The following is a 458080-nucleotide window of genomic DNA, read 5'->3' as shown; positions in this document are numbered from 1 at the left end:
GGACTATTTGTCTTTTAAAACTTTAAATACACTTATTGTAAATCACTTTGGATAAAAATATTAACACATGAATGTAAGAAACAGTAAGACAGTGTAATGTATGCTGGTACAGGAACCAGGCACAGTGTCTTCCACTGCACAAGGACCTTCTCCAGACTCAGGAGTAGGCAGCACTCACAGCTGGGCGGCACACACTTGGAGCACCCTCGGGCTGACGCCATCTGGACCTGCAGCTTTGCCTGGGTGAAGTCTTCCCAGCTCTCTTCTCACCTGCTCTGCAGTGAAGGCTGGTGTGCAGCGTGTGATGGGTCCTGTAGTGTTGTTGGGAGAACTGAAGAGGGCAAATGGTTGAAAAGCTGGGGGAGAGGTGAACCGGGTCCCCCACCATCAAATGTGCTGACCAAGAGATTCAGTTTGTTGGCCCAGTTCAGGTCCCCTGTTACCTGGCTCTCAGTCTGCTTGTAGCCACTCCATATATCCTTCACATCGTCACTGAGTTTTTGCTCCGGCTTCCCTCAGAAGGTGGATCAGGATGTGATCTGATCTTCCATGGGGAGACGCCTGCTTCACATTGGCATACAGCACATCCAGTGTCTTATTTCCTCTCAGTTGGACGGTCCACAAACTGCTTGAAAGTGGGCAAAGTCAAGATAAAAAGTGCAGCACTCGCTTGAATTTGCTTTCTAGCCTAACCAATTTTTGACATGAGTAGCTCCCCTGTGGAGAAGCTTTCATGTTGTGTAAGAACAGGCTGAGAGGAGAACCAGAGTACGAGAATATGCACAAGTATTCTATCATCTCTTTCACAATATTCTTTTATATATAAGGAATCTAATTCATTTGCTTTAACATGTTTTTACTTGTCAGTCCACTTCTACTCTGTCTCACTTCACAACACCACATTGATCCACATCTAAAAATAGCCCCACTGTGTTTGTTTGTGATTGATTATCCCACAGGCGTGGGATCACAGTTAGCCGAGCTGCTGCATTAATGGCAGCTATGGATGGGTGGGTGACACAGTTCCAGACAATTGACACAGACGGACAGAAGCACGCACACACAGAGGCAATGAGCAGGCCTATCATTTAGCTTCCTGCAACTGACCACTCAGATAATCTGCAGGGATAAGCCAGACATCAATCATGAATTGCTGCGGCGTTGAGCATGTGTTGGAAAATCTGCACACTCAGATCTCTGCGTGTTGTTGAGCAGATAGAGCCAATCTCGCTTGATCTGGCTTTAGAAACAGTCAGCAGGCACCCAGAAATCTGCAGCACCATACATGATCAGGAATCCCTGCAATCTGCATTACAAAGCCAGAGCCTCAGGTTTGATCGCACAAGCTGGTTCGTGCTTGACATGTTGTTGTTCCGGCTTAATAATAGAAATCAAACAGACCACAGAGAAAAGGTGCATCTTTGTGGTGGTTAGACTAATTGAGTGAGTTCAGTACAGAGTTTGTCCTCAGGGAATCTGCTCGCCGAGCATTTCTGCACATCATGCACATAATAAGAAACTAACTGTGCCTTAATGAGCAGTTTGCTCGCATCTCAAAAAGTCCTGTCCCCATAATGATGCATCAGGAAAACAGTTTCCTAACAAATCCTGGTGACTCTTGGATTTATAGCTGGCTGGATTGCGAGCTAACAAGATATAACATGTAAATGACACAGCATTGGAGCTGTTTGAAGGCATCTTTTCCCTCCTTTGGTGCATTCTTACTGCTTCCTGTGTTCTTAGAACACCCTGAAATAATCTCTCTACTGAGCATGGAATATTTTGGTAATGCTTGGCTGAATGTAAAGCATTTGGGGAAGAAATCTGAATCTGACCTTTATATGTGGTAAAAACCATGCTGAGTTTGCCATGAAGCCAATATTAGAGGGAAGCCGTGAGCAAGACAACATCTTCAGAGCTTGCTGCTTGCTGTAAGAATGTCATTCACACAGGTACACGGTCGCTAACATATGACACGAAACCAGATACGTAGGACAGCAACAGAACAGCTGGCAGCTGAACTAGCATAAACTCTGAATAACCTCGTCAGCACAAGCGGCGAACGTGCCACATTAAAGTGAGGCAGTGAGTCACTGAGATCCGAACCCTACAGCACACCAAAAAAAAAAAAAAAAAAAAAAGAGGAAAAGGAATAATAAAAAAATCTAGTTTATGGCTTGAAGTGGCATTCAAGGCAAGAAAAATATCCCGCACAAACTTTCCTAAAGCAACACAACAGTTAATCAGTCGTGTTGGCGAGCTAGCTTGACTTAAATGCTCCACCAGAAGCTGCTGCAGGAGCATTTACAGCAAAACACATTCAGCAGAGTTTGTGGAAGAGTAACAATCCACAGCAGTGAATACAAGCTATGACAAATAAAAGCTGCAATTATAACAACATGGCAAATAACACAGAAAATATGTGTTTGACGGCAGAATGAATGCATATCTAAAATTCAGTTTATATGAGCTGATTCTGTACTCTGAGACATAAATAACTTCGGCTTCTTAATGAGGCTTAAAGAGTGCAAGATACAAAAAGGCAGCTCGGAGGCCTGGATGTGCACTTACAGAAGTGAGGTTTGTGAATGTGAAATTCAGACATGAAACCACACAGTCTTTACCACATTAAAACAGATTAAAGATAAATAAACATATTCCAGAATAAAAGAATTTCCAGGATAAATTCGGTGCTGCAGGTCATTTATAAAGCAATCGGCAGTGAGAGATGCTCATCTCAAGGGGACACATGGATGAAAAAAAGATGATTTCCAAACACTACCATCAGGTCGACCTTTGCTCACATGAATCCAGAGTATATATAGTGTCTACAGAGACGGCATCTGGGTCCAGCTTCTCTCAGTTCCTGAGGTAACGTGAAAATGAAACACATCTTATTGTATCTAACAAAGATGCCTTGGGCCAAAGCGCCGGGAGCCGCTCTTACCTCTCCCTCCTTCATTCCCTCCGCCTTTCTTTTAATTTCTCATCTGAGAGGCTACAGGGTTGAGGCTGACATTTTGCTGATAGATAGCAGCTCCCAGCACAGCCTGGTGCCAAGGTCTCCAGCTGCTCAGATGAATTCAGCTCTCAGTGATCAGAGGAGCCACACTGCTCTGTGAGTCTGCACCACCCGTGGATCCTCCTGCACCGAGGTGGAGGAGAGGAGAGACCCGAGGATGGGAAGATAATCAACTTTACCTTTTCAGGCGGCTGACGGAGAAAAGAAACTAAACAAAGAGGCTCACCTGCATTTCAAATTAAACACACTGTGGGTCTTTTAATCATTTGAATCTGAGGTTCTTTTAGTATCTTACTGGCTTTATCCAAATAAATGGCAGTATCAAAATGCATTCTCCTGACAATCTATATGTGTTTTTGAAGATTTTTCTTCTGGCTGAGGAGTCCCAGGAGTAACTATTAAACAATAACTTCAAGGAGCTCTGTTTTCCTCTTATTAGATTCAAGGTGTCTCATCAAAACTCTGCATGTTTATCCTTGATGTCTAACAAACGTGTTGAATGCATTTCCTTCCTCATAGCACTAAAATGTGCAGCACTTACCTCCATGTTTGCCAGCTTGCAGTCTTCTTCTTCACTGCCTCTGGCTTTGCATTACTGGCACCAACTGTCAATCAGTGGAACAGCGTGTAAGAGGCAGGAGGGATGTGTAGTGCATAATGGACATGATACAAGCAAGCTTGCAGCTCTCCGTCGCACGCAAACACTGAAAAAACAACCTCTAACGCCAGGCTGAGAAGTGTTTCACTGCACTCTCTGTTGAAAGGAGCCTTTCTGGGGTCATGTAAATGTAACCCCAAGAGAATTTTGGGGAAAGTGCCGTTTCAAACCGTGCTGTGATGCACCAAGGTAACATTGAGGAGGCTACTCAAAGACAAAAAGGATACCTGGCAAAAGTTTTGCTTATAGCCAGCAAAAAAGCTCTGACAAGAAAAAATGCTGACCTTGCGGGAAAAAGAACAATGGTTTGAGATTGTTCAGGAAGTTTTTTCAATGGAAAAATTAGCCTTAATCTGCTGAGAGTTAAAGGAAATATATGTGCGAGGAACTGTGGATCATTTATATGAAACACCATGTCAAACAAGCAACTTCATATGAATAATCTATTTTTAAAAAAGTATATATTAAATAATTAATTATTAGAATTAAATTATGTATAAATAATATAAAAACAGTCAACTCTGGGTACTTCACATCAGAATAAAGCTTCTTGTAGTGACTATGCTTCATACAGATGGAACCAACTTCCTAAATCTAAATAAAAGCCTCTGCTGCTTTTCATTGACTGTTTTCTCTCCTGCATTTTATTACCTTTGTTGCATTCACAACTTATTCCATCTCTGCACTGAAACTGTATTTCTGCTTTATTCCATTGAAATTTCATTTTAATTCCTGTATTTTACTTGTTTGCTATTTGCTTTTTGGGGTTGTTTATTGTCTTGGATGTTGTTCTGAAGCTCTTCTGTGGTCGTGTAAAGCACTTTGAATTGCCTGGGTTTGAAATACGCTTCATAAATAAAGCTGCCTTGCCTCGTTGGATCTGAAGCGCAGTCTCAAGTTTGTGTTTGTCACCCTGCAACAGTTACACAAACTACTTCAAAAACAATGTGTTAGTCAATGCAATGAAATGACAGACAACAGGATTCCAGCTCTTCCAGACCCATGACAATAAGGAGAACAATAACAATAACAACAACAACAACAACAACAACAACAACAGGGCTTTCAGCGCTCATCAGAATATGTGTAGAAGTGTGGAATGTAAACGCCTCTTCGTGTCATTATTACTGATGACATGATGTTGGCTGACAGTGGTAAACAATCTTTTTTTAAAGGAGATTTTGCCTTTATTAGATAGGAGGCAGTTGAGACAGCCATGGAAAGGAGGGGAAGAGTGAGGGGGTATAGGACAACAATCCTATAGGACAACAGGACGCCCCTCAATCCCCAGATTAATGATGTAGGCACTCCAAGTCATAGAATGGCAACGGTAGTGTCAGAGAATTATGTCTTGATCATCACAAATAGGTCAGTAAAAAATAAAAACACACTAAAGGTCCTGTAATCTACACAGAAAAACATTCCCCCCTACCCTTCTTTAGTCAGACACTTCCCCTACAGGCAGGAGAACATACACGTACTGTAGACAATGCGCAAAATGCCCAAATGTTAATGCCACCCTCACCGTGACTGTTTCAGTACACTGGAGGGAAAGCGAAGCGTTCATAAGACGCTTTTTTTGACCCAATTTGTCGGCGAAAAGCTTACTGACAGCTGGTGAGTTCTGGGTGAAAATCTGTTTGAATTCCCCCTCCAGCAACAATTAGTTCACACAAACTTATTCTTCATAGTCTTTTGGGAGAGCGACGCTGCCTGAAGCCCCAGGCTAACTCTCAGAGCCACAACACAGACTACTACAGCACACACAGTGTCCCTCAAGTCCCACATACAACATAAACCTGAGAAAACAGCCCAATCTAATTATGCACAGAAGATTTAAAGAATGCTGGATTATATTTGAGTCCAAACCATGTTGCTCCAGCAGAAAATCCCACATTGGTAATGGCAAAAAACTCTAATGGGATCAATGCAAAATCATTTTGTGTGGGCGTCTGGTTGCACGGAATCAGGGGTTATAAAAACGACTAGCCTAGCTTTTCTGCTGGTTGGTCGGCATTCATTTTTATCCACCAGTCCACATGTGTATTTCACCACTTCAAATTTAATATAGTCCTTCTATAACATTGTCAGACTTACAATTGACAGTTTAAAAAAAAGCTGGAGCAGAGCCAGAGATATGTTTTTTTTACTCAAAACCTGACACCCACATCACCCACAATGCAACAGGGATTCCAGTGTGTTATGCTTCTAGCGACTAATATAGCCTGGAGCTGCTAGCCTCAAGGCGAGATCAGGAGTGGGCAAGGACATCACAGCTCATTAGATTTTGCACAGCTCCCTCTGGAGGCACAAAAAGGATTTACGCAACTTTTTTCACACTTGTAAACAGAGTTCCCCTTTAATCCTTCTCACTAAGCTCTGTTGTTCTGATTAAAGGGAGTTAAACACAGCAAATGCTTCTCTATGAGGAGCATTATTTCTCCACGAGGACGGCCTTGTTGTTGTGTTTGTTAGGTGAGTCATAATATTCCTGCACAAAAATTCAAAAGCTTCCAGGTCTTCTGATGCCGACACATTAAATTGAATAAAATAATAAAACATGACAACTTGACAAGAGGTCACACTTTTCATATCCAGTCTGTATCATTATTATATTATTGTTATGTCTCTGCAGCACATTTCTTGGACTTACTGCCTGAAAGATTAGAAAATGGCACACATGCTACATGTTGCTGTGGAAGCTGTCATGACAGAGTGTGCAATAAATGTCAGGTGGAAAGCAACCACTAATGTGCAGAGGGATTCAGGGTGCAAGAGTGTCACACATCGCCACCAGCCTTGACTGTTATTATGGTTTCCCATGTTATTATGTGGACTTCTGTGTCAGTTTTCATTTTTATTTGAGTGCAGCAGCAGGGACCTCACCGCCACCCTGGCAAATTGAGACATACAGTGAGTGGATCCTTATATTTGAGTCTTAAATGGGTATTTTTGGACAGAAGGTGAAAACTCCTCACTGCGTCTCTGACAGTGATAGCTCATCAAATGTGTGTGAACAAGCAAACAACCTCCAAATCCTAAAAAAATAGATAAAAAAATGATCATTTTAATCCATGCATATGTATAGACAGTGCAGTGAAGTGCACTGTGTTTCCTATGTATGAGTCATCCCTCTGTTGTACATGTGTGTACACTCTGACTTCACTATTAAAAGCTGTAAAACATTTCCTGTTAGAGCACTGCTTTGTGTGTTCATGAGCAACATTCATTAAGAAGTGTTTCTAGTGTAGGCAGTGATGGATGGACGGTGGGTTCTGCTGCCCCCTGGTGTTGGACGACTGACAATATCTTCCATATCTGAGCATTCAGCAGTCAAAGGCAGCTGGAGTTCATGATTTAGTCAGTGATTGTTGTAAATGTCATTCCGAAATCCTGGGCATTAATCTGCTGCTGCAACCGCCTCACCTCCCACATGAAGGCCTTCCACCAGATGTTGGAACCAGGCTGCTGGGATCGGCCCCCATCAGAGCATCAGTAAGGTCCAACTGATGATGTTGGATGATCAGACTTCAGTGGAACTAGAGGGCAAAACCATGGAAAATATCCCCAGATCAAGAGTACACAAACATTTCACACCTTAGTTCATGTGACGCTGATGACTCTCACGCGTCCGCCGCAGTTTGAAGGCCCCTGCTTTGAAGACGTACATTGGACTGTCTAACAGTGTGTGAAATCCCCGTCCAACAATTATTGTAGCCGTCCCAAACAGACGATTGGTCCGGTGTGCAATGGCTTGATAGTAAGCAGAGTTTGAACTTCTTTCACAAGTTCCTTTTCATTTTTCACTTTGCCTTTCTACAGGTGAGTGCAGCACCGTGAATGCTTTAGCGGAGAAACAGAAAGCATGCACCGCTACGAGCACTTGAGCATAGAGTTCTTGGAGGCAGCAGGACGCAGCAAACCTTCATTGAAAAGCTTTATTTAAAAATGTAGTTGGCTGGAAAAAAGTTCAGATTCAGTGAACATTGCAATAAGCCACAACTTCAGTTACAAAGTGCTCATTTAGTCATCTGTACAGCGAATGTGAATTTGATAAATGACACAGAAGACAAACTTTTGCAAACAGAGCACCACGAAAAGTTAAAAACAAAAGAAACTGATAAAACTGTCAGCTCTGAAAACTGAACTTTGTGCAAAAAAAATTCAAAATAAATACCTTGCATGTCAACATGTCTTCAAAATATGCAGAGTTATCGACTTGATGCTGTGTCAAGGGGTGTTTTTTTCCTTTAACATGGCTCAATTAATCGACTGAACCAGCAAATACAATATCAATCCCCGTCTGTGGTCTCAGGGTTTCGGTCACTGAAGCGGGAACCTCTGCAGGTGAGAACACGATCAACAGCACTGATGCTTTGTCACCCACATCAATGTAAAATAGTCGAGTTGTCATTTTGCTATGGCTTGGATTCAGTAATAATCACATTAATAATAATAATCATCATCATCATCACAAATTCAACCAATCAGCTAATATAAGAGAGCAGAATGGGACAAAACGCTTTGTACTGAAACAAATGCTGTACATCAAAACCCCAAGACACCCTCCAAAAAAACCCCCTTAAAACTCAAGACAAGTTTCTGCAATCCAACCTCAAGAATCAATTTCACTGCTTTTACCATTTCATATATTAAAAAAAGAGATGAGACTGGCCAACAGCCGCCGTGCGGTGAAATGGCAAAGCAGCCTGAATTTAAAAAGCTTCTGTGGGAGCTCGCCGGGGAGCTAAATGACTCATTTCTGGTCTTTTATCTTTTCTGTTACCATCAGTCTCTTAACACAAACTAGAGATCATGAATATCTGATGTAAAGGCTGATTTCTGCCAAAGATACGAGAGGCAATTATAGAAGGAGAGCAGAGGAACCTCACATTAACGGCGTTCTCATGTCATTTGAGTCTTTGTGTTCTGACTTGACAGATTCTCTGCAACAGAAAACACCAGAGGAAAACTCTCAGGCTCATGATGCTTTTTCAAAAGCAATAAAGAAAATAATGAAAACGTGTTAAGCTAGAAATAAAACTGTCCTTTTTATGTTATAAAAATGGGCTTTTGAAGAGACTAAACCTGTGACCTTCATGTTACGAGACACTGATATCACCGTCAACATCACGTGTTTTATCTGTAAATTCCATGTAAGCACAGAGCTCAACTGTTGTCCTAGTACACCGCCCTGTTGTTGGAAATAACAGAACACAAAATGTGTATTCATCCACTGCTAAAAATAGTACCTAACAACTCTGTTATTTCCTCCTGTTTGAGCAACATTTGTTCAAAATTACAGAGAGCACCTGTTTCAGGAAATGAAAAAGCCTTTTTTAAAAATGAAGTTCTGTATTTCTGAGCTATTTCTGAAGATCGTATGAAGGTTCAGGAGGAAGCAGTGGCCTCAGGCAGGCTGGGGAGGTCGAAGTGGTATTGACAGACAGACGAACACGCTGTTGATTTTGGTCTTCTCATGGTTTTTCAATAGAAAAACAGAGAACAATGCAAGTATTATCCTTTAAAGAGTGAGAGGTTTCTGTCAGATTTAGTTGTTAACGATCAAACATATTTAAAAAAAGTACCCGAGTTGATTTTCTGTGAAATTCACACAAACATCTACAATAGATCATCGAACTCTTCCTTTACACGTCAAGTCTATATTCTTCGATTAATGAAGAATACATTTAATCTCTCTATGCATCAGGAATTCAAATTGGTTCAGTAAATCATGAAATACTGTCAGTGAACCAATTTCAAGATCTTCTCCTCACATCCATTAAGCCTTTTTTCAGTGTATTGTTTCATTAGGATATTTAATTGGTTCTGTTGCAGGCCGGAGCAAAACAGATTGCAAAAACTTTAATCATCAGACGTCAGTCTCCATGAATGCTAAACTCCCATTTTTGCCAGCTGTGCACAGGACTGAACTCCACAATGCTTTACATGCATCATGTGAACAAATCCAGAAATGAAAAAGGAGCCAAAAACCAATGCATGTCGGTCTGCCAGTCAGCTGCCTACTTCACTTTCAACAACTATTTGATGAATTGCCATGATTTGTTGCACCAGACCAAACCCTAAGGACTGTGGTGATCCCCTGACTTTTCATCCAGCACCACCATGAAGGTCACGTTTGGATGGATTGCAATTCAAAACTGGGAAAAACACAAAAACCGACCTGCTGAAAACAGAATCTTTCTGACATGATGGCACAGAACATTAAGACCAGAAGTGTTCAAAAATCATCAGACACACAGGTTCAGTAGATAAGTTAGAAACCACTGACACACAATATTTACCCCCATATTGTTTTGTACCCCACCCGTCCAAAATAAAAATACAAGCCATAAATCTGTCCTTCATTCACAGATCAATACCACTGATACAGCAGCAATAAAAAAAAAAAAACCCAAAACAGAACCACGATAGCACAACACACAGTTCAATAGGCACAGCAGAGCATTGGCTAATGTAGTGCACATTCAGTGACGCGGGTCAGTATATGGCTCTCTGTTAGACAGAAGTTCATGAGCAAAACTCGAACATGACGGTGTGTTTTAAGCCGCTAACTGGGAAAATGACATCCTTTTTAGGCCGAAGAACTGAAAGAGATAACAGAATATCAGCCATCTTCAAAGCAGCACCTGCAGTACGCTGCATATGTCCTTCAGATTTATGTCAGCGCTATCGGACGGAAAGGAAGCGGCCCACACTGCTCTGACGGGAGAGTCAGGGGCTGCTAAACAGCAATGAATCAAACTCCATCAACCATGAAGAAAACAATTCAACAAACTTCCTTTCTTGAGCAAGTCGCCTGTGGAAAGAGGATGAATGAACGGCTGCACATTATCCCTGACGCAGGATATGATGCACGGAGGTGTTTTATTTTGACGAAACTCCACAGCAACTGCAAATGTAAGACTGCACGACAGCCTTCATTCATTCCCCTTCATGTAATGCAAAGCAAGAGTGAATGCAATAATTTAATCAAAACCAGGATGAGATTTAAACCTGGGGAAGTGGAGTGCAGCTCTATGACAAAACGTACCATAAAAAAAAAAGAAGCAACAATCAAAAATCACAGAACCAATGTGTACATTCATCAATAAAATAAAATGGACGTCCTTATCCACACAGCCCCGACTGAAAATCATTCACGGTTGAGTCATTCATTGGACATTTAGATATATTTTACCTTCAAACATTTAGGTCATATAAACAGGACTGACACCCCAGGATTACTCACTGCCACACCGAATGAAAAGACCAGTAAACAACAACCAGATTTCCGTTTAAAAACACAGGAGGTGTGAATGTGCAGTAAGCTTTACCACATCTATCGTCTCGAAAAGAAGCACTGCTACATGTGCGTCAGCGGTACCCAATAAGTAAGCCAATCTAAGTTACTGTAGCTGCATTCTGGGCCTTCGAAGCTCACGCACGCACGCACGCACGCACACACACACACACACACACACACGCGCCAAAAAGGCTTAAACGCATTACACATGACCAATAAGGTTTGAATTAAGTGTACTGTGTAGCTCTTGGGTTATGGCTGGCTTGCTTGTCACAAACATCCTAATCACAGCCGGCATTTGTTCAAAGATTTTCAATAGCGGCGCCTGACTTTATTAACGCTTCCTGAGCAATACCTTTTAACCATTTTAACAAAAACTAAATTATATTGCACATTCTGGTCACTTCAAAGGAGGAAACTGCTCAAAGATCTGGGAGCAGCTGGAGAAACTGTTTTTGCTCTGCGCACTTCACTCAACCTGGATAAGCAGACTAAAATGAAGAAACTGATGGAATATCTGTACAGTATCAGACTATATAAAAATATAAATAACTGTCAAAAGGAACATTAATAACAAATAACATACGGGGCAGAAATATGCCATTGGAGCGTCTAGTCTGCCTAAAGGTAATAGTGGCAGAGTGAGACCTCTTACTTTCTCTGTGCTAAAGAGCAGCTAGCCACATACGGGTTAGCTTGGCTATTCTGTTAGCAGCACAAAGTTTTGTTACATGTGCAGAAAAGCAACTGGTGGCAAAAAAACAAAAACAAAAACTGTAACCCATCTCTGGGGAAAACGTAGTGTTTACCTTCATACTTCAATGAAATGCAACGTTAGACGGCAAATCATCAGCATTACTTACTGGCTCACTGACGCTGATGAGATTCATTCCTCTTGGTATCCAAAACGTATTTTATCTTTTCAACTTGTTACTATCGAAACATAGGCATTTGCTTTTCAGCAAGGCACTGGCCTCAGAACTGAAAGTGGTCCCTGGACGCTGCACTGCAGCTGCACTGCTCCTCAACGCTTAGGACGGGACAATGCAGGGGACACATGTCCAAAAAGGGATTCAAAAGTATAACTCAACTTCTTCAATGTCATTTTTGAGCATTGCCAAAGCAAAGACTTTCACAAATAATAATAATGATTCCTCCATTAAGGCAATCTGTTTAAATACAAATTTAGCTGCACATGCTCAATAGATTTCTGTTACTGCACCTTCAAACATCTGTGAATTAGCAGAATTAAGTTGTGGACGACTGAGGATTTCCACCTCACATGGCAAAGACAAACTCAGGGAAGACATGATTGTTGTTACCATACAGTACAAGAACTGTCCCAGTCACCCTGTATTAAAGCCTTCACACGATCTTCTGCCTTGTCTTCTGTTAGCGCCAGCTAATCACAACTGATTTTAAAAAGTTTTATACATTAGAGACCAGCTCTAACACAAACCTTTTCCTTAGGAAAAATAAAGAAAAAGGGAAAAAAAAACAAACAAAACCAAAACAAAATGAACTCCTCCGCATGGAAACGTATCAAAGTACAGATGGACGGCACAGATCTGCTTTACCGCTCAACTCAGCGGCCCAGCGTGGACGGTTACATCAGAGATGCACCTGGCTGAGCGGCAATAACGGTCTCTGACTCATCCAGGACTCTGTGGGCCAAATCTTTACAGACCTCTCCTGTATGGTGACATCACTTGGGTGGGGAGGGCCATATGGGGACGGGATGGGCCTCCGTGTTGAAGACATACTTGTCGAGACTAAGCAGCTCCATGTCGTCAGAGAAGAGCAGATACAAGTACTTTAGCGTCTCACCCAGGAAGAAGCTCTCCATCTTGTCCCGGGGCCCGGGATTGACGGGGTCACGGACGTTGTTGATGGACGTGTAGCCACCCCCGGGCACCTGAGGAAGTGGAGTTGTTTGGTCAGGTGTGTACAAAACTCTAGAAAGTACTCTGGTAGCTGCAGTTAAACCAACAGAGCCATTAGATAGGTTTGGCACAGTTGTGTATGTGCTCTTTGCTGAGGACTCATCTGTCTGTACCTTAGTGTGGTTATTGAAGCTCTGAAGTATGTCCCATCCCCAGTCTCTGTACTTGGTGTCCTTAGTGAATCTGTACATGTAGAACAGACTCTCCACTGTTTCTGGCCTCAGCAGGTTGTGTCTGTCTGCAGGCTGGAGGACAAAGGAGAACTTGTCAACAAATAGTAAAATGCATACAAAGGGATCAGATAAAGATATCGTTTTGTTTGGCCCTCACTCAACCAGTCAGTCCCGCAGACAATGACAAAGCTTTCGTCAACACGTCTTATCAAGAGCAGCATCGGTGAACGCTGCTACAGTTCAGATTAAATGCAAATTAAGAGCAGACAGATTCAGAATTCAAAGTATGAGTGCGCAGCAGACGGAGGCACACAAATCATGTTCTATGATTCCTTCATATGATTTGACAAGATGTGAGAGGAGTTACGGCTCTAAGCGTGAAGACTGAAGAAAAACAGACGCCTTGAAAATGAAACTTTTACAGTTTATGTTTGTTTTACCAAAGCTTTACCTCACCTGAAGAAAAGGCTTTAAAATCAAACCTGAACGAACATCAATCTGTGCACTAACAACAAAACATCCGAGGGCGATGTGTTTAACAAGCGTTTCTCCTTTCCAGCAGTGGTTAGCTCACTCTGAACGCCTCATAGGAAACACATTAATAAAGCTCTCTGATCTGACATTTGTTTCCTTAGCTTTTAATCCTAGAATTAGAATCAGCTCCTAAAATGTTTGAGATGTTTCATAGTTATATTGAGGTTAATGATGGCACCAATGGACTAATATACTGGATGCTCTGATAAGCCTAAAGCAGCTAATGAAAAATAAAATGAGTGCTGAGGAGGGTTAGGGAGGTTGTCATGGGTTAACTCCTATGACAAATCTAGACTTAGCCGATTAAAACTGTATCCAGCAGCCGCGATCAAGAATCAGTGGTGGGCTCTCACTCCTTTTGGTTACTTTAGCTCGAGATTTAATTGAAATTGCAGACTGTGCACTCAATGGAGAGCATCGATACCAAACAATGAAAACAAAGACTGTTTCTAAATCCAAGTCTTAAATAGACACAGACAGATAAACATCAACTCAAAAGAGATCCGACATGAAAATTAAGAACACGAAACGAAAGATATAAAAAACTGAAAATATGAATGATAAAACATCGATTTGAAAAAGATGATCAGCACTGCTCTGAGTCTCACCTTAACAATGACATCACGGCTGTCGCTGGCCTGCAGGTTGAAGTGTACGATCTCTGGGCTCAGACCGGTCTCCATCTGTTTGTACATCTGGTGACACGTCTCTATCAGCTCCACGGCCAGATCCATGTGGTCCCCCGGGAGGCCATTGTGGGCCCCCAGTGCCAAGGTTCCTGGCAGGAAGCACACAAGGTGATCCTGGAGAGTGACCAGAGAGAGAGAGAGAGAGAGAGAGGCGCAATCAGACAGAGAAATGAACAGAGAATGATGAGGGCTGGAATTGATTGGACTGGCTGTTAACAAGGCGGCCATTGTCTGTGAATGTGGGTTCATTGAGTTCTGGCAGAGTGCAAATTACTTGAGGGCAATCAGAGGTCTTGTGCTGTGTGTGTTACTTCTGAACACACTAGGCCATGAAATATACATATATGCACAGTATATCCCATAAATTAGATTTTGAGGTTTTCTGCAGGTCTGAGGTTAATTAAGGGGCCTGTAACCCCTCCCTCCAATTTGCGATGAGCAACTCTACCATCTTGGGGTTGAAGCGGTTATGGGACAACTCTCCAACAAAGGTCAATCTGCTGGGCCCCGTCTGTCTCACGAGGTGTTTTCTCACTCCCTCCACAGCCTGAAGGTAGTCCTCCAACAGTCTGGACAAAAGATATTCATATTAGTCAGTTACATATGAGACATAGTTTTGGGCTGTGCAATATGACTTAAGTTAGTATCCCAAAAGAAAAATATTTTTCTGATGTTGACAATATGGCAAAAATGTGTCTCTGCATTAATGTTGAGTGTTCTGTTTCTGAAGTGATAAACAGTACGTTTGTTGTTCCAGCTTTTAATCCAGTTTCTTTCTCTCACAGTCACAGAACATCGACTTATAAATATAAAGTTGGAATTACTCGTCTTCCGTCTTGCCTCCCTGGATCCACTGTTTGAGCAGGTATTCATAGTAGCTGTCTGCTCTGGCACCGAGTGTGAAGACTCCTTTGTGGGTGAACTGGCCACTGTTGGTGTTGATGAACATGGGCACCAGGCCGTCCTGTTTACCTGGCAGTCTGTGGACCAGCTTCATGACCTCATTCACGACCTCCTGGAAAGGTTTAAAAATATATATATAAATATTAAAATTACTATCACTGCATCATCAGCACACTGCACTGTAATCTGTAATGGCGGCCCTCCTGGTGTCACCGACCTGGTACTGTGGCTCCTGGGTGAGGCGGCTCAGCTCTCTGAATTCCAGCTGAATGCTGGTGACCTCGGCCAGCGTGCTGTCTGACGTCCATCGAGGGGGGTGCGCCGTTCCCTTCCCGATGTTGACATCTGAGAACGGGATCTTTGAGGGAGTTTTGAAGGCAGGCATCAACCTGGACCCGAGATCTTTCTTTAAGTGGAGACAAGAAACAGAATTAGAGGGGACAGTGACCTTTTCTGTCCTGTACGAGATGAGTATTGTTTAATCTATCTGCAATGCAACTAATGCAACTGATTTACACCTAACACTACCACATCAACAGATCTGAAGTCACCTGTTAACTAACAAATGAAGTGAGACACCATGAACATTGTCAAATCTACAATGTAGAAAGATAGAGCTACATGAGCTGCATTCTAATTTGTTTAAACCCGATTTCTGGAAACACTGACAGCCGAGACTGTTGTTCTAAAACAACCAGGAATCAGAAGAAAAGAGGACAGTAAAAATGCCTCTTAAAGACTGACTCACAGCTTTCTCCAGGAAAACTTGGTCTCCTGTTAGATGGTAGGTACTCAGCAGGCCCCCGAGGATCCGGATGGTTGTCTCAAAAAGATTCACGTCCACATTCTTGTTGAAGGAGAGCTCTTTCTCTACCCAGTTCCTTGCCTCTGCAAACTCTATGTGGGGTGAGGCAGAGTACAAGAGTGGGAGGGGAAAGAACAACAGAGAAAGAATTACTTCTGATGGCATGAATTTAACAGGGTGGATCAAAGATGTTTTGTTGATGTTTGGCCTTGGAAATGATAAAGTGGTCTCCTAAGCCCCAGACCGTGGCTCTGTCACATTCATAATAATGACATTCATATGCCATTATTATCACGCTCCTATAACACTGATGTACTCTTGATGGACCATAAAACAGACAAACAAACCAAAGATCAAAATTGATCCGGCAGAACCAGAGATATTGTGTTTTTTATTCAATGCATTCTTCCTTGACAAAACCAGTGCAGGTGTGTTAGCTACTCGCGGCTAATATTTCTGCTTGGCCCCAAGCAGCAGGCTGCAGAGATCTGGTAAGCTCGCTTCTTTCTGATTCCACACCTCACATTTATTTCATTCTAAAATTCGTAGTCTTCAATCGATGTCACAGACAGCTTCTCCCGCTGGAGCCACATGAGGCTTAAGACAACTTTTTTTCACATGTGCAGCAGCACTCCTCAACACCATGAAACAGACTTGGATGTGTACAATCAGGGGAGTTCCTTTTTACATGCGCATACCGTACAAAACAGTGTGAGATGTGAGTCAATGCAAACAGACGCAAATGATGGTACAGATGAATCTATGCAAGGTGAAAAGGTCTTAACTTGAACAAAAAAAAGAAATTCTTCTATAACAAAACTGTCATATCTATATATCATTTGCACTTGGCAACAGTATTGACCATTTCAAACGATCCCCAGCACTAAGAGAGTTGCATACAATACCTTCTTTTAGACCCATAATCCACATGGTGTCCAGAGAATCAATGAGGGTCAAACCCAGTCCAAACCACTCGCCAAAAGACTTGGAGATGGGCTTGAGCTCATCATGACCCCAGGCGTTGTCCTTATAGCCTTTCCACGCATGTCTGAAGGCATCACGTACAGCCTCCAGTCTGTCAACAGCTGCAGCTGAAACTGCAAACAAAGGCCCAACAAGGAATGAATAAGAAATGAGGGAGTAATCTTAAAAGTCTGGTTCCTCTCCAAGGTCTCTCAACAGCGCTTGTCTCATTTTCTGATTTCAGTGCAAGGAATACTCTGTGCCATGTGTTGATCCTGCCGCTTTGAGCACAGCGGGGTGTTATCCTACAAGTAAAAAGCGGTCAATCTTTAAGGAAAAAAAGGAAGGAGCTGGGCTTTAAACAGCATATACCAGTAGAGCTGGACAACACTACGTTAAAGAATCTGTTTGAGGGGGAAGTTTCTCAGTGCACCCAAAAAAGTAAGAAAAGTTTGAACTCTATACCTGTAAGATGGAGACACAAGGTTAGGGGAAAAAGAGTGACAGAATCTTATGGTTTCTGTGTCTTACATCATTTTTTTTTTTTTAGTTTTTGACATTTTAAAGACTAAACAATTTGTGGAATACTTGGAAAAACAAGCAACACTATTAATGGAGAATTGTTGGTTGCAGAGCTTGAATTCTCCCGCTCTGTGGCTGTGTGAACCTCTTGGTAAGAATTCCAGTTCAGTACTGACCTTCCAGTGGGACGGTGTTAGCAGGGTTGACTGGGGCTGGGGGTGCCACAGCGTCTTTCTCATCAGCTGAGGGTGGAGCCTCTGAGGCCTGGTCTGCTTCGATCATCGCTCCTCTCCAGCTGCAGGAGTGAAACCCAGCTTTATGCCTCAATTTTTGATACATGTGCTGCAAACAAGGGTCAGAGCACAACTAGAAAATGTTTCTGTCCTTCTGAGTCCCATCATGTTAACATGTCATCTACTTTTTCACCTGACGATGTTCTTTTCCTTGTCCTCTTCCTCTCCATCTCCTTCTTGAATCACCTCTTGCTCTTGCTTTTCCCCACCGACAGTGTCTGAAACGTTTCCATCTTTCTGCAGGGTCGGTGGACCTCTCTTGTTTGGGAATGTCTTTTTCTGTGGACAAACAAACAGCTAGAGCTAGAAATAGGAGGGACAAAATGATCACCTCATGGAAGAGGACTAAAAACACTCGATATATAGTCCACATAGGGTAGTGATTGATTTTTTTACACCCATTTTAGCCAATTGAATCTCAAAGTGGAGCTGACACATATGGGACTGTTCTCGACACACAACTACAAACCTGTGTACTGGCATACGAACAGAATACCCCATCAGCAATGATTTGGAGTCACTAGTGATGGATGTTACCTCTTTTACTACCTGTTTATTATTTTAGTGCTATAGCTTTACAGACCAACTACCCAGAGGCAGTGTAACACACACAGCAGAACGTAACTAACATCATACATACGTGACAGTACTGTAAGAAACTGCAGATGAAAATTGGTCAATCTTGCCTGACTCATTTTAGCATTTTTTCTTATGTTGACTGATGTCCCTGAAATAAATAAATACAAATACAAGTCTAACCTTAGTGGGAGGTTTGGCCAAAATGGGGATGTTTGGTCCTTTTGGCTCCACCACAGCCTCTAGTCCCAACGCTGGCTCCAAGTGTGGCCCTGCCACAGGAGCCGGAGCTTTACCTGCAGCTTCAACCAATACAGATTTCACATCTGGAAGAATGGTCTTCAGCTCTCTGTCATTCATCTCGAGCCACTCCTCCCTGTCAGACCACCCTACACACACATGATCAGTAAGAAAAAAAGCCAAGACTAAATTCACATTATGCCACGCTATTTTAAAATCGTCTGACAAAAAGCTGTCGTCGATATCGTCTTTTTCCAGAGCTCAGCTTTTCCAGTCTGCACTAAAATACAAGGAATTTTCAGCTTTATCTACTGTGGAGAGGGAGGGATTTTCAAAAAGCCCAGTGTTTGGTTGTGAAAACAGTTAAATCAAGCGGCTGTGCACGATCACACAGGCACAAAAACTAATCTAAACAAAGATGACAACTATCACAGTGTCTCATGTGGTGCTCAAGTAATTCACTGCAATTCATCATCATGATGAAACACAACACAGGCGATCCAACACTCATCAACTTCAACTCGTCATGCTGCAATACCATGACAATTAATGACAGACTTTGTCTCTGTGTGTGATTGTGTGAGCTTTGTGTTGGTCGGGCATTGTTTACCTCTCCACTGCTCTGTGATGCTGGGATAGGAGAGCAGTCCAAATATGAGCAGTAGAGCCAGCAGGAACAGGATGAGGCTTCGCTGGAGCCGAGACAGCTGCTTCCATTTCTGTAGGCACAAAAACAAACAGAGCTTACTTCACTGAAACATGTCTAACAGCTCTCAGTTCAAATCATATGTGACTGTCGGTAGATTCTAATGTCATCCCCTTCTTAAAATACCATACAGATCTGTTTATACTTCATTTTGATGGCCTTCCTTGTCTGACATACCCTGTATAAACTCATCCTCTCCCTCCACCTGATGCACAAAGCCCAGTGACCGCTCACAAATAAACAATCTAAGCAGCCCAACCCAGCAGTGCAGGGGAGAGGGAGGGACAGATTTGGGGTCTCTCAGGAGAGGACGCTCACAGGCGGAGTGGTAGCACTCTGTTACCTGCTCTAATTAACACCTGTGCAACACCATGGTACTGTTGAGCCATCGTGTTTGAGCTGTGATGTGATGAAACACACAACAGACTTTATCTCAAGGGATGGATGTGTTCATTTTACTGTGCTGTAGTTCATTCAACATAACAGCATTAACATACTCTGAACAGTCCTGTGGTGCATCTTCACAAATTTTGTTTGCATTTTTTTTCCTAATACAGGGCTTGGAACTACCAAAAGACCCATAATTAAATGTTATGCATTATACAGTGAGATAACTTGAAAGCTCTGGGAGAACAGACCCACTTCCAGGAAACATTTTATCAACCAGGCATTTGTGGTACACACAAGCTTGTTTCGGTCTTTCCCCTCTGAGCCAGCTGGATGTGCAGATATGTAGATGATATATTTGACCTTTTTAAAGTTGATATTGCACCATTAAGGAAAAACAATTCTTCATTTTCTCTATCTATACTGTGCTGGAGGAAGGGAAACAGGGTAGCTGTTGAAACAGACAATCACTCACACTCACATGCACACCACTAAGATTGATTCAGAGTTTCCACCTGACTTGCATGCATTTGGAGATATTAAAGAAAACCAATGTGAAATTGGGGTAAAACAGGTAGAGAAGCCCTTTTCACTGTGTAAGGAGGAAACACTGAGCCACCAAGCCGTTAAAAGGAGCACGAGTTGCAGAGAACGATTTTCTCAGGAACCATAAAGCGCAATCAAATCTGACGACCCACGGGTACAGCAGGATGCTGAGGCAGATCGACATCTCTGCCATAAAGCTGGCTTCATAGAAAAAAATGTCTGTTGATATACTGCTGAAGTAAACCGCTACAGATCAGTCGATGAGAGCCCTGGTTTGTGCTGGTTGGTTCAATTCAATGAACAGAATCAACTACCTTTATGAGAGCTGAACATGCTGTTTTGTTTTTGTTGAAAAAAAGAAGTGGCAGATGTAATGATGATTTAAGACGTCATTTTGCTTACGATCTACAGAATTTCTGAAAGTCAAATTAAAATAATCTTTTTAATATAATATAGTCTTTTATCGCAGTTTTAGGATGATTAAAAATCGATCCAAACGTGGATTGCAAATATTTTTTGGAAAAATAAAAGTGGGCACTGATTTGACAATGAAGTGTTGAAGGATGGTCCAAATCTGTTTAAAATGAAGCAGATATTTTGCTAAATAAAATCTGTGTTAGGGCACATATCACAAAACCAATGGTGGAAGAAGTACAAAAGTATTACCATCAAACTGAAAAGCACCAAAAGTAAAAGAGCAGAATGGACCATTTCCAAATCATGATATTATATTAGTGTGTACATCACTGTTGCAGCTGATAAGAGTGGGTTTCATTTTAATTGCTTTATATGCTGCTGTGATGCTTAACCTATAATAACACATCATAATTTATTAGTTGATTTACATTCTGTATTCAAGGTCTGGTGTGTGTAGGCTTTAGAGGAATTTATTGGCAGAAATGTATAGAATATTAATAGTTATGTTTTCATTGTTGTATAATCCCCTGAAAATCAGAACTGTTGCATTTTCTTTACCGTGGAATGAGCTCTTAATATCTACTTGGAGGAGTGGGTCCTCTATTTTGCACCACCACATTTCTACAGTAGCCCACAATGGACAAACTGTGGCTGCCATAGCGAGGTGAGGGTGGGGTGTTCAGTTGGTTGCAGTCTGCAACCACACCTTCTGATGCTACTAAATCTGACACACTGGTCCAGCTATTAACCAAAGCTGTCACATAAATATAGTTGACTAAAAAGTACAATATTTTCCTCTGAAATGTAGTGGAGTATAAAGTAACACAAAATGGAAATACTCAGGTAAGTACAAGTACATTCCACCACTGCATAAAATGAAAGGGAGCACATACCAGCAGTGTATGACCCACATCTATACACCTGCATCCATTGTTTTCTGTGTGAGCCTACATACCTGAAGTGTCTTGATGTGTGTAATTGCAGGTTGTTGTGCAGCAGGACACACCAGTGTTCTATTTCTCTGCACTGACACATTTCAACTCTGCAGAATATCACCAATTTTATCAGATTTTCCCCCCAGAATGGCACATCCTGGCAACTGTTCCCAGACTACTACTTCTGTCTGTATGGTCTGTTCTGTGTGTGTGCAAAGGTGTTAGTTGATGTGGATAAAATGCAGGATGGCAAATAATGCAGTTGGTGTATGTGGCACTTGACACCCAACATACAGAAAAAAAATCTGCACTAGAAGCATGTAGGGTCACTGAACTGATTAAAGTGGGTCATACAGACATTAACAACCAAGGTAGTGCCAGTGTGAGCAAGGTTGTAAGACCAGCTTGTACAAGCATAATAGAGGAAAGTTGTGAACAAAGCAGCAAACTCCCCTGAGCAAACAAACAAAAGTAAGAGACATGAAATGATAAGTGCAACATCAATACACCTGTGAAACCTGAGTGTCCAAAGCAACAAAAGAGATGGGGAGGGGGGGTTCATACCAGGAGGGCATAAGGAGGAGTGAAAGGATTGAGAAATTTGAAAGTAAAAAGAAAAAAACAAGATGAAAGAAAATGTGCAGGGACAAGGAAGACAGGTGGTGGAATGAACAGAATCTGTTTTATCTCCCAGTAGTGATCAGATGCATAATGTGCTCAGGAAATGCTTTTATGTGAGGATTCGAAAGTTCAGGCTGCTCCACAACAAAGGAGGGACAAGAAGGGAAGATTGAAACCGAGGAATCAATTTGTCACCAAGAAACATACATTTCACAAAGACAGAGATGATCTATCGCAGTGATCAGAAACTTAACCAAGCAGAAGGATCCTTCCTGCTGAAGCCTTTTGCACACCCTCAGTCAGAACTGAGGGACACATCATCTAAACCTCAACAGCTTGAGCTTTTCTATCCTGTTTATACCAAACAAGACTATTCCTTTAATATCTCTGGTTTTATTCTATTAGGCCATGAGGCATAATGATGCAAATCACTGAGCAGGACTGCTTTATGAAAATATGTAATTTAGAGGATTGCTACATCAATATGAAGTACCTTTTCCCTATGTAACAAAAACAAACAAACAAAAAAAATCATTAACTGGGGACCATGAAGTTAACTTGTATGGGAGCATCTGCATTTATGCTTTTCCACATTTATTTATTAAGGTTTACATCACCTTGTAAAATTATATGTACTGTGACTTGCTCTGATGTGGCAGTAATGTGCATGGACCTACAGAGGCAGATCACTTGCATTAAATCCAGGGTATCAGTGTCTAACTAGTAAAACTGTCCAGAGTCACGATCGGCATGCTTCACCAGACAAACACTCACCCTCCAGCAGGACTGTCTCCGGTGTTTGCCGTTGTTGTAAGTGTGACTGTGCGGATCACTGAGTGTCAGAGAGATGAAGTCCTTTCTGGACGGCGGATACATCCTCTGATCGGGGCAGACAGTCGTAGGTCATAGAAGCTGCACCCAGAAAAGTAAAAAACACAGTTAGCCTAAACATGACTATGTCCTAAAATAACAGTGAAGTGAAATGTAAAATCTGAAAGTTCATCCCATCATTGTGCTGAAAAGACTGGTTGAATAATAGTTCAACAGAAAATTAACTAATTAAATAATCATGTTAGTTATTCATACAGTAAAAAAAAAATCCCACACATTTAATGAGTCCAATTTCTCAAATGTGAGCATTTGCTACTTTTGTCTGCTTTATAGTGCTGCAAATGTAAATGTCTTTGATGCTTTGGACCATGGAGATTTTGGAGGTTATTTTCTGTGATTAATTGGCAAAAAGACTTCAGGGTATTTAGGCTAAAACCAGGTTATTTACATGCAGAAGTTTTCACACAGGAGAGCCTATCAATTTTAGAAAACCTGCCACGAGGCGTAAACAGAGACAGGATGAAACTGTTGATGTGAATGTGCCCAGCTATTACGCGCAGCATATTCATTAGCTGTCACAGAGATAATTGCCTGTGTGTGTGAATTATTGCCTATACCTCCAGTACTGTCCACATTTCACCAAGCTGACATGTCAGTGTTACACTACACTGTTCACTGCAGCCTATTATTTGTTACTCCAATGTGTGTATGTGTGCTGGTCCTTTTTCTTCTTTGATAAATAATTTCCGACTGCTGCGAAAGTTAATTTACTGACACTTGCTGTGTACAACATAAATTAAAACAGAAAGCCATCATTTGCCATCAAATGTGTTTACAGAAAACAGTTTTATGAAGTGTTCCCGAGCCATGTGCTAATATCCTTTATCTAATCATGTGTTCACAAATTGGTGAACTTTGCTCCCTCATGCTTGTCTGTCTGAGCCTTTCCAGGATGCCCCTTCCATACCCAATCATGATACTATCACCTGTTACCAATGAACCCGTTTACCTGTGGAATGTTCCAAACAGGTGTTTTTGGAGCATTAGTTGCTCCTGTCCCAACTTCTTAGAAACACGTTGCTGACATCATATTCAGAATAAGCAAATATTAAAAAAAAAAAAAAAAAAAAAAAATCAAGTTAAAGAGGTAAAACATTAAACATATTGTCTTGGTACTATTTTCAACTGAGTATATGACAAAAAGGATTAGCAAATGGTCACATTATGTTTTATTTCTGTTTCTGCTTCCCAATATTTTGGAATTGGGGTTGTGTTTGAGCTGCAAGAGAGAGCCACTCATACAAAATACAGCAAGGCTGCCAGCTGATTGCGCATTAGGGTTCTCATGAAGCAACGCATACATCACTTACTTCATTTATGCATACATGATGTGGCTTATATCACATTGTTGAGATACTTAAAAAAAAAAAATGCATTCCTCATCATCCTCTTCAGTACCATGGACAGCCGACAAGAAGCTCTTAATGGCTCTGTACACGCACTCGGTCTTGAGTGATGATGTTTTGGAAAACGGGTTTGACCACACACACACACCCACACACCCAAGTGCTTTAAGAAAACACTCTTAACTTCATAGATCGAATCGACTGCTATCGGGAAACGGGGCCGAATTCAACTTTAATTCAGTGAGGCTCCATGAAGCGGTCATGTAGCTCGTCTTTGTGACACAGCTATCACAGATAACGAGTAAAAAGAGCTTCAAAGTAAAGCTAAATGGAGTATAATTACGACAATGCTCCCTAAGCCTCGCAGTTGTCTTCTTAGTATAGTTGACAATTATTTTAAAAATGAACTCAAAAATGCAATTGATTTAAGTTGGCGTACACAAAGAAGCCACATCAGTCAATTACAGCAACGAGCTTTATTAGCTAAAAACGCTTATTGATCACCTTAGTTACAGCCCTGCCTTCCACACATCCCTGACATACCGTTTCAAACACATTCAGCTGCCTCCCCCTCACCTTCGTGCCTGGTTGGCTGCCTCACAGCGACGTTATCCTCCACTGGAAGCTACACGGCTGTTAGCTAGCTACGAGAGGCTAACTTGCTTCTTCTCTCGTTTCTGAAATGGAAAGTGACGCTCTTCGGCTGTCACGACAACCACCATGGAGTTAAGTTAATGCAGTAGTCTGTCCGACTGTCACACAAGACGACCTGCTGCTACATGAAATGTCAAACACATGAAACTGGAGGAAACATGGCTAAAGTTAGCGACAGAACAGGTACAGCCAGATGCGGAGGAAACGTAAAAGCTGACGACAGCTTACGCTGTGCGTCATGTGACGTGTGCACGTGTGCTGATGGTTCGAGCGTTAACCCTTAACGAGCCCTCAGCGCCATGGTTCCAGCTGAGATACATGGCTTTGGCCGTTTTTTGGTATCACAGCTCGTTTTATTTTCATTCCAGTGGTTCTTAATTCAAAAAGTCATTTGAAAAACTACTAATCCTGAAATACATGCTCCATATAAGACCATGTAAATATTAGAATTGTAAACTATATTGAACATATTTGTATTGTTACTTCTCTATTTAGTTGAATTGCTTTCTTGTAGACATTTTTTGAAATTTTTTGCATGTTCAACTACACTATAGGTAACACTAGCAATTAATTAATTCACTTAAGATATATCACTTGAACATTGTATTTTTCTTGCAGTTAGGACCAAATTACGTAATCGTTGCCAAATACTTTAAGAATTTACAAGCACATGTCACTTCCTCCTTCCTATATGACAAAATACAAATATACAGATGAATTTTAAGTTCAATAAATTGTATTATTTCAGGTGATGCAAAATAATGAGCTATGAATCACATTCAATGTAAAATACATGAAACTCATTCTAATGACTCACTGACAGAGGGAAAGTCAGTGTTTGCCCTGTGGATGCCTTTCTGAATCAAGTATTTGTTTCCATGTTCTTTTGTTGAAGCCTCAGAGGAATGCTGAATGCAAGCAGGGTGGACTTAAACAAGTGGAAGAGGCCCAGCAGCCACAGGCCAATGCAAGATCCAGCCTCCTGACCCACTTGTTTTACCACTGTTTAGGTATAGTTGAGTCAAATGGTACATGTTGTACGATGTGACCTCTCACCTGCCAACAGTGCATTTAAATTACTATTACCTTCAGCAATGTTGGCTCAGGGGATGGTAATGTCATTCTGTTGGTTAGCCAGTCCATCACATTGGTTCAGAATGAAATATCTGAAAAACTGGATGGATTGAGGTGCAACCTGGTACAGACATTGAGAGTCCCCAGAGGATCAATCCCTCCAACTGGTGATCCCCTGACTCTGCTTCCACTACCACCATGAAATGGACATTTGTGGATTTGATGGATGGACCGCACATTCATGCATCCCTCAGGATCTTTGAGGATCCTATGGCTCTTCATCTAGCACCACAAGATGGTCACACTCACTTTATCCGATAATTTGGTTTATTCAAATAATTGCAAAAACTAAAGTTGATTAAATACACTGAGCCAACATTTGGTTATACATATTTTTTAATTCAGCTGACACAATTCATTGAATGAGCTGATGGAGGGATCACACAAGACATATGTCCAGCATGTCATTTCATATTTCTAAAAATGATCATTTGTACAAAACAAAGCAATAATGATCTGTCTCAGCCAGCTAAGGCAATCATGTGGAATGATGATATGACAAATCTAAATACAAAAAGAAAACACTGAATATTAAACAAGCCAGAATTGCAAATCTGTAGCTAAAATGCTTCAACTTTAATCCAATTCATCTGGTTGAGATTAATATTAAGTACATTTCTTTCCTGTTATATAGCAGTGGCATGCATCAGCCTCATGAACCACTTGTATTTGGTTAAAAGAAATACAACGAAGTTTGGGGGATTTCCAGCTGCAGAAGTGCTGTTTTGGCTGAGCTGGTACACTATGCCTTCACCACAAACTCCCTGAGATCTCACTCAAATGAATCCTCTACTCCCTGCAGACAGTACACAGCGCTACTCATCACTCACCGCCGACCGCCTCTCGGACATAAACGCCAAATCCTGATTCTGCTGAGAAGATACAAGGCTTGCTTCTTTCCCCTAAACCCAAGCACTTCTCAGATTGAATGAAGTAGAAATTCAGGTTGACAGCAATTACTCAATGCTAAGTGGATGGTAATAGGCACTTATTTTTCATCAGGGGGCCAAAGAAGCTCTGCAGGTCCAGGGTACTACTTTTGCACTTTCTCCACAGCTAAACTTAAGCATGATCTTTACAGTACAGTAAAGGAAATTATAGCATTGCTCTGGGAGAAAAAAGGTGGATCTTTAAGCTCTGGCTGCTTAACTTCAGTCTTTGGTTGACATGAGAATAACAAAAACAGAGAAAATCTCCTTGACGCAAGTGTATTTATCATTTCTATTGTTAAAACATATGATCTTATGTAGGTACAGATCATAGGAGAATCAAATTTAATTACAATTTGGAAAACTCTGGTTCACTGTTGGCACAAAATGTACCAAAGAAGCAGCCACATTTTTGTCACAGACCTTCAGGGAAATGGGGGAAAATAGTAGCTTGATCATCAGACTGAATGTTGTTTCATTTCATTTTCAAGTTCATGTTAGCTGATTTTTGTTTGGAAGGTGTTTCCCCCTGCATTTAGAGTTAGATATGTTGATTATTCTTCTTTACATGTCTTATAGTTGACAGATTGTTGAATATCTAATTGTCACCCCTGCTCCTATGATTTGACCATGTTTGTGACTGGGTGATGCAGCTTGTGGCTATTTTAGATGCTATTTATTGTATTTAAAGCTTAATGAAGACCTGAGGCTGAAACCCCTTTAACATTTTTGTATAACAGTATGCAGGAGTTCACTACTGGCATTATTCTATTATTTCTTACTGTCAACAAATCTCATGAAAACTGATGCTTTAGTCTGTTTCTAAATATTTTCCAATTTCCCTATCCTGTCTGTAGAACTCCTTCCCAAGCTTACTTACAGCTCGTATTATGTTGTTTCATTAAAAAAAAAAAAATAGACTTGGTCATTTCCCGAACAGCTGGTTACTGTAGTTATTACTACTGCATTTGTTCGGGACTATTTTCAGCTGCGCATTAATGAAAATTGGTGCTCTTCCGAGTATTTCCAGCAGCAGGACAGTGTATGTGTGATTGAGTCAAAATAAACTACACTGTGTGTGTTCATGGTTATGAAGGAACATGTCACCCTGTGTAACTATGCGGCTTACTGATGTGTTTTTAATAGTATTTGTAAAACAGTGGAGCTCTATGGCACAGAGGAAGATGATACATGTAGCAGGCTTTGGAGACAAACACAATACTTGTTGGTAGGATTAATTCAGCGTTGGGTTTTGTCTTTTCATGGATGTATCCTTTAACATTTCTAATTATAACATTTCTTAAGCCTTGTTTTAATGCTAAACTACAAAACTGATTTAAAAACTGTGGAAAAAGCAGCCTCGGTGCCCATGCGTACGTATATCATCGATTAATGTATCATACCTGAGATGTAAAAAAAACATACAATTATATGAAACTGTAAAAACAATAAACAATGTTTTGTACCAAAATGAGGAAATTTGGTCTTGCAGTTGACAACAGACAGCACCAAGGATGCATAAGCCAATATGACTGTCCCCCTCTAATGTTTTTTAGTTTAAATAAATGTTGGTCTTTTAAATGAGACTTGATCAGCACCATATCTGACTTCACTTACAGTATTAAAGCAATGGATTTACAGTGAGAGAGTTTACTGGCCTGGTCACATGTGGCCAATGGGACGACAGTAGCTGTGTCCCCATGCAGAACACATTGTTAAGAGGTCAGTTAGGACAGTCTGACTTTTATATACACAATGGGTAGGCTAAGACAGACACCCAAAATACATAAAAATCAAACAGAGAGAAAAAAAACAATGTATATGAAGGATAAAAGACATACATTTTTAAATTACTCAATACAAGATAAACGTCTCTGTAAACAAAACTGACTTCTCCTGCTTGTGTCCTCTCAAATTCATGATTACGGAGTCACTTAACTTGAGAGATCGAATCCCCCAAAAACAAGAGAAAAAGGAAGTAACATCTTCAGAAACTGCGAGAGCCGTTCCAGTTTATCCTCCTGGTGTCCATGATTTGAACAGAGGTTTGCGTCCTGGACCTGTGAGTCTTCTGGGACAGCACAGCTCTCGAGTATCATCTAGCTGAAACACACAGGTCCGGCAGTGAAGCCGAACTGGTGCGTGAAGTTTTTCCCTCCCATCACGGCTATGTCTCTCAGAGGAAGCAGCTGGAGGTCCTCAAACTCGAACACCGCCTCCCGAGGTCCAGAAACAGTCTCCTCTCCAGGCTGACACGTAGCAAACAGAACACATATTTTTTTATATTTAACTGCAATTTAATTCAATAGAAAATAGTTTCCAAATACATATAATTAGGAAGTTGAAGAAGATTAATGATGCTCACTATTGCCAGGCCAGCTAAGACTTCTCCTCAACGAGATTTTACAACAGCATGACCTGCACTTCCTCAAAAATTTGGAAGATTTTTTACGTACCACACAATCTTTAAGTGCTCCGAGGTAACTTTGCTTCCTTGTGTCAGTGAGGAACTTCACGTCTCTTTCTGTCTGGCCCAGAATGTGTCCTGGATGGCAGGAGTAGGTCATCTTCTGGATGGCAGTGCTGCTGTGCAACTTCAGAAAACGCATCTGCACCACATTAGCACCTGGATAGTAAAACTGATAAGAAAGGAATAAGAATATAATGTGTTAAAAATGTCAGCTGGTGTATTTAGCCTCTTTTAGCTCATTGCTTTAGGTTTATGGCATAGAGTCTACTGCCTCCAAGTGTCCAATAACATCAATGAACGTAGTTTGGTATTCTAATCTGTGCTTTGAGATAACATCCCAAACAGAGCAGTGCTTCGTTTTGGTTGTTCCCTTCACTGGGATTCACTCACCTGAAACCCCTGCTCCATCCTGCTGAGCCACTGAAAAGACCCTTCTTCAGAAAATTCTTCCATCCAGACTTTCGTTGCCAACTGCAGGCAGAGAAAAGAAGGCACGCATTTGTAAATTGAAATGCAAGTCCTGCTTTCGTATAAGAGACTTGTGAAGGTCAATGGTGTTCAGACAGCTGCTGATGAACTCTGGATTAGCATGCAGCTCATGCATGAACCAGAAGTAAATTGGATACCTCAGTGCAAGATGCATCCACTTCATGCTACCTGAGACCAATTCATATTGTCCTTTGGTTGACTGAGTTAATTCTTGTATGTATTAATGACTGTATGAGAGTGGAGAAGGTGACAGAAGTGTTTTCATCCAATCCACAGCACAGTATAACATGAATGACAACATCTCTGTCTTGATTGTCCTGATGTCCTCTGGTTGAGTGTCAGGTCTCATTTAGCCATGCATTAATCCTCTCCTGCACACAGGGTGCCAACATTTTTCACTCACAAAGCTTAATTTGTAGAATACTGTCTCTCTCTTTTAATGATTTTTAAAAAAAAAAAAAATGATACAGCAAATAAGAGTTACCAAATTCCTAAAAAATTCAGTATATATCTCTTTATTTAAAAAGGCTAAGATGAACAGTCAAGGTCATCCTTTTGACTTCTAGTAATTGTTTTGGGTTAATATATACACACATTCTGCACTACACTAGGTTGGATATCTTTTATTAGCTTTATTTATTCAGGATGGAGCTATAACTCTCTTTCATCAGAGAGTCCAACATGATAACAATTATGTGAATGCAAAATTATGTAACTATCACTGTGGCCACAACTGGCAATTACAAGATAATGGCAAAGAATAGGTTGGGAAGAGTCACGAAGTTAGTGCTCTGACTCAGTAATGTCAGTTTGCTAACATTAGTTAAGATCAGCCATCGATTTGATGCCATCGAATCAAGCTTAACCACTCGACTGAAAGAGCACGGTGAAGTGGACCATTGTATGGATACATTAGAGGAAACTGGTCGTATATGCTCATTGGACGCTACCTGCAGGGAGCTACAGGTGACTAACAAGTTGCTAAAGGCTAAGATGACTTGGAGAGTAAATATAAGAATACTCCGAGTCAAAGCAGGTGAGGAGGGTGTTCTGTGTTTTATTGTGGGGCTGTTTGGTGAGGACAATTTTCAAAAAGAACATTCCCACCGCAGCTTGGGAACCAAGCCTGCTGCGGCTGAGCAGCTGCGTATCATCATCGCTCAGCTGCGGCCAGACCTCGCTACGATTCTCCGCCTCAGCCGTCAAAAAGCGCCACTTCACTACCAAAGGAGCAGGGGTGTGGATTTTTCCAGTCTGCACAGCAGAGGTGACTGCTCAGGTCTTTGACAGGGTGAGGAAGATGCTGACAGATGCTGGAGCCAAGTTCACGCTACGCTTTCCTGCCGAGCTCCATGTTGAGCACAACTCAGCAAAAAAGTTTGCAATATCACACTTTCATGTTTCAGAAAATAACCGTTAAGAGATGGTCTTAGTGATGCAGTAGGACAATATGGTGTATGTATGTATGCATGCACATATAGCCATTTATTTATGTACTGCATACCTGTCCAAATGAATCTTTTTTCTCCAGGAGTCTCACACAAGACCTACTGAACAGAGGCTAGGCAAGGGCAGCGTGGGTCTCCACCTGTTCTTCCAAAGCTTGATGATGCTCTTATATGCAAGTCTATACCACTTGAATTCAAGTTTCTGACTACTGACCCGGGCAGAAGATTCATATTGGTCACAGGCAGAATGAATTCTTCTTGACACTGTTGAGTGCGCTCCAAAATCTGACTGCCCTTCTGTTTCCTCTGCTTTAACCTCATTCTCCTATAGAAAGATCATCCACTAAATCAACCCCAGTCTTAAAATCAGAGACTGTATTAAACAACTTAATAAATTCTATGAATCTGGTTGATGTATGGAGACACCAGCACCCCTCAAGCAGAGAGCAGTCATTCCTCTCCTCTGTTCATCACAGAGATACCTGGACAGATTGCTTTCTTTTGGATTCCAGGTTCATATCCAACATGCTTCAGTCACCACATCATAATCTCAGTAGGCAGATGAGCATTCTCTTGTGCAAAATGAAACAGATATTTTGAACTGCGCGATAAAGCGGGTAGATGGCTTTCATGACAGCTCAAATGTTCACAGGCTGAGAGGGCAATCTGTGGGATTCACTCCACCTCTGGGCACATCGTTACTGATCCTAAACAAATAAATTAGAGGCTTAAGGAAAATTTAACACAGCTGTACTCCAAAATTGCAGATTAAAAATGCCAACTGTCAGCACTGATGCCAGGAATGAACTGGATACTGCATTCACTCTGAGAAATCAAGATGTACTGAACTCTCTTTTTATGTCAATAAAAATGTTGCCTCTTTAAGGGAGTTACGCTCCCTCATCGTCACCTTTTCTAAAACAGTATTTAGCCCACTCTAACATCTCACCCATGCAAGTCTCTAGCTTCCACCTCCAGACACTTAATATCACAGTTGGTCACTCTCTTTAAGGAGAATATCACCTCTGAATACCTCAAGGGTACACAGGGCAATGAAATTGGTCTGAAATACCTCTTGAGCTTTGGGAAAATGGGTTAAGGAGAATTACGGATTGTTCTGTTAATACTAGACAGCTCATACAATTTAAAAGTATGCACCTACGCACTATTCAAAGGTCAAGCTGTATAAGATTTACCACTCCGTTTCCCCTAAATGTGACAAATGTAAGCTGGGGGATGGGACTTTCACTCACCTCTTCTGGTCATGCCCCAAACTGCATAAGTTCTGGGAGGCGATATTTCAGTGGTACAGAGTAATACCTGGGAAATGAGGCACCCCTGACTGCAATCTTACTACACTTGGCTGTTCTGAAAACTGCTTTCAGCTACCATAAGATAGTCACGTTTGGCTTGTTTAAGGCTAAAAGAAGTCTTTAAAGGGAAGGGCACTTATTCATGTCCGTGTCTTGGTAAGCATTGAGCACCCCACACTTGCTCCAACTCGTCATTTATTTACTGTTTATTGTCACTGACTGTTCTTGGTTTCACCTGGTTCCTGATTACCCTGCTGGACATTTTGTTGCAGTAGTTGAAGCCTACACAGCTTATTTTGGTAAACATGTAGAAGAATCAAATTGAAATACAAATATACAATATTCACATTTTCATGTATTCTTTAATTCTAAAACTATTGAACTATACTTGAAAGGTATATATTTGGCTGATCTTGAGTTTGGCCTTGATATGCTGTATCTACTGCTGTTGAAAGTTCATTGCTGTCTAACTCTAGTTTGTGGTTTGGTGTTTTTCTGATTTGTAATTACTATCATTGAATTGTTTTATCTTACACTAGTCATGGTCTGTGGGGGAACAAACTATATGTATAGAAAATTTGTTGTGCGTCCTGAAAACTGGGCTGTAAAGTGGAAGAATGTGTGTGTGTGTGTGTGTGTTTGTGAAGTCAGTGAATTAAATGGTTTCATAAATGATACTGTCGGAACGATGCCCGAACTGAAACAGAATTTTTCTTTAAGGTGTCTGTGTCACAAGCTCAAGTTCAAGCCATCACAGCAGAAGTCTCAGTCACCACTCCCAAAGTGTGAGCTGACTGACAATTCATCAAATTGAGATTCAGCTCATACAACATGACTATGCGAAGTTAGCGGGAACGCCATTGATCCAGAGGTGCAATTTTCTGTAGCCTTTCTCTGCTGATGTCTTCATACCTGAGAGTCTTGAGGATGAAGGCAGGTCTGTTTTGATGTGGGAGAGAAGCTGCAGTAGGCCAGCAGAGCGTCGGCAGAGCTGCCCTGGTTGGGGTCAATGTAATACATTCCTGCAGAGAAAGGTCAGCGAGAGCTCAATGGCGGGACTCCACACTGACAGACAGACCGGAGCAATGCTGGAAACACAACCACTACAACATAGTGGAAGGCGCTAAAGAAATATTAAAAATGATCAAGTGTAACATTTCTTTTCCATATATTGTGTATATAGTACTATGCTGAATTTTGTTCAGGACAGATAGATCTGACCATTGACACCAGCCTTTACTGGACTGTTAGCAAAGCCTAAAGAGGCACGACAAACATGGACTTTTCAGTTACAATGGGACAGCTGAAAGAAGTTTAAGTGTAAATGTCACAGGAATTTATTATGTCAGAGTTTAGAAAAGTTCACATGGAGGATGATACACACATGTATCAGTGTCCAGATAGTGAACTCAGTGATTCCCAAAATAACTCCATGTGGTTTTACTGTTATTTCATTGTTTTGGGCACTGACCGCTGCTGTATTCAGGGTGACAGAGCCAGAGCTCCAGACAGGTGGTGGCAGGATGCTCCTTGCTGCCATCAGGAGGATCCACCAACAGCCGAAGCTCCTGCTGCACAGAATCCAGCAGAGTCTGGATCAGAGGGTAGTTGGGCTTATCGGACACATACATCAGCTCCTGGACGTGGAAAGAGAATAAAAAAGCAAAACAAAAAGCACAGCTTTTAGATAATTTAACATTTGTGGAGACAGAGCTGGATGATTTCTTCATTTCATGTCTATGTTGACACGTCAAATGCTTTTGGAACTGCACCTGCGCTGAACAAAATACATTAATTGGATAATGAATACACGAATCACGTGCCTTAAGCTGACTCAATGTCATGTTCAGTGACTGTCCTGGAGGTCCAGGAACCCCAGGTGGACCCTACAACAAGAAGACACACAAATTACACCACAAAAATATCAATATTAGATCCAGATTTTGAAAAACTTTGCATCACAAAGTGATTGAATTTTGAAGTGAAAGAGAGTTGTCTCTTAAGTGAAAATACACATTATACACTGACAAATATACAAATCTTGAATTCATAGAACAAATGAGTGACGAGGCAATAACATAAAATGCCATTACCTCAAATCACGTAATGCGGTGTTCAAGTACTATCTTAAGGCCCTAAAATTCTAGTGCTGGATTACAGCCGAAGAACTCTAAAATTTAGAGCTAAAATCCAGTCAAGTTATAACGAAGAAAACTGTCAGACACATGAGAAGTACGCACACTATGCTTACCGCAGATTTAACTTCTCAGCATTGTCAGTGTTGCTCCAGACATCTTGGATTAAATGTATATATTTTGGATGTACAGTATCTATATTATCTTAAGTGCTTCACATTAATATATTAAGCACATTTGTTTTAACCAAATCAAACTTGAATTCAGAGTTTGCTTCATCCTCTGTCATCTAAGCCTGTTGTGAACTTACAGGGAGCCCCCTCCTGCCGGGCAGACCAGGAAAACCTTGGTAGCCTTTCAAACCCTGCAGGGAAAAAGAAAATGTGATAAGCGCAACATACAATTCTGTACTGTTCTGAACGGCAACACAACACCATTAACTATAAAACACGCTGATATGGAAATGAAGACTGCTGCAAAATCCCATTACATTCTAACGCCACCTCCACAGCGTCATGATAACATGTGCCATCAACATAAACCAGAGGCATCCCGATGCAAAGAACCCTGCAGGGTGTTTGCTTCAGATAATGGTGAGCGAGATCTGAAGGGAGTTTGATCTGTCAGGACAATAGTGCTGCAGTTGATGATATCATACCTTTAATCCAAACAAACCCTGCAACAGAGGAGAGTACAGGAGAATAGGATATTAGTATGATTTTCCAGTGGGAAGTGGATTTATCAACAAAGAGCTTCAGAGTGCTTTTATCTGCTGCATTAAGAAGCCATCAGCCACAGCGTCGCAGATTTCATAACCCAAGTCAATGGACTTTTTTCCCCTAAGACACAGTGGGTTGAACACAATCATTATGTGCTGCTGAACTGTGAATGATTCAACAGACTGGCAGCTGAAGAAAAGATTAGTTGGCTGACAGATAACTATTTTGCAGGAGAGACTGGAGTGATTATAAAACAATAACATTTCCATCACACGCTCCACCTCGGTGCTCGGTCCATTTCTCAGGCACGATCTGGATGAAAGTGTCTGGGTGACAGATGAACTGCTTGCATTCAAAATATAAAATATCCAAGACAAAAAGTAAGAAAATGCATTGCCTGAATACATTTTGTATATGCAAAGGGAATGTTAAACACAGTTGCAAAGTTTTTTCCATGAAAGAAAGCAACAAGCACAACATAAAAACCAAACTGAAAAACAAAACAACACTTATAGACAGAATCAAAGACAAATAAAATACGTTCAATAAGCTCTCTGTACATGTAACTTACAGGCAGCCCTGGCATCCCTGGTCTACCCCTCGGTCCTGGTAGACCAATATTTCCCTTAAAAGAGAGAGATAAGCACATATGTCAAAGTTGGACAAATGTTATTCTTTTTCTTATTATTATTATTATTATTCAAATGTGGTAAAAATTCAAACTTCAAAACACAAGAGGGAAAATAAGAAGACAAACCACCTGCTCTCCCTTCAGGCCCGGTGGACCTTGCAACCCAACAGGACCACGAATACCCTGGAAAAAAAAAAAAAAAAAAGGGGGAAAGACATAACGTTTCCAGTGACTCACTCACAAGAAAACTCAATAAATATCCACAAGATCAGTATAAATGTGATTCTCTTTTGTACATGTGTGTATGTATGTTTGTGAGTGTCTGTGTGTGTGTGGGCTTTTCCTTAAGAAAATATAAACTATATAAGATCTTAGGCCAAAATAAAGAGAGTTCCTAAAAACTGCACATAGTGCAAATGTGACACTTTGAATTCACGTCCTTCACATATGAAACTGAACATGAAAACACTCTTTTAAAACCTCTGGCCTTCGCTACATACAAAAGAACATAAGAATAATAAATGATATTGAATGTATGTATCCATCGATTGATTGACTGTGGAAATCCACCACGCTCCAAGTTCATTGTCTCGATTACAAAGACCTCATGAGGATTCCTCGCCGAATTTTCTCCAGTAAATGCAACCTTCAAGTCCTGCCTGACACCACCATTGTAATTTCTGCACCTACTGATGTGCCTGTTGTTTCAAATCATCTGTCGTATGACACACTGATCATTCTGGCTACGCTGTAATTCCCTCTCCAGGTCCAGCAGTACAGCTCACATGACACTCATCTTACCTTCTTACACTGGCTTCCCATCAAATTCAAGATTCTTTTAAAGTCCTTGTATTCAAATATCAAGGTCTGCATGGTAAAGCACTCTGATCTCTTTTTGTTTGTGCATAAAACCAAAATTGTTGTGCATGTTACCTTATGACTATTTTACATGCCATGGATACAAGTGTCCATTATGGAAGAATGGTGTGTGCAGATCTAGTATCTTGAAACGTATGCATCAGTTAGCCTGTAAGCATTTTCCATAAATCATGAATCATCCAAGAATGACAAAAATGTTTTCTTTCTCTGTAATAGCTCATGATTCCGTAGAAACCATAAATACAGAATAAATAAATCTCTCATATTTTCTGAGCACAGTACATAGTTTTTATAGTAGTTCTATAGAAGAGGTTCAGTCTTTACAAACTTTACACTGCTTCGGTATGACATACTAAAATATCTTTAATTGTAATGTGCACATTTTTCTAAAAAGAGCATTTTATGACATTCCCAAAAAACGTGTGCTGCTTGCCTCTCTACTCCCACACGACTGCCAATGTGACTGTGGTAAACCAGTTTGTTCACATTTTGTTGACATAATGGGCTCTATTTTCGTTTCTGCCGCCAGCGCGACGGAGGTGCGGCGCAAAGTCAGGTGCGCTTCGCCGATGGGGCGTGGCGGCGCAGACTTTGGTATTTTCGTGCACTGCGCCGCCTTCTCATCTCACTCCCACCCAGCGGCGCAACTCGGAAGGAGGGAGAGGAGAAGGCGTGGAGAGGATTTGACACTGCCGAGTTCAATCTTCACCAATCACACCAGCTCCTCGCCTCACCTTTAAAAACGCCGCTGGCGAGGCGCATGGCAAGTTTAGAGGATGACTGAGCCATCCCCTCATCCAGAGGGGTGTCCTCCTGAGAGACTGTAGGGATGCTAGAATTCGCCAGGATGAACGAGTCATGTGCAGACCCGGGGAAATTGGCATACACGTTTGTCACCAGGCAATTTGAGTCACAAATCACCTGGATATTGATGGAATGGATCCCCCTTGGGTTCACATAAATGTGGGCTTGGGTCTCTGGGGCGCGCAACTGCACATGAGTGCAGTCGGTTGCTCCCAGGACGCCGGGGAATCCAAATTTCAACAAGAACCCTCGCTTAGCTGGCTCTCAGGTGTTGCAGGGAAAATGATGTGCTCATTTGCATGTCGGACTAGACTGGAGGAAACTGCATGTATAGCCGAGCTGACAGCGGACTGACTGATCCCCACCACCGAGGCCACAGTATGTTGAAAAGACCTGGTGGTGAAGAAGGTCAGAGCCGCTGTCACCCTTACCGCGACCAGGAGAGCGCAGCCGGGGTGCACATCGGAGGCCACGATGCGCGCTACCATGTCAACGACCTCCTTGGCAGATGTAGTTTATTCCTGTGACGTGCAAAAGAGTAGATGATTAAAGAAAATTGCATCGCCTACAGTGTTGAAGGCGTTGTTCTTGTGGTCCACCTGCACTCCCGCTCACTCATATCTAAATATGAGGTCCGTCGATGTTAAATCCTCGGCCTCATCCTCCTCCTCAAAGCAGTGAGGGCTATGCACTGTAGGCTATGCAATTTTCTTTAATCATCTACTCTTTTGCATGTTACAGGAACAAATTACATCTGCCAAGGTAGGTCTTCGACGTGGTAGCGCGCATCGTGACCTCCGATGCGCACCCCGGCTGCGCTCTCCAGGCTGCGGGCTCAGTCATCCTCGAAACTTGCCATGCGCCTCGCCAGTGGCGTTTTTAAAGGTGAGGCGAGGAGCTGGTGTGATAGGTGAACATTGGACTCGGCTGTGTCAAACCCACTCCACGATTTAAATCAGAAAGATGTTTACATTTAGGATGTTTCAATTTAGGATGTTTGTGTCTATAGTTATAAATGCCTAAATTTGAACAAAAACCTTCAGTGTTCAGTCGACACTTGTTCAAAACGTAGAATTTAACTTCATAAGAACAAATGAACTTTTCTGTTGTTGAGAAAGCTGTCATCCTGTAATGAAAAAATAAATCAATGGATGGGAAACCCTGTTTTTTTTTTTTTGTTTTTTTTTTTCTCTTTTCACATCATTACCTTGAGATCATAATACACTCCAGTGCAAAACATTTAATTCTCAGTAGGAGGCTGGAATCCATTATTCAATAGCTGAGGTCCGCAGTGTGCACTGATTAGTAATTATGGATAAACCCTGGACTTTGTAGTTGGAATTACTCCAACCCCCTCTCAGGTTACACCTTGTAATCTGAGAGACCTTTCTTGACAACATACAACATATTATTTCAACATAAACATGTTTTTCAAAAGACCTACATACCTACACATTGGAAAATAAACAAATAAAATAATGTCCTATACTGTGTTGTTGAATTATTTACTGGTATCAACTTGACCCACATTTCACTTGTGACTAACAGATAGCAAATGAAAGGTTTTGACATAATAAATCAATGTTCTGTAATATGAGTGCATTCATAAAAATTACGAGTCACTGTTGTTGCTGAGAAATTGTTTGAGTGAAACATATAATTCGAAAGTCATTGACTGCAAAGTTAAACACAAATGGTTGATTAGTAAGGAAAAGGATGATATTTGTAACAATGTTTAAGCCACACCAACACATGAAAAACCTTTTAAACCATAAGAGAGATTCAGATTCAGATATGATTATGATTATTTCTTATTTTTATTTTTGTTTTTACTTTTTTTGGTTTCTTATTTTGATTGATTTTTGAATAACCCCCCTTTTTTCAGGTTATTCATTTTGATTTTTTTTGAATAACCTGAAGGCCCCCCCCCCTTTTTGTTTTTTTTGGTTTTTCAGGCTATTCATTCTGATTGATTTTTGAATAACCTGAATGCGCCCTACCCCACCCCATTTCAAATGGAGATCCCCTCTCCACGGATGGCTGGGAGAGCAATAGATGATGCAAACTGGATTGACGGTTGTCTTGGAGTATGAGAAAGGTGTCAAACTCTCCTCCACTTGAATAACTTGAGGAATTTTTCTCTCAGAGAGGGCTTTTTGTTGCCGTTTTGCAGCTGCTGTTCTAGGGCGTCAATTCTGTCAGTCATTCCGGCGAAGCTTGCACACGGGTCTTTGTACTCCTGCAGGCTGTGCTGGATGCTGCTGAGCAAATGGAGATGTGACCTCTCAGTCTGCCGCTGCAGCTGTTGATTCTCCAGCTGTTTCTGCACCTCTGTCAGTGAAGCCTTCAGCCTGTTGGCGTGCTGTGTCCGTGTAGTCAGGGACATGTCGTTTTTCCACTGGAGCTCCTCTCGCATCTTAAGAGTTTCCTCCATTTGTCCGATCTTATTGCAAGCCTGAATTTCAGTATCATTTATTTCTGTTAGCTGATACTCCAGTTGTCTCATCTCGCCACATTTCTTCAACTCACGCTCCCACTGGAAAGCAGAGTATCGTTTGAGTGTTTCCTTTAACTGCCCAATCTCATCTATTAAGGCCTCATTTTCCCTCTTCAACTTGGTCTGCTCAGTTTTTCTACTTCTGAACTGCTGGAGCTCATCCTCAGGAACGAAAATTGTGGGCTTCTGGGGGGAATCCTGTACTCCGTCAGTGTTCTTGACCTGCCTTTCTTGTATTTCTTGATTACTTGTGTCCTGCCGGGAGCAAACCTCCACACTGCCACAGGCCCTGACCACGCCAGCCTGCTGTGGTTCAGCAGGTGCATGCTGAGGGGCGGTGCGGCATGGTGCTGACGAAAGCTTCTCCTGGTTGTCTGTGGGAGGGGTTTTATCCCTCCTCTGTGACCGACAGGCTGCATCCTGATCCTGCCGTTTTAAGATGCAATACCTCTGCATTGTCTTGTCTTTCTCCGCCTGATTGTTATTGGTGAAATGGGGTTTATGCCTCCTCTGTGACTGACAGGCTGGAGCCTCCTGTTGGACGGGGCTCTTTTTACAATCACTGTCCACAGCCTCTCTTGCAGGTGCTTTCTTTGGGAGGTGGCGCCCATGTTCAGAATCCCCACAAGCCTGCTGTGTAGCACCTGATGATGCACGCACTTGTGGTACACTCTCAGGGGTAGCAGCCTGCTGCGGAGCATTCTGATCCTGCCGTTGTAAGATGCGAGACCTGCGCATTTTCTTATCTTTCTCCACCTGGTTGTTATTTGTGAGATGGGGTTTATGACTCCTTTGTGACTGACAGGCTGGAGCCTCCTGTTGGACAGGGCCCCTTTTACAATCAGTGCCCACAGTCTTTCTTGCAGGTGCTTTCTTTGGGAGGCGGTGCCCATATTCAGTATCCCCACAAGCCTGCTGTGTAGCACCTGATGATGCACCCACTTGTGGTACTCTCTCAGGGGTAGCAGCCTGCTGTGGAGCATCCTGATCCTGCCGTTGTAAGTTGCGATACCTCTGCATTGTCTTGTCTTTCTCTGCCTGGTTGTTATTGGTGAAAAGGGGTTTATGCCTCCTCTGTGACTGACAGGCTGGAGCCTCCTGTTGGTTAGGTCCCCTTTTACAATCAGTGTCAACAGCCTTTCTTGCAGGTGCTTTCTTTGGGAGGTGGCGCCCAGACCGACGGTTCTGCCTTGGGGGAAGTGAAATCCTTTGTTCCCAGGACCCAATGATGGGTATTAAATCTGGTGCTGGCAGGAACTTCTTCTTTCCTTTGTTTCCACCTTTGTTGTTTTCTTTTCCTGTAGTGTCCGCCATCGAAAAATCTTCGCTCTTTCGATTCATCAAATTAAAATTCTCTAAAATACTCGAGTGTGTCACTGTACGAATGATTGCTCTCTCTGAGTGTGTGTGAATTTTCCAATTGACAAGTGACAAAAATATTCAGATAGAGAAGTTGCATGTTAAGTAGTCTTGTGTTTCCTTTGATGATTAAAGCCATCAAAGCAACCAAAGGCAATGCTATGTTTACCATGTGCCTTTGATCATGAAAGGAAACAAAATGGAATGATAAAGAGTTGGTTACCACGGAAACCAAGTTTAATCACATGACATGGCCACATATTTTTTTTTAAATGAGACGGCTATACATAATTTTAAATGATGCTAAAAAGTACCATAATTGTGTGTGTGTTTGTGTTTATATATACACATGTAGTATTCAAAATAGTATTAAAAAATGGCAACATGCACTAAAGCACAGGTATAAAACCACAAAAAGTAAATCACAGAAATAAAAGCATGCAACAGTAAATCACAAAATATGTACAAACCAAGCACAATCATAACTAAGTCCTATTGCCCATGACATATGCACGTTGTCTGAAAAGAGTTAAACCTCCAAGTGCATATATATGTATGTGTGTGTGTGTGTGTGTGTGTGTGTGTGTGTGTATATACATACATATATATGCACTTAGTTGTTAACTCTTTTCAGACAACGTGCATATGTCACGGACTCCCAGCAAATACCTGTAACTACTGGGAAAATTGAACATTATATTAGTCAACAGGTTCTAAATTGTCAACATCTGTATTCACATTTTTCGAAATTGGATTTAGTGAATCCTTCACTTGTACTGTATTTCCACAAACAAATATTCATGACTGCGGTCAATAAACTTTTATTGTATATCTGTAAAATGTTTGATGTGAACAAATGTGTAATATGCAGTATTTGCTTAGGACAAACTTGGCCATATGTTCAAGAAAAAATATGATCTGAATTTGTGGCACTGGCTGACATTTAGTTTATTATGGTGTATGAACAGTGAAGTTAAGTAGGTTATAGATAAAACACACTGCTCTATCCCCCCCCATTTATTGGGCTCTATTTCCTCCCCGCCGCTGGCGGAGCGCAGGGTGCGCACAGAGGTACGCCAGGATGGCGTTGCGGCGCAGTAGGGGGAGGTGTCGGCAGGATCAGCCGGCGGATTTGGATTTTCGGTCTCGGCAGCGTAAAAGTGCACTGAAAACTCGCCAGACCCAGTCAACTCTGAGCGCCAGCGGCACGCCGCTGTGCAAGTGGATTTTCGTAAACCGGCGGAGTCCTGCGCCCACGTCACCAATATCTCACAGGCAGGTTTCCACAGTGTCTGGCATTTCACTGCGATCAATAATTAGCAACAGCCACGATTCAATGCAACTATCTGAGTCAGCACATAGAGTCAGACCTAAATTTATATATTTTGATCAGTATCTCATCTGACCACATCGCAAGCGCGTTCGGCACACGTAATGGTCACTCAACCTGACCGAATGTACACAGGTGAAAGAGGGATGCAAACTAATCAATTACCTTCGCTGTGCCAACCAGAAACAGCCGTGGCATCCTACAGAGCATATATACTGCATCTATCTCAGAGCACTCGAGAGACAGAGAGAGACAGGCGTCATTTCATTCCAAATACAAGCGTTATCATTGTAATGCTTAACGTTATCTACAAAGATGGAGTACATCACTGCTTTGAGGAGGATGAGGCTGAGGATTTACCATCTAAGGACCTCATATTTAGACATGAGTGAGCAAGAGTGCAGGTGGGCCACGAGAATAACGCCTTCAACACTGTAGGCGATGCAATTTTCTTTCATCATCTACTCTTTTACAAGAACAAATTACATCTGCCAAGGGAGGTCGTTGACGTGGTAGCGCGCATCGTGGCCTCCGATGCGCACCCCGGCTGCGCTCTCCCGGTCGCGGTAAGGGTGACAGCGGCTCTGACCTTCTTCGCCACCGTGTCTTTTCAACATACCGTGGCCTCGGTGGTGGGGATCAGTCAGTCCGCTGTCTGCTCGGCTATACATGCAGTTTCCCCCAGTCTAGTCCGACATGCAAATGAGCACATCATTTTCCCTGCAACACCTCCGATGCGCACCCCGGCTGCGCTCTCCCGGCTGCGGGCTCAGTCATCCTCTAAACTTGCCATGCGCCTCGCCAGCGGCGTTTTTAAAGGTGAGGCGAGGAGCTGGTGTGATAGGTGAACACTGGACTCGGCAGTGTCAAACCCACTCCACGCCTTCTCCCCTCCCTCCTTCGGAGTTGCGCCGTTGGGTGGGACTGAGATGAGAAGGGGGAGTAGTTGCGCCCGCACGCAGAGCTCGAAAATACCAAAATCTGCGCTGCCACGCCCCATTGGCGTGGGTGCTTTCAGAAATCCGTTTCTCACTCAAAAAAAAAAAACAAAAAAAAAACGGACGTTCTTATTTCACACTTCGGGACCTTTAAATCCCTCTAGGTGTTGTGCATGTGTCAATGTAGGTCCACTAAAAGTGTTTGTCTTTGTGTAATGGATGTAGCGACTGTCTTTCATACCAAAGGCTGCAGGGTTGCATCTTTTGGCGGCCCTGCCTGATACTGTAAGAGAGTATAATGTTATCTAATTGAGGGATAAATCTTTCCTGCATTAATAATATTCTAAACCTTACTATGAATATTCAATTGATTTCAATCAGAAAGATGTTTACATTTAGGATGTTTCAATTTAGGATGTTTGTGTCTATAGTTATAAATGCCTAAATTTGAACAAAAACCCCCAGTGTTCAGTCGACACTTGTTCAAAACGTAGAATTTAACTTCATCAGAACAAATGAACTTTTCTGTTGTTGAGAAAGCTGTCATCCTGTAATGAAAAAATAAATCAATGGATGGGAAACCCTGTTCTTTTTTTCTCTCTCTTTTCACATCATTACCTTGAGATCATAATACACTCCGGTGCAAAACATTTAATTCTCAGTAGGAGGCTGGAATCCATTATTCAATAGCTGAGGTCCACAGTGTGCACTGATTAGTAATTATGGATAAACCCTGGACTTTGTAGTTGGAATTACTCCAACCCCCTCTCAGGTTACACCTTGTAATCTGAGAGACCTTTCTTGACAACATACAACATATTATTTCAACATAAACATGTTTTTCAAAAGACCTACATACCTACACATTGGAAAATAAACAAATAAAATAATGTCCTATACTGTGTTGTTGAATTATTTACTGGTATCAACTTGACCCACATTTCACTTGTGACTAACAGATAGCAAATGAAAGGTTTTGACATAATAAATCAATGTTCTGTAATATGAGTGCATTCATAAAAATTACGAGTCACTGTTGTTGCTGAGAAATTGTTTGAGTGAAACATATAATTCGAAAGTCAATGACTGCAGTTAAACACAAATGGTTGATTAGTAAGGAAAAGGATGATATTTGTAACAATGTTTAAGCCACACCAACACATGAAAAACCTTTTAAACCATAAGAGAGATTCAGATTCAGATATGATTATGATTATTTCTTATTTTTATTTTTGTTTTTACTTTTTTTGGTTTTTTATTTTGACTGATTTTTTTGAATAACCTGAAGGTCCCCCACCCCTTTTTGTTTTTTTTTGGTTTTTCAGGCTATTCATTCTGATTGATGTTTGAATACCCTGATCCCCCCCACCCCCCGTTTCAGAGGGAGATCCCCTCTCCACGGATGGCTGGGAGAGCAATAGATGATGCAAACTGGATTGACGGTTGTCTTGGAGTATGAGAAAGGTGTCAAACTCTCCTCCACTTGAATAACTTGAGGAATTTTTCTCTCAGAGAGGGCTTTTTGTTGCCGTTTTGCAGCTGCTGTTCTAGGGCGTCAATTTTGTCAGTCATTCCGGCAAGGCTTGCACACCGGTCTTTGTACTCCTTCTGCAGGCTGTGCTGGATGCTGCTGAGTGAATGGAATTCTGACCTCTCAGTCTGCCGCTGCAGCTGTTGACTCTCCAGCTGTTTCTGCACCTCTGTCAGTGAAGCCGTCAGCCTGTTGGCGTGCTGTGTCCGTTTAGTCAGGGACATGTCGTTTTTCCAATGGAGCTCCTCTCGCTTCTTAAGAGTTTCCTCCATTTGCCCGATCTTTTTGCAAGCCTGAATTTCAGTATTTTTTATTTCTGTCAGCTGATACTCAAGTTGTTTCATCTCGCCATATTTCTTCAACTCAAGCTCACACTGGAAAGCAGAGTTTTTTCTGAGTGTTTCCTTTAACTGCCTAATCTCATCTATTAAGGCCTTATTTTCCCTCTTTAACTTGGTCCGCTCAGTTTTTCTGCTTCTGAACTGCTGGAGCTCATCCTCAGGAATGCAAATTGTGGGCTTCTGGGGAGAATCCTGTACCTCCACACTGCCACAGGCCCTGACCACGCCAGCCTGCTGTGGTTCAGCAGGTGCATGCTGAGGGGCGGTGTTGCATGGTGCTGACGAAAGCTTCTCCTGTTCGTCTGGGGGGGTGGATTTATCCCTCCTCTGTGACTGACAGGCTGGAGCCTCCTGTTGGATGGGGCTCTTCTTACAATCACTGTCCACAGCCTCTCTTGCAGGTGCTTTCTTTGGGAGGTGGCACCCATGTTCAGGATCCCCACAAGCCTGCTGTGTAGCACCTGATGATGCAACCACTTGTTGTGTTACACTCTCAGGGGTAGCAGCCTGCTGTGGAGCATCCTGATCCTGCTGTTGTAAGATGCGATACCTCTGCATTGCCTTGTCTTTCTCCACCTGGTCGTTAATGGTGAGATGGGGTTCATCCCTCCTCTGTGACTGACAGGCTGGAGCCTCCTGTTGGATGGGGCTCTTCTTACAATCATTGTCCACAGCCTCTCTTGCAGGTGCTTTCTTTGGGAGGTGGCACCCATGTTCAGGATCCCCACAAGCCTGCTGTGTAGCACCTGATGATGCAACCACTTGTTGTGGTACACTCTCAGGGGTAGCAGCCTGCTGTGGAGCATCCTGATCCTGCTGTTGTAAGATGCGATACCTCTGCATTGCCTTGTCTTTCTCCACCTGGTCGTTAATGGTGAGATGGGGTTCATCCCTCCTCTGTGACTGACAGGCTGGAGCCTCCTGTTGGATGGGGCTCTTCTTACAATCATTGTCCACAGCCTCTCTTGCAGGTGCTTTCTTTGGGAGGTGGCACCCATGTTCAGGATCCCCACAAGCCTGCTGTGTAGCACCTGATGATGCAACCACTTGTTGTGTTACACTCTCAGGGGTAGCAGCCTGCTGTGGAGCATCCTGATCCTGCCGTTGTAAGTTGCGATACCTCTGCATTGTCTTGTCTTTCTCTGCCTGGTTGTTATTGGTGAGATGGGGTTCATCCCTCCTCTGTGACTGACAGGCTGGAGCCTCCTGTTCGACAGGGCGCCTTCTCCAATCAGTGTCCATAGCCTCTGCAAGTGCTGTGTTTGGGGAGTGGGGCAATTGGGGAAGAGAAGCCCTTTTATCCCAGGACCCAATGATGGGTACTAAATCTGGTGCCGGCAGGAACTTCTTCTTTCCTTTGTTTCCACCTTTGTTGTTTTGTTTTCCTGTAGTGTCCGCCATCGAGAAATCTTCGCTCTTTCGATTCATCAAATTAAAATTCTCAAATACTCGAGTGTGTGGTTGTACGAATGATTGCTCTCTCTGAGTGTGTGTGAATTTTCCAATAGACAAGTGACAAAAATATTCAGATAGAGAAGTTGCATATTAAGTAGTCTTGTGTTTCCTTTGATGATTAAAGCCACCAAAGCAACCAAAGGCAATGCTATGTTTACCATGTGCCTTTGATCATGAAAGGAAACAAAATGGAATGATAAAAAGTTGGTTACCATGGAAACCAAGTTTAATCACATGACATGGCCACATATTTTTTTTTAAATGAGACAGCTATACATAATCTTAAACAATGCTAAAAAGTACCATAATTGTGTGTGTGTATATATAGTAGTATTCAAATTAGTATTGAAAAAAAGGCAACATGCACTAAAGCACAGGTATAAAACCACAAAAAGTAAATCACACAAATAAAAGCATGCAACAGTAAATCACAAAATATGCACAAACCAAGCACAATCATAGTTAAGTCCTACTGCCCATGACATATGCACGTTGTCTGAAAAGAGTTAAACCTCCAAGTGCATATACATGTATGTGTGTGTGTGTGTGCGTGTGTGTGTATATACATACACACACACGCACACACCTTTGCACCTGGAAAGTTGTGCTTTCTCCCCCAACAGGTGGCCTTTCCAACAATTAAGAACGGGAAAAGACTATTGGCCAAGGGTACAGGTGGCCTCCGGGACGCTGCCGGGAAGGACAGCTGAGGCGCCTGGAGCACCTGACGACGTATAGGTCCCCCATCGCCTTGGGCTGGGATGTATCCGGTCTGGACGTCCATTTCCAAAGACTCCGGTTGTTTTTTGTTACGAAGGTTTTACTAGGCAAGCGCATGGCATTCACTGGATAAAAAAATAATTAGAAACCTTATCTCGTAATTATGAGATAAGATAAAGAAAAAGGAAACATCTGTAAATCCTCTCTCATTGGCAATGATGGCGCTATCGCAGCTAATCTGCTATTACTACCTTCTCGGTTTGAGACACTGGGAAATACTGCTGTTTCTTAAAAATGGGGATGGTATTAATGTTAGTATGTCAATACTGCACAGGCATCTCAAGTCGTTACGATTGTTCAGGCGGAAAGCCCAATCTGACGTACGGTTAGTGGTTCTGAGTGAAGCAGTGACCGATGTGGCACCTTTCCTTATCTCGTAATTACGAGATCTTTTCTCATAATTACGAGATAAGGTGTCTCATTATTTTTTTATCCAGTGAATGCAATGCGCTTCCGTATTTTACACCTGTCTAGTTGGTATTTTTAGCTTAGTTGTAACCTTTTGGTAAAGGTTTTAATCCTCTGTGGCTTGTCGAAAGCATTGGAAATAAATTATCCTTGTCTCTGAACCGGCATCTGTCGCTTCCTGTCCTTATAATTAAGATCACTGTCAGTGTGCTCCTACCCGATCATACCAGAACCTACCCCTGCTTTGAAAATAATCTGCTGTTCTACTCAACAGTAGTTTACACAACCTCATTCCTAACCCACCATTTTTAGACATATCCTGATGTTTTGCAGATGTTTTTTTTTTTTTTTTTGTTATCTCCTTATTAACAAACTAAATGTCAGCAGCGCCTACCTTCATGCCATCACCTCCAGGTGGTCCAGGCAAGCCCATGTCTCCTTTCTCACCCTGAGGACACAAACAATGTGAACTATGAGCTTGAGCACAATAACAGCTCAGCATAAACAGTATTACACATACACAACACATTCCACCATTGCTTTTGAAATATGTGACCTGTCTCATTTAATGGTTGTATTTCTGCTGTCCATAATGGCGATTGGGTGTTTTTTCTCACACATTTTCAATCTTCACCCGTGTATTGGTTATGATGCTGTTACAAGGCCATAGTTACTGTAAATTACACCAAAAAGCTCACAGATTTCACCGATAGCTCCTATTACTGCTCTGTAATGACCTTTAATATTTGACACCTACAATAAAACAAACAGAAAAAGAGCTGATTTTATTTATTTTCTGTCTTTCTTTTATTATGGAGGAGGTCATGCGTTTGGTTGTGTGAGTGTGTGCAGCTAATGTCACACTACTGCTCCCATCAGTCTGGTATTTTTTGCACACATTCATGACTATGCGCACTCACAATATTTGAAAACCCTGTTTTATTGTAGTGTTTATACCTTCTCTGACTGCTGACTCCCCGCTCTTCTTTACTGCTTGGTGGGGGCCACCAGTGATCAACACCGACTTCAGTTTACCCTCAGACACACCTAACAGCAGTGATGTGCAGCCGGGCTCTGATTTAATCCAAATCTGCATGTACGCACAAATCATCCACCCACCACCTACCCAAACTAATTATTTTCTCCAACTGAGAGACCTGCACCAACATGGACATTTCACTCTACATCTCCCGGTTCCTGAAGGATATATTGCTTTTTCAACTATGTCAAGCGGTGTCAGCTTCCCAGATGATGTCTTGTATGTGTGTTGTATTGATATGAGTTTTTACTTTAAGATTAGGGAGGCTGCTGTCAGTCATTTTAAACATTCTTCCATGTGTGCAAAAGGAAAGTGCAGCAAATATTATGGGGCATCTAAGTAGCAAAACTAAAAAGTGTAGTCATTAGAAGAATTCAACGTTTAGCTTCTGAACCATCATTTTTTTTTTTTTTTTTTTTTAAGACAGCTCTCATGGAGCTCAGGATTTATCAGAGGCACAGCTGCTTTTACCTGAACATTTTGGACGTGTAGAAGAACACAGAGGATCGGTCATGATGTCGGCATGTTGAGAGATTTGTTGGTAACAAATAATGAATAAAATAAATTCTGAAGTCACACTAATAATGTAATAAATATTTTCCTCATTAATAATGTATTATTTCACACACCTGAAACGCATCCACTATGAACCACAATTTAAATTTTTATGACCCAGCCTACCTGATTTATGAATGGTGCATGCGGGTGTAACTGTGACTCATGCATCACTGCCTGGCATAGATCTGCACTCTGAGTGCACTCTTCTATTGATTTTTCTGGAGTGTAATTTTTTCCTGGGGGGAGTTATCTGTATGTGTACATGTACACTGATGTGTATGCATAAGTATATGTATATACAGGGGCGTAGCACCAAATTCTGGGCCCTGTACACTCTCAATGTCAGTGGGCCCCTATCCATGCCAGTGCACGAGGCGCGTGGGCAAAAAAAAAAAAAAAGAAGAAGAAGAAGAAAAAGACAAAAAGAGGGTATTTATTTAAAATTAAAAAAGCATAAATAGGGTTTTAAGCTACAGCCAGATCAGATTATATTGATGAGTGGTTCTTTCATTCACCACCTGAATTGATGCATTTGGTCTACTTCTGCTCAAATACCTAAAACATTAGGCTACATCTGGTTTCTGTACTAACGTTTTGATCCATGACACTCTTGCAAATTTTGATTTAAAAACATTTATTCTTGAACAGGAGAACAGGAGACAACTGCACACTCAGGATCAAATCAAATAAGCTGCATTACTTTTGTAATGAGATGGTACAGTATAAATGAACAGAAAAATATTAAGGTTCAATGTGAAAAAAAGAAGCTGTGACTGGTTTCTGCTTTTTACATTAAAGGCCTGTCATTTTATCAACAGAGCTTGCGATAGTACAAAATGTTGACTGTCAAATTGTTCTTCAGCTTGCAGAAAAAGAAATAAAGCCTTGCTGACATGAGATGTAAAGTGACAACTAACGTTATCTAAAGCTGCAAAAAGCTGCAAGCAGCCTGGTTGGAAACTAGCAAAGCTAAAGACTTCACATGAGCATACAAACATCAGCAGCAGCTGTCTGTAGTGGACTACGTTAACTTTCATTGGATTTTGCATAACAAGCAAACTCGGTTCACCTTTTGGAAAGAAAGCAGTCAACAGCTGCCTCCCTTCATTCTGCCTTTTTTCTTTTGCCTTCCGCTCTTTCTTCTTTTGATACCCCGATTTTTGCTTTTTGGGCAGCATGCTGTCTAACCCCCAGGTCATTCAATCTGGGCTCACTGACGTTACACTTGTCGTCGGTCGCTGTCGGGCGGACTAAACCATTTTGCGCGTCCAAGAGGGGGGGCCCCCAGAATGTCCAATATGTTGGGAGGACTGTGACATAAAGTTCATTCTCTCAGTTGATGTTATAAATATATTTGAAATAAATTATGACACCAATAAATTGGAGGGCCCAATTCATTCGAAATAAAAACATCACAAAAAAAAAAAAAAAAAATCAGGATTGTCATGGGCCCCTCTCCCAACTCGGGCCCTGGGTAGTCAGGTCCACTTTTCCCCCCACTACCACGCCCATGTGTATATATGTACTTATTTTGTTGGGTCTCATTAATTTGATTCAGAATTTCCTCAATTTTACATGTCACCTATATTTCTAGCTAATGAGTTTGGCTTTCACTGAATCTGTGTCACGTTTATGAATTTGTGTTTACCTCATTCCCCTTTTCACCTGAATCCCCCACATCTCCTCGTAAGCCTGGGATTCCCTTAGTGACAAAAGTAAAAGAAATAAATCAACTGGACATCATTTCACTGACTGATCAAATGCACTTTCAAGGTGAAATTCATTACTTTGCTGAACTCTTCTCTCCAAAACACTGATTAGGCCAGATTGCTGAACAGGCAGAACTAGTGTTCAGATACATTCAGTGACATAAAAAAAAAAACCTGATGAATGGATGTTAAGTGAACAAATAAGCGGACTTACGATGAGCCCTGGCCACCCGGGGAGGCCAGTCTGCCCCCCGTCTCCCTTTTCGCCCTGAATTACAAAAGAAACCTACTGTTGGCTCACACATCAGAATTAAACCAGGTGTACACAAAGCCTGTGGCCTTGTTTGCACACATCCTACCTTTGGTCCTCTGTCTCCTCGGGTCCCTCTGACTCCGGCCTTCCCACGTTTTCCCTGTGGACAGATTCGCCATGTTTTTCAGTGAGGCAGACACACATGAATCCTAATATTTTATGTGTGACTCTGTTCATGCAGTGGCTTTCAGAATGGCTGTTTCCATTCCCACTTTTTTTCCTTGCACATACGACAATATCTGCATGTAAACTCATGTTTTAAACACTTATCAAAGGCGCCATCATCACTAAGTTGTAAAAAAGTACTAGCATTAGTAATACTGTATAGAGACAATGACTTGCATTCATTTTTTTTGCTACAGAAAGCTCTTACCCTCCTTCCAACATGACCTGTCTTCCCTGGCGATCCATTCTTACCATCGTCTCCCTGTAGGGGAAAACCACAAACTGATAAGTGACAAAGCAAACGAGTTTCTTCTTGGATGACCTCTAACTGGGAAAGGAAAACACTTAACCGCTGCAGAGATATTTTTGTGTTGCAGTTTTTGAGCTGTCTGTAATCTAATGAATAGGACAAAGAGCAGTCAGTATTGAAGAGTAATTAAAACATTTCGGAGCTGCTCACACATTCAGTCAAGACTGTGTGAGTGAGGATACATGAGAGCAGCCTTCACAGAAGTCTTTTACCAGCTGACATGCCCCCTGATTGGATGTGTGTTAGTGACTGGACGCTGCGACTGATTGGACTGATCGTACTGGAGTTTCATACCGGAGTGACGACAGATAACTCAAGTGTATCACTCAGGTTTTATATTTTATTTGTTTGTGGTTCACCATCTGGTTACGAATCTGTGTGAATTCTAGGTGGAACAACAAAATGACCACAGACTTGTCTTTTCAAGATCTGTTATTTCCCCCATAAAATTTTATGATGGATACAATTGAAGCCAGATCGGGAAGAAGAGTGAAACATTTTTAACATCATCTATCATCATTTCCATTCAGTCACATGTGAGGGGGTATGGGTTACATCATTTTAATTTCCCTGAAAGATTTAGCCTAAGAAATGATTTCTAGCATATGCTATATGCATCTCTATTCACTGATATTTTGAGTGTGAAGCCATTATAACCCAGAATATGACTATTTATAAAACGGAAAGGTGAAATCCGGCAATCTGATTGGCTGTTAACTGAGATATAAGGAGCGTATACCACAGCTACTTTTCTAAAAAGCCTTATCACAGCATATCACTCCATTTCAGGGAAGCAACAATTTTTCCATGACAACAACCAACTGTTACAGTAAGCAGCAAAAAGTAGCCGGTTTTAATGTCTATTTTTTTAAGGCGTTAACAACATTCAAACATGTTCACGGTCAGTCACAGGATCAGCACCTTGACAGCGACTATGACGCTTAGGGCTCTATAGAGTGACCTCTCACTGTCTGACTGAACAGCCTCATGACAGTCATGATATTCACATGCCGCTGCTGCATCTCCAGGTGCCTGCTGCAATGTCACATATAGTCGCTTAATGAAGTCAGTGATCACTCAAAGCTAAAACTATTGAAAAAAACTCTCATTCATTGATGTTTTGGGTGGATTCTTCCGGACCACTCACTCATGGTTAACTGCGGACGGGCCTCGCATGTTTACATTACGGGCTGACTGTCAGAGAAGCAACAATATATCCATGACATCAAGCTGTTACAGTAGGTAGCAAAAAGTTGTTTTGACAACGTTAACAAAAAGACTAAATTAATTGAATTCACATGTTTAAGGCTAACTTTCACCTCCAGATAGGGTTAACAATGGTAGAGTTGATTGAGCAGTGACTTTCTCCCGAAAAAAGGCGAGGAATAGACAACATGCAGAGCTAACATATATATATATATTTAATAAGACTGATATCACTATCATGCCTGTAGGAGAAATGTGAAAGCTGGACACATGGGGAAACAAGAGACCTGCTCAGCTGCTGTAAGCTAACTGGCTGCTGGCAGTCGCCTGATATTTAACAGCAAGTGATGAGCAACTTTCCACCTAACTCTTGGCAAGAAAAAGGATAAAATGTCTTAACTATAACTTATCCTGTACATGGTTTGGTACCGCGTTCTAATGATTTCTTCAATTTAGTGATATTACTGGGAATTCAAATGAAGCTCAAAAAAGGACCAAATGATCACTGTCGAACATGAGGGTCTTACCTTCTGCCCTTTCATGCCCTGTTTCCCCTCAGCTCCTGGTCTCCCTTGCACTCCCTGCAAAGCAGCAATCGTTTTTCATCATTTTGTTATGAAGATAAGTGGCTGTCAGACACACACATACACACAATAGGTTTTCATCACTTTTGGTGACATTAAATAGACTTACATTCATTTCCTGGAGACTCACCCTAAACATAACCTAACTGTAGGAGCCATGATGGATTTAGTGTAAATAGATCATTTTGTTATGGCTTATATATTTGCAGTTTTGGTGATTTTTGATTGTTTATTTGTTATTTAATAATTATGGTGATTGTGATAGGTCACATGGATGTGGGCGGTGATATGTGGTAAGTTAGAAAAGCACCTTTACCTGTGAGGCGGATAGACACAGTGAGTGAGAGAGGGGGTGAGTGGGTCGCCGAATTTTTTGTTGACTGCTGTTTGAGCGCTGTTATTGAACGCTGTGAATTATTTTGAGTATATTTTCAGCACAGTCCAGGCGCTAGTCGCTACACTAACCTTAACTTAAACCGAACCTTACCGTGATTTAATTGTTTGCTTTATTCTCAATAATTAATCACTACCAAAACTACTAGTATATTCATCATCCACAGTGTTTTTGTACTGTATCCACACACTTACGGGAGCCCCAGTGGGACCTGGGGGACCCTGGGGTCCCATCTCTCCAGGAGAGCCCTGAAAAGACCAAAGTTAGAGTTGTTAAAGGAGAAAAACAATATTCCGCAGTAGTAACTAACATTAGGATAAGTGTTCATGCTCTTCAATAGACATTCACCTCAAACCCTGGCAGAGCTGGAGGACCTTGGATTCCTGGCAGACCATCATCACCCTGCACAGGTAATTCATTATTAAGATAGTTTGATTGGATATTTGCATCAAGATGTATTCATCAGTAAGGTGTAGCACCATGCAGACATGCACTGTGTCCATATAAGGTGGATTTGTAAATGCCATACAGTGGATACATAAATATAACATGAAAACTTACTAACCTGTTCCCCTGGTGGACCCGGAGCTCCTGGCTCTCCCTTAAGTCCCTGTGACCCCGGTTCCCCTTTAGTTCCCGGGTCTCCATCAGGTCCAACTTGTCCTACTGGACCCTGCCATGCAGCCATCACAAAAATGTCATACAGTTACCTGAACAAATGACTAAGCCTTTTATTCAAATGAAGTGGATGAAATCAAAGTGGGCGTTTAGAGTGAGATGCTTGGTGACTGGGATCAAAAACTGCAACTAACCTTCTTTCAGTTTAATGAAAAAAGTGCACACATCAGACACCAAATACTGGACCACTTCAAAACTTCAGCCATCTATCTAAAGACAACATCTGCATTTCCTCAGCTGATGGTTATCTGTTTAAGTGATAATAAACTAAAATGCAGAGCTGAGGCCGATGGAATGGCATTCGCTTTCATGTATTTTGTTGCAGACAGGTAGGTCAGTTGCGTTGTTGAGAATTTGTAGATCCCTTATCTGGGCTTGTGTGTCCTCTGTATTCATTCAGCAGCAGCACACCACACACTATGATGACCATTGCAACTTAAATACCACTGCAATTAGTTCAATTTCTCTCTAAATCTCCTGAAGTGCAGTCCTCACACGAACACTTAGTCTGCTGTGATATGACAAAGGGGAAATCTTGCATTTAAAAATGTTGCTTCAATTAGCAATACAGCCAATACAGGAAAGCAGGCAAACAAACCAAACGCAGTGAACAACTTTCTGATATTTGAGGATACTTACAGGCGGTCCCAGCCCCCCCATGTCTCCTCTGACACCACGTGCGCCACTTATTCCCTATGTGCAAGACAAACAGAGCAAATGGCTTTCATAATATTTAGTGCCCTGCATAATTATGTTGTCATGTTACGGCCTGAAATTCAATTTGATTTGATTTGGATTTTTATTTCATTTGATTAACACAGCATGCACAATGCTTTGAAGGTGCAAAGTACACGGCTGGTGTGGTTCAATCCCAAGATGGTCTCAAGTTTATCTCTTGCCTCATCTCATCTCTTGACACATTCAACATTCATGACAGCAAACAAGGGAAAATTTCAGCAAAACACAAATATAAAGTGTGTCAGCACTGACATAGGTTCAAAGATGTCGATGTGAGGATAGTGTTATTGAATAAATCTGTCACAGTTTACCACTTTTGCTTCGTTCATGTCTCTCTCTATTGCACCATACATTCTGATTTGGCATCTCAGCTTGTGTGATTCCATCACAAGGACAAGTTTTACTTTACATCTTGTCACTGTTCAGTCACTGGAGTGACTGAAATTGGGGCACAGTCACACAGTGAATCTGTCCACAGACAGACATATAACACCTGGCAAAGTACTCAAAACCACTTCTGTGGTTATTCCTGTAACAATAGGCCCACATTTTGCTTTGCCATTTGCCACTGTGGTGTCCCAGGAACAGTGACAGCAAAGGCGGCAGGCAGGAAATAGGCGGGAGAGAGAGAAGGTCATGACATGCAACAAAGGGCAGCAGCTGAATGGTGCTCCGTGAGGTATTCAAAGCTTATGATTTTTATTTTTTTTTTGTACTTCTCCACAAGCGTATCCCTGACCAGTCTGGTGGGCTCCTTGGTATTCATGGTTGTGTTTGTTTAGTCTGTAACAAACTCTGAGGCCCTTTCTGAGCAGGTGTATTGAGATTACTTTGCACACAGGTGCTTAATAAATTACGTGATCTCTGAAGGCAGTTGGTTGCACCTGAAAACCATATAATATTTCCCTCCACTTCAAAATTCTATGCTATTTCATGTTGGTCCATTTCATTCAAGCCCCAATGTGGCTAAAGGGGCTGAACAACAGCTAAAGGGGCTGAACACTTATGCATGCCACTATAACTCTACTGCACACCATGCTGTACAAAAATGGAGTCGATGTTTACCTGAGGGCCTCTTGGCGCCGGAGGTCCAGTCATTCCCACAGGGCCAGACTCCCCCTGACAAGATGGATGAAAGCATTTTAATACCATTCCTGTGACATTTATTCTCAGTTCACTGTTTTGATTCAAGCAGAGCACTGCGGGTGATAAAGTGTATATGTAGGAGAAGAATTAGAGAGAGCACAGCATGTGTCTGGTGAGGCAGGGGTCCTATCTCAGCCAGGTGATTACTGAAAGCCAGCACTGATTAGTCCCTCTAATGATTTGTCATCAGCAGCTGTTCTGTTTGTCCACAGTGGAAACCTGGAGAAGTTACCAAAAGTGCACGCTCATGACCTTGAGCACAGAGTTACTCTTTGAGAGGTTTATTCTGCAGGAGAAGGATTTTCTTGTGAAAGTAAATTCTTTCTAAATAGCAAGTGACAAAAAAAATTATGCTTCTTTTTCAAAATTACACAAATTTGGATTCATTCTGAAATTATTTTGAAGAAAATAAACTAAAATAAGCTAAAACTAAGATCAAGTGCAATCTGACTTATAGCTAATGAGGATTTTGTGTTGAACAAAACAATTACTGTGTTAATCATTAACATTGTGAGCATATGACAGTGTCTTCTTATCAAAAGACAATGATATTACCTTCAGGCCCTGAGGTCCATCTAGTCCAGGGGGTCCCCGAGGGCCTGTGATTCCCTAAAATAAGCACAAACACAGAAAAGCTGTGAGATCACTTTGAACACGAGTGGAGCCAGGAAAAATGGGTAAAAGCATGCATCCGTCAGATTGATCAATAAATGTCAATCCCTGGTGTCAACAGTTCAAAAAAAGTTAATTTAAAGGCTGCCGAGAGCAGCGTGTCATCCGTGTCATAAAACCTGGGAACAAACTCACCTGTAACCCTGCAAGACCAGCAGGTCCCACTTCACCCATCAGCCCCGGTTCACCCTGTTCAACAGGAAGAACATGGCATCAGGAGCAGTTTCGAGTCATCGGTATTTGGGGTCAAACATATGTAGCATACTTTCATTTTTGCTCACCATCAGTCCAATGTGGCCCTTCTCCCCCTTTGGACCCCTTTCGCCATTTTCCCCGAGGTCTCCCCAAGGGCCTTCTCGACCAGACAAACCTAGAGGTCCAACCTCACCCTGCCGACAACAACCACAGTCTGATCAGAGACATCACTCAGAGTCACCATCGGCGTCCTCATCAGAGAACTTGTCCATTCATCCATTTCAACAAACTGAAGTGAAGCACTACACTGACCTTGTCCCCTTTGGCTCCAGGATCTCCAGTTTCACCAGGATGCCCGACATCACCCTGCAGAGGAGACATGAATATGAGTCTGGAGTTGAGAATCTGTCTTACTGCATGTGGGAACAAAAATGATTATTCAGCAGTTTGGGAAATATTATTAACTTTGTGGCAGAGAGCTGGATGAGACGATTGATACCAGACGATGAAAAATGAAGCTGCATTGTTGTTTCTCCATCTTATCTCTTGATGGTAATTTGTTTCTGTTTGCTTTTGTTTTGCTTGCATTCTAAATCAAAGGCTCAACCCTGAAGCCTCCATGGATGAAAAACTCCAGCCACATCTGACTGTTTCTCAAGACAGCTTTTTACATTCATTGACAGGCTGAAAAATTGCTTTTAAAAACACCAGTAATGACTTTAAAAATCAATGACACACTCCATTAATACTCTGTTGGACTCCATACACCTTTTCTTTTTTTTTTTTCCCCTTTACTCCTGATGCTTCAAGGTACATTCTGAGGTTATAGAAGGTACATTTCATCAACATTTGAAAACCCTTGTAGCAATCTGAGTTAAGCACTGCCATCGTCGCATCATTGGGAACATTTTAATTTCATGGTTTATGTAACAGTGATGGCGCTTTAATGCTTTTCACACCGTTTTTATGTATTTCATGGAGCACCTGAAATACTTTCATGCTGACAAGAATCTGCGATACTAACAAGAAATAAAAAACGTACGACATGCACATCTGTTTACCATAACAGTTTGTGTTTAGCTGTGTTTGCTGGATACAATGGTGATGTGATGGAGTCCTTAAATTCTTCACTGAATTGGAAAATCAGGTCCTGTGGAGCTGCTCTGTCATTTATGAGACAGCGGGTGGACACGGGTGAGAACATCTGCAAGCATTTTAAAGCGACGACCCTCTTTAACACGCAGGTAAACAACACAGACCTCTTTCCCCTCTGGTCCAGGCGGTCCCTGTAAGCCTTTTGGGCCCTCAAGTCCTCTCTCTCCCTGGAGCCCTGGAGGACCAGGTTTCCCACAGGACCCTACGTCCCCCTGTCAAACATGGCAACAAAAGAAGGCAGGAAATCATGTTCCCTCACACCTCAGCCGCCAGACTGTTCCACAACATTAAAGAAAATCAACTTGGCCGCACGCTGCACAAAACAAACAATGTGATTCCTCAAGCTGCTTGTGCTATGAACAAACAATGGTGTAAAGACTCAGGAATGATGCTGCTGTGGTCACTGACCTGGTCTCCTTTCCGTCCAGGTGGGCCTTCAGTTCCTGATTGGCCATGGAGACCCTGATGATTCAAAAGTCAGAACATCCATCAGCTGACCGGAAAATGTTCACTGCTGGTCCACATGTAGATGAAAAACCATTATGTTCAAAACCTGCTGATTCTCTCTGTGACTGCGTAAAGGCGATAGAGACTTTCCTCCTTATCTTATCTACTCTCATCTCTGTCTCAGTCACACATTTTTATTCCTCAAAACACATCAGGAGTATCAGACTGAGCTTCTCCGCAATAGCCGACCATAAAGTTCAGAATGGATGCTCCTGTAGATGAGATCACACGTTAAATCACAGGTTTATGACCACACTTTATTTTGAACATATATGAATTTTTAGTTGTAGATCTCTGGAGGGGTTCTATTTTTCTCTGCTGCTCTGTGCGACTTGTAACATCATTTTTATTCCTTTACTAGTCTCTTAATGTATTATCTTTAGAACAAAGGGAGCGCTAGAAAACATAAGGCAGGTGAAGAAGTAAACCATTTGGAGATTGGATATATAGAAATACTCCTTTCTTTGCTTTATGAAACTAAACCAACCTGTGGTCCATCCTGTCCTGTGGGGCCAGCATCACCAGGTGGGCCAGGCAAACCCTGGAGGTCACAGCATCAGTTCAGAACTCCACATAAAGGAAGGTCACTTGGACGAAACTGACAACTCTGCATGCACATGCAAACCGAAGAGGCCAGGCGCTGAGCCGCAAGTGAGCACATAATGAAATAAACTAATAAACGGCTCGGACACTGCAGGGCCCGCCAAGTTGTGTATATCTGAGATGCCGCTGTGCACTGATGAAGAGCAGTTGTACTTGAAACACTTTGGTGCAGCCATTTATTTGTTTATTACACAGACAAAACGCTCAGAATAAAAGACTTGTATCACATGGTTCTTATGCGAACTGTGCTTTACCTTGTGTCCTTTCTCTCCTGCTGCTCCTAATAATCCATCAGCACCCTGTGGGCCCTGAGAACATCCAGCAAACATGTGGTCAAATAACTTGTTTATGCGCTTGGCTTTTATGATGTGATGACGGATCAACCAGGTGGTTCACACACTTGTATTTAGATGAAAGTATCGCTGGATTTTCATCCAGACTACAAGAAGTGTGGAGTATATAAGTAAAAGCAGCAGTTGATGGTAGGTACCCACTCACTGGGATTCCTACTGGCCCCTGCAGTCCCTGAGGTCCTGGGGGTCCTTGGCTTCCCCTCGGTCCAGGTTTTCCAGTTGTCCCATCAGCACCTGGGAGACCTGGAGGACCCTAGAAGTCACACAAGACAGGCATTCAGACTGAAGTTGTGAGAGCAGGGATCGATCTCAAAAATCATGTCATGGCAGTAATCTAATCATATTTTAATGTTGCTCAGTGATTTCATCTGTAATCTGTACATTTCTGCACATTTTGTGTCTGCTGTTGCTTCAGGCTGTCTTTGCTATGTGCAGTTTTTCAATAATATTCAGTCAACTGAAGCTAATTTCAGTTCATCTGGTCTATTTTCATTTTAGGAGACGGCTGACAGAGGCATGTCAGCACATAAACAAATAGACAGACACAAACCGGTAAGTTTGACTTTGATTATCCGTACACATCGATATGTGCGGTCAGGGAATGAGAGCTGATATTTTCCTAATTTCAGAGCTCAGTTAATGGACTGTGAGGAAAACAGTATGAGCAGGTGTTGCACGGACATCAGTGAGAACCAATCAATTACATCGCCTGTTTTCATCCAATTTAGGAGCAGTGGACTTTTAATGACTGAATGAATTCTCCTCAGTTAAACAGATGCATTTGTTCAGATTAAATCATGTTTACCGCTTTGCAATGCTACTGAAATGAGGCTTTCACTGTGTGTACAGCAATGCTGATCAAAAGGATATTCAAGCATATGAAAAGCCCGACTGGCTTCAGGAATATGCAGAACTTTGGATTCAACAGCTTTTTTTTTTATTATTATTATTCAGAACACAACACCAGCTTCTCACTTCTTTGATAAGCAGCGTCCTTGTGATGTTGGACACCAAACCTGAACTTTACTGCCCGAGAAACCCCCTCTCTCATCAGCTCTCTTCACAATGACTCATATTAATGAAGTAGAGCAAAAGGACAAGAACAAAACTGTGTGCTTCCAATGTGCTTCCATCACACAACGATGTGCTATTCTGACATTCACTCCTATGAACTTGACATCATTGTGAACTGTAACTTACTGGTGGGCCCCATATCCCTTTGGGTCCTTCGTCTCCAGGTCGACCCTGTGAGAAACAACAAAGCTGCACTTTAGTCGACGGCTGATTCGGAACTGAAAGATGAAAAACTTGGTCTGACGATTCTGAAAGAACTGATGTTCAGTTTTTAAATGTCTGTTTTTAGTAGATACTCCATTTCTGTCATGCCAAAAAACAAGAATAATTAAATTCCCACCAAGCTCTTTTGAGCAGCTTCCATTCCAAATACTTGCACTTCCTCCCTTGGTGTTAGTGGAATGCAAGCACACTGTTAAAGCTCTATAAAGTGCTTTACATCAACCAATAAGAAGCTACAGTGGGTGCAAAGTTAATGCAAAAGCTCGCTGAAAAAGCTCAAAGCTGAGATACTATCATCCAAAAGAGGAAACTTGTAAATACATTTACTGTAACAACTGAATTTCTTTATGGACAACAAGCACTACTGTCCAATACTGACTCACTATTAATTTAAATTTAAAAATCACTGGCATTGCGGTTCGAGTCCATCAACAACATGTGGAGTTTGATTTAGGGCCCAAACTCTCCAATAGTATTAAAGGTTCCTCTCACCTGAGGTCCCCGGGGTCCCTTCTCTCCAGGGGGACCCCGCAGACCCTGAAAAAGAAAAACAGACAAGTCAGAACATGCTGATTACACCCACGGCTCACACTGCTGTCTGAGCACCGTGGGAGCAAATAAGGAAGAGGAGGTCCAAGAGGAGGACGCAAAGATGTGTGTGATGTTCCTTACGAGAAGAGCTCCTGTTTCACTGTGACCAGGCCTGTTCTCTGCTGTGGTGTTGTGAATCTCTATCAAATGTCTATCTAATGCTGTTCAGACACAGTTTTATACTCTGCTCTTTACTTTATTTTAACCTGTATGCTGCATAACATATACAGCACACACTGTGATCAGTTATGTCCAGTCACTGCAGCGTAATAGTAAAAAGGGGAGGGGGGAGTGGGCATCCTCGTCTTTTCCCCACGTGTAGTGTGAGACTTTTAGAGGTTATCCCTTTGGTGAAGCATTACGTTTTCAAATCTAGTCAGTGCATCATGCTCTATAGCAAATTTTAAGTGCTGAGCATTAACGTCCAACTAAGCATGTAAAAAGCCTTTTCTTTTATTGTTGCTTGCTTGGTGAGAGATGTACGGTGTGATGGGATTAAACAGTCTGAGTTTTCATCTACTACTCCTCCCACACTTTACCTGGACCCCCGACAAACGGAACGTTTTTTTAACGGACTGTAAATCCTGAAGAGGACTGTACTGTAACACCTTCAAAAAGGTTTAAAAATGTCACTCTTTGACAAACAATGCTTCCCACTGGCTATGCATACTATCCAGAGCCCTCATTACATTTTCGTTTATTCCCTCTGAGGATAAATTGTGAACATGATATGTCTAAAAAACATTTTCAGCTAAAACCTCACTCAGTTCGTCCAGTTGTCCCTTTTGTTGACAGGATTATTTTCTTCCATGATGACTGTGGCTTTCAATGCCGTCAGTGATGTGGACACAATAGCACTCAGTTGACCACCACTATTTAGTATCCAAGCCAGCAGCTGATGAATCCACCTCCTCAGCACTGTGTAACTTTACTCCATGACAGATTGATGGATTTCACCACAGCAGTGGGTAACCATGTGAGTGAGCAAGGAGTGTGTCCAATGACACTGCGGGGAGGACTGTGGACAAGGAGTGAACTTCAGAGAAAAGTCCCGCTTCCATTACTGAAAGTAACTCTTTCCATGCAAGAGGGACTTTCTTATTCCCCAATCTAACCAACCAAAAGAGGAGGATTGATTTGAAAGTGTGCAGAAACTCTGACAAGTTTCAAGAGGAAGGTCTGACCTTTCAGCTTCATACTGAAAAGTTTGGTTTTGGATATGCTGCTAGGTTATCATCTGTCACATAAATCAAACATATATGACATCTTTTTTAATTATTGTACCAATTTGAACCTGTACCGAAACTGTACTGTTGAAACAATGCTCATGTGTAAGCAAGACATCTTAAAAAAATAGCAGTTTTCAACCACAGCTAGCCTGATATTAACCTGTATGAAATCAGTGAGAGCGTGCTTACTGGCAAACTGAGGATTGTGGAACAAAGCTGTAACATGTGAGGACCACTGAGGACGTCACCTGGCACTCTGGATTGCAGGGGACAGGTGGGAAGGGCATTGATTGGAGCAATTTATTTGTCCTCTATCAGCTGAACCTGTGATCTCGCTCTGCCTTTAGATTTGCCACCAGTGGCCCCAACAAAATCAATCACTGTGACCTGCTCGCCTCCATAAACAGACGGTCCCTGCACACCAGCTGCACGCTTCACTGGTTTACTCGATTTTTCCAGCCGTCCTCGGTGTGACCCACACATATAGCTGCTGTCTTAATCAAATCCTCTGAACAATACTCAGTCCTACTCTCATATACCCCTTAACAGTTCCCAGAGGCTGAAAGACAGGAAATAAACAAAAATGGACTGCAGACACTTACTGCAGGTCCTGGCTTCCCAACAGGCCCAGGTAGACCTCGTAAACCCGGCTCACCCTGGTGCAGAAGACAAAGAACGGTTTATTATTGTTCACAGTTAATGTTGAGGTGTTTTTCCTTCCAAAGAAATTATAAAAGAACATCTAAAAAAGTGCTCGCTCACCTATGTTTTCAATTTCCTCCTGATTAACAATCTCGCCTACTACAAATGGCTTTTCACTCTCTGAACTCTGCTGTTTGCCAACCTCGACTGATCTCACATAGAACAACATGTTTGAGGCTCCCCTCCCGTTCCTGTCCTCAATCAACAAAGCTCACCTTTACATGGCTTTAACATCGAGACAGGTGGGACAAAGATGACCTTACCCTTTCTCCTGTGAACCCTGGAGGCCCACGCATGCCCACGTTCCCCTGGATACCCTGATGGTAGAGTGAACAACAGATGGGAAAAGTTAATGTCACAGAGGCTCATCCAGCACCTCACAACATGTGCCAGAACAGTGTAGGGATCCATATCTGTGACACATCTTACAGACCATGAATAGGGCTCATTATTTTCATTTTCTAGAACATTAATCAGTTGTTCGGAGTATCAGAAGATGGGTAGATTGAGAAGTTTGACTTTTTGGGAAATACTTTCCTGAATTTATTTAAAACCATCTTTGTAATATTAACAGCCTGGATTCTTCATGCATTCTTCAGCATGAATTAACAGGACAGAAATGACTCTAAATTCAGTGATCAATGTCCATTTCCAGCAGGAAAAACAGCCAATTGTGTGTGTGTGTGTTTTTGTGTGAGGACATAAATACCCACTTATGTCATATTACAAGCTATCTACACCAAAACCAATCATTACACAGCAATTTGTTGACTCCGAACTAAACATTTAACATGTGAGGTATCTGTAAACAGTCCCGCTGTGTCATTTTCTTAGTAAAAGCTTCTGAATGACTTACGCATACAGGTAACAATCTGTGCAGTCTTAAAAGTGTCTGTATATGTTGTAAAAAAAATAGTGCAGGTGCATTCCTTGTATCTGCCCCGCTGAGGAATCACTTACATACATGCCTACTGGGCCCTGAGGTCCCTCCACACCTGGCTTCCCTGTGAAACCCTGCAAAAACACATGTGACACATATCTATGTAACACATAGTGACAAAAAAAAAACAAAAAAACACACACGCAGCAGATATCTGCGTGTGTGGATGTAATGGAGGTCATGACAGCTCTGTGCCTGTGGACTGACCCGCTCTCCTGGGGGTCCTGGTAATCCTGGAGGTCCTGGTTTCCCTGGTGGCCCCTGTCAGATAAAAACGCTCCATCATCAAAGGTCCAAAGTATCAGTCGATACAATCAGTTTTTCTGTTCAGCCAATCAGTTTGCAGGACTGCATGGACATTACATCAGCTCAAACACCACTGACAGTGAAAACAGGGATGCTGCTGGTCAAGCTGTACATTTAAAGAAATGTTGCTGTCTGACTGGAAGTTTGATTGATAACACCACGATGTTTCAGCTCAGCTTTCCGTTGGCTTCAACATTAGTTCCATGGGAAATAGATTTTCAGAGGACCCAGTGGTTCTTCTTCAAGCTACAAGCTTCAGATGATCTGTTCATCTGCCTGGCTGCCTCGCCTCTTCAGTTTCTGTCTTCCCAATGACGCAACCACAGAATGATAACAAATCTTACCAGAGAACCTGGTGGGCCTTCTGCTCCTCTGTCTCCAGCAATTCCTTGAAAACCCTGAGAAAGTAGCAGAGTAAGAAAAGAAGCAAGTAAACACCACAACAAGTGAAACGGGACAGAGCGCGATTGCTAGTTGTTGATAACCAACAATACAAAAGTGCAAGTTTTGGGACAAATTATCATTTATTTTGATCAATTTGCAGCCGTGCACTGAGCTGTTAAATTAATGCTATAAATTAGCTGAATCAGTATAGTTGCTTAATCTGCCCTTTAATTGTTTCTTGGCCATTTCATCTGATGGGAATCATGAGGCTACAGCCTTACTGTCAGTGTGGATAATGTATTGCTGATTAAGAGTTCAAGAGTTTAATTTCAGACTTTCACAGGCTCCATTTCTCATTGTTAACTTGAGCAACTTTGTTTCATTGAAGAGAAATTTTAATGCTACAATATACATTGATGTTTCATTCCAGCTTTGGGACTTTGGGTTTGTGATGTTCCCTTTCCTGTTTCAACACGACAATGATTTTCCAAGCTTGGTGAACTGGCCTGTACTACCTCATCCAACACTGTCCAACATCAGTGTTGGGCCTCACTAATGCACTGATGGGAGCAAATCCCTGCAACCAGGTTCCAAAATGTGGTGAAAAGCCTGAAACCAGCAGAGTGGAGGCTGTCATAGCAGCAGATTAATGGCCATGGTTTGAAATGACCATGGGAACAATGATAATACTGCACATACTTTTGGCCAAACACTGACTAGCTACATGCATGCATACATAATAAGTCTGTGTGTGATACAAACACTCATGAACTTACATGAACTCTGATCCTGCCGCTTGCAGTGAGCTCACCTGATATCTTAAACTGCCTAGTAGCAGGTTCTGTCCTGTTAAAACCTTTTTTCTCCCATTGGTAGTGTTTGTTGTGTTTGCCTGCTCATGAATCAATAAAATCCCTGTTACTTAATCCTGGGCTGTCTTGTAAAACTGTAATCATGTGTTTTTATTCTGCCGATCCCTGCAGCTTGTGGCAACGAGCCAAAGAAAGTTGAGCTGGAGGGATGATGTCATGAGCTGAACACTGAGGTCACTGTAAGGCTAACAGTCTCACCGTCAGCCCTTTACTGCCCACGCTGCCAGCTGCACCTGAGGGCCCCTGAAACACAGGACAGAGAAAATACCAACAATGCAATTTTTCTGCACAGCAGAGGTCACCCAGAGTGCAACAAGTCAACTTCCTCACTTAAATGAATTCAATAATGAACTCAGAACATGATTCTCCATCTTATCCAGACATTTCATCTTTAAAGTTGCAACGCAACACTTTGGGAAATGTGCTAACTTGCTTTCTTGCCAAGAGTCAGATGGGAAGATTCTCATTAAATATGAAGCTACTGTACGGCCACTTTAACAAATACCATCAACAATAGCCGCACTTTTAAAAATGGTTGCAATCTGAATAAATTAAGGCAACCATATGGTTGAGGTTAGCGAAAGAAAGTGGTGATGTTAAATAGCAAACAATTTCGCCATCGCCACACTGGTAGCCGTGCTATGCTGGTGCTCTGCCATCCTCTTCTCACAGCCACTTTACAGCTTTCATGCCGTCACGTCCAAAGAGCCTCGCAGCAGTGAGGTGGCAGAATGAAATGACAGATTACTGTGACATAAAGTACTGGAAGTAAGTGGGAAACCGGCTCTGTTCAAAGGTTAAAAAAGGGGATTTACGTGCTGGACAGTTTGTTTGATCGGGCAACCTCAGCTTAAAGACAGAGGATGTATGGATTTAGCAACTCAGATACAACATATTAATTAGTTAGCTTTAGAGGAGCACTCTGATACCTCCAGACAATGTCTGACAAGCTGTTTCCCTGTTTCCAGTCTCTATGCTAAGCTAACTGACTCCTGGCTGTAACAGATAAGAGAGCGGTATCAATCTCCAAGCTAAACCTTTGGTGAGAAAGCAAGTAAGCATTTTTCCTAAAATGTCAAATCAATGTCATAAAAACTGTTTTTCATTTGTTTCTCCACATTTTCTCAAAATCAAGACAATGGAATCACCCCAATTTGCAAATAACAATTGTATTCATTAACTATGAATGTGTTGTTCCCAGAGAAGTTCCCAGAAGCCAAGTGCAAACAGCCCAACATGATATAAAACAATGAAAAGCAGCATGTTCTCACATGTAAGAAGCTTGAATGACAAAGAGGGGCCCAGCATGAGCTCTGCACCACTCACAGCTCAACACAGTGTTACTGTACTGCACAAAGACTGCCTCCTACTGCAAGTACCACATACTGCAAGAGTCACCTCCACCCAACCTGGGAGCCAGTTTTGATGGTTTGAGCGCATTTCTATCTTAGCAGTCTTTCAGTATGTCACTCCCATAAGCTCGCATCTAACGGCCATAAAATGTTTTTCTTTAAACGAGTGTGTGATGATGTGCCCCATCCCCAGTGTTACACTCCAAAACACACAGAATGCAAGATGAGTTACGAGATGTGTGTGAAATCCGCATTATTACATTAAAAAAAAGAATTCACAGAGTAGTAAGTGTGGGACGTAGCTGACACACAGACACAAACACGGCATTTACAGGTGATGGGATTGAAATATGATAGAGAATGGGAACCTGTGTACCAGGCTTTCCTTCAGCTCCCTCTGGTCCAGGTGGCCCCGGCAAACCCTGAAAGGGACCAACCAAAGACACACACACAAAGACACACATGCAAACTGTTCATCCCGTGGAACTCTTTGCACTGTGTAAAATATCTAAACATTAGTCTTGTGCAATGTGAGTATACATAAGGTTTCATATACAGTATGTTTAAAGGTTGATCTAGAACAGAGATGTATACTGTAGCTGGTGATATAAACATATATTCATACAAGCTTTTCAGTTTTAAGGCCATCCAATGCTCTGATTATGACAAATCTGCTTAATCAAGATAAAAGTATGGAAATAAAATCCAACATTATGTATGAAGGTGTTAAAATTAAGACCTCATCATTTCAAATTGAAAGGAAATTTAGCTGCTCTTATTCCAAATCTTTAAAGACCTGCATTTTGACGCAGAGAAATTTGGCTTGACTACATTTTAAAATCATGTCCGACAGGCTCAAAGTTTACCGATGGGCCCGGCTGGCCAGTGTGACCCCTCTGTCCAGTCTGACCCTGGAGAAAAGTCAAGAGAGAAGAGGAGATCAGTAGCGAATACAAAGCAACTTACACACCAGGCATCTAAGGCCAAGCTATCTATCAGGAAAAGAATATGAATGACAGCCATAATTTGGCAATACTATTAACTTTTATCTTCGTCTATTATCATATGAATACCTTGTTCCCTCTGGGTCCTGGTTTGCCACTTCGTCCATCTGGTCCCCTGCTCCCCTTCAAGAAGGTTCACATATTAGTGCCTGTGTGGCTAAAATGTGAACAACATGTACAACACTGTCTCCACATGTGCTTGTGCTGTAATAAACATATTTTGTTTCTGAATTGACAAAAACAATGAACATGGGGCTAATTTTAATTTTACTTATTAGCAGAGATTTGTTTCATCGTCATTAAATCACAATCACCTCTACAAATACACACATTCACAGACACTACACTCCCTGACCAGTAGGTGGTGCAGAGAGACTGCAGGAGAGACAGAAGCAGCAGAGAGCCACAGGTAGAGAACAGTCTGGTATGCTAAGCTATGGAAAGCGAAGTTGGTCAGCAGTTTGTTTCCTGTGCTTCACTCACCAACATAACAACATTTATAACAGAAAACACAATTTTATATCTCTATTCATTTAATTTAGATGAAAGCATGGCAGCGATGTAGAATACCTCAAAAAGGATGCCAACAGAGCAGAACCACAGACACTTGTCATCCCTGGAGGCATTAAGTATAAACTGTTCCTTTTTTTAATGATTAAAATCAAAAGTAAAAGAGTTTTGACCTAAATTAAATTTCATCTTCAGCTGCTATTCTTTAACAGCTGATTAAAGCTTTGGTTGAAGGTTGAAATTAAGATGAGTGACTCCAATGAAAACTTGAATTTCACACACAGGCAGGAGGCCATGTTTCACAGTTAAATGTAAAGTTTGGATCAACATATGAAGTCATCTGGGTTCAGACGCACAAATCATCACTGACCTTTAACCCACGGCTGCCCTGTTTTCCCTGAGGGCCGCTTTCTCCATTTGTGCCCTGAATGATAAAAATATAAAATCAGTCAAGCTTATCTCCTCTGTCACCTTCACCAGGCAGCTTCTTTCTCCTGGTTGAAAGACCATGTAACACAATGTTAGGTTTGTTTATTGCCTGTGTAAATCTACTTTTTCTCGAAGTTTGACATGCAGGATAGCTTTCATATTAGTTTATAATACTAACATGAAAAAGTACTGTTTTCCCAACAATACTATCAGAATTGTACCAGAAAAATGAAAGTTTGACCTTCTTGGTGCTGAAAATATACAATGAGCATCAAACTTCATTCTCAGTCAGCAAACATCACAGTGCTGAACACTGTACCTCTGTGCCTGTGGGGCCATGCTGGCCCTTGGTGCCTGGGAAACCTGGGAAGCCGATGGGGCCCCTCTCTCCCTGAGGACCACTAATACCTGCTGCCCCTGGAATACCCTGAGATAAAAAATAGAAAAGAAATTTTCTCACTATGAAAATGTACGGTCATATTATAGACATGAGATGTTAAGGGATAATTTTGCCTTTTGGGAATTCTGCTTATTTGCTTTCTTGGAGTCACCGTGAGGTTGCCAGGCAAAAAGGAGAGACTCGAGGGAGTAACTGTGCCCGGTCAAGAAATAGTCCCGCACATAACCCCCGTAAAACCACACACCAGCAACAGCTTGAATGACTAGATCTGTTCTCAAGAGGCACAGAATTTTCTTAGGTAGGAACGAAAATGCACGAGCCGTCCGGCCCAGATGAATGAGTCACGTACATCCAGTCTGCCTAAACTTCATTTTTAAACTTAAATTTAAAGTTAGCCTCCGCAGTTAGCCAAGAGAGTCTTTTGTGCATATCACACACATTAAAACATATTTAGTTTTGACAATGTTCAGGACTGATTTGTCCACTTTCGCCCATTTAATAATGGAATGCAACTCGACATGCAGACAGCCATATATGGCAGCTTTAGGGGTGTAGATAGTACTAATGATGAAATCTCTCAAATATGCACCTCCTTATGAACAGGTGACACTCATTTACTGCAATACCAAAATATTCTAACACGTGTCATTTAACGATAGTTTTTGCATGATTAAACAAACAAGAAAAAACATGTTCATTAGTGAGTTTTAGAGGCGCTGGTGGGCAGACTTTGTTAACTTTGGAAAGAACCGGGGTAGCTGTTTCTTTGTGCTAAAATAAGCTAAACGGCTGCAGGCTGTAGCTTCAAACAGCATTTCCCATACAAACATACTAACAAGCATATTCCCTTATGCAGCTCTATGTCAGTGTTATCAAACAGAGAGTAGCTGGTTCCTACTTTGTCGCCTTTGGGTCCTGGATCCCCTTTGTCCCCATCTGGTCCTCTGTTACCCTGTAAAGAAGCAAATGGTCAAAGGGAGGTTCAGCCAACAATGTTTTGCAGTAAACATGTTTGTAAATCAACCATGAGCACGTACCGTTACCCCAGGAACACCCATAGGACCCCGTTCCCCTGGCGCACCCTGTAAATAATCCCAAAAAGGATGATGATGGATTAAATATTTTGGTCCGACGAGCAAATCTGCAAGCAAATTATTCAGTGTAGACATGATCCCATTCCATATTGAAATCATTTCAAAGATTAATTGTCTTGAAAGCATGTTATTTTGAAGGACTTCTAAGGGAATAAAGAAAAAATCTGTGGAATGAAGCGTGCAAAGACTAAATAAGAAACACAGTGGCTTCAGTGTCTCACAGCATCACGTCATGCTCCACGGAGACATGAGAACCAGTAGAGGGCACTGTGAGGCTGCAGTGTGCCGTCAGGGTGCTATCAGAGATCAATGAGCAGATACATTTACAGTCTGTCGGTGTGAATTAAAAGGTGCGTTCAGCTGTGGTGACAAAAGCTGGAGCGTCGATCACAAACCCTGCAGACGACGGCCTGTAACGCGCTCACATACATCGAGTCTGTTCATACAAAGTGTGAACCTTCATGTGTTTGACTGGAATATAATGATGTAATACCCTGGAGAATACGTTCAACTGTAACTCACCATGGGCCCCTCAAAGCCAGGATCCCCCCGGGCACCGACTGGCCCCACCGGCCCCTGATATGAAAACAAAAAGGAAAGAAACAACGCAGGGGAGAAAACAATGATAAGATCCTGCATTTTCTTTTCTCTTCACTTATCCTTGCGCTTATTCGCCTTATCTGTACAACAGATACAAGTCGGCCTTTTCTGTCATCGTCCTCCTTCCCAGGCACAATAAAATTTGAAACCAAAGCCCTATTTCCCTCTTCAAATTTTATCAACCATTTATAAAAGTGGAGAAATTAGCAATAAAATGAGCCACAGTGAATATCATAAAACTGAAACAACATATTGATGATGAAAGTTAATTATTAATTATAAAATACTCTTAATGGTTAATGAAATTAATGTATCCGTCACAGTGTCACTCTTAGGGTTATGACTGTGTGACTTATACTATTTGTAGTTCTGTTCAAGATTAATCATTAAATCTCCTGTGCACTTTTTGAGGTTTAGAATACAAAAGAAGAAGAAAAAAAAGGATCACAATGAACTTTAAACTTACAGGTTCTCCTTTAGGTCCAGGAGCACCCGTTAGTCCTGGATGACCCTGTTAAGATGCACAGATTGACTTTAAACCTGGCTGCAGAGTGAACGGAGCAGCAGCCAAAAATCCCCATTAACAGTCCTGCCTTGAACTTTACTCACTTGGGGTCCCCTGAGTCCTGGAGGTCCAATCTGTCCCTCTAAACCTGGAGGCCCCTAGTCGACAGAAAAGGAAGGTGACACATTTTAAACCAAACAAAGTGTCTGAACCCTTCCAGCAAGCTGAACCTGCAGCATATAAAACCTAACAAAATGTATACCTGTGGGCCTTTGGGTCCGACACTGCCAGGAGAGCCCATGTCCCCCTGAAAGAAACAAGAAATGATTGATGCACCTGAGCAACCTGCTAAAACTTGGAAACTCTGTTTGATGTCTATGAAAGTCTCCAGGCATGATGTATAAAATCAAAATGCTGCATTTGCTTCAACAATTTGGATAATCCATCAATCGTTTCATTAATCAAACAGAAATGCCAAATATTCTCCGGTTCCAGCCTCTGAAATGAGAGAATTAGTTGCTTTTCTTTGTTATTTATCACCATAAACTGAATATCTTTGAGGTTTTGGACTGTCTGTTGGACAAAATCTTACCCTTGACCCATTAACTCCTTGAGCACCGACTCGTCCTGTAAAACCCGGTGCGCCCTGTGACACACAAACAAATATCACATATATATTGATTGAAGTGGCACTAACGGACAAATATTTTGTCATCTGATCTGCCTGCTTACCGTCGGCCCCGGCAGACCTGGAGGGCCATCGAGTCCACCTTCCCCCTGACAACAGCAAGTTCATAAAATGAATGAATATACTGTCCGACACGCTGTCCATCAATTCAGTCTCACACTATGTGATCTTTTTAAAGGAATAATTCACCCACGATAGAAAATAATCAGGTGTTAATCCCTCAGACCTAATTTAGTCTATTAAACCATAGTGAAGTTTGTCTCAAAGCCAGATACAGAGAACACACCACACATAACTGTGGTGTCAAATACTTCCTTTGTTTTCTCCCATATTTTCCTCTACATGGGCTTCAGAAGAAGCTGTTTAATGGAAACAAATGCAAACATGGTATGCATTTTCCAGAGCTCAACCACAAAAAGAAGCCAACTGCAATAGTTTGGAACGCGGCCAACATATAAATACAGGAGCTAAATTACTGTGTTTGGTTTTGGTACAAGTGTCACTTGTTTCAGTTGCTTAAGGATGATTATTTCAACACATTGATTTATAACAGGAGAAAGAGGGTTATGATGTGCAACAAAGGTCGCCATCTGGAGCCTGGTGACGGCGGTGACCACGCCGCACGCACTGCAGCCATTTGGCTGTGGCGCTCCTCGTGACAGAATTCGAATTTTTTGTTGAATTGAGTAAAATGTCAAAATCACCACATGACAATATAATGAAGCAGTAAAGCAGCAGTGAAGACAGACATGATAACCAAACAGAAGTCAGAACAACTACTCTTCATTCTGAAAAGCTTAAGAGCAACTTTTCAAGTAACTACAGTCAGACAGCACATCACTCACATCGGGCCCATGGGGCCCCTCTGGCCCATAGCCACCTCGATTGCCCTGAGGTCCCTGCAGAGAAGATTCAGGTATTCAGTGTTAACTTCATGGCAATAAATCATTAAAATACATAGAAAACACTGTTTGCAGAGGGAGGATTAATCCAACAGATTACTTGCTTCTGGTCAGACAGCCTCTGCTAATACTGTGAGGCAGAGAGTCTGATTTCATTCCAAGTAGAATCAAAGTAAACCCAAGAATAGAGCAAAGAGAAAATGGGAGTCATTGCCTCGCTGCTTGGAACTCCAAGTTCAAAGGGGGACTGGATTATGGATTAAAAGGGATTCAGAAGTGCATGTCTTTCTTTCACAACAGAGGATTGTTTGTTTTGTTCCTTTTGTTTTACACCAGTGTACGAAATGTATGACAAGAGGACAGCTATTCCTTATTGTTTTAAATTGCCACTGTAATGGAGCTGGCATCTTGTCCGGCAGTACACGTACATGTACATGAAATGTTGTATATAATGATGTATAAGCAGCTTAATGTCACTGATAAAGGAGAAATGCTCCTGGCTCTGACTTTCTATCCAAGGGCAATGAATATAATGTAAAATCCCTGCAGATTCCTGGTTTGTTGCATTTATAAAAAGAACTAAACACTCACTGGTGGTCCCACTGGACCAGGTCGGCCCGGTACGCCGGTTGAGCCCTAAACAAAGAAAAAGCGCATTTCACGATCATTGTGAGAGACACAGGCACTCCATGCCTTTGTAACTCATGAAAACATGCCACTCACAGTTCTTTCATTCATATTGTGCAGTGTTGTTTGGACACAAATTCTATTTCAAAGGTTAACGATGGCTGATAATCAAATTGCACCAATTAGTACCTTCTCACCAGGTTCACCCATTTCTCCTCCTGGACCCTTGTAGCCAATGAGACCCTGGAGAGGTCAAGAAAAACAAAAACACATTATCCGCATAAGTCTTTTCCTTCTTGTTTTATCCTCCATGCCGGAGTCAAAGATGAACCTAAAGCAGCTATAAACAACATTTTTATCATGAGCAATGTAAATGTAGCAGCTAGCTGGTGAACATATAGCAGCATTTAAGGAGCCACATTTTTTCCTCAGGAGGTGAAAGAAGGGGGACAATAGTTGACATTTACAGGCTTCTTTTGTTAAATGAAAAGTCGCCCCAAAACTAAAAAACTGCCCCAGCGTTTGTATCAAAAAAACTTGAAATGACATACAGGCAGCAGAAACTGCTTCGGATAAACACGACAATCTCAGTGCTGACTTGTTAAAATACATCAGAAAGGTGCCGCTCAGACTGCATATGCTGCAGTATACGCACATCGTCTTGGCTCCAATTTCACAAACAGTAAATCTAAAATGTAAATGGGACTGATTGGTTTCGCTTACTAAAGCAGCTGTGCCGTTTCATTCCTCACCTCATCACCCTTTTCCCCTTTGGACCCTCGTTCCCCCCTGTATCCCCAGGGACCCTGAAGTCAAACAGAAACACGATGGACAAATTTTAACAAGCAAAGAAACACAAAAATTACCTTCTATAGCACACTCGTGCTGTACTATTTGTGTGCCCCTTAACTGTTTACTATACAGAACGTGCCCACCTGCGGTCCAGGTGCACCAGGTGACCCAGGCTGACCATCTTCTCCATTTTCTCCGTCTCTCCCTGGGGCCCCAGCTCGTCCTAGAGGGCCTCTCTGACCCCGCTCGCCCTATTAAACAACACAAATCATCACTGCTGTTGATACCGTCTGCTTCTTTAACAGTCTGTTAGTAAGCAGTAATGATGTCTTAACACGATACTGGAAGACAACATGAACCTTGAACTGACTACGGAAAACAAACAAAATCTGAAATCAAACAACTGAGTGAAATTTCAATCCTCTGCCAGCTGCAGTGAGCTTCACACAGGGAAAACTCCATTATGAATGAGAAGTTTGCACTGAGAAGCCACTGACCCTCTCCACCACTCAGCAGAGCCATCCATCACACAGACAAGGCATCACATGAATAACAACACACTGTCCAAAAGATTGTGGCCTGCAATAACTCTGCCTGAAGACAGGTGGAAAACATGTTCACTGTATATTCACAGTGAATGGCTAAACCACCTGTGCTGGCTGTGGACAGTGTCATATTTGAGGTTGCAGACGATGATGGATGCAGTGTTACATGAAGGGACTGGCATGATGAGTTTTTTCACCATTACCTAGCTTGGATTTTTTCACTTTTACACACAACCAATGATTACCATCATTAGCAATTATTTGGTTAATCATTTAGTCTACAAAATATCATAGAAGCGCTCAAGGTAATGTCTTCTGAATGCCAGTTTTGTCCTACCAATTGTCAAAGATATTCAATTTGCAATCATATAAAACAGAGAAAAGTAGCAAATGCTAACATTTGAGAACAAAATGGTATGGCATTTATGCAAATAAGTTAATCAGAATGATCAAATTGTTGTTGATGATCTTGACTAATACTTTCATCACTGATCACACCTGGAAGCTGCCTGTACAAATACAATTGAATCTTTTCCTTTTGGCCACTGAGCAGCTTCATTGGGGCAGTTGGGGGTTCAGGGAATCCCTCCAGAGCACCTCGGTAGTAATAAGGGAGGAGTGAGTGCTCCTCTTTAGTAGTGACAAGATAAATAAGAGTGTGTGGTGCAAAACTACTTTTTTCCTGATTTTCTTTGCTGTTGATCACCTTGTGCACCCTGAGATTTATCTTGCAAGCTCAGGTTGGAAACCAGGGCTGACAGACATTGAGGTGACATCACCAACAAGGTCACCTCTGGCTAACAAGGGTGCTTTCTTTCATGCATCCTACACAGTGATTCAAACACAAATGTGCCCAGCGGATCTATATTCTCTGCCACATGGAATTGAAACAAAGCAGACGCCAAAGAACATTTCCAAATATCCCAAACCACACTACCCATTTCCCAGCTGAGACCTCATACAATGCATGACAACAGACTCAGAGTTTCCAGATGGTCCCAATGGACTTCCAGGATGCATGTTTATGTATTTTGAGATGGTTTTTGTGATGGATGTAACAGTTTCATTTACCTTTAGCTTTACAAGCTGCTCACCCAAACAAATTAAGTCAAGTACGTAACTCTGCACTAAATGACAAGAAGGGAGACAACGTGAAACTTCTGGAATAACACAAGACACTGGAAAAAAATGGATCAACAACAAGTCAGTATAATCAAATTTAGGAAAAATATGGAACTTCTTAATTAAGCAATAAAAATACTTTCACTGCTTATTCTCTCAATATGAGAATGATGACATCATAGGGAGTTTCATGTGCACAGGGTTTCCAAACACCCACTCCCTTTAACCACACTCAGTCTGCTCCACCAGCTACACTTCATTTAACTTCACACTCAGCCCCTAAAATCTGCTGGATCCACCGGTGGGTCATTTTTACAAACTCTTATTGTCTTATTGTATGAACAATCATTGTTCAAACCCACAGAACTTAATTTTACATTTTGATCATCATCCCAGAGTTTCTATTGACACCAAGTATGTCAGATTTCATTCAGAGAACATTTCAGAAACCTGTGAGACAAATGACAATGATAAAGTTACTGATGGATCAGGAAGTGATGGTTTGGGGACTTACCATCTCTCCTGGCATCCCTGGTTGTCCTCGCTCCCCAGGTTCACCAGGTGGCCCCTGAGTAGGAAGACCATGGAAATATAAACCAATCAATCAGAATTTAATCAACATAACAGATCAATCTAAACTAAACAGTGAATAGAGCACGTCTCTAACCTCTATGCCGGGTCTGCCCATTTCTCCAGGTGGTCCTGCAGGGCCTTCTTTACTCTGCAAGCTCACAAAGAAGAAACCATCTTTGGGTCAACAGGAACAAACAAAACAATGAAATCCCATAAAAGAAAGGACATCGATTGTCACAGTATACTTACAGGCCAACCAGACTGAAGCAACTGGTAGAAATTAGTTTGCTACAGGAAGAATGGAAACACATAGGATAAGTTAAGATTCAGAAATAAATGCAATACCAATACCAATCCTCATTCATGAACACATCATTTGAAATTAATTTCATAATTTTCTCCCAAACTCCAAAGTCTGTGTTCAAAATCTGTCTTTGGCTTATCATTGACCCTCATTCTGAATGACTGGAAGAATGTGAATGACCTCTGCAGGTTGTCCACATAAAGTTCAAAGCACATACAGTAACAAATCGCCATCACAAACTGCTAACAGACTCTTTATTTTCCTCATCTTTTTTCAATACTGAACTTGCAGTTCTCCATCATGCTGTCATACTGGACGGTGTACTCTACAACATACAGCTGTGGCCACTGCAGAGAATTAAACAGATGAGGACACAGCAGTTTGCACGCACCATAACTGCAGGGTCAAAGGTTTTACAGATAGTCTGGGGAGCTTATGGGTAAGTCAGTAAGATGGCTTAACCTTGAGAGAACATTTGATGTCCAGTGTGTCTTTTATGTAACTGACAATAAATGACTAAAGGGCTCACGGAGAGAAAAGAAGTCTGTCTGCAACTTGAAAGATGCTTAAATGAACACAAGGAGATGTGCTGGCTTACTAGGATTTAGATGAAAAGATACATATCAACTTCATCTCTCAGCATTTAGCAGTGACATCGGTCCACGATGTTTAGCCTAGCCTAGCACAAAAGGCTATTGAAACCTGCTTTAATAGTGGGAAAAATATCTTGTACTTACTCCAAAATTGTCTTTTTTTACAAGTTGTATCTTGTTAGCATGCTAGCATCCCCAGTAAATCCAAGAGTTGTAAAAGTGTAAAGTGTGCAAAGCTGTTAACCTTTGAGCACAAGAGAAGATGTCAGGTATGGTCTCAAGTGGTCACTTGTTCAGAAGTCCCATCGTACATAGAGACCCAATGGGTGTTGTAACTGCTTGCTGAATATGTTTAAATATAAAAGAAACAACATGCAAATATGGCTGCTTTGAAGTTGTTGGAAAGCACTTCAGAGAACTGCTATGTATCCAATCTTTGTACAAAGCTAGGCCAACGTGACCCTGTGTCGTCTCTGCACAGACCTCTCTCACATTTTGATTTGTCAAACACAAAGGGAATGTTTGATTTCCATAAATCCATTACATGTATATATTCTTATCACAAAAAATGCAATGCCTTTTCATCATTCACTGAATGGTTAACTATTTCTATGAGATGTAACACAACTGTCCCTTTGCAAGGGTTCACTTTAAATTCAGCCATTGGCACAGAACCTTTATCAGGGTGCTTTACCGTATAAATAAGAACAGAAGCAGGTCAGATCTGGCTCACTGAAAGGCTATATGTGGCCTGGGTGAATCAGACTGCATAGAAGATCTGTTTCTCCTGCCAGTTAAAAAAACATTTGTTCTATACTGTAACTATATCTACTGCTGGTCCAAACCTTAAAAAATAGTAGGTGCTTCACTTGATTTTCAAGCTCAAATTATGAAAGAGGAATGACTCAACATGGACAGAGAAATATGATAACAGAGAATCTGTTTAATAAGAAGGTGAACAACCTACTGTAAAACATTGCATTAAATAAAAGAATGAATACACTGCGGTCACCATCCTACCTGAAAGGCAGCCCATTCCTCTGCTGTGTTCCTCCACAGGTAGAGGGTTGGTAAACCTGGTGGTCCAGGAGGTCCTGGCTCCCCCTGTTTTCCTGGATTCCCTTCAGGGCCCAGTTTACCCTGTAAGAGATGAAAAGCAAGTGGTACATTTATGCAAGACAAATCAATTTATATGGAATACTTGTTCTTTAATATTACATCATAGAGGAGATTTGATGCAGCATTGGCAACTCAGGCATAAATAATCGACACATGGACTTAATGGAGAAAGGGAAACAAGTTTGTAGGTAGGTATCAAAATGTCTCAGGCAAAACTGAGCTTTAAAACAATATATAGCCCTGGATACTTTTTCAGAGGTACAGAGTCAAGTGGAGTAACTTAACACATCATCTTAAACTATTATGTCGTAAACAAGGTTTCCTTACCTTATCACCTTTGAACCCAGGCAGGCCAGGCTCACCAGGACAGCCCTGTAAAAACAGCAATAACTATTATTAGATTCAAAGACAGAAACACTATGAGGAAAATACTATTTTTTATCAAAGATACCTGGATCTGGGTAAGATGGCTGACCAAATAATGTGTCAATTCATCACAGAAATCTAAAACTAAAGATTTAGAACTACTACTACTCAGAAGCAAAGAACTGACCTGAGAGATCAGCAAAGCTTCAGAACCTTCTAAAACCACCCAATTTGTTGCCTATTTGACTTCCAGTTAAAAAGCAAAAGGCTCTTCAACTGCCTGTAAAAGCCTTTTACAGACAGAGGGTTTGCCATCAGCATCGGCTCAGTAGGCACAGTAGTCCCACAGGACACTTCAGCAGTCTGTTTTGTTAACCACTACAGAGCTTGGAGGTATAATTTCTGAAGATGACCCTCTCTTGATGACAGTAGTAAACATGATGAGGCAGAGGCATTATTTCTCTTTGTCCATCAAAGCTGAGGCTCACGCTGTGTCATTGGGGATTAATGGACATGTGCATGTCCCCTGACCATGTCCACTGCCACCTCATGGATATTCAGACAAATTATACATTTCATCCTCTCGATCACTTTCACCAGACACACATCTGACCTAGGACAAGTAGCAAATGCTGGGGAATTCTAATACTGAAGTTCCTACATTTCTCTGAGGCATGGAGAGATATCAGAGCAAAGTGGCTGCCATATAGTCAGGCGTCCGGAGTGTTTTGGGGGTTTGGTGGTTTACTCAAGGCACTCTGAAAGTGCCCAGGAGGTGAATTCTAGCTACCTGTCCACACTACATATTGAATGCTAGATGATATACTTGAGCCTGCAACTTTCCAGTGTCCAAGCAAAGTCAATACAGAGTGAGCTACTGTCACCTACAAATACTCGTAATTCTACAGGCTAACAAATACTACAAACAGCTAAGCAAGGAAGACCTGAACTGCAACACATGAGAGGGAAGAAGAACAGTATTTCAAGCCAACAGGACATCTTCCTTCATGTTCCCTACAGCCGTCTTCAATCACAGTAATAGTGCTGAGGGATCCTGTGGATTTTATGGCAGCGTGACTGCAAAGACTGGTCCAGACATGACCAGATGTGCAGTCTGGTTCTGGTTCTGTCTGCCCTGCAGTCCCTGTGATGACCAACCTCTTCCGCAAGGTAAATCTTCTGATTGGTTAGTATGAAATGACTTCTCTCCTTGGCACCAATCAGAAAACTTGGCAGCCAGAGGTTAAGATTGTCACAATGAGTAATGCTTTGACAAACTGTTGGGACTCCTTAACTGTGCAGTTCCCTTAGTGGTCAGATCAAGGCATCAAAGACATATGGATCAACATATGTTTGAGCAGTGTAACCCTCCTTGATCAGATTCAGATGGCAGCTGATGCAGAACAGCTCTTGTAAGCTGTAAAGCATAAACAGACGTCACACTCTCTTCATTCACAAGGCTTGTCCTAACTTTTTTATCTGATTCAAAGACAGATGGCTGTAATACATCAAATGTACTGTTAAATCAGTGGGAAACAAGCCTTAATTATCAATATAAAAAAACAATGATACAAAATACAAAAACAATAATGTCTCATTCAGCAGTTTACATCAGTCAGAGCATCCTAAAAAAGACTTTATTTACTGTCTTTTGGGATAAGAAAAATCCATTGATGACACTTGGATACATACAGTAGCGTCAAAACAAAGGTATTAAAGCAACAACAAGACCGTAAGTCTACTCACCTCCAGCCCTGGGGGACCCATTCGACCTGGTGGACCTCTCTGGAGCCGGTATTTCTTACCATCTGAGCCCAGGACCACATCTCTGTCTCTGGATACAATGGTCACAATGCCAGGCTGCTCCTTGTCTGGTAGTTTACCATTGTGCTTGACTCTATGATCCTCAACAACTGCGTTTGTAGATGGACCAGAAAGGATAACATGAGGTGTAGGTGAGACAGATCTGGACCTTTCATCTGTTTCCTCCTTTAATTTGTTGGATTCTGTGGATGTTCTGGGATCTGAAGGGATCTTTGGAAGCACAGGAAATCCCACTGAGGGCTTCTTGGTGGCACTTCCTGTATCCAGGTTAATGATGTCATTGGATGGTTTTCCAGGGAACAGTGATGAAGTCCTCCCATTGGAGTCAGTCTTTTTGTCTGTGGTAATGTTCTCTTCCAATAGTTTTGATGACAGTTCAGGCTTCCCCTTCTGGCTTCCTTTAAATCCATTTCTGGGGGGCTTCCACTGAGGGTTGACTTGTTCGCCATTTCGGAAGAATGGATCCAACAAGTCAGTGTCCTCATCCACCAGGAAAACATCCCCACGACCTGTCGAACCTTTGGACCGACTGGATCCTGAAGGCAACGTCCCATCCCCTCGAGAACTCCCTCGTGACAGAAACATTTTCTGTTGAAAAACACAAGAGTTGGGGTTCATTCGAGAACAGCCTTTGAGATATGTTTCTGTGTTCCTTTTTTTTTCTGGTTTGTTTAATGTTTTGATGTTATTAGCCAAGATTGGGTACAGATGTCTTATAATGTGGGACAGTCCATCTGAAGGCCAATAAAGATTACTGACTAAGTGTCAGCTTATTCCAGTTTGCAATTTCTTAATCACTACACTCAAAATAATAGCAAATGAATAGTAATGGATTGAGAGTGTAGACTTTGTACTTGCAGATAAGTGAAGCACAAATAAAATAATCAAAAATAATCAATCAAAGAAAGACAGATTTTCATTGTAAAAGAAAAAAATCTGTATATCAAGTGACTACTGTGTCAAAGAATGAGAAATCACAATGCCAACAACACAATTTTATGTAAAGCTAATGTGTTATGTTACTGCTACTTAAAACACCAGGGGCGCCCCGGTAGCTCACCTGGTAGAGTGGGAACTGTACTGAGGCTGAATTCTTACCGCAGCCCCCCCGGTTCGTTTCTAACCCGGGCTCTTTGCTGCATGTCATCCCTCTCTCTCCCTCTCTCCCTGTCTCTCTTCCTTCCTTCCTTCCTTCATCTGTCACTATCTTAATCTTGAAAAAAATAAAACAATTAAAGTTGTTTCCTAAAACCCTCAGAGAAAAACAGTGCAGCAGATCTTCTCCCCTTCATGAAAACTGTCATCAACTCTTCGCTGACATCTGGCATGATTTCATCTGCCTTCAAGTGGATTAGTTTCTCACGTTTTCAAGACAGTTACCCTTGACCCATCTGCCATCACACACTGCACATCACTACTGATTCTTGTCTCATTTCTTTCCAAAACACTTGAATGTGCTGTCTGTAATTAAAATTTCCGTGGTTCTCACTGAAGTGTCTGTTGGAACCAAACCACTGTAAAAATGTTTTCTGTTACTATTTAAATTTTCAACATTGCTGGAGCCTCTATTGGATCTTTGACCTTACATCATAGGTGAGGTATCACATTCACACTTGCAATTGTGTTACTTTTTTGGTCCCAGCCTGATCCAATGCAACACTTGTCTTGATTCTTCTAAATCTTGTCTCCCCTGAGGTTTAAGCTTCTTCCTTCTACAGGAGGACAGCAGAGTCTACGTCATAGGAATAAAACTCAAGTATTATTGAATTTCTACTTTTGTCCTCACTGTAAATCAGTTCGGTTATGAACATCAGCTGTCAAAACGTGAACTTTTATTATTGAATTATGAAGTTTCAGCCACTTAAAACAATCATTCAAAACAAACACAGCAGTTTAAAGTTATGCGGTATCCAGAGGTGACAGGCAAAACACTCGAAAATCAACATGCAACACACCACGGCCCAGGAATTTTCCCTTGCTTGTCATATTGCATTACGCACACAAACACACACACGCACACACACAACAAAACACATCAGAATGTTGGGCCTCAGGGAACAGTGGCGCAGTGAGAGAGGCCTTTTCAGGGGAGGGGACCACAGGGCTATAAATTTTGTTTGATGACCCTAATGGGCTGAAATGGAGAGAACTAAAGTCGAGCTGAGAGGCATATGGAGAGCAGAAGGACAGGAGGAGGAGAGGGAAGCAGGAGTATGCACACTCAGAGTAGAGCAGAGCATTTAAAATTCATGAGCTTACACAGGTGAAATATGATCAGATGCATGCTATGCAAAGTCTGCACAGTCGTCATCATAGCATAAGTTAGTCATTTTTAGCCCATTACGATACTTAATGCATGCAGGGGTAATTTGTGAAACTACCTTCAGCTAAAGCCAAACCAATTTTGTACTTTTACAACTGTAAATTGCTTTGAATCAGGTCTCAAGAGGCCCTATTATTTATATACAGTATGTTATAGCACATCTGTGAAAAATCTACTTCTTACAAAAACTAATTCTTTCTGGTAATGCAGCTGCACCGCAATACTGTATGCTGGATCACAGACTACCTGCTACTGGCCAAGTACAGTATGTTAGAGCGGACGGCTGTGCCTCAGAGGTTGTGATAAGCAACATTTGTGCATCTCAAGGACTCATACTAGCACCATTCCTCTTCCCTATAGACCACAGGCCTCAGCTCCAAATCTGGTTCCTGCCATCCTCAAAAGTTTTGCAATGACTCCTGAGTACAGAACAACAACTGTCCCAGTTATCATCCAGGCAGATAAGTGAAGAGGTTGCACTACCTTGGGATCCAAATCAACCACTGGACTGGTCTAAAAAAACTGATGCCCTCTTCGGGAAGGGACACAACAGACTGTTATTCCTCAGGAGAGTCAGATCTTTCAGTGTGTGTGAGAGGCTCTTGCAGATCTTCTGTCAGTGTGTGTTTCTGTCTGTAAAACCCAGCGCTCTGTTCTTTCCTGTGGTGTGCTGGCACGGTGGCCTTAAGGTTGGAGAGGACAGCAGACTCAACAAGCTGGTAAGGATGGCCAGCTCTCAGTTCGGACTGGAACTGGAAAGCCTTAGTCAGTGGTGGAGAAAAGTATGAATAACAAGATAAAGCCATCCTCAGCCAACCACCGTAAAACTCAACAGAAGAAGAAGAAGCAATTGTCACCTGTCATCAGTAGACATTTCTAGTGTACAGCTTTCTTGTCAATACGTTTGATCCAATGAAGTAACCTGCTGTGATAGATACCCAAACAACAAAGCAGCTACTTTGGTGTTCCGCCACCTACAAAGACTCGTCAAACCAAACCCGAGCAGCAGAAAAGACTTTTCTCTGAAAAGAAGATAACGATGAGCACACCGAAATAAGGTGCAAGATATGTTGTTCTCAAGCACAGTGCAGCATTCTCACATCTCGACATAATAAAAATCAAGTACAGAAATCTGTCACACACTTGTCTCTCAGGCCTGATGCACATTCACCTGTTAAGACGACCACAGAGACATTTGACCCAAAGCCAGCTGTTGACCAACAACTATCATTTGGATGGAGACAGCTAATAGGAGGCTCAAACAAGGAAGAGGAGATGCATCTTCATCATCTACCATGCAGAAAGCTGAAGATGGAGGACACACACACACACACACACACACACACACACACACACACACACACACACACACACACACACATATACATATACTGTATATCATATGTTATACATCAGACAAGCTCAAGTACAATTACATAATCATAACATATGATACTCTGGTGTATACTGTTATAGCTGACAGTATATATTACTGAGCATGTTACTCTTACATATATTATACTTTGCTGCTACTAATTGCATCACTATGTGACTTTGCTTGTCACTTTGCTTGAGGCAATACTGCATTATTAGTTCAAGTACAAGACTAGTTGTAAATACTGTATGTGTAGTGCTAGTGCCTATAATTTTACATTTTGAGTGTAATTACTGTTATGCAGTTTTTATTTTATCATATTCTTATTTTTGTTTTATGCATGTTTATTTCTTTCCTTTATGTTTCTCTATATATCTGAGCTTGTTTCTCTCCTTGTGCTACTTGAGAGAGGGAAAGGCAGAGATACTCAACATACAGGGATTGAGGCCTGCAGACTATTTCATGCAGTTTACTGCAAATTTTGACCATACCACTAATTGCAACAATGAGAGGAGAACTGGGGGTAGGGGTGGGTATCAAACATGAAGAATAATTTGGTACTATACACATTTTATTAAGTAGTACAATTATTAGGAATGGCTCTGGTTTCCTATTTGGTTACAGTCATTTGTTCAGGCAAAATTGAACTGAGCATGCTCTGATTGCATTATCAGAAAGAATGATACGTCAAAACATTACCCAGAAGTTATCAGCTGAACCTGGCTTTCATTCATCAAATCTGAAACTTTAGAACAGAAGTCAGTCTTAATACTGTATCTTCAGTGAAACCCAGCCCTTGGAGGAGGGTTGGCTGGGTATAGTGAGGGCTCGTGAAGAGCCGAGATAGGCAAGAGACCAAACACGGTGCCCCAGCTGAAAACAAAGGCCCTTTCTCTCTCTTATCCCAGGCCACAGGCAGGCAGCCAGCCCTGGTCGATAAGCTGACACTAGATCTCCTCTGGTCAACACCGTCCCCTCACCTTATCTCCCCACCAGTCTGTGAGATATCCCTATGAACGCCAGCCCAGGGCATACTTGCTTGGAGTACTATGACACACTGGCCAGTCAGTCAGGAGCCGCTAGCTGTCAAATACCCATCGCCAAAGAACAACATACTCCATGAACCTCCCAGTATGACATTACATTTTAGGGAAATCTTTCTCTTCAGTTTTATTGGTGTGGCGCATTATACATATTTAATGTACTTGTCTCAGGGTATTAAAATGGTGTATTGGCTATCTTAAGAAATTAGCTATATAATGTCTTATGTGGGTCTGGAGGGAGCTTTCCAAAGTGAAGGAAAATGGTAAATGGACGTACAGCACATTTCTACCTCAGTGGACAATTGCTTTACAATTTGCCTCTCATTCAACCATTCACACAAACACTGAACCTCTCCTCAAGACAAGGCAAGTAATATCTTTTTGACAGTGCTGTCAAAGGCTCCATGGAGTCTTCCAGTTTAAAATTCAACAACTCTAAAGATACTCTATAAAGCAGACCCTGTGAAGCATGCATCTGAGCGGTTACTGCATCTTGTCAAAGAAACCTCTAATAATCTCAGTATGTGACTCTTTAAACCTTTGTATCATTTGCCAAGACTGTGTTTACACTTGCTGGCTTTCTATCAGCTCTGTGGTAGCAGGACGCAGCAAGCACAGACACTGTGCTTATTTAATGCGTTTGTTCATGCCTTAATATCCTAACAACACACCACCTAAGAGGAAGTACAATGGGAGTGCGTAGGGTTTTGGCCCACCCCAATCTAAAGCTGAACCAATGAAAGTCAGGGTATCAAGTGGTTGGATAATGCACAAGAAGTATTAAGGTCAAACCAGAGTTTGTCCATTTTTTTTTTTTTTCAATAAACTTTTCCAAGCTCCAAGGCAGTCACTGGTCATACTTGCAGGGACTTGAAACACTCTGATCAATCACACTGTCACATGGCTTTGTCTCAGTTATTATCACTGTGTGGTTGAGCAGTTGAAAGTAATTTGAAAAGTCTGGTGATACAGTGGTGTTGGGACAATGTTCGGATAAGTTTGATAAACTCTCACTGCTCGCTTTAGACTGATATTCATAAAATGATACTCTAAAATACCTGCTTAATGAGGTCACCATTTGTCACCCGCGTATGATAATACACAGTATAATCATATCAGTTCCAAGACAAAAAGTATTTATGAGCAATGTCTACCGATGCTGAGAGCAACAGGCATTTTCCCAGATCACAGCAGTGAAACTGCCCTTAATTAAGTAATCAGTGACCTAAATTCTGCTGAAAATAAGGTCTCAATTCTTGTCCTCTTCGACCTAGGTGCAGTGTTTGATGGGATTGACTATGATATCTTAATCTTCTTGAGTTTTGTGACTGTGTGTCAAACTGGTTTAAAATATACATCAAAGGGAGGAAGTTGTATGTCAGTCTTGGAGATCATGTGTCTGAGAACCATGACATCTCTTTTTGCACTATATATGCTGCTACGATCCTTCAAAATCAAAAGGATACTGAAAAATGGATTCGGCCTTTATTTCAAGCTGACTCGATTACTTTACTGGCCTCTAGAAACAAAGTACTGAGATACTTCACGTCATTCAAAACTCTGCAGCTCGACTATTGACCAGAACTGACTTTAAGGTCCTCCTCCTTGTATACAAAGCCCTTAATCGACAAGGACCAAGCTACATCGCAAACTCCCTTGTCTCGTCTTTGCCTTCAAGAAAACTGTGATCATCTGCTTCTGGTTTATTGGAGGTTTCCAGCAACAGCTGAAAGAAAATCAGGGTTGCAGCCTTCGTCAGTTACATCCCAAAGTTCTGGAACATACAACCTATAGATATCAGGGAAGCAGCTCGTTTTATCTAGCTCTGACTTCCTGATATAAGCCTGAAACCTTTGTACTTTTTCCTGAGTTATGCACTGCTGTTCATTCTGTGTTTTTCTGAGAAGCACTTGCTGCATGTGATTTCTTTGTTGTATAGCACTTTAATCTGCTTTTATTATATGAAAGGTGCTATACAAATTAAGTTTATTATTATTATTATTATGAAGATCAGAACTCAAAGTTTCTGCAACTCTCAACAAATATTTGAAGGAAAACGCAATAAATCAGAATTAGGGGAGATGTTGACAGCGCACACCTGGACTCAATTAATGGTTATAACAAACCACTGTGTCCTTCCATCATCACAAGTCTCCTCAGGAGCTCACAGATCCTGTGTTATGAGCAATGACAAATCTAAGGAGGCCTCACAGTCTGACACAAGCGCTGCAGGCTACAGCGTTACCATCAACACACATGCACACACACAGACAATGAACAGTTGGTTCTACAAAGGGCTAATCAAAAGGCAAGGTCCGTAAATCTAACCAAGACACAGGTATGCAGACGCTCTCAGACTGGCTGGGTCTTGCAAGCAGCAAGCAGCAAGCAGCGGCAATTTGGGTTTGAAAAATGCATGATGACAGTGGTTTGATATTTCAGGAATAAGGACGGGAACAATGCACCTGGTAAATATAATAACAAACTGAAGACTGCAAAGAAAAGTGAATAATTTCCTATGATTAGTGAAATGTTGGAAAAAAGGAACAAACATTGCCAAGAATCTTGAAACAAAAACAAGGAAACCAGCAACAGTAGGCTGCCACAGAGGACAGACGAACAGCCAGTGAGGTGTGTGTGTGTGTGTGCGTGTGTGTGTGTGTGTGTGTGTGTTTCTGCCTCCCAACAACACTTGTCTTGTCTGAGGTGATGTGAACAGGGCACAGTCTCAATGTGTCAAATCACTATAAGCACACATGTCCTTACCTGCATGTGTATCTTAATGTCTATGTGTTTGTGTTCACCAGAACTGTCATGTGCACATGAGTGTGTGTGACTTTCTACTGTGGCTCAGCAGGTTGAGCATAGTATTAACACCGTCATCAGTGGGGATTTTATTCCCACCAGGACCACCCATGTTAGAAATGGTTGGGATCAAAGCATCCACCAAATCGCCAGTGGTGGTCCTGGGATATAAGATCATAAAGCATGTCAGAGGGCCAAAAGATCTGACATATTTTAACAATAATATTGCTCAGCAACTTCTGGCTAGCTTCCACTTGGGGCAAGTGCCTATGTTGCCACTGCAGGCCTCATTTTCACATTAGATAGCCATAGTAACCAAAAAGTCATGAAGATAGCCTCCATACAGAACTGAGTCTCAGTCAACTGTATGTTTTTGAATGGCAGAACCACAGAGGGCTGTGTCTGCAGAGCAACTTCACTGGAGTTACAGAGTAACGAGGAATGAAAGAGTCCCGTGCACTGTGAGTAACTTACAGTTCATAGAACGTCAGCAGACAAAATGTCTTTAATCAAACAACATCTGAACCACATACATAAAGATTTCACAGTGTGCAGGATTATCTGGATGCTTCCCTAAAACGTTTCATGTGCAAGAACTTTGTGGTTGCAGTCGTGGCATTATAATTAAAATTAGCCAAATCTGCCAAAATCAACAATGTCTATTCAAAAAGCCTATGTCACTGAAAGCCATGAATGTATAGGTATTGCATACACTACTGACAGTCTATCAGTTAGCACTTGGACAAATAATTACTCAAGAGACAGCCAACTGGAGATGTCATGTATCATATCTTGGTCACAACACAAAGGCTTCTATGGTGCTAACTGCTCTTGTACAAATGGGCTCTTCTTAATCACATTCAGCATGCATGTCAACATTATTTCAAACAAGGTAAAATACCGAAAACAATGTCCTGTGAAAACTGTATCTCCATAGGAGAATGTTGCCATTCCCACCACCAATTAAGTTTCATTTAGTTTTTCATTTGATAAAAAAAATCAAATTAGAGAATACCAGAACACACATTTGAATTGATGCTAATACAAAAGTGCCAGTAAAATAATAATTGTATGTAATTTTTGATATGAAGGATTACGAGTGATAATTTCTAATAATAATCCCTAGCAACGACATCACCCATAGGACATTGTTCAGGTAGATTCAAGGTCAAATCTCAAAGAACGGCAAATTGCAAATGTGTTCATCTCACAAATATCGCATCTGAAAGGAGAAAAACATCCTCACTCCAGCAAAATCTAAAAAAAAAAGATCACCACAAACCCTACTTTCCATCAGTGTAGAACAAAAGAAAAAAAGGACAATTTACAAATGCAACATCTGTACAGGTTTACACCAGGTAGTACCTTTGCTTTCGGTCGCCTTACACCTTGCAAGTGCAATCCATCTAAATCCAGCAACAGGCATCCCAAAAGCAGGTACCATCCAACTGAGTGCATGACTGCAGGAGACACTGCAGGTCTGCCTGCACTTCTGCTCTGTTCTCATTGTACCCACAGGCAGACCTCTGCACAGGAGGCTGATCCAGCTCCTAGCAGACACACCCACACACCTACTGGGTACACACCATTCCAGTAGTACTGATCATACAGCTTGAATAAATAATCAAATCTGAGACTGTAGCCCAGAACATTAGCGTTCAGGGTGGCCTATGTGAATGCTGACAAAGACAAGACACAAAGTCTATGAAATAAGACAACCTAAAGAAAGACTTTTGCATGTTAAATACACTCTGTCACCCAAATAAGTCAGAGCATGCATCAATGTTACTGCGCATTAAATCCTCAGCGTCCAAACTCAACTAGATTAAGAGTGAACATCTGATCGCAGCGAGCTATTGGCACAACACGCAAACCGCAACATCATGGGAAACTAAAAATCTGCGAGAATGAGTAACTGCTCCTACCAACTGAGGGAAGCAGAGGGAAGGAAAACAGGCACGATGTGAGGGAATCCCCACTGCTTTCACACATGGATGGATTCCTGTCACACAACTAAGACCGAACAGAGAAAAGGATCTCTGGAGGGGGATTAGAGGAGGGTAAAGCCGCAGAGGCCAGATTCAGCGGAGCAACCACAGCTGAGAGAATATTTGAGGGGAATTGTTCGCTGAGGATTGTCTGAGGTTGGCTTGATTTACATGACTGGGTCGAAGCGGAGAGGAGACCTCCTCTGCACGCAAAATCGAGAACAGCGGGGCAGCTCTGTGTCACCGGAAGCATTACTTCATGTCTATTAGGAACAAAAGGAGAGGTGGTCTGGCATAAACAGCAATATAAATAGACAAGAGCAGCGGGAGGTTGATTCGGGGTGAAGAAGACCTCAGTGGGTGCTTGAAAACTGCAGGGCAGATGTGCGGGGGAAATCAATGATCTCTTCTTAATTCTAAACAACTTCCCGGCACATCTTCGTCTTCCCCGCCACATAATGGCTTCCAGAGTTCGCCGCTGTCTGCACTGAAAACGTAATCCTCTTTCCACTTTGAGAGCGGGGACCTGTAGTGTCAAGAGAGACAGAAAGGAGAGTGACTGCAAGTTGCTGATGCGGCACTCTTTTGACAATGTTCCATCAGTGAGCATTTACCTACAGCTGATTTATCTTCACAGCATGGATAGCCCGTACTAAATCACAGTTTTGGAAAGGTAAATTATCAGTCTGAGCATGTTGGGGCTTCTCACATTGAGAAAATTGTTCAGCGCCTCTTGTGACAAAATAAAGAAACAACTGGAGCAAGAACTCTGTTTCCATGTACTTCCAAATCCTTCATCCCCTCCTCCGACTCTTTTATCCCAGCATCGCCTCTTTCAACTACCCACTTCCCCTTGTACTCCGTGATTTGAGGGCCTTCTTGCTTGTCTGTAATTACTTTATTTTCTACTGGAAGCAGTTATGAACCTTGCCAAGCAGATGAAAAGTTACGGCTCAATCTATGGTAAAATGCAGAAAAGAAAAGCTTGACAGTGTGCAGCAATGTCCTGCTGATTAAAAAACAAGGCGCTGGATTCAGATGCTTTTTGACTTTTTTTTTTTTTTTTTTTTTACAGCAAACTCAAACCATGTTTCCTCATGCTGTGTGTTTTAATTTAGCAAATAGTTTGTGAAAAGCGCTGTGTGCCATTTAACCTTTGATGCATCTCAGAGGAAACCCCAGAATAACATGGTCTGAGCTTCAGAAATCAGCCCACCAGATGGACTGTGGGGACTGTTTTAATATTGGTCTTTTCTTCATGATACTCTCTTAGCATAGCAGAGCTCTGCATCCCACTGGCTCCCTTCTGTTGCTGCTCTGCATTGTTTGTGCTGCAGTGTGTCATCCTCCTGCAATGCCAACTGTTTGCTTGAAGAGCTCCAAGCATGAACAGACCGCAAAGTGTTTCATTGGACGCTTAATTGATCGTGTTGACCTTTTAAGAAATAGCTCACTTAAGACCTGAAAGAGTTGAAAAAATATTGGCAGGGCTACAATGTGTGGACTTTTTTCACAAAACTTTATTGCCACAAACTCTTTATTGTTCATATAATTCTTATGTGCCTGTGACAGGTTATTTAATTATTTGAACTGTTTCTATAAAGTGGAGGTTTTCAAACTGTAAGGGAGAACAAAAGGGGTCGCAGAGGGAGAGACAACCTCAAAGAAAGAAAGAAAAAAGACGCTTCTAATAACTTCAGACCTTGTCAAATCATCAGATTTCTAAGTTTTCTTCTGTACCAAAGTAATCCAGTGGAAGTGTGACAGACTTTGCAGAAACTTGTATTTGAAAACTTCCTTTTCTTCTTCTTATCTTCGATGCACACACATAAAACAGAACTGGAAAAATAAAGCTGGGAGTGAACTGGGACTCTTACAGCACCATACAGTATCTCACTAACTTTCAGCACTATAATTAAGGGAACATTACATCACAATACCAACAACACCGCTTAAATGGTGAACCTTTCTGTAGATGCAGCACTGCAGAGAGCCCTCAGAGAACTGGAACCTTTCTTTCACCGGATCCGTCATCTTGGAGCCGACTCAATCAGGATTTACATTTTCCACGCTGGCAGAGCGCCGTACAACATCGCAGATAAAAAGTGACGACCTGATACGGGTCACTCATCTGCTGCTGGGCCCTTACCGGAGCTTCTTGGCCGAGTACAGCAGATATTTAGAGACATCTGTAAGTTGAGGGGGTCTACCTGCTTCCATCTCTCTTTGTTGCTAGGAAACCTGGCAAATACGTCTGTGTGGAGCGACCTCGTTCTCCAACAGCGAGCTGAATTAAGTGAACAGAACAGAGATCAGTGATGGAGTGCGACATTAGCTGGTGTGAGATGTGTTGTTTTTGCCCAATGATGTACACATGACAGGAATGTTTCTCACAGACCGACTGACTCCAGCTTTGACAGCCTTTTGTCCACACACCTGTGCACAATTTGCCCTGGTAGAGCTCTCCTGACAAGCAGATGATACAACATCCAAAGTTCAGCGATGATCTGCGAGATATTCTTTTAGGAGCAGCTCACGTCCCCCGAACATTCTGGACGAGAGGTGAACGCAGGCTAATCTGTCTGAATCTCTTCTCTACATCTCAGCTGGATGACTGTGACCTGGCCCCTGACCTCTGACCTTGATTTCAGTTAGCTGCGACCTCTGGCCAAATGTGAAAAAAAGAGTCACAGATGGAGGAAAAGAGTCAGAGAGGAGAAACGTAACGGCTCCTCACAGTGTTTAAAGACAGCTACTCATCTTAATGCTCCTTTAAACACTATCAGCACTCAATAATGATGTGAAGTGAAAGGAAGTGGCTGCAGAGATGAACCCAAAGACACTCTTTAGCACATCTGCAGCTCAGTGTTGTTTTCAGCAGCAGGAAGCTGCTTCAGAAAGAAACAGCTCTGACCCACTGTACACTACTGTCCCAGCACCAAATGGCAGACTGATAAAGTTAGTGACGAGTTGGTGAAGAAAATCAATCACATGGAGCCGGTGGAGACCAAACCAGAGCTAAAAGAAGAATGAGCACTGGATCAATATTTATAAAGGCAGACAGAAACACGTGTCCAACACAACACTAACTGCAAAACAGGTTGTTAGCCATAACAACTCGACTGCACTGCTATCATTGTGCTCTCAGCAGCGCAGTTTCCCAGCAGCAGCAGGCAGCTCTGATAAACCCACTGTACGCTACCTGCCCAGCAGTGCTTATCAGCTCGTGAGCTACATATTTCCCTTTGAAGTTGGTGGACTAAAACAGAAATAGAATGTCGGACTTCATTTTCCAGATGGGCAGAAACACAACTCCAAATGAATGCTTGTGATCAACTGAGCCTTTTGAAGATGTCGCTTTCATACCCAATCACGACACTATCGCCTGTTACCAATGAACCTGTTTACCTGCCGAATGTTCCAAACAGGTGATTTTGGAGCATTCCAAAACTTTCCCAGTCTTTAGTTGCTCCTGTCCCAACTTGTTTGAAATGTGTTTCAGAATGAGTGTATATTTACAAAAACCAATAAAGTTGATCAGGTTAAACATTAAATAATGTTCTTGTGCTGTTTTCAACTGAGCATAGGTCAGAAAGGATTTGCAAATCATTGCATTCTGGTTTTATTTATGTTTTCGATACGTGCGCCAACGTTTTTGGAATCAGAATTACAATAAGCAACTCCTTGCCAGACTTTACATAAAATACTAAATGGACCCTGGTGGATTGGCAGAGTAATGGAGAAGTGTCATAATGATGGATCGTTCTTTTTTCCCATCTTTTTGTTTTTGTATCTGCTTGCCAGTAAAAAGCCATTGTTTGACAAGTTTCATGAAAGAGGCTTCTCTAGAGACCCAAGTGGAAACACTTGGTTATGATAGGATATGGAACGGGGAATATTATGACCACAGGCGTGTGTGTGTGTGTCTGCCTCTCTCGCTCTCGCTGTGACAGATGCAGCTTTAGGGATCAAGTGTAAACGGTGTTAGAACTATTTAGGAAAACTGAAAGCCCTCAAACAAACAGGATTCGCTGTGGTGGCGACGTTCAGCGAAGAAAAAAAAACAAACGAACACAAACTCTGTCATGCTGCATCTCGCCCTCTCTTTCTGACACACACGCATACTGTATTTGCAAGAAAATCCAAACAAACACCTGCACACACACCATTTAAGAGACTTTCTGATCCACCAAGAGCTGATCACTGTCAAATACATAAATTAGGCCACATTTAATCTATTAATAATTTTGCCAATCAACTGTCCAGTCTATAAATGTCCAAAAGTATTAAGTAAACTTGTTGCTTGAGTTCATACTGATATTCAAGATTACTTGTTTTGTTTGACCAAAAATGTTGAGTGATTCAGTTTACAATTATTCAAATAAAAGCTACATTTGGGAAGCTGGAAGCAACGTTTGGCCATTTTGCTTGTCAAAATCTACAAATAAGCGCGACAATTTACAAGTAATTCTGACTAATATAGGGCATGTCGCTTATGAGGGTTCAAAGCCATCAACATACGCTGGAGTTCAGAGCTCTGGCTTTGTAATTACATGTTTAGTTAAGGTCCCTGACCTCCAGGAGTGTTTAACATCTAATGGCACATTGGAGGTGCTGTAGATTAACTGGGCGAATGCCATGTCTCTAAAGAGCGCACCTGTCAAGGGAGCCGGTGGCCCCAGTCAGGACATGCATCAAAGTCAGGAAACCCAAACAACATGGCCCCACAGTCAGAAATGTCACGCTTCAAAGATGACAGCAGCAGACCTTAGCGAAAGAGAAAGAGATTTTATTTTTTTTAAAGCTTTCTGAGGAAAGCCAGAAACAGGACGAGTGTGCCTCCACAGGTCTGGTCTGTGTGGATTTAATGAGGAACAGGCTGCGAGGGAACAAGGGCTGCGTCCACAATCCTTCCCTCCTTCACTATTTCCCATATGATAAGCTGCAATTAACTATTATTTTCATCATTAATCTGCTGACTACTTTTCTGACAGAGCCATTTATTCTGTAAAATTTCTCTAAAATGTGAGAAGTAAAGCAAAACCCAAAACATATTCATATTATTATTAATTACAAAAAGCATCAAACATTCACATTTGAGAGTCTGGACACTGTAAATGTTTGACATTTTAACTTGGTGGTTAAAAGAATACTTTGACATTTGGCAAAAAGGAAGCAGGGGGAGACAGCTGGCCAGGCTCCGTCAAAGGTGAGAAAAATCGACCAATCGGCACCTCTAAAGCTGATTAATTACCACATTATATCTTACTTGTTTAATCAATATAAAAAACAGTGTAAGAAAACAACAAGACATTATGTGCTTATCAAGATGTAACTGGTTGGTTGGTTGGTTGGTTTTTCAATGGATATGGTGAAAATTAATATTGATACATTCTTCTACAGTCTGCTGCACAAGCAAATGAGCTGATTGATCAGGTGATTTTCAGACACTGCCAGGGAGCACAGAGGAAGGCAGATGATGGCAAGTGAGACCATCAGCTGAACAGACCGAGACCAAGACACGTGGACACGTAAAGAGACAGACATACAGCCAGAGGAGACACTCTCAGACACAATCAAAAACAGAAAAACAGAAACAGATGAACGGAGAGAGGAAGATAATGAGAAAGAGATGCAGCCCGCTGACGAGATTTCAGTGACTACAAGACAGATGTGGTGCAGCTTGTTGCAAACATTCCCTACAACACAAAACAGCAGGAGAGGGCTTTGTCATCCGCATCATCACAAAGGCATCCCAATGCCATCCTGATGCAGAAACTCTGTGCCTGATGAGACTGGCATGGCCCAGCCCGGCCCGGCATGGCATGGTATGATCTGCTGCATTTCACTCCTTGCTCCGCCCGGCTGTACACTACTGTATAACGTCAAGAGAACCAGATCCTCGCTGCTTTTTTTTTTTTTTTTCATTCTTTTTGAATAGACATGAAAATGAAAATTCAAACCAGCTTTGCTTTTCTTTTGCTGCCAAGCGCACGGCCTTTGCTTTGTTTCCACTTTGAATGTGCAGATTCCAGAAACATGGTTTATTCTGTCAGTGCCAGAGTAAACAAGCATATGTATTTCAGGAACTGTGTTTTGTTTGGTCGGAGCGATTAAACTGCAGTGTGTGTAGTCATAACAAATGGATTTTTGCATGTGCAAGCTGGCTTATTGTGCAATCAGATGTGCTGATCTGTTTAGAATATTTACCATCATCAACCCCAGCTTTACATGTTCTCATTACTTCCTGAATGTGATATACAGTATTTCATTTCAAACAGCGTTTTGGAGCAGAATACTTAACACAGAGATCAATCTGAAGAGGAAACCAATCAGGTAGCAGTTCTGAAGAGAAAAGCAGTTTGATTTGATAGGACAGGCAGACCTTGTATTACTATTAAATGTGTGATTGCATGGATCAATCAGCTGTTAACGTGGGTTGTCACATCAAACGTGCACACCGTTTAATTTTTGTCCACTGACAATTCCAATAAAGTTTTATTTGAACAAGATGGCCGTATCCTCAGAAGAAAAAGAACAGAAAGCAAGAAGAAAAGAAGGTTTGTTTATCTGATACATCTGCAAAAAGAAAAAAAAAAAAAAAAGGTCACAGATTCAAATGTCTTGTTTTGTCTGAGAGCATGAAATTCTATTGGTTTATAGCAATTTTTATGCAGATTTGGTCTCACATGCCCCCAAGAGGTGACACGAAACAAAGGAACTAGAAAATACTGATTATGCTAATGATCACCATAGATTATAGTAGGATTTCTTGCAGAGATTCCAGCTCAGAAACTCTGGTTCTAGTTACAGAACATGGAGAGAAAAAAATACCGATGATCTATTGATCATAGATGCTGTAAATAACAAAACCCAAAAATTCACAGTGGTTATGTTGCAAAAGTTAAAATCCATTATCGGTTTTTGGTGGGTGTTTGTCAGATTTTTACGCACTCTTTTCATATTCAAAATAACAACACCAATAAAGTCCTGATTGTTTTCTTCGAATAAAAACCAGAAGAAACGAGTCCAGGCTACAATGAATCAAAAAAAAAAGAGACTTTTAGCTTCAGCACCCAGATGAACCCTTTTCAGGCCACAACAAAGACACCAGTGAGCAGAGGCAGACTGATGGACCAGAACACAGACAGGTCAGGAGCAGGCGTCTCATAGGACACACACGCGCAGACATACGCACAATCACATACACACTTAAAGTCAAAGAGGACCAGTCAGCCAAGGACAGGAGGTGGGACGGCTGGCTGGTGCCTCTGACGCCTGAGGCTCTGCACCGCAGCGCTAATTAATGACATACGCTGGACTGGTGGTTTAACAGACAGAGACTGATGAAAAAAGAACAAAGTCAGTGAAACTAGAGCACTGGTTGGTATTGTATATATGTATTTCAACTTAAATGAGCCATCTCAGCACTTTATATCCTCCTTACCGTTCTGCCAAAACTCAAAAAGGACTCTTCCCTGGGAATCCCCAGCAGGTCCTCCAGGTCATTCGAGGACAGCAGTATACTCTGTGTGGAAACAGAGGACACAGTTCCTAAATTTAACAGAGCACGGCAAAACCGATGAGCGACCAAACACTCACACGGTCATTAAATTCACCAGACTGGATCAAAACCACAGGAGTCAGTGCTGTTTTTGTTTTAAATCCTCTGATGAGCTTTTATCATGCCTCAGAGTACATAACAGGTTCTGCTGTCAAAGTATTAACTGCAGGAGTCTGAGAGTCTGGGCTGTGGGCTTCACCTTAAACACCTCAGCGACATGTCAGAGCTTTGCTGTTTGCACAAATCAAAGGAAACGGCGCTGAGAAATGACGTGCATTTCCCTGACTGCATGTGTGCTTGTAATAGCACAGAATACATGAGTGTGGTGGGTTTTTTCCTTTTCCAATCGTCTTCCTCACCTCCAGGCCGCTGTTGGTGCGTGGGGAGCGAGGAGGTTTCGGGCCGGCGTCACCACAGCGGGGCGGGTGGTGGCTGCAGTGCTGCTGGGCGGCGTCTGGGTCACCCATGAGGAAGGTCAGCTGTCGGAGATGACCCTGCAGTGACGGAAGCATTCGACGCAATGAGAGCAGTCAAACACAGACCACCACACAGATTTGAGACGAATTCTATCTTTAATAAACAGCTGCTAATTTCTCATTGTTTTGCCGAATTCAAACTTGATGGTGCGTATCATACAGCCAATTTGCACAAATGCGGCTCATCAGGGAAAAATGAAAACCCATCTTGAAAATGTTTGGTTTTGCATTCATCAATCAAACCTCAAGACAGGTGGAGATGTTTCAAAGAACTCCACTTGAGAAGTGCTTCTGTTTTTTATTTGCTGTAGACATACCCTGCTGCGCATAGAGAGCTAATGCTTCGGAGATGTTTGATGTTTTGTGCAGAAAAACCAAACCTCTCGTGTCTCTGCCAGAAAAATCTCATAGCATTCTAAAAATAGAGGAATCACACTGCACATGTCTGCAGCACAGACTTCTGCAGGACACTGTCATGTGGGATCAAGAATCCTGCTAATTCTATTTATGATTGATCACAAATTATGGAAATAAATCTTGCAATGCCTGCTAGAAAAAAAGTCTGGACACATGTTGACCAGTCCACGGTTCATTTCATCGCTCATTTCTTCCCTGGCAACTATTAAGCAAATGATTAAAGGAGGACAACAGACACGTCCGGTTTTCACGTTTCAATCCTAATAAAATCCCCGTGTGGAACAAAACACTGTTAAAAAGTAATGAAAGTGTGAAGCAAGACAGACAAGAGTGATGACAAATGTTGGAGAGGATGGAAACCTCATCACCCCACAGGCCTGAACATGCACCTGATGATTCTCAGCCCTTCAAAACAGAATCAAACCTGCTAAGTTTGAACACCGAGAAAGAAACAAACCAAATTTATTTTGAAATACCGTGAGCCATAAACTCAACCAAAAGAATCTGACAGCCACAACACTGAATCTGGAAACTTCAATACTAAAACATATTAAATTATTCACTGCAGAACTCACATAGCTGAAGCCTATTCGTGGAATTACAGCTGTTTTTTAAGTTTCATCTTCTTAGCAGGATTATGGTTATTACTTTAAAGTCTCTTGCATGGCCTTTGGGAATCAAACCATATTCACTGGTAATGTGTAACAGAACAGAAACAGTGGAAACAATGGGAGCACAACGCAGAATAAAATGACACCCATGATGATGCAGACACACATAAAATGAGTCTATGAATCTATTGCCCCAGTGCATGCTGGGAGGGTTCCAAACACACCTACCTCATGTCATTGCAATCTTGATCAAGGTCTCTTGTCAATTGATTTTACATTTATTTCAAAATAAGAGCATACTGATAATGTCGTGTAGTATTAACAAATCAGTCCCCAAACTGCTTTCAAACAACCAAATCTGCTGGATGAGAATAAACAGGGATATTTTACATAACCCAGTGGAGTTTTAATGACAGTAAGAGTTCTGGATCATAGCAAAGTACAGTCATGTACAGTTTAGCATTGCCATAGTGTCCTGTGACAAGACTGTCACCACCTCTGAGTGCAGAAGCGCTCTGTCCTTGGAGCTTCATAAAACGCTGTCACCAGAGAAAACAAGGCAACGCAGAACCCAGTTTATCTGCTGCTAAGAACAAATCCAGATGCTGCCTCTACAGCGCTTCTCCTCACCCACACTGTGATGCAGCCACGCTGCCCACTTTGATCCTCAGGCTTGGTATAACTGGGGCAGCATGACCACAGCGCACAGCCAGGTGCATTATGGGCCTTCACAAGCAGCCTTTAATGGAAGAGCCTCTGCTTTTGGCCTCGAGAAAAGATTAAAAAAGGACCATGCAAGGTTATGTCATGATGACTTCTCAAATTGATCTGCACTTCAGCTGCATTACCACAGAACTACAACGTAATGTTGATGAGACTGAAAGCAGACCTGCTGTTTCTGTGACAGATGACTCAACTCTGGTAAGTTTCAAGAGTCTACCAACAGATTTTCATCCAGAAACGAATGAAAACGAATAGGTGCCTGGAATGCACTGAAAAACTCTCAAACTGAACTGCATTTGAAACCTGTCAGCAAAAATACAATGTTTATATGCATTTTGAGGTTACATATTCTCCTTGTGGATTACCTCTAAAGACATCCAGATTTGGTAAACGATAAAGTAAAATGAAGTGACATGTCGGGAGGGGCTTAAGGATCCTGAAGTCATCCCCTGTCCAAACACTCATCTGTGTTTCCTCTGTAATTTTATGTAACACTGGTGCCTGGGGGGTAATTGAAGTTGGGGTAAGAGCAGGTTAAAGGGATTTCTAAGTATACTTAATAAAAACAAACACCCGGTTTCTAAGCATTACGAGCTACACATCTTTGTGTCTGTGATGAAAAGGGAAAGGGGTGGGATAGGGCCACGGAGCTGGATCTGCTTGTGTGTTCTTTACTGTGTGTGTGTGTGTGTGTGTGTGTGTGTGTGTGTGTGCCGTAAGGATGAGCAGCCTTGCATGTCTTTTTGGACTAAACTCAAATGAACTGGACTGCACACATGTGGCTTGTTACCCAGCAGCTGGTTTAAATATCATCTTGCTATTGCATAACCATCTGGTCATATATGTTACTGCACACACTTTCAACATGGAACAACATTCAAATATTCTAAAAGTAGCAGTAGGAGAGATTTTTAAATCCGACGAGGGTCATTCAGGCGCCCTGAAGCTCGTCTTTTAGTCCACTGACGGTCTGACCTGATGTTGATAGAATAAAGGTTGATGAATTCAGCTTCAGGACATCTTGTAAATGAAAGAAATGGAAGGAATAAGAGAACAGGCAGGAGGGTGCGGGCTTTGTTGTGTTCATGTCTCTTAAAATGATCGATGGGAAAATTAATTGAGAAAGAGAAAAAAGGGAGTTGCAGAGCCACTTACTTCGAACGGAGTCTCAAAGCTCTCGATGATGCCTCCGACCATGAGAAGCCCGTCGGCGCTGATCCCCATGCCGTGGTACACCCAGTCCACGCTCTCCAGCAGAGAGCAGTCCACATACAGCGCCAGCCGCTTGGCAGACACACTGATGGCCACATGGTGCCACTTTCCATCAGACAGACCACTGACTGGGAACCTGACAGAGGGACACATGGGTTATTGTGTAATCACTGTGTGTCTCGAGCTCAATGTCTGCAGGAATTAATCAAGGAGACAAGTTCAACTCCTCCTTGCACCCTCCCTTTCTCCTTACCCTTCCTTTAAGTAAATGGTAATGAATGGTAAATTGACTGTATTTATATAGTGCGTTTCTAGTCTGACGACCACTCATAGTGGTTTTACAACACAAGTCTGCATTCACCCTTTCACACACATTCATATGATGGCTAGGCCACCTGCTCATTAGAAGCTTGTAACATTCACACACACTCATGCGCCAATGGCGCAGTATGGGGGGCAATTTGGGGTTCAGCATCTTGCCCAAGGATACGTCAACATGTAGACTGCCAGGGATCTAACCACCCACCTTCTGATAAGTGGAGGACCGCTCTCCCTCCTGAGCCACAGCCACCCCTTTAAGGAAGAGTGTAGGTCACTGTAGGTTTAAACTACATGTTTTAGTGCAAACAGTTGCCCTATTAAAGTGTTCTTGAGCAAGATGCTACATCCCTGACACCTCCAAAGGTGATGGTGTCTAGCATGCGATATTATGTTGGGCTGACAGCTTTCTCTTTTGTCAGTTGGGCTGCTAAGGAACTCCACAACAGCACATATTATCACCTTATAAACATGCCATTGCTTGGGTGTTGTGTAACAGTTACTCCACCAGCTCATCCAGAAAAAAAGTCTGCCTCTTTACCTGCTACACGCTCCACTTTCTTCACCAGCTAGTCCTCGAGCCCCTACCAATGCGTTTGGTCAGTTGTGGCTTATCAGATTTTTTTCCCACCAGACTCCCTCTGGAGCTTTTGTCACATACACAGTAGTACTCCCCAACATTTTTAAACAGACTGATTTGTAAAATTGTTGATCTAAAAAAAAAAAACTATTAGCATCCTCTAGAGATCAAGCTGGGCTGTAGACCCGACTGAACCCTGTAGATAGAAGCCCCAATGAACATGCTTGGCAGACATGCTGTCTAAAAGCAAACACAAGGTGAAAAACAAAGTACAGTATCTATGTGTGTCTATCTTTTGGCCCAGTTCTGTCTGCTGTCTTGCGGTGATGAATTGCTTGGAGCTCTGTGGTTGCTGAAGAAGTGAAACCTGCCAAGAGGCTCCTAATAAATCACTCCACCTAAGAGACAGCCAATTTACAGTCAAACAGTCAAATGCACACATGCTACAAACAAATACACCTCAACAGAACTTTCCTTCATCTTGCAGACACATTTGCATAAACTTTGGCCAAGAAGCAGGAATAGGCATGAGTGGGCTTTAATTACCTGAGAGATATTTAATTGCCTTCTGACACCTGGATTTTTTTTAATAATGGGTGAAATAAAATGCATGTACTTGGATGTCTCACTGGGAGAATTTGCTCAATTTTAGCAAATTAACATGAACAAAAGCTTCTTCAATGTGCGGAAGAGGTTTCATAGCACTCAATACATGCATAACTTTCTCTCAACTGCTACTGATTTGGTAAAAAGTAAAAGCAAGTTAAAAAAAAAATGAAGAGGTGGGCTCACTCATAGTGTCGTTGCTGTGTTCCTATGAAGATGACGGCGTGAGCGCTGACCCGCAGCTGCAGCACGATGTGGCTGTCGGGGCTGAGCACGGTGAAGACACTGCGTTCGTCTCTCTGTGGACTCCGCAGCTGCACCAGCAAACTGAACTCATCTGCAAACCTAAACACAAATACAGACACACATCAGAACCAACAGCTTTAACTTTACATGCCGGAGTTTGGCACTATTAGCAAAAGACAAATATAAAGATGAAACCATACCCATCAGTGAGGAGCTGTAGAAGAGGGAGAGCCAAGGTGGAGTACTGTCCCACCTCTAGGACCGGACACCTGTTGTCATCCATAGTAATGGAGGCGTTGCTGCTGATCGACAGCTGAAGAGAAAGCTCCTGCAGAACGTCCACCTCATCTGTAGTGAGACAGTTCCGGAGAAAATACTGCTGAAGCAGCTTCAAATTGTTGTGTCATATAGAAACTTCATGCACATGTTGAATAGCAGCCCAAACAAATAAAGATAACATGGCGCTATAATATTGTGTATTGTGTGTTTCTTCAAGAGTCCAGTCCCAGTTTCACCCACACAAAATGCTGCAAAATGTCTCTTTCTCTTTCATGCAAAACATGCATGCAAAAATGTAGTAGAGACACAGCGATTCAAAGGAATTTTCATTACAGAGAGGGAGAACTTCATCTTTCATCTAGTTAATGTTAGAAGCATAATGTTGCTTCACAAAGCCCTTGGATAGGCCATAATGGAGGGAAATTTCAATATTACAGCATGCAATCATATTTCAAACAATGGCGTGCTTCTAACTTTGCTGCAGCAATTTGTGGAAGAACCTTTCCTGTTTCAACATGACAATGTTGCCATACATCAAGCCAGGTCCATGGAACAAAGGTTCGTCTGCACAGAGTCCTGACTTCAACCCCAGCATCTTTTGCATGAACTGGAGCACCGACTGTGAGCCAAATCTTATCAGCCAACATCAGTGCTGTTACTGTTGACTAAATCCCTGTAGCCCAGTTCTAAAATCTTGTGGAAAGGCTCTTCCAGAAGAATGGAGCCCGCTCCAGCAGCACATTAATGTTTATAGTGTATTCATGGTTTTGGAGTGACATGTTTAACGATCAGTACAAGGTGTAATATTTGGGTGTCCACATACTTTTGGTCACTCAGTGTACATTCATGGCAGCCCCTATCTGCAGCAACCAAACCAAACATTCCTCTGCTGGCACGTAGGAAAAAACCTTAACATGCTGTGAACAGACCACTGACGGCATCACTGAAAAGCGGAAAACCACTAACGGGGCCGTTGCCTTTCAAAGCTGCAGAGGGCTGTTACAAATTCCATCCTATTTTTGGTGCCCTACAGTGCCAAACATCGGTGTACCTCTCACCCACCGGCTTTGTTCACATCATTAGATTTAAGTTGAATGTTTACTCCATGTGTACAGATGAAGTGCCGTTCGTCATGTCCTGCCCACAGGTGGGCTTTGTTGACTAATCCTGCGCTTTCACAACTCCTCCTGGGGATTACAAACAAAGCTTCATCATATCTGGAGAAAGTGAGTCACCACTCGAAGACCGCTATTGTTGTATTCTGTTCACCCTCTAACCTGGATGCTGACTGAGATCATCCCCAACTTAAATGTGAGTGTCATTATGTATGAGGTGGTGATCAGACTAATTCGTGTAACAGAGAAGGTGTATTTGAGGAACATAGAGGAGGAAAGAATTGATTTGACTACAGAACGTTCATGTTTGAGTGAGCTACACGAGCAGCAGGGTGCTTAAAGATTACAATAGCTGCACTAAAGCATGACCCTCTGGGATTTAACCACTATGAACATGTCTCAAGCTGCCTTGGGACTTTTTCCAAAGATATGGGATCGCTCAAGCAGATTAAGCTCTACTCCTCTCAGGCATTTTAACAAATGAATCCACATCTGTCAGCCCTTTAGAGAGCTGTTTGCTCTTTACACTCATCCTGACAGCAGTGCCAGACAAATTACCGCTCTGCAGAGAGCCACGGAGTCACACTCCGCTGCCCCGAGGAATGGCACTGTGGGAGCATATCTGGTGTCGCACTAAAAATTCCTACATACCAGCCTTCCAGGAATCTTCAAAGATATATGGACGAGAGCCACTTAGAGAGAAGAAATGATTTGAATAATGGTTTACTTTGCACTTTTAACCTTCAGTTCACAGCCGTGAGGGATTCGAGGTCAAATAGTTTGCTAAGCAGGTAAATCAGAAGGTTTTTGCTTGAAAAAGCTTGAAAAAAGGACTGAGAAGCACAACAGCAAGTAAAAGATAGACATTTCTCATTCGTCTCAGGCCCCAAGGAACCCAGATGATGAAGAGAACATCTGCACAGTTCAATTTCAGACCTTAATCTCAAAATCTACTGCTAATGCTGTTTTCTAAACAGAGACATTCAGCATGAGTGCAGTTAATTCTGCTTGATAATGGGCTGACATCATCAGGGCTATTTCCGGTTTGTTTTCTTTCATGGATTTAGCTTAGAATTTCTAACAGAAAGCCTCAGTTACATTAGGTTTGACAGGTGTCGCCATTTAGCAGTCAAGCAAGATCCAATGAATGATGCTGCTTGTATTATAGGAAATGTAGGCTTTACTCGTACTAGACACTGAAAGCAAAGACATCCAAGCCTCCGCTGCATCTGTTTTGACCATTCTTTTTTTTAATGTCTCTTTTCAGTCCCCTAACTTGCATGGAAGCGCAACACTAAATCACTGGAGTAAACTGGTATCTTGTTTGATGCTCCAGTCCCAAGTTTGCCCTGCTCAAGAGGCACTCAGTATCAACTGCAGTGATATGCATGGTCACATCAACGAGCCTGTAGTGACTGTAGTTTATATTTTTTCAGTTTTTCTTGAGAATAATAAAAGCACGAACCCTTATTTTAATTGCTCTGTCGAACAATTAGTGATTACGGCTTATTATGGAAAGGCCTATTTGAGCATGAGGGCATAACTCTACTTTGCAGTTAAAGATTTTAGATGAGACGTGGATAATAAGGGGATAAAGAGGCAAAGTCAAAGTCTACTATGCCAGCAGACAAACTGATCCACCTGTCATTAGTGCTGAGGTGGAGAAGGTGTAGCAGCGATGACGTTGGCATGAAAGCATCAGCAGAGCAAAAGTGTTCAGTGTCAGGTTAGGACGGCTGCACTGTACACCTGCATGAATATAATTGGACATTATATCTCAGCTGCTAGCCAAGCAGCTAGTGAATGAGTGACTGATGGCGAAGCATCGGTGACGCAGCTGAGGCTAATCATGTAATCCAAAAGCAACTTTAGCAGACTGCCAGAACTAACAAGATACTTTGTGTAATAGACAAACATTTGTGCAACGTGCTCGTCCAGTGAGCATCTGTAGCACCTCAGATATCTCATGTTATCTGATTGTCCATTAGGAAAAAAAACCCCCCACAAATATTACAATATCTTATCTGGAAGTACAAATTGTCTAAAGGTGTGTTAATGATATTATGGCTGCAAATAGTGACTGTTTTCATGAATCTCTTGATTTGTTTTAAATTGAATAACTGTTAATCTAGAAAATGTCCGTCGCAAGTAGCCAGAACTCGAAGTCACCGTTCAAACCCACAATTACACAAGCTTCTAATTACGAGCTGCAGTGAAGCATAACAACAACATTAACATCAATCACACAAACTCCACTGTCACAGCGAGATGTGTGTAGGATTGCTGATGCTACAATATCTTAATAAGCAGCAATTTACAGCCCCGGGGCCCATGGAAAATGTTCTCACACACTTAGTGCTGTGATGGTCCACATTAAGCCACACTCGTGCGGGAGCATTCATGAAAGAACACTGCATGTGCCGGCACTGTGCCCTCAAGGAAAACTGAGGAACATACTCATGTGCTTTTCTCTCAAAACTACAATGAAAGGATTGAGCCATTGCAATGCTGGGGGTGGGGGGTGGGGTGGGGGGGTTAAGTAAAGTAAAACAGATGTTGAAGTCCTGCATCACAAGAAATTTGTGAGCAGTAAGACTTCAAGGGTTACCTCAGTGTTTGGGTCATTTTGCTATTTGTCCTACTTATCCAGAGTCCCAGCAGGACAACATGCTCCGCCACACCACAAATATCCTTCAGGAGTGACTCACGAAACATGACAAAGACCCTATTTATATCTGTATGCAGGCATTATCCATATAAGGACAAACGCGTTAATGCAAGGTGTCATGGTTTCTGGTTGACATTTTAGGCGGAAGTAACAAACAGTGCTTGCTGTGAATGATAAATGTTAGCTGGGTATTGTCAGAGATGAGTGGTAAACAGCAGTAACACAGCCCCGATGATTTTTAGAGCAACGCTGTTTCGAATAAAATGTCAATCAAGTTTATCAGATCAATTGACAATTTAACATTTCATCTAATTTCCAATTCACATACATTTCATCACTTTCACTATTATTTCATAAGCATCATCACTTTCATTTTTTTTAGTTAATTTTTGTGACTCCCACCCTTGAGGACACTTTCCTCAAATGATAAACTCTAATTTTGTGTTGTGATTGAAGAATGATGAATGTGAGATGGAGAAAGGGATGAAACATGGCTGTTTTCATCATATCATGACTATTGTAATCAAATCGGCATTTGATTCATCAAATCAGTATATATTTTGTCAGTCCATTTTTCATTTCACATTCATTTTACCCCTCTATTTTTCAATTTACAAGCATTTTCATCACCTCCAATGCTATCAGTTAACTTTGGTTAGTTCCACCCCATATGCATTTGGTTTACTTGTTGGCAAACAGCTGCATATTTACACATCCAGCAGTTATGGAGCAACATTGGCATTCTTTTGTAGCCATGTTTCTGGCCACCTGCTGAATGTACGTCCAATATTGACTCTCTTTAGGTCTGTTTTTGGTCTCTATCAACTCCTGACAGAAACATCTATTTATCTTCCAATACACTATTGCCTGTGCTTGTGGGTTGGAACACAGCAAATGTTTATCCTTGCTGCACTGGACAGACCTAGGAGCTGCTGTCTTGTCTGAACTTCCATTGTGTTACATTGACCAGGAGAAGCTCATCGTCAGCAGGTGAAAAGAAACCACCACATGTTGCAGGGATAACTGTTTCTGAGTGAAAAAAAAAAAAAGAACGAGCACCAGCCAAACCCATTAACACAGAGAGATGAGCATAAACAGAATACAGTGCAACAGGGAAAGGGTACTGAAAATGAAAACACAGGCAACAGCTGCGCATGATCTTCCTTTAATTCCCCCAGTCATTGTAAAGCATTGCATCTTTTTGTTATCATGACATGCACTGATCCTTCCCATAAATCTCCTCAGTCGCCTTCTGATGAGGGAAAGTGATAATCTGTGGAACAAATAGAGCGATGATCCACCATTGTTATACAAGAAAAGCCTCTGGAGAAACATGAAGACAAATAGTAAAGAGGCCTCAGTAATTCTGTGTTTACTCTACTTCAATCGCTACTACAACTTTCATTGGCCAGAACTACTTTGATTTAGTTGAGAGTTGAATACTTGGGTGTGGGTGGGTGAGGACAATGGATGTCTAACAATGAACAAAAGTCAGTTTTAGATAACAATGATTTAAGAAGTTTTTCCTCATTGATGGTCAGCCAGAACTGCACATGCTTGTAGTTTCAACACAACACAGAGTTAATAATCTGGGAAAAACTGTTGTGTTCATGAGACACGCATGTGGTTCTTGTGCATTCTGCATAGTGCTGTGACGTTACATTAAGCGCATCAATCACCACGATTTCTCCACATGTTAGAGAGCCATCAACACTGTCCTCTGCATGTACATTGCCTCTGCAGGTAATTCAGTTAGCTATAACACCCTTTCTGTGTCGGTCCACAGAGATCTTTGCAGTATAAGTATGATTGAAACCTTACATAAGAAAAAAAACATTTCAGGTGTGGTTGCTACAGACATGGAGTCCTCAGAAATTCAAGTATTGACTGCATGGCAGTTCAGTAGCAAAACAAGGCAAGCATTGCCAACCTTGCTCTATATCATCAAAGTGAATGAAAGAACATGATTTGCTTTGGGGAAAATGATTTGAACATGACACAACCTGATACATCCAGTTCATGTTTCTCTGGCGCAATAAATGTGTGAGATCCAACGCTAATAGACAGACAACAGCCATACATTCAGCAGGATACAGTAAACCGCTCTCAGAGTTGCAGAGTTGTGAGGCGTTCAGGAACTTGACCTGAACAGCTGTATACTGGAATCCCACTTGCACATTTATGGTAGACTAATGCAAACAAGTCAAATATCCATTCAGCAGAACAAACACACACAAACACATGCACGCACACACACACATATATAGCTGCTGGCTACACACAGGATCCATCCAATCTCTTCTAAGTACACAAGACATAAATCATCCATAGACTGTACCTCCCCTAATTAGCCTGGAGAAAAGAATACTGTCTTACAATGCTGTCATACATTCTTTGATAAAAATCACTTTGACAGCAATGAAAAATGATTCCTTGAAACATACAACAGATGGAGCAATTTAAAACACAAGACATGTTTTACATGAGTGGAGGAAAGAAAAGCCTTGAGCATGTTCTGCATTGTCCTCAGACAACATTCAAATATTCTCATTCCTGAGGGATGATGCTTCAGTGTGAACACGATCACACTCTGAGCAGGATTTTCTCTGGAAATTACTTTGGAGCTGCGGAGCAGAGCGAGGCCAAAAAAGGAAAGCCATACCCTCCAACACAGTCTACATTCATGGCTCCCATAGCATCAAGCCTTGGACACACTTCTCTTGATTGTACTAATTTTTTGGCTCAGACATCAGTGGAGCATGTAAGGAGATTACAGACTTAATGGCAGACTGTGACAGTAGGTACCAAAGCTCAGGTCCACCACAAACCAACAATAGAGAATGGCATGAGGCCAGAATAAAGCCAGTCTACACTTCCTCTATTTTTGTAACTCACTAGAGTTTCAGCAATTATCGCTCTTGGCTGAGACCCAGCTCTGGGTCAGTCCACTGCAAGCAAGGAGGAAAAACTAGCTTGCAGGAGAAAGAGGTCGCCAGGTCCTGCCTTCAACAGGAGGTTCAAAACAAAGATGTAACCCATCAATCAGCAATCAGCTGTAACTGGTCAAAACACATTGTAAACAAGTCTCTGTTTCACCTGCCAGATGATATTGTAGTTTCAGATTCATTATGTATGCATGTTTATGGATCATTTAGGCTGTGGCCCAAATATATTGCGCTGTATTACATGACATACACCCATCCGTTCATTCAGACAGCCTGTTCCTTTGGATTGTAGCACAGTGAGTATAGACTAGTGTAAGTGCTGCGAGTGATTAATAATTCTTTCTGATGTATCATCATATAGTTAAAATAGAACTGACTTGACAAATGGCTGCCGCAGTGTAAACTGAGACCAGTATAGTAACTGATTAATGTTTGCATGTGAAAAAATGGGAAAGATGCAGCAATTTCATCAGGGCTGCAACTCAAGATTTTCATTATTCATTAATCTACAGATTACTTCCTTGATTAATCAGTGTACAAATTGTTTTTAAATTTAGAAAAATCCCATCACAAAGGCTTTGTCCAACCAGGAGTTAAACCCCAAATACACTTAGTCTGCTGTGCAGAAGAATAAGAAAGACAGAAAATATTCATATTGCACAAGACTAAAACAGGGATTTTTTTTTTTTGCTGGTTTTGCAAAAAAATATTACTTGAACAATCAATTTTGACATTTGACATTAACTTTGTTTGCAATTGATTAATCAACTAGTCTTTGCTGTGGGGAATGTAGAAGAGGTTGTTAAGAAAACAATGCTTTATGTGAAACAAGTCATGCGATTACACAAAATAAAACAGTGTCGGAGAAGAAATGTTTTGTCTTTGTTAAATTGTCCAAAACCACAAAGGCCATAGTGGATTATCCCTCTCACACTACGGCCCCTTGCAAAAAAACACAACATGAAAACTCTTCAGTGACTTCTGAGGCTTTTTAAAATGCAAACTGAAAATATGGTCCAATCTTTGACAATTGTGCAATAAACAATCTTATATTACAATAAGTAGGAACTGCCTAAGCTTTAAATTATTTTTGTAATCGCGATGAGGCCACCACATGTGCAAATAATGGACACGCACACTTTCTGACCTGAAGACGCTGCTGTTTAACATCCTCTTTTGCAGTCGCACAGCATAAAACTGAATGTCCTGTTGGGATTTTCCACACACTGTTCCTCTGGTGGGATAAGTTATGGAGGTGAGGCAACTGTGTCAGTCAGCGAGGGTCAGACCTGGCATGCAGGGGCCACTGAGGGTCACTGATATGGGACACAAACACTGAGTGTTCTGCCATGGCACATTGACTTTGTGAGTTGACCAGTGGGGCCCGTTTCCTTGTTAAACACAGACAGGCACGTTTCTGCTGTTTCTACTTTACACAGTGTGCACAGTGACAAACCTCATGGGAGGATGAAGAGAACAGATCTCCGAATGCTTATTAATTCATGATATATATCATTTAGAGCAGTCTGAGTGAAGGGATTCTTGCAAACTGTGAGACTGCAGGTTGATGAGTATCATAGTTGCTGCAAAGAGAGAATGATTTAGAACTCTGGAAGAGTAACAAGAGACTCCACAGTTGGAGAGTGTGACCTCCATCATAACTGGACTGTCTACTCTATATACAACATGTTTACCCTGAAATAAGCCTTCTGATTGCTACAAAAACTGTCACCTGAAAATGCTAAAACGTACATTAAACCTTTTGTTACAAAGCCATCTACTCCAGAAATGTCATGCTTCATCATTAAACTAATCAATTCAAATTCTGAGAAACAAGTACAGCTAAATAATTCACAATGAATCAAACAACTACAAGTATTTAGGGTTCTTTTTTCCACAATAAGTGAAATCTCTACAACATGACAAGCAGGTTATTATGACATGCACTAAAAGGTTACTTTTAGTAAAAAATCCCATAAACTGCAAACCATAAACCTCAGAGGAATGTTGTGATTCGAGGTGGTTCGCTGGCTTAAGAGGGACAGACTGAAAAAAAGACTGCACACTGATCTGAGCCAAAGGCTTTACTTTACTAGGGCCGGGCAATATGACTATGTATGCCTTAGTATCTATGCTACTGTACACATTTACATGGAAAACGTTTTGTTTTTAACTCAAGCTTTGTCACATTCTTAATTGAATTCATAGAACCACGACTGTATCGTGATGTACATCATTAGCATGATATAAAATTCCATACTTACAGTGAGAGAAGATTTTGGCCATACTGCCCACCACCACTAGCTACAACAAATCAGTAACATGCCAGAATATGTCCCCTCTAAACATTTAGAAGTCCAAGTGTGCCCTTGTTGTACTCTAGAATAAACCTCAGGTTGTAAGAAGGCATGCCTTTGTGTGTGGAGAACCAGTGCTTTTTGGTGGCTGGTTACTGCAGCGATAACCACAGGGACATGATAAGACATCCTCCCTTCCAATCTAAATCAAACTCTTCCAGCCCGCCACTGCCTCCTGGTCTGGCCGACTTCCAGCAGCCGTAATCAGGGGAAGCGGGGCCGGCCGCCACGCTGTCTTGTGGTGGGATCACATTACTTTAATAGTCTGAGACGGACCAAAAGATAGCTCAATTACTGTGCTGGTACAATTACTGGGCTCTGCTGTGGTAGAGGGGGCAACTCAAACAGGCAGAAGATTAAAGACTTCCACCTGGCCTGGTGGAAAACAAGGGGGGAATCACCGTGCCAGATAAGTAGGAAATGAGAGATGGAAAGTTGGAGTGAACACAGGAAACATAAGAAACTCTGTGTTCCTAAACATCTCAATCAGTCAGTCATCAACAGAGCTTTGAGTGATGAGCACACCTACTGCCACACGAAGCTTTAAGTGAACAGCAGATTGAGAAACGCTCTCAGATGCAGCACCCTAATGTAAATACCTCCTGTCAGTACAGCCTCAGACTGCTGACTTTATGGAGATCCGACGTTGGGATACTATTTCAAGAGGTCTCTATTACAGGGGATATAGTGAGCTTATGTAAAATCTGTGTTTGTGTGAAGACCGGCTTGTTAACCGGGCCTGTAGCCCAAAGCAGGAAACGGAGGGAATTAAGTGGAGTGAATGGATATAGCAGCTATGCTGTTAACCTGTATGTAACAAGGCACAGCGACTGGTTCAGGACACATCGGATATGGTCCCATGTCTTGAAAACCCACAACACTTCCTCATGTGGAAAAGCAGGAAATATGTGCTCTCTGGAGGGGGAATTACGGTGCCGTGAACAGCATGACGTTAGAAAGGTGCAGCTAGAGGAACAGGAGGGCTCTGGGCACAGACTGAAACCAGAGTTGTACCAGTAGCAAGTACAAGACATGTACACCATGATACATTCTTTATAATGCAAACTTCTGGAAACAGTAAATATTGATTTGGTTTGCCTTTTCTCTTTTAATCATTTTTGTTTGTTTTCTAGAATAAATAAATACATCACAAGCAGTTTTTGGCCCTGATTGAATGGACACGCAAGCCCACGGGACTGGTTCTCTTCCTCCTTGTATTCAGAGCGGTTATCCACAGTGACTAATCACTCAGTGCTGGAGGGTTGAGAGAGACATAAAAACTTCCTGTGCTGTTTTCCTCTCGCTTAACTGCTGTTGTAATCTGTTCAAAGCGGGCCTTCAGAACACTGGAGCCAGTCATCAGCAAAGTATATGAAACATTACAGTGGCATAAACTCAAAGAGAGGGCAGGTTCCTCTGTGGTGCTTAATGCTACAAGTAGCATGACATCTGCAGGTTCCTGTATTAAATGTAAAAAATGAAACTGTTAACAAAAAAAAAAAAAAGATTCAGCTGTAATGACTGCAGTTTGTGAACTATAGCTTTCAAATGTCAAATACTATCAAGGTGCACTTCACTTTCAAATAATTTAAATTAGGCTGCCGTCAGTGGTGGTGGCAGTGGTCACTGCAGAGTTCAAGGTGGAGAGATTTCCACCAGGTAAGATGTGAACATCATAAGAAGTCTCCTCTCTGGATTTAAATATGTTGCATCACAAAAAGTGACAGCACAGCAAATATTCCCAATGATTAGGAAACACTGGGTCTTATCATTTGATTTTACACTGAGGATCTGAGAGCAGCTCAAAGTGCTTTAAACCTAAACTTAAAACTTAAGCTTTCAATCAAAGTTTTTGATGTTTCAATGTTATTTGGTCATTGTTCTTTATTACATTTTTTTAATCCATTTAATTGGCTCTTCCATTACATTTTATTTTTATTTCTCATGTGCATTAGTTTCATTCATGGACAACTTCTTGGGCTGTGTGCAGCATGAAACCAGACCAGTTGCTCATGGCATGATGGGAAAAGAATGATCATTGACAGACTTCTTTATTAAAACTATATTTGTTTGGCTGTGCTGTAATTGGCTGCACCAGCTGTCATTGCTGTTTGCTGTAGCATTACGCTGCACTTACTGTTCTCGTCAGTAACCATGGTGGATTCTACCTTTTAGATCAGTTTGTGTCATATAAAAATAAACTAAAACACAATAACAAGTGGAAAATCTTTGACTTTGCAGGTTAAATTATGTAAAGCTTATCAAAAGATCTCATTTTTTCACAGAAACTTATCGACAGTGTGAGAATAATAAACTTCAGTCTCTTCAGAAGACTACGCAGAGCCCCCTTGAGCATTGTCTCATTTCCCCTCTTGGGATGAATAATATTTAAGTATGACCCAGGGGTGCGGCGAATCCAAACATTAAAAGTCTGCGTGCCATTTTACTGCATAATGGATCTGTGGTGAGAAATGACTATGCTTACAGACATGCTAAAGCTTTCAACACACAGCAGCTTTCCCCCAAGACAACGCCAGTGTTTCCTCCTGATGATTTTCCTTTCGGGAGAGGAAACGTACAAGAGCGCCAGTCAACACTTGCCCAGGTCTGCTTCTAAACTGTTGAAACATTCATCAGAGGACTCCAAAGGAAGTGGATTTAGTGATGAACATGCCCTCGGGTCAAATTCCCTGCTGTTTTTGCGGGAGTGAATAGCGCTAATGATATAGTTACGGCACTGTACAGCTTGGAGGTATTTCTACAAATGAAAACTGCTGACTGTGGGTGTCACAATGTCAAACATTCACCTTCATTTTTTTTCCTGCCTTTAAGATACTGACAGGTACTGAACTTGAGACATTAAACAGCCCAATGAGGTCGCTCTTTCATGTTTAATGAATGACATGAGGGCAGAGGGCAGGAGAGAGAGTTGAGAGTCAATCTGGCTGAGGGGAATCAAGGCCATCCATCAGTCGTCCCACTGTTTGACACACTCAACCCGAAGCACAATGACCTGCAGGTCTGAGGTTAAGGTCAGTGTCAGTGCGACTAAAACAACCAAAGAGGATTTTAGACTTCATATAAAAACCTCAACTGGCATGATAGCTTGATATACAGCTGCATGACAGGCATTCTTGCACCTAACCCTGCATTTTAATGGCAATCCTGAATCACTGTTAGGAAATAATGTATAACGCAAAGTCGGCCCTCTACAGTGTATCTTTGTATGGATTCTTGCCTGTACAACTTGTGTGATCTTGTTGTGATTGCACATCTTTTCATGCCCAGATATCATAGTTAAAACCAGCTAAATTGCTAAGATTTTCGGACATCTAAAAAGAAACATACATGTCAATGAGAAGCAGCTCCTAACTTCAAGTTAAAATAGCTGCTATGTGCTACAGCAGACCAAGAGGATATTCTACTGACCCATGTTCCATTCTTTTTTAATATACAAAAGAAATTTGTCGTGGGCATTTGAGAGACACGGTTGAGTAAATAAACTTCCAAAGGCCACAAGTCCATCTCTTGCACTGGAAGTGCTTTATTCTAGACATCCTTAGCTTAGACATTCTGCTGTACTACTGTATGAGCCTGTCATGTCAAAAAGCCACAGTCCATAGATTCAGAGATTTCAACAAAAACAAATGGGCTGCATGTTTTCACAGATGTGAGCCTGACAGTTTGCTTTGCATGAGAGACGCTTCATTTCTCACTGAGAAAGGCACAATGCACATCCAGCTGCTGGGACAGGATCCATCTTTGGACCACACCTACGGAGGCTGCAGAACAGATGAAAGAGGTGAAAGGGTCTTAACAGATCTCCAAGTACATCTGGAGAAGTCGACTTTGCAGACAGCCAGTCCCCAAAGCTGGACTCTGACCAGGCACATAAACAGCACCTGTGGTAATCCACCGGCCTGCGTCCTACAAGCAACGCGAAAAGTTCTCTAACCATGTCAAGCCAGGTATTCAGTGAGATTCATTCAAAGGCTTCAGCTTCAGAACCACAGAAATGTGGGAATATGAGGCAAGTATTTGTGATTACATGCTCATTAACACTTTCTAAGTGCTTGTTCCTTCCTGGTCATGTTCTGAACGCCTTTTTGCAGTTCCAAGAACCACATGGCCAGACGAGGAATGTGTCGGCTGAACATGCAAACAGATGGGGGGAGACGGCCTTTGTGCTACATGTGTCTTACATACCGGTTACTAAAACAAAACCGCAGAGGGCAGGGAGGGCAGGACGGCCTGTAAATTAGCATTTTACATGAGATGAGGAAAGCAGAGAAGGGGCTTTTGGACGGCCGAGGGAGTTGGTGAGTCACGTAATGAGCCTGCTGGAACACTGAAGGAGGAACACATCTCAGCTGGAGTGGAAACGCGAGCAGTGAAGCAAGGTGTGTGTTTGACAGAAGACAAACCAACCAAGATCCCAGCACCGTATGAGAGATGATCATGGGATGGGAAAACAATATTTTCCAACTAAAAGAGGCCACTCTATTTCCATAGAAAACATTAATATCAGCGCCAAGCCCTCTCTCAACAGACATACATTAATTTTTAATTTACAGCCCCCTGACGTTTATTGATTTATTTTCATGATTGTTGCTGTTACCTGTGAAACATATAGCCACGAACCACAGTAGAAAAACACATCCGAGTTTCCGAATTACATAACTGATCCTGTATCTGCTCTCTGTTTCATGTTACACCTCTATGTAAGCAAGCCTTCTTTTGAAGCTGGAACATGAATGTGTTTTCAGACTGACACATTAAATAGGATCCAGGCCTGTCAGCAACATCTCTACTGCACTGTGTCTGTTTTCATGTGGCAAACATGACAGAGTTAAGTTAAACACAGACCCAATCTGTGCCAAATACTCACAATGCTGCTGAAATGAGTTAACAACCTGATGAGGCTGCGTTTTCTAACATACACTTGTTAAAAGCTTTAATCATTCTCACCATGAGAATGACTTCTTTCAGCCACATTAGCAACATGGCTCGGTCCACTGCTTTGGTCCAGACAGAAATATCTCAAAGGCTATTGGATGGATCACTATGAAACACATATCCAGCAGTTTTCAAAGTTACTTATCCAGTGAAATATCTCAACATATGCTGGATGGATTGGCACTAAATATTGTACAGACATTGGTTCCCAGATGTTGAATCCTCATGACTTTAATGATTTCCTGACTTTTCCTCTAGTGCCACCACGAAGTTGATATTTGGTGGTTTTGAGTAAAAGTATTGGATATACTGACATAAAACTTGGTTTCCCTTCAGGGTGAATTGTAATAAGTCTGATGATCCTTCACTTTTCATCTGTCAACTTCTTCAAGTTAAACTTTTGTTCTGTATCCTAATACTTCAATCCATTTATTTATGACAAAACGTGCAAAACTAATGACATTCTCATCAGATTCAACTGTACTTTGTGTTTTGTGCCAATTAGCAAACATTAGCATGCTAACACACTAAAATAAGGTGAACGTCATAAACATCACACCTGCTAAACATCAGCACGCCAACAGTCAGTGTTTGCATGTTAGCATGCTGACATTAGCATTTAGTTAGCATTGAGTGTACAGAGCTGCTGGCGTGGCTTTTAAGTCCTAATTTAAGTCTCAATATGGACAGGATGGAAATTTAGACTTTAACGAACAGTATGACAGGCATGGGTGTGGAAGTAATTGGTTGGTTGGTTAATTGATTTGTCAATCAACAGAAGTTTCGATAATGAATTAAGTCATCTATCCTATAAAATATAGAAGATTTGGTTAGACAGGCCTCATGACCTGAAAACTCTTCCCTGCCCTCATAACCACTGCCCTGTCTTGTTCAGGTCTTTGTTATCGTGCAGACCACAGTGGACGAGGTAAGAAAACACCAAAGTTATATTGACAAAGTCATTAAAGTGCTTGTAAAAAAACTCTTGTAAATTTTTACAAGGCACGCTCTGCTCTGTCAAATGGCCCTGTGCTGTATGAATCCTGACCCTGAGAGTCAAGTTCAGTTGAGTCGGTTGCTCTTCAGGTCTCCAGTAATCCCCTGACTGGCTGAGAGGTCGTATCACAGGGACATTAACGCAGGGCAGCCTAAAAGGTGACACAGTGAAGGTGTACAGATTAGCATGACAATGAAAAGTCCTTCCTCTTTTCTGTCATTCTCTCTGTTCTCCGTGTAAGGCAGTGAAGATATCTGCCTCGACATGAGAACTCTGATCAGAATTTCTAGCCATAAAATGTAGTGTTCTGTCATTTTCATATTGTTCTTCATTGCTGTCAACTTTGTTAAACGATGCCAACATGCTGGAAATGCTTGTTCTCCACACTGATAGATGGATGAAGATGTAACATTTAGCAAGTGGCTGTCATTCTGATGGAGACCCACTAGCAGTGGAAAACGAGTTCTCACAAGCAGTTCGTCCTCAAACTGACCTGCTTTGCATCAACTGATGGAAACTCAATCTATATCTAGTCTCAGCCCTGCAACGCTGTAACGACAGCCACACTCAGACATCCTGACAGGCTTATGCCTGCCTGTAAGGGCGCCAGCAGCACAGATACCGGCGGTTTTCTCTTTATGTCTGTCAGCGGCACTGACCACAGCGGGTTACGTCACTCTCACCTAATCAGCAGAGATGAGAACAGAGCTGGGACACCAGAACCAGGTTATCCTCACTTTACATAGGAGGGAAGGAGCCAAAGAAAATGAGGAAAAGGACAAAGACGGAGACATGGTGATGATGATGATGGATGACAATTGATTTTGCACACCAAGGCAGTTATCCAAGACAGCATCGGTCTCACAGGCACCCAATCACTTGAGACAACAGAAATTTGATAGCACTGCTATTATGGTAGGACATAAATAAGCAGTGATGCCATACCACACTGTTGAATACCTTCATGAGACCAAACATGTCAACAAGAAGATGGACACAATCATCAAGTCCCAGTAGCTCATTAAATGTAGAGCATGTTGTAGAGAATTAGTCAAAAATAATTAGAGAAAAAGTCAAAATGAGCCATTATGGGTGGCATTGAAGTACAACTGCATAAATTTCTCAACTGTTACTGTACTGTACACGTTAGCTCAATGACTGGCACCCTGTCCCTTCTCCAGTCTGTGAGCATTTGTGTGGAAAAGGGACCCACATGTGTGTAAATTCAGCTTGTATAAAGTGTGACAGGAATGTGGCCAGCTGAGTCTCTATCTGCAACATGCCAATCTGCAGACGTACAATGTCACGTCTCTTGAGAATCCACTGCAGACTGCCTGGCTGAAAGAAGCACAATCAGTAGCATTGTGTGCATCCCAACTGTCTTTCCCATTGTTCATTGTTCACAAGCTTTCTGTCAGCATGTGCATGTCTACTTTTACTGTACTGTTAAAGCCATTATACGAGGTCATCACAGAGATGAAAGACAAAGAATCCAATTTCTAATTACATGAATGGGATAATGGCTATGACTAATACTTAATGCTAATAGAAGTGACCATGATGACATGCAGGCTGTTCCTTTGAATCTTGTGTCATGCAACGGCTGTAGCGCATGCTCCTTACTGTAAGATGCGTCTATGTTAATGAAAGATAAAAAATCCCTCTATCGAGTCATTTATGCAATCGTGTCCTTGAAGTCCTTGAACTTCTTTCACATATTTAAGTTTTAAAAAGGTCAGGGAAGCTGATTTGTACTGAAAACAAGACTTATTTCCTCGGTTGTTTTAAGGTTTTTAGGACTCATAATTAAACAATTGTGAATAGATTATATGGAATTTGTGTTGTAGTGTTTCAGGTTTTTTTATGACTGGGGCTGGTCTGGCTATGGACTGATTAGTTGCTTAATGTGTCCAACAGACAAACATGTGGCCAACAAACATATGCACTGACAAACAGCCAAGCACATAAGCACAAAAAAAATGGTTAATGTCTCATTTTGGGGAGGAACAGCTTTGATTAGAGTGGCGCAGTGCCATGCAGGCAGTGAAGAAAGAAAAATAGCTGTCCTGTGGTCCCCAGAAGCAAATCCTCCAGGGCTGTTAAACCTTGAGCGATCTGGACTAACATGAGAGCAGCGAAGGCGACACACTGGACTGAGCCCAGACTTCAAAACAAATCAATCACATTCAAGTAAACAAAAGATTAACAGGTCAAACGGGTCATGACAGACAGTGGCTGATAGGCATTTTAAAAGTGAGGGCATGGCTCACCCACAGAAAGTAAAGAAAAAAAAGAAAACAAATTTGTCTTCCCTCTGGCTGTCCCATGTAGAATCTGCTCGAGTTCTGTTAGTCATAACACACTTGTCAACTGGGCCTTCATCAATCAAGTTCAGCCAAACCAATAAAGATAAGCATCTGCACATGTCCATCACCATGAAGGATGTTTATGAATACATCAAGTTCATTTCAACCTGTTACACTATTCATTTAACCTAAAGACCTATTTATTTTATCAAGCAGGTTTACCAGGGTAGAGAGCTCGCCAGCAGTAATGTCATCTTATAAAAGAAGAGGAGATGCAAGTGAGTTGAAGCAATGCCAACATTTTCATGCTTTACTTCAGGGTAAACATTCATGAATAACACTGGTATTATTTCATCTTTTCAGTCTCAACAAATCCTCTCTGCAGAATTAAACCAAAAATGTATCTATTGCCAAATCCTGATTTCTCAGACCTCTGTGCCCCACAGCTGTACTGACATCCCAAAACTATAAACCTTGGCCTTAAATTGGCCACGCCAGGTGTAGCTGATTCAGAAACAACACCTTCAATACCAGCGACAGGCAGACATCTTTAAGCATGCAAGACTTACACTGTAAAGTTAAAACAAGCTATACAAGGCTAATAAAAGCATAGAGGGAAAATGTCAAAACCAAAATCTTTATTGTTATCAAGAAATTTTAAACTCCACCTTGGCTCTTGCATTTTTTTGACCTGCTTACTGAAAACAAACACTTCAGGAAATGAAACACTGGAGTTGACAGAAGAGCATGACTGGCATATTAAACTGTGCTGGGCCAGCCAGAGTACTCGGTTTATTTTATCATACGGCACACCTTGCTGATGTCACACACGGGTCAACGAAAAAGCAGATGGCCAGCAGAACAGTTAGTTTATGTGAGAGCCAAGCCTATAAATCTTCATATGAATCTTTGACAATTCACCTTAATCATGTTTAAAATGTGCTTAACTTTTTATTTGGCAAGAAAAAAGTTCCTGTACTATGAGGTAAAACGGGAGTGTGTGGCAAGGACAGGAATTAAGTGTGTGTGCATGTGTGTCTCGCTGGTATGAAACAACATTGCATCACCTGGCATCTATTTTGTGGAACACAAGCGTATTAAGGCAGTTTCTCATGTCACAGCTGAAGCAGTTAAAACTAGCCTCCTGGCTCCACCTTGCCTTCTTTTTAATGACGAATTACAATAATATGATAGTTTAAATGTGTCCCACGGGGCAAATGGTTGCCAAATAAAGTCAGGCCCTGCTATTAGACACCAATGTGCACTAGATTTAGGTCTGTACGCCTGCCAGGAATGAATACACCCTGCCAAAATCATGCCAAGTGCTGTTACTGCACCCTCTGCTCATAACCATAGTCTGGAGTCAGCAAGGAAGCATGGTATCTACCTGACGAGACAAGTAGAACATGACAAAAGAACAGATCCTATAGCCAGATCTGTGAGAGACAAACAATTTGTGCAGTTACCTCTAGCAGAACCGTAACATGGTAATACCACTCAAAGACTGCATGAAATTTGCTGAATATCATGACAGTGGAGTACCCTGGCACCACTGTAAATCTAGCCTTGCATCGTTATGGACGATTACTGTGATTGATATATTTATAATAGCAATGTATCAAATGAAAACAATGTGAGAATGTGCCTGTAGCAATGAACCGACAGAGAATTATCAGCTGAATCTGCAGCTCCCTCTGGCTTTACAGAGCTTTATAGTGAGTTTCAGCCAGAACACGTGAGGCCTAAAACCAGACATTCTTAAAACCATCAACTGATCAAAAGTTTAAATTTATAAAAGGTTTTCCCCTTTCTTAGTTAGTCTTAAGTACTTGTGGCAGGAAAGACTTTTTTAAAAACATTTTTTTAATTATGTCCATCATTAGATTGCTCACAATGTGTACTCGCAGTATGTGTGATGTGTTATGGGGAAAGTTTTTCAAGTGTCCCACTGAATCAAAGTAGCCTCACACATCATCCTGTTGGAGCCTGTTAGAGAAAATAACTGCAATTACTGCTGTAACTGATGTATAGGCCACATGTGAAATGATTTGGTTATAGCTCTTGATCATATTGATTGATTATCCTTAATTAAACCACGAGAGTCACCCATTATTTCATGATATAGACTGAGTTTCTCTCAGCACACCCCCAACTATGACTGACTTCCAGCGTCCCTGGTTTGTTTAGCTGCACAGACCTCTGTTTCCATTCACTGTCACTGCTCTCACAGCATTTTCAGCCGCAGCAGGCAGCTGTTTTCAGAGACCTGTACCAACTGTATGTTACCTGCTCAGCATAAACCAGCAGACAGGCAGACATAGTGGAGCTTTTAGCAGCTCAGCAGCCAGATATTTCCCTCAGGAGTTGGTAGAGATCAAAAACAGGGCTGAAACAGAATCAATGGACTTCCATTCAACACATGGCCAGAAACACGACTCCAAATGAATGTTAAAGTTGCTCCGTGATAGCTGGTTGTGTAAATAAGCAACTGTTTGCTAGAAGGTTCATCTCAACTTCTGTGGTGTAACGTGCACTTCACAGTTTACACTAACTATAAGTAGCCTAGATCTATAATGATCTCTAGATTGATACTTTTTAGTAAGTTTCAGACAGGAAAATAGGTGCAAAACAACATGCACAAAAGTTCAGAATAAAAGACATTTGTAGTTTACCTGCTGCAACCCTGCAGTATTTGTTCATTACACTGTTTATTATTATACAGAAAAAAATGAAAGTACAAACCCTTACCACCACAGCTCCATGGTGTTGAAATGGGTAAATGTTTCAAATCAAGTCACTAAATATGGCTAATCAATAAAAAAGAATGTAAACCAACACACCGCAAATAAAAAGAAGCATGACTGCTGGCAGGTTAAGCAGGTACTACCTGCCACACCAGGTGCATACTGTCACCATTAGTTCTTAAATTCAGCACAAGGCAGGTGTTTAACATTTGCAAGCTACAAAGAAACTTACGAGTGCTGCACAGAGAATGGACGCAATTACGTGTGTCAACACTTCAGTCGAAGCTAAACCACAAACAGCATAGCTTCGGACAAAACACCAGACCATTAACCTGCCCGTTCCCCATAAATCTGTGCCTCTGTGTCCTACAGGCTGTAATGTGTCTGCAGGCTCCTTGCGGTGAATGAGCGATGGGAGACGCATTGAGAAACGACACTACAAAGTGCTCAGTGAGGTAAATGCTAAAAAAAGAAAAATAAAAAGTCCCTTCTTTTATTCATCTTTAAGGCAAAACATCTGACGAACTCTGTCTGAACACTATCAAGCCACCCCATCTGTCATCTGGTTCCATTTGGCTTAAGAAGACATTACAGACAAGGAAGGAGGTTCTGGTCCAACATGTGGTTTGCACCTAGCCCTCTCCACCCGCTTTTGTTCACACAAAGCTAACCACACACTGTAACCTACTCCACACCCAGAACCAGACTGATGACCCTGTGTATATTGGAGGGAATGTTACACCACGCACGCCACAGTGTGGGCCTCTGCCTGGTTAAAGCTGGCTAATGGACTCCAGACCAGGGCACACCAAGCACTAAGGCTCAAGATCACGTTTCATTGGATGCAGATGCCTGCTTATGGATAAGGCACTATATTGGCAATGACATCACAAGCTCAACCTGCTGGAAGGGCATGAGCGTGACAGTAACATGGCTGTTCTTTTGATCTGGTTTGACTCCAGGGTTTGGTGATGTGACATAAGTGTTACAAAGAGAACAAAATCAACTGAATGATGATGATGATTATCTATTAAGAGGGAGTCAGAAAAAGAAAAAATACTTGTGTGCCTGCCAGACTTTTGGATTACACTTCTAACATGGTGTTATATCCTAATCTGATTATCACATCTGTAGATAGAGAAACCTTCTTGACTCACCATTTTAAAATCGGAGCAAACGTCATGGCTATCTGCTCATTAGATGACATTGGGTGCTAGTGGAAAAATTTGGACCAATGGCGATGACGCTACATGAAAATTCAGAGGGTCACTAGAAACCGATGATAACCATGAATAGAGAAACTGAATGTGAATGAATCCCTCCATCCAAACATTTCATTTTAAAGATGCCTTTTCATTGACTTAAATGTTGAGCAGAAATTTTGACTGAAGAAGGGAGAAAAGTTCAGGTTTAGGGCTACAACTAACATTTTTGTTAGCGATTAATCTGCCAAATACTTTACTCCATTGCTTGGTTTTTCCAACCAGCAGTCCATAACCGAAACAATATAATTCATAATCACAGTCTGCATCATTAGACTATGACTACCATAGACTGTTCACCTAATCATCACAGTTTAAGCCAAGATTCCACCTAAATGCACTTCGGATTAATCCTCTTGGGATCATGATCCACATCAAAATTCAGGACAATCTGTCTGGTAGTTTTTGAGATTTCTTGTGTGGAGTTTCAAAGGACAGACATATTTAGGCCCCACTGCTAGCAGGTCAAAAAGGTTTTGAAGTTGGATAATGTAAAGCACATTTATGTCATCCATGGTATATATGATTGAAAATATTTGGGGAAAAAAAAGGTTTACAGCTATGTCTGTGAAATGATGCCTTCCCATATTCCCAAAGTGCTTGAGACACATGAAAAGACTCCATTGACACTCTCACACTGAAGGTCAGAGAGGTTAGTCAGCAATTTCCACTTCTGAAGAAAGTGCATTAGTGTTGGAGTAGCAGTTAGGCAAGTGGATGGATGATGCTGAGAGGCATGCAGACACAAAGACACGTGCAAACCACTTTGCCTCTATGCAAGAATCACAAAACTCTTCCCAACAGCTGTTTTGCATACTGTGCTCTAGCGATACCTATCATAGGGTCAGAGGTTACAGTAAGCTATTCCTGCCATATGGAAGTCACATATCACAGCTAGATATGGCTGACTGGAAGGACGGATGGATGAATGGATGAATGGCTGGACTGGAAATGACAGAAATACTTCATACTAAGTTCACGGATGTACAGATATAGGCCTGCCATTGCACCCCAAATGTTTCACTCATTACCACATGTTCATCCACACTAAATCTGGAAAACTGCCCATGAGGTCAATGGAATTAAGATCCTCTTGAGAATATGAATGATATCAGAAAATTTAATTAGATTTGTAGATTTTTAAGTTCAAGTATAAATGTTGACTTGATGGCAATGCTGGTAGAAATGCCAAAAACCTTTTTCCTCCATTGATATCCAAATGAATTTCATCAAAATCTGACTATTAGCTTCTGGTTGCAGGTATCAGGTATCAAGCAAGAAGCAAGAAGACAAGTTGACAGATTGACCTGAGGGTGGCACTGAGAGGTTTCATCCTCTGTGGAGCATTGACATGTTCAGAATATACAATGGCAATATTTAAGGAAGTGGAAAACTTGGTCTAACCGCAAACTTGGCCTCTCCAAAACCGTTGTGGAGAGGCGTAGGCTCCTGCTAAGGTGGGGGAGGTGGAGGTGGTGGGCTGGAGCTGGTGGAAAGAGTCACAGCGAATGGTGTCAGGGCTGTTCCATTGTCTTTTCAAAACAACAGCAGAACCCATTCAGTTCGTTGACCAGGTGCAAGTCATTAATGGAGTGGGGGGCTTTAGGTTTGCAGTTTGTAGTTCTTCCAGACAGAAGCAGAGTCATTGGCTGAGAAGCAGAGTTGAATTTTCACAGAGTACAGTCGTTAAGCTTCTCTCACCAGCTTGCTAAACCTATCCTGTACTTTGACTCTAAACTTGTCACTGTGCCCACAGCTAAACCCCTGTTGCTTTTGCAACCATAACTGAGTTTGGCTGTGAGCCAGGGTTTGTCATTGTTATAACTCACCCTGGTGCATGATGGTACACAGCAGTCCTCACAGAAGCTGATGTAGGCTGATGTACAACAACTGTGAACTCATACAGACATCAGTAATACGTCAGAATGCTCAAAGTGTGCCTGAAGATCCTCCATAGCTTCACTGTTCTACTGCTTTCAAGTTCTCACAACAGCTTTGATTTCTGCCTGTATGCAGGGCTCCTCCTGGTTGGACACGTAAGAACCTGTCTGCATTTGGGAAGTTTATAGATGAGATTACCTTTGTTAAAGCTGGCAAGAACAATAATTAAGAAGTCCATTTCACAAACAGTATCTGGCTCGGCTAGCGCTGCGTTGTGTATCGGTAAACACCAACCAAAATGGATGAAACAGACTCACGGGGAACGCATGGGAGTTGAAAGGTTTACAGTTAATGAAAAATGATTCCAGGTCAGGAGAACAATGCTCAGGATCACCGTCACATCACTACATAAGCCTCCGTTATTATGAAAACAGATACCGGCACCTTTTGCTTTGCCAGAAATTTCTCTGCCGTGATCCACTCTGAAGCCCGCCAGCTGCAGACCAGAGGCCGCTCGATCAACACAGCCACATCTCCATGAAGCATAAAACCGAAGATGAAGAAGAGTCTCTGTCTTTCCCCACTTTAGCTAAAGTATGAATGCAGATGACAAGAGAAAAGTGGGAAATAAATGCACTGGGGTTGTTTCCCTGATGTTCATGAGCTGTTCTTTGCTGAAAGAGCTCCAGGTGCCACAGCAGAGGACTGAATTTACAAGCAAAAGAAGACAAAACAATGTGCACCAGGGCAAGAGAGCATTCTACAGCCCTGTCAATCAAACAAACTGATTGCTTAATCCAACATCCTGTCAGGATGCTTACCATGAAGTAATCAAATACAGCAAGTAAGTGACTGACAGGATGCAAAATGTCCGGGTCCTTCTCAGTTTTTGGTATTTTTTGGTGCCTTGCAGGTGCAAAAGAACAATAACAAAGACATCAAATGCAGCACGCTGTTGTACAGACTAAACATGGAGACCACCGTAGTCAGCATTTACAGTTTCATTTCTAAGTCGATGTGAAGCATGTTCTTGAGCTAATGACAATGAAGATGAGGAGACAGATTTTTAGTTATGGCTTTTTGTGGAGAAATGGCTGCTACTTCTGCACGAAGTTGTGTGTGCCTGCAGTTGGAATGTAGCCTTAGTTTTTGCCCATTGATGACTTTATTCAAAACACAAAATCCCCAAAACAGTGTATACATTAGCCCTGATGCCAAAAAGCTGAGTTCGACAGCACCACATTGCTTTAAACAATCTTAAATTGGCTTAGGATAAAGTCACTATAACTTACACTATGTGTTGGCTCATATTCAGGTATTGATTCATTGTATCTGCAGAAATCACAAATTCGAAATTGAGTGCAGTCACCTGTGGAACAGGGCGAGATTAAACTCAGGAAATCTAACCACAACAGCAAACACAAGTAGATTATTAAAGCAGTATTACGTAACCATCGGCCTACTCAATCATATCCAGTGAAAGTTGCTTTAACACTCTGTCATCTACAGTAACTCTCTAAAAAATAGAGAAAACGCTCAACAGGCTGCGTCCAGTCAGCACGCTGCAGGATTTGTTTGTCACCTCACTGGTCTAATCCAAACCCTCAGCTGGTCCCCTGCCCTCTGATGTCTCTGTTTGGGTCTCCCATGTGGCTCTGACATACAGATGATAGTAATGAGGAAATGTGACAAGGACCAAACTGTAAAATAAACTAAGTATGATGCTGTGGAATCCAGACATGACACACTCAGGCACCTGGCAGACCTCCAATCCAAGATCAATTTCAACAAGCCACGGATGGATGAAACAACTCCAGCGCAGCTCTGAAAACACAATGTAAAGCTGGAGCATGTACCCCGCCGTCACTCTTATCAACAGTCCTGATGAAACAAAGGAGATCCAGACACTGAAAACACTGATGAAACAGCAGAGCTGGCTGTGGAAAACCATGTTGTGATTAACCAAGTCTGCTTGGCAGAATAAAAGCATTCCATGTGATTTAATAACTGCAGATGAGCTTTGGCTTCAGTTTCCACATGTGTTTTATGCAAACGAAAGACATTTCGTGCACATGATGTATCAAGCAAGTCCATACATTTCTTTTGGGCCATTTAAACGGAAACTTATCAATCAAACTGTGTGTGTTCCTCCACAGACGTCAGGACTGTCTCGATTTTAATTCACTACCAAAGATGAGATGGAAGATTTTATCTTGGCTCAAACTGATTTAACGCATTTGGCAACTGTGACAACGGCCAAGTGGTTTTTGACAATTAAGTTGCATACTGACAGGCAAGACAGCAACAACGATATAAATTTAAATTCTCAGTTGCAAAGTCAGTGAAGCATTTAACAGCGCATGCAAAGTACATTAATGGAACACCTCAGATTTTGGTTTAAAGGGCTTCAAATTTATGAGGAGACTGATGTTGAATAAATATCAGCAGGTTGCTAATTTGATTTACAAATGTGCTCTAAAAACAATTCTTAATTAGTTTAGTTTTTTTTTTTTTTTTTTTTTTTTCCTTTGAGAAGCTGTTAAACCAATTGAAGAGAAAGCCGTTAAATGCAACCGGCCCGCAGTGAAAATAGCCTTATTGTTTCATTGTGGTCTGAATTCAGTCTTCACAGCTTGCCAAACAAAGTCCTCCACTCAGTTTACAAGTGTTTGGGGCTCGCTCTGGCAGCATGGAGCGATGAGAGGAACTTTTAAAAGAGAGCTGCAGCATCAAGAGTTGGACGGGCCGGGGCTGCTGAGGGGACGGGGCTGAGGAGAGGTGGAGGGGTTTCATCTGGACACAGACTGCACTGAACAAATGATGTAATGATCTCCAGCTGATCAAACCTGAATCCTACTTGTTGTGAATGGGTGTTAAAGAGGCCTCACAGGTGTTTTTTGGTGGATCTTTACGAGTTTAAATTCACAGGGAAAAGGTTTATTGTCTGCAAGTATATGTGGTGAGATTTCTTGATTGTGAGCTCAAAACCCAGTGTACATAAAACAACGGAGGATTCAGATTAAAGGTAAGCAAACAACACAGAAAACATGTTGTTTGGGTAAAAACGTTCAGAGTATAAAAACCTGTTCAGTCAAAGGGACTGAATAATACACTAAATCAGACCAGTCTGCACTTTGAAAGTGTAAATCTAACATTAGTTTTCATGGTGAAAGTCACGTGTTGAAGCGCACAGGCGCGTTTATTCTGCGCCTATATCTCCCCTTAGGTCGCACAGGTGTGAACACCAGTCTTACCTGTCTGCAGCATCCCGGAGCCGGACTCGCCTCCAAAATCCACCGCTGCATCGTCAGGTGAGGCGCAGCTCGTCGTTATGAGCCCCAGCAGACAAAGTGTCCATTTCAACAAACAGCTGAACATCTTCCCGTGTTAATAAACTTTGTAATTAAAGATTTAAAGACATGCAAACCAGAGCGCTGAACGGTGCTCTGCGTGTACCAGCAGCTCTACTGCGGCTCTCTTTGGTTCAAAGTGAGGAACATCGCTGAACGGAACTTTCTTCTTAAACTTCCACAGATATTCACTAACTCCTCATCCTCTTCCCCTCTCCTCTTCCTCCTCGCCAGGCAGCAGCAGCCTCTCTCCTCCTGCAGCTGCATCCCATCACTGAGGCGCCAAACGAGGCAACGGAGGACCCGCCCCTTTCTTCTAATGTGGACCAATTAAAATCCTGCAGGGCCTCCGCCCAGTCTGTGTTCATGCCTGGCTGCAATTTATTTGCTAATTGCTCACTTTAATAGTAAGGATTGATCCGTCTCTTCGGACCTTTCATCACTCCAGTCTGATTATACTCCAGCAAGAGACATATATGCTGTCACTTATGACCAGTGTGGAGTCACATGATCTTAATTTCTCTGCTGATCATCATTCATATCATTCATTTAGGGTCATGTTTGTGTCCACCTGATGAATGTTAGTATATTTGCTCTCCTTTTAGATCTGTCTTCTGGAGCAAATGTCTGATTCTCCTAAAAGGTTCACCAGCGACAGTCGCTTCCTTTGTCTGTTTGCAGTTTGGTGCTGAAAACAACTTCCTGCTTCAGCCAAATATAACACTGTGAGAGCAGTGAGAGTGAGTCAAAATAGCAAATTTATGGGCCAGACAGAAAACAATAGATGAAAATCATTGTAAAGCTCTGTAAAGCTGATGAGAGCTGCAGAGGTTGGGAATAATTCTCTGTGGATTCATCTCCATGAGTGACACCTTTGTCATACAGGTGGTCATGTGACCCATTTTTAATCTAAAAATATTCATTATAGGTACTTTGATGAAATCATTTGGAATATTTATTCAGACTTGACAAAGCTCTTCCAGAACCACTGAATACTTTATACAACTGTTTTCATAGACATCCTCATCATGAGTAAACTCATCGGTGTAAAATCAGTAGAGTACACCTTTAATATCAGTTCCTTCAGTCAAGTTTTGCTCTCCCCCCATTTGCATTAACATTAGTTAAAGGTCAAAAGTAACTTTTGCTCCATAATGTTTTCCTGGGGGGAAGAAAATTGGAAAGAACCAGGAAAATTATGTCTAAATGTATGTCCATTAGATTTAGAGTGAGATCTGTCATATTAGTAACAACTTAACATCTTCAAGACAAACTACAACTATATTTTGTGAGCCACATCACTCGTCCAGGAGAGGGATTAGACTATATGTGTTTTCCTGGTTTCATCTGGATCAGTTTCCAGTTGATTAAAACATACATGTAGTCATTTAATCCTAGAATAACCCCCAGGCTTTATTTCTAAATGTGAAACTTTGTGATTTAATTCTCCAATATTAAGTTATTTATAATTGATGTTACTTAACAATTACAGACTGAATGATGAATGTGAGTTCAATCCTGGATTTAGATTCAATAAAATGCTATCAACAGCTAAAGCTCATTACAAGACATTTCAATGCACTCTCCAGGGATCTACATCTTGTAATTCCATTATCATACCTCTTTATTCAAGGACTTATGATCATACAAAATCCATAGGTACAGTCAAAATGACTGTGGGAGAGACAGTCAAGTAACAGATCAGGCAGCGAAGGATTCAGCCACTCCAGAACCCCTTTTCTGAGAAAGAGCCTTGTTTCCACTTTGGTGGTTTTGTGACAAAATGTTATTCAAGCTCTTTTTTTTTTTTTTTTTTAACTTTCTTTTTACTTTTTTTTACTTTTTTCCCCTTTTTTTTTAACCTGAAACAGATACATTGTGTGTTTAGATAATTGGAAAATACAACCAGGAAACAAGTTGTACAAATCATGGACTGAATGAAGTCAAACAATGCCTCTTTTTTTTTTTTTTCTTTTTTCTTTTTTGCACATGCACATTTTCATTTCAGAACATGCAAACAGGACACGTCTAGAGGGGGCAGCCATAGTAAAACTGTAAGAGGAAAAACTTGGCATCCTGTTTGTGTAGGGCTCATTGGAGGTCTGAAAATGTTGGATCATTTTTTTTTTTTTTTAATCTAGATGAACACAAATCTCTGCTCCAATATGGCAACTTACAGAAACGTTTCGAGACCATAAGACAACGAGCAATCTATTACGCTACCTTAATAAAGAACAGAGCTACGCTGTAGTTAGACCTTCCTGCTCAGAGTCTAAAAAGTCTCCTTTTAGATGATCCATCAATAGATTGCACAGATATGAGACAACAGGAAGTCGAAATAAAACACAAGGAGGTAAATAGACTTGGATCAAGTAATATTTGCAAATAATTCATATGTTCATAAACTTGCTTAAAGACTGTATAAAGAACACCACAAGATTTAGACAGACTTTGAAATTGGTTATTTTGATCTAATCTGTCTTTTGAGTCAATATACTCAGTAAGAGATAATCTGTCTATGCTGTTCCTGTGCAACAGTTGTTATATTCAAATAAATCAATCAGCTCAATGTTAAAGCATTTCTGTACCCAAGATTTTGATAAATCATTTAAAAAAAATAAAAAACTCAATCTACATTGAAAGATGTGAATTTGTTCTTTGGCCAGTTACCTAATTTCATTTTAATCTAGAGGATTTCTGTCAATCAGCTATATCAAGTGTTTTAAGGGTGAATCTCAGTTATTTTCTATACTTTTCTCATTTTCAACAAATACCATGAATAAAGCAAAAACAACGACTTGATCCTCCTAACAAGTATTGTCTGTGTATCCAAAACCTGACATAAAGTATCTTACTCTTCTATTATTCCTTATGAGCTTTACTGTTTCTAAAGACTAATAAAACCACATCACCTGGCCACGGTGTTGCAGTAGGTAACATGCTGCTTCATTACCATGAACACACGCACTGTAGTTTGACTCAACAGTCCCCAGTAATGCACCATTTACTCCTGTAAATGTTGTTACTCTGTTTGAACTACAGTTCCCAGCTGTTTCAGGAAATTACTGAGCATGTTTTAAAATGTAAACATTTATTCGTGACTGGTTTCTAAAGATTTACATCTTCAGTTGGAACCAATGAGCTTGGAGCTGAGTGCCGCAGACACGAGTAGGGAAATCTGAAAATACTGAAAGACAGACAAAGAGTTGTTGGTTGGTTGGTTTGGCTTTTTTCATGGGATTTGTTGACAATAACAAAACTGTAGAAGATGACCTTATCCTTTAAGGCTACAAATATGTCATACCCAGTGGGAAGAGAGAAAGAGTCAGAGTATAGTGAGAAAAACAGTTCAACCTGCTGTTATTGACAGAATACCTCAGATTTATTAATACTATTATTGGTTCTCTGGGCAAGGTTAAAAACCACTGCAAATGATTTGAAAATACAACTTGACCCAAGCCTGGAAAGAACACAGTTTTATATTTTGGGTGGTTCTATCTGGGTAGGCATCATGCAGTCGACTTGCCAACCTCAAAAATGCCCTGTGATACACATATATCAGCTTTGATACGGCTTGTGCCTCAGTGTGTGTTGTACTGTACATCATATAATACAATTTATAACTCTTCATACATAAAATTTGGTCGCAGTCACACTAAAGCCTGAACCTGGAGATTCCAGAGGGTAAAGCTACAGGGCAGATGAAGTGTCGTCTTGTTGCATAGCCCTACTTTAAGTCAACAGTCAGCAGCAACAACACAACTCGTTATGTACCTGTGAATACACAGACAGGTAACCTCTCCTACAAACCCTCACACAATACTGCTCTCAAAGGAATGAGATAAGAAGACAGGAAGCCCGTGAAAGCTGGGCAAATATGGCAGAGATGAGATATATACTGTATGCTTGAGGAGGTGTCTGTGAATATGACAAATTTGTTGATTAGAAATCAAAAAATGGCACTTTTCTCCATTCAGAGACCATTTCTACCAACTGACTGGCAGTATATTTGAAAGAGAAAGGCAAATGTTTACCACACACTCATAAGCAAAAGTACATATGCTATTTTTTTGACAAGTTCAAGACCCTGGCATGCACTACATTTCTTACTTTGGATCTGTAATTCTGACTTACCTACCACACGATTCAGTACAAAAAAAGTGTTGGTTTTTTTGCATTCTGTCCATTATACAAGATTCAAACTTTGTTCTCTACACTTTTTCTCAGCTGTGTACATACTTACATCCTCTACTATGTATTCAAGTCCACCTGACCAGACTGCGTCTTAATACATCTTTGAAAACGAGGCACTTAGTATTTATCCACATAACGTCAAAAAAAAAAAAAAAAAAGAGATATCTGGTCCCTACGTGCACTCCAAAAATTTACATCTGGTACAATTTACAAAAACGTGATCTGAAAACTCGATTCTAGACCTATTCTAACCCATCCAATTGTTTCATTTTTGTTACATTACTCACTGTGTCTGTTTGGTGTCATGGCAGAAGGTTAAGACCTACAGTAAATCAATGCGCTCTCCTAAGATCTGGTTAGAATTCGGTGATAGCTGATCAAAAAAAAAAAAGGAAAATAATTTGGTGGTAGCATCAATATGATCAAGTTCAAAGTCTTTTCTCACCTACATGGCAAACACAAAGAAAATGAAACATACAAAAATAAAAACAGTGTTGCGAGCAGCCATATAAATACCAGGAATGAGGCATCCAGATCTGTCTGAAACACAGTTCATAGTTTCACTCAAAGAATGAGGAGATTTTGGCTTTTGTCTTCTGCTCCAACACTGATTTTACTGGCCAAGGCAAAAATACTTAAGGGTCTTCACATGTGCTATAATTTCAGTGCAAGTAAAGGGGGTAGAAAAAGTCATCAGTGTCTTTTTTCCTTAAAGAGTTTGTTGTATAAAAAGGAGAGTAACCAGACAAAGCTGGAATGATTTCTGATCCCCTTTTACAGCACTTTCCATTGGCTTTTTCCTCAATAACTTTCCTTCTGTATTAATCTGCTGGCTTCCTGTCAGCTCGCCGGATCTGACATGAGCACTGCCCCATCCTCAGCTAACAGTTTTCTGCCACGTTAGCACCAGTCTTCTTCCTCCCTCTCCCTGAGACTTCCTGTTCCTCGGCTCCCGGGCCCAGGCGCAGAGTTGACCCCGAGGGTGAAGTGGTACCCATTGGGCACCACCCCCGCCCGGCCCTGCGTGGTGGGTGCCGTGACGGGCGCAGCAGCAGTTCCGTGTGAAGCTGAGGCTGTGGTGGAGGCAGTGGTTCTGTCAGAGCGTCCCCCTCCGTGGCTGCTCACAGTGTCCTGGAAGTCCTCTGTCTCCTCAAGGACGGCCTGTTGAGAAGCAACCTGTGGCTGCCGGTTTAAATTAGGGTCCGAGCCGATACGGGTGATCGGCATCGGGGTCTCGTCGTGGCCCCTGTATAAGCGATCGTGCTCTGAAAGGCCACGGCTGAAGCGAGTCTGGAGCCCTGTCGTAGCAGTGCTGGCACTGGACGGAAGAGGCGAGGAGTTGGCGGTCTTGTAGGCCACAGCAGGACGTGGGGTGAGGGGCGTTTGCGGGAGCTGCCTGCGACTGCGGCCTGGAGTGCTCGAACCAGACGGAAGCGTTACAGGGCCAGCTTTAACCACACTGCTACCATGCTGAGGAAACAATATATAGCAAATGACAAAAGATGGGTCAATGGGAAGAATTTTATTAAGTACGGAAAATTGGAAAAATGTCATATCTCTTCTTAGTGTGGGTAAGAAGTGTCTGTGCAATAAAATGACTCAAAATCACCTCTATTCATACTTTGAGCCTTTAAAGAACATTTTCTAGCACTTTGATCATAACGTTGTGTGTGCTTTGGTGCTAAGGTATTTCTTCATATACAGTATAACTCCAACACACTTAAGATGACAAGACAGCCCAAAAAATTCAGGACTGTCCGAGAAGTTGTTCCGAGGAGTGGAGACGAAAATACCCATGGATCATTGCTACCTTATGAGATCCAAACAAAGCATTTTCAAGCACGTTTTGAATGATTGTGAAAAGCAGCAGTGCTGAAATTGGGATGATTTTCCGATTTGTCATCCCAAACACACTGATGTGCAACTTAACACCCTCTGAAAATCTTGTTTTTCCTGACATCCAATAGTTTAACATCTCACCTCGCCTCAGTGATGCAGAAGCGTACTTCAGGGTGAGTCAGTACACTATCAATGTTGGTTGTGGTCACACAATTCAGAGCACACCCAATCACATGCATCATCCATCATCTTTAATTTGAACAGCTCATTGCTGTAATTGTAGCCGTTTTTATGTATTTTGATGTAATCTCGATTTTACGGTTTGGTTTGGTTTTATTCTGTCATGAAACAATATACAGACATACTGTATTTGCAAAAACATACATAAAAACAAGACAGACACTCAAAACAAAATAGATTTAAGAGAATATGCAATATGCACTGTATCATGTACTGCATATGCAAAGTCAAAAAAGCTGGTCACAGACAACTGCTGCACTGTCCTAAAATTAGGGGGCATTGAATAAAAAGGACACCGATTCCAACCCTGTTCACAACTATGGATGTGAACACCACACAATTAAAGCTGAAAGTAATTTAAATCTCATATAGTCATTGTTTTCATTTCCAATCCAATATGCTGGACTATAGAGCCAAAACAACGCCCCTGTCCAAAGACTGCAGGGTGTGCAGGACATGCAAGATGTCACTCACTGAGCCACATGTGGCAGGTAACTCACCTGTCTTAGCAAACCAGTGTCCTGTCCTTCTCCAGGAGACGTGGATCGACTGGGACCGGCTGACTTGGTGTGACACTGCTCCCTGCTGCCGTAACGCTCACAGGAGTAGTAACGCTGTTTCTCTCCTGCTGAGGAGTGGTGCCTCCTCTCATGAGGCCGGCTGCGGTCCCGCTCCCTCGCTCGTTCCCTGGTCAAACCTTCAGCTGAAGGGTCGGTGAATGAACCTGGAGGATGGTGTCATCAAGTGAGATGAGAAAGAGCAGGTAGACCATACAGTACATGGTTTAGCTGTCACCTTTATCACCAGTTCTTCATGTATGAATGGAGGAAGAAAACATGAATTTGATGTCTGAATTCAGCTTTATTGTATCAGCCAATGGATTGAGGTGATACTGTGATCCATTTTCAGCTCTATGATATGTATCATAATATATTCCTAGTGTGAAGTTTTGTTTCTATTACACCTCTAATTAAAGAGTGGCCCATGGCCCATCTATGTGTGTGTGTGTGTGTGTGTGTGTGTGTGTGTGTGTGTGTGTGTACATCTTGGGTGTGTGGCATAAAGCAAAGCACTGTGGTGAAATTACTGTCTTCAGCGTTGGAATAATTCCAGTTTTCTGATTAAAACCGCGATGACAGAAACACAGAAGCCTATTCATCATTCTGATGCGTCAGATCTGCCTCGAGAACGACAAGCTTGGAGGAGTGAAACTCTCCGTCGTTCTCTTGCTGTTTCTGCTGAGGAGAGCGCTGCTGGATGTTCTGCTATCTCACCAAGACGTAGCCGTAAATCCCTGTGCTGGGCCTGTCCACTGTGGCCTTTTATCTCAGCAATAAAGCCCAGCTGCTGCCCTCCAGTGTTAACACAAAAAACACCCTGCCACCAGCTCTCAGCCTTTGATTGCTCTAGCAGACGACCCCTGGTGTCAAACAAAGACTGTGACCATGACCCTTGACACTGAACATGAATCTGTCTTATAATGTTGCTAATTTTCCATACACTATCAACTTGCAAAGACCTGGAACTTGACTGATATATGTAATCCATCACATTTTGGCCTTTGTTTTTGGTCAAATTTATGTTACTGTTACTTCCAGATACTATTTTGAAAATCCCTCTTGGTGGTGCATTTATGGACACTGTGACATTTATGATTTAAGAGCCAGCTGAGTGTCCTAAAATCTAATCCAGAGGAAACACAATATGCCAAAAATGGAAGGTGTGAAAAGAATTATGTGAATTTTGAATTTTCTTGAAATAAACCGCTTGTTGTTGCTGCTCAGCTAAGTCTGTATCCGAGCACCCTTAAATGAACCACCATGGGTACTTGGTTTGGTTTTTTTGGTCAGAAATGGTTTCATGTGTATTTGTCTGATAGAACACAGGTAATCTGTATTGATGGTCTCAAACCAACCTCCTTTAGCATAAATAAGGAGTTCCACAAGGTTCTGTTCTGGGTCCTTAACATATTTACATTTGCATTTGGCTCCTCTTCATCTCAAGCTCTGTCAAGATAACAATCTACCTTTAACATTCTTAGACATCTCTGCATAATCTCAAACTTGTATTGAACCACATTCACATGGTGGCCATTTTCCCCTGATATGATGTTCAGGGTGGAATGCTCAAATGCTGTTATCCAAAAAGGATAATGTGGTAGAGCTGTGTTACAGGTTGCAAGTTGTATAAATATAGAGAACCAGGCAATTCTTTATCATTTCACCACTTTCTGATTGATTAGCAACTGAAAAGACAGATAGTTATCACCCTATTTGATAACCCATCAGCTATAATTACACAAGGCTAACATTAGCATTTAACCACTTTATAACATTTCCGTTTGAAAGTGTTATGATAGGAAAGGCATACATCAATTCTAAAACATTAACGCATATCTTGGACACCTGCAAGCCTGCAAGTAAAATGTACTGCATGCTTGCAAGGTTGTATGACTTGCAACCTGGTACACACCAGTACAAAATGATCCTTCTGATAAGAGCATTTGACGTGAGCATGACGTCAGAGGAAAATGGCTGCCATGCCAGTACAGTCTATGGTACCGACAGCAGTCTCACTTTTAAACAGCATGTGCAGCAACAAGCACAAGAGCTAAAGCTAAAAATTGGTTTCTCATATCCGAATAAACAATGTTTGTGTCTTGAGGACAGGAAAATAACTGTATGTATAACCATCATGTCTATACCTGACTATGGAGGTATCCTTCTTTTTCTTGCTACTCGCTTTACCTTAAAACAGCTTGAGGCAGCTCATCATTGTGCTAGATAAATCGTTACGTTACCTTACGTTCTCAGGTGTCTCTTGAAAAAAAAAAAGAGGAAGCGGTAATGAAAAGTCTATGCATTTGTGTGGATGGGAAAACTATTCAAAACAGTCATTTACAGCAAGTGATGTAATATGTCAAATTCACTTATTTTAGTGCCTCCCAACACATCAAATGCTCTCGCTCTACATTCTCTCTATATATTCATTTTATTTCTGACATTTTTACAGATGGCTCTAGTGTTCAGCTTGAGTGGTAGATTGTGTGCGTTGATTTACTGTATATGAGAAGTTAGCATGATGAGTGTGTTTGTGTGTGAAACAAGACAAAACCTTTTTCTTAATGTGACACAGCTCGTTTCTGTTTTGCAAAATGAGCAAAATGTAAATTTAACCTTTTTCAGCTGAATTTTGCAGCTCTACATGTGAAATCTGTGGACAGATCAGTCTTCCCAGTGCTTATGGGAGAGCTTGGTCTACATTTTATAAATGTAACTGTTTCTGTTGAGGGAACAAAGGAGGAAAAAGGGAAAAAAAGAGAGAGAGAGAAAAAAAATCCCCAGCAAAGCAGATTTTCCTCTGAGAGCTCACAACTCTCTCTGCTAATCAGATGGAAAGCCTGACATGTAAAATCCCTCGATGAAGTGCAGCAGAAACCCCTTCACCTACATAACCCGATCATGGAACTTTAATCCTATAAAGAATTTCTGCAGCGACATTAAGACATCCAAGTGATCTACTAGAAGAGCCTGGCCTGATATCACTGTCTCTCCATGAGAGTGATGCCAAGTTTCTCTGTGGACACTCCTCGCTGTATAATGTGAATTAATATTGCTGTGTTAAATGAGTTAATCTCTCAACAACCTAATATATGCCCATTTAATGGGCTTTTAAAAAATTCTTTGTTCATGAGTTTTAAGCCTGATGTGATGACATACAGTGTTTGTAGGAAAATGTTAAACTTTTACATCTTATTAGTGTTGTAGGGGTGTCCTGGAGGGTGCAACAAAGCATGTGAAGCACGACTAATTAACTTTTGCTGAAGAGTGGTCGCTGTGGAAACAAGTGGTAATTACAGGGCACGCTGCATTTACCTTCATAAGACTGCCTTTAGCAGGAAACAACAAAAATGTCTTTTTCAGTATCATGTACGTGTTTGGCTAACCATATTTAGCAGTTCACAAATGCTTTTTCTTTATATAAAATGACAAAAGTTACAGTAGATACTGGATATCAAAAGCTTTAACTAAAGTCTATTTAGCAGTAGGTAAAAAAACCCACAACCATTTGGCTTCTGTCCTCAGTGGGAAAGTGTATAATTGGCATTAATTCGAGGGTCAAATGACTCCGCTGTTGTCACAGGTATTTATCTTCAGCTCTGATCGGCAGTTATGGAAACAAGACACCCAGATGGACGTATTAATTTTCAGCCCTTTTCCAGCGCGATGAGGACATGCTTTGAGGTTCCGGACACCAGCGCGTAAATCTTTCCTGATATCAAACAGAACTATCAGCTTGTTATACTCTATTTCCATCTCATCATTATCTCATAAAAAGATACAAAGAAAAAAAATAAGAAAGGGCAAATTCATCTACTGGCAGCTGAAAGGAGTCAATTGCCTCTTTTAGCTGGTTTACCAGTGTTTAAAAACCTGCATGTATGTGCTAATTTTGGTGTATAAGTGGTATCTGCTTCAACCTTCTGGCTGGATGACCTGCATCAGCATGCATCTCTCACTGAAATAAATTAGAGGGCCGCATTTATTTTTCATACAATGCTCATGCTAGTCATGGCCTTAGAATTTACATTGTATTCTTATGTTCTGTGCAACACTTCTTCATACCTAAAGGACTGAATAGATCAATTGCCAGTGACTCCCAAAACTACGTTTACGGTCATTGTTTGCTTAGGTTTGGGCACCAGAACTACTTGGTTAAGTTTATTATTGGGGTTAAAATGAATAAATTACACTACATACATGCCGTAACATAAATACATTATGCAAATGAAAATAGGTCAACATTGATTTTTGGTTTCACATGGGACACAAACAGCCGTCTCCTGGATGAAAGTCCTGTGTATGTTTGACCCATTCATCCATCCATCCTCCTCCATGTGCAGATTTTCTTGCTCTGTATACTACACCACCTGACTTCCTCCTTTGCTCTCATCATAATTACTGAGACCACTAGAAAACATAACCTAAAAATAAATGTGAATATGGGTCATAACAACCTACTTGCATAGACAACCCATTCAGTTACCTACAGCATGATAAATGAAAGCCTTTCAGAATCCATCGCATCAATTCAAAAGTTTTTCTCATCATAATATAAGTTTGTTTTTTGTCCTCACCAACAGTGCTGGACGGTTGCACGCAGGTTGACGCAGCTCTATCCAGGGACTTCTGCTTCTTTGTCTCTTTGTCCCTGCGTCGATGGCAGCGATGGTGGTGGTGATGGTGGTGGGCTCTGTCCTGGCCCTGGATTTGCCCCGAACCTGTTGAGGACTGGGCCAAGCCAGGCCGTTCCAGGTCATACTCCCTCAGCCCAATGTCCTGGCGATGGTGTTGCGTCAGCGAGGATGCTGAGCGTCTGATAGGACTGAGGTCGACAATCGGCTGAGAGGGAAAGAGAAACATGGAGAGTTGTGAGGAAAAAGTAGGGCAGAGGGGTGGCTGTGGTAGTTTTACCCAAACCACTCGTACTGGATCACCAACATATCCACAACATACAGAAGACACAACCAGTGGACGGCAACCTTTTGTCTTCAGATCGACGTTCTTCTCCAGCCACAGAAAAGTTTGAGAAGAATGAACACAAATGTGTGACAGAACCTGAATACTTACCGTTTCAAAACTTAAACAATTTGTAAGCTAGCAGGCGTCTCTGCTAGTGAACAAAGAAGAGGTGGGGTGTTGACTTTGGCCTTTGTGGCATGTCTCACTTTTTCAACATGCCACTTCTAACCTTGGAAAGAAGTGTTATCTTTCTGTAAACTGCTAATGCTTGCTAATCAACACATTATGTTACACCTAATTTCAGGCTTTGTTGCTATAACAGGGAATGGGAACATTTCAGCTGCTCAGGCATCATAAAATTCATTACGGTAATAAAGTTGAGAATAGAAACTCACTGGATGGAAGGAAGTTCTATAAATGAAACTACTATTCTAATAAGATCGGATCTCTAATGACAGCACTGAGGCTACTGCTGCTGAGGAACACTCCAGCTGGCCATGTTTGATTTTACGTGGTTTGTAATCTCTTAATGGACGTAAGTCAATAAAGTCAGGAATGACATTTTTCTGCCTTTTTTCATCATCATCTTTATGTTTGTATGGTGAACTTGTTGGCAAACAGTTGCTTATTTACACATCCAGCAGTTATGGAGCAACATTATCATTCATTTAGATTAATGTCTCTGACCACCTGATGAAGTCCACTATCCACTCTCTTTTGGCTCTGTTTTGGTCTATACCAACTCCTGAGGGAAATGTGTAACTCTTTAGCTGCTGAGTGCTCCACTGTGTCCACCAGCTAGTTGCTAATTGTGTCTGTCTGTTGTGCGGAACTGAGCAGTGTTTTTTTTTTTTTTTTTTTTTGCTAACAGATGCTTCTTGCATGAGAGTGGTAAGGCTTACCAATACACTGACACAATCTGGTAAAAATTATTATATAGCCTCATACAGCTGAGAGCTGTAGAGTTGGATGAGCGACACCTTTCACGTTGTTTTCACATTGTCATTTGATACATGGCTGTTATACAACATTGATTATAGTGACTGTGAGTCTAGTGCATTCATTTCTTATAACCAGTTTCTCTCCAGCGATTAATACTTTGACTAATGCTTTGAGGACATTGACACTCACCCCACCTAATTCTTATCTTACTGACCAGCACAGCTATCAGGTAACAAACTGATGTGATAGGGAACTGGAACAGCAGCTAAGTTACCACCCCACCTGCTGGTTACTGTATAGCAGTAAATAGTTTTTGAGGACTTAAGTTTCCAAATGTATTTATCTAGATAACATACTGTAGCATCCAGTGCTAAAAATGTGTTTAGTCATGCTGCTATAAGGAACTTTGAATAGTCACTAAATGACAAATGATATGTCATTATGATGAGCTACTATTTTTCTTATTTGTTCTATCACAGACAGATTTAGGGTGATTGTGCTGTTCCTCTTGTTCCTACCCCACAGCCTAGCCCGTAGCTACAGTCAGGGACAACAATATGACAACACTGCAGAAAAGATTCATATTACCAAGTCATTTTATCTAGTATGCAGTCTTAAAATCTTACTTTTTTTTAAAGATAAACACCACAATATGCTCTTTATAACAAAGGAAAATAGTATATAGTCCTGAAAGAGAAATAAATCGAAGGTGCAGTAAAAGAAAGTGAGAGAATAGCGATAAGTCAGACTTATTCTGTTTGCTTTTGTTCTCATGTATGAAAAATAAGATTTTAAGACTGGCAGTAACATCAAATGACAGATACGGTTGGATGGCTTTTTGTGGTGTGTTAGATAGAAAATGTTATTTCAAAGCAAGAAAGCAGCAGTACTGTCCCTGCCTTGTTTAACACACACCGACTCACAGATAAAACTACACACTACTACCATACTACATAACAACACTCACATACACACCACCACATTTTACCAAAGTGTAGTACTGTACTGTACTGCTGTAGTTAATGGCTGAAAAGCAGGACAGAGTGCGTGACATACCCCGAATACACTGGACCACTGCACTGGATACTTTTCCAGGGATGGGTATGCTTGGTGGATAATGTAAATTTGTGTATTTCATGTAATGTGACTATCAGGAATTTCATGGAATGACCAGTGTATACTGTATATGTAGGAGGGTCACTTTGTCCATGATGGCTAGATGGTGTGAGCTCTGCACTGAGATGAGAGGAGCACATGGAGGCAAACACAGACATGAGAGGAGAAGAAGAAAAAGAGGGAGAGGACGAGAGGACGAGAGGAGGAGAGGAGAAGAAGAAGAAGAAAGAGGTGGTACAACAGGTGGTACATACTGCCAGGTGGGTCCCAGGGGCGTGGCGAGGGTGGCTCCGCTATCAGACAGCACACACAAGAGGGAGGTGGGCAAAACATTAGCAGTGGGCATTGAAATTAGGAGAAAGGGAAAACAGAAGAGGAGATACTACGAGTGATAAGGCTGGCGATAGTCTATATTTTCTTAATGTCAGTAAATCAGATGAAAAGACCCAAACCAATAAGGTGTTGATCCTACTGACAAGTACTGTCTGTATATCCAAATCCTGATCGATCTCATTCCTCTGTGACATGGGGCTCCATTGTTGCATACAAACTGTGTGACCATGAACTCACACATACTATAGTTTATTTTGACTAATGCCTCACATACAGCATCCTGCTGCTGGAAATACTCATTACAACACCAAATGTGTATTAATCCGCAGCTGAAAAAAGTCCCCAACACTATTTTCACCAAACACTAACTCAGCTAGCTTTTATTAGACATAAAACTGTGTATTTGTGAGCTGTTTTTAAAGCTTATGTCCTCAGGGGTAGGACTGGGAAATCACAAGGTATTGAGAGTAGGACTAACACATTGTTGGTTTTGGTCTTTTCATGGGATTTGTTGACAATAACAAAAATGCAGAATAACGCCAGCCTCATCCTTTAAAGAGAGAGTGAGAGATCAAAAGGCAACATAAACATAAGGAAAGCACATGTTAAGTGTTGTGGGAGAGAGGTGACAGAGAGAGACAGACAAGAACACACAGAGACAGGCAAACAGGGCAAACAGCGAAGCGAACCAGACACGATCAGACAGGTGAAACAATCCAGGAAACAGAGCAATGAGAGACAGAAAAATCATCCTGACATGACATCCATATGCAGCAGACGAGAGTAATTACCGAAAGTAAGAAAATGACAGTAAAAAGGTAAATGATTTAAACATGGAGTGAAGTGACAGTCATAAAAATCAGAGGATTACTGCAGACACTCTCAACTGTTGGATCAGATCCTGTTGCAGGTGAGTCTGAGTATTGTATGAAATATAATAATAATTAATGGGGCAAACAGGGCAAACAAAAACATTTTCAAAACAGCATCCTTAGGATTTCCAACTAAATTCAAGTCACACTTATTTACTATTTCACATTGTTTCACGTTGAAGGCCAGAATTTACAGATGCTCTAATCTATAAATCCAGTTTCTGTATATCATCCAGTTCCTATTTCAAGGCAAAACACAAAATGACAGGACAGTAAAATATCAGGACCACAGACTGTGGCTCTCTGCTTTCAAATGATATTTCAGTACCATGTGATCATTTCAGGTTTTCCACTGAATTTCTTTCTTTTTTTTTTTTGAATTTTCATTGAAAATAAAGTTCAGGCCATTCATCGTCTCTCTAAAATGACTTCAGTATATCAGTAATTGGACTGCAGCTGATAAAAACTTAAAAGAAAACTTAAGCATTTTGGGAAATATTCTTAGTTGATCTTTCTAAGACTTAGATAAGAATATCGATGTCACTGTGCATGCATTAAGTGTGGAGCTTGAGCCAGGAGATGGTTAGCTTAGCATAAAAACTGCAACCATGAGAAAACAACTAGCCTAGCTTTGTCCAACGTTCAAAAACACAGCAACCACAACACAAACAGAAATGTTAAAGTAACATGTGTGGTTTTATAGGGAGCTCCATGTTATAATTATTGCAGTTTCTTTTAACTGCTTATTATGCTAAGCTCGGCTAATTGCCTCCCAGCTCGAGCTGAGTCTGGTATTAATCTTCTCGAGTAACTGTCAGAAAGATGGGAAATTATTGTCTTTCCTAAACTGCTGATCAGTTTCTTCAAGAAAAAAGATCAATCTGAAGGTGATAAAACAGCACTGAGACTGAGTTTAATTATTGAGACTTACAGGCTCATCAAGTTGACTTTTCTGCAAAATGCACAGTTTATCTTTTTGAAGGACAAAAGTTCAGTGAAATCAAGTCATAAGTCAGGAACACACACTGCAGCTCAACTGGTCATTCAGTATCCAAATGGTCAATATTGCTGCCTTATTTTGTAAATGAGTAAAAACTGGCACCATATTTAATCTACATAAGACATTACTGTAACATCTGTGTTGTTCACTTTGCTGAGTCCATCTATCCTGAATTTCCTCCTCGCCATAAATGTGAAGTCGTCAGACTGGGGAGGTTGGGGTCAGCAGGATGAACTGATGTGGACTGACAGAGAGCGATTCCGCTTAGCTTACGGCTGCTTTCACTAACCGACCGCTGCTCAACTTTGCACCAGCCTTTTTTCAGCTTTTTCAAATGCACCCGACCTCAGCCACCTTTTTTTTTTTCAGCTATTCTACTAATTTATTAATTTGTATTTACATTTACATTGCAGAATCCACTGCCTAAGGTATCCACAGTGTCTTTTCCAAACCTGAACAAAACAAATCAGCTGTGAATGAACCAAAGAGATCTTTGCTGTGAGCGCTGCAACAACAAACATGGAAACATGAGCAATGGTGGGCTTACGTAGTACTCAGCATTGAGTCGGGGCAGAGAAGCTGCTCTGCAGTGGCCTTCCAGGCTTGGATATCCTTCTGTGTCTGAAATGTTCTCCACCTGCTTCAGTTCAACCAATTCCTGAAAGAAGAAGAGGAAAAAGAAGTAAGACTCCACAGAATGTTAGAACGTAAAATAACATTTCAATGGTGGAGTTTTCTCTGTGTCTGTGTACCTGAGGTCTGGTGGATTGAGGCACGTCCTCTGACTGGCCTCTCTGTAGTTTCCTCCGGCCTTTGGGCCTCTGTGTTGCCTGAGAAACATCTCCGGACTGGGAATGTTTTATGGCACTCCTCTGGTTTAGTCTGTACACAAACACCCAACAGCTCTGACTGTAATACTGGCAGCTAGTCATTGTTGTAGGATAAGACAGAAATTGAGAAAAGACCATTTTTGGAGTAACCAAGGATTGTGCATGATTGAGTGTTTGTGCCCTCAAAACCACATTTGAGTGTTTTTTGAAATTTTAAAGACCAAACAATTAACTGATTAATCAAGGTAATAGCTGTCTGATCAATTGAAATATCTCCTGTCTGTAGCCCTCATGTTTCTTCAGATTGAATTAGATATTGGCATCCTTTCATTTCTGTTAAGTATGCAAATCAATTTGAAGACTGACAAATCGTCGAGACAGGAGGCGTAGCATGAGCCGCACATTAGCATAGCAGAGGCAGCAGCTTCAGTGCTCCATCTGTGTCTACACAGGATGCTTTCAGGCACAGTATTGAGTGGAGATCACTTGCATTTTGACAGCTGCCAATACACAGTCACTGTAGCTGCAAGTGAAAATGGAAGAAGATGGACTTGTAACGCAAAAATACGCTTGGTCTGAGTATGTGTTCCTTCAGGAAAGGGTGCAGAACCAGTGACATCACTGTAGTGATGCAACCCGAACAGCAAATCTGTGTGTGACCCTGGACAGTGAACACATCACAGCAGCAGAAGCCTGCACCTGGACATTCTTCCTGTACAGCATCAGGAAGGATCACCCCATCCCCACTGGGGAGGAGGCCCAGGGGCTGTTCCACGTGTTTGTAATCTCCTGCCTGGACAAGCCCCTTGCCAGAGAGCCCCCCTCTGTTATCAGACCAGTGCAACTAGTCCAGAATGCTGGTATTCAACCTGCCATGGTTCTCCTACAACACTCAGTTTCTCCAGAAAAGAGAAAAAAGGAACTTCTCACACCCAAGCCATGGCCAATACCGACTTTGTGATGCGAACATTTTGCATCTGTCACTCTGAGGACCCTGTGGCTGCTCGTGGCCCACAGTGGTGAAATTACCTCCCCACTGACATCCTGACAGCAGAGTCACTGCTCTTCTGCCGCAGGCTGAGAACCCACATTTTCAGACAGTTTCACATTTTCTACACAGAGTCACCCCACCCTCATCTGCTTATTAACACTGAGCTGTGGGACTGAACACAACTGTTTGTTTGGAAAGGATACCTCAGTTTTTGATTAAATCCATAGAACATCTAGCTTTTGCTCCAATGGATCTGAATTCACTTATTCTCAGTTATCATATCTGACATGAAGGTAGTTTCTCTTTATCTTAATTTCTCTGTCTTAAGAATGTGAGAAGGTTAAATTTGTGAAAATCATTATTCGCTCAATTATTATGGAACATATTGTCTTGTATTTGAAGGTAATATTACACTATCAATGAAGACACCTCCACCCATGTTGTGGATATATTATGTTTCTACTGGATATGACAGAGAAGACAGTCACTCACATTGTGTCCCTGTTAACCGAGGTGGCAGTGGTGGTGGTGATGGTGGTCGTGGGCAGTGCTTCGAGCTTCGCCTCTGGCTCAGGCTGGGGTGGGAGGGGCTGTTTGGGGCTGGAAAACGATGGTTCTACTTCCAGTATCTGAGTGAGGGGCAGCACAGGACGGAACAACGCCCCCAGTTTACTCTGCAGGACAGACCAACAGCAGATGTCATAAATGGATTCATCACAATTTGACAATTTGATTCAGGGAGCGGCATAAAGAAGTGTGTATAGACTGAGGGAGCACCACATCAGTTTAGATGAGGCTTTATGTAAGAGTAGGAGGGCAAATGTGGTTGTGCTTGCTCAATAAAATAATTAATAAAAATGATCTTATTATTTTTATTTCGTCTCATATGCAACCTTTACAGTTGAAAGAAGTGGAAGACAGACATATTGTGAGACACACTTTATTACACTATAAAGCTTGAGTTTAATTAATTAATGATGCTAAAGTCAAGATTATTTGTCTTTTAATTCAGCTCATTTCAGAGTTAATGTCTTGAGACTAATAAGCATGAGCTGGAAACTGTGTCCCTTAAATATCATGGGATTATGTCTCGTTGGTCAGCATGAGAAAATTATTTCATACACAAAATGACACCCAACTAGATTTTAAATCCACACATATCATGACTAACATAAAACGTTTCTTTCCTGTCTAAACCACCTCTGAGCTCGTTACACGGACAATTTTTAAAGCATACTGCACCTGAGGCCCCCCTGAAGACTGCTGCTGCTGGAGTCTCTTGGCCCGATTCTGCTTATAGTAGTCAAAGATCATGAGAGCTGCATAGACTTTCCCCACAGTCAGCTCATTGTCTGGAGAGGAGAGACCTGAGTGAGAGACAATTCCGCCATGTGGGCAGTAGATGGAGCCAGATGAGTAACAAAGTAGAACTCAGAAAGGGGGACATGGACAGAACGGACTGGTCATTGTGGCTGCAAACTGAGCTGTACCGTCATGTAAACAATCTACACCTTATCAATTCAACTGTATGCTTTCTGTATTTGCTTGGTATCAAATGTTTCAAAATTTTCCTTCTTGAATTTTTTGTTTTTACATATGTGCAGTATCTTGAACCAGTGCACAAACATCAAGCAGAAAATAAGTGAATGTCTTCACTTGTATGAGAAACAAGCTGAAATTACCAATTTTCCTCTATTATCGTATTTAAAATACTTATTTTTTTTTTTAGGAAAATAAGACATTTAGGACTCAATAAAGAGGCAAGAGGAAAATGTTAGAAAACCAAACAGGAAGAAGTCAAGTGACAAGCAAACAACTGGTTCCAGTGGAGCCCAGTAGAACCCAAACAGAACTGACATTTATGTGGCGTCACCAGCAGATCCACAGTCTTCTGCGACAGGTTGGGCCAGACTCGGTTTATCTCCCTCTTCAGGTCAACGTCACACAGACGCTGCGCCAGGACCCCTGGGGACATGCCCACAAACATGTCACATCAAATCTGCACCAGAGTGATCACAGCCATTAACTTTAATGTCAGTCCGGCCGCAAGGGATTCTGGATTTTGTAGTTTCAGTCTCTCACCAGATGCCAGTTTGATCTCCAGGGCCGTGCGAATCAGGGCCATCAGTGTGGAGGTGAAGTGCACCGTGTTGTCATCTGCAATGGGCATGTTCATCTTCACCAATCGCTGAGAGGAGTGGAAGCAAAGAGGAGGGGCCATGAACCAGGAACAAACAATCAACAGCTCAGGGAAAGCAGGCTGGATTAGAGATGTGACTACAATCCAAATTAAAGGGGAACTGTTTTAATATTAGGCTTTGCACAACCAGTTTACTTCAGGTGAAGAAATCCTGTTTGTCCATCCTGAGTTTTGCAAAACTCAACGGTATTTCATTTACAATAAAATGCATCTGAGAAAAACATCAATCTTCACTTTGAGAAGCTAGAACCTGCAAGTTTCTGTTTAAATGTCAATTTGATGGACAATTTCCATCAAACTATTACTTGATTAGTCAAGTAGTCATTTCAGTACATGCAAAGGCCTCAGCCTGTGTGCCCACCATACACACCTTTTCGTAAGCTAACAGCACTAATCAGATAAATGCAGCTCTGTGCTGCTTATGGCTGCTGCTGTTGCTATGAGACTATTGCACTGGAAGCATAGCACACTTCTGCTACAAGCTAAAATATGATGAGCTTGTGATGCTGAGCATTGTTAGCTCTGTGAACACGTTAAGCTCAATGCTGCCGTCATTGTTCTGAAAATAATGACTTAGACACCTGAGGAGAAAAGAGAAGTCGCTGACCATCTAATTGCCTTAAAAAAAAAAAAAAAAAATCTGCCAGTGCCGTTAAAATATTTAAATTCTTTAAAAAATCAACCATTTCCTTCAGTATGTTTCTGGGAATATGTGTCTGTAGCTTGAAAGGAAAAGAATTCGTCACTGCACCAGACTCAAGTAAAGTGAAACCTGATGTGTTTTTAGAAATCTTGAATTGAATTGAATACCAGCCAAATATGACAACAACTTTGATGCAGATTAATAGTTAAAGTTGCTTTAATTCGAAGATTCTAGCTTCACCAGTGTGAGCACTTTCTGTTCTCTTTCTGTTTTACATGGTTAGAAAATGAATATCTTTAGATTTTTTACTGTTGGTTGGACAAATAAGCAACTTAAAAAAGTCACCTTCACCTCTATTTTCACTATTTTCTGACATTTTATAGACTAAATGATGAATTGGATAAGTTAAAAGTTAAAACAGGCTATCCTTCATTCACTGCTGCGTACTGCTGTGTACTAAAATCTAGCAACTATTAGCAGCAATTACTAGGCAGCATGCAGACATCATCATTTTTAATTAATCAGTATTTCCAGAGTAGATTAGAAAGCTAAAAACTGATCCAAAATAGGAACTGATCAGCATAAATCCACACCATGCAGGGCTTTTGGATCAATGCTGCAATGAAATGATTCATACAGACATGCATGTTTGAGTTAGTACACCACATTCACCCTGAGGCTGGAGGGACAGCAGAGGCATGTACTGGATATAAAACTCCTAATCAAAAGAAGACATTAAGAACTGAAAGACACACACACAAAAAAAAATCAATCATCAGAAACATTTGTGAAAAAGGAAAACTGTAGCTGATGGTTGGCATTTTTTTTCCTAGCCAAGATAAGAAAAAAAAGACAGTATATTCACTGTGGGAGCATAACAATACAGATGGAGAGATGGCGAGATGAGAGGCAAGAAACAGGAGGAGGAGGAGGAGGAGGAGGAGGAGGAAGTGCCTCAACTGGAAAGCATCTATGCATGAAAAGTCTTGCATCTTTTTCCCAGAAAGGAAGAGCAGAGCAATGGCAAGCTGCAGACACGAGCGTCAGACAAATAAAGAAACACATAATCACAAAGCACATATGTGGAGGACACATGCTTGCAGACAAAGACTCCACATGCACGCACACAGACACACACAGTGAAGTTCAGAGGAAGGAGGAGAGAGGACACAAATCCCCAGAGAGGGTGAAGGAAAGATCATTCAAAAGAGAGAGTGAAGCTCTGCCTGAAGACAGAACATAAAACAGAAAATAAGAGGGTAACGGGGACAATTATGACTGTCGGGGAAGATGTGTTCATTACGAAGGGAGGTTAACTAGGAGTGCGATCAACTGCAAAGCAGCTGGATGGGAAAAACTCAAAAAATAGAGATGGGGGGAAAAAAAAAAACGCTGGCCTTGCTTTCAAGTGCACTGCTGCTCTCTCTGTGTGTCTTTGTTCATGTCTTTCTCTGTCGATTCACAAAAACAGGAGTTATATTTGGAGATGCAACCACGTCAGACCCAGACATTTTTAACTGGGGCAAGGGCAGGGCCATTTTAAATGTGATTCATTTCGACAGCTGTGCATGCACTGGAACCACTCACATTAAGTCTTCATGCTAAGAGGTAAGCAGCTGGCACAGGGACTACCTGAGGATTGTTGAGCTGCGTACTTCAACTTCACTCCGATAAAAGTCGCATATATAGTCATGGGGTAAATGTGCCAGTGTCTCCTTCAGTCAGGTTAGTGCTGTAACGCATTTTTTTGGCCAATAGTGGGAAGATGAACTACAAAACAAGTTATTCCATATGCTTCTCCATGATTTGGCAATATGGCGTTCCTCACGCAAATCTCCAGTATCATAGTTTAGGGTGTTAGCATGCTAACATGCTACATAGCACTAAACACAAGCCCCACCTGACACTGATGGGAGTATCAGTTCTAAACTAATGGTGGTACTTAAAATATTTGGTCAAAAATCAAAGCATTGGGCAGACTAAAATCTTGACCTGGTGATGGCACTTTGAAAGTTCTTAAAATTCATCCTGCAGGGCAACAACAACTGGATTTCAAGGCCATCCATTCAATAGTTGTCGCGACATCTCACTCTGAGCCAAAAATGCCCCTGGGAATGGATGTCGGGACAAAGTTTCATAGGATCCGGACATGCCATCCCAAGAGCTCTGCCCGTAGTATGGCGAACACTATCTTTTACCAATTTTCCAGCAGGTTGCATCTTCAAAGATGTTTTCTTGATATGGCAGATATCCACAGTCTCCCCAGAACGATAAAATAATTGTTAGGGTTTTTTTTTTTTTTGCTGGGTGCTTGTAAAGTCCACTGTATGGGCCAGTGGCAGGCCAGAGCAGCGCCTGGCACAGTCTGTGGAAACGCTGGTTTCACCCTGGGCTAATGTTTTATCATCTCAAGCAGACTGCAGACATCTGTGAGATCACAAAAGAGAGAAACACTTGAAGATGCAACCTGATGGTGGATAACAGGTACAAAAATAAAGATACTTACCCCTTAGTTTTGGGAACACTAGGTGAACAAATCACAGAGTAACATACACTCCTGAAGTCATCAATGGGTCTAGGTCTATCCCAACTCCTGAGAAAAATATCTGGCTCTTCAGGCGTTAGATGTTCCACTTGCTTCTCTGTCTAGTCCCTAACTTTGTGTCTGTCTGTTGTTTGGTGAACTGAAAACAACTCCCTGTTGCTGCTGGAAACAGTGCTGCTACCAAACAAATGAAAGGGACAAAAAAACATAACGTCCTTGGCCGAATTAATAAAGTTAGGATTTTTATTATCTACCAGCAGCTGGTGCTGTTATTTTGATTCCCCTTTTTTCCAAGACGTTTTTGTGGAGGTCAAATATTATGATTTTCCTCAGCTCCTCCAATCTATTTTTACATGTCAGTGTTACATGGACCTGAAGGAGACGATTAGAGCGTTCAACAAACCCTCACGGAGCAGGGCAAGGTCACAGAGCTTCACAAATGAACAGAAAGAAGAACACAGCAGCAGGCCAGAAGATACTGACTGCAACACACTGACAGAAGCCTGAAGATGTTTGACAGGAGGAAGCAGGGAGCCAGCAGTGACTGCAAGAGGGAGGGGGGACAGAAGGGAGGAGTAATTCTACCTTATAGGCGACTCTGGGGGGACATTTCTTTCCCAAACCTAGCGGAGGGGACATGTCGCGAAGCATCTCGTACATATCGCGGTAAGTCATGCGGCCGCTTCCCGGGGGAAAGATGGTACGAGGCCATGGAAGAAGGAATGAAGATTTCCCAGGTGAGGAGGTGTTGGGATTAAAAGGGGTAGGGGGAGTTACACCATCACAGAAAGTGGTAAAATCCAAAAGAGAGAATGGGAGGGGAAAAGAGAGGAAAAGACAGAAATCCTTGTTAATAAGATTTCCAGGATATCAATGATCTGGAATGCCATCCTAGCTGGATTTAAGGGTTCAGGAATGGATCCCAGAGGAAGGAGGGGAGGATGCTCCGGAGGATTCCCTGTGGAGAGATGCTGGATGGAGGGATCCTGGTGGAAGATATGCATTTTGGAATGAGAGTGCATTTTATGTTAAAGGATTACTCCCCTGAAAATCTATATTTAGAGTATCAAACATGGCAACCCAATCTCACAGCATATTTAGCAAAACGTGCAGAGAAACTTCTCATACTGCCCTGGCAACATAATCCCCCTGTCGACAGATTAGCCTTACATTCACTATATAGTATATACAGTATATATATAATTATATACATATACAGTATATGTATACTATAGTATATACTGTACACTACATGCAGCAGAGTTGCAGAGCTACGTGGAGGCGATGGTATGGTATGGAAGTAGTGCATTCAGCTCTGTTGTTGAGAAACTAAGAGAATTTAAAGCATATTTTGATAAAAATATATATCTTTGTTTCTCTTAATCAGTGTTAAGGTTATGAAAGAAAAACACATGAATATCATTGCATTCATTCATTTGTTTTACTCTTTCTATTCAAAGTGGCCGTGGTGGCTCAGCTGGTGCTGCTGGTCACATGATGTGCTTGAGGCCCAAAAGGCTTCCCCATACACAATCATTCATGTAAAACAATGATTTTTTTTTGTTTTTGATGACTTTGAACTGCCAGAATTTCAATACTTGCATTGGGAGTTTCATCCTGATAAAGATGTTTATGCTCCATGTGTCATGGAGCAAAAGTAAAAGTTTTGATGTATACGTCTGTGCACAAATTGTATTGGAATGAACTGGACGCTGTCCAAGACCACAATATTCAGCTCTTTTAAAAGAGTACTCCACACTGCACTTCTATAGAATTGTTGAACTCACAATGCTTTTAAAAAAGTATCAAAACTGTTGCGGCAGAGCCAGAGATACCCTTTCCCTTAAGTCCACACATTCTTCTCACATACCCACAATGCAACTCAATCGCCGACGGCTCAGTTGGAGAGCTGTTGCTAGTTGCTAGTAGTGGCTAATGTAGCCTCGAGCTGCTAGCCTCATGCATTTATGAGGAGCTTTATGCTAAACTTTCTTTTTTCATTTCAAACTGTCATCTTCAGTCACAACTGATGCTGACTCATGTGACATCACTTGAGGACATTTATCAGGTTTCACACAGCTCCCTCTAGAGCCACAAAGGGCATTATAAAACCTTTTCCCCAACACCTGTTAACTGATGTGTAAAATTAGTGGAGTTCCACTTTAAAAAGTTCTAGTTTGTCCTTCCATAACTGTTTTGGGAAGAAGTGGATTATGCTGCAGAAGTGGTTTGAGAATTTTCTCTGGCTGTTTTGATGTTTTCTTTCATTCTCTTTTGCTATGACTCACTGTCATCTCCATCGGAATCCACTGAAATCCAAGAAGGACATACTCTGTAGTCAGTGCAGCAACTTTCCTTCTCAAAGCATCGGCTCCAAACTTTTCAGAGCCACGTTTCAAGGAGGGGTCATTATTTCAGAGTCAAAAGACAGATTTTCAGTGGAGTATTCCTTTAAGATGCCCTCTGTTTCAGCATGCTAAGAGGCATTAGCAGTAACCAAAGTGGAAACAAAGCACACAATGCTCTCTCCTCACTGCCCACTCTTCTTTCACTCCTGTGTTTAGAAGCAGGGGAATATATTGGACATAGCATCTGATGCCTTTTGTTTGAGCCTAACTTGCGGCATTGTTTCCTGCACTCGCCATGGTTACCTGCCAGCTGGTTAGTGGAGGATCGATGCGTGTTTGTATGCATGTGCGGCTGGGTCATTCTCCGGCACCGCAGGGAATGAGAACAGACATTTACAGTCCGAAAACCATCACAGTCCCTTTGAAAACAGAAGGGACTGTGTGGGAGTGCAAACCTTATAAGCCACCCTGTTAGGGCACTTCTTCCCCAGGCCCAGGGGAGGTGAGATAAAACGCAACAATTTGTACATATCCTGATAGCATATCCTCCCACTGAAAAAGACAACACATGTTCAAGAGGTTAGTTCACAGGTTATTTCATTACATCTATCTACAATAATCTGATATCAGGTAAATACTCAGCGAGCAGCAGCATAAAGAACACAATCTAATCAGTGTCAGCCTTTCTGACTTGTTGGTGTTTTGAGTATTAAAAGATTCAGTTTAATTTTTAACTTTAAGTTAAGTCCCAGTGCCTGACCCTTTTTTTCTTTTGCTGATCTCAAATACTGACCTCAGGGCTGTAGCAAGGGTTTTGGAAACACTGAGGTCAGCAATTTGAATTTAGACAGATGGAAAGATTGAAATTAGGAAGCTGAAAAGAATGAAATCTCAAAAATGACTGAAAAATTTGGACTTTTCATCTTTGATTTCTGTTTACTTTTTTGTTGCCCTTAAAATGTGCAAGTTTTCAACTGTACTATGGTGTAATCTTGGCTGCAAACTAAGGTCGTCATTTTCTTCCTGCAACAGAAGCAACAACAACATTTGGATGTTTAAGGGACATTGCCTGGTGAAATCCTTTTAAATCAGACCAAACCGATCTGTTCTGCTTAAAAATTATAATGAACAAATAAAAACTGAAAACAATGAGGCTTAAACACACTGCTTGCTGCAACCGGACATAAAAATGAGTTAAAGCAGTTAAAATATGCTGAATGTTACTGAAGGCACTTCTCTGAGAGCAGCTAATTTATATTCAAAGGAATAAATAATAATTCCTCCCCCGTAATGTCTGTCAGGAGATGGCAATTTCATATTTCACATCTCACACCTCTCCCTGAGTCCTGACTCACTGGCAAGGCTCCTGTGAAGCCCTCTTTAAAACTTAATGAGCCTTACATAATCTGAGACAAATTACGCCTAACGCTGTCTCACTCAGAATTTGTATTGTGTTTTAGTCAAGTTAAACAGCGCCGGTGAAAGGGGCAGAGAGGGCGCTGACATAAACCTGGATTCCCCTTTTGGACGAATAGAAATAGTTTCTCTTCACACCACAGTGGCACACTGAGGAGCTTTGGGGCCCACCGGCTTACAGGGGCGAGGGCTGAGTGGACACCAAGCGGAACGCTGGATTTACATGCATCAGTCCGGCCGACAGGGGGCTCGTCACCAGCTGAGCCGACGCTGGGCTCAGGCTTAATGTCATTCACCCGCCGCTGCTCAGATGGGATTTTTCCAGCTGCACATCACAGAGTCATCCTGCTGGAACTCAGAAGCCATTCTTAGAGAGTCCCGTTTCCTAGCCTACCTCTCTTCCAAAAACAAGCCCCCTCTTCTTTAACGCCGACATCAGGGACGATATTGAAGCTGCACAGGTCAGAGATCAGTGTAAGCACTTACCAGGCAGCCGGGTCATACTCTGCCCACACGCGGATGAATTCATCAAGGTGATGAGGCCCCAGGATGGAGGCGTCCCTGGTCAGATACTCAAAGTTGTCCATGATGACAGCGACAAACAGGTTCAACATCTGAGAAATGGAAACACACAAAATACTATTTGTTTCTATGTTCAATGTTAAACTTAAATCTGAAAAGAAATATTTAATACAAATTACTTAAGGCATGAACAGTATGTTTTATTTGTATTCAACTTAAAGGACCATTTTAGCATAAAAATATGTATTTATATTACTGCTGATCATTTTGCAAAACCCGTACTTTTAGACGAATTTCAGTCATATGCATGTATCTTTCCAGAACTGACCTCGCTAACAGCTGAACAGACAACCCCATTTCACTAATGTTGGCAGTGATTATAATTACTATTATTGATTTAAACCAAGCCATGAATATAAAACTGTACAAAAAGTATGTAAATTAACTTAATTGATGGGATTTTCTCACATACCCAGCAGCCTATTTGCATGTTTTTGCCATTTTTCTGTCTATTCACTGTGACTGTCAGCAGCAGTTGTCCTCTGTGCAAGAAGTCCTTGTTTACTTTAAACCGCAAACAGGGTCTTCTCACAGCAGGACACAAGGCAACTTGAGGTTCATGAGGGCCTAAAATCTGTGTGAAAATAAGTTTTCTTTTTAAAAAATCTGGGTCTCTTTTGATCATTAAAACAAAAATGATGAGCATTAGTTACAATGAACTAAGTTTGATGAAGTTCACCAAAGTTCTAGCTATTAAGGGACTATTGCATAGAAAACCAACAAACATCTGTAGACTTTCACTCAGTATGAGACCAGATGGCGCTCTGTTTTCATTGATACTGACCAGGAAGGAGCAGAGGAAGATGAAGGAGACAAAGTAGAAGTAGGCAAAGTCACTTCCACACTCCTTCCCCACTGTTCCTGAGAGCTTATCACACGGCCGGTTACTGAGACACGCCAACATGATCTCATGCCACGACTCGCCTGTCGCACTCCTGAAACGCAAATCACATTAAAGGTACACACACGCTTACACTGAAGTGAATGTAAACGCTGCCCGTCAGTGGCAGGAACAGGCCTCAGCGTTAGCAGCAGGTATTTTTGGAATACGGGAGCAGGATTACCTGAAGAGAAGGGTCAAGGCCTGGAAAAAGGTCTGGAAGTTGTTGTGGTGGTTTATTGCCGTCTCCTCAATCAGCTCGATGTTTCCAAACACCTGAGGCAGCAGGGAGCAGGTGGGTGAATGCAAACCTCAAAACTTAAAGCCATACACCATGTTATTATGAGCTACTGTAGCACAGACACTACAATAGATCCGGTCCTCAAACTGAGACCCAAACATGGCCCATACCTACGTCTTTGAAGGCCTTCAAAGCACTCTTCTCAACCAGCCTCTTAATTTGACTGATTCCTGCATGAACACATTTTATTTCTTCTCCCCTCTGTTTCTGTTTTATGTACTGTATTGCTAGTTTTTGTGCATAAAATTCTATTTACTATTTACCTTTATTATCGCTCAGTTTACATATATACATTGTCAGCCTTCCATGCCTATAAATCTTGACTGATTTGAATTGAAATTGAATGGAGAGAGTCGATAATTGCCACAAATGGGAGGTCCCACGGTGAGTCCAGAAAAACAACCCAGAGGTCTCTTTTTAAATATTTATTTGCCCCTCAGCGTGTCCACCCTGCCGGCCTGTGAGCACTGGCTGCTGGTCCCAGGGGACCTCGGACAGCAGTCAAATATGTATGTACAGCATACAGCAACTAACTTTTTCAGCACAAACACTATGACAATCTTCTACACAAGAGAAATAAAAAGTTATATCAGTTTATATCAGCTACATCTAAAAAATGGGAAAAATCCACTTCAAAATCAAGCACCTGTACAACATTACGCAATCCAAGGCAATAGCCACGCAATGCATGCTTAGCTTGTGAAATGTATAATATTAAATTTTCATTGAAACTGAACAGAATTTCAGCTGTATGGTAAAGTTACTGGCTGCTTGCTGGAATAGAGGTAAAACAGCTAGTTAGCTAATCTTACTCGCAGGTCACAGTAGGGATCTGCTAGCCAGACTCTATCTAAAGGAAAAGCCTACCACCTTCCAGCAGCTCTAAAGCTCTGATAGCCTCCTCAGGTTGACAATAAGACTCTAATAAATAGTCCAGAATGATAACAGGAGGACGAGGATAATGTCAACCAAGCACAGCCTGCGCACACCGACACAGTTCTGAGAGGAGGAGGTTTGATTAGGCAAAATGGGTCAAAACACCTGTGGAGGGGTACCACGGGTGTGCAGGGACTCTGGGTTAATGAGAAATCCTCACTTTCCAGGAGGCATCTATCGCTGAGTCATTACATCCTGACTTCTCTTTAGCCCAGCTGGTTGTGTCACAACGCACCTGCATTCCAATGATGGCATAGATGAAGAACAGCATGGCAATGAGCAAGCAGACATACGGCAGAGCCTGAAAACAAACAGAAATACAGGTTAAAGTCAGAGCATAAGAAGATACATGGTACAGCAAATTCCCCACATGTACACACAAAGAGAAAGTACACGACTTCTCTTTTGATCTCTCCCTCTTTCTCTGCAAACACACTCGCAAATCTGATTCTCCACAGCGGACTAGTGCCCTTGTAAGATTTTACAGTCTTGTTTAAGAACTTGAGCAGTCAACCTGACCTGCAGGGTCGATTCTTTTAACCAGCTATTTATATCGCTGCGAGGAGGAGGCGAACATTTGTTGTAATTAAATAGGCGCCTTTTAACACTCTGCAGATACTGTCCATTTTCATTGGGTTTAAAAGCTCTCACCACTGACATTAAACCTGCTATAAATTCCCTCGGCTGCGGCCCGGCGCTCCGCATTTACCTCAACTTGTCCCAGAGGATTTAGAGAGCAAACCGGCACGGCGTGAAAATCCAAACTGCTGTCAGCTGAGAGCCATTCAGTTCAAGTTCAACAGAAGTCTGCAGCATGCCTCTGCCCACTTTTCAGTCCTCTATCTCACTGTGTGTATTTCCTGTGATATCCTTTTATTCAGCTATCAATCAATCTAAATTAAAAAACTCTACACTGAAATCCATGCCAAATAAATCCGCATTCTCGCGCATTTGTTCCTGAATGAATATCTTTTGTGCCTTTCTGTAAAACACTTGTTTTAAATCATAGTCCATAAATCAGGTTTACACACATGTTTTACACACAAAGAACAGTTTGTGTGTTTTGGTCACTGTGTGTGCTAACTCACCTTGAAAGACTGAACAAATGTCCACAGGAGGATGCGGATGGTGTAGCCCTGCCTCAGCAGCTTGATGAGACGAGCCGCTCTGAACAGCCTCAGGAAACTCAGGTTGATCATCTTGTCCTGGGAGAGAAGGACAAGTTTCAGGTAAAATTTTACCCAAATACAACATCTGACTGTCCTTTGTTCCCTAATTCCAAGCAGCACAGATAGCAAGTGGCGTATCGCTTGTATGAAAATCAGTGTTTTCATTCTGCTTCCTTTAAGGATTTAATTGAAGTTGACGGTTTCAGCTCTTCTATGTGTTACGTAAGAAATTTTAGACAACAAGATTTAGACTGTAACGGTTTTAAAATATTCTTTTTCAATCAAAACAGTAACAAAAGACAGAGTTGATGATGTTGTGCAATAGTGTGGGATCATGGGAGTCTTCATTGTTAAACAAGCTCCTGTGTCTGCAGATGGACCTACTTGACTAGGGGGGGGGCACCATTGACAGGCACCCAAATGAAACACAGGGTGAGATCATATAATCTTATTGCAATACAAACTAACCAATTTCAAGCCAATTTTATAGTCTTGTACTGATCTTGTCTTAGTTCAAGATTTTGATGTAAACCACAGAAACTAAATGCCTTGTTGGGGTTTTTTTTGCAGTCTACATTTTTACATCAGGTCTTATGCAACTGGAACAGTTGTAGGCGATTGTCTCTCTGTTAAAGCACACGTGTTTAATAGGTCTTTGTCTTCTCTATCATGTCACACTGAGGATTCAGTAGGCAGACACTTTAAGCTAAGTCTGTGGGAGAGAACAACACACACTGACAGGGGAATTGACAAAATCAGCAGCCAACAAGAAAAGCCACTTACCGTCTAAAGGTGTCAGTTGTGACAGAGGGGGCAGAGTGAGGGCACAGGCGCCAGGAGAGAAACAGCAGAAGATGGAAACAGCAAAAGAGAAAAAAAAACAGAGAGGAGGGCGAGAGAGAAGAGACAGAAAAGAAGACTAATGGTCACATGAAACATGGAAAGAAAGTCACACGAAGAGAAAGAACGACTTTGCCACACAGAAAGCGGCGGCGCTGCGCCTCAGCCCTCCGTCTCCACAATCAAATACTTTTGTCCATTTTTCATCGGTTCTAATTCAACAAAGGAAACTAAAAGCTCTGAACTGGAACAGCAGCATCAGTCCTCCTGCTGCCCCGTGGCTACCTTTGTTTCATGTATTGATTTTCAGTTCATGTATTGATTTTCATGATGTCATTCTTTTGCTGGCAGCTTTCCGGACTGAGCTTCTGATTCAAGGGCTGAGACTGTGAGAGCAGAGCAAAGCATGATTCCTACATTCAGGATGTTAGAGCTGAAGTGGTTTGTTCAGATTGGTTAAAAAAAACGAACAGTAAAAAGACCCATCTTTAAGAAAAAAAATTCTATGTAAATTAGTGCTGAAACAGTTAATTAAGTACATATCATCTTCTACTTTCCCGTTAGCGCAGTTCCCCTCATCTGACTGGACTAAATCTACCCTCTGTATCACAGCATGCTACCCTTCCATGGTACTCATGGACGAAATGACCCATGAGAGACTGGTGTAATGGCACCCAGAGGAGCCCGTGATGGCCGCAGCACTTACCTTAATCTCTGTAACCAAGATGTCTGTGATGCTTCCGAGCACAGTCACAAAGTCAAACACATTCCAGGCTGCTTTCAGGTAGTTCTAAAAGACAACCGAGAGATCAGGCTGGACAGACGGACTTCACTCAGACTTTAAAATGTTCAGCTTCTTTGGTATAACCGTTCAGACGAGGGCTAAAACTATATTATTTTAAATGCTAGGTCTATAAAATGTCAGAAAATGTCCAGTGCGACTTCTTCAAATGTCTTGTTTTGTCCAACCGTCTGCCCAAAATCAAAGGATAATCAGTTTACAGTGACAAAACTTTTTTGCTAGAAAAAAATTACCTCAATGATTAATCGATTATCAATCTTGTTGCCGATTTCTGTCAGCTGACTAATCAATTAATCAACTAACTGTTACAGGTCCAGCTCAAACACAACTTTCAGATTTCAATCAACATTTCACAAAATCTAAACTGATCACCCTTTATTTCCACCCTAGTTCAGCCTTTTCCTACATCTCATGTAGATTTAGAGTCAGTTAAATGGTCCATGCACAGTCAATTAATTCTCTAACGTGACCTGTGCAGGAAATTTAATGTTAAATATTTTGCTGATAGACTGAAGACAAAATCTCTCTCTCTCTCACACACACACACACACACACACACACACACACACACACAAACAAAAACAAAACAAAAAAAAAACAAAAACAAACACCAAAAGACAAGAAAATCTCGACATTCCCTTAGGCGCGCAAATCAATGTGTGCATATACAACACACACAAACACTGACACACTCCACTGCATAAACTAAGTGCTGAGCTGCTGCCTGCAGCCCGGACCCCCTCAGACTGGTCAATCATCCAGTTCCTGGGGCCAGAGGCTGCTGCCAGGCCCTGCAGCTGCAGTCTGAAGAGATACAGCAGCGGAGTGTTTATACCAGCAGATGCGAGCCCATCCATCTGGGCTTAACAGCTAAACAGGTGGAGGCAAGTGGTGTGTGAGAAAAGCTATTTAATAAATGGGCCTGGTAAATGGAACAGAGCCAGAGATGAAATGCCTCGCTGCAGGCTCGATGGCCCCATGTTGGGGCAGATTTATTCTTTTTGAGCACTCTTCCTTTCATCCCTTCTTTTTGTTCAGCCCCCCCCCCCCATTCCTGATTTTGAGACTTTTACTTTCACTGCTTTGTGACATGTCATACATCATCTTTTATTCGTCAGAAGAACCGTGACACAGTGATTTCTAAAGGTTAATGCTAACAACCACAGATCGAAAAACTGTTTCACATGGACGACACTGTCAGCAACACTGAACACTATGAGCACAGTGAGATGCAGAAGTCACCCTCAGTCTGATTTTTCGGGCAAATTCGCATTTCCAAAGAGAGTTTCTCCCTCGTGTTTGAACAGAAACACCATATAACAATATTGCAGAGTACAGTGCAGCATATGGTACTGAAAGCTCACCAGTGGACCGAAGGCAATAATCTTGAGGATGCACTCCAGTGTGAAGAGGGCTGTGAAAACGATGTTTAGGTATTTCAGCATGGACTCATACAGGTCTGGAGCTCCATAGAACTGAGGACAGGAGGCAAAACATACCCTGAGTATCTTGAAAGATTTAGAGAAGAACCACAGCAAGTGTGTAAAAGGTGAATCCTTTACCCCATTTACTGCACACTTAGTCATTTCTCAGAGAGCAGATAAGATAGCTTTACGATGCTGAAAGCTACGAGTGTTAATGCAACCAAAAAGCACTGTAATTATATTTGATTGCTCAGACACACTAGCAAGATGTTTAAAAAGCGTGCAGGCATTTGTCAGTCCCAGCTGCAAGCATACACTTCAGTAGCATCAGTCGGCTTGTGATAATAGAAGGTGACTGTGAAATTATCTGTGCCCGTATTTGTTTGTATCCATTGTTAGTTCTACACCTGGTACTACAAATGTTACAATCCCCCCAAAAAAAAAAAAAAAAAATCACTGCAAATTCTTAGTAATATCACTTTTGGCCACCAGGGGCAGCACTGAACACACTGATAAAGCAGCACTTGAGTCTGCAAGCAAGGAAGAAACGTGCAATCTCTGTTTGTATTATTATATATATTATATTTGCTTGTTTTGACTTTAATGCAAGTCAACACCTTTACATCTAAGTATATAATAAGCGTTTTCATTAACTTTCTTCTGATAACCATCTTTCACAGTCCCATGTAAAAACTAGTCAGCTGGCACACTAACCTTTTTTTTTGTTTTTAGCACAAGTTATCCAGAAATATTAGGCTACTCTTTTTATTCTTTCGGTTAGTTTTAATAGTTGACAGACAGTTTTAAATACATTACTGCCACCTTCTCTCACAGAGTTTTTGTTAGTTTAATTTATTTATGATAAAATTAAAAACAATCTGCAGTAGTAGTGTCTCGTGGCCTGCCCAAATTTGCAGTGCGAGAAACGACTGTGGGTACTGGATTTCTTATCTGGTTATTGGAAACACAATTGTGTTTAGAGCAAGAGCAAACTCACACGTATTTAAGATCGCACTTAAGCAGTATATGAACAGCCTTTCAAAGTGTTTCTTCAGATTTTATAGTCAGAAACTGAAAAAACGAGGTATATTAGAAAAACTCCTGGATTATAGAAATGAAACCGCAACCAGCAGGAGAACAGAGCTCCTCTCTGGCAGCACCCTGCTTTGCAAAAACTGGCTTTTTCATTTCTTTAGGGAATTTGTCTTCTGCGTAGATAAGTGAAGGAGCTGCCAAGACACGAGTACTTTGCCCAAATAGCAGCAAGCACTGTTTGGCAGAAGTGTCAGAGGGGTGTGCTGGTGGTGGTGTTTGACCATGTCTGAAGGCCAGACCAGTGCTGCTGTGACTGCATTTCTGCCTTAAAAACCAAAGATGAAATGGTACAGATTCATGGAATCAGCTTCTGCAGTGCCTTTTAAATATTTCAGCAGTGTGCTGTATCTTACTGGGAACTGAGTAACCACCACTGAGCCAATAAACTAGTTTTTTTCTGGCTGAGAGGTATCTGAGAGGGATTGGCGCTTTGCCTCGTTAGCAGGAGGAATCACTGACCTTCATCATCAGCACGACTGTGTTGAGGGCGATTAAAGTCATGATGGCGTACTCAAATGGAGGCGACACAACAAATTTCCACATCTTGTACTGGAAGGACTGCTTGTTCTCTGGCATGTATCTCGTCAGCGGCTTGGCGTTGATGGCAAAGTCAATACAAGCCCTCTGTTTGATGAGAAGACAAAACAAAAACAGATAGTGGATGAATCCTCTCCGATGCAGGAACTTCACACCTTTCATCATAGAAGAGAAAAGTGCTGGAAAATCAAATTTAAAAACATGAAAGACAGCTGGTGCGCCACAAGAGTATTTTCTAAGCCTTTCGTAATATTAAAAGATGAGACCACAATTTGAAGCTCTCTGATCACTATCCAGCACTTTGTAGACAAAAAAAACAACATGATTTTAACAAAGTCCCTGTGAAGTGGAGATGAAGAGAGCGGAGAACATAAACCCAACTGTTTCCTTTTTCTGTGCTTTGTTCTGTTTGAGGGGATTGTGGGTCATATTAGATCTAATTTGCCTGGAAGTGATGTTTAGAAGTGGATCAGCATGTGCTCTGATTTCTAATGAAGAAAACATTTGTGATGCAAGAGACATTTTGAGAAACTGGTGCTTCTGCAGAAATAGTCAGCATGTGTTCTGCTTGCATGTAGGGGAGGGGGTGTCATTGTTTCCCTCGAGAAAACACAAATAAGTGCATCACTCTCCACCACTCTCACACCTCATTCTTTTCCAGGCTACACTCGGACATGGCCTTGTCTCCCTGCTCCTGGAAGGTGATGATGATCAAGGCCACGAATATGTTGACAAAGAAGAAGGGGAAGACCACAAAGTAGACCACGTAAAAGATGGAAGTCTCCATGCGGAAGCCTGGGTTGGGGCCCTGGTCCTCATAAGTGGCATCCACAGAGTGCTTCAGGACCCTGAAAAGAAGGAAAAGATGAGCTGGTGAGGGATTGAAACATCCATGCAGACTTCCCTGTGAAGCACAGAGTAATAACTAAAACATTTCTAGAGATCCAATGAATTCAGGCCCTCTTCCTTTGTCTTGCCTAGTCAGAGTATTTCAACAAAAGTCCATAAATTTCCCTCAAATAATATCTGCCCATCAATTCCAGAGTTGTCAGGCTCCTACTTTTCTACGTTCCTTCACCCAATGTTCAGACGTTTATTCCTGAATCTAGATTAAATCCTGGAAGTGGAGTCAGGCCAGTCTGATGAAATAACAGTGAAATCAATCCGTCTTTAAATATCCAGGGAACACTTCCCAAAATATTCAATCAAAGTAGCTGGTGAGGTTTCGAACAATTCTCATGGATGACTTCTGACTGAATGAATGAGTCAAGGTGCAGTCAGGAGCCCTGTGCGCCTTGAATAGAGCCTATATGGTGATGACCTTGTGGATCCAGCTGCAGTGTGTATCCTCACATACTCACAGAACATTACAGGTTATCCCGCTGAGTTAATAAGGGCTCATGGTTCTCCTGCTGTGAAATCAGCAAGTGTTTGATGACTCTCTGGCAGATTGTTCCACACTGTCTGTACACTTTCCATAAGTTGTTTTACAATGTGAAGCACTTTAAACTTTTTGAAAAGTGCTCTGCAAATAAAGCCAATGGCAAACTGTCCTCGAATGACAGCATCAGTCATTTCAGCAAGGACTCTAAAACAACATATGTTTAAGTTCAAGTGACAGAGCCCTGCAGAGGCAGGAGTAATTATGCAAAGGAGGATGTAGGGTGCCATTGTTATGAGTGACGGAGTCCAGAGAGGGAGGAGGTCATTGTGGATGATGGGTCACTACAACATCTCACTTTTACACAGGAGAATACTGTTTTTTTTCCCATTTCGTTTTAATTGTGAACTTTCTCCGTCTTTTTGTCACTTGGGCTGTGCAGAAATGTACAATTTCTTATGTATCCCTTATCATACAAAATACTCTATATTTAAATGTACAATTCATTTGTAAGTTGACTGTTGTTGAGGTGTCATTGTGCTGTCACTACTTGTTTAGGAGTGTGTGATTTTAAATGATCATGACTGGTTCAACGATTTACTTTTCATCTTCAGGTGAGTGCAATGAATGAAATAAGCAAACAGCCATCAACAGTCCTTGACAGAGATGATGGTGATGATGATAAACGTTACTTCAGCTCAGGCACAGAATGGCAGACTGAAGCCGTCTATGCAATGAGCCTTGATTACATCTTCGAGAAGGCGCAGTAATTAAGGCTGGGAGAAATCACTCGGGTTTAATCTGCGCTGTACTATCAGCTTCCAGGTGTGCTAGGAGAGCATTTCAGGACAGATCACTGGCATAGAGAGGAATAAATAATTCAACAATACTTCAAATACTCAAGCACTGATATTTAACACATTTTAAGCTGTATCTATAGTGGCTATCTTCAATTTTTGAACCAATTCATCCCCAATATCTATTTGATTTATCATTTTCCTATTCAGCTTGTAAACCACTGTGTATACAGCTGACTTAAAGCGGCATTTCATGAATGAAAGGTGCGACACAAATGAACGGTTGTTCTGACGTACACTGGCCAGCCCTCGCCGGTGGAGACAGTGAAGAGCGTGAGGAAGGCCCAGAGAACGTTGTCGTAGTGGAACTCGTACTTCTTCCACTCTCTGGGCTGCGCTGCCACGTCGTCCCTGTCGTAGTCCAGAAAGTGACCCCTGAGAGAGAGACAGGAGGTGAGACAGAATCAGGTGAGAGGAGAATTTCAGTATAAAGTCATATGTTACCTAATGGCAGCCACCATGGCTGGAAATAGAGGTATGACAGTGGAGTCTCAACTGACAAAAGTCAGTTACGTTATGGATGATTTAAGACATTTTGAAAACATAGATTGATTAAGAAGACATTAATGAGGAGTGGTTTGGACGATGTACCTGCAGTCTTTCTCCAGACCCTTGGACTCGTCGGTGCAGTAGAAGAATTTGCCCTTGAAGAGCTGCACAGCGATAACAGCGAAGATGAACATGAAGAGGATGTAGACGATGAGGATGTTGAGAACGTTCTTCAGCGAGTTTACAACACAGTCGAACACCGCCTGGAATAGTTACACACACACATACACACACACACACACACACACACACACACACACACACACACACACACCCAATCACAGATCAGTTGAGATCATCAAGTATATTTACACATAGACGTTTTTAGGAGACTGTGTTGATGTACATCGGCTCCATTCCCAGGAAGCTAACCAGAACTGTGTCATTATCTTCTGTTTGTTCAAAGATGAACTGTTTATTTTGAATTACGGATGGATAACACTGGCCACACATGCCTATGTGAGCCTCACTGTATATCAGAGTTCTGCTATTTGGGCTGCATTCAAATTCATTTGAACTTGACTTTTTGAAAAAGAGACAGACCCCTTTTGAAAACGGGTGAAAACTGGACGATGTCAGCTTGTGCTGCGATCTCTACAGGAGATGAAGCGCTTTCACCATCTTGACATATATGCAATCTAACCAAATGAATATGCGGCTGCATGAACGATCGCCATCAAGCCTTTTGTCTCCAGAACGAGGACAGAGCACATTTCGCTCCTCCTCTACCAGCCTGTCCATCAAACCACTCTGCCCAAGAATCTCAGAAGAGTTGTGGACGAGCCGTCCGTCTGCCAGCTCTGATCTGTCTCAATCATCACACTTCTATTACTCCAATCACATCTTTCGCCTGTTGTCAGATCCATTTTTTTCGGATGATCAGCCGCCTTCACCAACCAGAGGGAAGCTGTCATTTCTGCATCAGAGGAAACAGTTGAGGTTCTTGCCTTGATGGGGGTCACAATCCAAAATTCTTCACTTTACACACTTCTCTAAAGCCACTACATAGACTTCAAACATTTGCAAGTATGGCACCCCTCAGTGGTTGCATCAAGAAGGTTTTTCACTGGTCTAACTTTTCTGTTAACCAGGAATGATGCCATCAGGATCACTTGAAGCATAATATAAAATAAATGTGAAAGTTTCTTTGCAAAAGAAATACCATCTTCAGTTGTGCTGATATGATCAGCTGAATGGGAACATGTGGACTTTCTGTGCTGAAGTTTCTTTTCACATTTCCTCTGACATTTCCTCATATTTTGCTCCTTGTCTGAGCACTGTTCAAGTAGACAGCTGTACTATCGAAGCAGTCTAGACTCATAGGATCAGAGGAATCATAGGGCTATTCACATAGCCACCTTTGAAAAGTTGCTCCTTCACAGACCTGGAGTCAGCTGGGAATCATAAAAGTTCGAATGAATTCTGGTGGTGGCCCAGATTCAAAAAAGTAATCTAAATGTTCAAAGATACTTGTCATATCAGTGTTGCAGTACGCTCTTCTTGTCTCCACGGTCTGTGTGTATGCTCAATATGTTCCACACACTCATCGCCAAAGTATGAGTTAACACAAAAGACAAAAAGCTAACTATGCAACAGACAAACAAGCTAATTATTTTGATGTCATGGTAGTGTGATAAATTTCACAACTGCATCTCAAAAACAGGATTTTTGACAGCATTTTGAATCTAATCCTCAAACTATTGAGCATCATGCATTTTGTCATTTGTCTCCTCTCTCGCTCAACGTTTTCCTTTTCCTCTTCCTCCTCTTCCTCTTTCTCATCCTTCCCTTCTTATTCTTTGCTGCTCAAAAGGCTTTCTCTGCACATTTCTCCATGGGTTCATGGGTTTAGCTTAGCTATTAGCCTTTATGCACAGTTTGCCCTGAGGGGCTTCCATAGTCCAGCAGTTTTACTTTGGTGTATTTTACAAACGTGTTGTAGTTTCTGTCACCCTGTGGCAGCTGTCTACTAAATGCTTACTGCAGTTTTAAGATAAGGCATATAATTTTTAGACCCGCACCAGGGTTCGTTTGGAAGCGAACCTCTCTGGCTGGGTCTCGGTCCGGCTGTTTGGTCCGCACCAGAGTTCGATGCTTTGTATTCACATCAGCCCAAAAGGTCCGCACCAGCAATTTTTTTGGTTTGGTTTGAAACAAACAAGACAGGTGTAAATACGCCTCTCTCTAAGTCTCTGCTCACTGGAACCATTCAACTATAAATCAAAGTGAATACCATCATTATGTCCGATGCAACTTAGGCTCTTTTATCATTTATTTTAGGGTGTGTGTACTTTTACAAACTCTTATCACATGGACATCTTACTGAATGGACCATGTTTTCTCTGGGTTCCTCAACATGCTCACAAAGTGCCACTGGTGACAAAGGTTGTGAGTTCAAGAGCTGGGTGATGCAGATTGAACATCTCATACCTACTCAGACATTGTGCAAAGGTTTGATGACAGTTATCTTTCTTCTCTTCCACCTTCTTCTTCCTCCTAAAAATGCCTGGCTTTGCCTCACTGCTGCACAGCTGCTATGATGTTACAGTGTTTTTTGCTCTGACTCTGATTTCCATTGAACTTCATTGGAGCAGTTGTTTTCAACAAAGTAGCAGCTCCAAACTTTTCAGGGTCACCCTCCAAACCTTGAGAATGTGAGTGTTGGATGCTCAAAACACAGTTTCTGAATTATTTTATCAACCTGCTCCATCTGTGCCCATATCTTTGAGGTTTGAGTGTATGTACTGAGAAATAAAAGGCTAACCTGCACAGAACTACTTCAGTAATGGAAGCAATTTCAGTCACTTGCATCCAATTTGTGCCTTCACAACCCAGAACACCCCAAAGGTCAAACAGCTCAAACCTTTCATCTACAGCCAGACATCAAGTATTTATTTATGATTCAAAACACGGTTGGTCTAAAGCAGGTATATCAATTCCTCCTTGATATACTGTAAATGCATTTGGCTGACACAGGCAGTGGCCCCAGCTGCTCTGCATGGTTTGTTTTTCCTCAGAATAGACTGGTGGGTGACAGATTAGATTACTGTACCTTCAGCTTGGGCAGCCGTTTAATGGTCTTGAGTGGCCGCAGGACTCGGAGGACCCTCAAGGACTTGATGGTGTTGATGTCCTTGCCTTTCGTCCCTCTGTGCAGAAAGTACAGTTAGTGGTTGATGTAAGCATTCATAATCAACCCTTTCGTCCCATCTTCCAGTAACACGAGCTGGTTGCAGTACATCAGGTATACTGCGTACTCCTGTTTATATTCTGTTAGTACAGTACATGCATGTGGGTTTGTAATGTTACTCTACAGAAGCATGCAACTAGAGAGGAAAGGTAATTCTTTCAAAGTAATTCAGTACATTTACGTTACATTTAAGTACTGTAATGGCTAAATACACATTTCAGATGTTGCTGCTTTACGTGATCATTTTCATTTTGTGGAATTTTCTATTGTTTGTCCAAATGTCCAAAATGGAAATGCACTTTTTATTGCACGAATCTATTATTATTGTAGTAACATTATCTGTCTTTCTTTCTTTCCTGGCATAATTTTCCTCTCTGTAGTCTCTTTTGATCATTAGTTCCTTCTTCTTTCCTTCTGTCCGCCTGTCTTTCCTTTGTCCTCCCCCCCCCCCTTTTTTTTAAACTTCATTCCTGCTGCCCCTTCATTTGTTTCTTTTATTTCTGGTCTTGTCTTTTTTGTCATTACTTTCATCATTCTTCCCCTTTCTTTTTCCCATCCTTCCTTCCTTTTGTTCTTTCTTTCTTTCTTTCTTTCTTTCTTTCTTTCTTGCTTTCTTTCCCAAACCCTCCTTTCTTCCCTTCATCCCTTCCATTCTCCATATTTGAGCAGTGACCTGGCTAGTGAGTAACCTCAATATATACTGCACTTTATAGGCTCTAAATCTGCAGTCACACAAAGCTAACATGCTAACATGTTTCTGCAGAATAACATACAAACATCTGATACTGTAAATGCACAAAGAATCAGCCCCTTCGTTGAGGAAGCAGCTTCTTTGCTGGAACCACTGCTGTCAGTCATTGCAGACGCTGCAGGTTTTGTTAACAGGTCACAGAATGGAAGGTGTGTATGTGTGGGTGGGGGGTTGAAAACTAGCTGTTATGCTAATAACATAAAGCTGAGCCATCATTCACTCAGAAACTGACATTGGCCAAGGGCAGTGGGAGAGGGATTTTTAATTAATCAGTCACACGCACACACAATGTGGCTGTCACTCTCAATAAATGGTGTTTCTGGTTTGTTTCTTCTTGACTCCCAAAATTGAGAGGACTAGAAAGCAAGAGTGTGTATATATCTAAATGTGTGCATAGCAATAATTTCATGCGTGAAGGATGTGGATGGGGACACAAGCATATGAGAAATAAAAGAGTCTAAAAGCCCTGTTAGTGGCCCGTCGAGGCCCTGCTGCTTCTACATCAGCAACAACCAACCAATGTTTTCATCCCCAGGGGACAAAAACAACTCCTACTGTAAAAAGCTAACAATTGTAAAAGATAAAAATACACCCACAGGTCATTAAACAAACATAATAAAAATGCATGCAGCCTTTATCTAATGTGCACTCGTCACAGCACTTTCAGAAACATTTTGTTTTAAAGCTCTCTGGAGGTTCGTGTCTTTTTTTGTCACCTTCCAAAACACAAGTGCAAAAGCAGATCTGCCATCGCCCGGCGCCCTCTGTTTTGTTGTTTCTCCTGGGAAAATCCTGGAATTTGCATGGCCCTCACAGTTAATGATGAATAATCATCATACATGGATCCATAAGCTTTCAAATAAAAAATCTAAATACTCCCCTGATTTTGAAACCTAAAAGTTTGCAGGTGTGCAAAAGTGTGAGGATGAATTAAACTGTGTGTTTCTCTGCTCTAACACAAGCTGTAAACATCATCCTGCTGAGTTCCTCCAGTAGTGACCTAGAGTTACTTCCAAAGATAAGGGGAATGTCTTAACCTAACTATATTGTTGTATTATGCAGGCTTACAGGTTACAGTTAAGACACAAGCAATTACATTACAGCTGACAAAATCCAGTCCAAAGACTTGCAAATAATCAGTGATGAAGTACACATACGATTCAACAAATAGGGAGAATAGTTTCCAGTTGCCACTAAATATTGGGTAACCCTGATCTACTTTCCATTCAACTACGTCTGGTCATTTCCTGGTTCTTTCTTGAACATTCAAAAATAAATGAGTCAGAGGAACTGAACATGCAGTCCACTTCTCTGTCATTGGCAAAAAAAAATAAGAAAGTCCTTTCCAGGAATTTAAGAAAGATATGAGCTCCTTTCTGGGGAGGGACCTGCAAAATAAAACACTATGACACGATCAGTTGCCTATTGACACAATCTCTTCTTCTCGGCACCTTCTTTTGCTTTAAATGTCCCCAAACACACATGGATACACATTCACACAGGCCCTGATCAGTCTGTCAGTGCTGCAGAGACCCTCATTAAAAAAAACAAAGACAAGAAAAAAACAAAAAACACCTGGTTGGCCGGTGGAAGGCATTTAGGGACTGAGGGAAAAACAGCTGTTTACCGTTCACTGAGTGAAAAAACAATTAGAATAATGAAATATGTTTTTTATGTGGTGAGGACGGAGCTTAAACAGGAGAGAAGCATGGTTCCATACATTTTCGGCTCGGGGGCCTTTTCTTTTCTCAGTGGAAAACTCTAAGTCTACCAAAATGGCATGCAGCTCTCATGCTTGGATGACTCGGTTACCCTGGCATGCAATCTGTAGAGTCAATGCCAGTCCTCGCTATTCAAGGACCTCAACACATTGAGACGGCAAGAACAGTCTCCCAATAGCTTTCAGAAGCGCCGTGGGCTATGAATGTAATGTGTGTGTGTGTGTGTGTGTGTGTGTGTGTGTGTGTGTGTGTGTGTGTGTGTGTGTGTGTGTGTGTGTGTGTTCGCATCAACGCAGCGCAGATCAGCACTGCTTAACGTGCTCAAAAGCCAGGGATGTGAGGTTGTCCTCTGTGATCATGACTCTGGACCTCTCAGCTGACCCGCCCTGAGAGCGAGGAGCATTTCCTGTTTAGGGACGCACGATCTGACCTCCAATCAGAAGCACTTTCCTGCCCCAGCAAAACAGGACCAGGCCCCTTGTATCCAGAGGTTTCACGTGATTTACATGGGGAATTTTGAATAATATAGGTGCAAATATATTTGAGTTCAACTGCAACAAACGGCTAAAGCTCATTATTTTCTTTTTTAATGGTACTTTGTACTTTGACTTTATGTTGATTATTAAAAATAATAATATTTTGTTTGTTTTTCAGAGGATTTGGGGATTTGGTGCATAATTAGCAGCTCATTTACATTTTCCTCTCTCTTTTCTATTAGGTGGAGCATTTTCTGAGGAGGATCTTCTTGTTTTATGGTAAAAATATTATTATATTATTTTCCTTTCATACACTTGCTAGAAAGAATGTACCCCTGCTTTTCAATGAATCAGCCACTCGAGGTGGATTCAGGTGAGGAGCTATGATCTTTTATTGATTTTGGAGTCCACTGCATAAAGGAGGATAGAAGTGGGTGAAAGGGAAAGTGAATCAAACTGTAGACTATAATCTCTTAGTGATTTGACCAATTAAAGCCACTTAAGTCAAGATTAAAGGAGATTCACATGAAGGTGAAACAATCGATATGGGCTTTTTCGCTTTCATATGAGTGAGTTTGCAAGCTATTCAGTGCAGATTCATATGAGTGCATGTCAGCAGCTATATATTGGCCTTCTGAAAGCTATGAGGTGGAGCTCCCAATATTGTCTTTTTTGTCTGTGTCTCCCAATATTGGTAAATGGTTTTTTTTCTAAAAAGGGAAGAGAGGAAGGAGGGAGGGAATCATGGTCATATCCCAAACATCTTGGGATGGAGGGCGACAAAGTTTATTTGGAAAGGTTGACAAGAGGAGCGTTCCATGTTTCACATGTGGGGAAAAGGGAGAAAGGGATCAATAAGCAAAAGGTAGATAGGGACAGTTCCCACCTGGCCACGCTTTGTTGCGATCTGATGAGAAAAAGCAATGATGAGCATACGCGCACACAAACACAAACAAGACACAAACACCACCCACATAAAAAGAGCAAACAGGCATATGAAGATAGACAAAGCAACAGAAACATTTTAAGCTGATATCACACAGACATTATTCGGCCTTTTCAAACTTACGACATCAAAACACACTGAAAAGAAAACAAAGATAAGAGACGAATAGAAGCTCATAAACTAATTCCCTGTGAAGAGCAAAGCAATAGACAGGTCTGATAAAACACTGGAATGATTCTGCATACTGAACATGTCTCTAAATCAGTTTTATAGCAAGAGGGTGATCACGACAACATGGACAGTCTCAGAGGACCAAAGATGAGAGGACACTGTTGATGAGAACCATCCACTGTATGACTACATTCACGCTGCAGCGGAGAAAATCTAGCCTGATTTTGCCCCTCACGTAGCTTTTTAAAGCCATGATCCCGCATTCCCAGATCAACAGCAGGTAACTGGCTGATTAAATTAACAGGGCAAATGTAAAAATAAGATCTACATCCAAAACAGAGTGACCCTGTAAGCCTTGCAAAGTGAATGTAGCCCTACATGCTTACATGTCATGACTGTGAGATGATGAGGGGCATGATTGGAGGAACAAAATGCTGGACAGGAAGTAAAAGGGAAGTAGTTGACTCTGATGAGTGAATCTCACTCTTCTACCTGCATCAGGACTGGGGCACAGCATGCTGGACTAAGCCTGCTGAACAGGACGAGGCTGTTATGCTCTTGTGATATGTGTTCAAATGAACAGTGCATTAGCACTTAGAAAATGCTGACAGAATGCTGAAAGCTACATCATCCTGCATCTTTATTGCACTTTTGTGTCTAAAAATGAAAAAGAAATGCTTTTTATCTACCATTTACTCTGCGTTCGCATCTTTGTATTTGTGGAAGCAGCACTCAGATCCTTTGTGTTCATAATATGAGCAACACCTTTCGCTCTTATAAAAGCTTGAACCTGTGAAACTGTTATCTCTGACAGTACAGTATGTTTCTTATTCACAATGCTGCCACGCTGTGCATTTTGGATATTGTTCCCACTAATGCACATAAAATATATCCGATAAATAGAGAACAGGTAATTGCACTTATGTAACCCAAATACAGATGTAACACAAACACAGTTACATAACACAAACAGAGTAAATGCCAGTATCTTTGATCGTGACTGTGGCGATGATGATAAGAATAGCAAATAACAAAATATGACATTTGTTCAAAACGTTTAGCCGAGAGAAGAAGGCTGCTGCAGACGCATCTATAAACTCTGCAAATGACGCCGGTAAGATGGACAGGAGGGAAGGGAGGAGACGCAAACAGCAAGACAAGCACATGGATAGACATAAAGGCAGAGGGAGCAAGCATTACCCCATAAGGCTCCTGAAAGCAATCCAAGCCAGAAAAAAAGGAGGGAGGAAAAAAGGTGAAAGAGAGAAGACAGAGACAGAGTCAACCGACAGAAAAAAAGACAGACAGAAGCATCAATCTACAGCTGGCGAAAGAGAAGAAATCAGAGCGACAGAAAGCAGTACAAAGAAAAACACACCGGTGATGAACTGGATAAACTTTCAGGACAGAGTCGATAATGTGAAATAGAAGCGGACGGGAAAATAACTGACAGCGCTGGTTGAGACAGAAAATGTAATCGCCTCCTCATTCCTGAGACTGGAGACAGGTCTGTAGGCATGAGCCTGTAAGGGGCTCATTAACTCCCTTTATACTGTGACAATAGATAAGATTTATTTCTGATTGGCTGGAAGGTGTCTGTTAAAATCGGATAACAGGATACCCTAATTTCTAAATCAGTGTGCAAGACATAATGAACTGCAGTTTAACCGCAACACTACTGCCTCTTTTGCTGCTAGTTAACTCTCACTGATAGAAAGGACCTAACCGGTGTTTGAATTGGGTCAGTACTCACCCATGAGGAGCACCAGCATGCTAGATTTCTGTACCACAGTATTTATTATTTACTCATTACACATACAGACACTTTAAAGTAATGTATGTAGGTACTGAAGATGTAATGATCGTAAGTGTTGGGGAAAAATGGGCCCGTTTTCCTGCACAAAATAGTTGCAAGAGCAGGCATGAATGTGCAGCTGAGTGAGGTACAACATGTGGTGTAGTTCAGTCAGAGAGCTGCTGGAGCTTTACTTTCTGCACGTGATAAATGGGCACAGCATCAGCACAATAATACCTTCCAAGGTGTCTCAGTATACGAAATAATTACCTTGGATGAGAAAACTCCACCAATTATTTTCAAATATGAAAACATGTGCTCACTCCCACCTGGACTACAGCGGCAACACTGTGAGGATCACTTTCAGTGCATTCAATACCATTCAGCCGCTGCTCCTGGGTGAGAAGCTGCGAGTGATGGGAGTCGACGTGCCCACAATCTCCTGGATAACTGACTACCTGACAGACAGACCGCAGTTTGTCCGACTGGGCGACATTCTGTCTGAGACCATTTGAAAGTAGTACAGGAGCACCACCACAGGGGACTGTTCTGTCTCCTTTTCTCTTCACCTCGTACACCTCAGACTTTCAGTACAACTCTTCATTGTGCCACCTGCAGAGGTTTTCGGACGACTCAGCGGTGCTGGGGTGTATAAAGGATGGACGAGAGGAGGAATACAGAGCAGTGCTGGACGATTTTGTGGAATGGTCGGGTAGAAATCACCTGCTGCTTAACGTGGCCAAGACCAAGGAGATGGTTATTGATCTCAGAAGGAACAGGACGACCACACAACCACTGTGTATTCTGGGGGAGAATGTCGCAGTGGTTGAGGTTTACAAATACCTCGGAGTGCACCTCGACAACAGACTGAACTGGAAAACTAACATCAACGCTGTGTATAAGAAGGGGGTGAGCAGACTATTTCCTGAGGAGGCTCAGATCATTCAACGTGTGCAGCAAGATGCTGGAGATCTTTTAGCAGTCTGTTGTTGCCAGTGCACTCTTCTTTGCTGCAGTGTGTTGGGGGAGCAGCGTCGGAGCCGGTGACACCAACAGACTGAACAAACTGATCAGGAAGGCCGGCTCCGTTATAGGTTGCAAGCTAGACACTTTTGAGGAGGTGGTGGAGAGGAGAACACTGGACAGACTATTATCCATCGTGGAGAACCCTGAACATCCTCTTCACCACCTCGTGGACAGACAGCTCCAGCTCCGCTGTCACAAGGACCGCTTCAGGAAGTCATTCCTGCCATGAGCCGTCACACTGTACAACAGTAACTTAAACAGTTAATCCACCAACCTCACAAACCTCAGTATTTTAAATATTATCTGCACTACTGCAATATTGCACATACAGTCAACAGTTTACATTTATTTATCATCCAAAACTGCATAAATATTTTGCTATATTCTTCTGTTTTTTGCAATGTAAATACTGTAAATTTATTATATTTTTATTATTATAATATTAGATAATATGTATTATATATTCTAATACATATTATATAATGATATATTTAGTTTTACTTAGTTATATTTTTATTTTTATTCCTGCTTACATTTTTTGTCACGTTACTACACTTGTACACAAATATTGTGTATACACTCTATGTTTGCCTCTATGTTAATGCTACTGCAACAAAATAATTTCCCAAATTGGGATCAATAAAGAAGCAGTCTAAGTCTAAGTCTCAGTCATAAAATAATTATTTCCGCGATGTACTGAGCTGCAGGAGTTGCAATTACGTGCCAGCTTAGAGACTAGTGCCATTTCTTTTCCTCTATTCCTTCTGTCCCCTCCCGAACCTCAGACATATCAGCCACGCTGTGCATGGCCCATTAGCTGACTAGCAAGGAGGGGCTGTGGAGACTTTATGTAACAATGAAAGATGAGTTTGACATTGTCATGTCGGCTAAATAACCCCAGGGTGCACAAAAGCCTGAACGTTTGCGAGGAATAATTGGATGAACACACTGGAGTTGTTTGTTAGAGGGAAACACAGGAGCAGGGGCACTAAGCCTGATGGACAGTGGAGAGAGGGTCACATCAGCTAAAAATACTGTAATACAAGACCACCGTTGTTTCAACACATTGTGGTGTGGCTGTGTCCATCCTTGAAATCCATTACATTCAGAGCCCTGCTGGGATAATAGAGGAAAAGATGACTTACGAGCAGGCAAAGGCCACCAGAGCTCCGCTGACCACAATGAAGTCCAGAATGTTCCACAGGTCACGGAAATAAGAGCCAGGGTGGAGGAGCAGTCCCAAGTCAATCATCTTGAGTCACAGAATAAACAGAATAACTTAAAAAAATCATACAAACACAGACACATTCTTTGTTTTAAAGCCTCTTTTAGAAACTATTCTGACCCCCTCAGCTCATAAACATCTTTATAAGACTTAAGAAGGTCTAGAGCTGTCATTATTTAAAGTGTGTGGAAATAGGAAAGAGTGTTATCACAGATAAGAAATGTAAAACCACAGACCCAATTAGCAATGCCGGTGACACCGTGATACAGGCCACTGTGTGCTACTGCAGCCTCCCCGTAAACAGATTTGGTGATTTGCAGGTCAAAAGACGACCAGAAGAAGTTTGGTTGAAAATGACTATATGTCCACATGAAGCAAGTGCTAATTAGATAGAAAAATAGATATTACTGAAAAACAACTGGTAACGTAAACATCAAAAACAGTTTCAATTCTCAAAGAAATTTCGCCCACCCTACAATCCTAGACGGTTTCTGACCTGCAAATTACCAAACCGTCATCCAGAGCTCAAATCAAAGTGCACCTCCACTTTGACAGCCATCTCACCTTAATCACCATCTCAAAGGTGAAGACTCCAGTAAACACATAATCCAGATACTTGAGAACCTGCAAAAACAGAGTGTGAGAGAATATCCAGTGAGATGACTCGTCAACAGACTCTGTGACAGATGTTTTCGGTTTAAGACACTTGGGAAGTCTGTGTGTGTGTGTCTGTGTGTGTGTGTGAATGGACCAGATATGCACAACATGTTCCTCTGCCCTGTCAGAGGTCTCAAGCTCTGTCAGTTTTGCACTCCCCTGCACTAACACACATTGCCTGAACACCCACACAAGACCACGCACGCACACACAAATACACAGCATGCGAATGCACAGTCACAGCATCACCTCAGATTCCCTCTGTGCCCCTGACTAGAATACAAATTAGTTGTGCTTATCTGTCAAAATGCAAAAACTCAAGTCATGTGTCTGTATGTTTGTATTACCTTCTTATTCCAAACATGGGCTAACGTGCTATTCAGGGATATGAAGAGCACAGAAACATTTTGCCAAACTGGATACGTGCCATTTTTGAGAAGATTTCTCAAGTCAGAGTGACAGCAATTGACTGAGGATTACTCAGAAAAGCTTGTTTTTGTGTTTCCTACCGTTTGTTCCTCAATTTGGGCAAACTGTCAAGCCCTGTTAGGAAGGACTTCCTAAAGCTGTCCAAATTAATCAGCCAGTCAGCCCAAAATGAGATGCGCTTGTGCACGAATCCTCATGCACTTGTGTGAGCATGCACATTTTCATTTTCAAATACTGGTCTGTGTGACCACGTCCGTCCGAGAACCAGTGTGTTTGTTCCTTCCAGATGTTTATTCATGAAGTCTAGATGTCAGTCTGACTCACGTTGTTGCGCGGTGCGTTGGCTTGCACGGGATCCTCAGCTGCCAGAGCGATGCTGCTCATGGTAATGACCATCAGGATGCACATTTCAAAGTAGCGTAGGTTGACCACGTAGTGACACAGCCGTCGCACCCTGCAAGACCACACACACACGTAAACACACATGGACGCAAATGTAAAAGTGCATTAGTAGAGTCATGACAGCTCACTAGGTATACTCAGGTGACCCCCCATAACGGGCCAAGGACAAAATGTGCATCCTTCCTTTTCAAAATAATACACAAACGTGAGCATGTATCAGCCTCAGGGGTCCAACGTGACTCAAGGCCATCTGGGTTCACAATGTCTGTTAATGGAAGTAATGTGTAACAACTTTGAAAGAGTCACACCTGCATGAAAAAACGAAAACTTCATTTTCCCATTTTCTATAAAACACTAAAAACACCTTTTCTACACTTCCTTGGGTTAATAATTTGACATCATCAAAGGTAGGAAGTGTACCACAGGTCTTTTGAAAGTGCACTGCTTGTATCTGTGCTTTAATTCTTTCAGTCCCCACCAAGAGTTCGTGATCTGTGGGTTTGGAACACAGATCAACTGAGCTTTGTCCTCAGCCTCAGCTCCCTCACTACGGCAGTCAGTAGGGGCTGCATCACTGCGCATCTGCACTTTTGCTCACTCGTGAAAAATATCCTGAGATACTCATTCCCTTGAGGCACCGACCCATCGTTTTTCCAGCAGACTGCCATGGCCTCAGATTTGAGGTGCTGGTACTTTTTCAAACTGCTTACATCAGCTACAAACACCCCAGTGTGCGCTGGTGGTCACGGTCTAATGAAGCCAACGGAAGCACATCATCAGCATAAAGGAGAGACACGGCGAAACCGAACTCTTGCTGCAGTCATACAAAGTCAGGGTAGCAGTTACCTCTGAAATAAAGGGTTTGAACATGTCCCAAACATCTCCCAATATGCACACAAAATTCTTACACATGCAGGAGTTCAAGACCTTGTGGACTACCAGCCACCCCTGTCTTCTGATCTGTTGACAGCTCTCCCTTAATGCTACTGTCCAGCTGCAGAACTTAAAATATGACTATGAAGTCAAAGGTTGATATTTGGACTGTTGGGTGTTTTTGGACCTCATGCTTTACTCGTCCATGTTTATGTCTGTGGAGGAGCCAGGCAGCACTCTCTCAAAGACGACACCCAAACAAGCCAAGAGGGCCAGACAGTTCAGACTGCATAGACAACGCTCACACCTTCAGAGGCGCTATGAGGTGTTAATAATACTCTGATCTCTGGAAAGTTACCAGGGGGCAAGTAGTTTCTCTTTTGTCGTGATGGTTCCGAGGTAAGCAGTGGTACTACAGTGTTCAGACGACAGACAATCTACCAGGACTGATATTTGATAAGTGATCCCACTCCGAGAGACGCAGCAGCTGGAGAAGATTTTGTTCCTCAGGGAAAATCTCAACACACTGTTGGTCAGCCAGAGTCTCAGTAGTGTCACAACACTAGTCTTTCACCCATCTCTGGAAAAAATGAGAGTCCAGGGCCTGCCAGGTTTTCCACATTCAGTGCTGTGCTTAGAGTTAAGCTAAATTTGATCTCACTGGCATCTGCCGCACCTGCATCACTACCTGAGAACAGACATTGGATATCCTGATAACAACTTTTTGTAGCAAGGGAATCAGTCCATCAAGTACCCCAAGTACACTGAGTACATACCTGCTTCTGGTCATCTTTTCTTTTTGGTCAATATAAATTACAAATCAGGATTTGATTGAAATATATTGGTTTTAATTAGGCACTGAATAGGGATGCAAAGATAAGCAAAATGTTTGATGTGCTGCTTATTTAACAAGGTGGGTTAAAAAAAGGAGTGTGCTTTGTGGGCTTTCTATTGTTCTTAACTCAGCCCAAACTATCAATCTTATTCCACATCACTCCTCTCAGTCACCTCCCAGTTATGACTCACGGGTTTGTTTGCCCGAAGATGAACATGGAGCTATAGGGAAGGATCTGCCGAGGCCCATTAGCCGCCTCCTCCTCCTCCAGATCTTTCTTCTCCTCACTGAGTTGGAAGTTGTCACAGTCGATGTTGTTCACTGGTGTGAAAAAATAAATACACTCATTTAGTTCAGAGAAGAACAAACTTTAGTAAATAGTGAGATTTTCTCTGTGGTTTTGAAATGCATGGCGCTGATCTGTGTTGTTGTTTTATGCTTGTATTTACCTTCTGCATTCATAAAAGTGTATAATCAGTAACTTGGCTAATTAGAACTTTTTCATATGAAAATCTTTGTTGATTGTAGGAAGAAACATGAAACTTGTGAAAACAAACACACATACTTGATGTTAAATGAAGCTGTTTTTACACTTGCAAGTAGCTACATTTCTAAACTAGAAGCACTCTTTAGATTACGAAAAGAGCATCTGAAGCTACAGAAGAAAAGTGGTAAAGAAATGCAATTTAAGTATTATAGCAGAGTAGACTGCTTGTGGCATTATCAATTGCTTTTAGCTGGTTGGTTTTTTTAGTTGGTTTTTGCTTATTAACCATGTTAGCATCATGCCTCTGTGGACAACAATGAAATATCTCAATCGCTACTGGTGCCATCTTCAGGTTCCATTTGTCCAACATACCGGTCTATGATCAAATTCATGCAAAACAAATGACACTCTCATCAGCATCAGCTGTACTACCTGCTTAGTGCTAATTAGCAAATTTTATTATATCAACATGCAACGGTAAGATGGTGAACATGCTAAACATGATACCTGCTTAGCATCAGCATGGTGGTATGACCATTGCAAGCATGTTAGCATGCTGATATTAGCATTTAACTCAAAGCATTGGTATGCCTCTTGTGAGGCTCACTGAGCTGCTAGCATGGCTGAATAGTCTTAATCTTATTGAGCAATCTTGTTTTTCACAGTCGGAAATCATTCCACATAATCTTTGCAGCGATCTTGGGCTATGGTGATATTCCTAATAAGGCTTAATTACCCTTAATGACTCTGCTATAAAGTGATGACTAGTGGATATTAAAGGATGTTTTTGGCTCACAACCACGAGGAATAAAACTTGAAAAATAAAACCGTCATCATTCCCATGCCATCCCCACTTGATGTGACAGTGACATGATGTACTCACTGGGTATGATGGTGGTTTCTCCAGGCGGGGCAGTGATGGTGACAGGGATGTGGATGGCGTTGCTGTTGAGGCCGGCCTGGCTGGCCCTGGTGGAGTTCTTCTGGTTGTCAGCATCCTCTTGCTTTTCTCCAAGACTCAGGCTGCTCCGCATTGCCTGCAGAGGACTGGAGGCGAGGCCGTCCTCCTCAGCATCTGGCTGCCTCTCCCTGGGGGAAGAGATGTGTATTTTATCACAGGCATCGTTATACTCTGCTTTCAGGGAGCTTCAAGCGTTTTCTGCCAAATGAGATCCATATGAGAAAGTTTCTCTGTCCTCCTGGGAAACGGACCACAACTTATGTGGCAACAAACCAGACGCTACTGAACCCAAACACAGAGTTATATGGTGTTTATGCATAATGACAAACTGATGCAAATACTGTCTTCGAATATGAAATTTAAGTCTAAAAAATATACTTGAGAATTAATTGGGGAATACATATTGCACAGAGCGAGTCTGTGAGAGTGATGCTGCACTTTGTAGTCTGCTTGTGTAGCGTTGTACTTAATATGGTGATGAGACGCACAACAAATGATAACTTTTCTATTTCAAAACACAGTTCATCAGTGTTTCTGCTGGCTGGCTCTACACATTCTCATGATTATTGCTGAACAAAGGTGGACTCTGACCTGTGTTTCCACAGCAGCTGGCTGGAGATTCCACCAAAACAGTGAAAGCATGCTTGAATTTTCCTGCTATATGAGTACCAACACTAGTGAATCAGAGGCGGAGTAAATATTTGCAGGTTTAGGATACGATAATATTTCCACTTCCATCCTGCAATGACTAATTTTTAGGCCACTTTGGGGCAGCAGAAACATGCTGGGAACACAACACTTACAGATCATGGCTTTTTCACTCAATCTGCCTCCTTGTTTTTATCACATTACGTGTGATGACTCTACACATCTGATGAATGAAAGGCCAATATTCATTCTCTGTTATCTGCTCCATAGAGCTCAGGGGAGCTGCAGATTCAGCTGATAATTCTCTGTCAGTTCATCACTACAAGTGACCCTTTGTTTTTCAGGTCTCATTTGATACATTGTTATAATAAATTAGATTTAAATGATAAATATTCTAGAAATATTGGGTACAGTGATAGAAGCAAAACTATGAGCTGGCATTGAGTGACTACATAAGTATAATAAATATAATAAAGTATGCCAGTGGATTCACATCCATAACTGTACTTCAGCACAAAGGCGTCAACATGACAGAAACGCTGAGAAGGTGTCTCTTTTGTTTTGATGATAGCGAACAAGTGCTTATCTGTGTTCTTATTCTGTCGTCCTATCACCTATTCATAGCAACGCCACCAGCTGAAAATGTTAGAAAGAACATCATTTTTATTGGCATCAACTATTAATTTGCATAGTTTTTGATGATGACAGTGCTAGGCAAAGCATTTCAGGGAACACAGCAGAAATAAAGGTGTTTACAATGTCAAAATTATCAAAAAACAAGACCCAGCTGAAATAAAAACTGGTGATTCCTTTGAAAAAGCACTCTTGTGTACTTCAAATAATTTCTAATCTAAATCTAAATTTAGGCTGTTGTAGTTATTAATTATGAATAAACATTTTATATCACCAACAATATGTAGAGTATATATAAAAATCTCATATTTATAGAATCTGTCTGCTGTCTTACCAGTGACCTTTTGTTCCATTCTTGTTCCTCTTGCAGTCGTCTCCGTCCAGTGCAGACTGATCTCTGACCATACGAGAGCAGCGTCCCTTCCTCTCTCCATTGCTATCGCCTCCTCCTCCGCCCTTCCCCTTGCGCTCTCCCTGTGCACCATTCGCTATCATCCCATTTCCCTCTTTTGGAGGACGATGGGAGTGATGGTGGCGATGGCCCCTTTCCTCTCCTCCTCCTCGCACATCATTGGCCTCCTCCTCAGGGGAGCCGGCCTGGTGGTGGTGCCTGTGTCCCTGCCCTCCGTCGCGGCTGTGGCTCCTTTCCACTCTCCTCTCCTTCGTCTGGGCACCATTGGCGTTGTGATCTCTGCTCCGGCTGTGATGGGTGTGGTGCCTCCCTCCCCGGCTGTCGCCTCCATCCCAGCTCTCCCCGTTCTTGTCACGGTGTCGGTGATGCTTTCTGGAGTGGGGGTGGAAGTTGTCTCCCAACCCGTCCTGCCTAGGATCCCCTGTCTCCATCCGTCCTCCTTCAGGAGGCCTGCTGGGTTTGTCCCCGTCCCTGGCCTCTACCACGAGCGGCCGGTCCAGGTGAGTCTTCATTTCAGGATGCAGGTGGAGGGCGGAGGACATCCGGAGGCGCTCCTCAGGGTCGAGCTCGTTGAACAAGGCCTCACTGCTCGCCCTCATGTTGTGTCTCCTCAGCTGGTTGGTCCTCTGCTCCCACACTGACATGGTCTTTGCTGACCGCTGCTGCTCCTTACTGCACACATGAATCAAACCCAAAGAAAAAGATCACATGACAATAAAAAAGACTTTCATGTGTCTCGTTTTTCTCTACTTAATGAGATCTTTTTTGTATGGGGTGTGGTTGAACATCACCACAGTTTCATCCATAGCCCGACCATCTTATGCTATTAATTCTATTAAATTCTAGTCATGGAGGCTGTAATAAAGTACAATAAGTAATAAAGAACCAGACACAAGGTGGTCTATGGATGCATCAGCATGAATGTTCACCATGGTAAAGCTTTTACTTACCATGCTTAAGTGTTATATGGAGAAGTGGCTCAAATTTCAACTACAAAATTTGACTATCTTAAATGTTACAGCACCTAGGATGATAAAGTTTGTCTAATAATGACAGTTGTCACATTCTGTCATCATGACATGACCACATAATGGAAGGCCCTCACCTTATATTTTTATTAAAGTCTTCCCACATGCCTTTGATATGAGCATAAATGCTATTCAGTCACACATCTGGGAAAAAACAAGGAATTCCATCCATAAGGAGATATTATGGGATGTGTGGGTGAGGTAATTTATGAAATAATTAATTAATCTGCACCCACCACCAGGTGTGTGGTACTTATTTTATAACAACAATTCTATCAGAGTCTATTTTTGTCACAGGAAACAGCAACATATCTGTAGTAATACGGTAATTTCTCCAATTTTCTCTCTGGATGACTTACTACTCCTTTGACTGGATGAAGCAAAGGCACTCTGCAGTGTTTTCATGCATTGCTTTTCAAGGCTTCCTTGTTTGACTCACTCAAATGACTAAGAACTGAAGCAAAGCACACTTTTCATGAACTAGAACAGATGCAAGCAACTGACGAAAACCTTGTTTTGCCAAGAAAGCAAGACTAAAATAACAACTTTCTCTACTTTTTCTATATTAAAAAAACACCTAATTCATCCATCCATTCCAGATACTCCTCAAGTATGGAAAATATTCCAGGCTTGAATACATACGCGTAGATCACAAGTTGTCCTTTGAAGCCCCAATTGATTGTAAAAATCAATTCAAACTTGTACAACAAGTCCAACAGAGTATTTCTGCATGGTGGTGCCTATCAGAAATGAGACTTTGAAGATAGGCTCCTATTTTTCAAGTCCACTAATACCAACATGCCCATAGAGTATGTACACTGAAAGACTTATTGGTGGCTGTAATTGTTTTCCTCTCCATGCTGGCCATGAACAGATCCCTTTCTAAAGCAAGTTCAATGTAAGAGATGGAGGACAAAAGTTTCAGTTAAAAGTTCAGTTAACACTGATATGAGACTTCAATTCACTGCCAAACAAAAATACAAAACAATGTAAAATTTGGCTTTGAAAGATGTGCTATTTCTCTTGAAACTTAAGGCTGAAGAGTAAAGGATTAATTATATTCAGAATTCTATAATGGGACGATGGAAAGCAGAGCAGAGCGCAGATAAAGTGACTCAGCCACCTTGTGAAATACACCTTCTGCAAAGAATTCAGCCCAGACAGTGCTGTTTATTTTGTTTTTAAACTCCTAATATAAAACTGCATCTTCTTTATTATTTTGGCTTTGCAGTGGCAGTCACTGAAGTTAGACTTGTCAGACACGTCATGTGGCAAACCTCGCTGATCTGGCATGCAATTAAACAGAAATCATTTTTCAATCTCTGTTTGCCTCAGGTCATGTGTGAATGGGGCAGGCATGGAAATGTGCAATGGGCAATGGCCATTCCTGACATGTATCTTCTTGAGGGAAAGCAGCAAGCTGCTTCCTGAGTTGAGAGGAATATGGTGACACCAACGAGTGAAATAAGATTTTTGAACATGGGGGTTCTCTACAGAAGTGAAAAGAGTCAAAAGACACAATCAAAAATCCTTTGATGTGTCCGTTTTTTCCATCTATCATGTATGAAGGCATTGCAAACGGTTTCTGTTTCTGCACAGTATGATTTATTTACATGGGGCTTTATGGGTTAGTTAAGTTTGTTCCATCTGGTCACCTGTACCTCAAGATTCGTCGGGTGGGGGAGGAGTAGACAGTATAACTCCTAAAAGGCAGACAAAAGACACAGACAGACAGAAGGCAGAGGACACGGGACAGACATCCACTGACAGGTGAGCAACAGACAAACAAGTGGTGTTAATATGTTTACAGAAAGGAAAATGAGAGACGTAACACTGAGGAATTTGAGCTATATTAACAAAGCGCATGCACTCGCTGAAAAACACAGACGGAGGGCAAAGAAATCAGAGTCAGTAATAGTCCTAAATGTACATTATCTCAAAGAGGTGAGATGTTAAAGAAGCAACGAATCGCCGGGCAGGGGGGCAAACTAACAGCTGGCCAGTGCGTTTCATTTTGGCTGCGGCTCATATTGTCTTTTAAACTAATGTCCTGGGGTGTACAATTACAAACACACTGGAAATGTCAAACTGCCCGCGGTGATGGCAATGCTGAGAGAAATTAAACATTTATAAACAAATTATTCACATCAGAGAGCACAGAGCGGAAGATGAATTTCTGTAAGCGCCAACACAGAGGAGCTGCAGCCATAAACAAAGTACACAATGGTTGGTTAAGGCCAGAGGGAGGCATAACTGTGTTTATGTATCAGCGATTTCCACTCACAATTACGCTCACACTGGCCTCATAGCTTCAAATGTATTATGGGTTTGTGCTATTTACATGTAATTGCATTTCTCTGCTCTGCGAGGCACTTTGTTATGACTTGTTTTTTTCTTATAAGAATCATAAATACATTTCACTTTACCAGCAATGAAGACATGACAGACTGCATTTTAGTTTTATGGAGGAGAAGAGGAGAGGAGAAGAGGAAAAAAGAGAGGAGAGGAGACAAGGAGAAGACGAGACAGCAAACAAGGAGAGGAGAGGAGAAGACAAGAGAGGAAACAAAGAGAAGAGAAGAGAAGAGAAGAGAAGAGAAGAGAAGAGGAAACAAGGAGGGAAGAAGGACAGAGAGGACACAAGGAGAAAGGGGAAGACAAGAAAGTGGAGCAAAGAAGATTGGGAGAGGAAATGAGGAGAGAAGAAGAAAGGGAAAAACAAAAGGAAAGAGAAATAGAGAGAAGAGGACATGACGGAAAAGAGGCGGAGAGGGTGAGGCGAGGAGAGGAGAGAAGAGGAGAACAACCAAGGAAGGAAGAGGAGAGGAGGAGACAAGGAGGAGAATATTGTAACAGAGAGTGATAACTCACGGTGACTGAATGCTGTTGATGGACGACCTGCGAGAGAGTGCATCTCGATTTTGCTTTACAAAACTGTACATGCAGAACAAAAACAAAAGAAAAAATGAGACACAAATCTGAGGGGGGGGCAGGTGGACTCGCAGCCTGTCTGACCACCTGCCCCCTCCTCTCTTACAGTTAAGGACAATCTGTGCAGCTGCTTCAATAACACAACAGCAACAAAAGCGTGTCCGTTAGCAGAGACATTTCAGAATGACACAAAACTAAAAAGTGAAAACAGTTCACGAGTTTCATTCCAAAACAAGAAAGGCAGCAGTCGATCTTTCACTGGTGAAAACAGATTTGAAATTGAAATTGGAAGTAATTTCTAATCGGGATGGTTTGATTTTTTTTCATTTTGTAATGAAACCCTGTGTTTCTCTGGAACAGCACACATAATGCACATAAAACAGTTCATTTGAAATAAAAGCATTTGGTACCTCACTGTTCAACCAATGAAAATATTCTGAGGACGCTGAGGGTACCACACAGGATCACATAATAACAGAAACGACAATGAAGAGGAAAAGATTAAAAAACGAGCGAGGCAGTCGTTTACGGAGCTGATCATTTTCTACAGTCTAATTGACCGTTTCTTCATGAGCAGGACGCCAATTAAGGAGCGTGAATCAAAGATGATCGCATTGTCAAATGAACGGAGGGCTGTCACACAAAGGGCTGCGCGGAATTCTATAACACACAATCACATCCAGGAAATGTAAATTATTGTTTTGTTTCCCACATCAACAGAACAGATGGGCATCAAAGAAAGCCACATTTTAACCTCCAGCGTTACATATTGTAGCTATTAATCACTGATAAGGATGAAAACGCTCCAGTTTTCACACCAGCTTTCTCTTGACATACTGTCAGAATTTCAGCGTTCATCCAGGCTCTAAAAATAGGCTGAATTTGGAGGCGCAATTAATTCCCATGCTGACGCGAGACCCCCGAACCTGTCAATCACAGGCTGGCTGTGGAGGGTAGGGGGGTGGGTCAAAAGTTTTAGCGTGACAAGAACTTTCTGGTTATATAAAGACATCCCTGTCATTGTCATGTTAGAGGAGAATGGAAGTTCTGACAGGGCAGATTAAGGTTTTCATCTATCTCTGTTTATCTGTTGCTCATTCTTTCAAAATAAGTCAAAGGGATGAACAAATAGTTGGCGTTCTGAATTGGAAAGCAGAAGCCTAGATTCATGAATTCAGCAGATCTTATAGTCTTAAAGCAGACATCCATATTGGTTTTGAATTAAAGGTGCACTGTGAAGTTTTCTCTGCTTTGTTTACATCCGTGCTGGCCCACTCCTAATGTTCATGGTACCTTAAATAAAGCATATCTTTTATTTTATTAATCTATATTGCAGTCAAGGTGGCCATTCTCATCAGATACTATACCAAAACACTGAGTAGTTGTATCAGTACAGTTTTACCCTCTTTGTCATCTAAAATCATTATTCAGGAATCTTTAAATCCCATAAGGAGAGAATCTGGACAGTTGCTCACTGAGACCTACTGACTGCAGTCATGACAGACAGCAGGTCAATAGCTTGTTCTGATGTAGGACACCAGTTTTAAAAATAAAATGTTATTTTGGCAGCATGTAACAAGGCTGAAGATGTTCAATCAAGCATTGAAATATCACATTTTTTCAACATTAAGCAAATTGGAATTTTTGTAATTTAGGTTCCACAAAACACAAAACTTCCCCTTCTTTCTGGTAATTTACTTGGTAATTACTTGAATTACATTTTGCCACTAAAGAGGACAAAAACCTGTGTTAAGATGTAGACTTTGGCTTAACAGGCTCTATGAAATTAATAAATCTGAAAAAGAAATGAAGTAAAACTAAAATATGCTGTTGATTTAAGTGCTTCTATTATTGAAGAGGACAGACAGTGGGGTGCAATAAACCAGGTAACACCACAGGAGCAGTCTCATAGTGGGAGCAAATGAAAGTTCAGGAGGTATGTCAGACACATGTACTCAGACTGAGAGGGAAGAACATCTGGCAGGACGACACACTGAATGACAAAAAGACACGGATCTCCAGTGTGGGCGAACAGAGCTGCTGTCAGGGGAGAGGGATGCTCGCAAACTTACGCAGCTATTGAGATGTTGGCTGCTGACATCGGGCTGACTTCCTTCACCTCCATAGCCTTCTGCAGGGCAAGCTTCTTATTGGCTGCCTCCTCCTGCTCCTCTTCATCCTGCAGCCAGTGAGAACCGAGACGTAAAACTGTGCTTAATGAAAAGGCATTACGACACTGATGCCGTCATAGACGGTGTTTAAGAAGTGGACGGAGCATCTGAGTCTGAGAAGTGAAGCCAGTGAGGAAGTGCCTCAAACTGGCATTCTTTCTGTTGGCATTTTGTAAACACTTTCCCAATGAGTTTATAGTCTCAAATGCTAGTTTCAAATCTTCGTCAATTATTGTCCCATTTGGAGTAACATGGACGATAAAGCAGGGTATGCTTTAGGCCATGGCTACCTTTTTGCTACCACAGCGCCATCAGATAGAGGCGCAGCAATGTGTATCCATGACCGTGTATCCATGGCACTGTGTACATGTAAAGAGCCATGAACTTGTTTTGGGGTTTTACCTGTGTGGGTGTGACCCTTTCACACTGTGTTCTCAGTTCATGAAAGTAATCATCCTTGCTCATCGTTTTGTACCTTGCTCATCAAGCTAGCTAGTGTGGTCACTTTTCCAAAAAACTAAGAGGGTGACACCAAAATGCCAAACTTGAGGCTTGAAAACAGTAGTCCACAAACCAATGGAAGACATCACTTCCTTAACAGTCTATGTGGGCTGTGCACATGCCGAGGTGCTGGTTTGACACGTTTCACTTTGAAATGGAAAAAAAATGCTACACCTACATATATTACAATACATTATTAATGTGTCCTCAAATATAACAGTCAGACAGTCCAGCCCAGCCTACCTTAGTCAGCTCCTGTGCATTTGCGAGGTTATCGACAGCGATAGCCAAGAAGACATTTAGAAGGGTGTCTGAATAACAGCAAGACTCAGGAGAAAATCCAAATGTAGAAAACATATTTTCTGTGTTTTATTTTCCACCAACTGAAGCAGGACCTAAAAATTATGATTGGGTCAAACTGTTGGAGTCTCGCCAATATTTTGATCCCAAGCGGAAAAACACAATTGCAGGTCAGGGTCTGTATTTATCAAGTGTCTCAGAGTAAAGAGTCAGTCCTGACTGGCAAAAAAAAAAAGGAACTTTTTAGGTCACGCAGTAAAAAAGCTCTAGCAACTACCTCGGCCAATATTCAGGAGGAGGTAGCGTCAAGGCAGAGACATGCATTCTGTGTGAGGAGCTCCTTGATAACAATGAGCTTCAGCTTTTGACGTCCACAATATGAAACATGGCACATGCTCTCTCCACACATCTGAGGCTGTGTATAACTTGGTTCTGTCACAACCACAATCACTACATTTATTTCCCCTCCACTCTGCGTAAATATATATGGATAATCACGCCAAGTTACAAGACGTCAAAGAGGATACAGTTTCCAAAGAGCGTGAGGACGATGAAGTAGACGGAGGAAAACATGCCGCGGCGAACGCCTCCTTGAGACTCGATCCCGTGGTACATGACGGCGTTCCAGTCCTCGCCAGTCAGAATCTGAGGAAGACAGAAGAGTCAGAGCTACGCCGGGGACACGGGCGGGCTGTAAAGCACCGCGCAAATCTCAGAGTGAAGAATTAAATTACTTTACAGAGTGAAAGGTTATGAGCACAGACTAATTGAAGGATTATCAGCGAACTTATTCAGGGACAGAAGGTACACAGACCAGTCATTCCCTCTAATTAAAATGACTGATAGCAATCTTTCTTGTTCCACAGCGCCTCTATTCTCTCATTTATTCAGACGGTGTGAAGTACACCTCAAGTGTGTGCGTTCATGTGCAGGTGTGTGTGTAGAGGGGTCTTACCTGGAACACAGTGAGGATGGCTGCTGGGAAGGTATCAAAGTTTGTTGTTGGTGTTTCATCTTCAAAGTTAAACCTAGAAGAATCGGAATCAGAACAGCATCATTACAAAGAGAGGAAAAGAGACAAAAACGCAGTCAGAGTCAGATCCTAATGGCATCTGCTTGTAGTCCAGGAGAAGATACAGGGAAAGGTACATTTGATTATTTTAAAAATTTGAATCGAAATAAAAAAATCTTCAAAAGAAATAATGTTAGGAACCTGTTAACATCACATGTTTCTGCTCAGGAGAAACATGACACAGCACAAAAACACACACACTCACACCTTGAGTCACAGCTGCACCTTCTCGTCTTTTCTCCTCCTGCAACACTTTCATTGTCTACTGTCAGTCCACAGTGCCCCCCCATACACACACACACACACACACACACACAGACACACACACACACACATTTGTACTTCTGTGCTTGTGAGGACCTCGCTGACACAATGCATTCTTTACAGCCTCTAAAATGACCTTGAAAGCTTTTTTTTTTTTTTCGCTTATTTTTTAGAAGTAACAAATACAAGGAGTGAAATCAGCAGCGGCAGCTGAGATGAGGTGACCCAAATCAAACACACCCACAGTGTTGCACGACCAACAGGTGCCTGCTGGGCATGGATGTCTTAGGAACTAGATTCTTGACTCAAACATAGCACCCACTCACTTTCATAAAAATTACTCACTGAGCGCATGAGCCAAAAAAGTTTTCCAGCTTCCGTGCTTGCTTCCACATTGTGCGGCCCACTGCACATGGGCATTAGTGTTCCTCCTGCTGGCTTCGCCCAGCACTTAGATGCTTAACATTGGGATGACGTCATGCAAATAAAAATAGCTTTTCTACGCTCTGCGAGGTTTTACATATATAAAACATTGATGGATTAAAAACTTGCATCACAAAGAGAGATAATTGACTGTGTTCGCAGTTGGAGGCGTCCTGTCAACAGTTTTAAAGACGTCCCTTCTATAGTGTGGTCTATGGGGAACATTTCTTGGTGAAATACTGTGAGTGACCACTGGAACAAGTTGGCAGCAAGCCTGACTGGTGGTGTATCCAGCTCTCCTAATTTATCCATGATGCTGAAAACTATACAGTCACTGTATCTATACATCTCCACGTTCTCTGGTGACACTTTATTCTTCCGTTAGCTAACTGTATATTTCAGCCTAATAATGCTTGTTACAGCTTCCTTGTCTTTTCCGGTTAATTCTAATAAGGCGGCACTGAATTAGGTGGTTGTATATTTCTGCATAATTGATAATCAGTTGTACCCACAGATTGCAAAGTGGCATCTGTAGAAATTGAATTTGCTGTTGGTTTGGACATAAAGCCGTGGTGGCACTGTTGTTTTGCCAGTGTATGTCGACATGTTAATAGTTCTATCATACATCACCTACACATAACACCCTCCCCTTCCCCTTTTGACCATCCCTGAGTTACCCTGGGATCTGGGAATGAGGCAACATTGCTACTAATGGAGTCAAAAAGGGCAAAGAAACAGGTCGACAACAAGCTCACAGTTTAGCCACTTCTCCTGTGCAATGCAGTATTATTACCAAGAATACACATGTGGTCACTTTCAGTTTTACCTCAAAATAAAATGGTTAACATAATCTGTTAAACTATTGTGCGAAAGCATGGTTCTGTTTATGTTTCTTGGCCTTTGTTGTTGTGTTCCCAGATCTCAGGAATTAACCCTGTGAGTACCATGTTATCAAAACTGCCAGAAATGAAAATAAAAAACACAAAAATTAGACCCAAGTTATAAGAAACCAAGGATATTCTTTAAATATCAAAACCATATATGCATTTCCAACCTTTGCCATAACCTTAATTTTAAACCAAATAACAACTTTTACTCTAAAACCACATGTTAACCCCAAACAGCCTCCTGAACGAATGAAACTAAGACCAGAAACAACATCCTCACATTGAAAAAATGTCTGAAACTCGTTCTCAGTCCTCACAAAGACAGAAGTACAGCACAAGCATCTGAGCATGTTTTTCAGATTCCTTCACAGCTTCAGACAGAGACTAGCGTATTCACAGATGAAGGGAGTTGTCTTGTATTGATAATGGATGAGACAGAAGGAGAGCGAGAGAAACATGCAGCAGCAGGAAACATTAGCCACCAGGGAGCCACGGCTCCAACTTTCAAGTCCAAAACACACTGCCTCTGCAGCTCAGGGCTGCATCATGTGACTCGTGTCATACGCACAAAACGGAGGCACCGCGATGCAACGCATCAGCAAATCCACAGGGCATATCAACCACAATATCAAGCAAATAGAGTGAATTTGGAGTGATGTCTAGTACACAGATCTTCTTTTCTGTTGACTTGATTCCTCACCTGGAGAGCTGACTTCTGCTCACCAGGAAAGGGCTTTTAAAAAAGTAGCTTTAGAATACTGAGACTGTTGGTTGTGGATATCTGACTTTCTCCTTGTCTGCTGTGACAGCGACAACACCACAGAAAAAGACATGCTATCAGCTGACAAGAGAAGAAATCAAACTAGCCTGGGTAAGCCAGACTGAGGGGGAAAAAAGATCTTTTGTAGGGTGTCGATGTCTGGAACTTCAAACACCTCCAAACTGCAGCTGTGTGAATGAGCAGAGTACAGTACGGACAGCCGTCTCGACACACATCCCACAGTGCCAGTATGTTTTGGGCTCAACACTACAGCACTCCTGAAAGGAAAGTTGAACACACTTCAACACGGTGGAAAGACAATGACACAACGTCAGAAAAAAAACAGATTGAGAGTGAATGAATGAATGAATGAATGAACGAATGGAGGGAGAATCAGCCTTTACAGTTTGTAATGCTGGCACATTGTTAGTGTCCTCCTTTTTAGCTCTCGGACAAAAGCTGCTTTCAAACACTTTCTACAACTCCTAACAAATATTAGAGGGTACATCATCAATCATCAACTCAAAGGTCAATGACTTGAAGTAGTAGTAAAGTGGATCCAAAGTGGTTTCAGCTATCTGGGTTTACACACAACCTGAAACACTTTGGGTATTAAGGTCTAATTTCATCAGCACAGATGTATGGCTAAAGATCTGTCTTAATATCATCACTGCTACCACTACTGTCATCACACATGCACACTTTCTACACAAAGGATCGAAATCTCTTTCAGAAAGCCACAAATGACCCAACAAACCTGCCAAAACCTGAATCCGTGGTCTTGAAACTGAAGAAGACAATGAGAGAATGACACAGAGATGCGTGAGGACGGGTTGGTCATTCACCTGAAAATAGCCTACATCGCTAATCATTCATCATTTCCAGTGTCAGTTCCAACTTGAAAAATAAAGAAGCATGTGCAAGACACATCTGGAGTTGGACAAAAGACAATGAAGCAATAGTCAAGTTTGTGAGCAAGTGTTATATTAAATGTGTATTGTTGTGGGAAAAAATGTGAAACCAGCAGGTTTACAGCACACAGCCTTGATTAGGCTTTGATATCAAGGTGTATGAAAGAAGTTTTGGACACACTTTGACAGAAAATACACAACACAGTTAATGCATATGCATGTAAGAGCTTTTAACGTATACAGTAATGCTCCACTGAACATGTTCACAGAATGCTTTTCGTAAATCATCAGTCATTATTTCTGCTGTATGGAATGGATGAAATGTCTTGTGATGTGCCACGTGAAGCAGGAGGAGGAGGCAGAGGGGAGAAAAAAATGTGTCCGGGGACAAAAACACACAAAGGAAGAGAGGACGAAGGAGGAAGAAGGGTCTGTAAAAATGAGGAGAGGAAGTGGAGCACGCTGTTACCACAGTGACCGTCTGCACAAATGGCAGCTGGTTTCTCCTCTCAGAGCAGATCCTGTGATATGTGTACATGTGTATGCGTGTGTGCGCATGTACACCTGTATATCCTGGATTTTTGAGGCAGATAACAAAAACAAAAACTGATTTTTTTTTCCCACAGGCACTTAACAAAAACATTTTGTGATGACGGCGTGTCTGAGTAAAGATATTTTATAGTTGAGCAATAAACTTTATCATCAAAGAAATGAAAATAAGAGTCAATCTGAACAAGAAACAGTGATTTTTAATGACTAAAAACAAACAAATTAAATAAAGGTAAGTTAAATTAAGTCAAGTATACATCATAGCTTTGGAATGGCATGTTCGACTATCTCTATGTGGCTGTAATGTTCAGGTGTCCGCATACTTTTGGCCATGTGGTGAGTCACTGAAACCCCATCACCCAACATGTATTAGTCTGGCTCTAATGTGTACTGTACATGCATGAGGGAGCTGGAGTGGGAGGGGGTGAGGGAAGAGAGAGAGGAGAGGGGGGAGGGGGAAACTAATTCAATAAGCTTTTTCTCCCTTGGTATGTCATCATAATGTCTCTCCATCTACCTTTGTCCCTCCATGTCTCATTACTGCATCCCCCATCGCCCACCACTCTCTCCACCCATTGCTCATCACTCCGTCACTTTCTCCATTTCACCTCTTGCCTCCTTTCCTTCCTTTCTTTCTCCCCTGTCCTGTCTACTCTCCACCAGCTCCTCCTCTTTCCCACACTTGTCCCTCCATCCTCTTCCCCTTCCTTGAGGATTAGCTGGCCCAGTGCAGGGAGCTGCGGCGGCGGTTTGTATGCGCCGACCTCTGTTTACTCTGATAATAGGGATTGGGAGCGTGCTGTTTGGCTTCCAAGCGACATCCAGGAGGACTTCATTAAATCAATCCCGAAAACAAGAGTCCCGCGAGGGCAAACCCCCCACAAGCTCGTGCCCTATCCCCATATCTATTCTATCCTTCAGACAATAGCAGCAGGTTTGCATTGTGCAAGTGAACGCAGCACACATTTCTGAGAACACGCAGCCATGTACAAGTGAACTGGAGATAACAGCTGTGTGCTACTGAAAAAGCAAACTGAGCAGAGCACTGGGACTGTGACATGAATCAGGACACACACGGCATCCAGCAGTCTTATGAGAAACCAAGAAATGAAACTGGCTTTTTACTGGACGAGGAAGGGGCAGAATACAAATGTGAATGTGAAGACCAGAGCTGCTTATAACTGAAAATGGTTGAAGTCCAGCAGCCAAGTTTTTTTTGTTGATATTTTGCAATAAACTGTGGTAATTTTTCAAAATGTTAAGGAATTGAAATTCATATTATGTTTTGAGTGCCAAAATTAGTTAAGAATTTGAAGCATTTCTATCAATAGCCTGACGTGATCTTTTTGATCTGAATGCATTTTACGAGGTGCTCGTAGTCCCTCCTATCATGCCATAAGTTAGAGTGATGCATAGGCTGGGGCAAGCGCTGCCTGAGGAAGGAAAGCTGTCCCCGTCACTGCAGGCTTGATTTTTACTTGACTTTGACTTGTAAAAGTATCTCTGAATATGATGTTTTTTCATGCTTCTGGACATTATTCCAGTTGCCCAGCTGCGGTGTAATAATGGTGAGGATTCGAGACAAATTCAAGGGGATTGGTTGAATTTGCATTACATCTTCGCTCACAAAGTCCTGGATGAACTGATCATTTTGAATATAGATTAACTCCTCCATTTGTCTCTTGGTCTGATTAAATGTTAAGTTTTTAAAACACTCTGAGACGACTATGTAAGGTTGGCATTCAGATTAAAAAGAAATCCTTATGAAGTGATTGTCACAGTGCAACAGTCCAGAGGTTGTACAATCACTGAGCCTGCACACCAACAAAGGTCTCAGCTGGAAATATGAAATGACATGAGTTTGACAACAAAGAAGGGCTGCACCTTTAAAATTGAAAGCCGCAAAGCAGCAACCAGAAAAATTCATTATTCTATTACCGTAAATCCTGCACGTTTCCTTTGAGCTTATCACATATTCTTTCCCAACAGTCGGTGATGTGAGTCTCAGCAGGGAAACGGTCCTCTGCCTCAGGCTGTTTTCAATTCAATTCTCACAATTTTACCAGCAGATTACTTTTGGTGTTTTGAGAGCAGGCACATAATCTCTCAGCCAAAAATAAAGTCAGGATATTACAAAGCATCTCTTCTTCTTAACGAGCCATTTCATCTTCTATTTAGGGTTGAAAGCCCATTTTTCATCAAACAATTGGAATCATCTGCTTGAGGAATGGCTGTGGTTCCCCTGGTTTTGACACAATTCACCATTTTCTGAAACAAAAAGGGACATTATCTGCAAGCACAGGATGCAACCATTCTTCTTTTTCCTCTTTGTGGTGATTCTTGGAGAAACCTGAAATTATTTGACATCTTGAGTTCGTTTTTAGACTTTAAAGGAAAAATGTAGGCCTGAAACAGCTGTGAGGACAGACATTATTGGCAGAGAACAGCGTGCTCGGCCTGATACGATCGGCTGGCTGGAAGCACGATGTGGACGTCAGACTCATCTCACACTTGTCCATCACCAGAGACTAATGCGATGCTAATGATGGCGCAGACTGTTGTAAGGCTCAGCGCCATGGCAACAGCCTGCTGCTTCAAAGACATCCTGTTGTGGTGTGGTGGTGTTTGTGAAGGCCGTCAGTCCGAGGAGACGTGACTACATGTGAAAGTGGCATTTCACTTGAGAGTGCACACCTGACACTGCAGTGGCAGCGCGTAACAACACATACTGGTGAGTGTGCACTGAAACCATCTGAGGTCGCTGCTTTCAGTCTAGCTTAATGGTAATTGTGAGTGACTCATCTGTCTTACAACCTGCCACAAGCAAAGATTCTGACCTTCTAAAGGTTACGAATGTATGAAACACATCTGTCATCTGAAAACGTCTTGAAAATCGGGAATATTCGTCACAATCATGTGTTCCACACAGTTAAACTTAAAAATATCTTGAGTGAGCATGAGCCAAATTCAGACTTTCTACAAGTTTAAGACGCATAGTTGCACAGAGCTGACAAAAATAATATTCTTGTGACCATAAGGGGTGAAAGCAGGGGTCACAAGTCAACAACCAATGCTACAGTTTTTCTGGTGAGGACACTCAAATTAGTCCATGAGCTATCATTAGTTTAAAGGGCCTTTCACCTATTTTACACATTGAGTTCAGTTGAAAACAAACAAACAAAAAAACTCCGGGGATGAGAATGTTCTCGACTCGGAGGGTCTAATAAAAGTCGCTATCAAATTGAATCATAAGTGTTGGATCCACCGTGTATGACCCATCGTGATGATTAAAAGTCAGTCTGCTGCATTAATTTTGACATTTGATTTCTTCTCCACCAATCTGCCTCAATTTGTTTGAAGACAACAATACAAAGCTGTATTTTACTAACTGTGAAATGATTGCTTTAAGTGTCCCTTGTAAATATCAATCAAAGCTTATGGACAGACTTCCTGTTCAAGCCTTGACCTGCTGTATTTGCCATAACTGTGCACACAGCTTCTCGCCGCACTGAGGGATTGTTAGCAGCATTTTGGGTCTGCTCAGTTTTACATGAAATAAAGTGATGTAGGTAATCTGGATAAGCTACTGGCTTGTTTACAACAGCTGCTCGTGTTTCATGTCCCTCTGGACTGCATTGTAGCGATGTTGCTGTATTCCCAGATCTTGGTATTATCCTTTATGTGTAATGTATTCATAACCGACTAAGAAAATAAGAACCACATTGTAATAAACCCAAATTATTCCTAAGGGACTTTCTCAAATTAAGGATATTTTCCCTTGCGAACTGCAAAAGACACACACTGCCTTTAAATTAAAGAACTTCACAATATCTAAAGACTCCTAAAACAAGTAATATGATGTAAAAGGTTACAAAAAAAAACCTAGATACTCAACCTGCCTGGTCAAAGCAGTGTCTGTGTGATGTGAGGTGACATGCGAGGAGATGGACACTAAAATGTGTGTGTAAGAGTTGAGCCGGATGGGGCTGGATGCCAGGCCTTTGATTACCTGCAGCCAGCCTAGAATCATGAGGTGTTCCTGTTATTAGAAGACATGGGACTCCTGCTGAGAGTGATATCAAAGGGCCCCAGTCGGTGCTGCTGCTCTGCCAGCTACCTGCTGTGTCAACACGTCTGTCACCACCGCCACGCAGGGCCAGGGATCACACACAGGGAGGAGGGTTAGATGGAGAGATGGATGGAGGGGGAGAGCAGAGGATGTGTGTGCATATGTGAGTCTGTGTTCAATCGTGGACGGATGGAAAGAGGAGGAGAGAGCGGTCAGAGCGCAGGAAGAGGCTAGAGAGATCACTCACTGTCCTCCGAAGAGCTGCATGCCCAGCAGAGCGAAGACCACGATGAAGAGGAAGAGGAGGAAGAGCAAGCTGATGATGGACTTCATGGAATTAAGGAGGGAGACCACGAGGTTCCTCAACGAATTCCAGTATCTGACAGGAGGCAGCAAACACAGAAGAAATAACTTTCTTTTCCCATTAAATGTTACTCGACAAACAGGCAGTGAGAGAACAGACAAACAGTGCTTGAAAAAAGACTGAGACACAAACAACCCAAACTGTGGAGAACAGGGAGGAACAAATGGCAGTATGAGCTGTAGGTGGCATAAAGCAAATCAATGTGTCAGGGTCTACAGCTGCCAGGTTCAGTGAATCACTGGATTACAGCTAATCTAATGACATAAAAGGATTGCCATCAAACTCTAACAGGATTGTCAATTCAGGGAGAAGAGAATTAAGAAAGCCTGGAGAAAAAGTGCAGCTCCTGAACAGTAAAACTTCTCCAAAATGTGCTGTTTTAAAAGAATTAAAACCCAGATTTTGATACATTGCGTATCAGATGAGGTGTGGACCTTTATCTAAGACACTGGCTTTTTGTCTTTCTAGCCTAACTGTCTGAATATTTTCAACACAGAATCAGCAACACATGAATTAATGGAGGAAGATACAGTGAGAACGATGTTAATGTGTCATTCTGAGCCTCAAACCCTGTACTGTAAAGTACTGAAGGCCACAGTCGACTGATTTTATGAAAACAGAGACGTACCAATGCCTTCCGTAGCTCTAGAGGAGCGTAAAGTCTAAGTGAAAAACAACCCTAATGATGAAATCCGGGTTTCATCCACCTGGACTATTAGAAGAGGGTCTGAGATGTGTGAGATTTCAAAGACCTGGGTGTTAAGCAGGCAAGGAAGGTCTAATGAAAGATGCTATTGATTTGCATCCTGGATTATGCAGGATCCATTGTTTTTGAAGTTTACTAAGATCTAAAAGTCAGGACTACGGTTACCATAATGCCTTTGGTGATGTAAACAGAGGTGTAATGTTTTCTTGGCTGACAACAAATGAAAGCAAGCTTTTCTCTGATGCAGCCTAATGGACTCCCTGCCTGTGGTCTCTCTTGTGTGCTTTGATTTGAACTCACTTGGTGACTTTGAATATCCTGAGCAGTCGCAGGGCTCTCAACACACTGATACCAAACGATGCTCCTGGTTTAATCATGTCCCAGATCACCTCACAAATACTGCCCACAATCACCTGGAGAGGAGAGGATGGAGGTTATCAACTGCTGCATGTGTTTTAATAAGCTGAACGAGACCGGCTGACTGGTCGGCCACACAAACTGAACTGGCACTTCCACAGCTGACAGTGACTTACCCCAAAGTCAAAGCAGTTAAAGGAGGAGTGGAAATAATTCCTCGCTCCGAGGCCGTACATCTTCAAGGTCATCTCAGTCAGGAACAAACCCAGGAACACAAACTCTGTTGTGTCTGTATAACAAAACCAAGAGAAACTAGTTTAACAGACCATCAATTGGTGTGTGGGAGTACGACTGTGTGTCTGCGTGTGTGACTTACAGAGGGCCCTTGTCAGCCAGTCGGGCTGGTCATAGTGGACGATGGCCACACACAGAGTGTTGAGGCCCACCAGACACAGAACGATCCAGTAGAAGCTCTGCGCTTTCACCATGCGGCGGATGAAGAACCGGATCCTCTTCTCCTTCCGCCGGAAGTAGGAGGAGCTGTCCATCTTACCGCTGCTTTTCACACTGGCCCGACCAAACGGGGAGCCCGGAGGAGCTGAGAGCGATGATGAAGAGAGGTGACAGAGGAAATGAGTGAGCGTTCAGCGGTTAAATATTTGTCACTGGTTCACAGCCTTCACAGTGAATCACTGTGTGTGTTTTCTTGTCCTCTTCCTGCTACTGCGATGAACAGCTTCCCTATCCTCACCCGACTCATCAAGATCATAATTATAATATACTTTATGATGGTTATGCATGTGCACATGTTGAGGAAAAACACATGGTGGTACTAGAATTAAAGATAAATGATTAACTTGCTTTAACTGCGACAGCTGATGCAAAAATGTCATTTCTGTGGGCGTTAATATATTTGAACTTCTTCAGAAGGCTGAAAAATGTTTAAGTCTGTTGCACCTCAACTACAACCAACCGTGATATCACTGTGTACTGGCTGCATAGTAAATTCCAAGCTAGTGCCAGTTAGCTAGTTGTTTGTTAGTTGTTTCTGAGCCCATGTGTTAATGTTCTTTATCCAATCATGTGCCATGTGTGTTACCACTGAACCTGTTTACCCATAGAATGCTCCAAACAGGTATTTTGGAGCATTCCCTTCCCTTGTGAACATTACATATATTACTTTTGTACTGTTTTCAATTGACTATATGTCAAAACTCATTAGCAAATGATTACCTTCTGTTCTATCCATGTTTTACACAGTGTGCCAACTTTCTGGAATTGAGGTTGTAGTTCCAGCATGTAGCTCCCTCAAACCACAAAATTTGACTTTTCCCCACAATAATGTTACCCAAACTACTGGTAGAATGCATCATACTGTGTAGTTCCCTTTCAGATAATACTGGAGAGCTGTATTTACACATTTAGGCTGCCCCATATTGGTGTGTTGGAACTTTGTGCTTCACTGAAATAAACGGTTTCATCTCGCCTCCACCTGCTCACGCTGCATTCCCTCTAACAATGATGTATCTATGCTGCTCCGGGCTCGCTTTCTGCCAGGCTTTGCAGGACTGCACTTGTACCTGTGGTCATTCAAACTGCAAAAGCTTGTTGGCAACATCCACAAGTTTGTGCTGCAGTTGTGCTACTACCAAGTTGCAGGATATTGGAGCTCAAGTATCTTAATGTCTTTATGTTGAACTGTGACAGTGTGGTTGGGATCCATTCCACTTCGCATTTGCAAACAAGCACTGAGAGTCATTTGTGGCCAAGACTTCAACTGATAAAAGTGACAAAACCGACCCAAGGGACAGTTACAAAAGTGTGAAATCACCTGAACCCTCCTTGAATTTTTTCTTGCAGCTGCTCATTAAAAACTATGCACCTAATACATTTGCGCTGCAGGCATCCCACGTGAAACAAGCAAGAGGAGAGTGCGGTGCATCTATTCCCTTGGCACTTAATTTTGTGGAAAACAGTCATGAGATGAGATAGAATAAAGGTAGTGAAGGTAACAAAATGATTTCAATTACCATGCTTATGCTCATTTCCAACCCACAGACAAGCAATTATTGTACATGTTGTCTTTGCGGGGACCATGAAGTCCATTAATATTTAAAAGTCTAATGCTAATGTGCTTCAGGTGATTCTCTTGCTATTTCAATTTAACAGTCTAATTAGAAAAGTTAATTATAAGTCTTTTCCCTCGAGGTGATGTGCTTCTACGGCCAGGAGAAAGAGCTTCAGGACTCCAGATCGAGATGGTGCCATCATGTACATTGTTAAGTTTGTGTGCGGTATCTCACAACATGTTCTATAGTGCTGAGGTGACATGGCAGACTAATCTGATAAATGAAGAGCAGAGTCAGAGGGCATGGTTATGTTCATTGCAAAAGACAGGCTTTTATGGTGGCTTTTATTATAAAGGTCGACTCTGTGAGTGGACAGCATGCGAAGGTCAGAGGTGACCTGCTGCTGGCTGCAGATAAAAAGATGTGAGACTTACCAACAGAGGAGATGTCTGCAAAAGGGTCCTCCCCCTCCTCGGCACTGATCAGGTCGCTTTTACCTTTCTTGGCTTTGCCTCGTTTCAGGACTGCAAAGAGAAAAGCACACAGGAAGGGCAAAATAATCATAGATTATTCTTAAAAAAGTGTATAGGAAGAGAAGAATGTCTGTGAAAGAGAAGAAGTCAATTCTAGCCAGAAACACAAGCATTTTCAAACTGCATGTCAAAGGAACCCTCATCACATAACATGTGTGCATGTGTGTGTGTGTGTGTGTGTGTGTCTGTGTGCAGGCAAGTGGAGGGTTGAGCTAATTGGAAGCTATGAATAGCAGTCATCAATCATGTTTTTCATCTGGATATTTTCTGCCTTCCTGCTTGAAGCCAGCCTTGGAATGAAAAACTGCCAGCACAACATAAATGTGATGGTCATGTGACCGGCTCCAGAGCAGTGGGCTCATTCTCAAGATCAACAACCCTGTATCTCTGCTCCAAAAGGCTGCTGGGAGGCAGAATCAGGCAGCGAAATGAATGCGGCTCAGAGACCGAGTGACACTTAAACGACCTCTTTCTTATCAAATCACTTTGGTCTGTAATTGACAGCTGAAAAAGACGTCTTTTCTTATGACAAGTGAAACAATCAGCCTGTGCGGCTAGAATATCTCAACCTGTTTCCAATTTAAACCATGTTTCAAGAATGTTCCAGACTTGAGGGTCTGTGTCTTGAAACAAGACAGACTAAGGCAACCTGATCAAAACGTTGTCCCAGGGTTCAAATTGATTAAACTTTAAGCATTCAAATAAGGAGATTTTTGCAGTGAAGCCCCAGAAAACTTGACAGAAAGTAAATCAATTTTTTTTTTAACCACACCCCTGACATTTGAGGTGGTACCTACGAATGAGAAGGGATTTTTTTTTCCTCAAACATATTTAAAGTATGCTGAAAAACATAGAGAAACTACCTTAAGTTCACCCATCCTTTCCCTAAGTGACATATCCAGCCTAACGGATAATTTCTTATCTCCAAAGACTAGGTAAGCGTTGGATAAATTGTTTTCCATAAAGAATTTCAAATTGCTTCCACTGAGCTATGATTGGCACTTTGCTCTACTTCTCGTCCCGGTCATTCATCTGGCGAAGACCAACTCTATATTTTCTGCTTGAACAACATTAGAGTGGTTTTTCCATAACTGTGGACTCAGACGTCTTAATCCCTGATATGTAACTAATGGAGAAAATAAGGCAGCTGAGTGCTGTCACTTTCCTGGAATCATCAGCAGGGATGTGTTTCCAGTGTGAGCCCATTTACAAGCAGATGCATCTGTGTGTGTGTGTGTGTGTGTGTGTGTGTGTGTGTGTGTGTGTGTGTGTGTTGGGAAGTGTTGTATAGTGAATTTACTTTGACAAATTCAATCAGACTAAAGCTGTAAAGCCCACTAATTAACCCATGCCTTCACACCAGACCTAACAGACTGACATTATGGTCGAGAGAGAGACAGGAAGGCAGTGTGAGAGAGAGCTGAGTAACAGTGCGTACAGGCATACCAGAGTACAGAGTGGAAGCCATGATCACCGCTCAATAACTTGATCATAAGTGCTGATTATTAAGATTCATTAAGATCTGACTGCTCTTATATGTGACTGGCTGCCATGGCTTCATGTTGACGGGTTAATGTCAAACTGAGGAACCGCCTCACTCATATACTTTCTATACTATACTGCAATGTTAACTTAAAAATAGCTTGTCAAAACTGAAATCGGGACATATATAAATATCAAATCAAAGTTTCACACGTTGTATCTCGTTATATGTCTAGAAGGCAAAGATCTGGAGTTGCACAGTTGAGAGCTGGTATTCTTCCTTTGGCCTCTGAGGTTGGCAGTTTGGATTGCGTGAGCTGTGTGATTGCCGAAAAGTGGAGAGCGATGTTGTTTTGTACTGTACATATTATGATTGTCAATGTTCCATGAAATGGCTCAACAGATCCCTGAAACATTTCGATGATTTAGATTTAGATTCAGAGTAACCCTGCGCTTGTGCTGATTTCAACAGAAGCTCCAGACTAATTTCAAGCCAGTTTTAATGAAATAAAAATCTTGTTTTGTGTCAAATCAACACTCACATCAATCTGACAGGCCAATATTTTGAATTCTGTCGAGCTGGAAAACACAAAAATACAGAATTTCCATCTAGAGCCAAAACTATCCAATTACACACAGTATGTACACACAGACTGAGCCTTTCGGGATCACCTGCATTGTACAGTATGTCTGAGATTCAGAAATACTGAATCAACACTCCACAGGTAAACCAGAGACAGATCACATTCATGACGGATGATTTTGGAACGATTTATGCACAGCACATCCATTCTGTAAAAAAAAAAAATCTTATTGGATGGAGAAGATGAATCGTACCTGTCTGTGCCTGGTTTACCATTGTCCTCCTGTGGTGATGGACCATGGTAAAGCAGGCAACAGACACTCAGCCCTGTTTTCACCTGGAAGGTTTTGTTTCCTCTTGTACCACGCACCATCCAGCGGGGACTTCTCCTCTGCAATCTCATCCTCCTCCTCCAGCAACACCTCCTCTGCAGCGGGAGAGAGAAAGGAGAGGGGGACTTTCTATCAGTTTCTCATGTTTTTCTCACACAACAAACACATGCCAGCTCTCACACTGTTTCAGAGATGAGTCGAACCTGCTTTGCAGATCCACTCCAAGTATCCGGTGAGCTCTCTCTCGATCTGCTGCTGCCTCCGAAGCTTCAGGAACTCCTGTCTCTTCTCCACACGCTCTCTCTCTTTGGCAAATTCTCTGTTGGGTCATATGCATATACAGAGATATTTTTGACACACAGCAGGAATAAATGTATGTAACGTGTTATGACATTTGGCAATTTGGATTTAAAGCTGAATTCTTTTTATCCCCCCTCTTTGTCAGACACCTGCTGGGGGAGAACCTGCACATGAACATTCACAGCACAGAAACAATGTGATTTACAGGACCAATGTAGACACTGTGAGACACTGCATCATGGAAATGGATGAAATAGCGGTTTGAGTGTTCATCTGAGGGATTATTACCTGTGGCCAGCAGAGCAGTTGTGAGGTCAAAAGAGAATTAAAAGGCTGTTGGCAATGCTGGAGCTGAGTTAACAGATATTTCTGAATATTATTAAATATGTAGATGCAGAGGATCCATCCTGCAGTTCCCTGGCTGCCTATCAGCATACTGTGTGTAATTTTATATCAAAATAGGACTATATTGTAGGTAATGTTGGAAAGTGGAAAGTCCATTTAACAACAGTTTAAGATCAAATAAACAGATTAATTACGCTTAATTAAAGGAATTTTTCGACATTTTGAGAAATTAAATTTTTTGCCAACAAAACTGGAGCCAGCAGATGATTAACGTAACTTAGCCTAAAGACTAGAAACAGGGGGAAACAGCTAGCAGAAGTTAAACCTACCATCACCTCTAAAGCTCACTAACAAACATGTTAAGTCTTGTTTCTTTAAGTTGCATAAAAACCAGAGTGTATAAATGACAATTTCTGATTTTATGAGGGGATATGTACCAGACTACTTCTTGGTGGTACACAGATAAGACATAGGGTGTTAATTAGTGAGCATTACAGGTGCTGGTAGGTGCTGTTTTGTTTTGTTTTTTTCTTTTTTACCTTTGAGAAGAACCAAGCTCACCGTTTCCCCTGCCTTCAGTCTTTATGTAAAGCTAATAGTGTTCTCGCTGTAGCTTCTTTGTCAGTGCACAGATATTGTGTCAATCTTCTCAGAAAGAAAGTAAGTGTCTGTGTTTTTCATATACTTGACATGTGGCGGTTTAGTACTTTAGCACATTAATGGAAATCCAGTATTATAATTACAGTGTTGCTCAGTGATTTGAAGCATTGCCCCTAAACGCTGTAACTTTGGGATGTCAACATGAAAGTAAATGATCGTAGCCGCCTTCAATCTAAAACAGTGGTCACAGATCACACTGTGAGTTTTGCTGATTTAGGACCCAATGGCCAAACCTTTTTTTCATGAGATGATGCAAGTTGATGACATGTCTCCACTTGCATTGTTTCACTCATCACGCAATCTGACCCGTTTCAAAGCTGATGCTGAACAGTCTGACACACCGCAGCAGACATATTCCATCTCACAGTGTGTGACATGCAATGAACCTGCCATGAAGATTGCTGTTATCACACAGGGTATACTGTGGCGGTTCTGGGGAGGGGCCAACAGGGGCCAGTGCCCCTGTAGCACTGATTCTGGACCCCCCCTGTGGCCCCCCCTCCGAACGTAGATTATACAGTAGCGCCGAGTCGCCGACGTCAAAGGTGGAACTAAAGTGCGTGGCTTAACATTCTAGTCGGACCCTTTAGTGCGCTGCACCACTGAAAAAAAAATGAGCGCGAACATGTGAAGCAGTCCGAAGATTACCACAACGACGAACGATCTTACACTGTCAAGGTAAGACTTCTGGTAAAGAAATGTTGTTTGCTAACTTTATGAATTATAATAGCATCCTGCCAGAACACCAGGTGTTAATGTCATCTTAAGGTGATTGTATGGTTCTAGCTGACGTTAGTTACTATCCTTAACGTACGTTATCAACAAAACCAAGCAAGCCCGCAACAGTAGGGTTGCTGAAGTGTAATTCCTCTTAATTGCTTTTTGTCTGTAGTGAAAAATGAGTACAGTACAGCTCGTATAGCTCATTGAGCCATACAAAGAAGTTTTTTTTTGAGCTCTACAGACTCTGTAAAATAGCTGTCGCAATCCCAGTAAGCACTGCTGCTTGTGAACGGAGTTTTTCCACATTAAAGCTTGTGAAAACCTACCTCAGATCCACTATGAATGACGACAGATTAAGCAATCTGGGTGTACTTAGCATCGAGTCTAGGAGGGCAAAAGCACTGAATCTTGACTCATTTGTTGATCGGTTTGCCAGAAATCACCAAAACCACAGAATACAGTTGCTGTAATAGTAGGGCAGCTTAAGACTATCCCACAAGATCTGCAACTATATGAATCTCTTATCAGCACTTAATTCAGTAATACTGTGACTATTATACTGTTTTTCATCATCACTGTAACGTTATGACTGCAATGGTTTAACAAGTTTTATGAAAATAAAAAGTCAAATAAGATTTCGAATCTTTGTCTTTTTTGCCGCGGGTTTAATGTGCCCCTCTATCAAAACCCCTGGCCCCAGCCAGGCCCCCTCAGTGAAATTGGTCTAGAACCGCCACTGAGGGTATAGAGGCCTTAATGTTTTTATGACAAGCAGAAAGATTCGATTGTGGTGGACAGTAACTTTACAAGCGTGGGACAAAAAAAGAAACCACTCCTTATCCTGAGATACAGACTTTGAAAGGGAGAATAACGAAAAGGACGGGGAGGCTCCTTCAGCCGTGGGTTTCCTGAGACTCCCAGACGAAAGACCACACACACGCTTACTTTCATCCAGATTATGGTGAGACAAGGGGCTGTGAGTCAGGGCAGGTGAGAAGAGGCTCTTTGCGACCACGGACACAATGAGACGAACAGACATCGGAACCAGGAGCGCAGAGGAGCTGGATGATTAAAGCCACAGCGAGAGGCCTTTTCATGACCCGCGAGGATGACAGGGACAGATGATGAGAGACAGGGAGTAAAAAGGAGAAGCGCTAGATGATGAGGAGAGGAGGTGAATAATTGGTTGATTGACTCAATTCACTGAGTCTCCCCATCGCAAGCAGATACTGTCTTGAAGCCAATCTATGTGCAGGATATAGGCTGAGTTTGAATAACGCAGTATGGTCACAGAGATTTTGGTTCCTCAAGACATCCTGTCCTCAATTTAACTTCTGAGTTGTGTGAAAATTGCTGATCCTTCAGCGCTGCTTATTGCTGTCCATTGTTGCAGATTTCTACAGAAAATTATCAGCGTTTTCAAAATGAAATGAGAAGTTCTCCTTTAAATTGGGATATAATGTTCCCATTTATCCCAGCTAATCCCAATTTAGAAATCCTATTTACCCAGATTTTGCATTATTGCTTTTTCTTAGTCCATGATTTTCCTTTTTTGAAAACGAATAAATAAATAATAATAAATGTTGAGCCATAATCAGCATTCATTAAACATAATGTGACCCCAGCTGGAGCAGACCTGGAATTTGTGCATCTACGTTGTGAGACGACTTACCCTGAGAGGACACCCAGCACCAGGTTGAGCATGAAGAAGGAGCCGATGATGATGAGAGGGATGAAGTAGAGCCAGTTCCAGGTGTTTCCTGCTACATCATTGGTCTGAACACACAAACAACACAGACAGAAGTGAGAAGATAGTTTCTGCTTTTCTAAGAATTTAGAAGCAAGTCATTACCTTTAAACACATTACACCTATGGAGGATTCATTTGTCAGTCATGGGTAGAAAACACAGGTACGACTAAAGCAGGAAAACCAAAATGCAAAAGGTCACCAACAGAAATAAACTCCTGGATTGTCAGGTAGTATCATTTCCTTGAATTAACGTGTTTAAATATCTTATGTAATGTTTCATTCATCTATAATCTGTATGTGTAGTTGAAGTCAGAGAGTCATTCTAGTCAGGAAGGGACAGTGTCCGAAATAAAAAGTTGTTTTCTTTGTGTATTTTGAACCAGCTTGAGCTGACAGTGTGTATGGATGTGCTTCTCATCCACGGCTGTGAATGAGAATGCATTTCTTGAAAAAAACATGGCTGACTGAACAAAAACTTTTGCCAACTTACCTCATTAGAAAAATAGGGACAACTTGAAAAAAAGCAATTAAAAAACTCTGCCCGTCATCTCTGTGAGCTTCGTACTAAACATCCTCCCCAGCAAACGTCCGGCTAACAAAAAGCTCAGTCTGCTATCGCGACCAGACAACTGCTTAATTCAACAAGAGTCACGGCTCAGAAACATCCGCTTAAATTGGCCACAAATAGGTGTGACAATCCAGACTTTTAGTATGACCTGTCATGGCTGGAGGTTGGTTAAATGACTTACACTTTCACGTACAGTACAGCATGCAAACACACACACACACACACACACACACACACACACACACACACACACACACACACACACACACACACCTCATCACTGAGCCGTGTCATTTGATCTATGTTGATTCACTGACTGTGAGCTAGTACACTGCAAAAAATACAGCGACTCAAACAAAGTATATTATTTAAGCCCTTTGAATGTTCCAGCTATATGTGATTGTTGAGCATGTCATTCAAACACCATGCTGCCTCCACAGACTCTTCTGTTCTGAGAGGACTTTCCTCAGATCAATCAAGCTCTTTCACAACAAATTAGGGAAATCATTTTTTAATGGGGCATAGGGATATTTTTATGAGAAAGGAAAAGTTCTTCAACAGACTGTTGCCACAGAGGTGGAAGCACAATAAAATATAAATGTATGCTGTAGAGCAAATATTTACATTTGACCATTTAATATATATTGCATATGTGTATCTCCCCCTTTTGAAATGAATGTATTTAAGGATTTTACTGCTACTGATACGCTCAAAGCCTTTTCACAGTCAGTGTAAATAATCCAATTAATGACAGCTGAATTCTGTTTAGCTGCTTCAGTTTCAGTCGTGGTACTTCTCATGCCAGCTCACTGTCACATTTACTACATTCACTTGCACAATAATATTTCACTATTATTCCAAATATGGCAATTTTCTGAATGCTGTGCAGGTCAGGTAGACCCCCCGAATGAAAGAGGGAGGCTGCGTTTGTTAATCGGAGTATACACGGCTGCATGTAAACAGGAATATTTGTGCAATGTTAATTTTCATTAGCCATGTAAATAGCCTGAGGAACATTGCCTTTCTCAGAATGAGGGCAAAGAACTGAATATTTTGGGCATATAACCATATGATATGGACAGAATGGCAGAATAAACCATTTCATGTTGGCTGGCTGGTGAGCATGACTCCCAATGAATGAAAATGTTACTCTGTTTAAGTCAAAGGGGCAACTGTTTGCTAACATGTTAGCCCTGTCAGTTTTATGGGGTGTCAGTGTGTCTGATGCTGTGTTTACAGTTTGTTCCTCTGGTCCAAGTGGTCCTCTGTACTTCTGTACCAAGCTGCAGCAGGACCGATATTCCTGCTTGTTTCCCCTCCCAAGGGGTTCTGGGAGTCATCACCCTCCATGTCTGAGAGCACTCCCACACAGCGGCCTGTTAGCGGGGGACAGACCTGCGGACTGATGGGCTGTGTGAAGCACGGTGACATTTTGCAGACGCCTGTGTCGGAGCGCTGCCACATGCTGGCTGTAATTGTGATGGGAGGTTCAGGGCGGCTGAATCAGCAGGCTGGAGATCTATATTATACACCCTAGTATGTGAGATGAACTCACATACAGTAGCACACCCTCTGTCTCAGCTGTCAGAGGAGCAGCGGCCCACACACCAGGATAAATGGCAGGCAGAAGCGTCACTGTGTTGCTTTGCATCATTTCCTTTTCTGCATGTCTGACATCTCATCACTGTTTCATCATCTCATCAGTCAGTCTTCATGTCTTTCTCTGTGTCTCTCCCTCTTGCTCTCCATATTCAGTAAATTCTTTTGGTATGAACGTTACTTGATCCTCCCATCATCTCAGTTCAATTCAACAGAGCATAAAGGAAAAGTTCAATATAATGAGAAATAAGCTGATTTGCTTTCTTTTCAAAAGGAAGATGAGAAGATCTACATCAATCTAATGGAACCATGATGCCTAGCTTAGCATAAATACTGGAAACAGGTGGGGAAAGCAGCTAACCTGACTCTGTCCAATGTTCAAAAATATGTCTATCAATACCTACTGTTTGGCCTCTTTGGCCCATTGCTCTCATCAGTGTCATTTCAAGATGTTAACAGAGAGAAAGCTATGAGAAAATAAATAAATAAATGTATGCTACCTGTGCAAGTCCAGTGAGTTAGTGAACAATTAGCTATTAGCACTGTAGAGTCAGATCTTCCTTCAGGAGTTGGTGAAGATCAAAACAGAGCTAATTGGAGAGTGGATATTGGACTTGACTCATGAGGAAGTCTGAAACACAACTTCGAAAGAATCTCAATGTTACTCCATGTCAACTGACTGTAAATAGGCAACTGTTTGCTCACAAATTCGCCATATTCATTTTATAAAGTGCCAATAAGCCAATGTCAATATAGCTTGTAATGCCTCCAAGAGGTAAAAAAAAAAAAAAAGAAAAAGAAAAAGAAAAATATGTGTAATCTTATAAATAAGATTTAGCTGAGTCTGTATCCATGCTCAGACTTAGCGAACATCGCCTCTGTTTGCAGTAGCAACAGATATCAAACTTCTCTCTCTGGGGAACCCGGGATGCCTGGCGTGGAGGAGAAAACGAAGTGGAAATGCACTCTGTTGCATCAGCTTTCAGTCCCAGAGTCAGCTGGTGAGGAGGAGAGAGTTTTCTCTCCTGTTGACACAACCTTAATTCTTCAGCTAACTGCTCAGGCAGACAAGCTGAGTTCAGTTAAGCTTATGCAAATGGTTTTCAGATTCTGAAACACAGCAAGGTCTCTGCAGTGGAAGCCTAAGAGCTGCTGGTTTTCTCCCATTTAAACAAGCTAATCGCACGTGAGCACGTACAATCTGACTTTGGACTACTCGTGAGCATATTTAGGACTCACTGTCTTTTCATAATTTTTTTTTTTTTTTTTGCAGCATTAGCAATATATTGTAACATGCAGCTTTTCTTGATTTCTCCGCATTTTTCTCTTAAACTTTCTTAAACTTGTGTCAGGCATGACAATTCGATCATTTACATTCCTGATCCTGCACAGCTTTCCCCTCCTGGACAGTCATATGAAAAAGTTGTGTGCAGCGTAACCCAGCGGTGAAATATAGAAAAGAAAAAAAAAAGAAAAAGAAAACCTGTACAACGGCCCCTGGGCACATGGAAGGACATCCATCACTTCAATTTATCATATGTCACTTCTGGATGGAGGGTGTGATCCAGTATTCTATATTACAAACAGCCTCTGGTACTGTCAGGCAACCACATCTGTGGCTTCATCTACATTTACTTCATATATTTAGGCAAAGATGTGTGTGTGTGTGTGTGTGTGTGTGTGTCTGCTACTTTATCATCTATTTCAAAAACAATATATAATCATGGCCCTCTCCTACTATTTGTGCATAACACATAGTACATTCCACCAAAAACGTAGTCTCTGAGGTGATAGAGGCTAAAATCAGCAACTACTGAACAGAATAAAGCAGTTTTCTGTGTTCCAGCAGACTATCCCACAAGCTGCTTTGGTCTTGAAAATCTGCCCATTTCTCATCATAATAACATATGGTATACAGGATGTATGTGCCATTTAAACATGAGGGCTGATTAGTTCACCCCACCTTTAAGTGCACTGGGTATGGAGCCATGCAACGAGATGAAACCACACTGTGTGTACAGCAGGAGAGCAAATACAGGGCATATGGCAATCAAGGCCACTGGCTATACTAATGTAGCTCATTACAAAACTGCTGATGCACTGCGTTGCCTTGAGCAAGGTACTTCTAATGACCCCATATGTCGTTTAAGTATAGTGTGATGAGTAAAATGTAGTTCTGAGAATAACAAGCAAAAGGGCTTTCTGTTCAGTTACACTGAAATGGATAAAGGCAATCCCGCAAAATTATCGCTAATTAAAGATAATTATCGTATTTAAAAACGTGTTTAAAAAAAAAAAAACCATCCCATTGCGAAGGCTGCACATTTATCTAATTTGTTATTGTATCAATATGTCTTAATAAGTCTTAAATGTTGTCTGGGATAATCAGAAATCTGAACTTTGCTTCTTTCTTCTGGTAAAATGTGACTGATGTCAACCTCTCCATTTTTCTAATTATGATGATGGTTCACTTCAGTCAGCGTCTGGCTAGCTTGGTTTAAGTATTAGCAATCCTATTTCTCTGTGGAAATGGACATAAGAAAGTTGATTCCCAACAAGAAAGGCTCACTTAATGAGGGAGCAGGTGCAGCCACACTACAACAATCAGCAACCACTGGCAGGTTTCTAAATCCCAGTGATGTAAGGGGAACTAGCGATGATGCTACCACCAACCTAGCAACCTCAGCAGTAACGAGTGCAGGCACCTCCATGAAAGGCGATGCTGTTTCCCTTACAGACAGCTTAGGGCTTGTGCATTCTTGGATTTAACATTTTCCATAAAAGGCTGTGAAAAATGTGTCGACCAAGCACTGACGAAGCATGTCACACTTCTGGAAAGCTCATCTATCTCAACTTGCTGTCGAGAAAGACCTGACCAAGAAATACAAGACGGGGTGGAAAGAAAGTTTACTGAGGAGATTCCTTTCATCTGGGAAACGTTGGCTGCATCTTAAGTGTAGTAAGTAAGCCACAGTCCCATTGGTCGTGTCATTCTTGTGTTTTCCTGATCTAAACATGTCTTTTTTAGTGTATGTTTGCCAATATGGAATTAGATAGATAGAGGATAGATAGATAAATACCTTATTTATCCCCATGGGGGGAAATTCGGGTGTCCAGTAGTACATATGAACAGATAAAAGCAAATAAAAACACACATTAAGAAGAAAATAGTAAATAAGATAAGAAATTAATGAATTAATGATGTGCACAGTTCAGCGGTTTAACAGAAGAATTATAGCCCAGATATGTGAGAGTAAAATGTCCCCTGAGCTGCAAGCTGCCACAGTCTTGCTTCTTTGATGTGTAACTTAGTGCTGTCTATGGTGCTGATGCAACTGTCACGATGTTCCTGTTTTACCGACTTTGTTTTGCACTAATAACTGATTCAGGCCTCAGACTTCTGAATTCAAGTCTAACAGTGGAGTGAGACTGCATGACTTCAGCATACTTTGTCGTGCCTATAAATAATACGCTGCACTATCAGATCCCAATTAATTCATATCGACTGAACCAAACAGTCCTTGTTGAAATGGATTCAGACTAACAAAAACAAAATAAATTAAAGTCAGACTATGAGGAAACCATATTCATTTAATTCAGGTGCTGCTGCTACTCACTTCTCCTGCTACAGGAGGTAATACAGACAGTAAGATATATCAACTATGACATGTCCATATCATGTCTGTAATTTGGCATGTAGTGGACAATCTATTTAAGTGGAAATCTGTGAGCTTCATGCTGTGGAAATCTATAATTTTTGAGATACTCTACTGTACAGAACCTAAAACCAGAACCTCCATGCTGAAGGTAAAATGATGACACCCTCCAAAAAAGTTGCCTCCTTCATTCTGATGACATCTAACAACAAACTTTAGGTGATGACTTACATCCAACTTAGCTTGATGTTTCTATATGAGTTCACTTGATATCGTTATTCCACCTCTGTTATCCCCGTGAGTCATCGCTGGCTGACTGCTCTGAATGATCAGTGAGGAAAAAGCAAAAGCTGCCGCATAATTTGGAGTCATGCATCATGCGGTTGTGCTGTGACAGTGTACTCCCACTCTCAGCTTACAGTGCTGCCACCACACACACACACACACACGCACACACACACACACACACACACACACACACACACACTTTCTCTGATGGCAAGGAAAGCCTGCTGAGATGAAGACAGGCACTCAGAATCGATTCTGCAGCTCCTTACAGTACTGAATCATTCACAACAAGCAGCGGTGAATGTGCTCAACTGCTCCGGTGGCACAGAGAGCAAAAGGTCCTCTGAGAGCTGCTTGGAGAAGAAAAATATATCCAAACAGTTTTCTGGTTAATCTGACTTTGAGCATCTCATCATCCCTCTTAAAATCTACCATTTTCCTCTGTTGATGGTAAATTAATTTGCTGCAGGCTAATTTGAGTGACATTTAATCAGGCAGTTTGACTTCAAAAGGCTGATCAATGTGGACACGAAGTTCCTTTCACATCAAAGTACCCAAAGAGCCTCTCAGGCTAAAGTCTGGAATCCAGACCAGCACATTTTAAGGTCTTTCACCTCATTAGTAGCAGCTGTACATCCCAAGTAGCGTCTTGAAAAAAGTCACAAATTCCACTAAAAGGCTAACCACTTTTTGTACTATGAAAACCTCATATGTACGTTGCTTTGGATAAAAGCGTCTGCCAAATGACAAATTGTAAATTGTAATTGTAATAATCCAAAAATCCTATATTAGGCTGCACCTGTCTTGTATGAGATGGACAGGCTAACAATTGTACTTCCATATCTAACACATATTAAAAACTAAACAAACTAATATTTTTCTATTTATGTAGCCTAAATATTGAATCAAGTGAGGTGTGAATGGGGTCACTCGCTCTGATCTGAGTCTCGTGCAGCTGATAGCTTGGTTTCACGGCACATTTACTGTATGGTTCCATCTCATCAGTTTTGTTTCCAGCAGGCAGCTGTTTTCAACAAACAAGCTCTCATAAAGCTGCTGTGCTCTACCTGCCCTGCACGAAACGGCAGACAGGCAAAGTCAGCGGCTAGCTTGTGAAGAAAAGAGGAACCTTTAGCAGCAAAATAGACAAACATCTTTCTAAAGAGACAAAAACCAAAACTAAAATGTGTTTTCTCTTTGTTAGCTTGTTTTGTTTTCTTCTGCACCTTTGTGGAAAAAAAAAAAAAAATCTTTGATACAGAAGACAAGACATGGCATATCTAACTCAAACATGCTTTCACTGCACTGTAAATCTCCTTTCCAGTTTCAAAAACTGACCCCCTCACAGTGGCGGTACTGGAAATGTCAGGAGATGTCCCCACAGGCAAGGCACACTGAAGCGGACCTGACAACTTCAGCATCTTCTCTGTGATATCAAGTCTCCAGCTAGCTCCGGTGCCTCCATTGACATTAAAAGATTCACACACAGCCATGACTGACTGCTCACACAGTATCTAACTGTCCCTGCGCTCTGCTCTATTTTTATGAGGCTTTGACGACTGCCCTGACAGCACAAGACGTCACCGTGACGAGGTCAAGGAGCACCTGTCTCTGTGACACACACGGCTCTAATGAAGTGAGAGGAAAAGGTGCCGGTGACCACGAGCATCTCACACACGCGCATGAAACCGCACAAACCCACGTATAGATCTCAGTAAAGGGATGCCACAACGCAAGATCTGAATCGACCATGCATGACAGTATGGTAGAACAACAAATGACAGCTTTTTATAGTTATAACACTACTACTAGCAGGGACACAAGGTGCAAAAATATTCACTGATTGCAGAACGTCACAGTTCTTTAGTGTTTTGCTTGCAATGAAATTTATTTAAACATTCTTTAAAAAAATCAAGACTTCCTTCCTTTAACAGTGTTTCAACCGAATAAAACAGCGCATACTTGGTTTCAAATCCTATCTCTCTATAAGATTTGATCCAGTTTAAATAACTGACTAAATACTTAAATTTAAGTGAGAAAAAAACATTTTTAATTATAATATAAAAAGAGTTTAACTCTAAGAACTCAGTTAATCTGCTTCACCAAGATCCAAATTCAACATTTGAATGCAAGATTCAATGACACCAAATACAATATTAAGTGACAGGTAAATTTCTTGCAGTGTAAAGTCTGAACATGACACAGCTGAAGTGATTAGGTCCGTGTCTAATTTCACGGAAGCCATTGGGTCGCCAGGAGAGACAAAGGAAATGTAATAAAGTCACGGGGCATGAAACGAAGATTGCCACATTACCAACGCTGAGAGGCCACCCACACATCCCGCTGCTGCTACAACAGTGTCACTTCCCCGCTGACTGGCTGAGAGCTAAAGCAGCGTTCACAGTGCGAATCAATGCAGGCCTTTGCCGTCTTTTGTAGATCACTGTCATGGTATTTTTACTACAAACGAGTGTCTAGTGGAGACAGAGGGGCATGGTGGGATCATGTCATGATGGTACCTGAGCTTTATGACAGTTGTAAAGGTCTTTGAGGTTTGTCAAAGTCTTTTCAGAGACTCTGAAGACAGATAGGTCTCAGTATTTTTGCTTTTCATTCATTTTATTGGATTAAAAAAAGTCTGTCTGAATATGCATTTACTCTACATTTTGACTCATAACACTTCATACTTCAAGGAACACCATTTTTTATTTTTTAATTTACTTAGAGGGACTGTGGAGCATAATAAGCAGCTCACTTATTTCCATTTTCCACTTTCCTGGTCATGATCTATCTGGAGCTTTTTAACCAAATACAATATTTCCCTTGTCTTAACCAAAGCAGGGTACAGAGGATCTATAACGCGAGAATGATGTCAGACATAGCAAGTCAGATCTGATCAAGTTGCTGCTAGATGGCAATGACAAGGCAGCAGTATCTAAAATGGGATCTGAAGGTGAAAATGGAGGTGAACATATTTTGCGCTGGAAAGAGGTGAACGGTATGGCATGTTCTGTTTAGGCCCAGAAGCAATTCAGATTATTTGTTGTGTTCAAATGGGGAAAATCAGTACTGCACTAATTGAAATCATACAGGGGAATGGCAAACCTTACTTCATATTAAGATCCGGTTTTCACTTTGGACAGTGTTTATTACAACAGGAGAAATATAGTGGATGGGAGGACATATGAAGGGAACTCCAGCAAATGACAGAATAATTTGGGAGGATACTGCTTCGTATTCTTCTCTGCATGGGTAGTTTCAACTTCTGGATGCGTATTCCACTATAATCTGGCCTCATTCTGGAGTCGCATATGAGCAGCATCCACCGTGTGGTTTAGCCGTTAAAGACGACACTGATGGGAGGATACTTTGCTCAAGTCAAAAGCACAGCTCTGCAGCGGCTGGCAACATTATGATCATTAGCATAAGCTGAAATCTCTCTTTTCATTTGCACTGCCTTCCCTTTTCCTCGGCTCTGTTCATGATTAAAACATCAAGAAGGAGCATTGAATCCGTTTGGTGACATTCCCCCGTTCCCAGCCTCTCTCACTGGGTATAAAAACTTGGATTTCATCATGTACCAGGACTTATGTTGGGCTTGCTGCTTTCCTCAGCATAAAGGCACTTTGTCCAAAAGAAAAAATGGAACCTTCCCATTGATTTCAAGGAGATTACTGTGTTGATGCAGTGTGGGTGTGTCTTGGGGCTACTTGAAAATTGCTTATATGACCACAAGGGGCACTGTGCTGTCATTTTCTCTGGACAGCACATCATTTCAGCCAATCAAATAAATGAAAAATGCCTTACCAGGTAGAATACTTTTTTGCTTGTGTGACCCATTCATTCTAATGATGATGAGAGATTCTGATGAGAGATCAGGAGGTATTTTATCTTAAATGTTCGAGTTCACACTGGTTGCAAGGCAATCCACTAGAAATGTGTGCTTGGCCAAAGCAGTACATTGCGTTATGGTGTCATACTGCATGGTGGCAAAAGCTGAGTCAGGTTCAACTTTTCTGCCAGGCAACCGTGCTTCTTTTGGACAGAATCCTCTGCGTCTCTACTATCATTGCACCAATGCAGTGGCATCATTGAAAGGAATGAGAGTTTTACTCTGAGCATAGCGTTAAGTGTCTTTTTACTGTGCCTTTACACCGAGTTTGCGTCATGCACATAAGAGTAGCTTTTCAAGGATCTGAGCAAGTGTTTCAAATATTAAATCTCACAGTTTTAAAAATTTATGTGTTTGTTATTCGCAGTCATGCCTTCTTGGTATATATTACAGTGAACTGTGAGCCCAGCTTTCTTCAATTTTCTTCAGCTGCTCAACAAATTCTCTTCCTCTCATTAACAGTGCTGTTGTTTAACCATGGGGAGATTCTGTCAGTCGACCTCTCTTATTTTGTAGCTGGTGGTCTGTTGGGCTTTCAAACTGGTGTGCTTTAGAAAGCAATTAACCTAACGTAATGCCAACTCCAACATTAATGTTATTTTCAGAAGTTTTATTCAGTTTTGCTGTTTTTTCATTATTCTGCAGTAGCCTAACCTTAATTTCTTAGAGTGTGCAGATTGTGAAAAGTAAAATGGAAAGTGATTCATTTATTTAAGTAGGTACATTTTTTACTTGGGTAGGTGTTTCAAAGGGTAATTGTACTTTAACTTGAGTATAGATTTTCAGTACTCTACCCAACGCTGCTCACTGGCACCTGTGATAACACGCTCAGACCATCAAAGTGCTATTGTTGCTCTGAATGTGCCCTCATTGTCGCCACTGTTCAGCTGAAAAATAGCATGGCAGACAGCAGTGCTCCGTTCCACTACATCAGCTGCTTGGAGACCACAGAAACCTGGAACGTGGCCTCGCCGGGGGAGGTGAAGTTATGAAGGAAGTGGGGGGGATGGATGGCAGAGAGGAAGCAATGAGAAAAAAAGAAGAAGAGGGAGGAGGTTTGCAATGACGGGGAGGATGGGGAGAGGTACGCTGCATTTTCTTTTGCACCATTAGAGAGGAAGGTCTGTGCGATCCCCCTCAGGCCAGACATAGCGTAGTCATCAATCTACAAGGTTAACGCTGGGTTATAGTATATAAGTATATAATCCACAGAATAGAGCCCCCGCCTGGATGCTATTCTGGTTTCATGATGGTATAGACTTCACCCCACCCCATTACCCCCGCTTCTGTACCAAGAGTGCATCTACATTTGTAGACTCAGGATATTAATGCATACATGACATGTATGCACGCTCCACTGCATTCACACAAATACACTTATGGCTCTTTCCCACTGCGTAATGTTGTCATGGTTTCTCCTTTTATTTCCAGTCTTCACCACATTCTTCAGGGAAAACTTTGTGGAACATTTCAGGCCTGGTCAGATGGCGAATTACAAGTAGTTTCAGGAGGTGTCTAACAGTGCTGTCAGGATGAATCAAAGAAATGTGTCATCACTTCATAAGGATGACTATAAAAAACAATAACCACCATTTACTAATCTGTCTGCAATGATATCTCTTTGTTTTTTAGCAACCAAAACTGTTGGAATGGGCATGATATGAGAGCATTTGAATGAATTGAGGAAATACATTACATATCTAAATATGTGCTGGGAAAGGTTAAGAAAAAAGAAGGGCAAATTGTAAGTCACCAAGGTGTTTCACTGCATTGGACACCATGCAGGGCCTCCAACCAGACTGTATTGCTGAAGAGTTCTGAAATAGCAAATTACTACTGTAGCACCGAAAGCCTCAGGTTGTGAAGCATCTCATGTCAGAGGTTGTTATGGAAGTCGTGTGTCCTGTTATAAAAAAGTAACAGAAAAGGAGGAGGCAAAGGCCATCTTTCTTCAATGCTACTAGGCAGCAGTCATGAAACTTAGTTAGCGAAAGAAAAATGGCCACAAAAATGGTGACAAGAGTGGATGAGATGGAATCAGCTGTACAGGATGTTGTATGTTAGCTGGTCAGATACACCCCTCAGCTCTGATTGGTTGGGGCAAAACAAAGCACCAACATGAACACCATGTCAGGCTGAATTAGCAGGCTGTGGTGAACCCATGGCTTGGTCTGTCTCAACACTGAGAGAGAGTGTTAATGTTAGCAAGTGGTGACTGTAGAAAATACTGTTGCTTTAGGAAACTGCAGTTTGATGTAGCTTGCAAATGGATTTAGTACAGTGGTTTAACTGTTTTGGAGAGTCCTGTTAAAGCCTGCCAATGCATCTCTGTCATCCAGTCACAAACTCGTAACCACTTGTTACACACACAAGCCCACATGCTGATGGTCCACTGGCACACTGAATGTGTCACCAAAGCCAGATGGATGTATAGGTGTGAGGCAGGTGTCAGAAAGGTGTTACACTTCAGTGAAACTCCTTCCAGGACTGTGAGAACACTCTCCAATGAGCCCAACACTGTCTGTGTGTGATGAAGTAAAGCCAGACCAATCAAAACAGTCTCAAAATGAGCCTCATCTGCATCAATGGGGTGTGTGAATGGGTCTCTACAAGGCCATGTGAAATCTCTCCCACCTTAAAAAAGAAGGCAAAGACAGAGGACTGTATGGTGGAATTCAACAGTACAGAGAGAGAAGACCTGGTTGAATAGGTGGGCAGGAAGAAATATGGTAATAAAATCCACACAAAAATGCTGGAGTAAAAATAAACTGGTGGATCAAAAGGAGTGACTTTGAGCAGGAGGAAAGGAAAAAGATGGAAATACAAAGAAAAACTACCGACAGAGAGAAAAGGCATTCTCGGATCACAGCAGCGTGGGTCTGCAACGCTTAGGATAATGAGCCAGAAAAGCGACGGGAGATATTTGGAGTGAAACGCAGAGGAAGAGCAAGAAGAAGAAGGAGGAGGAAAGATGGCTCTGTAAGTGGCTCACAATCTAGTGCCAGTAAGCTGCCATCTCCTGGGAAAGGAGAAGATGAAGCAGAAGGAGAAGGAATGGAGGCAGGAAAAGGAAAAACAGAGGTGTTCAGGGAATTAAAGAAGACAAACAGAGTGAGGGGAGAGTGAACTGGGAAAATGAAAGGATTACAGAGGAACAGATACTTTCGAAGCACATGTGCAAATAATGCTACAGATAATTTGCCAAGTATAAGAAGAAAACAAGAAAAATTGATCAGATTTCACAGAGTGTAGAGAAATCCGCACTGGCTGCATGAAATATGACATGAAAGAAAGCAGGCAGCTCTCTGTCTGTCTATGAACAGAAGCAGTGTTGTATGAGGCCAAAGCCTTCAAGCCTTCAGCGACCAAACACGGATTCAAGGTATCCAGTGAAGCATCACAGTAACCCGTCACATCTGCTCCCAACTGCAATTCCACTCAAGTTTAACAGAATTGACATGGTGCTTTTATGAGGTGCTGGGTAGCACAGGTAGCTGTTTATGTCTGTAATGCACATATAAGGGCCCAGCTGACAGGGCAAACTTGGATCTCAAAAATAACACTGGAAATCTAAATCACGTAATAAGCAAAGCCATTAATTCCGCATTTTTCTAAAGGTACCTTAACATAACTGTCCACACAGAGATCTTCAACTTTAAATTTACCTGAAATTTGTCTTCACATAGGTTACAGTTTAGATTTTTCTCTTGAGACAACATGTTGGCAGTTTAGGTTGGTGCCCCTTATCAACAGACCATGTTTTATATATGATGTCATGCCTACACAGAAAGTCTTTCAGGCATATTTTCTCATCCATCTCACACACTCTCCTACTTTAATCAGCTGTTCAGGTATGTTCTCAAGTCTGCTGCAATTGTGGATTAGCTCACATTTATATCTATGTTTGGAGGCTCCCATCTCACCACTGATGGTGGAGAAAATTAGTGTCTGCTTTCCTCATTTGGCAGATACTAGTGCAATATGCGAGGCTCACTGTACGTTTGATTTTGCATACATCATTTGGTAAAACAGATGAAGATCTGAGTCAGACAGCCATTGTGGGACTGGCCCAGACACTTCATCATTTTTTAGTTCTGCTTGGCTGGATGTCCCTCATCCTTTAGGGATTCTTGTTTTCCTTTGTGTGCTCAGGGATTGTGTGTTTTTAAAAGGAACTATCAACCAAAGAGGTGCTGGTATTTAGATCACAAAACCATTTGGTTGGTGACAGAGAGAAAAAGTACTAAAAACTATGGCTGGTGGGGATCGTCCCAGTGACCCAGTTGTCAAGACAGAGGCCGCGTGGCCAAAACGTCCCTGTTTTGTGTCTACACATAGATCGTTACATGACATTTAGTCGCCCTCTCTTTCCATGTTTTCTTTGCACCACTTTTCTCATTGTACATACTCCTGCATGAATTGAGTGAAGATTTCCATTTCTATGAAGATGACATCCAGATTTGTATTTATGTCCTTCTCATGTATTGTTCCTTGCATTTTCTTGCCATGCCACACTGCTGTTAAAGACGTCACCTGGCCCAATCAGCGGGGCAAACGCCATTTCATATTTTATATTATTATCTTCCTTTTGTACAATTGCTGAGACACTGACATGCCATTTCAGTTCAAAATAAACTTACTCACTTATACTCTTTGCAAACACACATACTGTACATGGAGACTACCAGTGGACAGGTACAGTGTGTCCTCTGTGCCACTGCTGCTATCTTACCATCCATGCAGAAAGCCAACTGGCACGTTGGGCCTATGTGGGCCTATGTTTACCTGTTTACCATCTCTGCTTCAGCAGGCTTGCTTCCACATGCACACACACACACACACACACACACACACACACACACACACACGCACACGCACATGCACACACACACAAAGACAGCCAAGATATGAAAGATGAGCCAGTCTAAGGTTTGCAGGTGGAGTGGCGAGTGGATGGTGTCATGTTTAAATCTTTGAATGGAAAATCTGAGAAGGTGAAATGAATGAATAATGTTCTCCACTTCATCACCATTTACCCTCAAGGTGCCCTTCAGTAACAAACCAATCCTCCAAATGCTCCAGGGGAGCAGCTCAGTGGTCACAGTTTTGTGGTTGGCAGCTCACAGGTGTGAATGTGTGTCACTATATGAATGTTAAGCACGTGAGAGGTAGATAAATGTGTTTATGCTCAACAAAATCCTTCTCTAAATGAATTATTCATGGTTTTCTAAGGATTTAAAATATCCCTTGTGGTTCCTAGAGGGTAAAATGTTCATTACACCCCAAAATTTGAAAGTTATGGATGGCAAGAACTACATTCTGTTGGTCTAAACTCCTTCAGTGGCAGGGCGAACATTGGTATGTGTGTCCTGAACGTGACGCTATAGGAAAGTCCAGGGGGTCATTAAAATCAATATGGTTTATCTCCATTAGAGCTCAAGATGTTTTTAATGGTGATCTGCTCATTGGAAATTAAGATACTTTAGCCTTCTAAGGATGGCAGTAGAAGAAAGCACATGATGCGTCCAATAGTTCATCCTCTGATGAACATGAAGCATCTCCCATCAGTTCGTTTTTACATTTCTGATGTATTAGTGGAAGTTTTGGCCTGAGGATGGCAAAGGTCAGGAGGTCTCCAGACACGTTACTGTAGGGCTCATCCTCAGAGAACATGAATATCAATTCACTCCTTATTTTTCAAGACACCAAGTCTTGAAAATCTTAAGTGTTGTTCCACAGGAAATTGGACCAGAGAAAGGTACTAGACAAAGTTTCAAAGCATCACCACAATCCTTTTCTGAGGACCATGGACAGCCATACCAGTCTGGCTAATTACTGTGATACTCTGAACCACACTGTTTTAAGAGAAGTTGACTAACAAAGACATCAACTAATCCTCAAGCCCTTCCACTGGGGAGCATAAAATAGCTGAGCAAAGACTGAAGATTCTGATGAGGAAAATGTGAGGAAAAAGAACAGCCAGCAAGAAACCAAGCTTACACAACAAACAACAACAATCCAAAGCCTTTCGTGAATGTAGACTCACGCTGTAGAGGATTTCCACCCAGCCCTCCATGGTGATGCACTGGAACACAGTAAGCACTGCAAACAGGATGTTGTCAAAGTTGGTGATACCAAAGTTGGGTCCGGTCCAGTACTCTCTGCACTCGGTCCCGTTGGGGCACGTCCTGGCCGGCGGCTCCATACCACAAGGCCAGTCTGCAGCAATCTCACCTGATGAAAGAGACACAAATGGAGGAAGGGAATGAGTTTAGAAAGGCTTGTGGACGAAAAGATAAATCTCAAAGTGACTGAGTGATAGAATGATTCCAGTGACCCCAAATGCTGATAGGTTTTATGTGGGTCAGAACTGTAGCAGGGACAGCAGAGGACCCAGCATGTCCTTTTGTCCTGCTACTTCCCCAGCTGCCTCAAGTTGCTCTGATGTATCCCATAATCTCCTATCAATTAGTCATCAGTCATGCCAGTAACATTTCCAAAGGATAACACCCAGGGACATCCCTCCCATGTGCCCCGCCCACTTCAACTGGTTCCAATCAACGCAGACCATTGACCTCCTAACCTTATCATACAGAGTGAGGCAGCAACCCTGTTCCGCGAGTCATCACACAAAGATTGTGACCACAGGTGAAGGTCAGTGCAAAGATCGGCAACTGAATTTAGAGCTTTCCTCTGTGGCTTGGCCCACTTTTCATCACCGTGCAGCAACAAAGCCCCACTGATATCACAGCTGAAGGGAGCACCTTGCCAGCAGCCAATAGCACAGCCCTTGATCAGAACATCTGGAAATGGCCCATTTGTCAGCTGCCCTTTCCCCCAACAGTTACTTAATGACGTACTTTCAGATGGCGCTAATAGTTCTGCATGAAAATATTTGAATAATTTAAATCAGGGACAAACAGCATGAAAGAAACTCAGTTTTGTGCCATTTTGCGTTTGATCCCCCCCCGGCTCAATCACACAGAGATCTCTGCTGTCCTCACAGTTTGTCTTGCATGTTTAATTCAAACCAGTGGATGATACTTGTGGAACCTGCTAGTGCGCAGTGTGCACCACAGCTGCAGCTGTAGCTGCCAGCACAATTTAGACCACACTAGCCAAAAGGGCCTGAGTCACACCATGATTTAAGTGATGCTTATTGGTCTTTACGTGCACAAATCCAATCTTAGTGTTACCCACAGAGACACACAGCATTCGAGAGGAAGTGCACATCAGGAAATTATTGTGTCTGAATTAAGTTGTGCTCTGCTGTGAATTTGTAAAAGATGTGTTTTTGGGTTTCGTCAGTTTAGTGTGGATGTGGACTAACTAAGCATCTCTGTGCTTGAGTTTTCAGGGATTATGAAGTGACAGTGAGCTACAGAGATCGTTTCGGAGTACATGGAGGGTGCTGAGAGTTTGTTTAAACGATGTGCTGGCACACATGTCAGCAGATGGGGATCAGAATAAAGAATAAATGTGCTGAGTATAACAGATGCCCTGAGCACCCAGTGTTTCATAAGGGATAGTGCCACGATCACAAGTTGGGCCAAGTTTTAACGATGATTTGCAGAGCCAGATTGCACAGCCAACATCCCTCTGGTGTCACTCCAGTAAAATATGTCCTTTCCTTCCTGCTGACAGGTGCAGTGTCAGCCGGACTCAGTGTCCATGGACTATATGGGAACATCTCAGGTCTCTATTTTCTTCGACTGGGTACAGTTCCTAATTGAAATTAGAAAATTTACAAAATTAGTGCTCATTATCTAAGTGTTGTTTTATTTTTTTGAAATAATTTATTTTAGTTTTGTTCCTTCTTAAAGGTTGTGAGATATTAAATATCAATCCTTTTGCAGTGATTACAGACTGATATTTAACAACCTTTTTCAATTTATTTATGTTAAAATTGGTTTAAATGACCTGATGAAAATCAAAAAACAAAATACAAATAAATATGTTGAAGGACATATTTCATAGTGCTGTGGGCTTTTCAAAGTCACATTCATGGCAAACATACGGCCATTAAATTTCATGAGCATGTGAACAAATATGTAGGAATACCCACTGCATATTTTAGTGAGCCTTGAGTGTCAGCACGGAATTTCTATGCAATGAGCAGCACACGTCATCATTGTTAGTATAAATCCCCAAAAGACATCTTAAATCATTTTGGGCTGTGGAGTTTCTTTGTCATCCATTTCAATCCCTCTGTGTGTTTGTCTCACACTGAACTTAATTAATAGCTCATGACAGTAAGTTTATTTATTTATGTAAAGGCAAATTCTCCCCGGAGAGAATTGAAGAGAAGAAGAAAGAATGTGCCACCAGTACAAAGAAGCCAAGGTCGTGAATAAGCTCAAGTGAAGGGACACCCAGTGAAGACATACTTGAGAAAAACGGAAATATGCAAACATACTCAGACACACAAGCTCTTCATGACTGCATCCAGCATTACCTGCTTATGACTCACACGCACAAAGAAGAAACACAGCAGCCTTCACTTAGAAAGTTGCCACCAGTGGTGCTCAGCTTAATCAAACCCTGCTGCGTCTCTGTGACTAAAATAACTCAACAACACATGTACTGTACATTAGCAGGCTGTCACAACTGCTCACACCACTACAAGCACCCTGACTGGGCTCAAACATGCGCACACACACTCACGCATGCCATCACACATGCACGCATGCACACATTCTCATAGAAAGACACATATTTTACAGCTGGCTCAGCCAATAACCCTCAAGTCACACCTTCACACTCTATCTGACACCAACTGCGGGGAAATAAAGCTTTCTCATAATTTTGGGCAATGGGTAATTTCAGCCAAGCAGTCTGGCTGTTTTCTATAATTACTATAATGCTGTAGTATAATAACAACACTGGCTGGGATTTATCAGAAATGTTTTTGCACAGGGGAGGAGGCTCATCTTTCCTCTTTATTTTCACACATTGAAGAAGCACATCGGCAATTTTGGTGGTTCGCGCTCAACTTAACATGAAAGCTGACCATTTTACAAATTGTGTTTTTGATTTTTTTTTCGAATTTGAAACACATCCCATAACCCTTCTCCAGTGCAACATGTCTGAAGTTTGATGGATTTGCATGAAAGACCACCGTGTGTGCTCTCTCAAAGTTAGAAATTGGTGGATCTCCATTCCCTCTCAAAAACTGATTGGCAGAATGACCTGATGACATTTTGAGCAGGCTTACACCGCTCCTTATACTGACATTGTTTTCAGTGTTTCTTGATACACAACTGTAAATTCCTTGGACGGTCATTGGAAAGGACAATGTAGTTTGATACTAATCATTGGGAAAAGTAACAAATGGTGCTACATTTTCAACTAATTCCAGTCCTTTTGGTATTTACCTCTACTTGAACAATATGTAATATATATATAAAATGTATCTTTCTGTGTGGTTGTAAATTAAGTCTACAATTTGACAAATATGGAGAATGCAGTTCCCATAATTACATGGCTGAATTGAACTTTTAAGTTTGATTTTCAGAGGAATTTCTTTGAAAGATTTGCTGAAATAATAAACACTGGAAAAACGCACCCAGATTAATTCAAATCAATGTAAATATCACTTTATTATTTGGAAACTTTATTCTCCATATTTGTTTCATTGTATACTTTAATGTACATGTACAGCTGTTCATTTGACCTGCTGTTCAGCTGACTGAAGAACATTTGCTTTTGGCAAATGGAATTAAACACAAGTGCCACCAAATGACTACTTTTAGAATTTATGCAAACATATACATATATAGTACCAAATTACAGAGACCTTTCCAGGCTAAGAGATTATTTGGACATTTAAGGATAAAATAAAATGCTTCCCACAGCATTGGTGGAGTCAAGATTAGATTTTTTGACAAAAAATAATGGAAAACAATGGCTGCCTGACAGGTAAAACACATTCAAGAAGCCTGAAACTGGACAGCACATATTGGAAAAGGCATGCAGAAAAATCAACCTAATTTAGATTTAAGGAGATAAAACATCCGAAACACTGTCATGGAGAAGCTGCTCAACTCCCACTCACAGCAAAAAGTGTCATTTTTGTCCACAGTAGCATTCACTTGTGATGCAGGGGAAAGGTGGACCTAGAGAATTGCAACCTCATTAACACCACTGACGTAGCATTTGATTGTGAGACTGAATACATAAGCATCCCTATTGAGTTACAGCTGAAGCCATCAATCAACACCTGAAGACCGTGAAAATATCATTCATCAAAATCAAAATGTGAAAAATAGCTGTCATGGATTCTGCTGTGCACTTGTGTAGCGTTGATATAGGCACGCTGCCTGTCAGCGCTGTGAATGTGCCGCTACTCATACGCCACATGTACACATACAACTTATGAATCATTTATGCACGCCTGCATAAATATGCAATGCAATATATGTTCTCATCCGCAGCAAACACAGGAACAGCTGAAAGGAAAAAAAGTTTGTCCTGGCGTCAACTCGGCTGATAATCAGTGTTGTCGCACAAACACACGCCGCAGCCAAGCTGTCGCTCTCACCAGTGTCTAACTTGAAGCAGGTGGTGTGGAATTTGCCCATGTAAAACTCCACCCCGATGATGGCAAACATGACGATGGCGAAGAAGAGCAGCAGGCCGATCTGAAGCAGAGGAACCATGGCTTTCATTATGGACTTCAACACCACCTGGAGACCTGAGAGACAGAGGAGGATGGGAGAGTGTTAGCAGGGCTCAGACTATCTCTTGAAAATGCCTGCTTCAAAGGCTTAGGCTCACTGCAGCTTGGGTTTTATTTGTTGATCTGGTCATCATTTCTAACAGTTAGGATTAGCAACTGCAGAGATCTGGGAACAACATCACTACAACTAAGCTGAAGGTGGTCTGTAAACTGTGATGGATTTTTACTGTCTGATCATCTGACTGATAACTGGTTTTAAACAGCAAGAATGAAATGATAGCATGATACTGATGCAGTCGATCATAATGTCTTCAAATGCCGAAGGAGAGACTTACTGGGGATTCCTGACACGAGTTTCAGGGGTCTCAGCACTCTCACAGCTCGCAGTGTTCGCAGGTCAAAGTCCGAACCCACCGTGGCCAGGATTCTGTATACAGACACAAACATCCAATAAGCATGGTGACGCAGTATTTCACTGTAGCATTAATACACACAAAGTCAGGTTTCAGCTAGCAAACACTGTCACTACTGAACAATCTGCTCATTTTTTGAAGTTTATTCAACTATGTTTTAGTCAATCAAATGTCAGAAAACTCTTTTAAGAAAAGCAGGAAATCTTCACACTTGAGAAACTGGAGCCAGAAAAGTTTTCTGCTTGACAAATGATAAAAACACTTTGATTATCGAAACTGTTCTTTATTATGACTCCCTATTTCATCACTCCAGCTTTCATGACAGTCCCTGATTATCCTGTAATGTGACTCATCTTCAAGTCTAGAAAATGCCAGAAAAGTGTGAAACATTTCCATCACAAAGTTTCTTTATATCTACAGAGGAAGCGGGTCCTCTTCAAAGGAGTCTGCCATGTTGTACTGCTACATTTATACTGTAGCCCAGAATGGACAAACCAAACACTGAGTCTAGAGAGAGCCTTTCACGCTATTCATGAATTTCATGGCCATCGTAGGTTCTCCAACACATTCTGCAACCTCACCGCTAGATGCTACAAAATCTGCAAATCTTACAAATCACTGGATCTTTAATCTGTTTTTTCTGTTAATCAATCTATTGCATTGTCTATAAAATGTCACAAAATAATTGAAAAAGCTAATCACAGTCTTCCAGGTGACATCAAATTGCTGTCCAAAATCCTAATATATTCAACTCATAATGATTTAATACAGAGAAAAGAATTTCACACACACACACACACACACACACACGCACACCCTACAGGTTGATCACATGTGTCTGATAACATCATGTGCTGTTTATATCTGCTTTTACCTACAAGTGGAAGAGCAACATACTGTGGTGGGGTTTGTGTGTGTATGTGTGTGTATGCACCGGCCATTGAGCCTCAGCTGGCAGACCTCATTACAGGCTGTACACAGAGGGGGAGACTTAAGTGCTCCACTGAAACACACAGAAAAAAACAAATGCTCGAGGCGAGAGAGAGAGAGGGAGAGAGAGGAAGTGGGAGAGGGGGAGAGAGAGAGAGAGGGAGAGAGAGAGATATGAGACATATAAAAATAAGAATTACTGTAAAGAGATGGAAGTGAAACGCAACCAGTCGTGATATTAATTTGATCTGGAAGCTAACAGTCATTCCTTCACTCTGTCTGCTTTGGGAGACCTTGCTTCATACAGGAGGGGCAGACTAACATATACAGGATGGTTACATCACTACCAGCTTTCGAGGACGCTAAGACATTCTTAGCATTTTGACTTGCTCCGAATGGTTGATATATTATACATACATTGTTGCATGAATACATTTTCTGGCAGTCTACAGCAAGCAACATCGTTTTCAAAAATGAACCACGCATACACAATAAGCCCTGATTTAACTGAATCTTCCACATATTCCTCTCCACTCATGTGTCCTTCCCAACACTGAAACAGAACCTACACCTCTGCCTTTTTTATTGGAAACTGTATTCGTGATGTGCTTTTTTTTTTTTTTTTAAACACATGTGAGTATAAATGATATGATTTCTAACATCCCAAATGGGTATGATTTTTAAACCTCTCAGTTAAGTACCGTCGGGGGCCCCAAAGCAGGCGGAAAATCCTCAAGGGTACAGGAGCTTTTATGTAGAGGGTAGCATACACTCGTGACTGACTGAAAGAGATTCAGTACATACATACATACATACATACATACATACAGAGAGAGAGACAGAGAGTATGGGTGAAAGTGAGATGAAAGTGCTGTTTTGTAATATAGAATATATTGTTTTATACATATTTCATGCACAGGCGTTGCAGTTGATCAACTTCGCAGACAGTGATGGATTTCCAAATGCCCCTTTTTATGATTTTCTCATTACTTTTCCATGTGCAAATTAAGATTGTTATTTATCATACTGATTTACAATTTTCAGCTCCACGCAGGAAACCTGCAGTAGATTAATAAGAAAGACGCAGTGAGATGTTGATGAGGCCAGCAAAACAGTCTCTTAATACCATCACATCAGCATGCAGATGCATACATTTAAACTTTCTAATAAAGAATTAAGTAAGTCACACCCAGTACTGAACACCTAAACCCACTCTGTCTGTGCCTCTCCCCACTGTACTAAAATAAATCAAATCAAAGGATCCTCCAGATTCTGCCGAAATGCAACCTTCGTTTGCACAGATTTGACTGACTGAGATGAGCTCCTACTGACCAGGGCTGAAAACACGACGCTTCAGCAAGTTCTGTCTAACATTAAACCAAACTAAATCAAGCAAACTGTGGTATACTGGTGCATAACAATAAAACATAAGATGAAGATAAGAGCAAGTACTGCAAGTCAAGAAGCTCCACATATGACCACTATTTGAATGACAGTTGTACAGTTTTGTCCAGGAATGTGCAAAAGTTCACAGAATCTAAGAACATATGCAATGTGCAAGACAGAATAAAAAACAAAGAGGTTGCTGCTGAAGACTGATGGAGTAACAATAACCAGAATATCAACACAAAGATTCAATCAACAACCTGAAAAAATGGCACATATGATCATAGAATTTAGATTAAAAAACACACGGTGGCAAACTAAGAGTGGATGCCAGGACAATATACATGTATATATGCAATATACCGACACCTTCTAAGCTACAAATGCACTATTTTCAGTTTCCTGTGCCTTCGCCTAAACTAAACAAGCTGAAATTCCACACCTAGTTTCTTTATTCATGATGTGCTATTCCGTGACTGCTACTACAGCCACTTAGAACACTACTGCTACGACTACTGGCACTATTAGTACTGTGTCACACATCCAATAGCAATCATGCAGTACTCCCTCACAAACACTCCCTCACAGTCGATCTGATGGGAATTGCCTACAATTTAAAAACCTTAACAGACATGTGATAAAGTGGGTGAGAACATGCCATTGTCACCATCATTATGCTATATTTCTTATATATTTAATCATGCTTGTTAATTGTTTGTTTAGTCATGGTTCCATCACTGATCTGTAATTTGAAGGCACATGCTGTCGCGGGTTTGTTTTTTGTTGGTTACAGTTAAAATACCATCATTTCTGGTAAAAATAAAGCACAGACAAGTAATGTTAAGTTTAGTTTTGGTATACTGGTTCAGTTCTGTGTTCCATAAGTTAATCATTTTCTTCCTTTGCTCCCTTTCTTACCATATCCACCATGTTTCACAGGGACAAAAAAAGTGCCAGAACACTTCCTGTATTTGTACACTGGGTGACATCATCAGAGACTGTGAACATATGCTTGAAATTGTATGATATATGGGAAACAATGTGAAGTGGTTCCACTTGAAGGTCAGTGAGAATGAATAATGTTCCCTGTTGTCAGGAGAGGTGCTGCAGTCCCCCGCATCATGTATGGTACAGACTAGATTGGCTCCAGCTGATGGAAGGGCAATCTAAGCTTGTGTTAGTATGAGTTTAGTTTTAGTTAAGCCAAGTTAACTGTTCTTTTGTTGATTTTTGTTTTGTACATATTTTTAGTCACACCTGTCTCATGGTACCACTCTTTTGGAAATAGACCACCTGTGTTACCGTGGTGGTCTGCCTCCTGCGATTCCCCCTAGCCGCTCTGGTAAGGCTTTGCTACAGGCTAATACTACGGCTCTGGCAGTAGAAACAAAATACTGTATCATGTACCACTTCACTTGACATATTTGGGTTTCAAATCTCAAATTTCAGGTTTGGATTTCCACACTGGGCACATTATACTGTCAAACTTTGACATCTGAGTCAGACCAGAGGTTAAGAAATTCTTGCATTCTAGGTATGACATTAATGGCCAAATGAGAAGCAAGCAAGAACAGTCTATTCACAGTCCACGAAGCCACTGTGACCTGAAGAAACAGAACGAAAAGAGGATTTAAAAACATGAATCATCCCTCTGTGCTGTTTTTATATCCTCCGCGATCAATAACTCACTTTGTTCTGCTAAGTGCACACATGTACTGTATGTGTGTCTGTGTGTGTACGTTTGCCTGTGATTTGATGACTGTGTAGACAGACAGTCGGGAAGGCTGAAGAAGAAGCTTTGAGTTTTAATATCCCTTTATCGTCACCACAATATATCTATGTGGGTGCCAGACACTGGCACAGGAAATATGGAGGGTGATGCTATCGTCTGTCACTCGCTCACACACTCACAGACACGTCCTTTTTCTCCATATTATCACACACAGGTACAACCATTCAAATTTTTACACACAAGAAAACACACAAATATCTTTAAAAATTCACATGCATCATAAAGTACTCGTCTCCCTTGTGGTTCATCAAATATATATCCAGATCTTGTGATTCAGCCTTTATCACTGGAGTATAAATAGACTCTAATTTAAACCTTAAAGAAACAATGGAAGAACAAGACAGAAAGACAAGAAAAGACAGAGTGATTCATGCTGCTTCTCAAAATCTGAAGGAAGGAACATGCCTTTCACTTCAGCAAGTTGTCTATTAAATTCTGTTCTCCATACAAAAAAAGTTAAATAAGTGACTTCTAATCATGTTCACTCCCTGATTAAAGGACATACTTTTACAACTGAATGCCACTTTCCTCGTCGCAGTTCAATGGATGAACGTTTTAACACAAATAAATGGAAGTATACAGTGTCCAATGGGTGACATTGCCACCAGGAGGAAGGTGAGAAAACCTGCTTGAACACAGCACTACCTGTTAAATTTAAGACTTTGCTGTGTGTATCAATATTTTTTGTAAGATTATTGACAAAGGAACCTTTTAGCCTCTTGGTTCCATCTTCCCTTTAGCCTTGTTTCCAGCAGCCAGCAGCTGTTTTTAAGCAAAGTAACTCCGATAAATCCACTGTACTCTACTTGCCCAGCACCATAAACCAGAGTTAACAGCCGGTTGGTGAAAAAAGTGGAACATTTAGCAGGCAAAGAGCCACATATTGTTTCTCAGGGGTTGGTGGTGAAACACAATTCCTAATTAATGCTAATGTTGCCACAAGTTGTGCAAACAGGCAACCGTCTGCTAACAGGTTTGCCATCACAACCTTTGAAGGCAAAGACAGGGCTGCTTGTTCGGCAGCTTGTTTTGGAGATTTGAAACTGATTAACTTAGCTTTGAGAGAATCGTTTGACATTTTGGGGAATGTGCTTATTTGCTTTCTCGCCAAGAGCTGCATAAGAAGATTGATACCACTCATGTCTCTATGTTAAGTGTAAAGCTACAGCCAGCATAAAGCCTCAGAGCAGGAGCAAACAGCTGCCCTGGCTTTATATCTCACTTGTGTTAATGTGTAAAAATGACTAATTGAACAAGTTAATTGGATGAATGAATGATTTGTGAGATTGAGAGGTGCTGGTATGTGCATAATTTATAGCATGGTACACAGAAATGTGAGTGGTTACTAAGGAATGAGAGAGGAACCAATCAGGAACGTTAATGAGTAGATCTTGAACAAACGAGGACAAACCAGAATTATCAAATGTCGAATGGATAATGATGAGTTAGTAGCGATAAGAGTGAAAGATTATATACACATAAATGTATGTGTAATGAAGTAATGAAAAAAATTACTAGTATAATGTACTAGCTTACTTTGGGAGGAGCAAAAATAATTTAACTAATGGTTAAGTAATTAATTGAAATAATGAATTTGATTTGTAATGACTGAATAGTTACTAGTTTGTGCCTTTCAACGACTGGTTCAGAGTAAATTAGGAAGAAAGTTGTCATTTCAATTCTCAGATACTCCTGAACTGATCAGTACCTCATGGTTTATTTATGTAGTATTTCCATGTCTGTTCTTGAGTAACTCATCTCATCTACTATCTAGTCAACAATTCTGTTAGTTCCTCACTCCTTCGTTAGTCATGACTCACATTTTTGTCGACTGTACTGTAAAGTGTTACCCATATTTTCTAACTTAAGAGAGAGAGCCAAAGTCTCATCTATCTCAACATGTTCATCTATTCCTTTAAAGAAAGTGATGGAAGAGACAGAAACCAGCCAAAACGAAAAAACACAGAGGCGGACTCTGTGGACGAAGCTGAGAAAAAGAGGAAAATGGAGAAACGCAGCCTTCTCGTGAGGCTGAGTGATGTAGTTTAATTACTGCGACCCTGCCCAGCTGGGGGCCGGGGGCTGTGATTGAGTTCTTCACACATCCCGTTAAGAAGAGACGGGGGGCTCTCAGAGGACAGACAAGAGAACATGGTGCTGAAAACCTGACTGTATAACCGCCTGCCTGTGTGTCTGAACGCTACCAGCTGGTCACACACTGTCTGTCTGCTTTCAGTCACTGTCTCTCTGCATGCTTGGCTGCCTCACATTCGAACAGAGCCAGCTAGTGAATATTTTAATTCAATAACTGCTTGACAAGCTGGTGTTTTTGTATTAAGTCTGTCTACCTTTCAGCTCAATCAGGAGAATGAGGGGTGAGAATTATCCCTGAACCAGCCACAGTCTGTGCCAGTTCCTCCTCAGGTTTCCTGCTTTGTTCTGCAAGGACTCTATCATCTACTTATAATGTGGCTACTTGTGCAGGTATCATATCAATTTTATGACTTTCAAAGCTTTTAGTACTTCACATTTCTCCAAACAAAACACACTGCAGGCACTCCTCATTACTGCAGGAAAAACTGTGCACGTAAAACACAGTTTTAGCGGATAAAGGTAGGAGGAAGAGCCACTAGAGGGGATTCTGTCAAATGTTTCTGATCTGATGTATAGCTCCGATTTTTTGCACTTTTTGCTGTAAGGACCAAGGATGGCACTGCTTCTCAGCTGATCCATCTGTTCCTGACAACTCCTAACCAGATCCCCAGAGGGTGATTCCTAATGATTTTGATAAAAGCCAGACCTTATTATCAAGCACCGCAACCACGTCAACATTTCCTCTTTATCAATGTGGCTCATTTGAAAACTACTGGGAAGATTTTCAATTAAATTTGCTGCGTATCACAGCTGGGTGATCTGGCAATAGATGCTACACAATCTATATCCTGGTATACTGTATTTCCCTTCAATATCTCTGGATTTCTTTAGGTCATTGCAAGTTAAGTGGAATGTGTAATGAAGAAACATGAGATTAGCCAAAACCAGATGATCATATGTGGTTATTTCAAATACAAACTGTGTCTCAACTTAAAATCTGGAAAACGTACTATATAACAATGCAACCCTGTATCATGCCAAGGTGTGTAATGCACCACGCTGGTGTCACATTTTGCATCAAATAGGTAGGAAAACACCTTCTCATTCCACGTCAGCAATAATAAATAGTCTGGTTGGACTTTCAAAATAAAGCCTGCTGAGAAATATTTCAGGGGTCGTTTGCAGTTTGATTGGGTTTAGGCACCAAAACTACCTGATTAGTTTTCACTTAAATGAACTATTTCCTTAAAACATATGGGAATTGAACTCTGATATGTGTGGCCCTCCACTCTACCCCAACCCTCCTCCTACAAATGGGCTTTGTTGCCTTTTATACTATATATTATATATATAGTATAAATTATATATATTTGTCCTTCGCTACCGTCATTATTGCCTCCTGCTGGGATTGCACCTTCATACACACATGTACTTTTCACACGTAGGCAGGGCAAACATCACACTGACACGCTATCCTCTAGGGGTCTATTATATAATGTTTTATTATATATTTTATTATATATATATTTTAGAATTATATACTTTGGCGTCAGACTGGGCTGTACAGTATATATGGACAGGGTAACATAAACCTAAAGAGACAAGACAGATGATCGTATCTGCATTGCCCAAACCTAGTCTGTGTTTGTCACCTATCTCTGTCTGTTTCATTGTCAGAACTTCAGTGTCACAGCTATAATTGCATCCCATAAAACTCATAACATTTCTATTATTTTTCATTTACATTTAAGAGTTAAGAGTGCATGTTAAGAGTGCATTGATGTGCTGGCAGACATACACAGAGAAGACACACAATGTCGAAAAAACAGACCTCATCATTAGACACAGACCATTTCTTGCCAATTAGACCTCATTTCTACCATCTGATCTAATAGGAAACGAGCCAACCAATCATGAAACTTCATGGCTTCAGTGTCTCACACCCTGTTTGTGTGGGGTGAGTGTGTGTGTGCGTGCGTGCATGTGCTTGCATGGTGGTGGACCGTATTGCCATGATGTTATACGATGTGAGTGGACAGCTGTGACAGAGTCAGGAGAGCAAGCATTTCCCCCAATGCACATGAGGACAGAAGGGGGTACTCATGAACTCATCGTGGCTGCCAGAGCCACTCGCTGTCAAATATGGCTGCTGTTGTAGTGCTGTGCTTCTAAATTAACACTGCATGCATGCGCACACACACACACACACACACACACACACACAGAGGCAGGCTTCCTCCTTATTAGACTCATAAACAAGTCAAAGGCAAGGGACTGAAAAAAACAAGCTAGCTCACATCCTCGGGCGAGGATGTAACATAAGCTCTGATATTTTTAATCACGTGTGGTCTGACAACCTCCTATTTGAGTAACATCCAACAGAAACGGGAAAAACATGCAAAAACAATGCAGATATTGTTTCGGTTAATGTTGTCAGACCTCAGAGAACTGGGTGCTCTTGTTCTAAAAGTGAACTCAAACATTCAACTCGTCCAAGCTACAGTAAAAATGCTGGGCCATATGTCGAAAGTTACTCAGAAATGTAATAAATTACTCTTAACTAACATTGCTTTACTGATTACTCCCCAAGAGAGGTAGTTAGTGACACTAGCTCAAATTCTGATCTTTAATTTATTCTTTTCCAGCTAGCTGACACATGCTTTAGTCACTAGTAGAGTTAGATGAGAGGAATAATGTGAATTTTAACTTGTGCATTCAGTAAAAATGAGCCCAAAACTTGCCTAACACAAACACATGAAGCAGGGGAAACTGCGAGCCAGCACCATCAAAGGTGTCTTCCAACTGGAAAGCTGTCAACATGTGCATATTGCATCTTTTGTATTCATCAACTGAAGCTACAAAACTAAACCTCACCATCGATGAGCAGAAAATTATTCATAGCTAGCGAACAAGATACAGTATAACTTGTAAAAAAAAAAGTAAAATTGTTGGATGGTATTCATCTTAGTTAGGGAATCCTACAGCATGGAATCATAGTTTAGACAACAACATGCTTCCAGCTGTAAAGACATCGTTTTCCTTCTTTAATGTGGAAGAAATTGACTGGCTTGCATCGTCAACTCCACCCATGCCTTATCATCCATCACCTTATAATAGCAGAAATAAGCATAAAATGCACATAAATACCAACATTAGATGAAATTACATATATAAATATATAAAGAGGTAGCACTCAGTGGATTCAATTTCTATTTCAAGTATATCTCTGGATGTGGCTAATGTGCCAATCATACACATTATTAGGATTTTTCAATCCTAGTAAATAAAGCTTAAAAGTCACATCAAAGACTCTGCAGGTATGTTCGTTTAAGTGTCAGACCAGTTCGGGCACTGCTCAGCTGGCACAGTCTTGCCTCGGCAAACGGAAATAAAACAGAAGAAGAGTAGGTGTTCCCCTTTTACCCTCCTCTCTCTGCTTCCTCTCCTCCTACTCCGCATACATCTGAATGTTAATCAACCCAGTAATGAATCCCGAGTGGTCAAAACAGAACACACAGGTTGCTCCTCGGTGCCACAGTCAGATGAGTTGAGGTAGAAGTGAAATCATAACAGAGAACTGTGGTCGGCCTTTTTTTTTCACACATACTGTAGTTGCCTGAAGTGAGTAATGACAGAAAGAAAATAGAGTGAGAGGGAGGGGTTAGGGTGCTTTCCACTGGGTAGCCATCTAACCTGAGCCTCCCCCGATGACTAAAGCTTTCTTCAATAACCTCAACAATATTAGCGCCACTCTGTCCCACTCAAAGCAAACATTAGCTGTCTCGCAATCTAGTGCTGCATACTGATTCTTTTTATTTTATCTCCCAAACAGTAATCAAAGCAGAAAAAGATGAGAGATCTTGTGGAGAGATATTGGCTTCTGACTTTTGGACAACCCAAACATGACTGAATTTTCAGAAAGAGACCTGATATGAATGTCACAGTAAGACAGTCTGACTCAGTCTGAATCAACCTGAGGCCAATTAGACCTGATCCAAAATGTGGTGGATCCAAACAGACCCAAGTAGAGAAAGACCGCCGTCACCAGCAGGAGAATGATGCTCCGCTGAGTGACCAGCAGCTCAGGGGAAAACAAAACAGAAAACAACCAAAACAAAGCTCGACAATCATTTTTCCTGCACTTTGCAGCTTTCATTCTCCATCTACCTCAAATAGCATATTTTCCTCCTGTCATGACAGACTTAATACAATTTGGACCTGGTCCGACTTGGGTTACTAACTGAGTGGTCCCATGAAGGTCACATTCAGAGGCTCTCTGATAGTGTGAGTTCTCATCAGATTTGGTAAAGGTCTGGTATGGAAATGTTTCTAAAATCCTAATTTTAAAGGCTAACCTGAATCTTTCACTGTGGAGGGCATCTAATAAATCCTTGAGTCAAAACTGTAATGTTAGTGTTTCAGGCAAAGTGACAAACTTAAAAGTACCATGTGGAATTTTTGACCTGTAGTTGCACTGTAAAGCAACGCTTTTATGAGCAGGTCCCTTTTTGTATTGCACAAGGAAGCAAATGACACAATGCACATTCCGATGACCAATGGTTTTTAACGCAAACTTAGGTGGCAGTAATTCAGCAAGAACTGCAGCAAACTGCAGGGAGGAGAGCGACTGCAGCCCAATCACCAGAATGTCTTATTATTATATTAACATTTCTACAAAAGGTATCAAAGTGTTGTAGTTCAGACATCATGAGGGGACGATAATGGCGTGACAGCTAGCGAGACGACTGCCGAGCAGATGTCTACCGTAGGCCGTGTTTGTGGCAATGAAACAAGGCGTTTTTTTTTAAGGAAACATCAAGACATGTTCCTGCCGTGGTTGTGGTGATAATCACAACTATTTTAGGATGAAATGTGATCTTTTCCTAAAACTAGCCAAGTGGTTTTTGTACCTACACCTAACCAGACCTTCACTTTAAAGCGCTGTCACAACATAAAATTGAATGTAAAGAACATAAAGAAACAGCAATTTTCAACATATCCATGGTTTGCAGAAACTTACAATGCCAGCAATTACAATTGGGTTGGTTTGATGTCTGTCATTTCAATGTAGCATGGATTAGCTCTAGTCCTGCTTTGTGTTTGTGTCCCAGGAGATTAGATTGTGTTTGGAAAACTTAAATCCAGATGTTACAATAAAAGCACTGCACATCAGATAACACATGGATCCAACCAGGAAGCAGATGCACAGCATAAAAGCAGCCAGAAGCTTGACTGGCTGTCAAACTTGTACAGACTCTCAGGAAAGAGCATGCTGTGTTTTTTTAAATATAGCGTTCAGCCACAGGTGATAGAACGGATTTACTGTCAATTTTAAAAGACATAAATATTCCAAGTAATGGCAAGCCTGACAATCTGTGTTCTGGTAAACACATTTTAGAGACAATTAATTGCTTAATGCTCTTAGTTCTGTTGATCCATAGAAGTTCACAGAGGCTGATAAACCAAGGCATTGAGCCAAGGCTGTTACTGCTAGCAGCTGCATTTTTGAAGCCCTTATCTTATATTTCTTATCTGACTGTGGTAACAGAAAGCATCCCCGACTTGCCTTTGCATAAAGGGGGTCACAAAGGGTTTTTATCTCAGCAAGTGCTGAAGAATCTCTTACAACTAGACAAGTTCATCATTTTTAAACAATTTAATTGTCTTTGGGTGGACATAGAGCAGTGTGAATGTAGGTGTTTTATTTGAATTGATATGACTTCTCGTGTTGGTGTGTAGTTTTGTACGTATTTTAATTTTTTTAGAAATATTTTATATATGCGTTGTTATCAGGGTGCCGCTCTAAAAGACGGCTTGCTGTCAATGTCCTTCCCTGTTTTAAATAAAGGTTAAATAAATCAAAGCTAAAATCTCAGTCTTAAATATCATTATCGATAGCAATGGTACTGTTATTAGCAGTACTAGTAGCATAACAGGCGTGCTGTATGTACATACAGTAATCCAGCCACTGAGTAAAATGGAGGACCATATTTTCACTGTATAAGCATTATCGTCAGAGGACACTTCCACCCAAGGAGAAATCTTGACGAGATGTGCTGTGATTTATGTGTGCGAATGCAATCAACCCCAACCTCCTCAGCTGAATCCTTTCTGGAAAGCTGCATGGATCTGACATTATGGCACACATCCATTTCATGGGTAGACTTCCATTGTATAGATCATGAGGTACATCAGTGAGAATGTAGCCTGGGGGCTTGATGAATCTCAACCTTCATATGAAACAATGTTTCCTGTCTGGCTCTCCTCTGTCTGCACAGTATATAAGCACGGTACATTCTAAACAAAGGTTATCTTTATGGTGTTTTTCAAAAGCAGGGTGCTTACCAAAAAAGCTAATAAAGAACAACGGAGAAAGGAGAACAACAGGCACACACACGCGCGCGCGCACACACACACACACGCACACACACTAATAAAAAGTAAGATTAATATAAAGCCAGACAGTAAAGATACAGATACAGACAGAATTTGTTTATCTCAGCCAGAGGAAGGCCTGTAACTAATGAAATATAACTTAAGATCAGCAAGCACAGCATGTCTCCATTCTCCTCCATCTTCAACTCCAAACATAGCTTGAGTTAAAAATGTTGATTATGCACCATTCCATCAAATAAAAATATTCTAGATGATTCTTCTGTGCATCTCTTTCCATACATTTCACACAAATTCGGCCTGACATATTTAGTATCTTCGGAAACTTTGGCTTCTCAACAAGAGTTCTGAAAGTTCTATGAGGTGCAGCACGAGTTTGTAAGGCTGACTCACTGGGGGGTCAGCGGGGTTTGAGAGGTTAATTAAACCTGGGTCCTCCTCTTGCTGAACAGTAATAAACCAAATTTCATTCAGTCGTTCAGCTTTAATCTTCAAAAGAGCACAGATCTCAGTATCAAATCCCCCTTTCCTCTGCCGGACCTGACTGAGCTACCCATGGCCACACAGCACAGTGTTACAAACATCTTTAGATCTTTACATCTGGCTGTTTTTTTTTTGTTTGTTTTTTTTGTTACTTCCTTACCCCTAGCGAGCTGGGTCGTAACAAGTGACAAGACATATTATCTTTTAGTATGATGCTAACCATGACCCTAATTGAAACATTGCCTACTCATCTTTTGTAATGAAAGGCTTCATGATTACAGAGATGGACTTTCAGTCTATTGTCATAGAAATATGGTTGAAGACTCAAATAAAACTTGAGATTCTAATTGTGTTTTCTGAGTGTTATGATTGCCATATTGATTCCAATATTTATTTTATTTTTTCAACTTTATTTCTTTTTGGATTTAATTTGTTTTTCATCCCTTGCTGGCCTCTGTGGTTACAGAGGCCCTCTTGACACCAGCTTCATCCCAAAGGCAGTCATGATGCTGACATTCAGGCTCCACCCTGCCTCCTTAGATTGTAACAGCATCAGCTAAAATGCTTACAGTAACAAATGTTTGCAACGACGCGTGTCTCATTTTCGCCACCTTAGTGCGAACCAACTGTCCTTTATTTTTATGCCTTTGTCACAGACTTTTGTGCTGCTGGTGGTGAAAAGAATCTCCAGACCTGCTGACATGCTAACAGCCAGGCTGTCGTTCACAGAAGTGCAATCAGCGGGGAGAGCTATCTGTCTTGAAAGAAAAGCTCCCGAATGTGCGGCCGCCACTGAATCTGGATCACTGTCACACTCTGTCAAAAAACAGATTCCCAGACTCTCTTCACAAATTCACTCTCAACAACAGCACCAGGAGTGTGGTTTAGTGTAGTTAAGACTACGTGCCATCATAATATCAGTTATATATAATTAATATCTGATCTAATCATGACAGTTAGAATTGCCACAAAGATCAACAGGGGATTAAAGCTCATTAAAAAACGGAAAATTGGAATTGTAAATATTTGGATTCTTTAGTCACGCAGCTGGTAAGGTGTACAGCAATTTAACCACAGGCAAATAAATAGTGGCTACCGCTGAGCATGACAAAAATAAATAAAACAATTAAACTGTGCAGAATTAATGTTTTTAGCAGCTGGGTGCAAATGCATAAAAAAAATAAATGACAGTAGTGATTACTTTAAAATTAAAGGAAGCATTCCTAATATAATACATCAACAGTAAAGAATATAAATTGTCTAAAATGAGGAAGTATGGTATTTTATTAACGTAGTCTCTGCAGGAGTCACAAAGAAACCTTGAAGGAAACAATGAATGATGTTAAAATTAAATCAGTGGTTGGATTGCTGTTGAGACAGTGTTTGACAAAGTGTGACAAACGTTTAAGCAAATGAAGGGGAGGTACTGCATGGAAACAAATCCATCAGACCGCACGGATGCTATACACAGCATCGTCTAACTGCTGTCGATTTCAACTGGTGTCAAAAGCAAAGTGCCCACGGAGAAGAGAACACATCTAATATAAATGCAGGAGTTTGAGGAGAGGCCACAACCTCAGCATCAGCAGGATGGGCCCCGAAACTAAGCACCAAAAGAGAAAGGATGACTCACACGCTGAGATAATTTGCTTTGTCTGAACTCACCCAACAGAGATTCAGTATGTGCACACTGTTGTGTTTGAATGTCTGGGTAGCGCAGTAGCTGAAGTAAAGAGAAATCTGCAATTTGCGATAAAAATACATGCATGGTTTAAATGTTGATGGCCTGAACATGAATGCAGAAGATGGACGAGTTACATCACTTTCTTTGTCACTTTGGCTGGAGTACAATTTGTCCGCAGTTAAGATTCAGATTCCCTGTTTTGCAATCCTGTCTTCTGGGTGTTTGAGCGTTTGCCTTCAATACGGTCATCCCTGGCTGGTTCATGTCCCACATCAGTTGACATTTTATTACCCTGATCGTTCCTTAAGCCATATCTTTGTTGCCGTATACAAATGTTGTGGGAATATTCAAGATTTAATGTTGACAGAGGATGAACGCTCTGTCTGACACACTGATGACACGCATAATCCAGGCTGCAATATGCTTTCACTGAAAGATATTTTACTAATGCAAAATAGAGATAACGTTGTTAGTATGGAACAGAAACCTTTGAAATGCAGCTCCATTGATGTGGAGGGAACAGAGACATGATGGATGGACAGACGCTGCCTTCATCCAAATTTTAATAGCATTACATGGCCAAGAGGGGCCCTGTATGCCCTGTATATCAGCAAGGCAGGAGCTCTGAGCCCATGACTCCACTTACAAAGCTACAGTCACAAAGTATCTTTTCAGTTTTGCCTGAAAGGGAGTGCCAGATTTGGGATTTTTTAATATGAAATCAGATTTCTAAGCAGCAAATTCAAAAGTCCCGATAAGAACCAAAAGTCCGAGATCAGCCGGAGTATGTTTCAAACCTGCACAGCAGCAGCACGAGAGATAAATTCAATTGGCATTTCGGTAAAAGGTACGCATTTGTTAGTTTCAAACCATGTTTCAGTGAATCATTCAGTCATCAATTCATCAGTGAGGAATGCATTAGACAGGACTGACCTTATGTTTAAGGCCTGTGAAGGCTGGTGTTCTATGGGAACTCATCTCTGAACAGAAACAGCTCAGAGGTTCAGCTTTGTTAACGCAGTCACCAGAAGGCATCAGAAATTCAAGTTTCCTGGTAACCAGACGTGGGATGAACTCAGTCTCAATGGGATGTGACTGAGAAGAGAGAATTAAGTGGAGCGAGGCTAAATAAAATCTGCTGTGCTGCAGGTGCTCAGGGTTTTTATGGGTGACAGAGGATCTAATCTATGCTAATCAATTTACTCTCTGTCGACAAATTAAATGTTTAAGCAAACATAATGATCAGTGCATCTTGGCAAGGCACAGCGGATATAAAAGCAAATAAATCTGTCATAGGAAAAATGTCTCATACTTTGCAAGTCCATCAAACTGTATAAGGATGCTGGGAACCAATGGTTACTGTACAACGGTGCTTTCCAAACTTTTTTCTGCTGTGCACTCCTTCAGAAACATGTCCAGGCTTCTTCACAGCAGCCCTTTTGACTTGTGACTGAGATCATCTGTGCACATGAATCCAGGCCCAGTCCACTCCTGCACACAACTTTCACAGCCTCCGCTTTACTGTCATCAACTAAATCACTTGCAGCTATTTGTATCGGTGTTAACAGCTAATCTGCTCGCCACATCGCTCACTCACAGTCACAACGGCGAGAACGAATAGTGAGTCGTCTTTTGATGCAATGTAATCCGTTAACATGCTTCCGACTGCTGATTCCATGTCCGGCCCCTATCAGGGTCTTTTAACAAACATCTATGATCCACTGCCAGAAGAAAAAGACTGCTGTTTTTATTTTTTATTCTCATGCAGAAAATCATGTTAGAACAGGACCGTTAATGTGCGGTGTTATTAAGTTGGGTCAGTGTAAGATGAAAACATAATCTCAACATCAAAACAGGCATTTGCCAAGCGACTGTACTCTGCATGCCTAAGCTTTGAGGCACATGTGCAACCCTTTATTGCTTATGTTAAACCTTCCTCACGGGGCAAAGTGGGATTTAGGATCATTGAATTATTGACTTCATGAAAGGCCAGCTCGCTGTTCTGGGTCTGCTGCATATTAAGCATTAACAATCACGGCGGGATGGGGAAAATAATTATTTTCTCCACAGTTGGATGGGAGAGGTGAGAATAAGAATTTTCAAAGTTCATTCTCTAAATCAGAGTCATGCATGGACGGTAACACTTTATTTGAAGGGGTGTGCATAATGCCGGGATCAGACTACGTGATTTGTTTGTCTTTGTCTTTGGTCATCGTGTCAGATCTTACGATCACAGTGCCTTAAACTCGTGCAGTGTCTTGGTCAGGTGAAAGTCATACTAAACGTATGACTCACTTATGACATCACAGCACTTCATCGCACCAATCACATTCAAGTTCAGATGTCATCGGGGAAGGGGGTGATGCAACTGTCAATCATGGTGACAGAGGCGGCTGTGGATGTGCTATGACATTAAAAGCAAATGCAGACTTTTTCTGTCTTTCGTTGTCCCACCTGACAGCAGCAACCTCAGAATCCCTCCTCTTCCTCCTCCTCTTCTTCGCCGTGGTTACCTGACTTTACCTGAAATTATCATATGTGGTTGGTTGTGATATTGATTGTCATGAGACCATTGGAGGTATCATGACTATTTTCATCTCAAATAAAATTGACAATCATAAGAAACACTAGTTTGACAAAATAATCTTAACTCTTTGCCCAATTTTCAGGCTTTTTCTAGAACTGTGAGATGCAGTGGAAAGCTCTACAAAAAGCTGGTGAGTGGATCTTGAGACCTACTTGCAATGTAAAAGAAAACAACATGAATATACTGAACTGTAATACTGGCTACTGTATTCTGCTGTGGTTACACTATTTATGCTGAATCGCCAACCTCTGTTCACACACACACACACACACACACACACACACACACACACACACACACAGATGTATTCCCATCACTTCTGTGTGCCATTACATAGACTTACATTCTTTTCCTGGAGACTTACTCAAACCATCACCATAACCACTAAAATGAAATGCTTTATGTTATGGTGACTAGTGTTATGTCCCCATAAGGAAGGCGAGACCCAAAATGTGTCACACACCCACACACACACACACACACACACACACACACACACACACACACACACACACACACAGAGCAAAACAAACCTATGGATGCAGGCTATAGCTAATCAATGTTGGAAATGAACCTGTGTGGCCAGTCCTGTTCTGAACACCATAACCCATAAATCATCTTGCCTACAAGGCCATTACTGAGAGCTATTAGCAATGCAGTAATCAGCCTTCAACTCATTAGCAACGAGAAGATAAATCAACACAGCGGCTGTTGCATAATGGAGCCCTTATCACAGGAACTCCAGTCAGTGACGGAGGCAGCGGAAGGCGTAACGGAGCAAAAAATGACACTTACACCTCTTTTTTGAACAGTTGCTGCAAACAATAGCCCAGTGACAGCCCTGCTAGATGTAGGCATTAAATACACGGAGACAATTATCTTAAACACCTTTGAACTTACTGATTATTGATTGATTGTATGTCAGACATCCCATGCACATGTAATATTACGTGTGAAAAGCATTTTACATAATACAAGTTCAAATATGCAATTTGAATTCAGGCTTCTCAAAATCTACTGACAACGGTCCTCTGACCAAAGCATTCACTCACACTTTTGCACATATAATAAATTCATCATAATGAATGTACTTCCTGTTTGTGCACCCTATAAAACAAAAGCTTCCAAAGAGGCGTTGGCACTTATATCAACACTGAGAAAATATTATTCAAATTGCAGTTGAGGTCGGTCCTGGCGGCATCAGGAGAGTTGTGGATTGAGGGTGTGATAAATGAGGCGGAAAATGAGAAGGTTATGTGTGGGAGAGTGAGGGAAGTTCACACCTGTGCCACCTCTGCGCTCCACACACAGGTCCACACAGGTGCTGCCAAGCCAGGGGCCTGGGGACCAGCCACAGGAGCCAAACACACACACACACACAGTGAGTGCTGCATGTCATAATGCTTTCTGTACAGACTGACTGGAGCCCCTTCATGATTAATTACATTCAATATCTCTCTATTATTCACACACCAGCAGCAGTACTGTAGCTATACATCATCCATCTTCAGATTGCTGCGAGTGCTTTGTGTCATAATAACAGTGTGGGAGGTGCCGTGGAGGACAACATGCATACATGAGCATAAGCGCATAAGAACATTACCCACACATGCACAAAAACAACTTGTCAGCGACCGCATCTTGTCTCCGTTTACCAAACCCTACCCCCCTTCCTCCCGTTCCCCCTCTTACAGCCTTGACGTCTCACTATTATGTTGGTGAATTGGAGCTGAAGAGAAAGCGGGACGCCTTGACACAGAGCTGCTAATGCAGAGCAGCTACACTAACACGTCATGTGCGCGGTCGGTGAGCACGTCTACAGGACAGTGAGGGATAGACAGCACTGACACTGCATTCGACACATACCCTGATCCCCTGCCCTGCCCCCTCCTGAGTGGCCTTACAAACACAACACAATGATATAACGCAAATACAAACACATCACTGTACAGCTCACAGGGTCCAATGACATGAACTCTCCATAGAATAGTTGATGAAAAAAGTGACATTTAAGCCCATTAATAATAAATTATGTATGCTTATATTCCCCTCATCAATATGGTTTATATTTAAAGTTAATAAAATGGCCATTGCAGCTGGAGGAGACCAAACCTGAGCTAACAGGAGTATTCTTCCTGTTCTGTTCTGCTGTGTGTGCTGGATTTGTTAGTAGCTGCTTGATAATCCTATGTCTGTTTTACAGGGTGATACCATGTCAGGTGTCACAGGTTATCAATAATCATTTTGACTGGTTTCCAAACGTCGAGAGGGTGGGTCACATCTAATATCAGGCTGTCAGAGGGCAGGGAGAAAAACATTAGCGATAAGAACGCATGAGAGTAACATGCTGATGGGGAGCAACGCTTCCTTTCTCGCTGCTGGCAGTCAAGGCTTTTCTGTATATGTGCTTGCCTGTTAGGAGCTGGTACAGTCTAAAGGCTTATAGCGAGTCTATATAGAAGGAATTTCAGTCATCAAATGGTTGATGATGCTGCTGCTGCTGCTCCTCTAACATGCTTCAAAAATAGTTTCCAGGCTTCACTCTTGTCTGGTTTGTTCATTTGGCTGGTGGCTAAATGTCCATCCATGTTATATACGCTACAGGGACAGAGCTGCAGTCCAGGCCATGTGAACAGGTAGTTCTGATGTCTGTGTTACTACCGCGTGACTGATCCAATGAGGTACAGGTAGGAATGAACCATAGTATATCTGTATAGCTATATGTTCAGAGAGCTTGAAGCTACAATCCACTCACATGTGCTTTCATGCCATTAGAAAGCTCTCTAGATACAGCACATTGCTTTAAGTGCCGCATTTCAAGTTCAAAGACCACTTGGCCCGCTACTTAGTGTTGACCTGTGTTCCATTTAATTGAAACCAACTTTCTTATGACTAAAGGTCACAACACTGGAGGAGTTTTTACTTGAAGTTTCGTCCATATCAAAAACAGGACAGGTGCAACTTTAGATCAGACCACACTTTGACGGTGCAGTGATTTGTGGAACTACTAGTATAAATGTCTACAGCTAAACAATTTACAAACTGAAATATGTTCTTACAATTTAATTTATATAAATATATTGTTCCTGTCTGATATGATTTGGAAGCGGTGCCGTAGATTTAGTGAATATTCATGCAGAGATATGTCAATACTACTGGAGTGTACTGTAAGCAAAGGAGGAAATATATGAGGAGAGAAACAGGAAGACGTGATGAGACAAATCGACTGACGGGGTCAGAGAGAAAGGTGAGGGAAGAACAATATCTTTAAATAGACAAAAAAAAAAAAAAAAGAAGAAGAAGAAAAAAAAAGTGACGGGCCGAGTTCAGGGGAATGAATCAAATCCATCAGCTGGACCTGTTTACCAGCTGGCACTGTGCCTGAGAGCCGAGGTGAGCGAGAGACTGTTTGTTTCAATCTGTTTGCCAGGCTGCCCGTCATGCTGTTTGAAAACACACAGAACCAATGAATGAAATGTATACACAAAGACCTTGGCTGCAAAATGAAAAAGTCTTTTTACAAAATGAATATCACTTTGGCTGGAAAAATGCTACGACCGTAACAAACCTCATCTTTCACTTTCATCAAGGAATGCTGATTGTGAGTAATGAACTTCATTTAATTACTTGGAAGTGAGCTCTCAATATCTGCTGTGATATTTAGCCTAATGCATCTCTGCATTGTTGGAGTGCGTTTTTTTTTTTTATTTGTTCTTCTTCTCATTTGCATATGCGCCTTGTTGCCTGACACCTGATTTCTCCGTGGAGCTGCAAATCAAATAGGAGGCCATGACGTGGCGTCTAAAAGGCTTTTTGTGGGCACAGCACTCGCCAGCTTCGTGGTCGCATCATGTCGCGATTTACAGCACGCTGCTGTAAATCAGATCAAGTGTCTTTTTCTAAATGAAGAGTCACAGGAAGCAATGTTCAGTTTAAAAACAACTTTGTTCGCCAACAATGCGTGCTGTTTAGCGGGGCTGATGGAAAGCTCTGACAGCAGCCTGTGCCTGTGCGTTGGGTTTTAGTGAACTATATCTGGAGGCACACTTCTTATTTTTTTGACTGATGTTTTTACATCGCAGCTGATGATTAAATGCACTGAAACGAGAGCGCGTGTGTGCTGGAAACGAAGGAGCTCACATGAAGTATGTTGTCTAAAACATGTCTGAAGGCAAAACTGTGCACAGCTCTTCTGGATGGTGGTACCCTGAGGCCGGGTGAGCAGCATGTTGTTATAGTGAGTGACGAGGCCCGATGAATCATACAAATAAGCTTTGTTCAGGTTTCTTCAGGTGGAGAAGAATGAAAAAAGAGAGCTGAGCTGAGGAGTGAAGTTCAAGTCCAGTCTACCTTCAAACCTTCCAAACGCTGAGTGAACAGGATGGTCTTGTTGAATTGTCGGTTTCAGATGTGTTTGATGATCAGAGTGTGCTGCTTATATTGACTGGAGGGTGCATAGTCTACTCTGCCTTTGAATCTGTTGACTCCACTGCCATTGCGTAGTCTAGTCTCCAGCCCATAATCTGTCACTCTGCAGGCTGATAACAGGAATAAAAGGCACAATATTTACAGCTCTTTATGAAAGGTTGTGTTTGATTACAAGTAAAGATAAGACCAAATGGTGCTGGATCAATGCACACAGACTACCACATTCATACAACATGTTTTTGTTTTGTTTTTTTTGCAATTCAACTGCAATGAAAAGGTTGAGTTATTTAAAGTACAGGAAAGTAAATAGAAACCAAGGGTGTTGTGGAGCTGTGCTTAGTTTGAATTTGAAGTAGAGCCTTTTGCAGGTGATTAACACTTATCTCACATTTCATTGTGACGTTGTTGTCCCTTTTAGCCACAAATACAAAATAATGTGAATAAAGGCTGTCCTCTCCGCCATCTTGCTAGCTGAGCTACACATGTACGCTGACACAACCGAAGGATTGGATACCCTCCACTAGTATGCAGCTACACCCAAGAAGTGTGAAAGAAACAGAAACAGTGCAAATGCCTGTTCTGCTACTCTTCAAAATGTAATCTGAGTACTCTAACGCATTGCTTTGTAACAACAGTGTTGACAATACCACAAGCACTTCAGGTAGAAGTGAGGTTTGGCATGCAGATTATTATAGATATGTACACATCCCAATGCACCGGCACTGTCCAGCTGTGTGTAAGGTCAAACAGAGCCAAGTTTGAACATAATGTCTAACTTAGGACAGAATTAATACACTATTAAAATTTTACGGGTTGCTCCAGTGCAGACATAAGTTGCAACTTAAATCTTATGCAGAGTGCTTAAAAGGTGTTAAGTACTCCATAAAACCTGTTAGCACAGTGCTTTGTTCTGGACATATTCTCCATGACAGACAAGAAACTGCTACTATCATAGCACACAAACTAAAGTTAACATAGCATGACACCATGCTATAGGGCTAGCAAAGCTGGGAAAGCTAACTTTGGCATTAGACACTAATGTTTTGGTGTTGGCAACTAAATATATAGGACTAGATAATGGTCTAATTAACAACTACTAATTCATACTAGCTTGCCAGTGGCAGGTGCACTGGACTGTAGTGTAATTGAACAGGCCGTGAACACAAGAGTATTCTCATAATTTCAGATGAGGTGTATTGATGTAACAGAATCAGTAGTTCAACCGTAGACCAAATGTGGCACATTTCAGCAAGTCATCTTCTCCACTTGTGAAATACTGCACTTACTTGACTGGAAAAAAAAAAAAAAAACCTCGCCATGTGTGTCCTCATTGTGTCCAGATACAGATTAAACAAGACTCAGAGTGGGCTTCACTCAGATAGAGGGAGTATCACAGCACTCAAAAAGTAGAAGAAATTGTCTGCATTCACAAAACTGGTCCAATGGTGCCATTTTTTTTTTTTTTTTGAGCAAATGAGAGTTGAGAGGACAGCAGTGTGATATTCAGTATGAAGAAGGATTCATTGTAATGTAGCACACTGAAAAGGGTTTCTGTGGACAGAAATGTCTTAATCTTTAATTCCTCCTTTTTTAATTAAAAAATTATCAAAAGCATCTGAAACCTACGGACCACCACAGACCAGTTTTTTCTATTTTTTATCAAAATAACCAGTTCAGATGATTGATGGAGGTTTGCACCATCTGACTGCTTTCTAGTTTGCACACACACCTGTTGCCTTCAATGAACTCTATACACTCTTCTACATTTACAATATATTGTAATATTCATATCTTCTTATCTACAAACACACCTGGCTGTTTGTAGATGAAATCATCTGTACGCTAGCTGTGTCTGTGATGACTGACGTGTGAAACCACATGTAAGTTAACATGGTGCTTCCTCCTCAGGCTGTGTCAGAGGCTTTGTGTGTGTGTGTGTGTGTGTGTGTGTGTGTGTGTGTGTGTGTGTGTGTATGTGTCTTTCCATGCTTGTTTGGTGGTATATTAACATGTACATATGTGCTCATGGTGCCAATCATGTCCGCTCACAGCCTGAGGTTCAGTACCAGCTGGCCGAGTGACAGCGTAACATGTTCCAAAGTCAGTGCACAGCTTCCTGTCTAGGAGGGAGAGCAGGTGTGTGTTTGGCTCATACCTCCAGCTAAAGAGAAGCTTGCTTGGACATGAGGTCTTACATGACATCTTTGCAATGGGCAGAGAGAGAGAGACAGAGAGAGGGACTGAAAAATGCAGAGATCAGGGAAATCCAAACTGAAAAGCTGCAGCCTTCAGAGCGTCCACAGAGTCCACAAAAACTGATCCTGCATTTGGCCAATTTCAACATTTAGGTCGTATCCAAAAGGAGCAATGAAATTCTATGAACACTTTAAAGCCGCCACCGCTATAACTCTGCGTTGAAAACAAGATAAGATGTAGTCCACTCAGACAGCTGGTCCCAAGGCGCAGCCCTCACACAATCTGGACAGAGCAAACTACAGCCAAATAAAAGAAGAAGTAGCTCAGCTCGTGGATGTCTAATTAAAAGAAAGAGTTAGTACTGTTTGTTTTGGCGGGTGTGAAAGCTGTCAGTCAAACACTGGATGAAAATCTGATTTGCTTTCTATCTGAACACATCTGAACAGTTTGAACGAGGAGAGGATTGTGACCACTTCCTGTCTGTGCTGCAAGGAGAAACCTGCCTCCCTCCAAGAACACAACATCAAACAGGATTACTCTGCAAAGTCTGGGGAGGGACAGGTGTGTGTGTGTGTGTGTGTGTGTGTGTGTGTGTGTGTGTGTGTGTGTGTGTGTACACTTAAAATTTGATGATGAAAACAAAACAAAAAAAAGCCTGATGGTTTTTTCTGCTACCTCTTACAACTTGTACTGGCATGACTGCACTTTATTACCGTCAAGCCTATAAAGCAAAGTAATGTGATATGATTAAATATGGTGTGCTGTACGTGTGTGTGTGTGTCTGTGTGTCTGTGTGTGTGTGTGTGCGTGAGGTCAGAGCAAAAGAGCGCCTGAGCCTCCTGGATCCGACTGTCATTTATGAGAAAGTGGACATGCTTGAAAGTCACTGGGGCAAGTGAGGAGCGCCGAGGCGAGAGACTCGCTGGCGACAGATCACACCTCGTCACCATAGAAACAGGAAGGCGACATGACAATGGCTCTATTAGGCTCGTGGAAGATGCACAGCGGCAGTGAGGAACGAGTACGAGAGTCGGAGTTAGAATGCGGTGTGGGTGGGAGGGAGAGAAAGGAGGCGGGAGAAGGGGGCAGGGAGGGGAGGCATGAATCACGTATTTGTGTTTGTTTTGTTAATTCCACTCTCTGCCGCGGTGCCCGGACATATGGATTCATTTAATGATGACAATATAAGACGTAAAAATAAACTGTTCTCCAGGGTGCTGTTTACATCCAGGCCGTCTCTGTCCAGACCTTGATTTGAAGGGAAATATTATTTCTAATACACAAACTGGTTCAGCATTCTTCCATATGTCAGCTCCAATATCTGTAATGGGGTAAGCAATAATAACAATAATGGACAAAACAAAACAGTGGAACACGCACACACACACAAACACACACGAAAACACACACACAGAGACCATTTCACGTCATGCTGATCACAATCACAACCTAAACCACATTGAAGAAACCATGTTTCCTCCAATTAGACCAGCTGTTCTCAATCAACTGGTTTAAGTCTGACATTTGCCCCTAAATGTGGTACGATTCAGAAAAACACACATATTATTATACATACAGTTTCTCTCAAATCCAAGCATCATCGCTGCCATCGTTCCTGGTAACCATGCATGCTGACAGCGATGGAGCAGAAAAAGACTGTCTTCTAATGAACGGCAAAACAGTCAGACAGAGGCAGAAAGATGGCAAAAGAAACCAATGACAAGAGCGGCTGTGAAGTGCCGATGTGGCAGTGTGTAATGTATATAAAGGGATTTATATCTAATTTTACGTAATGTAAAGAGATTCCCAGGAGCTTTAATCACAGTGGCTGTATTCTCAGACGACATCAGAGATTAGCATCTCCAGTTCATTTTCATAGATTTTATGCTTTAAAAGGAATAAAGGAACTATGGGAATTTTGGGAAACATGCTTATTTACTTTCTGTCCAGTACTGAGAGGGGAAGATCAATATGAATCTCTGAATGTTTGTGTAGAACTGGAGTCAGGGTGTCTAGCTAACAACAACGCTAAAGCTTAAACTATGCATTTTGTTTATTTATCTCATACATATACAGAAATGGGAAAATTTTAGGTGGCGTGATGTGACAAAGACAAATGAAGTCAGAACTCTACCCTCACCAGCTGATGCAACAAGAAGCACAAACATGTATATACACCAATATGGTAACACAGAGGAACCCTGACATAAGCCATGGAGGAGATGGTGGGATGGAATACAGTCCATTGTGGAGGTTTGGGGACATCTGAGGCGGCGTTAACATTTAAATGTCATTTGCTGGGACGGGAGGACTTGTTGGCAGCACATGGCCTCAGGGTGATCGTCAGAGAAGAGAAATGAGGGAGAGACAGAGAGAAAGAGATGAAAAGATAAAGACCAACTGAAGGAAATAAGCCGAAACGTTCAGCAGGAGGGAGAGAATGACTTGAAGACAAACAACAGAGAGAAAGGGCTTTCATGGCTTGCACTGACACCAAAGCTTTGTTGTTTCGTAGACAGAAACACACTGACTTTCATTAAAACCACAGACTGCACAGCAAGTAACCATGAAGAAGCAACAACTTAACAAGAATTTAACAAGACTAATAGCCCGGCACAGTGGTGCCTTGAGCTAAATGCTAATGTCAGCAAGCTACCACACTCATGCTGATGGTCACCACTTTAGTTTAGCATGTTAACTTGCTAACATCTGCTAATTAGCAGTGAAGACAAAAGTTCAGCCGAGGCTCATGGGATAGTCCTCAGTTTTGGAGGCAACTGATTGTAAAGATGAAATATTTCAGTCGGGATCAAAGTGGGTGCCCCACCGACTGTCACGGTGATCCCTACAGCCGCACTGCAAGCTTTGGGAACCTGCCATGTTAGGTTCCTCAAACCTTTTTCAGGAAAACATAGCTTGAAGAACAGGTGTGCATATATGTATATGTAGCATCCTGCTACAGTCTTCAGTAAGCACAGTCCAATGGTGCGGTTGAGTCAGTATTGGTAAATGAGGACAGCTAAAGTCATAAACTGTTGCTACTTTCTATGGAATTTCATCCTCTGAAGTCAAATGAACCAATGAGCAGAAAACGCCTTCTCTTGCTAACTTGATTGTCAGAATAGATCTGATTTGATATGGCGTGAACAGAGCAGAGCTGTTCGTGCTGGTCGTAAAGAGTGAAGGAAAGGCAGACAGAAGCTGCTGACCAAAGGGCGGGGGGTGGTATTGTATGTATACCAGCCTTTGCTTAAAAAAGACAATAACTTCAATGTAGCAGAGCAATAAGGACTGATTCCCCACAGGAGCCATTGTGACAACATGTACTGTGATTTATGCCCAAGAATGTAATCAAGTCCTCAGCAGAAACGTTCCTGCTACCTTACAGCATTTATATATGACACTCACTATATAGACTAGAGCCTGCAAGAGTGATGGACATAGACATTTATATCATACACAAAAACATGTTTCTGCTTTTATGAAAATGCTCATTAAGATATATATAAAAAAAAAAAGAGATATTACACTTGTCTGATCTTTCCACTGTAAACCTGCTTTGTTATGAAGAGTTTTAGTTCCCTGCTTGTCACACCCGAATCTACAAAATGTGCTGTTTTATAATAAGTTGTCAGCTTGCAAGAAGAGATGTCAAGTGGAGAGGAAGTGCAATCAGCTCTTGTCAATAAAGCTCAAAATATCAGAAGTGAATTTGATGCATGTCATAATGAATTTGCAAACACACGCCTTGTTGTCAGTTGCCAGCTGGGAACTGGCAGCGTATCACAGCACCTTGACACCTTTTTACTCTGAAAACGTTTTCAGTTTCTGAAGCTATTAAAGACTTTCACATCAGTCTGATCAAGGTTTCGAATTAATGAGACTATATGAATGAGAACACTATATGTGCTGTCGGGGTGTTTCAGAAAATGATACCTTTAAAAATGTCGGTACAATAGGTTAGAACAAGGACGGACTGAAGAAGTCTGTTTTTCAAAGTATGGTAGAGCAAAATGGAGCTCAGTTTAATTACCAGTGCCTCAAAACTGTGCTTGAGCACAGAACATAACCAAAGAGAGCACGGCACCAGGTACATAGAGACATCTCTGTCGACAGAATCAGTATTATCGTAGAGTTTCATACATGGATGTGGAGGCCCACCAGTGAGAGTGGAGCTCTGAGTCTGTGCTAAATCTGACATCATTTTTGCATGATGTTCTGGTCTATATCTGGCAACCCAGTCAGACCCATCTCCAGATCATTAGTGACCACTCTCCTGCTTCTATCTACTGCTGATCACTGTCATAAGTGAAAATGATGCAAGGCTCTATTTGATTCATCCCTTCAGCTCCTCTCACACACTTTCTCTCTTGCTCTCTCTTATTACTGCTTGCCCCTCTCCCATCTGTCTCTACTAATGTAGCATGGATACACAGCAGTAAATCAGTGGCGATGACAGAGATCCCCCGGCTCCTACAATGTCAAATGTTACTCCTAAATATCTCCATTCCCACAGTAAGAGGCAGACATTGCGGTGAAGGATTGGGAAGCGAGTGGGAATGGGAGCCAGTGGAGACAGATATTGATTATAAGGACGCTGACGGTGTGGTCAGCAGCATGTGGCGTGAGCTCCTTTGTCTCCCAGGAAGGACTACTTGGAAAAAAAAAAACCACATTGCTCAGGAGGTGAATAAAACATAGTATTCATACCTGTCAGCATGGAGACAAGGTAAATGCCTCTCAGTCATCACATGCCTCCAGTAGTCTGTCTCATATACCGTTTGGGGTTTGGGTTGCTGAATGCCTTGTTTATCCCAACTATAGGTATACACTTCTGATGTCACAATGGGCTTTAGTGTACAGAAGTCTTTATTAATCATTTTCTCACTCACAAAAGCCGCTAATGTTTTAAGAGCCTTTGTTTTTTTTAGTCTACTTTTAGGCACACAGGAGGAAGTGATGGTGTTCATAAAATGAGGGATGTGTAACGAAAGCTGGATACAACATGGAAGAGTCATCCTTAAGAAATCAACTAACGTGCACCTACTAGTGTTTGTATTATGACTTTTTAAAAGATTTAAAATTTGTAAAACTTTATGCATTGATGTCATCCCAGTGTAATGTCAATGGGACGAGCGGGTGGGTTCAGGGGAAGAGATGCAAATGTAAAAGTGGGCTGCACAATGTGGAAGCCAACTGCGAGGAGAAAAAATGACAGGTTGTCACATATCCAGCTGGTTCCTGCAAGCTAAGATATCAAGCGTACATTATGTTCAGCATAGCAAAAAACTGACAGCTTTGTATGATCCAATCCAAGAGGTTCAGTTGAGCAACACATCTGTGAATTTGAAGGTTTATCACGTCAAATTGCCAAAGGTCTGCCAATGTGACTAATAAACAAGTGAATTCAAGTAGACGGGACGATGCATGGCTCTGATCATGAGGTGTGTCCATCACGTTTGGGTAGCATTTAGGTTTCAAATTAAAAGGGTGAAATCACCTCCCAGCTGCTCATGTCTTTCTTATAGTATGTGAAGGGTCAAAGCGCCCTGGTCCCCATAAAGACCTGAGAACTGATTTACACCCGTAGTTATGCTTAGCTGTCCACCTCACCCTTCACTGTGTGGTGTTTTGTCCATTTGTTACGCTACAATGGTCTGCTTGTGTATGTTTGTCTGGAGAAAGCAATGGACAGACCTCTCCAAACATCTTCCTCCAGGACAAACAGAAGTATTGATCACTTCTACGAACAAGGCTAGGGCAAAAGAGGAAGTATTACATTGTTCAAACATTGATAAGTATTTAAGTATTGATAGTTATTATTGATTTAATGCATAATTCAGGAAACAGTGATAACAGGGTTTAAATGCTTCATTGAGTTTGTTTGAGGTGCTCTTCAGATAATGATACATGTAGACATAAAAATTACAAGAAATCTCCAAGGAACTCTCTTTTTAAACAACTGCAATGCCTTTACTGTCATGGCGTGCTCATGGTAGACCTTTAAACAAACTCAGATCAGGGGGTCAAACGCATGGGGGGTTTGTTTAAAGGTCTAATATGACCAATCCATGAGAATAAAGGCTTTTGTGCTGTTGATAGGTTTGAAAATATGTTGTAGTCTGCCCCCCTTTTATGTTCATTTGTATTTACAGAATGTGTTCACCTTTAGCTAATGCTTTTTTATTTTCAAGTGAGTCAGTAAAGTATTTTAAATGTGTCTCTTGTAGCAGGGTAGATGCACTAGTAGTGATGCAGACAGTGATGCTGGTTCTTTGGTGGTGAGGATGAAAACACCTTGACTGTGCTTCTTGAAGGACAAACATCCAGCTTGTCTTCGTTTGGGGGAGGGCGAGCCACTTCCTTTCCCATTTACACTCCAGTATTAGCCAGCCTCTCCAGAGATTGGCTGGGAGTCACACAACACACTGCTCACCTGCTTCTCCTGGGAGTTTCAGTCTCAATGCACAACAGCAAAGACTTTCAACTAGTTTTCTTCCCTCATTCAACATTCTATCTTTGGAGCAGAGGCAGCACAGGTCAGGGATGGTGGGGATTGGGAGAGAAAGGTGTTGGGATGGAGATAATAACAGTTATCATCTTGCCATGGAGCCTGTGCACAATCACATATGTGCAAGGATGTATATGTTGACTGGTGCTTTTTCTACAATGTGTGTCTTGATATCTTCTAGCCAAATGTATTCATAGCCATGAGAGAATGATTTCTAATGTGACCTAAACCTTTTCTTTAAGGTAAAAAAAGCCTCTTTGACCAATACTGGGGTCAATGATGAGGTATTGTTACAGTCACAGGCTAGCACTTCTCAGATGAGGGTCTTATAAACCTATTGGAGCTTAGATACCTGGGACAGATGAGAGTAGAGGAAGGAGAGAGGACAGTGGTGTGTTGTTGATGGTGTAACTCTTTGTTGAGACCGTGATGGACAACGATCTATCCCTGGTTTAGTTTCTGTCTGCATCTATTTGTAAACTTAAATGAAGTGAATCCAGTGCTGAGCTCAGTGCATGTTTGGGTAATGGGAAGCTTGTCCAGGATATGGACTATAGCGTTAAATAAAATAGGCTGTTTGTGTGTGGTCTTGCTTTGCTAACTAATGTGGCTAATTTGCTTTAGATTAGCATATTAACTCGGTGTGGGACTGGGAGAGGCTCCAGAGTTGTATCGCTCATTCAACTGCACAAGCTATCATTTACCAATGGAAAGCAGGGAAAGAGAGGGGATGACATGCAGCAAAGGGCCCCTGGTAAGGACAGAGCCTTAGTACACGGGGGCCGTGTTCTACCAGGTGAGCTACACCAAATCTAATGCAGTTTTTTTAAAGCAGTATTACCATGATGGAATGTTGCAAATCTGGAAAAGCTGCCACAAATTCAGCCGTTTGCGCCAGCAATAAGCACAAAAGACACTTAAAAGACAACATTATGCACTAGATATCTCATAACCTAATGAGCAGATTGCCGTGAACCTCACTGAGCAGATTCAAAGGACCACCCTCAGAACAAGCTGAACATTATTAGCCTCATTTCTAGTAAGGCTCTTCAAATATTAAAATCTACTTTGTACTTAAGAATTTCATGTGATTCAGAATCTCAGATGTATATATCATCCATACAACCAGCCATGGTGCAGCCTTGAACTGTGATTTTGATGGACATACGATGTCTGTGACCTGATTGATCCTTAACATCGCCACTCTCAGAGTGTTAACAGGCTTGTTCAGCCGCCCACACTGCTGAGTAGACATTTAGCCTGAAGGCCTGCCTGATCCTATAGACCAATGAAGAGAAGGAGATACTCAGCTGGCAGATTAGTCTAGAGATTCACTGATTCTCAGCACCCACCTACCTTAACCCAGTCACTTCATCCATCTAGAATCAATATTGACATTGTGTAAATTGACCAATCATCAGATAACCACCAGTGTTGTCTGTAGTGCCCGGCTGTGGTGCCAAAACATAGTGTTTTTCTAAAAAGATACCAGCTTTCCTTGTTTGCTCAATTTGCTTAGATAAGAGATGGGATAATTATGGTGTTACAGAACATCGAATTAGCAGCAGGAAAACATTAGCACTCCAACTGCAATAATGGCTGTGCAAAGCTGAAAACGCCCACTGAATTAATGAGTCTGAGGAAGACATACTTGAGAAGATAATTTACACCTGTAACATCTGAAACAACATCTTCGCTTATTATGGCTAACACAGTTGAGAGGTTAGATTTTAATTGCTGCACAAATTAAGTGGTGAAGCACAAAAGGAAAAAGACACAACAGGGCAAGCGCTGCTTCTTATAATATATAAAAAAGTCAACTAAATATTCACACAAGCATACATGCCCACACACCCACATTCACACAACAAGCACCCCAGAGTCAGTTGTGTGGTCCCTGAAGCATGGATAACAAGGATTCTTCAGAGGAAGTACAAGCTGGTCATCATATCAATAGACTACAGGGCCAGGATCAATACAGTAGCTCAAGAGCATAACAAGCCAACACAGAAAGAAGGAGCAGAGGACAGACCAGTAGTGTTAAGACTCTATACAGACTATAACCTTTACAGGTGCACCTATGCAGCCTGCTCTAAAGGAAAGAGTTTGCAGCACTTCACGAAGGGAGCAACTGTCTGACATACTGACCAAACTGTCGATATTGTTGGTGATAAACACCTCTACATTGTTGTTAGTTAGTTCGTTCAGGTTGGCTTGTCATCACAGTGACATTTGGCACCTGTACAGGGACCATACCAAAAGCTGTGCTCACTGACTGATGGATAAACACTAATGGTTTCACTGCATCAAGCAAACGTTCAACACTTAACTTCCTCTGAAACTACAAATTGTTGTTTTACTAAAGCAAGCTAGACTCGGCTAACAATGTCCTCACTACAGCTCCATGCTTAACGCACAGACATGAGGCTGATTTAGATCTTTTTAACTCAGTCTTGGAAAGCAAGCAAATAAGAGTTCAGTATTTCCCAAAATACTGAACCTTTTCTGTAAAGGGTAGCAGCAAAAGCCTGAGCATAAACAATGCAGAATGTCCCATAATCCAATGTAGACAGGACACTGGCTTATTAGTAATAAATAAACAACTAAAAAATAATATTTCAGGGAATTAGGCAGGGCTATATGTATGTTATTTTTATAAACATAATAACAGAAAACAAAAAAATGATTAAAAAAAACTAAAAAGTATACTTTCAAGTATACTCACAGTACACAATGTACACAGACACACAGAGGGTACAGTACAGTACACTCTGTTCTGCCTGGACAGTACACCAGCATAGCCTACAGTGTGGCTGACGCTGTAGAGAGTTGTCTATTGAGTGACTAGCAGGTTCACTTTACTCTGAGATGGTTATACAAAGGACGCAGGAAATGGAAAATAAGAATGTAAAAAGGGTGCACACTGAGGCTCGACTGTAATATCGCCGTCAAAGAATGGAGTACATAAGGTTATGTATACTGTTTATTGTGGTAGCTAATACTTTAGCACTTTGATCTCAGCCTCTCTTATCTGCCTCATTTTCCCTCCACTCTGTTGTGCCCTGCACCTCTCTGTGTGTGACTCCGCCAGTTATTCCACAGTGAGAGAGCTTACATGGGGGGCCGGGGAGGGTGAACAAACAGAGCGCCTCTCCACCGAGGCGAGACGGAGAGAAGACGAGGTGGAGAGGAGGAGGAGGAGGAGGAGGCGACGAGTGCTTCGGCAGCGGCAGCATCCTCCTGGTAGATGTAATGAGACAGAGGGGAAGAAAAACCGGAGGAGGGATGCTGTTTCTCTCGCCGCGCAGCGCAAAAAAAACACCCCACGCCCTCTGCTCGGCCCGAAGCCGGAGGCAGCAGGCAGCGAGGAGGAGAGGCTCTCTGTGCCAGAATTCACTCCATCACGCAGATGTTTGGGTACAGGAGGGGATGCCGCAAAAAGCCACTTTACAGCCCTTTTTTGGGTGCCGGCAATATGGCTCAGAAAACAAGGGGAGCCAATCCATCCATTACGCCGGGAAAATGACCAAGTGGGGCCCATTTTGTGGTGCAGCTGCTGCCCTTAAAGGTGAACTCTGAGGGAACTCTAGTCAGCCAGTCGCCTGACTAGAGTTCCCTCAGTTAGATAATGATCTAAGTGGGAATCAGTTAGATAATTCAAGATTCACAATATTGCTGTTTCCTTGGATTTGGAATTGAGAAGCCTGCAATACAGTCAATTTTTTGCCTATTGCAATGAGCTCCTCAAAAATGTAGTCTGTTTGTTCATTCTTTCTTTCAAACACATTGTATCTCAGTTGTAGAGTGAAAAGAAAGAACGCTTTCCTAACACACCTCCACGCTATTAGATGACCATCAAAACTGTATCTGTAATACCTCCTACTGAGATCAAAAGAGCCTGTGGAATAGAAGGAGGAAGTACAGTGTGTGTTGGCAGACACTTTTAAATGATCGTTCTGGACACAACCAGAAATATGACAGGGATATATACTAATCTACATGACAGTATACAGTATATCATCGTATGTCCTGCTCTGATAAGAGCTCTGATGTAGTGAGAACATCCTGCCTCTAGTGTAGCATAAATTCTTTCCGTCAGATTCAGAATAAGAAAAACTGATCTTTGATACAGCTCATAGGTGAATAAAAACAGACAGTACATGTAGTATTCAAACTATCCATATCTTGGATGAAATAAGATACACACAGTGAATACTGCTGTCTGTAAATGCTTCATTGGTTGCAGTACAAACTAGAAGAAGAGAGCCAAACAGAACGATTACCACAACCTGTCAACATTTTTACCATAATCACAGAGGGAACGAACAGGTCAGGCAGGGTGACTAAAAGTGCAGTAAATATTCACTTAACAATGGTGACATTTAAAGCTAAATGATTTTATTCCTGATGATAGTTTCCCTGTAAATAAAAGTGCTTTCTTCACATTGCTGAACCTGAGAATGCCTGCTTACAAATCAGGACAGCTCCTCGTGTGAGTGATGTTGCACTTAAGAAATATCAAGATACGAGAGTAAGCGGTGTGTAGGCCTGTGTCACAGGTGACAGTCATGTAAACATCCTGCAGGCTGACGTGTCATTCTGAGAACGGCACGATAAACGCTGACATTCTCTTCAGCGCCGCTGACTACAGGCTCGAGGATCCTCTCTTATTTACCGTCGCTGTGCAAGCTTCGCTAACACAGCCTCCAGGTTGAAAGCTGACCTCTGTCCACCGGAGGGGCACTAACCATGAAGATATTTAAAGCTGGGCATGGTTTGGCTCCTTTTGTGTAATGCGATTTTTCTAAATTTAAGTCCAACTGTTTGCCGTCCAGGCATTCATAGTTTGTGCCTGTCTGTGGACTGTGAGAACTATATTTAGCATCTTTGAAACAACATTTTAGTCAGTCAATTACTTATTTGTATCTTTCTGTTTTATCATCATTGTATTTGCTGAATTGCTCAAATACCAATGCGACCCTATACTCTTTTAAACCTCATTAGGTTTAAAATGCTAATACTGTATAGGGGCTACATGCTATGTTGAAATGATTAATCTATTTATTCATCGTTAATTGCAGCACAGGCACGCAGACTTTGTGGGAGTCACAAACAAAAACGTACAACAGTACAAACGGCTGTTTGGAGTGGAGAACAGACCCAAGGGTGTGGTGATTAATAAATACACTCTCAGCCAGTCACATCAATGATCTCATTACTTTGAAACAGCTGATGCATGACAGCAACAGCTCAACAAATCACCTGTGTGGATGGTGCAGAGTGACACCATGTGAGCACACAGCACCACAGATCTGCAGCCAGAGGCAGATGGTGTGGGCTTTCAACGGTTCATTAGATAGAAACAAACAACAACAACAACAACAAAAAGAGGTTGGTGAGGCAGTTCATATGATCGCATCAATTTGATGTTATTCAGTCACAACTCCACTGTATCTCACACTGTAGATTGTGTCGACATATCTCCGTTCCGACGGCCTGCCCTCAAACCGCAGGATCTTTTCCTGTTTATTTTTCTGCCCATCTATTGACACAAATGCTACGTTCCAATTAGTCATACTATACACTGTTAGAAAGCTATGATTCTTGTGAATCAATTGATGCAAACCATTTCAAGATGAATCCCAACAGGGGGCACATTAAACGGCAACAGCAGACAAACAACCGTTTTTAAAATTAACACAATGTTGAGGCAATTCACCAATTATGTCTGTCAGTGATCCACAGCTCGATAACACTCAGACAAAAACGGCCTGGAAACATCGACAAAAGCCCACATGATCCACTGCAGCAAAGATATTCAGTCCAAAACAAGATAATAATCCACAGAAAGGTGTTTTCTCCTTTCAAATTGGGAAGTGATGTGCTCGTCTTCTGCTTGTCTTCCATGTTTTCCCCCTTTAACAACTTCCACAAGCGTCTGCTCTCTGGAGTCTCAGGTTTCAAAGGACATCTCACTTGACCAATCATGATCTGCCATATAAAGCCGAGCAAACAGAGAGGCCGATAACAGTGAGTTGAACAGAGGGCCCTCCTTCTCTTTTTCCCTGTGAAGAAAAAAATCCCTTCTACATCAGTGTGTTCAAACTTCTATTACCGAGTGCCTGTAGCACTCACAGTGATTCTGACTGCTGAGGATAAAAGTTCAGTGTGTTCCCTTTCAAAGGAGACCAAAACCATGCATGTAGTCTAAACGGCTCAAGAACAGCTGTCAGTTCACTTTGGGTATGCTTTTGATAGGCTAAGCTTTACTGGAATGGTAAGGGGTTTTAAATGTGATACAGTAGCACGTTTCAAGAAGAAAACACAAACTGCTGAAATCTTTTTTAAAAAGTTGCAAAGGAGGCTGCACAGGATTACTGAGCTCCAGTAATCCGATATCTCCCACATAAACGTCAGAATACCAAGTTAGAACATACCAGTCTGATGTGTGTAGGGGTGTGTGTGGTTATCCTGAAGCAGCCTGGCATCATTTGATTGTGATTTAACCAAGGTGAACACAGTGGACAGCTGTGCGTAACAGCACTGCGCTCTGATGTGGCACTTCTCGAATCTGAGGCTGCAGATTGATCATCATTATCTGTCCTGCTGCCTTCAGACGTCTGCAGGGATTTAATGAACTGGTGGAGAAGCTTTGCACACAGTATAAAGCAGCTGTGGGTAACAGATACTGCAACAATCAGTTGTATTCATGTAGAGCTAAAAGCCGACGGGCTTACAGAGGATCCTGCTTTCACCACTTTATTTTTTGATGCTGATTTAAACACATCCACTGGCTGAGCAGTGTTTAAGACAATTAGTTTAGTCATATGTAAAGTATTGTGTTTCATTGCTGCTCTTCTGCTCCAAGTTTTTCTTTTGTTTGTTTGCTTGTTTTTTTTTCCCCTGTGTTGACAAAAATCATCAGATTGGCAGCAGACTGACAAATGTGGTTCTGAGATGTCGACTCTCAGTGCAAAGACACAGTTTCTACCAAAATACCAGCAACTCACTTTGCACTCCCTCGTTTAAATGCGCCTCCCACCTGTTCGCGCCTCTGCTCTCACCTGTGCACTGTGCGCTCTGCACAGAGCGCCAACATACCATACAGATGGGAAAGTGAACGGTCTAAGTGCTGTTTGCGTTGGTTGTTGTGCCGTAACGAAAATGGGGCCTTGAAAGTCAACAGGCACTCGAGTGGCTCTGTGAGGCTGGATTTAGGCACAGCTGTGCTTTGAGCTAAATGATAGCTTCAGCATGCTAACATGGTCACAATAACAATGCCGGCATGCTTTGCCATGCTCATCGTCATAGTTCAAGTCAGTAAGATTACTTCTCTGGGGGCCATGAATGTCTGTATAAATTTTCATGGCAACCCATCCAACAGTTAAGAAATTTCACCCTGAACCAAAGTGGTTGCTGATGGTCTGGTCCGTCCCTATAGCCACACTATTAGCATGGCTCAAAACACCATCTGATTTCAGCCTCTAAAATCCAAGGATTTACAACTTTTAGCTATTTCATTTTAAATTGAATATCTTCGGGGATTGGACTGTTCGTTGCCCAGAACAGGCAAACTGGGGAACATGTCACCTTGGGAACTTCTGAATTGGTGATAGTGAAAACAATCATTAATTGCAAATGTGTATTTCTTTTTCATTTGGCCGTGTGCCACTGCAGGATAAAAATACACATTCCACGAATATCACTCTCTCTTTTCACTCCTTCCCACAAAATGCAGTTGAACTACCTGTAACGTGACGGATGTTTGCCAGGAAACAACACGTTGTTTGTAATTAGCTCTGGGCTGAATCATGTGGGAAGAGGGAAACCTGCTAGTCAGCCACACCAGCTGTGGTGTAGTGCACTTCCTCTGCCTACAGGAAATGACAAGCATCACTTTCAGCCACGCTTGACTGGACGCTTGGCAGCCAAGCCAACAGAGACACAAAGTTGTGTGTATCAGTGCGTGTGTTTGTGTGTACGTGCGTAAGACAAAGAGCGAGGGAGCGATTACTCATGGCTTTTTGTGTGTGTGGGTTTTCATGTGTCTAGACATGTATGAGTGTGTGTGTGTGTGTGTGTGTGTGTTCTTCACTTACACATGTGTGCACATCAATTAGTCCAACAGATCTGTGATTAATGTGCACTGTAGGGCATCTCTGTGTGCTTGCCAACTTCCCTCTCAGCTAAATGAAGCCAGGTTATCCTTCGAAAGCTTCTATATTATGAGCCATGCCTTCTTACCAGGGGCTGCGTGTCACAACTGGTGCAAATGATGCAAGATGTGACCGTCCCGCCAAGAACCTGCCAAATATATGTCACAATGATAATTGGGTTGAGCCACTTCATGTGAAGCCATCTAGCTAGCAGCCATTTCAGTCAAAAGACATAAATAGGTGGTGGCAAAGAGACAGATGCAAGCTGGATTTGTTACATCCAGTGTTATGCTGAGTCACCTTGGCGCACTGTATTTCCATTCTCATAGAAATTCATGAACTGGGGCTTGCCTGCTGGTTGGTGTGAGCTCTGATTAGTGAGTTGGTTGACTCAGTTGTCCAAACATGCTAATGCTTATGTGGAAAATGTTACATCCACTTCAACTATAGGCTGGAATTGACAATAAGTTTGGGCGCCCTGGTGATCTCAGGGTTAAGGTGCCATGATCAACACTCACATTCAGCTGCCATCTTTTGTTGTACGTCATTCGGGATCTTTCTCTCTCATCATGTCCTGTTACCTGTCTACTGTAAGCTGTGCAATAGAGACATAGAATGGTTATTTAAAAAAAAAAAAATGCCAATAATCTGTTTATTGTTTGTGCCACTTCCCTAACTTTGACTGCTGGAGCAGAGAAAGTAATTAATGAGACAATCACAATATGATGAGTTTGACGGCTATGATGAGCAATGAACAAACGAGCAAAAAAAAGAAGGCCAGATGAGGGCGGCAGAGAAATTGGCAAAAAAAAATGTTGATAAGTGTGAATGAGTTGGATGCAGCTGCGTATACAGGAAGTTCGAAGTGTATTTGATCCACATTGAAAAGCTTAACCTCCAACAAACTGTATGACTATGATGACAATTTCCACATATGAAATACACCGTTTAAAGTTTTGAGCATCAGCTGACACAGCAGCATTAGCTAAATCATGACCCACAACCTCCTAAAGTGTATGCCTACATGGTCCCTGATTATAAACTGTGCAACAAAGTACGTTAGGTTTATTAACAGAGTGATGGAAGCCAGTTTATGTATTCTGCTCTGGCTTATCTTTACATCATCTTTTCTTTCATTACATCAACTGATGATATATATCCTCTTTTCCTCATGTTCATGTCATCCTGAATGTCTGAAGTTGTAAAGTTTTACTCTGTAATTAACAGGTGATTGTTCCATTGACAGAAAATTAATGGAAAGCAATTTTGATTGTTGATTAAGTAATTAATGAAGTAATCAATGATGCAGAATGTGCAATTTCTGATTCTCCAATTTGCTGTGAGTGATTTCTCTAACTTGAATTTCTTTGGGTTTGGACAGGACAAGCAATTTTAAGAAGTCCCTTCGAGCTCTGAGACATTTTTCACTTCTTCCGAAAACTATAAAATGATTAATGGAATAATAGCAAAAATGATAGCAGCATAATCAATCATGAAAAGAATGGTTTGTTGCAGCTCTGCCTCACTTTCTTATTCCTGACCATGTCCCTGTGCAAGCAGGAAGAGAAGGAACTGCCCGTGCACCCGCTGCTCAGACAGACAGAGCGGAGCTGGTTTCAGTCGGCTATGACGTGAACAACATGGCATCAGCATCAGCGGCACTCAGCCGGCCTCACAGAGCACACAGCGTTCAGTGGCTGAAGGGATCGCTAACTGGCAAGACGACATCAAGCAGAACAGCCTGTGCTGAGAACAACCACCACACGCACACACACAACCAACCAAAACCAATTGGTTGGTTGTGTGTTGGGTTGTTGGGTCTCTTACCACATCTGTCAGTACAGCAGATATCCAGAAAAGGATCAATAACATCAGTGAAAGCAAAGCTCTATGATTGAACTGGAAAAACACCTCTGAGAAACCAACCATCTGGGTTAAAAGAAACTTCAAGAAAAGGAAGAGAGGAGAAAGTTAATGAGTGCTGATGTCTGTAAATCTGTTAACATCTCACTGAGAGGATTATGAGACCATCCTTCATCACTACTACACATCCAGCACTCAGGATGCAGCTGGGTGAAGAAACAGAGCAAAACCCTCCTGCTCCAAGTTCCACCTCAGCTGGTAAAAACTGTAGCCAAAAATGATTATATTAAGAAATGGGTGGTGCTGCTGCACACCCAGATCTCTGCAGTTAAAACAACATTATTATCACCGATAGAAATGACGGCCAAACCTGCAAAAATCACACCCAATTTGTAATAACACAGAATTACCCTTTAAGTTCTGATTCACTGTTTTTGTATGAGAAAAGACTTATGTAGAAAACCTTTAGGTAGTGATTATGACAATTGTTGAAAATCTCCTTTGTCATGTATTGTATAACTGCTTTCAGGAAGTGGTGACATGCAACATGTGTGCTCAAACAAAAAAATCAGCAGTTCTTTGCATGCAATGTTAAAAAGTAAAGTAAAAGTAAAAATGGTGTGCACAAACGTCATAGAGTATTGAAAGAAGACTAAAGAGTCTACAGCCATGCACGTGGCTGTGAGGCTGTACTTTTTCTTAGTACATCCATGATGTGAGCAGTGTGGTGCTTTGAGCTAATGGCTAATACTGACATGCTAACATGCTAACAGTGACAATGCTAACATGCTGATGTTAAGCAGGTGTGTGAAAAGTCAAGGGAATCGTCATGTCATCATCAAGATGCTGAGGTATTTTAAAGGATAAGTAAATTTAAAAGGTAATGTGTAAGACATGGCCGCCTGTCAATGGTCACTCCAAACAAATGGGGGGCAGTACATCATGAGAGTAATTGGTAACTGCTGCTCACTATACTCTTTGCTGTAGCTACTAACTGCAATGAGCTAGTTAGCTCATTTAGCCTTGCAGATAGTGTCCCCATTAGCTGACTCAACAGAAATTGAACTGAATTCAGAAGGTGTACGATTGTATTTGTCTGTTTAATAACAGAAAATGTGTAAGAATATGTCCTTTCTTGGCATTTTGTCAGCATTTTATTTAAATGTTAGACTAAAAAAGCTAAGAGTGCTTGTGAAATGTACTCATCCCTCTCATACAGTAACAGTGACGGTGGTGGACTAACAGACCGACAACAGGCCGTCACTAGACTGACACCACCAACCAAAGAGCCATGCATGCAGCTAGCATTACTAAAACTATACAGAAACATCTTTCATAAGTGGATTCAACACTGAAGTCACATGTCATGAAGTGCTATTTAATCCCAACCCTGCCCTCAGCCCTCAGGTGCAGCTGGACAGGACACACAGACATACAAATTCACAGAGAAACAAACCCCGTCCACATCAAGCACACCTGTAACGTCAGCAAGGCCACGACTATCAGACCTACATGATCACACACTCGCATTCTGGCAGACGTTCAAAGGCAGCGTTTATTCATGCTGCCGGGTGCAAGCATAAGCTAAAGTGGCCCAACCCCTCTGTAGTCTCTGCAACTATACTTTGAAGCCTCTCATTGTGTTGAGGCCCGTTGCCTGAGAGGCACATGAAAGGACATCACAACTTTGAAGTCGACACAAGCGCCGACTCTCGCCCTGACCACTTACGGCCCGGACTGGCAAATCAAACATACAGATAAATAAATAAAAATAACTGCCCTGGCTTCTGTTTCCCTGGAGATGACAGCGGGATTATTGTTCTCAGTGACTTCACCCGGGAGCCTTAGATTGTGGTTGCCATAGAGTTTGCACGGGCAGTAAAAGGCCATTTGAGGCTTTGGTCAATAACAGCAACGACTGGCTATCAAAGGCCAAGAGGTAGGGGAGGTTAAATGTAGAATCATTCAGATGTTACAGTTATGAGACATATTAACACCATAAAATATATGTGGACATAGAGTAGTGTGCATATTTAGTGGCATAATATTTATTCCCAAATCAAACTCATCAATGTACTGAGCTCAGGCTGCTTTCTTCAGTTATCCAGCTGCCTTTGACTTCTTCTAGATATCCAACCTGAATGATTGATGATCTCTGAATGTTCTCAATTGTAAGAGCTCTGTTTGAGTGCATAAATGGCCCTGCCTCAGGAGGAATTTCCCAATTGATCAAAAGGTATAATAGCTAAGGAGCCACAAGCAGGTAAGCCATAACTGTACCGTTCCAGTGCACGATGCAAATCTTTAGTCGGTCATCTTTTTCTGTAAAAATGTCACAAATATGCTGCACCATCTGAATTACAAACACAGTCATACTGGGTTTTGAACACACCCACACATCCAAATCAGTTTTATCCATTTCTTTGTTTAGTTGTTTTATCCTGTATTTCTGTATTTAAAAGCCTACATACACTATATCTGCTGCAGTTCTTTTTCTTATGTAACTATTTTCCTGCACTTTCGTCTGTCTCGATTAAGTAATTGTACAAATAAAGCAAATAAATACAAGTTGTTACTCCTACACATGTGAGAAGCTTAGTAATGGCCAATTAGTACCATGTTTCACATGCTGATATGTCTATTAAAAGAATGCCACAGCCATTTAAGGTTGGGCTTCCATGTCATGTTAGAAGCAGTTCTTGAGCGTCATGAAGTCTAAGCGACAAGGTGCATGGGATCAAGAACTCTTGACTTGGAAAGAAAAAATCACATTCCTGACTTTATTAAAGACATGTCAGTCTGAATCAGGCAAGTTCAAGTTGTGTCTGACTTCGCCTGATGAACATCTGAGGACCAAATCATTGTCAACCACCTTTTTCCACCTCCACACCCCCACAATGTGACACAGGTTTTCTCTCCAAGGCCAAGCTGAGAATCCCAGGTGATGTCAGTTCCACAGAAGATATTAAAATCAACAGATGTGATTACTCATCATGGTCATGGTAAACAATATCATACATCACTCTCTTGGCTTCCTTCATTTCAAAATGCAAGACACCACTTTCCAACACTCTCCATGGTTTTAAAAAGTATTTGACCTGAACTGATTCTCCAAGTTTCTGCTCTGAAAGGAGGTGAAACCTGCTGCTTAGAGACTGCAGAATGAATGGACTCTCACTGAGTTTGGCCTCTGAAATTTGAGTGCGAGTATCATTTAATCCCCTTCTTCTTGGATTTTTAAAAGTATTCTTTCCAGCCACTGAGTCATGATTTCCCAGTTTCTGTGAGCTCGATGCTTCATGCTGGCAAATGTTGGAAAAGAAAATGGTTTTCTGAAGCAGAACAGGCTTCTCACCCTTTCTCTTCATGTCACGAAAGCTGTCGTCCTCAGCACTCAGCATGTGATTGGTCATGTCTAGCTCCTCATCAGGGCTCAGTGTTCCTGGGCTGGCCGGCTCAGTGTTCTATTGATTAGGCCTTCGGCAACCCTGGCAGATTTATTCTCTTATTACAGGCTCCTAATGCCTTATCAGGACAGATTAAAGGTCTGCTGTTCCCTGCAGCTACACCATCATTTAGATCCTTTCATTAGAACTGGATGGCTGTATCAATATAATTATCCTAAGAACTAAGCACTGGAATTCTACAAAAGGCAGAACTAGTCCTGAGCAAATAGAAAAAAAGAGTAAGATATATGATTGATTTAGGTAATATGAGATGATTAATAGAGCAGAACTGAATATGTTTTAAATGCAAACAAAGCAGGATTATTTATTTCTTCCCTCGTCGCGGAGCCACAATCACATCTTCTACATTAGATTTCTGGACAATCAATAAAAACCCACACTGGTCACTTTTGATTGATTATCCAGCGCTTTTAAAATATTTTTTTATCAATCAGTCATGCTTTGATCAATAGCATCCAACTGTAGCAGTCTCCAATGTTCGTCTGTGGGTTTCTCACTGACTGATGTCTTTTTCTCTTGCTACTCCAAATAAGTAATCATTTCATCATTTCTACCGTGCTTAAGTTTAATTATAATCGCTAATTCTTGCCTGCAGGCGGCTCATTCCCTCTGCAGACTAAACAGGACAAAGCAGAAACAGATTCTAACACCCAGGTGTGCAGTAAAGTCTGTCTAATCCTCTTAACCTCAGGCTAAACATGTGAGGACATGGTTAAATGTCTCTTCTGTGTTCCTATCATTTGCCATCAGGACTATTTCTCCCAGGATCAGATTTTGCTTGTGTTGCGATCCGGCGAGCCGCACCACGCCCAGAGGTGATCTGATTGATTGCGAATTGATGTGGCCTTGGTCCGGACACCTTCGGCCCCCCGATCCCGCAGGAGCATGTTGAGCACAAAGCCAACAGAGCGTCACACACACACACACACACACACACACACACACACACACACACACACACACATACACACAGAAACCCCCGATGACGCCGAGGCACATTATCTACTGTGGTTGCTTGGCAACCAAACGGAGACACACATACACAACATAATGGTTAATTTGTATCCAGCTGTGTCAGCAGTGGGTAGCCAAAACTGAAGAGCTATTTGTCCAGCTTTAGTCTTTGATGAGATGAAAAACTAAAAAAGATTTAAGATACGTGACACGTTGTAAACAAGAAAATACGGACATACTCCTATAAAATCATTAGATATTTGGACAACTGCATATTTAAATAACTTTTTAAGACACGAATAAGCCTCATCTTCACACTGTATAAAGCAACAGAATGCAAAGCAAAATGGTGTTCGCACCACTGCTGTTTGGATGCACAAGGTGTATCACATGGCAGACAGCAGCTGCGGTCTCTCTCTACATGAAGATAGCGGAATTCGAGTGTTTTGCTCCAAGCGGCGTGCCTCTGTGTGATCTCAGCCGTACATTTAAAGGACGCCTCCTTTCATCTCCCAACACACGATTCCTTCCACTGTGTAGGTATTGCAGGGGAACATTAAATCCAGTCACAGCTCCAAACACAATCTTCCCACTTATGTGCCGTGTGAAAGAAAAAGAAAGGGCATCTCTCAGCTGTTAATGTGCTGGCTTGAAACAGAAAAAGAAATGCTTGAATCCTAAACACCAGCTTTCAGGGTGTTGGCTTAAAATGCACGAAGTGTAATTTCAAATTTGTATGTTTGTTTATAAAGGAGTCGGAGGGAAATCTGGCACTACGTCCCTTCATTTTGATCTGTCTGTTTTTCTCACCCCCCCCCCCCCCCAACCACTTGTGGTCACTGCCTCTCTGCAATCTTTGCTCTGTTCCTCATTCAGTGTCCAGCTTCATTAATTTGTTTATTGACTTTCTGATATAGCATTATTTGCAGCACAAACCCGAACCGGAACTCACACAGACAACACAAACAATATCTCTCTGCTCATCAGTTTAACAAAACAAAAGGAGCATTTACAAGCATCAAGGGAACTCTGATGAAAGTGGTGCTTTTCTAACATGGGACGACTGTTTTTCAGGCAGTGAGGAGTTATTCCAAGTGTATTAATAGACTACTTTTACATTGTTGTACAACTACTTTTACCTAAGTAAAAATCAAACGCTTCATCCAGCCGTGGGCGTTAGCGGTGAGCTGATCGTCATGATCTGTACTGAGGAGGGATTTTGTGAAATGATGGCCTCTCTTTGAACTTTTTCCCTGCATTCAGAGATGTGAGCAGCGAGTGCGCCTTCACTAAACTGATGTTGCCCATTCGGACAGGGACAGGTTGTGGTTAAATTACAATAAAGCATTTTGTAATTGTCTTATAACCTCCAACCACAATAATGTAATAAATGTGTCAGCTTGTGAGTTTATGATAATGGTTACCAGCTTTACACAGCGCCACAGGACAACATGATTACTGTCTTTTTTTTTTTTTTTTTCTAAAAAAAAAAAAAAAAAAGGACTCCTCTGCTGGAGCCAGGAGTAGGAAGTTAAGGAACTAAAAGTTTGAACGACACATCAATCATGTGAAAGCTCTTAAAAAGCATCCGACAAGAGCAGAACAAACTACACACTTAGAAACTTCTTTACACTCTCAGTTAAAAGCAGAGAAGGCGCACCGTGCCACCTTCCAGACAAAGCTTCAGTGCCGCCTGAGCTGAAACCCCAGGAGTAATTACTCAGAACTATTGACCTGACCGTTGCTTTGTCATTGACTCTTTTTTGATAATGAGAAACACAGGCCATTACATGGCTCCAAAACCCCCGAGTCTGACAGCTTCCCTGCCAGGCAGCCACTCTTGTCCGAGCCCCACTAAGAGCTGCTCCAACAGAGAGAGAGAGAAATACAACTTTCAACTATGACAGCCTCTGTCCAAGAAATCTATGTTCCACTTAGCCAATAACTTGACATGCACTTATTTTTCAAACATACAGTATATCAAATAAAAATGTATGCAGTGCTGCTCAGGTGGTGAGGCTCAGGTAATCTGGCGTGGTTGTTGAGACAAAAGTTTCTGGATTTAATCTTGAAATATTATCATAAATCAAATGTTTTACACTGTATAGCCAAAAGCAGCAGACACGGGAACGTACTATCTAAATATGATTGTTGGATACTCCGGGTTCAGGATCAAGGCTCTATGCAGGCTGCAAAACATATGGACAGGGTGCCCAAACAGCATAGGCCAGCAGCAGTGTTAAAATCTAGGACAGAAATTGAAAGGCTAAAGCAACAAATGTGACTCATTTCACATCTTTTACAGGCTTGTGCGACTTGTTGAATAACTTACAGATGCTTGTAGGCATGCTCTAACTGGAAGAAGGTGATTCCACTACACTCTCACTCACGGCGCTCACAGATACACACAAAAGAAACCACTCTCTCACTTATGACCTCCATCCCCAGCTGACACCCAGCGGGCGAGGGACTCACCCCGTGAGGACGACCACGAAGTCCATTACATTCCAGCCGTTGCGGAGGTAGGAGCCTTTGTGAAATGCAAAGCCCAGGGCGATGATCTTAATGGCAGCCTCGAAACAGAATATTCCAATAAAGTAAGGCTCTGTGTCGTCCTACAGAAAGAGAGAGAGGATGAGTGGCAGCGGAAGATCTTTTTGTTCAAGGTAAGAGAGTGCTTAATGAAGCATTCAGTGAAAGGGAGGGGTGAGTAAAAGAGAGATGGCTCCTTTCACTTCTTGCACCAGCATGAACAGAAGTGCAGGAAGTGGAGCCTTCTTTGGATGAAAAGACAGTAAATACTGTGAAAACAAATATTCACACACACACACACACACACACACAGCATGATCTTAATATTGGCATTGGTAAATGAATTCAGCTTTAGGTCGGTTCATTTAATGCATTCAAACATACCAAATTATCTATTTAACTTCAATTGATAGCAGCCCATCACCTGCGGAAAATACAAATATTCCAACAGGACTGTGTTTGGTCAAAATATCACGTTGTATAGACTCTGTAAGGAGCAGGGGTCAGAATGAGAGCGGGGAACCTCTACTGAGGGCATATTTTAGGGCAACTCTCTTGCACAACATAAGGGTTATATGATGCATGGAAGTGGAAATAACTTGGAGCAAACAGTAAGGCACATGGGGGCCTTTAGAGCCAACCAAAAGGGCATGGGGACTTTCAGAAGGCTTATTGGGAACTAGAGGGTAATTTGAGCTCCTAGGTTGGGATTTGGACCAACCAAAAGAGAACTTGGGTGGTTCAGTTACCCCCCTGGTGTGACATTTAGGCAAAAATAAAGACCAGATTAACTTGGTGCCACTATGGCCAATCAGAAGGGCACGTGGGCTGACAAAAATGAAGCATGGAATTGGTGGGCACCTGAGGTCCTCTTGATAGCAGTAAAATGATAGCAGTTTGGCCAACCAGAGGAGCATATGCATAGAGCAATAGGGTACTTTTGTTAACATTTTGACCAACCAGAAAGGCACTTGGTCTGCTCTGGTGTTGCAATAAGACAAAAATGAAGCGTGGAATAACGGAGCTGGGGAGCCATTGAGCAGCCCAAGTGTGACATGAGAGAGACATCAAATGTTGCATTAGGACAAATCAAAAGCACAACATCATCCCAGTGGGACAAAGACATTCCTGTTTGAAAGGGCACTTTGGCACTCAGAGCATGTGCCCAACACACATGACTGGACAAGATTGATTTGGACATGCTGCATCATTCCCTAAAAGTGTAAAACAATCCACAGTGTGTCACACTTTGATCATTTACACTATGTGGCTAGGTTAACCGTGGGCCTTGCTTTAACTACGCCAGATGGATCAGGCGTGTATGACATGACACTTTTTCCTTTGCCTCCATTAGTATCTGCAAGGGCCTAGGGCAATGTGCAGGGCATGAGTGGAGGATATCTCACGCCTACACTAACCTCTCCCCTTCCATTTCTCTCTCTCGCTCCCAGCATACTACAACCTGACAGTCAGTATCCCCAACCCCCAGCTTCACCCGGCCTCCAACATAAATAATCACATTAAAGCAGCGTGACAGGCCTGAGCACTATAAGAAATGTGACCTTTTCTATAGCACAGGCCGACTACAGTGAGCGTCCAGTGATAATAGATATGTTGCACGATGGTTACTGTATTAAGCGTGAAGGCTGTGGTGGTAAAATAATAACGGTTTGTTGTTGTTGCTGAGAGGCAGATGAGTTCCTGGCCAATAAAAGAAGCCGTAGGAGCCTGCAACATTTTCGACAATGACAGGCATTCAGTGTGACGTACAGTATTTTCATTTTGGTATGCTCTAAAAAGACCAAATTCATAGGCAAAACAATTGAACGTCTTATGTAATGACAGGGTTGGAGGGCTGCCTGGATTCATGTCTGTACTTATAGCGTCTAATATCTATTATACATACATCTAAAATACTCCTGAATTATAAATACCCTCACGGAAGACGGCTGGGGAAATCCCCAAGGATCACAGCGCTAAAGACTTACAATGGATCTGAAATACTTTTACTGAATAGCTTCTATCATCGCCTCCACTTGCTCACGCCTCCTACTCTGTTGACAGAGCTTCATAAATAATAGCTGATCCCTTGTTCTAATTAAAAGGCTTCTTGTTGTATTACATCCTCGAGGTGGAGGAGGCCGGGAGAGGGTGCTTGTTTTCCCCTTTGTGTAACCACTCTAATCACTTTCTCAGGTGCTGAACACTTCCTTTTTGTTTTCCTCACTGTCACATCTTCACTGCTGAATTTAGATTGCAGCCGCTGAGATCATTTGAAACAGGAGCAGGTGGTTGAGTATGACAGGAATTCATTGACTTTTTCCTCATCAAGCTGTTGCTCTTTGTAACACTCTCCAGCTCTCTATTTTAAGACAAAGTCCCCTGAGCTACAACACCCTCAAGAACACGAACAGGAAAGTGCTGAAGCATGAAGCTATGTGCTACTCAGCTTTGTTTTGTGTTTTTTCCCTGGTACACAGGGCGGGTTCTGCCACTTGACCTCCCCATGCAGCAGTCTCTGGTTAGCTGTGCAATGTGACTGTCAGAGTTCAAATGTTGGTTTAAACTGAGTGCATATGTGAGCAGCTGTGGGAACAAGGATCCAGAGCAAAGGATCAAAGGCAGCTCACTGAGAGGCTCCGCTGACTTACAAGATAGGAGCTGGAGGGGAAGAAACATAGGGACAAACACACAGGGTGAACACAGCCTGATGAGTGGAGGTGCTGATGCAATTAAGCTGTTTCAAGTCAATTCCTGGCAACTCTGGGACCCTGACTCTACCGATAAGGGTTAGAACGGGATCACTCTCCATATCAGCTGAAAAGTTCTTTGCCTAAAAGGAAGTGACCTCAAAGACAGACACGTTGAAGCACTTACCAGACGTTCGGACATGGGTGTCTTGTCGCTGGCAGGTAGATGCTGCTCCAGGGCCAAGACGATGCAGTTGGCAATAATTGTAGCCAGGATCATGTACTCAAATGGAGTGTGAGGGTTAAGGAGCAGTTGAAAGTGAAGTTGCATTCATTTCACAGCACAGTCATAAAATATATTTTGTCATGGAATGTGTTTTCAATCGGGATTAAGAGTGTAATGAGTAACCAATCAAGGAGTCTAATAAAACAAGGGCACCCAAGCATAGCAGACAGCATTAAACTGTACAGCGAAGCAAATCATCCTGCACTCTGCTTTATGACAAATGCCATTAAACTTAAATTTGGATGCATTCTGTCCACTAAAGCGTGAACCTTCCATCATGTTCTGGTTGAAGGCTTTCTAGAAAGAAAGCATCCTATACATGCGCCCATGATGCTTCCAGATGGTTGACCATTTCCTAGCATTTTCAATGGTTGGCTCATTCTGCGTTTCATTTTCACTGGGTCATTGCCTGCAGGTCAGGGTCTATTGAGGGTCTTTGAATCGCAAGGGAATAAGAAGCTTATGACCATTAAAGCCAAGATGTAGATTTATTACCCATAACACACCCAAGTACCCAGATTATGCAATCAGAATACTGTTTTCCTGGCAGTGAATTTGAAAAGAAAACGGCTCTAATGGCTACTGTTGCTGTTCCAGCTGGGACTTTTGCTTTCCTGTGGGTTTTCCTTTTGGTCCTGCGGAGTGTGGAGTTCAACTCGTATCTATTTACAGAGGGCACGGATAAATTCCTATTATTATTTCACGACAGCTAATGTTGTTCTCACTGTCATCCACGGAGCACGGAGCAGCAGAAGCTGTCCTCTCCTGTTTGTCACACAAGCTCTGGCTTTCCAGCCTGAGGAGCTCCACTGCAAAAAGACATTCATTTCATCTGCTTTGTCTCATTAAAATGTGAAAGAATAAGGCTCGAAACTGTTCTTTCACCTGTTTTCAATCCAAATGCATCAAGACGTAAACTGCATGAATGGCTTTTCATTGTGAGAACATGTTGTTTCTTCAGCACTGAGTGGATTTTTGAGCAGTGAGCAGAGGGACTGTCTATTCTAATCTACTTTTTTTTTTAATCAAAAATGTGAAATGCTTACGATTCAGAGACTTCTTTTCCGAACAAATCAGCTTTCAAGACTTTTCTCGTATTAAATGTCGCTGTCCTCATGGGCTGCTGTTGTGGATTCAATCTTATTTTTGGATTCTGAGACTTTTCCCATCTTGAAATAAGTAAAAACACACCGAATAACGTCAGCCTGGCTGAATCTGTCATTCATTTCCAGAGAGAAAATATTAAGATTTGGAATGTGACCATGACTCGACTCGTTGGAGTGGGCTGCTTGCTTTTTTTTTTTTTTTTTTTTTTTGCAGCGTTGAAAGAGCGGCGTGGAGCGGTGAGCGTGGGCGACTTCAGCACCATGGAGAGGGCTCCTAACTAAGACGACGAGGCGGTTGTGCAACCCTGAACCAGCGGTCTCTTTTCACCAGAATAAACTGCGTTCTTCCTTGAGAAGGACACGGGGAGTGGCGCGCATCCAGTGGAAGCCGCCACATCACTGACTGCGCGTTGCCCTTTTACGCACGCAGCTTTCTATTGACTTCTAGTTGCGTCAATCAATAGCAATGTTTGATCATTATTAAGTGACGCTGGGATCGCTGTGTGCACGGCCGGCAGACAGTTTACAGCTGACATTTGGACAAAAGAACTTATCAGTCGATGTGGACGCCCACAGGCTCTGTGCTGAGCTGGGAACAGAAAAGGCGACTGAATGGGCGGATGTGAAGTCTTTTCACTGCCCGCACCTTTTGAGAAAACATCTTTGTGTCACGTTGGACAGAGATAAGAAGCGGGGCGACAGGTGCAACCAGCGTTGCGCGCAGAGGGGGACACACACGGACACTGTGGTAGCTGCTCCACAGGCGAAACATAGCTGATCATTCACACCCTAAACTGAAAGCATTGAACTGAATCCACATCAGCAGCTAAACTTAACAGCTTGACAAACACGCCTGCGGGCGATGGTGTGTTTCTGCTTTTCAACCATCTGTGTGTGGTTGCCAAGCGAGGACAGACAGGTTGCAGGCTTCAGATGCACCTGCTCTGTGCGTGCTGCTGCTGGTCAGGAAGGATATGGCCACTCTGTTATTCGCTTTGCATACTTCCTGATGAGATTGTCTTCTCGGAAGATGAAGAGGGAGCGGTTGACAGTGAGGCAGTTCTGTTTGACAGGGTTCGGGTTGTAAATGGCCATTGTCCGGGCTCTCTGGGCCATCGACTGCTTGTACACCCTCTGGCCACCCGGAGCGCCACCACCTCGGGCTCCCCCTCTCCCGGCGCCCGGTCCACCCCTCCCTCCGCCGCCTGCGCCTCCTCCATAGCGGGTGGGTAGATCTTCTGCGAAGCGAGCCATTCTGGAAACGCACAGATCCAAAAGGGAAAATCCAAAGTGGTGTCAGTGGAAATGGAGGGGAGACGCATCACAACAAACACACTTCATCCAAACCACAGCTTAGCGTTAGAGTGTAGCCAGAGAGCGCTGCGTTTGGAAAACGAACAATAAGGTGGCCCCACTGAAAAGCGTGTTCTCTTGATCCTGTCCACTCATTCATCTTCAGTGAAATGTAAAAACTAAAACTTCACAGCGATAACGCGCGTCAGCTGTAAAATTGGTCACTTCGCTGAGGCATCCATGTCAGCCGGGCTCTGAGTGAGAAAAGGAAAATGAGGCTGAAATAAGAGCAGATCACCCTGTCTCTGTCCAAAGCCCTGACAGCATCGTGTCAGCATCCAAACACCAGTTGATGCGTTCGGGCTGTCAGTCAAAATAAGCAGGAGCGACGGAAAACTCTGAAATCCCTTTGTTTTCTTCTCCCAGCTGAAAGCAAGAACAAGACAAGCCAATCCAACACGAGCGCTTGTCCTGTGATTTCTGTTTGATCGCTCCCTGTATGGGGGCTGAAGGCTATAAAGCAAGTCCTCAGTGGAATAAGGAAGAGCGCATGTGACCAGAATGGGCCTATCGGTGACTGGAGCGTACAGACGCGCTCACCGTCCGTTGGCTGCTGAGGGGAGACTGTAAAACTAATGAAGTTGAGAAAAGCCCTGCGGGTCAGAACAGGAGCGTTAATCAGTCTTTCTTTTCAGCATCATATGAGGAGACAGCAGCTTAGGAAAGATGCTGAGCGCCCTCAGCGTCTCTCACGGTCCATGTTAAACATGCTGGAAACATGGACGTGGAAAAGTTTGCATATATACCCTGTTGGCAGAATCAAACACTCGCCTTTGAATAAAAACAAAAAACACTATAAAGGTAAGTGACAGTGTGTCAATCTACACACTGATCTCAGTTTTCATGTGTTCGTTTATCCTTAACCTTTGTGTTCTGTTGACATTTGCTTTACTTCCACGTGGTTTGGGGTCCCACTGAAGCCACTGCTGTACACGTCAAAATATAATAAGAACAGATGTACAAAAAAAAAAAATCTTCTTGCACATTTGAAGAAGGTGACAAAATTTTGAAATAATAAAGAATTTGTTTTGGACCAAATCAGGAAAAAATGTGTTTTATGTTTTATACAGGAACAAATAAATACATACCTTGATTGCCTAAAGCCAATCACAGACAAAGAAATGTAGATAGTTATCCCACATGGTGACATTGACTGATGTCAGGACTCAGTTAGACCTCGGAGAGGACCTCAGAGAGGTCTTACTGACTTCTTATAAACCAACTGTTCAGAGCTGTAAAACTCCATATTTGGGATTTTAAGGGGGTAATGTGTGTCTAATGTACAGAATTCATTGTTTATTCATATTTTACAGCTCAAGTCTCTGAGACATCAAACAAAGGTAAGGTTGCATATTATGTAATCGACCTCTGGAACATGTCATCAGGTTTACAAGTTCCTAAAATTTGAAAAAGTCATGAAATATCAGAGTGATTAAACCGTTTTTAGTTTTTAGGCCCCTGTGACTGCAGCCAGTGCTTTCTAACAATCGGCACAGACGCTCCTCTGACTTGTTTTATCTACTCTCTAATTTTCTGTATATATTCTTTTGTGGCACGAGACAGAAACAATGGTTTATACTAAGATGCAGAACTTCTGACCTTTGCTGGCTGCTGTCCAGGCTGGGTCAGCAAAATGCACTGGAGAGGACTGTCTGCTCTAAACCACTGGAGACACAGTTAAATATCTGAGAATATTCCTCCATCACTATCTCCGTTTCCCTGTAAATCTTGATTGTGTTTAACGAAATGCGTGCAACATCAATGACTTCACAGCTTTGACCGACTCTCACTGTTATTCTCACAGGATATCACTGCACGACATGGTGGCTGTAATATAGGAGGAAGGGAGCGGCCAGTAAACTAATCAGGAGGCCACAGAGCCAGTTGGGGGCTACTCAGGAACAGAGGATGAGGAAGAAAGTTCTGCATATTGCATCTTCATCTCTGCGTTTTTAGAGGCTAAACTGCCAAAAAAGAAAATATCTGAGTCTTATTCCTCAGGCAATTGGCTGGCTTGCTCAGTTCTTTCAGGCACATTTTTAATTTGTTGTTTGTCTACTTAGTTTTTGTGTATTGCCTTTTATTACTAGGACTATTCATACCGCCGGTGTTGTGTGCTCTGTGTGTGTGTGTGTGTGTGTATGCTTTAATGAACCATTTTATTGCTGTATGTGTCAGTTATTTATCATAGGAGGGAAACAAATGAGCCATGTTTATGGTGGCTACAGGGATTCACAGATCATTCTAAATTCGCCTGTTTAGGCTGACGTTAATCACCGTTGAGGATGTTTTGTGTGTGCCGTTCAGCGGGGATGATGGTCAAGCTTTTCACGTTAGATTTAGAAAATGAATTCAAACGCAACCTCAAAGCTTTTTGCTTGGTCACTTAGATCTGAAGCTTGTGTTTGTTTTCGCTCAGCAGCATTTTCTTGTCTTTTTCTCTAGAGTTAGATTATGATGATCGTCTGAAGCCAGTGTCATTACAGCAGCTCATACCTTGAGCTTCTTCTTCTAGTTGTGATCTTTCTCCACTTTTCTGTTTTTGTCATTTGATTGACATAAACTAGACCTACACGTTCAAAAAAACACTGCACCATGACGACACAAGGTATGCGAAAGAGATGTGTCCACATACTTTTGGCCAGATAGTATAAGCTTTGAAGCTGTGGAGAGGTGTTGCCTTTTCAGACTGAAGGTGTTTCAATTTAGTTTTAGAACAAGGCTCAGGGACAAAGTCCCTATCTTGAACACATCCTATTTCCACACAAAGACGATCCATTCCCTTCTCTGTTGACTCAGTTTTTGCATCCCTCCCCCAAATATTGCCCTTTTCTTTTCTCTTGTCCTTCTCTTGTTTAAATACAGGAACCACTAGGGGCAGAAATCCCAAGCAATTGAAGAGACAGCTCCCTCACCCAGAGTCTCAACTCCCCTGGTTCCCTCATGTCTCCCCGCTGCCAGCTGACACCTGTCCATCATCACATTCCTCCATCCATCCCAGATTTATCCCCTAATCCCTCACCCTTCTTCCCCTTACTCCTTCCTTCATCTCTCTACTCTCACCCCTCATCCCTCATCCAACTCCAGATCCTTTAACTTCGCTCCATCTTCATCTTGGCTCTCCTCCAACCATATGCAATAAATTATTCTAAATAATCTTATCGACATGGTCTTTGTTCGTGAAATTTGGAATAAAACTACATGATGCCATTTGTTGCACACACCTACAGCACAATACCTGAGCAGCTGTGATAACATCAGACTTTGCTATTTGAATGTGTTTGCTGTTTGGCCTTTGTTCAGTCTAATTAACTCACTGCACACCAGACTTGTTGTTAGCTTACATCTGGAGGCCAGTTACACATTGATCCAGTCTTGTGTTATTTCGCTCATTATTAATTTAGCATCTAGAAATCAAATGTAGCTGAAATGTAGCGTTATCTGCAGCCAAATCATTAACAGTAATGATCTGGATACGGCTGAGGGCCCATCTAGTGGTTTAGCTCACGTACTGCAGAAAGAATGTGAAACAGTGTGTTATTAGACTTGTGCTGGAGAAACTGCTGAGGGAAATAACAATGTTCCCCAGTGAAAAATATGCAGTGAACTGGACAGGCTTATGGACTTCTTTTGTAAAGAGGCCTAATTACTAACTGGACAAAGATGGCCGACTGCCCCGGGGCCCAACTCCATGGGCCCCAATCACCCCACCCTGAGTCCACCAGTGCCATGTAGTATCCCAGCACTGGAGAACTGTACACACTGCAAAGAGAGACGATGGAAAGGGGGATTAAAACGGGGGCCCGGCAGTTCATTTTTGGTAGACATGGCAGTTTAATCCGGCTATAAGTAGATGAAGGTGAATCTTATCTTTTGTCTGTAAGAAAAGTTAAATGCAGAAGTTTCCCTTGTCAATAAGCATTTCGTTGAAGGTTTGTCTCACCTGCCGGTCCATGACGTGCTGCTCAGGAGCTCGTGCTTCCTGATCATCTGACGCACACCGTCTCTCTTTGCCACTCTGCTCACACCGTCCAAGTGCAAAACTGCGTCATACTCCTGCATGGTGTCTGTGTCAGCGGCTCTCCAGGACGGCTCCTCCGGCTCTCCGGCGCCAGCGTCTGACCCCTCCGCCGACCCCGGCTTCTCCTCCACCCACTGACTGGGACGGCGACTCTTGTCAGGTGACGGAGCCCAGGTATCCTCGTACTCTGCCCCCAGGGTGAGCATCCTCCAGGAGCCCAGTGTGGCTGAGCGCACCGCTGGTGGGTGAAAGATACCATTACACAGGAAGACACAACTTGCATGTCGGCATGTGTTTCTTTCTTTTTTTTTTTTTTTTAAATAAAATCAGGCAGTAACAGTGTTTTGGTATCTACATTTGCCACTGAAGCCTGAAAGGTGACGATAAAAAGTCTGTAACACTAATGCTGCCAATAAGCTGCTGTTCATTATATGTAAAGAAAAGATCTTAAAGGACCAGCGTGTAGGATCTAGTGGCATCTAGTGGTGAGGTTGCAGATCACAACAAAGCGATTACCCCTCCCTTACTCTTCCCTCTCCAAGTGTGCAGGAGAATCTATGGTGGCTGCCAAAAATGTGAAAGGTGCTATTTAGAGCCAGTATTTGGTTTGTCCATTGTGGGCTACGGTAGAAACATGGCGGTGCAACATTGTGGAATCTGTGGAAGACAACGTACTCCCTCTGTAGATATAAAGAGCTCATTCTGAGGTAACAAAAACATGAGAATGATTCTTACTTTCAGATGATTAAATACTAATGAAAACATGATGATGAATATCGTGCTCCATTTCGGCCAATAGATCCCTTAAATCCTACACACTGGACCTTTAAGTCGTACCTGAAATTAGTCAGTGCACACAGGGCCGGTCCAAGCCTCATTTGGGAATTAAAACCTGCTGATAAACAAGTCTTTCATTATGTTTAATAGTAGGTGTGTTTTTCCCTCTGACTGCAGACCCTCTCATTCTGCATTGCACAAATCTCTCTTGATAATCACAATTCATTTTTACTGCCCGGTCCCCCAAACACAGTCGATCCCACGGGTCTGTCAAATAATAGGCTATCCTCAGAACATGATTATCCAAATGATTTCCACCTGTATCACCTATTAATCCATCTGGAACAGGCAAAGAAAAAAAAAAAAAAAATCACACATCATTTTGTGTTGCAGAAATATGTTTTCTGCTTTTTTATGCTGTGAATCATCGCTTGACCCCTGAGACTTTTCTTCTGATCCCTTAAGGGGAGGCCCTGCCCATCAGTTTGGGAACCGCTGCATTATCACTAAACCAAAGCGTCTTTACTCTGGACTCACTACCTCGACAGTTACTAATACAATAGAGAAAGGCAGAACAAACGTACCATAAACCAGAGTAGATCGTCTCTCTGCCCATCTGGAGTTGAGAGGGACTGTTCTCTTCATAACTGCTCTCCAGGGTTACTGAAATAAATCCAGCTGAACAGACGCAGCAAGTGTTCGGCCTCTGCACAGGTCATGTATGTCTGCCTGCAGGAGGGTCCCCTGCCAGGCACCAGGGCTGGGGCACCAAAGGCAAAGAAAAAAAAAAAAGTTTCTCCCACCTTGGAATGCGGAAAGGCTGCTTCCTGTCCTGCCAGTTAAGAACTGTGTTATCAGACCAACCGTCTTCAGCGCTCAAGGAGAGATTTCTCTGATTCAATTATCGTCTCTGTTTTCGCTGTCCGCCCTGGTAACCAGGAAGGGAGCAATCATCGGCTGGTTTATGAGACCGAAAAGGCCTGCAGACGCACAGTCACTCACTTCCTGCTGGGTTTTTTCACATTGGTGCTACAGGGGACATTTGAAACCCAAATCTATAAGATGTTTGATCCTACAACACATGATTGGATATGAGTTTTTAATATTTTCTTCCTTGATTGACATTAATTGCAATTTAGTTCAGTAGTGGTTTACTCAGGTACTGTGCTGAAAATGTTGTACTTGAATATTTTCCATTTTTTCATCAGCTTTACAGGAAAATATCGTACCTTTTACCTTCCATCAGCTGTGCTTACTAGTTACTTTTTTCGGTTAAGATTAAAGCTAAAAAAATTGTCAGCTTTTCAGCCACCACGCAGCTTTGTTTAGCTTGTTGAAACTGCATTTTAGGCCTGCAGGCAGCATGTTTCCATGGATGGCATCGTCAGTCGTTATGCTGACATCACTTTGGTCTAGACTGAAACATTGAACTAAAACTGGATGCACTGCAAAGGAAACACATATTCATGGCCTCCAGACGATTAATGGTAAAACATTCACGACTTTCTGTCAAAGCGGTACTTTTTGTTTGGTGCTAATCAATGCATGCTAACATGTTCAACTCAGATGGTGAGTTCCCTGCTGGAAACTACACAAGGTCACCTCAACACCCTTAACATAACGATAGAAGTTTAAATTATCCCACCTTGACAGACGCGACAAGAGCGTTGGAGGCGTCCATCAAGGACACTTTGAACACACGTCAACTGCCTGAGGGAAAATCTAATCAGTCAGGTAAGTGGGAACACCTGTGTGGCTGTGCAGGACCTTTAACAATGACTGCTTTTGTCTTAAACGCCTTACATATACAGAGCTCTGAATATCAAGTGTGTGATTGTAAATATACTTGCTTTAGCTGCTGGAATGATCGGAAGCTGCTACTACTGCTGCTGCTCCACTGCTGTTCAGTTGTAGCTTCTATCAGTTCAGAATGCTCTTCAGTAGCTCTTTGAAATCAAGGCACAAACGAGAGGCTTTGAATGTCTTAACTCATTAAAGCAAACGGAGTGTGGGAAGTGTCAGCAGCTCGGATGCCACAGCTGCTCAAATATTTCAGCGCCGGGCCCTGGGCCCGTCTGTCAAAGCTGAGCTGCTGCTCGGTTCGTGCAGGGTCAAACTGACTGCAGGCTTCATCTGAGGATTTTTAGTAATGTGTTTGTAGTTGACAAGACACGGCGCTAAAAGCGATCTCTCTCCGGACCTGAAGAAAATCTGCAAAATGATGGAGCTGGAGAAAGATAATTCACTTTTTAGGGAGCAAAGTAGCAAACAGGCGCACCCCTCCAAGACAAACTGCAACAAGTGAAGCATAACAGGAAAAAAATGCATTAGTAGTAAATTTATTGAAAAAGATACAACCAATTAGATGGATGGTTCACGGTCCAGAAATATGTAACAGAACGTTATGGAAGTGCATTTTTAATAACCTTTTTTTTCATGTATACCTTTCAAGACTTTGCACAACAGTCACTGCTTTACTAACAACACTTAAAAAGATGGGTTGGCTTGTGTCGGCAAAATGATGACAGAAAATTAAAAACAGCCTAACTACAGTAACTACGATTAGAAAACTGGAGTTAAAATGAAACATAAAAAACTTAAAACATTCTCTTATTTTACAAACTATGTTCACTTCCAGAATAAAAATGAAAGCAAAAGTAAAAACCTTTGTCAGCACCATTGTCTTGTTTGTTTTTTTTTAAACTCTGTTTAATCAGTTCCTCAACAACTGTGGCAAAATATCGGACACATTAAACATGCTTAAGAAAAAGATCTGCCAATTTATTCAGACTAGAAACGCCTCATTTTGGAGGAATGGTACAGCATCTTTGTATCAGACAATCTATCCTCACGTGTGTGGCAACTTTAAAAAAAAAAAAAAAAAAAAAACGGTTCAGCTTTTCGCACCATTTCTTTGTCTTTCCCGTCGTTAATTCATCAACTACGGTGGCAAATGTTGGACATGTCTCTTCAAACACTGCAACAAAGATGAAGTGGCAACATAATTCAATATTTATCAGCTAATTCTGCTGGAATGGTTGATGATAAATGACCGCAAAGGTCAAACAAGTTAAACCCAGTTTGTCTTTGCAAAAGACAACGATACCCTCACCCCCGACCCCACAATTCCTTGACCATGACTCGATAAGAAAAGCCGTTTAACAATATCAACCGATCTTAAAAAAAAAAGACAAAGAAGAAAAAAATACACTGTTCTCCTTCCCAGTAAAGTTATATATGAAATGTAAAGACTGGTTTTCATTGTCCCTGTGGCGTTTGCTGTGCGTGATGTCGCTGCCCCCTGCTGTTCATGTAATGCAGGAGCAGTGAGTTCCTCCAGGATTTGAGTGTGCATCTGGTTCTGGTTCTGACAGCGTTTTACAGGTTCTCATGAAGGCTGATGGTCCGTGGTTTGAATCAGAGGTGGAGATATAGTACAAGTTCACTGATAAAACCTCAAAGTTCGAAGAGGATGGAGACAGGCGTCCCTGTGTGTCCGTCAGTCATGTGTAGGTGTAGCGGAGCTTAGTGTGAGGAGGGTTTTAGGAAGGACTGGAGGGACTGTTGGAAGAGCTGGTGTCGGGCGAAGCGCTGGGCTGCTGCTGGTTCTCCGGCGTGCTGTCTGCCTGCAGCGACGCCATGGCCGCTGATGAGTACTTGCACTTGGAAGAGCCGCATTCGCAGCTGAACAGCTTGCTTTTGACTTCCCAGAAGTGGTCGCCATAGTCAAATCTGAGGGGAGAGGGTGAGAGAGCAGGTGATTATAGAGAAGTACTGTCATTCAGTCAAAACCCGTCTTCAGGTTCCACCCAGGGTTGAAGAAAAAATACAACCTCCTTTAATATTTTCACCTGTAGTTATATACAATCTGTAAAACACACCTGGATTTTACACTGGCAACAAAATATAACTTAGGCCTTTAATTGTGTCACTTCACAAAATGATTTATTTTGCTTACTGTTCAATTATTATTCGCCACAGAAACTGAAGTATCATAGTACACATCATGCTGCATCCTACTGAAACTTAACAGGACAGTGGAAATTGTGAACCTCATCATCTGTATATCACACGAGGGTACATATCAGTCACCCACAACCCCATTTTTTTTAACTTTCAAACACCAATATCAAACTCAAATATCAGTATTTGTTGTGCTCTCTGCATCAAACAGGGATTCACATCAATGAAACAGAAAAAAAGACGTAGCGTTGTCTCACCCCAGCTCCTCTCCAGCCGCGATGTTTTCACTGGCAAAGAAGGCAATGTGTGGGAACCGAAGGTCCTGGTGCGTCGTGAACACTCGACAGGCGAACAAGTTGGGCTCGCACATGTGGTTGAGGAAGCGGCTGATGTTTCCATAGAAACGGGCATCGATGCAGTACAGATCTTGCGGCTGGGAGGGAAGATAAATGAAAGGCTGGAAGTAAAAAAGAAGCTGCGAGTGCCCGACTGACAGGAGAAGTCTGCCTGGGAAGAAATCTCAAAGAACTCCAGGTTCAAAGTTAATGTGAAAACAAGAGAATGTTAAAGAATCCATTGGTGCTTTACCTTATCATCCAGGCTGAACAGGTAAGCGTCATTCTGCCTCATCTCCGCTTCTGCTTCGGAGATGATCTCACCTACGTACCTGTTCAAAGGCAGGCGAGCTGTCAGTAGCTGCAGAGGCCGTGCACAGCGTGTCAAGATTTCACCGACGTGGAATTAGAAGGTTTTATTTGGCGAGACTGCAGCTGTGAGATACTGAGCTCCACAGATTTAACATCCCCGCTGCTAAAGCTCTGATGTGTTTTCAAATCTTTTCAGATTATTTCACCCAAAAGGTTATTCTTAATTAACCAAATGACACCGCGCATATCATTCAACACTGAAAGGTCATCAGTGAGTGGATGACTCAATTTTAATTTAAACATTTCAGAATCCCAAGATGAGACATTTAACTACCAAATTCAGTTTATCAAGCCATCAATTTATCAATCAAGCTTAATTATTCTGGTCTGACGTACACGCATCCCCTGCATCTTTTCAACAAGCGAGCAGCAGTGGGAGTCAGAAGCACGGGTCCGCTGTCACGCTGTTGATCCTTACACGGCTCAAAGTGACACGTTTGAGTTTCTCTGGAACAACTGTGGGTTTGCTTCAAAACTTGACTGGCAACATATCAGCACGGAGCAGCTACACAAACAAAGAGTCAAGAAGACGAAACAGAACCTAAACCTTCATCGAGGCAAACACTAGAGACTGTAAACACACATCCTTCACCTGGAGTCTGCTGCCAGTGAGTCTAAGTAAAAATGTCCTTTTAAATGTCTGACGTGTATTTAAATGATGCATTCCAAAAATAACGTGAAGTGGTGAGTGATCAAGATGGCTCCCTTGAAAAGATTTACTTCATAAGTAGGAACCAATGGACTCGAGGCTGAGTGTCACAAGCAGAAAGTGAGCCAGCTCTGAGAGTTTTTTCATTGGATGCTTTGACAATTAAAAAAACATTTAGCACAACACTCGCCAGATCGCATGCTGTGCAGACTGTAAAAGCCCCTTGAGGACACTAAATAAATAAAATTGACTGATCCTTTAAGGTGCTTTTATTGCCTATGGTCACAATACATGAGCAGTGTAGTGGCTGACACATCAGCCGGACACCTCAGTGGCATACTCAGCACTTCTGAACACGAGAAAGCAGAGGGGACAACGATGTCTCTGCTGGGCTCACAGTCTGAGCTGTTACCATCTGTGCAGGAGACACAGACGCTGCATATGTGAGAGTAACGGGTTTTTCAAGGTGGAGAAAAGTGACACAAGCCTGTTCTGATTACTCGATAAATAAATACATAAGAAAAAGGAGAGAGATGGGTAAGGATGGAAACTGTGGCTTTTTGAGGCTAAAAACAAGTAACCAACAACAAAAGAGCACAAAAATTCAATTTTAGTTCAGTACATCTGTAAATGGGACTTACTCGCATACAAAGCTCCCCTGTGGTATGTCTTGGAGTGCACGGACACCCCAGCCCTTCTTAGTGGTCCTGAAAAGCTGAAGCTTGGTCCTGGAAGACGGACAACATATTCACCTTTATACACATGTAAACAGGATGTGCTGGAGCACACACATCAATGCAAAGCAGCATCACATCACCTCACAGCCTTTAATATGTCAGAGACATTTGAATAGTGCTTCCTCTCATTGTTGTGCCACCAATGACGTGGTTGGGATTAAATAGTTTTCCACCAATGATCTGCTGCAGATACCTTCATTTATTTTTATTTGACATTTCTTAAATCTGTACACACACTGCGGTGAACTTTGACTACCTGAGTCCATTCTGCACTACGCGGTTCTTACAGGTCCTCCAGCAGGAGCACGCATGGTTACACTCAAAGATGAGAGGAGGCTCCTCCCGGCAGAATTCAGGTAGAAGACGACCGCTCTGAACAGGACAAAAACATGTGAACAGATAGAAATACACATATACTTCATATTATCATACACTACATGGTCTACGGACACCCTGTCGTTGTGCTGTTTTTCATGGTTTGAGGCCCCTTAATTCCAATGAAGCTAGTCTTCGGTTGGGGAAGAATAACAGTGCAGTCTGGTCATACAGACATCAGTCCTCACCTTGTCGTACCAGCAGCGCAGACTGAGCTGTCCACACATGCAGATACTTGTCGAGCAGTCTTCCTTACAAACACAGTACTGTTGGATAAAGACAGAGGACAAAATCGCTCACTTCACATTGCCCAGCACGGAGGAAAAAATTATTTTCTGTCCTTTAAAAGGTCTGATGAAATGGCTTCCAGCTCACCTGTAAGTGTGTTATGTTCCTGTCGATGTTCATGGGGGAGGTGACACAGTTTTCGGGGATGTATTTGTAGCCGTCTGGACAAGGTTCACCGTCGACAGAGTTGACACAGGGAATGGGAACTCTCTCCTGACCCAGAGCTATGTCGCTGTGAACGGAGCAGACGAAGGTTAGGGGCTGTCAACAGTTTCAAAGTCAAGACAATTCTCATGCAGAGATTCTAGCCAAAGAAAAGAAGAAAAAAAAAGCCCGGGTTAAAACTGCATCCATCACTCATGTTATTAAACCTGTGACTGGAGAGGAGGGATGGCAGGATAACAACTGGGATGTATTTTGGTTATTTTCTGACACAGGGGCTGGCACCCCCCCTCATATTTCCTGCTGCCTACACCCATCACCACACACCTTCCCCCAACATAGACCCTAACATTTTTTTGACTGGCTATTTTCCAAAAGGAAAGCATGATGATTTTAACCTGTGAAGGACTTTCTGCTCTGCAGTCAGCCGGCTTTTCTTGGCGTCCCTCTCCCTCCTGTTGGCCTGCAGTGCCGTCCAGGCCTTGGAGCTGTGGCTGCAGCAGTCTGGAGGAGTTTCTCCCTCGCGGTTCTTCAGGAACACATCTGCTCCACGAGTCAGGAAAAGCCTGAGGAGACCACATTTTACTGGCCATCAACAACACGCCACTTCTGAACAACTTTTTTTTGAGTCAATCCTCTTGTTTTTAACGACAGTTCAAGAAGCAATTTTGTTTAATGTTCTTCAACTTACGTGACACAGTCCAGACGATTCTCCCGAGCGGCGATGTGCAGAGGAGAGTCTCCGTGGATGTTGACGGCCTGCAGGTCACAGTGGGCGTTCAGGAGCAGCTCGGCAATGTCCACGCTGCCCGAGAACGCCGCCCAGTGAAGGCAGATGTTCTCTTCCTAGAAAACAAAACAACATAAATCAACAATTGTCTTACATTTGATTCTCCTGTGAAGAATGTCCAGCACAGACTCCTTCGCCGACCTTGTCCCTGATGCTGATGTCAGCTCCTTTGGCCAGAAGCAGCTTCACCTGGTCCACATGCTTGTACTCTGTCGCCCAGATCATGGCTGTCCAACCTCCATCATCCTGAAGAAAAACAATACTTTCAAACTCAGCAAACTGATCCCTGATCAGCTGAGTAAAGCTCATGAAAAGAATAACATATTGATAACTTGTGCAAACATCCAGAAAGAAAGACAGAAACAAAAAGCTTTTTTCTAATCCTTAATGGCATCTATACTGAAATATGAAGCAGCACTGTTGCCCACTTGGTGCAAAGGTTCATCCGAGGAGAGACTGTGCCTTTTCATCACAGCTGTCCTAATGGCTCGCTACTTGCAGCAAGGTCAGACATTTGAAACAAAGACGCATCAGATGCAGTGCAGTCCTTCCTCTCCCAGTTTGCAGGTCCCCCAAGTGTCTACACCTAATTTCCTGGCATCAAAATGCATTTGAAGGACACATCTAAGACGATATAGAACACTTACATTTAAATACTCATTGAACAACCTTAGAAAGTCATTAAGTGCTTCAGAACGAGCCGCTCTTCCCTCAGAGTTGAGTGTTTTGATCGTATGTAGTAAACTGAACATTTGAACTGAACAGAAAGTGAACCTGCCTCTAGATGGAGATTTTACTTCCGCAATGTGGACTTTGAGAGGATTTGAACCTTTTTCATTTAGAACATTTATGGTAACAGATCTATGATCACTTCCCCAATATCTTTAGCCAAAGTACAATTTCAGTGGAAGACTCTCTCTTTAGTTATATTTCATTTCATATACACAAACCAAAGTGTTAAAGTGTTTTTTCAGAGGGGAGTTAAGCACTGGAACCATTTTCCTCTGGACGCAGTGACTTCCTGCATATCTGCCGGTCATTCCCACTGTGACGACAGGTCCCCATGGCGCCACTCAGCCAAGAGACAGTTGGACCATGAACCTACACGTAAAACTGTATCTTGTCTCTTCTGACATTTGTTCGTACACAGATTTAAACCAATCAGATATAATGTGTTAATAATTGAGCTTTAGAGGTGCTGGTAGGCAGACTTTGTTACCTTTGGGCAGAGCCAGGCAAGCTAAGATAATGGACTCCCACCTCATAGTTAAAGAGAAAGTTCAGTAATTCTCACTCCTGGGCCCTGTTTTTTTTATTTGTGTCTAAGTGACTAATGGGAATACCAATTTTTATAAATTGGTCCAGTATTGAGTGAGAGCTCTGCAGCCAGCGGCTGTAAAGTGGGCTGCAGAGTAATCATTTTCGCACCATCAGTGTGTGTCCACTAAAAGTGCTTGTTTTTGCCACTGACAGGCTCAGATTGTTATTCTAAGTGTCAGGCGACATCATGGAATGGACCCTACAGAGAATGAATCAATCAATCATTTATCATAATGACCGCACGACTGAGGTCAGTGGAATTATATAGGTGGAAATGAGAGGGAGAGTTGGAGGGAGGATTGCTGGGAAGGGTTTGTTGTGTTGGAGTGCAGATAGCACAGCTTAGTGCTATCAGAGATTTTCAATGCCATGGCTGAATTTTTAGCTAATTTCAACAAGTCACCTCTTGCTTGACTTCAGAAAGAGACTTCTCCCTTCTCTTGAGGCAGACTTGGTTACACAGAAACAGACTGCAAAAGGTGAAGAAAAACATCTTATTTCTCTGTCCATAATGATGTCAGACACTTAGAATAACAATCTGAACCGGTCAGCGGCAAAAACAAAAACTTTCAGTGGTTGTATATTGATAGCGCACAATTGCCTGAAAGGGTTAGATTGCAGCAAGTTCTGCGGTGCTCTCAGACTTCCTGCTGCTCAATACTGGGCTAATTTCAAAAACCATTGTCCCCATTAGTCACTTAGACATAAAAACATGGGCAGGAAAGAGTCCAGGCTGAAAAATCATCATGATAGCAAAATTATGTCCGTATTAAAGCTCAATCAAGAATGAACTGACCCCTTTAAATTCAATTAGTTGCGCAGTTGCGAGCCTGACAGTCAACTGTCTAAAACTAATTTCTTACCTCTGCTGAGGCATTACTGACATTCAGCTGTACATTTTCAACTACCTGAGCAGACATATGTCTCTATATATGTGAGCTGTGTCTACAATAATCAGCTAGAAAGGAGAAAGCGATTGGACAGCAGCATCAAATGCTTGTGAATGCAAAACTGACACATTTAAAACACACACACAAACACACATTAACTAGTGTAAAAGCCTCACAGTGAAGTCTCTTTGCACCCGATATCACTGAGAGGATCAAAATGACTGAAAGGACAACGGGAAACTGTACCGACCTGACAGTTTATGTTGATCAATCCTGTGGACAGAAGGTGCTCAACAATGTTGTAATGGCCAGACTTTGCCGCTAGGTGGAGACACGTGAAGCCTTCAACATCCTGAGAGCAGCACAGAATCCAATAATTGACAATTTCAGCTACAGAGAAACTTCCAAAAATATATCCGTACATGCAAGTGATGAAATGAGAATGAAGTCAATTCTGAAAGCCAAGAATCTTTGAAGAATCCAGCTTAACATCTTGAATTAAACTAGTTTTCTTCAGTTTTTCTTTTACTTGGGCAAAAAGAGAAGCAGCAGAGCTATGACAGCTGTCAGCCCTGGAGAAACCAGACGCAGGTTTACCTTGTGCGTGGCGCTGGCTCCAGCTCTCAGCAGGTACAACACCGTCTCCATGTGGTTGTTCTCACAGGCCTCCATCAGCGGCGTCCGCTGATCTTCATCGCACATGCTCAAGTTCGCACCGGCCTGAAGAGACAAACATCAGACAGCTCATGTCAAATTCTTGGAGAGCTTGCCAAAGTACTGAAGCATGATCAAAAAAAAAAAAAAAGAGTCGTACTTGTACAAGCAAGTGGCAGATGTCTTTGTGTCCGCCCTCGGCTGCAGCGTGGAGCGGGGTGCGTTTGTTCTGAGATTCCATCTTGAAGTTTGGGTCGATACCGTCCACTGGAAGGTAAATGGAGAAGGAAGCTGTTTGATGAAAAAACAGCAGAGCTTTGTGAAGAACTGAACTGATGAGGCACAGGGCGGGTTAACATACCCAACATGAGAAAGACCTTCTTGAGCTCTCCCTGTTTAGCCGAGAGGTAAAGTTGTTTGGGGTGGAAACGTAGCTTCTTAGGCCTGATCAGAAACACACACATGAAAAAACATTGAAGCGGTTTGTCTCAAAGGCTTTTGGCTATTCAGGTAAATTGTGGTAGAACTTACTTTTCTGTGTCCAGAGCTACCAGGATGCTCTCCAGAGTCTCTCTTGGTGGTCCTTGAGGGACTGCAGGTGGGTCCATAGTGCCAGTCCCGGCCTGCAGTCCTGCGGTCCTTGACATCCCAGGAACAAAAGAGGTGTCGAGTCCATGTGCCGAACGGATAGGCAGCGAGCTGTCAGCCCTGCCGCTGACTTCAGCCCCTGTAGCCATTCGAGAAGAGCTGGAAAACAAAAACATAGAAGCGTTTTAGTTGTGCGGTGCATGAATACGTTTTCCTTGTTAAATCTAGCACAGGAAAAGTTGCTGCCTTGAACACGATAATTATGTCAGGCAACGTCCTCAGCTGGCAGTTTACCTGCCAGTGGTGGTGTCTGCTCGGCCCTCGGGGACCCCGGGTGTGGCAGGTCCTTGTGCGAGCGTCGGGGGCACGGTGGAGGTGGTGTCGGCCTTGGCGATCGTGACCTCCTTGGCCTTACTGGCCTCTTCTCCACAGTGGGGACAGAAGCTTTGACCTTTCAGCACCGAGGCACAAGCGAAATGGAAACGGTGGGAGATGCTGACGTCTGGTTGGCACTCCATGAAGGTCCCCTGCATGATGAAAACAAACAAAAAAAAAAGAAGTGTGTAAGCAAAAAAATAATGGTCCCCTCTGACTGTGTTTACACTGTGAGAAGTCAGTTCATGACATGAAATCAGAAAACACCTTCACAGGCGCTGCAACAGTCTGATTTCTTTAAAGCTCCAGTTTATGGCTGCAACTAATGATCCGTTTTATTATCCATTAGCACGTCGATTACTGAATGAAACAAAACAGTGGAAAATGTATATCAGAATTTCCCAGGGCTCTTGTGATGTTAAAATAAACACCCAAAGGTTTTCATTTTATTACCATAAAAGAAAAAATGGCAAATCCTCACACATGAGAATGTTTGACACTTTTTCTTGATAAATGACCGTTTCTGTCTGACATGTGGTATGTCAGTGATAGTAAAACACTCTGAAATCCTTTCAAGACTGGTTTAACACCTACTTGAGCTGTCCAGTGAATGCACATCAAAACACATGTGTTGGTCATGGTAGTGACATGTGAGTAACGGACTGCACTAACGTCTAATGGTCTATTTTACCACCCACGCTTTGGCCACACTTTGCCCTTTTCAAGTCGAGTGTACATTTTGCCTTCATTGTATAGGTCACAGCAGATAACAGCAGGAAACATGGGAGGAGAAAGAAAAGAAGCAAACAGAGTTCTCTGATCTGATTCAAACCTGACAACTGCATTGTGAGAAGCCCCCACGGTGAAGTATACATCGTCTTGTATCCGCTTATAGAAATGTCACTTATTGCTGTAAACTGCTTCTATGTTGTTTCTTTACCTTAATTTTATTATCTTCATTTCCTGCTTCAGATACAGAGTTTATTCCAAGTGACAGAGAAAAAGGAGATTTATGTTCAGCGTGGATTTCAACCAGAACTTGAAGCAGAACAAACTGTGGTTGTAAATCTTTCACTTTTCATTTGGTTTCTTTCGTCAGTTTGGTGCAACTTCCTTATTACCCAGACTCGTGTGTGGGTTCAAATTTCGAATCATGTATTGGATTGTATAAATTGTTCTACACTCAGCAGACCCCTGTTAATCCACACATCGTATATTCCAGAGAGATATGATCAAACTGTAGCTGTAGGCCTGACATTGATCAAGCGACTGTGCGCTCACCGCCCTGCAGAAGAAGCCACAGCCCGGGCAGCACTGGTGCTTCACCATGCCGTTGCGGTGGTCCTCGCACAGAACCAGCAGCTGAACGGAGTTGGAAGGACGCATCATTTCATGTTTCAGTATGGCACCCTGGCAGCGGGTCAGCTGTCCGTCAACGCTCTCTGTGGCCATGCACTTCCTGTCGGCCAGGATGAGGATCTCTCGGCTCTTTGGCGTCTCCATGCGGCAGCTGCAGAGCGGGAGCTCCTGAGCCTCCTCGATGGCTGACGCTGGAAGGTCTGCAAAGAGGCAGAGTCCGACTTATTTACCTCAGCTTAAATTTGTTCCAATTAAGTCAGCAGAAGGACACAGTGCCCCAGATCGCAGGTTGGCTGGAAAATGTGGCAATGGTTTCACTTTTTCAGTTGATAGCACCCCAAAAAACCACCCACGCGTAGACAAGCTGGGCATCAGTTTATATTTATTTGACAGTAGTGCTAGTATGATACCTGATTTGTGTGGACAGGTTTGTAAAAACTATTGATGCCGTTTCATTGAGGAAATCATCTGCTTGATTGGTTAACATCCCCTCTTTCATGTTTGTGCCTGAACTCTTTCTAAATCTGTGCAGTCGATTGCAAACAGCTCTTAATGCTGCCTTGTGGTTGTAAGCCTGCACCAACCAGTCAAGTTGCAGTTTACATCCATGACTGTCCAGACTCATTTAATATGTGTAGTGAACACTTACATTGACAAAACCAATGAGTTTATGGTGCTTCAAATATGGATGCTGCTGCAAAGAAGCTAAAAACTGTTAAAAGGTGGATGCTTCACACACATCTTCAAGCCAGGCCTACACAATCAGGACAGTTTCAAGGTGGACACCCAAGATTAGAGCATCTGTGATCTGAGTTATGGTGTTGAATAATGGCCAGAAAACTGTTTTTGCAGAACATTATGATGTCACAGTGAAGCTGACCTTTGACCTTTTGGATAGAAAATGTCATCCCTTCATTTCTTTACTCTGTGAGACATTCGTGTGAAATCTTGTCATAATTACTGAATGAATTCTTGAGTTATGGCCAAAAACTGTGTTCTGTGTTTAACCACCAAAATCTAACCAGTTCATCCTTGAGTCCAAGTGAACGTCTATGCCAGATGTAATGAAATTTAATCAAGGTGATCACGTTCAGGGACAAACGGACAACCCAACAACCCGTAAAACATAATGCCTCTAGCCATGGCTGTTGCCAGGGTGAAGGCATGGGAACACGCTGTGAACAAAGGGCTTAAGGCAAAAACAAAAACACTGAGTCAGCTTTATTTTACTATAAACAAAGCTGTTTGCCATCACAGTAATTTAGAAGAAGCTACAAACTCTGGCCTGGATTCGGGTCTCAGGTGTTTTCGGCCATATAAATCGGTCCGATGTGAAGCTAAGAAAAGCATCTAAAAAGGTAAGACACAAATGAGAGACTTTGGATGGGTAAGCGCGTGGGATGGATTATTCTGAACAAGTGTAACGAGTTTCTTCAGTTCTTCTAAGCTCACCTTTGTTCTGTGAGGGAACCGCAGGCTCCTGGGGCTTGTTGAGGTTGACAGACTCGGGTGAGGGAATCTGTGTGTACTCCTTCCCATCGTCTGCCTGGGCATGAGCTGAGGCCTGAGGCTGATCCGCCGCCTCTGGGTCTGAGCAGAATAACAGTGATCAGTCAGAAGATGCTGCACTGTTTACCATCAAATTCAAGCGAGTCGCAAAAACAAAGCAAACAGAAAATACAGCCTTGAGCAGCAATGCCATTGTAATGTTCTTCAGTCTGATAAGTCTGGTGTAAACTGCAGTGAAAGAATCCTTTCAGCGTTGTCAGATAATTGAATGTTGCTAACAACTTCCTGACATGGATAACAGGTGGGCGGGTGCATGACACTGCACAGGTGCGAGTGCGATAGGATCACCTTTGGCCTTTATCCTCCTCTTCCGTTTCCTGGACGGCCTGAGCCACGCGCTGTCTGCTTTCGTTTTCTTTTTCAACTTCTTCTTCAGACTCGACTCTGTGCTCTGAGATGATTCCAAAATGGAGAGGAAGTCATTTATAACAAGCGGAGACAAAACAAGTACCGTGGCTGCACACTGGAGTGGTTCGGCTGAGTAATGACGGTGGGTCTTACCAAGTCGGACTCTGTGCCCTCCTCCTCTCCATCTTCTTCTCCGGACTCTTCAGACTCCTGCTCGTCTCCCACCTCCACCACGAATAGAAAACAGAGTTCATCACACATCAGAACCGGTTTCACTCGAACACATCACAGTGATCTTCTTAAACTCCATCTCGGGAATGTGAAAACTTTTCCGCTGGCAATATGCCACACCTAAGAAATTACACTAAAACACCTGACTGAACGTTAGCACCTGACATATTGGTTGTTAATCCATTTTGTCAACACTGATTCTTCTTAAGACCCTGATTCATCGCTCTTTTTCAACAGCTGCTTTCCAAAAAGACTGAAAAGCTCAGCCTACTTTCTGCATACAATCAGAACATTCTAGACAACACCGACAACAACTAGTCTTTAAGTTCTGCACTTGGAGCTCTGGATATTATGGAAAGAAGACAACACTGTTTTATCTTCTAACCTGAGAGACGGGTTCAGATGTTGCTTCATGGACAGCACTGACAGCTTCTTCTGCTGGATGCTGTCGGTCCTCTTCCTCAGACTCCACATCCTCAGACTCTTCCTCCTCAGATGCATTTTCAACCTTCTCTCCATTTATGTTTGCTACGTCTTTAGCCTGCCCGACAAGTCAAATTCAACAACTTATTCATCGGACAGGTCTTGGTTTTAGTTTAGTTTACTTTTGCCTCTTTTGTAAAATCAAGACAAAACAGATTATTTCTCTCCGTGTTTGGACTGTCATGGTTTACACCAAATCTCAGATACTCAAATGTTCAAAAATATAAAACAATTCTGAGTCTTAGTAGATGTAGGAGCACAGACCTGAGGACTCTTGGCAGAGTGTTGTAGTTCTTTAAACATTTCCAGCACAGTTCTCTGCTTAAGCACTTTGGTTTTCTTCTTGGGAACCAGACTGTACGTTCCCATCCTCCTCTTCTTCTTGCGGGATGACAACCCTCCTGAGTAAGAGCCTATAGCACGAGAGAACAACACAGGCATTTACAGAGAAACCCCCAACAGAGATGATGCTCTGTTCTAAACCACTGATTACTTTTGTGTGAAACCCCCCAAAAACAAAGTGTCTCCTCAGCAGGTCAGTTTTTGTCTTGTGTTAGTGGAATCTGTGTGGACCTAGATGGAGTTTGGCTGGAGCTGGAGGAGCGGCGTGTGCTGCAGGAGCTGCGGGAGCTGGAGGCGCTGTAGAGGCTGATGAAGCCGTTTGTGCTGAAGCTGCCGTATCCGGTGGACTCTGAGGTAGATGGTTCTGAGCGTCAGGTGCAACAGGAGTCTCCATTTTCGCCATTTTGGCACTCTTTGCTTCTCTTAATTCCCTGTTAAGAAGCTGTTGGCGACAAGAACCAAAATGCATCTATGAGTTACCAACTGAAGCATCAGTTAGATTTTGACACCGGGACGTTTTCTTTTTTCTTGCCAATTTACACCACAAACACTCAGATTTGGAACTAATTCATTTGACTGATTAGATTGGTTGCAGTGTGAAGGGTTTACAGACATAATCTTGATGTTACCAACTGGATCAGAGGTACCATGAATGATTTAGAATAAGGTTTAAAATCCTGTGGTGTGAAAGGAACAGCAATGGAATATGAGCAGAAACCTGCACAGCCAATGAGGGGAGCTGACCCAGGATGTGTCACCAACTTTATGATGCGTACTTGTGTAAGATAAGATAACATAAAACTTTATTGATCCCACGCCGGGGAAATTAAGTTGTTACAGCAAAAACAGTGGCACAAAGGGTCAAGATAAAGTTATGTACAGATTATAAAAATACTAATTGCCATAGATCAGATATATGGCTGTCATCATTTGCAGTGCTTCAGTTTCTGTGAGATCCAATTCCCTGGAATCACTACTCTGAAATCGTTTACTATAAATGCCAAGTGTGTGGTCCTGAGTGAATCGCGTAGAAAATAGTCAAATAGTCAGCACTGAAAGAGTTATGCCTGCTGTAAAGGAACACAGTTCACAGCATTGAAAGCAACAGTTTCATCATTTCATATATGATTTTGCCTACATTTGTCTCATTAACACTATGTGGCCAAAGGTATGTGGATACTTTGCGCATTAGTTTGGAGAAGGCCCTTTCCTGTTTACCAACCATGTGCTCAAAGCCAGGGCCTTGAACTAATGTTTTTTTCCTTGTTTGGTGTGGAAGAGTCGTGACCTCAAACACATCCAACCCCTCTGAAACAAACTGGAACAGCGACTGTGAGACCTCATCAGCCAAAAACAGTGTTGGACCTCACAAATGCTCTCATGGGAGAAAATCCTTGCAGCCAGGCTCCAAAATCTTGCAGGAAGTCTTCCCAAAAGAGCGAGGGCTGTTGGCCCATGGTTTGGGATGACATGTTCAACTGACACGTTCAAATGTAATCTCTATGTTCCCTCACACTTTGATTGAATGTCCATATACATTTGCACACACATATTATTCTATTATTTATCTTGTGCTAATAATTTCAACTATGTCACCAGATTCCGATGGTTTACCTTCTGTGCCGGGCTGACAGCAGGTCTGGACATGGTCTTGCGCGCTCTGTGTATTGTGACGGGTGCTGGAGCTGGCGCAGGAGGTGATACTGTGCCATTTTTAGTGTCTTGTGTCCCTTGTTCTGATGTAGTCCCTGTGCTGGGGTCAGTCCTTAGTGCACCTGAACTCTGTGCACACCCAGACACCAAAGCAGGTGGGGGTATGGCCGTGTGTCCCCCTGCCAGCGAGTCCGAGGGCAGCCAGTTAGTCCTGTGTGGGGAAACTCCCAAGCCTGCTGTCGCTGCAGAGCCGCCTTCCTGCTGCTGCTTAGTGAGAATGAATCCATTGCTTCCAGTAATCGAACCGTGCGGCGGCTCCGTGTCTGACGTGCCATTTTCGTTTAGCAGCAGTAAAGTCTTGTTGTTGCCGGTTGCAGAGCTGTGTGTTGGGCTCTTGTGCCTCGTGTCATCACATTCGGCGCCGTTGAGCATTGCCTCTGCTGCAGGGGACGAGGCCAGTCTGGCTGCTACCTCTTTGTCTCCATCTATGGCAGAAAACAAACGAAGAAATAATACAAATTACAATGCAAACATGTCATGTTCAGAAATTAAGTGCTGTCAAGTTTAATTTGACTAATACCTGGCTTCTCCTCTCCATTGCTTGCTGCACTGAGTTCTTCCTTCTTTGTGGAGGCACCCTTATCCACGCTGCCTTTGGCTAAACCAGCGGGCTGTTGAGAAAAGCAGACAGATGAAGGGAAATCTAATTTAGAGCCCCCACGAACAATCATTTTATCATCATTATCAATTAATCTGTGGCTAACTTTTTCAATGAATCAGTTAGTCTGAGTACAGTTAAAAATGGCCATCATCCCCAGCTCCCAAAGCCCAGAGTAGACGTGTTTTGTCTCACCAACAGCCCAAAACCCAACGACATTCCATTTACAATATCAATGCAGAAACGATTACCTGAATCATTTGACAGGTCAATCAACAGAAAGCTAATTGCTAACAATTTTCATTAACGATTAAATTGTTTCTGTCATTTATAAAGAAAAATATCAAACATTCTCTGAGGATTTGCTGCTTTTGTCTGATTTATATTACTGTAAATTGAAAATCAGATGGGTTTAGACTGTTAATCTGCCAAAACAAGACATTTAATGATCAATTGACCCAATGAAACAATAGTTGACAGACTAGCTGATAATTAAAATAATTGTTATGGCCCTAAATGATCCAAAATTTGAGAATGTTTGGCCTTTTTGCTTGATCTGATTAGCAAAATTACTGTTGATTCCTTTTCTGTTGACTGTCTAACCAACTCATTCACAGATGTGTTAACACCTCCACGTATGTGTTGCAGCGTGTGCAGTGAATGCTGTGTAGAAAACCTCTTTCCTTCTGCCTTTCAGTAATGTGTCTTTGTCAGATTCAAAGACTATAGAGTAAGCCAAGAGAATGAGGGCAACCCCCATGCACTCTCATTGTCTGTCTTCTGCCTTTCTATGCTATAGCCAACCAGTAGAGCAGTAATGCACCGCAAGAGCTTCAAAAGAAATCTCAACCACCCACAGACCAGTTTTACATCTCACAGGAGGAGGCAGCTGAAGAGGCTACAGCAGGAAACGTAAACCTTTTTCTTTCTCCTGAGCAGACCATCATCCTCGAGCTCACTCTGGGAGAATGGGCCCAAAGGAAGCAAGGGAGGCCCAAGAGGAAAAAACATCATGCCTCTCTTCACACTAAGGCAGCGTTTTAGACCAGATGTCAAAGGAAACTGATCTTAGGTCAGTTTGACCTTGAAGAGCAGCACACCGTGGACTGAGCAGGGTTTGCACTCTCCTCTACCTTATGTGAGGCTCGTACCAAGCAGAATTAAGAGAAATACACAGACAGACGGGCTGACTGGGGCTGGGGTCGTGGCTAGTCAGTAGTAACAGCAAGTACTGCTAGCCCAGCAAAAGGCCTGCAAGAGGCAGAGACCACTGAAAGCTTCATTTTAATAAACTGATTTAACCAGTTAACATCTCCTCTCCAAGAGCTCTGACAGTCGAATCCTCACATTTAACACACGCCATGTTCCTGAAACCTGCAGACAAGCCTAGCCCCCAACTAAATGAGCCATCAGGACAGATTTCCCAAATCATTCCCCAAACACGTGCTCCTGAGTCCCTGAGCCGAACATGGACATGCACCTCGTCAAACAGCAACAAGGTCAGGCCAAGAGCCAGGCCGTGAGCACAATGACCGAGGGGGTCTCCCCAAAGAACATCTAGTCTGGGACAATCCTCTGCGCCGTATGATCTCAAGGAATCTAATGAGCACATGTGAGGGTGAAGTGAAGAAGACTCCTTCAGTTCCCTGTTTTCATGGATTGAGGAGAGCCAGTTAGAGAAAGAGCACCAGCCTCATCCCTCCCCCTAGTGGTGGAAAGTGGAACATACAGACTGGAGACTGAAAGGAGAAGGGGGAGGGGAGGCAAAGAAGGCTGTCTGCAGATCTCCGCCATTTCGCAACCAGATTGTTTACTGACACAACGTGGCCATTGCAGCGTTTTTCCACTAGATGGGGAACATAGGGGTCTGGAGACTCGTGGATAGGGATATGGGGGCTGCTAAAAGAAGCTCCAAATGTGAAGCCAAGGTTGTGTGCGCCGATCAGGAACCTTAAGAAGCACATAAAACATGGAGAGATGTTAGAATAGACCAAAGCTTCAGCTATGGCTGTTAAAACATGACTCCAGTGGTTCAGAGTTTAGATTCCAGATCAGACCTAAACTGCAAATAATCTTAGAAATTATTAGAAATAAGCTTTTTATTGTTTATATCTAATACGTCTAGTTATGTAACACACTAGGATACATCAATCATTCACAGTCCCTGCAGCATAATGTGAACCTGGTATGTGACGAGACCTGAAAACAAGTGAGAGCTAACTCGACACAAAGCACAATCATGACACAATCACCTGTTACACTGCCAACAACAGGCACAAGGTGCCAACTCCCAAATGAGATAAATGGAGGGAACAATGGATGAGATGCCTTTTGGGCCTCCTAAGGCTGTGATTTCCACATTTTTGGCATGTGATCCCTCTAAATGAATCAGTATGTCCTCCTGAACTTTGCAGACTGTTTCCTTTGAATACTGACTATAAACTATACAGTATCTCACCAAAAAAGCAAAGATCTCCTGCCAGCGCAATCGCAACAACCCCGGTCTGCATCTGACGTGTCATGACATGGGCCCCCCCCTCATTTCCTGTCACCTGCCCTCTGTCACAGTCTAAATAAAGGCAAAAATCTCATCCTCCAAAATGAGATAACAAAATATTAGAGGCTGTTTTGCATGTAAGTTAAAATAACTCCAGGACTAAGTCAATACTTCGCCTGTCCAGTGACTGTTATGCAAAGTGAATGATCAAGACACCCTCAGCCAGAAAGCTGCTTAGAAGATCAAACCCTGTAGCTGGTAAACATAGAGGCTCACACCGCAGCCTGACATGCATCCTTTGGACTGATAAGCAGCCACTGCAGCCTTATGTTGAGAGTATATTCCTGATCGCTAAGCCAAGGCTGCACATACATCCAGTCGCCAGAGACCTCATTATATACTGACCATGGGGGATATATGCAGGAGGGATAAAAGCAAAGGTGTGACAAAAGAAGGCTTGATCTGAGATTTAAAAACAACCCTCTTAGGGTAGTTTCCAGACCTTCAGGAGGTCGGACATTCATCTTCATGTATCGAGTGATTCACGTCATATTTCCCATGCTGTGACTGCTCTATATACAGCTGTTGTGCTATTCCACGAGGAGCTCTCTCCAACAACAGGATCCAACACGGCACACTCAAATCTCTGGCTGATTAAGCAACACTGATCCCAAAAAAGAAAACAAAAACAACAAACTAAAAAACTGCTCCAAGAGATTAAGTCCTCGATTTCAGTAATCAAGTGCAATCAGTTGCTGATAAAGGAGCAGCAACTCTCTCAAGAAGTGCATCTTACAAACTGAGAAACCATGTCATCGAGAAGACAGCAGGACTTCAAGCCTATTGATTGTAACTTTACTAAAAGGAGCTGAGAAGCAAGACCACACATCTCCTCAGACCATTCAAAGCCAACCAAGGGTGAAGAGTATAAAGCTAACATGTCTTTTCCCTTGTGTGCCTCCAGGAAGCATCATACCTGCTTTCTTCTCATGGCCTCCATTGAGAAGAAGAAGGCGTCAGAGAGGGAGTGTGTGAGGGAGAGTGTGTGGAAGAGAGAGAGAGAGAGAGAGAGAGGGAAGAGGGAGGACAGAGAGGGAGAGAGAGCGAGAATGTGTCGAACAGATTGTTCCTCTTTTCCTTTTCTTTCCCCGCATGCACATTCACCTCGTCGGTCATGTGACCTGGTGGCTCCCTCTGTCGGTCCTCCTCTTCAGAGGGTCTCCACCGAGCATGCTCAGTCATTTCAAACTGTAACACCACTCCATTTCTTTAAACTGGAAGACCTGATTGCCACTGAAGATCCCCACTGGAACAGACATGTCTGAACAAACACTTTATACCCAGTAAGACTGGAGAAATACATTTATAACTCCTGCATAACATCTACCCTCCTCTGGTTTTTACCTCATAAAAATCACTCACTCATTTTCTTTTCTTCTGTGATCATTACTGCTATCATTTGTTGTTGTTGCTGGAAGGGAAATGGCTTCATAGCTGGCGTGTATGCACATCCACTTTAAGAGCACCAACAGAAGAAGGGGGAATTAAATGGTAGGAAGTAAAAGCGTGAAAGCCCTGGAAGCAACCCGGATGTCAGTGCAGAGCCTGGGGAGCCAAATGTTTTCAGTCGTGGACATCAGGCCACATCCAAACCTCTTAACAGGAGAGTCTTTTGTCTCCACTAAGCCTCGGGCCAGTGAAGACAGCAACACGACGCTGCCAGGCCATGCAACAGATATTAAGTCACAGAAATGAAGTAACAAACTGACCTGCCATTGAGAATAAGTTCCAAAAGCAACCACAAAAGGACCAAAACAGATAAATATAAAATATCTGTTGTGCTCAGTACAAACTGAGTGAATACAAATGTTCCAATACCAAACTAGCTTAATGCATCTTTGCAAAGGCTTTCTATTGTCAGGACTTTGTACTTTAAATGGTCTCTTGATATTTGCTCTACATTCAAGTTTACTTTCACATTGATTCTTAATTACCTAACCTTTTCGTCATAATAACACCTAACAACCTGATATACACATGAGAAAAGCAGCGAATGCTCACATTCGAGGGGCTGGGACCAGTGAATGTCTGCCATTTTTGCTTAATTACTGACAAAACGGACTTGTGAAGCTGCAAAGTGAATTTTATTTTCTCCTGAGGGAACATCACAGGCCTGTGGGAATTCAGACATGGTGGCTTCTCCTATTTCACCACTGAACAATGACAAACAACCTGGTCCTGACAAACAGGTTTCGATTTAGCAACTTTCAGGTCATCAGGCCCAAAAAAGCAGGGAAATAAGTTCTTCTCTCCAACCATGGTGGAGCTGCAATCGAGTAAAGATTCAGAAAGTCAAACAGATACTATATACAATAGAGTTGAAAAGCCAACATGATATATTAAAAAATATTTCTAGCACAGATTGACAGTTACTGACAGGCTATGCACAGGCCACAAGTCACAAAAGGAGGCCACCCATAAACGGAGATCAATTTAACTCAAAGAGGATCTTATTGCTCACAGACAATGACAAAGCCTCATCCTGAATACAAGAGAACCTGGAGCCTGTAACACTATAATGTCAAACTCATTTTAACTACAGCATAGCAATTGTTTATGTCCATCTGAGCCCCTATCAGGACTCAGGTTAATGTCTATATGCACTGTAACAAAGCTGAGTTCATCATGATTGTACAGATTTTTATTTATACAATGAAGCGATGGATCAAACCATTTCATGGTAACAGGGCCAAAATGTTGAAGTAAGCAGATGACAGACTATTACATGGTCTTGTCTGTAGCCAAGCCAACAGCCCTGCATTCTTTGTAGAGTTGTTTAGCCATGCCAGCAGCATGGCTCTGTAGATGCCAATGCCAGTCTGTCTGTCAGTCCACCACTTAGGTCTAGCCTGAAATATTTCAACAAGGCTTGAATTGATGGTTCTCAGGATGAAGCCAACAGATCTTAGTGATTCCATACTTTTCCACTAGATTAGGTTAACATTTTTGGTTTAGATTTGTAAATCTTAACAACAACTACTCCATGAAATCTCGTACATATTCAATGTCCTAAGTGGATGGATCTTTATGACTTGTCTCAGTAACTACTGGAAAGATTGCGATGAAACAGGGTACAGATATTCATGTTACTGATATTCAGGATGAATTGTATTCATTTTGTTTATCACTTAACGTTTCATCTAGGGCAGGCATGGGGAACATTGGCCTCTGGGCTGTATGCAGTCCGCCAAACCATTTGATCTGGCTCGGGACACAATACAATTCAATACAAAAAAGCAACTGAGAAATATTAAAAACATTCTCTAAACAGCAATTCCCTTTTTACTGCAATGAAAGAAAACAACAACAACAACAACAACAACAACAAAAAAACGTCCTTCTGAGTGGTTCCTGAAGACACTCTATGTAGCAGTTAGGGTGAAGTCACGGGTGAAGTCACATCAACGCATCATGCCGACTGCCAAGAAAAGCTAAGGTGGAATGTTGTGCTTTTCAAGACAAACAGGCAAATGATTATTTTCTTGTTGAACCAAAGTCAAGCCAGTGTGCCTATTTCAGACCTGTCAACGCTCCCAATTTCCTGGGATTCTGCCATATTTTGCCCCTCTCTCCTGCTGTTCTCCTGTTTAAATATATCCCCGTAAATCTCATGACCATTTATTGTGTTTGCTAAATTCCCTTTCGGCAGAGCAGGTGGCAGTATGTAGAACATTAGCTGTAACATCGAGTGAACGGCATCTGTCAATAAAACAAGAAGAAGGAGAAGAAGAAAAAGAAGATGGGTGAACTTGAGAGGGGTGGTGTAGCTGCCAAAAAGGCTACAAGTTTGTGCAAGAGCTTCACCAAATGGGAGAAGGCATACCTGTCCTTAATGAGAGGCAACGTCGGTCAAAGTCGTGCTTTTTGTAAAATATGCCACACAGATTTTAGTGTCATTCAGATGGAAAAGAGACAAATCTGCCCAGTATGAGCACGCCCAAGAGGCACAGAGACATGGTCCGCCAATGGTTGCATTTATACTATCTCTGCCATCCATCTTCACAACCCCTTCTCCCACCAAGTGTCTGTCTTGCCAGTTGCTTCTCTCAAAATCACATGTGAAACATGATGTGTAAGTGGTGTACATATCTTCCAAGTAACACATCAATAAAGTAAGTGCTCAATTTATATGCACTTTTGTGCTTTCATTTATATTATACCAAGATGTTAACACCACTTCACTTTCAACCAGGTATCTTATTCTGGCTACCTAATTGTAGTCACTGACTTAATATAGGAACAAGCTAACCCAATCTCTGTTGCTCTGACATTTTAAAGCAAGTGGTTTCCTTTTGGTGATTTTAGCATTCTTGGTCTGTACCCTTGTTTAAATCTGGAAAATGCTGGAAATGTTGGAAAATTTCCCTTATTTTCAAATCCCAATGTTGACAGGTATGGTGGAAGTTAGTTTGTGGGGACACACTCACAGTGAGGGAAAAAGGCCGATCTCAACCTTGAAACATGCAAAACTTCACAAGCTGCAAAGACAAATGCACTTAGATAGCGTTTAGACTCTTCTGTGGAGTTTGGGTGTCTAACAAGCAGCTTTCAAAAGACAACATTCTGACATAGACGGTGTTATGCAGGCAAGTTTTATGGTGAGCGAGCCAATAGCTAAGAAGCTGAGACCTCAGTCAGAAGGAGAATTTGTGAAGGAGTGCCTTGTTGCTGCTGCAGAGCTACTGTCACTAGACAAAGTAAAATTGTTCCCTATTGTCAGTTTGTCTTGAGGATTTAATGGAGATGAAGGATAAACCTGCCATGGATCTCAGTGATAGCTAGTCTCTGTGAGATCTGGCCTTCATGGTGGACATAACCAAGTGTCTGTCAGAGCTGAACCTAAAGTTCCAGCCAGTGTCTCAGCTCTTTCCTTTCAAATGTGAAATCCTTAATCAAAGCCATAGCAAGTGCAACTGGAAAGAGGAAACCCATTTTCCTACTTTGCAAGACCAAACGCCTACTAAGACAAATGAATATGCTGTTGAGTGTGAAAACTCCTTCCGCCATTTAGCAAGTGGTTTCAGGACATGAAAGGAAAACGAGAGGAATTAAACGTATTTGCTCCTTCTTTCACATTTCTTAATATGGAACCAGCTCATTTGCCTGATAGCCCACAACACAAAATCACTGAGTTCCATAGCAACAACAAGGCTCAAAGCTAGATACCAAAACCTCCCTCTGCTCGAGTTCTGTAAGCTGTATGTATGTCCTCAGGATTCTTCCCTTTCTGGGAAGACATCTGCTGATGTTTGCATCTCTTTTTGTGACAAATTATTACAGTGTGCGGCTATTTTCAAAAGTGGCTCTGCAAAGACTCGGTTCTGTGCAAGACTGACCGACCTAAACCTTGAAAACCAGCTGCAAGTAGCATCATCATCACTGCCATGTGGCATCAGACACCTTGCCAAAGAGAAGCAGTTCCAGCCATCACAGAGGGTAGTGTGATACATGTAATAATTCAGTAAGGTTGTTATAAAAGTTGAAATGGCCCTTGATAGGAAAAAGGTCCCCTGCCCCTGACCCAGCTTCATCATCTAGCGGCAAAATGTTTAATTCATTAAATATTCTGGCTGATGACCAAAAACTAATGACATTCCCGTCAGCCTCCACTCTAGTTTGTGCTGAGTGTTAATAGTCAAATGTTAGCATGCTAACACTCTAAAGTTACATTACCCTCTAAACTCCAGCACATTAGAACGGTCAGTGTGAGCACCTTAGCATGAGGTTACTATTCAGTACAAAGCACCACTGTGCTTCAGTACAGTCCTTTGTATCATCTCTTTGTTACTTTGGCTGTATCCTATAAGTCCCTAGGTACTATACAGTACCCTTACAGCTAAGCGGTTCATTGAAAAGTATAGATTTTCACTGGCTGATTATGTTTTGATACCAGAATCATCATGAGAACGCTGGCTACTGGGGCTAGGTATCATTTGAAACCTTTTAATACGAGTGCAAGACAACAGCATGACAGTCGGACTGGATGGCTACTTCCGTTTACTTCTTCATTCAGCCGGACATCATAATTGCGTAAGCTCATGTCTCGTTGGGAGGGGTGTATTTTGTTCTGTTGTCCTAACCAATAAGATTTCTCAATCATGCTGACATTATCTTAATTCAAGACAGAAGCTGCAGAAGCAGTTGCTCGGACTAGTTAATGTTTTTTTTATGGGGATGCACGATGATATTGTCGCATGTTTGGTTTCACGCGATAAAGGCTTTTAAACAAAATAGCAGCATCTTCTGCACTGTTCGCTTGAGTTCAAAAGCCTATCAGCATTGAGATTCTCCAGAGTCACTAAGGTCTTGACATCCTGACTTTGAATCAGACATGGAGGACCTGCAGTCAAACTGGCACGAGTAACCCGAGGCGAAAATTCACATTTGGTCCGAACAACGTTTCTGATCTGCTGATAATTCCTGAACAACTGCAGTTTATGATCTATACAGAGTTTATACAGAGCAACACAGCGGACTAACATGCAGACATTGAGGCACATTGTAGCAGATCTCAAGTACTTTCACCATATGCTTAAATCTTGTATTCTTTAGACTGTGTATGGTCGCACCTCTGCACAGACAAACATTCCTAGAACTTAAGTTACTGCTTTGGTATGAATCTGCAGTGAGCAGCTGCTTCGACACTTTGAGGAAAATGACTCACCTTCCAGTCTGTTTTTGTCTCATTCTGCTAATCAGACAATTCTGAAACTGAGACCGCTGACAGCGTTGCAGAATCGTTACACCCCTACTGTTCAGTGCTGTCTCCCATGCCAAACAGCATAGATTGTGAAAAGACAAAGGTGGCTCAATTTTGCATGGAAAAATCTGTCTTTCACTTGACTAACTGCAGCGCAGATAGAGCCTAGTTTTGAGTTTTTGAGCTTGAAGGACTGTATCGGCCACATAATTGACCTCTATTTTTAAATTAATATTTTATTGGGTTTAAGCAAGAGTGTATGTAGCCTATTAATTTCGCCATATTTATTCAACAGTACGAAAAGAGTACACTGTGCATATTTTAGTTGGCTTTGCTGCATAGTTGTACATTGCACTTACTTTCACTTAATCCCTGTGGACAGAGATGACATTTATTTATTTATTTGTTTTGCAAACTTGTGTAATAGGTCAAATTTGCCCTAGTTGTAGTTAGCATAAGGCTAATCTCAGGGACAGCATCATCCAAGCCTGTTAAACAAGGATGATTTTTACAGTTTTGTATATTGTAAATGTATAAAATAAATGTTAAGATTTACATGTAACCTCAGTTAAAGTAGTTCTGGGTATACTGCCTGGTGAATGCGTACATTTTGGGGGCATTGGAAAAGCGTTTGCAATCGGCCGAAATGAGTTTGTTGACATATCGGATGATGACAAAAATCCAGTATCGTCCATTCCTAATTTTTCACACCGTGTTGTTCAAAGAAATATGTCAATTTAAGAATTTTGACTTCTGCTAGTCAACCTAAAACAACCTAGATCGCCAGGTATCTATGTAGAGAGATGATGTACCTATTCTTACAGTAATCCAGCCTACAAAGCTCTGATTGGTCGAATGCTTTCTCCGAGCAGCTGAAACAGCCGTCAGCTGGCATAGCACCGTTGAAAGCAGAAGTAGTGAAAGATGTGAAGAGTTATTTAGAGGTCCATCACCATGCTGCAGAAGCAACAGCAGAGATACCAAACAATGCTTCTTTTGATACCTTAATGAAAGAATACACTTCCTGTGAATCCCTTTTCATTTAACAAAAGCCAAAGTTCTCAAGTGTTAAATGTTCTGACTGTACATTCAATGGCAGCTTTCAGTATTAGACAGTTTCCAGTTCTGAGTGCTCAGGCCACATTTCTGTCCGTACCAAAAAAATGACTCAGCCCCACTGGCTCAGAATGACTGGTGAGTATCCTTCCACCATGGAACAAAAAAGTATATATAGTCCCCTCAAAATAAAAAAACAGACATATTTTCAAATGAGAATCAAACCAGATTTGGTAAATAATTGAATCATCGCATTAGTTTCAAATGGATATTGCAATGTTTTTGCATGATGCAAAGATTGTGGATTTGATGCCCTATTTCTTGAACTGGGTTTGCACTGAGGCTACAACCCTATAGCAACCACTGGCAAGATTGCCTAAAAATTTGGTAAGGATATTCACGGTCGTTTCGTATCTTGGGTTCTAATGAAGGCTGCCAACTCCTGGGGCTTTTAGACCTTTAATCTTTGGTGCCAAAACTTTCAACAGTACAGTTGCTTCAGAGCTTTGCTTGTCTTTCGAAAGGTGACTATGACCCAAGTACAGTGTTGAGTATTTCTACGTTACAGGTCACTTCCCTCCGTCGTCTCTATAGCTGACAAAACTAGTCTTGTGACGACACTGACTAGGGATGTTTTTTGGCCCTGGCTGGAGTCCTTTAATTGTGCATCTGCCAATAGTGATCCGATACTCACATTTACATAAATGAATCTGAGAGCTGTAGTCTTCTACATCTGCTGCACCTTATTTCTCACAAGCTAGTTGATTCAAACAGCCTACTGAAGGTCCTGGTTCAAACTAGAGCTGATAAGCTTAAATTATTGATGCAATATGAATTAAAGGATAAGTGACAGAAAGTGACTCAGACAAATTGCCAGTATGCAATCTGCTCATTTTACAAGGGAAGATTATTGGAGTTGTTGGGACTACAAAAAAAAATAAAAATCTTGATTGTTCAGTGTTGTTAAAGAGTTGAGGTTCTTCCAAACAAATGGTGTTTGGCTGATTAGAGACACCAGCTCACAGAGAGCACTTTGGACGAATCTATATTGCCTACCAGAGTTTGGCTGAATCCATCGCTGTTGGTTTTTTTGGGCCGATTTATTTTGCTAACTGTATTTAATGTATTGAGTAATTTTCCAATGTTTGTTGGAACAGTAGAAACAGTAACAAAGATGGTTAAGATGAGTTTTATTCGGTTTCTCTCAAGTCTGAAAGAAATGTGTTTTACTATGGGTGCACAAGACAACTACCATCGAGCTAGCATAAGACTTAATTCAGCCAAAGACAGAAACTTGAATTCAGAAGGTGTCCAGTTCTATTTTTCTAATCAACATGGGAAACAGCCATAAAACATTTCCTTCATTCACATTTCTGAGTTTAATTTGTTTATTTATCAGACTAATAATTACATGCAGCAAACACGCCCCTCACACACATCTCCATACAGCCCAGACACCTGTGCAAAAATATCTGCATGACCATTGTAATGACAGACACAACACAGTGCAAGACTCTGGACTGGCTTATTTTCTTTGCCCATCAGTGTTGGATGGACCTTTCATAAGGACGTGCTCTGCGATGTGTGTGGGGTGTGCAGACACACTGGCCTTCATTAAAGATGAACTCTTGATAAGTCTTGTGGGTGCATACAGTACACTGTGATGCACTGTGCTTTTTCAGCTCAGTTATGTCCTCTCTGTCAATATAGCAAGGTGAAAGTATAACCTAAGAACAATAATGGCAATCTAGAATTGATTTTTGGAACGTGTGAATTAAATCTGAACAGTACAAGAGTTGTGATTCTTATGTGAAGTGATCACCCTTCCCCCTCTCACCCCTAGTGATCAAGTAAACTGTATCATATCAATCATACCTGATGCAGGGCTCTGCTTAATTAATGCCACATAGAGCAACAAGGTCGTACCTTACAGCAGCACCATGATAGCCATACAATGCTAGGAACTCCCCTGAGAGGACATGACATTAGCTGGGTGGTATTCTTCACAAGGCCAATAATGGCAATTTTACCTCAACACTATACTTCAACTACAGGAGCCCAGAGCACTGCTTGACATTCAACCAAACCTCTTCTCCTGCTGTGTCTCCTGTCTGAAAGCACACACGGACTGAATGCTGAATGAAAGCCATACATACACACTGTACACCAAGTGACCAGGAAATGAGAAACACCTGTGCAGTGTAATGTTATATACAGGCGCCCTGCAGTCAATACAACCTTACCTCAAACTGAAATCTATTCCTTTATTTATTATATGCTAATCACTGGTACAGTGAATTTTGCCATCTGCATGGTGGATAATGGAGCATAAACATTTATTGTGAAAGGACTTGCTGTTGATGTCCTATTAATCAGTCTCTGGATAGCTGACTGCTATCTGCTTGGACAATGCAAATGATGTCAAGTCAAATGAGGACCGCCTCACAGGAAGTAGCACGTTTTGCACTTTTTTTTTTTATCATTTCAGTCAGTGAAGAAGAGTAGCTAGGGCACATTTAAACTTTTGATTATGATAGAAAGTGAAAACTGATGATGGTGAGGTCTGTGGATTTTAGGCACGTGGTTTCTAGTAGCTGCTTTCGCATTGAAACTGACATTATTTTGGGAAGGATGTAGAATTTCAACATTATCAGTATTTAAAGAGGAAAAAACAAAACTATGTGCATTGGCAGACATCACTAGAGATAAATGGAGGAATGTTTTTTTTATCATTAAAACAGGCTGAAGTGACACTTGAAGGCCACCTATTGTATCCATGTGTCATGCATCAAAAGATCACACAAGGCCAACTTATGAGTGCAAACGGAAGTGGCTGCATAGCTCAATGCCCACACCTTTCTTTGCTGCACTTCAAGATCCTCCTCAGCACTGCTGAGCAGATATCATCTCAACGCTGTTCGAGCGACCTCTGCCGAACAACACTGGATCCTATCTCTCACAAAAAGAACAAGAAACAAAGACTGAATGTCTGATACATTCGGATACTTCTGTGCCATTGTAGCCCAGCGATCGGTTCAACTGGCCCATCTTCACTGATGAAACCTTCAGAAAACAACAATGCAACCTGTTACGGTCAGCACTGGACAGGTTTACACCGACCGTAAGCCATGACACTAACTGCAGATAGCTAACAAAGACAAGTCTGCACCAGGACAATCATTTCCAAAAGAGTTTAATGTGAAAAATAGTCATGCAAAGAACGTCAAAGCCGGTTTGAGAGCTGGCGCCATATGTTTACAGTGGGAGGTTGTAAGAAGCCCTGCCAATATTGCCTTCATTTGACTGCATCAGTTATCATGTAGCTAACAGACTTCACAGCATAATGGAAAATAACGATACAAGCCGAGCACTTAGTCGTATTGTACCAAATTCCACAGAAGCTAGTCTCTCTCATTTAAAGAAGATGTTAGCCTCTAAAAGCTGTTTGTTGTGTGGATTTGAGAAAGTGTGCACAGTCTGCTAACTAGCACGGCTGCTAGCAGCTAGCTAAACATCAGTGTACAAAATAGCCGTCAGTAAGCCGGTGACAGATAACACAGCTAAAACCATGAATTAAATCAGCTAAAAACGCATGCATATCTATCCGCAGTTTATTTTGAACCGATAAAGCTGGAGAAGCAGCACAGTGACGTGAGCCTGGACCATGTATGACAGAACTCCACAGCAGAGCCCACAACGCGGTCGGACACATCATTCAGGTTCCGGGGCGCAGCATCTTCCTGCACATTCAATTGCCCTCCGGTCCAGCACAAAAGCAGGAGACTCTAGACTGGCAGCGGCAATTTACGACAAAACGACACATCGACACCAACAATTCGCCCGTTTACAAGGAGGTTTCTGGCCGCCGGGCCGGAACACCTTTTCCAAAGACCGGAAAACAGTGCGAAAGTAAAACAAGCTCGGTGTAGATACAGCTCACACACTCACCTCGGGTCCAACCGAAGCCATGGTGCCTGGACGTAAACTCCGCCCACCCACGATTACGTCACATTTATTGATTTGCTGACGGCGTAATACCACACCTGGGACAATGATTGTCAATATTATTGTCAATAATAATAATAATAATAATGATAATGATACATACAACACATGTTAATATCACAGCGGATGTGTCAGGAAATACGGCAATTAGCAAGCACAGAAAACAGCACGAGAAGCCTGACTATGCATTAATTTGCACACAATTACAGGTAAAATCCATTAACAAGCTGCAGACCCAAAAACCCAAAGTGACACTGACTGACAGGTCTTCTGATCCAAGGACAACTGATGCTCGGAAAGGTGTTTGTTTATGTCAGTTATTCTGGTAAACAAATTTGTGAAATTTGACAATATTGTTGACAGGGAAGTCAATCACTGATGTCAAGCGATAAAGTCTCGAAACAGGGAAAACAGGATATGTTCTTCAGCGAAGTGCTGCCACAAAGCTAGAGGCACACTGTTTTCTAAAACATGACTGTATGCTGTCGCATTACGATATCCCTTCAGTGAAACATCATCAACATCAAATTATGAAAGACAGATCCAGACCAAAATAAGACAGGTGCAGTCCACCACAGATGCACTGAAGACAGTTGAATATAGACTCCATCATCCATCACCCTGAAGAAAATAACACACAATTATCCCAACACAGCAAAGGCTGGGAAAGACAAGCATACAAATTTTGTCTTGTGGGACATTCAGGACAAGTAATGAAGAATTTGTCAGACCAACCAGAGAGGGATGCCTTAACCTAGGGGCAAACAGTGGCTGCCAGAGGTAGATCTCATCATAGCTACGAACCAGCAGTCAGAAACACCTTCGCACAAACTGAGGCAGGACAACTCAGGGTGGAAGTATCAGCTGCTCTTTCCAGTACAAAAGCTCTCACTTCTTCACAATCCATGAAAGGAAGATGGTGACATGATGAAGAAAAGACCAGAATATCACCATCTTATCGGCTGAGTGAGAGAGATGCACAGTAGTCCTGCTATCAGCTGACTTCCATACTGACACAAGTACATATAAAACACAAACACAGCTACAGCAAAAGGTCAGATAGACTGCCTACAACAACCCAAAGAGGACAAGGCCATTGTGCATTCACTGTATTCACTGCCTTTACTCTGGAGAGGCCACCTCCATGCATATGTAGACTCCCCAAAATACACACTCATTTAGCAGTATCAACATAAAACATTGCCAAGTACCTAGAAACTACTTGGTCTAGTTTTAGACACCATGCTCTAAAACTGGACCATGGTGTCTTACGATGTTACCTCACTCTTCATATGTATACCAACTAATGAGGCGGTGGACACTGAAAGGAAAAACCAGCCAAGGCCTGCACGCTAGACCACAGAACCAAACTCAGCCTACACTTGGCCTCTCTCTAAATGCTGCCTACAGTGTTTCAAGTACAACGGGCTTGTACAGACGGATGCTTGGCTGCACCATGGGTTCACCAGTGTGTTCCACTGTGGCTAACCTCTACATGGAGGGAGTGGAGAGCGACACCTCAGGGAGATCTTTAAAGCTTGTGGCCACCCAAACTGGGCGGTCGTCCAAATACCAACAAAATCTGATAAGAACAGCACAACAGTAGAGAAGAAAGGAAGAGCAGGTGTAACAGCATAGTTATTCCATGTGAGGCTGGAGTGTCTGAGAGACTCAGGAGGATCTCCAGTGACCCTGCATAAGTTTTGTAAGGTTTTAATTTTAGTTATTGTGTACCTAACTGGAGCAGGGAGCATGTGTTCACTGATGATGTCATCACCAGCAGGAAGTAGATTTACTCAAGTACCAGACAAACAAGTTGGAGATATTTGTATTTTGTACTTTTTTACTTTTACTAATTTCATTTAATTTCAGTGAGGCTACAGATTGTAAGTTTCCTACATTCACCTCACAGCTATACTTCAGTTTTAGTTTTATTAACACTGACATATAAAATCATCAAGAACTTAAAAAAATATGATGCAGTTTTACAGGAGAAACCAACACCGTATAAATTACTAAAGTTAGTTATTAACCATCTCGATCTGATGCCATCAAAATGCAGCTCACATGTTAATGCATCAGAAATAACAATCCAATAGAAATATATCTAAATACTTACACATTCTGAAAAGTAACTTTCTGCATTACAGCACTTTGATTTGTACATTTTTGAATGCAGGAATTCTTTGCATTGTGGTATTGCTACATTTGTTCACTGTAATTTAAAAGTGACACTAAGTATTGCCTGCTTTATACATAAATAAGAGTATTGATTCAAAATAATGACAGATTAATTTAGCAACTTGATGATGAACATTAACAAATTGCAGCAAAGCAAAAATGAGTAAAAATAAGTGTCATTTATACTAATCAGTGGAAGGACACTGCTTCACAGGATATGCCTGGCTAATGCAGTATTTTGTTATCCAAATAAACTGACTAAATATGATTAATCTGCATCACAAAGTGTTTGAAAGAAGGACAACTCCACATTCTGGCCATGTGAAAAGTTAAAATCATAGTGGATTAGTGTAGGGAAATGGATTGTATGATCGAAATCGCTATGGGTCCGGAATTCATTTCAGTAGGTGTGATCCCACTTCAAATAATGTACAAATAAGATGAACGTGGAGAATGAAAGCGCACCATTTACCTCAGAAACAGCAGTTGACAAAACTCAGCACGAAGTCCATTTAGAAGCTGCTCTGCATCACATGATCTTCCTCAGCTGATGCAGTTTGCCCGATGTCATTGAATTAGATGTTCACATTTCAATTCCTCTCATCACAGTACACATATATTCTTTTAAAGTATAGGCTTTTTTTTTTTTTTTAAATCAAAGACACGTCGGCATGGAGTAAAAAATGAAAAAAAAAGTGTAAATAGTAGAATTAATGATGGCTGAATTCCATTTAGTTACTCCAGTTTCAGGGTCTGCTGTGAGACCGAAATGTAGATGACTGGACAGATCTGCATTGAGGACACACTTTTCTCCCTCTCACTTCTACTTTATTACAGTAATTTTCTTCTTATCGTTAGAGACCAACCTCTTATACCCACAACTGCAAAAACTATGACAAAGTTTGGATTATGAGCCCAGCAACGTGATTGCATGATTAATGCAACAAACCGATGTTTTGAAGCGTTTAAAAGGTTAATTCCATCTGAATTACATTAAAACACTGACACCAACTTCCTTATAGTATTGAGCATATTGATGAAGGTCTCAGCTCTACATCGTAACAATGGTTCATAGACTATAAAGTATACTAATTATCTGATTGTTACTAGGCTGAGGAATTATTATAGGAGCAGTTTTCAGCTACCATTTTAATGACCTAAATGTATGAGTGCAGTTTGATCAGTTGTGCTGAGTATTAGCGATCTCCACCAGTTTACCTACCTTTGTCTGCTCTGCCACAGCGGCACGGTGTTGTGGTCTTGCCTTACGGCGCACAGCTGCTTCTTTGCCGCTGCCGGACTGTGTCGGGCGGTCTGTGGACCGTACACTGTAAGACGAAACATCAAACACAGATGGAGCAGCTTCTGGCTTTAACCTGTTCGTTTTGCGAGTCACCAGGACACCTGATTCAAAAGCCTTCTCTTCAATGTAGTCCTCATTTACAAAGTGCTCGCTGCAGATTCTTGCTGCGGGATTGAGAGGGGGACTCTGGCGTTTGAGAGCAGCTAGCCAGCGAGGGAGAACCGATTGCCGCTTCAGTGGCAAAACATGAAAATGTACAGTCTTTCCTTGGTTTTTCACTTTGTAGAATTCATTGCTACAACCTGGAGCGATACAAAAATGACCTCCCTTGCGGTTCTTCTTTCTTTGTGGTTCCATTGTGTCACTGTTGTTACCAGTGGAGTGTTGAAAGACCTCGAGCCAACCAACCTCGTGACGTCACGCTCTATGCCGAGACAATATGGCTGCGCCCTTGTTTGACAACATAAACTTTGGGAGTTAATTTCTTTTCTTACAGCTCATTAAAGAGGACAGGAAACACTAAACAAAGGTTACAAAAATGCAAGGTTTTCCACATCAAAACATTAGCCAATGCCTGACATTGTTAATAAGACTTAACTTCGAAAGTTTATGTTGTCAAACAAGGGCGCAGCCATATTGTCTTGGCGTAAGCGTGACGTCACGAGGTTGGTTGGATCGAGGTCTTTCAAGCCTGAGGTGCAGCTAACAACAAGCCTGATATTAACCAAGTAGTGATGTGTCGGTCGCGAACGAAACGGCTGTTAGAGACGGCTCTTTGAAGCGAACGATCGGAGCCGGCTCCTGCCTGGGAGCCAGAGCGGGAGCTGCTTTGAGTTTTTTTTGTTTGTTTTTTTTCTCGATTTTTTTTTCTGTTCACGCCGCACGTGATTGGTCAATTGCATGATGCGTAGTGGCTTCTGTATGTGCGCACTGAGCATGAGGGGGAGGGGAGGGGGTTACAGACACAGCGCACGCACGCACACACACACACACACACACACACACACACACACACACACACACACAGAGAGAGAGCCGCGACAGAGACAAAAAGCTGGAAAGGTGAGAAAATAAGTGACCGCAGGAAATGCAGTAAAATTTATAAATTGATGAAGCATATTTTGGACGTAAGTAATTAATTTTACACAGAATTTTACATTATTTTGGTAGTAAATTAATTTAAGCAACAAAAAATCTGAGTAACCACTTGGGGGCCGAAAGAGCCAGCCCTTTTAAGAGAGCCGAGTCTGAGAAGAGGCTCTCTTAAAAGCGTCGTAATTCCCATCACTATAACCAAGCTAGTCTAGGGGAAAGTATCTACGGTAATTAAAACTGATTTATCCAAGTCTGCTTTATAAAGCTGAATGAACTGCTGAAAGGCCTGACCTCCTCATGTAAGCCTGGCTGAATCTGTCTTTCTGAAGCACTGCCTTCACTGTTTAGTTTGGTTGGTTCTCACTATGTTACACCACCAGGTGTCCTCCTTTGCTCAGCCTCCCCTTAATGACGGCTCTCCACATGTTTAGATTCTTCCTCTCATCTGTGTTCATAGCTGATAGCTAATTTTTTGTATATTCAAAACGTACCGCGAGGCACACTGAATGTAACCGTCATTAAAAGCCCTACTTAACAAGACACATAACGAGAGCATATTTGGCAATGGTCAGAAGGAGGCGCAAGCGTGTCAAGTTAGATGTAAAGCACCTAAATTCGGAAGACGAAGAAGTAATCCTGAGCCGCCGGTAGGTCCGTGAAGTGTCCGGTAGCCTCTGTCGCTCAGTTGTCCGGGAAACCCGCCATGTACGAGAGCTTCGTATGACACACTCCTCTGTGGTTACGTGTATCTTTGGTTAGCTACACGTCTGCTACATGGAGCACTTAGTTTAGCCAAACTAATGGCAAGCTGGCGAGAATTTAGACAAGATTTAACGAGCTTCAGCGGTGTCTTGCCACGGTTAAATCTTTAGACCTTACGTTAGTTAGCTTAGGCGGACATTAGCTAAAATCCAACATGACTCAAAAAGCTGCTGCTCTGCAGACGTACAACAACGAACTTGTCAAGTGTAAGTGACTTGTTTTTCTTATCGATAGCTAACTTGATGGATCAGTAGTCATGTAAGTAGCGAGATGCAGGTAATTAACCGTAGCTGACAGTTTTGCCGGCGGGTTTTTTCGCCCTGACCGCAAAGATACTTCAGTGTTAAGCTAACGTTAAACAGGAAAAGAGAACATGTCCTCTTGTCGGAATCGGTTTTGTTTGGAAAGTTAACTTTGGCTCCAGATTTACTCACTTTCCAGTATTTTCGAAACAGATTGTGAGTCCGACAGTGTGATATTCTCTGCTCTACTTGTGCTGTTCTAGTGGTAGATAGACGGAGACTCCCAACTGAGTTCGCTCACGGACGCGTAGCCCCAGGTGGTTTAGACGATCTATCCCGCCGGATTATATTTCACGTATTATCATATAGGAGCACTTATAGGCTGTTTTAATGCTGGGTACTTCGCATTGTATTTGGGAATACTTTTTGATGTATCTTTGCCCATCCCTGATTACTAGGCCTACAACAACAACAACAACAACTACTACTACTACTACTACAACTACTACCACAGATACTGAACGAAGGATACAGTACATCGTACTACCAAACCAGAGGCATGGCGAACTCAAGAGTATCTGTGATGTGACGTTAACTGACCGGAAACGGAAAGAGGATTTATCCACCACTTGTTAAAACGTAACGACAAAGTCAATTCATAGGCTAATGGTCATACTGTAGGTGTATTTGAAACAATATGTCACTAATTATATGTCAAATACACTTGTACGTAACAAAAAACTAACATAAAAAAAGATAACTAGCTCCGTTATATGTCGGTGGGCTCGATAGTCTGGCTAGCGGGAGAGTGCCGACCGGGGATAGTCCCGCGTTGGGGTAGACAATCAGGGAATCGTTCTAGTTCTTGACCTTTCAGCTACTTTAACCAGCAAACGGGACAATCTGATTAAGCTAATGTGATACAGATTACACTCTCACATGGAAATCAGCCTTTAACCCTCCGCAGACCCCACGAGTGCAGCCGAGGATCAACAGCTGTCATGTTTAGTTCCTGGTGTAGGGCTTTTGACCCTTTGTGGCAGGTTGCCAGACCCCTTCTGAAGATCGAGTTCTGCTTTGAGTGATTAAAATTAGCTAAACATTTCAAACGATCAGAAACTCCATGTAGTTGTAGGATTCATCCAAATATTCATATGTTACATTATGAGTTCATGGTTGATTTTACTACACATTCATCAGTGAAGATTTAAGTGTTTTATAGCAAATTAAAGCCGTTTAAGATTATTTTCTTAATATATATTTCCCTTTTTTTATTTATCTCTGTTACATCCTTTGTTCTTAGAGCTCAAGACCAACAGTCTAAAACCGAAAAGATATTCATTTTGGAAGTTGGAACTAGATGATGTCCATCATTTTTCTTGACAAATAACCTTAAAAGTCACGCACCTACAGCATCATCCATCACTGGCCTGAACAGATCTGGTGCAGCTCCGGTGTAGGTGTAGTAACCCCTTTTTTTTTCTCCGCCAGGTATTGAGGACCTGCACTCCAAACGGGAGGAGTTGAACCGGCAGATCAAGCAGGAGGAAGAGGAGAAAGATCGACTGCAGCACGACATCCGAGTCCTCTCGGAGAAGCTGAGCAGAGTCAACGAGAGCCTGGCACAAAGACTCGCTGCACGCGCCACCTTCGACCGCACCATCGCAGAGACCGAGGCTGCATACACCAAGGTGTGTGTACAGTATGTTAATTATGGGACACTTAACTTTTTGTACCATTATTGTTCACTGATTGTGCCCAAATGTGTGTTTTTTATAAGATAGAATAATAGGTTGGGGGTGTTTTAATCATAAGTTACCTGGTCAGTCAATGAGAGATATTTCTGTGACATGGCTGTAGAAGACACTGATGTAGAACAACACTAGATGCTTTGTCATATTTGCTGTAGATCAAGTGTTAAAGTTTTAGATTTCAGCTTTAATAGGGAGAAGTGGTCTGCACGCTGCATATGCTCCAAGGATATTTATTTATTAAAAGAGGCAACGTTTCGATCCCATGCTCAGTAGCTTAACGTGTTGATAGCTAGCATGTTGGTGGATGGTGATGTTAGAGGTGAATGCTTTATGGCTTCCTAAGGTGAGGCAGCTGAGGAAGCTTGGTTGGTAAATTGAGTATTTTGGGGGTTTTGATGGTTATTTAAATTTCAGCTCATTTGAAATTTAGTTTCAGCCTCATGTAACCTTACAACAACAATAACAACAAGCATAATAAAGAAGAACAAGCTCTGGCATCTGGAACAGAATTGATATTGGCAGATATCCAAATTCAGGTATCAGGATCGGTGAATCTCATGTTAAACATCATTTAATATGATCACTGGGCTTCTATAGGACTGGACCAGCGTTTGGGACATTTCCCCTTGTGTATTGTTCAGTGGCTCATGAACTGCCTCTGCTGCCTTTTGATTTATTCTGTGGTTTCTAGTTTCTAGTCAGTGACGTACCATCATGTTGTCCTTGTGCAGCACTTTCATCTCACGCAGGCTCATCCCACCCTCTGATGCTGAACTCCCTGAGCACTCACGCTAATCACTGCAAACAAACACTCCAAAGCTGCTCTTATTAAAAAACAACAAGCCAGTCAGCAGTGCCTGGGCCCTTTTTCAAATTACTTCTACAGCACACACCACACTGTCAGCTGGACGCCGTCTAGGTAATGTTTTTAAGCACCTGAAGTTTATTTAATGTGATTTCTTTGTCACTTTTCCACCTATAGATTTTGGAGAGTTCGCAGTCTCTTCTGAGCGTCCTGAAGCAGGAGGCAGGAAACCTCAGTAAAGCCACAGAGCCCCGGAGGAAGGAGCACTAATGGCAATGAAAGGTCACTGGACTCTCGTTTTGACCACAATGCCACACTTGACTCTGCACTTAATAGTTTATACTCCACTCTGGACTGTTTGTAATATATTTAATTGATTTACTGTAATTTCCTTATTCTAATAAATGTGTTTCTTATCACTTCCCTGACTCTTGCTTTTTGACACAACATGTATCAGTGCAGATTTGTGACACATGAACCTTGAAGAAACAATAACAAAGAGGAGGTTTGAGATTTCTTCTGTCTCCAGTTTTCAGCTCTTTCAGCTGTTCCTCAGGATGGAGATGACACATATACAGTATTTACATCTTCAAGTCTTCTATTTATTGAGCTTTCATTTGTACAAGTATGACATCACTTTTTTTTTTTATTTGCCCAAATCATTGACAATAACTTTACAGTAAGCACATCTGCTGCGATGTAGATTTACAGACATGGGGGAAAAGTAAAGGGGGAACAGGATGGAGCTTCTACCACAGTTGCTACAGTGTGACCAACACAAACTGCTCACTTTGCAACAGGAGTACACAGATGGGAAAACACTGCTGTGAGAGACTGCATGTACACTTCAGAAGTCAGGTCGTGTGTCTCTGTATCCCAGTAATGGTCATGAGAAAAGTTCTCGCTGGTGTCATAGAAGATGATCAGGAGATTCCCACAATTCACTGCCTTTGTTTGGTCCTTCAGTTCACAGAAAGACAGAGAGCTAAAGAATCCCACAAAGAGTCGACGTCCCCTTTGGGGTTTTGGTCAGTGAAGGCAGCAGCTACCACAGATGGATCCACAGGCGTGTCATGAGACGGTCAGCTGCGACTCCACAGCAGGTCCGAGTGAGGCTGTCTAAAGAACCACACCAGTGTGTCAGAGGAGTTTTAGCTGCTTACTTAAAAATCACATGTACTTCTTATTTTTTATTTTCATGCCTAACAGTATTGTCTTTTCTAACCATTCCAAGCATTCACTGGTTTCCTTCATTTCCTCGTGGTATGGTAATTGGTACTCCTGAAACTCGCTTGAGCTGTGTAATCCATCACAGTGAACATTAAGTGCATTCATTTTTGTCTTACATTACAGTTACCATACATTATGATAATGTATGGTAATGGGATTTGAAAAGCCTGCGCTGCACATTACAGGGCTGGACACTGAACTGCAGTACCAACGTCTGCAGCGCAGAGTACAGAATGCGTGCTCAGATTTAATTTCTTTCTTCCTATTTTTGTGATGAGACAAACCAAAATTTTGCAAGTTTGAGGGGGCGAAATTCTTGTTGTGCTGCATTCTGGTACAGAAACATTCCAAACGATACCCAGCCCGACTTCATTATGATGCAAAGGTAAGTCGACTGGAAGATTTACTTGCCAGAGGAAACCAATGGACATGTGGAATAGTTAATAAAATACATTCAAACTCCTAAACCGCGGTTGGCAGAGCAGTTAGCAGCAATGCAATGTAAATGTACTAAACAGGCTGAAGCATATAAAATCACTGGTGTGGTCCTTTAAAGCTACTGTGTGACACATCAGGTCAAGAGGCCAATGACAAGTAAACAAGGATTTGAGGGTTTTTTTTTTTAGGCAGTAACCTCAGGACAAAGATGAAGTCCAGGACCTGTGTGGAAAACTACACTTGGTGGTCACAGCATCAAGGCCGACAATCATAAGACTTTTGATGCAAGGCTGTGGCAAACAGAGTAAAAAAAGTAGACATGGCATTCATCGGCAGTGCATTCATCGTGTACGACTGAAGAGTTCGATCCCAACAGAAACCAATACCTGCAGTCTAAAAAATGACCCCAACCGAGGACTCATCATCATCAAGAGCAGGCGTCGGCGGTGGCTATCGTTTCGAAACAAAACTCTCCAACTGGACTTCTTGTTCTTTGAAGAGCACATTTCCTCTGTCGCCTACTCTGTTCCTTCTCACGAGGTGCAAAACGAAGCTAGAAGCATGACAGTGCAAACATATTTAACATCCAAGACTCCACACGAAACAGAGAATTCCTAAATTCATCGTCTCCTAACAGCAAAGTCCAACTGAGCAAATTTCATCTGATCAGAGAGAGAGAGAAAAAAAAAAAGGACATGAGGAAGAAACATCTGAAAACATGGTGGAAACTGTACAACAATACTGGCCGCGGGCTCGATCCTGGGTGCGGGAGGAATGAATGTGAGGCTGTTACAGCAACACTTTAATTGGTTGGCATTATGAGTTTAAAAAAAAATCATCTGGAAACTTGGTGCATTCTTGAATATAAAAAAATCTGAATTAAAAAAAAGAAGAAAACAATTACATATTCTTTCAAACACACAATCTTGCATTCGCTCTCACAAACATGCCACATCATGAACGATCATAACCTTTGCCTTCGTTGCTTCAGTGGACTGGCTTCTTCATCTGTGGAATGTGAAAGTACATGAGGTCCGACTTGGAAAAAAAAAACAAAAACTGACAAACAAACGTCCGGTGGGGCTGTTTGCACCAGTCTCTTCCTTCCACATCACCAAAGATTTGTCTTTACAAAAAAATGCCTTTTGTACACGAGCAGGTCTCAGACATGCAAACTTCAACTTTAAGCAGGAATAAATACACAAGAAGCCAGAAAAAAGTGGTCAGGAGGTCAAACAGCTTTTGATAAACGTGACACAGATACCTTGATAGAGGATATACAGAAACATTCTACAGTATGATGATTTTCGTTTGTCACCAGCAATACGGACGTACAGACATTATTGGCCAAAGGTCACTTTTTCAAGCGTTCGATCAGAAATCAGTCGCTGCTGATTGACAGAGATCTTCCCTGGGGGTGCATATTTTCCCTCCCTCGACACAAAGAAGGGGGTCTGGGTTGAAGTTTGCGTGCCGTTAAAAGACTCTTCTAGCAGATGTCCAGCAGCAGCTTCAATACAGCATAGTTTGCCAGAAAGGATACAAAAACTAAAAGGCATACAGAAGCTTTACAGTGAAAGAGATCCAACCAGGCTGTTGGCTCAACTCAACACATGCAGGTACAAAAACAAACCAAGACAAAAAAAAAAAACTACAATTGTGGCACCCTTTCACCATTTTTTTTTTGTTTTTGTGTGTTTGAGTCTGCCGGCGGTCGACACAAGCGTCCTCTGTGTCCTACGTATTCTCGTCCTGATGACATGTTTCCATGCTAACACTGAACTCCCGTCACCGTGGCGTTACCTACACATGGGCACTGGCGGCTTCCTGTTCTTTTAAGGAGGTTGGTCGCTCGCTTTCAGCTCCTTCGCTCGTCAACATCCCCCCCTTTGCAGCAAATGCTGACGCGGAGGATCGCAGGAGGGACGTGAAAGCCGGCGAGCTTCTTCCAGAGGCTGGAGAGGAAGACAGGCGTCTCTCTGGGCGTTGACGGCGGACTTGATTCTGTCATTTTCTTGGTGAGGATGAGGAGGGAGGGAGGGAGGCTGACAGATCAACTGTGCAGGATCGTAGAGGAAAGACAGTCCAGCTGCTTTTGGATTTGTTGCGTCGGGTCGGGAAGAAGGCGGGAAAGAAACACCGCCATCGGAAAAACCGTTGTTCCGCTCTGATATGCAGTTGATAACGTGGCGTGCGGTGGTACCGTGGCAGGAAATCAGAACCCCCCCCCCTCAGAAAAAAAAAACAAAAACCTTGTCTTTCCTGATCAGGAAGATGTGCTTCGAGGCGGCTGGAGTGTAGAGCTGGAGGCAGTTCGGGCCCGGGGGTGACAGACCTCGCTGGGCTCTGGCTGCAGTCTGGTCCCACAGGTGTGTTTGCTACTGTAGAGCTGATTGGTCCGATTGATCAGAAGTAAAGAGCGGGTTCGCTGCTGTAGTCAGACAGGGAGGAGCTGTCTGCCGGGGTGAGCTGAGGACACAGTTTAGACGTTAGAACTGATGTGCGCAGCAACTTGTGAGCTAGCGTCATCACAAAGCAGACATCTTTGTTCATCAGTGTTTCTGCCTTGATATTTCTATCTTTTTCATTTTTGTTCGGGCCGTCGTATAGAACGAGAGAAAATAGGGCAGTCTGTACTTAACGCGGCCCTGCTGTCCTCATCTGACTCAGGAGGATGTGAAATTTTGTGCCTTCCACATACAAGGTGCTGACAGGATTCATCAAGCAACATTTAAGACTTTTTAAGACCCTTTTCCTGCTAGTTAGCTTTGAGATTGAGACCAGTTTTGCCACCAAAATATCACAAAATGAAACCACATCCAAATAGTCTGCATGCATATAACACTGCGGCACAAAAACCTACTTAAAAAATTAATAAATTATGGCCTTTCAGTCTGAATTTACGATAAAACTGCACACTTAAAAGGTACAAGCTCCAATCCATCCATAATGTCAGGAAAAAAGATAACAGATAAATCAAATGACACAACACGGGAACCTGCTGTCACTCTCAATTATTCAGCTGTCACTGTCATAAAATGCTGTTTATTGGACAAAGATGCCAAACTGTTGCTGGTTGCTAATTCTCGGAGGTAAAAATCTGTTGCATTTCTCTGTTTTCTATCATTATGAATTGAATATCTTTGGGCTCTAGAGACTTGTGATCTGCATTTCTCACTAATTCTGGCACATATCAAATACTTACATAATTGATATGTGTGAGTAAAATGAAGAAGAGAGTCAGCACTGCAAGATGCTGCAAACTCCACAGACTGATTACCGGAAATTTAAACTGGGACTGAGGTGAGAGGGGACGGCACCTGGCAATCAGCTCAAAAACAGAAAGTGTGTAAACAGCTTTGGTTTGATGAATGGAGGCGTTCTCTCACCATTACTTCCTCTGTGATCTGCGTCTGTTGGGAGGCGTCCTCCTGGTAAACACTGTCTTCATGTTTGTGCTCCTGCCAGGCACTGAAGTCCACAGAGTGCTTGGGAACGTAGCTGGAAAGGTCTGCAGACATGACAACGGCATCGTGTCAATAAAATGTTCATACATTTCTTCTCCATGTGTTGATGCCACTGTTGAACCATCATTCATTTTGCTTTTATATCCTGTATCCTTTTTCAATGGCACGAGCACCCAGTAATGATTTGATTTGCCACACATTTTGTTAAGCGCAGTTCTAAATTTGTCCAGTAGGGGTCTCTGTCACCATACTTAGTGTAGTTTGCCCCCTTCGGTTCACACCATGCACAGGAGGGCAGTGATAAGGGATAACAAATACAGAGTGGAAAACAGCAGTTTTATGTGCATTTTCAGCTGAACTCTGAGGCTCAATGAAAAGGGTTGTTGGATACATAAAGACATTTAAAATACCATAAAACTAGATTCAAAAGTGACTAAAATCAACTCAAAAGACTCGAGCTAAGGCAGGCATTACGGGATGGGCTGCTATGTGTTCAGCTGACTCAAATAATTCGATCAGACAGTGCTCCTCTCCTCTTTCCCTGCCTTTTTACTGGCTCGTCAACGGCCCATCATGGGAAGGGCTGAACTGCAGAGTGAAAAGCAGATCTTCACTTCATCCCTCAGAACAACAACTGGTGGATTTCCTCATTGAAATACAGACCATAATACCTCTGGTTACAGTTAAACATTTGTACACAGAATACATCCATCGCTGTGCTTCCTCGTCCAAATCAAAGCACACTGCATGATGCTGTTTTGCTGCAAATCTCTCTAGAAGAGCACTTTTAATGTTGAGTAATCGCTGTAGATCCTGCTCTTTATTCACATATTGGCTCTTGTTTATTTATTCTCATCGCTGCATGAAACCGTCCTGCTTTTAATGTTTTATTTTGTCTCTGGCCAATGCTGCTGATTTTGTTTCCTCATTAATTATTTTGCTTTTCTTGATCTCGTGTGTCCCAGAAAAGCCTTCTGCTGACTCTTTTGCATAAGTGCTACATAAATAAACTTCATGGCGTGATTTGTATTTATGTCCATCCATCCTGAGCTCGTGGGGTGTCCAACATTGGAAAGGGTTCATTCTCTGAGCAGCATGAATGGGCAGATTTTAGATTTTCTGGCTTTAAAATCAGATTGCTTCAGGTCAAAGTTCAGAGGGTCACCAGCCAAAACATCAGAGGATTCATCCTCTGGGGACCACGAATATTAACAGTGACATTAAAGAGACACTGGGCTATGTGGACTCAAGTGTTGGACATGCATTTCATGCCGTCTCACCGGTGCTGTTGGTCGTGTGCGTGGGCGAGCTGGTGAAACTGGGCCGAGGGATGTGGATGCGTCCCACCATGCTTGGCTGTTCGTCCGCTACCTTCTCATCTCGCCTGTCCTCCTCGTCTTCCTCCCCGCTGTCCCACACGCTGCTCTCCGACGGATACTCGTACGTGCTCTTGAGACTCGACTCGTTGAAAGAGATCTTGAGCTGCAGACAGAGGCGGAAACGAGGGAATAAGTGATTATTTCTCATCTTTGACAAGTTGCTGTGCTGCTTTGGTTTGGAAACAGTTGTTTTTTTGTGGTCCTGATAAAGTGTTTTTCCAAAGTAATTAATAAAAAATAACAGAGGAACAACAAACAGCAAAGCAGTATCACTGAGTAAACGACTGACAGCTGATTTTCCAGCCTCCATATGTTATTTTCATGTCTCTGGCACAAAATGAAGACAATAACAGCAGTCCCCTGTTCATGGTTTGGAGCGAGTATTTGATTTTTTTTTTTAAATCAAGCTGGCAGGAAACTCAAGAACATAAGTTTCCTGATCGGAACTACGGCTTTCTCTAAATTACTCCCCCCTCAAAGGCCACTGCTCACACCTCAAAGACACATCAGCGACTGTGGTCCGTTTACACAGGGCCAGTTCAAGCATTCTTGGGGCCCCAAGCAAGATTTCACCACCCTCATCCAATCACAGTTAATGATGCCTTCAAATCCCTGAGCTTGGTATAGTGGTGTATTTTCCAGGGCTGTCAACCACATCTGAAACCGCACCTGTTATCACATGACTGGAGTTTACTGAATTACAGCATTAGTTATTGTTCCCCTACAGGAAGTCCAAAAATGCCCTCTCATCTCCGTGTTTTGGTATTTTGGGGCCAGAGAATCCAGTGTACATCATTCCTCATTTCAGAAAACATGTATGTTTGAGTTCACATTTTCAATTTGTTTGTAATTGAGGGCCCTCAGCGGCTACTCGTATGGCTTCAGCAGACGAGCTCTTTGTTGACAAGCCAGATGTGTTTACCATGAAAACAAACCACCACCTGTTGGACTGTTTGCCTGCGGGGTTGTCTGACAGAAAGACCAAACTTTACAGGCATTAGCCGAGATTTTTCAAAAGCGTCAGATATCTGAGGATTTAACAGAACAGTGACATCACTCTCCTTCAAGAAGGGTGCATTTTACAGACACGGTGAACATTAACAGGGTATTGCTTCCTTATTGCTCATCATTAAACCATCTATACCTCACATTTCCAGGTGTTTCAGCCCTTTATTAACAGTAATGCCTGTTTAGCTCAACAAGAACCAAGTGCCTCATAACTTATTCAGCAGAGCTTTTGACCAGGATTCTTTGAGAGCCAGCTGCAGTTTAGGCCCATCTGAGGCTTCATGTGCTGTACTCCGCGTGTCCTCTAAGAGGGACAGGTGGCGGCCTCGCAGGAGCTGGGGGCCTGTGATTGATTGTCTCAGAGAGTCCACTGTAAGACACGTCTGCTTGGCAATGCTTCAGTGGTCTGCAAACACGGATCCGCGGGGTGAGACGGGCCCTCGCACTTTGCTGCACCATGTAATCCAACATGAATGGCGAGTCTGCGATCAGAGGTGGTTTCAGCTGTCAGTGAGCACACTGCCTGGCACTTATTCTCAGAGGAGACGTCTCGCCGCCTCGGAAGGAGAGGAGTGCGACCGGTTCTCTGAGAAGTTACAATACGATTTCCAGGAGTTGCTGCTGTAACATGAGCAATCAACATCTGTCTGTATATTACAGATGTGCTTCTTCTTCCATTTGCTGCTTTTCAGTTTCTCTTAACTTTTCTCAGGCACCGTATGCAAAGAGAAAATGGATTTTTCCCATCCATGCACCTCTATTTTAGATCATTTTCCTCTGCAGTGCCGTCGTCACTTCTCTGTTGGCGCCCACAAACATGATGGATTCAGTTTTAGCATGACAGAAAGACCACAGACTGTTTCTAAAAAGTTAGCGTTCATGTGTTCTGGCCTCATGTAGGCATTTCAAACTCAAACTGGTTTTATTTGCTCTCCTGAGTTGCCATGGAGATGACAGCCGATACACACACAAACACGCACGTAACCGTAGGTTTGTCTGTCAGCTGACTGCTCTTAACATACAGTACCTGGCTCCATCCACTCTGCAGGCCATGAACTAAATCTGCCCTAATCTCCATCACAAGGCCACGAGCCAGCAGCACCACCTCAGACTCAAGACCAGTCAGGGTTCACACTTAACCTCAGGCTCAAAAATGTCCTGCCTGTTCCATATCCTGAATGACTTCCTCTTCTGGTCTATCTCTGTAATTATGGTGAGGTCTGTGATGGTGGAGAGGTCGTTTTTTTTGCAACATATGTGAACCAGTGAGCCTCTGCGCTAAAAAGATGTCAGTGCGCTTTGAACCGCAGAGGACTAAAGATTCAGGGTAAAGGAAAGCAGGTTAGGGATGATGGTCTACAGGTTGGAAATGTGGGTCTAAAGGTTCCACATGTAGTCTCTAGATTAAAGACAAGGGTCTATAAACTCGAGACAAGAGATAAGGTGTATAGACTAAAACAAGGTCTGCAGATTCAGGACAAAAGATGAGTCAGACGAGGGTCTGTGGATTCTGCATGAGACTCTACAGACAAAGATGGGCCACAGGTCTGTGGATTATGGTCTACAGATTAAAGATGATGGTCTATGGTTTCAGAACGATGGTGTTTAGGTTCAGGACTATAGATTAAGGATGAGGGTCTACTCACTAAAGACGAGGTTCCACAGATTCAGGACTAGAGTCTACAGATTAAGCATGGGGGTCTAGAAATTATGGTTGAGGGTTGAAAAATTATGGACACAGGTCTTTAGATCTGCACACAGGTCTAGAGATGAAAGACAACAGTATGTAGACTCAGGACTAGAGTCTTGAGGTTCAGGAAAATCATTAAAACAAGTCTTCAGACAGCAGAGAGTCTACAGATTCTGGAAGCAAGTCCACAGATTCAGAACAACTGTCCACAGGTTAAGGACAAAGGACTTTATATGAGGATGAGTGCCCACAAGTAAAGGCCATGGTTCTATAGACGTGGGATGGGAGTCTATCAATTAAGGATGGCCTAAAGGTTTAGGACAAGGGCTTTGTTCATGACTATATAGTAAAGACAACAGTCCATAGACAATGGACTAAGGATCTATAGACTGAGAGCTAATTAAAAAAAAAGCACAGAGAAATAATTACATATGTTAAAATAAAGATATCAGTAAGGAGGCTGTATTGTTTCACTCTCACACTGATATCCACGTCAGACAGCAGTGTGGAGGAGGACCAGGGTTCACAGGTCATCCTGCGAACCCTTTGATGGTAACAAGGAGCCGTAACAAGTGTGAACTTTCAACCAGTCCCTGACTCACCTGCTGTGAAGCACTTTGCACTTTTTAATCACGCTGAGATTATACCCGCAACGTCACAGTGTTTAGTCACATCCACCGTTTTGCGTTTCTATTCTATTACGGTCTGTACGAGTTCCTCAGGCTTCAAGGTATTGAAAACAGTCCAAAGACAATATATTTAATGTTTGACCTCATTAACTTAATTGATTTTTGTACATATATGCTTCAAACGGGGCAGAGGAGGCTCCCACATTAGTACTCAGCCACAGTCAGAGAGCAATCTACAAAACATATCAACCCCTGTGGACAGACACGGCTCTGACACTACGTTACCCTCACTGAAAGGGCCCTCTGTCCCAGGCATCCCCTATTTTTAGCCCCAACACTGCCTTTTTTTCAGCGCCCGTGTTAAATCTTACACCACAAAAAGCATTTCCTTGCTAAACTGGCATCCTGTCTTGGAGGAAGTCTCTGGATGCCAAACGCGAGTCCATCAATAAATCAGGCTCGCTGCCGGGCTCGCTTCCTCTTTCACTGTCTTTCACTTTTCTTTTTGTCTGCTGTAGCAGCGCTCTTCTCACACCAGACTCTTGCTGAATGAGACCCCTCATTGACGTCCTCTCTCTGACATTTTAGCTGTTTAGCAGCAGCATTAAACAAACGTACAGCAAAAGAAAGAGGAACAAAAATAAACGTGGGTGAAGAACTGTGATCTTCATATATAAAAGGACCTCTGCCTGCTGCTGCTGCTGCTGCTGCTCGTGTTTGAGTTTTAGCCATTTTTCTATGATAAAGGCCTGCGTCATGGAGGCAGAAGTGATTCGTCTTCTGTCCTCAGGCTGAGGGAAGGGCCAACAGGGGCCTGGACTCAACCCTGCTGTCTTTCTCCTTCACCACAGGGCGCACAGACTGGAAGCTGCGGCATTGACGGGCCAACAACAACCGACTAATGAACCTGGTTTTGTTCTATATTTATGTAAGGCTGACGATGCTTCGCAGCATGTGTGTGCACATGTGTGTGAGAAGCTGGTGCTTTGTGCCAGCTCACGTAAAGACGAGGTGATGGGAAACTGTTTTCTCTCACATGCAACTTGATTTGGATGTGACCTGCAACCCTATTTCTTGCATTGTATTGTTACTATTAGGTTGGTATTAAAAATAGTCGTAGCAAGTCCTGCAAGTCCTGCAAGTCAGGTTTTGGGTTTGGACGGCTTAAATAAACAGAACACACCTTCATAGAAAACACATTACTCATTTTTTCAATATATATATATAAAGAAAATCTTGTGTCTGTCTTAATGAAATCTCAGAAATCTTGATGAATATTGCCCTGAATCTAAGGTACTTCTCCTTCACTAAAAGCCTCCACTTCTTAAGTTGAGAGCAAAACAGTGAGGGGAGGAGACGGGGATGGGAGGGAAGCTTCTTAAACGGAGAGAAAGAGAAAGAAAAAGATTCTTGCGACACAATCTAACTGTTCAGGAAGCTTGTAAATCATCTCTGCCCAATCGTAGATTTTTTTGCTTGCTGTGGGGAAAAAAAACAACAACAACAAAAAGCAGGGTTTTTGAAGCTGAATATAAAATGAACACGACGTGCTAGGACTGTCTGCAGAGTCGGGGGCTGCTGCAGCAGCTTTGACACCACCAGACTGAGACATCAAATGGGAGAAGACACCGAGCCGAGTAAATAACACTCCTGCAGAAATGTATTCCACAAGTTCCTATCGCCCGAGCTTCATCAGCTCGGTCTTTTTGCTGTTTGCATGTTGTGTATGAGGCACAAAGGGACACGGGAAAGACAGACAAAAGAAGAAGTGAGGGAGAGAGGAAGAGGAGAGTCAGCAGATGAGATTATGTCTTCATGAATGTGCTCCGGCCAATGGGCGAGATGGGAGCTATGCCAGGAATATTTTCCAGGCCACCCAGCACGGCGTGTCCTCGTTTGGTGAAAAGTGGCTCTTACCGAATGGACGCACGCACGCACGCACGCACGCACGCATGCACAAACACACACACACACACACACACACACACACACACACACACACACACACATACACACACAGAGTCGTCTGCCAGTGCTGATCGCGTTGAACTGGAAAGCTGCTGAGTTACAGTGGAGCTGTGACACAGTAACGCAACTTTAACAACTGAGGGTGCAGCAGCCTGTGAGCCTTTGTGACTACATGGTGTGCGTTTGACTGGTTGTGCATCTGTATAAAGGCTGTTTCTATATTTACCTCAGTGGGGATAGGTGACACAGGGTGTGGCGTGTTGGGATTGGGTGTGCACCTGCCAATGCACATCATGATGATGCCTCCAAATTACATCAGTTACATCAAAATGTCTGTGCCCAGTATTAGTGTCCTCTAAAAGGAGCAACGGTGTGTACCTGCCTGGAGGAGACTGACCAGGTGCCTGATTAGAGTTAATCTCCAACCAGGCAGATAATATTAGAACAGCACCACAATGAACCGGCTGAGGAGTTCAGCTGCAGCTGCATTAGCTCTTAAAGAGAGGGATAATAAGGCCTACATGTGCCCAAACAAAGCAAGCGGTGTACCTCCGCACTGCGCTGGGAGCTGAGGAAGACTAGTGTTAACTAAAGAAGGTATTCACGTCATGACTCAAAGGTTTGCTCTTTGCTCCTACATGAGGAGAAACTCCTCCAACAACCTCCTACAGCTGCACAAGTCAATTCAGCATAAAAGCAGATTCTGACATTGTGGATTATATATGATGTCTTTAGCCTAGCTTAGCATAAACACTGCAAGCCGGGTGGAGGCTTCATCAGAGAGGCCTTCTGACAACACCAATGATGAATGAGATATTGTGCTTTAATGTGTTGTTTTCATGGTTGTGGAAGGTGGATTTTAAGATGTATGAGGCTGATGTTAGCAGAAGTACTTCAGGAGAGGAGATAGAAAACACTGCCGCTATGCTAACAGCTGTGACATTTTGAGAAAAAGGATAATCAGTCACACAGAACTTCAAAAGGATTTAGAAAACAGGTCTTTTCCATTGGACTTTTTGGAAAGTCCAGGTGACAACTTGTAGGTACTCCTTCAGGCTGCATCCAGCCTCAACCACCTTCACCACGACGGCAGGACACACTGCATGTAGCCTGAGAGACAAAACCCAAATATCTGGACAAGCAAAACTCGAGGGGAGTAAGGTGGATGATATTTTTGAGCAGAATTTATGCTTCGGGGAGTTTCTGAGATACTTACACAATGCCGCTACAGTAACTTATAGCACCATAAAATGTGATGTTTGTTGCTATTTACTGTAATGATTTACTCTCCTTTGTGAACAGTAATGCCACAAGTATGAACGCTAAAAGCCCTCTGCTCTTCCCCCTGGCTGAAAGAGAGCCCTGACAATCTAAAATTAATCATCTGCTACTAAATAGTGGTCCTACCTGTACGCACATTCTTTACAGTAATTATGAGGGATTTACTGCATGCCAACAGCAAACAGCTGCCAAGAAGACACACCTTAGCCGGAAATGCCCTTTGAATGAGCTCAAGATAGATAAGACGAACCAACCGATCCCGCAATGTCCAGCTCCAACCCAAATATCAGGGCTTCAGGCGAGCAGCGACCCAAAATATTCCAGTAAAAGGTCAGTGCGCGCTGGAGCTAGAGGCACAGCACACCTACTGGAAACCCCCGCGGCTGTCCACCCTGAAGCAGACTCAGGCCAGGATGTACACGCTCTTGCGTAGGTGCTGTCAGATGTCTCATCACATATGAGGCTAAATCAGTTCAGCGTTTACGTGGAAGTGCTTCAAGTGCCGCAACCATCAATGGTCAAGTATCACCGCACTGGTAGAACCGTGGATGCTCATTCACACGTGTAGGTGGTTGGTGCTCGCAGCTCGGGCTCATGGCGTGGGCAGCAAGTAGTGTAAAATGTAAAAATCTGTGTTTACACTGCAGTGTCTCCAGGAGACTGCGTGAGTCACTGCTGTAATAGTATGCCCTTTGTAGCCGTGCGTGTGCGTGTGTGTGTGTTTAAGGCTCCCTGAGCTATCAGGGGTGGATTATCTGACTGATAAGGAATGGATGGGAGACGAGACACATTTCCCAAACTATTTGTTTCAACGAGCCCACCAATAGATCTCCTCAGACCAGCGGGGCTGTTTCAGCAATATTTTGTCCCTTCTGAGAACATTTTGGCTGATAAGAAAGAGCTGGCACTGACAAATACACGCTGTAAGGTGATACCGGCAGGGCGGGGATCGAAACCTATCAGCAATCCACACACTGTCAATATGAGCGCGTTCAGGGCCTTTAATACACAAAAACTCCCGTCTGGACTGAACCAATGTAGCTGGCCGGGCGTGTCTGAAAAGCCACAAACAGGACGAAGGCCAGGACAGGATCTCGCAGACTGGATCAGGGAGGATATTCTCTGAGGAAAATCATTTGTCTTTCATTGTTAAATCTTTCATCTTCTAGTTCTCAACCTTTAGGAAGTGAAATCATGCTGAAATGAAACCACAGCTAATCTTGTGGTGAATGTCCCCGGGTTTCAAGAGCCATTTAAGGTGATTCAGAAACTGTGATTCAGCAGAGAGCAGTGACAAGTTGATTTTATATCTGTCAAATATTCTGCTTACTGTTTCTGGTGGTCAAAATTCTTTAATAACCAGAACTAAGGGCTCCTCAGAAATGTCTGTTTTTAGCCATGCTAGCAGCTGTCCACAACTCGAGGCAGAAATCTTTGCATTTAGTGCTAATTAGCAAAAGTTAGCATGCTAACACGCTAAACTAAGATGTAAACAAACACTACCTGATAAATATCAGCATGTTGGCATTACCATTGTGAGCATGCTGTGGGGTTGGTGTTAGTGTTAGCATTTAGCTTAAGCATTGCAGTCTGTGCCACGGTACAACCTCACAGAACCACTGGCATAGCTGCAGACTCTTAGCTGTGTGGCTATGTGTTTATGTCTAAAAAAGCATATGCCATATCACTATCAGATTTTTTTAAAGTCGCAAATATCAATAATATAGACAGCTTCTAATAAATACATCCCGGGCAGTAAGATGGTAGAAGTAAGGGATGATCCATGATATGGTAGAATATAAAGACAAGTCAACAAATGAGAACAGAATCATGCACTGAAATAACTGACCTTGGCTTCACGCTGGGCCTTATGAAAACACATCAGTCCCCTCTTAAACATCTGAGGGCTGAGCTGTTTGGCTCTCCGCCCTCAGAAACACTGATTTTAGCTTTGCTGATTACAGAAAGCGCTCGTCAGGAAGCCCCATCCAAACATGTTTATTAGACCATGTTTCAGCTTTACCATCAAAATGCTACGTATCCTCCTACAGCACCCACACTGATGGAGCAACGCGTGTGTGTGTGTGTGTGTGAGTGTGTGAGAGAGAGAGAGTGTGTCCTTATCCTGGAATCCTAATGACAGGATAGAATGGCCGCGGCCCATGTTGCCCCGGCGACAGGCGCCATGGATATGTGACAGAGGGAAACGGGAGAGCGGAGGTGGAGACGGGCAGTCAGAGAGAGAGACAAACATGGCAGGAAGACAGATAGCTTCTGATCATGTAAACAGGAAAACAAATTATTAAGGGCATCAATGATTCACACGGCGACATCGCACGCAGCCTCCACGGAGGGAGCATTTAAATAAAATTTACATTACGCACAAAAAGCAGCACATACAGTCCCAACAGTGTTTTGCATTCGTAATCGAGGACAGAGAAGGGATGCATTCTTCAGTCTTCAAGGCAGCCGGGCAGGTTTTACTACGCATTTAAACTCCCAATTATCAATACGACCCCGCAAATTGATCAAGGAAAGAGTGATGTCACAGCAGAGGCTGGAAAACCCCCACAGATATGAGAAGTCGGTGGCTTCTACCTGCCTCTTCCACTCGCCCACTGTTTCTTCTTATAAACTCTCAAAAAGCCCCGTCTGTTGACGTCCTCTGCTTTTAGTCTCTTCATCTTCTTACTCATGCACTCTAAACACACACACACACACACACTCACACACACTGAATTAAACATGACTATGATAGTGGGGCTTTGCTGGCTGAATTCTAATTACACTGACTTTGCAGGGTTGCACATGAGCCTGAGGGCTGTGTGGGAAACCTGCGAGCGTGTGTGTTTGTACATCGGTGTTTATGCAGAAATTAGGCATGGCTGTGCTTGAGTGTGTGTGTGTGTGTGTGTGTGTGTGTGTGTGTGTGTGTGTGTGTGTGTGAGAGAGAGAAAGAGTGCGTGTGTGTCCACATCCTGCAGCCACAGAGCCCTCGGAAGAAATGACAAGCTTGTTAAGAGGAAACCATATTTGCACCGCCTGTGATATCAGTAATAAAAAGAGAAGTAGCACCTCTCTCATGTGACAGTCAGCGAGAGACAAAGTCATTTTGATTTTTTTTTAAAGTTGCTGCTGGGACAGTGAGTCAAGGGCACCTTCATCTCATCTAAACACCAAATCGAGTGAAAACTGCTGTCCTTCACTGTAAAGTTTCCCTTTCTGGCTTCACCAGACAAGAGTAATGCACTTGACTTATGGTCTAATTCGACAACAAAAAGCTTTTATGCAGTAATTAGATATTTCAGAGGCAGGAAAGAGCACTGAGCGATGCAGCAGCTCAGTGCAGGAAGAAAGAGAGGCAGAAAAGTTGGATCCAGGCCTCTGAAGCCATCGCTCTGTTGTATATAGTCCTTCCAACTTCAGCTTTTTTGGTCACAGTCATTGCTTTCACTTCAGCTGGAGGATCACATGTTCCTCTAAAGCCAGAGCAAACTGTCTGACCTCTTTCTGTTTTAATACAAATTTAGACGATCAGAGGATAAAGCAGGGTGCCTGAAAGGTTCATCTGTTCACATTTAAGACATTTTAAAACCTTAACTGGCAATTAGAAATAAAACAGACCAGTGTCGTCATGGGAATAAACCAAACAACTTTTAACCACCACATGATCCACAGCCGGTAGTTTAACGGTGTGTGAGGAAGTTGTGACATTTTCGGGTTTCAAAAACTGAAATTAAAGCTGCACTAATTGGTATTTTTATATTCGGCTACCCATAGATCAAATGACTGTAATGTGAAAGAGGTTGTCTGTAGACGACAAACCCTGCAGAGAATCAACATCCGCCTCTGCAGATCCTCACACCTCTACTGAGCAGTTTAGCATCTTTAAGCTCGTTGTTTTGGTTTTGCGGCCACAACTTTACTGGTACGGTTGAGTCACGCTGCTATTGTTAGCTTTGTTTTTAGAAAAAAAAAAAAAGCTCTGACTCAGAACTATTGTTGTCATGAACATTATAGACCAGGATCACTGGATATTTTTATAGCTCCATTATGTGACTACACACATATTTTACTAACCTCAAAAGAGGATTGCGTGTGAAGATACTGACACAGTTAGTCTTTAAACATGCAAGGCTCTAAACGGTGAAGATGTTGGAGATACACGCTCCTGATCTGAAGCATTTCTCCTCTTGCTTCACCTCAGCCTCAACACAGAGAAAAAGCAGTCAGGTTAGTGGGCGTCCGCCTGTTATTTTGATTTAAAAGAAACACTTTTTTTTTTCTTCAAAGCGAGGGGGTGGGGTGGTAGGTTTTCAGGAAGCGTGAGGGAGGAGAGACGGGGAATGACTGCTGGGAGGTAAATAATTAAACACAATGGACTTTCACACCTGTAGCCCAGGCGCACATGTAAATGTAGGAGAGTGCCCTTTCATTGGCCTTCCTGTGTTACCGAGAGCTTTTAACCATTTAGGTTTGGGTATTTTTAACCTGCTCTATGCATGACATTTCACCACAAGAAAAAAAGCAGTGTTCTCTAAATACAGATGTAGATAGTGCACAGAAGGTGGAGCGATGTGTTCAATGCTGCAACAACATGACTTTTTCATGAGTTGCTTTCTTTACACCGCAAGTTTTCTTCATAGAGCAGCAGCTAGCTTGGAACTTTCTTGTTGCACCAACGCATGGCATCAGGACATGGGGTCAAATGGACTGTAGTGATTATTATTGATGCACTATTTTCAACGTGGGAATGATCAGCCTGATCAATTTCTGCCTTTTGGTCCTGGTTCATTTCTTGTTCAGTTATTACAAACAACCTCAGAGCAGAAAACATGAAGTCACATGACGTGTCAGGTCACTCAAACACTGTCATCCTGCATCATCAGAGCAACATGCACCCACAATCAGCGACTGACCTTACTGTGCCATATGTATTTTTCTATCTCTTCAGGTGACATTAAGAGCTCAAAAGGTAAGCCTGCGACTGGAATCACTTTCTGATATATCAGAGAAAATGACTGCACCCACCTGCAGACACGCATATGTATTACCAGGGTTACCAAAGTTGTAACAACTGACTCAGGTCCTCAGAAAACCCTGAAGCTTGTCCTGTGCAGGAGGCTAATTGTAGCTGGAAGGCTGCAGAAGATGGTGACACTAAATATACTAAAGATCAGGACTGCACCACCTATTCCTGGTTTGCAGATTTAAAATCATCATTTCTGTTTTTTTTTTTAAGCGAGCTGAGCAACAATCTTACGAAGGACCTCTGCTGAAGTACCCGACGAGCACAAATACCTCCACTGGAAATCACTGCTCAAGGTGATCACTTCTTTGTCAGCTCCCATGACCAACAGATGGACTGAACAGTAGTTCAACGTGCTTAAAATCACACATCCCCAATCACAAACTCCTATCGCTGATCTGCTTTACTTTCACGCCACAAACAAACTGCACCAGTCTGACTGGAACTGCACTGAGACCCACTGAGCGCTCTCAGTTCAGCTCTGCACCAGAGTTTGACTGACAGCTTTCACAGCAGCCTGAACAAACAGGACCAGATCGTTTGATCTGTACTGAAGAAGTTTAGGTGTGAAAGCGCCATTAAAACACAGCTGGGTTACGAAGCAGACTGATATCTAACCAAATCCATGAGACTAACAGTCACACATGTGGATAATCATCACTTTCAGTACTAAACACTCAACCCTCTTCACCAAACCTACACATAAATGTGCTGCAGCAGGTTACTCTGTATGAACACTGGAGAAAGGTGAGCTAAACTCATAAAATCTCTCTCACTCCCTGGATGTTGCTCTGAGAAACACATGGGCCCGTCTCCCTTTTCCCATAATAACCGGTCATAGGGAACAGAGACTTCAAAAACAAACCAGTCCGCCCCCTCTAGTGTCTTGCTGCCAGCTGTAACTCCTCTCGACAAAGAGCGGCGGCATCTACCACAAGGAAATAAAAGAATCTGTCATTTCTGCCTGGGTTAAGTCAAGAGAGTCCAGTCCAATCACACTACAGATGAAAACAGAGTCAATCCTGGCCTGTCTGTTTCACTAGAAAGCCCAAGTCGATTTTATGCAAATGCGGGAGTGATGCGGTACAAGAAGCTGCACTTGACCTACATACTGTAGCTCTTCCACAATTCCTTCCCCAATAGAAGGGAGGAGATCACAGGAAGCTGGAAGCAAGGGGACAGGCCTTATTAACTACCACTGCACAGGAATAAAGCAGTGCACAGTGGGTAGAGGACAAAGGACAGTGGTGCTTGTGGAGCGATAAAGACGGCAGTACAGGAGAGACTGTGCTGGAAGGGGTCCAGTATTCAGCACTCGTGCAAGTCTTGAGAGAGTTCAAAAATCAGAACATGCGGCAAGAGAGTGTGAATACAGGGAAATATTTTAGGAAAATCTACAGGAAGAGCTGATGATCTGCTTTAGTCAAGTTCTCAAGTTCTGACGTGCAAATGGAACATTCTTTTTCAGCCAAGCAGCTTGTAAAAAAGGTTTGGGTTTGTTGGAAAAAGAGTGCTCAAAAAACCCAATCCCAGACCAGAGCGCTGAGCCCGGGCCATTCTCGGAGGCTGGTCTCACACAGAAGCAGCACTGAACAAAAATTCCACACAAATTATACAGGCCAGGCCAAGCCTCGATGCTTTTGTAATTGCCTGTGCAGCCCTGCCCTGAAAAGAAAAGAAGAAAAAGAAAAAATCTGGGCCTTGATGATGACGAAGAGGAGCAGACAGACAACAAAAGGAGAAAGTGTTTGTCTAGTGAGCGACAAGGACAAAGGACAGAACGTTTTCACGTCTCATGGCCACGGTCACCGGCAGCCTACCACGCACATGTGCACACAACGACAAGAACATACAACACAAGCAGGTTGAATGGCTTCGACTCACTCACACAAGTCTGCAGCCTAAATGTCTGTCATTATAAAGTCATGATCTGTGGGCGAGCATCACTCAAGGCCACAGAACTTTATTTGAAATTTGAGCCAAGATCCCAAAAATATGACGCTGAATTACAAGGAAATTTGGGGAAAGTGCTGCGCAGGACAATCCTCGTTTGAAGTAATGGTGCAGCAATAAAAAAACTGGCATTGTAGGTTCGAGGTTTGGTTGTCAAAATAAGTCAAATGCTGTCTAGATAGAACAGTTGAAAACAGGCAAACTACCTACTACACAGTACAGATGTGATACAGTTCCAACAATGTGACAGCTGAGTCTGTGCATATGCTGGTCACTGTTTCCACTTGATAAAATCATGAGTAGCCTGAGCTTCTTGCCCTGATTGTAAGCTGTAGTTGGATTTACTTGGAAAGCGGAAGATTACGACACACCAGGTCAAGGAAACAAGACTGCGGGCCAACGTCGGAGAGACTGACACACCGGCTTAGATTGAAAAGCTGCCAGAAGGCTCAAAATATTCAGCATTAGAGGCCATGTGGTGCTGTGTCGATCACAAAGGGGAGGGGGGGTCGTGATGTAAGTGAACTGTGGAAATGCTTTTTTTCCCCCCACTTTGGCTGACAGAGTACAGTAGACTGAGAGGAAGAGCGAGGACTGACGATGTACCCTGGCTGGACTCGCGCTCAGGATGCTGTGGTTACATGCTCCACGCCCTGAGCATCTGAGCCCCCGCCACGCTCTCAGCTCTGAGCCAAAAGCATAGATGACTGCAACCATAAAAGAACCAATAAATGTGTTCCTCAGAGTCTGGGACAGGTCAGAGCTGGCACGAACCCCGGAGCCAAATCCTGAGAACTGAATACAGCCTTGATGAGATTGTTCAGTCAATAGGCTTGGAGGGCCACCTAACCCAGTAATGCGCTCTGCGACAAATAACATGCCATTGTGGGACGGCAATCCACAGGAAAAAGCCCAGTGTGTCGTTCCAAGTGGCTGTGTAAACACACGCTTTTAATCCATCAGGCCTGAGAGCAGGTCAAGTGATGGGATGTGGAGATTTAGAGTAGCAGACACGCTCACTCACACCACAACACATGAAAATAACTGGCAGGATTGACCGGGAGGTGGAAATGCTGCTTGAATCCCGACAAAGCACAGGTGACCGCGGCGCAGTGGCTCAGTGAAAGAAGGAGTGACAGATGCACACAGATGAAAAGAAAACAAAAGCAGAGCCTTTCCTGTGTGACGCCTAGCGACTAAATTTAGATCAGAGGAAACTTTAATGATCCCTCTGGGAAGATTTGGCACATGTTATGCATGGGACTGGAGGCACACAATAATATTCCGACTTACTGCGTGCTGCAGCGTAGATGTATTTGTTTTCATTGGAAAAACTATGATCTAGCAATTAGGGCTGCAAATAACAATGACTTTCATCACTGATGAAGCTGTCTTATGGGCAATTGTGAAAAAGCAAAGTGTGTTTCAGTTTTTGCGCTCACCTTCTTGCCCGTGGAGCCCGTCTTGGAGAGGCAGGACTTAGCGAGGGAAAGGTACCCACCGATGACCTCAATCTCCTCCACAGCAGGGTAGCGTTTCTTCAGGAGGGAGCCCAGCTGAGCGTACGGGGCCTGCGGGGGCGTGGACCCTGGCGGAGCCTCATTTGAGGCTTCCTGCTGGAGTTCAGGTGAGCTCGGCTGGGCCTCGGGCTCCAACCTACGTTTAGGCACCACAGTGAAGGTGTTCCCCTTTTTCCTCTGCACCATGGGGCTGGGAACAGGGACATGCTGCGGGGGCTCCACCTCAATGTCGTCTATGTTTGTTACTGGCAGATGATCCACGAGGGGTTGCTCTGGAGCCGGGGAGGGGGTGGAAGGGACAGGAGCAGGAGCAGGAGAGTCTGAGAGAAGCCGAGAGGAGGAAGGTGAAGACGGGAGAGCTGGAGAAGAGGGGGGTGAAGACGGTGCAGGTGGGGAGGAGGGAGCTGGGGTTAGAGCAGGAGATGGAGACAAAGATTCTGAGGTCAGAGGAGGCTCAGGACTTGTGTCAACAGAGTGAGATGGTTCAGGCTTGGATGGCCATGCCGGTGTCTTGAGTGCCTTCTCCTCCTGCAGTTTCTCCTCATTTTTCTTAGAGGGTGTCAAAGTGGGCATAGGGGTGTGGGAGGTTGGCACTCCTGGCGTGGGCACCTCTGCCACTCTGTGGGAGGGGGAAGACTTGATGGGGCTGGACGGTGTCGGGCTGCCTGATGCAGATGAGGCAGCAGGATGGCGCTTGGGGATCACTGTGAAGGTGTTCCGGGACTGCAGGCGCAGGTTTGCGAGGGCCCGTGCCTGGGTGTCCCCATCAGGAATTTGAGTGAGGTCAGGCTTTGAGGAGGGTCGGATCTCAAAGTCAGGTGTGGAGCGCAACACCTTGGACGAGATGGGGCTTGAGGGGGACTCGGCACGGGCACGAAGGGTCTCCGGAGAGCATGGCACCTTGGGTTTGGGTGGCACCTCGGCGCCCTCCCAGTCTCTCTCCCTGGTGGGCTTGGTTTGGCCCCTGTCTGGCTCATCTCTGGGGGTGACAGCTGCGTCACGGCCTCCACTCTCCTCAAACCGCTGACGGAAGGAAGACACAGACTGAGGGGACCCAGTGGAGCGCTGGGGGCTGCCCAGCTCAGAGACAGCTGACTGTGGCTTTGGTTTGGAAGACCAGGGACTCTGGAAGACAGGCGACGATGGCTGGCTGCTGCCCGGGCTGCTGACCGACGGGCCTGGCCTGGGCTTTGGCACCAGATCTGGCTGTGGCTTGGGCCAGAGTCTTGGCCTGCTGCTGGCACTACAATCCAGGTCCAGCAGGTTCTCTGTGCTGTGGGACTTCTTCTGCAGCTTCCCGTAGTTGCTGTCAAACTTCTGCAGCATCCGACTAACCCTGCCTTGACCCTCACCTGTCCCATATGACGAGGTCTCTTGATCAGGGCGGCCCAGGGTGCTCAAGTTCTCCTCACTCTTGCTTAATGTGGTGTCATAAATAACCACTTCCTTGGCTCTTATCTCAGTAACAGCACTCCCTCTCCGGTCCAGGAGGTCGTTCAGAGAGCTATAACTACTGACACCGTTTTGCTGCCATTTTGGCCCGGGTTTTGGCCCTCCAGCTTCCGGAAAGTAATCCGGATCCGACTCAATAATGATAATGTTCTCTGCGCGGATAGTCCGTATGCCGGGGACGCTGCCGTACAGCTCCAGGATGTGCTGGACCGGACGAGCGCTGTTTTCTCGGTCCTGTCGCCTCCTCCGCTCCTTCTCCAGCTTGATGAACGGGTTCTCCTCCAGCGGGCCCAGGCTTTCCTGTAGCACCAGGCTCTCCTGTCTGTCGTCCTCTCTTGAAGCCGTCCTCTCCGCGACCGTCGGTCGTGCCTCTTTGTTGTTCGTGAAGTGCTGGCTGGCTGTGGTGATGGTGTAGTTCCGCCCGGACCCGCCGCTCGCTCCGCTGTCACTCTTGGGTCCGCTGCTGCTGCCGTTCACATTTCCCGTCAGCTCGCCGTTGGACCGCTGTGGGCCCGCACCACTGGGACTTGTCTCCGCGGCACCGGCTCCTCCAGACCCACCGCCCTTCGCTTTCCTCCTCTCCAGGATCTCTCGCTTCCAGGCCGGCATCCTCGGGCTCTCTTGCCCGGCCTCTTGACGGAGGACGCGTACCTCTCCTCCGCCAGACATTGCAGAGGGTTGTAAGGAGGGGATGAAGAGGAGAGAGGCAGGCTCCGAGGCGGTTCTGCCGCGGTCCGGTGCGGCTAGTAAACCTGTATCCGGCTCTGACTGTCCCTGCAGCACCGATCACCGCACACTCACACACATCCCCACCGTCTCTTTTTTTCCCTCTCCTCTCCTTCTGCTTGCTCACTCACTGGCTCCCTCTCTCCACACAGCCCCTAAACGCAGCCCCGCCCCTCCGCAGCAGCACGAGCGGCTTCGGCAGCCCCATCCGCTTCTTCATTGGTTGCCATGTCTGATAGACACGCCCCCTCCCTTTCTGTAGAACGGCGCACATTGACGCAAACCACTCCCTTTTCTATTGTTGACTGGGCAACTACTGTCTGTCTATCAGAAGCGTTGCGTTCATGTTCCACCCACCCCTCCCTAAACGTAATTATCGGTTGTAGCCTCTACTTTATTGAGTGATTAAACATGAATTTGTTGTCAGTACTTTTATATTTGCTGATTATTTGATTACAACCGCAACCATGTTGTGACACTTCCAAGACTACGTTCATCTACTACGTCAGAAATGTTCTCAGTATTATTGCTACAAACCCGTCAGAAAGTATCTATTTCTTGTATTCATGTAGCCTATTAAATAGCTTTTTTAATTATTACTGTACTACCAATATTGCTCCAAGTTTTTTTTGTCTTTTTTTGTGACATATAATTTTCCTTTGCCACGCGCCTGGAACCAGTGTTGCAGTGTGGAGATACTGCAGCCCTGAGGTGATCCGGTGGCGGGTGGAGGCTGATGCTTGTTCATTCAGCAGTTACCGGTGATGCCACCACCTGTCGATAATCCGGCTGCAGTTAACACGTGAGCTGAGAAGAAGCCTGCCGCACATGAATCAGCACTAAGAGGCCTATTATTGGGTACTACAGGAGATTACTGTACCTCATCAAACATTTATCACCTGACCATAATTAAGAAGAGCGAGGCTGAGGAGAACAGAGGAAGTGCATGATCAAATGCTGAACAGACACTGAACAAAATCTGCTACTCACAGTTGGAAACTGAAAGAAATGAAACCACAACTGGTATAGCAGCCAATGAGGATGAAGAAGTCACATCCTCTGTAATATTCCTGTGAATGTCTATATGTCAACATGTCTATATACAACAATAATGCTGCCTATCTTTGACAGAACCCTGATAAAAGTATAGGATATGCAGTGTGACAAATCTTACTGGGGTCTGGAACTAGATTTCCCTCAACGTGCTGAATTTACTGTTAAATAAATAAATAAATAAATAAATAAATAAATAAATAGACAGGGAACAGTTATTTAAAAACAAACTGTGATTTGGAAGCCAGTGACTTATTAGTAAATGAAAAAAAAAAAAAAAAAGTGCAAAAACATCAAAATGATGTGGTCCTTCACGCTGTGGTTTACCACGCCCATGGGTAAGGACGGTGGCGCCCTCTTGTGGCCAGTGACACCAAGACCAGACATCTCCACCACTCCAGACCCATGACCATAGCTTTAATGTTCATGAGACACCACTGGTTAAATGTTGATGGTTTATTTATTTACATGTATATACACACGACAACAAGGATGCCATAACAAGAAGATAAGAACATAAATAAAATTTGGTGAATTTCTCTCCAAAAATCAACATATACATATTACACAGAATTTCACATCGGGAATTACCTGAAAATGAGGCCTTAAATACATGCAGTACAAACACATGGTTTGACACAGATTTAATACATTACATATTGTACAAATAAACAGCAATATTCAGGGAAGATGTGCGCACACAATTGACTGCATGTGGAAATCGCATTCAGTTCTTCTACATTGGTGTGAGGCTATGAGCTGACAACAAGTTTCAGAACCAGCTTCTTGCTGTTCAGACCATTCTCACTGATGGAACTGACAAGCCAGGCAACTCGGGGAGGGGGAATTGTGTGAGCAACACTCCCAGCGACAGACAACAAAGTGTGACACAAGATAATAAACCTAACCAAATTGTGCTGCCATGCAACACCTTCCTCTAAGGGGAAAAAAGGAACTCCTTAAGCTCTATTACCCATGACAGCTGCCCAAAAAGGTGCCTTGGGTGTTTCAGCCTTTTGGTTTGAGCAGTTTAATTAATTTACACGTGTTGCGTGCACATTAAATCATAACCCTGGTATAAATTTTCTTCGTGGTCCATTTTCTGCCATTGATTGCACAATGTAAAGGCACACCATGTCCCAAATACACATCTACTGCTCTGACTCTTTGTATTCCTTCAATATGGAAAAACTTACAGCCATCCTGGTGATGAGGAGTCTAAGAAAAATCGGGGCAGATAATTCACTGATATTCCATTTTTCTTGTTACAATCTACTTCCATTCAGTCTTCAGAATCACGGCTCACTGGAGCTATAAGTACCATTAAGTATGTGGACACTACATGGCCAAAAGTATGTGGTCACCCTGTTATTCTTTTATGACTGTTCTCATTCCAAAGCCATGGGGGTTGCTCTGACAGCCTCCACTCTCCACACCATCAGTGAGGTCCAACACTGATTCTGGGGGATACAGTCTGACTCACATATGTTCCAGTTCATCCCAAAGGTGTTGGATAGGGCTCGGGTCAGGGCTCTGTGCAGGCTAGTCAAGTTCTGCCACACTTATAGGGAAAGCCATTTCTTTATGGACCAGGCTTTGTGCATGGTGGCTTTGTTGTGTTGAAACAGGAAAAGGCTTTTCCCAAACTGTTGCCACAAAGCTAGAGGCACACTCTTCTTTAAAATATCACTGTATGCTGCAGCAGTAAGACCTTGCCTTCATTTGGAACAAAGGAGTCAAACAGCTCCAGACCAAACATACACAAATGTGCATGGACAGGAGTGTCCACATACTGTTGGCCGTACAGTGCATTTCAGAATTTAGTAACACACAGAGTAGATTATCTGCTTCTTTTTTTTTTTTTTTTAAATACTCTCTTGTAACTTCAGTGAGCACTGAAAATTTGTGTTCCCTTTGATGCTATTAGAAACACATATGATACAAAGCTGGATTCTGGTGAGATTTGGAACATTTGCATGGAAATCTCACAACTGCTTTTGTGTAAAAAAAGGTGGCAATTAGCCAAAAGAAAAATTACACCACTGTTATGCTTTAAATCTCTAATGGCAGATGAAGATTGCTCTCCGTTTCTGTGTTGTTGGTGATGTGAAAGCACGACCACTAACTGCCTCCCCTCAGTTGACACGGCATGCTCGGATCATCAGCAGCTGCAGCAGGATGAACAGCGGCGAGACAATGAGGCCAAACCACAGGTCTCTGGCTTGCTCCTGCTCCGCCAGCTTCTGGCACAGCAGCACCTCGCACACCAGCTTCAGGCTGAGCACCGTCAGCACCCAGAGGAGCCGCAGCACCGCCAGACGCTTCTCATTCTCCTGGTAAAGACGGATGGACACGATGGCCGTGAAGTAGGTGCTGAGGCCGTCGGCAGCAAACAGCGGGACGAACACCAGCCACCAGCTGAGCGTGGGGGTGAACATGTCAGCTCGCAGAGCAACCAGCATGCTGAAGACCAGCAAGGCTAGCAGGTGGAGGAAGAGTTCAAAGGTGGCAAAGCCCAGCCACTGGACCAATTCCCTCAGAGAGAACAGCATAGCTGTGGACAGCAGGGTCTTCAACCAGGGACGGACTGACTGAGGACGGCCGAGCCACGCACTGGGCAGCCCTGGTCAGGGGTCAAAGTGCTCCAGATTGAGGGTGGTGGTGGTGAGAAGTCAATGATTGTGCCTGGGCAGGAATGGTAAGGTACTTCAGAAATGACCCACTTCTTTCTTGGCTACATCTTCAAATCCACCCTGAGGAGGATGGTGAGCGATGAGGTGACTGCGGGAAGTACTCCCAGTCTCAGCCTCTCTGGAAAGCCGTCCTTAAGTATGATGAATAAAACATAACATTAGAAAAGTTGATACAGCGTGCTACATCTGACGAAACCGACGAAGAAAACAACTCCGCATACACCCAACTTAGAGAAGACAGGGCCCAAATCAGATCTCACTACATTGGGAAACAGCTAGTGAGGAAACGCTGTGATTCCAGCTAGATTTCTCCATCATTTCATCACACTGTCAGTTCAATATTTAACCTGATTAGCTTTCGTAACATACAAATCGATACTGGTAGACTGACACACGGTGTAATATTAACGTTATAGGTCACAAGTTACAATTACAGCGATGATGCAGACTGAAGCCGTGATCCTTGTACTACAATGCAAGCTAACTACACAGTCCAGATGATACATCCCTTCTAATTACCACGACGTCTGTGCAGGCATATAAAAAAAATAATTATATTGTGACCAAACATTTCTTTACCTTAATAACAGTCAGGCGTTTTCTCCTCCATCAAGCTGGATGCGAAACTGTCAGTACACAAGGCTAACAAACTGTTAGCATCGTAGCTTCAGTTTTTTTCCTCGCATTCTGACAAATATCGCGAGAAGAGTAAACCTGGCTTGTACGGTGGCCGAAATGATTCATTTTTGTTTTGTTCGCAAATTTTTTGTATTTTGATAACCGTTTGCGTTCCTGTAGTTCCACATGTAAAGTCATCGTTGAACGACGTGTGTTATTGTTTTTTGACAGATAAAAAAATTAATATATGTATATATCCACGTGGGTTTCTCGTTAAATAGTTTCGACTTCATACTCCAGTCAGTAGGTGGCGGTAGTGCCCATTCGCCCGCGTATCGTCGGTCAAACTCAAAGAAGGAACAGTGCTGAGGCTGAATGAGTGCAGCAGACAGCAACTGTCATCGGCACAGGTAAGTTCACTGGCTTAATTTGGCGTGTATGTAGCGTGTATTCATTTTCTTGTATTGTAATCTCATACATTTATGACTTTATTTGTTGCGGCTTGTGTATATCACTGTCCACATTCATTGCATAGTTAGTACGAAGGTATCTTCCCAGACAAGGTTATAAAATGACTCGTAACTGATAACCCTGTCCTGCTGTGGTGAAATAGCATATGAGCAAACGGGCAGTGAAAATGTCAACAAACAAAACAAAACAAAACAAAACAAAACAAAAAACCCTCACACGTACGCCTGTTAAAAGGCAATTACAGCGGTCATTAGTAATTTCTTTCAAGCCATTTCGACTTTAATCTCACCACTTCATGCAACAGAAGTTACTCGTCTTAAAGTTACAGTTTGAAATTTACAGCTGTTACTTTTGTTCACATCGGAGGTCATACGTTTATGTAAATGGTCCTGTTGTAGCGAGGCTAAGCTGCAATGCTAACAGGATGTGAACACTACATATCCAAATATCAAAGCTGTATATAAGCATATGTTTTAATTGTGACCTGCAAAATGACTGCTGATGAAAATAGCTCTCAGCCAACAGTACTTCCAAAAGCAACATTCATGCCGAGTATAATTCATGGTGATTCATTTATTTATTTAAAAAAAAAAAAAACCCACAGATAAAATAATCAAAAGTGAGGGGTGCTCAGAAAAAGCATGTGCATGGAGAAAACCATTGTCCATTCTTCTTCTGCGGCGTGTTTACTCTGCAGTGAGGCAGTGTCAAAGCTGCTGAAAGAGGTGTAGCATCACGCATGCTTGGTCATTTTTCATGGCTGAGATGAAGCACAAGAATGTGAAAGCAGTATTTTTCCACGTTTGTTACAAATGGTGTCTCTGTCTCAGGGTAAAGATGCAGACACCGGCAGAGTCGATCCTCCACAGTGGCTATTTCCACCCGACGCTCCGACACTGGCAGGCCTGCAACACAGATTTAAGACCTGACAATCTTATCTACCCGATCTTCATCACGTAAATGAACTTCCTCTGTTTCAAGTTTAGATGATCAAGTTGAGTGTAGTACAATATTTTTGATGTTAAGACTCAATCAGCTTGTTCTCAAACATGGTGCTTTGTCACTCTCTCCTGCAGAGACAGTGCAGATGCAGTGGAGCCCATCGGCAGCCTGCCAGGACAGGCAAGGTAAGAGTCAGAGCAATAAATCCTATCACAGCCATTTCATAACTGCAAGCTGCCAGGTTCAGATCTTTACAACACCACCAACAACAACAACAACAGCAACAACAACAAAGTCCTTTTTTCTCAGCAATTAACAACATAATTCTGCCCAGAAAAGGAGAACAAATTCCTCATTGCACTGTGGGGATTAAAGCATTTAAACAGAAATCACACAACACTGTGTCACACTGCAGCTGTGAATTCACTGAGGGCGTTTTCCTCAGATAACAGCGGTCAGGCAGGGTGGACCCAAAGCCAAACACTGGACCTTAACCGAGATAAGAAGAGAATCCGTTGGATCCTTATCCCACACGCAACAAACCCAAATGCAAGCCTCTGAATTACACAGCAATAGGACTCAACTGCACTCAAGTTCCTGTTTGAAACGTGACCTTTTTTGTGTGTTTTTACATTCATATTTCATGTACTCCCATCCATAGATATGGGGTGAACAAGCTGGAGGGGATGTTGGGGCCGCTTGTGGAGAATGGCTTGAAATGCGTGCTGATTTTTGGTGTTCCGGCAAAAATCCTAAAGGTATGTAAAAGAGAGGGGGAAAAGATATGTTAACAGGGATGTGTGCTGACAGTCTTTGTTTGCCTTTAGTTTTGCATATATCTATATATCTAACAAGCTTTTCCGTTTCTCCGTTTCTCTGGTAAATGTGCAAATAAGCAGCGTGCTAATTCATTCATGATGTCATATGAGCAGATTGATGCCTGTGGTTTTGGACTGAGATGTTCTGAATGGCAGTCAAAGTGTGTCTTCACATTCAAACACACAGTGATCTTTGTGTTTTCTCCTCAGGATGACACGGGTTCAGGCGCCGACACAGACGACACGCCGGCTGTCCTGGCAGTGAAGAAGATCAGGTCTTTGTTCCCGGAGCTGCTGGTGGCATGTGATGTCTGCTTGTGTCCCTACACATCACATGGACACTGTGGTCAGTGTCTCCTCCCAACATTTAACATCTGTTGCTTTCAGCAGCACAAATTTGGATTGAAGTACAAATGTTTCTCACTGTTCTTGTACCTGCAGGTATCCTGAACGATGATGGGACTCTGAACAATGATGCCAGCTGCCTGCGCTTGGCAGAAGTGGCGCTGGCCTACGCTCGGGCTGGTAAATCTTGTTTCTTGTGTTTAAAGGTTATTTCTATTTTTGGAAAACAAACATTAAGTAATAAGCTCTGCCCTTCCTTCTTCTCAGTGAGACTCTCCTTTTGATTTTAACCATGTGTTAAAGTTAGAGATGCACCAACCAAGTGCAGATCATGCTTTTCAGGCATTCTGTTAGTCATGAAATTGATCCCAAGAACAATTTAAAAGCCAAACCGATGTCACTTTTTAAAGCTGATGTTGTCCAATAGTTACTGATATTATACTGGTGCGTCCCTAATCATGTAGTCATGGTCGTGTGTGTTGTTCTGCAGGCTGTCAAATCATCGCTCCCTCTGATATGATGGATGGAAGAGTCAGAGCAATAAAACAAGCCCTGATATCCAACGGTTTCGGGAACAAGGTAATGGACTGAAAATCCCTGCAGTTTGAAGAGTTATAATGTCAAACTTACTATGTCTCAAAGGAAGTGATCAAGGGCTTACAAAGAACCAGCTGTGGTTGGTTTTCATGGTAATGTAGGAACAAGTCACCCGGTGCAACAGTGTGGCTCATGAACATGTTTTAATAGGTTTTGGACAACAATGGAGCTCTGTGACATAGAGGAATATTTAAATAAGAAGAAAAACATTATATTGCAAAGGATGTAGTTTCTTAGCATGTTTTCTGTGTATTCTCCTCCAGGCTTCAGTGCTGAGCTACAGTGCAAAGTTTGCCTCTTGTTATTACGGTCCTTTCAGGTAAGTAAGCGCTGGACAAACAGGCGTTAACAGATCAGTCACATCGCACTTTGAAGGGAGAGTAGACTAAAGCTCCCTGCTGTGTGTATACAGAGATGCTGCACAGTCCAAACCCGCCTTTGGGGACAGACGCTGCTATCAGCTGCCTCCTGGAGCCAGAGGACTCGCCATTCGAGCTGTGGTAAGTTGATTCACGAATGCACGTTTGGGTTCCAGGTGTTACTGTATGTGGTAGCAGCTGTTGGAAGTGTCTCCATTGTTCTCTGCTGCAGGAGCGAGATGTGAGAGAAGGAGCTGACATGCTGATGGTGAAACCAGGTCTGCCATATCTGGACATCATGAGAGAAGTCAAGGACAAGGTCTGTAATAAATCAATTTAGGCGGAGAACAGTGCTGAAACAGTACATTTTGGCAAACATGCTTGGTTGACAAAATCGTTTAAGTATGTTTAGCCAAAACTGAAACGCCAAGCCTTTTGGAGGAAGTGTTTACACAGGGATTAACTGTCTTTTCCTTGTGTCTCGTCAGTTCCCGACTCTCCCTCTGGCGGTGTACAACGTGTCGGGTGAGTTTGCGATGATCTGGCATGGAGCGCAGGCTGGAGCCTTCGACCTGCGGGCTGCTGTGATGGAGGCCATGACTGCCTTTCGTAGAGCAGGTGAGGGGAGGGCTGGGGGGGTTGTTACCGCTCTGACCACACATGAACAAAGACCACGTCCACACTAATTAGAAACCTGTGTTACTGTAAATTTACGTCACTGTAAGTCATTATCGGTTCAGCTCGAGGTGTAATCGGACTTGGTGCTAACAGTTTTCCCACACTCTGTGATGCAGGCGCTGACATCATCATCACCTATTACACACCTCAGCTGCTCAGCTGGCTGAAGGAGTAAAGAATGAAGATGCGAGGCCAAAGGGTGAGCGACGGACCTAGAGACAGACCAACAGACTCCTTTAAAAAGTACACACCTGCTGTTGACTCAAGCTAACAAAGAGGGCTTAGGTAAATAAAGTGTATGACAACAATGAACCTGCTTGTTTTTAGGCCTTTATTTCACTTTTTCTGTTCAGTTTTGAGACAATTCAAACAGTGGGACGCACGTGATTGTCTGTGTATCAGGTTGATTTGAGGCAGGGATTGCTTTTAAGGAGAATCTTTGTATCCAAGTTATATATCTGTTGAAGCTTTTGAAGGGCTATAGCTGCACAATGAGAATGTAAAAGCTGACAATCTTGTTGTTGTTGTCTAGCAGGAAATGTCTCCTGTGTGTCTTTGGGATCAGCATTGAATAAAATCAGTCATCTCTCTTAACTGGTGTGATTAATGTGGAATGTATATTTGTATGAAGTGTGGCTTCACAGGTGTCTGATATATGTGTGTGATTGCTTCCTCACATTAAACACTGTCATCCCTTGGCACACTGTTACTGACAAGAGGAAATAAAGAGCTACAAGCGAGCGTGTGTGTGTTATTTAACGTTGATGCAGTGTGTTGAGTAATGAGCCTCCACGGACCTCTCTACCTGTAAATAGATATCACAACGCTGCATTAAAAACCTTTTAGCACCCCTTCTGTTATGCAACATCACAGTGGCAGTTTGAACAGCCTGAATCTCATTTCGTGGGAGTTAAATAGATCTTGATACTCCTCTTGCTCATTAAGTATAGAGGTACATGTTAAAATCGCTGCTGCTGTGCATGTCGGGGGCTGATTATATCAAAACCAGGCGACACACTGAAAACGTCAGAAAATATTCACTCTTACAGACTGATTATGATTTAAAATGTGCTTCTTCTGTCATATTTGTTTAACACTTAGAACATAAATGATATGTAAGATGTACAAATTAAAGGTTTATTAATATTAGATAGATAAATAGATATAGTTGTCCAATACCCAAAGTGAATATAAAAAAGTATAAAACTCTTACAAAAAGTGTATTTAAACACACTTAATTACATCTTTTTTAATTACAGCTGTTTCAAAATAACAGTCAAGGTCACATAAGTATTTTGTACTTATGTTATAAATACATTGAGAACAATTGCAGTAGGTCTACATTTCAGTATACTAAAAGTAAGTGCAATTTAATATGTTCTCTTGTGTGTGATTTAAGATTTGAACGTGTTATTTATCTCCTCCGGTGGGGTGTTTTTCCCTGTGTGCTGCTGACAGATGAACCTCTTCACTGGAATATGTCTGCGCTCATGTCAGTAAAATGACTCATTGCTAAACTAAACGAGTCGGAAGGTGGATGTTTCTGCAGTGTGAAGCCCTTGACTGCTGACATCCGAGGCGCTCTTGAGAAGCTGTAAAACGATTAAGCATTTACGTTTAATTCGAGATGCTGTCTGTGTGGACAAAAGGCGACTGCAGGCGGACGCACGGCGCTGTTTTAGTCGGCTACTTGTCTTTAAACCCTGCGGGTTGTGTCCTTTCACATCTACAAGCATCCTGCAGTACTCTGCTCATGACTGAACACTAATATTGGGATTAACTACAAGAAAGTTGTTCTTGGAGTGTGCATCAATAAAAACGAGGCTGTGGTGGACCTCTGGATTCCTGATGATGATGATCGCTGCTTTTTTTTTTTTTTTTTCTTCTTTCTTTCTTTCTTTCTTTTTTTTCCCCAAGAGAGGAGCCGTGAACTCAGAGTCTGTGTCATCTCTAACCAGTCTGGCAGGTACAAAGCAGATAAAGGATCGTTAGATTCTGTTTTCAAAAACGAATGAAGCGCCCGCGCTGTGCGTCCGTGCGTCAATGCGCGCTGCACCTGTCTCAAACTGGAGACTGCAGGTCATCATAGAGCACCTCAATCGCATTAAAGGTGGGACCTCTCAGAAACTTTTTTTTTTTTCATTTTAGTTTGAAAAAAAAAAAAAAAGTCTTTAAGAAAAATCAAACGTTCAAGTGATTTAATATTTCTTTGACAAAACACATAAACTACAACGCAAATTTCAACAGTGTATCTCATTCACAAAATCGTCAAATGTGCTTTGGACGATAAAGTTGTTTTGATATCTTGTTGGAGGTATTCTTTTAAAATAACTTCTCTAAATTCTACTAACATCCTCCAGACACATAAGAAAGCAAACTCGATTTCCAACACCTATCCGCCATTAATCCTGTTAAACTGATGCTGAAGCCGGTTTGTGTTTCCTGAACCCTGTCAGCTCAAACTGTGAAATTCTCCATGAATTAAACTTTAAAGATCCACTCCAGACATGTTTGAAGACATATGAATATACTTTATACTTTAATTCAAGGACAGACCAGCAGGAGGAGCTGTTCAGTAACTGTGATTGATGCGCTGCCAAGCCCATCAAATCAATCAATCAATCCACAGCGCCATCAACAGGCAGCGACCTTTTGACTATAACCCACAGACAATTAAACAATCTGTTAAAAAAAAAAATGGTGCAGAAATATAAAATCCACCCCTCCAATAACTGACATGCTCAATATTAAACATTAAATTTGTTAAAAGGCGCACGTGAATCCCCAGTTTCTCAGCAGTAATTCTGCAGACTGCAGCGGATCGATACTGTACTCTGCAACCAGCAGGGGGCGACTCACGCCCGTATTCAGGTTTATTTATGCACTGCAAAAAATAGGCCTTCCAAATATTTCAACGTGTAATTTCGTCCGTCGCACTTTGCTTTACAGTCAGATTGTTTCATTCAAACATGAACAACTTTTACACACGCTGACTGTTGTTCTGCGCCTCGTGCAGGTCCGTTTGTGAGTGTGTTTTTAGACACACAAGTCTCACTCAGGATCTGCTGTGATCTTTAAGGAGGCAGAATAAACAAAATTCTTCCGTTGATTAGGAAAAACCTGAGAGATATGATCTGCACCGAAATCACATCACTTTCTTAGAAACTCTGGATTATTTGCCGATGGGACCGCGCAGTGGTCAACAGATTAATGGAAGTGGACTTTTCTTGCAGTGTGTGACGTGTGGGGGCCGAGCAGAGGGCTGCTCTGATTTAAGTTGCAGTCATCTGGATGGATGTTATCACTCTCCGAGAGACTATCAGCGTGAGGACCACGCTGCGCTGGAAAAGTCGCTTTGGGAAGTACGCGAACTTCATTTAACGTGGATTTACGCAGCGAAGACGCATGGCACAGCCCGGGCTGGCGTGACAGGATGACGCCTTTACCGACTTTGTGTGACTTTTGAGAGAGAAGGGAACAGAGAGCGACGAAGACGGATACTTATGGTTAGGTGTCGGGGTGCCACAGCCGGCAGAGTCTCCTCTCCAAACGGTGCGCTCTCCGTGGCCACACTTTCCTCTGTGGGACTTCCAAGCGGCTGGGACGCGACATGGGATGCAGAAGCGCGCTGGGATGCTGCCTGCTCGCGGCGCTGTCCTGCTGCCTCCTCCCCGGCTGCAGAGGTAACATAACCGTAGCGGTGATGCTGCCGGACAACCACCACAAGTATCCGTGGGCTCTGCCGCGCGTCTTCCCGGCCATCCTCATGGCGCACGAGGATCTGCACGGGAAACACGGGCTGCTGCTCGGTCGCTACATCAACATCCTGAACTACAGCACCGAGGACCCCGCAGCGGGCTCATGCGCCGAGAGCCGAGCGCAGGTGGTGGCCGTGGACGCCAAGCTTTACATCCGCCCGGACGCTTTCTTCGGACCCGGGTGCGTGTACCCGCTGGCCTCCGTGGGGCGTTTCGCGTCCCACTGGAAACTCCCGCTGATCACAGCCGGTGGACCCGCGTACGGCTTCGACAAGCGAGACGAGTACCGGACCATCGTGCGCAGCGGGCCGTCCACCACCAAACTGGGGGACTTTGCCAACGTCCTGCACACGCACTTCAACTGGACGTCCCGGGCCGTGGTGATCTTCCACGACCTGCGGCAGGACGACCGGCCGCATTACTTTCTGTCGGAGGGGATCTACCTGAACCTGAAGGAGGAGATGAACATCACGGTGGAGGCCCAGCCGTACGAGGACGACTTCAAGTACTACAAGGATCTTATTACATTCATGAAGGAGCGCGGGAGAAGTAAGTACATGCTGGGGGGGAAGTGTGATTTGACATTTGAAATTCTGGGAATTAACACATGAAACACTGGCGCTCCCACAAAGACGCAAATCCAGACCCGCAGGGTTTTTTTTTTTTTGTTTTTTTTAAAAGTCACATCCTTAAATAACTTTTAATGTTTTCTGCTGGCTACCATAGAAATAATGCCAGTGGATGATCTGATGGGAAACCATTTAGTAAAACTGTCTCATTGGCTGCAGGCAGATTTCTTCTTGAATGCATCAGTCGACCTGTGCGTCAGGAGGAAAATATTTTAAAGGATATGTCTGTTTAGTGTGGAGCAGTAATTAAAGGTGTTTTACAAAATGCTGCAAAGGGAGATTCCGCTTTTACATAATGAGGTCAGAATGATTTTTTTCCCCCGGCAGATACAAACAGAGGTGGACTGGAATAGGGGCAGGGAAAAGCCTGTTTATTCCGGAGTTATTACAGAGGAATGTTTAGGCTGTGGGCAGTCTGCTGCCGCTGCCGGTTTATTGCCTTGCGGAGGACCACCACCTGCGTTTTTTAAAGCCGGAGACAGACAGAGGTTAAGATCGAATGGGTGCCCTCCAAGCCAAAACATGCCTTGGAGGCCCATGTGTGGTTCACTGCATACATTCTTGCTGCTGCTGTTCATTGACTCATGACTCATGCTGTGAAGCTAAACTTCATCCAATATTAGTGGAGATGCCAACGTTTCCAAAGATGCCAGGCTGAGTTTGGGGTGAATGTGCCTAAAATTCTAAAATGATGTGCAGGAGAATAGAAGATTTCTATTTGATGGAATGATACAGCCGGTGGTTGATTATTTCACTCAGTGAAAACATTTCAAAATGATACAGAACAAGCCTGTATGATGCTGTCAGCAGTGTTGTGTTAGTAAGATTTTCCACTCCTTGAAAGTAATAAAAAAAGAGAAACTAAATGGTTAACAGTTAATGTAGAAATATTGTATCCAGCTGCAAAACAGTCCTTTGCCTTTTAAATAAAAGTACAGCTTTTTTTTGTTTTGTTTTTGTGTTTGGCTGAAGCGTAAATCACACAGCAGAGTGGCTGTTAAATCACTCGTCACTGTTCTCGCCTTAAGTTTAATTAACTGGAAACATTGTGAGGCTGACTTCATGATTACTGCTGTTGTGAAAAGTTAACTGTGTGACTGAGAGTCTGGACTGCGGCGCGTGTGTCTGTGGATGAGGAGAGCTGAAGGGCAGGATCTGCAAAAACTGCAGAAGCAATGTGTGCAAAATGACAACCAACACTGATCCTTTATAGATCAGTCAAAAGCCACTAACAGGAACCAAGTTTGGTTTACCAAGTTGTGGAAATATTATAGTCATGAATGTAAATAATCCTTTAAAATTAGAGTTGGTAGGATACATTTATTTGTTTTCTTTCCTAGAGTCAGATGTGAATTTGACATCAGTGATGTCTGCACAGGAGTGAGGAGGCAATTAGCTTAGCTTAGCATAAAGTCCTTACCAACACCTGTAAAGCTCACCGTTTAACATGTTTTCTCTTGTGTTTTTTGCCTGTACAAGAACAGAAAGGGAAAGACATCAGTTTGTTGTTTAAGAGGAAGTTATGTGCTGTACTGTTTCTCCATGAACGATAGCCGGGTGCAGTGACTGTGGGCACCTTTCTCAAGCCTTGTCCTCACAGGGAGGTCACCAGGTTTGGGTACAGAGCTGGTCACTATATCTGGCAACCCGCGCTGCAGCTGGAGATGTTGCATTGGTGTGCTTGTCAGGTGGATAAACTGTCAAGAGACACTTCCTTCATGTAACTAGCCCTAAAATGCAAATGCATTTCTGGTCATGCACAGATTTTGCGAACAAGATGCAATGCGTTAATTATAGCGAGCTTTAGAGGCATTGATAATCATATGTTTGGACTGTGGAGAGAGCCAGGCTAGCTGTTTCCCTGTATTTCCAGTCTTTATGCTAAGCTAGGCTAACCACATCCCCACTCAAGCTCTGTAGCACACAAGCATGAGATGATGTTGCTTATTTGATGATACTGTTTGTTTTATGTTGCTTTTAGATTTTCCACAACCTGGCAAACCAAAAGCTCTTCTTATTTCTTATCAAGGCATCAGCTAACTCTTCGATCTGAAAATGCCCAAACACAGAGGATAAGAATCAGTAAAATAATTGGTATTACTTGTTCCCCTGGGACTGTCTTCTCAAGAAAAAAGAAAGCATTAGCATCAGTTTTAATTAACCACAGCAGTCATATCAGTAATACCAATATTACTGCTTTAATGTGTTTGTAATGCTAATTTATGACAACAGACATGGGCATCAGATCAGAAAACACTTGTATGAGCAGCTTTGGAGGCCAATTCAAATAATGTGTGTGGTCCTCTACGAGTTCAGACAGCGCTGAAACATTTTAGGTAATGCTTGAAAGTCATTGTGTCATTCCAGTGTGTCATCAAAAGATTGTTGTTTTTTCAAAGTTAATATATTCTAATAGCCACATTTATCCCATTTTAAATGCAAAATTGGACTGAGTCTACAAAGTTATGAGTAATCAATAAAGTAATGGGGAAAAAAGTACAGTAATTTCCCATGAAATGTTTGAGTAAGTATGCTCACCCTTCATAATGACACACGGTATAATGTTTTTCTCAAACTTGAACGCTTGTGTTCCTCTGAATTCATATTCAGAGATGCATCTGATCCTGATGTGCAACTATAGTGCATGGGTGTGTTGCAAAATATTTATCTCCCTATACTCCTGGGAATTTTGGGAGGGAATCATTTTTGGAACAGCTCAACATCTTGCAGCAAACACTGCCTCTAACCAGTAAATCTTGGTGTATTATAGTTTCTGGCACTGTGAAACAAACAGTTTGAAACCTCTTAATCTGTTGTTACAGTAACGGCATCAACAAATAATGGAATAAACACAGTGTAAAGGTAATTAAAGGGCGGCGCAGCAGCAATGGAAAGAGGTGAAAGGTGCAAGCGATCAAACACCCCCCCTTCCCAGATGAATTATGGAGTTGCCGCAGTGAGCTGGAGGTCAGGGAAGCTAATGGTTTTGTCTGGGCTTGTCCTGGCTCGGCATTCAGCTCACTTTTAACCCAGCAGATAACCTCCGGGCGATCGGCTCTGTAATGTCACCTGACTGCCGACTGGGTTCAAACAGCAAGAGGCTATGAGCTGAGGAGGGAAAGGAAGACTGGGGCTTTTAACATGAAGCCACACATCATTGGAGCTTTGACAGCTGACCGAGTTAATTGCATGCTGCTGCGGAGTTAAACACCCCTCCCATCACCACCTTCAATTTCCCAAATTCCTCATTTCAGTACCTGGGAAATGCAGATGTGGGACGCAACCCTGTGCACTTACTTAAGATTTGAAGAACTGATAACTTACTTGAAAGTGTTTTCCATTATGTGGAACTTTCTACACTGCATTCCTTTTACTCCTCCTGACAGCTGGAGATACTGTACTTTGTAAATTCTGATTTTACGTTCGACATTAGATAAGCTCATTACCAAACACCCAGACTCTCCAGACCCTCTGAAGCCCTAAAAGTTGCAGGATCACTGCATGTCAGTGTTTATTTGGTAGTTTGACTAATTGCAACTTTGTAGGGAAATTTACACCCATAAAGCACAATAACAGCTAAGGCAGGTCCTGCATTATTTTGGACTGTAATTTTGTGGCCCAGTCTTGCTGAGGTTCCAGGCCTCTAAATCACTGGTAATTGAACAATGCTAACAGTCTACAGTCATGCCGGCAGCTCTGTGAGGCTGTACTCAGCTTTCAGCTAAATGCTAACATCAGCATCCCAACATGCCTATAGTGACAATGTTAACATGCTGATGTTTAGCAGGTATAATGTTGACCAATTTCACCACCTTAGGTACAGATGCTAGCATTAAACATGTACTAATTAGCATAAAGAAAGCAGAGCTGAGGCTGATTTGAGTGTGATTGCATTTGGTCATGAACCAAATTGAACTTTAACTTTATTATCAGGTCCAAATTTTAAAGTCATTACACTCCCTTGAATATGTACCTTGAATATGTGCACCAAATTTAACAGCAATCCATCCAATAATAGAAAAGACATTTCACTGAAAAAAGCCAATGCAGAAATCTCAACGATGGATATCTAAAACTCTGGACAGATACAACTAAAACATAATCATCTTTCTGGCTCTCTGACCCGTTCAGTACAGGTGTGCAGTCCCTCTTCCAGCTCTGGCACAGTGTGAGATGAAAGCAGTTCTCTGAGCACTGTGAATGCATTCCAGCTCCCATCACAGTGCCCAGTGACACTCTTGCCTTGATGCTTTTCAGTCCGTTAATGGCACACAAGAGGGAAAAATTTCAGCTGTGTGAGTGGAAGAGTACATCAGCCTGCGTTGCTTTTCCTTTTTTCTGTTTCAAGTACATATGCCAGTGGTTTGCATCTCCCTGTGAGTGATGGAAAGAGCGTCTCTTCACAATGAAGCTCAGGTAGTGCCTCTGTGTAGCAGCAAAAATCCTGCTTCGCTCCCAGGAAGCAACAATGGCCGAGGGTTAGACGAACGACATGTTGCTTTCGCGCGTTCTGTTTTGTTCAGTCTTCTATGCAAAGAAATGCTACAGAAGTCTTTATTTTACAACAGAGCGGTAAAAGCCCCCCAGACAGATTAGAGCGTGAAAGAGAAAGAGCTGGAGGATAATCTTCTCTGAAAAAGATTCAGCTACAAGACAAACATGACACGTTAGAAAATCCAGCGTAATCCAATCGAGAAGGCAACAATAACACACTGAGAGCAGCAATTGGCTTGCTTCCTGTCTGTGTACTTGCGTGTGATTATCTATGGAGCCATCAGCAGTGAAATGGCCCAATTTACAAGCCAAACACAGTGTAATTAAGAATCTAAGTAATGAAAATGATTGGTGCAGGGGTGTGACTTTTCCACTGGTGAAGAGAGTTTGTAATACAGGCCTTCATATTCACTACAAAAATAATAATCTTTACAAATCGGCTCTAGAAGTGAGTCCATATCACCTGTGTCCAATACGAATCAGCTTGTTTTCAACAGTCCATAAATCCAAGAGTTCATTTTCATGATACTATACATTCTCACTATGAAATGTCTCAAATAAAAGGAAATTGTTAACTAACAATGCACACTGACAGAGGAATGCTTCCTGCAGCAATTTCATTATTTTCAGGTTTTATTCTTTTAGAGAAGAGTTGAATCAACGTAGAGTCATTTTGGAGGATGTTCTCTGCTGTTTCTTGTGCATGAAAGGCAAACTCTACCAGTGACAATGAGAACTACTATGAGCCGTCAGTGCTAACATCTGTGTAAAAACACAGTGCGTTAGTTTTGTTATTATTATTTTATGAAACTGTTATTTAATCAGGTAAGTCTCATCATGTGCCTCAGAGCACAGACAGGAGGAAGAGGATCGAGCTAAGGAAGCAATTACACGTTCCAACTGAATTTGCCACCAAACCCTTTGCTACACTGTTAAATGCCCTAATGAGGATCAGCACATCCAACTGCAGATCTGTCTGCAAGTGTTTCCAGGCTGCAGGGCCAGAGAACATACAGTAAAAGCCTGTTTGCCCGTTTCAGTGCAAACCTTGGGGACAGACCGTAAGAGATTATCATTTGAAGTCCCTTTATGCTTCACAGGAGTGTCCACAAGGCAGATAGAGATAAACTAGGACCGTGGATGAGCACAGAAAAAAGGCATTTCTCTAAACAAATCATATTACCTGTTGTGGCGCTCTCAGGAGTTACTTGTTTTTATATGGTGAGATTTTATGCTTTGTAACATTTTCTGTGTTTTCCTTGGCACAGCTCCTTTGGTTTAACTTGGGTGTCATTATCTTGACACATGGCAGACTGCGTTGTTATCGAGGAGAGAGCACTCAGAGCTCATGCATTTGTCATCTATGTGTGTAATGCGTTGGTTGTTTTAATAGCAGAAGATTTGAACCGATGTTCAGATCTGGGTCAGCATCAAAACACACATTAGGAACAGAAAATCACAGGCTGAGAAATCCTTTTAAAAATCCTGGTTTGACATCAGAACACTAATCACTTGTTCTTTGGTTGTACCTCAGAAAATGCCAACAGATATGTTGCTAAATCAGACAACAGCGCTTAAAACAACAAAGTGGAGGAAAAAATAAGACTTTTTTAAGGTTTATGTATAACTACTCAAGCAAATTAGTCTCATGAAGATATGAATTTAGGACTTTATTACGGGATAAATTATACATGCAGGAGATTTTCTGCACTGGACAGATTAGAGCCGAAACAAGGCCGATTACCATCCCAGAGTCTGTGAAGTGGAACAACTTGTACCAAACAATTTAATGTGCTTTTGTGTAAAGTAAAGCCCTGGCAGGTCCGTGTACTGTACGACTGCTACAACACAGGAGGACATTTTCCCCCAGCTGTGCAGCACGTTTGTTTTGGGAGTGGTCCAGGAGACAGCGGGACTACTTGGCACGGTGAGCCATGTTGGAGGAGGTGAGAGTTGGGGTCTAAACAGCAGCCGACTTTGGTCTAACACATGAGGAAATGTCTGCTAACTGGGAGGACAGCCTCGTAGCTGGCAGCAGCCACTCTGACAAACGCTGCAAATGGAAATAATTCTACCTTTTTTTATTCATGACTCAACGGCAGCGAGGGTGTAGGTGGCAGAGCGAAGGTAGTGGGTAGAGACACTGCGAGAGGCTCGAACAGAGGTCTCAAGTTTGAGTCCTGCACCAGCGAAGCATGAAGCGTTGCCTCGTCTTTGAGCAAGACAGCGTCTGCCTGCTCGCTGAGGTTAAAGCTAACATTTCTAACTTTCTGTTCATGCTTGAACTGTATCCAAAAATACCAAAAATAGGGTCTAGAATTTTAATTCTATTCCATGCAGCCATTTTTTTTTTTTGTCCGGCTGCTTGTGTTTAGACGACATTGAAGTGTTGAGAACAGTGGCTTCTGTGAAATGAAAAATTTTCATGAATATTTCTGGATTGGAATAAAGTTTTCTCAGTTTGTCTGAATCAATAAGTCCATCATAAAATAACAAAAACTGGGTTTTTAGTCCCTGCTCCTTTAGAATGACAGATAAGTGTTTTCTGCTCTCACTGCTATGCTTAAGGTTTGGTGAAGTCGAGGCATTAAAACACTGCTTTGTTAAGTTAGGAGACTTTGGTTTTGTTGACCCCTCCATCCCCACCTGAACATGTGTTTCTGCTGGAGGGCTTTGCCACTTTAATGTAAACATATTGTTGTGGTGCATTTTCAGAAAGGACTGGTGCTGTTTCGTTTCTTGGCATTCTGGTTTGAGTCCTCTGAACCAATATTGGCCCTCGTCTTTGAATGATTTCTGTCTCACTTCTGGCTTCTTTGCTGCCTCTGATAGATTCAGTGTTGCATATGCAGCAGATGATCTATTTGAATCAGACATTTCAAACATCGAAATGTGTGCCAGCTACCAAAGAGTGTTATCCGCTGCTCGTGTTATGCTGTTTCAGTGTATGAAAAGACAAAACATGGTGGAAAATGTGTCACACAGCTCCAGTGCAGCCACAGTGAATGTGCAGGTCTGCATGCATTACAGCACCGTGCATGTAAGAAGTTTCCGATTTCTGCTTTAAAGCTGATTTTGTTGTATCTTTGACATCTTCTGAAGCTTCTCCCAGCTCGCTGTGGATGTTTTGAAACTCAACACGAGTCACAGCTGAGGTTCAGAACATCCACACAGAGCAAGCTGAAAGAAAACTTTGGGCAAACAACAAAATCAAGCAATGCTTCTCCAAGCAAAGAGGCCAGTAAACCCCTGCCAGCCAGCTACTTTCTCTTCCCACTGCTCCAGCCTCAGACCCGTGGGCTTCCAGGCTCTTAGCCCACCCTCTGCTCTCCACCCTCAGTCACTGTCTCTGCTCTGTTGGTGCCTGTCACAGATGGTGATCTGGTTCTTGCCTGTATGTGTATGCGAGCCTTACATCTGGCATTTATTCTTGTATAGATTATTTCAGATTATGTTCTTATACAGATCAACTCAAATTGTCTTGAGTGTAACAGAAAGAACACAAAATGATGCAGATTGCTGCATGACAATGAAGAAAAATCTGAATTGAACTCTTGACCTGTTTAAAGAAAAGCAGTCTTCTAAAGAAGCAAGTGACTGATGAGGATAAACACGGTTTTTTTTTTTCTTCTTCTTCTTCTGTCTTCAGTTGTGTACATCTGCGGCCCTCTGGAGACTTTCCTGAACATCATGAAACTGTTTCAAAGCGAGATCCAGGACCCGGAAAACTACGCCATTTTCTATCTGGACGTGTTTGCAGAGAGCCTGGCCGATCGCAAACCGTGGCAGAACTCTGACTCGGACTGGGCCGATCCCATCAAGGTCTTCAAGGTACGGTGAACACAGAGCACGACATGCACATGCATGCAGGTAGACACGCATATACAGTGTGTGGCAACAGCTCCAGCAGCCAGGTGGATCACGGTTCTTGATAAAATGAGACTGTGCTCAGGCTCTTTGTAGATTTATTGAACCTGCATTTGACATGAGGAATGTGTGTCTCTGACAGCATATATTTAATTAACTGTTTCTGCTCATTTTTTTCTCTAAACCTCAGTCTTTGTCTTGCTCTATTTACTGAATCACACAGAACAAAGTCCTTAAATCGAGCTGAAAACTTGGTTCAAATACTCTCAGATTCACTTGTTTCTGATAGCTTGTATGATGCTTCTTAAATCAGAATCAAGGGAAGCTTTTATAGTAATGACAGGCATATAATAGAGGCGTACGTGCACACTAACTGACCATCTTTGGAGGCTTCATCATGTTTGACAATGGACGGACAAATTGAGTCTCCCAAATGACAAGGACCCCTCAACCCCGGCGAACGCTTTAAGGAGTGAAATTCTTGCATGACATTAACGAACGAGGAGATGTGTTTTCACAGGAAGCCATTTAGCCTGACAAATTAGTGCACTGTGACATAAGAGAGCAGGTACAGACGTGTCGGTCGTCTAATTTATCTCCCTAAAGGTCACGCTGGCTTCTCTTAATTGTCTTTAATTCAACGTTCCCAAAGTTTTGTAGGAGAAAGGTTTTTTTCTGAATTTACATCCAGCATAATGTTAAACTGATTATGGCAATTTTGCTCATAATGGATGCACGAAATGCTTTAAATGCAGTTGAAACATTAACGTTAATGCAAATGAATGTCCTCATTTGCATTCCATTTGCATGACTTTAAGGTGATTTTCTGTTTGCATAATTCCTCACATATGTCCACCTTTTACCCCTGCACATTTAGAATACCCTCTTAGTCCTCATAATTGGCCTTCTCACATGTTTATTAGCTAACAGCAAACTGATAATAACAAGGTATTCTTCAGAAACTGCTTGAATCAGCCTCCACACGCTCGAGAAGTTGTAGCTTGCCTCATGGTGCTGTTTACAAAGGTTGGACTTATTTCAAGAAGAAAGCATTTTTAAGATTGTAGACATGATTTCATGAGTAATTGATGGGATTTTTTTTTTCCAGTGTTGGTATTGAACACAGCGATCTCAGTATCTGTCCATCTGAATATGAACTGCTCCTAACCTTGGCTGGAGAGCAACATTTTGGCTCTCATTCTGCTGATCATGCAAGGCGATAATTTGTCTGCGAGCCATCACAGGGCTCATTATGGCAATATGCTTCCTTCGGAGCAATAATTGCTTGTGGAAGTTTGCGGTGGGATTCCAGCAGGCGTTGTAACATAAAAAAACCATCTATTGCCCTTCTAGTGAAGAGCAAAGCTGGAGCGCTTCACAGAAATGTCTGAAACTTGTTTCTGTGATAGCAGCGAGTATATCAACAGAATCAAAGGTTGATTGGTCAAACATTAACCATCTCTGTCTGCACTCATGTGTTACAACCAGCATTTTCCAAATGAACAAAATATGATCGTGATAATGCAACAACATCTTTTTATATATATTTCTATTAGAAGAATGGATGTTTCAAGCTGCCTCATGCCCACATCTCACGCTGCAGTGTTTTAATGTTTTCCCTCTGTGTGTCTCCTCCAGTCTGTTTTCGTCATTACGTACCGGCCGCCTGATAATCCAGAGTACAAAGACTTCCAGAGGAAACTCCATGCCAAAGCTCAGAGGGATTTCGGTGTGCATTTGGAACCATCGCTGGTAATTTATAGCCTATGAAAACCTTGTGCGTTCTCAGCAGCATCACAGCCTCTTTAATCTTTTATAAGACATTCTGTGTGGAAAAATCCCCTCTGTGCTGTGTAATTGTCAGCAGTTAATGATAAATGATGTTGACAGTGATGTTCTCAATTAATACTTTTTCTTTTATTACTGCTTTCATCTCAGCTATTAAATATGGGACTTTCACTAAAGTACATTTGGCTGTAGGCTACCTTTAAGAAAAATGATCATTTCATTTGTTTGTGGGTATTTGGCACTGCCACCGGCCGAAATGACATCATTTCATCATTTTATTCCATTATTAAGGTCCTTAATTATAACTGTGTGTATTGCACAAACTCTCATTGTTGGGTCTGTCTTCTTGCAGATGGACTACATCGCCGGCAGCTTCTATGATGGTTTCGTGCTCTACGCAAAAGCTTTGGAGGAAACGCTGGCAGAGGGTGGAGCCCAGAATGACGGCATTAACATCACGATGAGGACGCAGAACCGCCGATTCTGGGGTAAGCAAATGTTGTTTCAACTTGTAAGAATGCTGCTTTTGATGTGTGTGCCACACTGACTCCTAAGCTGCAGCTACACCTGGATGTGACCTCATGCAAAATGTGAACTTGATGTGTGAAAGCCTCCACCTCCACTTGCTGTAAAGCCATGGCTGCCTCTCAGATAACAGGCCTGTCCAATAAACATGCAGCGAGGCCAAGTGACCGGCCCAGCTGGCTGTTATCGGAAAGCACCGTTGACCCCAAAATGCGATTAAAATACACCCTTTCAACACAATAATTAGAGAGTCATTGAACAGTTATCACACAGCACTCCAGATAATAGTCAGTGATGCTTGATGTGGGTGATCACACACTTCCTTGTTTACTTTGCTGGCTGGAAGAAGCAGAACAATGGGATTTTGTTGCTTCAGCTTAAAAGGGCTGAGGAGGGTCATTTTGCTCAGCACGATGGGAAAAAAACAAGGCAAATAGACCCCCTGTTGAAAATAATAATGGAGACTTTCACTTCATTATTGTTGATTTATTTTTGACAGTGTTTAATGTTACCTGGTTTTTACTGAAGCAAAAGCTTTTTCAAATATCCACGAGTGGCTCAGTCAAAGCATTTTGTTCTACTTAGAGGTCACATTCCAGCTACACACGATGAGTGGAGTAAAATGCTGGACGCTCTGCTGCTACTGGCGTGATTTTCAGCATTATCTGTTTGAATAGAGCTCCATTACAAACTGTGGTGCAAAGAAATCAATGTTGTGAGCCTAATTGATGCTCTGTGCATCTGTGTTTGCACGAAGAATGTCAAATAATGTGTCTCGAAGGATGACTTGCAAAATCATGCAGGTAGGGAAAAAAAGGAGCCGGTACATGAAATCAGTAAAGCAAAAGCACTGTACTGATAATGAAGGACAAAGTGTCCATGTTTATGATGCCTGTGACTTGAAATACTCAAAACAAATGTACGTGGGAGCAGATGTACTGAGCTCTGCCTGTGTCATCATAGAAGGACCTTATATGACATGACACAATCTTGATGGCTAAACAGACCCTTGACGTGGATATTGTTTGTGTTTTTAGGAGTGACGGGACTTGTTACCACAGACCACAAAAATGCCAGGGATATAGACGTGAACCTGTGGGCGATGACCGACCAGGAGACAGGGGAGTACGGCGTAAGTCATGCTTTCAGTGCCTTCATGATCGATTTGTCTGACAGAGGTTGATGAGTAGTGTGTCCTGTGTAGTGTGAAGAGATGTAGTTTTCTCCTGTGGTGTGCAATGTTTTTGCATGAAACAGGATGGGAAGTGATTTTGAAGAGCACATTCAATGAGTCAAAGGCTTCAAAGTAGAACAATGATGTTAGCTTTTTCTTGGTGGTTTGGATCATTTGCCTCCTCCATCAGCCATAGTGTCTTTCATCTGAGGACATCATGTTGTGATTGCTCATTTTTTTTAGAGCTATGGTAAGAGCAGAGAGGTTGGCTGAATGGACCGAAAACCTTGGATGCTTTTGCAGGAAAATGCTGGGATTTTAATACAAAACTATGTAAGATTTTCATGTGTTTTCTTGACTGTGAAGATGGTGGAACAATGCACCCAGAGGCACACAGATTGTCAGGCAGAGCTGCTGCAGTTTAAAAACAGATCTGGCATCGAGACATTTCTGTTGTGCATGGACTGGGCTGATAAGCAAATGAGGAAGGACTCAGGCGACCTTTTTCTTTCACACCGTGTTATTTTTCACTGCTAATGCTGTTACCAGAATTACCCGAGTTTCACAACCAATGCTGCTTTCTGACACCTTTTCTTTCAAAAACATGAACGTCTGTTTCTACATTTCTACCCATTTCAGCCAGAAACAACCTTTTTTTATTCAACAAAAGATGTCAGAGTTTGCAAATGTTAAATCCTGTGTAAGCACAAGCAGTCATATGAGAACTTTGTCTAAATAAAATGGTCTGAAAGTGGCAAATTTTTTTAAGTCAGCTTTTGGTAGATGGCATTTTTGACTACTCGGCGCTGTCTATCTAGACTGTGGCTTGTCGTCAGATTATTTGGCCGAGACTCCGCTGTTGGGAATGAACGGGGCTTTTATGTAAATGAGGATTAGAGTTGTTTCTCATATATCATGTTGTTTTTCTCTGTTTTCACAGTTTCGCAGTCTTCTCACATGAGGCTCAGTATGGAGCGTTATTGATAAAAAGCCCCTTGAAGAGCTTTTCATTTGTGTCTGTGATGCATGTCTGTGATATTTGGTTCCCATAATTACTGTAGTGTGTACACAAGTACTAATAATAGTCATCAGCATAGAAACATAAAACATGTCTCCTGCAAAATAGTCTTTGAGGTCAACTGAACGACTTTGATATAAACTGCAGATCGTCTTTATGACTCGTTTTCAGCCTCAGTGCATCAATCTGTTTACACTGAATAATAAGAGTGACTGAAAACAATGCAGGGTTAATTCTCTTCATGTGTCTCTAATTACTCTAATGCTTTTCAGCAGAATGTGTGTCGTTTCAAACCTCAGTCCTTGCTGGTGTTTGGCTGTTGATGCAGAGAAAGCAAATGGATATGACCATGTGGGAGATATTCAGGGGTCCTGACTTCTCTAATGATAAGATGCATAAAACCCCAAATTTCCCTCACAGTCAGATGAAAATATTTGTGTATGTTGTGCTCCACAAACACTGCTGTGAACTGCTCCACCATGTGTTTTTTTTTTTTCTCTGAGGGTAGAAGAAGTGGGTTAGCTACATTTGACTTCAGTTAGAATTTTATAGCGGTCCTCAGAGGCTGTCAAGCGCGACTTCCTGGTCTCATTGGTCCGCGGCTTTTAATTGGTCCATTCATATGGCCGATTGACCCGAGTAGCCAGCAGCCAGGTCGGTCTCAGCTTTGACAAACTAGACTGCTGAATATGATGAAGAACTTGATTTTCAGAATGGAATATCCATCCATCAAAATGACTCCTAAACTTTGATGGACGGCTGCATCTTGATGTTTTTTCCATGGTTAATTCTTTTTTACGGCTGGATTTTCCTTTTCTACTTCTGTTTTCTATTTTTTAATTATCTGCCAAATGGATGAGTGCGCTTCTTTTACATGTCAGCAGCTACAAAGAAAAGATGCACTTGATCAGGCCCATGTTCAAGATATACAGTATATCTCACATTGCTGTTGAAGTGATACTGCTATGCACATGATAAATCACTGTCTCATCGTCTTATTTATTGTTCACAATGGGTGTGCAGGGTTTCTGTAATTTTTTTTGTAAGATCAAGCGTTTTTAAACATCTGTACACACAGTAATTTGATTCTTACATTTGTGAGGATAAGAGTTAACCCACAAACACTTTGACTCCCCTGTCCACATACTTCTGTGTGACAATCATTATTTTTTTCATAATCTGTCAAATCACTTCTTTCTAACTCCACACCCCAACATTTTTTTTCATTTTCTAACTTGCAGTCATCAGCCCCAACCGACTTTGTCTCAAATGACTGCTTGAGGGCATTTATTGCTATTATGAGATTCATCTGGAGCCACAGAAGCCTTTATACAACTCTTTTAACACGAACACCTGTAAACAACAGGTGTGTAAAGTTGGTGGAGTTCCCCTTTAATTCTGCAGTCTACAGTGATATTTCAGACAATAGTTAGTTTCCAGCTTTGTGGTATCTGACCCTGTTTCATTATGACATTTGTCCTTATCTCATACCTATGGGTGTTGTGCACAGGTATCCACCAACATTTAGCCAAATATATGTTTTCATCAGACAGTATGTTTACACTATATGTATTCCTCTGTGTGCATAACTGAGGTATTCTCAACACATTTGCTTCGCTGCTCCAGAGTGAACACGAGATGAAGTGAATTGTTGGATTTTTTTGGCAGTGCATTGCAGTAAACACAGCCCCTGAACTCAAATCCTGCAGCTATTTCAGACTGCGCTCCCTCTGCCCCTTCACCCATCACATTCTGCATTGTTTTGATGACCCTCTGCAGGGGTGATGGCCTTCAGGGTTTTAGCAGAGAGGACACAACATGCCTGGAGTATAGATGGAAAACATAAAAACTCCTCCAGCTGGTTAGAAACACCGGAGTCACATTTCACAGCAGGACAACAGATGCTGCTCATGAGGCTGCGCCGTCAAAATAAAGTTCTCACACACGCAGAACGCACGCACACACACAGGATGTTGGTCAGACGTTCCTTGCATAGTGAAAGGTGTGATGGAGACACTGTATTGTCTCATCAAACACACATAAAATAGAACTCTTGATGAGCTTTAAGGTTTTAATTGTATGTCACTGTGAAACATCAGTAGTCTTACTACTGAGGCCAAGATCTGAAATCATTATTTAAACCAGTATCATTATCTTGTGACTTAATTCTGATTATACTGATATTAGTTCCTATAATGTTTAGATTTTTAGGCTTGCTATCCAAAAGTAATGATTTATTTTCTATTGTATTTCTAGCTATGTTAAATGTCTCATGGCTGATGTCACGCGGGCAATCTTAACCATGTTTACCATCTTAGTTTAGCATGTTAGCACGCTAGCATTGACCAATTTGCACTAAACAGAAAGGACATCTGGAGCTGATGGAAATGTCATTTGTTTTGTTATCATTAGTGTTGCAGGTGTAAAGCAAAGTATTGGACAGATTGAAATTTTGACCAACCTTGCCATCTGTACAAGCAGAGCTTAATCTAACGCTCCACATGGTTTGCTAAACATCTTGGATGTCATCCATGGAAACTGAAAAGCTGGCAATATATCACTGTCAATCATGGCTTAACTTCAACCAATCAGATTAATGAACCGTATAATGTAGGAGAGCGAAAGCTTTGCCGAAGCCAGAAAACGTCTTTTCCTTCAGTGCTTTTAAGTGCTCTTGTTTGAATGAAGAAATGCTCTCCAGTTCTGCGATAACTGATGCCATAGGTGCATCTACACTTATCTCTATAAGAGCCGCCATTGTTTTCTCTGAACGGTCGCTTTTCTCACTGTCATCACACTGAAACACCTGTAGCTGCCAGTTGTTCCTCACAGGTAGCTGATTAGGCCAAACGGCTGTTGCTCAACAGCAAGATGGATTCTCGGCTCTCGTGATCCTGTGTGATCTTGTGAATCCAGCTGCCTTGCAGGGTAGGCCAGAGCTAGCGTGGCTAAAAATACAGTAGAAAAGCGTGTGGGTGGATATGGATAAGGGCGAAAGCAGTGGATACAGAGTCATATGGCATGTGCTGCTACACTAAAATTAGTATTTAGTATATATTATTGTTTTTCATTCCAATAACAAATGAATGGATGTTTAATTTTGAGTTCTAATAGCAAGTACTGTAGTTAATGCTTGTTTATCTTAAAATATGGACAGTAAAGCAGGCACAGTGCCAAGATTTCACTTTTGCACTGGACAAAGTAATGGTGGCTTGGCCTTTTAATGACGGAAGTAATAATATTTGTCTTCCTTTGATGGTTTCCAACTGGTAGTCTGACTAAAACAGGAAGGACAGATATCATGCTGTGCAGGCGACTAGCATGTCGGGTTGATGATGGCACTTTGTAAGTCATTTTCTAAAAGGTGACACCTGCGTTCTGCTGACAAATGATTAACAATGTTAATCAATATTGTCCATAACTATACGATATAATGCATGAAAGAAAATTTGCTATTTTCATCCATTTAAATGAGCATTTTCCTCTGTGTTTGCAGCTTGTTGCATACTACAATGGAACCACCAAAGAGATCATTTGGTCCCAGACAGAGAAGATCCACTGGCCCAATGGGGGCCCACCGCTGGATAACCCCCCCTGCGTGTTTTCCACAGACGACCCCTCCTGCAATGATGGTATGACAACTCTGCTGCATAAAAAGAATTCTGACAATCAAGTTCATGTACAGCACTGATTTATTCCACGCTTAGTGACAGGTTTTTTCTCTCGACTGAGACTGAGATCAAGAGTCAATCATCAGATGGATATTACAGTGCATTAATGCTCTGTTTATATTATCCGTGTCATCTCTTCGGGGCCTGTGGTATTTGCATCAATGCTGTTATTAGAAATATGCTCTTTTTCTTGAGTTTCATCCCAAACATTCCCCTCAGTGAAGTAAAAGGAAAATGTAGTGTATTATTTGCTGGAAATGGTCTTTGTTGTATGAACAGAGTGACAGTTTCAGAGGGAAATGTCACAGATCATAAACCGAAGAGGAAAACCACTGCAATTATAAATGCATTTGGTGTGAACGAGGGATAATGAGTGGAGGAGCAATAAATCCGACTCCGTCCCAAATCTGAAGCTATCTGCAAATAATTTGCAGAGTTGTCGCCTTCTCCAGTGTCACGTACAGAACCAGGGACAATGAGTACTCAGGAATTTGATGAAACATATTGGTGATTAACAGCTTGACAATATGTCCGTACACAGAAAGCACAACGACAACAACGTCTCAGCTACTGAGTACCATGAGCTTTCTTAAAGAGGAGGACATCAGTGAAAATTACTGTTGGCATAAATAAGCAAGTAGTAGGTTACAGTATTCTGCCATTTTTTTCACTCAAACGTCACAAAAACAAATTTAAAAAAGCAGACAGATCATGTTATTGCGTGCATTGTCTTCCTCTGGTGTTATGTCACCGTGGGGTTGCCAGGTTTGATGCCATCATGTACAGAAAACAGATCTATGCTCACTCCTCCGAAACCATGAATTGTCCTTTTACCTTTCTGTTTGTGTGTGGTTTTATGATAGAGATATATGTGCTGAAAAAAATTAGCAAATGTTAGCATGCTAATATGTATGTTCTTCATTAGATGAAGAACATACTAAATGTTGTCTGCTGATCATCAACATGTTGGCATTTTCATTGTAGTCATGTTAGCGTGCTAACATTAACAGTTAGCTCAAAGCATCGCTGTGTCTGATTGGCCTTTAGTGAAGCAAGCATGGCCGTGGACTCTGGGTTCACTTTGGTTGGAGGCAGGCAAGCTGTTTCCCTCTGCCTCCAGTCTTTTCGCTAAGCTAGGCTAAACATCCTGACTCCAGCTGTGTAAATACTGCAGTTGATATCAGTCTTATAATCATTCTTGAAATGAACACAAACACCATCCATGATATTGTCATGTGTTGTCCTCTGGGAAAATGGTCTGTTTTCTGACTGTTTTTTCTATGTCACTTTCCCAAATTGTACACATTTAACTTTGAACAAAACCATAAATCAGCAACTAAGTTCAAAATCTACAGTTTACTGTTTGATGAATACCGTGAAGTGAAACATCTTCTGGTGCCGATTCATGTTAGAAATCATTTTTCCTTCATGATGAGCATCAGCTTGTCCTGTGATTCACAGCAGGTGGTATAAAGAGTGTCCGTGAGGGTTTTAAATATCTGTCAGTGCTGTGTAATTGTGTGAAATTGTTGCTGGTGTTACGTGAATGCAGTGAAGCTGCAGGAAGTCACAGCTGTGTTTTCCACAGCACAGTGCTGTTTTTTTTTTCTCTTTTCAAAGATATGAATGTGGACATCTGTTGAACATGTGAGAGGCCACTGAGTGCTGAATGCTTCTCCTGTTTCCAGGTCATCTGCCAGTTCTCGGTATTGTAGCTGTGGGCTCTGGCTTAGCGCTCATCATTTTCGGTATCTCCAGCTTCCTCATTTACAGGTGAGTTTGATCGCACCGTGCCGACGCCTCCCGTCTGCACTGCTTTTAGCTCAAACAGTAGAAATGCAGGGGTGATTTTTTTTTTTTTTTTCCATTCCTCTCACATGAAGAAAAAGAGAGAGACATGTTTGAAACAGGATTTGTGGGTCGTGCTGCTATAGGTGCCCGTGTGGTATTTACACAGTTGTTGCCACGGCAACAGCTCAGCAGGTGACGGTGTTAAAGCAGCGGTGATGTGTGCTTAAGCTGCCGAGTGAGCTCATGCACGGGCCCCAAACAGCCCTTATCTCACTTCATGATCATTAGCGTGTTCATTAGGTTTGTTTTCTTTGCGCTGGATTAAAGCTAAATGCCACCCGTTTTAATAATTCACACACGGCTGGTGCCGTCTGTAAAATCTCAGTCAAAGGGGAAGTTTGTGCTTCTCTCAAGGGATTACGTGTTTGTGTGTCGCCTGTCGGAAGTCTTTTGGCTTTTAACATCCTGTTAGACGAATGCGAAGATGTCTGAACAAACATTTACACAGCAAAGGTCTCAATCTTATGAAGTCGTTTTGGCCTCTAAGTGAGTCCGAGAAGTCTTTTTTTTTAAAACAATAGAAAAAAATCTTCCTCTGTGGTCAGCGGTGTTATTCCGTTGGCCCCTCATAGATACCAGCAGTCACATGTTCAGATTCTTGAAACGAGAGGGACCTGACGCTTCCTCCCTTTTCCCTCGTTAAGTTTTTTTTTTTTTTTTTGGGAAGGGGGATTTTTTTCCTTATCCAAACCGATGGTCTGAGCATATGGTCTGTGCCATGTGCTGTAAAGATTGTAAAGCCCTTTGAGGCAAATTTGTGATTTTGGGTGGTAATAATTGAATTTACTTGACGTGGCCATGGCTACAAACACGTCTTCTGTGTTGTTTCTGGGAATTTGGGGATTTTATCATCATGTTTATGTCCTACAATTACAAATCTATCCATCTGTCTGTCTGTCTGTCTGTCTGTCTGTCTCTCTGTCTGTCTGTATTTATATATCAATATCTCTATATATCTATGTCAATCTATAGATATGTAGATATGTGACGAAGTCATTGAGTGTTTTGGTGTGGGGTCAAACATTTTCTTGTGTGTTGGTGGTGGGGGAGTGGTGGGGTGGAGGCCGTGGCTGGAGGAATTTGCACCCATGACCTCAGTATTTCTAAAATCCTTGCTCTGCTACACATGAGTTTTATTTGAAACAAGTTAAAATAATCTTACTGTTTTCTGTAGATTTTTTTCATTTGTTTCAAGAAAACACTGTTTAGAAATGGAACGGACGGCATGTCATTAGTTGTTTAAATGAGTGTTTGCGGTAATGGTCGCCCCTGTGCAGCTGTGTGTGCTGCCTGCCACTTTTTAGACAGTCACAATGCGTACAGTATATGCTACAAGTGCTTGCACAGAAAGTTAATCATGCATGCCCTTAGCAATCAAGCAACTGGAAAATTCTGGGTGATATCAGGGGTAAAATCTGCATGAATGAGAAAATTGAATGTTTCTATTTTTCCCTTCCTCAAGGGTGTCATTACATAGAGCGTTAATTGTGTTCACGACTAATAAACACTACGATTTTAATGTAAAAAGGAGCTGATTCACACGTATGCCACGACCCAACTCCAACTAACAAATCACACCGGTAGTCTGATCACTTTTCTAATAATGACTATTAACACAAACAAGTGTTAATCACCAGCCAATCAGAATGGAATTTAATCAGAGGAATGGTGGAAGAAAGACGGAGGAGCAGCTATCCACTTGAGGTAATTCCACTGAACCTGAATCTGAGTTGATCTTGTTCGATACCAATAAGTAGCAGATAATTGGAGGCAGATTGTGCACTTCATTCTGAAAACATTTACATCTTCTTCTGTCTTCTCTTTTTCTTTCCAGCTCACAGTTCAGCAAGCACAGCATGGATTTCCTAACTAGCTAGCTAGTTTTCCTGCACTCTTGGCCAGTAAGTTTTGTGAAATATGCTCTTCTTTCCCTGGAGCTCTTTAAAAAGAAAAAAAAAATGGAATCTAAGTGTAACCTTTGGTGATTTATGGACACAAGTATCTATTTCTGCTATGGACCAACCCAGCAGGGAAACTCTGAAGCATTTTTGGTCCTGACCCACAGTTTTGCACTCTCTGCTCCAGTCCAGCTGTATTTAGATTCATCATTTACATAAATGATAGTTTTATATATCTAAAGCTATTTTGCACAGACCTCAACATGTTGTCCTTTATTGGATTTTGAGTCGACTTCATGGCCCCAAGGCCGTGAAGCTAAAAATGTTGAAGTAAAAAGCATAGAATACATCATCAGGAGACGTTCAGTGTCTCAGTGTGATGGCTCTGTTTGATAGTAAAGGCTAACAAATCACTTCCTGTTTTTGCAGACACCAGTGGAGCTATGCTGATGGACAGAGAGGCAGATGGCAGAGCTGTTTACAGCCGTCTGAAAGATCATCGAGCTGCTGAGAGGCCTCCATGTTCAGTACTTGACCTACAAAAACACCACTAAAATGTCTAAAACACTTTGGAGCTTAGTCATTGAAAGTAGTTATTCTCAGATCAATCAGTCAACAGCCCAGAGTTTCTCAACCTCGGGGTCATTTAATGTACACAGGGGGTTGCAATTTATAAGACTGATATATGAATATTTATTTTTAATAAATGAAAATATATGATCGTTTCTATCCGTGATGTATTTGATGCTGCTGTTTGATTTTAATACATGTAACAAAAGATTTTATAGTCAGATAAATTAAATTTATAATTGTGGGAATTTCCAGATTTAAATCCAGTTCACAGACAGGGAAGGTTAGGAAACCCCAGGTGAGTCTGTAATAGCATGAGGAAATTGTTGAAATGATTGTTTTGTATAAGAAATGGCTGGTTGGGTGGTAATAGGTTGCTCTTCTGATGTGATACAACTGTTGAAGTGTAACATACACAATAGTCAAATTTGGTGAATATGGAATTTAATAAAAAGCCTATATATTAAATTGTCTGTTTCTTTGTATTGCTTTCTGGTAAAACATGGGGTCTGCAACACTTTTGAATGTCCTAATATGTACTTAGGCCTCAAATTCAGCCTTCAGTCTGAGTAAAGCGCTGGTACAATATTTTTGAAACACGCTGATTTTGGTGAGGATCTGGCGGTTTATTAAACTTTTTCTTAAGAATGTTTCAGTCTAGAAAACAGACCAAATGACTTGCGAGGACAGAAATATTTTTGCAGCGTTCATGTCACTGATGTCAACTTTTCATGGAGCGTTTGTTAAATGTTGTACAGCAGTTTTAACCAGGTGGTCAGCTGCTCTCAGTTGATCTTGGAGTCTGCTGTGCAGCAGCAGTGTGAGGGGATGTTAAGCAGAGCAGCAGTGGCTCTGTTGTTTTAATAGAGGGGTTGGTCCAGCAGAGGTATTCACATATGGGACTTATGAAACAATAGGCCCAGTGTGGAGCCCCACACTTGCCCCTCTGGCTGCCAGAGGTCTCTAAACGAGGCTCCTTAAATAGAAAAATACCTGCTTTTTTTTTTTTTTTTTTGGGCCGGTGGTGGGTGGGGCTGGAGGGCACCGGTGCTTTAATGGTGTTTCCTGCCTTCAAAATGGTTTCTCATAAGCACTGGAGTATTTGTAGACACAAACAAGCACCAGGATCGTCTTTAGGTTTTTGGACTGTCCGACTGCATCATTTGTCCTGGTGAAAAAGAATCTGATTTGAGGCCAACTGGGATGGTTCGAGGAAAGGCTAAAACACGGTGATATGCAAACGCTGCAATAATTTCCTGCAGCCATCTGGAAGTGTTTTACACCTTTGAGTTTGGGTTGGAATGTATGGGCCCTGCTCGTTTTTCATTTCTAAGTGTTTCAAACTGAATAATGAATTTCCTCCTCTGTCCCAAACAACAATTAAAAAAAGCCTCTCATTTGCTTGAATCTGAACTAACAGTTTTATTTTTTAAGGGTCTTTGCTGTAAATCTTCAAGTGTCAAGAAACAGCAGCTCATCTTGAGATTTGCCCCAGATGTGCTGATTTGCTGGAATGCAGCGTTCATGCCACAGAGGACTCTTTCCCTCTGTGGTGCTCAGTGATTGCCAGTCAGACTGATGCTCAAAAATAATATTGAAAACATGTCAAAAATATAACTGACATGGAAATGGATGGATGAATTAATCTGGTTAAAACAGGATAGAGTATACACTGAATGGGCCGAATGAGATACTGGAATAAGTACCAGAACAGTTTTCCTTGAAATGCTAACATAATGTAACATAACCCATTTTATCCAAACTCATTCTAACCTAACATAATGATGGTAATACCGTAATATAACATGACCTAACCTACGCTAACATGCCACAATAATAACTTGAAATATAGCACAATGCAAGCATAGCCTATCCTATCCTAAGAAACCAAAGATGAGGTAACGTAACATGAGCTAACCTAGTGTAATGTATTGTCAGGTACCATGACTTCATCTATATCATTGAATACTGACTCCTGTTAAAGTGATGCAAGTTTTTTGTTATTTGTAAAATCTTTGTGAGAGCATGGTGGGAATTAGTTACTGTTTGATAATGACCGTTTGATTACAACCGAGTGATGAACATACGCATAAGTATGTTGATAAGCATGGTGCATGATGCATTGCATGCAAAGAACCCTCATTTTTTTACAGTTTCTCAGTTGGGAGTTATTTTTGTACCAGCGTTAGTCCTGAGATGAGGTTAAAACATCTGAGTTTGCTCTCAGTGAGTTTGCTAAAAATAAAGAGCGTGGGAGGTAGAATTGAAGTGGACTCTAATCTTCATCATTGTTTTTCACTAAAGAAAAGACCTATGAGTCATCAGAGCAAGTGTCCATCGCTTTACCTTCGTCTAAAGCAGAAGAACGGAGGCTTCCTCTGGAGTTTGAACTCAAATACAGTGCATGCAGGGGATGCAGGAACCTCAGTTTGATCAGTTTAGGGCATGTTTAGCATTCAGTCAGCTCTTCATCTCATGTCACACTAGGGCCAAAAATAATGAGTGGTTGAATGTTGATTGGACAATATTTCTACTTACATAAAGTTACTGATTAAAAATCTGCTGATTTCTCTAAAATCCAGTCTGGGTGTTTACTCTGTGATGTTGTTGCACATCTCAGCATGTGTGTGAAAGAAAGAGCCCTTTGTCCAGGACGGTAAAAAAAAAAAAAAAGCTCAGTCAGTGGCGCATATGGACCAGTGACGTTAAAATCTACTAAAAGGCAAACACACAAGACTGCGGGCATCAACGCACGTGCATCGCTGCATGCTGCCATTGGACGTGAAGCATTCAGTCAGATCTGAGACCGCTATCTCAGGAAATACCAGCAGCACAAATGGAGATCAAACCTAACTGCGCAAATGGGGCAATTAGCTCTTTGTTTAAGGCGACTTGCTAGATTAAATCTCTATTGTTTTAAATGTCATTATTAAGATGAAACCATGAGTCAACAGACCACCTGGCCTCTGACAGATTCTTTATTATTTAGTCTACTTGACCGCAGCAACCCAAAGCCATTCCACTTGATGGGAGATAGTTCCTCTGCTGTTTGTGCCGTCCCTGTTGATTTCACCACCTGGTTTTTGCTCTTTGCAGGAAACTGAAGCTGGAGAAGGAGCTGGCTGGAATGCTGTGGAGGATTCGGTGGGAGGACCTTCAGTTCGAGAGCCCCAATAAATACCACAAACGAGCCGGCAGTCGGCTCACCCTCTCACAGGTAGACGATCATCTCAAACTACGCTGTTGTGAGCAGATTTATGTGTTTGCCCTGTCAGGCAAGATCTGATTAAAATGTGCAGGTGAGGTGACAGACGCACCAAACCGCCTCATGGCTTCTGAGGGTTAAAAACTTAATGCTACACCCACATGATCTCATATTACAGCTGGCAGCCCTGAACATTTCTTCAGAATTCTGAGCTTTATATCACCTTTTTTTTTCCGTCAGTGTTGCTGGCACAGCCTCCAATGTGTGATTAACAAGTTGTTGTTCTTCTGGCAGCGTGCGTTGCCATGTCTGCCAGTGGGAAAGACTCGATGCTCAGTGCGCCGCTCTCATTCATGCACGACTGATTATCGGTCTCGAGATGCCACCGTTGTAAAATTGGACCCACCAGGAATCGAAAATGCTAATTTGACATGTTTGAAGTTTCGAGCTGCGCCCTGTGTACACACTGTGCGCTTTGTGTTAAAATGCTTTTCTTAGAAAAAAGCAGATCTGCAGCCCTGAGAGAGTCCAAATCCTTTGTTAGTTTACACATTCCTGAAAGCTTTCCCAGTGGTTTATTGAAGGTGGCTGGGTTTGCGGTGGCAGACGCATATTAAATGATTGTTAAAATAAGCCCTCGTCTGGCCCCGCTCCCTACATATATAATACCTCATCACGTTCTTTCAGTATCAGGTTGTGTTGTCTGAGGGCTAATGCATCTCCTTTGGGTTGTGTTTCATCCCACATGTGCGAGCGTTCATGAGAAGCACATGCGCACACCTTTTTCATTACTGGTTTTTGGTCCAATTGCTGTGTGTGGAAAACACAGTCATTTTCCAGACCGATGTATTTTCCACTGTGCCATGTGTTGCCAATATTTGCATTCTATACAAATGCGTAGTCGACTGTGCTGGCTGTCTGTATGCAGCGCGCCCACTTGATTTTTATTCACTCTGTGTGCACTGCAGACATTTGCCCAAGGACTCGAGTTGGTGTTAGAAAAACTGAAAACACTTTATTTTCACAAACGTAAGAGAGAGGCATTTTCATGTTGCACGGAGTATTATGAGAAAGTCAGTGGATGAACCCTCTTTGAAGCCATGTTGCAGTGAAGTGGAAGCACAGTCTTAATCCTCAGCTCTAATCTACACACTGCTAACTGACTTTTTTTTTTTTTTTTTTCCCTCACCTCCCTTCTCACTACTCCTTTCCACCTTCTCAGAGAGGCTCCAGCTATGGCTCCTTGATAACTGCCCATGGAAAATATCAGCTATTTGCAAAAACGGGCTATTTTAAGGTAAGGCTTAGTGAGTTCTGACATTTTCAACTCCTGCGCACTCCTTTCCCACCCACACATGTGCACACTCGCGGAGAAAGCCGGAGAGCTGGAGAGGAGAGAGAAAGAGAGAGTGTGGGCGAATTTAGGTAGTTGGTTTGAGCTGCAGAATGCGTCAGTTTTCTTCTTCTTCTCTCTCTTTTTTTTTTTTTTTTCTTTGTTTCTACACTCCCGCCTCGCAGTCTGGACATGGCCATCAACTTGTTGCTGCGGTTAATTTATCCGTTTAAGGTGGAGGAGGTTTGAGGAAATGTGACAAAAAAGAGCCCTCTGAGTAATGAGATAGCTGTCTTTGTTTTTAGCTGTAAATGCTGATGTCACGGTTACAGCTTGAACGCCTCATAGATCACTGGAGGTACTGATGCACTTCTCAAATTCAATGCAGGCCAGAGGTGATTAAATCTGACACCAAAGCTGAAACAGAGACAACCTGCAAATCCGGGGAAAATAACCACTGAAATGAAGAGTTCTTGTCTCAGTGAGAAGCCAAATATATGTCCTTCTTCAACAGACGGCCGTCATCAGCTCCTGCGCTGTACATTTCATTTAGGCTGAGAGTTAAAGCTCACACATGAAGTGGCGGCTGTGTTTCCTAATTTCTACAACAGCATTTTATCTCCAGTCTGTCACAGCTGTGGCTCAGAGATATTCACCTCGCTCTCTTCGTTTACTGATCCTCACATATCAAAGCGACAGATACAATTCCTCTTCTGCAGCAGACTGAAATAGGTCCCAAATGTACAGTACCTGTAGGCTATACTGCAACATGCTGTTCTGTCCTCTGAATGCCGCTTGATTTCTTCTCATTTTCACGGTCCTTGTTTGTACTTTTTCCAGTATCAGCATGTTGATGTTTGTTCTGCCTCATTTACATCGAGACCAAAGTGCATCCTTGTTGGTCTTTTCTGTCTTCGTGTTATAAATAGCAGCGTATAAACTGAACTCTGCATCGCTGTCGTCCCTCAGTCTGCATTCATTGCTCTGTCTCTCCTCGTGCCGCACACAGGGGAACCTGGTGGCCATCAAGCATGTCAACAAGAAGAGGATAGAGCTGACCAGACAAGTTTTACTGGAGCTCAAACATGTAAGTGTTCATTAAATGTCCTATGATTTTTTTTTATCCTTTTGCAAAGTGGGTTGATTATTGTGTATTTATTAAGTCAGATCATTTTCCATTTATACAACCAAAAATCACAAATGTGTCAAGATGCATGCAAGATTCTCCCCTTAAACCAATAATTTGTGTATTTAAAAGTGGGCAAAAATGAGTTCTTGCAGTGTATTGTTTTCAGTCACCAGTATATTGAGCACTTAGTGAAAAGGCACTAAATCGTCTGCAATAGGTCCAAAATGCAGCTGCAAGGTTTATCTGGAGCTAAGACAAAAGAACACATTACCCCAATTTTACTCTCCCTTCACTGGCTTCCAATTACAGCACTTAGGGAATGCATTTCAAAATTCTTCATTAGGAGTTAAATGGATTGGCTCCACGCTATATTTCTGGCGTCCTAAACCTCTGCTGCACCAGGACGCACACTAATGTCAGCAGAGCGTGTTCTTCTCACAATTCCTGAGTCTCGATTTGCTGCCAAGGATGAATATATGTTTTCTATAATGGCACCTAAACTACTGTTCACAATCCACACTGCGATATTTACTTTGGAATGTTTCTTTTAAATTTTCGTTTTATGTGTCTTTTCAGTGTATAATTTTATTTCTTTCTCTCTCTTGTGTTCTTTGTTTAACTGCTTTGTAAATATGCTGAGAAAGGTTCAAATGAAGTTATCATATTATTGTTAGTAGCATTCAACGGGCCGAACTTCCCACTTGTATAAGAGAAACATTAATATCTAACGGGCAGACTGCTGATACATTTGCTTTCTTAAAACTGCAATAATCACTATTCTTCATCGCAACATCAGATCACATGACGAGCAGGCAGATGTCTTCAATGACAACGCTCTAAAAAAAATCACTGTACTCTACCTGCCAGCTCCAAACTGCAGACAGACGATGTTAGCGTCTAGCTGGTGAATAAAGTGATCATGTTTGTGTTTTCATCTTCATCAAAAAATCATCTAATGCAGGTTTAAGTATAATATCAGTTGGCTTGTCAGTCAAATTTGGTCCGCATCAACGAATTTTGGCAACTAAAGGCCAGACTGTTTTGCAGTTTGTATATTCGTGGTCCCCAGAGTCTGATCTTTTTGGTCAGTGCGCCACCTTTCCTCTAGTGCCACAAAAACATTGAAATTTCTTCTTACACAAAGGACATATTAGCATATAATGGGAAGGATGCAATGGAATTTTTTGAGCTCACTCCTGCACACCTGAACCCCGAACTTTCTTTTAATGACCTCATGACTTTGCTCTAATTTCACCCACGGGACAAAATTTCTATTTTTAGCTCCACTTCTAGTATTTTACCAAAAACAGTAAAGTATTTTTTTTTTTTTGCTCTGTCCAACTCTTTCATATTCTGGGGGTGTGGTGCCTCTATTCTGCCAGCAGTTTCACTTTTAGTCTTTTTTACTTCAGAAGAGGAATCCAGAATTCTTGCGTGTGGCCATGAAATCCATCTGAGAGACCGTTGGCTTGTGCTGTTGTTTCAGTGGCCTCAGTGTGAAGACAGCCATGCACTGAGGCCTAATATTGGCACAGAATACCTTCTGTGACTCAGCTGGACAGTAAAAGCTTCATTTACATTTTTTGGCTCTGGCTCCTCATTAGCACGTTCACTGCAGGATGTTGCTTGTTAAAGAGCTAAAGTCCTTAAACTGTCTGCTCAACGTCGTCAACAGAAGCCGTTGATGAAAAGGTCCCTTTGGATGGGAAATATTTACAAGCGAGCAATAAGTACGCTGAAGGAGAAAAAAAAATCCACACAATTTATGTGGTTTAGTGATGGAAACACAGTGTGGCACAGGGAAACCCATAACTCGGAAATTACATGGGTGCTCATGAACAAGATGGATGCTCGTGCGGAAGATTTTTGGCCTTTTCTTCACTTTTAACATCTCCAGCTCTCCTTAGTCAGTCTCTCTCTGTCTCAGCTCTGTATTTTTGGTCCTCGTTCGTGGGAGTTGCAGGCCGTTGGAGGAGAGCAGTTTGGGCTTCTCGGATGCCTCTGTGGCCTCTCGGTCAGTCAGCAGGCACACATGGGAGAGAGGCTGCTGTCTGAGCTGGCAGCTTCTCAGACACCCCGGGGGCCTGATCGGCTGTCAAACCTCAGCTCATGAAAAAGCCAACCAGATGGGGGAAGAGACAGGCCTGCCAGTGGAAACTTAACCACTTGTCTTCCAGCGCTCCGTCGACCCCTCTCCTCCTCCCCCCGTGGTGGTTCTCTGCCCGCCCCTCCCCAGAGTGCAGCAGGGAAAATTATATAGGCCAAAGGGTAGGCTAACATCCCCGGAGCCGTGAAACAGGAACGACTAACTCCCTGGTTTTGGTGTGAGAGCGGCTGTCACTCACTGTGCTGAAAGAAGAAAAGCACACTGTTGAAATTATGAACACCGTTTTTGAAGTTTCAGTCTGGCTGCAGAAAGATTTTCTTTCTTCTCAGCACTGCTTCTGTCAGCACTCATCTGGGTCGGAATGAAGGCGCAAGGAGGACGTCCATGTAGCTTGTTTCTCATGAAGGGAATCTGTCAAAAAATGTCCTGGTCCCTCCTAATCACTTAACGACAAACAGCTCTCCATGCTTTTCCATACTGTTAATTTTGCACGTTTCTGAACACATGTTTTAGAGCAGCGACACACCTTCTGCCTGCTCCGCTCTGATATTCCTGCTCATACATCCTCTCAACACCTCAGCCTTTTTTTTTTTCATCATCCTTAGCACACAGGCTCATTCATAAGCTCCAAGGGCAATTTATGCACATGCACATGTTTCAACTGGGTGCCCTGAGGAGGAATGCGTCTCAACGCGTAGAAAAGGACCCCGTGCCAACTAGCCGACTGCAAATAGACTATTTTGATGAACTGCTGGCAACGTTATTCTCAAAACTTTGTGCATAAATGAACCGTCAGTCCTCTCCCCCGGCCTCTGTTTCCATGGGGTTTGGGAATGTGATGTTTGGAAAGAGTTCCACTCACAGTTGCTGTGTGTTTGTGTGGTTATTTTCAGATGAGAGACGTTCAGTTCAACCATCTAACCAGGTTCATCGGAGCCTGCATTGACCCTCCCAACATCTGCATCGTAACGGAGTACTGCCCCAGAGGCAGCCTGCAGGTAATGTCTCCAGCTCCTATACTTTTACACATTACCACTGCACTGCTGCAGAAAGGCACGACAGATGACTTTAGATCAGTGTAAAATTGCCAAAATTCTGCTCCTTCAAGTCCCCCTCCACTCAAAAATGTGTGTGCAGCATGACTCTCAAAGGCTGTTTTCACACACATCTGCTGAATGGGGGGAGTTTCTCTTTAAGACGTGAATACAAGAGCAGGATTCAGTGACATCACAAGTTTGCAAACCAATTATGGTCCAGTGTGCAATTTGCACAAGTGTGATGTGTAAACTGCAGGTCACATCCACTGAGAATGGACTCTTCAGTGAAGGAGGAGACATCTCGAGTCCAGTAGTAAAACCTTTGACATGAAAAATAGCTGCAATGTTTCAATGAGGGAGAAAGAGTAGATGTAGGTTTGAGAATTTTCAGAAAGATAATTTCACTTTTTTGTGGAAACACTATATGAGACACAAAAATTATTATTCATAACCATATTTTCAAAATGTCTGGGGACGATCTTTAATATTAATCAGGTGATATTTGATTCTCAAATCATTCTTTCCTCATAAAATGAACTGTTTTACAAGCAAGCTAAGTGCCTCCAGAGAGTCACACCTCTGCACAGTCCTTGGCATGGATCTTTTGACAGAAGCAGAATTTCTGCATCAACAGAAAATTAAAGGAATAGTTTGACATTTTGTGATAGACACTCACTTTCTTGCTGAGACTTAGATGAGAAGATTGAACAACCATGAATTTGCATTTCTGTGGTGCTGGAGCTTAAGACCATTTAGCTTAGCTTAGCATAAAGACTGGAAGCAAGGGGAAACAGCTAGCCTGGTTCAAAAATCTGCCATAGAGTGCCCCTAAACCTCAAATACACACACATCGTGTTTGTTTAATGTGTGTAAAAAGGCAGCACAGTGGTTTACTGGAGTCGACACAGAAGTCAGGAAGTCACTGCAGCTGTCCACTGGTCACCAAGAAATATTCTTTATATTATTATGAAGTGGATTTCTTTGGGTTAGGGACTGCTGGTTGAACAAAACAAGCCATTTGAAGATGTCAGCTTGGGCTCAGCAAACTTCTGATTGGCATGCTATTTTCCACGCCATGTTTTTTACGTTCAAGAAGTTCATGAAATATAGGCAAAAGGGTTAAATTTCACTGAAATCTGTTGACGGCTAACAAACAGAAAATCACAAGTGAAAACAAAACCTGCTTTGCTGACGTAATAACTTCAGTACTGACAATGCTGCTCACTGATGGGCTTTTCTTGCCGAGCACCGTGAGAGTAAACAGTGTTCGCATGTGCAGCCTTTTCAGCTATTCCTGGAAGTGTTTGTATCGAGCTCTGCCCACTGCGCTCTACAGGACCAGGCGAAATCCCCTTATTTAGTCCACCGTGAGCGCACAGTATGTGGTGAGCTCACCTTCGCCGTATTTCTGTCTTTGTTTTAGACTCAGTCGTTGCTTTGTGTCTTTTTTTTTTTTTTTATTCCAATGACGAATGATGCTTTCAATGAACTTGTTCCTGGCCTGCACTCTGCGTTCCCGACACTCCAGCGGCTTCTTAAAATGGACAAGCTGGAAGATGATGGGAAACTCTTCATCAGTCACCCTTGTAGAGAAGGACTTTTCTGTAAAACTCAGATACTGCAGCGTGGACTAATTGTGATTGGTTGCGATTGTGATTGGTCCAAATATTTTTTCTTGCACACACACACACACACACACACACGCACACACACGCACACACACGTGTAGACGCACACAACCACTCCAGACAGTTGCAAAGCAGACAAGTGCTATGTCACATGGAGAGGCTACCCATGCAACTCCCACCATTACTTAAGTCAACTAGCTATTCTAAGAACAGTTTGCGTATATATGACTGAGAAGCATTCATGTACTACTGGAAAAAAAAGAGCACAAATTGAAAAAACCTTGTGCTGCAATCTGTGTGCCGCTGCCGATGCTGCACCGTCTGGCACTCAAATGTGAAAATGGGGCCTTGTCACTTTTACCCAAAAGGGGAAAAGCGCTACCAAAATCACGCTTGTGGCCAAAAATAGAGCTAACATTGAGAATGAGCGGAAAAACTGAAGGGAGTTAGTACTATTCTTGGTCCTAATGCGCGCTAGCACGGGCCCCTGACAGCTTCTGGGCCCCGGTGCAGCTGCACCTGTTGCACCGATGTTTATGCCAGTGCACAGATAGCTGCGAGTGATGTGATGTGGCTGGAGGTCAAAGCTGGATGTCGATTCCAGTAACTGGCTGGCTGCAGGGCCTTTGAGGGTTATTCATTAACATCCTGCAGGGCTAAATTTATGACCCTGAGGATGAAAAAGAATATATTTTATCTGGACTGGAGGCATTTCAGTATTTAGTCCCAAAGTAAACAAAGATAAAGCGGAAGTGAGGCGAAGTTTTCACGTCTGTCAAAGTTTTCTGCTCCATGTTTGATTTGGTTTTGTTTTGTTTTTTTTCAGGACATTTTGGAGAATGAGAGCATCAACCTGGACTGGATGTTCCGCTACTCCCTGATCAATGACATAGTGAAGGTAAGTGGAGGCCACTGAAAGAGCGGTAAACAAAAAAACAGAAATCGAAGGCAGGATTGAAACGTCGATTTATTTGATGTCTTCACATAAATGTTGTCAAAGAGGTCATTTTCAATGTTATGTTAGATGCTTTGTGTGCCTAAGAGACACAGAAAAAAATGCTTCTGTTGCCATGGTTTCACATGGAGAGTTTGTGAAAGAGTGAGTGAGGCAGAGAAAGAGAGCGAGCTTGACCAACACACAAAAATGGATTTTTGGCACAGTGCAGTGGATGAAACCACAGTAAATATTGCTGCTTTATAGTGTAAAGTAGGACAGAAACATAATCATGAACTTCGCTGAAATTTCCCTCCATCTTAATCAAAAGTAATCACAGACGTACTTTGGGAGATTATTTTTAATCCTTCCTAACAAAGACCTTTTTGTCAGAGTGGTCTCTTGGACGCACTCGATATTGAACTGCACGCATGACGAAGCGCTCTGGCTAAAATTCTCCACACAGATAGCAGCGCTCTGCAGAGAAGAGGCGCTGATGAAGCTTTGAGGGACATTTGACTCACCGTTTCCACAAGATATTAAACATAAGTACATTGAGTACCCGCGATCCCCCTCCCAGAAGAATTAACAGTAATTTCACAGACTGCCGTCCTTGAAACGCAGCCTCTTTGCAAAACCTTCAGCATACATCCACTTGTCGACGTGTATTATTTCCATATGTCTGGAAATGTGTGTTTGCATGTATGATTTACTGTAGAGGGGAAAAAAAAGAGAGAGCGAGAGCACCCCTTAATGCTTGACTTCACGCTCCTCTCCTCCAGGGAATGAACTATCTTCACAACAGCTACATTGGCTGCCATGGAAATCTGAAGTCATCTAATTGCGTGGTGGACAGTCGGTTTGTTTTGAAAATCACGGATTATGGCTTGGCCAGCTTCCGCTCGTCCTGCGAAAACGATGACTCGCACGCACTCTACGCAAGTAAGTCCAGTTCGTTTATTGTGTCGCAGCGCTGAATCCTCAATCAGCTCCCGTTGTGTCTGACTGCCGGTGGTTTTTCAGAGAAGCTCTGGACGGCTCCTGAGCTGCTCATATACGACCGCCATCCTCCTCAAGGGACTCAGAAGGGTGATGTGTACAGCTTTGGCATCATACTGCAGGAAATAGCCCTGAGGAATGGACCTTTCTATGTGGAAGGCATGGACCTCAGCCCCAAAGGTAAACACAACTGTCTTTTATGGGCCTCAGCTGACCGCTGGGATCCTTTAAATCAGCAAGCAGGCAGCAAACTAACATGTAAGACATGAATACTGACCAGGATCAGATCAGGACAAACAACGTGTGTCACTTGCCATATCTCTGTGACATTATAAAGCTTCTATACAAGACACTAGTCTGAGAAACATTTCTGAAGTTTAGTTGACATGGACAGAAAAGACGGAAGTTTCCAGAGTAGGAACTTCATTCAGGGACATTTCAAAGCTGACCTTTGAAAGGTCAGACCACTCTACGGTGGCCCTGCAGCTCCGTACTCAAACAAAGGAACACATGTTGGCCAGATGTCAAAGACAGGTGGAGTCACAAGAACCAACACATCTCATATCTGGTAGATCGCTCTTGAGAAACACCTCAAACAAAGCACAGAAAGGGAAAATGAAGTACAAGAGTACAAAAAAAACAAACTATAGAATGTAAAAATAAATCAGTAGCTATGCGTTGTATGGCCTGAGGAAGTGTGAGCAGTTGTTGCATGTTGGTTTAAAAATTTTTATTCACGTATGATCTTGAAAACTAGATATTTTATTTACTTATCCCATATTAATACCATTTAGTGCCAATGAGAAAACAACCCAAGCAAAACGTATCAGTGTACAACAAGACGCAGGCAGCTTCGACAGCCACAAGGCAGCGATGCAACAATAACAGGTTTTCTTTACGTTGGCAGGATGAACCTCAAAAGCATCAACAGAGGAAAAAACAGACGGATAAACAGTAGCTCATGATAGCGAAGTGGCCTCCTGCCAACATGAGATCACTCTTGTGAAAATGATATCTTTGGTCAACAGCCTTCCTGAGAGATCTCTTGCCTTGCGGTAGCTCTCGCTCACTGGAAAACTCCACCACGTTACTGTTATCTTCTTACGTCAGCTAAGCGTAAAAAAAAAAAATCTGCGCTTAATCACTGCTCACATGTTGGCTCTTCAGCTTCCTGCACACATGTTGCGGTTTGACCAGTTTCTTCTACTTTTACCTCCACCGCTGCTTCTGCTTAGCGACACCAGGAAAAACCTCTGAAGCGATCGAAGATCAGGAGTTCAACTTTTACGCATCCAGAGTGGATGCGTAAAACCCTCCCGGGGCACATCCTCCATGTGATGACTTTCATTGGCTTTTTATTCATAATCGCACACGATGGTGATTGTACAAGTGCCTGATACTCCTCCATTTACAGGCTGAGAGCAGTGAAAGCTGCCACCTGCTCTCTAGTGTCTGAATGTGTTCAATCCAGAGCTGCAAATGTAATTTTATGCTTTAAAATGATTAGAATCTTCTAATTACTTTTATGGGTATTTCATCATGATGCTAATAACAGAGAGGAGAGGATGTTAGGAAGGATGTCTCTTACAAACTTTTAAATTCATGTGATTATTGGATCAAAGAGGAGAAATCAGCAACAAGAGTTGATCAGCAGTGCCATCTACATGAAGGCTCACTCAGCAGAAAGAGCACGTGAACTACAGAACTATCAAAAGAATATCAGTATTCCTGAAAACTGTAACGCAGGGTCGGAAGATCACACAATCACTTAATGCAGCTTAAAGAACAGGAGGGAGGCTTTAGTAACGCTGCAGTGGCACTGTGAGATCAGTAAGGAGGTATTAAAAATGTACAGGTGGTGGCAGAATATCAGAAAGACCTGAGACCTGTTTCAGTTAAGTTTTTCCTCAACAGAAGTTGCTTTGAGATTTGTTAAATGCAGTGTTTTGTTGTTCTTTTATATTGTAAGGTGTTTCTGTTATTTTGTCAACCCAGCGTACGCACATTTTTTACAGTGGTGTTCAGCTGCACATAGTCCCACTGAACAGAACGCCATGTGAAGTGAGCCTGATGATTATAACAGCCTGACACAAACACACACACACACACACATTTCCATCTGGAGAACACACTCTGTCCTCTCTCCGCCGCAGAGATCGTACAGAAGGTGAGGAACGGTCAGAAGCCCTACTTTCGGCCCACCACGGACAACAGATGCCACTCGGAGGAGCTGACCATCCTGATGGAGGGCTGCTGGGCCGAGGACCCGACCGAGAGGCCCGACTTTGGCCACATCAAGATCTACGTGGCCAAACTCAACAAGTGAGACTCGCACTTTACTTCTCTTCATGGCCCAATCCTTAAAAAGTCCCTTCACTGAAATTACAAAAAGCAACCTCAGGAATCTCGAACACAAATATCCCATGAACAAATCTGCATAGCCTCGATGCGACTGGAGGTAAGTGAGAAAATAGATTTTTGCCATTTGACGGTTGAAGCAGAGCAGCTGGAGGACATCAGAGGGAAAACCAGAAAATGTTTTCTTCATAAAATATGGTCCAGTTGCACCAACATCAACGACATAGTTGGTGGTGTATGACGTAGTTCACTTCTCAAGGGACATTGTACCCAAGTTCCATTGCGCAAGAGCAGGCGTTCATGGCGCAGAGCGGGAAGGAAAGAACGTTCTCCCTATTAGAAGTCAGTGAACCATCGCAGTGATGTTGAAGCTGTTATTTTGAGGTAAGATAGTTGCATAATGTTGCTTTAAATGACTGAAGAATGAATTACAGCAAAACACAAGGAGCTGGAAGCACTCTTGATTAAATTAACTACACTTCCAGCCTTGTTTTCAAAGCGGAGATAATTTGACAAATTGAAATGGACGGAGGCCGTTCTTTCCCAGACTATCACTGTCTTCTCTGCCAACCTCGAGATCTGAACGCTGTGTTGAGAGCCCGACGTCCCTTTGACGGCCGTGCAAGTTGATACGTTTAAGAGATTCAAAAAGGCAAACGGGAAAAAAAGAATCATGCTCTGGAAATCACCAAGACAATTTCAGATAAAAGGCTGCTTGTGATTCCTGACAAGCAGCTCCAGACAGGAAGTGCTCTTTACTGCCTTTCCATCTATGAGTGTGTGTGTGTGTGTTTGTGTAAGAAAGGGTAGTGTGTGAGTCCATGTTTCTGGTATTGTTTTCAATGATCCTATGAATCATTCATATGCATATTTTTGGTTCGGAGTTTTGTGTTGACCCAGGAATGGAGGAACATGTTTTCCCTTGAGTAGGACAGCTCTGTCAGAAAGAGTTAGTGTGTGAAGCATCCCTGCTGACATTAAGTGACATTATAGAGCACACACACACACACACACACACACACACACACACACACACACACACACACACAGAACACACCCCGAAGTACACAATTTCTAGCACATTTTTGCATTTGAACTAGAGGCTGGTAGGAACTGTATGGGAAAGTCGACCATATTAGTATACTATATGTACAGATAAGCATTAGCAAGTTGTCACTTTCAGTTTTATCTGGTTTTATGAAAACTTTTTCGGAATCGGGCTTGTAAGATGAAAATAATCAAGTGAAGTCGTACACTACAGAAGCTTGGTGCTTTCAGTCAACACATCCTCATCCAAGGTCATCAAGTACTGCCGCCGCTTTGTCACACTCCTCTGTATCCCATGGACAAGGTGTCCTTTAGAGTCTGTGTGCGACCTGCAAAGCCTTCCTACAAGAAAGCCTTTCTACCACAAGTTTAATGTTGAAACACTCGCAGTTGTGAAGGGGTCATGGTTTGGTTTCGGTTTAGGCATCAAGAATACTTGGTTAGGTGTAGGAAAAGTGTATTAATATGGATCCCTCTGCTTTTCTTGGCAAAGCCTGCCCTATGTGCCTCTGAATGGCTTACCCTGATATTCTCCATCAACCTTAACCACTCTCACTCCTCATGCCTAAACTGAACCAACCCAACCAACGGAGGGCAACCAGTCAGAGGCAGAATAGGCCAAGCCTTGCCAAGAAAAGCAGTGGTATCCATAATAACGCAGAAAAAACACTGACTTTAGGTTTCACACGGGAAACAAACCCTGGTCTCTTGAGCTCCACCCACCTAAGGTCACTCTTTTGAACAGCTGGTATGACCATCTAATATTGGCACGGATGAGTTTACACTGGAGATAGCTGAAAGCCTGCTTCATCTCTTACAGACGCTCAAGGTTAGTGAGTCTGTATGAGACGCTGAGGAGCCAAACAGAATGTCAGCATTTGATCACCTGTGAATGATTCACCAAAGAAAATAACGGAGACCTTATCTCATAATTATGACTCACTGTCTCATAAGAACGAGAAAAGATGTCAGAAATATGAGAAAAGGTCTCAGAATCACTAGAATACATTTTCATAATTATGAAATCTTTCCCCGTGAGATCTTTTGTAATTATGAGATAAGGAAGTCATCATTGAGATAAGGTCTACAGCTTTTTCCTTCAGTAAATACACTGTGCTGCTGTAGGACACAACCGCACGGATCACACATTACAAATGCATTGTGGGACTAAGTGGCTTTCAAACGCACAGAACTGTACATATAAGCTCCTGATAAATTTCAAATGCTCAGTTCTGATTGGTGCACAGAAGTAGGTGACATCACTTTGTCCAAATTGAGACATCAGTGAGGAGAACACAGAGAAAAACAGAAATACAGAAATCTCTCATATGAAATTACCAAAACTGCTTTAACTTTGGAAGAAAATACTGTGTTCATGTAGGACCCCATCACTCAGGGCCTTAAAAATTCTTGCAAGATCCCAGAGGTTTTCAAAAAGGAAATATGCAGAAAATTGCGCACAAAGAGATGTGGAAAATTTCAATTGGATATACTGATGCAGCCATAAAAAAACATGGCGCCTTGGGTCTGAATGCTTCACTTAATAAAAGCACATATAGCTCCAATAAATGTTGGAACAAGTGGATACGGAAATACACATGTGTGACATTGCTGTACATGCAATTCCACATGTTATGTTATAAAGGCATTACAGGGTATATTTCAGGGTAAAGTGAGGGCTGAGGAGGTAATGCAGGCTGAATGCAGATTCAAGCTGCCAGAGGTTTTAATGTTCTGCCTGCCAGCCGCGGTCGACCTTTCTGTCCTGTGAGTTTTGACATGGAGATGGAGACACGGGTCATGGTTCATTATACTGAATGGCAACTTGGAAGCTTTCTGCTCCTGGTGTGGTCATGCGTGTGGTATCTAGCTGAGTTTGGATGGAATTACACTTGTATGTCACAGGGTGTAGCCGTCCTGCCGTAGGTGCCTCTGGTGAAGCAGCTGATCGACAGTGCAGTGCTGAATTTCACCTGTCGTAACCACTGGACGGATGTGTCATACATGGTCAGCCCACAGCGTGCTACTGTGTTTGCATTCTTCATTTCATTTTGTGATACTGAGCGATAAGTGTAAATCCAGCTTTAGCCATGCATGGTCACAGATTACAGCTAATGCACCAGTGATGCTTCCTGTCTGCCTTTCATACCTGCTCCAACTAGTTACAGTATTCAATATTCTAATTATTATTTATCATTTTAAAGGACTTGCTGTTGACTTTAAGGGCCATTAACAAGTGATCCATCATCGTGAAGATTCCACTGCCTTTATAAATTTAGTCAAAGTACCTTTTGTGAGCATGAAACCGCTCTGATGTCAGATATTTGAGAGCTTGATGCTACACGCCGCTGCATTCATGGGCTACATTGTTATGCAATCCAAAGCTGCATTTCTTTGTGTAATCCTGTACTGTGTAATGACTGCTGAGCCTTGAACATCGAGGACTGACAATATCTATGTGATGAGAAGGATACTGTGAACTGTCATTTTATGCATTGAAAGGTTGCAGTTCTCAGTTGATCTGTGGATTCCAGACCATCCTTTTACCTCAGCAACAAGAAGAGTTCAAGAAGTTCAGAGCAGTTACTGCACAGAAATGCTTTAAGATGCAGTAATAATTGGCCAACATGGACAACAAAAATAGTAACTGCTTAGAAGATACATCAAAATTTCACTCTGATGGGCAGAAATGTAAAGTACATATCATATGTTCAGTGTACAACACTACAAATCCACATGTTGATTTGATGGAGGAGCAAGCTAAAAGCAGGTGCTTTGGGGAATCTATAAACAGATCTGTGCCCGGTGTTTCCCTCAGCCTGACCTCTCCTCTGTGAGCTCTGATGAGCCCGGTGATGTATGTCTTTCCATTTGCAGCAGAGAGCTCGACATGATTGACATCCTCAGGAGCACTCAAGGCTGCTCTTGACAGCCGCACGCTAAGCCCCTCCTCTCGTGTGTGAGGCCCCTCGTCACAGAGGCCTGTGCCTTAATGCAGTGTTTGCCGGTTATTTTCATTAGGTAAATGTATGTTGTTGACATGACGTGATGGATGGGCTGTTATTTTTGGTGCTTGTGTATGAGCTTTGGCTTGAAGGGCGCCGTAACAAGAGGGGTGTTCAGCAGTAAACGTGTGTAACACAGAGGGAGCTGACACTTCGCTCACCGTGAGTACTCGACCTCTCCACACCGACATCAAGTCTCCCTCTGTTCGCCATCACTGCTTATGCTGCAGAAAGGATTCATTTCACTTTCTGTTCAGCACTGAATTGTTTCTAAACTGTTTTTGCTGAAGCAACTGGCAACTGGCACATCAGTCCACAAATCTGAGGAGAATGGAACTTCTTAAAGCATGTTTGCCACTATGTAAACAAGAAAGCACTCAGAACGCGCGTACCTCTGCCAAGACTGCACAGCGGTCTGCATTGTGTTTTAAATAGTACAGAATGTTTTTAATTTTTAATCAGCTAGTCTGGATCCACATCCACATCAAAAATACACAGTGACAGACAAACATGCTGACTTGCTGATGACAGCCGTGATCTCCTGAAACTGCGTAAATCCTGTTTGGCTTTGTGCAGTTACTTCAGTTGGTCTAAATGCATCAAGTTGCTGTAGGGTTTCATACGTGGACGTGTCATCTACATTTGCTTGCAGTTGCTGCATGTGTCAGTAATTTTCTAATAATTTCATACGAAGTTTCCTGGAAATAATTTGATACAAACTACAGGGAAAAAATCCAGAGACAGTTACTGGAGTTTGGCCAGTTGTGTTGTGCGTTAGAGCAGTTGATGAGATCCAGACAGACTTCCATCTCTGTTGACTTCTCCATTTATACTCAAGTAAATAATCATGTATTATTGTACGCTTTTAATTTTGTACTTGTCCGTAGGCTAATCTCACATTTTTACATGTTCAGGTGACCTGCAGTGCACTGACTAAAGGACTCCAGCTTATGCTAGCAATTACTTGGAGCTAATTAAGTGGAAATGTTCCAATTGCGAACTGTCCATTTTCCCTGAAATTAATTACATCATCTTTCCAGTTCTTTTTTAGGAAATTATAGGAAATAAAGCATTACTAGCAAACTGACCCAAATAAGTGCAAAAGTTTGGTTGAAATTGTTCGGAGGATTCATGGAAAAGTCCTTTCATACAGCGAGCAGTTACTGCTGCAGATGCAGTGATGTTGGTTCTGTATTTTGATTGGTCAGCAGTAGGGTGCAGCTGCATCACTGCAGCTACCAATTACCTCTAACGATTGGTGGGTAATTTTACTCTAATATTTTTTTGATTACATTTGTTCACAGCGGGAAAATAGGGGTACAATTCAGACAGTAGCAGTAAAATTTGCTCCTAGATCGTTTTCCTTGTGTGGTTTCTGTGGTCGTCATGGTAACATGTCTCGCCACGGCAGCACAAAAGTTCAAGCATCGTCAACTCAGACGTCAGCGGCGCATAACCTTGTGAGACACAAGAGCACCGGCTGCCCCCTCTCTCTTTACCGCCGACCTCGGTTTCATAGCTGGTGACTGCTTGTGGTCTGAAAGCTGATTGGAAAGCACAAACAAGAAGTTCTTGATGAATGGACATATGGTGGCGTACTGACAAACCTCAGTTGTGCCTCGGTCCATGGCCTTCTATCAACAGACAAATGCATGGTAACAAACGAGTTGTCTGATATTTCTTCACTTGCTTTAAGAAGAATGAGGTTTTGGAACAGGGTGCAGGATTGAATCACTTGCTGAAATGATTCTTTTTGGCTTCTCATCTCTTCAGCGTTACGCTCATCGTACACACAGCTCTCAGTTTCCACTCTTACTATTAGTTTGGATGAATGGTGGTAAAATGTGGATGCCTGTGATTCTCAGCGCATGGACGGTGATTGCATTCAGAGCGTTGATACTCATCACCGTCTCTCATGTTTCCCTCTGATGTTTGGTTCTTTAAACTTAAACAACATGTGGGTGTGTGTAGGATCTGTGACCCACAAGAAGTATGGCCGGATGCCAGGCATTGATGCTTTTAGCCGCCACGGTGGTGTGGATGACTCACTGTCTTGCTCCGTTGGAGTAAATGCGTGTACATGCATGCATTTGTGTATGTGTGTGTGTATGAAGCATATGAATGTTGAAATCTCCTGAGACACACACATTACACAACATGTGTATTATATAGTTATAAAATATACGTGAAATGCTACGATCGCAGCTGCAGAGACGTAAATAGAGACATTTCACAGAATGTTTGGTGTCTGGTTTCTTTCCATGTTGGAAGGTAACAGCAGCTGCTGTGTGGTCATATGTGACTGATACTGTGTACAAACACATCGTATACAAGATAAAACAGAGATGTGTCATTGGAGCAAAGCACAGTTCCTGTTTTAGCTCTGAGTGATTAGACATGTACACCGCCATTTAACCTCTGAAGGCACTGCAGTCATTATTACATTAAAGTATTAAAGCTGAGAGAGCTGGGCTTGTATTTCTCAAACTGCAAAGCTGCTCATGAAGGTCTGTTTATTTAGCATGGTTAGTACCACACAGCCACAAAATATCCTGATGATCATCTCTGTTCTCTCAACTAAAAATATTTTAACAGAAATCTGTTGGAAACTGGGCATTTACCAGGTCAAGAAGGTCTAATCAAATGATGTTGTTGCATCCAGAGATTTTGGAGTTTGACCCACATTTGGGATTGAAAATCTGGAGCCGTGATTTCCTCAAATTCTAACTTTGAGACAAGGGGCTCGACAAGCATCAGTCCTTAGACTTGGCCACTCTTGACATTTGTGGTTTGACATTTACTGTATAAACAATAGTTTTCACCTCAAACAAAGAAGTTTTATTTTTCTCTTTTGCATACATTTTAAATCCGACTGGATTTAAAATGGTTAAAATACAGATTGTTTCTCTCTTAAATCTGATTGGTGGAGCCAATTCACAAAGCAGTTACAATGAAATGACATGATGAACATGTGTGAGTGCAGATAACCAAAGAGAATTCCATCAATTTTAAATACCAAAGTCTGTTTGCAGTACTACTGTAGTTTATGTGAAAAATGTTTTTTAAAGACCTCTGCGGCTCCAGAGGGAGCTGTGTGAAGTCTGATAAACTGCCTCAAGTGATGTCAGTTGAGTCAACATTCAAGTTTAGTTAGTTTAGCTTGCACAACACACCCAAATCTCGGACGGTCGAGTTGTATTGTGGGTAATGTAGGCAGATCTCATCACTTACAGATAGGACTGATGGACAAAACCTTGAAAAATGACTCATAAAACGAGAATGAGCCTGTAAACACTGGGGAGCCGAGCTTTTCGCTGACCAGGTGTTTGTGTGGATATTACCTGATTCTACTCTGTGTTTTCCATAGGGAGGGCAGCACCAGTATTCTTAACAACCTGCTGTCCAGGATGGAGCAGTACGCCAATAACCTGGAGAACCTGGTGGAGGAGCGAACGCAAGCCTACCTGGAGGAGAAAAGGAAAGCCGAAAACCTCCTGTATCAAATTTTACCGCAGTAAGAAAGAATGATTAATCACTTTCACACTTTTGTCCTTCCACCCAAACGCTTCAAACTCCAATTAACCCAGCAAATACGGTGCGTGTTACCAGCGTGGCTCTATGACAGTCTGTCAATTGTGTTAAATCCCTGTATTAATTAAAGACTCCAAATCCCTCCCAACACTACATTTCATTAACAGATACACGTTTCCCTGTGGTGCGATCTCACTGTAGATGAAAGGAAACAGAGGGAACTGACAGGCAAACTGCTCATTAAGGCGTTTGAATAACACCACAGAAGCAAATCCCATCTTTCTCGCCCATTTATCCTTTTTTCCTGCTTAAGTATCTTCCCTCCTTCAAAGCCATGCAGACGGATGGAGAAGGGCCTGAGAAAGGACAGATATTATTTCTCACCCGCCCATTTCTGGCACGGCGCTTTTGCCTTTGGTATTATTTGATTAGAGAAAATTAGCGTGAGCAGAATTAGCGAAGATAAGCTGATGTCTAGTTATAATTGAACCTGCCAGGCGTTCTGTAGTTGTGTTTTAGGAGGACTTTGAGGATTTTTAGCTAAACCTGACTAAATGAATTTTTTTTATGTCTTCAGTCATTTGATTTTTCTCCTCTGATCTGCCCTTTCTTTCATTTTCAGAACTTATTTTACTGTTTCGTGGCATGAACATGTTGACCCCATGTCTCTCTCTCTCTCTCTGCACGCAGTTCAGTAGCAGAGCAGCTAAAACGAGGGGAGACGGTGCAGGCAGAAGCATTCGACAGCGTCACCATTTACTTCAGCGACATTGTGGGCTTCACGTCCATGTCTGCAGAGAGCACACCGCTGCAGGTACACCGCAATCAAAATGTCAATCCTGTGAATCATTCCCACTCTGCAACTCGGCGTAACTTTGTGTTCTTCGGTGAGCTGTATCTTGAAGATCCGATGTTTGAATCCTCTTTCTCTATTCATGCATAAAAGTGCTCACCAGTATCAGGTCTCTACCTACGGTGTGTCTCATAGTTCCCACAGTGTGTGTTCCCACACATGGGCTGCAACTCAAAATAGTACAGTTGTTAGATGGAAGAGTGTGTTGACGCAGAGCTGAGTCACATTTGCCACCACATATCTCCCTCTCGCTTGGATACCAAAGGGAGGTTACTGGACCAAATACATTATCATAATGCCACATCCAGGCAGAGGCTCTGAGGTGTTGATGGACACCTTCACATGCAGTGGGATCACCTCAAGATTGGACATGCTCTTCTTAAGTGCAGCTTCTTTATCTTCACAAGTTGTGGGAAAGAACCATTTATGCTTCTTGACCAGGACAGAATTTCAAATGAAGGATCTTCAACTGAAACAATATGAATGCTGTTCACTGCATTTCTATGTGTACCTGAGAATAATACAGTATGATAAAATACTGCAAAATACAGAGGAGGTGACAGACCCCAAAAACCTCCACCCACAGTGGAAATGTCCATCCGTGTTCCCACTGTCAGCCAGTCAGTCGATCAAATGCTTCACCATGTGCTGACCTGTAATTGTAGTGGCCCTCCTCGTGCACCCTAACAGCCATTTGAAAATGTTGTAGTGCATTAGTGGGATGCATCACTCCTCTAATCATAGTGAAACACAGTTTGTGAACATATGAGGGATGTCTCCTGCACCCACAGTAATCCAGCAAAGGTTTTAAGTATAATTACTCTATAATTATAAATCTGTAGTATAATTAGATGATTAGAGAGATTATTCACCTTTGAATGGTTTCCACTAAAATATAGCTGTGTGAAGCTGCTGAAGGGTCTAAAGATGAGACATATTAATGTGACACATGTTTCTTCACCAAAGCACCCCAGAAATCCTGTTTTAGGGCCAGTTTTGCATGTTTTTATAGGAGTAAATTTAACTTTGCAGATATTTTAAGAGGAAGGACATGCATTGAGCATGAGCTTGTTAGGCCTCAAGGACGCACACAGTATGTTTTGATGAGTGTAGATGTAAATTGTATTTGTTTACAAGAAAACTCTGATCTGTTCAGGTTACTACAGTAGAAAATAAAGGCCTCTTTTAATGCTACTTTTACATCAGTGATATAAACAGACCTTTAACAGCACCAGAAAACATCCAGAACCTAGATTTCATTGTTTTCCAACTGACAGCCCTCACATTAAAAGACCTGTCAATAATGTGACCGTAGGTTCTCATCATGTGTTTTGAGTCTGGTTGTGAATCATGCAGTGTGCCTTTAAGAGTTCAGAACAAAATGATCTGAAGTTCCTCACAGTTTAGGTCCTGCTCCATGACAGTTTAAATGTTCTCATTCACTCAACACTGCTCACTCCTGAAGTACAGCACAGAATGTCCTGCCTGCATAAGGAGCCAGCTGTGTTTTATTTCAAGTTTAGTCACAGTTCTAAAAAAAAACATTAAAAGATGATGACTAAATGACAAATTGTTCTTTGAATAAACAGCCAACCTCTGACATGACTGCTGCATCACAGCTAATTAGGCCCCACACTTTGGTAAATTTAATACAGATTGTGTTTGTAATATTCCATCTGTGGATTTGAATGATGATCCTGTAAATGTGTGTGTCAGTGAGCCTCAGCGGGCAATCATCCAGTGACAGACAGATAATGTGGGAGAGTGTGAAGCTTTTGCACACACACTGGTCTCTCAGTGTTTAACGAAAGAAAACAGCGTCAACTATTTAAGTCACCATTCTTTCAACTGACATAAAGACTTCAGGACTTATCTCCTTCTTGCAGTATCGTCCCTTTACTGGCGACATATAATTAAAACTCCTCTGTGTCTCTCTGCAGGTTGTCACTTTGCTCAATGATCTGTACACCTGTTTTGACGCCATCATCGATAACTTTGATGTATACAAGGTAAGTCGGGATGATCAGTGGGAATAATTACAATTCTAAATTTGCTTATATGTTTCTAATCTGGAGTTTAGTGTGAGGGCCCAAATAGGGAATAACAAGAGTCTTAATGCTGTCATCTACCCACTGATGCATTCAGGAATCCTGGGAATACAGCAGCAAAAATGATATGACTTTGTCCCTCAGGTGGAGACCATTGGAGATGCCTACATGGTGGTGTCAGGGTTGCCGGTGCGGAACGGAAAACTACACGCCAGAGAGATCGCTGGGATGTCGCTGGCTTTGTTAGAGCAGGTCAAAACATTCAAGATCCGACACAGACCCAACGACCAGCTGAGACTCAGGATAGGTATACACACAGGTGAGTCCTGAACCTCCGCCTGATCTGGATCTGGAGTGTGCATCTGCTCCGAGGTGACCTGATTCAGTCCTCATAATGGCTGTTTTCCATCCTGCCGAGGTGTCCTTGACCAAGGCGTCGATGAGTCAACACCATCATTTGCTTTCTTGTAGACAAAAGCTGCAGTTGCTCTGGGCAGCTAACTGAATATTTTCCTCAACAACCAACAAAAATGTCGATTTACGAGTTCTTACTTCTGCTCGCGGCGCTGTGTGCAGCTGCATCGATCTCGTCCCAGCATGTCCCCATTTTTGAGGCCATTTTTCTGTTGCTATTTTTCATTGATTTTAGCTATTTTTCTTCCTCTGGCACATTCTTAATTTGCCTCGTGTCCATCAACAATTGACTGGTAGGAAAACAGCCCGTAATGAGCACAACACCAGACCCTTTTAAATTGGGGAATAAATCCCAAGATGCGGGCAGTGAGTCGGGGGTCTGAACCAGACGACTTGAATATTGTTATTTTGAGAGCTTATACAGTGGATCAGTTGATAAAAGAGAAATGTACATGTGCTTGATTGAACTGTGTACTTCAGAGAACTAGATTACATGGTCTCAAATCAGTGGAAATGTACGAGGGTGGACAAAAAATTTTTAAATACCTCTCAGTACAACTACTGCCTCAAAGCTTCATGAAAGTAGGATTTATTGCGGGCCTGTTGTATTAGCCTGCACTAGTTTTAGCCAGATATATTTAATAAACTGCCAACAGAGTGCACATCAAGTGCCGGACACTTATGATTTGTAACTTCCCACCTCTGGATACCAACGCACTGACTGGACATAAACACTCAGGATGTTTTATCTTGATCTGTCTGTAGCATTTAGCCTGATGTAAGAGGCTTCTGACACATTATTTAGTCTGTATCAGCTCATGGCGGCACTGTTTATGTTCTTATTCAGACTCTTGACGTGCAGCAGAAATGGACCAGCATGCGTAGGCTGGTACTTAGCATTGTCAGAGTAATTTGAAGCATTCTGAGTACAATTTTAATTCAATCACACCTCTGCGGTCCTATTGAAAAATACTTTCACTGTGGTAGCCGTGTGATAATGACAGCAGCTCCTAGCATGCCAGATATGATTGTTTTTTCCACTGTAAAATGAGACTGTAATGAGCTTGTGTTTTATAGGGCCAGTCTGTGCCGGCGTGGTCGGTCTGAAAATGCCCAGATACTGTTTGTTTGGAGATACTGTCAACACGGCATCTCGAATGGAGTCCAACGGAGAGGGTGAGTGTCACTGTTACTTGTTTTTCTTCTATTTTTTGACTCCTGTGCCTGCTGGATTTTATATCAGATGTCTCCACACAGGTTGGTTTTCAACAGGGAGGAACATGTTTTATACAAACGATGCACTGGTGGCAAGGCCCTCATTATTTGCTGTTTTTCAGTCTTTACAAGGACTTCCAGCTTATTCGTTGTCTCTGAGATTGTTGTCCCTCTGCTGTGTATTGTATATATCTGTCATTCAGTTTTGCCATATTGTAATTCTACCTCTGTGTCCTGGTATCCCTTCTCTATTACTCGTTCTGTGACGAGGGGGGTTTAGGACCCAAGTGCAGAGTCACCACAACACATATAGCTTATACTGATTTTAATCTTAGACTTGGCAGGATAAGCAGCAACAAGTACACAGTCTCTAGTAATGTACAGTGAATGAAACACCAAGCAGTCACAGGCAGGCAAAGATCCAGGTAGTGCAGAATATCGAATCTCTTTCAGTGTTTGGTGCAGCATACACCAAACAATCTCAGGCAAACAAAGGTCCAGGAAGTGTAAGGCAAGACTTGTGGTCAGGGACAAAAGGTTGAGATATTTACAGGGGAACAGGAGAACAGGCATGGTCAGAAACAGGCAAGTTCAGCAACGGGAGAGCAGTCCACTAGTAATTGAGTCTTGCATAGAAACAGTGAGAGTCTGGCCGAGAGTGAGTGTGGCAGAGCATCTTAAATACTTCACTGATTGCCATGAGCCTCAGGTGTGTGATCAGGTGAGTGTGGCTGAGAGTGGAAAAGCACTGATGGCACAGGTGAGCAGATGAGGAAACAATGGCAGCAGATTTTTCCTTGTTCATATCGATGGTCGAAGGACGGGGGTGTTGTACATTTGTGGAAACTGTAAAGCCCTCTCAGACAAATATGTGATTTTGGGCTGCAGAGATAAAATGTTCTATTTTAGTGCTTGTACCAACATTAGGGTTCCTAATTATTTCTGTTGCACATGAGACATTTTTTTTTCATTCAGGAAGGGTGTACACAGTTTAAACCTAAAGCCAAGTATACAGTTTCATTTTTACAAAATACTCGGTAATGTCCAGGAACAGCTGGGCACTGTCATTTTTAACAAACACTACTTTATCAGCACTAAATAGTGCATTTGATGGGGACTATTTTCAGCTGCTGATTTATATATATTTAGTACTCTAATGAGTATTTACAGCAGCAGGATGGTGTATGTGTGATTGACTCAGTATAAACTGCAGTGTGTGTTCACTGAGTGAAGGAACACGTCGGCCAGAGCAACAGTGTGGCTCATTGACTGATGTGTTTTTAATCATTTCGGCTCTGTGGCACAGAGAAATAAGACATTTCAGGCTTTGGCTCCACACACAATACTTGTTAATAGATCAATTCATTGTTGGTTCATGGGATTTATTATCCCCTGACTTTGTTTGGTGTAACGGTGACACTGTTTTAATGAGGAGAGATTAGAACTGTATGACTGACTGGATGTGGAGTCTAAATGTTCGCTGATTATACTGTATTTTTTTTTAAATGGAGCTCAGGGAGAGTAGTCCTTACCAAGGTAACAACTGGTGGAGTCCTAATAAACAGTAAACAAGCATTTATTTGAACAGTTAATTAAATCTTGTACTTGTCAGTCCACAGAACATACTACAAACATGTTTCTCCGACCTTGTGGTGGGGTGGAAACAGTCTGCAGTGATCCATGATTTCAAAGTTGAATATACGATGTATTGATCTGCTCAGTCTAATTATTTCTACACTGACAATTCTGTTCTGAACTGGCAGTGACAGGAACTGGTGTTATGAAACTGTGGTTGGATATTTTGCGAGCGAATCATCGGACGTATTGATTAACCACCGAGTCGCTTCCTGTATTGTGCCTCCACTGGTAAATAATTGATAGCACTTACAGCTAAGGGCCCTTAGCCAGCAATAAACTGTACAGCCTGACGCTTCGCAGGCAGGAATCACGTCTCACTTCTCTGCACTGTATGCACTAATTGGACAAAACAATACAGATTTTCATCACCGTTAGCATTTCAGCCGCTGGCGTCTGATGTGACTGAACGCATCGTCTCGTCTCGCTGCTCAGTTTCCTCCTCTGCTGTAAGTCCTGAAGCAGTGATAAAAGCAGCGTAGTGGTCATTCAGATATTGTCATTTACAGTGAAAATGCTCATTCTGGTCTGTTGTGCTCTTGTTGTGTTTTGCAGCCTTAAAGATCCACGTATCCTCAGCCACCAAAGAAGTGCTGGATGAGTTTGGCTACTTTGATCTCCAGTTACGAGGAGACGTAGAAATGAAGGTAAGAGCCCTTCTTTTGCTTTCTCAAAACCGGCCAAGCTGAAGCACCAGAAAAAGCGCAAGCCTTGCACGAAAAAAGGCTGTCCTGCTTGTGTTTGTGACTGCTGAATGAAATGCGGTCATGCTGCAAAAAAAAAACAAACATCTCTCTGTACAAATCATTTGGCCTCAGACCTGAAGAGAGAAAATTCTGCCAACAGGGTGAAATACTGACACTGGTGCAATTTGCCTTGTTTATTTATTTGAAATAGATCAAATAAATGTACTTTAAGACTTATTATGAGATGCAATAAGATGTCAAAATTAACATTTTTTTTTACAGTATTATATTTCTTAGATTCAGATTGGAAAATGACATCCTGCTGTATAAATCCTTCTGTGTAATGGGGCTGCTAGTTGCGTCTCATATATTTATGCCTTAAGTGTTCAAATAATTGAAGAATCTGATGCTGCTTCATGGACTGGGCTGTGACTACAGGGTTTTTTTTCAGTGGTCTTTGATTCATTAGACAGAATTAATCGCTCAGTCTATAAAATCATGGCTGTAGCCACCATTGAGACACTGGGTTATGTCCTCAGTATGTCTTAATGTTTCTGGGAATGAAGGGGTTTTAACAACCTTAGGAGGAGTTTACATAAGGAAATTAATGACATGAAATAAATGCGAAAGGATGATTCTGATATTCTTTAGAGTTGATATCTTTAAAGCATTTTAATGAAGTTAAATAAGTAAAGTAAGTCAGCATGGAGAATTCTTTAAAACAGCATTTTCAAATGACAGTGCGACGCCGCGGTTAATCTGATTATGCAATGCTTCCTTTGTGGAGAAAGGCGGAGGCGTAAGCTGAACTGCAGGAACCGTCAGGGTCACCCTTAAACAAAGGGCAGCCTAATAGAGGACATTACCCCCATCCCCACTTCATCTGCATTGATGAACCTATTGATTTCTGTGCTTTTCCAGGGCAAAGGCAAAATGAGAACGTATTGGCTTCTTGGGGAGAAGACTGATGTGTATGTTATCTGAGAGGCCTGCTGATCATGTGGCAGCAGCAGAGGAGACGACAGCAGAAGCTCCGGTGGCCGAGCCACTACTTTATTTGTTCTAGAATAAGTCCTTATTGGTGATTTCCGTGCAGAGGAAAAGAGAACGACACCATACGACAAAAACAGAGGGAATTCCAGGTATATTTATTACCTGCATACTGTAACTGCAAAAAAAGAACAAAAAAAAAAAAAAATAGCAAAAATATTGTAAAAGTTGTTTTTGTATGAAGAACCTTTCTGTCCTCGGAGTGAGTACTTTTCACTGATAAATTCTTATTTTTTGTGCTTTCTATATTAAGATTTGTATAATGTGTTTGGAAGTCAATGATGTATTAATATTTCCTTGAAACATCCATTGAAGTTTGGAGGCACAGCGTTGCAATTGATGTCACTGCAGGGGTTCATCAGCCGCGTTACACAGTACAAGATAATATGTATATATGTATATCCAAGATACTGTAAGATATTTTGTTCAATAAACTGAGTGAAACACTCTTTTTCCAGTTACGGACCAGGCTGTGTTTTGTGAGTGTGGCTCGTTGTTGATGTTTGCATCCACAAAGGATGTAACATGAGACAGGCAGAAAATGAGTCTGTTCTGTGCATCAACTAAACGCGCCCTCACGCCGTTCATGCGTACTCTCTAAATATATCTGGGCCACATCCTCCCGACAATACTCACCCAAATGCTTTCATCCAAGTTCAACCCAGAAAGAATTTATAAATGACCTTGTGCTGTGCCCCCAAAATATTGGATGTCCCGCTAGAATTGCACATTTAAAAGGCAGGAAGTGCTCGCAGGGCTGATGCAGAGGCAATGGCAGCCAGTTCAGCAGAGGGGCAGTCTGCCCGCTGTAACCTTTACGAGCATGTCTGCTGAAATTAAGCTGCACCTTGAAGATGTTTTTCTTTCTATCTATATCAGCTCGGCGCTTTCAAGCCTTGACAATTAGTTCAGGTGTGTGTGATGTATATTAGCCTTGTCGCATCACATTTCATGACACTGCCAGGACTGTGATTATTATTATTTCTAAAATGTGCCACAGAGAAACAGAGCATGAAGCATCTGGAGTCTAATTAAATGCAAGCAAGCAGTGGACAGATAAGGGAGGAAGTGGAGAGAGGCGAGTCGGCAGCTGTGTGTTTGTTGTAATGACATCACCGCTCATTAGATGCTCATTATCAGTTGTGGAACGGGGGCATGGGCACTGTGTGTGGCCACGTGTTCGTGTGTGTGTGTGTGTGTGTGTGTGTGTTTGCGCGTTTCATCTCTGCAGGAGAGCATCCTCCCCTCCTGCACGGCTGTAATTACCGCCCACTTTCTCGCAGGGACACAGCGCCTGTTAGAGCGGCGGCGAGCGCAGCGAAGGTCTGCGCTGAACCCTGCGCTGACCCGCTAACTCCTAACAACTAAGCAGGCTGCCTGTCAGCCTGTCATGAGCTATTTTCTGCCTTTTCACACAGCGGAGACCTTCAAGTACAAAGCCTCCACGCGCGCGCTGCAGAAAAAGTGTACACAAGTCGAATAATTCTCCAGATGACTTTAAATAACCAGAGCTTTTTGAGTTGTTGGGTGATTTCAGGTGCGTTCCTGAGCCAGTGCAAATATTCATAGTTCCCGTTAAGAACGCTCGTGTGGTGCCTTGCAGGTGAAAACTGGACGGTTTGTCTGAGCATGTTTGAGTACTTCTACCTTTATTAAATAGCAGACAGTCGAAGTGTAACATCTTCTTTCTGTTTTTTTTTGTTGTTCATTTATCCATTGCTGTATTTCTTGTATCCATCTGTGCGACTGCAGCCTGCAAATCCACTTAACTGTCCTCTATGCAGCTCTTGTTTCAACAGCATTTCAAGGGCTGAATGTGTGTTTAGGACCGAAACAAAGTTTGCGTCTCACGATTACATTCAAGTCTTCGAGCGAAGCATCCGCTTTCTGAAAGATAAAACCCTGGCAAAAGCAAGAAGGTCACTTACTGCTGTGCTGAAGGTATTTCCACAATCCTTAACGACTCCTCTTACATCCGCTGCACAATAAAAACACATCTTTAACGAGATTGCCAAGTTGCAGTCCAAACGAAGACAGTATAGTGAGAAGTGCAATATTTTGTTGCTCAATTTGTCCGACACGAGAAAAGAAATGCACTGAAAATATAGAATAATGAAAAGTAATGATATAGCCAATGTAATGAATATTATAACCCTTTAAATTTAGGCTTGTGTACATATGAGAGCACAAACTGAGACTAGTTAAGACCTGCCTCTGAAATATCGTCCCTTAAATTCTGCCAAAACAATGGTTATTAGTCTCCAAAATATCTTTTGACCTGATGTCAGCACTCATCTGAGGGTTGAGATCAGGGAAAAATCCACTTCACATGCAGTTCGGCATACCTTAACATCTTCTTTTCGGGCTGAATTTGTCCTAAAAAAAGACCAAAACGATCCAAAGACAAAAACAACAGAGCCACAAGTGAAATAGAAGAAAATGAAAATTGCTGTGTCGCATTTCATTTGAAATGTTAAGCACAAAATTTGCTCCAAGGCCTCGGGTTTCAGAGGCAAATTGGTTTTCGTGTATCATCCCATGAGATAATGAAATGTTTGGAGAGAAAAGCTGCATAAATATAAGCTAAAATTACCTGTCGCCATAGCTACCGCCTACTAATCCCTGCTGAAAGCACAGAGGATCAGCAGTGCCTGGTACTGTCCCCTGACTGACAGAGCACATACGTGGATCTGTAGCATAGAACATGCGATTCACATCTGCATGCTACGGGCCTGTGAGCACAGGTCTTTGTGAAGGTGCACAAGCACTCGCTGTGCTATTTTCTGAGCCTCGATTGTTTTCTTGTTATTTCCTTCAAGGACAATGGCAAGATACTTACCCGGCGTAGGAGGAAAGTGGGGCTTTTTTTGTTCCTCAGCACCATTCGATGGCAATAATTAGAGGTTTCAGAAGAAATGATTGAAAAAGATGAATGGAGCCTGTAAACAAACAAGGCTCCCTGGTCAGGCGGAGGCAGCGTGAGGAAACAGCACAAATGACGGTCCAGATACAAAAGGTCTAAGGTCGTCTGTCGATTTGAAAGTTCTTAGTCAGCACTGGCTTGTTTCAGACTGCTCCATCTTAAGGAATGTCATAGGTGATAAAGACCACAGTGATGTGGAAATCAGTATCCACCCCAACCTCCTCATGTGCTAAACAGCAGAGCCGTTTCTACCAAATGCAGCTGTATGATCTGCTGTCAGTGGCCCACTCCTGGTGTTCTGATAGTGTCTTATAGAAACAGGCGTGATTTGGGCGGGCTGAGAGAAAGAGAGAAGCATACTGATGTCACGTTTGGGGGGAGGTTGCTCTGACTTCATTAGGGATGCCACGATGAGGCTGCTGGGAGTTGATCTTGAGAAGACAGTGACCTGGTGGTGAGTTAAACACACACACCTCTCAGATAAGAAGGGTTACATTCACCACGAAGTTTAAGTCACATCTTCACATCTAATGGAGAGGCACAAGGTTACAGGCCTTAGATTTGAGATTTATCATGAGTCTAAGTTAGTGTAGCAATGCAACGCTTGACAAGTGTGTCTGACTGAACTGTGCCGATCTGTCAATCAGTTGTTGGCAAACTTCTGTAGCGTTAGCCAATTACAAAACAATTACGACACAGTAGGAACAAAAATTTAAAAAAAAAAAAGTTTCAAGGGGACAAGGGAGATATCAAACATACCTGCCAGTCCTTTGTAAAGATTAGAGATCAGAGTTTAGAGTAGACATTTTAAACAAACCTTAACATCCTTACAGGATGTAAAACGAGCCAAACTGTGGTACTTTGTGAAAGTAAGATTTAAAGTGTGTGAACATGTTATCTGTAATAATATGATTTAATTTATGTTTTGTTCCTGGAAACACTGTGACTCAAATGGACACCATAATCCCAGCAGTGTTTCCATCCACATGTCCAAATTACCTCTACTACTCACACTGATTGCGTCACATAATCTGTTTTTGTAGCGAGCTAGATTTGTCAGTCGGTTCAGTCGGCTGCACAACAGTTCCACCTACACGCTCGCATGTGTAAATATTTTGTAACAACTAATACGTAAGAACTAGTTTGTGTGATGCAGCCTGTTTTAATCTAGTGACGCATCCTCTCCGCTTCCTACACACTTCCAGCTAAATTACGTTTGCTCTTAAAAACAGATGCTGATGCTGATGCGCTAATTGTGACAATGAAAACTACATTTCCAGTTCTGCACAGCAGCGTCCCATTCGAAATAAATCCCACTTTTGCCTACTGCCTTTGCTCTGCTTATCCAATCTGTTTCCACTTCGTGAAAGCATTTACATGTGGTTAGAATGTTTACAGGCACATGTGCGTATATGTACTGGAAATGATGTGGTTAATGTTTCCAGAAGCGGTAGCAGCAAACTGGTAGCTTGGCTCAACAGACAGGACATAAGGCATTAACAGAAATGCAAACTTCATCAACATAAAATGCGGAGAGCAAAAAGGAGATGAATGTGTCAGAGCAAGGGCAAAAAAGGAGCAAGATGAGAGAGAAGAATGAGCGGCGATGCAAGTGAACGTCTCCTCGTTCTTTTACTTGTTTACTGGCTGTGGTCTGCACTGTGTGCCACCGTCAGCGGTGCTGACAGATACAGTAAACAATTATTTTTAGGAAGCCAAACATGGAGGCAGATGTTTCTCAGCAAATCTGTCCATCAGAAACCTGTTAGCGTGTTTTATTAAGTTCAGAGATAGTTTGTTTGGCAGGTTTAAAGTCCAAATGTCAGTGCACTGCTGTCTGGCTTTTGTCAACATGATTTCAGCTGAGCCTCTGCTACAGATCTGTGTTTTTCAGGCGGTAACACTATCACCCTTCTAATTTTAATAAACATCTTCATATACACATGTGGTGTAGATACTTCAAGCTTACTTGTTAAACTGTGTTAGCTCTTTCATATTAACAGGTAATAAAGTGACGTAACGCGATCGTCGCGCTGCCTCAGTTGTCAGGTGGGAGATCGATCTCGTCCAGCCGCTCACTGATGGGTGTGCTGAACAGGGCTGACTTCCTGAAAGGTGCTTTCAGGGTGCGTATGGCAGTCACACCCTGTGACACAAAATGACACAAGAATAATATTAAACCACGATTAGCATTTTCCACATTACTGTCCATGCTGTGTGTTAAAAAGACATGAAGAGCTTTGAATACAGTCTACAAACATCCTCCTCTTGACCTACAGTAGGTGGATACATGCAGCTCTTCTAAGAGCTGCTACCTTCTCCTCTAACAATATATGGTGCCATTAGTGGCTGCATGTTATTTCTAAAGAAGACACTCAGCACACACAGACTACAGGCAGAAGGTTCAGCATCAGGAAGAAAATTAATTAGATATTGATCATATATTCCTCTTATTCTGGAAATAAATCATTTACGGAATGGAACAGAAATTATTTCGTGGGTTTTTAGCATTTAGCCAAGCAAAAACATAACGACAACAGCAACAAACATAACACCCTGTGTTCACAAAGTAATCTGACACACCTGTATCCGCTGGCGATTTTCAGTCCAAAATGTGATGGCCTGGTCAGTTATATAATCATGAACCTGGAGAAGAGACAAGAACACAGTGTCTCAGTGTCACAGTGTCATGAGCAGCAGTGTGAGTTTGATTTCTTCTCCTATTTCTGAGGCAACATGACTCTACTAGTACATTATAGGACCATTATGTGCATAAAATGTAAGAGTTCTTTTCTTTATTGAGTAATCTACCTTTTAATGAAATGAATAATTGTTGGTATATGAAATTAATAATAATTTAGTCCAGTCAACAAGTCCAAAAGCTCAAAAAGATTCTATCTGAGACAGAAAAACTCATCTTCACAGAAGAAGCTAGAACCAGAGACTGTTATGGATTCTCAAGATTAGTTTTCTGCATCCCAGCTACGTTTCTCTGTGTACCTCTTATATTCTCCACAAATATTTCCTCACATTTTGTGAGAGTCCAGGGGTCATCACATAAACAGAGAGCTAGCTGGTGCTATGAAAACGGTCTGGAATCGTCAATTTTTATGAAAGTGATGCATCAGAAAATGTTATTTTCTGCTTTTACGTCCCCCAATAACACTCAGTTCTCCTCAGTTAATGTGTGGCATTCCTTCTTCAAGGACATTGTGTGTTGTATAAGCGTACGCTGCTGTCAAGGACAATAATGTGCAACAATATACTTGTGATCTGCATTGTTTTTGTTTGACTGCAGTCTTCCCAGAAGTCCTCCGATTTTAGAGGCATCTTTATGTTTGTTTGTATTGTCTCTTGGCCTTCTGCTTTTTTATGTTCACAGGAAGACATGAGAGGAAAAAGAACAGAAAGTGGAGGAAATAACTGAGGAAACTGGCAGGTTTTGAAATCAGTCAGAGGCTGAGCTGCCGCACATAAACAAACAACTGCAGCTACATGCTAAAACTGTGTCTGTACAGCCGGTACAGCGGCTGTTTGAGGTGAATATATGCAAACTGGAAAAAAAAAAACACAGGAACAGTCAAATTTATGCAAATAAAGCAGAAAATCGCTTTGCCTTCAGTCTAAACATACCTTTCCTGTGAGAGATTAGTGGGTCAGACAGCAATATTTGGGTGTAACTCAGGTTTTCTGGCATCACAAAGATGGCTTATTCATAACCTGAGTGGATCTGAGTGAATTCTATGCTGCACGGCTAACCTGCTTTGGAGCAGCTCAAGTTCAGAGGATCATGGCAGAAATCATTCGTACGGGATCTTGACCTGGACAGAAGTACTGAGTTTACAAAAAAATGACAAGTGCAACAAACATTTTTTGCAGGACCACGTGTCCACTCTGGTTTTCTGAGAATCAGACGGGTTTCAGTTTATACTTTCAGACCGATGATTTACAGCTTAACGCACTAACAGTCAAATAAACACAGATAGCTTCTTTCTTTGAATTTCTAACAGGATCCCTGACAGTGCAGACAGTTTTTCAGGACATTAGTCATATCCTCTCATGTCACATGAAGCACGACACTCATGGTTTTGATGGTATTTGACGGTGGCTTGTAATTAAAAACTGCCTCTTTCACATCAACAGTCTTGCAGCTGCGTTGCACTGCACCGCTCACACTACAGTGGATGTCTACTTTAGCATGTTTTTAGTGCCATGGTGCCAATTAAAATTTGCTGGTCATTTGAAACAGACGCAGACAGTTTTTTGTGCAATAGATGAAAACTCACACTTTTGCAAATGTAAGAAAACAAATGAATCATCCAAATATCGAACTGATGCAACGTATTGGGCATAATTTTAATTCCAGTCGCAGTGCTGAAGTTGTGCTTAAGGCACGATAAACAATATCCTGTTTTAGAATCAACACAGGAGAATTGATCTCATCACTCTTCATTAACTTGTATACACACACAGAGTGTACTGTATGTACAGGCACTTACTTGTGTTGTTTCAGGGTTAAGAGGCACAAATCCATCAACACAGAAATCCTTCTGAGTTGTGGAGCAGAACTCAGCTTTGGGAGTTGTTGGTTTCTGTTCAGCATGAATCTTCTCACTGTGAAAACAAGAAGATATCAGCCTCAGTATGTGGCAGCGATGGAGGAAGATCACATTTTTGACTTAAGAGAACAGTGTGTAGGATTCAGAGGCATCTAGGAGTGATGTTGCAGACTGCATCCAGCTGAACACCCTTCGCCTCAACCTCCTCTACGGGGAACACGAAAAAAGTGATGGGCTCTCCTCAGAGCCAGTGTTTGGTTTGTCCATTTTGGGCCACTTTAGAAAGTCAAACATAGCGGTGCAACACGGTGGTGGTCAGGTCCAGTGAGTAGGATTGAATGTGTTCATCACTTCAAGGTTGCAGCTGGTATCTCAGCTCAGCAGACATGTTGGGACATGTATGGTCTGGAGCTGCTATTTGAAAAGTGAGATAACTTTTGTCATGAACCAGTGCGATATAAATAAAGCTAAATTGAATGAAGTCACCATAGTTCATTTACTAATAGGCTACATGACAATTCACTCATTTGATTATTCTTCGATCCATGTGTGACCCGGAAATCATCCACCATCATCATCCATCGTCTCATTCCTGGCTGGAGGATTGATGAGTGAGGAAGGTTGAAGGCGAAGCAAAGACACATGAAACCATCTTACAGGAAGTCTTTTATCTGACTGTCACTGCCTGTAATTGGAAAATCTGTTGCAGCTAATCAGGCTGCTTGGAAACCGCATCACCAGAACACTGCATATTAAACCAGCGTGAGCAGGCAGATAACAGTATCGTGTCAAAAAGTGACTTTCGTATACTGTATATAACCCATGCGTCAATCAAATTCAAAGTCAAATATAGTGTAGTTTCCAAATATAGGCCTAAACAAAGACATTATACATATTAAACACATATGAATACATATGTTGCCTATAAACACATTGCGTGTCATGCCTGATTACACTAGAAACCGCACACACATCTTTGGCCACAACTGCAATTACTTACTTATTATGTTCTCTGTCTCACCATCTAGTTACAGTAAGTGGTTCTGTGGATGCAATGTGAAAATGAAAAGGAGCTATGCAATATTTGTGTCCCACTTTACTTGCAATAAAAACACTTAAGGCTAATATGTGTGTGACTACACAGCTAACTAAGCTTGTAACCATCTTGGAGCATCTTATCTTATCGTATTCTGCCTGAATGCAGCATACGACACAAGTGAGGAATGTGGGGAAACAGTTAACTGGCATGTATTTACAGATATGGACTATGTCGTCTAGCCCTGACAGGTGTAAGAACACTGCCAGCACAGTGAGGCAGATAGCAGTCAAGCACAGTGTGTTCATGCCCACACAGTCCTGAGAAGAGGTCTAATCAGTGCAAACAACTGTGTGGGTGAAACAATGGCATGCAGGGCCTTTAAGAGTCGTGATGTAAGACATTTCTTATCCTTGCACATATCATTTAATGTCACTCAATGGATCAACGGGCCATCATGTACACTGGAACAAAGAGTTGTGTGACTAAAGACTGATGTGTTTAAGCCATAAAAAACAAAAGCCTTCAACCCTTCAAACCTCTGACCCGGCTGCCTCTGTCAGTGTTAAAGGATTATATTTAACACAACAACTGAAGAGCCTAGAAAAACGCTCTGAGCTCCTCGCTGGATGGGAACCTGGTATGAATCCAGCGGCGTTGGTGTGTACTTATAAAGTCCAGGAAATTCAGTGTATGGCTCAAGACTGAGTGATGAGACACCGTCTACTGCCGAACAAGCCGTTTTCATCGAAGACATGATGCTTTGAGTTCTTTATGAGCAGTTAACTCGCGCGCGATGTTAATAACCACATCTGTGGGGAGAGACTCTATAAACCCCATTAGGATGACTGGCCTCCATGTAAAATAACATCATAAAATCTGATTTAAAGGATATTACAGCTGTGATTGAACAGTAAAACAAACCCAGACGTGTAAATATTACATCACTTTCCTCCAACATGTTTCTTTTCTGCTTTCTCTCCTCAAGACGTGGTCAGGCAGCGTTCTCCGTTTCCATAAACAAACCATTTCCAGCAGTAATTTATTTTGCATCATAATACATGTTTCATAGTTGATTTACCTTATCATCTGGGTGATGTGTTTTTCCAGAAGCTCACCTCTGATGCCTGAGTCATGGAAACAGAAAAGCAGAGAGCACACACAGCAAATCATTGGGAAAAGATTCATTGAACTGGGACGTAAGAAACAGAAACAAAAAGACGTAAACGTACCCCGCAGCCTCACCCCTGGACTCTTTGGAGGGAGGTAATTGGCTTTATGCGTGGTGACACTCTCCATTTTAGACTCCTGGTCCATCCTGAGAATCCCTCTGTGTCCATGCCTCAGGATTTGGGCCCTCGTCTCCTCTGTGTCAAGCGCTGCAGCAGTCCCCTGGGTCAGTGGATGTACAGGGTTTGGATCCAAAAAATGCAAACATGTTACAATCTAAAGAAGTACAACACGACCTTTGTAAAGCTGATAATGTTTGGTTTTTGACTTTCAATGGAAGATTCTGTCTTGATTTTATGCAAAACTTCTTGTTTGTGTTAGATGCTGTTGATACTTTGTTGTTTGATTTGATTTTAGTTTAGTTTTTGTCTTTCACTAGACAAAACCCATATTCCTCTGAACCTGTGTTCTTTGTTTAGGATTTGAACTGACATAATTTGTCGATTAATCAATTAGTCGGTCAAAAAAACATTTCTCTGCAACTATTAAAAAAACGTTAACATCAAGGTAACGATACTCTCTGTTGGTTTTTATTGTTAAAAAACGATACTGTGTTGATTTGATGTCATAAGTTTGCTCCTAACTTTAAAGTTATGCATAAAAATCAGTTTTTTATGGACAGTTTGTAGTTTTTCAAGCAGTTTGAAGTGCGCTCACCTCTTCTATCCGGTTGTGTAAAATGCATTTTCCGGTTTTATTTTCCACAGTGGCCCGTTGTTCGGTCATTACAGCACCAAGATAACTACTGAAGTTCACCAGAATGTGCAAAGAGGTCCCTCAACAACATGTAACGTCCTAAAAAATCTCTAGAAGCTCGTCTTCTCCAAAAAAGCCACAACCAATATCAACTAGCGATGGATTCAGTTGACGGAAGTGTCGCCATGACAACGGCGAAAGAAGTGACGCGAGTTTCCTGTCCGGTTTCTTTAAAAAACCAACAATTTCTTGTTAAAAACCGCTAAAGTATTTTGTAATATTCATTCTGTATTGCATTATGATGTGGTAGTTGGTGTATCGGGGAAAAAAAACCCCAACACAACAACGTGCAAATACATCACGACGTACGCGAAGCATGTGACGCAAACGTCACTACAGCGTCAGCTTCGTGGAAGAGACTGAACATCGCTGCGGACGAAACGTGACCTCCACGAGGAGCGACGTTCCTCAAATAAATACACGAGACGAACAGAAGTGTCACATTTCCGACACTTTTTTCCCATTGCTTCCAACCATTTGAGGGTTGACTGGCGCTCTTTAAAGTTACGTCATCTCATTGCGCCCTCTTCTTCTGCACTGCTCGAATGGCACCGACAGCAGGATGAGCGCCACCTAGAAAGAGAAAGTTGGCTGCGGTTGTTTTCCTCCTTCCTTTTGTTGTTAATAGATACAGATTTTACCTGAAATGTGCGTTTTAAGGGGAATTGCCTTTTTAAACGTCTAAAACAAATAACAGGAGCAACACAGTAGCACCTACATATAAAGTTTTCTACCTGATTTGCATGGTCTGCTCTTATTTATTCCAAAAGGATACGGAGTGCATACGCTGGCTTTTCATCAGTATGATTCAGTCGAATTAAAAAAAGTTTCTCTTTCTGAATTAGTGAAAGTAACTGAGGTTTCCTCTCATTGAAAGGTGAGGAGATGTAGAATCCTGCTCACATTCTTTCAGGTGTGCATAGAAGCACATCCTCTTGTCTCCAGGAGACAGCTGTGGGTGAAAGCATTGTCCCCTGAGGTGCAATTAAAGTGAACAGAAATGACACTCTTTTCATATGATCACCTGGTAAAATGTCTGTACATCCATCCACTGATTGATTCGATCATCATCCTTCGCCATCCTGCCAAGCCAGGCATGTGGTACAACTGGAGGAACATCGCAAGTCAGACATTTTCCCCTTTTCGTGTTCCTCTATTCCAAAAGACAGAGCTGAAAAGAGCCTAAATGTGAAGAGTAGAACTATAAACATAAATTACCAGCAGAAAATGGTTTAAAACATGGTTAAATCATTGTATAGTTGCTCTAAATATGTTGTGTCCGTGCACTTAAGTGGCCATTGAAAAATGTTGATTTCAATATAAAACACCTACGTTCTTGTCATTTCTAATTAATAAAAATACAAATTTCCAGTCATGAAAAATCCTTCCAATATGTTAAACAATGTCACATTTTGCTATGTTTTTGCAGGTTTTGGACTCAATAACGGACACGCAGACAGGGAGTGAGGGTAAAATAGGAATGTATTGAAGTAGTAATAAGTGGAGACTCAGAACAGCAGGTGAAACACGAGGCACTGAGGTGGAGAGCAGCTCAGAGATACGCTGGAGCACACAGAGCTCAGATGGTGTGAGCACAGCGTAGAGGGCATGTGGTGGTGGAGGCACAGGTGAAACTACGTGGTGATGGTAAAGGGCTTGAGGCTCGAGGCAGGTGGAGGGAAGAGGCTGGGCAGCATGGTGGCTGAGATGCTGGAGATGGAGATCAGTGCGGGAGAACTCACTGAGCAAAAGGGAAAAAAGATGAGCACTAGTGATTGACAGGAGAGAACAAAAACTATAGATTCACTTATACTCATAGGCAGCACATTAGAAACAATCTGGCAACGAGTCCTCTGCAGTCCACAGTCTTTATACTGTGCTTGATTGTGATGAGTCCCAGCTGTGTTGGAGCCAGCTCCCAAACCACCTGGAGAACCACGCCCAGCCTCTGCCAAGAAAGGAAACAGGAAACAAAGCCCCACACCTCTCCACAGTACACAAGAAAACTGTAGAGTTTTCCAAACCACCACAACATTCAGACCATCTGAACTGTCTTTGAGGGGAGACAAAGATTACAGTTTCCCCACGTGTTGTCACATGACCAAAGTTCCATAGTTAGGTAACACAATGACAGCTGACGCGGTTCCGTTTTCCTGTGAAGACTGTGAGATTGCACTTGAAAGCTCAAAAATTAACCGGTAATTGGACCTTGAGGCGATTATATTAGTCATGTGTACTGTACCATAATCTGCGTCCTATAATACGATAATTTTAAAAAACGCATTGGATTGTATTGTTCTGTGTTTTCAGTCCACCTACAATCAGCAACATCTGTCTAAAGCAGATCCTCACTTCACATTTTCACAGCTATGTGCTGCAGCTCACTTGTTGTACCCTGAAGGTGAATGTAATTTGCTGCCAAACCAAGGAAAAACATCATCATTTGGTAGAAAAAACTCAATTTGAGAATTCATTTATTTGCTCAGTAACCTTGTTGAATCACTCACTCATTGAGAACCACATACCATTTATTCATATCGATGCAAACCCTGCTAAATTTAACACTCAGTGCCTGTTACCTTGGATATGAGACACAGAACAAACCACTGAGTCTGTTGCTGAGAAACAGCCGAGGAGTTTTCACTGTCAGACAGCCAGAGTGTCTGGAACAGTCTACCGCCTCAGCGTGAGGCACAGTCAGAAATCTAATTAATGTTTTATGGACGCTAGACTGTCAAACTGTGCCTCGTCATGCCACGCAAACTAATGGGTGTACGCCCATTACTTTATAGTGATCTGTGATTATGTTGGCTGTAAAAACCACATGTACTGTAGTACGTGCTGCAACAAAGGCACAATGTGATGCTGATGTTTCGTCACTGGAGGGGTGAGGTAATCAAAAAGTACATACCTTTCTGGAGGACAAACTAGAAAGGTATTAGCATGATACAGGAAGTACAGCTGATGGGAATGTCATTAGTTTTGTGGGTATTTGATCTTAAACCAAAGACTAACATTTTTGATGAAAAGTCACCTAAGTTACTGAAATTCATCCTGAAGCGACGTGTCGACCAAATTTCATCGAATAGGTGTAGAGAACTTCCACTAAGCACCCAAAGTCCATCTCATGGTGCCGCTACAGGAAAAATCAGTCTTGACGAAAGCGTGCATCTTGAGACGCTCTTTCGCTGTCAATTAAAAGCTGGCAGTGTGCTTTCCAATGAGTAGTGACACAGTGTTTTTCATGGAGGGTAACTGGGATCAGCAGAAAAAAGAGCAAGGATGTAAAGATGTAGAGTCTAGGAAACTATTTTTAACCAGATGTTTAAAGCGTCTGAATCTATCACATGTATTTTCACATCTTTAACTCGTAAATAGGGAGTGACTTCAGAAATGGCCTGTTTCTGATTCTTATATGGTTACATTCAGATTGGTCCATGGAAACAGCTGACATCACCTTTTACCAAAAGGGCTCCACCTTCAAACCAGTCACAAGAGCACTGACAAAAATGACAAATGAAATGAAATTAATGAAGGAAACAACCAGTGTGGTCCTCAGTTTTGCAGATAATGACATATTTTGGAAAGATTCCGTCACTCAGAGTGAGAAGCGATTAAGAAAGTAGGTTTTCAGGCCCATTTAGTACCAACATGTGCTGCATGTAAGTTCTTCTCTATCTCTGGACCAAAAATAATTTAAGATTTATTCCCAAAGCAGAAGTGTGTAAGGAGCTTGCAGCATTTCTAAAGCTCAAACTCCTGAGCAGCATTCCCCCACACAACATTAGCATTGTGGCTTATGTGTGGTCACTGAGGCGAGTGCGAGCTGGATGGCGATCAGGTTTTCCAAATCCCGTCCGTGTAGCTCATTATTCCACCGCCCCGTCGAAATACATGATGCTGCGAGAACTTTCACTGGGTCTGTCTCTCCGAACCAACACGCAGAGTGCTGATGTTACTATTTTTGTATCGCATTGTGATTACATGTTGACTGACCATCTCCATGGCTACCAGCATCTCTGCAGATGTATTGATGAGATACGAATGTGCTGGACTGCTTTCTCTCTTTCTACTCAGCTGGAAATCCTGCATCCATGGCAGCGAGACACTTTCGCTTTCTGTGGGAATTGTATAATTTGTGTTTTAGCCAAATCACTCTGAGACATACAGCATCAGATCCAAGATCAGCTTTCATCTCCTTACTTTCATCTTCCTCTGCAGTCACATTCTGACCCTCAGACCAACTCTGGCATCTTCTACCATTATAAGTATGAGCATCAAATGGCTCAAAGCCGTATTTGGCTTTCATCTTTCTTCAGGGTATGTCTGGAATTGTGTTGTGTGCCATCATTATCGTCTTCAGGACAAAACATGGTCACAAGTCCATCGTGAATTCTTGGAATTTCAGTTGCAGCACAAACTTGTGATGACCCTCTGACTGATCCAAGAACAATACTGAGGAGGAAAACAGCAGGGTTCTTTATGTCAGAAGACGGCACTCTCAATTCCAGCTACAAGGCTCTGATTGGACTTTTGGAGATGTGAGGAAATAATTCAGAGGACTGGAACCAGACAATGAAAGCCTGCCTCTCATCAGATATTGTATAGTACAGTCTCACTGCTGGCATCCACCTTGTTTCCAGCAGCAGCAGGAAGCTGTTGTCGGCTAATATACTCCAATAAACCATCTGTGCACTTCCTGTCCAGTGTCAAACAGCAGTCAAGTTAGTGACTAGCTGGTGAAGAAAGTGGAGCATTTAGCAGCTCAAGAGCTGGTAGAGACTAAAGCAGAGCTAAAGGGAATATTAGACTTCAATAATCAGGAGGACAGAAGAAGCAGGTCCAGGAGACATTACTGTAACTTTAGAAACTATTATTGGTCATTTTTCCTACAGTATGAGCTATATCTAATGTGGACTGTAAACACTTCAGAGGAGAAAAAATAATTCTTTCATCACCCTACCAGAATAGGCGACCTTTCCTTTAACCCAGATAAATATCCAGAGATGCTGCCTCCCACATAATGCAGTGTCCACAGGTTTGATTCCTACCAAGGAACTTTGTTGCAGGTCATCTCTCTCTCTGCCATCTTGTTTCCTGCCTCTCTCTGAAGGGCAATACAAAATAAAAAAATTTAAAAAAAAAAAAAAAAGAGTAAAGAGTCAAAATTTTCCCTCTGAAATGTTGGAGTGAGCCAAAATGGAAATACTCAGATGAAGTATTTAAATACAATTCTGCATGGGTAGATAATCACATTATAGCTATTTTCCACCGCTGCCTCGGTGTAAAAGCAGAACTCTCTAGTTACTTCTTTGAGAACACGCAGTGCATTTCAAGCAGAACTTCCTACTCCTGTAAATGGAAGCCCTCTGTGCATGTTGCGGTACAGAAATCCTTAACCTGCCTGTGAGCGAACGAAAACTGAGATTTCAATCTGTCAGACCTCAGGACGGGCTGGCAGGACACAGCGAGTTGGAATTGCAACAACATAATTCAATTTGTGCCTGTTAATACATTCACTGCTGTCAGATCTGTGCCTTGTATTTATCTAGCTGGAATAACACTTAAGCTTGCACCGTGTGGCCCGCCGCTCGGTGTTGTAATAAAGAGGAGCGCCGCTGTGCTGAAGGGGCTGGTGTTATGTACGTCTTCTCTCAGCACACGGCTGGGTCTTTTGACGCCCCCTTCAAAGCCTGAGCCGAGGCCTCGTGTTTTGGTTGGCGCCCATCAGTGTAGTCAGCTGGTCAGCACATCTTGGCCTCTTGCTTCAAGAAATCCCTTTTTTCTTCTTCTTGTTTTGGCCGAGTGCAGAACTGTCTATGGCACATGACCACCTTCAGCTGGCGGCTGCTCCCTAACACCCGAGGGCAAACATGGAAAATGTTCCCTGCCTCTGCATCTCTGTTTTTCAGGAATGTAAGGAAAATGATTGGGTTGTTTTATCAAAATGTATGGTGCAAAGTGTCAGAGTACAGTCAACAGTTTACATGTGTTTTATTTTCCTTTAGGTCGGTTTTGAAACTGTGGTATAAAAATGCAAAAATATGTTTTTTAATGGATGCGTGGCATGCAGTTGTAATCCAATAACCACACAGATCAACTGAGAAAACAGCTCTGACTCTGACTGCTCTCAACACTTCACTTCTTTTTGTTATTTTCCTACTTATCTCCTTATTATTGTACATTCATGATGTGGAGATACACAGTCTCTTTGCCTCAATTCGCACTGCCCGGAGCAAATTTTATCTCTTTCCACTGACATATTCATTCTGCACACACCATTTGGGTGGAGGTGTGCAAAGCGTGGAGCATCAACACTAGAGACCAGGATTTCAAGTTTCATCTCCTGCAGCACCATTGCTTTCCTTTAACCGTCACTGTTTAAGTTTCCTTAAAGAGCTCTGAGCTCCGAACATGTTGCCTTTACCCATTTGGATATTTTAGCCATGTTAGGCCTTTATTCTGCGTGTGCTTTTGTTTGATATATGTCATTTAAATATTGTAGTTGTAAGTTCTATTTAAGTGGATAATTCTCAAAACTTTCAGTCAACCATAATTTATCTGTCGTGCCTAATCCTGATCCATATCTTTTACTTGCTCTCAGCCAACTCTTGTCTTAGTTCCCAACATTATATGATCTTTTTCATTAGTCCTGTTACTGGCAGGCTTACCATGTGGATTTGAAGTGTTGGCAAAAACTGATCATCTTAAGGGATAAAGCTGTATTTTTTTTTTTTTTTTTTTCAATCCTGAAACACTCCTACTGTACAGCACTGATAAAACAAGCTCCACCCACCCTGTCAGCGATACATACTGTATGACGACCTGGCAACTAGGAATGAAAGATAACATTTAAACAAAGCCGTTTGTCTCCAGAAAACCACACAAGGCCTTTCAGACGGTAATAAAAACAGGGTGTAGATGATTCTCAAATACCAGACTTTTTAGAAACCACAGACATGATTTTCAATAAGAAACGGTCCCTGGCACTTCCCATCTGAACTGCCCAGCTGCACATTACCAAGACTAAAATAACCTTAACAGTTTAATGACATCAAATTATACGTCTAGCCATCAAAGTTATAGAATGTGCTGCGAAACATGTCAGTAAAATCTGAATCCATTCTCTGTCAAACTACTCTGTTCAGCTGTGTTAAGTGTAATTTTAGTGCTCATAAGCTTGTTATCCGCAGCCTCTCTCCCAAAGCTCTTAGCTGGAGGATTTAATAGCTTTTTTCAAATTTTGCTGGAACAGCCAATGCCATGAAATTATCCGAATCACAAATAAAAACTTTGTTAATTTGTCAGCGCGTTTGATCTGACTCAAATGCCACCTGCATAAATAATTTATTTTACTCAAATTAACTCATTTCATATAGATCTTATGCAAGCCCAGGTGTGCAGTGCTCCTGCAGCACCCATCTGGCAACCCTAATTAGGTGTGATTGTAATTATGCCCGGCAAGAGATGAAATCAGCTTCAACCTCAGGGCCTTGGGAGCAGATCAGCTGTCTATTCTCCTCAAAGAAACACTTCCTAACTTTATCTTTGTCCCGTCAGCAAGGAACTGCTGCCACGAACACACAAACACTTCAGGAATCACTTGTTTTTATGCACTAATCCAAGCTTAAATCCCTTATTGGACATCTTTGCAACAATGACATGAGAGCACAGCTTTGATCACAGAGTATCTGACGCCACAAATAGCTCCATGGGTGGGTAATCCATCTTTGTTGTTTTAAAGGGCAGTAAGTTTGGATTAATGCTTTACTTGCTGTCATCTGTTCAAAGAATTCCCACTGTCTCATTGTCAAGAGTCTAATATCAGCCACCACATCGGATATGATTTTAATTAACTTTCCGGCAAAACAACACTTGAACACTGCGAGAGTTCTCACAATTGCCTTTTCAGTCTTTTAGCTGATTTCCTGAACACAACAGGAGAAGCCATGATGAGAAATGATTCAACGTGGCCAGTCCTGCGTGAAATGATATAAAAGCAGATGATTTGATCTGAGTGACAACAACCATCAAGAGCTCTGGAAAGAAACTCGTCCACGAAGCTAACGCCTTTGCACCTGCTGAAAGATCTTCACCATGAGACAGTCGCTCATCTTCGCTGCAGCACTCTTGTTCCAGTGCTATGCGCTATCAGAGGCGTTACCCATGGGCAAGACTGAAGACAGCTCCTTGGAGCAGGATGCTTTCACCTTGCCGCTGAGTGACGAGATGACCGAAAACAGCCTCGGCGATGCAGATCTGGCCACTGTGGGTAAAACCAGAGGGCCGAGGGTAATTGTCGTCGCTGATCCGAGCCTGTGGAGGGACCTGCGGGAGCTGCACAACGGGCTGTCCCTCTACAAACGGAGAGCTGACGACCACAGCCAGGTCATCGAGCACAGAGATGCCAGCCACGATCTGAACATCCCCATCCTGAGGAGGGACACGATGAGGTGCATGGTGGGACGGGTGTACCGGCCATGCTGGGAAGTCTAGGACAGTTTGCTTTGCTCATCACTGCTCCACAACAGAAGACCACTGCCGCATCCTTTTCCGCCTCACACTGAGATGTAACATAATCCAAAAATCTGTGTATGTATATTTAGATTATTGCAGATCCGAGAAATAAAATCACTGAATTCTGCCTCATGGCTTGTGCATGTTTGGTATCTCTGTCTAACTGTGAAGCTCTTACTGCTAATTCTGAGATGTTGAAGAGGTCTAATTTTCTGTTCTTAAGTGATGGCAAAAAAGAACTGAGAGGATGAAAGGAATAGTTACAGCATGTAACATCACAAACTGCCATTACTACAGCTCCATACCTCATGCGCAGACATGAAAGTGGTATCTATCTATTTCTTTAAGACTCAAAATTAGACATTAGATAGAAGAAGAGGTGTGGGTGTGACACATTTCCAAAAAGGCATGAAATCATGCGTTCTGGCAGTAGCACTTAACTGTAGTTTGTACAGTAACAGGTTGGTTCCGGCTATAGTTTGGCTGCCTCTGGAGTTACTGTAGGTCTGGTTCAATATGCACGTCTGATTTTCACATAGGAGTTTGTCACATTAGATCCTGATTACCACTAAATGACCACTGTTGTCGGTGTGTTGGTGGCCTCTTGCCTGCAGAATAAAGGCAGACTCTTGGGAGAGTATTTCCATTCATACAAGGGCTTATCTTCCAAGAGAGCCGAGGTGTGCATTGTAATAATGCCAGAACATTAGGCGACACTAAGTGATTTCTTAAGCTTTGCAGATGTGTCCTACACATCTGCCTTCAACTAGAAGAGGCAGGATTTAATAGGAAATGACCTTTCAATCAATCAGGATAGGAATCAAGCTTCCTGATGTTCAGATGATGTGGGCCATTATAGTCGCAGTGGTTCCTGCCTCGACAAGTGCAGCTAATCAAACACAGATTGCTTTTAGCGCATTTCTTTTCAGCAATCAGGGTTAAAGAAACGGTTCACGTTTATTTTTAGCTCTAAGAAGTGTCAATGAAATTTGATGACAAATTCTTGCACATCTTCTCTTTTTTGTCCAGCTTCCATCATTGTTTACGACATATGAGGTCCAGTTGTGGAACTAATTTTGCTCATACAATGTACAGTAATTCACTGTTTTTAATGAGGTCTTTGTGACACCAGAGAGGACAGATTAACCCTTAAGGTGCAGTAAGACGATGTCGGTGCAGAATGATGATCTGTTTGTGCGGGAGTTGATGTGCATTCACACTGTAAACTAATTCAAAGCGGTCATGTTGTGAATACTTGCAGCACCTTCTCTGCTAGGAATCACCATTTCAAAGAGAAAAAACTTTCTGGTGCTTGATTGCTGTCAAAGTGCCTCAACTAAGAACAGCAGAACATTCCTCACAAAATACAGAGTGAGAGCAGTGAGTCAGCAGAAAGGAGGATGTGTTTCTGGGAATGTCTGCACCTTTTCGGTATTTGGAAGTCAGCTTCTGGTTGGAAAAACAATTAGGCTGAAGACTTCGGCAGATCTCCAGCACGTGAAAAATGGAATGCTAACTCTCCCAAAAAGATTCATGGTTCTTTTAAACTACATCAGACTGTTTAATGCCCTGTTTAACATCATGAGAACTGTTAATCCTTTAAATTTGATGAATGTTAGATGGCCTGTTTTTATAATGGTTTACCCCAACAGAGAAGAACAGAATTTTTATTCCCATGGATGATGCGATTGGTTGGATCCTGACGTTAACCCTGACACATTAACCATATACTGACCTTGTTGATCCCTGACTATTACTCTAATTCCACCTTCAGGTTGACATTTTTGGTTTTGAGTAAGATGTCTCGACAACTATTGGATGGATTGTCATGAAATTTGCTATTCATGGTCCCTAGAGGATGAGTTTTCGTCTTGCATCACTAACAGGTCAACATTTCAATTAAGCAGCCTCAGCTGTGCTTTGTGTGTTGACATATGTTAGCATGCTAATGTCCTATACTAAGATGGTGAGCATGGTCTTATACCTGCTGAATATCAAGATGCTATCCTGTTATTGCCAACAATGTTGTTTCAGTGTTCTTAACAATGGCCTCCACAGCCTCACAACAAGCACCAATGAGGCTGCAGACTCCTTGTTTTATTGTCCACGATGGTTTTGGCATGTGGACATAATGTCTTAATGTCGGGAAGATTTACTCATGTAGTGTAAGCGGAATTATGCTACATAAACTATTTACCACGAGATAGAAACAACTACCGCAGTGTTTTTTTTCCCCCCTGTTTGACCTCCATGCTCTACAAACAGTTTGTAGCCTTGCTTTTAAAAATGATGACAAATTACAAGGAGAGCCTTTTGGCATTTACATACCTCATAACCGTACGCAGCTCAGATAAACATTTTATGAGAAGGTGCTTTGTTTTACCGATAACTGTGCAACATCTGGAAACCGTTAAACAAGAGGCTGTTTTTTTACTCAGTTGTTGGTTATTTGTGGTTTTTGAATTAACTCACCATCAATGCTGTCAGTCTGACTGATACTGAACACTTTCCTGAGATGTTTCTGAGCACTTTCTTTATCTTATAGTACACAATAACACTGTTGCCACAATACCACATTTTGATAATTGAAAAATGAATCAAACACAGTCCCGTATAGACATTCTTTGTGCGCCACTCTGTAGAAAGTGAGGTATAATAATACCTGCAGAAATATGCAGGCATTGCTGAGAACTGGATTTATCATTTCAGAGTTCTTGTTGTTTGTCCCAGGGTTCAGGGTCCAGGCTCCTTCTCAGCCGACATAGAAGTGCTGTGTCGCTGTATGTGCTGCACACTCCTGGGGGCGAATAAATTCTTTAGTACAGCTGTAGAGAAGTGTGTTGCTAAGGTTTGATTTCTCTAAATTGCTTCTGAATCTAGAGTTGCTGGAAGCTTGAGGATGCAACCAAATTTGTACATCAGCTATCAGTGAAAAGTGTTTGGAAGTGAACAGCATCAATTGCAATAATCAGCGTGACCAGGAAATATTGTCAAGACAAACAGTAAAGATCCTCTTTGCTGTGTCCTTCTGTGATGCCTGCAAGCTGAACTTCTGTTCAACAGTTGCCTTTGTTCACCAAAAATATGTTGTTAGCAACTAAGTATGTGACCTGCTGTTCAAAATGCTTCCTCCTGGTTTCTGGTCTTCATTTTTAGCTTATCGCTCTGAGTCCGATAACAGCAGATACAGTTAAACTGATACAAATGCGAATGCAAACTTCACATTAAACCTCTAATTATCACAAACCCACAACAAAAGCCTTTATCAAGGCCATTAATTATTGGCGATTTCCCATTAAGTTTTTTCCCATTAAGTAAGTATTATACCTCATAATGAACGCTTGGCCAAACACTGCTACAGTTAATCGAGGGATTAAAAGGCACTTTGTATCCTCTGCAGGGAGGCATTGTAAGGCTTGCTTGCCTTGCCTGTCGTTTCTTCTGGAAGAATAGCACTATTAATAGCTGAGGAACAGCAGGAGAAAGGTTAGCAATCCATTGAAACTGTCTTGGACTTCATTATCAAAGGGTGGAAATCACAGCTTGGCTGTCTGCTTCATGTTACACGCTACTCAGTCCCCTTTCCCACGGAACGATTCCATTTAAGAAGATAATGATAAGCCTCTGGACAGTTGAACTCAGCGAATGTGGCTTTAATGAGCGTGATACTTCTTGAGTGGGGTTTCTTAAAAGAATTAGAATTACAGCATTTTTGGAAGACAATAAACGGGTTTTAAATTAGAGTCAGTGGCTGCAGAGACATGCTGTCAATGCAGGGTCTGTTTTCAAACACGGTGCAGCTGTGAGGTACAGGACCGGATAAACAATATGCTGTACAGGCACACTTAACATGTCATTCATGCATAATTGGAAATGTGGTTACACATACTGTATATATTGTAGCACAAAGGACAAATTAGTGTGTAATCAACAGTCCTGTGATATGGCATCACTTAGCCAAAGTGTTGACTTGATGGAACCCAGAACATTTTCCATGGCTTGCCGTAACAAGACACTGAATGGAGAATGGATGTTGTCCACTGTTTCTCTGGCTGGATTACAATGACTAGTCCAGACACCTAAACACAAGCAACAGTGTCTGTGGGCACATGGATGGACAATGTTGTTTTATTCCGAAAACAAAATATATTCTAGAGCCATGACAATATAAGTAATGTGTCATTCTGATACTGTATTTTTTTAATGTAATTATTTTCGTTTTATTTTCAGTACAGATGAAAAGCAAGTATTGTATTTTCTTTTGAAATCATTGCATTTCTTTCTGCATTACTATGATTATTTTTTGTCTGTTGTTTTAAAAAGTTACAGATCCCCATAGTCATATCTTGTGCACATACAATGATTTGTTATACATTGTAATTTTGGCAGGTGAGAGGCCCATATATACTTCCAGTTGATGTAAGAGGGAATGATAAATAAGGCAAACTTAGCATGATGCATGTTGGTGCACCAACAATGGAAGTAACCCAGAAAAATGAATTTTTGTGTATATCCGCAGCTCCTTTTGAATCTTGATCAGTTCCTGATGTGGCTCTTTGCAGCACAAAGCAGAATTAGTGGTATTTTGCCATAACAGAGGAGAGCAGGGATGGTTTTAACATGCTAATGTTTTGGACAGAGGGACAATTCAAGCTGTGGCAGCAGAGGCCTGCAGTCGTCTGAAAGGGCTGAGACAGCTGACGCAGTGAAAGGAGGTGAACACATGAAGGCTAATTATAGCAGGAAAGGAGTCATCTGTGTATGGTTTCTGCGCATTTTTGTTTGTTCAAAAGTGCTCGTTTTGCACAGTTTACAACAAATGGCTTTCACCCTCAATGGGGTACCTTGGAAAAAAAGAGAACATCTGGAAGCCATTTTTGGCTCCGATTATTCTGTCTAGGCTGTCAAGATAAAAATCAGTGCATTGTTTTACCAAACTGCAACAACTGTGTTTTTTATTTATTTATGCCCTCAAGGTATTTTGACTGGCTTACTTATGAATTGAATAAAAATCATACTGGAACATGGATTTGCCAATCGCATTATTATTTTCAGCACTTTCGATGGTAATCTTGATCATATATATGGAAATGTGTGATTTTTGTTAACAAGGATGGAGAAAATATCTGCTAGTCCAGCGTAAGACTACACACAGAATGAACATTTACAGTTGCATATTTTTATTGCCTTCCAACATCAGCAGAAGGAGCTGAACCTCATGCCTCATCGGGTCCACTCTCCACATCGTGAGCCTCACCAAGACCCCCATCACTCTTGCCCAGACTCGTCTTTTCAAAGATGCCCCTCTACCACTTTGTGGCCCCATAACAGAGGAATGAGAGGCTTGTACACACCACAGACACACCACTGCCCTGCCTGAAAAGTTATTTCTCATTGTCTTCATGTCTCTTTGCCACTTGTTGATACGAGCGCCATGGCATTGAACATAATGAGCCTGGAACTCCATGTTGAGCTGGGATGTGTTCACACATATTTTGTATTGTACTTTATGAATTTAAACAGCAAGGCAAGGTGACAGGCGTTTGTTACCTTGTTGAGAAGCTGAAAGGTTTGCAGCCTGCAGCTCTTCACCCAACAGCTTGTTGCAGCTGTTCCTTCTTGTTCCAGAAAATGCTGGAAATGACTGCTGTCTTGTTTTGCAGACGCATTTTTGATGAACCATAGCAGTCAGCGCTAATCTCACTAACAAACATACTGCATTTCCTGTAAGTGCTTCTTAATAAAACTCAGCTTGAGTTTTGTGTTTGTTTAATGCAGTTAGATGCTTTTAATGTGAAGCTACGGGAAATGTTTGGTTTTGATTACTAACTTAAAGCTGGAGTTTAGACAAACAGCTCGTCCACCTTTCAGTCCTTTGGTCTGAATCGGCTTCTTGACCTGACAGTTACTGCTCACTGCTGTGTGTGTGTGCTTTGTGCTACTGGGTTAGCTGCATTCTGCAGTTAGTAGTGACTTAACAGGCATTTATCTAAATGGAAATGTTAGAGATTATAACTTTAAAGATATTGTCTTGGCCCAAATGCAGTTAACCCTTCACCCCACAGCAGGTCACAGTGGAAAACTGCGTTGATAGTAGTGTTTTCCTCTGCCACACTTTATTGATCCCTGCGGAGGAAATATACTTCCTCCCACCATGAGAGTGAGAGCACAGAGGACAGAGGTCATTCAGACCGCAGAAACTCCAGAGCGAGAAGGAGTCAGCTATTCGCCTGAGGATGGTAATGCAGCTAAAACACCTGGGGCCAACAGGAAGTGATCTGTGGACCATATGTTGCAGGTTTCCAATCTGATCTTAGTGCAGTTCTCCACAGGACAAAGTTACCTCCTAAATAAATGCACAGTTGTGTAATGCAAATGGCAGTGTCCATAAGCAGTGTCCATAAAAATAATAAGTTTATTTATCAAAATCAAAAATTACAAAGTGCCTTACAGAGGGAAGACATGAGGCAAAAAATAGGAGAGGCATACAAGTACACTCTCAAACTCACAGACATGCATAGGTTTGTTTGTTTTGTTTTTTAAAAAATCATAGCATCCTTATGACTTTCAGTTCTTTATTTATGCCATATTTATAATAAGAAATACAGTATTATTAATAATAATACAGGACAAAGGACTTGCTAGAATCTATTTATACAATAGATATATTAATTTTTTTTATTCATAGCAAGTTCTACATAAACATTTTATCATCTAAGACATAGGAGGCGTTGATATTTGACAATGAGTTCTACTTTCTAGACAGAAATCACTTTTTAGACAAGGTGAACATCTGTTCTCCCATCTGTCTGAAGCCATACACTTTGTATTTAATCGCTTGATTTATTGCATTAAGTGCAGTGACAATGACTGGCTCTATGTGAACGAAACCTGATATTGAAATCTAATTTGGCCCATCTCAATCCTTTGTTCCCTAATACGATCAGTGTAATAGTTTGGTCGACCAGTTACATGACATCTGGCGCCAAAGGGCTCTCCGATGTTCAGTGTTAATTAAATTCCTCTCAGTCAGTTTAAAATCATCAATGGAACAGCACAACATGTTGAGCCTAACTTACTGTTCATCACCAAGCATCAGATAAAATGTCCTGATGGTTTTAACGACAACGTTGATGAGAAGGATGGCAATGCTGGTGTGTCCCTCACTCATTTAGACTATCCACCACTTTGTTCTAGGCTGAAATATCTCCACAGCTAGTGGCTTGACTGCCAGAGAATTTTCTACATATGTTCATGTGACCCTGAGGATGAATCCTAATGACTGGAGTGAGCCCCTGACTTTTCATCCAGCGCCATCATCATTATGAACAAATACCTGCAAAGTCAATAACATTCCCATCAGCCTCAGTAAATACTGTTAACACGTTAAACTAAGATAGTGAACGTGGTAAATATTCTACCTGCAAAACATCAGGGTCATCAATGTGATCATGTTTTATGTTCAAAGCTCAAAGCAGTGCTGTGATTAAGTTCAGCCTCAGAGAGCTGTTAGCTTTGCTGATTCAAGAAGAGCACCAATTGCCTTGTTGAAAGTTCTTTTCCCGTTCATAATATGAACTGGAATCAGCCCAGACTTTGGATTAGTCTCATTTTACATAGTTAAGGCATTTAAAATTACCTTGTCCCCATACTCAGCGGGTCTCTGACCAGCAGGGGCCTCACCATCTGATGAATCCCCCATAGTCAGAGGTCCCCGGACACTCTGGGACTGTTGGCTCAATCCTTCCTTCCATCCTTGCTTGAATATCCCACAGATATCAGAGGCACATCACGTGTCAGCTTGTGCCAGTGATTTTATAATCTTTCCAGGCTTCATGAAGCCCTGTGCTCAGAGGCTTAGAGGCCAATGGAGAGATGGGGACACGTTGAGAGGGAGCCAAAGAAAGACGACTCTTGGCAATGGGGCACTTTCTTTTCTCTGGACTTTGTTGCTAACTGTTGATTTTCCACTGTGCGTTACTGTTTTTGCTGTGTGTTGTACAAGCTGAACATCCCAGAAATGAGACAGAAGCGGAGCAGCGGGAGGGCGGAAATACCTCACTGAAAGCACACACGCTTAAATTTCGATCAGAGGCAGAGTATTGCCTGTGTTTTGACGTTATATCCAAAGTTAAATTGCCACTCTGTTTTCTTCACGATGTGACATGGAGGTGCACAGCAGGAATACATTGGAAGACAAGCAGTATTTTTTGAGGTTGTTATAAGCAGTCGCTCATCAATACAAGTCATTAGAACAGGACGGTAAGCTGTCATCTTCCTGCAGAGACCAGCTAATGGCTCTGGATGTGCTGCTTGTGTACGACAGAAGAACACTTACTTGAGTCGGCTCAATCAGGCTTTCCTCCACTTCACCCTCTCTCACATCACGCAGTGGCGCTGACATTCAGAAGCCTGTCAGCCAAATAAGTAATGGTTGCGTTTTTGCTGTGGATCACTTCAATCTGAATTTCCATTAGACTCTTGGCAGTCTGGCAGTATCAGACTGATGAAAACTACCAGTTGTGAGGAGGATGGTGTGTAATCTCCGCAATCTTTGTCAGCGCTCTGTCCATCTAAACATTTATGCTTTTCAGTCTTTTCAAGAAGTGGACATTTGTTGGCTTTTAAATATAAAAAAACCCTCATTGATTTATGAGGTGACGTGGGGTGCACACCCACATGTCCATCTTGAGTCGAGCCTTTAAAGGAACAGTTCAACATTCTGGGAAACGCACTTCGTTTTCTTTCCAAGAGATGAGAAGATCAGGATGTGGTTCCTGCTTATAACTCCCCCTGAAACCACCAACTGTCATTTTAACATTTCTGTTGGCCTATAGCCTGCAGACAAAATACAATATGTTAATTTGTTTACTTTAGAGGTCTTGGCTGGCGTATTTTTGAACTGAGGACAGAGCTGGACCTGCCTCCAGTCTTTATGCTTAGCTAGCTAACCAGCCCCTGACTGCAGCTTTGTATTTGACACAGGTTGTATGGGTCTTTAAGGAGGTTCTTGTGGTCATTTCGGAGGTTCTAGTGGTTCATTAGGTGGTTGAGTGGAACCTTTAGGTAGTCCAGTGGTCCTTCTAGGGTTTTAGGCATTTCTAGGATTTGTAGGGTCCTTTTGGTGGTTGAACACCTTTGGGGGCAATGCGTTGGACAACACTCTCAAATGGGAGAATATCTTTTGGGAGAATCTCTGCGGTAGCATTTGGAGACATGTAGAATCTATGGCAAGAAGCGCTGAAGCTGTTGTTATCGCTGGAGGCTTATTGCAGAAAAACACCTTACAGAGCTTTCTCCTTATTCACCATCCATTTGCACTTTTATAGCTTCATTGTATCCAGTAAGGCCTCTCTTCTAGTCAAATATGTCTCAATTTGTCAGTTTTCAGCTACTGTACTTCCATTGTCCCTTAGCAGTCATCGGGCATTATGAAACACGGTTACATAAGCTTGTATTCATAGATACACACACACACACACACACACACACTGTATTCCCAGTAGTCCCTCTTGACCAGCAGGGCCTGCTGCTGAAGTGACCTGCGGAGGCAGAGCGCTTGTGTCCTCAGACAGACTCATCCGGTAGAGCTGTGGTCCTCCACAGCTGACTCCATCATTCAGTCCCAGGTGCCCTTGTCTGGCTCCATGGGGCTGGGTGACATCATCGTCACCCCCCTCTCTCCTCTTCCCCTGCTGTCTCTAATGGAGGCCCGGAGCTGGTGAAGGGGCCTTGTGAATAATTTAGGAGCTCTGGTGCACTTTATAACCTGGCCTGCAAGGCTAGCCGGGACATTCGCCCTAAGTGCATTAGTATAATAGTCAGGGAGGAAACTAGCCTTTATTGACTAATATAATCAATAACTGTGCTTCTGTTCACTGCTGATTCCCTGGAGGTTCGCCGCGTGTGAGGGATGATGGACCAAACTACCAGAAAACACTCATGAGGACGACAAGAAAGTAACCTCACATAATTACACTTGAAGGAAAACTGGTTTGTCCCTAATTCTCTGTGAAATGATGAGCAGATGTTGTCTCTGAATAATTGGAGCAGTTTCATCCATTCATTCATTTCTTGATGTTGTCGAGCGAGGAGCCATCTGTAACCATCGCAAACGTAATTTCCCCATGGCGAGGCAAAGGAAATCCACTGATTGAGGTGACCAGTCTGAACGGGGAAAGAGCTCTATAATCAAGTAAATTCAGCGTCGCTTTAGAGAGTGACGTGATAAATGGTGTGATTATCCAGGGCTTCTGGAGTAAGATGAGAGTCCTCAAAATATTCATTCAGAGGAGGAGCTCACCTTCATGAGGTGAAAGCTGAAGGAAAAAAAATGACTCCGTTTTAATTTACCAAAGTGCTTACTCAGCACTGTACACACAGAGCACGCTGTTGTTAACATTGTTAGAAATAAGCAACACAGAAATGAGTGTGCGCTGATACAGAACCGCTTCAGAGGTGAAACTTTGGGTAATATACATTCATTCAGTTTATTTCCATTCAGCAATTATCCTGTGAAGAAGGCAAGATTTCCTTAATAACACCATTAATATGAAGAATATGGATGCTGATCTCCTTTTCTCTTCTCATTACAGTGTATAATTTTCATGCTAGGCCAGATGATACATGCTGGCATTAGGTTTCATGGATTTTTCTTTTGTATGATTTTATGTTGCAGTAGTTTGTTTCTGGTCAGTTTTTTTAATTTATTGTTGCTATTATTGTCTGTTTGTGCTGTGTTTCTGTCTTCAGAAAATCTATGTGGCTGCTTAGGGCGACCTCTCTGTTAATGCTTTTTTGATCATAATGTATTTATAGTTGGCCTCACCGAAACAGCAGTAAGTGTTGTTAAATGACCTTCTTTGATTTTAGCCACACTTTATAGACGGAAGTGTTGGTAAGTCGATCGGTCAGTTCACCGCTTCGGTCCAGGCTGAAATATCTTTGTAACTGCTGGAGGGATTGCCATGAAACCTTGCTATAATAACATTTACAGTCCTCAGAGGCTGAATCCTTTGACTTTACCTTGAGCGTTACCATCAGGTTGACAGCAATGTTTCATCTCTCCTTCAGGGTGAATTGTAATAACGTTGGTGAGCCCTGAGCTTTTCAGCACCATCGTCAGGTTAAACTTTTAATTTGTCCATCACTGTGGTTTATGACCATCTGCAAAACTGAAAACATTCCCATCAGCCTCAGCTGTGCTTTGTGCTCAATGCTAATTAGCACATTGTCATATTACCATGCTCGGGCAGTGATGCTAGTAGCTAGACCTTTCTGATAAACTCTGGGACTAAAATAGAATGATAATACATGAAAAGCACAAACTGAAGATGATTTAAAGATCATGTACATACTGCAACTGGATTTGGGTGCCCCATAGCATGACATTCATGATATTTAACGTCATGAATTGTAACTTATTGTAGATCACATTTGGATAGGATTTTGGGTGGGGTTTAAAATCTTGAGGAAGGTCCCAAAAATGTTTGGGCTGGCTTTGCAAACAGCAGATCCATCTATTCAATTCTTTTAAGAGATTTGGTAACAGATAGTATATTTCTGCGTAATCTGGTTCTCATAAATCTTCTAATTGTGAACCCGTGGAGCCAGGCTGTAGAGATTTGCATAAGAAGCAGTGGAAACACCAAGCTCCAGCAGCGGACGGTTTCTGTCAGTCTCTGTGTCACATGCAGACAACAGGAGGAGGTAGCCAAGTGACCCCAGAGGTTGATTTACAATGTGTCAGCAGGAGCAGGAGTGCATCCCCTCCCCTCCTCCCAGCACACTGAGGATTTATCACAGCTCAGAGTGATGTTTGCCAGGCAGCCTGAATCACCAAACAGGTCAGATTACAACATACTGTAGATAACGGGAGCCATCTCGTTGACATGCACACACAGTTTTCCAGTCACTGTGGGGACATTTCCATCAAAAATGAAAGCAATATTCTGGCTCTTGATAGGATGGTGGGAGTAGATGAAGATTTCTGTGGTGGTTCTTGCAGCCAACAACAGAGCAGTTCCACTGCTTAGCCCTTTTTTTGCTTTGTAGTGGTCCCAAAGCAAAATGGTTAGCACAAGGAAGAGTTTCTCAGTCCTTGTGGTGACATTTCTGTCACATTTCCATCAAAAATAAAGTCAGTCCACTGCATCTCTCCTCAGATGGTGGGAGTAGATGAAGACTTGTGTTGGTTCTTGCAGCCAACAACAAAGAAAAAGGATGCTTTACTCATAACGTTACCTTCCACATGGCAGACGGCAAGGTGGGAAGCACAGTCACCTCGGTGGAAAATAGCTACCGAGCTGGAGGTGGTGCTGTGTCCTCGGGCCACTGAGGAGCAGTGTTTTCTGTCGGAGAGAATAAATCCCTCTGGCATGGACTTTGTAACTTGACAGATGTTTTATATGCAAAAAAAAGCTACATAACACACTGAAAGAAAGACAGGAAAAACATAATTAGGCCTCTTTAAAATCTATGGTATTGTATTGCATGGTTTATAAATCTGCCTGTAGCGCTGTAGCATCACAGGAAGAAATAATGTACGAGCAAACCTCCAATCACAGCACTGAGCACTGGATTCATAGGCAGTCCTGTTCTCATTATTACTGATCTCGTAAATCAAAACACAAACACTGGCCCAGTTCTCTCTCACTGTGATATAACCTCTGATAGTTACGGTATGTGACAGCATTAACTATAATAGCACTTTAGTGCTTATTATGCTGCACAGTGATATTAGGTTTAAATACATGCAACTGTTTAAATAATGTGTGTTTAATGTCAACATCAAGATGAACGGTACATGACTGCTGCTGAGGAAGTTTGTAAGTTGCATCACTCGAGTCAGATAACAGTAATTTAAAGACAAGATGAAGGCATGTATTATTCGTAAATGAGTCCACCGAGAGCAAGTCTGACAGTTCATTCAGAACGTGTGCAATAATGTTTTTTTCTGCACCAGGAAGGGATCTCTCCACAGCCAGTGCAGACAGGACTGATTACAGCAACCAGTAATTCTGTCACTGTATATATGAGACAGAAGGGAAATCTGACCCTGTCCTTTGATGAAATTTCTCAGTACTTAAAATGTCTCAAAATCAAATTGAGACAGATCCAGGCACTGTAATCCACAGAGCAAGACCTGTGACGAGGCTGGATAGCTTAAACATTTAATAGACACTTTTTTTTTTTTTTTAAATTTGCAATAAAGCCTGATAGTTAGACGGAATTGCCTTTTTGTTTCACCTCGTTCATTTTTCTTTATGTTCATTAGATTTCTTGTTGGGAGCATTATTGGGTTATCTTGAGTTATCTTGAAAATCAAAGACATTGGTGATTTTCAGACATTTTTCTGAAAGTGGATTCACAACAGCTGTTCAACGTCATCCGTGGTTGCTGACATTTTTGTGGCCAGTTCGCTGTTGTTATCTTTCATGGATTTAACTTGCGGGATGATATCATCATATGGTCCAAGTTTTCCTGCAGGTTAAACTTTAGTTTAGATGAACTTTATTGTTGCTGTTTTGCTTTGCCTGTTAATCTAATTAAACAGCTGTAATTGTTTTAATGCTTTGTCTATGGAGAGTTTTGGTGGTAGTTTCTTGTTTGATGCAATCTTAATGTTTATTGTTTGTTGTATAAAGTGGAAGTACAATGTTGGCTACATGTATTTTATTTGAATATGGACCCCAGGAAGAGTAGTTACCAGTAAGGCAACACCTAATGAGGATCTCAATAAGCAACAATAAACAATAAACTATTCTTAATTTGTCTACAAAGCTCCGAGTGGTTGATTTTTTCTCAAACTGGTCTGGAACCAGCCTACAGAAATGCCCTTGTTGCATCAAAAGTGAGTTATACTAATGCATTATTTGGTACAGAAACACTACTTTAATATATATATATAGATTTATTTTTTTTTTTTTTTTCAGCATTGTGGTCGTTCCTACTTCAATACCAACCAGCAACAGTCTACTCCTGCCTTTAAGAGCATGTCACTGGCTGGGTTCCTCTTGTGAGGAAGCCTACTGGCACATTGAAATCGTTGGACCAAACCTATTAATCCCCAGAATTTCTGTAGTGGGAGCCAGTGGAAAAATCTCAGTTGGGGAAGTGAACAACCAACAGTGCTTGCGTCCCTGCAACCGCACAGTACTCTGAAGAGATCCAGAGGAGCTGCTCAGGAGCCAAAAATAACCTCTGAGAGCTGAAACAAGATAATAACTTCTTTTTGTCTCCCCAAAACAACATGTCTTGCCAAAGCATGCATGTAATAAAATTTTGGATTTCTACGGTGGCTTTCTTCTTGGTAGAACTTGACTGAATTTCTGTGTCATGCAGGCTGTTGTTTATGATATGTGCGGTAAATAAATGGTTGTTTTAGGGCTTTTTCCGCTGTGTTGAAAGTCACAAGGAACAATCCTGTAATGAACTTTGGCCTTATTGTCATCATTTTGTCCACTTAGCAGCTTTCTGGAGCAGAGCAGATCACATGATCTCCTTCAGGTGATGAGAGTTTGCCCAGTCGTCCTGAAATTGTAGATTTTTACATTTTCATTGTTATTCTGAGCACTTTGACTTGTTGTCCATGTTGGCTTAAATCTGCAGATGAAGCTCATGTGATGATAGAAAGGTCCTCTCTTCATGTACCATTTTGGAGTGATAGATAATGATGTCAAATGATTTACAGATGACACAGAGGACAGGATACATGCTCTATGTATCCATCTTTTATACCAGCACGAAAATGTAAAAGCTCTCTGCTCTCCCTCCAAAGCACTCTCACAATGCAGTATCTTTGGAGAGAAAACACGCCGCTCTCCTGTCTGTGGCGATTAAACAAACCAAAAAGTGCAACCTTGATCGTGAGGGGGAGATGACTTCCTGCTCGCCATGCAAACCATACAAGGGGAGGCTGAGGTGGTCTGGAGAAAATCCTATTCACACCTGGCTCAAATGCTCTCCTGTTCGGGCCACAATGGGAGCCTTTCTTTCCTTCATGTGACATTGAGCGTCCAAGGTCAGCAAAGTTCAGGAAGCACATGATTTTTATTTGAGAATCTATAAATTGTGAAAATGAATGCCCCTGTGTTTATTTGTGCTTCACTCCACTCTCAAGCCCAGAGGCCTCGTCCTGCTTGCCAGCTGCCAACCTATTAGCACCCCACAGAAACCCTAACAGTGCCGCCACGGGCCGGCTGTTTGTTTGACTTTGTCATATTGAATTGAGACATGCAGACGTGGTGGATGGGAGGTGAGAATGGGCATTGACTCATTTTGAAGGGTGCACTTGTTAAATCTCTGGCCATCTTGGATGATGTTTAGACTGGGAAGGAGATCCAAACTTTTGACTCTGGTCTTGGACGGTCCGCCTGTGGGTGCGATGTGTATTGCTGAAATGCTGAGATGTCTGAAGCCAAGTTTTGCATTCTTTCTGGACCTCAGTGCTGACTCGCAAATTCATTTAATGGGGAGAGCTTGAATAAACATGGAAAAGGACGGAAGCATTTGTGCTTTAAGGACAATGAAATGTGCACAAATGCATGAACGTTCTCAAATTGTGGTCACAGAATGTGTGTTCAGGCCATTTGTTTGTTGTTTGTAAGGCCATTAAGGCTGTTAGCATTTAATTGTTTGGATGCAACGTCCTTTATCTCTCAGTTTTAGTGGGATCTAGCCGGGCAGATAGTTTTGGTTTTATTTGCATACATAGGTTTTGAGATATGATCATGGCAATCAATACAGTGGGATCTGTTAAAGATCGCAGAAATAATGCTCCAGTTACTCTGGATAATCAACAATCCTCATTATGAGCAGCTTTCAGAGGGACTACTTTCAATCAAAGGAATAGTCCCCATGAAAGCTGAATGAACTGACTGAACACTGAAGAAAGGCCTAAACCAGTCACTGCATTAACTGAGAATGGGTTAAAGTCTCTGACCAGGAAGTCAGTGGAGGACTGAAGGAAGATCAAGGAGGACACATTGGACACCAGAGACAGGAGTGACCATCTCCACCTCTATACAACAACCTGTTGTCATGTGACTGAAGTTTCACTCAGGTTAGGTGACGACACCTGAGCCACTTCCATTTACTGCAGAAGCCTGAAAGATGCACTTGAAAGCTCAGAAAAGCTAATAAGTGGACCTGAGAGCAAAAATGATGCTGTAACACCCATGAAATTGTTCACAGTGGGTCTGTGGATTATACTGGGAAATCATCTTTAACGTGACGCAAACACACACACACACACACACACACACACACACAAACACACATAGGAGCAATGGAGGATATAGAAGGGATGGTCTTCTTGATTATCCATACCTGCCTGTTTGCCACAGCAAAAAGAGTCAAAACCTGTTTCAGAGAGAGCTGAAGGCCACAAAAGACTGCTGAGAGAAACAGGAGAGTTTGAGCAATCAGAGGGCAGGTGATGATCAAATGATCAAGTGATCAAGTGACGATTCTCATTGACCAATCAGTGATCTGCAGTGTTTCACTCCACCTTTTGGATTTGGCTCAGCTGGCTTGGAGTGCCAGGCTCCAGGTACTAACCATAACTTTTGCCAATGGAAAACCAAAAAAAGAACAGCTCCAAGTGAGCCGAGAGGAGTCGAGTCACACCATGCAGTGGAAATGAGGCAGCTGCCTCTTTATCAGCTCCGATCACTTGGTCTGTCATTCTTATCAAAGAAAAACAACGTCGTCTGAGGCATATTAAGAGTGAAGTGCAGGAAAAATGACGTCTCGCTGTTCCTTTTGACCACAGTTGTTGATTAATTGGTGGTGCATCAATGTGCTGACAGTGAAAGACGTGTTTCTGTGAAATGTTTCCTGTGTAATCTGTTAATGTTTTGAGCACCACAAAGTATTGTCTTGGGGTAGAGGCAGAAATCTCAGAGGCTGTTCTTTACCCCCACACATAAAACCGAAGCTAATTATATGGCTTGATACCACAAGGGTTGAGTGATGACATTTTTTATTTTTGTATTTATTTATTTATTTTCCAATTTGGATTAACTGAGTTGAATTGAGCTGAGTTGTCTTAAACTGCAGAACCACTATGTTCAGTTTTCCATCATAGTAAATGTCACCCAGCTGAGTCTTTGTCAGGAAGGCCAAACAGTGTTCCAGGCAGCTGCAAGTGTATGGTTTGGAGCCCGCACAGCAGGAATCTGTCTTGTAAACCGATATGGCTGCCCAGTCATGACCTCAGCCTCAAAGTATGAATTCTCAGAGTGATCTGTGGGTTTAAAAGCCCGGCTTTGCAGGATAACTGAGACTAATTATCATGTGTCTCTATGGAAAACATCAGACGGCTCGGAGCTGGGTGGATAAAAGGGATGTGCTCTTAAGGTGTCAGTGTGCCTGCCTATATGTCATTATGTCAGGTAAGAGATGCACAGCTTACATTCTCAGATCAGCGCTGTGTTGAACAATAATGCATTATAAAAGTAAGCTATCAGGCACGGTTTGGCTGTGTTTCCACCTCACAAGACAGCGAAAGCACCACTGATGTTTTATGTGGAACTTACTGCTCATATTTCACTGTATGAACTCTGTGCATGAACTACAATAAACCTAAACTCCCAGAGTGCCAAATAATGGTTTCCCCCTTTCAGAGGCAGATGATTTCTTGTCTCTGCCTGTACGGCAACAGATGTATTCAAGCTGTTATCCAGCCGGCCTTTAGGAGCGATGGCCTGATGATCCTGATGATGTACACAATGACTCGCGTTGTGCAGATGGCAGGTGGTCTTGTACAAAGCTCTCCTGGCATCCCCCCCGGGTGTTGGGGGATGGATAGGGGGGCCTGAGTCCCCCAGGGTCTCAGCTGTGAATGGGTTAAAGTGATAATAGCTCCCACTCTGCTCTGTCCATTAGCTTTAAATACTTGAGGGTGGATGTGATGTAAT

General features: G+C 42.2%; 11 protein-coding genes across 16 annotated transcripts; 4 read left to right on the top strand and 7 right to left on the bottom strand.

Moving 5' to 3' along the window:
- Positions 1-7604: 7604 nt before the first annotated feature.
- Positions 7605-25345, bottom strand: man1b1a (mannosidase, alpha, class 1B, member 1a). The gene is made up of 14 exons (XM_076758567.1): positions 25053-25345; positions 23014-23151; positions 19238-19346; positions 18571-18776; positions 17945-18090; positions 17695-17813; positions 16939-17130; positions 15977-16125; positions 15446-15634; positions 15150-15340; positions 14774-14894; positions 14245-14439; positions 13043-13174; positions 7605-12901 (listed from the first exon to the last, which is right to left on the bottom strand). The coding sequence occupies exons 2-14, from the start codon at positions 23113-23115 to the stop codon at positions 12692-12694; spliced, it is 2061 nt and encodes a 686-aa protein (XP_076614682.1). The 5' UTR covers positions 23116-23151; positions 25053-25345; the 3' UTR covers positions 7605-12691.
- A 9182-nt stretch (positions 25346-34527) lies between these two features.
- Positions 34528-131889, bottom strand: LOC143338361 (uncharacterized). Its single transcript, XM_076758713.1, has 63 exons — positions 131766-131889; positions 105202-105349; positions 104942-105100; positions 103195-103387; positions 100172-100306; positions 99696-99776; positions 82637-83302; positions 80426-80545; positions 79093-79159; positions 78603-78682; positions 78450-78503; positions 76412-76519; positions 76229-76282; positions 75666-75719; positions 75441-75485; positions 74793-74846; positions 73992-74036; positions 73852-73905; positions 73522-73566; positions 73364-73417; positions 73221-73265; positions 72677-72730; positions 72098-72142; positions 71959-72012; positions 70980-71087; positions 70602-70655; positions 69791-69844; positions 69584-69628; positions 69086-69139; positions 67564-67608; positions 66454-66507; positions 66011-66064; positions 65824-65877; positions 65127-65180; positions 64764-64817; positions 62834-62878; positions 62246-62290; positions 61191-61298; positions 60947-61000; positions 60577-60630; positions 59991-60044; positions 59687-59794; positions 58740-58793; positions 58514-58621; positions 58368-58421; positions 58116-58169; positions 57480-57533; positions 56316-56369; positions 55564-55671; positions 55347-55400; positions 55193-55246; positions 54548-54601; positions 52713-52766; positions 52386-52439; positions 52241-52294; positions 51966-52019; positions 49115-49168; positions 36528-36581; positions 36339-36392; positions 35707-35724; positions 35359-35412; positions 34733-34799; positions 34528-34550 (listed from the first exon to the last, which is right to left on the bottom strand). The coding sequence occupies exons 1-63, from the start codon at positions 131887-131889 to the stop codon at positions 34528-34530; spliced, it is 4824 nt and encodes a 1607-aa protein (XP_076614828.1).
- Positions 131890-133467: 1578 nt separating this feature from the next.
- Positions 133468-293388, bottom strand: cacna1bb (calcium channel, voltage-dependent, N type, alpha 1B subunit, b). 4 transcript variants are annotated; one of them, XM_076758020.1, is made up of 50 exons: positions 293321-293388; positions 291882-292197; positions 287563-287840; positions 285381-285487; positions 282447-282586; positions 234970-235061; positions 234497-234649; positions 230003-230190; positions 213876-213979; positions 210379-210494; positions 210181-210270; positions 207680-207769; positions 205553-205774; positions 205353-205465; positions 205120-205232; positions 203997-204128; positions 195770-195842; positions 195342-195459; positions 194758-194825; positions 193915-194021; positions 191783-191845; positions 187806-188555; positions 186113-186318; positions 184934-185063; positions 182957-183086; positions 182111-182170; positions 181467-181573; positions 173298-173394; positions 170288-170448; positions 169934-170071; positions 168105-168306; positions 167381-167545; positions 165767-165877; positions 164307-164390; positions 162680-162796; positions 161827-161892; positions 160539-160630; positions 160259-160409; positions 159379-159506; positions 157932-158028; positions 151823-151928; positions 151598-151705; positions 150983-151107; positions 150233-150414; positions 148672-148801; positions 148467-148577; positions 145969-146007; positions 143272-143536; positions 138635-138858; positions 133468-137525 (listed from the first exon to the last, which is right to left on the bottom strand). In XM_076758020.1, the coding sequence occupies exons 1-50, from the start codon at positions 293379-293381 to the stop codon at positions 136956-136958; spliced, it is 7596 nt and encodes a 2531-aa protein (XP_076614135.1). In that variant the 5' UTR covers positions 293382-293388; the 3' UTR covers positions 133468-136955. The 4 variants fall into 4 exon arrangements, with proteins under 4 accessions (XP_076614135.1, XP_076614134.1, XP_076614136.1 ...); XM_076758019.1 differs by lacking the exon at positions 157932-158028 and adding an exon at positions 155714-155810; XM_076758021.1 differs by lacking the exon at positions 157932-158028 and adding an exon at positions 155714-155810 and having other exon boundaries at positions 150983-151092.
- Positions 293389-295060: 1672 nt separating this feature from the next.
- ehmt1b (euchromatic histone-lysine N-methyltransferase 1b) lies at positions 295061-325175 on the bottom strand. Of its 2 annotated transcripts, none has more exons than XM_076758102.1 (26): positions 325139-325175; positions 310800-310890; positions 310181-310704; positions 308798-309008; positions 308489-308637; positions 308127-308282; positions 307664-307735; positions 307451-307553; positions 307046-307183; positions 305516-305793; positions 304154-304386; positions 303803-304018; positions 303633-303715; positions 303432-303538; positions 303215-303337; positions 302868-302969; positions 300549-300653; positions 300309-300463; positions 300016-300183; positions 299543-299687; positions 299356-299433; positions 299049-299164; positions 298697-298783; positions 297288-297366; positions 296957-297132; positions 295061-296468 (listed from the first exon to the last, which is right to left on the bottom strand). In XM_076758102.1, the coding sequence occupies exons 1-26, from the start codon at positions 325157-325159 to the stop codon at positions 296279-296281; spliced, it is 3906 nt and encodes a 1301-aa protein (XP_076614217.1). In that variant the 5' UTR covers positions 325160-325175; the 3' UTR covers positions 295061-296278. The 2 variants fall into 2 exon arrangements, with proteins under 2 accessions (XP_076614217.1, XP_076614216.1); XM_076758101.1 differs by lacking the exon at positions 325139-325175 and adding an exon at positions 314351-314407.
- Positions 325176-330450: 5275 nt separating this feature from the next.
- On the top strand, positions 330451-333755 carry ssna1 (Sjogren syndrome nuclear autoantigen 1). The gene is made up of 3 exons (XM_076758296.1): positions 330451-330742; positions 332270-332469; positions 333515-333755. The coding sequence occupies exons 1-3, from the start codon at positions 330691-330693 to the stop codon at positions 333605-333607; spliced, it is 345 nt and encodes a 114-aa protein (XP_076614411.1). The 5' UTR covers positions 330451-330690; the 3' UTR covers positions 333608-333755.
- Positions 333756-333926: 171 nt separating this feature from the next.
- On the bottom strand, positions 333927-357270 carry tprn (taperin). Its single transcript, XM_076758368.1, has 4 exons — positions 354852-357270; positions 339753-339954; positions 338395-338516; positions 333927-337474 (listed from the first exon to the last, which is right to left on the bottom strand). The coding sequence occupies exons 1-4, from the start codon at positions 357048-357050 to the stop codon at positions 337412-337414; spliced, it is 2586 nt and encodes an 861-aa protein (XP_076614483.1). The 5' UTR covers positions 357051-357270; the 3' UTR covers positions 333927-337411.
- A 1331-nt stretch (positions 357271-358601) lies between these two features.
- On the bottom strand, positions 358602-361545 carry tmem203 (transmembrane protein 203). Of its 2 annotated transcripts, none has more exons than XM_076758958.1 (2): positions 361433-361545; positions 358602-360984 (listed from the first exon to the last, which is right to left on the bottom strand). In XM_076758958.1, exon 2 carries the CDS (start codon positions 360710-360712, stop codon positions 360296-360298), a length of 417 nt encoding a protein of 138 aa, XP_076615073.1. In that variant the 5' UTR covers positions 360713-360984; positions 361433-361545; the 3' UTR covers positions 358602-360295. The 2 variants fall into 2 exon arrangements, with proteins under 2 accessions (XP_076615073.1, XP_076615074.1); XM_076758959.1 differs by having other exon boundaries at positions 358602-360969; positions 361423-361532.
- A 262-nt stretch (positions 361546-361807) lies between these two features.
- Positions 361808-366422, top strand: alad (aminolevulinate dehydratase). Its single transcript, XM_076758081.1, has 12 exons — positions 361808-361881; positions 362773-362898; positions 363019-363069; positions 363546-363642; positions 363913-364048; positions 364144-364227; positions 364538-364626; positions 364908-364963; positions 365057-365144; positions 365236-365322; positions 365492-365621; positions 365798-366422. Exons 1-12 carry the CDS (start codon positions 361847-361849, stop codon positions 365854-365856), a joined length of 1038 nt encoding a protein of 345 aa, XP_076614196.1. The 5' UTR covers positions 361808-361846; the 3' UTR covers positions 365857-366422.
- Positions 366423-368981: 2559 nt separating this feature from the next.
- Positions 368982-421599, top strand: npr2 (natriuretic peptide receptor 2). Its single transcript, XM_076758518.1, has 22 exons — positions 368982-369988; positions 378212-378393; positions 380068-380181; positions 380570-380705; positions 381780-381874; positions 386431-386566; positions 388294-388378; positions 394021-394141; positions 395352-395426; positions 396472-396549; positions 399592-399696; positions 402190-402261; positions 403080-403239; positions 403321-403476; positions 405450-405618; positions 413074-413220; positions 413928-414051; positions 416031-416099; positions 416283-416457; positions 417630-417728; positions 419958-420049; positions 421010-421599. The coding sequence occupies exons 1-22, from the start codon at positions 369292-369294 to the stop codon at positions 421070-421072; spliced, it is 3150 nt and encodes a 1049-aa protein (XP_076614633.1). The 5' UTR covers positions 368982-369291; the 3' UTR covers positions 421073-421599.
- A 3565-nt stretch (positions 421600-425164) lies between these two features.
- Positions 425165-431697, bottom strand: spag8 (sperm associated antigen 8). Its single transcript, XM_076758788.1, has 6 exons — positions 431544-431697; positions 430889-431048; positions 430738-430783; positions 428561-428675; positions 426645-426707; positions 425165-426207 (listed from the first exon to the last, which is right to left on the bottom strand). The coding sequence occupies exons 1-6, from the start codon at positions 431610-431612 to the stop codon at positions 426100-426102; spliced, it is 561 nt and encodes a 186-aa protein (XP_076614903.1). The 5' UTR covers positions 431613-431697; the 3' UTR covers positions 425165-426099.
- A 7985-nt stretch (positions 431698-439682) lies between these two features.
- pmchl (pro-melanin-concentrating hormone, like) lies at positions 439683-440302 on the top strand. Its single transcript, XM_076758321.1, has one exon. The coding sequence runs from the start codon at positions 439740-439742 to the stop codon at positions 440136-440138; it is 399 nt and encodes a 132-aa protein (XP_076614436.1). The 5' UTR covers positions 439683-439739; the 3' UTR covers positions 440139-440302.
- Positions 440303-458080: the final 17778 nt, after the last annotated feature.

The sequence above is a fragment of the Chaetodon auriga genome, chromosome 19 (genome assembly GCF_051107435.1).
Source record: "Chaetodon auriga isolate fChaAug3 chromosome 19, fChaAug3.hap1, whole genome shotgun sequence".
In the NCBI taxonomy this organism is placed as follows: Eukaryota; Metazoa; Chordata; class Actinopteri; order Chaetodontiformes; family Chaetodontidae; genus Chaetodon; species Chaetodon auriga.
Note: the sequence above shows the minus strand (reverse complement) of the source record. Positions and strands in the feature narration are given on the sequence as shown.

Bases quoted from the DNA above. Each gene is read 5' to 3' on its own strand.
- tmem203 (XM_076758958.1), bottom strand. From the start codon at position 360,712: ATGCTGTTCTCTCTGAGGGAATTGGTCCAGTGGCTGGGCTTTGCCACC.
- cacna1bb (XM_076758020.1), bottom strand. From the start codon at position 293,381: ATGAAGAGAACAGTCCCTCTCAACTCCAGATGGGCAGAGAGACGATCT. The intron at 282,587-285,380 runs GTAAGTGCTTCA...CTCTTTCTGTAG, and splicing joins CACCCATGTCCGAACGTCTG to GACGACACAGAGCCTTACTT. The intron at 173,395-181,466 runs GTAAGTCATCTT...CTTTCTGCACAG, and splicing joins CTGGTGGCCTTTGCCTGCTC to AGGGACGAAAGGCAAGGACA.
- ssna1 (XM_076758296.1), top strand. From the start codon at position 330,691: ATGACTCAAAAAGCTGCTGCTCTGCAGACGTACAACAACGAACTTGTC. The intron at 330,743-332,269 runs GTAAGTGACTTG...TTTCTCCGCCAG, and splicing joins CAACAACGAACTTGTCAAGT to GTATTGAGGACCTGCACTCC. The intron at 332,470-333,514 runs GTGTGTGTACAG...TTCCACCTATAG, and splicing joins CCGAGGCTGCATACACCAAG to ATTTTGGAGAGTTCGCAGTC.
- tprn (XM_076758368.1), bottom strand. From the start codon at position 357,050: ATGTCTGGCGGAGGAGAGGTACGCGTCCTCCGTCAAGAGGCCGGGCAA. The intron at 339,955-354,851 runs GTGAGCGCAAAA...CTCTGTCTGCAG, and splicing joins CGGGCTCCACGGGCAAGAAG to CTCAAGATCTCTTTCAACGA. The intron at 337,475-338,394 runs GTGAGAGAACGC...CTGTGTCCTCAG, and splicing joins AGATCACAGAGGAAGTAATG to CTCACCCCGGCAGACAGCTC.
- npr2 (XM_076758518.1), top strand. From the start codon at position 369,292: ATGGGATGCAGAAGCGCGCTGGGATGCTGCCTGCTCGCGGCGCTGTCC. The intron at 416,458-417,629 runs GTGAGTCCTGAA...TGTGTTTTATAG, and splicing joins CAGGATAGGTATACACACAG to GGCCAGTCTGTGCCGGCGTG. The intron at 420,050-421,009 runs GTAAGAGCCCTT...GTGCTTTTCCAG, and splicing joins GAGGAGACGTAGAAATGAAG to GGCAAAGGCAAAATGAGAAC.
- alad (XM_076758081.1), top strand. From the start codon at position 361,847: ATGAGTGCAGCAGACAGCAACTGTCATCGGCACAG. The intron at 363,070-363,545 runs GTAAGAGTCAGA...TCCCATCCATAG, and splicing joins AGCCTGCCAGGACAGGCAAG to ATATGGGGTGAACAAGCTGG. The intron at 364,049-364,143 runs GTCAGTGTCTCC...TTGTACCTGCAG, and splicing joins CACATCACATGGACACTGTG to GTATCCTGAACGATGATGGG.
- ehmt1b (XM_076758101.1), bottom strand. From the start codon at position 314,374: ATGGAGGCCATGAGAAGAAAGCAG. The intron at 307,736-308,126 runs GTTAGAAGATAA...TTCGTGGTGGAG, and splicing joins CATCTGAACCCGTCTCTCAG to GTGGGAGACGAGCAGGAGTC. The intron at 297,133-297,287 runs GTAAAGCACCAA...CTTCCCTCCCAG, and splicing joins TGTTCAGCCTGGATGATAAG to CCGCAAGATCTGTACTGCAT.
- man1b1a (XM_076758567.1), bottom strand. From the start codon at position 23,115: ATGTATCCGCCGTCCAGAAAGGACTTCATCTCTCTGACACTCAGTGAT. The intron at 18,091-18,570 runs GTTAGACTTGTA...GTTTGTCCACAG, and splicing joins TGGCCAAACCTCCCACTAAG to AAAAAGACATTCCCAAACAA. The intron at 15,341-15,445 runs GTCGGTGACACC...AAACCTTTCCAG, and splicing joins CCCAGGAGCCACAGTACCAG to GAGGTCGTGAATGAGGTCAT.
- spag8 (XM_076758788.1), bottom strand. From the start codon at position 431,612: ATGACCGAACAACGGGCCACTGTGGAAAATAAAACCGGAAAATGCATT. The intron at 430,784-430,888 runs GTACGTTTACGT...TCCATGACTCAG, and splicing joins TCCAGGGGTGAGGCTGCGGG to GCATCAGAGGTGAGCTTCTG. The intron at 426,708-428,560 runs GTAAGTGCCTGT...TCTCTTCTCCAG, and splicing joins TTAACCCTGAAACAACACAA to GTTCATGATTATATAACTGA.
- pmchl (XM_076758321.1), top strand. From the start codon at position 439,740: ATGAGACAGTCGCTCATCTTCGCTGCAGCACTCTTGTTCCAGTGCTAT.
- LOC143338361 (XM_076758713.1), bottom strand. From the start codon at position 131,889: ATGTTCAGCTGTTTGTTGAAATGGACACTTTGTCTGCTGGGGCTCATA. The intron at 100,307-103,194 runs GTAAGTGGCTCT...CCGTCACTGCAG, and splicing joins GCTTTGAGACTCCGTTCGAA to GGTCATCTCCGACAGCTGAC. The intron at 69,140-69,583 runs GTAAACTTTGAG...GGTCCCTTTCAG, and splicing joins CTGGCCAGCCGGGCCCATCG to GGTTTGCCGGGGCCACCTGG.